The sequence below is a fragment of the Leptopilina heterotoma genome, unplaced genomic scaffold, assembly GCF_015476425.1.
Source record: "Leptopilina heterotoma isolate Lh14 unplaced genomic scaffold, ASM1547642v1 Lhet_211, whole genome shotgun sequence".
NCBI lineage: Eukaryota > Metazoa > Arthropoda > Insecta > Hymenoptera > Figitidae > Leptopilina > Leptopilina heterotoma.
In genome coordinates this window covers 401,136-900,702 of record NW_025110928.1, presented here as the reverse complement: position 1 = coordinate 900,702, position 499,567 = coordinate 401,136, and the positions used below count along the sequence as shown (strand labels likewise).

Genomic DNA, 499,567 nt, shown 5'->3' with positions numbered 1-499,567 from the left:
GTGAGATCGGACAACCTGAATGGTAAAAGGTTCTAAAACTTTGGTCCTAATTAATTTTCCGTGTATGGACGTCATACATACAGTTAACTAAACAGAGGCAATTACAAAATGTTTTAAGTTGACATTTTTTGTAATGAAACCCTCTTAAAAATGGTGCGAACTAAAAGGACATCACTGTAAAACACAAATTTTTAATTTCTTTTTGTTTTGCAAAAACATTTTTTAAAATCTGTTTGTTTTTTCAATATTCAATGCCTTAAAATTGCTCTTACTTTGTCCCTGTTATCCCACGCTGGCCATTTTTTTGGATTTACACTCCAGAAGAAGTATATAAACTTAGGCCTATAAGGGCGTCACGACAGAAAATATTTTTGAATTTTGCATTTTTTTTCATGCTAGATTTGCGACACAGTATTTTTTGCTAATTTTGATAAATTTTTTGGATTTTTTTGCCCCTCTAACTGGTTGGTCCCTAATTATCCCTTTTTGGCTCATTTTTGTTTGTGACGTACACTTTTGTTGTATTAGAAAAGACAAATTTCTCATCGGCACGACGTGAAAAAAAATTTTTCTTCTCAATTATTTTCAACTTTGAAAAAATTTTTCCAAAAATTGTTTTTTTGATACTAAAATTACATCTGGTGAGCCCCGAGAGATGCTCCAGTTCAAAGGATTTAAAAAAAAAAATTTAGGTAAAAAAAAAATTTCGAAAAAATTTCGAAAAATGACGTCACAACCAGCAAATCGACAATAAATGCCTAGAAATGGGTGCTAGATCAGGCCATTTTTGAAATGCAAAAAATACACTTAACGTTATACCCATCCTTTAAATGTGCATACTAGGGTGAAAGGAGATTAGGCTGAGCCGTAAATTTTTTCAAAAATCTTTTCCGGTAGTTCGGCTGAGCCTAAATTTTTGCTAAGACTAGTGCTTAGGGCTTTTTCAACACTAAAGATCGATCTTTTGGTGAACGTTTTTTCGATAAACCACAATTTAAATTGTATATGGAATTTTTTTTCGCAACATAAATGCAAAAAAATTGGCGTTTTTTTTTTTCAACCCTGGGGGGGTAAATTTTTGCTTCTTTCCAAAAAACCTTTTATTTTTGACCAACAGTGCCAAAAGGTTTTACAAAGTGCAGTAATAAACAATTTTTTCTACGTACATGGGACTGTTTGCTGACTCAGTGCCTAACGTGAGTTTTCTGACGATGCTGTTAGGCGTTTTCTGCAAAGTAAAAGAAGCCCTCTTTTGTGTCGTAAAAAACAGTCAGAGGAAGAAGTTAAAAATCATGTAGTAAAATTGTAGTGCCTGGAAAAATTTTTACATATTTTGTTTTGTTATTGACAAAAAGACTAATTTTAAAAAATGTCATGGAAACAATGTATAAGGTGGGTTAAGATATTGTTAGGTTTAGATTTACACGGCCAAAACCTAATTTTAGATGACAGCGAGAGTAAAACGAATTCGGGAATTGTTGGAGACAACCCAATTATGGATACCCATTGTATGACTACATAAAGCTACTAAAAAAAGGTTCGCCGCACGAACAGAAGTACCCATTCATTTAAGGAACCTACATTTTGGGCGTAATAGGGACCCTCTTTGTGCAATTACTCTAAACCAAATTTTTCATTTCTTTTAACTTTTTTTCAAGGGCAAACAATTTTAAAAATCGTTAGGGTTTAAAATTCGAATAGGGGTCCACAAGATTTATAAATTTTTTCTTACTTGGTCCTATTAGTCCCAAAATTTTAGGCCCCAGTTGTTTAAAAATTGTTGGTAAATGGAAGTAATTTACCCAGGGGGATCCAATAAGAAATGTAAGAATAAACTTAGGCCTCTTTAGGGCGTCAGCGAAAGAAAAAATACATTTTGGTAGTGCATTGTTTATTTTTTTCCTAAATTTGAAACGGCTGAGCATAGTTTTTAAAATCATTTTTCTACAAAAAAACTAATTTGGTGAAAGTTTGAAAAAATGGAAGGTTTTTTTTATGCTAAAAACTTTTTTGCCCTAATTATCCCATTTGCCTAACATTTTTTTTTTGCACGTACAACTTTAGGGATGGGCAATCGACAACGGTTGAAGGAAGGTGACAGAGAAAAAAAATTTAGTCTTTTCATTATTTTCAACCATGGAATTGCAAAAAATTTCTTAATTCACACAGAAAAGGAAACAAGGTTGGTTCTAATAAAATTTTTGGATGAAGCTACAAATACGGAACGAGGTCTAGGGTGATGAACACCAAAGGCAAAATTGGCCCAAAGATAGGTCAAAGGATTTTCAAAAAAAAAAATTTAAGGTAAAACAAAAAAAATTTGCGAAAAAAATTTGATCGAAACATGGCCGTCACAAAAAGAAGACTCAGACACAATAAAAGGACAAGAACATGCCCTATAATGTTGCTATATCGGCCATGTTATATTAAATGGCAAAATAAACCTATGTAACGAAGAAGGATTTAGTGCCCTCTTTTGTGCTATAGCCTCATATATTATTCTAACTTTAATCCGATTCTTTAGACGGAAATAGAGCCATCAACTGTTTGGGTCATTTAATATCTCGATTGAGAACTTTTCCTAACAAAAAACTCTTTTTGGCTGAAAATTCTGGTGATTAAAAGAGATGACCAATGTTTTTCAAATGGGGTGAAAGTCATTTTAAAAAAAAATGAACGAAGACGAATGCAAGGCTCGAATTTCGACAATAATGACGCCAAAGGGGATGGGGGGAGAAAAAAAGTTGGCGCATAGCAATAGGCAAAATTGCCGTTATGGGCAATACAACACAGCTAGCCAACATTGTAAGATTGAGAAGAATTTTGGCAACTATCACTTACGAAACCCATCTGGTTGAAAAGAAACACTTTTTTTCTAATTTTCCGATTCGGCTGAGCCTACATTTTTCTGACTCGTTAGGCTTTTTCTACAAAAATCTCTTTTGGTGAAAATTCTGTAAACCAATTTTTTATGGATTTTTTTTTGCAAAATATGCCAAAAATTGGCGTTTTTTCAACCCTTAAATTTTGGCTTCTTTCAAAACCTTTTTTTTGACACATCGCCATTTAAAATTGCTATAACTTTTTTTCTAATCATCTGTTTTGACTCAGTCTACGTTTTTCTGACTCGTTAGGAGTTTCTGCAAAGAACCCTCTTTGTGCGAATAAAGAAAAAATATTTTTTTGCCTTTTTTTTTTTGCAAAACGTGACAAAATAGTCTGAAAAATTTGTGGTTTTTGAAGGGTTTTCGCCAACTTTAAAATGCTCTAACTTTGTCCCTAATTATCCGTTTTGACTCAGACTACGTTCGCCAGTCTCGTTAGGACTTTTTGTAATGAACCCTCTTTGTGCGAATTCTGTAAAACAAATTTTTATTTCTTTTTTTTGCAAAAACATTTTTAAAAATCGGTGTTTTTTTCAATAGTCAAAATTTAAATTGCTCTTACTTTGTCCCTAATTATCCCACGTGGCCCATTTTTTGGATTTACACTCCAGAAGAGTATATAACTTAGGCCTATAAGGGCGTCACGAAGAAAAATTTTTTTGCATTTTTTTTCATGCTAGATTTGCACACATATTTTTTCTTTTTAATAAATTTTTTGGATTTTTTGCTCTAACTTTGTCCCTAATTATCCCATTTGGCTCATTTTTTGCACGTACACTTTTGGTTTGTTTAGAAAGACAAATTTCTCTCGGCAACGTGAAAAAAAATTTTCTTCTCAATTATTTTTCAACTTTGAAAAAAATTTTTCAAAAATTTTTTTTTTGATACTAAAATTACATCTGGTGAGCCCCAGAGATGCTCCAGTTCAAAGGATTTAAAAAAAAAATTTAGGTAAAAAAAAAAAAATTTCGAAAAAATTTCGAAAAATGACGTCACAACCAGCAAAATCGACAAGAAATGCCTAGAAATGGGTGCTAGATCAGGCCATTTTTGAAATGCAAAAATACACTTAACGTATACCCATCTTTAAATTGCTATAACTTTTTTTCTAATTTTCCGATTCGGCTGAGCCTACATTTTTCTGACTCGTTAGGCTTTTCTACAAAAAATCTCTTTTGGTGAAAATTCTGTAAACCAATTTTTTATGGATTTTTTTTGCAAAATATGCCAAAAATTGGCGTTTTTTCAACCCTTAAATTTTGGCTTCTTTCAAAACCTTTTTTTGACACATCGCCATTTTAAAATTGCTATAACTTTTTTTCTAATCATCTGTTTTGACTCAGTCTACGTTTTTCTGACTCGTTAGGAGTTTCTGCAAAGAACCCTCTTTGTGCGAATAAAGAAAAAATATTTTTTGCCTTTTTTTTTGCAAAACGTGACAAAAATAGTCTGAAAAATTTGTGGTTTTTGAAGGGTTTTCGCCAACTTTAAAATGCTCTAACTTTGTCCCTAATTATCCGTTTTGACTCAGACTACGTTCGCCAGTCTCGTTAGGACTTTTTGTAATGAACCCTCTTTGTGCGAATTCTGTAAAACAAATTTTTATTTCTTTTTTTTGCAAAAAACATTTTTAAAAATCGGTGTTTTTTCAATAGTCAAAATTTAAATTGCTCTTACTTTGTCCCTAATTATCCCACGTGGCCCATTTTTTGGATTTACACTCCAGAAGAGTATATAAACTTAGGCCTATAAGGGCGTCACGAAGAAAAATTTTTTTGCATTTTTTTTCATGCTAGATTTGCACACATATTTTTTCTTTTTAATAAATTTTTTGGATTTTTTGCTCTAACTTTGTCCCTAATTATCCCATTTGGCTCATTTTTTGCACGTACACTTTTGGTTTGTTTAGAAAGACAAATTTCTCTCGGCAACGTGAAAAAAAATTTTCTTCTCAATTATTTTCAACTTTGAAAAAAATTTTTCAAAAATTTTTTTTTGATACTAAAATTACATCTGGTGAGCCCCAGAGATGCTCCAGTTCAAAGGATTTAAAAAAAAAAATTTAGGTAAAAAAAAAAAAATTTCGAAAAAATTTCGAAAAATGACGTCACAACCAGCAAAATCGACAAGAAATGCCTAGAAATGGGTGCTAGATCAGGCCATTTTTGAAATGCAAAAATACACTTAACGTATACCCATCTTTAAATTGCTATAACTTTTTTTCTAATTTTCCGATTCGGCTGAGCCTACATTTTTCTGACTCGTTAGGCTTTTCTACAAAAAATCTCTTTTGGTGAAAATTCTGTAAACCAATTTTTTATGGATTTTTTTTTGCAAAATATGCCAAAAATTGGCGTTTTTTCAACCCTTAAATTTTGGCTTCTTTCAAAACCTTTTTTTGACACATCGCCATTTTAAAATTGCTATAACTTTTTTTCTAATCATCTGTTTTGACTCAGTCTACGTTTTTCTGACTCGTTAGGAGTTTCTGCAAAGAACCCTCTTTGTGCGAATAAAGAAAAAATATTTTTTTGCCTTTTTTTTTGCAAAACGTGACAAAAATAGTCTGAAAAATTTGTGGTTTTTGAAGGGTTTTCGCCAACTTTAAAATGCTCTAACTTTGTCCCTAATTATCCGTTTTGACTCAGACTACGTTCGCCAGTCTCGTTAGGACTTTTTGTAATGAACCCTCTTTGTGCGAATTCTGTAAAACAAATTTTTATTTCTTTTTTTTGCAAAAAACATTTTTAAAAATCGGTGTTTTTTCAATAGTCAAAATTTAAATTGCTCTTACTTTGTCCCTAATTATCCCACGTGGCCCATTTTTTGGATTTACACTCCAGAAGAGTATATAAACTTAGGCCTATAAGGGCGTCACGAAGAAAAATTTTTTTGCATTTTTTTTCATGCTAGATTTGCACACATATTTTTTCTTTTTAATAAATTTTTTGGATTTTTTGCTCTAACTTTGTCCCTAATTATCCCATTTGGCTCATTTTTTGCACGTACACTTTTGGTTTGTTTAGAAAGACAAATTTCTCTCGGCAACGTGAAAAAAAATTTTCTTCTCAATTATTTTCAACTTTGAAAAAAATTTTTCAAAAATTTTTTTTTGATACTAAAATTACATCTGGTGAGCCCCAGAGATGCTCCAGTTCAAAGGATTTAAAAAAAAAAATTTAGGTAAAAAAAAAAAAATTTCGAAAAAATTTCGAAAAATGACGTCACAACCAGCAAAATCGACAAGAAATGCCTAGAAATGGGTGCTAGATCAGGCCATTTTTGAAATGCAAAAATACACTTAACGTATACCCATCTTTAAATTGCTATAACTTTTTTTCTAATTTTCCGATTCGGCTGAGCCTACATTTTTCTGACTCGTTAGGCTTTTCTACAAAAAATCTCTTTTGGTGAAAATTCTGTAAACCAATTTTTTATGGATTTTTTTTGCAAAATATGCCAAAAATTGGCGTTTTTTCAACCCTTAAATTTTGGCTTCTTTCAAAACCTTTTTTTGACACATCGCCATTTTAAAATTGCTATAACTTTTTTTCTAATCATCTGTTTTGACTCAGTCTACGTTTTTCTGACTCGTTAGGAGTTTCTGCAAAGAACCCTCTTTGTGCGAATAAAGAAAAAATATTTTTTTGCCTTTTTTTTTTGCAAAACGTGACAAAAATAGTCTGAAAAATTTGTGGTTTTTGAAGGGTTTTCGCCAACTTTAAAATGCTCTAACTTTGTCCCTAATTATCCGTTTTGACTCAGACTACGTTCGCCAGTCTCGTTAGGACTTTTTGTAATGAACCCTCTTTGTGCGAATTCTGTAAAACAAATTTTTATTTCTTTTTTTTGCAAAAAACATTTTTAAAAATCGGTGTTTTTTCAATAGTCAAAATTTAAATTGCTCTTACTTTGTCCCTAATTATCCCACGTGGCCCATTTTTTGGATTTACACTCCAGAAGAGTATATAAACTTAGGCCTATAAGGGCGTCACGAAGAAAAATTTTTTTGCATTTTTTTTCATGCTAGATTTGCACACATATTTTTTCTTTTTAATAAATTTTTTGGATTTTTTGCTCTAACTTTGTCCCTAATTATCCCATTTGGCTCATTTTTTGCACGTACACTTTTGGTTTGTTTAGAAAGACAAATTTCTCTCGGCAACGTGAAAAAAAATTTTCTTCTCAATTATTTTCAACTTTGAAAAAAATTTTTCAAAAATTTTTTTTTGATACTAAAATTACATCTGGTGAGCCCCAGAGATGCTCCAGTTCAAAGGATTTAAAAAAAAAAATTTAGGTAAAAAAAAAAAATTTCGAAAAAATTTCGAAAAATGACGTCACAACCAGCAAAATCGACAAGAAATGCCTAGAAATGGGTGCTAGATCAGGCCATTTTTGAAATGCAAAAATACACTTAACGTATACCCATCTTTAAATTGCTATAACTTTTTTTCTAATTTTCCGATTCGGCTGAGCCTACATTTTTCTGACTCGTTAGGCTTTTCTACAAAAAATCTCTTTTGGTGAAAATTCTGTAAACCAATTTTTTATGGATTTTTTTTGCAAAATATGCCAAAAATTGGCGTTTTTTCAACCCTTAAATTTTGGCTTCTTTCAAAACCTTTTTTTGACACATCGCCATTTTAAAATTGCTATAACTTTTTTTCTAATCATCTGTTTTGACTCAGTCTACGTTTTTCTGACTCGTTAGGAGTTTCTGCAAAGAACCCTCTTTGTGCGAATAAAGAAAAAATATTTTTTTGCCTTTTTTTTTGCAAAACGTGACAAAAATAGTCTGAAAAATTTGTGGTTTTTGAAGGGTTTTCGCCAACTTTAAAATGCTCTAACTTTGTCCCTAATTATCCGTTTTGACTCAGACTACGTTCGCCAGTCTCGTTAGGACTTTTTGTAATGAACCCTCTTTGTGCGAATTCTGTAAAACAAATTTTTATTTCTTTTTTTTGCAAAAAACATTTTTAAAAATCGGTGTTTTTTCAATAGTCAAAATTTAAATTGCTCTTACTTTGTCCCTAATTATCCCACGTGGCCCATTTTTTGGATTTACACTCCAGAAGAGTATATAAACTTAGGCCTATAAGGGCGTCACGAAGAAAAATTTTTTTGCATTTTTTTTCATGCTAGATTTGCACACATATTTTTTCTTTTTAATAAATTTTTTGGATTTTTTGCTCTAACTTTGTCCCTAATTATCCCATTTGGCTCATTTTTTGCACGTACACTTTTGGTTTGTTTAGAAAGACAAATTTCTCTCGGCAACGTGAAAAAAAATTTTCTTCTCAATTATTTTCAACTTTGAAAAAAATTTTTCAAAAATTTTTTTTTGATACTAAAATTACATCTGGTGAGCCCCAGAGATGCTCCAGTTCAAAGGATTTAAAAAAAAAAAATTTAGGTAAAAAAAAAAAAATTTCGAAAAAATTTCGAAAAATGACGTCACAACCAGCAAAATCGACAAGAAATGCCTAGAAATGGGTGCTAGATCAGGCCATTTTTGAAATGCAAAAATACACTTAACGTATACCCATCTTTAAATTGCTATAACTTTTTTTCTAATTTTCCGATTCGGCTGAGCCTACATTTTTCTGACTCGTTAGGCTTTTCTACAAAAAATCTCTTTTGGTGAAAATTCTGTAAACCAATTTTTTATGGATTTTTTTTTGCAAAATATGCCAAAAATTGGCGTTTTTTCAACCCTTAAATTTTGGCTTCTTTCAAAACCTTTTTTTGACACATCGCCATTTTAAAATTGCTATAACTTTTTTTCTAATCATCTGTTTTGACTCAGTCTACGTTTTTCTGACTCGTTAGGAGTTTCTGCAAAGAACCCTCTTTGTGCGAATAAAGAAAAAATATTTTTTTGCCTTTTTTTTTGCAAAACGTGACAAAAATAGTCTGAAAAATTTGTGGTTTTTGAAGGGTTTTCGCCAACTTTAAAATGCTCTAACTTTGTCCCTAATTATCCGTTTTGACTCAGACTACGTTCGCCAGTCTCGTTAGGACTTTTTGTAATGAACCCTCTTTGTGCGAATTCTGTAAAACAAATTTTTATTTCTTTTTTTTTGCAAAAAACATTTTTAAAAATCGGTGTTTTTTCAATAGTCAAAATTTAAATTGCTCTTACTTTGTCCCTAATTATCCCACGTGGCCCATTTTTTGGATTTACACTCCAGAAGAGTATATAAACTTAGGCCTATAAGGGCGTCACGAAGAAAAATTTTTTTGCATTTTTTTTCATGCTAGATTTGCACACATATTTTTTCTTTTTAATAAATTTTTTGGATTTTTTGCTCTAACTTTGTCCCTAATTATCCCATTTGGCTCATTTTTTGCACGTACACTTTTGGTTTGTTTAGAAAGACAAATTTCTCTCGGCAACGTGAAAAAAAATTTTCTTCTCAATTATTTTCAACTTTGAAAAAAATTTTTCAAAAATTTTTTTTTGATACTAAAATTACATCTGGTGAGCCCCAGAGATGCTCCAGTTCAAAGGATTTAAAAAAAAAAATTTAGGTAAAAAAAAAAAAATTTCGAAAAAATTTCGAAAAATGACGTCACAACCAGCAAAATCGACAAGAAATGCCTAGAAATGGGTGCTAGATCAGGCCATTTTTGAAATGCAAAAATACACTTAACGTATACCCATCTTTAAATTGCTATAACTTTTTTTCTAATTTTCCGATTCGGCTGAGCCTACATTTTTCTGACTCGTTAGGCTTTTCTACAAAAAATCTCTTTTGGTGAAAATTCTGTAAACCAATTTTTTATGGATTTTTTTTTGCAAAATATGCCAAAAATTGGCGTTTTTTCAACCCTTAAATTTTGGCTTCTTTCAAAACCTTTTTTTGACACATCGCCATTTTAAAATTGCTATAACTTTTTTTCTAATCATCTGTTTTGACTCAGTCTACGTTTTTCTGACTCGTTAGGAGTTTCTGCAAAGAACCCTCTTTGTGCGAATAAAGAAAAAATATTTTTTTGCCTTTTTTTTTGCAAAACGTGACAAAAATAGTCTGAAAAATTTGTGGTTTTTGAAGGGTTTTCGCCAACTTTAAAATGCTCTAACTTTGTCCCTAATTATCCGTTTTGACTCAGACTACGTTCGCCAGTCTCGTTAGGACTTTTTGTAATGAACCCTCTTTGTGCGAATTCTGTAAAACAAATTTTTATTTCTTTTTTTTGCAAAAAACATTTTTAAAAATCGGTGTTTTTTCAATAGTCAAAATTTAAATTGCTCTTACTTTGTCCCTAATTATCCCACGTGGCCCATTTTTTGGATTTACACTCCAGAAGAGTATATAAACTTAGGCCTATAAGGGCGTCACGAAGAAAAATTTTTTTGCATTTTTTTTCATGCTAGATTTGCACACATATTTTTTCTTTTTAATAAATTTTTTGGATTTTTTGCTCTAACTTTGTCCCTAATTATCCCATTTGGCTCATTTTTTGCACGTACACTTTTGGTTTGTTTAGAAAGACAAATTTCTCTCGGCAACGTGAAAAAAAATTTTCTTCTCAATTATTTTCAACTTTGAAAAAAATTTTTCAAAAATTTTTTTTTGATACTAAAATTACATCTGGTGAGCCCCAGAGATGCTCCAGTTCAAAGGATTTAAAAAAAAAAATTTAGGTAAAAAAAAAAAAATTTCGAAAAAATTTCGAAAAATGACGTCACAACCAGCAAAATCGACAAGAAATGCCTAGAAATGGGTGCTAGATCAGGCCATTTTTGAAATGCAAAAATACACTTAACGTATACCCATCTTTAAATTGCTATAACTTTTTTTCTAATTTTCCGATTCGGCTGAGCCTACATTTTTCTGACTCGTTAGGCTTTTCTACAAAAAATCTCTTTTGGTGAAAATTCTGTAAACCAATTTTTTATGGATTTTTTTTGCAAAATATGCCAAAAATTGGCGTTTTTTCAACCCTTAAATTTTGGCTTCTTTCAAAACCTTTTTTTGACACATCGCCATTTTAAAATTGCTATAACTTTTTTTCTAATCATCTGTTTTGACTCAGTCTACGTTTTTCTGACTCGTTAGGAGTTTCTGCAAAGAACCCTCTTTGTGCGAATAAAGAAAAAATATTTTTTTGCCTTTTTTTTTGCAAAACGTGACAAAAATAGTCTGAAAAATTTGTGGTTTTTGAAGGGTTTTCGCCAACTTTAAAATGCTCTAACTTTGTCCCTAATTATCCGTTTTGACTCAGACTACGTTCGCCAGTCTCGTTAGGACTTTTTGTAATGAACCCTCTTTGTGCGAATTCTGTAAAACAAATTTTTATTTCTTTTTTTTGCAAAAAACATTTTTAAAAATCGGTGTTTTTTCAATAGTCAAAATTTAAATTGCTCTTACTTTGTCCCTAATTATCCCACGTGGCCCATTTTTTGGATTTACACTCCAGAAGAGTATATAAACTTAGGCCTATAAGGGCGTCACGAAGAAAAATTTTTTTGCATTTTTTTTCATGCTAGATTTGCACACATATTTTTTCTTTTTAATAAATTTTTTGGATTTTTTGCTCTAACTTTGTCCCTAATTATCCCATTTGGCTCATTTTTTGCACGTACACTTTTGGTTTGTTTAGAAAGACAAATTTCTCTCGGCAACGTGAAAAAAAATTTTCTTCTCAATTATTTTCAACTTTGAAAAAAATTTTTCAAAAATTTTTTTTTGATACTAAAATTACATCTGGTGAGCCCCAGAGATGCTCCAGTTCAAAGGATTTAAAAAAAAAAATTTAGGTAAAAAAAAAAAAATTTCGAAAAAATTTCGAAAAATGACGTCACAACCAGCAAAATCGACAAGAAATGCCTAGAAATGGGTGCTAGATCAGGCCATTTTTGAAATGCAAAAATACACTTAACGTATACCCATCTTTAAATTGCTATAACTTTTTTTCTAATTTTCCGATTCGGCTGAGCCTACATTTTTCTGACTCGTTAGGCTTTTCTACAAAAAATCTCTTTTGGTGAAAATTCTGTAAACCAATTTTTTATGGATTTTTTTTTGCAAAATATGCCAAAAATTGGCGTTTTTTCAACCCTTAAATTTTGGCTTCTTTCAAAACCTTTTTTTGACACATCGCCATTTTAAAATTGCTATAACTTTTTTTCTAATCATCTGTTTTGACTCAGTCTACGTTTTTCTGACTCGTTAGGAGTTTCTGCAAAGAACCCTCTTTGTGCGAATAAAGAAAAAATATTTTTTTGCCTTTTTTTTTTGCAAAACGTGACAAAAATAGTCTGAAAAATTTGTGGTTTTTGAAGGGTTTTCGCCAACTTTAAAATGCTCTAACTTTGTCCCTAATTATCCGTTTTGACTCAGACTACGTTCGCCAGTCTCGTTAGGACTTTTTGTAATGAACCCTCTTTGTGCGAATTCTGTAAAACAAATTTTTATTTCTTTTTTTTGCAAAAAACATTTTTAAAAATCGGTGTTTTTTCAATAGTCAAAATTTAAATTGCTCTTACTTTGTCCCTAATTATCCCACGTGGCCCATTTTTTGGATTTACACTCCAGAAGAGTATATAAACTTAGGCCTATAAGGGCGTCACGAAGAAAAATTTTTTTGCATTTTTTTTCATGCTAGATTTGCACACATATTTTTTCTTTTTAATAAATTTTTTGGATTTTTTGCTCTAACTTTGTCCCTAATTATCCCATTTGGCTCATTTTTTGCACGTACACTTTTGGTTTGTTTAGAAAGACAAATTTCTCTCGGCAACGTGAAAAAAAATTTTCTTCTCAATTATTTTCAACTTTGAAAAAAATTTTTCAAAAATTTTTTTTTGATACTAAAATTACATCTGGTGAGCCCCAGAGATGCTCCAGTTCAAAGGATTTAAAAAAAAAAATTTAGGTAAAAAAAAAAAAATTTCGAAAAAATTTCGAAAAATGACGTCACAACCAGCAAAATCGACAAGAAATGCCTAGAAATGGGTGCTAGATCAGGCCATTTTTGAAATGCAAAAATACACTTAACGTATACCCATCTTTAAATTGCTATAACTTTTTTTCTAATTTTCCGATTCGGCTGAGCCTACATTTTTCTGACTCGTTAGGCTTTTCTACAAAAAATCTCTTTTGGTGAAAATTCTGTAAACCAATTTTTTATGGATTTTTTTTTGCAAAATATGCCAAAAATTGGCGTTTTTTCAACCCTTAAATTTTGGCTTCTTTCAAAACCTTTTTTTGACACATCGCCATTTTAAAATTGCTATAACTTTTTTTCTAATCATCTGTTTTGACTCAGTCTACGTTTTTCTGACTCGTTAGGAGTTTCTGCAAAGAACCCTCTTTGTGCGAATAAAGAAAAAATATTTTTTTGCCTTTTTTTTTGCAAAACGTGACAAAAATAGTCTGAAAAATTTGTGGTTTTTGAAGGGTTTTCGCCAACTTTAAAATGCTCTAACTTTGTCCCTAATTATCCGTTTTGACTCAGACTACGTTCGCCAGTCTCGTTAGGACTTTTTGTAATGAACCCTCTTTGTGCGAATTCTGTAAAACAAATTTTTATTTCTTTTTTTTGCAAAAAACATTTTTAAAAATCGGTGTTTTTTCAATAGTCAAAATTTAAATTGCTCTTACTTTGTCCCTAATTATCCCACGTGGCCCATTTTTTGGATTTACACTCCAGAAGAGTATATAAACTTAGGCCTATAAGGGCGTCACGAAGAAAAATTTTTTTGCATTTTTTTTCATGCTAGATTTGCACACATATTTTTTCTTTTTAATAAATTTTTTGGATTTTTTGCTCTAACTTTGTCCCTAATTATCCCATTTGGCTCATTTTTTGCACGTACACTTTTGGTTTGTTTAGAAAGACAAATTTCTCTCGGCAACGTGAAAAAAAATTTTCTTCTCAATTATTTTCAACTTTGAAAAAAATTTTTCAAAAATTTTTTTTTGATACTAAAATTACATCTGGTGAGCCCCAGAGATGCTCCAGTTCAAAGGATTTAAAAAAAAAAATTTAGGTAAAAAAAAAAAAATTTCGAAAAAATTTCGAAAAATGACGTCACAACCAGCAAAATCGACAAGAAATGCCTAGAAATGGGTGCTAGATCAGGCCATTTTTGAAATGCAAAAATACACTTAACGTATACCCATCTTTAAATTGCTATAACTTTTTTTCTAATTTTCCGATTCGGCTGAGCCTACATTTTTCTGACTCGTTAGGCTTTTCTACAAAAAATCTCTTTTGGTGAAAATTCTGTAAACCAATTTTTTATGGATTTTTTTTGCAAAATATGCCAAAAATTGGCGTTTTTTTCAACCCTTAAATTTTGGCTTCTTTCAAAACCTTTTTTTGACACATCGCCATTTTAAAATTGCTATAACTTTTTTTCTAATCATCTGTTTTGACTCAGTCTACGTTTTTCTGACTCGTTAGGAGTTTCTGCAAAGAACCCTCTTTGTGCGAATAAAGAAAAAATATTTTTTTGCCTTTTTTTTTGCAAAACGTGACAAAAATAGTCTGAAAAATTTGTGGTTTTTGAAGGGTTTTCGCCAACTTTAAAATGCTCTAACTTTGTCCCTAATTATCCGTTTTGACTCAGACTACGTTCGCCAGTCTCGTTAGGACTTTTTGTAATGAACCCTCTTTGTGCGAATTCTGTAAAACAAATTTTTATTTCTTTTTTTTGCAAAAAACATTTTTAAAAATCGGTGTTTTTTCAATAGTCAAAATTTAAATTGCTCTTACTTTGTCCCTAATTATCCCACGTGGCCCATTTTTTGGATTTACACTCCAGAAGAGTATATAAACTTAGGCCTATAAGGGCGTCACGAAGAAAAATTTTTTTGCATTTTTTTTCATGCTAGATTTGCACACATATTTTTTCTTTTTAATAAATTTTTTGGATTTTTTGCTCTAACTTTGTCCCTAATTATCCCATTTGGCTCATTTTTTGCACGTACACTTTTGGTTTGTTTAGAAAGACAAATTTCTCTCGGCAACGTGAAAAAAAATTTTCTTCTCAATTATTTTCAACTTTGAAAAAAATTTTTCAAAAATTTTTTTTTGATACTAAAATTACATCTGGTGAGCCCCAGAGATGCTCCAGTTCAAAGGATTTAAAAAAAAAAATTTAGGTAAAAAAAAAAAAATTTCGAAAAAATTTCGAAAAATGACGTCACAACCAGCAAAATCGACAAGAAATGCCTAGAAATGGGTGCTAGATCAGGCCATTTTTGAAATGCAAAAATACACTTAACGTATACCCATCTTTAAATTGCTATAACTTTTTTTCTAATTTTCCGATTCGGCTGAGCCTACATTTTTCTGACTCGTTAGGCTTTTCTACAAAAAATCTCTTTTGGTGAAAATTCTGTAAACCAATTTTTTATGGATTTTTTTTGCAAAATATGCCAAAAATTGGCGTTTTTTCAACCCTTAAATTTTGGCTTCTTTCAAAACCTTTTTTTGACACATCGCCATTTTAAAATTGCTATAACTTTTTTTCTAATCATCTGTTTTGACTCAGTCTACGTTTTTCTGACTCGTTAGGAGTTTCTGCAAAGAACCCTCTTTGTGCGAATAAAGAAAAAATATTTTTTTGCCTTTTTTTTTGCAAAACGTGACAAAAATAGTCTGAAAAATTTGTGGTTTTTGAAGGGTTTTCGCCAACTTTAAAATGCTCTAACTTTGTCCCTAATTATCCGTTTTGACTCAGACTACGTTCGCCAGTCTCGTTAGGACTTTTTGTAATGAACCCTCTTTGTGCGAATTCTGTAAAACAAATTTTTATTTCTTTTTTTTGCAAAAAACATTTTTAAAAATCGGTGTTTTTTCAATAGTCAAAATTTAAATTGCTCTTACTTTGTCCCTAATTATCCCACGTGGCCCATTTTTTGGATTTACACTCCAGAAGAGTATATAAACTTAGGCCTATAAGGGCGTCACGAAGAAAAATTTTTTTGCATTTTTTTTCATGCTAGATTTGCACACATATTTTTTCTTTTTAATAAATTTTTTGGATTTTTTGCTCTAACTTTGTCCCTAATTATCCCATTTGGCTCATTTTTTGCACGTACACTTTTGGTTTGTTTAGAAAGACAAATTTCTCTCGGCAACGTGAAAAAAAATTTTCTTCTCAATTATTTTCAACTTTGAAAAAAATTTTTCAAAAATTTTTTTTTGATACTAAAATTACATCTGGTGAGCCCCAGAGATGCTCCAGTTCAAAGGATTTAAAAAAAAAAATTTAGGTAAAAAAAAAAAAATTTCGAAAAAATTTCGAAAAATGACGTCACAACCAGCAAAATCGACAAGAAATGCCTAGAAATGGGTGCTAGATCAGGCCATTTTTGAAATGCAAAAATACACTTAACGTATACCCATCTTTAAATTGCTATAACTTTTTTTCTAATTTTCCGATTCGGCTGAGCCTACATTTTTCTGACTCGTTAGGCTTTTCTACAAAAAATCTCTTTTGGTGAAAATTCTGTAAACCAATTTTTTATGGATTTTTTTTGCAAAATATGCCAAAAATTGGCGTTTTTTCAACCCTTAAATTTTGGCTTCTTTCAAAACCTTTTTTTGACACATCGCCATTTTAAAATTGCTATAACTTTTTTTCTAATCATCTGTTTTGACTCAGTCTACGTTTTTCTGACTCGTTAGGAGTTTCTGCAAAGAACCCTCTTTGTGCGAATAAAGAAAAAATATTTTTTTGCCTTTTTTTTTGCAAAACGTGACAAAAATAGTCTGAAAAATTTGTGGTTTTTGAAGGGTTTTCGCCAACTTTAAAATGCTCTAACTTTGTCCCTAATTATCCGTTTTGACTCAGACTACGTTCGCCAGTCTCGTTAGGACTTTTTGTAATGAACCCTCTTTGTGCGAATTCTGTAAAACAAATTTTTATTTCTTTTTTTTGCAAAAAACATTTTTAAAAATCGGTGTTTTTTCAATAGTCAAAATTTAAATTGCTCTTACTTTGTCCCTAATTATCCCACGTGGCCCATTTTTTGGATTTACACTCCAGAAGAGTATATAAACTTAGGCCTATAAGGGCGTCACGAAGAAAAATTTTTTTGCATTTTTTTTCATGCTAGATTTGCACACATATTTTTTCTTTTTAATAAATTTTTTGGATTTTTTGCTCTAACTTTGTCCCTAATTATCCCATTTGGCTCATTTTTTGCACGTACACTTTTGGTTTGTTTAGAAAGACAAATTTCTCTCGGCAACGTGAAAAAAAATTTTCTTCTCAATTATTTTCAACTTTGAAAAAAATTTTTCAAAAATTTTTTTTTGATACTAAAATTACATCTGGTGAGCCCCAGAGATGCTCCAGTTCAAAGGATTTAAAAAAAAAAAATTTAGGTAAAAAAAAAAAAATTTCGAAAAAATTTCGAAAAATGACGTCACAACCAGCAAAATCGACAAGAAATGCCTAGAAATGGGTGCTAGATCAGGCCATTTTTGAAATGCAAAAATACACTTAACGTATGTTCGTTCGGACATATTCTTGTTTTTTTTTTTTTTTTTTTTTTTTAAGTTTTTTGGAAATTTTTTTTCTACTTATCTTTAATACACAGTTTGGTATTTTTTGTGTATAATGTATCTTTTTATCTTGCTTGACATGTTTTTTGTTTGTTTTTTTATGTTTTTTTTTTTAATTCGGGTCTTTTTTAAACCTGCATGTTAAAAATTATTCTAAATTTGACATAGATTTTTTTGTATTGTAAAGTTATTTTTAAGGATTCTTTTGACATGTATGTTTAAAAATTGGTCAAATTTTCATAAATTTTGTCGTATTTGGCCCTCTTTTAACCTGTAGGCCAAAAAATTGAGAAATATGTGGATATTTTTCCATGATTCATAATAAAATAATATTAAAAATTAGAAAATTTAGAAAATGGAGATTAAAAAATGAAAAAATACCCATTTTGTTTATTGTATTCTTTTTCTATAACAAATTTCGTTTGACTGATCTAAATTATGCAAATTTTTCTCATTTTTATTAATAAGAAATAGAAAATTGTTCAAAAATTATTATTAAAAAATAAGATATAAGTACCCATTTTATGTATAATTTTTATTTCTTAATAACAATATTGCTTACAAAGTCATTCTTTTATTTTGGAGAAAAAAACATTACATATTCCCGTTTCTTAAAATTTTTTGAAAATTTTCAATTTTCATAAGGAAATAATTTACATTATTTCTATTTTTTAATTACAATTGTTTTAATAAAATTTAAAGTTTTTTAAAAATAAAGGGAAAAAATTTTTTCAAATTCTATTTGTCAATGACAAATTTTAATTAAAAATGAAATTTTTTTTTAATTTTTAGAAAATAATGGAAAAAATTTTACTCAAAAAAATGTTCTGTTACATTTTTTTACGATTTCTGCATTTTTTATAATAATTAAAGATGTTCGAGAGATTAAATAATTATTTTATATTATAAGAATATTGTTACGTCTGTAACATGTTCAAAATTATTTTTATATTCAATTGTTATCTAAAATTTTAACTAAAATTCATTTTTAAATCGATTTTTATTAGAAAATTCTACGAGAATTGAATTATTTAAATACAAAAGTAAATAATTTATTGAATAATTCAATGTTTCTTAAAATTTAATTCTTTTAAAAAATTTTATTACCAAAGTTTTGAATAATTGAATTCTTTTGACGAATTTCAATAAATTTTTTAAGAATAGTTACATTTTTCAAGAAATTCGATTAAATTGTATTAAAAATAATTGAAATTCTGCGATGAGTTTTATTATTTATGAAAATAATTCAATTATTGAGGGAGCGTTCACAAATGATGTCAAGTTTTGGTTAGTATTATTTTTAAAATTGTTAATTTTATTCAAAAGAAAAATAAGGAAGAAGTTAAATGTTTGTTGCTAATAGTTTTAAAAATAATTAAAAAACAAAATTTTACTAATAAATACACAAATATTTAACGTAATCGGTATAGTTACATAATGCATAATTTCGTAATTGATGAATAATGTAATTAAAATTTTCGGGAATATATGTTGTTGTTGACATGTGATTATTCGATGAATATTAAAGACACGAAATCCTTATGTAGAATATTGCCACAATAGTTACAATAGAGAAAGGAGGGCAGGGTAAGGGGGGTTTGGAGGAGAGGTAGAATACTGTATTATAATTAGGTTTTCATCAATATTCAGGAAGGTTTACATGAGAAGTAATCTCACCAGACATAATCTGCTTATTCCAATCATAATTCGTTAATCTTTGTAGTATTATATATTAAATCTGTCATCAGACTATTTGAGCAAGCTCAACGAAAATTGCAATTACAGGCATTTATTTATGAGCCTAATAAACCATTTTCAAAACATGTTTCTCCATATACATATATATGCACTTAAATTTTAGTTGTACTAACTTCACGTGTGTTTCTAAAGTTCCAACACACAGTCTTTCAATGCACGTTTATATCGTAACTTGTATGTACATATATATGCATATGAAAACTCATAAAAAAGTATGAATTACTATGTTGCCTGGGGTATTAGAAAAATAAATTTGTTTCGTATTATTTATAATGTGTAAAAATAATGTGTATTTATTATTCGTATCGTTTTTAATGCTTCACTTTAAAAGGATTTCAAATGTCTGACTGCAGCACACTTCTACTACTGATACTTAAAGAAAATAAAATGGTTTCAACAAATATGAATGAAAATAATTTTTAATAATGAAAATAAAGTTAGAGGAGAGTAAAATTAATTCTTTTTGTCTGACTAGACATTTATTTTACCACTGAAATGAAAAGAAGACAAAATTTCATACATTATTTATGATTGAAAATTTATTTTACTGTTCTCAATAGAACGATAATAATAAGTTTATATTTGCCTGACTACAAACTTCTAATTCATTGTCTGACCAAAATTTTTGTTTTCTACTGTAAATACAAACAAATTGTGTGTATTCTTTTTGTTTGGTTTTTTTGTTTTTGTTCATTCTTTTTTTAAAGAAAATTTTGAAGCCCTCGATGACTTTAGAAAAATGAGGAGGAACTGTAATCTTATGTCTGACCGAAAAGTTACTTTACTACTGAAAAGGAGAATAAAGTAATATTAATTCGTTTTGTCTGACTAAAAATTGTTTATACCACTGAAGAGCAAAAAAAAAGAAATTAATTTGTTTCGTATAAATATTTCTATCACTACTGTAAAGAATAATCAAGTAATTATTTATTTCGTATGACTGAAAATGTGCTTTACTACTAAAATGAACAGAAGAGCGAATTTATTACAATATATGATTGAAAATTTATTTTACTAAGTATTAATTATACTATGAAAATAAAAGAACAATAATTTCGTTTGTCTGACTAAAACCTTTTATACTACTTTTAGTAAAATATAGAAATTCTTTTAGCACTGGGGGTCGATTATGTAATTTCACTTTCACTTTCACTTTCACTTTCACCTACATTAATTTTCTCTTACACTTTTATCGAAATTAATTTTCTTTTAATTCTAAAAATTGGAAACAATGAAATATTTTTCTCATTGTTACGAAATTAACAGAAAATTTAATTCATTGTCTGACTAAAAACTTATTGTACTACCGAAAATTGAAATAAAATTGTATTCTTTTAACTCGTGTGTCAAAAAATTAAAAGAAGCAAAGTAATATAAAGTTATTTTGTTTGAACAAAAATTATTAGTACTATTGAAATAAAAAACAAAGTAAAATTAACTCAATTAGCTTTGCTCGACTAAAAATATTTTTTACTACTGAAAACATAAGACAAAAGAATTTCATACATTTTATGATTGAACAGTTATTTCACTGTTTTCAATAAAATGATAATAATAAGTCTATTTATCTGACTAAACCCATGTAATTCATTGCCTGACAAAAATTTTCATGTTCTACGAAAATTCTACTTATGTTAAAAAATATAGCACATTTGCAGCATTGGCGGACAAAAAAATATTTTTACTACTGTAGAAAGAAAAAAATCGGATAAAAATCATATTTTTACTGACATCTACTAAAAATTAAGTTTTTGAAACTAATTTTTTTACTAATAGAAGTATAATATAGTATATATACATATAGTATACATTTTACAGAGTTTTTTCGGACTAAAATTTATAATTATCTACTACAAAATTTACGACAATAGAAAAATGTGATCTTAATCGCCTGACTAAAATTTATTTGTACTACTGAAAAGTTACAATTAAAAAAGTTCTACCGTACTCGTCTTACTAAAACTTTCCCTTACTACTCACAGTTAATGTGCAGAAGTTCAAAAAGTCTGCCGGGCTAAAAGTAACTCTTACTACTTAAACTCTAATTACAGTGTATTTTTCATAATTTGTCTGACTAAAATGTTCCATTACTACTGAGAAAAGATACAACATTCGAATATTCTCCATCTTGCTTGTTTAACTAAATTTTTTCCCTACTAAAATAAAATGTAAACAATTAAAAAATATCACCTTACTCGTCTGACTAAAATTTTCCTTCCCTACTGAAAATTTCCCAATAATTAAGAAAACTTTCACCTAGCTCAAATTTTCTTTCACTATACTGTTTCTATGAAGTTCAGGTATATAAAATTATAACTGAACTTAACTTCTGCTCTTAAATTCTCAAAAAAAAAATGTTCATGTCTGACCGAAATGGATTTTTCCACTTAATTTAAAATTAATTATGAAAAATATTTACTTGATAATAGGCAAGTTAATCGGTAATTTGAATTAAATAAAAATTTTTTTCAGTTTGCAATAAATAAATAAAAATTTGACCTTTGCCTAATAAAACATTTTTCCAAATTATAATTCAAATCACAGAATTTATATCCATTAAAATAGTTATTTTTCTCTAGACAAATAATATATAATTTGTATAATGAAATGAGAAATACTAAATGAAAAAGAGAAGAAATTAAAAAGTAAATTTTGCCAGTGTAAATATCATTATATCTCTTCATCTCTAAAGGTATAATAGTTATCTCGTGGTTGGATGATATGGCATGAGCGTCACACAGACTCGCCCTATTCACCTATTGTGAAGAAGCATTCTAGTATCACTGACAATAGATACGACAGTCTGAGTCGCTTTTGGTCCCAAGGAAAATAGACTTCACGAGCTTTTGTTTAGTCTTTCCTGTCCTCTCTTAGGTCCATATATATATATATATATATATATATATATATATATATATATATTGTATATTATAATCAAAACTGTACCTGACACTATAATTTTCCTCATATTAAAAAAAATGATATTTAAAAATTAAATATATATGTAATATATCAAATATATTTTAACTTTAGACATTTTACATATAAGAATTATATATAGGAACTTATACGCAATGTTATGATAAAACTTTTTACAATTAGTATTTTTATTTTTTATTTTATTTTTTAGCCACACAAAAAAAAAAGTTCTGATCTGGGGGTCTCACTATGTAGACTTTATGTTTTTTGGGTCGCTGAATCCTAATCCGAGGTCCATTTAACCTCATCAGATCAGGATTTTGACATAACCTCAAAAAACCAATATGGCGGACACATTTTTGAAAAGTTCATTGGATTCGCTTCAAATTCGTTACTCCGGGGTTTTTGGGGTCGCTGATTACGAATTTGAAGTCAGATTTCAAAAATTCAAAATGGCGGATCCAATATGTATGTGTCAGCCATATTGGATCCGCCATTTTGAATTTTAAAAATCGGACAAGTGCGAGTTTCACTCGCATTAAGATCGAGGGTTCCGTACACCAAAATAAAACTCATTGTTTATAAAAAAATTATTTCAAAAATTCTTACAAAATTTGAAAAAAATAGTAATATATTTTTTTAAATTTCGAATAAATATTTTTATTATTTTATTTTAGGGGCCGTACACATAATACGTCACGCGGCTAGGGGGAGGGAGGGGGTCTGAGAATTGTGACTAAGTGTGACATGGGGGAGGGGGGGGTGAACTCATGTGTTACGTCACAATCTTTTAAATTCAAAGATTATAAGAAATTATATGTGACAATGTCACTTTTTCTAAATAAAACAAGTTAAAAATGCTTTAAACTATTTAATATCTATTATGTACCTATTTAACATCTATTGATTTATTATTTATAATATAATATGATAAATAATATATTCTCTTAATTTGAATCAGTTAAAAATCTTGGTTTTAACTGACAATCAGCAGTGACTGACTTTTTGCTTCTGAATCAGTTAAAAAAATAACTGAAAAATTATCCACAAAACACCGAAACTTTTCTAAATATGTATATTAAAGATTTGCTTGCATACTTCAAAAAATTTACTTGCAAAGTTTAGTTAAAATTGTGTAAAGATTTAAATTTTTTACTACAATAAATGTTTATCGCCAAATTTTCTTAAAAATATAGCTTGAAACATTCCTGAACATTTTAATTACATTTTCGACTATAATTTCGTGAATATTTTCAGGAAAGTTTCGCGTTAAACATTTATTGAAGTGGGATATTTAAATCTTTACACAATTTTCACTAAACTTTGCATTTAAATATTTCGAAGCTTGCGAGTAAATCTTTAATAAATTTTTAGGAAAGTTTCGGTGATATGTAGGTAGTTAAACGTGACTAAATGAATCAATCAAAAAAAATTGTATTGAAACATCAGTTATTTTTAACTAATTGTCAGAAAAAAATATTTTTAACTGATTCAATAATTTTGAGTGTAGGATATAATATATAATGTCAAATGTATAAAATTCACATTAAAATTTACGTGTGTGACGTGACGTTATAGGGGGAGGGGGGGGGGTTCAAGGTTTGTGACGAAGTGTGACATAGGGGGAGGGAGGGGTTAAAAATGGTCAAAAATCGCGTGACGTATTATGTGTACGGCCCCTTATTAATAAATCTTTATATTTTTTCTTTTATAGTACTTATCTTCGCCAATCACATTCTCTTTATTTTTTCTATAATTTGCACTTGAAAAAGAATATACAAGCTGAATCTTAACTCACCAGGTTTAAATTTATAAAAGTTAAAGTAGGGACAGTGTAATTTTTTCGAAAAATTCAAATTCTTGCCCTTCAATTTCGCAAATAACTCCACCAATCAGGTTCGCTATATTTTTCCTGTAATCTTTACTTAAAACTGAAGATCCCTACCGAATTTCAGCTCACTAGGTTGAGATTTGTAAAAGTTAAGGGGGGGGACAGGGTCATTTTTAGCATTTTTTTCGAAAAAATTGAATTTCTTTCCCTCCTAGTTCGCAAATATGTCCGTCAATCGGGTTCGCTATATTTTTCCTGTAATCTGCACTTAAAACTGAAGATCCCTGCTGAATTTCAACTCACCAGATTGAGATTTGCAAAAGTTAAGGGGGGGGACAGGGTCATTTTTAGCATTTTTTTCGAAAAAATTGAATTTCTTTCCCTCCTAGTTCGCAAATATGTCCGTCAATCGGGTTCGCTATATTTTTCCTGTAATCTGCACTTAAAACTGAAGATCCCTGCCGAATTTCAACTCACCAGGTTGAGATTTGTAGAAGTTAGGGGGGGGACAGCCCATTTTGCGTGGCTGGGACGGACACACGAGTGATTTCATAAGGGTTCCGTCAGTACACCTATGGTGTACGGAACCCTAAAAACCGACATCACATTCGTAATCAGCGACCCCAAAAACCCCAGAGTAACGAATTTCAAGCGAATCCGATGAATTTTTTAAAAACGTGTCCCCCATATTGGATCCGCCATTTTGAATTTTTGAAATCAGACTTCAAATTCGTAATCAGCGACCCCAAAAACCCCCGAGTAACGAATTTGAAGCGAATCCAATGAACTTTTCAAAAATGTGTCCGCCATATTGGTTTTTTGAGGTTATGTCAAAATCCTGATCTGATGGGGTTAAATGGACCTCGGATTCGGATTCAGCGACCCAAAAAACATAAAGTCTACATAGTGAGACCCACAGATCAGAACTTTTTTTTTGTGTGGCTGTGTTATCATATAATCATAATAATAAATAATATATAATATATTATACTTCTTCAAAATTATTTTCATTATTTCAATTCAATTATTATTTAAAAAAATTTTTAACTACAATTTTATTTTATCTCTATTATTTTTAATAATTTTCGAAAAAGTTCTTTGTCAATTTTCAAATCCATTTGTTTACAATATTCAATTTCACGAAATTGCAATTATTCATAAATTCTTTAATTAAATGCATATTAGAAAATAAAAACTTCAAATAATATAAAAGAAAATTCAATTAAACTTTTTCAAAAAAATTAATTTTAAAATTCAATTATTTATAAAAATTGAACGCTATATTGCTTTTAATATTCAATTATAATCCAAAATTTTTAACTAAACTTCGTTTTTATGAAATGAAAATCAATTTTTATTAGAAAATTCTACAAGAATTTAATTATTTAAATGCAAAAGTAAATAAATAAGTAAATTTATTGAATAATTAAATATTTCTTAAAATTCAATTCTCATAAAGAATTTTATTAACAAATTTTTAAATAATTGAATTCTTTGGTCGAATTTTATTAAAACTTGCATGAACATAATTACTTTTTTCAAGGAATTCAATTATAATTGTATGAAAAATAATTGAAACGCTGCGATGAGTTTTATTATTAGTAAAAATAATTGAATCCTTAAGAAGAATTTTATTACTCTTGAAAATAATTGAATTTCAGCAATAATTTGTAACATCTCTAAAATTAAATTTTTTTTTAGTATTTTTAACTAAAATTCTTCAATAAATACATTATTTTTAATAATTTTTAAAAAAGTTCTTTGAGAATTTTTAAATTCATTCGTTTACAATTCAATTTTTCAAAATTTCAATTATTCGGAAATTCTGCAATTACATATATATTGATAAATAAAAACGTGAAATAATTTCAATAAAAATCCTATTAAACTTTTAAAAGGAATTAATTCTACAGAATTTTTTGTAAAAAATATGAAAAATTAAGAATTTCAATGACTTTAGTTTGAAACTTTTTCAAAATTTAATTATTTTTAAAAATCCACGTTATAATGCTTTTAATATTTAATTATAATCAAAAATTTTGACTGAAATTCATTTTTAAAACCATTTTTATTAGTAAATTCTACGAGAATTCAATTATTTAAATAGAAAAATAAATAATTTATTAATTTCATGTTCCTTGAAATTGAATTCTCATAAAAAATGTTGTCAGCAAATTTTTTAAATCATTAAATTCTTTGGACGAATTTTAATAAAATTTTTAAGAATAATTACATTTTTCGAGGAATTCGATTAAAATTGCAATAAAAATAATTGAAATTATGCAATGAGTTTTATTATTTATGAAAATAATTGAATTCCTAAAAAAATTTTATTATTTATAAAAATAATTGAATCCCTGCAAAAATGTTATTATTTATGAAAATAATTGAATTATTGCGAAGAAATTTATGAAATAATTTTGTAAATAATTGAATTCCTGTAAAAATTTTTATTATTTAAGAAAATAATTGAATGTTTGCGTAGAATTTTATTCAAATTTTTTTCAATAATGGAATTCTTTTGGAAAATTTTATTGAAATAGCAGATATTGAAAATTATTGAATAGAAAACTTTTGAAAACTTTTGAAAATAATTGAAATTTTGACAAGAATTTGATTAAAAGTTTGTAAAATAATTGAATATCAGAGAAGAATTTTATTATTTATAAAGAGAATTGAAATTTTTACGAGACTTTTTTTAAATTTTTGAACACAATTGAATTTAATAACTATGTTACTAACACGGTAAATCGTTAGGTATTAAAATAACACCAAAAAGGATTAAAATAATCCAATTTAGTGTTATTTTAATCCATTTTGGTGTTATTTTAATACCTAACGATTTACCGTGAAGTTAGTTAGTAAGTTAGTAACTAACTTACTATTCTCCCTGGAGAAGCTAAATTCGTTGAATTTTTACAAATCGTTGACTTTGGTGTTTTATTTAAAGTACAATTTCATTCATAATTAAAAATAATACCAAAATAGAGTATTTTAATCCTTTCTGGTGTTAATTTAATCCTAGAGGGATTAAACTGTTGCAGATTATTTTAATCCATTCTGGTGTTAGTTTAACACTTCACGTTTTACTGTGTATAATATAATTGTAATAATCCAGAAAAAATTAGTTTATCGTATCAGTAGTAAAAAACGGTTTTAGTCAGACACGCTAAATTAATTTTGAATTAATTCATTCATTATTTCTCTTGAAATTTATAAAAATAACTTTTTAATTAAACAAGAAATGAAGTTCGTTGTAATTTTCTGAGAAGTAGTAAGAGAAAGTGTTAGTCAGACATCGAGTTGTTATTTTAACATATTTCATCCTAGTACAGTAATTATAATCAGGCAGAACTATAATTAAAATTTTCGAAAGCTATATAAAAGTACATGTGAATTTATATAAAAAGTACAGAAAATTAACATACAAACGTTTATTTATCAACTCTCTGCAGTAGTCAACGAAAACTTTAGTCAGATAAAGTATTTTGTAATTTTGATTATTTATGTAAATTTGCTGTAATTTTCTCTATAGAACTAGTAAACGTAAATTTTATTTTTTACATCAGTAGTACAAAAATGTTTTAGTCAGACAGAACCAGATGGTAATCTTTATTAATTATCAGTAGTAGAAGTAATTTTAAATCAGACATAATAATCGTTTGGAAAAAATTTATTTCATTAGAATAAATGATTACTTGTCTATTGTTAAATAAACATTAACTTGAATGAAATATACTTATATCTAAACCTAAAGTAAAAATAAATATATATATATATATATATATATATATGTTTATTGGAAATTATTAAACTTATGAAATATTTTCTTTTATGAGTTATCATTTTGATAAATAACTAATAATATATAATTTAAAAAGTGGAATTTATCGCTGCTGTTGACAAGTTGAAAGAGTTTGATTTAAATTTGTCCTGACACTTTTATGCGTTTTCACCATGGTTGGACTTGTCCTGCGGTTGTCGAGAGTCACGAGATTTTTCAATTTCACGCGATGTTATGACCGTGTAAACTGAACCTTTCTCACCATATAGCAGCGTGGCGTGACGAATTAGAAAAACATGAAATGTGTGTTCACTCGTAAAATTTACTCACTCCACAAGCCACAAAATAAATATATATATATAATATATTGTATAAACTATAATCAATAATCTATAATACATAATAAAGAATAAATAAAGAAAAAATAAATAAACGGAAAGCTTTACCTCGAAGAGATTAAAATTTCATTATATTGACTAAATTTTTAGTTACTTCAGTTAAAATTTTCGCTATTCTAGAGAAACTTCTCGCTATTCTAGATAAAAACTTTCTATCGCAAAAAGTAAAGATAAATATAATAAATAATGTATAATATATGTACCTAATAAATAGTAGACAAAACATAATAAATGCTAAATAAAAAAAGAAAGATTAAAAAAATAAATATAAGTTATGTACATATTTTATATAATTATATGTGACCTGGTCTATGAAAAGGGACCTTACGTGTCAAAAAATCATTTTTTACTTTTTTGTCGATTCGGATAGAGTGTGAAACGCTCTTTAAGATGGTGAAAACCAAAAAGTCATAAGTTGATTAGAAGTGTTTAAAAAAATTTTTTAAAGTCAAAAGAAACAAGAGTAAAAATACGAAAAAACTGATTTTTTTGTTATTATACAAATTAAAATAACGAAGACGATAATTTTTTATCATTTTGAAAAGTTGACAGTTTCTTTGACAACTGTCAACATTTAAAATTAAAATTTGATATCATATTCGTAATCAACGACCTCAAAAACCTTATTACTGCCTTTTTTTATAAAAAACGATCACTTTTTCGAGAAGTTGACGGCTTTCAAATGTCAAATTGTCAATTTAACATCATATTCGTAATCAGTGGCCTCGAAAACCTTTACAAACATGTGTCACTTATTTAAACTTATTGTTGCTATTTAGAAAACTAAGATTATTTTTCCTATGTTTGGGGAGTTTGTTATTAATTTATATAAACAATTATTAAAAAAAAAATTGCATTACTTTTATGTTTTTTATTTTGATACCGTGATCCACGGTGAAGAAAATAAGCCTAAATTGATTAAAAAATATTAATATTTAAAAAAGTTACAAGGGTTTTTCTAAGATAAACTTTAATGATAGATCGTCCAACGTCCTTCCGGCAGGACGAAAAAGACTCAGGTGAGTCCCTCCGAAATCACTAAAGAAAACTAACATGGATTCAGATAAATAAAAAATGATATATACCATTGGAAAGGCAACAAAACAAGCTTTCAGCGCATATAAATATCGAGCTTGTAAGTTCAAAACTAAGGGCTGGGTAGTTTGAAGAAGTTACATGTTCCAAAAATTCACATAATTTTTAGTCGCAGAATGACGAAGCCCGGTCCTGCCGGCAGGACGCTTTTCGCTTTATTTAAGAGATTGCCTAGCCCAGGTTTATAAATTTAAAGACTCGATATTTACATCATTTGAAAGCTTGTTTCATTACCTTTCCAACGATATATTTAGTTTTATATTTATCTGCTTCCATATTAATTTTATAGAGCAATTTCTAAGAGACTCGCGCCTGAGTCTATACTCAGATATACTGAACAATATTAAAAATGAATTTTTTTTTAATTGAACAATTAGGTTTCATTCTTTGAACGTTTCTGAAGGGAAAGAGACTTGTCCGGTCAAAAAATATTGATTTTTGGGGATTTTACATTAAATTTACGAAAAAATGTTTTTTTCACTGTTTAAAAACATAGCAAGTTTGAAGGCTTTGAAAAATGGTTTAAATTATTATTTTAAAAAGTCAAAAATATGTATTTTTTCGTCTTTTCGTCTACTTTAACACCAAAGAGTGCCAGAAAAGAAAAGTTGAATTCCCTTTTTTTAAAAGCCTTTTTTTCGGGACATCCTTCCGGCAGGACGGGCGTTTGGACGATTTATCATTAACTACTGTTTTCTCGAAAACTTGTTTTCGCACGTAAGGTCCCTTTTCACTGTCCAGGTCACATATCTATTTAAATGTTAACAATCATCCAAAAAATTAAAACAAACACTTTTTTTAATACCTAACGTATTAAAAATATTAAATATTAATTTAAAACTATTATAAAAATTAAAACAAAATAATTAAATTATACCTGAAAAGTTAAAGTAAAACTAATTTACATACGAATTCTTTTTATTTTTTTTTGCTTTTCTCATAATTATATATTCATGGAATCTATAAATTGTTGACTCATTATTAAATAACATATTTTTCATTTTTCCTTCTTGTTTTGCACAAAAGAAATTTTTTCATAAAATTTTCTGGTAATCAATAATTGGAGATGTAAATTTTTAATTTATATAGAAAAATATTGTTATCGTGATAAATAGTAAATTAAAATTTTATATTTTCTTTGAAGCAAGAATAATCCTAACATTATTTTTAATTTTGGGGTGAGGAGCTCAATTTGAACGTATAGAAGCAGGAATGTATATACTTATTTACACCTTATTTACTTCCTTACCTTTAATAATTATTCTAATTAAATAATACTCTATAACTAATTTTATGAACATCATTTTATTAATAAATTTAAATTTTTTAAAAAATATTTATTTTTACCTATATATTATATTACTCCCATTTTTAGTTAAACTCACAATTTTTTTTACACCTTTGATTACCTAAAGCTCATGTAGAAGCCCTGGTAACAGGATCCATAATTTTAGCTGCCATTGTATTAAAATTAGGAGGATACGGTATTTTACGAATAATATTTATTTCAGAATATTTAAACTCAATTTATAACTTCTTTATTTCTACCCTAAGACTTTTAGGAGCATTATTAACCTATTTAATTTGTATAAAACAAATTGATATAAAAAAATTAGTAGCCTACTCATCTGTAGTTCATATAAGCCTAATAGTTACTGGTTTAATTTCTATAAGATTAACAGAAATCCTAGGTAGCTTAATTATAATAATTAGTCATGGTTTATGTTCATCTGCTTTATTTTTTTTAGTAAATATCTCTTACAGACGTCTAAAATCACGAAGAATACTTCTAAATAAAGGTTTAATAAATATCACCCCTTCCTTAACTTTATTCTGATTTATCTTAAATATTTTTAATATAGGAGCCCCCCCTTCTCTTAATTTAATTAGTGAAATTTTATTAATTAATAGAATCTTAAATTTCAGACTAAATTTAATTCCTTTAATTATAATTTTAAGATTCACAAGTGTTTTATACTCAATATATTTTTTTATAACAACACAACATGGAATTTTAAATAAAAACATTAACATATTTATTTCAATCTCAATACAAGAATTATTAGCTTTATTACTCCACCTAATCCTTTTATTTATTATAACAGTAAATTTTTATTATTTAAATAATTTAAATTTAAAATATTGATTTGTGGAATCAAGAATAAATCTAAAAATATTTTAAATTATAATTAACTCCCTTTATTTTAATTCTTTATTTGTTTTAAGAAGACTAACTTTTTTTTATAGATTAACATTAATTTTTTTTAAATCTATTTTTTTTATTAAATGAAATATTATTTCTTTAATAAATATAAAATTAGGATTAATTTCTTTTTGTTTAATTATTTACTATCAATCTTCAAATTCTTTCAACTCTGGTATATTAACCTTACTAACTAATCGAATTGGTGATGTTATACTTTTAATCCTCATTTTTCTAGGTATTAATTTTAGATCCTGAAATTTTTCGATAATTCGATTCAATTTTATATTTACAAAAATAACCTTACCCCTTTTAATTATTGGATTAGTAACCTTACTACTAGCTAAAATAAATGCTATATTTGAATTTGATTTAAAAAAAATTATTGCTTTTTCAACTTTAAGTCAATTAGGCTTAATAATCCATATATTAGCCTATCAACTACCAAATTATGTATTTTTCCATCTTATTTCTCACGCTATATTTAAATCTTTATTATTTTTATGTTCAGGAATCATGATTCATTTTTTAATAAATTTACAAGATATTCGATTAATAGGCTCCTTAATTTATGAATCTCCTTTAGTAATTATATTTTTTAACTACTCTAATTTATCACTCTGTGGCTTTCCTTTCCTCTCAGGATTTTACTCTAAAGATTTAATATTTAAAATAACACTTAATTACATAATCAACCCAATTATTATAACTTTAATATATTTTTCTATCTCGTTAACTATTTTTTATTCTTTTCGACTCATATTTTATTTAACCTTCAATATACCACACTCTAGCCCTATAATTCTTAAAAAAGATAATTTTTTAATAAATTTTTCTATTTTCATATTATTTATTATATCTATTATTTTTGGTAACTTAATTAATTGACTAAGATTTAACAGAATTGATACAAGAATCTTAAATTTAGAGAGAAAAAATTTTATCCACTATTCAATAATATATAGAATATTATTCTTTTTAAACTCCTTAAACCATACAACTTATTTTAATTCCTGACTATTATATAACATCATCCCTATTTGTAAAAATTTTATATTTTTAAGGCAACTATATTTTTCAATAAATTTTATAATAAATTATTTCATTTAAACGAAACAATATGAAATAAATTTTTTACTAAATTAATATTTAGCTTCATATTTTTTAAACAAAAAAAAATTTTATCTTCGAGGCATTTCACGTCAGAAATATCACGATTTGCAAAGGGTATGCCGATTTTCGCAAAACTTCGTGGGATTATAGTTCTATATAAGAGACTTCTTTCCCCTAAATTTTTTCAAAAAAAAATTCAAAATTGTTGAAGATACGCCATTTTGAATTTTAATATTAATTTTATAAAATTTTGAATATCTCGGAATATTGTTTATGGATTTTTATAAAATTTACACATTTTTCAGGTAAAAGTATGTACTTTAAAATGCAAATAAAGTTAATAAAAAAAATTAATTTTTAAATAAAAAAATTAAAAAAAAATTTTTTAAACAATTTTTTGTTTATTTACTCCTCTCTGAGAAAAATGTTATTAACATATTTGGATTCCTTATGAATTCACCTTTAATTTCATAAAAAAAATTGATGGAGACTCAACTGGTTCCGGAGATATTGAATTTTTTGTAAAAAATAGTCATAGTTACAGCAGCAATGCACGACTGCGGTAACGTACTGCGCGACTTGTGAGGTATGATGCTATGGCGCGGCGACGCTTTTTTTACAAAAAATTTAATATCTCCGGAACCAGTTGAGTTTCCATCAATTTTTTTATGAAATTAAAGGTGAATTCATAAGGAATCCAAATATGTTAATAACATTTTTCTCAAAGAGGAGTAAATAAACAAAAAATTGTTTAAAAAATTTTTTTTAAATTTTTTTATTTAAAAATTAATTTTTTTTATTAACTTTATTTGCATTTTAAAGTACATACTTTTACCTAAAAAATGTGTAAATTTCATAAAAATCCATAAACAATATTCCGAGATATTCAAAATTTTATAAAATTAATATTAAAATTCAAAATGGCGTATCTTCAACAATTTTGAATTTTTTTTTGAAAAAATTGGGGAATAGAAGTCTTTTATATAGAACTATAATCCCACGAAGTTTTGCGAAAATCGGCATACCCTTTGCAAATCGTGATATTTCTGACGTGAAATGCCTCCTTCATATTTTTTATATAATTTAATAAATATATTCATACTACTCCTACTAATTATAACTTTAATTTTTATTTTAAGTTAATAGAAAATTTTAATCTCTTTAATGTATATTCAAAATACATATTTTAACAAACTCATTAACTTAAATCTTTAAACCTTTTACTATTAATATGTAATTAATATAATTCATTTAATAAAGTTTAAAAAAATTAAATAATTTAAAATTACAACTAAAAATCTTTTCCAAATTAATGTTATAAGTTTATCATATCGAATCCGAGGAAATCTCCCTCGAAATAAAATAATTAAAATTATCATCCCCACTCTCCCCACTATTCTAATACTATTAATATTTAATATAAAATAAAATAGTATAAATAAATAACTTATTAATATAATTATCCCATACTTAGATAAAAAAAATTAACACAAATCCCCCTGCTGTATATTCTGTATTAAAAAGGAGTGCGATTCAATTCCGCCACTACCCTAACTAAAAATATTAACATTATGCATTAACATCTTTTCTTAATATCTAGTATATTAAGAGTTTTAATATCCAGTTTTCTCAGTGTAATATTGAATATAAGGAATTTGAAGACCACCCTCTCAATATCATTATATAAACTCCTAACCTCAAAAAACAAATAAACAATAAAACTCTTACCTCCCTAATTCTTATATTAAAAAAATTAGGTATAATAATTCATAATATTAATATTAGTAACAACCTTAAACAAGGTCTTAAAAAATAAATTATGTAATTTAAGTTTTTAATAAAAAATAACTCTTTTCTTAATAACTTTAAAGCATCTCTAATTGGCTGTAAAATACCTTTAAATAAAATTTTATTAGGCCTTTTACGAATTTGAACATACCCTAAAATTTTTCGTTCTAATAAAGTTAAAAAAGCTACTCCAATTAATACTATAATAATAACAATTAAACTTCTTACTAAATACTCTAACCAATATATTTCATAAATTTTTAATAAAAATACTTATTTCATTTATGAAACTTAAATTCATTGCACTAATCTGACATATTAAAATAATTTATAAAAATTTTTATTCTTTTAACTTTGAAAATTAATAGTCTTATTAACTTAAAATTATTTAATAAAAATAAGTTAATTAAACTTTTAGATTCATAATCTAACAATAGACAAAAAAAAAATTTTTATACCCCCCCCAAAATACAAATTTTTATACTTAATTTTAATACCCCCTTTCTCCCTCAAAAAAACTTCTTGAATAAGTTACTTTAACTATATATTTAGGTCGAAATTAAATTCTAAAACTTTATATTTATCCAATTACTAAAATCAATTTAATGACCCTTTTTTAAATTCATAATAAAGACCTAAAATTAAAATTAGTATAATTACACAAAAGTTATATTTATAAAAAAATTATTTTTCTTAAATTAAAATAACTTTAGATAAAATAAAGTAATTTCCACATCAAAAATTTAAAAAATAATTCTAATTAAATAAAATTGAATAGAAAAAGGTACCATTCTATACGACATAGGATCAAACCCACATTCAAAAGAAGATATCTTATTCCGACACTTATATATTTTTTTAGATAAAATGAAATTAACCCCCATAATTACTTCCCCTAAAATTATAATAATAATATTGGAAATAATAAATATATACATATAAAAATTAAAATTACCAATGTCACCAATAAACTAAAGTATAAACAAAAATTCATACTACATCAACAAAATGTCAGTACCATGAAGCAGCCTCAAACCCAAAATGATGAAACTCATTTAAATGATTATACCTTAATCGAATTAAAATAACTAATAAAAAAATTTTACCAATAATTACATGCCCCCCATGAAATCCAGTTGTTAAAAAAAATAGAACCAAAAACAGAATCCCTTATAGAAAAAGTAGCCTCATAATATTCTACATACTGAATTATTGAAAATACCATTCCTAATATAATTGTTCCAAAAAGCCCTACTTGCCTTCTTTCATTATCTCTATTTAAAATCCTGTAATGCCTTCAAGTTACTAAGACTCCAGATGACAACAAAATTACTGTATTTAACAAAGGTAGCTGGAAAGGATCAAATTGAAGAATATTCCTTGGAGGTCAAACTCCTCCAACTTCAATATTTGGTAATAAAGATGAATGAAAAAAAGTTCAAAAAAATGATAAAAAATATATAACTTCAGATAAAATAAATAATATTATCCCTAATTTTAACCCATCCACAACTCGTCTTAAATGTCTCCCTTGAAAAGTTCCTTCACGAATTACATCTCGTCACCATTGAATGCTACATAAAATAATTGCTAAAAGACCTAAATTTATTAAATAAATAAATTTATCCCTAAATAATATAATTCCTCCAATTATAGTTCTCATAACTCTAAATGATCTCAAAATAGGTCAAGGTCTCACCGTTACTAAATGAATAATCAAATTATGTAATATTTTCATAATTAGTTTCTGAAGAATATAAAACTCTTAAAATAGAATAAACATAAGATTGAATAAAAGAAACAGCAACTTCTTACACTATCAAAATACATTGAATTAAAACTAGTAAAAATACCATAATCCCCAATATTTCATGAGATTGTCTTATTAAAGTAATTGCAATGATATTAGCAGATAATCGAACTGATAAAGTTAAAGGACGAATAATATTCCTAATAAACTCAATTATTACTATAAAAGGTATTAAAACATCTGGTGTCCCTTGAGGAGTTAAATGAACCAATATATGATTAAAAAAATTAACCCACCCAAAAATTATTATTCTTACCCAAATTATTAAAGGAATTGAAACTGTGATGCAAATATGTCTTGTACTAGAAAAAATTTAAGGAAATAACCTCACAAAATTATTAAATATAATAAAAGTAAATAAAAATATAAATAATAAAACATTTAGCTTATTAAAATTAACTAAAGAAATTTTAATTTCATTAACTACCCAGTGAGTTTTGTGGGAATTGAGTACATTTTCAAACATATTTACTCACCACAAAGTACTTAAAATTAAGAAATTAATAAAACATTTTTTAATACGAGACAGATATATGTGGACGTCCGCATGAAAAGGGACCACTTTGGCACTATTGGACTTATGTATATGGGCGAATTCCTGACAAAATTTGGAAAATTTTGAGTGGTCTTACAACCTTTTTGGTGAAAAATTCGATGAGTTACAGAATTTTAAAGTTTGGAGTATCAAATACGTAATTTCGAGAAAAACGAAATCAAAGACTGTAATATGAATATCTGTGGTTCTTCTGGGAAGTTATTCAGATAATAGTTGTTTTAAGTCTAGTGCACCCTTAAGATTGAAAATCAATAGGTTTCGAATTCCCCCCCCCCCTCATTTTTTAACAATGACAAAATAATGGATCTCCGACAAAGTGGTCCCTTTTCTAAAAATACGGTTATTAACTAATAAAGTGGAATATTTAACGAATTTAAAGGTTCGGTGTTATTTTTTAAAGTTATTTCAAGCAAAGAAAAGAAAAGTATCCTAAAAAAATTTTTTAAGCGACTTTATTATAAAAAATCTTAGAAAAAATTAAAAATTCCTTTTCCAAAAACACGAAATTAAAAATTGTAACGCGAATTTCTGCGGCTCTTCTGGGAAGTTATTCAGATAAGAGTTGTTTTAAGTCTAGTACACCCTTAAGATTGAAAATCAATAGGTTTCGAATTTTTCCCTCCCTTCGTTTTGAAACAATGAAAAAATAACAGATTTCCGACAAAGTGGTCCCTTTTCATTTTTTTTTCTAACAACGAAATAAAATACTTAGAGTGTCAATAAATTAATAAAAACTGCATGAATCGACGTGGTAGACCCTGTAGATTAAGAAAAAAAGATAAAAAAAATTTCGATATTTTTCTTCAAAATTAGTAAATTGCGAATATCTCGGAATCTAGAACCGACAAAGTGGTCCCTTTTCATGCGGACGTCCACATATAATGGTTAAATATCTGTTAAAAAAGTGTCATTAGGTACCTGTGAGAGTTGCAATAAATTAATTTTTTGACTCAAAACTAAATGTAAACAAGTCATACCAAGCATTTGCAACACGACTAAAGAAATACTGTGTTGCCAGACGTTTCAAAGTACCAAGCAAGTCAAATTACAAAATAATGGTTTTTGTTTTTATTAGTTCAGTCAAGCGATAGAAAAACTTTATATATATTAATTAAACATCAGAAGAATTATTTTATTGAAGTATTCTTCCTTCTTTGTCAAAACATTCACACCGTGATTTATTGAAAGTCATGATATAAGTCGAGGTATAAGCCGTCCATAAACCACAAGGACAATTTTTTATTAATTTTTACCCTCCCCCCATTCAATACTCGGGGGTTTTTAGGGTCGCTGATTACGAATCTGACATTAGTTTTTCAGGGTATTTATCGAAATTTGATTTCACCAACAATTATCATACTGATTTCAGATTAACCAGTTTCAAACAAATTCAATAAATTTAAAAAAAATTTCCGCCATATTGAACCAGATATTTTGAATTTTGAAAAAATGATTTCAGATTTGTAATCAGCGACCCTGAAAATCCCCAAGTATTCAGTTTCAAGCCAATCTGATCAATTTTTTATTTCGTTGTCCGCCATATTGGATCCGCCTTTTTGAATTTTGGAAAACTAATGTTAGATTCGTAATCAGCGACCCTTAAAACCCCCGAGTAACAAGTTTCGAGCAAATTGGACGAATTTTTAAAAAATTCCGCCATCTTGGATCCGCCATTTTGAATTTCTAAAAACTGATGTCAGATTCGTAATCAGCGACCCCAGAAACCTTAGGGTACCAAGTTTCATAAAAATCCATTAAAAAATTCTTCAACACACTTTTGGCCCAAACAGTGTAAATCTCGTTGACAGCCAAGGGGTTAAGCAGTACTAAAAAATTCAATTGTTAATAACTTTTACAAAAAATTATTTTTTGCCTTAATATTTTCAGGGATTCTTCTTAACGATATTAAGAGTAAAAAAAAACTATTTTGGTTCAAAAAGAATTTTTTTAGTTGTAGGTGATCCGTTTGAGAAATTCTGACCCATTGAGAAATAAAAATTATGCATAAAATGGATATATTTCTTATTTCTTAATCATAATTCTTAACAATTAACAATTTTCTAATATTTTTTATAAATAAAAAGCATACAAATTTGTATAATTTAGATCAGTCAAACGAAGTTTCTTATAAAAAGCGTATATAAAAAACAAAATTTATTTGTTAATCATAAAAAGTTTTTAATTTTCCAATTTCAAATATTATTTTATTATAAATCATGAAAAATACCTGCATATTTTCTATTTGTCAAACAATATTTTCTAAAGAAAAAAAAAACAGAACCATACGCAAAAGTCAAACTTCAGATGTGGACAAACAGAATGAATGAATTATTGATTATTATATTTAATAATAAGTAATATTATATTTAATTATTGCATATTTTTACTTAAATAATTCATATTTGGTACAAATAACTATTTATTTGATGCTATAAAAGAAAATATTTATGTTCAGTAAACATTTACTTATCTCAAATAAATAAAAACAAATAATTATAAATACAACCGAGCGAGCGTTAGCGAGTGAGGATATATCGCTAGTAACTAAAAAATACAATAATCAGTATCAGTTAAATGGAATTAGTAGGTTAAATTATAATTAATAAGAAAGTTAATTGTCGAATTATAAAAAACGATATTTACAATAAACTACATTACATGGTTCACAAAATTTTATTCACTTTTATTAACTCCAAAATTTAACACAGTTTGATTTAAAGATTTTATTTTATTCTTTATTTTTCAGGAATATCAAGAGAAACTTAATGTAAGTAATATGCAATATAACTGAATGAAAGTTCTCAATTAATTTATAAGTTAATTGAAATTCCCGAGTCGAAATTTAGACCCTACTTAGCCTCTGAAAATGTAGGGCTTATTCAGGTTTAGCAGTCGTAAAGTAGGGTCTGATTTCAATACAATTTTTAAAAACTAGACCCTACTTTGACTCCCAAAACAGGCTGAAATTTGCCAATTTTCCATTTGGAGAAGCAAAGAAGGGTCTACTTCTAAGAAACCTATACCGTACTTTTAAACCTCGTAGACTCTACTTTCATACTCCTAGACCCTACAATTAGAAAAAGAAAAATTTGAAGATTTGCTCAGATTCAATTGAAGCACTTGGGATGAGTAAAAGTGGAATTTTATGTGTTTTATAGCGTCTATATACACGAAGTGTATATAGACGCTATAAAACACATCAGTATTTATCAATTTGGAGTACTTTTTGCATTCGCAGTGTTTCAAGTAATGCATTAAAAAATAATTCAAAATTTTCTTTTAGAATGTAGGGTCTAGGAGTATGAAAGTAGGGTCTACGAGGTTTAAAAGTACGGTATAGGTTTCTTAAAATTAGACCCTCCTTTGCTTCTCCAAATGGAAGATTGGCAAATTTCCGCCTGTTTTGGGAGTCAAAGTAGGGTCTAATTGTATTAGAATTCGACCCTACTTTACTACTCCTAACACTCAATAGACCCTGAAAATTTAGGGTGAAAGTAGGGCTTAAATTTCGACTCGGGCACGTTTCTAAATTTTTTCATGTTTCATATATACATCTAAGAAATAGTTTTAAATTTATTCTAAAGTTTAATTCCAGGAAAGAAAGAAATTAGGATTGTAGCAGAAATATCATGATTATTCATAATTCGACCATCTAACGGAATTATTATAAAATGGATTTATTTTATAACAAATTTGTAAAGCCATTTTTTGTCAAAGCTCAATAAACATGTAGAATTGAAAAATGAAGTGTATTTTTTGGTCAACTTAAACCTTTTGTTCATTGTAGTTACAATCATCAATGAGGCAAGTTAAAGCACTGCTTTGTTAAAAAAATGATCTATATTACTTAAATCTACACTCAGAAAAAAATTTGTTCGAAGCAACCAAATTTTGGTTGAATCAACCAAATAAATGCATTGCTATACAGTAAACCAAACGTTTGTTTGATTCAACCAAATAATTTCTTCCAATACGTTTATTTGTATTAACCAAATGATTATTACACTCAACCAAAAATTTTTATTTAATATAACTAAAAAATTTGTTTATTTTAACCCCTTAACTTTTTGAGGAAAATACAACATGATTGTCCCAAAATGCCCAGCGGAATCTGATACTTTTTCAAATAGTATAATATATTTAAATTATAACTAATTATTCAATTATTTTCTAAAATATCATTAATGACCCTTATAATTTCTTATAATATTGATATAAAGAAAAATATCTATCAATTTATATACAAATTATATTTATTTTGAGTGATAGTGAACACGACCCACGGGTGGGTCGGAAACAGTTATGGCCATACTTTTTCACGACCCACCCGTGGGTCGGAAACAGGCAACGAGTTAAGAGAAAAAATTTGTTTGATTCAAATAAATAGTTTTAGTAAACGTATTTGGTTCATTTCAATAAATATTTTTGTTTACTTAATTTTGTTACTTATTTTCCTCTAATAATATTTGAATTTCCTAATTTAATATTTTTTAGTACATATTATTGGTTAATTTATAATTATTGATATTTTTAAATTATACATAATATAATAAATCATAAATTAACCAATAGCCCAATGGGAAATTTACAACTGGCGTAGTACTGCGCCAGCACTGGCAGCACTGGCGGCAAGGCTGAGAGCCAGCACTGGCATGGCACTGGGATGATAACGCCGTCTGGCGCTGCCGAAGTACTGTCTGTCAGTGCTGCCAGACAGCGCTGGCGCAGCACTGGACCAGTGCTGGCTGAGAATATTGCCGCAATAAATGCCGTATTGTTATTAATTAGTCGTAAATTAATAATTATAAATAATTTAACAACAAAATGGTAAATAATATTAATAAATTGTTATTATTCATAAAATATTTCTCTTTTTAAAGAAATTGTATTAAAGATGGAGACTAACAATGGATATAGTAAATGAAGTAGAAAAAAATTGTTTATAACATTTAAAAATTAAATAATAAACAATTACAGTAAGTGTGCATTAGATTTTCATATTTTAGTACCTAACGATTGGAATCTAGAAATATCGCAAACCTATGAAAATAAACAAAATTGCTGACGAGGGGAATCGAACCGACGACCTACGGACTAACAGACTAACGCTCTAACCACTATGCTAACGACACGTGTGTGCAGTAAAATTTTAATATCTCAGTATCATTCAGACATACAATTATTGAGTCAAAGATGAGAAAAAAATAGGGATACGTTAGAAATAATAAATTGAAATAAAATAAATTAAACTAAATTTTTAAAAATTAAATTACTTTACTTATTGCATTTAACATTTTACGTAATTCTTAAATTACGTGGTAATTTTTTAATAATTTTTTATTCATAGTAAGAAGTATAATAGTATTTTAATAGGAACCAAATTATTATTGAGATTAAAGTTTAAATTTTGTTTATAATTTTAATTTGTTTAAATAATTTATTATTTACAGAATTAGACAATTATGTTAAATTGTTATTATTAAATTTAATAAAAATAAAAAATGAACAACTGAAAAGTAAAATAATAATTTTTTTCAATAAATTTATATTTATAAACATTCATAAACTTTTTTTATAATTTTTTTCAAGTTTATGTCAAAAAAGCAATGTTGGCAAAGAGCGTTGTGAACAATTTTTCTATACTCAGCCAGCACTTGCCGCCGTGGCTTGTCCAAGCTTTGGCGAAACAAAAATTCTGTACTGCGCCAGCACTAATTGTCGAGGCTCGGCTAGACTACGCCGAACAATCGTCTGAGTACTAAGCCAGTGGTGAACATCGGCACTACACTGGCATTTCCCATTGGGAGTATGTATACTAGAAAATATTAAATTAAATATGCAGTGAGTCTTACAATGAACACAATGCATTTATTTAACCGACACTTATAATTTTGTTTCTTTTATTTACCGATTTAACTAATAAATTTGACGCGAACGCGGACTATAGACAAGTGAGATCGCCATTTTTAAATTCACACATGTACTTTTATCGCAAATATTTTTGTTTGATTCAAATAAAATGATTTGGTTGAATCAAACAAATTTGTGTGTTGTGCCGAACAACCCAATGGGAAATTTACAACTGGCGTAGTACTGCGTCAGCACTGGCAGCACTGGCGTCAAGGCTGAGAGCCAGCACTGGCATGGCACTGGGATGATAACGCCGTCTGGCGCTGCCGAAGTACTGTCTGTCAGTGCTGCCAGACAGCGCTGGCGCAGCACTGGACTCGCTAACGCTCGTTCGGTTGTATTTAAACTTATTTGTTTTTACTTATTTATTTTTATTTATTTGAACTAAGTAAATATTTGCTGGATATAAATATTTTAATTTACGGTATCAAATAAATAGTTATTTGAACCAAATACAAATTACTTAAGTCAATTAAATGGAATAATTTGATCTAATAAAATGGAGGGTTAAACTTAGAAGGTTGGGTTTTGAATGTTAGCCTGATTCTCTGGATAATTAGTTAGAAAAGGATGAAGATACGTCTATTTTTTTCTTACTAATAGGATTTTCTGTAATGAATTCGGAATAAAAATTTCTACAACTATTATGTAAATATTAAAAATCTCTTTACTCTCAAGAAAATTTAAGGAACATTTTTTTATCCTAATTGACTAAAACATTGTCTGACTACAGGTAATTTTTACTACTAATATAAGATAGTAAACTAACTGTCAAAAGAAAAATACTTTCCACCTCCTCACTTTAGGTGTCAAAATAAAAATTTTGTCCGGAACAACATTATATTTGTAAATTGAAATTGTCGAACAACAGTAAGTATAAAATGAGTTGTACTTGCTGGAAAATCAACATATTAAATTTCAAATATAGAGAAAGAGAGTAATAGTAGTAGTAGTAGTTTAAATCTTGTGAAATTCTATGTCAGCATCTGGCTCTCGCGTTATTTCATTTCTGTCTGTGAAAATTTGCATTCTAGCACTCGTGAAATTGAAGACGAGCTTTTGGCTCTTTTGCAAATTTAAGGGTAGAGCGCAGACCGAGCTTCAGAAAAAAGGGGAGTGTCGGTTAACCAAAACGCGTCGGTAAAAAAAATAACCTTTTCCTAGTCGAACTTCTTTAATAATCTCCCCTCACTCTCCCCACCCAAAGAGGATTAGGGTGTGGCTCTATAAATGTTATACGCCATAAATATATATTTAGAAAATGATGACTGAAAGCTTCAATAAATGAAAAAATAAATGCCCTTCTATTATTAATTCCACAAAGAGGACAATTAATAAACAAAATCAAAACCATTCATCATTTATTATTATCAGTTCAATTCAATTTAATTCAATTCATTTTGATTCAATTTAATTTCACGCAGTAAACTATATGTTTGTGGTGTTAAAAAGCGTTACAGATTAACGTTAACACCAAAAAAAAAAAAGAAAATTAAACGATCATTGAAATTGAAATAAATTAAAATTAAATAATTAAATTAATTTTTTCTCTGATAAAAATATATTTTTAATTCCAATGCAAATTATTTCTGACAATTTAAATATAATAATAATAATGCTTTGATTGATCTTTTTAATACTTACAGCTTTACAGATTATTTTAATCATTAATTTGTTATTTTAATTATTTAATTATTAATTATTATTTATTATTATCAAATTATTAGTATAATTATTATTTCCATTATTAGGTGCATGGATTTTATTTTTAGTTACGAGTAACAATTTGCGCGGCTAACTTCGTATGTACTTTTTTAAATAAAAGTACTGGAAAAAATTAAACTTTTAGAATTCATAAGAAAATTCTCAATTTTGTTGTCTTTTTTGTTTCACCACAAATTAAAATCACCACGAATTTTAATACAAAACCTTCATTTTTTTTCTATTTTTGACAATAATTTCTGACATATTTAATTATGACAATAATATTTCTTACAAATAATAAAATTTTTTTTAAATAACTTAATTATCTTGAACAATTGTCAGTATAAAATTATTTAATGAATAATTTTACTTAAAATATTTCAAAATTAATTCAATTTTAAAAGAGTTGCGTTTACAATTTTCATAAGTACATCAACTTCAAAAGGTTTTAATTCGAAATTTTATAAAATTTCAATTTTTTATTAAATTTAATTCGAAACTTTGAAAAGCTTAGATTTTTGCAAAATGTTAATAATTCAAATTTTTCTTGAAATTAGTTAAATTTTTCAATATATATTTAATTAATTTTATATATCGTAATGATATTATCACTCGGTCGATAAATTAATAAAAACAATGAAATAGTCGATCACTCCGAGTCAGGATTTCAAAAACAAAAAAGACAATTTCTTTTTTAACGTTTCAACGGCACGGCTGTCCTCTATTAAACAAATTTGATATAAATTATAAACATTTTTACAAAAAGGAATTTTCGAAAAAAAATAAATTACAAATAGTACCGTAAAGAAAATTTAAAAATTATATAAGTCACACATTATTGCTTAATTTATTAAAAATAATGGATTTATAGAAAAATTTTAGTTAAAAATATTTTAAGAAATTGAATTTTGGAGAAGTTACAAATTATTGCAGAAATTAAATTACTTTCAAAAGTTATAAAATTCTACTTACAAAGTTCAAATATGTACAAAATTTAAAGAAAATTCTCGTCAAAATCACAATTATCTTTATAAATAACAAAATTCTTTCTAAAAATATCAATAAAATTCTTGTCCTAATTTCAATTATTTTAAAAAAATTTTCTCAATTCAATGATTTTTAATATCTACTATTTTAATAAAAATTCTCAAAATGAATTTAATTCTTTAAAAAAAATGTCAAAAAAATTCTACGCAAACATTTAATTATTTTAATAAATAATAATAATTTCGCAGGAATTCAATTATTTACAAATTTTTTATACTTCGCAATATTAAATTAATTTCATAAATAATAAAACTCACCACACAATTTCAATTCTTTTTTATACAATTTTAATCCAATTCTTCGGAAAATGTAATTATTTTTAAAGAATTTTATTAAAATTCGTCAAAAGAATTCAATTATTTAAAAATTTTTTGATGAAATTCTTTATAAGAAATTAATTTTAAGAAACATTTAATTATTTAATAAACTATTTACTCTTGTATTTAAATAATTGAATTCTCATAGAATTTTCTAATAAAAATTGATTTAAAAATTAATTTCAATTAAAAGTTAATTTAAACCTTTAAATAATAAATAATTGAATATTGAAAGCATTATTGGATGGATTTTTAGAAGTAATTTGAATTTTCAAAAGGTTTTAAATTATTATCTTTGAAAATCTGAATTTATCATACATTTAACTAACAATTCTGTAGAATTAATCTTTTTGAAAAAATTTAATTGAATATTTTTTAAATTATTTGATAATTTTATTTTCTAATATATATTTAATTGGAGAAATTTTCAATAATTAAAATTTCACGTAAAATTTAATTGCAATAAAATGGATTTGAAAATTCTCAAAGAACTTTTTTAAAAATAATTAAAAATAAATGATTTAGTGAAGAATTTGAATTAAAAATTATAGAAAATAATAATTGATTTGAAATGGTGAAAATAATTTTGAAGAAAATTTAGTAACAATATTTTTATAATATAAAATAATGATTTTATCAATCGGTCATCTTTAATTATTATATGTATAAATGAAGATATCGATTGCTCCAAGTCGAAGACGCGGAGTGATCGATTTCTTCATGTTTTATAACAATAATTTTATAAGTTGTATAATTTTAGAAAGGTTTGAATTTGAAATTTTTGAAAATCTTAATACTTATTTTTTTAAATAGGGTCGACATATTGTATCCGCCATTTTGAATTTTTCCACTCCGAAACCAAATTTGTAAAAACAAAATTGGAGAAATATATTATTAAAAGTAATTTTCATTTCCTCAGGGAAATATTTTTTTTATTTATATTTTTTCCCCTGTATTAGCTTTTATATCTAATTTGAAATCAGACAGAAGAGAAAACAACACATTTCTTGTCTGATTAATGGGAAAATTCAAAATGCACATTCTGTGTTTCTATTATATATTATACACCCATCCACAGAGAGAGAGAGAGAGACAATATGTACAATACCAAAGAAGATAAACCATATTATATATGATCGATCGTATATATGTATATATAGTGAAGTCGCTTAGTGTCAATGGGACAAATCGTGAACCAATGCTCGATCGGATTTCCCTGATATTTCTGCACGAGCGACAAGTATCAAAACCTGCGCTTGCAAAGCTTGTCGGACAAGCGGTTAACGACGTTGTTTTGATGTATTGTTCTCTCAATTCAATAAATCAATGAGCAATTCATCGATTTTCCAAAATTCACCCAGTTATACACTTTTGAGCCCTTCATTAGCGCAGCAAAAGGAATAATATTTAATTTAAAAAAAAGAGAGTTGTATCTATTTCAATTCATGCAGGGCGAATAGGTTGAAAATTCTAAATCAAGTTTAATGTGATTTTTCTTGTTTTTTTAGGACAAATAAAGTGACATCACGTATTTTTTTATTTGTCGAAAAAAACAGCTGACAAATTATTTTTAAATCTTTCTCGTTTTTACAAAAATAAATATTTTTCAATTTTTTTTCTTCATTTTAGTAGTGTTTTTGGTACTTTTTCTTTGCAAACTTAAAAATTTGACAAATTTTGATAATATTAACAAAATGGCGGCCATTTTTCGAAAAATAAAAAAAAACTCAATTTTCTCAAAAACATCATTTTTTATTTTTCTGAGAACTTTTTTTTTGGTTACTAGATGGAAAAAGGAATTCCCCCCCCCCAAAAAAAAGAACCGCAATTCATTAATTAAAAAAAGTTAAATAACTCAAATATAAGTTAATTTTTAAACTTTTATTATTAATAAAATATTACATTAAAAATAGTTACTTTTTGATTTTTCGAAAAATGGCCGCCATTTAGTTAATTTTCAAAATTTTCAAAATTTTCAAGTTTGTAGTGAAATGGACTAAAAACTCTACTAACATCAAAAAACATGTAAACAAAAAATAGAAAAATTTTTCTGAGAAAATTGAGTTTTTTGATTTTTTTGAAAAATGGCCGCCATTCTGTTAATTTTCAAAATTTTTTAAATTTTCAAGTTTGCAAAGAAAACGTATCAAAAACACTAGTAAAATCAAGAAGAAAAATTGAAAATTATTTATTTTTGTAAAAACTAGAAAGATTTGAAAATAATTTGTCAGCTGTTTAGCTCTAAAATCACGATATGTCCTAAAATTTATATATATATATTCATAAATCATCAAAAAAAAATTTTTTCGACAAATAAAAAAATACATGTGTCTCTTTATTTGTCCTAAAAAACAAGAAAAATCACATTAAACTTGATTTAGAATTTTCAAACTATTCGCCCTGCATGAATTGAAATAGAAACAGCCATTGTTGAAATTTTTTAAAAAATATTTTTATCATTGAGCAAATTGACGTGAAACGATCAAGTAAAAATTTAAATTCTGGTAAAGTGTTATTCTGTAAAAAAGTAATAATTGAATTTTAAAGCATTTTTTGTTTACTTTTCAAATTTCAATACAAAAACTCTTGTTTAAAAAAAAAGTTTTTTAATCCCTCTTTTTTTAAAAAATAAATCTTATTTTTCAATTTTCACAAAAAACTAGCTCTTTTTAAAAATTTTATCATTTTCATTAGAAAGCTGATATTTTTTTACAATAAAGTATTTAATTTTAAAAAATGGGACAACAATAGGTTTCTAAAAAAAATAAAAAAAAACAATTTTCTAAACACTTTTTTGTTTATTTTATTGGAAACATTTTAAATATTAATCACATTTTTTAACATATGTAATTACATGATTTACTGGAAAAAATTGCAGCTTTTCAATATAAAAAAGATCAAAAAATAAAAAAAAATGTATTTTCTGTAAAAATTGAAAAATAAGGTTTATTTTTTAAAGACTAAGAAAGGTTTAATTAATCTTTTTTGAAAAAAGAGTTTTGGAATTGAAGAAAGTTTAAAATTAATCTTTTGATTAGAAGACTTTCGAATAAAGACAAAAATTCTTGTTTTATTTGTAAATGAATAATCGTATATTGAAAATAAAATCTAAAAGTAATTGTTGAGCGGAATTTCCTTCTCACTTTGAAATTTTATTTTTTTCGGTGTTCGAAAATAAAATAAAAAATACAAAAATACAAAAAATACAAAAAATACAAAATTTAACAATATATAAAAAATAAAAAGTATAAAAAATAGAAATTACTAAAGTAGTAAAAAATTTCTCTAGAAAATAAATTGTTTAAAAAAAATTCTCCATAAAGCAATAATAAGCCGCGTTCTTGAAAAATTCCATTGCACTTTGATGCAAGTAGCGTGAGAAGTAAGATTGAAGAAAGGGTTCACGGTCGTGTTTTATGCAAATACCAATCGTCGCACGCATAACTCTCTCTCTCTCTCTCTCTCTCTCTCTCTCTCTCTCTCTCCCTCACACCCTTTCTCTCTCCTCGAGGCTTAAACTTTTCATGCAAAATACTAGAATCATGAATGCTAAGTTTCAAAAACCTAATAACCATCCCCTTGGCGAAGGTAATCATTATCAAAAATCAAGGTCCTTATATACTTCGAAAAAGTTGTACGATTTACTCAGTGTGTATACATATAAGTAACTTTAAAAGTAAATTTAAATAGATTCCCTCGCTTGATTAAACTATACCTTACTGTACATTATACTCTGTAATTTTCAAATGTATTATGAACTTCTTTTTTCTTTTTGCTATTCTGACAATTATAATTCAAAATAATACAGCTTTGAACTTGAGAATTACTTTTATTTCTCTCAAAGGTAAATAACTTAACGAGCCCTCAGTTATAAAGTGTACATAAAAGAAAAGTAATTCACAATTTCTTCATTTCTTTCATTTTTCTTTCAATTATCACTAAACCGAATCTTTTTCCAAAGAAAAATTTTAGCGAAGGTACTAAAGACGCCAAAAAAATTTCCACTGATATTAAGCTATACCTATTTAGTAAATTTTTCTATATTTTATTTTTTTTTTTGGATAAATTAAAGAGTCAAATTTACTTTATTTGATTGTTGAAAAAGTAGATTTTAGATCAATAGACGAACCGAAAGGAATAAATTTAGTTCAAAAGTAAAAAATAAATAAGAGACGATAATTGTAAACTTTATGTCAAGAGAAAAAAAAATTCAATGATTCTCGCAATAATAGAATTATTAAAATTTCATAAATAGTTAAATGTTTTTAAGAGAAAAGACCTGGTAGTCGATTAAGGAAATTCATTTCTATTTTCACTTTCATTTTCACTTTGAAAGAGTTTTATTTTTACTTTCTATTAAAGTAAAAGTCAAATAAAAATTAAAAATCTGTCAAAATGAATGAGAAAATTTGTGAAAATAAGAGTGAAATTATTAGTGAAAGTAAAATCTTTCAAAGTGAAAGTGAATGTGAAAATAAATATTTATCAAAGTGACAGTGAAAGTAGAAATGAATTTACATAACCGACCACCTAATAAAAAATGTTAAAAGAGCCAATTTCCTTTTAAAGAAAACTATTTTTTCTAAAGTTTAAAAATTAAAACAAATTCCCTCGAATTATATTTTCATAAGAAATGTAAAAAAAAGAAAAAATATCGTTCGGTTGTTAAAGAAAGAAAAAAAAATCATTAGACTGAATAAAAATAGAAATCTTTTTTCAAAGAATGAATGTAGACATTAAATTAGAGAACGTAATATTGTTCACCGCCGATATTTGAAGCATCGCTTGCATTTTACCGCTTAACGAGATATTCAACAGATGTTTTCTTTTTAAGTTTTGTCATTTCGTGGTTTTCATAAAATGATTTTTTTTCTCTTTTTCTCGAAATTTTCAAGTGCACCCCACAACAATAACATATTATCGATCATGCTTTTAAAATGTGAAGCATTGCATGCACGCCCTTGACTTTCTACACCCCTTAATTTTCTTACTCAGCGCAGGGTCAAGGCTGACAGGTGTGTCTTAAATCGTTTATTTCACATTCTTAAGATTAATCGCTTTTAAGCATGGTTCTTATACGAGATTACACTCGCTTGATCATCATACCTTCCAATCTTCACTCGACAAATTAACCTACGCTCTCTCCCCCAAAAAACCAAAATTCACCCGACAATTTATTATCATATTCCTCTTATCACAATTGTCGATGACAAGTATAAGGTTTATTATCTTCAATCGGTTGTTGGCTATTTAATCGTGTAAAAACGTTTGGAAAACAATTTATAAAAAGGTAAAAAAAATGAAATAAAAATGAAAAAGAAATAAAAAAAAAACAAAAAATAATAAAAATAAAAAAATTAATAAAAATGAAAGAAATAAATAAAAATATATAAAAATAAACAAAAATAAATAAAAATAAAAAAATTAATAAAAATTAAAGAAATAAATAAAAATATAAAAAAATAAACAAAAATAAAAAAATAGATAGTTTAAAATTTTTATTATTTAAAGAGTAGAATGTAAATAAATAAGAAAATGTCAAAATTAAAGCACACGTGTATCAGAAAGCGTTGGACATAATCCTAGAATGAAATTTTTATCTCGATTGATGTTTTTTCAGTGGAGAAGGTCGTGTTTGGTCAGACATGCAAAAATTCAACACGAAGAGAAACGAGAATTTTATCTTAGGATTAATTTATGTAAATTTTCTGTTTTTCCATCGAGAGCCAAGTGGCGTAACATTTGTTAAACATGAAAATTAATTAATCGATTCGTTCAATTAATTTTTGTTCAGCTTATTAATTTGCTATCAGCATTGTATAATACGAAATTTCTGGAAAATTGTTGATTTTCAAGTTTAAATTAAATTTCGATGCTTTTGTTGTAATAACAAAAAAGAAATTTAGGAAAATAAGCTGAAAATTAATTTTCGAAATTTATTATATTTGCGTTTGGTGGTCGAAGAGAAATTGTTTGACAGTTGCTTCTACTACTGAAAAAAGGATTAATTGCAAGTTCTGTCTGACTTAAATTTATTTGTACTACTGACAAGGAAAAATACAAAAACTGCTCACTCTGTCTGACTAAATATTGTTTTTTCTACTGTGTAAAATATGGATTATTATGAAGTTCTGTCTGACTAAAATAAATTCTTACTACTAACAGGAAAAACTTATACTTTCTGTCTGACTGAATTAATTCTATGCTACTAATACAAAAAATGTAAAATTAATTATTTCTGTCTGACTGACAGTTGCTTCTACTACTGAAAAAAAAGAAGGATTAGTTGCAAGTTTTGTCTGACTAAAAAATTTTCATTTATTATGTCCGGCTAAAATTATTTTAACCACCGATAATAACGTTACAAAAATATAAAATCCCTCGAATTTACTGAAAATTTATTTTACTACAATTTTTTCTACTGATTTACAACTTAATTTTTTTTTTTTTTTGCTAAGAATATGAATAAAATCGAATAATTTAATAAATTAAAAAAAAAGAATTGTCTCTTTTATTTTATCAGTAGTAAAAACTAGTTTCAGTCAGACGAAAATAATTTTTGTTGGTATCAGTTGTAAAAATAAGTTCGAATATGAAGAAGAAATTAAACTCCTTTTATATCAGTAGTAAAAACTAGTTTTAGTCAGACAGAAGGAATTAAAATTTTTTTTTGTATCAGAAGTAAAAAAAAATTTATTCAGACAAAAAAATTTACTTTGACTAGGGTCTATAAAAACTACCCCGCATTATTATTAAAAAAGAAAAGTAATTAATTAAAATATGTCAAAAATGTTACACTGCCCATTTAAACAATTAAATAATGATAATAATAACAATAATAATGATAAAATAATTATCAATAAAAATAATGATAATGAATTATAGAAACAAGTATAACATTAAAAAGTACTTATCATGGAAATTCAGTGAATTTCGAAAACGAAATTTTGCAGCTACACAGAGATAATTAAATTATCCTCTAACTATACCACTAATTTCCCAGCAAATTGGCACTAATTGTAATTATAAACATTTTTTTGTTTTTGTTAAAAACTAGTAACCGTTATTTAAATTTTTCCACTTAAAAAAAATCTACAACTACACACAACAACGCTATAATAAAAAACGATTTAAAAAAAAAAAGAATAAATAACTATAATTAGAAAGTCACGTGAAAGTGTCATATTAAGAGTTGACACAAAGTTCCATATAATTCTCCATGGTAAAACACCCGGTAATTCGCGGATCGTGCTGTGAATGAGAAAAGTATAGTCATTATTCTGGAAGCACTTATTATAGGATAAAATAAATTCTCACAACGATATTTGCAAAGTATAATAACGAGAAGATGAAGAAAAAAAAATACTGCCTATTGTATGACAATTTATGTAAAAAAAAAAAATTTCTTTAATATAAATTTACTAAAAACATTATATATTATTTATACAGATAAAATCTGCTTAATATTGTTGAAATATTATTAATATATAATTATATACACAGTGATGATAAATATAAATTATCTCGCTCCTAGTTGAGCTTAAAGAATTGCATTTTATAGCTCCCAGTAAATTGAGTTTCCTGAAATTACTTCAACAAAAGCAGAGGACGTGCACTCAGCCTTTAATGGTACTTGAGTAAGAAAAAAATAATAATTTTTAGCACATAAATTATTAATGAAAATAAAAAATTATTAATAATAACGTTAATAATAGAAATATGAGAGGGTGAAAATAAGTGAATGATGTAAAATTTTTATTTTCAATATTTAGGTATAGATTGGGAGTTTTTTTTTTAAAAATAGCTGACTAAAATATTCCTGTACTACTGATGCCTAAAAACATACATTATTTCCGTCTGACTGAAACTATTTTTTATTACTTTTTACTGATATAAAAAAATGTTTTATTTTTTCTCATTAAAACTTCTTTTTGACATTTATATAAAAAAAAATTTATTTTTTCTGACTGAAACTGGTATTTACTACTACTTTGTCTGACTAAAAGATATTTTTTACTACTAATAAATTTTTTACTATTTTTTCTGTAAATAAAAATAGAGGAAAAGTATATCGCTGGCTGATTAAAAAATTTGTTACTAATTATAAAAATAATTAAGAATTAATTATTTGTCATGTTTGACTAAAATGTTCTTTTACTACTGTTAATAAATGAAAAATTGGAATTTAAGGGCTGCCTAAAAATCTTATTTACTATACTGTCAATGAAAAATGATGAAATCTTCCTTTTATTACTTGAGCTAAATTCCTTTTTTTACAAATATGAAAAAATAGAGACATCTGTCTGTCCACACTTTGAAGTTAGTTTTTGTGTATGCTATTGTTTTTTTTCCTTTAAAAAATTATTATGCAAATTATTCTCCTTTCTATTTTTAAAAAATACTAAAAAATTTGTTAAATGCTAAAAAATGTTGATTAAGAAGTAGAAAATATACCCATTTTATGGATAATTTTTATTTCTCAATAACAATATTGTTTACAAACTTATTTTTTCTTTTGGGAAGAATAACATTAGATATTCCCGTTTCTTAATATTTTTGTAGAAAATTCTCAATTTTCATAAGGAAATAATTTGCATCAATTTTATTTCTTAATTTCAATTGTTTTCATAAAATTCAAACTTTTTAAAAATAAAGGAAAAAATGTTTATAAATTATATTTGTCAATTAGAAAATTTCATTGAAAATAAAAATGAAAATTTTCAAAATTTTTAGAAAAGAAAGAAAAAATTTTATTGAAAAAAATGTTCTGTTAAATTTATTTACGAGTCTCTTTAATTGTAAAATTATTCGAAAACAATAATTTCTTTTTTAAATATTTTAAATACTTAATTATTATTATTTTTCCGTAGAAATTAAAATTTTTTAAAACATTCAAATTCAAACGTTTTTGAAATTAATTAACTTTAAAAATATTGTTATAAAACATAAAGAAAAACTCTTCGACTCGGAGTGATCGATTTTTTCATGTTTTATAATAATTAACGAGGATTGGGTATTAAAGTAATTATTTTATATTCTAAGAATATTGTTACTGTAACTTCTTCAAAATTATTTTTACATTCTATTATTATCTAAAATTTAAACTAAAATTCATTTTCAAATCAATTTTTATTAGAAAATTCTACGAGAATTCAATTATTTAAATACAAAAATAAATAAATTATTGAACAATTGAATGTTTTTTAAAATCAAGAATTTTATTATTTATGATAATAATGGAATTTCAGTAAAATTTTTATTATTTATGAAAAAAATTTAATGTTTGTGAACAATTTTATTGCAATTTTAAAATTGCTTTTAAATAATCGAATTCTTTTGGGTATTTTTATTAAAATAGTAGATATTGAAAATCATTGAAATGAGGAAAATTTTTGAAAATAATTTAAATTTTGACACGAATTTTATTAACATTTTTGAAAATAATTGAATTTTGAAGAAAAATTTTTTAATTTATAAAGATAATAATTGGTATTTTGTCGAGATATTTTTGTAAATTTTGAACATAATTGAATTTTGTGATAAGAATTTTATTACTTTTCAAAATAATTGAATTTTTGCAATCATTTGTAACTTCTTTAAAATTCAAATTTTGTAGTGTTTTTAACTAAAATTCTTCTACAAATTAATTATTTTTAATAATTAATTAAATATGTATTGAAAAATTTAACTAATTTTAGAAGATTTTGAATTATTAAATTTTTTCAAAAATCTAAGTTCATTAAAATTTCTAATTAAAACCGTGTGAAGTTCATTTATTTATGAAAATTGTAAAGGCAAATCTTTGAAAATTGAATTAATTTTGAAATATTTATGTAAAATTATTCATTAAATAATTTTTGTCTGAAATTGAGAAAATTGAAGGTTTTGTATTAGAATTCGTGGTAATTTTATAGTTTGCGAGTCAAACAAAAAAGACACAAAAATTCAGAATTTTCTTATTAAATCTAAAAATTTAATTTTTTTCAGTAATTTTAGTAAAAATTCCTGACTTTTCCCTAAATTCCCTATGTCAGAATACATGATTATTATAATTATAAAAATATTAAAACTATGTATGTGATGCTTCACGAGAAAAGGGACCTTATGACAAGAGTAAATAAGGTCCCTTTTCTCGTGGAGCGTGACATATTCTAATTTGTATTTTATTTTTAAAAAGAAATTTGTTGCAAATTTCAATTAGATAGAATAAATGATGAATGATTAAATTTCAGTAAAAATTGTTAAACAATATTAAAAGATCGTAATCCCGTTTAGATGTGAAGAAAATAAAATAATTTTTTTATTGTGTAATTTAAATATTTTTCTTATAAATTAAATATTAAAATTTATGATCATTAGATTATGAATTTCCGGGATTATCGTTATATATAGCTGAGAACAATTCACTTGAAGCGGCCTAAGGAAGCTTTGCCAATGTCGTCATTATATTAATGGAAATCACTTTAAGACTGAGAGAAAAGGACCTTCGAGAGTGACGAGCAGAATCTAGCAAAAGCCAGTTGAACATCACGGAATGAGAATGCTTTTCCGAGTTCCGTGAGAAGGAACGTCATTTCCTTTCTAAATATCGACAAGTGACAACGATGGAATCTTACCGTGGAGTGTTCGTATATATATAGTGATTGAAGATGATGGATATCAAAACTACTTTAAAATATTTGACGAATTTCAAAAGTTTGATGCGTCATTTTTTATATAATTAAAAAAAATAATGAATTTTACTAAACTGTTACTAGTAACAAAAAAATATTAAGAGAAAATTAACACGTTTAGTGAGTAATTAATATTATTATTACATTTTTATAATTAAAAATAATAAATAAACAAAATAGTGGAACAATAAAAATTATAAATTTAAATAAATAATACACAACCGTGTCCTTTTGTATTATTAGTAGTAAAGGCAAGTTTCAGTCAGACAGAAGAACTTTTTGTTTCTATTAGTAGTACAAACGAGTTCCAGTCAGACAGAAGGAATTTTCGTTCCTATCAGTAGTAAAAACAGGGTTTAGTCAGACATAATAATTTTTTTGTTGGTATTAGTAGTAGAAACAAGTTTTAGTCAGACAGAATAAATTTGCGTTCCTATCAGTAGTAAGACTGGTTTTTGTCAGACAGAAATAATTTTCGTTCTTATTAGTAGTACAAACAAGTTTCAGTCAGACAGAAGGTATTTTCGTTCCTACCAGTAGTAAAAGCAGGGTTTAGTCAGACACAATAAATTTTCTGTTGGTATTAGTAGTAGAAACAAGTTTTAGTCAGACAGAAGGAACTTTTGTTTCTGTAAGTAGTAAAAATTAGTCTCAGTCAGACAGAGTAAATTAGCGTTCCTATCAGTAGTAACGACAAGTTTTAGTCAGACAAAAAATTGATTTTGGTTCCTATCAGTAGTAAAAACAGGGTTTAGTCAGACAGAATTAATTTTTGTTCGTATTAGTAGTAAAAACAAGTTTCAGTCAGACAGAAGGAATTAAATTTATTTCTTGTATCAATAAAAAAATGGTATTAAATAAAAATGAAAATCTAAAATTTTTTACTTTTTTTTACTTTTAAAAAATTTAACTATATTTCCGTCCACTTCACCTCAACTCATTATATAAAACTCTAAAAATATATTATTGTCGAGAATGTTGTACCTATATTTCTCATCGTAAAACAGTGAATTTTTGTGGAAGTAAAATTTTCAAGAGATACTTGAAGAAAAAAATTTATACATATATCACTAAAATAGATTTATCTTAAAAAAATCTCATGAAAGTCACATCAAGGAAAGTTTCATGTAAAATTCGCGAATAAATGAAGATTTTACAAGAAATTTTTATTACTACATATAAAATATTTTTGTGTGCAACACACTTTTTCTATGTTTACATAACGTGTATAGAAAAAAAGAAAAAGAAAATTTTTTTTCTTCTTTCTCAAACATTCTCGTATATTTATGAATATTATTATTTTTGTATTTAAAAAAAATGTATATCACTTTAGAATTCAGTGGAGGAAAAAAAGAATTTCAAAACTATTTCGAAAATGTCAACTGTATTTACACTTAAGAGCAAACAATTTCTCCTGGGAATTTTTTTTCTGCATTGTTTTATTTATGAGTGTGTTTATATATGAATTGAAAAATAAAAAAAAAATTTAATAAATTTTTAATTACTTTGGATACGAAACATTTTTTAAACAAGGGCAATTATGAAAATAGTTGATATATTCTTTTTTTTAATATAATAGAAAAAAATAACAAACTATGAAAAATGTTCACCTGTAACAGAGAGAAAATTCTTTGAAATAGCGAAACTCTTAACTGAAGCAACTAAAAGTTTCGGTAGAAGATTTCTTTCTCTGTGGCAAATTTTTCTCTATAAATTAATTATTGAAAAAAATTATCAAAAAAGTTTGTTGTGAAAAATTGACATAAAAGAAATAGTAAAAAAAGATGGAAAATATAGAAACATTAGAAACTTTATAGAGAATTGAATAAAAATAATCCTATTAGAGTATATAGAGTACGAAGAAGGTTTTAAGCAATCCGCCTTGGCAACAATATTTTTTTATTTGTGTGTGTGTGAGTATTTCGCGCTTCAGATGAAAACGAGATAAGGACAGAATCATGATTCCTTTTCGTCAAAAAAACGAGAACGACAATAAGCAAACAGAAGGTGGACTCAGACACCGTGAAGTGAGAAAACTTTGAAAAAAAAGGAAGGAGAGAGGAAAACGCCAATGCGAAGTGTGAAAACAAAAAGCGAGAAATATCGAAAAAAAGGACTAGAAATGAGAAAAAATAACAGAAAGAAAATGAAGAAAAAATATGAAAAACCAAATATGAAAGAACAATAGTAAAAAGTTTAAAAGAAAATTTAAATTTTGTTCAAAATGTTTTGTTAATAATAATATTTTAATTTATTTTAAAATATTTTTAATAGTAATTTTAAAGTTTACATTTATTTTATTTAGTAATATTTTTTAATAATTTTTTAAATCTATTATAATGTTAATTTAGATCTGGTGTTTTATTACTAACGAAGAGTAAAGAGTAAAAAGTAAAAATTAAGTGAAAAAAAAATTTTCTTTTAAATTTGATACGAAATTTAAATTTTAGACACAAAATTTCAAGGATATTATTGTTAAGAATAGTTTTACATTTTTTTATGTTCATTAGAGTATTGATTTTTATTTTAATATTTACATTTAATTATTTATTTTATTACTGAAATTATTTAATATTTAAATTTAAACAATTATTCACAAAAAAGGAAATGAAACGAAAAACAAATAAAAAAGAATATGAAATTAATAAATAAAAGTAAAATTAATTAATAATTAATATCAGAATATTCACAAAAAATAAGGAAAAATAAGAAAAAATAGTAAATACAAGAAATTTAAATCCCTGGAAGATTTAAAAATTTTGGTAAAGACGAAAAGAATAATTATTTCATGTCTGACTAAAACACTTTTTACTACTTGTACAAAAAATTCTTAATCTTTGCCTGATTAAAATTAATTTTTACTACTGCCACAAAAAATATTTAATCTGACAAAAATCTTCCTTTAGTTTAGTAAAATTTAGTTAAAAGTTTATTTTTTAGTTTAGTTTCTTTTAATTTAGATTTTGTTAGAAAAACAACACCCCGTATAGTTCTTTAAGTAAAAAAGTCAAGTAAAATAAATTGATAGACATTTCTTGTTTGACTAGAAGTTTTACTACTACTGACATAAAAAATATAGAAACTTTTAATTTTGTCTGACTTAAAAATCACCTTTACTACTGATCTGAAAAAAATGAAATTTTTAATAACTCTGTTTGACTGGAATTTTTTTTATTGCATTAGGAATCATTCAAAAACATATACTACAAAAAATAAATAAATAATTAATTAAAAATCAGAAACGATAGAGGAAACGATTATTAATTAAAAATATATTAAAAAATAAAAATGATAATTAAGAAAATTAATACTAATACATGCATTCAAATTTAATTGTAAAAAAAATTAAAGACAAAATATTAACAAGTTAATTAAAATGAAATAAATATAAACAAACCAATGAAAAAAAAGTAAATAAAATAAAGTAAAAGCTTAATTGAAAAAAACAAATATATGAATAAATTAGTAATAATATTATTATCATATTAATTAATAATATCATTGTCATTAATTCATAATATTATTATCATTCATTAATAATATAATTGTTAATTAATTAAGAATAATATTAAAAACAATATTATTTTAATTACTAAAATATTTAAAACAATGAAAATAAATAAAACAGAAAATTTCCAAACTAATAAATAAATTTAACGTTTTACTACATAAATAAATTGAAAAAAAACTGTAAAGAAAAAAAAAGAAAAAATAAATTAAAAACAAATCGATAAAAACAGAATAACAAAAAATAAATAACAAAATAAAAGCAAACTGAAATAAAAATAAACAAAAACAAAGTAAAGACAAATATAAATAAATAAAAAACCCAATTACAGAAATGAATGAAAACAAAATAAAATTAAGAACACATCAAAATTAAAGGGGAAAATTATGGCAGAAAATATAAAGATAGAGGAAAGGGTCAAAAATAAGGAAAAACAAAAAGAAGAAAAAGAAAGGAACATAGGAATGAGAAAGAAATGAAGAAATGACGCGATTTGAAGGGTCAACCGGAAATGGAAAGACCGAGGGGAGGATATTTCGGATAGAAACGCCGGGAGAGAGAGAGAGAAATAGAGAGAGAGAGAGAAAAGAGAAAAATAGAGAGAGAAATAGAGAGAGAGAGAAAAGAGAGGGAGAGAGAAAGAGAGCAAGACGTGAAACGAATAGTGGGGGTTGGGAAAGTTGGTTGGGAACGAGAGAAAGAGCGAGAGAGAGAAACGAAAGGAGACAGAATGAGAGGGTTGGAGATGTAGAGATGGAAAATGGGAGGCCAAGGGGGGTAGCACCAGGAGGCCGAGGCTGCGGCGTAGCCTCAGTGCCGGCGCAGTGGCCGGGCCATCGTGTCCTGCGCTCAGATCTCGCGGAAAATCTCAAAAGATTTTCTCTCATCTCCCAACACACACACACACACACTCACATCCACATTAAAATTATTTTCCACTCTTTCCAAAAAAAAAAAATAAAAAAAAAAATTTCCCAAAATCACAAATTAAAAAATCCCTTTTTCTCTCCCCCACCTTTTTTCTCAAAATCATGGTGAAAATCCCAAAAATTCTTCGTCGTCATCATCATAGAAAATAAATTGTGAATTGCTCGTGGTGATCAACAAGAGTTTCCCTGGGCTTTTGCTCTGGTGCGGGTGAACGAACCATCTTCCTCTCTCACTCTCTCTCTCTCTTTCAGTCTCTATTTCCCACTCGCGGAATTGAGGTGCATTAGTAAAAAAAGGCTTTTTTTGTGTGAATTCAAAATTTAGTGGTTTTTTCTAGATCGCGACCACTTTACGAAATAGTAAAAGAAAAAAAAAATGAAATAATAAACTCAGTGGGTTTGTTTTCAAAAAAAGAAAAATTGCGCATAAATAGAGAATAACATCAACACGGTGCAATTGTAGGTGTAAAAAAAGAGAAACAGTGGAAGAAGACAAGAAACACGCGAGGTGGGAGCCATGCCGCCCGGGCCAATCTCTTCTCAAGCTTACAGGATGATCCTCGTGATAACTCTCCATCTTCGAACTCGGAATCTAACACTTTGCCTTTCCTAAGGTAAGAAGTTGAAGATGTTTGCGATCTTTTTTTCTTTCCTTATTTATAGCGAGAATGTTTCGCAATTTTTTTGTTTTTTTTTTTTTTTTGTTGATAAGTTTTGAAATCAATGTTTTGCAGAAAAAAATTGAAATATCCACAAATATAGAAAAAGAAGAGGGAAATTTCATTTTCTTGAAAATAATTATTTATATAACTATAACAACAATAATAATTTAATAAAAGAAAATAATAAAAATTTAAAATGGATGGAAACATGCACATAATACGAAAAATATTCTTCTTCCCAAAAAAAAAAAAAAAATGGCTCAAATAAAAATTGTTCAGGACAAAAAGGCCTATAATATAGACCATTTGTCCTGAACAACTTTTGTTTGAACCATTTTTTTTTTTTTTTTGAAAACGTATATTTTTCTTTTTATGTGCATGTTTCCATACTTTTTATTCATTCTATATATTTATATAATTATGCAAACAACAATTTATACCGTAATCTGGGGCTATTAGGAACAGATTTCAGCTTTAAAGTCTTGCAACTTTTTTTTTATTGAAATATTGCCTTAATTTTTTTTTCTTTTCTTGATCTTGGCGAGCAAAAATTGAAGAGCTAATCGAAAAAATCTCGCGAACTTTTAGAAATGAATTTGAATTTGAAAAAAAAAATAGAAAATTTTCAGTTGCTTTAAATTAAATACTTTATTATTATGGCTCTGCACAAAATGCTACAAAACTATTAAATAGTTACAACAATAATTGAACGGTTAACGCCTTTACCAACATTATTATTATTTATCTCTATTTTTTTGTCATTTTTTTGTTTTACATTGTTTTTTACTTTTTTCTGTAACTGCTTTTATTAACTTGTTCTCTCTGTCCTATTTTTTTTTGTTTTGATTTTTTTTTGTTAGGTATTATTAATATCGTTAGGTATTATTTTCGTTACTGATGTAAATTTTAGTTATTATTATTATCATCCTGTTAAAATTTATTTGTTTAACAAATAAATTTATTTATTTATTTGCATTTTTGTTTTTGTTATGTTATTCTGTTTTTGTTCTTTTAATTACTGTATTCTATTATTGTCCTGTATTTTTTAGTAAGTTCGCTTCTTCTCTAGTACTATCGTCTTTGTATTATTACTTTTTTTTTATTTTATTTGTTATTGTTATTATAATGTGTGATATTATTATTATTTTGTTTTTGTTGTTATATTAATTTGTTTTTTTTTGTAATATTAATTTGTTTTTGATTTTTGCTGTCAAAATAGATCCGTGTTTCGAAAAAAAAATCAAAAAATGTTTAGCTACTTTAAATTAAGTACTTCATGACTTAGTACAAAATGTTACAAAACTATTGAATGTTGTATTCAATTTTTCATTTTTTTTCTTGCTTTTAAATTTCTTGTTGTTGCTAAATTATTTTTTTGTTCTTTTGTTACTTTGTTTTTTCTGTTATGTTCATTTATTCATTCTGTTATATTAATTTGTTTTTGTTGTTTTGCTTCTCTGTTATGTTAATTCTTTTTTGTTTATTTTTACTTATTTGTTGTGTTTATTGATAAGTTAAATTATTTTGGTTATTCTTTTGTTAATTCGATTTTTCTGTTATGTTTATTTCATCATTCTGTTATGTTGATTTGTTTTTGTTGTTTGGCTTTTCAGAAACAGAAAAATTTGTTTTTCTTGTTGCTTAGTTAAATTGTTTTTGTTGTTTCGTTAAATTGTTTTTTCTGTTATGTTTATTTCATCATTCTGTTATGTTGATTTGTTTTTGTTGTTTGGCTTTTCAGAAACAGAAAAATTTGTTTTTCTTGTTGCTTAGTTAAATTGTTTTTTCTGTTATGTTTATTTATTCTTTATGTTATGTTAATTTTGTTCTTAGTTTTAAATTTGTTGTTGTTATTTTTATGTTAATTTTGTTTATGTTTGCGTTGCTTTTCTGTTATTTTAATCCATTTTTGTTGTTTTTATATTTGTTGTTGTTGCTAAGTTAAACTATTTTTGTTTTTCAGTTAATTATTTTGTTGATTTTTTTTCTATTTTAATTCATTTTTTTGTTTTTCTATTTGTTGTTGTTGCTAATTTAAATTATTTTTGTTGTGTTGTTAATTAGTTTTTATTGCTTTGCTTTATTGTTATGTTAATTCGTTTTCGTTGTTTTGTTATTTGTAGCTGTTGCTAAATTATTTTTTTTAGTTCTTTTGTTAATTTGATTTTTCTGTTATGTTAATTAGTTTTCATTGCAATTTCTTGTTGTTGCTATGTTAATTTGAATTTGTTGCTACAATTGTTTTTTTTACTATACAATTTCTAGTTTTTCTGTACTTTTCCAGTCGTTACTCTTTTATTTGTATTTTGTTATTTAGTAATAGTTCTTTCTTATTACTGCCGTTAATTTTTTTTACTCTTGTTTTTGCTATTCATTACACAAAAAATTGAATACAATAGTGAATAGTACAAAATAAATACCAAAAGAGAAGGAAAGTTTAAATTCGAAACTAATAAGTAAACAAAAAAAGTTACAATTGAATAAAAAATAATTATATTAAAAACTGGAATATAATTTTTCACGCACTAAAAATGAAATGTAAAAGCAAAATTTTATGACTAACATATATATTCTTTTTTTAATCAAATATTTGGTTTACATTTAAATTATTTGATGAATCATACATTTTTTTCGATCCGATGAATTAAGAGGTTTTTTTTTGTGTTAGCGATGAATTCAATTATTTTTTGCTCCAAGGAATTCAAATTTTATTTTCAGTCCAATGGACATTTTCGGTTAGGTGAATTGAAATTTTCTGTTTACGTCCTGCCAAATTGGAAATTTTTTTTTTTCGATTCTAGTCTAGTACAAAAAACAAAAAAGAAAAAACAGAGAAATAAAAATCATTACCCTTTGGAATTTTTAAAAAATTTTCGTGAACTATTTATAGATAAAATTATATATTTTTTTATTATGGTTAATAAAAAAGGCGAAAAATTCTATCATTCAATATTCAGATGAGTGTTAGGACAATAATTTCCTGATTGGAACGATGTATCAAGGGACTAAGGGAAATTTGATGATGGGTCAATAATCGTGTTTACACGTTCAGTGGTATACACACTTTACTAACTTGATACATATACATTCCCTTCGATTTTAAACTTCGGAAATGATTGTGGAATTTACATTTGGTAATATTAGCGAAATTGATAGAAGTGCACTCAATGACGTTTTCAAGTTAAAATTCACCCACCTTTTTTTCACACACATTCAAATAAATAAATATATTGAGCGACCCATTAATTTTTATGGCATTAATTTCCTCTTAAGCGGAATCAAGTATCATTGAAAAAATGGAAAAGTGAACATCGAAAAATTTTGACATTCCTTGTCAATGGTATTTTTACTCGAAATACAGTTTGAATAAAAATGACGTTAAATAACTCCCTTCGAACGGAATATTTCATTCGCATTTCTGGAATATTCATATTGGAATATTTATTGTGGAATATTCCTGTAATGTTCCTTTGAAGAATCTTACTATATTCCAATTACAATATTCCAATGGAATATTCCTGTAATATTCTTAAAATATTCCTATAAAATATTTCTACTGTATTCCAATTAAAAAATATTGAATGAGGAATATTCCAACGAAATATTTCTTCTGAATATTCCTAAAATAAGGATCAAATATTCCTTTCTAATGTCTCCAATGTTCCAATAGAAAATTCCAGGAATGTGAATGGAATATTCCGTTCTATCTTAGAAAAATATTTCCTGCTTTTGATTTCTATAAAGAAATTAAAGTATTTTTTTAGTTTAAATTTTGTAATTTAATTTTTTTCTATAATTGCTTAATTGTTTAAATATTAAAAAATTAACAAATCTTATTTTTAACCAAGAACAATGGAATAAAAACTGCTCAGAGCATTTTTTTTTTTTTTTTGTAGGAAAAAACGTCGAAATTTAAAATCGAAAAGAAAATATATACTGAAAAGATCATTTAAAAAATGAAAAGTTAAATGAGTTCATTAGTGTGTTAAACAAGCGAAATATAAAGCATACATATGGTAGTCTCATGAGACAACTGTGCACGCCTATATGTGTGTATAGGAATTTCTCTTCACTCACTCACCAGTAGTCTCACACTGTGAAAATTGTCGATATGCAAAGTGCGCAAAAAGGATTTCATGCTTGTGGATTCTACATTTACAAATACGAATGCAAGAAACTTGAACACGAGTTCTCCCATGGTATAAACAAAAGATCATTTTTTTCCTATTTAAATGAAACATGCAGAAAAATAAATATAAATACCACATCTAATTATAAATTTCGCTCACATTTGCATAAAATTATTTTTCCTCTGGATAAAAGAAATATTTGAATTTCTCTCTTCATAACTGCGCAGTTTTTAGAAGTAGAAGAAATTAAATTAAATAATAGAAAATTCAAAGAGTAAAGAAGAATTTAATAAGAAACAATAAATGTCAAATGAATAAAAAAAAGTTTCATTTTAAAGTTCTCTCTAAATCTGAATATGTGAAATTTCACTTATTGTACGTTATAAGTCGTCCTCTCGATCAATAAGTGCATTATACACTTATAAATAAGTGAATTTTTCACTTATTCTGAGTGAAATCTCACTTATTATAAGTGCATATGCACTTATTGATCGAGAAGACGACTTATAACGTACAAATATGTGAATTTTCACATATTCAGATTTAGAGAGTTTAATTTATTTCAATATTCAATTATTTATTTCGTTTCTCTATAATTTTTATTTATTACAATTTTGATTTTAAAAAATCTTACTTCAAATTCGTAAACAGTGCTTTAAGAAAAGCCTGAGTGTTAAATTTCCTAAAAGTTGATCTACTTTTTCGATTTTTCAACCGCCATATTGCATTCGCCATTTTGAATTTTAGAAATCTACAGCTAGGTTCGTGAATAGCAAACTAAATAGCCGCTGAGTGGTAATTTTCGGAAAAGTTTACCTACTTTTTCTATTTTCAACCGACATATTGAATTCGCCATTTTGAATTAAAAAAATTTATCTGTAAATTTGTAATCATCGATACAAAAAAATCGCAACCGCAGCGAAAATTAAAAATCAACAATCAGAATAAGTTGGTAAATACTAAATACTCATCAGAATGTTAGCTGTTGATAAAATGAAGAAACGTAAATAACAGATTTACAAAAAGATAAATTGAAAATAATTATAAAAATATTCCAAAATTATAAAAAATGGAAACAGATTATTTTTTTAGCATTAATTTTTAATTAGCAATCCATTTAACTTTTAAAAACGGTGATGGATAAAAGAGTAAAGTTTAATTTAAAAAATTTAAACGAGACATTTACAAAAAGTTAATTTAAAAAAAAAATTATATTCGATAGAATTTCGTGAGAAAAAAAAACAATTTGAAATTCTTATTGAATCTATAAATAAATTGAAATAAATTCAATCATTGTAGTGAAAATTTGTCTTGTATCAGAAGAGAAGACACTTCTTTCTTTTTTTTTTATTTTTTGAAAAAAAATAACACCTTCGTATAGCTATTTCTGTCTTCATAACCCAGATCTCATTTGTTAGGAGACGCCAGCTATTGCAGTTTCATTCATCATGACAACCTGGAAATGAAACACTTCTTCATTGCTATTCCCCCTTAAAAAAAAGAAATAATTCTTTAATTTTATATATTATGAATATCAGTGCAATCGAAAGTTTTATTCCATTGCAACAATCTATTCAAATTTTACTGTAATTTTATATGAAAATTATTTCTCCACACAAATCCCACTATAATTCTATGCAATTGTATTAAAAAAGTTACTTTCCCGCCCATTTTAGATTTATGTTCCTCTCTCATTCGATTTCGTTTATTTATTTTATGTTTTGCTTTTAATTTGTACTTTTGAGAAAAATAATTTTCCACCTATATTAGTAAAAAGTTTTGATGAACAAAATTTGGATTTATTTTTCATTTTCAACTTTATTTATATAGATTTATAAAGTTTTCAAAAAACTTTTCTGCACAAACAATTTTATTTAGGTGTAATTTAGGAAAAATTTAAAAATATAGAAATGGAATGAAAATTAAATGGAGAAATGAAAATATTTTCGAATTTTCTATATATATATATTATGTGAAATGAGAGGTGAATATTCCCTGAAGTCAATCGTTCAGAATTTCTAGTGGATGAAATTTGAATAGAACGAGAATCTCCATTTAGTTGAAATTTATGAAGTGAAATTTTCAATTAATTAAATTTATTTTTAACATGTCCATTGTAACTGAATATTTGGTTTAAGGGAATAGTTATTTAATAAAGCTTTCGCCTAGTGGAATTTTCTATTTCACAAGATTAATTGAAATTTAAATATTAAATAAAAATAAAGCTGAATTTTTATTATCAGAGGCAATATTTCTATTAAGAAAGATTTTTTTCTATAATAGTAATTTTTTTTTTATTCAACAATATCTCTATTTAATTGATGAACTAAACTCGTAGATAGCAGAATTTATCAAAATGAAAAAATTCTGTCTAAAAAATATTCGGAAAAATAAAAATCCCAACATACAAAAATTCGGCTTAATAGAAATTTTACTAAAAAACGAAATTCTTAGAATATTTAATTTTTTGTAAATTAGAAATCTTGTTAAATACAAATTTTAGTAAATGGAAATTTAGAGGAATTGAAGTTTTAGTATAACAAACAGAAAATCTGGCGGAATTAATTTTTTGTAAGTAAGAATTTTGTTAAATACTAATTCCGCTAAATAAAAATTCAAAAGAGTGAATCTTTTATGTTAAAAATTAAAATTCAGATGAATTTAACTTTTGCTAAATTTAATTGTAAAATAATTAAACCTTTAAGACTAAAAAATCGAAATTTTGCTAAATAATTATTTGGTAAATTAGAATTCTTGTTAAACGTAAATTTAGCTAAATAGAAATTTAAAAGAGTGAATCTTTTATGTTAAAAACTAAAATTTAGCTAAATTTAACTTTTGTAAATTAGAATTCTTGTTGAATATATAAATTTAGCTAAATAGAAATTTAGAGAAATGTAATTTTTGATAAATCTAAGTGCAAAATAATTAAACTTTTAGACTTAAAAACCGAAATTTGGCTAAATTTATATTTGGTAAATTAGAATTCTTGTTAAATAAATAAATTTTTGTCATAAATTTAGAAAAAATAGAACTTTTTTATTCATTATTTGCTACTGTCAAAGTGCAAAATATTTAAACTCTTAGACTAAAAAAATCAAAACTCGGCTAAATATAAATTTGATAAATCAGAATTTGTTTAAAATACAAATTCCGCAAAAACTTTGATAAACCAAAATTCTTGTTAAATACAAATTCTGCTAAATAGAAATGTTGAGGAATTAAACTTTTTCACTAAAAATAAATTCGATTTCAAATAAAAAAACCTATTAATACAAAATTCAGCTAAATAAAAATAGTCATTTTTTTGTTTTTTTTAATTTTTAAATTCTGCCAAATAAAAATGTTTTTAACAAGAAATTTAATGAAACAAATAGTTTATTGAAAAATCGAAATACTAAAATTTTAGCTAAATAGAAATTTGGTTAAATATAAAAAAACTTAAATGAAAATGTAAATAAAAAAACAGAAGTTTATAGACATTTTGTAGAACAAAAATCATATTAAAAATATATTTAGCTAGGTAACGATTTAACCCTAAATAGAAATTTCCTTAATTCAGTTAAAAGTAAAAATAAAAAAAAAATTAATTAATTAATTTTTAAGTAAAATCTCTCTTGAATAAAAATTCTATTAAGTGAAAATTCCCTTGAATTTTATTTGTTAGAAAATTTACAACTGTAACTGTAACTTGAAAGTAAAACTAAAGTTAAACCTAAAACTATTTTTCATTTTAATTTGAAACTAAAACTAAAACAGCACTGTAAAAATTGAATTCAATACAAAATATACTGAATAAAACCTACAAAATAAAAATTTTGCTAAAATTTTGTTTTTTCTTTTATTCGCCCTTATTACATGCATCGAAAGTAAAGTGGTACATTACTAACTGGAAATATATATATAGCAATATATGCAAGTATATAGATGTTCTCTATAATAATCTCACACGGGTTCAATTTTGGGGGTCGATCGTTCATGTGACGCTACTCTAGACTGTTATAGTGGATCTATAATTATATTCAGAATGTGTGGAAACACGAGCTGCAGTGGGAATAACCACTAAGCTTTTCAAAATCGATTTCATTTCTAATTATGTACAATATTATTCAAAGTACTTTTGACATTATATATAACTGAACGTCGAACATTGTCGAGTGTTGACTCAATTCACAATTAAAAATCAATGTATTTATTTGTGTATACATGCATATGATAAAGTGCAAGCGTAAATAAATATTCTTCAATATTTTCATTAATTCTTTGATGGAAAAAATGGAAATTTGAGAGAAAGGGGAATATTCATATTCTAGTGGAAACTTGACGAAGGGGATTCTTTTTATTTTCACTTTATAAAGTAAATTTTCAAATAGCATAACATTTGAGCTGCATATTTTATCAATATTGCATGGTAATATTGCCAATATTGCCCAGCGATGATTAAACAATATTGTCTCAATATTGATTATGTTCCGCCATGTCGGATCATTTTTGAAAATAATTGATTTTTGTATTTTTTGAAATAACTTTTTTCTTTATTGAAATTTTAATTGATTCTTGTCAAAATTATATTTCTGGGAGTCGATTATGTATTTTTATTTCTACTTTCAGTTTCATTGTCACTTTTATTTTCATTTTCACTTTGATAGATTTTTATTTTCACTTTCACTTTAATAAATTTGTTTTTCACTTCTACTTATCCTTTCACTTTAAGAGATATTTATTTAAATTTTCACTTTCACTTTAATTGAATCTCATTTGCACTTTTGTTTCCGCTTTTGATAGATTTTCACGTTTACTTTCGTTTTCACTTTGTTACTATTTTATTTTTACTTTTATTTTCTCTTTTCACTTTTATTTTCACTTTGATGAAATATTTTTCAATTTTATTTTCACTCTTAATTTCAATAAATAATTTTCACTTTCACTTTAAAGGAATTTTATTTTCACTTTCACTTTGATTGAATCTCATTTGCACTTTTGTTTCCGCTTTTGATAAATTTTCACTTTTACTTTTATTTTCACTTTCATACTATTTTATTTTCACTTTTATTTTCTGTTTTCACTTTCATTTTCACTTTGATAGAATATTTTTCAATTTCATTTTCACTCTTAATTTTAATAAATTATTTTCACTTTCACTTTGATATATTTTTATTTTTAATTTTATTTACTCTTTGATAGATTTTCACTTTCATTTTCACTATAATAACAAATTAAATCCATTTTCATTTTCAATCTTCTATTTTAACTTTAATAGGATTTTATTTTTACTTTCATTCTCACTTTGACATTTTATTTTCACTTTTACTTACCCCTTTCAATGAATTTTTTTTTTTTCCTTTCTTTAGAGCCATTTTTAGTTGGCAACATTTTATTTTTACTTTGATATTTTTTTTCTTTCACTATCACTTGAAAACAGTTTTATTTTCTCTTTTTATCAAAGTGAAAGTGAAAATAAAAATCTATCAAAGTGAAAGTGAAAAAGAGAATGAAAATGAAAGTATAAATTAAATTAGTTAATAGAACGTAAGCGCGTTACACTTGTATAATTTTTTATTATATTATTATTATTATTATATTCATTACTATATTTGTATTACATTTCCTTCTATACTTCGTATTACAATTAACTATAATAATTTTTTATTTCATTCTTTCATTCTGTCTGTCCACGCTTTGAAGTTAGTTATATGCTTTTTTTTAAATATTATTTGACAGATCGAAAAAATGGAGGTATTTTTTCATGATTTATAATAAAACAATATTTGAAATTAGAAAATATAACAAAATTATGATTAACAAATAAATTTTGTTCAGAAACTCATTCTTTTCTTCTGGAAAAGGAACATTATTTATTCTATTCTATTTATCAATTACAAATTTTAATTGAAAATAAAATTGAAACTTTTTGAAATTTGTAGAAAATAAAGGAAAAAATATTACTCAAAAAAATGCTCTGTTACATTTATTTATACGAATTTCTTTAATTGTGAAATTATTCCAAAACATCAATAACTTTTTTTTTAAGTAAATATTTAATCAATATTATCTTTCCACAGGAATTAAGAATTTCAAAAATTTCAAATTCAAATCTTTTTAAATTCAATAACTTATAAGAATATTTTTATAAAACATGAAGATATCGATTGCTCCGAGTCGAAGACTCGGAGTGATCGATTTATTCATGTTTTATAATAATTAAAGATGACCGAGTGATAAAATCATTGTTTCATATTATAAGAATATTATTACAGTAACTTTTTTAAAATTATTTTTTATTTTATTTTATTTAACAAGTTTTTGATTCAAATCAATTATTATTTTCTCCAATTTTTAATTATTTTTTATGAAAATAATTGAATTCCTTAAAAAAAATTGTATTACTTTTAAAAATAATTGAATTATTGCGAAGGAATTTATAAAAAATTTGTAAATAATTGAATTCCTAAAAAATTTTTATTATTTTATGAAAATTATGAAATTCAAAAAAAATTTGAAATTGATTTGAAAATAATTGAACTTATGGGGAAGAATTTTGTTATTTTTAAAGATAATTGTGATTTTGACGAGAATTTTTTTTTTATTTTGAAAGATAATTGAATTTTATGAGAAGAATTTTATCACTCTTGAAAATAATTGAATTTCTGAAAATATTTGTAACTTTTCCAAAATTGGATTTTTAAAAATATTTTCAAAAAAAATTTGTATTACAAATTTTTAAATTCTATTATTTTTAAAATTGTTAATTTTATTCTAAAAAGTTAGCCGCGCGCTTTAGAACTCGAATTGTTGCTTGTTTTTTAATATTATTTGACTTTTGTTATTAATTTAATTACATATAATACCCACTATGCCTATATTATGTTTTTATTATATTTTCATTATTTTCGAGTATTAAATTTTTTTATTATATTTGTGTACCATATTTCTTATTATATTATTATTAAAATTCGAGGGAAAAAAAATTTGTTGTCGCGTTACAAGAGGATGAACAGGTATTAAAAAAAGTACAAGGCCATTAAAAGTTTAAATATTGCAGAAAGTAAGACAATAAAAGTTAATCTCTCAGTATAAAGAGGCGGAGAATATTTTGTAATATGCAATTTTTTTTTTTTTTTTTTGCTTTTTCTTTTTTTTCCACTATATTAATGAAATTGTGGCAGTAATTATTTTTTGTTCAACTATAACAAGTCAATTATTGCTTGTTACATACGTTTTCGTTTTTAATTTGTTATTCAATTTGACGGATTGGAGTATGTAGTTCGAGAAAACTCGTTTGGTCTGCAATATACATATATATTTATATATATACTTGAAATTCTCGTTGTAATGCTGCGGCAGCAATTTTCGACGTGCTCGTTTTCTAGATTCTATTAACTTGACGAGTTTTCATGCGACAATCGACATTTGTCTTTTCAGTATAAGTTTTGTAAAATATAATAAAATGAAATTTTCAATTTTTTTAAAAATTTTTTTAGGTTTTTTTCTACTTTTTTACATTTTTAAAACCTTTTTTTTACTACTTTTACGTTTATTTGCTTCCTTTTCTATTTATAATGAAAATAAATCGATGATGCGCTTCTTAAAAGTTTTTGAAATTGGTTGCAAAATGAACGGACTGTTGAAGTAACTTTTAAATATATTTATGTATATATCTATATGTATATATTTATTATATTAAACTTTCCTCTCAAAGATCGTATTTGTTTTTGAGACAGGAAGTTTGCAACAATTTAATACAATACCTCACATTAACCTACTCTCAAAAAGAAAAACTTTTTCTCTGAAAACAAACTACTGAAAGTGTTTTCAAATGGGGATAATAAGATTAATACCTTAAAGTTGATCCCAAGTCGCGACTAAGAAGTTCACTTTTAAAAGTGAGTTTTCAAACTCGAATTGCTATTCATTAGGGACAATTATCGGGATAAGAATTTATTATATTGATAAAAATATTCCACTTAATTATTAATATTATATATAGAGAAAACGTAAGAGAATGAAAAATCCAATTTGTTGAATCATTAATTAATTTATTAGAAACAAATAGAAATAAATACGAAATAAAAATGGGAAAAGTTACTTACAAAAAATTATATATAAATAAAAAAATACTAATAATACTTAATAATTATTATAATTTTGTAATTATTTATATAGGGTAAATGCACTAGTAGTCGGACACTTAAGGATACAATCTTAAATTATGCTTTTTTTCTTGAAATAGCAAATATCTACTGTGTTTATAAGCACATTATTAATTAAAGAAGTTCTTCAGGATTAAAAATCATATAAATTTGTTACAAATAGTTGAGTATTTAATAAAATACCCAGTGGGCACACTTGTTCAAAAGACATCCTGAAGATGTCTTTTTCGGTACGTCTTTTGGACTTTGTCAAAAGACGTCCTTAAGCCGTCTGTAAGATGTCCATAACTTGTCCTTGCGTAGTATATCCGAAGGACGTGCATAAGACGTCTTAAAGTCGTTTTAAAATTGTCCTATGTCCGGACAATTGTCGCCTTTGGGATGTCGAAATGATAATTTTTCACGCTATGTCAATTGACGTCTTTAAGTCATTTTTTGGACAAAAAACTATTTCTATAACTGAAACTTTCAAAACTGTGTAATATTAAATAATTTAAAAAATTTTGTATATTTAAGACAAATTTTTTACAAGGATTTTTAAAAAAAACAAAATTTTTGAAAAATAAAGCATTAAAATTCTTTTATTAAATTATATTTTCGTCTTTTTGTCATTCTAATTTTTAGATATAAAATAAAAAGAAAATAAAAATTTGTTGACATATCAAATTATAAAAATTCGTTACAAATATCGATTGTAAAATTATTTCGAAGCTTAAAAAAAATATTAACTATATTAAATTGACTTCTTTGGGTCGTTTTTAAGACACCTTTATTAAAAAAATAGCTTTCCAAATTATGAGGGTGTGTAACAAGAATTGTGAAAAACTTCCCTATCTTTTTCATACTTTATCCTTGACATTTTACAAACAATTATCCTACAAAAAAATTGCTATGCATAATATCTAAATAACGTCCCCCGAACGTCTTTTGGGCATAAAACTTAGAAAATTTTGTATATAAGATTGCAATATTTATCAGAATAACAATTTAGAGATAATTTCAGATTAGAAATGTTTATAAAACAGCTTTTTGCATAATTACAGCTTTTAAGTTGAGAAATTTTTTATTTAGGATAAAAAAAATTACCCGAAAAATTGCTGTTTATAATGTCTTAATGACGTCTTTAAGATGTCTTTTGGATATAAAATGCAGAAATTTTTCCTATGAGAAATAAGATTGCATTATTGAACAAAATATCAATTTCGAGTTTATTGTAGAGACTAAGAATGTTTACGAAAAAAATTTTTTTATACAAGCTGTTCATTTAAAAAACCTCTTTAATTTAGCATGAAAAAATGTACCTGAAAAACTGCTGCATATAATGTCCCATTGACGTCTTTAAGATGTCTTTTGGACAAAAAAATTAAAAATTTTTTGCTACGAGAAATAAGTTTGCAACATTAAGCAGACCAATAACTTTAAATATGACAGTTTCATTGAGGATACAAATATTAAAAAAGATAGTTCATCTAAAATACTTCTAAAATGTACTTGTTTGCAATTCAATTATAAAATTTCCTATTAGTGTCTTTAATACCAAAAGTTTTAAAAAAGTAGTTTTCGACACAGAACTTCCTGCAAGTTAAGTGATTTTATTCCGAACCTCAAGAAATGTAAATATTTTATTTCTTTAAATATTTACTTTGATAATTAACAAAATTAAAAAAAAACATTTTAATTGTTACATAGAAAATAATCAATTGCTTTTATCAGAAAAGTACAAAAAATTCGATAAAAGCGTTTGAAAACTTTTCCTTATTTTTCCATTTTTTATTAGATTTAATTAACTACATTTTTAGTAATTAATAAAACTGAAGCATATATCATCTAAAAATTTATTGTTATACACAGTTTGTTTTGACAGGGCGTGTGGACATGAACTATAGACAAATAAGAATGGATCCCATGTGAAGCAGAAAATCATTATGGGGAATCCACACTTCGATCTAAGATGCATATAAGCGGGACCATCAGGGTACGGTCCCATGTTGAGCAGAAAACACAATGAAAAGCAGAATTTCGTGAGAGTGGAAAGGATAGTGATATCTGACTATCTCTCTTGCACTCACGAAATTCTGCTTTGCATTCTGTTTTCTGCTCAGAATGGGACCGTACCCTGAAGGGGTATTCTATACCTCCGGTGGATTGGTCAAGCAATCGGCTCGATGAATTTTCACGGTCGGAAAATGTACTTTCATTGCGGGTATTTTTGAATAAGTAAATGTTGAAAAGGTTTTTACTTGCAAATTTATTTAAAAAAATGATTTTATCATAGAAATTCTTTTGAAAGTAATGTTAAAAAACATGTTTTATTTTAAAAGTTATCAAATTTTAATTCAAAATGTTTTAATTTTCCAAAGAAGTGTAAAAAGCCTAATGTTTTTGAAATGCTAGTACATACGGTACAGACTGTTTGTTATGAATGTACATAACCTAGCGTTGTGTTGTCTGTTCATTATTATTTAATATAATAATAATTAAATCATTAAATTTAGAATATAATAATATCACAAGCACGACAACACAACGCTAGGTTATGTACATTCATAACAAACAGTCTGTACCGTCTGTACTAGCATTTCAAAAACATTAGGCTTTTTACACTTCTTTGGAAAATTAAAACATTTTGAATTAAAATTTGATAACTTTTAAAATAAAACATGTTTTTTAACATTACTTTCAAAAGAATTTCTATGATAAAATCATTTTTTTAAATAAATTTGCAAGTAAAGCAGAAATCGTGCGATAGAAAGAGATGAACAGATATCAGGTTCTCACTCACTCACATGGTTTACGCTTTACGCCGACGCTTTCACGCCATCATGGGACGGTACCTTTAGGCTTTTTTCCTACATCGAGATATTTCGAGTTCGAGTATGACGTCAGAAAGCTGGAGGGAAAACAAACAGACGACCCAATGTAATTCTTATGGGAGGGAAAAATTTTGATACATTTTTTCAATGCTTTGCAGATTTTATAAATTTTAAACACTTTATATTTACATATATGGAATTTAAATGAATTCTATAAAATAATAATTGTAGTGGAATTAACACTTTACACTTCACAGGAACTTGAAAATATGCTAAAATGTATGTTTTTGAGGTTAGAAACGTTTGTTTACAACTATTTTATACATAGAGATAAGTGGTAAGCAGACGTTCCTAACCTTAAAAACATACATTTTAGCATATTTTCAAGTTTCTGTGAAGTGTAAAGTATTAATTTCACTACAATTATTTTACAGAATTCGTTTCAATTACATATATGTAGATAGAAAGTGTTTAAAATCCATTAAATTTTCAAAATATTGAAAAGAAAATGCCAAATTTATTTCTCCCATAAGAATTGCATTGCGTCGTCTGTTTGTTTTCCCTCCAGCTATCTGACGTCACACCTGAAATCGACTCTGACGTCACAACTGAAAAAGCCTAAAGGCCAACGCAGAATAGATCTGTAACCGGAACCGCAATCGTAAGCGTAACCGTAAGAATGAGTTAAAGAAGGATAGGTATATTGTTTATCCTTCTCTAACTCATTCTTACGCTTACGGTTACGATTGCGGTTCCGGTTACAGATCTATTCTGCGTTGGCCTTTATGAGGTCTGTTCTCGTTGCCTGCTTTTTCTTATGGCACGGTCACACCTCGGCTCCCTGCCTGCGCAGGTAGACGCCACGAGAGTAAGAGAAAGAGAACAAATAATTTGAATTGTCTGTCTTTTTCACTCTTATGTGTTATCATGACGATCTGCAGGCAAGCAGGCAGCCGAACTGTGGCCGTGCCATTACATGAGATAGAAAAGGGCGCAAAAATATATATCTGTCCTTTTCTAACACATACTAAGCGTTTGTGAACGACGTTCGCAAAGCAGTTGTGCTTAGGCCTTTACATTTCCTGCACTAGATGGGACTGCACCATAAGTCAGAGGAGTTCCCCATGCAATTTGATTAGACGAATTTTTATGGTGCTATTACTAAATTTGATTGGTTGTGATAATTAATCCATTTTTACTGACTCTGAAGTGAAAATGGAAGATTTCTCGTAGCCAATCAAATTTAATGATACGACCATGAAAATTCGTCGAGATTTAATCAATTTAGAACATGACTATTTGAACTACGGGGACTAAAAGGCCAATAACCAAATCAAACAAAATTGCTTGACCAAAATACCGGAGTTCCCCGTTTCTGAGTATATTCAGAAACGTGAAGCAGTTTTCTAAGTTGAAAACGAGTTTTCTATCTTGGAAGCCATTGGAAGTCATGCTAGAAAATTATTATTATGGCGGGATTATTTGAATGTCATATTTTCTACCAATCACAATTTATTACAATCTGACATTCAAATCATCCCGCCATAATAATAATTTTCTAGCACGACTTCCAATGGCTTCCAAGATAGAAAACTCGTTTTCAACTTAGAAAACTGCTTCACGTTTCTGAATATATTCATAAACGGGGAGTTAAACAAGCGCCTTAAAGAAGAATCCAAATAAGGGTGCGATCCCATGTGAGCAGAATACGTCGACCAAAAGCAGAAAATCATGAGAGTGAAAAAAACAACAATATCTATATATCTCTTTTGCACTCATGATTTTCTGCTTTAGGTCGACATATTCTGTTCACATGGGATCTCACCCTTCCTTCCCGGGACCCAGTTTGATGTGCAGAGACTGAGCATGGCACAAGATATTATTATTATATTATATACTATTATTGTTATTGCCCTACATATACTTTTAACCTTGTTACACTCACTGATCAACGCAAAACACAGCTTTTGAAAGTAAACATGTTAATACATCCTCATATTTAGCACCATATTGTGCTTTCTTTTATTCTAACGATGCTCATCTATTAGTGGGGGTCTAACAAATTAACTATTAAAAACTTTCATGTTCTTTGTTAGGTTGGATCTACATGTCAACGAAAAAATAAAAAACACGATGCGCAAACGCGAGACAAATCTAACACATCATCGAAACTTTTCTAAAAGTTGAAATTACCTTGAATGCAATGTTCGGAATCTTTAACTTTGGCTGCTTCGCAAAATAAACATTGTAAACGAACTCATTCACCCAAGATTAACAACCTCTCGATACGTTTCGTATTCTTTTTATTGGAGTGTCTTTGAGTCGGTAGTGTTTGTTGTGTTGTAAGAAGATTCCAGAAAGAAATGAATGTGACATGTCTGCTGATTTATGCGGTAAGTTTATTTTAATTCCTTTCTTATTAAAAACAGATATACGAACACAATACGCCGCCATGGGACTCCACCCCAGTAAAAAAAGAAGTATTGAGTGGAGCGTTTAGGAATTGAGTGAAGCTCTGAGCCAATACGGATTCGAGTAAAAACCGTATTGGGACGTTTGACTCAATCTTTTTTTCATCCGCCGAATACGGTCTTATTTTAGCATTAAAATTAAAATCACATGAGCAGAGTACACATTATAAATTGAAAGCACAGTTATCCTGGAATGTAAAAATGCCGATTTCGATAAGAAACAGTGAATATTTTTTTATTCTTTGTTAAAAATTGGTAAAAGCAAAATTTGATAAGCGCAACTGAATTTACCATGTGAATAAATGAAGTGGTAAGTTTAAATGGACTAAAAGAAATCTACTGTTACCGACAGAAAGTTCCTAGAGAATTGTAAAACAATGAAATTTCATTGTTTTGTTGAATTTACCACAATTCTCTAGGAACTTTCTGTCGGTAAAAGTAGATTTCTTTTAGTCCATTTAAACTTCCCACTTCATTTATTCACATGGTAAATTCAGTCGTGCTTGTCAAACTTTGCTTTTACCAATTTTTAACAAATATTCACTGTTTCTTATCGAAATAGGCATTTTTACATTCCAGGACAATTGTGCTTTCAATTTATAATGTGTACTCTGCTCATGTGATTTTAATTTTAATGCTAAAATAAGACCGTATTCGGCGGATGAAAAAAAGATTGAGTCAAACGTCCCAATACGGTTTTTACTCGAATCCGTATTGGCTCAGAGCTTCACTCAATTCCTAAACGCTCCACTCAATACTTCTTTTTTTACTGGGACCCTCACTGCAGGTTTTTGACATAAAATACCTGGTCAAAATATGGGATATTTTACTGAATAAAACCACGTAATTTACCTGATATATTTTACGCGCCCAACCCTGCGTTATGTTTATTTTATTTATTTATATTTATTCATCCAGTCGATGGTTTGACCAAAACACCAGAGGTATAGAAGCACCTTTATTATAGGTCTACCGAGATTTGCGAGAATTTTCTTGTAGAAGTACCATACAGCCATCACCTATGAGGCCGCAGTCCCATGACAGCGTTTTGCGTTGCGTCGTAATGGGAGAGAAAAAGACGCAAATATACGTTTGCTGCATTCACTCTTATTACAACGTAACGCAAAACGCTGCCATGGGACTCCAGCCTTATGCTGATTCCACACTTACCCAATCGCTCCGCTTTTCCGTGGCGCTTCGCGTGAGACAGAAAAAGATAGAGATAGTCTATGTCTTTTTCTATCTCACGCAAAGCGCCACGGAAAAGCGGAGCGCTGGGTAAGTGTGGAATCAGCATTAGGGTGTAGTCCCATGGATGGCAGCGTTTTGTAACTAGGCCATGAGGGTGGAGTCCCATGACAGCGTTATGCGTTGCGTCTTAATGGGAGAGAAAAAGACGCAAATATACGTTTGCTGCATTCTCTCTCATTACGACGCAACGCAAAAGCTGCCATGGGACTGCGGCCTGAGTGCAAATATAGCGAACGTATATCTCCATCTCATCTCTCTCACACGCATGGCCTAGTTACAAAACGCAACGCAAAACGATGCCATGGGACTTCAGCCTTAGGCTTTTTCAGTTGTGACGTCAGAGTCGATTTCAGGTGTGACGTCAGATAGCTGGAGGGATAACAAACAGACGACGCAATGCAATTCTTATGGGAGAAAAAAAATTTTGCATTTTCTTTTCAATGTTTTGCAAATTTAATGGATTTGGAACATTTTTTATCTACATATATGTAATTGAAACGCATTCTGTAAAATAATTGTAGTGAAATTAACACTTTACACTTCACAGAAACTTAAACGCTGCCATGGGACTTCAGCCTTAGGCTGAAGTCCCATGGCAGCGTTTTGCGTTGCGATTTGTAACTAGGCAATGAGTGTGAGAGAGATGAAGATATATGTTTGCTATATTTGCACTCATGGCCTAGTTACAAAACGCAACGCAAAACGCTGCCATGGGACTCCACCCTAAGGAGACCGAACGACATGTATTGAAAGTGGACCTGATTTCGGTTCCCTCTTAACATCGTGAAAACACCGAATGCAACACTAGCGCTACTCGCGGGAAAATGAAGAAATAAACTGCATTTTTTTAATAATCACATGCCAGTTTACTATTTACACTTGGCGAATAATAAATATTTATCACTATATTTGACTACGCTATAACCATACTACGCTGCACGTTGCTGCACATACATAATTGTAGGTTATATTATGAATTTCCATGACAGTTACCACTTTTCTCACAAGTAGCGCTAGTGTTGCATTCGGTGTTTTCACGATGCTAAGCGGGTACCAAAAAGTGGTACACTTTCAATACAGATTTCGCACGGTCGTTCGGTCTCCTTATACTACTCCATGGCTAAAATGTATGTTTTTGAGGTTAGGAACGATTGTTTACCCTTATTTTATACATTTTATACATAGAGATAATAGTGGTAAATAGACATTCCTAACCTTAAAAACATACAATTTAGCATATTTTTAAGTTTCTGTGATGATGTGTAAAGTGTTAATTTCACTACAATTATTTTACAGAATCCGTTTCAATTACATTTATGTAGATATAAAGTGTTTAAAATCCATTAAATTTGCAAAACATTGAAAAGAAAATGCAAAATTTTTTTCTCTTATAAGAATTGCTTTGCGTCGTCTGTTTGTTTTTCCTACAGCTATCTGACGTCATACTCGAACTCGAAATATCTCGATGTAGTGAAACAGCCTAATTGTCGCAGTTTGGATGTTTCACTCTATGTGGATAAACCTTAATGTTGAAGGTTGAACTAGTAACGATACACCGGAACGGCGGAACCGGAAACCTGTCTTTTCTGTCGAGTCATCAATGGAAGCCACATCCAGCTCATGCCAAATTATCGGAATTTTATTTTATTCCAAACAATTACATAGTGGTATGTAATTCATATTTTATGAAAATAGTGTTATTTGAAATTATATTTCGACAAATAGTTTTTTATTCATTATTTTAACAATCATAGTGTCCGACTATATAGATATAAAAAGTTAAAGATTCTGAAAATTTGGAAAATTCGTCCTTCATTTTATTTTCTGTTATTTTTGAATATTTTCGATATTACATCATAACAATTTTTAAAAGAAAAATGTTTATATAATTACAATTTCTATCAAAATTTTAATTTTTGTTTTTAAAAAAATGAATTCAATAAGATTCTTTTTTGAATTTGATAGGAACAATTGTTTTAGAGAATAAGTCTAATTCGATGAACTTTTCTTTGCAAGAATTGAATTTTTTGTAAATAATAAAATTTTTTGAAAGAATTCAATTATTTATTATACAATTTGTATGTAGTTCAGCGAAAAATTTAATTAGTGTTTTTAAAAAAAATTGTATTATATTAAAAAATTTTGATTAAATTCTTCGCAAAGAATTCTGAAACTAAATTGAAACTAAAAAGTCTAAACTAAAAAACTAACTTACTAAACTAAATTCTGATATTAGACATATTTAATTATTCATCCACTCTCCTTCAGATGATGGTGATTTATGCGAGCAATTCAACTCAATTCAGTCTACAATTCAAAAAAATATTGCCGGCGATTTAGAAAAAAACATCGTCTGAAGTTTCGAAGAGATTGGAGGATATTCGAACGCGTTACGCCTTCTAAAGACTTTTGTTTATGATCTCTGCAGATTTGTTTACTTTTCGTTTTTAATACTAGGAAAATTCCGTTTGGATTTGAAACTGATAATAAGGTAAACAAAAAATATTTATGTATTTGTAAGTTAAAAAAATCTTTTTTTGAAGTTAAGTTGTTTTTTAAAATACGATAAGATTATAATTTGTTTTCGTTAAAGAAATAGATGAACGAAATAGATAAATGCAAGGTATTGAAATACGCAAAATTATTGTATTGAATTGTTAAGGATTTTTTTATCCTTTTTATCAATATTAAGATGAGATTTTTAATGTCAAAGATATTTTTAATTAAAGATGAATTGTGTGATTTAAAGGGATCAAAAGTTTTTCTCTTTGAGAGATAAAGTAGTTGACAACCATTTTTTAAAGTCAGTTTTAAACTTTTGTGTACTTTCATTATTTAATTATTCTATCGATTATTCGTTTTTGAACATCACAACACTATTGAGGAAGTAATTTTTAGAATTTTTGCTCCCAGATATAAAAACTGAAATATCTTAAGAAAAACGTATTCATCAAAATTTTTAGAACATTTTTTTCTTATATGGCATTAAAAGTTTTGAATAATCTTGTAATTAAGGAAAAGACAGGATTTTAGAAAAGTATAATTAAAATTTTTTAGGCCTTTGCACTTATCTTCAAAAATCTATTTACTAATTCAGAGTTGCCACGCAACCTGGAAAATTGGAAAACCTGGAAATGTCAGGTAATTTTATAAACTTTGAAAAAACCTTGTAAAGTCAGGGATTTTCAATCGGAATCCTGGAAAATTGTTGTTTTCTAAAATTATTGTGTTTATTCTTGAAATCTAATTTCACTTAAATGTTTCAAAATTAATTCAATTTTAAAAGAATTGCGTTTACAATTCAATGATTTTTAATATCTACTACTTTAATAAAAATTCCTAAAAGAATTCAATTAGTTAAACAAAATTTTAATAAAATTCAACGGAAACATTCAATTATTTTCATAAATAATAAAACTTAATTATTTTTAATACAATTTTAATGGAATTCCTCGAAAAAATTTATTATTCTTAAAAATGTTATTATTAAAGAAATTTAATTATTTTAATAACCTTTGCTACAATTTATTTATTAGAATTTGAGTATTATTTTTAATGAATTTATAATTAAATTTCTTTAAAGAATAAAATAATTTTCAAAAGTTTTAATGAAATTCTTTGCCTAACAATTGAATTTTTTTCAAAATAATTTTAATAAAATTCTTCTCAGAAATGCAAGTATGTTTAAAAATTTACAAATATTCTTGTCAAAATTTTAATTATCTTTATAAATAATAAAATTTTTCTCAGCAATTCAATTATTTTCAAAACTTTTAATAAAATTCTTAGCAGAATTTCAATTATTCAATTGTTTAATAAAATAATTATTTTTATAGTTAAATAATTGAATTTTCATAGAATTTTCTAATAAATATTGATTTAAAAATGAATTTCAAATTAAAATCTTTCAAAAATTTTTTGTGCATGATTTATTGCACCCTAATTATTATGTTTCTTTATCTAATGTTTTATTCAATGTCGTTTAATTTAAGTCCCAAATTTAATAACCAATAATTGGTTTATTTTATTATTTATTATACTCGTTTTAAAATAGATGGTCCACTTTTTCGAACAAAAATATTTATAATGTAGTTTCTTGCTTTGTTAAGTACATATTTTTGTAGTTGGTAGTTCAAACGGTTTAAAGTTTTTCGAAATTCAAAATATCATAAAAATTTCCAATACAAAGTTTGTAATAAAGCAAAAAGCTTTTTACGTAATCGCTTTTTTAGTCTCTGTAATAATATCGAGTTTATCATTTTCGTTAAAAGTTAAAACCGGAATCTCATTTCTCGGAGGAAAAATTTCTAAGTTCTATGTCCAAAAGACGTCCCTAGGACGTCCCGAGGACGTCAATTGGACATTATACATTGCAATTTTTCAGTTACGCTTCTTCATCTTAAGTAAAAGGTTTTCCAAATAAAAAAATTGGTAATAAAAAGCTTTTTTCGAAAACCGTTTTAGTCTCTGAAATTATATATGAGTTTATCATTTTCGTTAAAAGTTAAAACTGGAATCTTATTTCTCGGAGGAAAAATTTCTAAGTTCTATGTCCAAAAGACGTCCCGAGGACGTCAATTGGACATTATACATTGTAATTTTTCAGTTAATCTTTTTCATCTTAAATAAAAGGTTTTTCAAATAAAAAAATTGGTAATAAAAAGCTTTTTTCAAAAACCGTTTTAGTCTCTGAAATTATATATGAGTTTATCATTTTCGTTAAAAGTTAAAACGGGAATCTTATTTCTCGGAGGAAAAATTTCTAAGTTCTATGTCCAAAAGACGTCCCGAGGACGTCAATTGGACATTATACATTGTAATTTTTCAGTTACGCTCCTTCATCTTAAGTAAAAGGCTTTCCAAATAAAAAAATTGGTAATAAAAAACTTTTTTCGAAAACCGTTTTAGTCTCTGAAATTATATATGAGTTTATCATTTTCGTTAAAACTTAAAACTGGAATCTTATTTATCGGAGGAAAAATTTCTAAGTGCTATGTCCAAAAGACGTCCCTAGGACGTCCCGAGGACGTCAATTGGACATTATACATTGTAATTTTTCAGTTAATCTTTTTCATCTTAAATAAAAGGTTTTCCAAATAAAAAAATTGGTAATAAAAAGCTTTTTTCGAAAACCGTTTTAGTCTCTGTAATTATATAGAGTTTGATATTTATATTAAAAATTAAAACTGGAATCTTATTTCTCTAAGGAAAAATTTCTAAGTTCTATGTCCAAAAGACGTCCCTAGGACGTCCCCGGGACGTCAGTTGGACATTATACATTGCAATTTTTCAGTTAAGCTTTTTCATCCTACAGGCCTCGGATATCTTGAAAAATTGTCAAAATTTCAATTATCTTTATAAATAATAAAATTTTTCTCGGCAATTCAATTATTTTCAAAACTTTTAATAAAATTCTTGGCAGAATTTCAATTATTCAATTGTTTAATAAAATAATTATTTTTATAGTTAAATAATTGATTTCTCGTAGAATTTTCTAATAAATATTGATTTAAAAATGAATATGAAATTAAAATCTTTCAAAATTTGAACTTTTCATATTTTTAATTAAGAATTCTATAAATTTAATTTTTCTCAATAAGTTTAATGTAATTTTTTTCAATATTTAAAGTTTTTAATTTCTAATATATTTAATTGAAGAATTTCAGAATAATCGGAATTTCGTAATAATTTTAATCAAATTCTTTAAAACGATTCAATTATTTTTATAAAAAATTAGAAATTCAATTATTTTCAATATCTAGTATTATCATAAAATTTCGCAAAATAATTCATAATAAAAAAAAATTTATTCAAAATTCAATTATTTTTATAAATAATAAAACTTCCACAGGAATTCAATTAATTTTGAATAGTATTTTAAAAAAATTTCGAAAAAATCTATTCTTTAACAAAATTGTTATACAATTTATAATTTAATTACTTTCACTAATAATAACATTTTTCATTAAATTTAAAACAAAAAAAGCACATATTTTTTGGAAATTCAATTTTTTAAAAAAGTTTTGATAAAATTCTAAGGAAAAATTCAGTTGTTCTCGAAAACTTTTCGCATTTAAATGTTTTTCTATATTATCTACTATTTTTATAAAATTTCCAAATAGAATTCAATTATTTAAAAAAATTTTTGTAAAAATCTTTGTAAGATTTCAATTCTTTTTATAAATAACAAAATTTTTTTATGAATTAAATTATTTAAATTAGAATTTAAAAACATTATTCCAAAGAAATGAATTATTTAAACATTTTTATAAATTCTTCGCAAAAATTAAATTATTTTTATAAATATTTAAATTCTTTCATGAAAATTAAAATTCCAGGAATTCAATTTATTAGCAGGATAAGAAAGAAGTAAATATTTTAGATAAAATTAAGGATAAAGTTAGGAAAATAAAATTTAGAATTATTATAAGGATATGAAAAAAAAGTTAATATTTTTTACGATAATCAGGCAAAGCGAAGGGGTAAATAAATAATCAAATTTTTGTGGGCAAATTTAAATTTTCTACTTATTAATTTTAAAGTTACTTTTTACTACTTTTTTAAAATTAAATTTTTGGTAAGGAGCCTACTGGTATACGTACGGGAAAAACGAGGAATTGAAAAAAATATCCGTGAATTTTTGGAAAATTTCGCTAATTCTTTAAAAATCTATAAAAACCCAGAGAAAAATATTATTTAAACAAAATATATTTTATTTGAGTGCGATTCCATGAGAGATCACATCGAACTAGCAGTTTCGAGAAGACAAGCCATGCTTATCGAGCTATGGGGGACATCCCAAACGTTAGTGTCGTGAAGAGCAGTCCAATCGACCTAATTGGGGGAACCAATCGAAATAGCAGTGTCGTGAAGAGCAGTCCAGTCGACCTAATTGGAGGAGCCAATCCAAGTAGCAGCTTCAGGGAGACGAGCCATGCTAGTCGAGCTAGAGGGACATCCCAAACGACAGTCGTGAAGAGCAGTCCAGTCGACCAAATGGGGGGAACCTATCGAAATAGCAGTGTCGTGAAGAGCAGTCCAGTCGACCTAATTGGGGGAGACAATCCAAGTAGCAGCTTCAGGGAGACCAGCCATGCTAGTCGAGCTAGAGGGACATCCCAAACGACAGTCGTGAAGAGCAGTCCAGTCGACCTAATTGGGGGAGCCAATCCAAGTAGCAGCTTAAGGGAGACCAGCCATGCTAGTCGAGCTAGGGGGACATCCCAAACGACAGTCGTGAAGAGCAGTCCAGTCAATTTAATGGGGGAGCCAATCCAAGTAGCAGCTTAAGGAAGACCAGCCATGCTAGTCGAGCTAGGGGGACATCCCAAACGACAGTCGTGAAGAGGAGTCCAGTCAATTTAATGGGGGAGCCAATCCAAGTAGCAGCTTAAGGAAGACCAGCCATGCTAGTCGAGCTAGAGGGACATCCCAAACGACAGTCGTGAAGAGCAGTCCAGTCGACCTAATTAAGGGAAGCAATCGAAATAGCAGCTTCCGGGAGAACAGCTTCAGTGACACTTTCAGGGAGGGCAGTCCAATTGATAGTTCCAGAGAGAGCAGTCCAATTGCTGTTGGTAATCCTAACGAGGGATTAAGAGAGGCAAATTCTGAAAACACTATCGCAGGTAATTGTTCTGCTTTCATATCTCTATCATTTATACTTTTTTGTGCATGATTTATTGTACCCCAATTACTATGTTTCTTTGTTCAATGTTTTATTCAATGTCGTTTAATTTAAGTCCTAAATTTAATAAGCAATAATTGGTTTATTTTATTATTTATTATACTCGTTTTAAAATAGATGGTCCACTTTTTCGAACAAAAATATTTATAATGTAGTTTCTTGCTTTGTTAAGTACATATTTTTGTAGTTGGTAGTTCAAACGGTTTAAAGTTTTTCGAAATTCAAAATATCATAAAAATTTCCAATACAAAGTTTGTAATAAAGCAAAAAGCTTTTTACGTAATCGCTTTTATTCTCTGTAATAATATCGAGTTTATCATTTTCGTTAAAAATTAAAACTGGAATCTTATTTCTCGGAGGAAAAATTTCTAAGTTCTATGTCCAAAAGACGTCCCTAGGACGTCCCGAGGACGTCAATTGGACATTATACATTGTAATTTTTCAGTTAATCTTTTTCATCTTAAATAAAAGGTTTTTCAAATAAAAAAATTGGTAATAAAAAGCTTTTTTCGAAAACCGTTTTAGTCTCTGAAATTATATATGAGTTTATCATTTTCGTTAAAAGTTAAAACGGGAATCTTATTTCTCGGAGGAAAAATTTCTAAGTTCTATGTCCAAAAGACGTCCCTAGGACGTCCCGAGGACGTCAATTGGACATTATACATTGCAATTTTTCAGTTACGCTTCTTCATCTTAAGTAAAAGGTTTTCCAAATAAAAAAATTGGTAATAAAAAGCTTTTTTCGAAAACCGTTTTAGTCTCTGTAATTATATAGAGTTTGTCATTTTTATTAAAAGTTAAAACTGGAATCTCATTTCTCGGAGGAAAAATTTCTAAGTTCTATGTCCAAAAGACGTCCCTAGGACGTCCCGAGGACGTCAATTGGACATTATACATTGTAATTTTTCAGTTAATATTTTTCATCTTAAATAAAAGGTTTTTCAAATAAAAAAATTGGTAATAAAAAGCTTTTTTCGAAAACAATTTTAGTCTCTGCAATTATATATGAGTTTATCATTTTCGTTAAAAGTTAAAACTGGAATTTTATTTCTCGGAGGAAAAATTTCTATGTAGACACCCGTTTCAGAAAGAACTTGTTTTTTCTTCTTTTTTCTAGTCTATACTTTTAACAAACAAAATATCTTCATATTTCTGAAATATTTAAATAAATAAAAAGTAATTAAACAATTTGGTAAAAATTTGAAAATTTTTAAAGTGCATACAATGCAGGGTGTCTACTGATCCTTGAAGTCCTGGAATACCTGGAAATGTCCTGGAATTTGAATAAATGTCCTTAAATGTCCTGGATTAAAAATTTTACTCAATTTTAAAAAAATAATTTTTTTGAGCCATCAAAAAATAATTTCAATTTGTCATTTGATTAAAGAAACTGGTATCTATACAATATTCATTTTTAACTTTTTTTATAATAAAATAAATATTTTTGTTTAAGTATAGGTTAATTTAAATTATTTTAAAATCGTAATATGAAATAATATTACACATGGTTGCCACAAAATTTTAATTTTATTTTTCCCTGATTTCCAGACAAAATTTTCAGGTTTTTCCTGACCCTGAAGAACATTAATAACTTCTTTTTTAAAATAAATATTTAATCATTATTATTTTTCTTTAGGAATTTATATTCTCAAATTCAATACCTAACTTACGAGAATATTATAATAAATTTAAGATAACAAAGTAATAAAATCATTATTTTATTTCATAAGAATATTGTAACTAAAAATTCAAATTTTCAAAGATTTTAAATTAAATTATTTTTAAAATTAAATTAATTCTAAAAATTCACGCTATAATGTTTTTAATATTCAATTATAATTTAAAATTTTAAGAGAAATTCATTTTTGAATAAATTTTTATTAGAAAATTTCTTCAGAATTCAATTACTAAAATACAAAAATAAATAATTTATTCAGTAATTACATGTTTTACAAAATTGAATTTTTATGAAGAATTTCATCAAAATTTTTAATAGCAATTGAATTTTTTCAGCGAATTTTATAAAATTATAAAAAATCTTTATTAAGAATTATTTGAATTCCTGTGAAGAATTTTATTTGTAAAAATAATTGAATTTCAGATAAAAATATTATTTATGAAAATAATTAATTTCTTGTGAAGAATTTTACTCAAATTTTTTTAAATAATTGAATTTTTCAGAATTTTTAAAAACTCTTTAAAAATAGTTAAAATTTAATACAAAATTAAAAAAATTTTTTAAATTATTTAATTCCTGTGAAAATGTTTATTTTAAAAAAAATTGAATTCTTGGGAAGAATTTTATTAAAATATCTTAAATAATTGAATTGTTTCGAAGAGTTTTACAAAAATTTTTGACAATAATTGTATTTATAGAAAAATGTTGTTTTTTACGAAAATAGTGATATTCTATGGCCGATTTTATTGTAATTTTTCAAATTTATAGAGCATTTTATCAAAATTTTTAAAAATAATTGAATTCTCAAGAAAAAAAATAATTGATTTCTGGCGAAGGATTTTATTCAAATTTCTTTAAATAATTGAATTTCCTTAAAAATGTAATTTTGTGAAAATAATTTAATTCTTAAGGTGAAATGTTTTGTAAATAATTGAATTATATAAGAAAATTTTGTTAAAATTGCAATTTAATGAACTAAATCTTGTAAAGAATTTCGTCAACTTTTATTTAATTAATAGAATTATTAAGGGTGTTCGATCAAGAAAGGTATTTAAAAATGGCGGTCAGAAGTTATACTTTTTTTGATACGAATGTTTATCGTAATTGACACATTGATAGTAATTTGAAAAGAATCAGCCGGAATTTTGAAAATTTTTGCTTTAATTTGAGTCTAAGAAATTGAAGATTGTTTAACATATATGCAACAATAGGAAGTAAACTAAGAGATTTCTATGTACCTGGTGGGTGATGCCCTCTGAAGATATTTTTTAATAGCACTAATTTGTTTATATTTCGCTTGTGTGGTTCTAGTTTACTTCCTATCATTCTATTTATGTATAAATGTTTAATTTATTAGAAGAAAATGAAAGTACAACCATTCAAGATTCCGGCTAATTTTTTAAAAATTGTGATAAATGTCTCAATTGTGATAATAATCCATTTCAGATGAAGCATAAGTTCTGGCAGCCATTTTTAAAGGTTTTTCTTGTTCGAACACCCTTAAAAGATTTTTATTTAAATTTTTTGAAATATTTGAATTTCTGAGACTATTTTTTCAATTTTTCTTTATATAGGGTAAACGTACCAATTGTCGAGGATGGTTCCTGTTGTCGAGTAAACAAACTTTGAATTTTATTTAAACAGTGTAGCACATTGAAAATGAAAAAAAGTAATAAATATTAATTTTTTTATGCGTTATAAATGTAAAAAAAATATATTAATATTATATAAACAAACAAATGAGACATTTTAGACAATATTTTTTGGTTATTACCATGGTAACATCGACAAATGGAACACCCTCGGCAATTGGTACACTTACCCTATTTAAATTTTTTCAAAAATTTCATGAAGGGTGCAGTCTGGGTCTTTTGCACGTATTTTGAAGAATTTTTTTTATAGTGAAATTCATTTAAACATTTCTAAATTTTTACATATTATTACACGTATATTAAAATAAAAATAAAATTTTTCTTTATGTATTTTTTGTTGTTAATAGCGAAGAAATGGAGACTGTAAAAAAAATCTGAAAAATCTGGTTGACATGATATCTTCAGTCAGAACAAACAGAATCAAAAAATTCAAACGGATTATTAAAATATAGGTAAATGTTTACAGCTGGAACTAAAATAAAAAATTTGCATTGAAAAATAACAAAATGGCGGACTTTCTACTTTTTCAACGCTTCTTTTGCAACTAAAATTGTTTAAAAAATAGGTTAAAAATTATTTAAAAATTATGATTTTAGTTCAGGCTGTAACCATTTACATACATTTTAATAAACCGTTTGAATTTTTTGATTCCGTCTGTTCTGACTGAAGATATCATGTTAACCAGATTTTCGAGATTTTTTTTTACAGTTGGCCATTTCTTCGCTATTAACCCTCTGCCTACGCTGAGTTATCCCCACTCTAGCGCTTTTAAATGTAATTCCCATAGTCCCCACCAGGCGACCGAATTGTCGTTTTTTGTCGATAACGGTCACTTGAGTAGGCAGAGGGTTAACAACAAAAAATATAAAAATAAATTTTTTTTATTTAGTTTAATATATCTGTAATATGTAAAAATTCAAAAATGTTTAAATAAATTTCACTATGAAAAAAAAAATTCTTCAAAATACGTGCAAAAGACCCAGACTGGCCCCTTAAAAGATTTTAAATAATTAAATTGATACGAAGAAATTTATAAAAGAAATTAGTACCTAAGTAATTGAATTCCTGTTAAATTTTTATTAAAATTTTGTTTAAATAATAGAATTCTTTTGGAAAATTTTATTTAAATGGATCTCAAAAATAATTGAAATGAGGAATAATTTTGAAAATAATTGAAATTTTGCCAAGAATTTTATTAAATTTTTTGAAAATAATTGAATTTTGGAGAAGAATTTTATTATTTATAAAGATAATAGAAATTTTGAAGAGAATTTTAAAAAACTTTTAAACCTAATTGAATTCATGCGAAGTTATTTAAAAGTTATTTAAAAAGAAATTATTGTCAAATATAGAAAGAATTGAAAGGTTTGTATTAGAATTCTTGGCAAGTTTATAGTTTATAAGGCAAACAAAAGACACCAAAATTAATAATTTTTCTATAAATTATATAAATTAAATTTTTTTTAGTACTTTTAATAAAAATTCCTGACTTTTCCCTGAATTCCTTGACTTCCCTGACTTGTGGAAACCCTGTTACACATATAAATGTCCTGGAATTTTAAGTCATATTTTCAGTAGACACTCTGATATGATTTTAATTTTTTGAAAATTGTCTTGATCAAATTGGACAAAAATTTTCAAAGAAAATTCTATTATATTTAGTGGTTTAAGTAGTTACTAGTAATACTAAAGATTGTGGAAATATTAGTCCGATTTACCAACTTTTACTTTTGAGCTTAGTACACTTAAGAAAATTTGCCCTATATACAAATGCACGTTTTCAATTTTATATTTGTATATATTTATATATATATATATATATATATATATTTCAGAGAATTCAAGGCGGATCAAAATTTGTCATCAGGGATGTGTTTGCTGTAAGTGTCATTATGATGTATTGCTACAGTAATGTAATATTATATTATATTACTATCTATATTACCTCTAATATTTATAAATGTTGGTAGTGTAGAAACATCTTAAATCCCAATCAAGTAATATTTATCGAAAGATATTTTTTAAAACAATAAAACCAAAAAATTAAATTTTATTGTTTTAAAAAATAGCTTTCGATAAATAAAGAATAATTTTCCATTACACAAAGTTCAAAAATGAATTTTTTAAAAGTTATGGTTAAAAAACTAATTTGTCCCATTGACTTCAATGCATTGTTTGTCCTCCGGTAAATCAGCTGATGTCAGCTATATTGGATTTCCCCCACCCAACTTGAAGTACCTAATTTACTCTGGAAAATTGAGATTTCAAAATTTGGTAGATTTGTGTTAAAAAGTTTCTTTAAGTAAAACTAAAAAGATCAATTAAAAAATTCTTTTTTATTTTCTTAGTAGAAATCATAAGCTTTCAAATGATATAAATTAACTTGGATTTAGAGAATAATTTCCTAGATTTTTACCGATCTGAAAAAAAGTGGTCTGGTTTACCTCAGTCTCCCCTACACTCAGAAAAAAAATTTATTGCAAACAACGAAATTCTAGTTGAATCAACCAAATAAATACATTGCTACACAGTTAAGTTATATTGTTTCTTTAATTCAACCAATTTTCTTTTGTAGGAGAAATTCTGAAAAGTTTTCCAACAACCACGGAAACTGCGATTGAAGGAGTTATTGCGGATTGTTTCAAGAGGACTGGAGATCGAATTAAACGAAACATTTCAAAAGTTGGACGTGCTTATTAACTAGACTAAACAGCTTTAATTGCGTTTTATTTTGATCTTAATAAAAAAAATCAAAATTTTGTAGTAAGAGAAATACTATTTTAATAAATAAAATGTCCCTGAAATTTAAACCCATATTCTTTTTAACTTATTACAGTGGAACCTCGATTATTTGAACTCTTCATTATCCAAACTGTAAATCAATTTGTCCGAACTTTTTCGTCATATTAAGCAAAAACTTTTAAATTTTACATCTATTGGTACAAAAATCTTATAAAAACAAAGAAGTTTTAGTGATTATTCAGTGACTTTTAATGTAATTACTTAAAAGAAGACAAATCGATGGCTCTTAAATGAAAACATTATTCGCGATAGCGTTTATAAAACACATAACTCACGAAAACAAATAGAATACATGCTCATTTAAAATGACAGTTTTTTAAGGCTATGTTACAATTTTTAATATTTATTATTTTTAAAGTTCAAACAAATTGCAAAAATAGAAGTTACTAAAATTGTTTTATTAAAGCTAAATTAACTTTAAACGAAAATAATTGCAATTTATATCGTCCGAACCAAATCATGCCTATAAATTAGTTCGAATAATCCAGGTTTGACTGCATTTAAAAAATTCGGAAATTTAAAAAACATAATTCACTAAACATCCTGGTTTGGGGATACTGTATGTGGAAACTGATATTATCTTGAAAGTTGTTGATCTTGATCTTGAAAAAGTTGCCAACTTTTTTCTCGTAGGAAAAATTTCAAAGTTTTATGTCCAAAAGACGTCTTAAAGACGTCCCGAAGACGTCAATTGGACATTATATACATCAATTTCTTAGGGCCCCGCTCTTTGCCCTTACGGCTGCCCTGCTCAAAAATTTATCTAAGTTTCAAAAAAATATTTTTTTTATTAAAAAACTTTAGATCAGAATGCATTAAATTACATTTCAAAGCAACTGAAATAAACATTGAGTGACATTTTTCCGGAAATTCTATCACAAAGTTATGGAAATTTACGAGGGCACCAGCAGGGCCCCTGCTCGTAGCCACTATGAATGCCCTGCTCAACAATTTTTCTAAGTCCAAACAACGAACTTTTTTTTACACTAACAAATTATGTTTACAATGCGGGCCCACACGAGGGGCCCGCATAGATTGACCACAACATTAATTAGCAAAAATTTCTAAGTTCTAACAAAAAATATTTTTTTACATAACAAAAATTAATGATTATAATGATTTTAAACAATGAAAATCGCGTTTTTAACAAATATTTAATGTTACTTTTTTGGAAATATTGAACTCACATGAGGGCAAATCCATGAGGGCCCTCGCGAGGGGCCCGCATAGATTGCCCATATAATTGACTAAAAAAAATTTCTACGTCCAAAAAAAAAATTTTTTTTAAATAAAAAATTAAAGTTTATTATGATTCTAAACTATGAAAAACGCGTTTTTAACACAAATGTTTTGACATTTTTATTTTTAAATAATAAAAATATTAATTTATGAATATTTATGGTCTATTATTTTATTATTAACGTTGTTATTATTATTATTAAACTATTTAATTATTTGTCATGGTGTATTAGTGTCAATAAATAATTTATTGAATTATCAAAAGCAAGTCAGCAAGTCACCTACAATAAAGCAATATTTTTCAAGTAGGTCCCGTAGCATAGCCCCTACGGATTCCTTATGGCAAGAGGACCCCGCCGGGGGCCCTCACCATTTTTCTAAACGGGTAGTCTCTTTATCCTAAATAAAAGGTTTTTAAAATTTTTTTAGACCTGGAATTGTCAGGAAATTTTATAAAGTCTTATTCAGAAAATTCAATTTTTTCAATTTGAATATTAAAAATCTCAAGTTTTCAAGTTCATATTGTACAACATTTTAACTTTAAATTTAGAGCTTACATTATTTAAATCAATGTAGAATTAGAATTAGAAAAACCAAAAATGTTTTTAAAATGTTAAAATACTCGTTTCATTGTGAAAAATTCTAAGCAAAACTAAATTTTTAAATTCCTATTATTTTTCTGTATATATTATTTTTTTATCTACTGTAAAATAGGTAAAATGGTACCTTAGAAGCAAAATATTGTACGTTATTGTTTATAATTTTTAGAATAAAATCTTTATTACAGCTAAAATTATTAATTATTTATTTATTTTTAGTCTATGTAATTATCTCCGATTTTTATTCAGCTCAACAACATAAAACAAAAAGGCTTTTTTATAAATATTTCTAGTATCTGTAATTGTGTAGAATTTTTCATTTTTGTTAAAATGCACGGAAAAAATAAGTTCAGCAGATTTTACGAAACTAATTTCGCACTAGCGGATATTTAAGATTCCTAGACGAAGTTTTTCAAAAACCCAGAAACTTTCACTACTTTAAGCAGAACAATTGTCGAGAAACTGCAACCAGTGTTGTAATTTATAAAACAAGCTTGAATGTAGAAATGTTTCGTATTTTCTGGTGAACATTTGATCAGAAAATGGTAAAAATGTTTCGTGCAATCTAAAAACGCGTGGTTTGAGTTTCCACTTCGCTGTCTATCGTGAATTCTCGAACACAAAGTTTCGTAAAATTCTATACGGGGTGTACCAAAAGTCGCGTTATAAATAGATATGTTGAAGCTTGTCTCGTCGCGTCGGTATTAACTTGTCTGCTCTATATAGATATAATATGTGGAAGGAAAAAGAGAACTGCTTTACCTGCCGGTAACATTTGGATAATTGTTTTCTTTTACGTATTTCACATTTCATTGTTCCAAATTCGTAACATTTTTTATGTGCTTTTGTAATCCAAACTTTTAATTATTATTAATTTCTTTTAATTTACAGTCCAATAAATTTTATAGTTTATCATAATATTTACCGATGACAATATATATATTAATTTCTCAAGTTTTAACTGTTATTACTTCAAATTTTAGACAATTTAATATAAACATTTTTTGAGTTTGAATTTAATTTTGAAAATTTTTTGTCAATTTATTTATAATTTAAAATTAAGAATAAAATTATTTTCTAAAAATTGAAAAATTTTATAGAGATTTTATAACTAATTATAATCAAAAAATGTTATTTTAAAAACCATAAAATATTTTGTATAACTTTTAAAAAAATGATTTTTTTAAAAATTAATATTCAGTATATTGACATTTCTCGCAAGCGCAGTTTTAATCTCCTCAGTTAGTATATAAAGAAACTCAATTCTTTAATCTACAAGTGCGAGTTATATTGTATGTGCGTTGCGTCAGAATTCGTTTATATGTATGCGTATTTCCGTTAAGTTAGTGTCAGAATAAAATAAGCCAATCCAAGCGAACCATTGCGTTGTAGAGTGCAGTCACATGTGTCGAACCAATCATCTATCTCCTATAGAAGACGAGAAAAAATGGTCTTGAGAGCTCATTGGTACATTAAGAAATTCTTTTTTCTGCTTTATTCGCTTTTTCTCCGTGAATATTTTTTTCCGTGGCGCATGCGCTTCAGGCTAAACATTTTACAAAACTCTTGAATTAGAACGTCCAACCGATCATTTGTGAATTCCATAGAATTTTTTTTGAGTTTTCGAGAAACGCAGTCATCATATATTACTATTGATTCTGTTTTATCTTATACTAAACTCCTCTCCGTATCCGCTATTCCAAAATTAGTTTCGTAAAATGTACTAAATTAATTTTTTCCGTGTGGAATCTCATTTCTCGGAGGAAAAATTTCTAAGTTCTATGTCCAAAAGACGTCCCTAGGACGTCCCGAGGACGTCAATTGGACATTATACATTGCAATTTTTCAGTTACGCTTCTTCATCTTAAGTAAAAGGTTTTCCAAATAAAAAAATTGGTAATAAAAAGCTTTTTTCGAAAACCGTTTTAGTCTCTGTAATTATATAGAGTTTGTCATTTTTATTAAAAGTTAAAACCGGAATCTCATTTCTCGGAGGAAAAATTTCTAAGTTCTATGTCCAAAAGACGTCCCTAGGACGTCCCGAGGACGTCAATTGGACATTATACATTGCAATTTTTCAGTTAAGCTTCTTCATCCTAAATAAAAGGTTTTCCAAATAAATTGTCGGTAATAAAGCAAAAAGCATTTTTCTTAAACCCTTTTAGTCTCTGTAATTATACGAAAATTGTTATTCTGATCAATATTGCAATCCATTTTGCACGTAATATTACAGTCATATTAAAATGTCCGCCTAATGATATTACCGAGAATATCACGATAGCATTACATTAATATTATAATTTTCCAATAAAATATTATTGGAATAATAAATAATATATATTTGAAATAATAAAATGAGCAATAGTCACTTATAAAAAAAATTTCTCGTGGTGTAAATATACGACGAAAATGGAAAACTCCTCTACTGTAAATTCTCAATTTTAATAACAATTAAAAATTAACTGGTGTAATAAAAGATTTTGATTTACCATGCTCTAATATATATTCTTTGTCAGACATGGGTTAATAATGTTTGCATTGCCTTATATTTTGCCTTTATTTTTCCGTTATATAAATAGCGTTTTATTTCAATTATCTAGAAATGAAAATTTATCATGTTTGATATTTCATACAATTTTTTTTAATTTTTAAAAATATATAAATTTATCTAACAGTGGATTGACATAAAACTTTTGTAATTCCATTCTAAATATTTATTGCCTGAAATTATTAAAGATATTAAACTACTTGTAATAGAAAATTTGCGAAGTTCCTGATGGAAAATGTGGTCCTTTTGAGGACTTTTTTTTTCCTTTTTTATGTCCCCAAGACATAAAAATGGCAGACATAGAACATCTTAAAGAAGTCTTTTTGTTGTCTTTATGATGACTCTCGGACAAGAACAACGTTGTCCCAAAATGTCCACGGACAAAATAGGACGTCCTAAAGACGTCTTTTAGATGTCCCGGTGCCCACTGGGTATAAACATTTTAATAAAAAATTACGAATGCTTTAGTAGTCGGACACTTTTTCCCCTTGTTTCTATAGTCGGACATCTGTCAGATATTTTGAATTTACAAAGTAAAAAAGATAATTTTTTAATTGCTATCTACTGGAAAATGGAATTAAAGCATATTAGAAGTTATTAATATAATATTTAAACCCTATAAGTTTTAATATTTATGATTAATTATCAACAAAACTTTGTGCCACTCATCGCGTTACTCAAAAATGGTTGTATCTATAGTCGGACACCATGATTTTTAAAACATTAAATAAAATATTTCTTGTTTAATTATTTTCGAAAATAACACTATTTTAATAAAATATAAACTTCACACATTCGTCTAGTATACTTTTTAAAGTAATTATCACAATGCATTATTATTTATTTGCCAAAAAACACGAAAGTGTCCGACTACTAGTACTGTCCGACTATACCCGCACTTACCCTATATGATATAAATAATAATAATAGAAAAAATAATAATTATTATTATTATGAATACAATAAGAATAATTATTATTAATTTTATTATTAGTATATTTTGTAATCGGTTATAATTAAAATAAAAAATAAAAATTTATTATAAAATTAGCAGTTATGTTAAATTTTTAATAAAATTAAATAAAAATTTGTCAGGAATCGGAAACGAGAAGCGAAATAAACTGCGATATTTGCGATATTTAAACAGAATGTAATCAACGTCGAATATTCAATTAAATAAGTTTCTTCAATCCTCATGGACAGAGTTTATCAAACTAATCAGATTTGAGATCACTGTTTTGAATGAGAGAGCCAACAGCAAATTGCCAGTTTACAAAAAAAAGAGAAAAAAAATATCAAGCATATCAAGTGGATTTGATTTTTATTTTTTTTTTTCGAAAAAAAGTCAATAGAGCAATTTAAACTTCTCGTATAAGGACGAATCAACGTTTTTCTTCTCTTTTTTTCACCTTCTCTCTTTCTTATTCCTTATGAACTGCGAACTTTTTAAACATTCTACATACAGTGGTAATATTTCAAATTAATTCGGAAACTCTGATTATCTCACACAATTCAGATTAAGGCCGACAATTCCTATAAGAGCATTATATTAATTAACGGACTTTGAATAATTAACAAATCCTCTTAAGAGTCCTTGTAAACCGTACTCTCTTTTTTCTCTAACTATAATACAATGAAAATTAAGTTTGATTAGTTAGAATAATTGGGCGTTTCATTAAGTGCACTATTCAGTGTATAGTTGTAAAAAAGAAAGTATAAATATTTATTTTATAGTAATTAGGTAAACAGTTAAAAAAATGATTAGATGAGTAATTAAATAGATAATCTGGAAAATAATTGAATAGATAATATTAGATAAACAATTGAATACATGAGTAAATAATTACTAAAATAATTAGATAAATAAAAGAATAGATGTTTAGATGGATACTTGAATAGAAACGTAAATAATTGAATTGATAATCATGTAAACAATTGAATAGATAACCTGGTAAATAATTGAATAGATAACCTGGTAAATAATTGAATAGATAATCAGCAAAATACTTAAGTAAATAATTAGATAAACAATTGAGAAGTTAAGTAAATAATTACTTAGATAATTAGATAAATAATTGGATAAATAGTTAGAGGAATATTTGAATAGATAAATTAATAACTGAATAGATACGCTTGATTTTAATCTGGAGGTCGATTATTTCATTTCATTTCTACTGTGACTTTCATTTTCACTTTCACTTTGAAAGATTTTTATTCTATTATTGCTTGGATACATTTTTATTACATTTTCATTTTCACTTTTATGAATTTTAATTTTTACTTTCATAGATTTTTATTTTCACTTTCTATTAAACTGAAAGTGAAAGTGTAAGTGAAAATAGAAATTTATCAAGCTGAAAGTAAAAATAAAAGTGAAAGTAAAAATAGACTAACGAAAAAATGTTATTTTGTATTTAAAACATTTTATAAAATTGGGAAGATTAAAATGAAGATTAAAATAAAAATCTATCAAAAAGGAAGTGAAAATGAAAGTAAAAGTAAAAAATTAAATGACCTAATCAACCACCTGGGGGTCGATTATATAATTTCATTCATTTTCACTTTTACTTTGATAAATTTTCAATATAAATCTTTTATTTTCACTTTCATTTTTTTACTTTAACAAATTTTTTTCTCCTATCAAAATGAAAGTGAAAATAAAAATCTGTCAAAGTAACAGTGAAAATAAAAGGAAAAAACCTATCAAAGTAAAAATAAAAATCTATCAAAGTGGAAATTAATATTAAAGTAAAATAACAAAATGTATCAAAGTAAATGTAAAAATAAAAGTAAAAATAAGAATCTATCAAAGTGAAAATGAAAATGAATGTAAAAATAAAAAAATCTATTAAAGTAAAAGTGAAAGTGTAAATAAAAGTGAAAATGAAAATAAATGTAAAAATAAAAAAATATATATTAAAGTAAAAGTGAAAATGAAGGTAAAAATAAAAATATGTCAAAGTGAAAATGAAAATGAATGTAAAAATAAAAAAATCTGTCAAAGTGAAAATGAAAATGAATGTAAAAATAAAAAATCCATCAAAGTAAAAGTGAAAGTGAAAATAGAAATCTATCAAAGTGAAAATGAAAATAAATATAAAAATAAAAAAATCTATCAAAGTAAAAGTGAAAATGTAAGTGAAAATAAAAATGTATCAAAATGAAAATGAAAGTAAAATCACAAAATCTATCAAAGTAAAAGTATAAATGAAGGTAAAAATAAAAATCTGTCAAAGTGAAAATGAATGTAAAAATAAAAAAATCCATCAAAGTAAAAGTGAAAGTAAATATGAAAGTGAAAGTAAAAATCTATTAAAGTTAAAATAATATTGCAAATGAAAGTGAAAGTAGAAATTAAATTTAATTATATTTATTAATTATTAGAAATTAAAAATTTAGCCTCATTTGCACAAGGTCTGATTTTAAGACTTATAATGACTTGCCCCCGAACAGAGCACGAATTTCCAAGTGTTTTTCATTGTGATTACAACGTGATAACATCATTTTCTTATTTTTTGCGTCTAAAGAAACAAGGCAGAAAAGAAATAGAAAAAATGAGAAGCATTGTCAAGAAGAAAGTCTAAAGGCGGAATAAAACAGGAAGTAACCAGGAAGGAAAAGCAGGAGTGGGACTATGCTTTCTCGTTTCCCTGATGAGTGTCTCTGCTTTTCGCAAACGATAACGAACTTGAAACTTGTTTCCTAACAGTGGAGACGAGAGATTTGTTGGACGGGTCTCTCTTACATTCTCCATCTTTCTCTCTTTATATCGTCTTGTTCTCCGTATCGGAGTTATTATTTCAAGAATGCTTCACTCTAAGTCAACAGAAAACGATGATGCAACAATGTTACAGAAACTATAAACGACTGTATACATCGCTTTTTCGTTCATATAATATATTGTTCAACTTTCAAGTGGCTGTTAACTGGCCAAATATCCAACTACTATCGTATTTCCTCTCTCACAAGAAATTGTCTATCTGCAAAGAGAATATTACAAATAGTTGGGTGAAATTTACCTTTCACCCACTAGCTCTCAATATTCCATTCACATTCCCGGAATACTGCATTAACATGCTTGGAATATTATTTTGGAATATTAGGGAATATCCTAAGGGAATATTCTAACCAGGTTGAAGGAATATTCCATTAACGTGCCTAGAATATTTCTTCAGAACATTGAGGAATATACAAAAAGAATATTCCAAATATATTGAAGAAATATTTCAAAGAGGTACTTGTAATGTTTCTTTGGAAAAATCGAGAATATTCTAAACATGGAGTAGGGGAACATAGTCTAGGTCGGCCACCTTTTTGACTTTTGTTTATAACTTTTTTTTAAAAATGAATTTGGACAATTGAAGTATATGGTTGGAAAGTCCTGTTTAATAGGAACATTTTTTCTGTACAAAGTAAATTGACAGGTTTAAAAATGAAAAAGTTATAAAGATTTAAAAAAAAAAATTTGTAGTCCAGGTTGGCCATTACAGTCAAGGTCGGCCATGTTTAAAATTCAAAGGGCATTAATCTTTAAAAAATAAAATAACATGTTTGGAGTTACGGAAAATTGATTCTTTATTGTTTACAGTTTGTAACTTAATGAAATAACAAAATAATAACAATAAACAATATAAAAAAATAAATATAAATAAAAAAAAGTTTTGCACTAAAATATTAATAAAATTAAATAAAAATATTAATAAGATGATCAATTATATTATGAGTTATACAGAATTGCAGTTTTTGCAAATGAAGTAGCTCGTCCTCATCTTTGCGCATTTTAAACACATAGTGGCCGACCTTGACAGTAAGTAACATTACCGAATTGTTGTAACCATAAAGAAATACGTTTCGGGATTCGATTTTTTACTTTGTTTTCCTTTCAACCATGAGTCCCACAAATTTTCTGCATACTTGCTTTCACGATTCAATTTGTTTTTTATCTTTTATTAATGGTTTTTCACATTATGCACAAAACTTTTTTTGAGCTTTTTTTGTACCGACGTCACAGAAAACACAATTTTCGATTTTCCGAAAATGTAATTGAACAAAAAGTTAGGTTTCACTAAGACAAGCTTCGACAAAAATGCGCGTAGGTGGCGCTAGTGAACTTGACAAAAAAACGCGAGTGGCCTACCTAGACAGTAGGCCAACCTTGACTACATTCCCCTACCATTAACATGCCTGGAATATTTCTTCTAATCACATTAAAAGAATATTTAAATGTCCTACAAAACATTCCTTTGGTGTACAAATAGGAATGTGCAGTAAGAATATTGCAGGAATATTTTATTTATTAATTAATATTCATCAATATTTTAAATTTAATTTAACAAAAATAATAAATATTAAATACTAAATGTATTTACTCCAATATTATGGAATATTCCATTCACATTCCTAGAATACTCTATTCAAACCTTGGGAATATTCCTTTGGAATGTTCTATCCACAGTCCAATCTAACAATGTTGTATCTTTGGAATATTTGACTTTGGAATAATTTAGGAATATTCCATTACAATATAATAATTTGAACATTAATGGGAATATTTTCTTGAAATATTACAGAAATATCCCATAAAAATATTACTTTTTGAATTTGCAAATTTTTCAGTTCAAAATAAATTGATGAATTTATTTGAATATCACAAAAATTTTATATATCATCAAAAATACTAATAAAAAATATTTTTACATAATTTCAATGGAATATTCCTGCATTATTCTAAAGGAATATATACCAAAGGTTAAATATTTTAATATTCCTAAATTGAGGATGTTCCAATGTTCCAATAAAATATTCCAGCAATGTAAATGGAATATTTCGTTACTGCAAAGCAACATTCCAAAGGATTAAGAGGACATTTTAGTATTCCTTGAATAAGTATGGAATGTACCTTTGGAATATTCTTAACCTTTAAAGTGCTAAGTGTTGAAAAATCACGCTCAGTGCTAACCCCGGTCTGTCAGACCGCTATTCCCTTTTGACAGTTTTTAGTCATTTATAATTTTTAAAAGAAAACTATTATAAATATTTTTTACTTTTTAACAAAAAAAGTCATTTCTGTATTATGCATTTATTTATTTTGCTTCCTCATAAAGGAAGCCTTATAGTGATGTCGATTTCCGAATTTTTTAAAATCAATTATTTTTACAAATTTTCAAGTGTAGTATATATAATTCGTCGAGAGGAACAAATGTCCGGATGTATGTGTGTATGTATGTGTGTGTGTGTATGTCACCGATTCTTGTGGACAAATTTTCTCTTACACGTCTTGACGGATTTTGATAAAATTTTGTAGGTGTATTACGGTCACGAATACCAAAAATCGGACAGAAGGATTTTCAAAAATATCTAAAAAAAAAATTTTTTTCAACAATTTTTTAATTTTTTAAAAAATTAATTTTTGGATTTTTTGAAATAACTTTTTTCTATATTAAAATTTTTATTATTTCTTGTCAAAATTGCATTCCTGACATTAAAACGAATCGATTCATGTATATAAAGTATATATTTTATCAAAATTTATAGAATTAATAAATATTTTAATTTTTCACAAAAAATTGAAATTTTGTATTTTTTGAAATTTTATCTTAACACTTTAAAATAATTATTCTAAAATAAAAAATTAAACAATTGGTATATATTATATTTTAGTAGTAGCACCCTCACCCGAACGCCATCAGACAATCATAATTTGATAAAAAGGAAAATAAAAATTTATTTTATCCAAATTTATTTAATCTAATCATCTGAAAACTACCAGATTTCTAGTAGGGACTGAACCCTACACAATCCTGAAGAATAGAGAATTTTATTTCCATTTTTTAGTAGTAGCACCCTCACCCGAACGCCATCAGACAATCAAAATTGGTAAAAACGAAAATAAAAATTTATTTCATCCAAATTTATTTAATCTAATCATCTGAAAATTACCAGATTTCTAGTAGGGACTGAACCCTACACAATCCTGAAGAATAGAGAATTTTATTTGAATTTTTTAGTAGTAGCAGGTCCACCCGAACGCTATCAGACAATCAAAATTGGTAAAAACGAAAATAAAAATTTATTTCATCCAAATTTATTTAATCTAATCATCTGAAAATTACCAGATTTCTAGTAGGGACTGAACCCTACACAATCCTAAAGAATAGAGAATTTTATTTGAATTTTTTAGTAGTAGCAGGTCCACCCATACGCCATCAGACAATCATAATTGGTAAAAACGAAAATAAAAATTTATTTCTTCCAAATTTAACAAATCTAATGATCTGAAAATTACCAGAGTTCTTGTAGGGACTGAACCCTACACAATCCTGAAGAATAGAGAATTTTATTTCCATTTTTTAGTAGTAGCACCCTCACCCGAACGCCATCAGACAATCAAAATTGGTAAAAAACGAAAATAAAAATTTATTTCTTCCAAATTTAACAAATCTAATGATCTGAAAATTACGAGAGTTCTAGTAGGGACTGAACCCTACACAATCCTGAAGAATAGAGAATTTTATTTGAATTTTTTAGTAGTAGCAGGTCCACCCATACGCCATCAGACAATCATAATTTGATAAAAAGGAAAATAAAAATTTATTTTATCTAAATTTATTTAATCTAATCATCTGAAAATTACCAGATTTCTAGTAGGGACTGAACCCTACACAATCCTGAAGAATAGAGAATTTTATTTCCATTTTTTAGTAGTAGCACCCTCACCCGAACGCCATCAGACAATCAAAATTGGTAAAAACGAAAATAAAAATTTATTTTTTCCAAATTTAACAATTCTAATCATCTGAAAATTACCAGAGTTCTAGTAGGGACTGAACCCTACACAATCCTGAAGAATAGAGAATTTTATTTTCATTTTTTAGTAGTAGCACCCTCACCCGAACGCCATCAGACAATCAAAATTGGTAAAAACGAAAATAAAAATTTATTTCTTCCAAATTTAACAAATCTAATGATCTGAAAATTACCAGAGTTCTAGTAGGGACTGAACCCTACACAATCCTGAAGAATAGAGAATTTTATTTGAATTTTTTAGTAGTAGCAGGTCCACCCATACGCCATCAGACAATCATAATTTGATAAAAAGGAAAATAAAAATTTATTTTATCCAAATTTATTTAATCTAATCATCTGAAAATTACCAGATTTCTAGTAGGGACTGAACCCTACACAATCCTGAAGAATAGAGAATTTTATTTCCATTTTTTAGTAGTAGCACCCTCACCCGAACGCCATCAGACAATCAAAATTGGTAAAAACGAAAATAAAAATTTATTTTTTCCAAATTTAACAATTCTAATCATCTGAAAATTACCAGCGTTCTAGTAGGGACTGAACCCGACTGAACACTAGCATGTGTATCTTAACACTTTTAAATAATTATTCTAAAATAAAAAATTATACAATAGGTATATATTGTATTGAGGAAGCTAAATGATCATGAAATGATCAACTTGTTATTTATTTTATAAATGCAGTCTATGAGAACTGTCAGTAGAACTAGCTGCGCGTCAAGTTGCGCAGACGTAACTCATGGGAATATACTGGAATATACTTTCACTTAAAGCTAACCTCGCCTCGGTCTCACAGACCACTATACTTCAAATATTTATTTATATTACAAAATTTAAAGAATAAAAATTTTTGAAAAAGTTGTCTCCTAACAGATTTTCATAAAATATGAAGCTACTAAAAAGTTCAAGTTCTTATTATACTTTGAAAAAAAGTTACAAGCAAAGAAAATTTTAATAGCGGTCTGTCAGACCGGCATAGCACTCCCAATGGGAAATTTACAACTGGCGTAGTACTGCGCCAGCACTGGCAGCACTGGCGGCAAGGCTGAGAGCCAGCACTGGCATGGCACTGGGATGATAACGCCGTCTGGCGCTGCCGAAGTACTGTCTGTCAGTGCTGCCAGACAGCGCTGGCGCAGCACTGGACCAGTGCTGGCTGAGAATATTGCCGCAATAAATGCCGTATTGCTATTAATTAGTCGTAAATTCATAATTATAAATAATTTAACAACAAAATGGTAAATAATATTAATAAATAGTTATTATTCATAAAATATTTCTCTTCTTAAAGAAATTGTATTAAAGATGGAGACTAACAATGGATATAGTAAATGAAGTAGAAAAAAATTGTTTATAACATTTAAAAATTAAATAATAAACAATTACAGTAAGTGTGCATTAGATTTTCATATTTTAGTACCTAAAGATTGGAATCTAGAAATATCGCAAACCTATGAAAATAAACAAAATTGCTGACGAGGGGAATCGAACCTACGACCTACGGACTAACAGACTAACGCTCTAACCACTATGCTAACGACACGTGTGTGCAGTAAAATTTTAATATCTCAGTATCATTCAGACATACAATTATTGAGTCAAAGATGAGAAAAAAATAGGGATACGTTAGAAATAATAAATTGAAATAAAATAAATTAAACTAAATTTTTAAAAATTAAATTACTTTACTTATTGCATTTAACATTTTACGTAATTCTTAAATTACGTGGTAATTTTTTAATAATTTTTTATTCATAGTAAGAAGTATAATAGTATTTTAATAGGAACCAAATTATTATTGAGATTAAAGTTTAAATTTTGTTTATAATTTTAATTTGTTTAAATAATTTATTATTTACAAAATTAGACAATTGTGTTAAATTGTTATTATTAAATTTAATAAGAATAAAAAATGAACAACCAAAAAGTAAAATATTAATTTTTTGAATAAATTTATATTTATAAACATTCATAAACTTTCTTTATAATTTTTTTCAAGTTTATGTCAAAAAAGCAATGTTGGCAAAGAGCGTCGTGAACAATTTTTCTATACTCAGCCAGCACTTGCCGCCGTGGCTTGTCCAAGCTTTGGCGAAACAAAAATTCTGTACTGCGCCAGCACTAATTGTCGAGGCTCGGCTATAATACGCCGAACAATCGTCTGAGTACTAAACCAGTGGTGAACATCGGCACTACACTGGCATTTCCCATTGGGACTTTAAAGGTTAATGCTCCAAAAGAACATTTCTCAAGTTCCAATGAAATATTCTTAATGTTCCAACAGAATGTTCCTTTGAAATATTCCTAATGTTCTAATAGAAAGTTCCTTAGAAATATTCCCAATGTTCCAATGGAATTTTTTTTTAATATTCCATGCTATTACAGCAGATATTTTCGAATCCAAAGTATTTAGTTAAATCTAGGCTGTGGTCCAGATTCTTGAGGGCCAATTCAAATTGCAACAAGTTTCAAGCAAATCCGAGTGATTTTCATCTTTTTCAGTCGCCATGTTGGTTCCGCCATTTTGAATTTTAAAAAAACATCGAATTTGTAATCAACAATACAGAAAATATTAAACGTAGATTTTGACTTTTTTCTGAATTTTTTTTGTTTTGAATTTTAATAAAAAATTGTTTAAAATAATAAAAAAATAAAATTGCAATTATCTCAAAAATCTGACGTGTATTTAGGAAAAAAGTTGACTGTAAATTTGAACTATTCAGCGTTAAAATTTACCTCAGGAACATGTTTCTATTGCTCTTGTCAGAAACCTTGTATTCCTCAGTAATTATATTTCTTAATAAATAAATATAAAAAATAAAAATAAATAAAAATAAATTCTTAATACATACGGAACCTAAATAATATACTTTTCTTGTAAGTTTTCTTTAATTTTCTAAAATGAAACTTAAAAACTTAAAATAGAATTTTTATCAGACATTTTTTTCCCTATCTTTCTTTGTAAAAATACTCTGAGAGGGAAATGCAGTTTTTTTAGAGTGATAGAAAAGGAATAGATTTTTCTTTTTTTTACAATATTACGGAATGTTGAAGTGTTATTTTTTTTGTAGAGCGGTTCAAAAAAAGGAGAAAGGGAACAAAGTCTATTGGTAAGATAAAGCAGATAATTCGAGTAAGCGTAGATTCCATTCTGTTTTCTCATTCCCTTTTATGGTTTCCCCAAAATAATGGATTCTCGTCGAAAACTTCTCTTATCCCTCCCTTTCATTATTTATACGTACTATCATCAAGCAATCTTTCTTTTTCGCTTTATCTCATTCATTTCTTAGTTCAGCGAGCCTCCCATAATTAAAGCTTCACAAAACTTTTGCTACTTAACTAATCTTATTTTCATTTAATTGTCTCAACACTTCAAAATACAATTTTTTCTTTCTTTAAATTGTCTCTTTTTTCAATTTTTTTTCAGTCATTTTATTTTCATTACAATTTTATCACTTTTTTTCGATTCTGGTTTTTCTTTCAAATAAACTTATATTAGCTAGAAAGAAGGAATTTAGTTTATTTTCCTAGCAAGGAATACATTTTTTTAAACAATTTTTTTTTCTTTTTGACTCTATAGTTATTTTTATAGATCAAAATTTTAAATAGACAAAAAATAAAATCTTGTATATTTGAAAATTGCATAGAATTATTCGTGCGTTTATACAATGTTAGGAGGGAGGGGTTAATTTCAAAAATTGTCTGTAAATGTTAAATTTTTTTCAAATCACGGTAAAGTGATTCACTAAAGACAAGAAAAAAGGAAAAAAAAATATTCCAGGAATTAATGAAGCAGTCTAACGAACCAAACAATGAGAAAAATTAAATTCCTAATAGTCAGTTTGCTCTGGTCTAACAAGACCTTGTTAATTTTTGAGAAGTGCACACATTGCACCTGTTGCTTTTGAATGAAATTCGCAATGCGGATTTTGAAACATGCTAGAAGAGAATAGAAAAGAAATTTTTTCCACTTCTTCAAAAATTAGTGGAAAAATTTTTTTCACTTCATATATTTTTTACTACACAGTTCTATTCAAATCGTTTCCTACTTTTATTATTGTTTCTTATTACTTTAATTGTTATTAATTTATTTAATATTTCTATTTGTACTTTAAATTATTTTCGCATAGGTACCTAATACATTCTACATTATTACATAATGATTATTGTCATAAATTATTATAAATAAATATACATTAATACATTAATAAATATTATTAATTAATGATTGTTTTAATAATCTAATAAATATACTTTAAGAAAAGTTATTTTATATTTCTCTAATTAAGATTTTAAGATAATTTAAAGAACAAATTGTAATCACTGTTGTTTATCAGTTTTTATTAATAAATTAATAAATAAATAATAAATAATAATCAGTCAATCAATGTATAAATAAGAAATAATTAATTAATACAAATTTTGTTTTATTTTTTAATTGAGATTTTTAAGATAAGTGAAAGAACTGAAATAGAAAAAATTTTATTGCCTTAATATTATTTCCTGTTAATATAATTGAAATTCTTTTTTCATTTAATATTTTCACAGATAAGATACAAATTTTTCATTACAATTTTTTCTTTTCTCAAGAGATATGAATATTAATGAGAAAAGAAAACTTTTGTAAAAAGTCGAAATATCTTTTGAGAAATGTGATTTCAATCGCAAATCTTTTTTTTTATTATTTAAGAGAAATGTTGAAAAGTTAATTGAACGTAAGTTTTTTGTTCCTTCTCATAACGATGGCGAGTGGAAAAATTACAAATTCTTGCTTTATTCCTGAACTTTTACTACTTATTCTTAATATTACTTTTTAGTACTTTTATTTTTTCAGCAAATTTAATTTATTCACATTTTTATCAATTATTCGTATTTGTTTAAAATTAAATAAATTTAAAATAAAAATTTTTTTTGTAATTTAAAAAAAAATTTTATTAGCAATCGATTTTGAAAATTAGTTTAATTTTAATAATAAATTTCTACTAATTAAACTGCGGTTTTGAAATTCAACTGTAATGTAGATTTAGGACTGAAATAAAAGTCAATGAACTGATTATAATTTCGAAGGGAAAATTTTTCTCTAATTAATGGGAAAATTAAATTAATGTGGATAGGCAGTAAATTGATTATATTGTTTTGAGGTAAATTTTTTTTACAATTTTGTTGTTGTTGCAAATTTACTTCATTTTTTTGCCATAAATTTACATTTTTTGGCAATATTATACAAAACTTTTTGTAATAAATTTAAGATACTTTTTTGGCGTAATTTAATGTATTTTTTATAACTTTACTACATTTTTTTGTAATAAATTTACTATATTTTCTCTTAGTTTATAGAATTTAAAATAATTAATAAATTTCACTAGGTATATTTTTTAATAACAAGTTTCTCCATTTTTTTAAAAATAAATTTAATACATTTTTTTGTTGTTAGAAATTTACTTAATTTTTTTGCAATAAATTTACATTGTTTTGTAATAAATTTACTATATTTTTGTAGTAATTTTACTATATTTTTTAATTGAAAATAAATTTACTACATTTTTGAGGTAAATTGTATACATTTTTTGTTGCTGCAAATTTACCTTATTTTCTTCTAATAAATTTCTTTATTTTTATTTTATTTATTCAATATATAAACGAGACATGCACTTTCGTAATAAATTTGCCAAATTTTTTGGTAGTAAATTTAATAAATTTTTCAATATTATATTTACCACAATTTTTAAAAGTAAATTTATCATATTTTTATAGTAAATTTACTATAGTTTTATAGTAAATTTTTTACATTTCTTTGCAATTGAAGAGAAACTGTAAACGTAAGACAATAAATTAAATCAGATATGCGCAACAGTAAAAAACCATATCATAATATTATTCAATATCATAAATTATACCAACATTCGCAGAAAAGTCTGCAGATGAAAGTTCGGTATTAAATAAGTAAAAAGAAGAAAATATAAAATGAAAAGTTGGAGTAAAGAAACAAGTCAGAAATCAATAGTTCTGCTAAAAGGTGGAATATGAGCAACAAAACCACATGTGTCATTCATATCCAGATGTAGTTTACAAAAGAATTCAATTTTTCCAAGTATTTCCCTTTCCCCCTCCGCTCTTTTTCCTGACAAAATTTCTCTCAATTCTTAATGTCTATAATACTCACAATCAATAAGACGTTTTCCGTTTGCCAGCGATAATCGCTGTTTTCCCAAAAGCTTTCTTTATATACCTATATATATATATATCATCTTCTATAAGAAAGCACGATATTGGATTTTATTTCATAAAGTCGGTTAAATTTTTGTATCGAATACTATTTTTCGTGAGTTTCAAGACTTCCGAACATGGTAAAATTTTATTTCATCGCGATAGAACAGTGAAAAATATGAATTGAAATATTTGTCCTCTCTTTCGAATAATCGAATACATGTAAAAAAAATATATTTTTCCTGTATGTAATAAAATAAAATAAGAAGAGAAAGAGGAATTTGCAAATTTTTTAATTTCAAAGAAATTTTAGGAAATTTGTAATACTCTTGAAAAATTAAGTTTATTATGCATTGCAATAAGAAAGAAAAGAAAATAAGAAAATTTTTGAAAACTTTTGTTTTTGAAAAATTATATTTATTACACTTTTAAATAAAATAGAACAAAAAAAAGAAAGAAATATTTCGAAAAGTTTTATTTATGCCACATTTGTTATAAAATAAAATAAAAAGGATTTTTAGAAAATTTCTGTAAATTGCAAAGGAAGGGGCAGGAAAATTTTATTAGCCAAGTAAATTGACTTTTTTGTAAATCTTCGTAAAAAGGACAGTTGGGTAATTTTGTTAAAGCGCTGGACCGTTTGTTCTTGCGCGACAATCACATTCAAAGACTTTTCTATTCGTTAAATTAAGTGATGAAAAAGGTATAATTTTATTGCGTCAATTTCTAAAATTTTCCAACAAAACTAAATAATTGGCAATTATGTAAAACACGATTTTTTTCTATTTGAAATAATTACCGCGCATTAAATAGTTAATAACGTTTTTAAATAATTTGTTATTTCAATTAATTGTTTAATAAATAAATAAATGAATAAAATAAATAAATGAATAATTAAATAAGTAAATGAATTAATTATTCATTAAAAAAATGAATATATTAATAAATAAAAATATAAATGAATAGGTTAATTAATTGTTAATATGTTCACCAATTAATTCTAAAATAAAATAAAATGAAATTGAATTAAAATTATTATAATATTAAATGTTATTTCTATTTAATAATTATCTAAACTTTTGATGAATAAAATCTTTTAACCGAAATTTAATTGAAACAAACATAATTTTCATATATATATATATATATGCATATATTTTATATATATATAAATATATATCTCTTAGTTTTAGTTTCTTAGTAATTTATATATATATATATATATATATATATATATATATATATATATAAATAAAAAAATAAAAATAAATAAATAAAATTTACTTCATTGCATAAATGCATATTCATTAATAGGGAATTTATTTTCTCCTTTGTTATTCTACAAAGACATATATATTTACACTGAAAAAAATTCGGTCGAAATCTTTAACTACTATTACCTAGTTGAGTTGAAAGTTGTCAAATTAATTACTTTTTTAGTTTTACTAACAATTTTTGTGTAGTTGATTTTACTACTTTGAATATAGTTGAAGAATAATAGTTTATATAACTAAAAAAAGTAGTTAAATTGCAAAAACAACTACAAAATCTAATTACATCAACTAAATTCTTAGTTCTTTTTACTACTTTCGGTAGTAAATATAAATTTTTAAATTCAGTTGAGGACCTATTGAATCACTCAGGGTAGTTAAAAAGTAGTCAAATCTACTAGTTTTTTTTTTGAGTGTAATTAACCGGAAAGTTTTTTTTATTATTTTTTTTTTTTGGCTAAATGAATCTTCGCTGCAGGGGAAAGGGGAGATAGCCAAAACGATGGAAGTTGGCACGACGGATTAAAAGGTTGAATCGTTTGTCAAATCGACATACGACGCCGGGCGCAATTTAATCTTTCGATAAATGACCATGCCAGAGAATCATGCTGTGTGGAAAAAAATTTACTGAACTGGTTGCTCGATTTTACTTGATTTCAAATACAAACAAATACAAATTTTTGTTTTTCACAATAAACATCGCAGTTAACGTTGAAAAGCAAAAATTGTTCAATGATCTCGTCCATCAACAGAAATATTTAAATTGAAAATTTTTAAATGAACTCTTTTATTTTACTTTGTTATTTTATGTTTAAAACATTTGTCAATAATTATATTTCAAGATCACTTTCAGAAAATTGAAAATAATTTCCATTACAAAGGAAATAAATATAATTCATAGGACCTAATATATATTTTTACAAATTGAAATAAATAAAATTAAGATGTTTGTAATAATATTTTTATATCATTTTTATTGTTTACTTTTAGTTTTATTCATTAGTAATGGGACTTTTCGAAAAACTTTCTCAAAAATTAGTAAAAACAATTGCTTTAAAGAATTTGCAATTAATAATTTTATAATTTTAATTAAAAATTCTAAAAAAAACCGAATTTTGAAAGAATTACTTTTGTAATTTTTAAAAATTTAAATTAAATTTCAGAAGATTGCAAATTTAGTCCTTGTGGAAAAATAAATAACAATAGGTATTTGAAATAATTCAACAAAATTACTGAAGCATTTAATAATTTCATTTAGAAATTTTGCAAAAATTAGGTACCTTAAAAAATTTAATATTATTTTTAAATGAATAATTAATAAACGTCAAACATTTTAAAATTTGATAGTACCTAACTACAGTGACCAAAAGATTGAAGTTGAGAAAAAAACAAGTCATTTTTCAATTAGGAAATAAATAATTTTTGAGCATTTGAAGTGTAGCATATGGCTTCCTGAAAAAGAAAGAATAATTTAAAATATTGAAATCAAATACTGTATTTTAGATTTATAATTAAATGTTAATTAACATTTGCCAATTATATGATAAAATCTCCTGTAATCAATAGTTCATTTATGAACAATAATTAATTTATCAAATTATAACATAATATTAAACATTTTATCATAATATTAATTTAATAGATTTTGAAAAAAATTTCAAAATCTATCGACTTAACTGAAAATTGTGAAAAATAATTATCATTTGTTTGCAACTATAGTTTTTTGTTTATAAAATTAATGTAAATAATAAATAATATTTTAAATTACTAAGCATGAATATAAAGTTAATTAAAGAATTATTTCCAATAACAAATTAATTGCTTTCTAGCTTCAATAAAGTGAGAAAAAAGTATTAAATTTTATTTAAAAAATAATTTGTAAACATTTATTTTCTTATTGTTATACTTACTGAAAGTTTGATTTCATATTCCTGAAAAAGATGGAATAAAATGAAAATGCATACTAAATTTTAATTAAGTAAGAATATATGATAAATATTGTTTGAAATTACAGAGAATGTTCATTGTTAACAATTTGAAATAAATTATAAATTAATTAGAAATATTTATTTTATCACTGTATATATTACTTACATTCAGTTTATTTAGAGTTTCCTGAAAAAAAATAATTATATAAAATATTAAAATCATAATTATGTGCTAGACATTTGATTTATAATTGAACATTAATTAAATTTTCGGCAATTATATGGTAAAATTTACTGTAATTATATCGTTTGTTTATGATTCGACAAAGTTTGTGAATTATTCCAATTGTATAAATATTATCCAAGAAAAACTTATTTTTAATTAAAATAATGACAAAAGTTTGTTGACACGTTTGTTTATTGATATCTTTCTAGATTATACCTGACTTGAAAATGTTTTTTTTTAATATTAAACTTTATCTTGCTTTAAACTTAAAGTTCTTCTGTGTTTAAAATATGGAAAATTATACACCTGCAATTTATTACTATTCTATTTGAAAAATATTTTCGCAAAAAATTTTATTGTTTTCTTTGTTATTTTATATTCATATATTTATACATAAGATAAATATATATGAAAATTAGAAATAATAATAAAATATAATAAATAAAACCTAAAAAATATTTTTCAGATTATAAGAGATGATAATCTAGTGAGCATACATTATTCCCAATCGAAAGTCGATAACACATTTTTTTTATAAACTAAATTCGACAAACTTTTCTAAACTTCCTACTTCCCTTGTGAAGCAAAAGAGCGGAACCATTTAGAACTTTCTCCTTTTTTCCCTGCTCTTATCTCTATTATGAGAAATTTCGAATTTCCGTTATAAACTTTATTTATTATACCACAAAGTAAAATATGTAAAATACACGAATAATGCCAATATTGATAAAAGTAGACAATAAAAAAAACCTCTATAAAATTACTCGCAAGTCATTCTTCAATTTTTTTCTTTTTTTTTAAAGAATAATATAATTGAAGATATTCAAGAAAAATTTTTTTAAATTGACTAAAAAAATTACAATGTACTTTCTTCTCTCTCAAAAAAAAAAAAAAAAAAAAAAATTTGAGACAAAAAATATATAGGATAAAATATAAAATTTAGAACCGATTATCCAAAAGGGTCCTGAAATCATCATGTTACATGTTACTGCGACGATGGATATCATAAGCGAGACTCTAATCTCAGTTTAGAAATATATAGAGAGAAAAGGTCGCAAAGAATCTGATTTAATGGGAGAGGAAGGGGAAATTCACAGTATATATTTTTGAACCCAATGTGACTATACATATATACAGGATAAAAAAGAACAACACGCAAAAAAAGTGCCGCATCAGTTTTCGACAAATTTCTCTTGGGGGAAAAGAAACATAAACTTTTACTGCAAAAAACTTGAGTCTATCGAATTTCATCTCACTGGAATTTTCTTTATCAACAAAAATGAAGATAACGAAGAAGCTCCCATGGATTCGTGATTCAAAAATTAAAAAAAGATATTTGAAATTCATGAAGGAAATCCACACCCAGAAAAAGAAATTTTTTTTTTTTCAGAATCAACTTCGTAAATATTTAAATTAAATTTTTTTTTTAAATTAAATTAAATTAAATTTTAAATTTAATTAAATTGTTTAATTATTGCTTATAAATTATTTCATGAAAAAGTTTACTTAAATATAATAAAAAAACTAATTGAATTTAAAAAAAGGTGCGTTAACCATTTTCATAAATAAATGAACTTCATAAGGTTTCAATTCGAAATTTTATAGAATTTCAATTTTCTATGAATTTAATTAGAAATTTAAAAGATCTTAGATTTTTGAAAAATTTAATAATAATTCAAATTCTTCTCAAATCATAGTTAAATTTTTTAATACATATTTAATTAATTATTAAAACTAATAATGTATTTGAATTTGACAGAAAAATTTTAGTTAAAAACACTAAATAAAATTGAATTTTAGAAAAGTTAGAAATGATTACAAAAATTTAATTATTTTCAAAAGTAATAAAATTCTTCGCAGAAATTCATTTATTTTCTAAAATTTTTATGAAATTCTTGTCAAAATTTCAATTGTTTTCAAAAATTTCCCCTTAATTAAATGATTTTTAATATTTACTATTTTAAATAAATTTTCCAAAAGAATTTAATTATTTAAAAAAAAAAATGAATACAATTTTACGAAAATATTTAATTATTTTCATAAATAATAAAAATTTCACAGTAATTCAATACTTTACAAATTATTTATTAATTTCTTCGAAATAACTCAATTGTTTTCATAACCTAGTAACTAATAAAATTCTTTTTGGGAATTCAATTATTTTGATAAATAATAAAACTCATTTCAGAATTTCAATTAATTTCAATACAATTTTAATGGAATTGCTCGAAAAATGTAATTTTTCTTAATTATTCAATAAATTATTTATTTTTGTTTTTGTATAATTGAATTCTAATAGAATTTTGTAATAAAAATTGATTTAAAAATGAATTTTATTTAAAATTTTAGATAATAAGGTTATAATAAGGTTTCCAATTAAAATCTTTGAAAATTTGAACTCTGATACTCATACTTTTAACTCATTTATTAAAATTTTTTTAAGTATAGTGTCTAAAAAAATTTTTTTCATTTTTGTTTATTTTAAATATTTTTTTAGTCGTTTTTTGAGTTTATCTCAAAATTTTGATAAAATATGTCAATTCCTACTTTACTTCCAAACAAAATTAGAAAATTGTTAAATAACTGTGATTAAGAAATAGAAAATTTTTTATTTTGCATTATTTTTGTTTGTGAATCAAAATTTTTTTAACAAAATTATTATTTTGTTTTAGAAAAAGAAGAAAAATATTTGCACAATTCCTATTTTTAATCTTATTTTTGGAAATGGATTTCCTATAGGAATTAAGACATTCAAAAATTTAAAATTCAAACCTTTTTTAAAAATTAAACAACTTATAAAAGTATAAATTGTTATAAAACATGAAGATATCGATTGCTCCGAGTCTTCGACTCGGAGTGATCGATTTCTTCATGTTTTCTAATAATTAAAGATGATCGAGAGATAAAATCATTATTTTATATCATAAGAATATTGTTACTGTAACTTCATGAAAATTATTTTCATCATTTTAATTAAATTATTATTTTCTAGAATTTTAAATTATTTCTTATGAAAATAATAATTGAGTTCCTTAAAAAAGTTTTATTATTTATGAAAATAATTAAATGTTTGCATACAATTTTATTAAAATTTTTTTTAAATAATTGAATTCTTTTTGGGAAATTTTATTAAAATAGTAGATATTGAAATTTGAAAATCATTGAAATTAGAAAAATTTTTGAAAATAATTGTAATTAGGACAAGAATTCTTTTGACATTTATGAAAATAATTGAACTTTGGAGAAAAATGTTGTTATTTATAAAGAAAATTGGGATATTTACGAAAATTTTTTTCAAATTTTCAACATAGTTGAATTTTATGAGAAGAATTTTATTTTTTTTTGAAAATAATTAAATTTCTGCAATTATTATTTGTAATTTCTCCAAAATTAAATTTTTTAGTGTATTCAACAAAAGTTTAAATTAGAAAAATTTTAAATTCTATTATTTTTAAAATTTTATTTTTAAAATGATTAATTTTTAATTTTAATTTTTAAATTTTAAGTTTTTTAATTGAAGGAAGTGAAGTTAAAAGAAAATTTAAGTTTTTTAATTTAAATTTTTTAATTTTTAAATTTTATTTAAAAAAAGGTAGTAAGAAGTTAACCGCGAATTGTTGCTATGTAACTATTATTAGTAGAAGTGTAAATATAGATTTTTTTTGAATTTGATAAAATATTTTTTGAGTTATGGAGTTTCAAAATTTTGACTTTTTTGAAAATATCTTTTTTCGATTTAACATATTGCTGAGTAAAATTAATCAAATTAAAAGTATGAATAGTGATTTTCAAACGGTTTTTTACGAGCTGCAAGCTGGTGATGAGAAAAAATGATTTTTTTTTTCAATTTGACTTTGAAATTTAAGGTCAAATTCTTAATTTCAATATATCTCAAAATCGTTTTTTTTTTATTTTTTCTAACCTAGATATCAATGGAAATTTATATTTACACTTCTACTGATAATAGTAACATTTTATCAAAGTTTCGAGAAAATTCATTTTTTGGCCTGGGCAATTGAGGAATTTTGCCCCATATTTATAAAAGAGGATAATATATGGTTGATGGTTACATTTATTTGCAATTTTCTAAATATTTTACCTCTGTAAAATCCCATTTTTTTTGCTCCACATTAAGCATAATAAATGGTCATGATTGTAAGATGAAAATTTCTCCCAACGAATCCGGATATAAAAGGAAGGTGCACGGAGTAGCGTGGCGAATTTGTGATAAGGTTTTCACTTCGCGGTTTCCTACGCTTGCAATGAAGAAGGAAAAAAAATGTGGGACACCACTAACGAGACCAAAGACCTAATCTCAACTGGCAGCCACAGTGTCTCATTGAAAGAGTTTTATTTTCCTCTTAATTAGTATTTGTCTCGTTCTTCGAAAAGGCGAAGAAAAAAAACGAGAAAAGATAAAAAAAAAGATAGAAACGCCCAAAATTAACGACAGTGACACACAAGGTTTTTCTGTGGACGGATTTTCAAAGAACCGTAATTTACGAACAAGACCAAGCTCTCTTGTTTTCTATCCCATTGCACTCTCATGAAACTTATCCAGAAAAGTTTTCCTGTTTTTTTTTTTTTGTTTTCTATTCCAGTTTAAAAAAAGGGAATTGTTGAATTTGTTTGCTTTTTTTTATCTTTGCGGTTTACAAAAAAAAAAAAGAAAGAAACGAGAAAGCCAGTTGCGCGTATTTTCTTTTTGTCCTACTGACTTGAGAAAATATCATGAGTAATTTTTTATTCGTTTAATTGGTCTCTTGGCTTGTAAATGTTAAAAGGATGTGGATAAAAGCCAGAAAATTCAAAGGACTTTCCTGCAAAGGAATCCTTTGAGTGTCAACGAATTGCATTTAGTAATGAAACAAGGAAGGGAGAAAAGGGTAGAAAATCTTAAAGAGAAGAAGGAAAATGGTATTATAAAGAGTAAGGAAAAAAAAATCATCAAAAGAATTTAATTTCTTAGTGTGTTGAATAATGAGACTCTTTATCACCGCGTTGACATTGCAGGAGACATATTATCTAAAAAATAAAAAAAAAAAATTTACAATCACATTAGAATCTATAAAAAAATTTTCATTTGGTCTTTAATTGACCCTCAGTCCAACACATCTATAGTGATACTGATACTTCATTGAACCATAGATTCGACTGGGATAATATTTTCTTATTACCTTTTTTTTTAAAATTTAATTTCTCAAAGTAGCACAACTACTATGTTTTACAATATTACGTTAATAATTTTTAGAAATAGAATTGACTTCCGTCACATAAATTTGAAGATAGCTTTTCATGAGCGAGCATTTTTTTATTATTCTTTCTCTTGAAAAGAGTCAGGGATATGGAGAAAAAAAATATGTTCTAATATATGACCTTTTTTAACGATTAGAACATCTTTCGTTCCATTGTAGTTTTCTCAGGCGAAATTAAAATACATTCTTTAAAAAAATTTTAAATAAAAAATTTCTAAAGAACGCATAAAAGTTTTTATAAGTTTCGAGCTTTGTAAAAAAATGTTTTTCTCTAAAAGGAGACACTAAATTGAATTTCATTTCTCTTACTCTAATAAATACTAAATTATAATAAATATAAATTTAAATAAAATATTTTATTTTGATAACAATTTTTCTGAAAATAATTTTGATTTTATTTCTTTTTATCTATTATTTAATATTGATTAATAAATTATAATTTTTCTACAGATATTTTCAAACCTGACTCCAAATTCTATATTCCTTGAGAGTTTTAATATTTCTTAATTTCCGTTTTATTATTTTCCTATGCAATTTGAATTTTACATTTTTAAAAAATTTCAAAATCAATCCATAATTTTCGTTACATAAAAATCGACAATTTTTTTTCTTTCTTAATACGAGTTCTAGTCGTTGAAAATAAAAAAAACTTATACCACTTCCCGAGTAAATTTTATTTAAAAAAAAATATGAAATTTTTAAAAATATCGGTTCATTATTTTTTGTGATAATATCCATCGACTTTGAAAATGCCGTTTGAAGATAAACGAATTTCAACTTTTCAAAAAGAATAAGACCTTGATAAAAATCTTTTTTTAAACTTACTGTGAATTATCGATTCTAGAGCCATAATGTAAGTCCTCCAATGATTCGCCAAAGTCTAATGTGTCACATTGTTACTGTCTGCGAAGGATTCTTGCCTTCCGCGTAGCAAGTTTGACTTAAGCTATATTCGACTTTCAATTCGTCTTTTAAGTTTCGTCGAATCGATTTAAAACTTCTGAAGAACAATTTTGAGACGTTAATAATAAAAAATCTGTTAAAAAATTGGAATAAAGTAAATAAAACAAAATATTTAATAAATAAAACAATTTTTTTTATTTATTTCTTAATTGAATTTCCTTATGAATTTTAAAAATTTAATTTTTTCCAGCACTTTGAATAAAAATGTCTGACTTTTCCTTAAATCCTCTGTCTCAGAATATATGATTATTGTGAATATAATAGTAATAATTTATATTCTAATTTATATTTTATTTTGATAAAAAAAAATTTGAATTAAAAATTTTTAAATTCTATTTTTTTTAATTGGTAATTTTACTTAAAAAAGTACGTAAGAAGTTACTATAGTAAAATAATAAATTTTATAATAAGAAAAAATAACTTGCAATATTCGGGAAGAAAATTATTTGAAATTGTTAGAAGTAGAGATCCTTGTAATCTCAAATCTACAGTAAACTGTTGGAAAAGAAAAGGTAAAAAAAAGTGGAAGGGAATAGGCGAGCTAAATTAATTTAAAACCCTCTAGAGGTGTTCTCATGTCGACCCTCGACCATCTCACTTCTCGAACATCCCCTTCGACGTGACCAAGCAACAACCAGCTTAATCCTAAAGGTTTCTCCCCCTTCTTTTGCCATCGTGTCCCTTAGATTGATACTAGACACACAAACTCAAGTCAAACGTGTTCTACTCTCGAATAATTGAATTATACTACACACATTTTTTTTGTTTCGACTAAAAGGTTATTTCCATTTTCGAAATGGAATATTAATTCCCTCTCTTCTCACAACATTTGTCAATTAATTCAATTACTCCAGTTTTTTACATCAAGAAAATTGAAAATTTCTTACTAAAAATCACTTTTTCTTTCAAAAAAAAAAAAAAATAAATCCGAACATTTCGAAATTTTTCATTCGCTTATAAACCAAGAGTCGTAAAGTTAAAAAATAAATTCAATAGACATATTTTTGTTATATAAAATTCTGCTGTGAAATCCATCACAGCATGAAAGTACAAGTGTAAGAATGGTGAGAGAAAAATTGAGCCAAGTTGAGCGTATATAAACTGCGATATATAAAGAATGTAAGAAAATAAAAATGTTCAACAACAACAACAACAATAACGTCAAAAAAAAAGAAGAATGGGAAAAAAATATAAAAAAAAAGGTTTAAAAAGATTTTTGTTGAGAAAAATTTATGTTCCCACAGTAAATAATAATTTATCAACAAAAATTTCCCGATTCCTCCACACACAAGCTGTGAGAGAAAAGTTGAAGAATTATTTTTTCAGATAATAAAACGTGAATTGTTTTTTTCACTTCTATTTCTTTAATGAAAAGAAAAAACTTTGAATTCTCATTTGCCTTCCAAGGAAAAAGTAATTCATTTTTTTCTTCTCAATGGAAATGTTTTAAATTGAAAATTCGTGATGAATAATCGAGTAAGATTGAAATTATACAAACGATTATATTGTGAAGAAAGTATGGAAAATGAGTGAAGAAAGAAAAGAAAAAGAAAAGAGAAAAATAAAGAAAAAGAAAAGACAGAGGATAGAAGGTAAAAGGAAAAAAAGAAAAAAAGGAGGAAGGAAAGACAAAGAAAGAGAAGAAAAAAGAAAATTAACAAAATTATACACAGTAAAACGTGAGGTGTTAAAATAACGCCCAAAATGGATTAAAATAATCTGCAACAGTTTAATCCCTCTAGGATTAAATTAACACCAGAAAGGATTAAAATAATCTATTTTGGTGTTATTTTTAGTATGAATGAAATTTTACTTTAAATAAAACAACAAAGTCAACTATTTGTAAAAATTCAACGAATTCAGCTTCTCCAGGGAGAATTGTAAGTTAGTAAGTTAGTTACTAACTTACCAACTAACTTAGTAACATAGTTACTATAAATTCAATTGTGTTCAAAAATTTTAAAAAATTCTCGTCAAAATTTCAATTCTCTTTATAAATAATAAAATTCTTCTCTGATATTCAATTATTTTACAAAAATTTAATCAAATTCTTTGTCGAAATTTCAATTATTTTCAAAAGTTTTCTAAAATCTACTATTTCAATAAAATTTTCCAAAAGAATTCCATTATTAAAACAAATTTGAATAAAATTCTACGCAAACATTCAATTATTTTCATAAATAATAAAAATTTTTACAGGAATTCAATTATTTACAAATTTTTTTTAGAAATTTCTTTGCAATAATTCAATTATTTTCATAAATAATAATATTTTTACAGGGATTCAATTATTTTTATAAATAATAAAGTTCTTTTAGAAATTCAATTATTTTCATAAATAATAAAACTTATTGCAGAATTTCAATTATTTTTAATGCAATTTTAATCGAATTCCTCGAAAAATGTAATTATTCTTAAAAATTTTATTAAAATTCGTCCAAAGAATTGAATGATTAAAAAAATTTGTTGATTACATTTTTCATGAGAATCTAATTTCAAGAAAAATGAAATTAATAAATTATTTATTTTTGTATTTAAATAATTGAATCCTCGTAGAATTTACTAATAAAAATGGTTTTAAAAATGAATTTTAGTTAAAGTTTTAGATTATAATAAAATATTAAAAGCATTATAATGTGGATTTTTAGAAATAATTAAATTTTGAAAATGTTTCAAATTAAAATCCTTGAAATTTTTAATTTTTCATATTTTTGACAAACCATTCTGTAGAATTAATTCTTTTTAAAAGTTTAATAGGATTTTTATTGAAATTATTTAAAGTTTTTATTTTTCAATATATATTTAATTGAAGAATTTCCGAAGAATTGAAATTTTGTAAAATTGAGTTGTAAACGAATGAATTTGAAAATTCTCAAAGAACTTTTTTAAAAATTATTAAAAATAATGGATTTATTGAAGAATTTTAGTTGAAAACACAAGAAAAAATTTAATTTTAGAGAAGTTACAAATTATTGCAGAAATTCAATAATTTTCAAGAGTAATAAAATTCTCCTTAAGGATTCAATTATTTTTACTAATAATAAAACTCATCGTAGCGTTTCAATTATTTTTCATACAATTATAATTGAATTCCTTGAAAAAAGTAATTATGTTCGTACAAGTTTTAATAAAATTCGACAAAAGTATTCAATTATTTAAAAATTTGTTAGTAAAATTCTTTAAGAGAATTGAATTTTGAGAAACATAATTGAATGTTTCAATAAATTATTTACATTTGCATTTAAATAATTAAATTCTTGTAGAATTTTCTAATAAAAATTGATTTTCATTTCATAAAAATGAATTTCAGTTAAAATTTTAGATTATAATTAAATATTAAAAGCAATATAGCGTGAATTTTTAGAAATAATTGAATTTTGAAATTAATTTTTTTGAAATGTTTAATTTAATTTTTTTATATTATTTGAAGTTTTTGTTTTCTAATAATAATAAAGAATTTAGGAATAATTGAAATTTCGTGAAATTGAATATTGTAAACAAATGGATTTGAATTTTGAAAATTGCAAAAGAACTTTTTCAAAAATTATTAAAAATAATTGATATAAAGTAAAATTGTAGTTAAAATTTTTTTTGAAAATAATAATTGAATTGAAATAATGAAAATAATTTTGAAGAAGTATTCTTATAATATAAAATAATGATTTTATTAGTGGAGAGTGGGGCAAAATGGGGTACCTTTTTGAAATTGGCTGTTTACAGAGAACCAAAAGAAAAAATCGATTCAGCTAAACTTCAGAATTCTTCTTTGTACACTTAGCTTTGAGGAAATTATGATAATAGCGAAGAAAAAAATTTTTGAAAGAACTTATATCGTATTTTCTAAGAAAGTGCTAAAATCCCATTTTGCCCCACCCGTGGGGCCAAATGGGGTGGCATCAAATAACTATACAAAACATTGAGTATTTTTTCAAAATTCATTAAATTCTTGTTGTAAGAGATTATAAATACAAACAAAAAGTAGGATTCTTTATTATTATGAAAAAACAAGTAATATTTATTAGAATTTAACAAAAAAACATGGATATTGCAAAATATCGATATATCGATAATGAAACATCGATAGTATAAATGCCTCGAAGCAAAAATATCGATTCTTCTGCAGGAAACCTTTAAATATGCATAATATAATGTTTTTAAATAGTTTTAATGAATCGGCGTAGCTTCCGGCATGCCCCACACTTAGGTACCCCATTCTGCCCCACACTGCATACTAAAACAAAATGCAATGTTTACAAGTTATTGTAAACAATTAAACAATCTATTCTATTGGAAATCACTCTAAAATAAGTACTGAAAAAGATCCCACACTTGCCAAATTAAATGCATTATCCCAAAAAGTTTGGAGAGCAATTTAATTTTGAAAAAAATTCATATTTTTTTTGCTTAAAACTTAAAAGTTGTATAACTTTCAAAAAAAAATTTCCTTTGGAGTGTCTTCATAATTAATAACAGTTTCTTATCAACATGAATGATATATGTCGAGGATAAAAAAATTAAAAGTACCTATCATGGAAAAACAGAGGTACCCCATTTGACCCGCCTACCCCATTTTGCCCCACTCTCCCCTACTTGGTCATCTTTAATCATTACAAAATATGAAGAAATCAATGACCTCGAGTCGAAGACTCGGAGTTATCGATATCTTCATGTTTTATAGTTATAAAAAAATTTAATGAACTAAAATTTCATTCATTGTAAAAATTAACACCAAAATTGATTATTTTAATCGTTTCTGGTGTTAATTTAATCTGCAACACTTTTTAATACCTCAGGATTCACTGTGATTAATTTATCATCTAAATCATTATACTATCAAAATCTGTACCAATTTTAATTGTCTATAAAATGAAATCAAGTAGTGAAAAAAGTCTTGAAAGGAAACAAAAAGAAATAAATTTTTAAATTGTCAAATTTTTTTCAAATAGAAATAATACTGTTGAAAAGAAAATTTATACTATCACTCCAAACACACGTAAAATTGTGACCAGAAGATGATATAGTCTTCGATTCCTTCGAAATGGAAGAGAATAAAGTTTATTCGTATAAAACTTTGATTTGGAAACGTTGAGACAACAATTGAAAAGATTTTTATAGATCGAATGTTTTGACTTGGTCAGAACAAAAGTTTCTTTGGCACTTGAATCAATTTTAGATCTTTTGAGCACGTCATATCATTCTCTCTTGCTCTCGCTCGCTAGCTTTCTCATCTCTTTCTCAAGTTTCTGACAGTTTTGAACTTTAGCCAGTTTCATGGAGACGTAACCTTTTGCTTAGACAAATCCTTCTAGAGTATATATACAGCAAACTAACGTCATTGCAAGATCCTAAGTTAAGGAGCCAGAATCTTATTTTATCCAGGGCACACATTATCTCAAATATTATGTAAACGCGCTTCTACTTACCAAACAACTTGTTCAACTTGCATTATAATTACAATAGAATAAATTCACCAAATTTTATGCTCGATTTTATTTAAAAAAAAATTAAAAATTTAAATTAATAAATTTTATAAAATTAATAAAACAACCGAGTGATAAAATCAAATATTTTTTTTGAAATTAATAAAATTAATTAAAGAATACAATTTTTTTCGTTTTCTTATAATTTCAGTATAGTTCTTCCAAAACTAATTTTGTTTTTAAATGTTCCTTTATAAAATCAATGAACCTATCTTCCATGGGTTTAAGTTTAAGGTGGAGATTTAACTTAATTAATATTATAATAAGCTGGAATATTAAACCGGGAAAATAATATCCGGTATAGCGTTGTCTAAGTAGACAATTTAGATGAGTATGTAAATTACAAATTCATAAGGATGTACCTTATAAAATCTACCGTGCTTTGTTGTTAGATGCCGACACTTTCATAATACTCAATTGTATTTAGTTGACTTTTGCATAAAACGAAAGTTAAGGAAGGAAACACTGAGAGCGCACTGAAACTAATTTTATTCCCGCATTTCAATTATATTGAAATTAAGAAAATTTTCTGTTTACATAATAAGTATTTTTTATTAAGAAGTGTATATTCTTAAATTCAAAAAAAATTTAAGTTGCTATACTTGAAGAAATAAAGAAATTTTTTAAGTCAATATTGTAGTAAAATACATAATAAAATACTTTTTCGTTCATCAATGTTGTGGATTTTTAACTTTGGTGATAAAGAAATGTTATAAAAAAGGGGGAAATTTCTTTAGAGAATTTTTATTTAATTAGTTCCGTTGGATTATTACAGTAGCTTAGAAAGGAGAAGAAGTGAGGGAGAAAGAGAGGGAGTGAGTGAGAGAGAGAGAGCTAATAAAGTTATTTTCAGCGGAGCAATAAAATTCGCCAGCATCCGAGAAAATGGCTATTATCAACAACAAATTGCAGGATATAGATCGTATATCTTGGAGATTTAAGTGGATAGCAATTAATTTCGATCGTTGAAATTAATTGCACTATGTGTGTAGTATCCGTCGGATTAGGTTTGTGGTTATATGGTTGGCACTTTGGAAGTATCTTCATTTCCCATTCGCAATCGTTTGATAGAAGTGGAGCAATTTGAATTTCGGTTTCCCAACGTATATATATACATATGAATTTAATATATATTAAAAATAAATACTTAGGTGTAAAGTTTATTCCAAACCCTGAGCAACTATTATTATTATTACTAAAACAAGACAATCCTTCTTTTTTGTTAGTTCATTAAAACAGCATGTGACTGTTAGACATTCAATGGTAATTTTTTCGACCACATTTCTCTTTAAATATTTAATAAATTGAGCTGAAATTTTGTAAGAAAGTCTAAAATATAATAAAGAAGGGCAGTAATGTGCAAAAGTTTTAATAATTCAAAAATAAATTATAATAAAACACTTTGAAATCGGTAAAGACGAGAAATTGATTAGAAGTGACCGTGACAACTGATAATTTTAAAGTAATTTGTAATAATTAATTTTAAAAATATAAAAACTTTTGCACATCACTGCCCTTCTTTATTGTATTTTAGACTTTCGTACAAAATTTCAGCTCAATTTATTAAATATTTTAAGAGAAAAGTGATCGAAAAAATTACCATTGAAAGCCTAACAATCACATGCTGTTTTAAAGCTTAGAAAAGGTAATAAGTGAACTCTTTGTAAAGTTAATTGACTATATGATTAGCACTACATCAATCATCAATCCGATCCAGATCTGACTGAACAGCCCCGCTGAATCACAATCCAATGAAGCATGTTCATCATCCGATGAGCCGCAATCACCTTGTTAATTTTCAAATCGTCCGCATAGAGAAAAATTTTTAAAAAATACACATTTAATATCGTTTATGTAAATAATAAATAAAAGTAGAGCAAGATTTCATTTTTCTGGAACACAAGATGTTGCTAAAAAAGGATTTGAGAACTGATAACAAACTTTAATTATCCGTTATTTAACATAAAGATAACTTAATAATTTGCCACAAATTATCACATAATCCCATAATTTCTATTTTTCCAAAAGTACAAAGTGATCGACTATATCAAACGTTTTAGAGAAATCAGCATATAGAGCATCGATTTGCAAACCATTTCAAAAATAGGAAAATACAGGATGTCTACTGGTCCTTGAATTCTTGGAAATGTCCTGGATTTTAAACTTTTGTCCTTGAATTTTCCATATTTTGCTTTTCAATATTCAATAATTTAAAAATTTTACTCAAATTTAAAAAAATAATTTTTTTGATCCATCAAAAAATAATTTCAATTTATCATTTGATTAAAGAAACTGGTATCTACAATATTGATTTTTAACTCTTTTTATAATAAAATAAATAATTTTTGTTCAAGTAGGTTAATTTAAATTATGTTAATCGTAATATGAAATAACATTACACAGGGTTGCCACAAAATTTTAATTTTGTTTTTCCCTGACTTTTCCCTGATTTCCAGACAAAATCTTCACTTTTTCCCTGATGCTGAAGAACATTAATAACTTCTTTTTTAAATAAACATTTAATCATTATTATTTTTCTATAGGAATTGAGATTCTCAAATTCAATAACTTACGAGAATATATTATAATAAAACATGAAGAAATCGATCACTCCGAGTGTTCGCCTCGGAGTAATCGATTTCCTCATGTTTTATAATAAGTTTTAAGATGACAAAGTAGTAAAATCATTATTTTATTTCATAAAAATATTGTAACTAAAAATTCAAATTTTCAAAGATTTTAATTTGAACCCTATTTAAAATTCAATTATTTCTAAAAATTCACGCTATAAGGTTTTTAATATTCAATTATAATTTAAAATTTTAAGTGAAATTAATTTTCTAATCAATTTTTATTAGAAAATTTTTCAAGAATTCAATTATTTAAATACAAAAATAAATAATTTATTCAGTAATTGCATGTTTTTTAAAATTGAATTTTCATGAAGAGTTTTATCAAAATTTTTAATAACAATTGAATTCTTTCGTCGAATTTAAAAAAAAAATTGTAAGAATAAATGAAATTTTCTTTCATTTTATTTAAAATTTTATAAAAATAATTGAAATTCTGCGATAAGTTTTGTTATATATGAAAATAATTGAATTCTTGCAACGAATTTTATTAAAAATCTTTTTAAAGAATTAAATTCTTGTGAAGAATTTTATTTGTTAAAATAAATTAATAATTAATAAATCAATTTCAAATAATTGAATTCCAGAGAAAAATATTATTATTTATGAAAATAATTAATTTCTTGTGAAGAATTTTATTCAAATTTTTTTAAATAATTGAATTTTTCAGAATTTTTAAAAACTTTTTTAAAATAATTAAATTTTATTTAAAAATAATTGAAATCTGACAGAGAATTTAAAAAAAAAAATTTTTCAAATAATTGAATTCCTGTGAAAATGTTTATTTTTGAAAAAATTGAATTCTTGGGAAGAATTGTATTAAATTTCTTAAATAATTGAATTGCTGAGAAGAATTTTATTTTTTACGAAAATAATTGAATTCTTTCGAAGAGTTTTACAAACATTTATGACAATAATTGTATTTGTGAAAAAATGTTGTATTTTACGAAAATAATTGTATTCTATGACCGATTTTATTATAACTTTTTCAAATTTATTAAGTATTTTATCAAATTTTTTTAAAATAATTGAATTCTCAAGAAAGAAAATAATTTATTTCTAGCGAAGAATTTTGTTTTAAATTCCTTTAAATAATTGAATTCCCATAAAAAATGTATTATTTGTGAAAATAATTGAATTGTTAAGAAGAAATGTATTGAAAACATTTGAATTGTATAGGAAAATTTTATTAAAATTCGAGTGCAATTTAATGAACTAAATCTTGTAAAGAATTTTGTCAACATTTTTTTAAATAATAGAATTATTAAAAGAATTTTATTTAAATTTTTCGAAATAATTGAATTTCTCAGACTATTTTTTCAATTTTTCTTATAAATATTTGAATTCTTTCGAGAAACTTCATTAAAAAATTTAAAATAATTGAATTGATGCGAAGAAATTTATAAAAGAAATTAGTAAGTAATTGAATTCCTGTTAAATTTTTTTTAAAATTTTGTTTAAATAATAGAATTCTTTTGGAAAATTTTATTAAAATAATAGTTATGAAAATAATTGAAATGAGGAAAGTTTTTGAAAACAATTGAAATTTTGCCAAGAATTTTATTAAATTTTTTGAAAATAATTGAATTTTGGAGAAGAAATTTATTATTTATGAAGATAATTGAAATTTGGACGAGAATTTTTAAAAATTTATGAACATAATTGAATTTATGCGAAGTTATTTAAAAGTTATTTAAAAAGAAATTATTGTCAAAAATAGAAAAAATTGAAGGGTTTGTATTAGAATTCTTGGCAATTTCATAGTTTATATTGCTAATAATTTACAATCAGATTTTAAATTAGAAAAAACAATACAATCGTGAATACTACTCTAAGGAAAGTTAAATAAGAACCTCTTTGTCAAACATTTTACGCTATTTTTCATCTCGTCTACAAATGAAAAAGACAAGAATAGCTTTGTTCAAATCTAACGCATCTGTTTCTTACTCTTTCCTACATATATATGACATAAGAATATATTTCTCTCTACCGAATTTGCATATTTACTCGTTTCATAATAGGATCCATAATAATCGTCCTTTTTCTTCATTCTCTCAGTCTGTCCGCGAAATAGATGTGGAGTAAGAAACTAATACAAAGGAAAAACATTTGTCTTTTGGTTAACTGGTGATCAACTATCTGTTATAGCAGTATCTCCATCTTTTTCTTATTTAAATTAAAATTAAAACTTTTCTATTCAAATAATAATTTTTGAATTTATAATTCAGATTGTTAAAACTTTATTTTTAACAAACTTAGATCCGGCAAGCTTCCGTATTTGCAATTTAACTATTAACAATCATTACAAAAACAAAATGCATTTGTAGACTTCACTGTACGTAAATAAAAGAAATAATTCCCAAAAAATTAGATTAAAATACATTTTTTAGAAACATTTGTTTTTAATTCCCAAAAATCCCGCATGTATTATTAATTTTTTTTTTCAATTTTCAGCGGCATCTTGAAAGTATTCGTGAAAATTCATATAACCTGGTTTTGCAAGCAAGCATATACACTTATTGCTTATTCATATAAATGTTCAACGATGACAAAAAAAGAGAAAGAGAAGAAAACAAGATTTTTAGAGAGGAAAATGTAAGTTTTGAATATTATACTTGTAAATTGATTTTATGTACAGTCGTACATTTTTTCAAGTCTGGAAAACTAGAGATACAATTATAAGGAATGTAAGAAAAAGTCACAATTTCACCAGAATGTATGAAAAAATAAAAAAATGTGTTAATTATGTTGTTAAAAAAATTATTAAGTAAATATATAATTGTTATAATATTTATTAGCCTTAGATACAAATTTCAAAAAGGAGGAATAATCATAGTCTGTACAACATCCTAATTTACAGATTGAAACATTATTATTTACTTAACATTCTTCTAAATATATTTTTCTAATTCTGTTCTATTTTGTTTTCTATCTTGAAGAGTAAATTTTTCTTCAAATTTAATATTTTCAATGCACCAGACAAAAGGGTTTTACAACAAATAATATTTTATTATTTAAAACATTAAATATTTAGTAAATTCTTCCACAAATCGAAAAAATTAATTTATTATTTAAAACAATTAACATGAGGATGCTTTCTTGTCCATCTTTCACTAAAAAAAAAAATTTTTTCAATCCAAAAATATGCAGCCAACCAAAAAAATATTTTTGAATTAAACATATTTTATAAATATTTAAATTAAACGTAATTTTATTAAATCAAATTTATTATGTATTTAATGTATTTAATGATACAAATATTTAACAAAATAATTAGACATAAGGAAGAAAAAATAGTGATAAAAAAATAATAAACGGAAATTCTAAAATTAACTATTGTTTATACTTTTGTTTTTTTGTTAACTTTAGAAAGATTGTATATTATATTATTATGTTATAATTATTTTTGTATTTCCATATTTGTTAAACTTCTATTTGAATTATCTGAATTAGAGAAAAATTACTGCTTTTAATAAAATTAAAAACAGAAAATTGTAAAAATTGCCCTCATTTTATGTTAATATTTTTTTTTATTAATTTTAAAATTTAATTTCTAGTAAAATATATATATGTTTAACTTTATTTTTCTTGTTTCTTAAATGAAAGTTTAACGATAATGGTACGTGTGAGAAGTTTGTTGTTCGTTATGTACCTATTATGCAAAAGGCAACGATAATTTACAATGCGCTTTAGTTAGAGCAATTCTCATTTCCCAAGGATATTTTTCTTCCCTATTTCAAGATACATCTGTCCATGTTGCTTGGAATAGAGAAGAGTTAACCGCCACTGGGCTAATTACAGTAAGGGTTCCCTTTAATGTTTTCCATTTAAATAAGAGGCTTCAGGCAGGCTTAAACTCTAAGTCCACATAGTAACACTCCCGCATGGGTTTTGTGCGTTTTGGTTACACATATATATTTGTTCTTAGTTGAGACTTCAGGAAATACTAATTCTAGATTACCTGACTACTCCGAGAAATTAAAGTTTTACCGTACTCAATTCTTTAATAATTATCATTACGAAATTGAGAAATTGGAATTATGAATGACTTGGATAATTTGAATAAATAACATTAAATTCAAAGTCTGAATCTACATTTATTTATCGAATTTCCCTGATTCATTATATAATTAAGATTAATTGAAATTAAAATGAGATTTACCTGGAACTTGTTGCTTGAAATTTTTCGGAGTTGTTGATTACGAATCTGATCTCATTTTTTCAAAATTCAAAATGGCGAACAGTTCTTTAAAAAATTGATCGAATTCATTTGAAACTTGTCACTCGGGGGTATTCGGGAGCGCTGAATACGAATCCAGTGTCAGTTTTTAAAAATCCAAAATGGCGGATCCAAAATGGTGGACAAATTTTTGAAAATCGATCAGATTCATCTGAAAGTTAATATTTTACTCGAGGGGTTTTGGTGTTCTTAAATAACTTTAGAGTTAAAGTTTTTTTTATGCACAATTTTTGCAAAATTATTAAAATTTATATAGACAAAGATGAATTTTAAATGTGAAAAATAAAGGTAAATTACTTTACTGAATATTTAAAATTTTCTGAAGTATATTCAATATTATCGCAGTGTGTTTAATTACTAAAGTCAGAGCCGTGGGCACTTCGATTAAGACTTAGCGGTCTAGTGCAATTATGTGGAATGAATCTCATTCCTAGAAATTCCTGTCTGCTTTCGACAACCCATTAAAGTTACATGGATTTATTGAACCAAAGTTTGACACAGTATCTTGCAGTTACAAATTAATTATCGAACTCACCTAACGTGAAAATGTTCTCATCGATGGTGCTCGCGCTTTTAAGTGGAAAATTAAATCAATTATTTTCCGGTAGCATGCGTCTAAATTCAAATATTATAAGATGATTTATATAAACTGTTTTACTTAATTCGCAATTATAACAAAAAAAAATATTATTTTCAATTATCAGGGTTGACACAAAAATTTAAAATTATTATTATTCGAAAACATCAATAACTTCATTTTTAATAAATATTTAATTATTATTTTTCCGTAGGAATTAAAATTTTTCAAAACATTCAAATCTTTTGAAATTCAATAAAAATATTATTATAAACATGAAGAAGACTATCACTAGAACGATTTCTTCATGTTTTTATATAATAATTAAAGATAACCCAGTGATAAAATTATTATTTTATAATATTGCTATTAATATTCAATTATTATCTAATATCTTAAAACCGAAATTCATTTTTAAATCAATTTTTATTAGAAAATTCTACCAGAATTCAATTATTTAAATACAAAAATAAATAATTCATTAAATAATTGAATGTTTCTTAAAATTTAATTTTTACGAAGAATTTTATTAAAATTTTAAAAAAATTGATATCCTGGCAATAATTTTGCCAAGAATTTTATTAAAATTTTTGAAAATAATTAAATTTCAGCAAAGTATTTTATTACTTATCCAAAGAATTGAATACTTGTGATGAATGCTTATATTTATTTCAAAATAATTGAGTTTTGGAAAAGAATGTTATTAAAATTCCTTAGAATAATTAATTTCATGGGAAGAATTTTCTTTTATTAAAATAAATGAATTATTTTGCAGAATTAATCAAAAGATTTTTAAAATAATTGATTTTCCGTGACAAATTAAAAGTTATTTATGAAAATAATTGAATTATTTTAACGAATTTTATTAATTTATTCAATAATTGAATGTTTTATTAAAAAAAATTCTTTCGTAAAGTTTTAATAAAATTTTTAAGACATTTTTCGTAGAATTTATTTAAAATTGTATTAAAAACATTTGAAATTCTGCGATGAAAATAATCGAATTCTCAAATTAAATTTTATTTATTTATGAAAATATTTGAATGTTTTCGTAAAATTTGTATCAAATTCTTTTTTTTCAATAATTGAATTTTTGTTGAAAAATGTTGATATTTAATTAAAAAATAATTGAATTTCTTTGAAGAATTTTATTAATTTTTGAAAATAATAGAATTATTTCGAAGAATTTTAATAAATTTTGTTTAAATAATTGAAATTTTGCCAAGAATTTTATTAAAATTTTTGACAATAATTGAAATTTTGAGAAGAATTTCACTACCTATTTATAAAAATAATTTAATTCATGACAAGAATTTTAAAAAAAATTTAAAAATAATTTAATTTCTGCAAAGTATTTCATTACTTTTCAAAAGAATTGAATACTTGTGATGAAAGTTGATATTTATTCTTAAAATAATTGAATTTTTGGGAAGAATTTTATTAAAATTCCTTAGAATAATTAATTTAATGGGGAAAATGTTTTTACTAGATTATTTAATTTGTTTTGCAGAATTACTCAAAATTTTTTTTAAATAATTGATTTCCTGCAACGAATTAAAAGTTATTTATGAAAATAATTGAATTTTTCTGATACGAATTTTATTATTTCATTAAATAATGGAATGTTTTCTTAAAATTCAATTTTTTCGTCAAATTTTAATAAAATTTTTAATAATAATTGCATTTTTCGTGGAATTTATTTAAAATTGTATTAAAAATATTTGAAATTCTGCGATGAAATTAATTGAATTCTCAAATGAAATTTTATTTATTAATGAAAATAATTGAATGTTATCGTAGAATTGTAACAAATTTTTTTTCAATAATTGAATTTTTGGTGAAAAATGTTGCTATTTATAAAAATTAAAAATAATTGAATTTCTCTGAAGAATTTTATTAATTTTCGAAAATAATAGAATTCTTGTGATAAATATTGTTATTTATGAAAATAATTGAATTTAGCAAAGAATTTCTTTAAAATTCCTAAGAATAATTGGATTTTTGTGAAGAATTTAATTATTTATTAAGATAATTGCGTTAAAACATTTGAAATAATTAGAAATTAAATAATATTAAAAAATTCATTTTGGTAAAAAATAGAACATTTTTTTGAAGGTTTTGTATTAGCATTTATTGTAGTTTCATAGTTTATGAGACAAACAGAAAAAGAAACTAAAAATTTAGAATTTTCTTATGAATTTTAAAAATTAATTTTTTCTAGTACTTTTAATAAAAGTCCCTGAGTTTTCCCTGAACTGTGGCAACCCTAATTATTTATTTATAAAAAAAAGGTGAGGGGGAATGAAGAGTAGAATTAAAAAAAAGTATTTTTTGAAAAATATTCTACGTTTTGTGTTTTAAAAATATGAAAATGTTTTGATGTCAGAAGGAAGCTACTTAAAATTTGCATTTTAAGATTACAAATATTCTTTTTCTTTTTAAATAAAAAGCATTGGATAATTTAAAATTTTTTTCTTCCCTATAGGTAATTTGAAAATTGAGGAGGAAATTTTGCATATTGAACTACAATTTAGAAAATGTGAAGACGATACTAACAGTTACCGTAAGGATAAAGGATTCCCTCCTTTCTATATACACGGTCTGAACACACTCATACTCGTACTACTTAAAACTTTTCTCATACAATCACCAACTATAGAATATCCCAATTATTCTTATTACCGCAATTTAAATAATTAAAATCCTTTTCTTCTCTCTATGAAAAATCAGAAAAATTATTTCTCCTTAAAAAAGGTGTACAAATTAGTATTTATTAATTTATTAATTTATTTACAAATAAATTATATATTTTCTGTCCCATGAATCATTTAAAAATTATTTTCTTTATCAACAAATTAATTTTTCGAAACTATAATAAAAAAATATATATATTACTACAATAAAAATATAAAAAAAGAATAATAATAATAATAATAATAATAATAGACGTAAAACACTTGTTTACAAAATTTGTTTTCCTTTTAATAAATTTTCGAAAATTTAGAAAAAAAAATTCAGGATAAGTTTCACTTTAATCAAAAGAAACGATTCAGGTTGTATATCATATACAAAGCATTTAACACGTTTATCACTTAAAATTTCACATTTAGTGTAAAAATGATGAAAGTAAAAAGAGAAAAAGGCATATTTCAAATGTAGTAAGTATATGTCATCATGATGAAAGAAAAAAAAATAGACGAGAGAAAAGTAGAGAGATGATGTTGAGACAGATAATTAAATGGAGGGCGATCTCTCTGATGAATAGGCTTTATACGAGCAAATGTACACGTACGTGTTCCCTAATTACGAGTCAAACGAAGATGAGTAGGATGCTTGCGTCTAATAAGCTCTGCCATGGATGAGAAAAGACGTAATAATACCACTCTCCGAAACGTGACTAGGATATTTTTTTTTAAACATTTTTTTTGTCTTTAATCTCTGTGTGCCGAGAAAAAAGTAATTATCAAATTTTTAATATTTCCAGAATAATTAAAAAAAAGGAAAGAAAATAAAATATAAAAGCAAGGAGAACTGAAATTAGTCCTTTACTGAGGATGTATATATATATATATATATATATATATATATATATATATATATATATATATATATATATGATATTAAATTTTTTCTTTCATCTACTAAATTTATGTAATCTATTTGCACTGAAATGGCTAATTAATTTTTCTGGAATTATTTTTTATATGCATAAAAAATGTAAACTAAAGATTTGTTTTTTATAAAAATAGTAAATTATTAGAATTACTAATAGCCACAATTCGCGCGATTACGCGCGCGGCTAACTTTTTACTCACCTGTTTTTAAATAAAATTAGCAATTTTAAAAAAATAGAATGTAAACAGTTTTAATTCAAATTTTTTTTCATAAAAATAAAATATGAATTGGAATATATTTATTCTGACACAGGGAATTCCAGAGAAAAGTCAGGATTTTTTATTAAAAGTACTGGAAAAAATTAAATTGTTTAGAATTCATAAGAAAATTCTGAATTTTGGTGTCTTTTTTGTTTACCTCATAAACTCTGAAATTACCACGAATTCTAATACGAAATCTTCGAATTTTTCTGTTTCTAACAATAATTTCTCTTTAAATAACTTAATTCTTAAAAAAAAAGAAAAAACTCTTAAAATTATTACTTAGAAATTATTTAATGAATAATTTTACTCAAATATTTTAAAATTAATTCAATTTCAAAATAGTTGCGTTTACAATTTTTGTAAATAAATGAACTTTGAACGGTTTTAATTTAAAATTTTAAAAAATTTCAATATGTTGAATGAATTTAATTACAAATTATAATGCACTTAGATTTTTAAAAAATTTTAATAATTCAAAATTTTTTGAAATTAGTTAAATTTGTCAATACATATTTAATTAATTATTAAAAATAATGGATTTATAGAAGAATTGTAATTTTCCAATATAGAAAAATTGAATTTTGAAGAAGTTAAAAATGATTGCAGAAATTCAATTTTTTTTCAAAAGTCATAAAATTCTTATCACAAAATTCAATTATGTTCTAAAGAAACTCTCTTCAAAATCTTAATTATCTTTATAAATAACAAAATTCTTCCCCAAAATTCAATTATTTTAAAAAATCTCAATAATGTTGTTGTCAATAGTTAAATTATTTTCAAAAATTGTCCTCATTTCAATGATTTTCAATATTTTAATAAAACCAAAAATAATACAATTATTTAAAAAAAAATTATAACAAAATTATACGGAAACATTTAATTATTTCTTTTTTATTTTTAAATTACCTCATTATTATGTGATACAAAATTATATTAAATAGAAAGATTTAAGTCAAACAAATTTTTTGTTAATTTTAGATTTAGGATTACTTTTGTATGAAAGGACATGTCCCTTTATATTATTAAATAAATAAATAAATAAATTTTCATAAATAATAAAAATTTCACAGAAATTCAATTACTTACAAATTTTTTATAAATTTCTCCGCAATAACTCAATTATTTTCATAATTAGTAAAAAAATTCTTTCTGGAAATTCAATTATTTTGATAAATAGTAAAATTCATCTCAGAATTCCAATTATTTTTAATACAATTGTAATCGAATTTCCTAAAAAATGCAACTATTCTGAAAGATTTTATTATAATTCGTCAAATGAATTCAATTATTTAAAAATTTGCTAATAAAATTCTTTATAAAAATTAAATTTTAAGAAACATTCAATTATTCAATAAAAAATTTAATTTTGTATTTAAATAATTAAATTCTCGTAGAATTTTCTAATAAAAATTTATTTAAAAATAAATTTTAGTTTAAAATTTTAGATAATAATACACAAAAAATAAATTCAAACAGTTTTAAAAAACATTGTTATTAGTTTTAATAAATATTTTATAGTGTATTTTCTTCATTTTTTGTTTCAGGTGAGTTAAACAACATATTCGTTTCCTATCGAGTTTATTTCGCAAGTAAATATACAATATCAAATTATTCATAATTATATAGGTAACCTATACATATTATAAGTAAAATATAAGTATCAAGGGAATAATATAAAAATTCTGTTTCGTTTATTATTTAACGAAAAAGATCCGCTCCGCAGCATTATTTTTTATGGAATTGATAACTAATTAAATTGAAAGAAAATATCTAAAAATATATATTCGTTTTGAAAAATTGCTTTTCAAATATTTATAAGCGATGTTGTCTAATTTATATTGTCTTTAAATTTTGTTTGTAATTCGTGACTATAAATAGGTAATAAGTAAAATTATTTTTTACTTAATTCAAAGAATTTCCCCTTTTTAAACTGATTCATCTTTTTAAAAATTAAAATTCCCTTTATTATAAATGAAAAAAATCACTGTGATCCTTGCAATTTATAGTCTTACTAAATATTTTTAATAGTTTCAGCAACTGCTTTTTATAGTTGTTAAGTTGTAAAAAATCTTTTTTATAATAATAAAAACAAAAACAATTTATTATTATTTACAATAGTGTTGTTAAAAGTTATTAATTATAGTATAAATTGTTATTTAGTCGTATTCATAAACAATTATTATTAATAATAATTATTCTGTTATTAATAATGATAATTATTATTATTGTTATTAATAATAATAATGATGATGGAAAATAAATTTTCTTATATTGAAAAATTTCGACAAAAATAAATTAAAATTCACAGCAATGTCACACATTTGATCGCAATGAAACTTGACGTTTATAATTACCTCAAAGCAAATAGTTTTTCTTTTTCTTTTCTATTTTTGCTTTTTAATCAAAAATTTCAGAGAGAAACGTCTTGATTATGCTTCTGACAATGAACGGTCGATGAAAGAGCAAAGGCTTAAGTATACGAAGCTGTGCAACAAAGACCGCTTGTAATTACGAAGCGACGAACAGGAAAATACGCTCGTGATTCTATAGTAATTGATCTTTTCCTTTATCAAATGCAGTGAATTCTTTACACTATATATATATATATATATATATATATATATATATATATATATATATATATATATATATATATATATATATATATATATAGTGTATGTATATATATATATATATATATACATTCTGATTTTAAATTATATAATAAACTGTACAATTCAAGAAACTTATTTCTTCTATCATTCGAAAGACGATTGCAAGTTTTCCAATTATCGTTCGCCAAACTTTTCTTTCTTTAATTAATTTTTTAACTGATTTTTATTGGATTCTTTTTCCCGCCGCGCCATTTCTTTTTATCAAGATTATTGTTTTACTATTTCTTAAAGGGAACTATTCATTTACCGTTATTTAAGGGAGCATAGTCAGGGTTGGACCCCCGTTATTTTTTAAGTGAAGACACTAGAGAACTCAGTATAAGACTATATAAAATATTAAATGTAATTATAATAAATTTATTATTAATATAATAATATTAAATAACAATTAGCTGATAAATAGTAATTTATCATAATCGGACATAAGAATTATAAATTATAATATAAATATATTATAATATATTTAATAATAGTATAATGATATAATAGTAGTAGAGGGAAAAATAAGATGAATGAATAAAATTAAATAAAAAGAAAATTAGAAGACAATAAAAAAGGGGAAAAAGAAGAAAAGCATTTTAAAAAAAAGTATACAGAATCTGTAAAACTGAATACTTGTAAAGTACACCTTGAAAATAAAAATCAATGTAATAAAAAAAGAGAGTTGTTTTATAAAAAAAAAGATTCCATTTCTTTGCGTTTCCAACAAATGTAAAAAAGAAATTAATTTAATTCAACTACAGGAATAATTAAAATATACTCTCGGCACGCCATTCGAGTGCAATTGAAATTGCATTATTTGCATGAAAAACATTGTCTTTTAAATATTAATAAGCATTTTTATTTTTCAATGCGAAAGAATATTTTTTTTTTATTTTTCAAATTGAATGTCAGAAACGCTTTTGAAATTTGAGTAATTTAATGGATTTTACACACACATATACACATAGAGAGAAATAGTTGAGTTATTTCTCATAAACTCACTGACACATTTCACTTTTTTATTATTCGAAATTTATGTTCTTGTTAATTAATTGCACCCATTTTTTTGTCATAAAACTCAACGATCTTCATAGAGACACTAAAAAAATGAAAATAAAAAAAATGTTAACCTACTTCTATTTTGGAATTTTTTTAAACTTATGAATAATTTATTATTTTACTAATTTATTAATCTAATTATTTTTTTGTTCACCTATTCATTCATTTTTTTTTATTCAATCATTTATTGGTAAATAAAAAAAAAGTTAAAAGCAATAAGAAGAAAAAAATTGTAAGGAAAGTAAAATAGGGAAAATATAGAAAAAAATTTGTTTTGAAAAAGTTTAAAAAAATTTATTTTTAAAAAATATTGATTCTTAAATAGTATTTAAAATAAAAAAAGGTTTCCAAAAAGAAATATTGAAAAATTGATTAATGCATACAAAGAGAATGAAAAGGTGTAAGAGTCTAGACTTCAAATTTCAAGGATAAATAAGAGAGTATTCCCAGTGGGATAAGACTGGAAACTGGAGAAAGATTCGTTTGAAAAGTAACCACAGGAGAATATAATCTAAGGAGCGAATAGGGAGGTAAATAACAAACTATATATATACACGCACAGAATTGAAATGTTTTCTCCTCATTAACGAGATTCTGTCATAAAAGTCGAAAAATTACATTAAGAAATAGAAATAAAAAATAACAATTGTTTCTTTTAGCAATTGTAATTACTCTGCTTTAATAAAACATTCCACCTAATTTTTTTTTCAGAATCCCGTCAGATTTTTCAAAGATTTTTGAATTAAAAAAAAAAAAAATTCTTGAAAATTTTAATCAAAAACTTCCAAAAAAATAAAGATAAAAAATTAAATCAGATTCTTGTTGAACTTCTTACTGAAATGTAAATTTCATCTCTAATTGAGAATTCTCTTCGAATTTCTTTAGAATTAAGTCAAATATCCCAATATCTTTTAATTATGTGAAATATTCTTAAAAATTATAAAATAAATAGAAAATTACAAGAAATAAAAATGAAAAAATTACAATTGAGATACTTTTCGTAATTCAGCTCGAAATTCTAATTTCAACAGTAATTAAAAATTTCACATAAATAACAATTTTTGAAATATTTTTGAATTCAAAAAAAATTGTTAAAAATTTCTGTTAAAAACTTCACAGAAATAAAAATAAAAAAATTTGGAGAATCTAGTCGGAAATCTGATTTCTAGTCGAAAATTCAATCTAATTTTCTTTAAAATTCCAACGGAATTCCGTAGATTTACGTCTCTTCTAAAATAAAAACATTTCCTTTTTTTGAAACTCTGATCGAAATTGTAATTTTCACTCTAATCGAAAATTCCACTCGAATTTCTTAAGAATTCTGTCAGATTTCCTACAATTCTTGAATTCTCGAACTATTTTTGAAATACTACAATGAAATTTCTAATTAATTGAGTTTACCTCCCCTCCCCAATTTGTCCCTCTAAGAGACACTTTCTGTCAAAGTTTTTCCAATAAATCTCGAAAAAAGGAAATAAGTCAAAAAATAGAAAAATTAATCATATAATAAGTGCACTAAAGATGGAAACTAAATATTCTGCACAGAAAAAAGTGAGTGTTATTTTAACACTGAATTCGGTGTTAAAAGTGTCTGCATCAAACTTTAGCTCGGAAGTGTTATTTTAACACTGAAAATAAGGTAAATTTTCTATTATAGAAAATTTATCCTCACTAAAATTACCCTACCAAAATTTACCCGCATCAAAAACAACACTCGCTTTTCTCTGTGTGAAATAATCTGTTTTTCCATTTTTTTTCTTTTAAAAAAAAGAGATCTCGAAGGTCCTCCGATTTCGTTTGAAGAGAATAAAGATGATGAAAGCGAAGGAAAATAAAAAAATAAAAAACGAATCCACCGTCCAGAAGACTTAACACAATGCTCACTATAAAATGCATAGTACGTACTTTATATTCATTTCCTTCCTCATTTTCGGAAGCTTATTCAATTCTTTGATATTCTGCTTAAATCCTGTCTGAAATTTCTTTAAAAAAAAAAAAACAAAATGAAAGAAAAAAAAACCAACTTGAAGAGTTTCGTAACTAGCTCCTGCTATACTTTTACTTTGACGTTGTTGGATTATGTGCAGTGTTATAAAAAAGGAGATTTCAACTCAACTTTTCAAGAGAAAAACTTTTCAAGTATATTTGTAATTTGTTTTTTTGTGCGCACACAACAAAAAACCTCAACGAAGAAATGTTTCGATATATTTTTTTTAATAATAAAACAATTTTTTCCCTTTTTTGGGGGATAAAAAAAAGATTTGTGGTTTTTATTAATGAGAATGGAGTAGACAATACAGAAGTGAGGTATTATTGTAGAGAATAACCCCCACCTTGTAGGAAAAAAAATCCTACAAGTTGTGAAAACAAAGAGTAATCTTGAAAAATAGATCTTTAGAGCGAAAGTACATCTTTGTTGTAAAGCTTTTGGTGATATTCATCTGGGACTGTCGAGCTTTTATGTCAGAAAAGAAAGACTCGCGAAATTACCAGATATGAAAAATTTTCCTTCAACGTCTTTCTACACTATATATAACTGACTCAAAAACTTTTTTATTTTCGAGGAAGAAAAACCTCTGGTAGTAAAATTTTCTGAAATGAAAATCGAAAAATATTGAAAATTACGTGAACGATACAATTAAAAAATTTTTTTTTTCAAAATTATTACATTTAAAATATAAATTTAACTATAAAAAAAGTAGCAGAGCTCGAACTAGGTCCGTAAATCTCGTAAAAGTCCGTAAAAGTCCGTTTTTTAAAAAAAATGTCCGTAAAGTCCGTAAAATGTACGATATAATTTGGATAATTTTAGAGAAATTACTAATGATTGTAGGAATTCAATTATTTTCAAAAGTAATAAAATTCTTCTCAAAAATTCAATTATGTTCAAAAATTTTTAAAAATTCTCGTCAAAATTTCAATTATCTTTGGAAATAATTAAATTCTTCTCCGAAATTCAATTATTTAAAAATTTTTTTTTTAAATTCTTGGAAAAATTTCAATTATTTTCAAAAATTTTCTCCTCAATTCAGTGATTTTTAATAGGTATCTATTATTCTAATAAAATTTTCCAATAGAATTCAATTATTTAAAAAAAAGTTGAATAAAATTCTACACAAATCTTTAATTATTTACAAAAAATAATAAAAATTTCACAGGAATTTCATTCTTTACACAATTCTTTGATAAAATTTCTTCGCAATCATTCAATTATTTTTATAAATAATAAAATTTTTACAGGGATTCAATTATTTTCGTTAATAATTAAATTCTTTTTAGGAATTCAATTATTTTCATAAATAATAAAACTCATTGCAGAATTTCAATTATTTTTAATACAATTTTAATCGAATTCCTTGAAAAAATGTAATTATTCTTAAAAATTTTATTAAAATTCGTCAAACGAATTCAATTATTTAAAAATTTGTTGATAAAATTCTTTATGAGAATTAAATTTTAAGAAACATTAAATTATTCAATAAGTTGTTTTTTTTGTATCTATTTAAATAATTGAATTCTAGTAGAATTTTCTCATAAAAATTGATTTAAAAATAGATTTTAGTTAAAATTTTAGATTATAATTGAATATTAAAAGTAATAAAGCGTAAATTTTAAGAAATAATTGAATTTTGAAAAGGTTTCAGATTAAAATATTTTAAAAATCGAATTATTCATATTTTTCATTAACAATTCTGTGGAATTAATTTTTTTTAAGAAAGTTTAATTGCAGATTTTTTTTATATTATTTGAAGTTTTTATTTTCTAATATATATTTAATAAGAAGAATTTACGAATATTTGAAATTTCGTAAAATTGAATATTGTAAACAAATGGATTTGAAAATTGTCAAAGAACTTTTTTGAAAATTATTAAAAATAATCGATTTTAAGAAGAATTTTAGTCAAAAATTCTAGAAAATAATAATTGAATTGAAATTTTATGAAATTTATGATAAGTCAATTTTTTTAAATAAAAGAATAATATGTAATAAATAAAACTACGGAGTGAAAAAATCAGAAAATTGAAAACACTAGTAATTTTTTTGATGTTTTGCAAAAAGAAATATTTTTTCAAGAAGTAAATAAATAATTTAGTTTAAAATGATAAAAATTCAAAAAAGAAAGTGTCTTCAAGTTAAATATTCAATTTAATTAAAATTATGTTTTAATAATTTTTGAAATTTAACAAATATTAAAACTGAAATAAATTTTTATGATAAATTGTTTATTTACAATTCGCAATTGAATAAATAAATGAACAGATTATTCAATTTTTCGTTTTATATGAAAAATAGTACTACAATTTTTTTGTTTTATAAAAAGTTTTTGTAATTTAAAAATTATGAAAATCAAAAATAGAAAAGTGTGTTTATAAAGTAAATATATAATGTAATTAAAATTTTATTTGCATGACGTGTATTTCAATAAATAAATAAATAAATAAATAGAAAATTTAATTTTTTGTTATAAATGAAAAATAGTATTACAATCTATTTTGATGTTTTGCAAGGAAAAAAATTAACTATTTTTTTTAGGAAGGTAATAAATGATAAACTTGAATGTAACAAGACAATAAAAGTTTTAGGAGTTGTAATCTGAATTTCGGACTTTATCAGCAAAATTCCATTCTAAAAATGTGTGTCACGTCTACTAGGGAGTGTAAAGTTTTTTTTACCCAGACGGAAAAGTATTTATGACTAATTCTTCACAGATCCCACCAATCACAAAGGCGGATATACGTCCATCGTAAATTCCAACAAACTGTCAGTCAGCTTGATAACATCAGTACGTGTATTAAAGTAACTTCTGAATATAAGTTTTGTTAGAGCGAATTTCTAAAGCGGACACCTCAATTTTAGAACTTTTTAACGTCACAAGTAACTCAAAAATCTCGCTTTTAAAATGGAGAAATAAAATTCGTCGAGCAGTAATGTAAAAAAAATATATTTCCTCAAAAAAAAAAAAATAATAAATAAGACAGTATTATAGTTTTATAATTTTAATTTTCGTAAAATAATTTTTTTTTTTATTTTAATCCACAACTACAGGGTATGTATTTCAAATTCAACTTTTGTTATCGATAGATTACAGTACAACCATTTAGTGTAAATACAATTATTTTTCCTTCTTTTTTCGAAAATATAAAAATTTTTCTTCTTTCGATACGATTTGTTTGATAATTAAACATATATATCTGAAGTGTATGCTGATAGTGAAATTGGTCTTTGTCAAACAATACAAGTAAATATTACCAATTTTGGGCGGAGATTATATAGATTCTCGAGTAAAGCATATATGAGAACAAATGTAGTTTACTTAAGAGCGTATCGTATAAATTCCCTGGGAATCGTCCGGATGACCATAACTGCCGTACCTACTAGAAATACTGGCAGCACCATTTATACATATATGTACATACATTGTTTCTCGACCATATAAGGTTTATAACTGTGGACACGGTCAGTCAAACTCGTTACAACTGACGATTGCCTTCTTCACACCATACACATATATTTTAATAATTTCGTTTACACCCTTACGCATTTGTTCCTCTCGTTTTTTATTTTATTGTTTCGTTTTTGTTTAAATAATTTTTTCATACATAATAATACATACTTCTTAGAATTTATTATGTCTGACTATAACTTACTTTTACTACTATAAACATCAACATTTTTAGGAATTTGCATAATATTGATGCACTAAGAATCAACATTGACATTTAGCAAATAAACAATATTTGCCTTACTAAAACTTATTTTTTCTACTATTATTTTAATTACAAATTTTTAATAATCTTGCGCCTGACATAAACAGTTTTTTTTTACTACTGTTTAACAAAAATTCTAAAAATTTGAATCATTTTCAATGACTATATTTAATTTTTACCACTGATCAATTATTTTTATTATTATTCGTCTGACTAAAACTAATTTTCACTACTAACCGTCAAGCCTTTTGTAAACTTTCTTCATTTTGTTCTAGTAAATAATATTTTTACTACTAATTACCTAATTGCATAATTTTTAGAAAAATACTTCATTCCGTCTGACTTTAAGCATTTTTTACTACTACCAATTACCAAATTGCATACTTTGTAAAAAAATATTCATTCCGTCTGACTAAAATTAATTTTGCTTCCTCATAAAGGAAGCCTTATAGTGATGTCGATTTCCGAATTTTTTAGAACCAATTATTTTTACAAATTTTCAAGTGTAGTATACATAATTCGTCGAGAGGAACAAATGTCCGGATGTATGTGTGTATGTATGTGTGTGTGTGTGTATGTCACCGATTCTTGTGGACAAATTTTCTCTTACACGTCTTGACGGATTTTGATAAAATTTTGTAGGTATATTACGGTCACGAATACCAAAAATCAGACAAAAGGATTTTCAAAAATATCTAAAAAAAAATTTTTTTTCAACAATTTTTTAATTTTTGAAAAAATTAATTTTTGGATTTTTTGAAATAACTTTTTTCTATATTAAAATTTTTATTAATTCTTGTCAAAATTGCATTCCTGACATAAAAACGAATCGATTCATGTATATAAAGTATATATTTTATCAAAATTTATAGAATTAATAAATATTTTAAATTTTCACAAAAAATTGAAATTTTGTATTTTTTGACATTTTATCTTAGTACTTTAAAATAATTATTCTAAAATAAAAAATTAAACAATTGGTATATATTATATTGAGGAAGCTTAATGATCATGAAATGAACAACTTGTTTACTACTATAATGACACAAATTTATAAGAACAGAAAATACATTTTGTCCGATTCTAACGAGTTTTTATCCTACTTTTACCACTTTTGTCATTAAAATTTTTAGTAATTTAAACCAGTCTGCGTCTGACCAAAATTATTTTTACTGCTTATTGGGCAAAATTTTTATACAAACTTTATTTATACTGTCGGATTGTAATCTACATTTACTACTAAGCTAAAACTAATTTTTTCTACCAGTGAGCATAATTTGTAGGAATTAAAATTGGTTTGTCTGACAAAAACGTATTCAAACTACTGCTATATTATATAATATACCAGTAAAACACAGTAAATTGTGAAGTATTAAAAAGTGTTGCAGATTAAATTAACACTAAAAAAAATTAAAATAATCAATATTGGTGTCATTTTTACAATGAATGAAATTTTAATTCATTAAATTTTTTTATGACTCGGAGTCATCGATTTCTTCATGTTTTATAATAATTAAAGATGACCAAGTAATAAAATCATTATTTTATATTATAAGAATATTATACTTCTTCAAAGTAATTTTTATTATTACAATTCAATTATTATTTTCAAAAATTTTTAACTACAATTTCACTTTATATCTATTATTTTTAATAATTTTCGAAAAAGTTCTTTGGCAATTTTCAAGTCCATTTGTTTACAATATTCAATTTCAGAAAATTTCAATTATTCCTGAATTCTTTAATTAAATGCATATTAGAAGAAAAAAACTTCAAATAATATAAAAGAAATATCAATTAAACTTTTTCAAAAAAATTAATTTCAAAATTCAATTATTTCTAAAAATTCACGCTATATTGCTTTAAATATTCAATTGTAATATGAAATTTTAACTGAAATTCATTTTTATGAAATAAATATAAATTTTTATTAGAAAATTCTACAAGAATTTAATTATTTCAATGCAAAAGTATAGTATATTGTGCAACGAGTGGAGAAAAAGGGCGATTTCTCGCGAGCTGAAGTTTGCTGCTCGAGCGTAGCGAGTGCAGCAATCAAGCGAGCGAAAATCGTTTTTCTCCACGAATTGTACACGATACTTTGTCCAACAACTGCAAAACTTATTTTATTTAACTCAATTTTTATTTATAAGGTTTTTGTGGTTATAACAAAGTTTATAATTAATATTTCAAAATGTGTAACTCACTAATGTATTACATTTTTAATAATTCAAAGCGAAAAAACTCTTTATGATTTGGTTATTGTTACGTAAGAACATAATTTACGTAAATTACGTAAGAATACAACTTACGTATTTTACGTAAGAACATAACTTACGTATTTGTGTATGTTACGTTACTTACGTAAATTGCGTACCTTGCGTAAACTATGTAAGTCATACCCTTAGGTTAGTTACGTAAGTTACATTAATATTAACAATTTAAAAGGAAAACACAAATAATTCTATTTTTCTTCCAGTCATTAAACTCATTTCTCCACTGGCCAAACCACCAGTGGAGGAAAGTAGTACTTTCCTCCACTGGCCAACCACCAGTGGAGGAAAGTAGCACTCTCCTCCACTGGTGCCTAGCGTACAAAAGTTCAATTCCACTGCAGGCGTTGGACAAAATAATTTATTGAATAATTGAATGTTTCTCAAAATTCAATTCTCATAAAGAATTTTAGTTAACAAATTTTTAAATAATTGAATTCTCTTGTCGAATTTTATTAAAACTTGCATGAACATAATTACTTTTTTCAAGGAATTCAATTATAATTATGCATGAAAAATAATTGAAACGTTGCGATGAGTTTTATGAGAATTTTCAAATTCATTCGTTTACAATTCAATTTTACAAAATTTCAATTATTCGGAAATTCTGCAATTAAATATATATTGAAAAAATAAAAACTTGAAATAATTTCAATAAAAATCATATTAAACTTTTAAAAAGAATTAATTCTACAGATTTTTTTTTCAAAAATAAGAAAAATTACGAATTTTAATTATTTTAGTTTGAAACTTTTTCAAAATTTAATTAAATCTAAAAATCCACGTTATAATGCTTTTAATATTCAATTATAATCTAAAATTTTAACTGAAATTCATTTTTAAAACCGCATTTTTATTAGTATAATTCTACGAGAATTCAATTATTTAAATTTGTATTTGAATTTGTACCATTTACGATACTAAAACTCATTTTTTCTACTATATTATTTTAATAAAAAAATTTTAATAAACCTTTGACTGACATAAAAAATTTTTCACTACTATTTAACAAAAATTCTAAGAAATTGAATCATACTCTCTGACAATATCTAATTTTTACAACATGTCAGTTATTTTTAAGGATTTTATATTATTCGTCTGACAAAAATTAATTTCTACAGCTTGTGTTTTAATTACAGAATTCTAATGAATTTGTGTGCGACACAAAACTTTTTTACTACTAGTCAGCAAAATTTCTAGTAATTTATACCTTAATGTTTGATTGAAGCTTAATTTTACTATTAACCGTCAAACTGTTTGTAAACTTTATTCATTTCATCCGAGTAAATCATATTTTTAATTAATTTTAATTTTGATTATTTAATTATAATGAATTTTAATCATTTAATTAATTTAATTAATTTTAATTAATCACTAAATTGCATACTTTTTAGATACTTAATTTATTATGTCTGACTATATCATTTATTTTTACTACTAAAATAGTTTCTTACAGATTCTAACCATTCTGTCTGACTCAAACTTATTGTTACTACTTGCTTTGTAATTACAACATTCTAATAAAGTTCTGTCTGGTCAAAAACAATTTTTTACTACTAGCATCCTAATTATAATAGTCTTGTGAAGTTTAATATAGTCTAAAGCTTATTTACACTAATCCGCAAAATTTTTTAGGAATTTATATCATTATGTCTGACTAAAACTAACTCTTACTACTAATTAGCAATATTTTTTTTGGAATTTTCTCTCTTTTCTGTGTAACTAAAACTAATTTTTACTATCAATCAGCAATATTTTAGAAATTTGCATCATTCTGTGAGACTAAAAATTATTTTTACTACTACTTTTTAAAAAAATTACTTTTTCTAGAAGAGTGTGGTAAAAATGATATTAATCAAAACTATATACACTTATTTTTACGGAAGAAAAATTTCCAGGGAGTAGTCAAATATATAGAGTAAAATTTTTCAAAGTTATTTTCAAAAAATGCAATTTTTCCAAGTGAAAGAGAAAAATAAAAAATAAATCATTTCGCGATATGTTGAATATGAGAAATTGGAAAAAGGAGATTTTTAGATCAGTCATTTTGCGCTAGCTAACTTACCAGCTAAAAATTCGAATAACTTTATACTTCTGCCGATCTAACATTGCGAGAACTACTTGCTTCTGACTTATGGAATTTCTTCGAAAAGTTGTAAGTGATAAAGAGAGAGAAGAGAGAGCAAAGGAGGACAAATGTAGTAAAAGAGAGAAAGAGAGAGAGAGAGAGAGAAAATATTTTCGAAACGAAAAATACGTGGTTGCGCAAACAAAAATGTTAAGCCCCAGTTTCTTTTCATTTATTCCGTTACATTTACAGAATTTTGGCTCGATTCCATTGCAGTATAGAGGGCATTACCAGAAAATCCATGCAACACTCCTAATTGAAATTCGAGGGTAAAGATTGAAACTAGCCATCTATCTATATAGATGTATGAAGAAAGTGAGGGCTTTTAACCATGGGAATCAGTCTTCCTGAATCGATTCGAATTTCGAAGGGGTTGCAATTGAATATTTCACGAGGTGCTCCCTCTTTTCTGTCTCTTCACTTCTCATCTCTCCTCCCCCCCCCCACGCCCTCTCACTCTCCCTTTTCTGTACACACAGATTGGCTGAGATTTCGCTTTATATTCACTCTTCGTCATCTGCATTTCGAGATTTCCGCGGACGATATCGTCATTCCTTGTCAACTGAACTCTTCGCTTTCGACTTCTTTATCATTTTCATCGGCAAACTATTTTATTTCTTGACACTTTCTCTGTCTCTGTCTCTCTCTTTCTCTTTTTCCGCCACTTGAAAAATTTAATACTTCTAAAAACTATTCAGTAGCATTAGTAGTCATAACTAATTAGATACTTTTAATTCACCTCTTATACTTTTAATTAACAAAAGCTTCTTTGATAATTTAAATCGTCGTGTCTGACTATAAAACAGACTTCTACTACTTGTTAACAAAATTTTTTAAAACTTGAAAATATTTTTACTAAAAAATATTTTAACTAAAAAGTAAAAACTTATTTCTACTACTAGTATTTTAATAAGAAAAATTTAGTAATGTTCTGTCTGACCAAAAATATTTAATACTACTTGTATTTTAAATTTTTATGGCAAAAGATTAATGAAGTTCTGCCTCAACTAAAACTGTTTTTCACTACTCGTATTCTAATTACAATAGAAAATGAAGATTTTGTCAAATTCAAAAAGTATTTTATGATTAGTATTTTTAATAAAAAAGCTGAATCTGACCCAAAACATTAATTTATTGTATATTTGAATGTTTCTTATAATTTGAATTCTCATAAAGAATTTTATCAACAAATTTTTAAATAATTGAATTCGTTTGACGAATTTTAATAAAATTTTTAATAATAATTACATTTATCGAGGAATTCGATTAAAATTTTATTAAAAATAATTGAAATTCTGCGATGAGTTTTACATATTTATGAAAATAAATAAATTCCTAAAAAGAATTTTATTATTTTCTAACACAATTAAGTTTCTGCGAAGGATTTTATTACTCTTGATAACAATTGAATTTTGGCAATAATTTGTAACTTCTCCGAAATTAATTTTTTTTAGTGTTAACTAAAATTTTTCTATAAATTCATTATTTTTAATAATTTTTGAAATAGTTTTTTGCGAATTTTCAAATTGATTTGTTCGTAACTGAAATTCATTTTTAAATCAATTTTTATTATAAAATTCTACTAGAATTCAATTATTTAAATACAAGAAATAATTTATTGTATATTTGAATGTTTCTTATAATTTGAATTCTCATAAAGAATTTAACAACAAATTTTTAAATAATTTAATTCGTTTAACGAATATTAATAAAATTTCTAATAGTAATTACATTCATCGAGGAATTCGATTAAAATTTTATTAAAAATAATTGAAATTCTGCGATGAGTTTTACATATTTATGAAAATAATTAAATTCCTATAAAGAATTTTATTATTTAGAAAAATAATTGAATCCCTGTAAAAATGTTATTATTTAGAAAAATATTTGAATTATATTGCGAAGAAATTTTAAAAAAATTTGTAAATAATTGAATTTCTGTGAAATTCTTATTATTTTATAGAAATAATAGATTTTGATAAGCTTTAAATTGAGGAAAATTTTTGAAAATAATTGAATTTCGGAGAAGAATTTTATTATTTATAAAGATATTTGAAATTTTGACAAGAATTTAAAAAAAATTTTGAACGTTATTGAATTTCTGCTAAGAATTTTATTCCATTTGAAAATAATTGAATTTTTTGATTATTTGTAATTATTATTATTAATATTTTTATTTGTAATATTTGTAATATTATTATTTGTAATATATTTTATTTCTTGCATTCTAATTAGAAAAGGTGAAAAAAAATTCTCTCTGACTACTAATACTACTATTAAACTCAAAATTATTGAGAAGTTTTTTCTGACTCAGCAAGTTTTTTAACACTAACAAGGAAAATTTTTAAAAATCTTTCTTATTTCGTCTGTCAAAAACTTATTTTTCCTATAGCATTTTTAATACCAATGAACTATAATAAAATTCTATTTGACCCAAAACTTAGTTTATTAAATATAATTAATTTTATTAAAATCTGCTTTCTTATTGAAGCATTGTTGTTTTGCATTAAACTTTAAAATTCTCAAAACTACTTTCATTTAGTAGTAATAATTTTATTAACTTAGACAAGACTTTATTAATTCTTTGTAATTAGAATACTAGAAAGTTATAAAAAAGTTATAGTCAAACATTTTCTTTAAAATTCTATTGACAAAATTTTAACAATAAACGTAGATTTTAGTCTGACAGAACAATTTCAGTTCGTTTTCAAATTTCGACAACAGTAATAAGAGTAAATTTTAACCAGCCAAAGTTTTGTTATGCCTTCACTTTATTATCTATATATATCATTTTTTTTTATTAAAATGAAAATACATTCCGAACAAATATTATTAATTAAATTTTCGTGCAAAAAATACTTTAAAAATATTTCACCTCTTGAATATTCGTGAAATTATTGGGAAAAAAATAATTAAATTAATGGTAGAAAAAAATATTAGATCATAAAACTTTTTATATATAAAGCTCTTGGTTAATAAATTTAAATGCAATGTATTGAAATAATCTTTAATTTGAAAAACATTCGTTATTAACATTATCAAATTATTCCACTAGATTTGGAGAAAAAAAATCATTAATAGCGCAACACGTGTAGTGCCTTTCAACGTGCCTGATTAACTGTGTTTAATTAACACAACGAAATTTTCTCAGTAATTAATTTCTATCGATGAATTCCGTATTATTTTATGATATTTAAGAGAAAAATATGGAAATTGAAATATTGAAACTGACTAAATGGAAGTTATATAATAAAGTTAACGATTATTTTCACAATATTCTAGTGTGTATTAATTTCTTTTTAATTTCTGAATTCTTTCGTTATTTTCCTTTTTTCTTGTCTTCTTTTTCTTTTTGCATTTTTTCTCTCTTCATTTATTAATATTCAATTTATTGTCTCTACTTTTTTGGCTCTATTTTTTGTCATCTTCATTTTTTTGTCTTTGTTCTGTCATCTTTTTTTCGTCTTTATTTTCTCTTGTTTTTAGTTTTTTCTATTATTTTTATTTCTTTCGCTTTGTTTATAATTTTTGCTTTATTTTCCTTGTAGACGTTTTCTTTTAGAGACAATTTTAATGAAATTGAATTTTTTCATCTTTCATTCATTAATTTTGTCCTTTTGATAAATTAGATTATTCCCTGAGTGGCAAAAGAGTTCTTAATTGATTCAAATCAATTAAGAATTCATTAAGAAACTCTTTCATTGTATTTCAAAACAAAAGAATAATATCTTATGAAAAATTATCTCAGATGTCTTCTTTTTTAATTCCTCTTTCTTCTTTAATGTTTTTCAAATATATAATTTTATTTTCCCTATGAGAAACCACTATGAAAAATCATTTAGAAATTGACATAGGTTTTTACTAGAATTCCAAAAATAAATTTTCATCAAAGTTTCAAAGTTTGCGATCTCATTTGTAATTTTAGTTCAAATCGGAATTTTATCTGAAAATAGTTAAAAAAAACTGATAAATTTCAATTCGAAAGAAATTTTTAGTGAATTTTCAGAGGGAATTTACACATTTTTGATAAATTTTCCTTGTAAATGAAATATAATTATTCTAAATATAAATATTTTTCTATTTTAATTAAATTGAATAAATAAATAAAATGTTATCTTTATTGTTAAGTCTATAAATTTAATAATTCCAGGAGAATTGAAAAAATAAATTCTCCATTCGATTCGTATCAGTAAAATGCGTGCGAATTTTCTTTTGAGATCAATAGCGTACGCATTCTGTATTCTCTATTTTTTTTCTCTCTCTCATTCTATATATATATATATATGTCTTATCCTCAATTTCCAGACGAATTCACTTGTTCTCTTTTCCTTGAGATAATATTTCGTCCGAACTTCCTCTTTCTCAGAATCTTATCCCCACAAGCTGAAGATTATCCTCTTCACGGAAGTGTAATTTTCGAACTCAATGACTGCCACTCATAAATCGAAACGTCGCCTTGTAATCGACACCCTTGGCTTTTATATACATATATACATATATGTCTATAGGGTCCATACGAAATCAAAAAGAGTCAACTTCTTCTGATTAATATCTCTCAAAGTCTCCTCTGTGGTAATAAAATATATGAGGCATTCATAAAAATTGCAAGACTCCAACTTTAATTTATCACTCTCTGTTCGTTTTGATTCTGTCATTAAATAATCTATTATTCTTGTGGATAAAAATAGAATTCGTATAATTTTCTTCTATTATTCGGGGAAAACAAATTCTTATTTTTTTCCAACTCAAAATATTTTTAATAAAATTTTTACTAATTTATTTATTCTTATTTGTTTTTATTTATTTATTTATATTTATTTAGTCATTTTAATTTAATTAATTAATTTATTATTTATTCTTATTGCGTATTTTTATTAGTGTTTATTTTAATTTATTATTTTAATCTATTTGACTAATTTTAATCAATTTATTAAATCTTTTTTTTTAATGAAATTTTATTTTATATTTTTAATTTTTTTAATTTTTTGTTTCTATTTCATATTCCAGTTCTTGACTTCAATCTCTATATTGTCCTCCAATGTTAAACATCTTATATTTATTGACAAATGGATTAAATTAAGATAAATTTAAAAAATTTTTAAACACTTTACTAAATAGAAGTGAAAATAATTTTGGGCTAAAAGATCCTTATTTAACTGTGGTAAGTTAAATGTTTTGCTATTTACTAATATATAAATAAAATATAGTCAGTGAAAATAAATTAAATTTCTAAAAAGTATGTAATTTTATATTTAGGAGAAAAAAAATGTTTTTGTCGGACAAAATGTATTGAATTTACAAAATGTTTGCCAATTAGTAGTAGTAATCGTATTTGTATCAAACAAAGCTTTATTAATCACTTTTAATTAAAAAACTAGTAGTAAAAATAAGTTTTAGTTAAGCAAGTGGTTTTAATTTCTAAAAATTATACTGACTAGTAGTAAAAATAAATTTTATTCAGACAAAAGTGATATAAATTCTTAAAAATATTACACTACTTAGTAGTAAAAATTACATTTTGCAAAACAAAATGTTTTAAAGTGATAAAGTAATAATCAATGTAATAAATTTTTTTCTTTCAGTCAAAATTAAAAAAAAATTCATTCAAAATTTCTTTTTCGAATTGTACTTAAATTTCTAATTTTAATTTTGTAAATTCTAAGGTTTGGGCTAATTTTAGTCTAATATTGAATAATTAGTTGTAATCAGACAAAATGGTTTAAATTCTCAGAAATTTTGTTAACGTTTTAATGTAAAAACGTTTAAAAAAACGTTTTATATCAGAGACAAGATTATTAAACATTTGTACTGAAAATAATAATAAGAAAAATAAGTTTTAGTCTGGCGAGTGGTTTAAATTTCTGAAGAATTCTCCTATTAAGTAGTTTAAAGCAAATTTTTGTCAGACAACAATTTTTTTCAAATTTTTGAATTCAAATAAATGTATGCAAAAATATATTTGTGTTATAAAAAATTATAATTAAATAAGTTTTAGTCTGACAGAATTGAATTTCTAAAAATGACATCCACTGGTAGTAAAAATAAATTTTAGTCAGACAGAATGATATAAATTTCTAGAAATACTGGTATAACTAGTAGTAAAAATTATATATAGTCAGACTGAATAATTATTATTAAAATAAATTTTATCTTACATTCAAAATTATTTTTTCTATAATTGGACTTATATTTCTAATTTTAATTATAATTTTGTTATTTTAATTTTTGGACTACTTTTAGTTTAATATTGAAAAATTAGTTGTAATAACAAAATAATAACAAATCACAACAAATAAAAACCGAATTGTAATAACAAAATAATAATAAATTGTAACAAATAATAACTGAATTGTAATAACAAATAATAATAACAAAATTGTAATAACTATAAATAATAACATAACAAATTATAATTATATAAATAACAAAAATGGTAATAATTCTTAGGAATTTTGTTAACTAGTAGTAAAAACGTTTTATGTCAGACACAAGATTATTAATTATTTAAAATTAAATAGACATTTTTAAACTTTTTTAATTCAAATAAAAGTAGTAAAAATTTGTTTATGACAGATAGAATGATCTAAATTTTAAATTGTAATAGATTTTGTGTGTCTTGGTTCACACAATTTTATTAGTCACTTTTAATTTAAAAACTAGTATAGGAAAAATAAATTTTAGTCAAACTATAAATGTTGATTAGTAGTAAATACATTATGTGTCAGACATAACTTTATTAAACGTTTATAATCAAAACACTAGTAGTAAAAATTTATTTCAGTCAGACGAATGATATAAAATAGTGCTGATTATTAATAAATAAATTTCTCCGAGATCATTACGGTTTGTATATAATTTTAATTCTAAAAATTGCGCTATTCAAAAATAATGGCAATTAGGAGAAAATTACGAAAATATGCTCACGTAATACATACGAAAATGAGAATTATCGAAAATTCCTTCTTCCTATTATATTATTGAATATGTATATCATTATAAATTTAGCAGGCGAGTGTATTAGAGAGTAAAGCAACACCTGTTATCGAAGACGTGCAACACATCGGACAGTGGCCCTGACCTAGGAGCCAGGATAAGCTCTCAGTTTCCATGGCAACGAAAACCCACACCTGCTAGGTAATCGCTGGTATCGCCAGAGGCCACAGAATAGAGAAACATCGATCTTTGACCTGGGATTGCGTTCACCGTCTCTCAATGGTATACATTCTACCATTCACAGTTCTATGGGTCCATATGGTGCCCCTAACAAAATTATCCTATGGTTTCTCTCTCTCTCTCTCTCTCTCTCTCTCTCTCCCTAGTCGAAAAGCCAGACAATATATCTTGGATCTCACAGGAACATTTTCAGTAACAAGTATATATAGATATTCGTGAAATGATCAGACAAGCCTAGAACCAGCACATTCAACAAGAGAATTCCCTTTTGTTCCTTGAATAACCATTGATGCCTGGAGCGATTGTTCGGTCATGTGATTAATCATGAATTCGACGATTAGACGTAGCTGCACTACAACTTGATAACTGAGATAACACCCTCCCTGGCGACTTGTTGATAATCTTCATTGTCGATCTATATTAAAAATTCCTTCACACGTGACTGTGTCAAATGAAAATTTTGTCTATTTCAATATTCGACTAAAATTAGGTACACAAAAAATTAAAATAACAAAATTATAGCTAAAATTAAAAAATTTAAGTACGCAATTAGAAAAATTATTAATTATTACTTTCTGACTTTAAGACATTTTGTCTGACTGTATCCAATTTTTACTACAAGTTATAGCATTATTTCTGCGAATTTGTATCATTCTGTCTGACTAAAATTTATTTTTACTACTAGTTTTTTAAATTAAAAATTTAAAAGTGATTATAAGTTGTGTCTCTAAATTTGAATTTGTAAAAATGTTTACTAATTTCAATTATTGACTCACTTTTTGCTTTTGAATTGGTAAATTTTACTAATAAATAGTTATTTCTACTAATTTATTAGTAAACTTTACTAATTCAAATTTCAAAAGCAAAAAGTCAGTCACTACTTCAAATTAGTGAACATTTTTATTTTACTAATTCAGATTTAGAAAGTAGTCAAATAAATTTGGTTGAATTCAAATCATTTTGTCTGACACAAATATATTTTTACATACATTTATTTTAATTAAAAAAAGTTTATAAAGTTCTGTCTGACTAAAATTTTGCTTTTACTACTTAATAGCAAAATTTTTCATAAATTTAAATTAGTATTTTAATTACATGTGTTTAATAATCTAGTGTCTGACATAAAACGTGTTTACTACTAGTTTACAAAATTTCGAAGAATTTAAACCATTTTTTCTAACTGCAACTAATTTTTCAATATTGGACTAAAATTAGTCAAAAACTAATTTTACAAAATTAAAATTAGAAATTTAAGTGCAATTTAAAAAAGAAATTTTGAATAAAGGATAAAAATTTATTACATTAATAATTATTAATTTTCACTCTAAAACATTCAGTCTGTCAATATCTAATTTTTACAACTAATTAGCAACATTTCTAGGAATTTATATCATTCTGTCTGACTAAAATTTATTTTTACTACTGATAAGTATAATTATAAGAAATTTAAGTAATTCTGTCAGACTGAAAATTATTTTTACTATTAGAGTTTTAATTAAAAATAATTAATACAGTTGTGTTAGACAAAACGTTTATTACTAACAAAATTTTTAGAATTGAAATCATTTTATCTACGCAAATATATATTTACATATATTAATTTTAATCAAAAAAATTTATAAAATGTTCTGTGTTACCAAAACTTTGCTTTTACTACTTACTATAAAAATTCTTCAGAAATCAATCAATTTAATTCACTTTAGTATCATCAATTTGATACTTTTAAGAAAACTGTGAACTTATATTTACTACTAATTGTCAAAATTTTTGTAAATTCAATACATTTTGTCCGCGAAAAAAAAACATTTTTTTTTTAATACTAATCACAAAATTGCATACTATTTAGAAGAATTTTTACTCATTTTGTCTGACTTAAACTTATTTTCACTACTGGTATTTCAATTACAAAAGTTTCATAAAATTGTGTCTGGCCCAAAACGTTTTTTACTACTTTTTTCATTTTTGACTAAAAGAATAGTAGTAAAAATAAGTTTTAGTCTGGCAAGTTGTTTAAATTTCTAAAAATTATAGTGACTAGTAGTAAAAATAAAGTTTGCTAAAACAAAATAATAATAATTATTCTGTCTGACTCAAACTTATTTTTACTACTGGCATTTTAATTACAAAAGTCTAATAAAGTTCTGACTGGACTTAAAACATTTTACTACTTGTATTCTTATCATCTAAGTCTTGTGCATTTTATTCTAACCTCAAATATTTTTCAACATTAGTCAGTAACATTTTTAAAAATTTTTTTTATTTTCATTCTTGATACTTTCATTTTTAATACTGAAGTTTATTAAAATCCTGTCTGGCGCAAAACTTTTTCATATCACTGATACGTGGTATTTATAATTAATTTCAACGGAATTCATTTACAATTTCTATTCAAAGGATTTATAATACTATTAGTTTTATTAGATTTCATTTATAATTGTAATATATAAATATAACATAACAAAATGAAAAAAAACATATTTTTCTCAAATTGTAAACATCATTTACTTTTGATCGAATTTATTTACAATTACGTTTAAAACAATTTATTTTTAATTACTATTAATATTTAAAAAAAAATCTTATAATGAAAACAAGTGTCTTCCTTTTGCAAAAATTATCCTCATAATGAAAGAAAAAGCATTTCTTTTTGAAAAAAAATATTAAATAAAAAATATTAGTACAAATGAAAGAAGAAAAATTCTCTTCATTGCCGAGTATTTTCCTCGCAGATTGAAAATATTCATCTAGCATTGAAAAAGACTCTTCTCATATATAATACATTGAAAGAGTATTTTCAATCTACGAGAAAAATATTTCTTTTAATAAAGAATATTTTCTTTAGTCACTATATATAAATTTTATATTGTAAAAAAAAATTTTCTAATTTTTTAATTAATTTTTCCTTTTTATCAACGTAGCATAGAAATAAAGTGTATCTTAATTAAAAAAATAAAAATATTTCTACTTTCTACACAATATAATTTGTATTCCTTTGATAAAGAGAAAAAATGATACAAAATCAGTAAAGTCATTGAAATTTTACCAAAAGCATAATCGAAAAAATATTTTATATTAATAGAGTTGTTAATAAACCGTTAATAAAGTTGTTAACGATGAAACTCACTTTACTGTAAAATTATAAACCTATTTGTTTTGGTTGTGAAAATTAAGCGTTGTGTCAGTGCAAAATTAACCATCAAATGCTATCATTTGACTCTCATGAATTTTAATTAATTTCAATGGCTCTGCTAATTTTGAATTTTATAATTTAAAGGATATAAATCTATTTGACAGTCATAATTGATACACTAGTAATTTCAGTACTATTTATATTTTCTTAAAAATAGCGAGTCATTCAAAAAGTAAAAAAAAACTACTGAAAATAATTAATTTTTATTTTTTTGTTAATAAAAAATTGCACAGAAAACAAAACAATTCACATAAGTAGAATATTTTGTCACGTATACCTACGTACAGAAAAAAATATAAGTTAATTATTTAATTAGATCGACTGATGAATGCTAAAATGGTGAATAATTGTTATTTGATTTACAAAATTTAATTTATTATTACAATTTTATATTCTATTTTTTTATTTATTTATTTCTACATTCTGTGTTCTACTATTTTTCTATTCCAATATTAAGAATTTTTTTTTTAGAAATACAATTACACTTTTATAAAAACTAAAATAAAGATTAGTTAATAAATAAAATAAAAATTTACTTTCAAAACTTTTAGAAATATTATAGAAAATGCAATAAAAGTTTTCTAGAAACGAGTCACATCGATTTTGCTATTGAAATATAATGGAATATCCCTCTGGTGGGCATTTGGAAAAATTTATTGATTTCCGTAAAAATAAAATACTATTATCACTATATATGAAGATTTATATACCTTTGAAAATGGAGAGAAACTAAAGTGAAACGCAGAATTTGTGTAGAAAACTGGTATTCTATTTTCGTATTCCATGTCACGTGTCGTGGACATCCACAACGTTGTCTAAAAAGATAAAAAAAAAAGACGAAAAATGAAAAAAAAAAAACCATTGGCCCGCGTGGACCAGAAATACTATCGCGTATTTCTATACTCTCCTTACTTCCGGGATGTCTCTCCCTACTCATCGTTTATGTACTCTCACCTTTTTCTATTCCACTGGCGTAAAACTTTCGCAAACATTCTGTAATGTCAAAAAAAAAGAACGAAGAAAAAAGAATTCCCTCAGCAAACAATCACAAAATTCTATAGAATCACTTCTTTCTTAGATAGGAAAAAAATCAATTTCTTTTTGTAGATTTGAAAAAATAATTATAACAAAGCAAACGACTATTTATTTTTATTCTATTCTTAAATTTTTATATTATTTCTATTTTATTTTAATTTTATTATGAATTTATTTAAACTATTATAATTTCTTTTTTTTCTTTTTCTTTCTCTTTCTTCTTTTTCTCCTTTTTTACTTTCTATTTCATTTAAAAAATTTTTTTTTTAGTATTATTTAAATTATTGGTTGAGAAAATAGAGCGGAAATAATGTCTCAAGATTTAGACTATTTATTTATATGAGAAAAACAAAAAGAAAAAAATATTTTTTGCACCTAAGTCAAATTGATCAAAATTGAAAATTTAGTTGTAAACCTATCTAAATTTTTGTTAAACAAATCTTTAACGTTCGAGTTGATTGTATTTAAATTGTCCAAATACATTCGGTCATGTAGATTTCAAAAAAAATTTTGCTCCTATTTTTTATTTTCCCTTCAAAAATTTTTTATTTTTCCCTTTTTTTCAGAAACTTCCACAATACAAAATTTTCTATTGTCCAAAATTTGTTTTTTTTCACTAGTTACCTTTTTCTTTTTTCAAATTATTATTATTAATTTTATCATTTACTTTCTTTTATATTTTTTATTTATTATATTCTTTGATTCTAGTATTATTTTAATATTTATATTTCATTTATTATTTTTATCCAAAATATTTTCCCATATAAATTGACTTTTTTAAAAAAAAAATTATCAATTTTAAAAATTATAAAATTTAAAAAATTTCTAATTTAAATTTTTGCTGAAAACACTAAAAAAAATTCAATTTTAGAAAAATTACAAATAATTGCAGAAATTCAATTATCTTCGAAAAAAAAGGTAAATTTCTCCTTATAAAACTCAATTATGTTCAAAATTTGAAAAAAAATTCTCGTAAAAATGCCAATTATTTTTATAAATAACCAAATTCTTCTCCAAAGTTCAATTATTTTCATAAAAGTCAAAAAAATTCTTGTCCTAAATTCAATTATTTTCAAAAAAATTTATAATTTTAATTATTTTCAATATCTAAGATTGTAATAAAATTTCTAAAAACTAATTCAATTATTTAAAAAAAATTTTAATAAAATTGTATGTAAACATTTAATTATTTTCAAAAATAATAAAAATTTCCCCGCAGGAATTCACTTATTTTCATAAATAATAAAATTTTTTTAAGGAATTCAATTATTATTTCCATAAAAAATAATTTTAAATTCTAGAAAATAATATGTTTAATAACAATATTTTTAAAGTTGTTTAATTTCAAAAAAGTTTTAATTTGAAATTTTTGAATATCTTAATTCCTATGGAAAATCCTGTTCCAAAAATAAGATTAAAAATAGAAATTGTGCAAATATTTTTCTTCTTTTTCTAAAACAAAATAATAATTTTGTTAAAAAAATTGTGATTCATAAACAAAAATAATAGAAAATAAATAAATTTTCTATTTCTCAATTACAGTTGTTTAACAATTTTCTAATTTTGTTTAGAAGTAAAGAACAAAAATCAGCATAATTCCAATTTGACAAAACATAATATTTAACAAAATTTCAGTCTTTTAATGAAAAGAATTGAAAAAAAATTCTGATGATTTCTATTTGTCATTACAATTTTGAATTAATTATAAAATAAAAATAATTATAAATTCATAAAATTTTATGAAATTGCAAATAATATTTTTAACAAAATGTTAATGAACAAAAAAATTAATGGACAAAACAATGAAATTCTCGTAGAGTGAGAGGCGAAAATGAATTCTTAATTTTAGATTATTGTTTTTTTTCTCTTTCTTTAAATTTCAATAGAACATTCAAATACCATACATAGGTACTGTAATGGAATTGCAAATGACGTAAATTCCTATTTTACATAAATATATATATAGTTTATGTGTCTGTTTCTTTGTAATTCTCAACAATTCTGCTTTGAGAATGATATCTAAACCACAAGAGGACTCTGTGAATAGAAGGTAGACAGTAAAAGAAAACTCAGTGTTTATTCAGTTGTATATCCGAAACCAACGTGTTTCATTCCACTCATCGACTAGTCTCTGTGCGACTATTTCGGATTTCAATAAAAAAAGTTACAAAATATAATTACAATGCTAATTTAAAATTAGAAATTTTCGGTTATTAATTATTTTGACAGAAAACATCATTTGTTATCAAGATTTAAAGAGTATGTATTATTATTAAACAATTTATCAAATTCTATTTGTAGTTGTTATTCTACTTATTTTATTAATTTATTTCTATTGTTTATTATTTAATTTTTAGTATTTATTATTTAATTTTTTTGTACTTATTATTTATTATTTTATTTTCAGTACTTATTATTTATTATTTACTATTTACCATTTATTACTTATTAAATATTAATTATTATATTATATTATATTATAATATTAATTATTTATTTTCTATTTTTTGTTTTTTATTTATTTAATTTTCATTCATTATTTATTTGTAATTACTTTAGTCAATTATTTTTCTGTTCTAATATTCAGTATTTTCTTTTAAGGGCATTTGAACCATGACGAAGTCACAGTTTAAAACATTTTTATTGAATTTTTAACTAGGATTAAAAAATAAAATAATAAATTTAATAATGACTAATAAATAAAATAAAAAGATATCGAATTTTTGTTGTAAATAATAAATAACGTAAATATAATATAAATACAATATAATTGTTACTGTTAGATAACAATATATTTATTATTTATAAATTAACAATAATTTATAGATAACAATAATATAAAACATAAAATAAGTAGTAGAATAAATAATCAAAAATATAAAGAATAAAATAAATAACATAATAACTAATAAAATAAGTAATTAAATAAATAGTGAAAACTAATACAAATTTTGAATACTATTTTTATTGATTTGAAGAAAATTGTTAAATTTTCACAAATTGTTTAAATTAATGAAATGTCAAAATACCCCATGAAAGTGAAAAATCGAACAAGAAATGCAAGTTTAAGTGCAAGTATTTTAGAATTTAAATGTAGTTTGAGTAACATTTGCTATAAGGTGTAGGGAGTTAATGAAAGTTTTCCTAAGTTGTTTAAGTTGAGATACAAAGAGATAAAGTTAAAGGATGGAAAAGATGGGAGGAGTGAAAATGTGTTTCGTTTGCGCCTGTTTAAACTCGATTACTACACAGCACGAAAAGAGCAAAGTCTGAATAATATCTGTCACTGTCACTGCACTCTAAAATTATTCTTTCCAATTAGCGGGTAATGAAAAGAAAAAAAAATTGAAGAGAAAAAAAAGAAATTTAATAAACAAATTATTTTAAATACATTAAGTTAAATAACATACATTTTATGTATAATATAAAAAAAAATTGGATAAATTGAAAAATTAAAATCATCTGGTAAATAAAAATTTTAATATATAAACAAAATAATAGCAACAGCAAGGAAACTGAAAGAATATAAATAAATGAAATATAAATAAATAAATAAATACTGACACATAAATAAAGAAATAAAAAAGAAAATAAATAATTATCTATCTAATTGAAGAATTTATATGAATGAATTTAATTGAAGATCAAAACAAAAATTAAATAAATTGAAATCGTCTCCTTTTATTTTTTTCAAATGAAAAAAGAAAAAAAAATTGCAATCGAAAAAATGTATTCGACATTAAATAGACGCGGGGAACATTTGAATTATATAAATTGAAAATGCATGGAGAATTTTTCAGTAACAGAAAGATTATGAATTTTTTTTTTCGTGTGCGCGCGAGCGCAATCGAAAACAAAGGGAGAAATGAAGTGGAAAAAAAAGTGGAATGAGGCAGGAGAAAAAAAAACAAAATGAATAGACTTATGAATGATATCAAAATCGAACAATCTCCGATACTCGTTTTGCCGTTTACCATCATCGTGTGGTGCGCGTCAACCAGCTTTATTGGCGAGACTCCCGACGTTTTTATTTCTCAGAACAGGTGTCTATATGTGTTCACTGCAACAACACGCTATTTTTACTATACAGTGAATTTTCCACGCTACATAATATTAACGATAGCCCTCTTGGCAGACACGATGAGATTTTCTCAATATTTTTGCCCACTCGTAAGTATCTTTATAGATGTAGCACTTTACACTTGGAGTGTATATTTAAAAAAAAAAATAAATAAACTCCCCAAGAGGCTATTTCTATCACTCTCGAGAGTGAATACTCTAAAAACTGTATTAATTCATTCATTAACGTTTTAAATTGGTTTTTTGTTTCTAAATTTTCTAAATTTAAAAATTTATGAATTTTGAAACTCTAAATTACTATATTAGTAAAATTTTTAATTTCTTTTGAAAAGCAATTTTTATTTTCATAATTTCCAAATTTTAATTAATATAGTTAATAATAAATTAATAATTATTGAAAATTGAATTTAAAACTATGAAAAAAATTCAAATTAATAATTCTTTTAATTATAGATTATTTTATACAAATAAAAAAATTACGAATTAAAAAAAATTAAACAACTTAATAAAACAAAATAAAAATCTAACAAAATTTTAAAATTCTAAATTAAGAAATAATTTCGTGGGTGTCTACTAACCGGGAAAAACCGGGAATAAGCCAGGAACTTAATGCCAAACCGAAAATTTTTTCACCAATTTAAAGAAAACTTTATTATTTTAATTTGTGTTTAAAAAAATCGCTTTTTATTTCAATTTTTAAAGATATTTATACTGTTCTCTAAACTTGAATTAATTAAAAATAATTAATTTTACAGTAACAAATCAGTCACTGATTCAAATATAGTATGTAAATAATTTTTAAAAAAAATTATATAATTAATAGAAATTTTGTAAAATTCAACTGAAAATAATTAAATTTGTTCAAGAATTTCATTAAAATCTTTTTAACAAATCGAATTTTCTCAAAGTATTTTAAATTTTTCATGCAATAATCGATGAATAATTGAATTTTATAAAGAGTCACATTCTAATGTATTCATGTTTATTAGTGCGAAGATTAATAATTAAAAATTGTATCAGTTAATTTAAAAAAATATACACACTGAAAATTTTGTAATAAAATTGAATTTTCGCAAACTTTTTTTTAAACTCTGAAAAATAAGATTTTTGAAATTTTTCAACTCTGTTGTTTCAAGACAATTGAATTTTTATAAAAAAATAATGGAAAATTATTGAAATAATTGAAATTTCTTTACTAAAAATAATTAAATTCTTTTAAAGAATTTTATTTTCAATTCAACTATTTCCAAAAATAGCAAAATTCTTTTGAATATTATTTTAAAAAAATATTCTGCACAAGAATTCAATTATTTTTATACATTTACATAAAATTCTAAAAAACAATATTCAATTATTTTCAAAAGTAATAAAATTCTTCGCAGAAATTTAATTATGTTTAAAATTTTTTTTTAAATTCTCAAAATTTCAATTATCTTTATAAATAATTAAATTGTTCTCCATAACTCAATTATTTTCAAAAATTTTAATAAAATTCTACGCAAACATTTAATTATTTTCATAAATAATAACATTCTTTGGAAAGATTCAATTACTTTTATAAATAGTAGAATTATTCTTTGCAAAAATTCAAATAGTATCAATACATTTTTATAAAATTGAATTAATCAAATTTTCAATTATAATTATGAACTTACATTTTACCAAAAATAAAATTTTATTTTCATTTACACTGTTACTCCCACTTTCACTTTTACCAAACCAAAACTTTTTTTTTTTACTTACACTTTCGCTTTCATTTAAATTAAAATAAATTTTTTTTCACTAACACTCTCACTCTCATTTTTATAAAAATTGAATTAAATTTTTTTACTTACATTTTTATTCCCACTTTTACTTTCAACAAAACGAAAATTAACTACTTTCACTAAAAGTTTCACTTTTACTGCAACTTAACAGCAAACAGTGGCAATAAAATAAAATTGTTCTGAAAATATTTTGACTCCTTTTGAATTGTTAGTTTCCCTAAAAATTGATATAGATTTCGAAATCTATAATTTTGCAGAAAAAATATTTTTGTATCCCCAAAAAGTTTACCAAATGAATAATTTTGCTAAATAATTTGCAATCATAATTTTTGTATACTATTTTCAAGTAAAATAATTAAATAGCAATAGTATTCTCAACCTAAACATAATTTTCGAAAATAATAAAATATAAATTTTGTATTCACCAATTCTTTTGCAGATACAAAAACAAATTTTCTACAAAATCACTCATAGATTTCAAAATCTACCAATTTTTAGGAAAAATAAAAATTGAAAAGTATTAAAAAATATTTTTTCGAGACACTTTATTGTATGACTATTGAGTTCCTCACAAAAAATTACTATAAAAATAATTTTAAGGAATATTTAAAATATTTTCTTGATAAGTTTTCATGAAAATGATAGTGAGAGTGTATGTGAAAAAAAATTATTTTCTGTTTTGGTAAAAGAGGGGTGAGAGTGAAAATGAAAAAAATTAATATTTATTTTGATGCAAGTGAAAGTGAGAGTGTAAATGAAAAAAAAATTATATTTATATTTTGGTGAGAGTAAAAGTGTAAGTGAATAAAAACAATAAACAATTTAATGCAATTTAATGCTTTTTTCAATTATTAAATTTTTAAGAAAGATATTAAATTAAAAAATCTAATAAACAAAATAAAAAGCAAATAATAATATTAAAAGCTAATAAATTAATTATTAAATATTATTAACATATTAATAAAAATAATCGTTTCTAGTATTATGGACAAATAAGTAAATTACAAATACAATACAAGTAAATTACCAAAAAAAAAATAGTAAATTAATTAAAAAGAAGAGAAAATTTAAATTGAAGAAAATAAAAAAAGAAATAACTAAGGAAAATTAAATAATTTTTCTCCTATATTTAATTAATATTATTACATATTTATATTTAATTATTATTATACAGCAACAATAAATAGATAATTTATTAATTAAAAGTTTTCCTATCGATATTTTTTAAAATCGCAAAGAATTTTGCCGAAAATTTAAAAAATGTTTTGAACATAAAGAGGAAAAAAATGCCAGTAATATTTTGTGTTGTACATGCTACTTACATGTGTGTATGTGGCTGAAATTCGCATTATGGAAATTGTGGTAAATTTTTCACTGTATTTACCTATAAAATATTCTATTTTATTTTTTATCAGTATTTAAAATTTTTTTTTATATTCAAAAGCATAATAAAAAATAAAATTTATTTATTTAAGTATTTAAAGGTTATTTAAAATATTTATATATTTTAAACAATTTTCATAATTAAATTCATTAATTTCTTAATGCATAAATTTTTTCTCCACTTTCGTACGTTTACTAAAATGTAATAAAATGAAAATAAAGAATTTTAATTTTATGTTTCATTTCAACTTATAATGTCAAATTAACTCTATCTAGCATCTTTTATAATTCTCAAGAACATGTAATTGCAATTACGGTCAAATTAATCAGCCTGTGACATTAATAAATTATTTGAAAAAATTGAGGTCAATTGTGTGATTTTCGAGTTAAACTTTTATTTTTCAAGACGAAGAAGAATTACAGAGGGTAAAAAAAATTGTCGAACAAGGTGAAAATGTTTTTTTTTTGTTAAAATAAAAATTTTAAAAACGCTTTTCCGAGACAGCTATTTCGCAAAGGGGATTTCTCTTAAACTTCTCGTAAAACTTTATACCACAGTGGAGAGTCAAGGAATGAACGTAGTGTAGAACGACTTTTTCATGCAGTCATTCTCTCTAAATTTATATCTTTTGTTCTCACTTGACCAGCGGTGTATGTATTTCTTATCATTTCACTTTTATGTCCGTCTAACCCATATACCCCATAATCTTTTACTGCATTGTTCTATTTCAATATTACACCCTTCAAGAGTTAAAATAAAAATTATAATAAATAGGAAATATTTTATTTATGTAATAATTGTTTACAATAATTAACAATTATTCAATAATGTTTTATTTGTCAATAAAATATTTTAATCTTATATCTATTTTATATATATTTATTAATAAAATTGTTATTTTAATATTGTAGCTTTTTAGAGTTAAAATAAAAATTAAAACAATTAGGAAATATTTTATTTCTGCAAATCGTTTATCATATTTAATAAAAAATATATTTTTTATGTTAAATAATATTTATCAACTTTTAGTTTATTAATATAAATAGTAATTTAATATACTAGCATAAAAATAGTAATTTTCGTCAAATTCAAAATATTTAATTAACAAAAATTTTATAATAACGAGTAGATAATAAATTAATTAAATACAATTAAAAAAATAAAATAAATATCATTAATTGATTTTTATTGGTATTAATTAATCAAAAGTTCATTAAACTTGGTAAAAAAAATTAGTGTTGACACTGTAAAATTGCCGACGTTTTTTCCTTCTGTGTTTTTTTTATGATCAAACACGAGTACAAGGAAAAAAAAGAGGAAGCAGAAAAAAGAAGCTAACAAATCCGCTAATTTCTCAGCACTCGACTATAATTGAGTATTTTCAGGGGGAAGTTTTCTAACGAACTGAAAACTCTTAAAACTTGAGGAGTGAGAGACCCCATGTTGATAATGTCACAGAGTCACTACAGTTGAAATGAAAGCTTTTTTACTTTCAGTGCTGCATATGAACACTTAAAAATTCTTAAGTACATAGTCACAAAAGTGCTATTAAATAATTTCTCATCTAATTTTTCCACGAGTTGTCATAAAACGCTTTATAGTTTCAGTTTCAGGATTAAAAAAAAAACAAAAACAAAAAAAATACTTTGTCAAATTTTTATTTTTTAAATACCTCTATATAATTTTTATTTCGTTAATAAATATATTTATTTTTATACATTTTTTGTCTCTTTTTACATATTCAGAGACAAGTAAAATTTTTATTTTTAATAGTACATCACTTTTTTAATTTTGAATCAATCAGTTTACAATGTTTAGCAAAAGTCCACCATCTTGGATCCGCCATATTGGATTTTGAAAATCTGACTACAGATTCGTAAAAAGCGAACCCAAAAACCAATATATGAGTGATTCATAAAATATAATAAATAAAATTATTTCTTATAAATTATTTAATGAATAATTTTTAATGAATTTAATTAGAAATTTTAAAGAACTTAGAGTTTTGAAAAACTTTAACAATTCAAATTCTTCTAAAATTAGATAAATTTTTTTAATTTATATTTAATTTATTATTAAATAATGGATTTATAGAAGAATTTTAGTTAAAAACATTTTAAAAAATTGAATTTTTGAGAAGTTACAAATGATTGCAAAAATTCAATAATTTTTAAAAGTAATAAAATTCTTCGCAAAAATTCAATTATATTCAAAAATTTTTTTAAATTCTAGTCAAAATTTCAATTTTGTTTATAAATAATAAAATTCTTCTCCGAAATTTAATTACTTTCAAAAATTTAATCATTTTCATGGAAATTCTGCAAGTTTTTTATTTTAATAATATTTGAACATTTCTATTATGATTAGACTCTAATAAAAATCCGAAACCCAGAGGTGCTCAGAACTTTTTTAGAATTTATTTCCGATTCAAAAAAAATTTGTTTCTTGAAAAACGACGCTGGTTTTGACAATTTTTTTAAACAATTTTTCGTGGCGATTATTAAATTTGGTTTTTTTTCATCAAATTGCAGTTTTTTTTATTAAAGAAAAACTTGCAAAATTTCCATGGAATCTCGTGGGAAATTTCAATTTTGTTTATAAATAATATAATTCTTCTCAAAAATTCAATTACCTACTTTCAAAGATTTTAATAAAATTCCTGGAAAAATTTCAATGATTTTCAAAAATTTTCCTCAAGTCAATGATTTTCAATATATCTACTATGTTCATAAAATTTTTCAAAAAAATTAAATTATTTTTAAAAAATTTTAATAGAATTCTATCCTAATATTTAATTATTTTCGTAAATATTAAAAATTTCACATGAATTCAATTATTTTCATAAATGGCAATTTTTTTTACAGAGATTCAATTATTTTTATAAATAATAAAAATCATTGCAGAATTTCAATTATTTTTAATACAATTTTAATCGAATTCCTCGAAAAATGAAATTAGTCTTAAATTTTTTTATTAAGATTCGTCGAAAGAATTCAATTATTTAAAAATTTGTTGGTAAAATTATTTATTTATTTATAAACGGGCAAAGTTTTAGTAGAGTCCAATCGTTTTATAAGAATTCAATTTTAAGAAACATTCAATTATTCAAAAAATTATTTATTTTTGTATTTAAATAATTGTATTCTCGTAGAATTTTCTACTAAAAATTTGAATTTTTCATACTTTTAATTAACAATTCTGCAAAAATTAATTTTTTTGAAAAAGTTTAATTGAATTTTTTTAAAATTATTTGCTCTCTAAATCTGAATTAGTAGAAAGTTACTAATGAAATGACGAAAAGTCGTCCACCAAATGATTTAGTAATAATTTTACTAAGAAATAGTGAAATTTTACTACTTAATAGTATAGAGCTTTACTAATTGCCTAGTAGAATTTTACTATGACCGAGTGATAAAATCATTATTTTATATTAGGTATAAAAATATAGCTCCTGTAATTTTTTCAAAATTATTTTCATCATTTCAATTCAATTATTATTGTATAGAATTTTTAACAAAAATTCATCTTTAAATCAATAATTTTTAATCATTTTTGAAAAAGCTCTTTGAGAATTTTCAAATTCATTTGTTTACAATTCAATTAATTTACAAAATTTCGATTATTCGAAAATTGTGATTGTAAACAAATGTATTTGAAAATTCTCAAAGAATTTTTTTAAAAATGATTAAAAATTATTGATTTAAAGATGAATTTTAGTTAAAAATTCTATACAATAATAATTGAATTGAAATGATGAAAATAATTCTGAAGAAGTTACAGTAACTATATTTTTGTAATACCTAATATAAAATAATGATTTTATCACTCGGTCATCTTTTATTATTATAAAACATGAAGAAATTGACCATTCCGAGTCGAAGACTCGAAGTGATCAATTTCTTCATGTTTTATGATAATATTCTTTTAAGTTGTTGAATTTTAAAAAGGTTTCAATTTTAAATTTTTGAAAATTTTAATTTCTATGAAAGAATAATAACGATTAAATATTTATTTAAATTTAAAAATGAATAAGTTATTGATGTTTTCGAATAATTTTACAATTAAAGAAATTCGTAAATAAATGTAATAGAAAACTTTTTGAGTATCTAATAATTTTCAGTAATCAGAATATTCTTTAGGGTCAGGAAAAATTCAAATTTTTTCTCTCGAAATCCAGGAAAAATCATGGAAAAACAAAATTAAATTTTTGTAGGTACGTTTTTTTGTACTTACAGATTCAAAAAGACACTATTACTGACTTTTTCACCTTTCACACACGGAGAAAATTTATTCATGAAATTTTACTGAATTTAGTTCGGTAAAACTGGGATGAAGTGTCAAAACAGTAATTTTTCAAGAACTAGACTGTAAAAGAAATTGCATTGAAAAATAATGTAAAAATCATAAAGCTCACGATACATGTATTAGCGCTTCAGTTACAGTTCGGTAAAACGTAAGCCAAGTGCTCGCTACATTCATATTTATTGAATAGTTCGGTAAAACGTAAGATAAAGTCTTCGGTAAAACTGACGAGTTGCAATTTACTGAAAGTTCGGTAAAATTTGAAGAACAAAAATAAAAAATAATGTTACTTCAGTAGATCTATATTAATACTGCCGTAACTCTCAATTTACCTACTTTAATCACTACCTAAACCCCCTACAATTGTTGACGAACAAATACTAATTGATACACCTGCCTACAGTACATTCTAAACGCATACACTAATACACACATCGCACGCTTTACATTAATGCTTCAGAAAGTTTCAACTGTCCTTATATATTAATCTCAATTTTGTTTCACCGCTTGTGAGAAAGATTCAAATTAATAAACTATCGTTGTACAAAATTAAAAATTATTTATATTCATGAATCAATTCTAACTATATTCAAGGTTAATTTATGAAATATTTTTAAATTATGTTTTTATTATTATAAAGAAAAATGTTTAAAATTTTTACATTATTAAATACATTAAATTAAAATTAAAATTACATTAAAATTACATTATTATTATTATTACATTAAAAAATGTTTAAATTTGTATTTAATGGAATAAAACAATAATTTATGAAAATCCTTATTATTTTCAAATTTTTGTGTTTAAAATTAAAAATATACATATTAAAAGTGCAAGTTGGAAATTATTAAATTAATTAATAGAAAATTAATCTTTCTGAAATATTAAATAATAATTGTGAGGTATTAAAAAGCGAAAAGGAAATAATCAAGTAAGCAAATAAGTAGGTAAGCAAGTAAGTATGCAAATAAGAAAGTAAACTAGTAAGCAAGCAAGTTTTTTTTTGCTTACTTGCTTACCTACTTATTTACATATATACTTACATACTTACTTATATGTTTAATTGCTTACTTATTTATTTCCTTTTTGCTTACTTACTTATGTTTATTTGCTTACTTACTTACTATTATTCATATTTAATTAAAATGAATAAATTATATGTTAAAAAAATAAGTATGTTATTGCCATTTTATATTTTCTTTTTACTTGATTTAAAAGCATTTATTACATATTTGGCAATTAATAAGTGTTTAAAATAATTAAATAATTGTATTTTAATTTAAATAATAATAAAATGATTATTAATTAAGTCTAAATAAGTTGGAAAAATCAACTATTAGTGTGAAAGTCTTTCATTTGACTGCGGGACACTTGAAATAAAGTATTTCAATCCAGAAAACTAAAACTTTAGGCAAGTCAAGGAAGTTTTACCGAACTATTCCTGAAAACGAACACTTTAGGCAAGTCAAGAAAGTTTTACCGAACTATTCCTGAAACGTTAGTGCCCATCAAGGAGGTATTTATTTAATTTACATTAAACGTTCAGTTTCAATTTTTTTTTCAACTTTTACAGTACTAGTTCTTAAGGAATAAAGATATCACATTAGATTTTAAATATTGTTACCGAAAAAATAATATAGAAATTATTAAAAATTACGATTATGCTACTATATCCCAACTTTATTGAAAAATTCGGTAAAATATAAGGAACAAATTTTCTTCGTGTGCACATATTCGAAAAATCGAAAAAATATTTTATTAAATTCTCACTCTTGAGTATGAAATAAATTACTTTCAATAGAAAAAACCATATAATTGAAAAAAAAATTAAAAAATCAAACTTCAAAAGTAGCACTTTCAGAAAAATCATTCTTGTAAGAAAAAGGAAATTTAATAAACACAACAAAAAAAAACGTACCTACAATTTTTTCATATTCGAACCTAATTTGTTTAATGTTTCGAGAGAATAATGTCAAAACTTGTTAAAACAAGAGGAAAATTTATCTAATGAAGTGTCACATTGTTGACGGGCAAACGAGCATAATACGTGCGGGGATATATAGTGTCATGATGCTTTTGGTGATTAATTACTCGATTTTGGAGAATTGCTGACTAAAGGCCTATATTATCAGCCGATATGCATATATATATGTAGTTTGGCACGGCATCGAAAACAAGATTAATAACCATCAATCTAACATCGATTCTCATAGTTTTGAAGAAATGAAGCAAGAAAATGAAAAAATTCCTCATCTATTCAATGGAAATATAATTTTCTCCACAAATTATCATTATATTCATATTGAATATCCCTCTAACAATTTTATTGAGTTATATTTCCGTCTTTCATGTTAAGAGGTAGTAGATTTTACTCTGGAAAATTCATCCTTCTCCATTTTCTGAATATTATACATACACATATATACATATATATTGAAGAAGCATTTTCTTTTATTGTCTTTTATATCCATATATCCTTTTGCAATTTTATGAAAATTTTACAATCGTTACATTTCCTCGATATGAAATTCAACTCTTTTTTTTCATAAAGAAATTTTTTTTTCACGATTTCAGAAATAATATATATTCTTTAAAATTTTCGATTCTAATTTTTTTTAACTTTGATTTTTTAATTCTGTAATTAATAAATGCGAGAGGGGGATTCAAAAACGTGTATCAGCTATGTGGCAAAAAATAAGTGCTGACAACGGAAGGTTAAAACTTAATAGTTAAAACAATTGAAAATTGAAAATTATAATTAATAAAAGTCTAAAATTCAAACTCAATATTTAGGAGAAAAATTTTAAAAAATTAGAATTAAAAAATTAAGAATTAAGAATTATAATTTTAATGAGAATAATTGGAAGGAAGAGAAATATAGAGAAGAATAGAAAAATAGTGGAGTAACGTGGTTAATTTTATTTTTATTTTTAAATTGCCTCAATTTGAAGAGAAATATTCCTCTGCTAGACGAGTCTCTGTATATATACGTATATATATGACGAAACGCACTTTCCTTCGAGTTAGGTGGAGATTGAAATTCGAAAAGCCATGCTCTTCTCCCGAAAGCTTCATGAAGTATTCAAGTGTAGGCTTTCATCACAGTACATTCTCTCCTAAAAGCTCAGTCAGCGAAAAGGACGACAAGTGATTCCTAAATGGATTTCGTTCAAAGAACTATGTACACCAAGGCAAAAGTCTATATCCTGCGAAATGTTGAATTTCAAAGCAAACTATCATAAATGAAAATTTTCTAGCGAGTTCAAATTTTTATTTTCATTAATTCAAAATATTATTAATGAGCGAAAGGATTTATTTAGTCGAAATTATATTATTAAAGTGAATTTTAAACAAGTGAATTTCTATTTTGCTAAATTTTCGTTAAACTAAAAAAAAATGACCGCCATCTTCGATCCGCCATATTGAATTTTGAAAATCTGACTTCAGATTCGGAATCAGCGGCAATTTTTGTATCACTAATGTACAATTTAAATTTCTACTTTCTAAAGATATAAAATAGATTAACCGCCGAAAATTATTTTTAAATTAAAACTATCAACAATCCGCGCGGCTAACTTCTTATACTACCTTTTTTTAAATAAAATTAGCAATTTTAAAAATAATAGAATTTAAAAATTTTCTAATTTAAATTTTTGTTGAAAACACTAAAAAATTTCAATTTTAGAGAAATTACAAATAATTGCAGAAATTCAATTATTTCAAAAAAAAAAAATAAAATAAAATAAAATTCTTCTTATAAAATTCAACTAATACCTAATAAATTATTTTTAATGAATTCAAATTCTGTCATTAAAATTGAATACTGATTTACACAGAATCAGTTATTTTTAACTAATTTAGAAGTTTACAGTTTTTCTAATTTTTCTAAAATTGAGACCAATAACGGTATCAAAACGTCGCATTGTAACAATTTTATACATTTTATCGTCTCAATTTCAGAAACTTTAGAAGAACTGTGAAGCAAAACCGGTTTATTGATGGAAATATCATAGAATTCCGATTAAAAATAATTGAATCTAAATATTTTTGTATCATCAGCAATTAAAAGTCTTGAATTGCAATATAAACCTCGACATATTTAAAAAGAGGGAGGAAAAAAAAATTAATTTGAAAATCCAAACTCATGCAACCGCCTTTCACGCATATTTAAAGTTTCAAAACAGAATTTCAAGGGAATCGTTTTCGAAATGTTGATGGTTGGGGTAAATTGATAGCGGAAGAGGGAGGAACCCAACGTTTCCATGAGCGAGAGTGAGCGAGAGGATGGTTTTAATTAAACCGCGAGAGAGGAGTCACGTTTTACTCTCCTCGCATCCTTCTGGGGCGTACGTTTCACTTTTTTGTAATTTTTTTTTTTATTTTCTTTTTCCCTCGCGTCTTCTTCAGTGTTTTTTAGGCGATAATAGAGATTTGCTAGGCACACTCTGAAGACTTTTCTTCTCAATAAATTTTTTTTCTCTCTTATTGCAGTCGGCTTTTAGGTTTTTTTTTCTTTTTTTTTGTACTTTTTTGCTATGGGTGCTTATTTGCCGTTTCTGGACGATGTCAAGAGGGAAAATTCTTTTGCCAACTCATCCCCCTTTTCTCTCTCATTCCCCTTATTTCTATACTCTTTTTATTTTACCCACGAGACTTTGCCTTTATCGCACGAGATCTCTGCAGGAGTTTGGCTATTCTCCGGTTTGGCAACGATCACTGTAACGATTTAATCAGAGAGGAAAAAATAAAATTACTTTATCTGCCTCGAAAGTGTCAACGTATTTTTATTGTCTCTCCGGTGCTAAATATAAATAAATAAATACATGTTGTTTTGTGAGAAAAATTTTTTCGAAGATTTATTGAATAGAAATTATTTATTACTTTCTGTAAATCACTCACAGTAAATCGTGAGGTATTAAAAAGTGTTGCAGATTAAATTAACACCAAAAAAGATTAAAATAATCAATTTTGGTGTTATTTTTTACAATGAATGAAATTTTAGTTTATTACATTTTTTTATAACTATAAAACATGAAGATATCGATAACTCCGAGTCTTCGACTCGGAGTCATCGATTTCTTCATATTTTATAATAATTAAAGATGACCAAGTATTAAAATCATTAATTTATATTATAAGAATATTATACTTCTTCAAATTAATTTTCATTATTTCAATTCAATTATTATTTTAAAAAATTTTTAACTACAATTTTACTTTATATTTATTATTTGTAATAATTTTCGAAACAGTTCTTTGGCAATTTTCAAATCCATTTGTTTACAATATTCAATTTCACGAAAATTCAATTATTCCTAAATTCTTTAATTAAATGCATATTAGAAAATAAAAACTTCAAGTAATATAAAAGAAAATTCAATTAAACTTTTTCAAAAAAATTAATTTCAAAATTCAATTATTTCTAAAAATTCACGCTATATTGCTTTTAATATTCAATTATAATCTAAATTTTAACTGAAATTCATTTTTATGAAATGAAAATCAATTTTTATTAGAAAATTCTACAAGAATTTAATTATTTAAATGCAAATGTAAATAATTTATTGAAACATTCAATTATGTTTCTCAATATTCAATTCTCATAAAGAATTTTAGTAACAAATTTTTAAATAATTGAATTCTTTTGTCGAATTTTATTAAAACTTGCATGAACATAATTCATTTTTTTCAAGGAATTCAATTATATTTGTATGAAAAATAATTGAAACGCTACGATGAGTTTTATTATTAGTAAAAATAATTGAATCCTTAAGAAGAATTTTATTATTCTTGAAAATTATTGAATTTCTGCAATAATTTGTAACTTCTCTAAAATTAAATTTTTTTCTAGTGTTTTTAACTAAAATTCTTCAATAAATCAATTATTTTTAATAATTTTTAAAAAAGTTCTTTGAGAATTTTTAAATTCATTCGTTTACAATTCAATTTTACAAAATTTGAATTATTCGGAAATTCTGCAATTAAATATATATTGAAAAATAAAAACTTCAAATAATTTCAATAAAAATCCTATTAATCTTTTAAAAAGAATTAATTCTACAGAATTTTTTGTAAAAAATATGAAAAATTAAGAATTGCAATGATTTTAGTTTAAAACTTTTTCAAAATTTAATTATTTCTAAAAATCCACGTTATAATGCTTTTAATATTTAATTATAATCTAAAATTTTAACTGAAATTCATTTTTAAAACCATTTTTATTAGTAAATTCTACGAGAATTCAATTATTTTAATAGAAAAATAAATAATTTATTAATTTCATGTTTCTAGAAATTAAATTCTCATAAAAAATGTTATCAACAAATTTTTTAAATCATTAAATTCTTTGGACGAATTTTAATAAAATTTGTAAGAATAATTTCATTTTTCGAGGAATTCGATTAAAATTGCATTAAGAATAAATTAAATTCTGCAATGATTTTTATTATTTATGAAAATAATTGAATTATTGCGAAGAAATTTATAAAAAAATTTATAAATAATTGAATTCCTGTAAAAATTTTTATTATTTATGAAAATAATTGAATGTATGTGTAGAATTTTATTTAAATTTTTTTTAATAATGGAATTCTTTTGGAAAATTTTATTGAAATAGTAGATATTGAAAATCATTGAATTTTAGAAAACTTTTGACAAGAATTTGATTAAAATTTTGTAAAATAATTGAATATCATGACAAAACAATAAACACTAGAAGTTAAAGAATGCTATCAGTATACAATTTATTAAGCAAGATTTTTATTTTTCCATTTTTCAATTAGGCGAAAAATCATTTGGAAACATTTTTAAACTGCATAATATTTAGTTAAATTGGTTTAAAAACTGCCTATATATATCAAGTTTCCCCTTTTCGAGGAATTTTTTCAATTTTCAAGGTTATTTATCAGAAGAAAGATTTGATTTTTACTACTGATGTCAAATTTACAACAATTTGAAAAGTCGTTCTGATTTATTCTTCTGTAACTAATGTTAAATTCACAAGAATTTAAAGAGGTTTGACTATAAATTTACTTTTACTACTTGACAAGAAAAATTACAATAGATAATATTTGTGTTAAATATACAAAAATTAGATTTATTATTGAGACTATAATGTACTAAATTTACAAAGGTTTTAAATTTTTGTCTCGCTGTTACTAACATTTTCCATTAGAATTAAATTTTAAGAGAACTCTTTCGCCTTACTGACGATGAAACTGAAATTTGATTATCTACTTGTGTAAAAGAAAAAGAAACATGAGAAGTCTGACTAAAAATTACTTTCTCTACTTACAGCGTAATTATGCAAGAGGAGAGAAAAGTTATGTCTTACTAAAATTGGCTTTTACTACTAATATAAAGACTAAAAGATTTTTAAGAACTTGTTTTGAAATAAAAGTCGCGACATAAAAAAATCTGAATAATTTTGTTCATTTTTTTTAACATAATGATACGCAAGGGGAAAATAAACAGTTGCCTGACTAAAGAGCGAGTTTATCACTTATGTGAAAATGAGGAAAAATTCATGAGAGTCGATTATGTCATCTTCTTTCAACTTATTTGTCCTTCATTTTTACTTTCACTTTCACTTTGATAGATTTTTATTCTCACATTTTGTTTCTCGTTAAATATAGAACTAGAAAAAAACACGAAAGTTTCGTCTAGTTTTTAGTTTTTCTCTTAAAAATAAAAAATTACTGTCAGTGTAAAACCAAAATAATATTGTCTGACTAAAATTGATTTTTACTACTTAAAAATATCATTATTCATAAATATAAGCAGAAAGCAACTCTAAATAAAAATAATGTTTAAAGTTTTACATCATAAATTCCAAATTACTATAATAATTTCTATATAACAATAATAGTAAGAATAATAATAATAAAAAAATACACTGAGGATGAAATTTTCACAAATGTCTCTCGTTTGTATCTCTAAAAATATAGTATTTAGTGACATGAATTCGAGCAAGTATCATATATGAGTGTAATTGAATGTGACTTCTCTACCTCTTCGCTCGAGTTTTGCACTTCCCCTTAGTTCCTTGAGATGATGCCTCCTCGTAGAAAATGCTTTTTCTCGGTAAAGTTTCTCTCAACGATATACTCGTAAGAGGCTTTTGAGAATACCACTTTTGGAGACCATCCGGAAATAATGTCTCTTGCCTTCTGTTTCGTATCTATTGTTCTTTGGTTGAAGATTCTAGTTACAGATTTAAGAACCTCTTCGAGTATCAGCAAAAAACTTCTTTTTTTCATCCTCTTTCAAAAAAAAAAGTTGAAATTCTCCATGATCTCACAATTAAAAACAAAAAAATTATTTCACAATTTATTGTCAAAGATGACAATAAATTGTGAAATAATTTTTTTGTTTTTAATTGTGGGATCATGGAGAATTCAAACTTTTTTTTTATTAAAAGAAAATATTTACCAAAAATTTTGTTTATTTTACTTTTTTTCTTTACTTATTTTATTTATTCCGTTTCATTTTTTTTGTTACTCTAAATAAAATATAAAATAAATAATTATTTTGCACCAATTATTATTATCATTGTTATAATGATAATAATAATAAAAATAGGTAAAAAATTCCAAAACTTGGAGAATTCACAATTTAAAATCGTTGCCTGTCAGTTTCTAAAATATCTGATACACACGACCACAAATATTCGACATTGGAATGCGAACGATGGATTAAGTACTCGCAATGGAATTCGATTTTTCTTCTTCCATACAAATTTTATTTACAGTCTGCAATGCAGTGATATTTAGTATCACCAAATGGAGCAATAAACTTAAATGGTTTTTCCTTTAGGAAAACGAAATAATCTTGCGAAATATAAATTGCAAAATAGTTAAAATGATATTAAACTTGAACCGTTATTATTTTAAGAAGCAAATTTTCGAATTGAAATTCAATACACTATACATTTTAATTACTCACCACATTTTATAACTAGATTTTATGAACAGTATTTAAATAGCTCGCATAATTTTCTGAATTATTTGAAATTAAACCAATATTGAGAGTTAAACGAAAAACAGATTAATTAAATATTAAATAATTTAATTAAAGTATCGTATTTATATATAATTATTGTAAACAATAATGACTAATTGAAAAATTTAATAATTAATCGAATATATTTTAAAATTCGAAATTAACAAAAAAAAAAAAAAGAGTAACAAGTTTCAAGCAAAACCGAGTGATTTTTATCTTTTTTAACCGCCATATTAAATCGGCCATTTTGATTTTTTTAAAACAAACACCTCACTCGTAAAAAACAATACAGAAAATATTAAAAGTAAATTTTGCCTTTTTTTCTAATATATTTTGCTTTGCAGTAACAATTATTAATATCAATAAAAAAAAATAATTTGCAATTATCTTAAAAATCTGACGTGTAGTAAATAAACTGTTTCTGTTGCTCGGGTTCAAAACCTTCTATTCCTGTGTAATAAGAGGTTTATCAAAAAAATGTTTCTTTTTGAAAATAAAATTTCTTTTATTATTAAAGAAAATCGAAATGAGAGTCCCTTATGACACAGGAAGTTATTGTTTCTTATTTTCTGAGAAATAGAAACATCTCAGAATGGAAAACAACATTTTAAATGACGAATTTCACGCGGAGAAATGAAATGAAGAATTTATTTATGCATTCAACCGCGACAGGATGTGACAATAATTTACGACCACCATTCTCCTGTATATATATATAGGAAAATGAATAAAGTTGAATTTAACTGCTTAGCTGATCGCATTTGGTAAATGGGTCAATTTTAAGACGAGGAGGAAACTTTACGGGTATAATAGAAATTTCTCTCTAAGAAATATTAATCAATCATTCGAATTTCTAATTAAATTAATTGCAATGTAAATCGAAATTTAGTTTAAAATTATTTTCCTTGAAATTTATTAGTTCAACATTAATTCAGTTGATAACTTGTTATATTTAATTATTTATTTAATTCCTATTTCTTAATACTTATATCTTATTTATTTTTATTTTATTCTATATTTATTTTTTATTTCTTTATTTATAATCCTTTTTCATTTATATTTTTCTTTTTAATTTTTTTATTCACTTATTTACAGATTTTTTATTGATTTATTTTTTTTATTTTTATTTATTTTTTCTTTATTCATTTATTAATTCATTCATGGAGCAAATCTTTTTTCATTTAACTGTAATTTATTTTTCACTTATCGTTTCAATAATCCAGCAGTTGTATTATTTACTGATAGAGTTTCTTTTTTTTTTTTTTTTTTTGACGAATGTACGTTTCTGACTAAATCATAGATTTTTCTATTCTTTTTTTAAATCTTTATCGAAAAATAATTCCAATGGCAATTATTCTTCGTGTTACGTAATCGTATTTATATGAAATGGAGTTATTTTCTTTTTCTTGTTTTCCAGATAAGTAAAATTGTCTGACTAAAATCAATTACTCTACTTAAATCGAAAATTGATTAAACCAAACTAAATCGGATTTATCGCCACTCAGATAAAAATCCCAAATAATTAGAGTTCGTTTTCTTTAAATTTGAATCAGAAAAAAATAATTTTCATACCAGAATGTATAAAATAATAATTATTTCAAAAATTTTTTATAATAATAAAAATATTAAAAAATATTAAAAACATAATTTAATTATTAATAAATAAGAATAGTAATAATAATAAAATAATAATTTCCCTTCTGTTGAACGCAACCAAGAAATATACATTACCGAATATAATTTATGTTTACAATAAACTTTTCCTACTTTCACTTTAGTGGAAATGATGAGAGCATGAAATGTACATTATGAATACTCACTACTAAAAATGTTTATGAGCTCGTCACATATAGATGATGGGTTAAGAAATGGCCTTAAGAAGAAAAAAACTGAATGAAGGATCATGTTTGTTGAACACACAAGAAGAAAAATAAAAATGAGATTACATACAATAAAATATATATTTGATTTTTCGTTTCAAGTTTTTTTTTCTCCTCCCCACTGACATGACGCCCTCAGATCTATCTAGATAAAAGACAAAAAAGTGTTTGCCTCTCACTTCATGATGAAGAAAAAAAGGTCATAAAAAGTATTTACAGATCTCAAAATAAATGGAAGAAAAATAATTCAGAGATGGAAAATAACAAAATTGTAAAATTACACCTCCGTATGAGAAAAAACAAAAAACAAAAACGAAAACATATTTACTCACGAAAGTAAACAACTTTTTTATTCGTACTCGACAAAAAAGTAATAAAAAATAAAAATAATAATAAATAACAAATTAACAAATAAAGTTTTTAATAAGAACAAAATAAATATTTATATTTTCTTAAAAGGTAGACTCAAACTACACCAGAAATTCAAAGAATTCAATTTTTATTTGCAAAATATTGCAAATAAATTTTATGTTTTTGGATTTTAATAATATTTAAGTATAATTTCAAAATTTCAATTCGTCAAAAATTGGTAGTAAACAATTTTCTAAATTTTCTTCAAAAAGAGTAGATATAATTTGTTTTTCAAAATTATTATTTACAGAATAAATTTTATTACTTCCAAAGTAAATTTTTTTATAAAGAAATTTTCTTTAGAACTGATAAAAGTTATTCTGGAAATAAGAATTTTTAAAACAATTTCAAGAGGATATTTTACCAAGTCCGAGCTAAATTTTACTATTTTTTACTGAAATTAAATTTAGTTCTAGTAAAATTAATGGATTTAAAAAAAGTAATTTAATAAAGAAATATTTAAAAGAAAAAAATATTTTTTGTTTTTATGATTGATAATAATTTCAATATAAAGTCTTTTCTTTATGTTTCAGGTGAGTTAAATAGCATTATTCCTGTCGAATTTATTTCGTAAGTAAACATATTTTGAAATATATACAAACAATTATATACCTATTATTTTATAAGTAATCAAGTATATCAAGGGAATAATTTAAAAATTCTAATTCATCCCGAGTCGAAATTTAAGCCCTACTTTCACCCTGAATTTTCAGGGTCTATTGAGTGTTAGGAGTAGTAAAGTAGGGTCTAATTCTAATACAATTAGACCCTACTTTGACTCCCAAAATAGGCGGAAATTTGCCAATCTTCCATTTGGAGAAGCAAAGGAGGGTCTACTTCTAAGAAACCTATATCGAACTTTTAAACCTCGTAGACCCTACTTTCATACTCCTAGACCCTACATTCTAAAAGAAAATTTTGAATTATTTTTTAATGCATTACTTGAAACACTGCAAATGCAAAAAGTACTCCAAATTCATAAATACTGATGTGTTTTATAGCGTCTATATACACTTCGTGTAAACACATAAAATTCCACTTTTACTCATCCCAAGTGCTTCAATTGAATCTGAGCAAATCTTCAAATTTTTCTTTTTCTAATTGTAGGGTCTAGGAGTATGAAAGTAGGGTCTACGAGGTTTAAAAGTACGGTATAGGTTTCTTAGAAGTAGACCCTCCTTTGCTTCTCCAAATGGAAGATTGGCAAATTTCAGCCTGTTTTGGGAGTCAAAGTAGGGTCTAGTTTTTAAAAATTGTATTGAAATCAGACCCTACTTTACGACTGCTAAACCTGAATAAGCCCTACATTTTCAGAGGCTAAGTAGGGTCTAAATTTCGACTCGGGATTAATTTAAAGAAGAATATTCTCTTCACAGTATTTTTATAGAATTTATAATTATTAGTAGAAATTAACTAATTATTAATAAAAAGTAAATAATTATTGCTGCCTTTTTTAAAAATGTCAATTTTTAAAATTTTACTGACAATTTTAAAAATAATAGAATTTAAATTTTTGTTGAAAACACTAAAAAAAAAATTCAATTTTGGAAAAATTATAAATAATTGCAGAAATTCAATTATTTTCAAAAAAAAAACAACATTCTTCTTATAAAATCCAATTATCTTTCAAATTAAAAAAAAAAATTCTCGTAAAAATCCCAATTATCTTTATAAATAACAAAATTCTTCTCCAAAGTTCAATTATTTTCATAAATGTAAAAAAAATTCTTGTCCTAATTTCAATTATGTATTTTTAAAAAATTTTCTAATTTCAATGATTTTCAATATCTAAGAGTTTAATAAAATTTCCCAAAACGAATTCAATTATTTAAAAAAAATTTTAATAAAATTGGACGTAAACATTTAATTATTTTTATAAGTACCTAATAAAAATTTCACAGGAATTCAATTATTTTCATAAAAAATAATTTAAAATTCTAGAAAATAGTAATTGAATTAACATGATGAAAATAGTTTTGATGAAATTACAGTAACAATATTCTTATAATATAAAAATAATTATTTTATCTCTCGGTTATTTTTAATTATTAAAAAACATGAAGAAATCGATCACTCCGAGTCTTCGATTCGGAGCAATCGATATCTTTATGTTTTATAACAATACTTTTATAAGTTGTTTAATTTAAAAAAGGTTTGAATTTGAAATTTTTGAATGTCTTAATTTCTGTGGAAAATCCTGTTCCAAAAATAAGATTAAAAATAGAAATTGTGCAAATATTTTTCTTCTTTTTCTAAAACAAAATAATAATTTTGTTAAAAAAATTGTGATTCATAAACAAAAATAATGCAAAATAAATAAATTTTCTATTTCTTAATCACAGTTGTTTGACATTTTTCTAATTTTGTTTAGAAGTAAAGAACAAAAATCTGCATAATTTCAATTTGCCAAAACATAATATTTAACAAAATTTTAGTCTTTTAAAAAAAGTGAAAAAAATTCTGATGATTTCTATTTGTCATTACAATTTTGAATTAATTATAAAATAAAAATAATTATAACATAATAATATAATATACAATCTATCTAAAGATAACAAAAAACAGAAGTGTAAACAAAAGGCAACTTTAGAGTGTGAGGAATAGAAAAAGTGAATGAATGACAGAACATTTAAATTATTATAGTTAATTATAGTTAATTTAACTAATTGAATTGTAGTTATTTTGACGTAATCTCAAAATGAATTTAATTAATAATTAGTTAATATTAGTAGAATTAGCAGATTAATTAGTAAATTAGTAAAAATATTATTATTTGAATCAACAACTGACTTTTTACTATCAAATTTGTTATTTCAAACGAATTCATATTTAGAGAGTAGGTATATTTCTTTTTACCATTTTTTACTTAAAATCCTTAAAATATAAACTATAATTCTTTTTTAAAAATAAGTAATATAAACAAAAAGTATATAGCCATATAATGTTTATGATCAATCTCCCAAAATACATAATGAATTATGATAACAGCCAAGCTTCTCCATTAACTAAAAGTGAAAATAATTTCGATGTGAAATTACGTAATTATTCAAAATCCTCTGATATAAATTATTCTGATATATATACGGAAAATATTGATTGGGTAACAAAATTTATATGAGAATGTCGATAATATAGATTGTATAGTATTACATTGAAATTTGAAAATTAGATGCCTTGATTATCGGAAAGATAAGTTTTCTATTATCAAGTGAATTGAACGATCTGCAATACTATTTTGGTGATACACAATTAATGGATATTTTTATTTTAATACTATTACAAATCATATAAATGGATATATTATAAATCCTATTGTCATGTATGTATTAGGCGTGTATAAATTGTGCTGAAAACTAGTATTATTTATTTATATACCTAACTGTTCCAGAAATTATTTTACTATTTATACAATATCTATATTTCCTTTCTATATATACATATAGAAAGATTATTATTTATTCAATGAATATAATATGAAAACCGCACTAAATTAATTTAATTTTTAAATTCTCTATATTCAACAGCAACTCAAACCATTTCATTTTCACTTTATTAAAATTTCACGTCACTTGTCAACAACACGCAATATCAAAAGTTATAAATTCTTCTATTAGAAAATATTTGAAACATTTTCGTTATTAAAACAAGGCAAAATTGTTCAATTCCTGCTATTTTTTTATTCTTTTTTTTTCTCCAATATTGAATGTCCGAAAATTGGCACCAATTTCAGTGTAGGTTGTTTTAATAACTAATTTTAAAGTATTATTACTTTTGAATTAGTTTCACTTTCTGAATTTGATTTATTTTTTTGATTTATTTAAAATTCACTGATGAAGGTGGAAATTTTTTTCACTTTTTATTAGTGAAGTTTAAACTAATTGAGTAATTCATTTTGGTACTAAATTTTTTTACTAATTTCAATCAGGGGTCGATTATGTTTGGATTATATAAATTTATTTCACTTTGACATTCATTTTCAATTTCAAGTTGACCGATTTTTATTAAAACTCTTAATTTTTCTTTTATAAATTTATTTTCCCTTTCATTTTAAATTTCTTAGATATTTATTTTCATTTTTATGTTAATACATTTTTATTTTCACTTTGACTTTGACAGATTATTATTTTTATTTTCTGTCAAAGTGAATCTTGAAATAGAAGACAAAAAACAATAATTCAATAATAAATTTAAAAAAGAAAGAAAATATCATTCTTTTTACAAAATTCAATTTTAATATTTCCTCCCGTTATTGTCAATTTCTCCCAATAAATTGAAGAACAGAAAATAAAAAGTACATAATTTAGTTTAGTCAACGAAAAAAAAAAAGAAAAATTACCAAAAGATTAAATTATCGCAATAAAATTTCATCACGTTTCCGATTTTTCTTCTCTATTTTTTTATTACGCGAGTCTTTTTTAAATATCAGAATTTTTTTCCAATCTACAATCTGATGATTCGAATATTTGAAATTGTTAATCAAACCATGAGGGATGCGGAGGAAAAGGTTAAAAAAAAGAAGAAAAATTTGACAGTCAATTGTTCTATGGTTACATATTGTCTAGGGAAAAATACATTCACACGCAGAATTTATATTCCTTTTATTGATTCATGTATTTTTAAATATTTCACTATATATAATGTAGGATTTTGAATTTTTTCATTTAATAGTTAAACTCCGATTTCATTGAATTAAGGGGAAAATCTCTTCTTTGTTGTAATAATAATTATTACCCGAGTCGAAATTTAGACCCTACTTAGCCTCTGAAAATGTAGGGCTTATTCAGGTTTAGCAGTCGTAAAGTAGGGTCTGATTTCAATACAATTTTTAAAAACTAGACCCTCCTTTGACTCCCAAAACTGGCTGAAATTTGCCAATCTTCCATTTGGAGAAGCAAAGGAGGGTCTACTTCTAAGAAACCTATACCGTACTTTTAAACCTCGTAGACCCTACTTTCATACTCCTAGACCCTACAATTAGAAAAAGAAAAATTTGAAGATTTGCTCAGATTCAATTGAAGCACTAGGGATGAGTAAAAGTGGAATTTTATGTGTTTTATAGCGTCTATATACACGAAGTGTATATAGACGCTATAAAACACATCAGTATTTATGAATTTGGAGTACTTTTTGCATTTGCAGTGTTTCAAGTAATGCATTAAAAAATAATTCAAAATTTTCTTTTAGAATGTAGGGTCTAGGAGTATGAAAGTAGGGTCTACGAGGTTTAAAAGTACGGTATAGGTTTCTTAGAAGTAGACCCTCCTTTGCTTCTCCAAATGGAAGATTGGCAAATTTCCGCCTATTTTGGGAGTCAAAGTAGGGTCTAATTGTATTAGAATTAGACCCTACTTTACTACTCCTAACAATCAATAGACCCTGAAAATTCAGGGTGAAAGTAGGGCTTAAATTTCGACTCGGGTAATTACCAGAGGTGGAAAATGTAGCAAAACGTTCTCATTATGGAGAATTTATGAATACTTATAAGCTCTTGAGTTAAAGTCGTGCAACTATCTATGTATAATGTATATATATATATACGTATTTATACTAGAAGAGCTTCGCTTTCTTCAGCGTTGAATTTCCAAATTTTTACAGAAACCAAATTTTAATAATATTTCTCTTTATTAATTAATATACTTTCTTTAGTATTCATTGAAATTAAAATAAGCTTTTAAATACTTTTAAGAGCTTTTCAAAGTTTAGAAAATTTTTTTATTCTTGACTCTTGACCTGCGTTTTAATTATTAAAGTTAATATATTGATACTCATACTTATATTTATTAGCTATTAAAAATTAAATAAATTTACTAATTAATACTAAGATTATTTAATTATATTTATTATTTAAATAAAATGTAAAATAAGTTTTCTACCTAAAAAAAATAAAACAACTTTTTCATCAAATTATCACCATCATAAAATTTAATTATTATATTATAATATATTATATTTAAAGAATTCTTATAATTACTATATAAAATGAATAAACAATAAAAGTACCTAATTATTCTAAATTTAATTATTATTTATTAAATTTCTAATTAAATTAATTTAATTTCTAATTTTTGTGTAAGAGATTGAAATAAAAAAATATTTTAATTATATTAGAAATAAATACATATATAATATTTATAGTGATAAATTACTTTCCCTAAAACGTTGTTACACTTTGATATCTATTGAAACCATTCAGTGTGTATTGAGTAGGTTAGGCATTCGAGAAATCAATTTGGTGAGCCTATGGACTGTAGCCACTCAACATATATTCACATTTTCGAAGTATTATCGAGTGATAATGCTAATACTAAACACTTAGTAGTAATCTCTCTCACTCTAAGCTTGCGATTAAATTAGGTATAGCCTTCAATATAAAGAAAAGTAGTTCTGGTAATAATGATATTACAAACAATTATTATTAAAATTTAACCATTTTATTAAAGAAATTTGTTTCATTTAAAAGTATAGAAAGAATAGTCGAAAATAATTTATTTCTACTACCTCGTAGAGTAAAAAAAAGGACACTGAAAATTCTAGAACAAAAAAATTTTTTGTTAACAATTTAGTTTTTTGTAGTCTTAAATTAAAAAAATTTTTTTCTCAAATTCAAAATTGACCGATTTAAAAATAAAAAAAGGGTTTACTTTGGCCATGAAACAAAGTATTTAAAAATAATTTTAAAAATTTGTAATTCAAATTTTTGTTGAAAACACTAAAGAAAATCCAATTTTGAAAAAATTGGAAATAATTGCAGAAATTCAATTATTCTCAAGAGTGATAAAATTCTTCTCATAAAATTCAATTATCTTTCAAATTTTAAAAAAATTCTCGTCAAAATCCTAATTATCTTTATTAATAACAAAATTCTTCCCCAAAGTTCAATTATTTTCAAATCAATTTCAATCTTCATGTTTTATAAAAATATTCTTAAAAGTTATTGAATTTAAAAAGATTTTAATTTGAAATTTTTGAAATTCTTAGATAATTCCTATGAAAAAATAATATTGATTAAATAATTATTTAAAAAAAAAATTATTAATGTTTTCAAATAATTTTACAATTAAAGAAATTCGTAAATAAATGTAACAGAACATTTTTTTGAGTAAAATTTTTTCCTTTATTTTCTAAAAATTTAAAAAGTTTGGATTTCATTTTCAATTAAAATTTGTAATTGACAAATAGAATAGAATGTGTAATGTTTCTTTTCCAAAATAAAAGAATGAGTTTTTGAACAATATTGTTGAGAAATATAAATTATGCATAAAATGGGTATATTTCCTATTTTTTAATTATAATTTTTTAACAATTAACAATTTTCTCATATTTTTTATACATAAAATGGTGAAAAATTTGCATAATTTAGATCAGTCAAACGAAATTTGATACAGAAAAAAACTTATAATAAACAAAATTTATTTGTTAATCATAATTTTTTTATATTTTCTAATTTCAAATATTGTTGTATTAAAAATCATGAAAAATACCTGCATTTTTTCGATTTGTCAAACAATATTTTTTAAAGAAGAAAAGAAAACGGAAGCATACACAAAAACTAACTTCAAAGTGTTGGCAGACAATGAAAGAATGAAATACGAAGATTATTATAGTTAATAATAATAGCAAGTTAGAAACACATTCAAACGTAAAATTTTATTAAAAATTACATAAATTACTTTGTACTCTCTAAATTTAAATGTTAAATTTAAAAATTAAATTCTAAAATGTTTATTAATTTGAATTAGTGACTGACTTTTAAATTAGTAAATTTTACTAATTCAGAAGCAAAATGTCAGTCACTAATTCAACTTAGTAAACATTTGTACTAATTCAAATTGAAAGAGTATACTATCTGAATTTTTTCCAATGCAGATTTAGAAGGAACTTTCAAAAAAAAAAAAAAAATTGACAAACAGAATACAATTGTTTTTCAGCAGAGAAGGAAAGAAAAAAGAATCAGATTTTTTTTTGTTCATCGGAAAAAGATTTTCTGATGTTTCACTTTATTGCTGTGGCCTGTTTTATAGTACAAAAATAGCGGCCTTGGATAAAATAAAACTACTGTCGTCTTTCCCTTTTTGACGTCATGTGGCCGAAGAAATAAGGGTATACAGAAAACGACCAAGTATATATGAGTAATATGGATTTCGACGCGACTTGGCATCGGTCCATTCCACCCATAGCTCTAACACTCTTGGAATTCCGTTGCAATTTCAATTTTTCAGAAAACCAAACGACCAACAGCCGCCACCTCATTCCTTTCCCCACACACACACAAACTCATACTCTCACTTCATCCCTCACTCCAACATCTAAGTCCTTTATCCCTTCAAGTTAGGCTCTGTAAACACCGAGCGTATTTATATACAACACACGGAACTACCTATATTTATAAGCGTGTTTATATACTTACACTTGAAAATTTCACGATCTCAAATGTTTTCGCAAATTATCCCGAAAGAGATTTTCCATTCCTGATATATTCCTTTTATCAAATATTTACTTTAAATTTTGATTCAGTTTTAATGCAGGAAAAATATGTTTATTTATTGAACATGTTTTTCAATGTAACATTAACCTCGATAAAAAACTTTTTTTTTTTTTTTTTTTGATAAAAAACTTAACACTATCTACAGTAAAAACCTAAAAAAAAAAAAAATTCAAATTGTAATGACAAATAAAAATCATCAGAATTGTTTTCACTTCTTTTCATTAAAAGACTAAAATTTTGTTAAATATTATGTTTTGTCAAATTGAGATTATGCAGATTTTTGTTCTTTATTTCGAAGCAAAATTAGAAAATTGTTTAAAACAACTGTAGGGTCATTTGGGGTAAATGTAAACAGTAGATGTTTCAGCTAAATTTACAAATTAAAAAATAAGTACGACGTCAATATTTTTTTTACCTCAGCTCACCTACAAGATGTTCTGAGTATTGCCAATATTTTATTTTGACAATTGGCAATGCCATAGTGTAAGTTATCTTCTAATGCAAAAAAGATTGAAAATCAAAGTTTTACTGTTTCAGTATTTTGTCTCGCATTTGCATAAAAATGAATTTAAAAATCAAACAAAAATATGTAATTCTTTCTTATTAATGCGCGAAAAAAAATTGACTTTGATTTTTGATTTTCGTCAATTTAGTTAGTAAATAATTAAGTGTTTACATTTACCCCGAGAATTTGAAAACTCGGGGTAAATGTAAACAGAACTTGAACTACATTTTAAAACAAAATAATTGAATAAATTTGCCTCTATTTCACAATTTCATTAATTTGACAATGTAAAATTACATAGAAAAGGAAATTAGGTCCTCTTTGAAAAAAAAAATTGATAAAAAAAAAAATTTTTTTTTTGAAAATTTGATCAATTTTTAAAAATATTTTTAGGTTCATCCGCCATTTTAAAAATTTAAAATTTGACTTCAAATTCGTATTCAGCAACCTCAAAAACCCCCTAGTAGCCAGATTCAAGTAAATTTGATCAATTTTTAAAAATATTATTTTTAGGTTCATCCGCCATATTGGATCCACCATTTTGAAATTTAAAAATTCGATTTTAGATTCTTATTCAGCAACCTTAAAAACTTCTTTTTACAAAGTTGAATGAAAATCTATTAAAATTTGTTCAAGTTATTCAAGTTTTTACATTACTAGTTTTGTAATGGTTAATTGTTTATTTTATATGATACATTATCAGTCAACTAGTTGATTTACTATAAATCTACAAAGAATTTTTATCAGTTTTTCCATCCCTTAAAACAGTAGTATACTTGAAATAACTTGTTTCTTAAACCTCGCTTAACTACAGTGGTGTTTACATTTACCCCGAATTTTAGGAAAATTTTAAAATCTCGGGGTAAATTTAAACAGTCAGTTTCAGGCGATTCAGTTGCATCAATATTTTTTTTACCTCATCAAATTTTTCTAGGGAACTCTAGTAACAAGTTCATGCAAAAGAAATCCGTCCGTTTTACCTTTTAACAAAAAAAAACTAATGTTTTTGGTGAAAGATACATATTCCGTTTACATTTATCCCAATTGACCCTAATTAAGAAATAGAAAATTTTTTTTATTTTGCATTACTTTTGTTTATGAATAACAATTTTTTTAACAAAATTATTATTTTGTTTTAGAAAAAGAAGAAAAATATTTGAAAAATTTCTATTTTTAATCTTATTTTTGGAACAGGAAAAAAAATTCAAATTGTAATGACAAATATAAATCATCAGAATTTTTTTCACTTCTTTTCATTAAAAGACTAAAATTTTGTAAAATATTATTTTTTGTCAAATTAAAATTATGCAGAATGTCGTTCTTTATTTATAAAAAAAATTAAAAAATTGTTAAACAACTGTAATTAAGAAATAGAACATTTATTTATTTTTAATTATTTTTGTTTATTAATCACAATTTTTTTTAACAAAATTATTATTTTGTTTTAGAAAAAGAAGAAAAATATTTGCAAATTTCTATTTTTAATCTTATTTTTGGAACAGGATTTTCCATAAGAATTAAGATTTTCAAAAAATTCAAATTCAATCTTTTTTAAAATTAAACAACTTAAAAAATATTGTTATAAAACAAGAAGATATCGATTGCTCCGAGTCGAAGACTCGGAGTGATCGATTTCTTCATGTTTTCAAATAATTTAAGATGACTGAGAGTTAAAATCATTATTTTTATATTATAAGAATATTGTTACTCTAACTTTATCAAAAATATTTTTATCATTTTAATTCAATTATTATTTTCTAGAATTTTAAATTATTTTTTATGAAAATAATAATTGAATTCCTTAAAAAAATTTTATTATTTATGAAAATAATTCAATGTTTACATACAGTTTTATTTACATTTTTTTTTAAATAATTGAATTTGTTTTGGAAAATTTTATTAAAATCTTAGATATTGAAAATCATTGAAATTAGAAAATTTTTTGAAAATAATTGAAATTAGGACAAGAATTTTTTTGACGTTTATGATGATAATTGAACTTTGGAGAAGAATGACAATCAGATTTTTTTCACTTCTTTTCATTAAAAGACTAAAATTTTGTTAAATATTATGTTTTGTCAAATTGAAGTTATGCAGATTTTTGTTCTTTATTTCGAAACAAAATTAGAAAATTGTTAAACAACTGTGATTAAGAAATAGAACATTTATTTATTTTTGTTTATAAATCACAATTTTTTTAACAAAATTATTATTTTGTTTTAGAAAAAGAAGAAAAATGTTTGCACAATTTCTATTTTTAATCTTATATTTGAAACAGGATTTTCCACAGGAATTGAGAATTTCAAAAATTTTAAATTCAAATTCAAACCTTTTTTAAATTCAATAACTTATAAGAATATTTTTATAAAACAAGAAGATATCGATTGCTCCGAGTCGAAGACTCGGAGTGATTGATTTCTTCATGTTTTATAATAATTAAAGATAACCAGGTAATAAAATCATTATTTTCTATTATAAGAAATTAAGAAAATGGTTACTGTAACTTCATAAAAATTATTTTCATCATTTTAATTCAATTATTATTTTCTAGAATTTAAATTATTTTTTATGAAAATAATAATTGAATTCTTTAAAAAAAATTTAGGCTACTTAAAGAAAGTAGTAATATTTAACTAAAAATTATTAAATTTTTTTAAATTTAGATCGAAAAATATTCTGATTATAATAAAATTTCAATAAAATTATGATAAATTAGTTTTATTAATTATTAAAATCACATTTCACACATTTCACTTAAATTGTTTTTTTTATTATTTTTTTTTTCATTTATTGAATGACGTGACTGTCATTTTTAACGAATTCGCAAGACAAGTAAAGGTAAAATACACTCATTTGTTTGCTGAATTTGTTGGTATTTCTGGTTTTATCGTTTTATAATCGAGACAGTCAAACACTGTTTTGCAAGTGGAATATTGATATTTCGCTGCATGAAAGTGTATTCAAATGGAGAAATAAAAATATCTACATTCAGAACAAAATAAACAAAACCAACAAAAAAAAAGAGAGAGAAGGAAATATTCTAGTGGAATTTTTTTATTTAAAATATATCATCTACCAAAAATTTTACCAATTTGCTTCAATTTGAAAATTTAGATCTATTTAATTATAAATGAGAACGTATAACTAGATGTATTATTATATTACTTAACATTATGAAACTTTTTATTTTATATTCATCAGAGAATAACTAATTATTAATTAGAAAAAGGATTTTTTTCTACAAACATTACAATTTGAAACAATTTCAAATTAAGTTTATTCCTCTTTTTTGTCTTTGTGTCTTTGCAAAAATAAACTAAAAATTTTTTAGAGCCTCAAAGACAAAAAAGAAGAATAAAAGAAATGTACAATTTTTTCAAATTGTGAATATATTTGCGAAAAAAAATCTTTTTTTTAATTCTACAATTAAGCTGTGAAAAAATATATTAAAATAGTGAAGCTATTATACAATAAAATGCATAAAAAATTAAAAATAGTGATGTAATTATAAAATAATTTTGAAAATTAGTAAAATTATTACAATACTAGAAAATTTCTATTAAATTCTAAATAAAAGGTCGAATAGTAAAAAAGATAAATTCCTTTTTATTGTTATAAAAATTACAAAGCAAAAAATTGTGATTAAAATTTTTTTTCAAAATAAACATTCATTAATTTTTCCTTTATTTTTCCCCACCCATTTGAAATTTATCGCATCGTATTTTTTAAATAACTATATTTAAAGTTCACATCATTGATGAAATTTCAACTCATGATAAATGTCAGGTGTTCCTGACAGCTCTCAACAGAATGCATGTACAACGTTGTGGTTACCTGTCTGTCAAAAGTAACCTTTCCCACTTTTATAAAACTATAATATGAAATTGTGAAAGCTTTCTTTTATTATTTTCTTTTGTTTTATTCTTCTATTATTGCGAAACAATATAATATTTTTAATAATTTAATTTTCAAACAAAATCTTTTAATTTCACAATGATAAATTCATTGCCAATTGTCTATAAATTATTAAATAATATTATATATTATAAAGAATATTTATCGTTTAATATAATGAGTTTTCGTGTATTTATATTAAAATATTTCATTTAAAAAGTTAATTAAATAATATGTATAGAATTTAACGTTGAAATACAATTAATGTACTTTGACTTTAAAAATAATTATGAAATTTAATTAAACCATTTATTTACACAGAAATCATTTGACCCGGAATTTCCATTTTATTTCCGCATTTTAGGCAGACAATTTTATGCTTTCTATCACATTTATTTTAAATTGGGATTATTTGTATGCTAAAAATAATTTCTTTTTAATAATAATAATAATAATAATAATAATAATAATAATAATAATAATAATAATAATATAATATTATTTTTAACAATATTAATATATTAACAATACAAATATTTATTTAGGAGAAATAGTCAGAGAATTATTAAATAAGTTACAAAAAAGAAAGAAAGGAATAAAAAAGAAGAAACAAATACAAATTATTAATTACGTCTTCTCCCAAAAAGTTTTTTTCTTATCCCAATTTCTATGCATTTCTAAACCTCGGAAGAAAGTAAAAAATTATTGTTAATAACAATTTTTTTTTTAATTATTATTATTTTTTTAATCTTTATTTGCTTATTGATTTTGCGCCAATGAAATTTGGTAACTTTTCCAAAGATAAGAAAATTCGTTCCTAGTCTTAGCCAGTTTAGGGACAGTTTGGCAAATGTACAAGAAAATCAATAATTTTTTTTTGCTTTTAAATGAAGAAATTTAAATTATTCTTAAAAAAGTTACAAATGTAAATATTTTTCTAGATTGAAAATTTCCTTTTGTAATCTCGGGTGAATATTGGTTGAGACTTGGCACTAAACGTGGGCTAATATTTTTTTGAAAGTTACGTTTAATATAAAAAATATAGAAAAAAAATTGAAGTTTCAAAAAAATGCATTAAGATAAGGAAGTGAAGGAAAAAAACTTTTAAAGAAAGATATCTTAAAGGCTTTAAAAGAAAAGAAAAAGAAGAACAAGAAGAAGAATGTATTTTCCATTTTAGACAAAATATTCCCCCCCCCTCCACTTCTTCTTTTCCACACTTTTTTTTACCCCTCTAAATCCAAACTATATATCACGTTACAGTAATTCCGATTTTCATCCTCTTGGGAGCGAGTCACCGGCTCTTTTACACGGTTCGCATTTCCGGATTAAATTCGCTAGTTTCATGCACAGTAATTGCATACCAAGTTCATTTCCACTCAGTCCAGGCAATTGCATGACGAGATACGAAGAACGTGACGAATGTACGATAACACAATGACGAAACATTGTGTTTACTTTTTTATATATATATATATATATATATATTCGAGAAGATAGGCAATTATTTTATTTTTCATTTTTTTCTGTCACATCAATTGCATTAATTTTTTTTGCGAAAAGAAGAAAAAAAATGATATTATTTCAACTTTTTTTTCAAAGTGTGAAAGAGGGTGAAATAATTTACTAGAGAGAAAGAGAAAGAGAGAGAGAGAGAGAGAGAGAGAGAGAGAAATCATTACAGTAAATTTTAACTTTCCACAAAGTTTCCTTCACTTTCATGTCAAAAGTCAGTCCAATTTAGTGATACGAAATATCTTGACTTTCCAGAGTTAATTTTCTTTTTTATACAGCGTTAGTTAAATACGACAATGAATTCTGCAACTTCTTGTAGAATAGACGAATATTCTTAGTCGTTAAAATCTTTTTTCTAATAAATTGTAAGAAAAAGTTTCAGAAGGTAATTAATTTTTTTTAAATAAATTATTCAATAGCTATTTAATTTTTTAAATATTAAAGTTGAAAGAAGTTAACAATTTTTCTGAATTTAAAGAGATTTATTTAAAAGATTTTATTTATTTGTGAGATTGATTCGAAAAAATTGTTAACTTCTTTCAACTTTAATATTTAATTACCGAATGATAAATTCATTTCCTTCAATTATTTAATTTTTTGTTTTTTCATCGAATAAATCATTTATATTTTATTGTTAAATTTAATTTATTACTAAAGTTAATTCCTAATGTTAATTTCTAAAATTAATAACTAAAATTAATTACTAAAACCGCCTAAATTAAAATTATCAATTACTGAACTTATTATTAACTGTCGAAAATATGCAGGTATTTTTTCATGATTTATAATTTAAAATAATATTACAAATTAGAAACTTTTTTTTTTAAATTATGATTAACAAATAAAAACTATTCTCATTTTATTTGTTATATATATATATGCTTTTTTTATAACAAATTTTGTTTGACTTATCTAAATTATTATGCAAATTAGTCTCCTTTTTATTTATAAAAAATACTAGAAAATTGAGATAATTGTTAAAAAATTTCGATTAAGAAGTAGGAAATATACCTATTTTATGCATAATTTTTATTTCTTAATAACAATATTGTTTGCGTACAAATTTATTAAAATTGTTTTTAAATAATTTAATTCTGTTGGAAAATTTTATTAAAATAGTAGATATTAAAAATCATTGAAATGAGGAAAATTTTTAAAAATAATAATTGTGATTTTGACGAGAATTTTTCTTTAAATTTTGAACATAATTGAATTTTTGTAAGAAGAATTTTATTACTTTTGAAAATAATTAAATTTCTACAATCACTTGTAGTTTCTTCAAAATTTAAATTTTCTATATTGAAAAATTATATTTTTATGAAAATAAATTTGAATTAAAAATTTGTAACTTGTATTATTTTTAAAATTTTATTTGAAATTTTATTTTAAAAAGTGAGCAAAAAAGAATAAGCCGCGCGCGAATTGTTGTTAGTTAAATAATAATTAAAAATAAAAATAAATAATAATTTTAGTTCAAGTGGTTTTAGGAATTAATTTTAGAAATTAATTATAAATTTTAATAGTTACCTATATTATTAAGTACTAACTATATTTATTAATTACTAAAATTAGAGACAACTAAAATCAATAATTATCAAAATCATTAATTTTTCAAACCGAACAATAAAAATATCATTGAATTTGATCGTAATTTGATCGTAAATTTCTCTAACAAATTAAAAAATGATAGAATTGAGAAAGAAAATATTTTTTTAATTTAAATGGAATAAAAAAGTCAGAAAAAAGATTCGCCGAAAATTTCCGGAAAATCTTTTCAAGTGGAAGTGGATTAAAAGAGTTAAAAGGAAAAAAAATTGAAATGGGAAAAGAAAATGAATGCTGCTTTAAAAATAATAAATAAAATTCACGAGCATAATAATTCGTTCGTTAAATTTCAATTTAGAGTAATTAGGCGTGGTGTGTGCTTTAAACGATTGAAGATAATAAAAACTCGAGAGTTGAATCATAAATGGATAATTGTTTTGGCATTATCAGCGAAAGTAAAAAGAGTTTTTGAAGCGTTTTGTTAGATATATAAGTAAGTGGCATAAAAACGAGGTTACGGATCTTCGGTTTGAAAAGGCTTAAGTTTTATTGGCACTAGCTTTAAAGCTGGATATAAACACATTTCAGTCTTTGAAGAATCGAATTTAATGCAACAAAAGAAATTTTATTCTCTTCACTTATTTATTTTTCTTATCATCAGTTTTTTTTTGAAATATTAATTTTTTCCAAATCTTTTTTCATTTTCTTTTATCTTTTTTTTCAACTTTTTCTTTTAACTTCTCTCAATTGTCGAGAGCTTTTTTGTTTAATTATCCAATATATCCTAATTGAATTGTCCATTAAATTAAATTGTTCTCTTTTAGAAAATTTAATTACTGTTCAAAAAAAAGAAGTGTGGGAAAAAAATTCCCATCGATAATACTCAGTTTGGTTTTGACGATGAATAATTGGAATTTTTCTTCCAGTGAAGAATTCTGATTCATTCAGACATCATAATTAATTTTCAATAGAGTGGAAAAATTCCCTTCATACCAATCTTGAATATTTTAAATTTTTTAAGAGTAAAAAATTTCGAATTGGTGGGAGTTTGGTCCATTTTTTTATTTTTACTTTTTATTCTGAATATAATGATTAGATACTCAAAACTATAACATTTAATTACGAATTTTTTTAATTGTAAAATTATTCCAAAACACGAATAAAGTATTTTTTTAATAAATATTTAATCATTATTATTATATATATCGACTCCGAGTCGAAGACTCGATATGATCGATATCTTCCTGTTTTATAATAATTTAAATTTCCATAAAATTTTTCAAAAAAATTAAATTATTTACAAAAATTGTAATAAAATCCTTCCAAAGAATTCAATTATTTTTACAAGTATTACAATTTTTTACATAAATTCAATTATTTAAAAAAATTGGAATAATATTCGTTCTAAGAATTCAATTATTTTCATAAATAATAAAATTTTTCACAGGATTTAAATTATTTTTAAATTTTAATACAGTTTCAAATATATTCCTCGAAAAATGTTATTATTTACAAAAAATTTTTGCAAAAATTCAATTACATTTCACAAATAATGAAAATTCTTCACTGAAATTCAAATATTCTCAAAATCTATTATTTTTATAAATTTTCTTAAAATATTCAATTATTTAAAAAAATTGTAATAATATTCGTTATATAAGGATTCAATTATTTTCATAAATAATACAATGTTTTACCGGATTTCAATTATTTAAAAAAATTTTTTACAAGAATTCAATTATTCTCCTAAATAATAAAATTCTTTACAGGTTTTGAATTATTTTTAATTTTAAGTAAATTCTTCAAAAAATATAATTATTTTAGAAAATATTCAACATTCAATTATTTAAGAAAATTCATTCCATAATGCTTTTAATATTCAATTATGTAAAATTATGTAAAAAATTATGTAAAATTATGTAAAATTTTAACTGTAATTCGTTTTTAAATCAATTTTTATTAGAAAATTCTTCGAGAATTCAATTATTCAAATACAAAAATAAATAATTTATTGAATTAATGAATGTTTTTCACAATTGATTTCTCTTTAAGAATTTTATCAACAATTTTTTAAATAATTGAATTATTTCGACGAATTTTAATAAAATTTTCAAGAATAATTACATATTTCGAGGAATTCGATTAAAATTATATTAAAAATAATTGAAGTTCTATTATGAGTTTTATTATTCATGAAAATAATTGATTCACGGTAAAAATGTTTATTATTCATGAAAATAATTTACTGTTTGCTTTGAATTTCATCAACACTTTTTTTCAATAATTGAAATCTTTTGAAAAATTATATTATAAAATAATATAGATATTGAGGAAAGTTTTTGAAAATAATTGAATTTTGGAGATAAATTTTATTATTTTTAAAGATAATTGAAATTTTGACGTTGCATTTTAAACAATTTTTGAACATATAATTGAATTTTTGCGACCAATTTTATTACTTTTGAAAATAAATTGAATTTCTACAATTATTTGTAACTTCTTCTAAATTCCATTATTTTCAGTACTTTAATAAAAATCCCTTATTTTCCTGACCTATGACAACCCTGGAAATGTTAAAATATTTTTAAAATAAAAAACTTGCAGAACTTCCGTGGAAACTCCATTGAAGTTCCATGGAATTTTTCGACGTGTGATTTTGCCTCAAACAAATAAGTATTAACTACTTGTACTTTAATTACCACAATTAAAGTAAGTTGTGTCTGACTAAAATTTACTTCCACTACTTATAGATTAATTGCCACAATTAAAGTGAGTTATGTCTGACTAAAATATACTTTAACTACTTTTACTATAATCACAATAACTGAGAGGTACTATGACGAAAAGGGCTGACTAAAACTGACTCCTACTACTGAATTCATAACTTAAAAGTATTAATCGTTTTGTACGACTAAAACTGCTTCTACTACTGAATTGTAAATAAAAATGTTTGATAAAAATAGTTATTGAAATTAAAATAATTAAAATTTAAAATTAAATTAAAATTTCTATAATTGAAATTTAAAAAATTATATAACGCAGATGAGAGAAAAATTAAAATAAGATTTATACTTGACTGAAGTCTGATTCTACTACTAAATTTTAAATTAAAATAATTAATAAATTAGTAATATCTCATTAAAACTTATTTTTACTATCCTTGTACTCTTATTTCCAAGCTCGAATTTAGTTCTGTCTGACTTGAATCTACTTCTACTACTGATTGTAAAATTAAAAAATTAAATTAAATTAAAATAATCAAATTAAAAACTTAAAATTTACTTTAATTACAGAAACGAGAATCCCAATATTTAAAATTATTTATTAATAAAATATCTACTTGACTTCTGTCTACTAGTATAGTTTTGTCTGACTTAAATCTGTTTGTACTACTGAAACATAAATACAGTAACAAATATTTCATAAATATAGTTAAAGTAAATTTTGTCTGACTAAACTCTGATTTTACTACTAATTTACGTTAAATTGAAATTATTAATAAAGTTTTGTCTTACCAAAACTTCCCTATACTACTCATTATATTTTTCAAAAAATATCCTCATGAATTTCCAGTTCCTCATGTATTTATTAAAATTATTTCCGAATTAAAAATACTACTCAAAGTTATCTTGAAATTTCCCAAAATATTTTATCAAAAAAAGAAAGTGTACCGCTTTAGTTTTCCTTTTAGAAAAGTAAACAAATTTTTTTATATTTTTCTAACGACTGCTATACTATTTTTCAACGTAACTTTAGGATTATTTGTCCGGTTATAACAATTCTTATACAAAAAAAGTATAAAGAAACTTTCCATCTAACACATCTCACATCCATTTTTCGTTTGTTCTCCTTCTTTGCAATATATTCGTTATTTGTTCCTTACAGTTGTTTGCCTTCTACACGAGGTCTATACAGACATTTTCCTCAGTCAGATAAATAGCTTTGTTTTCACTGTCGCGTTCCCCTGACACGTGGTGCTAACATCGATTACAGTGATAAAGTGTCTGCTTTTCTTGTAAAAAGGATTTTCAAAATTTTCAAAAAACTTTGCAAAAATAAAAAAAAAAAATTCACACTAAATAAACATTTATACATTGTTATTTCTATTGATTCTAAACAAAATATAAAATTTCAATTTAGTATCTCACATTTCTTTTTTTTTTCTAAACACGTTTCTTCTTTTGTTCTCAAAAAAGAAAAATATTTACAAAAATATTTTCCCCTTTGAAAAAATAAAAACTATTATTGTATCGCAGTTTTTTCGTATATTGTTACTGTCGCATATTGAAACTTTGAAACAATAATACACAATTTGTGATATTCGAAACTGAAAATTTGCTTCTTTTGAAATTTGAAATCGAGCAAGGAGAAAATTGACCTCACGCGCGCACGCACGTGTTGGCAAGTGATGGTTGTAATTTAAACATATAATTCTACCTACGAACGGAATATATATCAAGGCGTATCTATTGCTAATATATGTATATATCGTGAAATGTAGTTCTCTTAGTAATCGTGAATTCTACAGGATGTGATATGTACCTACTGTATAAAAAATTCCAAACTTGCTATATATATATTTAAATATATATATAGCAACTTTGGAATTTTATATATATATATGTATATATACGAACGTGTTCAGATCGATGAACAGATCCGTGCGGAAATAATATCTGCTGCTGCGTATATCGTTTTTCCGGCTGTACCCGGGACAATCTGCATTAAAAAAAAATAACCGAGAACCACGAAAAATAAAGAAGATTGAAATTTTTTTCTACATCCCTGAACCGAAAAAAAGATATACATATAGATTTTTTTTTCACCAAAAAATGTGGAGTACAAGAATTTTGAACTGAACAGATAGAAAATAATTTCTTTGTATATTGCCAAGGAACACTAAAAAGAAAAAAAATACAAGTAAAATCAATATGTCTGACTAAAATTTACTCTTACTACTTAATTTAAATACTTCTACTTTAATTGGAATAATAAACATAAAATATGTATGTCTGACTAAAATTTACTCTTACCACATACTTTTATGCAACTTCTAGTTCAATTTGAATAATTAAGGAAATAAATGTAACTGTAAATAAATTGCAAGTAAATTTTGACTAACAGAAATTTACTCTTTTTTCTTAAACTGAAATCACATTAAAGTAAAAAACTTGTGTCTGACTAAATCTTACTTTTACTACTGATTTTGTATTTATAATAACTAGTAGATTCTGTCTGGCTGCAATAGATTTTACTCTATAATTTACTACGATTAAAACAATTAAAAATTTACTGAAAATTCGCAAAATGGAAAAAAAATTGACTAAACAAAAATCCCTTTCTTCCTAATGCAATCTAAAACTAAATATATTTTTATTTCTGAAAGTGAAATTTAAGCATTAGTATTAATAATTTCATTGATACAATGTATTTATGTCTGACAAAAGTCGGTAGTTACTATGTGTGTTTCAATTAAAATAAGTTGAATTCAATTTTTTTTTAAATAACCTCTTACCATATTAAAACTGAAATGAAAATAAAGAAGAAAGTTTTGTTTGACTAAAAATATTCTTTATTGAGAAAAAATTTAATAAGACTGAAAGAAAATTTTGTTTAAAATAAATTCTAGTATAAATTCTCTAATATGATAAATATAAATTACACTGTCTGACCATAATCATTTTTACTACTGAAAACTAAAACTAAAGTTGCTTTCAAAGACAATATTGAAAATGAAAAATAGAAACAGTTATATCTCACTTAATATTTTAATATTTACTTGTAATTTTCAATTAGAATAAATTTGTGTCTGACTAATACCTACATTTGCTACTTGTCTTTCAATTAAAACTCTTACTCCTAAAACTAAAATATAAATAAACCAGAAGGGACTTTCTAAATTTGAATTAGTAAAAATGTTTACTAATTTGAATTACTAACTGACTTTTTGATTTTAAATTAGTACATGTTACTAATAAATAGTAATTTCTACTAATTTATTAATAAAATTTAATAATTCAAAAGCAAAAATTTAGTTATAACCACAGTAAAACGTGAGGTGTTAAAATAACACCAGAATGGATTAAAATAATCTGCAACAGTTGAATCCCTCTAGGATGAAATTAACATCAGAAAGGATTAAAATAATCTATTTTGGTGTTATTTTTAACTATGAATAAAATTTTACTTTAAATAAAACACCAAATTCAACGATTTGTAAACATTCAACAAATTTAGCTTCTCCAGAAAGAATAGTAAGTTAGTAAGTTAGTTATTAACTTAGTTACTAACTAACTAACTAACTTAGTAACATAGTTACTAAATTCAATTGTGTTCAAAAATTTTTTAAAATTTTTGTAAAAATTTCAATTTTCTTTATAAATAATAAAATTCTTTTCTGATATTCAATTATTTTACAAAATTTTAATCAAATTCTTCGCAAAATTTCAATTATTTTCAAAAGTTTTCTAAAATTCTATGATTTTCAATATATACTATTTCAATAAAATTTTCCAAAAGAATTCAATTATTTTCATAAATAACAAAAATTTTTTAAGGAATTCAATTATTTACAAATTTTTCTATGAATTTCTTCGCAGTAATTCAATTATTTTTATAAATAATAAAATTTTTGCAGGGATTCAATTATTTTTATAAATAAATAATAAAATTCTTTTAGGAATTCAATTATTTTCATAAATAATAAAACTCATTGCAGAATTTCAATTATTTTTAATTCAATTTTAATCGAATTCCTCGAAAAATGTAATTATTCTTAAAAATTTTATTAAAATTCGTCCAAAGAATTTAATGATTTAAAAAATTTGTTGATAACATTTTTCATTAGAATTTAATTTCAAGAATCATGAAATTAATAAATTATTTATTTTTCTATTTAAGTAATTCAATTCTCGTAAAAATTACTAATAAAAATGATTTTAAAAATGAATTTCAGTTAAAATTTTAGATTATAATTAAATATTAAAAGCATTATGACGTGGATTTTTAGAAATAATTAAATTTTGAAAAATTTTAAACTAAAATCAATTGAAATTCTTTATTTTTCATATTTTTTACAAAAAAATCTGTAGAATTAATTCTTTTTAAAAGTTTAATAGGATTTTTATTTAAATTATTATATATTTAATTGCAGAATTTCCGAATAATTGAAATTTTGTAAAATTGAATTGTAAACGAATGAATTTGAAAATTCTCAAAGAATTTTTTTTAAAATTATTAAAAATAATGGATTTATTGAAGAATTTTAGTTAGAAACACTAGAAAAGAATTTAATTTTAGAGAAGTTACAAATTATTACAAAAATTGAATTATTTTCAAGAGTAATAAAATTCTTCTTAAGGATTCAATTATTTTTACTAATAATAAAACTCATCGCAGCGTTTTAATTATTTTTCATACATAATTATAATTGAATTTCTTGAAAAAAGTAATTATGTTCATGCAAGTTTCTAATAAAATTCGACAAAAGAATTCTATTATTTAAAAATTTGTTAATAAAATTCATTATGAGAATTGAATTTTGAGAAACATTGAATTATACAATAAATTATTTATTTTTGCATTAAAATAATTAAATTCTTGTTGAATTTTCAAATAAAAATTGATTTTCATTTCATAAAAATGAATTTCAGTTAAAATTTTAGATTATAATTGAATATTAAAAGCAATATAGCGTGAATTTTTAGAAATAATTGAATTTTGGAATTAATTTTTTTGAAAAAGTTTAATTGCAACGAATTAATCTCAAAAAGTGGATCAAATCAGAATTTGATCTCAATTTTTTGATCATTTTGATCCAATTTGGGATCATTTTGACCTTTTTAGGAAAACAGTGTGAGTAAAACTATTCCTTATTACTGATTCTAAAAATACTATAACTAAGATAAGTTCAGTTTGAATCAGACTTGTCAGACTAAAATAAGTTTTTCTACTTATTTACACTAATTTATGTAATTAAAATAAATTCGGATTGTCATAAACTCTCTTTTAATTTTACAAAATAAAATTAAAAGCAAAGAATATTTTTTAAAATTATAATTCTACTACACGGAAAAAAAAATCAGCCTAATAATGCATGGAGTCTATTGGTTCGATTTTTACATGAGCCCATTTTGCAAATATCACACAGGAGTTTACTAAAAATGCATGGCTTTTGTGACTTTTGCCACAGCACCATGCGAAAATAGGATGGATTCCAAGCTAATCACGCATGGTAGTGTGCGTGCAATATACACAACAGACGCTCATGTGTTTTTAGCCTAGTATTTTTTTCCGTGTAGAAGCTCTCAAATACGATAAATCTAAATTACATTGTCTGACTAAAACCTATTGTACTACTGAAAGCGAAGCCTAAAGTCACTTTTATTCCTAAAAGTTAAAATAAATATAAGTTTAAAATGTTACAGCAGCAATTAATAACATTTACTAGTATTTTTTAATAACAATGAAGTTTTGTCTGAGCAAAAACTATGTTTACTATTTATATTTTAATCATCATTATTAATAATAAAATCGTTAATTTAAAAAACATGATTAAGAAGAAAAAAATTCGGATATATTGAACTTTTATTACAGTTTTTTAAATTTTAGACAAAATAAATTAAGTTTCGACTAACTAAAATCTACTTTTACTACTGATTTTTAAATAAAAATATGTAATAAATTTGTGTCTAACTAAAATTTAGTTTTACTAGTTAAACTTGAATTAGGTAAAAAAAATAAAGTCCGACTTAAATTTACTTTAACTTTTGAAACTGAAATCACAATATTAAAATTTATTGTTATTATAATTTTCGACTAATTTCTATCTACTGGCAGTTAATTTTGCCCGACTAAAATCTCCTTCTACTACTGAATTGAAAATATAAATATTTAATAAATATAGATATAGTAAGTTGTATCTTATTTAAAAAAAATAATTTAAATAATAAAATGAAAAGAATAAAAAATAATTTAAATAATTCAAAAATTATAGAAAAACAAAAATATTGACATTCATGAAATTTAAAAATTTATTGCACCCAATTTATTATCTCCTATACGATATTGCCTATTTTCCAACAAACATGTTCGATAACGAAAACAAAATTTTTGTTTGTTTGTTTTGTTATTCCAGGATCAATTAGTGGATAGAACTTGAATTCATGGCCATTATTTTTTGTACCATTTTTCAATAAACATGACTGACTTTCATTTGACTAATGGACAGGGCAGAATACTCATGAACTAATGACTAGTGCGTTTCATTCAAAGCTGAAGAGAGTAGTAAAAAATAAACACAAAAAGAAAAAGAAAACAGAAAAAAAACATATCAAAAGTGCACTTGTAAAATTTTGCCTTAAATTTCCTTAAAATCTATCAATGTAGAATCTATAAATATACCAATATAAAAACAAGCAAATCTAAAAAAAATTGTACAGGAAAATACATATTTTTCCTACTTTTTCAATATTTAAAAAAAAGAATGTCTCATAAATGTTTTTTTTTCTATTCGTAAAAGAATATTTGAATTTAATCGCAGATAAGTAAACAAAACCTGGTAACATTGTTTCTCCAATATTTTTTTATCAAAAAACTTTTTTGCATTTATACATACAATTTTTAACTGCGGGAAAAAAAATTTATCGCGTAGGGAATTTTTTTTTTTTTGATAAATCGCTGTTGCATGGAAACTGGATTGTTGACCTACGTCTTTTTATATATTTCCAGTGTGTTTTCAAATACTATAAATAGGGGTGAATGTATTGAATATGATTTTTTAAAAATCATTTATTTGAAATTTATTTATTTTTCGGAAGAAAATAACTTTTATTAAATTATTAAGATTTAGGCGCAAAAAATATAAATAACAAACATGGTATTAAAATGAAAGAATTTTTTGTTAATAATTTGTTTTGAGAATAAATTTTAATTAAGTAATTTACACAATAAATTTGCAGGATGAAATGTTTAATTTTAATTAAAAACACAATTAAATTTAAAACTTGAATTCAATTTTTATTGGAAAAAATAAAATCTAAAATTTATATGTAATTTTAACAAAAAATTTATATTTTATTTTGATTAAAAAAATTAAATCTAACATTTGAAATTTAATTTTAATTGAAAAAATGATTTACGTAGTATGTAATGAGATTTATAAAATAATGTAATAATGAAAATAAGTTGAAAAATTCCTTTCATGAGCTACAATTTTCAACCTGAGAGCGAGCTTTTTTTTAGAAAATATATGAACAATTTTTCCGTAATTTATGGACGTAAATTTCTTCTCTTTTCAAAAATAATGAATATGGAAACAATTTTTACCTCTTAATTTATTAGAAAATTTGCAATTCAAGAACTTATTTTCATTTTGAAAATTTCAATTTTTCTTGGAAATTTTCTAAAATAAAAAATTTAATTTGATGTAAATTTAACAAATTTTATTGGTAAAAGAAAATTTATTTAATGAAAATTTAAAAATTTTATTACACGTTAGTTAAAAATGCATTGTAATATAAAAGAAATTCAAATTTTTGGTAAATACAATTCTAAACAAATAAAATTCTACTTTTATATTTAAAAAACTCGTTATTTGTCGAAGAATATAATTTGTACTGGAAGAAAATTTATTACAGAGATAAAAAATGTTCTATATGATTAGTTAAATAATAATGTAACAAAGAATTAAAATAAAAGATGAAATTATAATAGATAAAAAAAATTTATTTCTGGTAAAAAAATATTTTTAGTCGAATAAGAAAAAAATAAAAAAGCTACTCTGAACATTATACTTAAGGGCATTTGAACCATCATGACGTCACAATGTGTGCAAAGCATGAGTTTTAAAATTGTGACGTCATAATGGTTCAAATGCCCTTAATTACACAATTTAAAAGAATCTCATCTCAATTTCCTGTTTTTCCAATTGAAACAAATGAAGAAAGAGAGATAAGGAATTAAATGGAGGAAAAACGATTCTAAAACACAAGTGAAAATAGATTAAAGTTATTTTCAGTCTTAGAAGTAAAGGAAACAAAAGGGAAAGTCGTCTTCACTGTCTCTTCATACTATATATGTATATACCACCAGTAAACTAGTGTTCCTATCGATTTCAAGATTACATCAACAAAAATTCTCATCGCAGACACGCTGTCTGTCGATTGTCTCAATCAGATCATCAATTTATGACTACTCTTCTTTCCTATATTATTTCACAGCAAAAAAAAAAACAAAAAAAAAAAACATTTGGGGAGAAAACATTCTAAGACAATGAATCATATTATTTTAATTCTATTTATTTCTTTTTTTGTAAAAAAAAAGTTTCCCATTGATTGATGAGTATGAACATAAAAAGTGGGACAACAGTTTATCGAACCATTTTTGGCGCCATATTTTTTTATTTATTATTCATTATTTTTATTATTATTTATTTAATTATTATTTTTTTAATTATTATTGTATTTTTATTTATCAAAATAATTGAATTAGAAGAAAAAAAATTATCTTTTAAAATTAATTAACTTCTATAAATCATCGAATGCGATAAAATATATAAATTACAGTGTCTGACCAAAATCATTTTTACCACTGAAAAGTAAAACTAAAATCAATTTTAATGACAAAATTGTAAATAAAAGGTAGAAACAGTTACATCAACCATAAAATAACATTTACTAGTAATTTTTAATTACGATAAATTTTTGTCTGACTAAAACCTATATTTGCTACTTGTGTTTCAATTAAAATAATCTTATAATGTTTGACTGACAGAAATTAACTCTTAATATACTGAAACTGAAATATAAATAAACCAAAAAGAAGTGTCTGACTAAAAATATTCCTTATTTCTGTTTCTGAAAATATAATAAATAAAAAGTTCTGTTTGTATCAGATAATTGTCTGACTAAAATAGATTTTTCTACTTATTTACACTAATTTATGTAATTAAAATAAATTGGGCCTGAAATAAACTTTCTTTTAATCGTAAAAAATGATACTAAAAGCAAAGAATGTTTTTTAAAATTAATTCTACTAGCAGTTCACAAATACAGTTAATATAAATTTCTTTGTCTGACTAAAACCATTTGTACTACTGATAGCTAAATCTAAAGTTAGAACTTAGAAGTTACTTTTATTGCTAAAAATGCAAATAAAAAATTTTTAAATGTTACGCCTGCGATAAATAACATTTACTAATATTTTTAATAAAAAAGAAATTTACAAAATGAGAATGAATGCTAAAAAATTAAAAATAGAGGTAGTGTTTGTTTTTTAATTGAATTCTTGCTTTGAAAACTACACAAAAATGATTTATAATTCATTATAAAATATAGAAATCTGTCAAGTTTTGTCGAAATTACACTATTTTGCAATTAATAATTTCGCTGAAAACAACATAAATGCAATCCCTGTAATTTACACAATTAATATTTATACACTGTAAAAAAGTGAATTACATCGAAAAAAAATGTTTCCAATTTAGACGATTCCTTTTTATTTGTAGCATTTTTTCCTCTTACATATGGGCATTAAATTTTTTTTTTACAATTGAGAGGATTTTCCTCTTTTATATTTTTTATTAAATGTCACTTTTTAAACAGTTTGAAGATGCGTTCAGAAAAACAAAAAACAACTTAAAAATCTTCTTTCTAGTATAAAGTTTCAATTTGAAAGGAATAATTTCAATCAAAGAAGAAAGATTAAGGGGGCAGTCTGAGTCTTCTGCACGTATTTTGAAGAATTTTTTCTTCATAGTGAAATTTATTTAAACATTTAACAATTTTTACATATTATTACACATATATTAAACTAAATAAAAAAAATTTCTTTCATTATTTTTTGTTGTTAATAACGAAGAAATGACGACTTAAAAAAAAAAATCTCGAAAATCTGGTTGACATGATATCTCCAGTCAGAACAGACGAAATCAAAAAATTCAAACGGATTATTAAAATATAGTTAAGTGGTTACAGCCTAAAATAAAATTATAATTTTAAAATAATTTTTAACCTGTTTTTTAAACAATTTTAATTTCAAAAGAAGGTTTAAAAAAGTAAAAAGTCCGCCATCTTGTTATTTTTCAATGAAAATTTTTTATTTTAGTTCCGGCTGTAACCACTTACCTATATTTTAATAATCCGTTTGAATTTTTTGATTCCGTCTATTCTGACTGGAGATATCATGTCAACCAGATTTTCGAGATTTTTTTTTAAAGTCGCCATTTCTTCGCTATTAAGAACAAAAAATATAGAAAAATTTTTTTTTATTTAGCTTAATATAATATGTGTAATAATATGTAAAAATTTTAAAATGTTTAAATAAATTTCACTATGAAAAAAAAAATTCTTCAAAATACGTGCAAAAGACCCAGACTGACCCCTTAAAATTCATCTTTTAGTTAAAAAACTTTCAAATATAAACAAAAATTTCTCTTTTTGTAGATGAATATTCATATATTGAAAATAAAATGTAAAAATAATTATCAAGCGGAATTTTCTTCTCACTTTGAGATTTTATTTTTTTCGGTGTAAATATTAACTCTCCAGGGGATTCTATAATAGTCGCACCCATTTAGAAGTTAAAGCGAAGGAAGTTGGATGAGGGGAGTTAAAATTTACACAGTAAAAATAAGAATCAACTCCAAAAGGAAGTTAATTTAATAATTTTATTACTTTTATACATAGAACAAGAATTTACTGAAGGTTTTAAGTCATTCCCAAAAAATTAAAATTTTTCACTTGATCGTTTCACGCAAAATTGTTCAACAGTAAAGAAAAAAATAAAAAAAAAATTAGTAATAAAATAAAAGAAATAGACTAAAAAGATTTACGATTCCTGGATATTTAACTGTGCGAATCTCCCTATGAATGATTGTTAAAAACAATTAAGAATAATGTTTTTCAATGCAAGCATTTCGTCCCCGGGTTTTACGGGCTTTTTCCGTGGATAAAAAGGGGATTGTGTTTGATGGAGAAGGTTGACAGACAGTTTGAGTAAAAGAAGGAGGAAGATTGATGAACGAGTGAGAGAATACGATGGGGTGGGAGAGAGAGAGAAGGGAATTTTAAGTTAAAGAGTAGATGAAATAGAATGGCGAGAGAGGGGGAGGGAAGGGGCATAGATATCCATTTCCCGAGTGTGACCGATGAATGAAATCGCGACGATGCACGAGGCGAGGGTAGTCGACCTTATTTTGAATCAAGCTTGCATCTCACTCACTCTCGAGAAGAATCCTTTCTCTCCTCTCGTTTTCCTTCTTCTTCTTCTTCTTCTTCCTCTTCCTCTTCTTCATGTAGTTGTTACCTAGCGCACTGTTGACGTCACAGCCATCCTTCTGACGTCATGTATTGAGCTAATGCACTTTTCTATTTTCCCTCCCCCTGCCATGCCGCAAGGCTTTTTCCACATACTGACAATTTTCTTTTACACCTCATCATTTTACCTCTCACGATAATTCTGCATCTTCTTCAGGGTTGGCACAAAAATTTTATTTTATTTTTCCCTCACTTTACCCTCACTTTTTCCTGATTTCAAAACAAACTTTTAACTTTTTCCCTGACCCTAAAGAATATTCTGATTCACTCTAAAAATTATTTGATACTCAAAAAAATGTTCTGTTACATTTATTTACAAATTTCTTTAATTATTTATTATTTTTAATAATTTTTGTAAAAGTTCTTTGAGAATTTGCAAATTTACTTCTTTATAAATCAATTTTACGAAATTTCAATTATTCGTAAAAATTCTTTAATTAAATATATATTAGAAACAAAAACATCAAATATATTTCAAAAAAAAAAAAAAATTCAATTAAACTTTTTCAAAAAAGTTAATTCTACAGAATTATTAGTTAAAAGTATGAAATATTCAGATTTTCAAAGATTTTAATTTAAAACCTTGTTAAAATTCAATGATTTCTAAAAATGTTGTATTATAATGCTTTTAATATTCAATATTATCGCAAATTTTAACTATAATTCATTTTTAAATTAATTTTTATTGCAAAATTCTACGAGAATTTAATTATTTAAAAACAAAAATAAATAATTTATTAAATTCTGTGATTTGTTTTATTATTTATGAAAATAATTGAATTATTGCAAAGAAATTTACTATTTATGAAAATAATTGAATTATTGCGGAGAAATTTATAAAAAATTTGTAAATAATTGAATTTCTATAAAATTTTTAATATTTATGAAAATAATTATATTTTTGCTTCCTCATAAAGGAAGCCTTATAGTGATGTCGATTTCCGAATTTTTTAGAACCAATTATTTTTACAAATTTTCAAGTGTAGTATATATAATTCGTCGAGAGGAACAAATGTCCGGATGTATGTGTGTATGTATGTGTGTGTGTGTGTGTATGTCACCGATTCTTGTGGACAAATTTTCTCTTACACGTCTTGACGGATTTTGATAAAATTTTGTAGGTGTATTACGGTCACGAATACCAAAAATCAGACAAAAGGATTTTCAAAAATATCTAAAAAAAAATTTTTTTTCAACAATTTTTTAATTTTTGAAAAAATAAATTTTGGATTTTTTGAAGTAACTTTTTTCTATATTAAAATTTTTATTAATTTTTGTCAAAATTGCATTCCTGACATAAAAACGAATCGATTCATGTATATAAAGTATATATTTTATCAAAATTTATAGAATTAATAAATATTTTAAATTTTCACAAAAAATTGAAATTTTGTATTTTTTGACATTTTATCTTAACACTTTAAAATAATTATTCTAAAATAAAAAATTAAACAATTGGTATATATTATATTGAGGAAGCTTAATGATCATGAAATGAACAACTTGTTTAAAATTTCTATTAAACAATTGAATTCTTTTGGGAATTTTTAATAACATTTTTAAAAATAATTACATTTTTTTAATAGAATATTAGGAATTCTATTAAAATTGTATTAAAAGTAATTGTAATTCTGCGATGAGTTTTATTACTTATGAAAATAATTGAATTCCTAAAAAGAATTTTATTATTTATATGAAATAATTAAATGTTTGCGTAGAATTTTATTAATTTTTTTTTAAATAATTGAATTCTTTTGGAAAAAATATTTTTGTTTTCAAAAATGTTAACTCTGTAATTTTTTGTTTATTTAAAATTTTTAAAAAACCGAAAAAAACTTTTTTGTCCACATCTTTTAAAAAATATCAGGACACTAATAAATATTGTTAATTATTTTTTCTCTGCTTTCCATATTTTTCTCTTTCTTTATTTGATTTCTTATTTTTTTATTTCTTCTCTTGTTTCCCTTTTTCATTTCTTCCTCTTTCTTTTTTTTCATCTTTCTATATTTTTTAATTCTTACTTTCGTTTTCTTATTTTTCTGTTCATTCTTTCTTCCTCTATTTCTCGTCTTTCTTTTTCGATCATTTTTTCCATTGCCTTTCCTGTACCATTATTTTATACCTTCAATTTACATAGTTTTTCTTTCACTTCTTTATTTATCCTTTTCTTTACTATATATTTCTTCTATTTTTTTATTTTCCTTCTTCTTCACCCTCAATATTTTTGTAACTTTTATGTCTATTTTAGTTTTCTTTTCTAGTTATCTCTTCTTTTTTTTCACTCTCCACTGCAACAATTCTTTTTTTTCTCCCTCTGTGTCGCCACATTATTATTTTTCTTTCCTTCGACTTTTATATTGAATATAATAATGCGTATGTGAGACTTTCTCCATTTTTCTTTTGTATATTTTATTGTCCCATGCATCTGTATATATATATATGTATAAAAGGTGTTTATAATTTTAGCCTTTAGAAGAGACAAAATAAAATAATGAATCCATTTTTGTGTATATGTGTGCTGACAACATGTAGTGAAACTTTTCTCAACAAATGAAAGAACGACACAACTGACAACAGGCACGCAATGAGAAGTTATAGTATCAAGAGAGAAAGAAAGAGAGAAAGAAAGAGAGATAGAGAAAGAGAGAGAAACTATATTCATTATATGAGATGAGCAGCTTGTCCAGAATTCAAGAGAGAAACAGCTTTCATCGTCAGGTTTCTCACTTTAAAACATGTAACGAAGCTAAACCATCAAGTTGAAAGCTTTCTCGCATCTTCTTTCTCTTCTTCGCCACCTTTTGTTTCTTCTTATGCCTTCTTTATCTGATTCTTCTTCTTTATCCCACTTTAAGACAGCTTAAAATTTAATTCATTTCGAACTTTAAACCAAAAGGATGGCGTTGAACTTCACAAAATTTAAATGGACCGTTTATTCACTTTCAACTCTAAACTTACTTACAGATTTCAAAATTTTCTCTTTTCCAAAATAGCAACAAACCACTTAGATGTTAAATTTTTAATAAAATCAAATTAAAAAAAAATTAAATTCACCTGTTAAAGGGTGAACGGAAACTTTCCATTTATGTCAATTGAGTGATTAATCAAATTTAAGACCGTAAACCGTCAACCGACGACTTTAAAATTTCACCTGAAGGTCGATTACGCAATTTCATTTCCACTTTCACTTTCATTCTCACTTTCATTTTTACTTTCATTTTCACTGTCACTTTGATAGTTTATTACTTTAATCTTCATCTTGATAGAATTTTATTTTCACTTGCATTTTTACTTTCACTTTGCTAATTTTTCTTCCTTTTATTTTCACTTTCACTTTTATAGAATTTTATTTTTACTTTCATTTCTACTTCCACTTTGATAATTTTTTTTCTTTTATTTTCATTTTCACTATGATAGAATTTTATTTTCCCTTTCATTTTTACTTTCGCTTTGATTGATTTTATTTTCGTTTACAAGTTAGAAAATTTTTAAAAGATTATTTTTTAATAATATTATTAAATAAATTTTTTATAAACAATTTTTTTTTTTTTAATGTTTTGCGTCTTTTAAAAATTTGAAAAAATCTCAACATACAATTAAAACTATAATTTTTTCAAATTTTTAAAAGGCGCAGAACATTAAAAAAAAAATTGTTTATAAAAAATGTATTAAATAATTTTTGAAAAATAAACTTTATAAAAATTTTCTAATCCTAAACGAAAGTATATTTTATCCCCTTTGTTACGAATAGGATTTAATTTAATAAAAGTAAAATAGATAAATTATTTTATTATCAATTTAAATCTGTCGTGATAACGAAAAATGCTCTTCAGCAAATTAAATAAATTTGAATAGGTAGGGGACTTTTCCACTCTCACAATTATTGATATCAATTGTGTAGTTACAATTAATAAGAATAGAAATTATTGGTTAAATTAATATTTATTTAATTATCAGATTTACATATATTTTATAAACCTTTAATTTTCCAATATATAAATGTTCTGGGATTAAAATATAAATTATAATAAAAAAAATGTGAATATTCTTTTTAGTAAACTCTTAGGAAATCAACTTATGAAAATTTACGTATTTCTTTGAAAATTGATTTGTGTATATGAGTGTAATGTGTAATTATTTACTCACTTTTAATCGTTATGTTTGCTTCTTTTATTTGTATTTATATCGCAGCAATCTTCCTTTTCTCTTACTCGTATTTAGCTTCAAACTTGATATTCTTTAAAGTGGACTTAATCTCAATTCAATATTTCTGTTTTACAATAAATGGGGACTACGCCCTTCAATTCACAAAAGGATAAAAATTCTTTAGTCTTAATGACTCACAATATATATATCACGTTCAGGTACTTTGCCTGAATTAAAACTGCCCAACTTAGTTTCGCCAAGTTTACGCGGGCAACTGCCCAGATTTCTCCTTGTCAATTCTTTTTATTGATTGACAATTAGGTGGGGAAATCCTCAATGCAGTTTATTCTGACAGCTTGCAGAATTTGGTACTTGCGAAATTTAGATTCTGACCACTTCGTTGTTGTGCAATAATTTACAAATAATTGAAAGAAACCCTGCCTTGCGATATTAACACAAAAATAAAAATGTACTTTGCTTAATTTATTTGTGCTAATTACCCGATTAAAAGTGGGTTGTTAAGAATTTTGCTTAATGTTGGAATTTATTGGTGTTGCTAATAAATATGTATTTTTGTGTAAGAACGATAATTGTGTTTTTAGGTTACAAGTCAAAATTATTAAATGGATTCTATATAATTCAATTAAAATTCGTTGTTTCTATGTAAATATAAATGTTACGAAGTCATACGTAACAACTGCCCCCCTTTTATTAGGCTGACGTCCCTTGTCAGCTGCTAAGAAAATCTGCGTGTGGTTGTGTCGTGGTCCTGATGTATCTTTCTTTGTTGTAGAGGTATTTAACTCTTTCGAGTTTTACAAATAATATATCCTTGATATAATTTTTACATAGATTTCTGTAAGATAAGTATTTTATTAAAAAAAAATCTTTCTCTGATATCAGTGATTTTTAATAATTGATGAATTCTGTTAGTGCTTTTTGTAGTTTGCTAATTTTATTAAATGCAAAAAATAAACATGTGGATGCTTATTTAATTGATTGTTTTTTAATATTAAAATCAGAGAAAAATTTTTATGCATAGGACATGAGAACAAAATTGTTGTTACTGCCCCCCTTTTATTAGACTGACGTACCTTGGCAGCCTTTTTTTACAATATAAATATTTTCGTTGATTTATGTTAATATTTGAAATGATTCTTTTAAATAAAGGCAAACTTTTTGTTTAAAAAAAACTCGTTTCCTCTTTTTTTGTTTTAGGAAGATTTTTAAGTATCTTAGATTGCTTTTATTTGAGTTAGTTTACAGCGGTAGAAAATTTTGGCGTTGATTTGTACATTGTTTGTTTGTATTTAATACATTTTTTTAGATTTAAAAATTTTTAACTTTTTAGACATGTAGCGTAGAAAAAAGTGTTTCCTTTTTTAAATTTAATTTCATTGTATTTCATCAAATGAAACATTTGTTTTATTTCTAGATAAATAACCTTTTTTTTATTTTATTGGCAATGTTTATGGTTTTTATAATTTTAGTTAACGTTTTATTTCAACTGTTTAAATTTTTTTTTAAATTGTATATAAGTACGCAATTTCTATTAATTTTAAACGAAGAATACATTTGAAAATTATTCTTTGAACAAACTTAATAACCTAACTTTACAATATTTAAATTTAATTTTAATATAACTTTTTCAACTCAAAAAAAAAATATTTTGCTTACAATGTTTGTTGTTATTTCACAAGATTTGCTTATTCGTTAGGAAAAATTATAATTCGTAGTGATTTTATAAGGTTGTTTTACAAAAAGAAAATTATTTTTTTTTCTAACATTAGGATATTTTTTGTATTTTCATAATAAAATGAAATCTAAATTCCGTTACCATTTCCTTCTAAATTTTGTAAGTAATAATTCTGATATTAAAAATGTAATCAAAATAATCGCAAATTTTTGTGTACATTGAATTATTATATCATAATTTTTCCTAGCTATGTAGCTAGAAAAATTTGGATTTATTATAATTTTGAGAAAAAATATATATGGCCTTAGTTTAACATTATTTTGTTCATAAAGTTTAGTACGATGTATCGAAAAAGATGCAAACCAAATTGAAGGATATAAAATTGTTCTTTAATTCCACAAAATGCAATAATTTAAAGAAATAATGTTGAATTATTGGCTAACACTGTTTCTTTATTACATTTTTTCGCAGTATCATTTAGAAATTGCTAAACAATAAGAATTTATAGAAATAAACTAAAAAAAAATTTTAACTTATTTCTCTTCGTTCCATGTGTTGTCGTTTATTAATAGTTTTTCAAAAAGAATATATTTTAAATTATGACAAGATATATTTTTATATGAATTTTTAAGTTTTTATGGAACTTTGAATGTGCTTGGATTTGTGGAAATACTATAAAAAATAGTTAAGTAACTTTAAGAAAAGTAAAATTGTTATTACAAAAATTTTCTCGTTTTCATTAGATGCAAGTACAAAACGACATTATTTTTTTTTTAGTTTTCAACGAGAAATATAAATAGATTTTTTTTAAAGAAAAATAATTTTATTTAATATTAAAGTTTATAAATTAATACTGTTAAGCTTGTTAATTTATGTTATTGATAATATACAATAGTTTCATTTATGCTCAAAATTTAAAGCATTCCTTTTAATATTATTTAGTCCATAATAGTTTTAAGCTGTTATGAGAAAAATAGAATTATTTAAAAACTACGATTTAGCATAATTTAATCAGAGCATCAATGAAACATAATATTTTAAAAATATTTTAACCAATAATATACTTATTTTTTATAGAATAGCATAGTATTGGTATTTTGAAATTCATCTCGAATAAACTTTTGGTTAATTTTGTTAATATTAATAAAAAAACCATATATACAAATGTTTAAAACAATATTATAACTTTTTGTTGATTTTTATACATAATTGTAGAAAAATAAACATTTTAATCAGGTAATTATTTATTTTTAAATTAAATTTTTTTGAGTACCAATTTTTAGTAAAGGTGTTTTTTTAAGTTTCCTGTATTCAGAGAAAAACATTATTTTAAAACTTGTTATATAAAAAAATTTGTTTCTTTAATATTCTAGTACTTTGGACAAACTTTATTTGTTAGCAAGTGATTATGCAATATTATTCCAAATTAGTATAGCAATTTGTACTGTGTTAGTATTTGACTCATTACTTATTCTTTTTTTTTTGGATTACCTTTTTCTTTCAAGAAAAGTATTAACAAATTTTTAGTCTTTTGTTTCATTTGTTATACTATTAATTTTATATCCTATTTTATCCTTTGTTATATATTGAATTAGTTGTCATTTAATGTTCTCAATTTTAACCTTACTTTGTCTACTTTAGACGAGAATAAAATAGAGTATAGAATAATGTTTTAACAGAATAAGAAAAGAATTATAATCCTTAAGAATTCATGATTATATTACAATTAGTTTATGAGATTTTTTTTTTAAATAGTAAATTTAATATTTTACCCAAACAGACTGTGAAAGATATTTCTTGCTTAGGCTTACATTATGACTCCCTCTGCTTGAGTTTACCTATGTCTAACCTATTCCTAACCTCTCTGATTTAACTCTTGCTTCTAGTTCCCTCCATGTTTTGTCTCGTAATTTATTTTCCTCAAAATAAAACGCATTTAATTGTTGCTTTAAATGCCCTTTCGCATTTAATCTTTCTTTTTGGATTTTATGAACCCATTTTCTTTTATTAACTACTTTTAATTTCGGTTGTACTAAATTGAATGACATTGACCCTGGTATACGCAAATTTTGCTGAGTGGCACTGTTTATTAGCGTCATCTTTCCATTACTTTCCGTGTCCAGTTTATCAGTTTTCAGTTCAATTGTAAATTCATCTGGTACATTCTCTGTCTCATTGTCTTTATATATTATTAGTAGCTGTTTTTCCTCAGAATAATCTTGAATTATTGATACAAAGTTGTTGGATTTTTTGTTTAAAGTTTGGACCTCTTCTAATATCTCTTGATTTACACTCGTGACAGAAGAAATTGTCATATTCCTTGCAGGATTTTCGTCTTTATGTGACATTTCTATTGGATGCTTGGCATTTTTACTTATTGTTGCATCCCTAAATTCTTCTAATTTTCTTCCTTTTTCATTTTTGCTGCTTAATTGCTTTTGAGTTCTTTCTTCTTTCAGAATTTTTGTATTATTGAAGTTACTAATAGTAATATGTTCTTCTTTTTCTCTTGATTTTTCGCTTTCTGTTTCAAATTGTTGTTCATTTACAGAGGGTGAGACATTATAATCAGATTGTTTTTCATCCTCTAAAGAGTGTTGGTTTGTGAACGAATCTTTAAAACGAATTGGTGGTGTTACGAAATCATAATCATGTATTCTTTTAAATTCAGGTCTATTGTCTACAAATTCCTTTACTTCGAAATAATCATTTTTAAAAAATGGTTCCTCATAGTTCATATACGATTCTTTGTAATTAGTATATCCATAATCCTTCTGCCGCTCTATTCTGAAATCATCTTGTATATCGTTGTATCTTCTGTATTCATTTTTGAAATTGAATTCTTGTTCTTGTTCAGCAAATCTATATTGTAAATTTCTTGAATCGATGTTATACTCTTCAAAATTCCTATCGCTGTTATAGAAATTTCCTTTTTCGTACCCCTGTGATGTCATGTTCATACTTTGATAATTTTTTTTGAAATTCATGTTTCTATTTTGGTTGTTGATACCGTTATTACTATAGGTTCTGCTATTAAATCTTTGATCCTGTCGTTGATTCCTTTTTTGCCGATGGTGGTTCCATTGTTGTTTGTAACTATTGAGTGTAACTTGTTCATACTCATTAAATTTTTTGTTTTTATTTTGGCGATAATATTGATTTTCATAATCAGCCTCCTCTTTAATATCATCAAAATATTGATCATAACAATTATCTTTCTTTCTATGTTCCTCTTGTCCCTGGTTATGGTTGTCATGATGTTGCTTTTCATACTCTTCATTTTTGTAAACATTTTTACGATCGCCTATTTTAAAATTGCATCCTTCGGATTTCCATCTTTCTATGTCACCACTAAGTAACAATTTTGAGTACAATGACATTGTTCATTCTATATAATTTAAACATAATAGATGAATAGTAAATAATTCATTTTTTTAACGCATCTGTACTTCGTTTTTAATTATTTTAGTTTCAAAATATGCAATATCTATTATTAAGACAAATCTTTTTCATTCCTTTTTTTCCTCTTTTGCTTTTACAAATTTGTTTTGTATTTAAAATAAATGTTTCTTGTTTAGGCATAGGTATAACGAATGTCAAACTCTACTAACAACGGAACGGGGAGACTGTGGTCCGTTGTGAGGTGTATGACTTAATTCAATATTAATTAAAATTTATATTTGAATAATATTGAATTGATTCATTTAAGAACAAAATTACCGAATATTCAATGCTCTAAAAACTTTTATTTTCGCTTGAAGAAATAAATTCTAAGCGTACTTAAAAGTTTGAGCGTATGAATGTTACAATAAACTTTTAATAAATTAAAAATATATTGAATTACACTTCCGTAATTTTGGGGAGGAAATTCAAATGAAATAAAATAAATATTTAAGATTAAACCTTTTTCTGTTTTTATTTTAAACAGAAAATAAAAGGAAAATATTTTTAAAAAAAATTTTTTTTTAAAATAATATGTCATGAGGAACAAAAAGGATTTTGAAAGAAAATTTTACTTTAAATATTGTTTCTCAGTGTGATAGTCTATTCTAACAAGAAATTACTATTGTTTTTTTTTAAACTTGCTCTTCTTATTCTCTTATTTTGTTGACTCAGAAAATACTTAAATTCGTTTTCAGACATATAATTATTACAAAACAGTAACTCTTGAAAAAAAATAAACAGATTGATATTTCTCTTTAAATGAAAGAAAAGAAATACTACCTACAATATTCAGACTTGCGAAATTTCATTGAGACCTACTACTCGCGTACGCACGGCCTTGTGCGGTAACCTGATCCCGTTTCGTATTTCTGTGACTTACTTCAATTTTGCATTACTAATCTAAATCTTTTAACTCAATTAATATTATTTTAACGAACAAAATTTTATAATTATAAAATTCACTTCACTAAAATTTCTTTTCTTCTTTCTTATATAAAAATGCAATTACAAATTTAAACGAACAATATACTTTTTATTTTTCTCAAACAGCAACTAGTTTATTTATTTTTCGCATAAATCTCAGTTTTGCTTAATTGCAAATATTCATTTATTTCTGTACTTCAATCTAAACGTTTATTCTTGCAGTTTCAAACTATCTAGATTCTCTAAAATTTTTTCGAGAGAATTATTTTTATTGTCGTTACTATATTTCGATTTGTTTTCCACGAATAGTACGCGTTTAACTAAATTTACTTGTTCTAAAATGTATTTACTTCGGACTGCTCTTGCGAATTTTATTCCTTCTTGCCTATTGTTTTTTTTACTATCTGAACTATTCATTGAGAAAAGAAAACTATAAACTACAACATGAATGTTATAACAATTATACGTTGATTTAAAATGATTATTTAACCGTAGGAAAAATGTTTAAAAATTTTATTTAAACCGTGAATATTTTCGATAATTTTAGTCCCTTCACTTGCCCAAGTGGCTACACACTTCCGGCAAGGTTAATTCAGGGAATTGGGCACGTTTATTATAGAAACCAGAGCTTGCCGATGCAAGGATGGTTACTCTTTCCCTACAGTTCGATTTTAACGAACTAAAAAAAAATCTACTACCCGCACAATATCTAATTTATATTCACTGTAAATAAAAAACAATTAAAATTTCATGTACAAACATATATATATAGTCAATGATAGTATCAGTGTGTAAATATGTGTAATGTGTAAAAAAAAAAATTTTTTTTTTTTTTTTTTAAATATAAATTCCCAAAATTCTACCCTTATAATTTAGAGGGAAAAATCCCACCGCTGCCACCAGTTGTTACGAATAGGATTTAATTTAATAAAAGTAAAATAGATAAATTATTTTATTATCAATTTAAATCTGTCGTGATAACGAAAAATGCTCTTCAGCAAATTAAATAAATTTGAATAGGTAGGGGACTTTTCCACTCTCACAATTATTGATATCAATTGTGTAGTTACAATTAATAAGAATAGAAATTATTGGTTAAATTAATATTTATTTAATTATCAGATTTACATATATTTTATAAACCTTTAATTTTCCAATATATAAATGTTCTGGGATTAAAATATAAATTATAATAAAAAAAAATGTGAATATTCTTTTTAGTAAACTCTTAGGAAATCAACTTATGAAAATTTACGTATTTCTTTGAAAATTGATTTGTGTATATGAGTGTAATGTGTAATTATTTACTCACTTTTAATCGTTATGTTTGCTTCTTTTATTTGTATTTATATCGCAGCAATCTTCCTTTTCTCTTACTCGTATTTAGCTTCAAACTTGATATTCTTTAAAGTGGACTTAATCTCAATTCAATATTTCTGTTTTACAATAAATGGGGACTACGCCCTTCAATTCACAAAAGGATAAAAATTCTTTAGTCTTAATGACTCACAATATATATATCACGTTCAGGTACTTTGCCTGAATTAAAACTGCCCAACTTAGTTTCGCCAAGTTTACGCGGGCAACTGCCCAGATTTCTCCTTGTCAATTCTTTTTATTGATTGACAATTAGGTGGGGAAATCCTCAATGCAGTTTATTCTGACAGCTTGCAGAATTTGGTACTTGCGAAATTTAGATTCTGACCACTTCGTTGTTGTGCAATAATTTACAAATAATTGAAAGAAACCCTGCCTTGCGATATTAACACAAAAATAAAAATGTACTTTGTTTAATTTATTTGTGCTAATTACCCGATTAAAAGTGGGTTGTTAAGAATTTTGCTTAATGTTGGAATTTATTGGTGTTGCTAATAAATATGTATTTTTATGTAAGAACGATAATTGTGTTTTTAGGTTACAAGTCAAAATTATTAAATGGATTCTATATAATTCAATTAAAATTCGTTGTTTCTATGTAAATATAAATGTTACGAAGTCATACGTAACACCCTTTTTTATTTTGTTTAAAAAGTTGCAAAAAAAATTCATTTTGCAATAATTTAGGTATATAAAAAAAAATTTTTTCTGTTCTTTGGTAGACACATTCCTAAGACAAAAAAAAATATAAATATGTTTTTTCAAAATTTCGATTTAAAAAAAATACTTTTTATTTCTCGTGAAAATTTCACGAATTCTGGCCCAAATTACGAAAATAAAAATACACGTCAAAAGGGAGAGTAAAATAAAAATTCTATCAAGTGAAAATGAAAATGAAATTCTGTCAAAGTGAAAGTGAAAATAAAAATAAAAATCTATCAAAGTGAAAGTAGAAGTGAAAATAAAAAACAAAAAACTCGAAGTGAATGTAGAAATAAAAGTAAAAATGAATGTTAAAATAAAATTACAGAATCGACCCCGAAAATGAAATGAAAATCTGTCAAACTGAGATGAAAGTTAAAAAATCTGTCAAAGTGAAAGCGACTAAAAAATTTAACTAAATGAAATTGAAAAGAAATATCTGTTAAACTCAAAGCGAAAGTGAAAATAAAAGTAAGAAAAAAATCTATTAACCTGAATGTAAAAGGAAAAATAAAAATCTGTCAATGTGAAAACGAAAGTGAAATAGAAAATAACAGTAAAAATAAATATTTGTTAAAGAGAATGAGAAAACAAAATTGAAAATTAAAATCTGTCAAAGTGAAACTGAAAGTGAAAATGAAAGTAAAAGTGAAAATAAAAGTGAAAATAAAAGTAAAAGTAAAAGATGATAAACATCTGTGAAAGTGAAAATGAAAGTAAACATACAATTTCTACTACCAATTTAATTTTTTGTTTTTTAGACTTAAGTATTGTTAAATAATTAATTTTTTTTTTTTCGTAACCCATGTATGGTCCATCTTGGACTGCGGGAAAGATTATGTAAATAAATAAATAAATAAAATAAATAAATACAAGTGAGAAAAAAAATTTGTCATAGTGAGAGAGAAAGTAAAAATAAAATGAAAATAAAAAGCTGTCAAAGTGAAAGTGAAAATCTGTCTATTTAATGTCAAAGTGAAAATAGGAGAGGTAATAAAATTCTGTGATGGTGGTAATAAATATTAATAATAAATAAAAATGGAAACCTATCAAAGTGAACGTGAAAATAAAAATAATCATCATGTAGAGACCAATGGAAAGTTAATACTTGGAGGTAGAGAACAAAAATTCAAAACTTAGGTCAAAATACAAAGATGATATATAGGCAATGATTCAAGTAAAATTGTTTGTCAAAAGTCACTGGAGAAAAAAATTTTATTTTAAATTTTAGTTCCATAGACCCAAGTCAAGATGTGGACATAAAATAAAAAATATATACAAGTTATTATTTTTCAACTTTTTATGAGTTTCTTAAAAGCTTTCAAAAGTTTATTTTATTTTCAATAAAAATTTTATATAAACCAATATATTGTCTTTATTAAAAAAATATAATTATGAAAATAATATCCCTGTAATAATTTATGTTTAATATGATAATAATTATAATCGGAAATTCATTTTTAATAGCTTTCAATATAATTTAATTATTATTTACATTGTAGGAGAACAATAAAACGAATACGTTAAAGATTGATTTATGTAACATAAATCATTATTAATATTGTTAAATTCTTTACAATGTTATACATTATTATTCGGTATTTATTATTATTATTATTATTATTATTATTATTATTATTATTATTATTATTATTATTATTATTATTATTATTATTATTATTATTATTTTTATTTTTATGATTTTAATTATTATTATTAATTTCATTATTTATTAATATTCGTGTTATTATTGTATTAATTTGGGAGCAGTGGAAGATATTAGTTTATAATTCAGTAATTAATGTAATACAAATTATTCTACAATAATAGGAATAAATAATCATATATTTAAATAAATTAAACCAATGTTATCGCGATTTAAAAAATATTCTTGTAAAAGCACTGCATTGTTAATTCTGCATTTCCGTTTATTTGACAAACCATCATCAACTTGTTGTTGGATTTAGTTAAACTTGTAACTACATTAATTAATCAAGTTAAGCGAGTTAATGTTGATTTATTTTTGTCAACGTTCATTCCGTAACTAAACATTTTTCTCGAAAATAATTAGATAAAATTTAGCAAACTAAATTCTTATCAATTAAAAATTTATCCCACTTTCAAAAGTTTCATTTCATTTTTTCTTCATTTCCTTTATTTATTTATTATTATTTCTTTTATTTATTTTTTAATTACTTTTATTATTTTTTCTGATTATTTACTCAAAAATCATAATATTAAATGATTTCGTAAATTAGAATATAAAATCGATGCTAATACTACCATTTTTTATAATCTCTTTTTATTATGTTTTTTAAATATGTACATAAAATATAAAAATAAAAAATTGATAGGTATATATAGTTATTTTATTATTACATATTGTAGTGAATGACTAATAATTATTTATAATTAAAAAAAAACAGATTGGAATCTAGAAAATCTATAAAAAGATTTGAATTAATTGAAAGTAAAATTGAATTATAAATATTATTGCATTGTATTGAGAAAAAATGTAATCAATTATTATGCTTTTTCATATCAAAATGTGAAAAATATAATAATAATCAATTGAGAGACAATTAGAAATTTTTATTTAATTAAAATATAAAAATGAATACACATTCTTTATTACTTTTTTTAACTTGTAAAAAAATTCATAAAAGGCAATTTCGATTAATAGATTTCGATAATTCATTGAGAAACCTTTATTAACTTGTTCTGAATTATTAATAATGAAAAAAAAACAATAAAATTATTACAAAAATGAAATATTTAATTAGAGGAACTTTTTACAACCGAAACATTCTTGAAGAGATCAATATGAAAAGCTCTCAAAAAATAACTGATTATAAATTCAGGCATAGATGTATTTATATTCATATATATATACATATTTATATTTATTACAATAAATAAGTATATAATTTAATATATTAAAAAATAATAAATAAAAAAATAAAACATTAGTATTAATTTATCCTAATTATTATTAATTTTTTAAATTATAGTTCAATATTTATTTTGATATTTACAATAATTAATAATTTATACTAAATAATTATTATAATATTTAAAATGATAATATTCATTGGCTATAGAAGCCAATAAAAAAATTATTTAATAAAGAAAAATATCGAGATTCGGATTTAGAAAACAGTTTATTCTGATTTATCTTGAGAGAGAATAATAAAAAAAAGGAAGATGAAAAATAAAATTGCAAAAATGTCAATTTTTCTTTATCGTCGTCGACAGGAAGGGACTTGATCGAGTACTCAGCAAAATTTACGGAATTGACTGTACGCGATATGTGTGCGCAGATGAAAAAAAAAACCAAGAATAATCTCGAATACGAATTTGTTCGCTCCAACTATCTATATAGCTATATCTTCTTTTTTTTAAGAGTTATTGTCAGCAATATTCTGGGTTTGCGCAAAAAAAAAAAAAGAAAAAAAATTACAATGACATGGGATGTTATAGAAACCTATAAAAATCTCTCGAGAGCACAAATGGAGCTTTAAAAGTGTATATTCAATCGAACAATGATCATAAACCATTACTCGAACAGTTTATTTTAATATACCATATAAAAATCGCAATGAAGTGAAATTATCTTTGAAATTTAATAAAAATATGAATTTTTAAGAATTACATTCTTTTTCGATTTATATCGTTTAAGAGAATTTAAGTGGGGTAATAAGAATTTATAATTAGACTTCTAATTAATTTTATGTTTCGATTAAAATTTTGTAAACTTAGTTTAAAATTCTTTTAAATTACAATTTTTTTTCTAATTTTTATACATTTGAAATTTTTTTATATAAATTGAAATAAATAGTTAAATAATCAAATTAACGAATAACAAATAAAAATAGGTAATTAAAATAAATCAAAATATAAAACAAAAGAAAAAAAGGAATATAAAATTAAATAGAAATTTCTAATTTTTATATATTATTATTGTTATTATTATTTATTGTTTATTGTTTATTGTTTATTATATATTCTCGTAAAAATTTATATGAAAATTTTTTATGTAGTTTTTTTTTTTTAAAGTATATAAAAACTAAGTATGAAAAACAGACTTTAAAAATTTTGTAATAAACCATTCAATACTTTTTAACTTATGAGTAATTAAAAAGCATTAATCAAGCTTGCTTCGTTCAAAACTCGTCACGATTAAACAGTAATTTACTGAGTAAACTTTATACTTTTTATGAAACTCCCTTTTTCTAACTTTTTTATCCTTTAGATTATTTTACACAACTTTAATGAACAATCTTTCTTAATTATTTGCTTAATTAAACTGAAATAAATTAAAAATCAATAGCCAGTATAAATTAATTCTACACTTTTAGTTAAAAAAAAGGAATAAATAATATAATTTAATATAACAAATTTTGAAAGAAAAATTAAATGAGTCTATAGATATTAAAATTTAGCTTCAAATCAATGGTCAGTGAATATAATTGCAAAATTTTTGTCGAAATATAAGCAATATAAGGTCAATATAAGCAATCGTAATTATAATAAATATAGATTAAATTATTTTTCTACGATCGAAGGGTGAATTTGGAATAATTATAAAATTCAGGTCAACGTCGAAAACATAATATTTAAAAATTTTAGAAATTTTACAGTTATTTTGCTTACGTATGACTTTTAAATTTAGGTCTAAAGTTCAATTTTAAGTTTTAAGTTATTTTTGTACTTTTAAATTTAAAAAGTACTTTTATCTTTGAAAATTTTATTTTGGTTCCAATGAGGTTAAAAATAATTTATAGTAAGTATAGTAATTATATCAAAATTTAATTTTTGGTTTTAAAATTGTTTAAAAAGAATCACTAAAAATTTATACTACTACTAATAAATTTTGTTTAAGAGAAAACGTTATTTTACTAAAATTAGTAAACTGATTTAATATTTCTCAATTGCTTTGCGAACGTAATATAAAAATTTAGATCCAAAAGTTAACAACAAGTTATTTTTGTCCATTTTGCTTCGCAAATTTTTGATTTTATTTTTAGTGGAGTCAAAAATGAAAGTAATTTTAGTTACTATAATAAATGTCGAGGTGTTCAATATAATCTTAAAAATTAAGTCTCAATTTTCATAAGGAAATAATTTGCATCAATTCTATTTAATTTCAATTGTTTAAATAAAATTAAGTTTTTTGAAAATAAAGGAGAAAAATGTTTATAAATTATATTTGTCAATTAGAAAATTTAATTGAAAATGAAACTAAAATTTTTTGAATTTTTAGAAAATAAAGGAAAAAATTTTATTGAAAAAAATGTTCTGTTAAATTTATTTACGAATATCTTTAATTGAGCCTCCGGAAAGTATAACCACACATAAAATTCTGACTGTCATGCTAATTCAATGGGCGTCAGAATTTTATGTGTGATTATACTTTCCGGAGGCTCAATTGTAAAATTATTCGAAAAGAATAATTTCTTTTTTAAATATTTTAAATATTTAATTATTATTATTTTTCCGTAGTAATTAAAATTTTCAAAAATTTCAAATACAAACCTTTTTGAAATTAATCAACTTTAAAAATATTGTTATAAAACATAAAGATAACGATTAATAATAATAAAAGAGGATCGAGTGTTAAAATCATTACTTTATATTATTAGAATATTGTTACTCTAACTTCTTAAAAATTATTTTCATATTCTATTATTATTTAAAATTTAAACTAAAATTCATTTTCAAATCAATTTTTATTAGAAAATTCTACGAGAATTCAATTATTTAAATACAAAATGAAATTATTTATTGAATAATTGAATGTTCCTTAAAACTTAATTCTTATAAAGAATTTTATTAACAAATTTTTGAAAATAATTGAATTTTGGAGAAGAATTTTATTATTTATGAAGATAATATTGTGATTTTGACGAGAATGTATCTTTAAATTATAACATAATTGAATTTTTGTAAGAAGAATTTTATTATCTTTGAAAATAATTGAATTTCTGCAATCATTTGTAACTTCTTCAAAATTCAATTTTTATAGTGTTTTTAACTAAAATTCTTCTATGAATCCATTATTTTTAATAATAATAAAATATATATTAAAAAATGTAGGTAACTAATTTCAAAAGAATTTAAATTATTTAAATTTTTCAAAAATCTAAGTTCATTAAAATTTCTAATTAAATTCATTCAACATTGAAATATTATTAAATTTCAAATTGAAACCGTTTGAAGTTTATAATAATTATAATATAATTAATATAATTATTATAATTATAATTAAACATAATAATTTTGATGTAATACACAATAAGTTTGATTTAATAAAAATAACGTTCAATTCAATTATAATTATGAAATATGTTTAAGCCAAACATATGTTTTTAATTGGCTACTTATTTTTGGATTAAAAAAAATTTTTTTTCAGTGCAGTTGAAAAATAAAAAAAAACTCTATAATTGTGAATGAATTTATTTTAACATATTTTTAGAGATTTATGGACTTCACCTTTTTTTAGAAAAGAAGAAAAAAAATTACGCAAAAATTTCGGACAAGAACAGTATAATTAAAAATTGTATACATTTTACTAATATACAACATATCTCTCGCAAAATATATAAAACAGTTTTTTTCCTTTTATACCCGAATATTAAGTACATTACTCTGAATCTTAAATTTTATGAAGCATTTTCAATTATCTTTTGATTCTACCCCAAAAATCCTTGTGTGCCGTATGCTTTTGGCATTATATTGCTGCAGTTGAAATTTCAACTTTACATTTCCCATTGAAGCATATACGGAAGCCGGAAGCTCGTTTCGCTTGGTTCCCCCTTCACTAAATTCGTATCTCAAATTAACCAATGAAGTTCCCTAGTATACGATGAATGTATGTCTGCGTAAATGAATGTGAATTCAAATCTCGAAAATTTCACCTCTTAATAATATAATATACAAAAAAATAAAATAAATTAAATAAACAAATAATTGACCCATTTCACTCTGGATTTATTTAATTGTGTGTGTGTTTTTTTTTCGAAATTTGTTTTAGGTGAGAAACTGTGGATTGGAGGGCTGGAATTCGGCCCCAGGAGTGGCCTGGGGGTTACCCTGGGGACCCGGAAATTGAGGAAGTGGCTAGGAGAGGTGTCGAGAGGCGGAGGAGAACGCTATGAACGCCAGCGTTAATGTCGAGAGGAATTCCTGGCGGCTACCTCCTGACGAGACCGTCCAGGTCGCCGATCCACGATCAAAATCTGCTCAGGTAAAAGAGGTAATCAATGCAGAGAGCAATTTTTTTTATTTCAGTGTTGTCTCTGTGTTTAGGTACACAGGAAAAAAAAGTCTGACTCCGTTTACACCTTAAATTCAGCCCATGTATTTATAAGTCTGTCCTTGTTTAATGGGGCTGACTCCATTTACACCTTAAATTCAGCCTCGAAAACAGGCTGAAAGTAAAACTTTTTTTTTAGTGTGTAAACAATAAGTTTTCACATTTTTCATTTTATGAGAAATTAGTTTAAGAATTATTTTTTTTTTTTGAAATTATTACAATCACTGTTAATTTAAAAGTATCAAATTACAACACGGAGAAAAATATAAAGTAACTTTTACTACTTTCATAGTAAAAAATTTCCGGTAAAGCATTTCTGGTAATTTTTACTACTTTTGGAGTAAATTTTGCTACGTTCGAAGCACATATTTGTAAAAATTAGTAAAATTTACTTTGAACGTAGCAAAATTTACTCCGAAAGTAGTAAAAATTACCAGAAATGTTTTACCGGAAATTTTTTACTATAAAAGTAGTAAAAGTTACTTTATATTTTTCTCCGTGTAGCAATACGAATTGATATAAAAAATTGATACACATTTTTGGCACCAATTTGATCCACTTTTGTCTATAAATTTAATACTTTTAAAAAAACATTGGCTCTTATTAACAGTAAATAGTTAATAATAAATGATAAATAATAATTTAAATTTTAAAAAAACTTATTATTATAATTAATGAATCAATTTGTTATAATTGTTACAATCATGTTTTATAATCTTAATTCTTAATAATTATTTAAAACTAAATGTGTAAATAAATATATAATACAAAATTTCTGATAATAATTATAATAATCGTAAAGATTATTATAATTACTGATTTATCAGTAGAAATTTTTTTTTTTTGATTCTTGAATCAGTAAATTTTAACTAATTGAAAAATAAAAAGACACTCACTGATTACAAATTTTAATTAAAAAATAATGTATTTACAGAAGAATTTTAGTTGAAAACACGAAAAAAATTGAATTTTAAGTCACAAATAATTGCGGAAATTCAATTATGTTCAAAAATTTTTTTAATTCTGTTAAAATTTCAATTATCATTATAAATAATAAAACTCTTCTTATAATTAAATTCTTCTTAAAATTTTTTTTTCAATTATTTAAAAAAAAATGCTGATAAAATTCTACGCAATAAATTATATGTATTATAAGTAGTAAAATTATGTTAGAGTCAGACACAAGTTTATGAATTCTAATTATAAAAAAATCAGTAGTCAAGATTAAATTTGGTCAGACATAACGACAATTTTTGAAATTAAGTACAAGTAGTAATAGTAGGTTTTGGTCAGACATAAATTTTACAAAGTTATAATTAAAAAATTAGTAGTAACTGTAAATTTAGGTAAGAGAAGGCCAATTTTTTATTAAATTGAGAGTAATAAAATTAGGTTATAGTCAGACACAAGGTTTTTAATTCTAATTTTAAGAAAATCAATAGCGAAAATTAAATTTGGTCAGACATAACGACAATTTTTGAAATTAAGTACAAGTAGAAATAATTTGTTTTGGTCAGACATAACTTTTGCGCAAAATTGTAAATTTAGGTCAGACAGAGATAATTTTTTCGAAAAATTATAAGTAATAAAATTAAGTTATAGTCAGACACAAGTTTATGAATTCTAATTATAAAAAAAATCAGTAGTCAAAATTGAATTTGGTCAAACATAACGACAATTTTTTAAATTAAGTACAAGTAGTAATTGTAGGTTTTGGTCAGACATAACTTTAAAAATGTTTTAATTAAATAATTATAATTTATTTTTGAATTATTAAAACTTTTGCACAACACTGCACTTCTTTATTATATTTTAGACTTTCTTACAAGATTTCAGCTCAATTTATTAAATATTTAAAGAGAAAAGTGGTCGAAAAAATTAACATTTAATTTCTAACAGTCACATGCTGTTAATTAAGTATTAAAAATAATGTATTTACAGAAGAATTTTAGTTAGAAATACGAAAAAAATTGAATTTCGAAAAAGTCACAAATAATTGCAGAAATTCAATTATGTTCAAAAATTTTTGATAAAATTTCAATTATCATTAGAAATAATAAAATTCTCCTCCAAAATTCAATTATTAAAAAAAAATGTTGATAAAATTCTACGCAAACATTTGATTATTTTCACAAATAATAAAAATTTAACAAGAATTCAATTATTTACAAATTTTTTATAAATTTCTTTGCAATAATTCAATTATTTTCAAAAATAATAAAATTCTTTTTAGGAATTTAATTATTTTTTTAAATAAAAAAACTCATAACAGAATACCTATCAATGATTTTTAATACAGTTTCAATATAATTCCTCAAAAAATGTAATATTCTTAATAAATTTTATTAAAATGCGTTGAAGGAATTGAATTATTTAAAAATTTGTTGATAACATTCTTTATGAGAATTCAATTTTGAGAAACATTTAATTTCTCAATAAACAATTTATTTTTGTATTTAAATATTGAATTCTCATGGAATTTTCTAATTAAAATTGATTTAAAAATGAATTTGAGTTAAAGTTTTAAATAATAATTGAATATTTAGAACATTATTAAATGAATTTTTAAAAATAATTAAATTTTAAAAAGGTTTCAAATTAAGATATTTGAAAATCTGAATTTTTTGTAGTTTTAACTAACAATTCTATAAAATTAATTTTTTTGAAAAAGTTTATAATAATATTCTCATAAATTATTGAATTAATTTAAAAAAAAAATGACTGCAAGGAAAAATATTTCCATTTTTTAACGATGTGATTCGAACTTTCAAGTCGTTGATTCTCATTCCATGGTGAATTTTATCTTCATTATCAAGTAAAAAAACTTTAAAATGTAACATTATTTATATTTTTGTTTAAAGTTTAGAAACTTTATACACATTTCAAGGTAAAAGGTTCTGAAACAAAAAGTTCTGTACTTAATGCTTCTATATCTACAATACCTACATTTCTATAAAAGAATAATTTTAAATCTTGAAAAATTCTTTTCGAAAACGTTTCAAAACTAATATAATTTTTAAATTCTTTTTTATAATTTATATTCTTTTGCCATAAAATATTTAACTGCAAAATTTTTTTCCCTAAATTCCGCATTTATTTAAAACGTGATCTGGAATATAAATTGAGAAAAAAAAATACAAAAATCCAATAAAAGATCGCATATTTTACTTTCTTTTTTTCAGAAAAAATACGTATTATTAGAGCAATAAGAAAAAAATTATTTTCTAAATTAAAAATATACATGAATTACTTATTGCTAAAAATATAAAAATAACAAATAAAAAGAATAACTTTTTATTTTATTATATAACTTGTTTTTTCCCGTTTATATTGAAATGAATAAATTAATTAATTAAAAAATAATAGATACAAATTAAATTTCAAAAATATAAATTTATAAAATTAATAATAAAATTAATAAAAATAATAGGTGCAAATAAATAAAAATGGTATAAAATTATAAAATAAATAAAATAAAATATAAATAAACGTGAAAAACATAAATAATAGTAAATTAGTTTTTAGTCGAATCAATTAGATAATTTTTGTATTAGCTTCAAATCAGAGATCAAAATGCGGACAAGACGTTAAAATTCAAGTTAATATCAAAATGCCAGAGAAAAATATACAAATTAAATTATATTTAGGCCAAAAATCACAATGAAAATTAAATTTTACTGTATGAGAACAAAAAAAGGAGTACCAACTTTCACAAAAAAATCTCGTCCAAGATTTTTTTTACTCAGCAATTCATTATGCATTTTCACAAGTCAAAGGACTCTGTAATTTTCATTTTTCTTTTTTTGCTCAAAACTTTCGATCTTAAAGTTTCCTTCTTTAGAGTGAGGGTTCACTCTTTTATATAAAGGAACCAAATGCCTCAGCACGCGCAGACCTCGTCAAACTGAAAACTTCACTTTTTTAATTACACCCTATAACGATATCCAGAATTTCATTCTTAATTTACCTAGTAATTATCTATATCCATAGTATATATATAATTCTTTTTTCACTACATCAGAATAGAAAATCCAATTTTTTCAAAATTGAATTTCAAATTTGGTAATTTATTTTTTTTCTTTGATCAAAAAAAAAGAAAACAAAGAAAAATATACGTAACTGTGTTTTTTATATACTTTTTTTCGGAGATTTATATTTCAGATCACGTAGTGAATTTAAAGGGCGAATCCACAGAGATAATTGTGTCTCCATTGCACGCGATGTCAGGCACAAATGCGATGATTTCTTTAGAGGAAGCATCTTTTTAAATTTTAGCACGATTCCTTGAAACTTGAGAGCATTTTGAACTCGTAAACGACTTTTGATGGTTTCTTTGTATACTTTATATGTGGATATATTTATTTTTTTTAAATACAAGTCATGCAAGTCGACGATTACGAACAGAATTCTTGTTTTATGACAAAGGGGAGAAGGAAATATGACTTTAGTGATGTTTTTTTCGAAATCCAAAAGAAAATACGTGTTTGTCTTTATAAAATTGAGAACCTTTATGTAGAAAAATAATAAATTGTCACTTAGTAGGAAATTTATTATTTTTCGAATGCTAATATATTAAATATTATAGATCAATTTTTAATTTTTATTGACAATATTCGCTGAAGATTGTTACTGCAAAAAATAATATTGAATTAAAATTTTCTACCAGCAATGAACCAAGATTACAAAAAATAAACAAACTCTTGTAATTTTCAATTATTTTTTAATTTACTTTTGGGTCAGAATTCGTGAAATTTTCACAGAAAAGAAAAAGTATTTTTTTTAAATCGAAATGTTGAAAAAACATTTCTATTTGGCCTTAAAAATGTGTCCACCAAAAAACAGAAAAAAAATTATTTTTTATAAAAGATATTGCAAAATTAATTTTTTTGCAACTTTTTAAACAACATTTTATTTCTCCTAAATGAATGAACCGATTTAAATGAACCAAGCGGGAATATAAAGGGGATAAAATATATACTTTCGTTTAGAATTAGAAAATTTTTAAAAAGTTTATTTTTTAATAATTATTTAATAAATTTTTTATAAACAATTAATTTTTTTTAATGTTCTACGCCTTTTAAAAATTTGAAAAAAATATTGACATACACTTAAAACTATAAGAAATCAAAATCCGTTGAGAAAATTTTAGAGCGACAATTATTTTAAAAGTTATAAACAAATTATATTGGCGCGGTGTTGTGCATCAACGCTGAACTTAGTTTTTGATCATTTTCATCAATTTTTATGGTTATATAATTGAATAAAAATGTTAATTTGACAGTGTTTTGTTCATTTCGTAGTTAAAAATAATGTTTTAATTCTGAAAATCATCAAAATCGCATCTCCGTTCAATATAATTTGTTTATAACTTTTAAAATAATTGTCGCTCCAAAATTTTCTCAACGGATTTTGATTTCTTATAGTTTTAAGTGTATGTTAATATTTTTTTCAAATTTTTAAAAGGCGTAGAACATTAAAAAAAATTAAGTGTTTATAAAAAATTTATTAAATAATTATTAAAAAATAAACTTTTTAAAAATTTTCTAATTCTAAACGAAAGTATATTTTATCCCCTTGATATTCCCGCTTGGTTCATTTAAATCGGTTCATTCATTTAGGAAAAATAAAATTTTGTTTAAAAAGTTGCTAAAAAATTAATTTTGCAATAACTTTTATAAAAAATATTTTTTTTCTGATTTTTGGTGGACACATTCTTAAGGCCAAATAGAAATGTTTTTTCTACATTTCGATTTTAAAAAAATACTTTTTGTTTTCTGTGAAAATTTCACGAATTCTGACCCTTTTTTAGAATAAATTTATTTTTAATAATTAAAAAAACTATTATTTACTTCAATATTATCTGTTAAGGGCATTTGAACCATTATAACCATTTATATAAAGTCTGTCGCAAAATATTTTAACCTTTTTTGTATTTTTATTTTACTTAAAAATTTGTAGATTTTGAAATTCATGTGTAATTTTTGTAGTATATATGTTTTTGAATCTACAAAAAAATTGACAAATGTAAAAATTTATTTTCATAAATTTTTAAAGCATTTTTTTTTTAATCTTTGTTAAATGCTAAAAAAATACCATTATTATTCAATTTATTTATTTGACAATTCATTTGTTTATTTTGCTAACTAATTTCAGACCATAATTTTTATAAATAAAAAATAAAAAATTATGTTCTGAAATTAGTTAGAAAAATAAACAAATGAATTTTCATACAAAAAAATTGAATAATAATGATATTTTTTAGCATTTACAAAACCAAAAAGCAAAGATCTTTTTTCAAAATAATGCTTCAAAAATTATGAAAATCAATTTTTTTATTTGATAATTTTTTTGTGGATTCAGAAACTTATATTGTAGAAAATTACACAAGAATTTTAAAATCTAACAATTTTTAAGTAAAATAAGAATTAAAAATGTGTCCAAATATTTTTTGAACGATTCTATTTTTTGGCCATTGAATTCCTCACAAAAAATTACCTTAAAAATAATTTTGTGGAATAAATTATTTTCTTGATACAGTTAAAAATATCTATGTACCCACCCCTTAACAAAAATATAATATTTAATAATTAAATAAAAAAAAATAATAATAATATGTAAAATTAAATTATATTAACGAATCGCTCGTACTTAAGTCCCAGACACTTTTTATCGTTTACGAGCGAGTTTTCATGCCCTCTAGGCGGGAATTCATAGAATTATAATGGCGCGAAATTCAAATGATTTAAAAAAAATATATTTATTATTGTTATTCATTATATTTATTAATAAATTTATTTTTATTTAAATTAGTAAAAAAATAATAAAAATAAAAATAGCATTAACAATAACGATAATATTTTTAATTAATAATAATTAATAAGTATATTTTTTATTCATATTATTATTTATTTTATGAAAATATTGTATTTGATAATGTTATTTTATTTTATAATAATGTTTGTCTTAATAAAAAAAGACTATTAAACGAATTAATGCCATTTTCTTATTCTTAGATAAGAATTTTTTTTATTTTTTTTTTTATTTTTAAATTTTAGAAAATTTCAATACACCGAGAAAACAATATATTTGAATCAAACCTAATTATTTTTATTATACAGTTAACCAAAAATTATCTTTGAATATTAAACATAATATAATTTTGATTCATCACCCAATAAATTTTGATTCAATAAAAATTACGTTTAATTAAAACACATTTTTTTGGTTGGCTATTTATTGTTGGATTAAAATAAAAATTTTGTCAGAGTATCATTAATTTTTATAAAATTTGAATGCAACTTATTGCATAAAATTTTAATTCTATAATTAATTTTGTAAATTTTATAAAATAAATATTTCACAAAAATGTGAAAATTTTGAATTTAAATCAAGAAGTTTCAAATCACATTAATTGTATTATTGGAAGTTTGCGGGAGAAATTTAATCCTAAATGTAGGATAATTATAATAATTATGTTAGAAAAAAGAAAAGTATTGCGGACAGAAAAATAAATGTTAAAAGGAAGTGTCGATTTCTCGAGTAGCTTGTTAATTGGCTCGAGCTTGGGTCTCGTAAGGGAGAAGCCATCTCAGCGTTTCTAATGTGTGCTTTCTGCTTTCTCAAATAACGTAGTTTCGCGCCACGCAACGACCGTAAAGATAGAGTATAGAAACTGAGTATAACGACCGTACACATACACTTACTCCCTTAACTCTGACCATTTACATTAGTGGTGAATACGTGAAAATCAAGAATTATGCTCTCTGATTTCTTTCTTTGTTTCTATTATTTAAAAAAAAAAACATTTTTTTAACGAATACAAATGAAAATTGTTTTTTCTCTCTAAATGAATAAAATAAACTTTGTTAACTTTCGTTTCTATTCAATATAGCACAGTCTATAAATATGCAATAATAAATAAATAAAAATATCTAACTCGAAAAATCAAATTTAAATTCAAAGCGAAAAAAATGTTTCTCTTGTTTTTCTGTTTGCTGGTAAACACTTTTTATAAAAATGTTCAGAATAATAAATTTTCAGAATGATAAAAAATAAATTTTTCTAAACTTTCGTATTTTAAATAACTATTTCGAATTTTTTCTCTCAATAGAAATATTTTTTAATTTCCATACCTACATTTTCAGAAAAACATTTTTTTTTGTATGTTTTCAAAAAAATGTATTCAAAACTTCCGTTTTTTTGATACAAAAAATTTATCTAATTTTCTAAACTTTTTCGATAGATAAATTTTCTAATTTTCTGAATTTTTCCTATGAAATATTTCCCTAATTTTCTGAAACTTTTTCAATATAGAAATTATTTTATTAATTTCTGTACATTTTGAATTTTTAAAGAATACATTTTTTATATTTCAGTAATTTTTTAATAAAAATATTTTTTTGTTTATGTATTTCTTGAAGAGATATATATTCTGTAAATTATTTTCGTATTTCGAAAATTTATAGCTTAAAGAGAAATAGAAATATTTCTGTACTTTTTATTTTCAAGTAAAAGAAAGAGGTGAAAAAAAATGTCTGAATTTCCATTTCAATAGGAAATGGAGACAATTCGAAATTTCACACCCAATCTTTAGATTTTATGGTATACCTCCATTAGGAATAGGAAAAAAGAATCCAAGAAAACGTCGAAAGTTCTTTTTCTAGAACGACATTTCGCATTACGAAAAGGGGAAATACTATCTCGATTATTGAAGTCGTAGGCATAAAACCAATCAGATCAATTCAAGCAATTGAGATAGCATCTCGTTTCAAGAACCCCCAATACTTACACTTCGATTTTCGTGCGCGATTAAACAGAGGTTCTTTTTTCCTCGCTCGAGACATGAAAATAAAAAACTATTTTTTCTCCATCGAGAAATATTTCAATATTATATCTCATTTTTAGTTTTTACTGATTTTAATACATCAAAGATTGATTTTAATAAATCAAAGATTAAGTTTTTCAGAAAATCAAAGATTCTGTTCGGAAATTAATTATATTAAAAGAAGTAAAACTAAAAAGCCATATATTGAATTTATAATATTTAACAAGTTAATAAAAAATTAAAATCAAAATTAAAAATTAACAACTAAAATTATATCAAAATATAATTTACAATAAAATCACAATTATATCAATTTTATTTACAATTTCAATAATTTAATGTTAAAATTACAATTAAAATTTCAATTTAAATTGAAATTGAAAATAAAATATTGAATTAAAATCAATATTAAAATTAAATACAAAAACGAAAAACAAAATTAATTCAAAATTTAATTTACAATATTACAATTAATTTACAATTAGTTTTAAATAAATTTAGTTTCCAATTTAAAATTACTGTTGAAGTTGAAATTGAATTAATATTTTTAGAACTAAAGTGAAATACTAAAATTAAATAAAAAAATTAATACTGTTAACTTGAAAGTGTCAAAATTCAACGAATTGATACCAAACATGTGGATTAAATAAAAAATTCATCCTAATGTCTGGTTTCGATTTGATCCACTTTGGTATTAATTTCAGACTTTCAAGAAGACTGTGAAATACGTAATTTAATTCGTATTATCAAATATTTTGAAATATATTGAAAAATTTATTTCTTCTTTTCACTCTTAAAATGAAGTAAAGAAACTAATAGTTTTTGATCTGAACATATAAGAAAAAAGGTTTTAATTTACATGGAAATAATGGTAAAATATGAAATTTTTAAAAAGAATTTAAATAAATGCTAAAAAGCTCTTCAAAATGTTAAACACTATTTTGCGGAAAAAATTTTTCAAAAATAAATTCGATAAATGTTAAATTTAACAGATCGTTCAAAAATGCACGATATTTCTCACGTCATATACGGATTTCTCCGTGAAAAAAGTTTGAGTCAAGAATGTTTCACGACACATGTCACGTACACTCCGTATTTTTCAACAAAAATACGAAAGAAATAATACAAAAATTTATTTAAAAAAAAACCATATTTTGTAATACATATTAAGAATATAGTAAAAATATAATTATAAAAAGTTAATATATCAATACTTCCAAAGATATTTTTTTTTCAACGAAATATTAGGAATTAGAAGTATGTACTTAATGTACGAAAGGGCCTGTTCCGTTAATTTTCAAATAAATAAATGTAATATTTTTCTGTTTTCTTTTTATTCAAAAATTAATATGTTATAATTAATATTGATTATTTTGATTTTTTTATATAATATTAGGTAATAAAGTGGATTTTATTTTTCAAAAACGGAATTCAGTTTTAAAAAAAGGGAAATTTTCCAAATAAGTAAAAATTATTGTATTATATAGCACATAAAATTTTTTTTAAAGATTTTTTTTACTGTTTCTTATCACTTTAATTTTCTTTAAAACAATTTATTTCTTTTGTTAAAAAATTAGTAAAATTAACTTGGGACTTGGAAAAATGTCCTTTAATAATAGTAAAATTTAATATTAAAAATTGTTATTTCTGGAATAACTTTTACTATTTTCAAAGACAATTTTTTGATAAAAATCAGAAAAATTTATTTCAAAAACAGTAAAATTTACAGATTACAGGACAAGAAATCGAACCAAAAAAAATACAAATTGAAAAATCGAAGTAAAAAAGTCCAAAGTACAAAAAATCCAAAATAAATAAATACGTCCAAAATAAATAATGAAACATGTAAAAAAAGCCACGTTTTTACTTTTTACGCTATAAAATCGGAATTTAAAATATTAATGTTAAAATCGAAGGATTTTAATTATTTACATAAATAATAAAATTCTACACAATAAATTGAATTATTTTCAAAAATAAAAAAATTCTTTACAAAAATTCAATTATTTTCATAAATAAAAAAATTTATAGAAAAATTCCAATTATTCTATAAAATTTTTAAAACAATTATTCCAAGAAATACAATTAGTTTCAACAAATTTTCATAAAATTCTTCACAAAAATTCAATTATTTTTTCAATGTAATTCCAATTACAGTAGGTACTCAATTAGTTTAATTATTTTCAGAAATTTAAAATGTTAAGTTTACCTACTTTCGATTGAGTCATCGAAATGAACAACTCAAAAAAAGGTCAATTTCATTCAAGGCAAACATTTAAATTTTTATATCTCAATTTTTTTCATTGGATTTTTAATTTCTTTGAACTTTTTGACCAAGATAAAAAATTCAAAAAATAAGTCCAAAGTGAAGCTATTTTTTTTTACTTTTTTGAATTTCATTTACTTTGGATTTTTTGGTTTGGACTTTTTGTATTGGACTTCTTCTCCGGATACCAAATTTACTCTAAAAATAAGAATATTTAATAGCTAATTGTAATGTTCGAGCGGAAAATTTGAATATAATTTTCATAAAAAAATTGACATTGAAATAGTAAACTAAATAGTAAACTAAAATTTTTCCAAAGTTTGTGAAAAGTAAACAATTTTTCTTCAAACATGACTAAAAATTTTTCTAACTTACAAAAATTGTCAATTTTTACAAGTTTTCCTTCAAAATAAAATTAAGGGGAAAAGGGGAGAAAATGTATGATTTTAGGTGTTTTGAAGAATTTTATTAATTAAAGAGAATAAAATTAGGGAAAGAGGGGAAAAAAGTGATAATGTAAAAAAGAATCTTACCATAAACTGACTAGTTTTCTACCAAAAAATAAAGTAAAATATTTACTAATAAAATGGTAAACGAATCCACACTCACTAATTACTTGAAAATTACTGATTCTTATTTAGTAAATAATATTAAAATAGCATAAAAAATATAATTTATAGTACTTACACCCAGAGAGTATATTTGTCCCAGAACCAACTAGACTTTTTATTTGTTTCAAATAAATTTTATTTGGTATAAATAAAATTTTATTTGGCTCAAATATATGTCTTATTTATGTCGAATAAAATTTTTATTCTAAAGAAATAAAAAGTCTAGTTGGTTCTGAGCCAAATATACGTTTATTTAACTCAAATAAAATATATTTGGTTTAAATAATATTTTTCTCTGGTTGTATTAAACAGAAGATATGAAAAATAAAAAACGGAACTAAATTTAAAGACTCGATGAATACATATATCGAAGAGAAAAATTGAAAAAATGTACCCAACGAATAATCCCACCCACAAATACTCTCTTATTACTCAACAATATGTTATAAAAAAAAAACTTTAATCCCATAAAGTTTTTCAATATGTCATTCTTTGAATACACATATATGTATATATATATATATATAGACGATATTTTCAACAGAAAGTGACCTCACTTTCTCGAAGAACACAGTTTTCCTCTCTTTTGAATTTATATTGGCTTTTGTCGTATACATTTTTCTTGATGCATTCCCAGTATATAGTGAACGTCGAACATTCTTTCTCACTAGGAGAGAAGAAAAGAATAGAATGTGCAGAGGACAAAAGGAAAGAGTAAAAGAGGAAAAAAAGGAAAAATATAAGTAAATAAGAAGAATGTGATGGTCCACAATGAGGGTTGAAAACGTAAACTACATTTATATATTAGGGGAAAAGAGTTGAAAAAAACGAAAAGTAAGCAGAGACAAATTGAGGTAAATATAACACTGAGGTTTCAAATAGAGAGCATAGTTGGTGTTTAGTATTAGAATTGTATTGTGTAAATAAACCTCTACAATAACTTGATTATCCATCGAACGCGTCACTGGAAGTGTTAGGATTCCTAAAGATCCAGGGATTACAGTAACGTAATTAAAGTATAGAACTCGTCTCTATTATTGCGAGGTAAAATTCCACTTTACGTGTACGTAATATCAAAATGAAATGCCACATGAAATTTCCTCTCATCATTCGAAATTGGAAAATAGTTTTGGTTTATTGAATTTACCCCTTGAAAGTTTCATGTATATACCCTCGCTGTTCTAGTTATTGACCAGTTTTATTTTTAGAATTATGCAGTAATTATAAAGAAAATTTTTATTTGCTTAAACTTTAATTAAATCAATCAAATTAATTGCTTCTTATACAGAAATAAATTGTCGATTTATAAAAAATTTGTTTAAATTAAATAAAATTTATTTGAGTTAAAGTAAATTTATTTGAAGTAAATAAAATTTATTTGAGTTAAAGAAAAAAATTTTTTATAATTAATAATAAATAATAATAAATAATAAATAAATTTATTTATTTTATTTATTTATTTTTTAATACCTATTTAAGATTCGATGTAAATAAAATTTATTCGAATGTAACAAAATTTGTTTGAATCAAGTAAAAAATTGTATTATATTAATTATTACAATTATATTATCAAATAAAAATTATTTTCTCAGGACAAAATAAAAATTTACTTGTCTCAAATAAACTTTCTTATTCTATTCAATTCTCTTCGTGAGTAAAATAAAAAAAGAATTTTTTTTATCATTTATAACAATAGCAGGGTTGTCGCGCTTTTGCTAATTTCAAATTCTCTTACTCTTCTAGGTTTTCCAGATTAAAAACCGGAATTTTAATTTTAATCTTTAAATTATTTTTAAATAATTTTTTAAAATAATTAATCTTTAATTAATCAATTTTTAATTTTTATTAGAAAATTTTACAAGAATTCAATTATTTAAATATAAAAATAAATAATTTATTGAAGAATTGAATGTTTTTTAAAATTGAACTCTCATAATGATTATTATCAACAAATTTTTAAATAGGTAATTAAAATTCTTTTGACGAATTTTAATAACATTTTTAAGAATAATTTTATTTTTCGAGAAATAAGATTAAAATTGTATTAAAAATAATTGAATCGCTGTAAAAAATTTGATTGAATTGAGAGAAGCTTTTAAAAAGAATTAAAATTTTGCCAAGAATTTTTTTTAAATATTTGAAAATAATTGAATTTTGGAGAAAAATGTTATTATTCATAAAGATAATTGGAATTTTTAAGAGGATTATAAGATTATTTTAAACTTTTGACCATAATTGAATTTCTACGTAGAATTGTATTAAAATTATTTTGAAAAAAAATTAAATTGTTAAAAAGAATTTCATTAAAATTTTTGAAAATAATTTAATTATTTTAAGAAATTGAATTTGTTTGATGAATAAATTTTAATTTTTAAATTTTAATAAAATTTTAATAAAATTTTTAAGAATAATTAAATTTTTCGAGAAATTTCTTGAAAATTGTATTAAAAATAATTGAAATTCTGCTATCATGAGTTTCATTATTTATAAAGTTTTTTATTTTAAAAAAAAAATTGATTATTTATGAAAATCATTGAATTATTGCGAATAAATTTATTAAGATTTTGTAAATAATAAAATTCCTGTGAAATTTTTAATATTTAATTAAAGAAATTGAGAAAAGTTTTTGAAAATAATTGAATTTTTGTTAAAAATTTTATTATTTATAAAGATAATTGAAATTTTAAAGAAGGTTATTTTAAACTTCTGACCATAATTGAATTTCTGCGAAGAATTTTATTACTTTTGAAAATAATTGAATTCTTATTGAAACGAATTTTAATACCTATTTCATTTAAGTAATTGAATTATTTTGTGAAATTTTATTGAAATAGTAGATATTAAAAATAATTGAATTTTGATAAATTATTGCAATTAATTAAATTTCTACGTAGAATTTTATTAAAATTATTTTGAAAAAAATAGAATTGTTAAAAAGAATTTCATTAAAATTTTTGAAAATAATTGAATTATTTCATGAAATTGAATTGAAAATAATTGAAAACCTATAAAGTTTTTTATTATTTATGAAAATAATTGAATCTCTTTGAAAAATTTGATTATTTAAAATAATTGAATTATTGAGAATAAATTTATAAAGATTTTGTAAATAATAGAATTCCTGTGAAATTTTTATTATTTAATTAATTCATTTAGAATTGAAATTTTACACAATTTCTAATTACAACCTTTTGAAGTTTATCTTATTTATGAAAATTGTAAACGCAACTCTTTTAAAATTGAATTAATTTTGAAATATTTAGGAAAAACTAGATTTCAAGAATAAGCACAATAACTTTAGAAAACAATAATTTTTCAGGATTCCGATCAAAATTCCCTAACTTTTCCAGGTTTTTTCAAGGTTTATAAAATTCCCTGACATTTCCAGGTTTTTCCAGATTACGTGGCAACCTTGAATAGAGAATAAAAATAAAATAAAATAAAATATACTGTCAAGAGTGTAAAAAAGACAAGATTTTTATTTCGAAAAAAATTGATAAATAATGTGAGAATGTAAATGGGCGAGGAAATTTTCTGGCTATATATTTTTGTCGTTTATATCGATGATGATATAGTACACACTATATCGCACTTGGGACTTTTCCTTATGAATAACAGACGGAGAATCGACATTGAGGGAAGCCCCTCACGAATCACAAGTTGTAAAACGAGTCAGTCTTGTATTGTCTAAGTTTCAAGATACATATTTTTATTACCATTTTGAACAAAATAAAAGGAGTTTTTCTTTATCCGGAGAAACGAGTGCTATGATAACGACAGTTCTTAAAGTTGTGCTACTGTATTCAGATTTCGATTTAACGTGATGGTACCCTAAATATATTAATATAATATATTATAAAATCTAATACAATCGATTAAAATAGAATAAAGGTCAATAGTAAAAAATAGAACAAAATCGAATTGATCAGAATAAAATAGAATAGAATAGAGAACTATACAATAAAAATAAAACAAAATCGAATAGAATAAAGTAAAATAAATTAGAGTAGAATAGAGAACAATAGAATAAAATAAAAATAAAGTAAAATAAAATCGAATAGAACAGAGAGTGAAATTTAACAAAATAAAATAGAATGTAATTATATAAATATAATTATAAACAAAAATTTGTCCCAGGTGATATAAAAATGAATTTAGTGTTAAATTGACACTTTCAATTTTTCTGTTATTTAAAAAAAATCGACAAGAAACAAGAAAACAAGTTTTTGATAAAACAAAAAAATACAGAATAAAAAATATGGTACGATGCTACTGTTCGTGCATAGTGAGCGATTTTAAAAACATTATTTACAAATATATACCTATATGTATATTAGAGACCTTATTAGTTAGAAAGAGGGATGAAAAATAACATTGAAAAGTAAGTCACATTCTTTTAATTGTTACTCTTAATTCGTTTAACATTCTTTCTAAAATCAAATAAGCAAACTAGACTAACCTCGAAATATCCCTCTTAAATCTTTAAACTTACTACACAAACGAGACCTAATTATTATATTTCATTACATACTTTTTCTCTCATTTTTCATACAGAGAATTCTAAAAATTCTTCTTATCACTAATTTTCATGGTGAATTTATTTTGAAATTAGTTATAGAGCTGATTAATGAAACTAAGAGAAGTTTAATAGAATAGAAATAAAATAATAATAATTTTTTATCATTATTTATAGTACAAATTCAGACATTTGGAATCAACTCTGTCGGACTAAAAGTTGTGCTTACTACTTATTAATTTAAAACTTTAAACAGTATGTTACTGTTAGAAATTTAATTGTAATTTTTTCGACCACTTTTTTCTTTAAATATTTAATAATAATTATGCTAAAATTTTGTAAGATAATAATAATAATAATTACAGATTATTATTATAATTGAATAAATAATAATAATTAAAGATGACCAAATGATAGAATCATTCCTATTATTAGAATATTGTTACTCAAACTTATTCAAAATTATTTTCATCATTTCAATTCAATTATTATTTTCTAGAAATTTCCACTAAAATTTTCACGAGAATTCAATATTTAAATACAAAAATAAATAATTTATTGAAAAATTGAACATTTCTCAAAATTGAATTCTCGTAAAGAATGCTATCAACAAATTTTTAAATAATTTAATTCCTTCGACGCATTTTAATAAAATTTTTAAGAATATTACATTTTTTGAGGAATTCTATTAAAACTTTATTAAAAATCATTGATATTCGGTTATGAGTTTTTTTATTTATGAAAATAATTAAATTCCTAAAAAGAATTTTATTATTTACGAAAATAATGGAATTATTTGCAAAGAAATTTATAAAAAATTTGTAAATAATTATTTATTATTAGGATTATTATTATTATTATTATTTATGAAAATAATCAAATGTTTGCGTAGAATTTTATCAACATATTTTTTTTAATAATTGAATTTTGGAGGAGAATTTTATTATTTATAATAATAATTGAAATAACAGAATTAAAAAAATTTTTAAACATAATTAAATTTCTGCATTTATTTGTGACTTTTTTAAAATTCAATTTTTTTTTGTGGTTTTAATTAAAATTCTGCTATAAATACATTATTTTTAATACTTAATTAACTGCATGTGACTGTTAGAAATTCAATGGTAATTTTTTCTACCACTTTTCTCTTTAAATATTTAATAAATTGAGCTGAAATCTTGTAAGAAAGTCTAAAATATAATAAAGAAGAGCAGTGTTGTGCAAAAGTTTTAATAATTCAAAAATAAATTATAATTATTTATTTAAAACTTTTTTAAAGTTATGTCTGATCAAAACAAATTATTTCTACTTGTACTTAATTTTAAAAATTGTCGTTATGTCTGACCAAATTTAATTTTTACTACTGATTTCTTTAGAATTAGATTGCAAAAATTTGTGTCTGACTATAACCTAATTTTATTACTTACAATTTAATAAAAAATTGGCCTTCTCTTACCTAAATTTACAATTACTACTAATTTTATAATTATAACTTTGTAAAATTTATGTCTGACCAAAACCTACTATTACTACTTGTACTTAATTTCAAAAATTGTCATTATGTCTGACCAAATTTAATTTTCGCTACTGATTTTCTTAAAATTAGAATTAAAAACCTTGTGTCTGACTAAAACCTAATTTTTTAACATTTAATTTAATAAATTAATTAGCCTTCTCTTTCCGTAATTTAATATGACTACTAATTTTTTAATTAAAACTTTTTTAAAGTTATGTCTGACCAAAACCTACAATTACTACTTGTACTTAATTTTAAAAATTGTCGTTATGTCTGACCAAATCTAATTTTGACTACTGATTTTTTTTATAATTAGAATTTCATAAACTTGTCTGGCTATAACATAATTTTATTACTTATAATCTAGTAACAAAATTATCTCTGTCTGGCCCAAATTTTACAATTTTGCGCAAAAGTTATGTCTGACTAAAATCTACTTCTACTACTTATAGTTTCTTTCACAGCACTTGCTTCTTTTAATTATAGGTATACAAAAATTAAAATACAATTGTCTGACTAAATCTCGCTTTTATCACTGAAAATTGCCCAAAAATTCTCAATAAATTTAAAACCAACCTAATATTGCGCTAAATTTAATAATTATTGATAATTACAAAAAAATATTTATATTTTTTATTTTCGCACATTTTTCCCCCTAAGTAACGTGATAATAAAATTGAACATCTCATCTCATCTTTTATAACTAAAAAGTGTAATTTCATTTAAGTTTTCTTACTTTTCAATTTATATCGACATTTTTGCTAATAAACAAGTATACATCCAAACTTACAAACACAATTTATTCTTAAAAAAATTACTGTACAACTTTATTAAGAAACGAAAATAATAATTGCCACAAATATAATTCTGAATCGGCAACAATTAATTTAACAATACAACAGAAAGGAAAAAATTAAAAACTCTCGAACACGATAATATAATAATAAAACTAGTTATAAAAATCGATAAACGTCAATTTTCTCCGCCTGTCAAATTAATAAAAATGAATATAGAAAACGATTTCAAAGTACCTAGAAGGAGTAGTTTTTTTTTTACATCGTAAAGAATTTTTGCGATTTATCGATTGCTGTGCGTCAATTTGTCGTCCAGTTGCTTCAATTCCTCGAAGGGAAGATTTCCAAGTCAATTGTAATGCCTTTTAGTTTTTTTCTTCTTTTAAATTCTCGTTACCCGTGGGAACGTCTATATGCTAGGCGGAAATCCGTTGAAATAAATTCGATTGTTAGACAATGCGAATACTAATACACTTCAAGTATCTACTCCATTCTTTTGATGTTTTCTCTCTCTTTTTCGGTAGCGTTATCTCTCTCGCTTTCTGCTTCTTTTCTTTCTTTCTTTCTCTTTTTTTTATTTTGCTTTCTCTCTTTCTCTCTCTTTTACTCTTTTTTATTCTTTCTCTCTTTATCTTTCCTATTTCTCTTTCTCTCTTTATCACTCTCTTTTATTCTTTCTCTCTTTAACTTTCTCAGTTTTTCTTTCTCTTTCTGTTTCTTTCTTCCTTTATCTTTTTGTCTTTCTCATTCCCTCTGTCCCTCTCGCTTCTTTTCTTCTTCGCTGTTGCTATTACGATGCACCCGAACTGAATACCTAAAAAGGTGACTTCGCACCACTTCCGGGAACAAGCATTCTTTACCCCCTTCCCCTCCCCACTCACCCCCCCAAACGTCATTTCTTTTTTCCTTTCTCTTTTTTTTTTGTTTTTTATATTTTTTTTTTATTGTCCTTCTTTTTTGTTCAAAGTTGCGACAAAACAGTCGCTTGACATTCACATATAGGCAAAATATATTTGAATGTCGACGACGAGTTTTGACAAACCTCGATTATTATTCATCATCACACACCCGATAAACAAGTCGTTGGAAAACGATTATGAATCACAAAAGTTGGCCAATTGTCGAAGAATCGTTTATCAATTATTTTTTGATGAGGTTTGTTTTTTTATTCTTTTTGTTCTTTCGTTGAAAAATCGTCGCTCAATCATTCGATTATTAATGGCAATAAAAAGTTATATGTATGAGTTGAATCGCGGGGAAAATTAATTTCAATTAATAATTAATTCCATTTTTATTGATATCTTTTTTTCTTTTTTTCCTTGAATAAATAAAAACTTAGTTTAAAACAAAATTAAATAAATTCTGTACCTATAAATAATTAAAAAGAAAAAATTCTTTTACAAACTATTTCAATGACGTTAAATTATAAAAATAGAAAATTCAATAGAGTGAATAATATTAAAATCAATGTACTATTTGTCATTATCATTTTGTGCCAAAAGTTTTTGTAAATAAATTACGTATTCCGCGCATGTTTTCAACTTTTGATGAAAACTTTGTATTTCCCAAAGGAATATGCTTTAACTTGTAGCCAATTTTCTTTTGCTACATTTCATATTTGTTCGCCTTTGAGAACTTTGAATTATTCTTCCCCTATACATTGCAAAAAAAAAAAAAAAAAAAACGAGGAGAGAGAGAGAGAAACACAAAAAAAATCGAGGAACGAAAAATAAAGAAATTTTTTTGAAAAAAAAGAGGAAATTAAACCTATTTTCCAATCGTCCTGAATTTATGGACATTCGACAATGTTCCATAATTCAAATTTTAATTAGAGAACGAACTTTATTCGAGGTGTGCTACTGGGCACATTTTACACGTGTGCTACTATGTATAGTAACATTTTTACTACCTTGGAAAATTAAGGGCGGGTATTTAACTGTTTTTTCACATTGTTTTATTTACGATTCAAAAGAGTCGGAGTCTGACTAAAATTTTTTTCTTCTACTTACAATTTTATTAATATGTCTTCATGTGACATTTATTTACTTTTTTTTAAAGAGACTTAAGTATAGCAGTGAAACATTTTAGTGAGATGAAATGACTTTTTTGTTGAATGTACGAAAAGATTGAACATTTTACGAAAAAGTGTTTTATTTTTTGCTTGTGGGTTGAACTTTTTGCTGACAATGAGCGAAAATAAATAAAAATTTTTTTTGTTAAATAACGAACCTGGCGAAATATTTTTGAATGGTTTATTGAAAAATTATTTACATGACTTGAATACTGAATAAATTGAATTTTCAAAAATCTATTTTAAAAATTTTTTTTCTAAAATTCAGTTTATAAAATATTTCTATGACAAATTGAATGAAATTTAATTGTAAAATTTTGTTTTGTAAATTTAAATAGAATTTTATTGTCAAATCTATTTTGCAAAGTTAAATGGATTTTATTGCAAAGTCCATTTTGTAAAATATTCTTCAAAGTGTATTTTCAAAAACTAAACAAATTTCTTCTTTCAGAAACCTAGAATTTTTTGATGACTATTCGAAAATAATCTTCGTTACACATTTCTTGGTAAATTTTAAACCTATATAAAATTTGAAATAGAATCGAAAATAATAAAAAAAAAATGAAAAAATTGTATAATTGCGTTATTGAAGCGACTGAATAAAAAAATAAATAATCGATATTTGTTAATAAATTTTAGTACAGAAATACTAATAAAGATGAGATTATTCTTGTTATTTGTAACAATAATAAATTTTGAGAATACAAAAAAAAATTCTGAAGTTTCTCTGAAATTTATTTTTGAGTACCTATCATTTTTTTATTTTAATATATTTAAATAGTAAATTATTTCGAATTGTTGTAAAACTTTTAGTAATTTTTCATACATTTAGAGACAATTTTATTTTATTTTATTTTATTTATTAATATTAATAATAATACTCTAAACGGAAAAATACGAATATTTCTTTTTTAATTTTAACAGTAAAATTATTTATAAAAAGATTGTTATTTACGTATGAGCAATATTTACTCTGACTACTCATTCTAGAATTGTAGTAAAAAATAGTTTATTTGTTAAAATCTAAAAGAATAATTAAATTATTTCAAAAAAGTTTAATTAAAATTGTATTTAAAATAATTGAATTCTTGAAAAAAAATCTAATATCTTTGTAAATAATTGAATTTCTCCAAAGAATTTTAAAAAATCATATTTTTAAAAATTTGATTTTTTTGAGAAACTAAAATTAAATTTTTAAGAATAATTACATTTTTTGAGTAATTCCTGTAAAATTGTATTAAAAATAATTGAAATCCTGCGATGAATTTTATTATTTATGAAAATAATTGAACTTTTGAAAAGAATTTTATTAAAATTTTCAAAAATAATTGAAATTTCGGGGATAATTTTATTATTTATGAAAATAATTGAATTATTGCAAAAAATTATTTATGCAAATAATTGAATTCTTGGAAAGAATTTAATTAAAATCTAAAACAATAATTGAGTTATTTCAAAAAAATTTAATTTAAATTGTATTTAAAATAATTGATTTTTTTTGATAAATTTTATAAAAATATTTGAAAATAATTGAATTCTTGTGAAAGATCCTAATATGTTTGTAAATATTATAAATATAAATATTATATTAATATAAATAATTATTAATATAAATATATATTATATTAATAAATAATAATTAATATAAATATTATACTATTATAAAAAAAAATTTTGTAAAGAATTTTATTAAAATTTTCAAAAATAATTTTATTTCTGAGAAGAATTTTATTATTTTTAAAAATAATTGAATTATTGTGAACAAATTTATTAAAATGTTTAAAAAAAATTGAATTTCTGTAAAAAATTTTGTTATTTTTGAAAATAATTGAATTCTTTATAAGAATTTTTATAATCATTGCGTTAAGTAATTATTTTTTTTCGAAATGTAATAAATATAATAAAACTTTTATTTTAAATAATTGAATTCTTGTGAAAAACTTTATTTGTGAAAATAATTGAAATTTTCGATTAATTAATTAAAAATATTTTTAAAAATAATTGAAATTCTTCGATGATTATTCTTATTTAGAAAAATAATTGAATTCTTGCAAAGAATTCTATTAAAAATTTTTTTTAAAAATTGAAGTTCCATTAAAGATGGTATTATTAGGTAGTGAAAGTAATTGAATTATTGTAAAAATTTTTCAAAAAGGGCTTTGTGCCCTTAAACATATATAAATAGATAAATAAAATGATAATCCAAATTAATTGAATTCTTGTGAAAATTTTATTATTTATGAAAATAATTGAATTTTGGATAAATTTTATAAATGTTTTTTTAAATAACTGAATTCTTTTGCGAAATTTTATGAAAATAGTTGAATATTGAATACTGAATATTTTTTGAAAATAATTGAATTGTTTTGAAGAATTTTATTATAATTTTTGAGAATAGTTTTTTTATTTCTAGTATTAGCGAATTTAAAGTAGTAGAAAAAGTAGTAGTTTTTTTCTCAAAAAAGAACAGAAATAGTAGCAGCCCTAAAGGGCCGTTACGTTACTTTGAAATTTAGATCTTTCTTGACTTATTTAAATGAAAATATTATTTATAAAAAATATTATTTTTATTATATTTAAATTTCAAAAAAATATATTTGTTACTAAATAATAAATATATTTTTTCTCTTTTCATTGCCTATAAATTTACAGCTTTATAAATCATTTACATATTAAAATTTTGTGAACGTTGAAAAGTGAAATTTCTGACTATGACAAAGATAGAAGGGGGCAAACACTTGAGGCAAAGACATAAACGTTTATCTATGCTGTGCATAATTTCCCAGACCTGGCGTTGATGACACGGCAACCTAAGTACATTACGCTTTCAGTGTTGGTTCGCGCGTATTTCAAAATCTTGCCGCAGTATGTATTACATGGTCCGAGCGTGTTCCGGTGAGTTTCAGCATAGACATAACCCGAATGCAATATGCATGCGAATTTGAACTCGCCAACTGAAATGGGGGAAGGGCAATGATATTCACGAACGACGCCGAATGCAATCTGTGGCGCCGTTATTATATGTGACACAAAAGATGAAAAGCCCGATTATTTTACAAAAAAAACGAAAAAAAAAATGAAAAATAGAAAAAAAAACCTTGACAATGTTTTATGGGATTTTTTTCTCACAATTTTCAAACAAAACGTTAATCATACAGTGCGAAAAACAATTGGACATTTTAAATATGCATTTTATATTTACAAGTTGTAAAGTAAAATTTTGTGTAAAAAATTTTTTTTTTGAAAAAGTGACAATTCTTTTCTTATTTATTTCTTTTATTCTTTTTGGTAAAAAAGAATAAAAGAAATAAATAAGAAAAAAATTCATTAATAAATATTTATTTGTTGTATAAATTATTCATCTACTTTTTATAAATAATTTATTTTCTAGATAATTTATTCATTAAGTTATTTATCAATATTCCTAAAGTTTGGAACGCTCAAGTGAACGAAACATTTTTCCCGCTCGAATATTTCTAAAAATACTCTAAAAATATTAATTAGAAATGAAAAATATTTTGTAATAAAATTTGAATTTGAAAGGGATAATACAAATATTGTCATTCATTTGAATGTTCGAAACTTTAGGCACATTATTATTTATGCAAATTATTGACTAGTTATGTAAATAATTAATTCATATGAATGTAAATTTTATAATTATATAATTGTTATGGTAATTTCAAATTATTTATCTCTTTAATTTGAATTATTAGTGAAAATTGAACCTCTAATTTACACTATTAAGAATATTCACTAATTTTTAGTGAAATATTCTGTTTAGTTAATTATCTGTAATATTAATGTTTTATTTTTTTTTTTTGCTAAAGGTTTAGTGAAAAATGACTAAAAATTGGTTAAAATTCTTATTATTGTGAATTCATGGACAAATTTTCACTAATTTAAATTTAGAGAGAGGAAAACTTTTTGCAGACGAAATTTGAAATTTCAAATTGAAAACCCAGAGGACACGTTTTTATTTTTCAGGATCTCACGTATGGCGAGAGTGGTCACAACTGGCGAAGTATCATATTCTCCCTTTTGGTTATTGGCATGATTATCGCTGGCATTGTTACAGCAATCTACCTCCTTGGGTAAGTCTATTTTGCATTCGTTGAACCAAGAAAAAAATAATAAAAAGAAAAGCAAATAATTTAACAAAGAAAGGGGACTAAAAGAAACAAGAATAATTTTTCGAGAAACAAAAAAATAAAAAGTGAATAATTTCCAAAAATTAAAAAAAAAATAATTTTTGCAAAAGAAAGGCGAATAAAAGCTAACAATTTTATAGAAAAAAATAAATAAAAAAGCGAATAATTCTACAAAAAATAAATAAATATAAAGACTAGGGAATAATTTTTACAAAAAAAGATGAAAAGAAGAATAATTTTACAAAAAAAAAAAAAAGAAAAATGAATAATACAAAAAATAAAACGGAATAATTTTACAAAAATAGAAAATAAATAGAAAAATATTATAAACATTAGAAAGAAGAAATAAAAATTATTATTGAAGTAAAACAACAGTGAAAAAATTATCCAACATAAATAAATAATAACCATTATGATAATAATTCGAAAAAATAAATCTAAGATAAAATTAACGACACTCATTTATTTCACAAATCCACTTCATTAATAAAAAAAAGAAACTAACAAAATCTAATATTCTTATTTTTCAAGAAGTAAATAGAGAGAAATTTGATAAATTTCTTTGACATAAAGGAAGAAGAAAAAACCATATATAGAGAAATAAAGTCGACATTCTATTTAATTAAAAAAGAGAGGAAACGAACTTGGAGACGATTCTTTTTTTTCTATTTTCTTCTTCTTCTTCTGTTTCTTTCTTTTTTTCTTTTTTTTTTTTTTTTTGTTTGCGTTAAATGTTGAGAAGAGTTTTGTGCAAAAAAAGTTGTTGCTAATTACAGATACGTCGATGAACTTTTGTATTGGAGCGGAAAGCGTTTGTCATTGGAGGACTGTTTACGGGGAGATCTGACACCACATAGACTACCACCGACATGGATTTCTCACGACAAGTTCGTTTATCAAGCAGACGATGGTTCCCTCGCTTTACTGGACACTTCCAATAACACAGTGTCACTTTTAGTCTCCAACCACACGCTGGTACGTCATTTACTTTCATTATTTATCCAACAAAATATCAACAACAAAATTAATTATTTATTTCAACTCTCATAATGGATTAAAACAATAAATTTGTTATTTTCTCAAATTTAATAATGACAAATACATTTTATCAATTTCTCCAATTTGAATGAATCAAGTAAAATTTTTTTCAAAAAATTGAAATTAGAAATGAAAAAAAGGTCAATTTTTTGATAAAATTTAAAAGTACTGCTAAACTAGTAATGAAAAAAATGTCAACATAATCTTAAAATTTAGGTCAAGAGAGAATTATAACTACGAAATTTACGGAAGAAAACTAAAAACAAGGTTGAAGATTTAAAAAATAGATAAACATTTACAGGTCAAGAAACGAACACAAGATTAAAATTAAAGGCATTATTGACAGGTCAAAAAACATTTGTTTTATATTCAGGTCAAGATTCTATGTTCAAGGGATAATAGGAAACAAGAAGTTTAGGTGAAAATTTACAACTTAAAAAAAAATATCATCGAAATATTGAGCACGAAATTTACAGGAAAAATAATTAAAGAAAACCCAAAAATTTAGGTCACAATTCACAGGTTATAAGGTGAATATTACCACTAAATTTAGGTCAAATTACACTAAAAAGTTAATTGTACCTTTAAGTTTAAATCGAAACTACAAGAAATGAAGGTCGAGAGATTAATATCGATATAAAAATAAAGGGTTAATAATTATGAGATTTAGGTCAAAAGTGCAGGTTCAAAAGTTTTAGGTCTAAATCCACGTGTGTTATACCAGTATTGTCATTAAATTCAGGTCAAATTTGTAATGTTAAGAGTCGAAAACTATGATTAATATTAAGATTGAAAAAGTAGTTGTCGGGTACGAAACGTAAAAAGTTCCAACTTTTCGGTGAAAATTAACAAGTCATAAAGCAAATGTATCTCTAAATTTAGGTCAAAACATGCTGAAAAGCTAATTTTACCTCTAACTTTAAATCGAAATTTTCTGGTCAAGAAGCAAAAGTCAAGAGTAATATCAAAATTAAAGAGAGTGTTATCAATTAAAAAGGGATAAAAACTCTAATATTCAGGTCAAAATTTTTACTTATCAGAAAATATGATCTCTAAATTTAGGTCAAATTTGTAAGGCTAAGAGACGAAAATGCAGAGTATCATCAAGATTTAAAAAACGTTTTTGGTTAACAAGCCGAACAAAGCTCTATTTTCTAGTCAAAATTCACAGGTTATAAAGCGAATATTTTCACTAAATTTAGGTCAAAACACGCTAAAAAGCTAATTTTATTTCTAAATTTAAATCTAAATTTTCTGATCAAGAAACGAAGGTCAAGAGTAATATTAAGATTAAGAAAGGAGTTATCAATTAAGAGGCGATTGAATCTCTAACTTTTAGGTCAATATTAATTATTAAGACGCTAGAAATCGAATATCATCTCTAAAATTGGGTCAAAATCAAAATTGTCAAATTAAAAGTGAAAATTAATATCAACACTAAAGAAAAATTTGTCGTATAAAAGGTGAAGGAATTACTAACATTTAGGTCAAAATTCTCATGTCCTAAAGTGAACACATCTCTAAATTTAGGTCAAAACATGCTATAAAGCTAATATTACTTCAAAATTCAAATAGAAATTCTGTAGCCAATGAACGAAAGGGAAGAAATTAATATCAAGATTAAGGAAAGGGTTATCAATGAAAAGGGGATTAAAACTAACTTTTAGGTCAAAATTATACGAATAAATCAAATATTAGGTACCTCTAAATTTAGATCAGGATGGTAAGTTTAAGAGATGAAACTCAACTCCAACTTTTTGATAGAAAATTCACACGTTATAAAGCAAATATTTCTCTAAATTTAGGTCAAACCTCGCTAAAAAGCTAATTTTGAATCTACATTTAAAGTCAAATTTTCTGGTCAAGAAAGAAGGTCAAGACTAATGTCAAGACTAAGGAAAGAGTTATTAATTAATAAGCGTTGGGAATTTTAACATTTAGGTCAATATTAACACATACAAAGCGAATGTAATGTTTAAATTTAGGTCAAAATTATCTATAGAATGACGAAAATAAACAGTAATATTAAGATAAAAAAAATTGTTGTAACAAAGGGGCTAAAGGAGAACTAAACTTTACTGTTCAGGTCAAAATTCACAGTTATAAATCGAATATATCTCTAAATTTAGGTCAAAACACGCTAAAAAGTTAATTTTAAATCTGAATTTAAAGTCAAATTTTCTGGTCAAGAAAGAAGGTCAAGACTAATGTCAAGATTAAGAAAAGAGTTATTAATTTATAGGCGTTGGAAATTTTAAAATTTAGGTCAATATTAACACATAATAATGGGAATGTTATCTTTAAAAGGTCAAAATTGTCTACAGAAAGACGAAAATAAACAGTAATATTAACATCAAAGAAAAAATTGTTATGCAAAAAGGGAACTAAACTATACTGTTTAGGTCAAAATTCACAGTTATAAAGCGAATACACCTCTAAATTTAGGTCAAAGCACGCTAAAAAGATAACTCTATCTCTAACTTTAATTTTAAGTTTTGTGTCTAACAATCGAAGGTCAAGAAGGTTAATATCTGAGTTAAGGAAATTATTATCGTTCAAAAGGTGATTAAAACTCTAACATTTAGGTCAAAATTCACATAAGTGTAATGCGCAAAATGTACCTCTTAATTTAGGTCAAAATTAACACTTTATAAAGCGAATGTTACTTCTAAATGTAGGTGAGAGTTGTCACGATGAGAGCAAAGATCAAGAGAGATATCAAAATTAAGGCAAAAGTCATTGGTTTAGAGGCAAACGAAACTGTGACATTTAGGTCAAAATTTTCCGGAGAAGAGACAAAGATCAAGAGTTAGGATCAAATGTTAGGATTAAGGCAAAAGTTTTTGGTAAAGGGGCGTAAATAAACTTTAAATTCACGTCAACTACGAGTTAAAAATAATAATCAAACTTTCCAAAAAATTTAAAAATACTTTTCCTTATAATTTTCATTTAAAAAATATTTTTCATTAAGTTTCATAATAATCCACTTATAGGTAAGAATTAAGTTCGAACCAAGTGACCTCTATTTTGTTCTGTAAATATAATTTTAAGGTTATTCTAAATACAGTTTATTTAATATAAATTTATGTGTTTAAATAAATTTATTTATGTTTCAAATAAACATTTTGTTTGTTATAATTAATTTTGCATTAAAAGAAATAATTTGAAGCAAAATTTTAATCAAAGCAAAATAAATGTTTACTTAACTGAACAGCAATGCGTTTATTAATTAATTCAATCAAAATTTGATTGTTTTAAAATTTAAACAAATTGTTTTTCCGAGTGTGATAAATATTTCCATAATAAACAGATTTTTCCTTTATTCGTATAATAATATTCTTTTGAGAAATTTTGAATTTTGGTAAAATAGAAATTTTCTTTTTCCTTCTCTCTCTCTCTCTTTCTCTCCCTTTTGAAATTTCACGCTTGAAATCGTAATTATCTAAATTTGAATGGTTTCGCCACTCGACAAACGTCATCACGTCTCTCAACAAACATGAATTCTTGATAATAAATTATTGAGACGTAAGTTAATTCAATGATCGAGATTAGCAGCCGCTGTTGGTTGTCCATTTTGAACAAAGGAATTCCTGCTCCAAATTGCCAATCAATTATTATCTGTCTGTAGAAACTCGTGAACACACACAAATACATGAATGTACATGAATTCTCTCATGGTAATTCTCGTGTTGTGTGTCTGCATTCATGTAGGTAGACGTTTTGCAGTTTACTACTGTCTGGTATCAAGTTTAACACAGAATTTCTCAGATTCATTTTAATTAAGACAAAATGCCAAACAATTTTCACCGACCACGTAAATTTTGACACTTGAAACCGTGATATATAAATAACACAGTTCTTGTGACTTTTATTCTGAATTTTCACAAAAATATTTTTAATACCACTGAAAAAGAAAATTTCTTTTATTGAAATAATCAAACAACTTGTTTATTATCAATAAATATTTACTTGAATCAAATAATTTTTATTTAAATCAAATAAATTGTTATTAAATCAATAATTTCAGTATTTGAACTAAATTACCCCCAAAATGGATTAAAATAATCTGCAACGCTTTAATCTATTAGGGATTAAAATAATCAATCAAAGATTAAAATAAATCAAAGAAGGATTATTTTTTCAGAAAAAAAAAATTATTTATCGAAACGAATACTAGAATTTTTTTTTTACTTTTCAAAATTTAGAAAGAAAAATGGAAAATTTGTTTACTTTACGCTTTGTACTCTTAATATTTTCATGACGTTGAGAAGAAAGTTTATAAACAAAAGGAATGTGAAAACTTTTTGTGTAAAATATTGTATAAAGTTGGGAGAAAAAAATTTCACAAACTTTCTTTTTTTCTACGAATACTTTTATATCGTTAACTTTTTTATCGAATCGAGTGTAGAAGCAACACTATTCTGTCTCATTTTTTTTTTTTTTTTTTTTAGTTTTTTCTAGAAGAAAAAAGGGAAAATAACTGACAAATAATGAACGTGTTCACAAATCGATGAAGAATGTAGTACCGGAATGGTTTACACTCGACACACAATGAATTTATTTGGGTTTATGCCAAAAGTGGACTTTACACATATTTTCAAATGAATTTCGCTTAAAACGGCGTTTATATAATTTCACTGTGACAGGCGTTGATGCGTGTGGCTAGTTCTCTATTCATTTAAATATATATGTATATATATTACTCTTCATTTTATATTGAATCATTTTTCTTTAATCGCACATTATTTTTCTCTATTAGAATTAAAAATTTCTTTTTATTTTTCGAACATATTTTCTATTAAATAGTATTTATTAGTATTTTGTTTATTAAAAGAACATTTTTTGTTAAATTGTGGATTAATTTGAAGTCCACGTTGAATTCCTGAAGTGTCAACTTTGATCGAAACTTTTAACTTCTGTTCTGTGTAGAAACTAAAAGATTCGATCAAAATTGACATTTTTTTATTTTTCATAAATAAAAATTGGGGAGTAAATATTTTCATTTATAGGGGAAGTTTGAGAATTAATTTTGTAAATGACTTTTAACAATAAATTTACATTTAATAATTTGATGTAACAATAAATTGACAGAATAATAATGTGCTATAATAATAACTTGCTATAAAAATAAATTATTATAATAATAAATTGTTATAACAATAATTAACTATAATAATCTTCGTATTTCATTCCTTTCATTTTGTCTGTTTACACTTTGAAGTTAGTTTTTCTGTATGCTTTTGTTTTTTTCTTTTAAAAATTAATATTGTTTGACAAATTAAATGCAGGTATTTTTTCATTATTTATAATAATAAAATAATATTTGAAAAAAGAAAATTAGAAAATTTTTTAAAAATTATAATTAAGAAATAAATGTTGTTTATCATATATGCTTTTTTTTATAATAAATTTTATTTGACTGATCTAAATTATGCAAATTTTTCTCCTTTTTATTTAAAAAAAATAGAAAATTGTTAATTGTTAAAAAATTATGATTAAGAAAAAGGAAATTTATTCCTTTTATGACTAATTTTCATTTCTCAAGCATAATTTCTATTTCTTAATTACAATTGTTTTAATAAGATTCAAAGTTTTTTAACAATAAAAGAAAAAAATGTTTATAAATTCTATTTGTTAATTACAAATTCTCATTGAAAATGTAATTGAAAATTTTTTATTTTTAGAAAATAAAGGAAAAAATTTTACTCAAAAAAAAATGTTCCGTTACATTTTTACGAATTTCTTTAATTGTAAAATTATTCAAAAACATCAATAATTTCTTTTTTAAATAAATATTTAATTATTATTATTTTTCCACATGAATTAAAATATTAAAAAATTTCAAATTAAAATCTTTTCTAAAATAAACAACTTATCAAAGTATTGTTATAAAACACGAAGAAATCGATTACTCCGAGTCGAAGACTCGGAGTGAACGATTTCTTCATGTTTTATTGAGATGAATTTTATTAAAGATGACCGAGTGATAAAATCATTATTTTATATTATAAGAATATTGTTAACTGTAACTTTTTTAAAATTGCTTTTTATCATTTCAATTTAATTACTATTTTCTAGAATTTTTAATTATTTTTTATGAAAACAATTTAATTCCTTAAAAAAAATTTTATTATTTATGAAAATAATTGAATTTTTGCAATGAAATTTATAAAAAATGTGTAAATAATTTTTTGTTTTAAATAATTGAATTCTTTTTGGGAAATTTTATTCAAATAGTAGATATTGAAAATCATTGAAATGAGAAAATTTTTTGAAAATAATTGAATTTAGGACAAGAACTTTATTGACATTTTTTAAAATAATAATTGAACTTTGGGGAAGAATTTTGTTATTTATAAAGATAATTGGGATTTTGACAAGAATTTTTCAAAAATTTTGAACACAATTGAATTTTATTACTTTTAAAAATAATTGAATTTCTGCAATTATTTATAATTTCTGAAAAATTCAATTTTTTTTAGTGTTTTCAACAGAAATTTGAATTAAAAAATTTTTAAAATCTATTATTTTTAAAGTTACTAATTTTATTTAAAAAAGCAAGTAAGAAGTTAGCCGCGCGCTTTAGCGAGTGAATTGTTGCTAATTAAATAAAATATAGGTAATATAAAAATATATAATGTAAAAAAATAAAAATATAAAAAAATTATTATATAATTATAAATACAATAAATTGCCATGATTATTATAACGATGAATTGTAATAGTAATAAATAAATTATGTAATTCAATTAGAAATAATTTGGTAATAATTAATTTTTTATGCGAAGAAATACTTGAAGTTCTCGTAAAGTGATCGCAGGTATAAATCCTTTAAACCAGATGCGAAGTAACACAACTTGACTGTACAACAAGGTTTATATTTCATTAAAGTAAGTTACCTTATTCGTTGCTGGTGTTGGCTCTGGAATTATGTAGCATCCGGTAGCACTTTCCGCGCATCCCAAACTAAAAATGAAAACAAAATATTTATTTTTCGATATACGCTTCATTCACATGTTTTATTAACAAACAAAAAAGAAACGACAGGAAGTCGATTCAATCTTTTTTCGATAAAGCATTAATCAACTGTGCAAAAAATATGTAAAAAAAGTCCTCAGTTTTTTATAATTACTTGTTATTATATATATGCAAAAAAAATTCTCATTTTTTTATAATTACTTGTAATTATTTATTATTAATGATTAAAAGGTATTTTGCAGTGTTTCGTTATTTTATTATTCCATTTATTATTAGTCATTTATATAGTTTTAATATTTTATTATTATTATTCTGCGGCTTTTTCCGGTTTTCAAAAAAGATCCAAGTTTTGCAATTTAAATTAATTTTTTTATTAAACTTTGTAATTTTTAATCCTGACTATGTCCTCTTATAGTTTTCAAATTAAATTTAACTATTTTGCTATCAAAATTTGCTTGTATGCAGTATTCTCGCGTGAAAATTTTCTCGTATGAAGTTTAAATTCGTAAATTAATTTTTATTTTATTTTTATTTTTAAAAAAATAGGATTAAAATGGGCCTATGAATGTTGAAGAACGTTAATTTCTTCGGAAGATATAAATAAATTAAAAAAATTATTGAAAATGGGATTTTTATGAAATATTTAAGTAAAAAATGAACATTTTTTTGTCATTTTTCCAGAATTTGAGCAGTTTATTATGAATAAAAAGGAAAATATTTTAGTTATTATATTTTTCAAGTTTAAAGTTTTTGAATAATCATGAAAAAAGTAGGGACTGCACAATTACCGCAGGTAGTGTAGAGTGTTTAATTTAATTTTATTTAAAACTAATAAATAATAATAGTAATAATTAATGAATTATTTATTAATAATAAGTAGTAATAAATAAAATATTAATAACCTATTTGTTTATTCTTCTCTAAAAAATCTGTTCTTTAAATAACAAAATAAATTCTTTTAATAATTAAAGGATATACTTTAAAAGACTTTCCTTTTGTCCTAAAAAGAAAACCTTTTAAATAAATATTTAAAGGAAAATCAGCTTAAGATGAAAGGATTCTTCTAAAGTTAAATAGGGTAAGTCCGGAGGAGATGGACAATTCAAATATTTTACAGAATCTGTAAGAAAATATCACTTTTTATGTGTTATTCTTTAACCTTTTGTGACTAATATAAAATGTAAACAAATTGTTGAAAAATAATTAAAATATAAGTGTAATCCTTTTTCATTTTTTGTGCATGGGTCTAAAATAATTTGAGAAATTCAGATTTCTTATTGCTATATTCTTATTATTATCTTATTATTTTTATAAATAATAAAAGTCATTGCATAATTTCAATTATTTTTAATGCAATTTTAATCGATTTCCTCGAAAAATGTAATTATTTTTAAAAATTTTATTAAAATTCGTCCAAAGAATTTAATGATTTAAAAAATTTGTTGATAACATTTTTTATGAGAATTTAATTTCAAGAAACATAAAATTAATAAATGATTTATTTTTGTATTTAAATAATTGAATTCTCGTAGAATTTAACTAATAAAAATGGGTTTAAAAATAAATTTCAGTTAAAATGTTAGATTATAATTAAATATTAAAAGCATTATAACGTGGATTTTTAGAAATAATTAAATTTTGAAAAAGTTTCAAATTAAAATCAATGAAATTCTTAATTTTTCATATTTTTCACAAACAATTCTGTAGAATAAATTTTTTTTTAAAGTTTAATAGGATTTTTATTGAAATTATTTCAAGTTTTTATTTTTCAATAAATATTTAATTGCAGAATTTCCGAATAATTGAAAATTTTGCAAAATTGAATTGCAAACGAATGAATTTGAAAATTCTCAAAGAACTTTTTTAAAAATTATTGAAAATAATGGATTTATTGAAGAATTTTAGTTAAAAACACTAGAAAAAAAATTTAATTTTAGAGAAGTTACAAATTATTGCAGAAATTCAATTATTTTCAAGAGTAATAAAAATTTTTACTAATAATAAAACTCATCATAGCGTTTCAATTATTTTTCATACAATTATAATTGAATTCCTTGAAAAAAGTAATTATGTTCATGCAAGTTTTAATAAAATTCGATAAGAGAATTCAATTATTTAAAAATTTGTTAATAAAATTCTTTATGAGAATTGAATTTTGAGAAACATCCAATTATTCAATAAATTATTTACTTTTACATTTAGATAATTAAATTCTTGTTTGAAGTTTTTATTTTCTAATATGCATTTCATTAAAGAATTTAGGAATAATTGAAATTTCGTGAAATTGAATATTGTAAACAAATGGATTTGAAAATTGACAAAGAACTTTTTCGAAAATTATTAAAAATAATTTATATAAAGTAAAATTGTAGTTAAAAATTTTTGAAAATAATAATTGAAATTGAAATAATAAAAATAATTTTCAAGAAGTATATAATAGTCTTAAAATATAAAATAATGATTTTATTATTTGGTCATCTTTATAATTATTATAAAATATGAAGAAATCGATGACTCCGAGTCGAAGACTCGGAGTTATCGATATCTTCATGTTTTATAGTTATAAAAAAATTTAATGAACTAAAATTTCATTCATTGGAAAAAATAACACCACAATTGATTATTTTAATCTTCTTTGGTGTTAATTTAATCTGCAACACTTTTTAATACCTCACGATTTACTGTGCGCTAGATTCTTTTCTCAGTGCAAAAATTTCACATTAATATTATTATTTTACTTTTTTGTAAAAAAAAATGAATTTGCTTTTTATTAGCCGTAAATTTAATACGAAATTGATTATAATATCGACTTGGGGCGAAATTTTGTTGTTGTTGGAAATGCGAACGCTAATGGAAAAGCAAATTAGTTGCAAAAACCTTTTGCCTCGTCACATATGTGTACTCAAAAAAACCTCAGTCCTAACAACAAACAGTGGAATTCAAACCTTCTGCAATTTTATACACTTGAGCTTCTCTCACACATTTTTGTTACTTTTTTGTACCGCTTACTATGGAACTCAAAATAAAACAAAGTCCCCCCTCCCTCTCTTTCTCTTTTATATATATATATATATATATTTAACAAAGAAAACGTGGAATGCAACGTATTCTACAGTTTGATACATACATATATATATGTATAGAAAAAAAAAATATATATATATATTTATTTATATATATACATGTATAGTATGAATGCGGAAAAGGAAGCTCGAGGGTATTGCATTTTCTACTTCGATAGCTCGATTTTTCTCTCTCTCCCTTCCAAGACTGCAAAACCAGTGGAAAGAAGGTATAAGAGGAGAGAAGAGCAAAGGAGCTGTAACAGAAACCCAGGGTAATTGATCTCACCAAGATCGTAGTAAGAGGATACGGAAAATAAAGATGAGAAAGAAGAAGAAAGAAGAAGGAAACGAATAAGACAGAAAGAGTGAAAGAGAGAGGGTGGGAGAGAAAGAAGAAGGGGTACTCGTTTCGTGGACGAGTTCCAAATCCTCATCCCCTTCTTTTTCCCTCATGTACTACACTGAAGAGAGAGAGAGAGAGAAGGGGTTTTCGAACCGGGGGACCGGAACACGAGGGAATACCGCATTGATCCGAACAGATCTGGCGTCCACTAGGATGCCGCACCCGATGTCGCCACTAAAGTTCCGAATTGTCACGAGAAAGAGAGAGGGAAAAAAAATAAGTGTGCGAAAAAAGCACTAAAAGTGAGATGCGCCTTACTCAGTTTTCTCTTGGCCCGAAGTTTTACTTTTGGGAATATTTCAAGGTGCTTGAGAGTATATAACGTTTCTAATGGGACAGTTGGAGATGGATGATTATATACCGCGAGAAGAGAGGTCTTTTAACCCCCTCTAAAAAGAATAAAGAAAAAAAATCACTTCTTCATTACTTATAGGTACTAAATTTTTGCCAAAAATTACTTTTTCTAAAGAGGTGCATGATTAAGCGACAAGGATCAATTTTTTTTGGCATTTTTCAGTGCTTTCACTCGAAAAACCACTGCTATCTAATCAATTTTTTTTTCAAACTCATCGGTCTAGAATTAAATCAAAATTACAAAATAACATAAAGATTAAAAACAATTCTAGAATTTAAAAATTCTGTTTCGGTTTATTAATTATATTTCATATAATATATGAAATATGCTAAACAAAATTTTCTTTAAATATAAATTATTCTTAAAAAAACGAGGGTTGAGTAGAAATTCTGTAGATTGAAAGTTCAGTTAAATAAAAATTCTCGATTAAAAAATTAATCAATTAACCAATTTTAGTAAGTAGAGATTATTTTTCTAAAGTTTTGAACATTCAAATGAATGAATTTTATTTGTTCGAATTTTTAAACAAAATTTTTATTTTTATTAATAAAAACAAATACAAATTAGAAGAAGCAAGAAAAATATTGTCGATTTTTTGAACCGTTCGAAACTTTCGGAACATTTGAAATTAAATTAAAGGTAATTTAAATATTCATAACTATTAAATAAAAATTCTGTGAAATAATTGGAATTTTATAATTAATTTTAAGAATGCTCTCCGTAATATCTAAGCTTAAAATTAAAAAACCGAACTTTCATAAATTCCAAGATGGCGGATTCAATATGTCGGACGATATTTTGAAAATCGATCGGATTGGCATGGAATTTGTTACTCGGGGGTTTTTTGTGGTTATTGATCACAATTAAAAATTCAAAATGACGGATTCAATATGCAGGATGATATTTAAAATTAAAGGGTTAAATAATGAATAAAAAATAGAATTAAAAATAAATTTTCCATCTATAAATAGATTTTATTTCTAAAAAAATAAAGAAAAATAAAAAAATCTTAATCTTTCTTAAAAAAAAAAATGCTCTAAGTATAGCTTATAATTCTTTACTAATTTTTGATAGAACATAACTTTTTTACCCAATCTTTTAATTAACCTTTTATCGTATTAACGATATCTGGTCGACAACAAAGGATACAAAAAAAAGAGGGTGATAAATGTTAGCAAATCCATCACTGTTTCACCTTTTGCCACAATAAAAATCAACTTTACTGTCCAATAAAAGTTGTTTTTATTATGAAATATAATCGTAAACTGAATATACAACAAAATACCGACAATCAAATGCTTAAAAAAAAGTTAAATTGTAAAAAATCACACTACTTTGCTTTTGAGGAAAAATGCGTATTTGTTTAATAACGTATTGAAAAAAATTAGTAAGGATTAAATAAAATTTTATGTGAAAAATATTTCACTATTTTTGCTTCATATAATTTAATTCAAAAAATATGTATGAAATGAAAGAAAACTTCTAGACAAAAAACTTCTTTTGTTTTCTAATATTCTACACGCACAATTATTATATTTACCTAAAAAAATTTGTTCATTTAATCTTTAGTTAATTTCCACAATTTAGTCAATTTCCACCAATTAAAAGTTGAAATTTTATAAACTATAACTAAAAAAATGAAATTAATAAATCCAGAATTTGTACTTCATTTTTTCTAAAAAAGAAAAATTATTACTGAATTGAGAATAAAGTAAGCTCTTTTTTGAAAGAATACAAAGTGAATAGAAAATTATGAATTATTTATAAAAATTCGTAAAGTATTAATTCAGCAAACATTTTTCTTTATTTTGAAAGAAAACTGGAGTTATTGTTAAAGAAATTGTCATTAAGAAAGAGAAATTATGCAAAAATTTTCCCTTTTCTCTAAAAAAAATAATCTTGTTATAATGAAAAAATAATAATTCACAAATCAAGATCATGTAAATATTGTTCATCTTTTTCTATAAAAAACTGAAAGCTTCCCTCTAAATTTGAATGAGTTAAAAAAAACTGATTTAGAAGCAAAAAGTCGGTCACTAATTCAAATTGTAATATTTTTACTAACAATTAGTTAATAATAACTGATTGTCAATTAAAAATATAAATAACTGATGTTTCAGTAAATTTTTTTTTTTGACTGATTTAATTAGTCAAGTTTAACTAAATTTTCAGTTATTTTTTTTTACTGAAAATCAGTTATTTTTAACTGATTCAGAAGCAAAAAGTCAGCCACTGATTGTCAGTTAAAATCATGATATTTAACTGATTCAAATTAAGAGAGTTTGTTGAAAAATTTTCTTTAGAAGTTTTTTATTTGTTTCTAAAAAAAAATTTGATATAAATTAAACAAAATTCAAAGTATTTTTTTAATTAAAAAAACCCCATAAATTCTTAATTATTTTTCAATCAAGCTTTTTAAAGAAATTCTTATTTTTTAGAAATAAATGAAAAAAAATGTCATGACTTTTATATAACTATCACTTTTTAAATTTGAATCACTTAAAATGTTTACTAATTTGAATTAATGACTGACTTTTTACTATTGAATTATAGTAAATTTCACTAATAATATAAATTATTATTCAAAAGCAAGAAGTCAGTCACTAATTCTAATTATTAGTAAACATTTTTAACAATTTGAATTTAGAGAATCATTATTATACAGAAGTTATGCCAGTTTTTTTTTCATTTTATTTCTAAAAAATAAGAATAATAATTGTTTTGTACAGTTAATTAATTTTTTCATTAAATATTATATTATTTTTTTAAATTTCATAATGAAACAAAAAACGACGAAAAAAAATATTTAAAAATATATAAAATAGAAGAATTAAAAAATTATAGAGAATAGAAAAAAATAAAAAAAACTTGGTACTAAAAAAAGTTTCGGACAAAAAATGGTCACTAATTATATTTGACTTTTTTTCCAGAGGCAGCTTAATGTTCAAGGATACCAGTGCAGTTCTGACTTGCGTTACGTGCTTTTTAAACACAATGTTAAACCAGTAAGTAGCTTACTTTAATATTATATTCTGCATATAATCCACTAACAAAATGCATTCAACTCTTCAAAAGCATTTCACGAGATAAACTCCACGGTTGAATGTATTTGAAAATTGTTCGTTATATATAATGTCTGAAGCACATTTAATGAAAATTTCCCAAATAAAAAAAAAGCCAACCCCTTTCGCCATCTGACAACTCTTCCATTACAATAGAATTAAACTTGTCATAAAACAAAAGAACGTTTATCATTATTTTTACTCTGCAACAGACTCTAAACGCGAAGAAGGAAAATTAAAACAAAGGATAAATAAATAATAACAGATGCTAAATGCGAAGAGGAAAAAATAATAACAAAGGAAAGGATAAATATATTTTAACGCAGAAATGTTTTCCTTTTCTGTGTAAAATTTTTTATTTGACTATGTCTAAAACGTTTGTAGTTTGTACACTTAAGAAAACAATTAGAGATGTTTAAATGTCGCGTCTGAATGTCGTCATTTGTTTAATGACACAGTTTGTACTAGATAAAACGATTTGTTACAAGTTGAAGTATTTTAAGTGTTCCTTCTAAATTTTCTATAACCCACCGTATAATGTTGTACTTATGACGCATTGTTACTTGTAGTGGAACGAAACAACACGATCAAGAGTACTTTAAAGTCGTTTAAGCCATGCGACGGTGATTTAAGTCTCTTTTAAGTACTTTATTTCTGTATACCTCTTTAGCGAAAGTTACATTTTAGAGAGGAAAAAAAGGGAGAATAAGAGAAAGAAGCCTAAGAAAAAAAAAATAACAAACTATGTCGCTTGTGAATTAGAATTTAAAACAATATGTAAACGATATCTTTTAAATCAGAGGGAAGAATGAAAATTGCTTTTTAATGTCAAATTCAAATAGATACTGTTGCATGATTCACTATTACCTTGTTTTTCTTGATTTTAAAGTCAATTTATTCAAGCTCTTGGAAAAAGCAAATAAGGAGAACAATACAAAGACGACGAAATTGGATTCGAAGATTTATAACACTTTTTGTCTTTTAATATTAGATGGGAAAGATTTTTTTTATAGTTTATATTTGTGACATGGTTGTATTTATTTTTATCGATTGTGGAATAAAAGAGTACTAAAATTTCCAATATACTGCAAAAATAATAATTACAAAATTGACTCGTACTACTGAAAATTAAATCACAATAAATTTACAATTCTCACTTTCACAACAGATACAATAAAAATTACATTTATTAATTAACTATAATAATCTTAATATTTTTGTAGAAAATTCTCAATTTTTATAAGGAAATAATTTGCTTCAATTCTATTTCTTAATTTCAATTGTTTTAATAAAATTCAACGTTTTTTAAAAATAAAAGAAAAAATATTTATAAATTATATTTGTCAATTAGAAAATTTAATTGAAAATGAAACTAAAATTTTTTTTAATTTTTAGAAAAGAAAGAAAAAATTTTATTAAAAAAAATTTTCTGTTAAATTTATTTACGAATTTCTTTAATTGTAAAATTATTCGAAAATAATAATTTCATTTTTAAATATTTAATTAATATTATTTTTCCATAGGAATTAAGATTTTTAAAAATTTCAAATTCAAACTTTTTTGAAATTAATCAACTTTAAAAATATTGTTATAAAACATAAAGAGGATCTAGTGTTAAAATCATTATTTTATATTATAAGAATATTGTTACAGTAACTTTTTAAAAATTATTTCCATATCAATATTATTATCTTAAAATTTAATTCTTATAAAGAATTTTATTAACAAATTTTTAAACAATTGAATTCTTTTGACGAATTTTAATCCATTTTTTTAAAATAGTTACATTTTTCAAGGAATTTGATTAAAATTGTATGAAAAATAATTGAAATTCTGCAACGCTCTAATAGTTTTAATATTCAGTAATTATTTAAAATTTTAAATAAAAATCTATTTTAAAATCAAGTTTTACTAGAAAATTCTATGAGAACTCAATTATTTAAATACAAAAATAAATAATTTATTGAACAATTGAATGTTTCTTAAAATTAAGAATTTTTATTATTTATGAAAGTAATGGAATTTCAGTAAAATGTTTACTATTTATGAAAAAAATTAAATGTACATTTAATTTTGTATAAGATATTTTTATAAATTTTGAACATATTTGAATTTTGTGATAAGAATTTTATTACTTTTGAAAATAATTGAATTTCTGCAATTATTTGTAACTTCTTTAAAATTCAAATTTTGTAGTGTTTTTAACTAAAATTCTTCTATGAATTAATTATTTTTAATAATTAATTTTGACGTGTATTTATGTATTGATAAATTTAACTAATTTTTTGAAGATTTTGAATTATTAAATTTTTTCAAAAATCTAAGTTTATTAAAATTTCTAATAAAATTCATTCAACATTTAAATTTTGTAAAATTTAAAATTGAAATCGTTTAAAGCTAATTTTTTATGAAAATTGTAAACGCAACTCTTTTAAAATTGAATTAATTTTGAAATATTTAAGTAAAATTATTCATTAAATAATTTATTTATTTTATAATAGTTGTTCAGGATTTAAGTTATTTCAAAAGAAATTTTTGTCGGACATCGAAAAAAATGAAAGTTTTATATTAGACTTTGTGGTAATCTTATTGTTTATGAGTCAAACAAAAAAGACACAATAATTCAAAATATTGTAATACTAAAACTATATATTCCAATTCGTATTTTATTTTTATAAAACAAAAATTTTAATGAAAGGTTTTTACGTTCTATTATCTTTAAAATTGTTAATTTTATTTAAAAAAGTGATTGAGAAATCCGCCGCGCGCGAATTGTTACTGTTACTAAATACAATCCCTTTTTATATGTGAGAACTTAAAAAAATTATTCCCCTTCTTTGTGCAAATAAAAAGCAACCTATTTTAAAATTCAAAACAGCAAACATTGAAATTTACACAAGAATCTATTTTTTCTTCTTCACTTGAATTCACTGTCAGTATTAAATTTTATGACTGACGAGTCTAACTTTAACATCGTTTTTAAGAAAATGTCGTAAAGTTAACTCCTCAAAGAATCGCAAGGATTTAATGCATTCAAAGTAAATCCGGGTTAAAAGGGTAGATTTAAGATAAAGCTCTCGATTGAAAAGAATTATTCGATTTTCCTACTGAAAAGTTCAAAAGATAGAGAACTATCATTTAAAGGCAAATCGACTTGGAAAAAAATAACTTCGTTTAGTTTTAGAAAAAACTAATTTTCCAAGTAATCTATTTCTTATTTTAGAACCTCGCTAAAATTAGCCTTAACTTGAAGCATCAAAACATTTTTTCTCTAACATTCTCCTCTAAAATGTTAATAAAAATTTCATTTTTCAACAAACCGTCCCTATAAAATGTCAAAATTAACGTCAAGACAAAAGGTGCAACAAAAATTTTTTTTTCACAATTTTTGTTCAAAATGAGGGTTATGGCACAAAAATTTGATTTTGTTCTTCCCTGATTTTTAATTAATTTAATTAATTTAATTAATTAATTGAATTAAAAGAATTTAAATCATACAAAAACTGTTTAGTTACATGTGAATATTCAAAAATACAACTAATTTCAGAAGAGTTTGGTATAAAATTTTTAAAAAATAGAATCTTCAGATTATTTAATTAAAACTATTCGAAATTCAAAACTTCAAAAATTTTAATTCGGAATTTTTTATGAATATTTCTAGAAATCTCTGCTTTTTTTTAGAATTTCCAAATTAAATTTTTCAAATTTCAATCATTTTTAAAAATAAATATTTAAATACTTATTGTTCTTTATTTGCTTAAAATTTCGAAATACTTTTAATATAAAACCATTTGAAACTCTTTTAATGAAAATTTGAACTGCATGTCTTCCAAAATTCAGTTATTTTTTTAGAATTTTTGAATAATATTATTCAAAACTTTTGATTTTTAAGGAAGCTAACAAATTAGAAATTTTTATATTTAAATATTATTATACCTACTTTTACAGCAATTAGAATTTCAAAGATTTCAATTTATAAACTTTATGAAATTTAATTATTTCTAAAGAATCCTACTTTAGCTTTTCTAATTATTTTTTAAAGATTTAACTAAATTTCTTTTTTAAATCAATTCTTATCAGAATTCAATTTCTAAATACAAAAATAAATAATTCATTCATTTTTTCTTCTAAATTCAAATATTTACAAAAACTTTAACAAAATTCTTGGCAAAATTTCAATTATTTTCAAAAAATTTCCTCAATTCAATGATTTTTAATATTTATTATTTTAATAAAATTTTCCAAAAGAATTCAATTATTTAAAAAGAAATTAAATAAAATTCTATCCTAAAGATTTAATTATTTTCATAAATAATAAAAATTTCAAACGAATTTAATTAATTTTCATTGATAATTAAACTTATGGTAGAAATTCAGTTATATTAAAAAATTTAAATAAATTCTCCTCAAAATTTCAATTATTTTAAAAATAAAAAATTCTTCTCTAAAATTCATTTATTTTCAAAAATTAGAAAAAAATTTGTAGACAAAATTTAATTATTTTCAAAAATTTTCCTGAATTCAATTATTTTTAATATCTACGATTTTAATAAAATTTTCCAAAAGAATTTAATTATTTTCATAAATAATAAAACTCATCGCAGAATTTTAATTAATGTAATAAAATTTTAATCGAATTTCTCAAAAAATTTAATTATTTTCAACAATTTTATTAAAATTCGTCAAAAGAATATTTGAAAATTTGTTGATAAAATTCCTTATGAGAATTAAATTTTTCGAAACATTATTCAATAAATTGAACATTTCAATAAATGAACATAATTCAATAAATTATTTATTTTTGTATTTAAATAATTGAATTCTCTAATATTTTATTTTTAATTTTTTAATTTTCTAATAAAAATTGATTTAAAAAAGAATTTCAGTTAAAATTTTAGATAATTGAATTTTATTTTTGATTTAACTTTACTTATTGTAAATTGTAAGCATTATAGTATGAAATTTCTAGAAATAATTAAATTTTAAAAAGGTTTCAAATTAAAATCTTCGCAAATTTTAAGTCTTCATACATTTAACTAACAATTCTGTAGAATTAATATTTTTGAAAAAGTTTAATTAAATTAAATTTTTTTTGTACAATTAAATTGTAAATAAATTACTTTGAACATTCTGAAAGAACTTTTTCAAAATTTATTTAAAATAATTGATTTAAAGAAGAATTTAAGTTTAAAATTCTAGAAACTAATAATTCAATTGAAATATTCTTATAATATAATCGACTCGGAGTGATCGATTCCTTCATGTTCTATAATAATATTCTTTTATGTTATTGAATTTTAAATTTTTGGAAATCTCAATTCCTCATGGAGAATAATAATTAAATGTTTATTTAATAACACTGTAAAAAGAAAGGTACTAATTTAGTACCAATTTTGGTACTAAATTGTAATTTGGTTCTATTTTAATACCAAGATCAGCTCTAATTTAGAACTTTTTTTTTATAGTGAAAGTAGTTACTGATGTTTTTAAATAAGTTTAAAATTAAGGAAATTCGTAAAATAAATGTAAGAACATTTTTTTTCTAGTATCTAATCATTTTGATAGTACAACAGAATTTTCTTTAGAATCAGGAAAAAAATAAAAATTTTGTCTGAAAATCAGGAAAAAGTTAGGGAAAAACAAAATTAAATTTTTGTGTCAACCATGAAAAGAGAAAAAATAAAAATTAATGGTCCAAAAAAAGTGTTCAAATTAAGACAGACTTGATTTTTCCAGGTATTCCGGCACACCTTTACTGCTCATTACACAGTGTACGATGTCGCAAACGAGTAAGTATAAAACGAGCATAAAAAAAGAAATCAAAAAGAAAGAATTAGAAAAAAGGTAGAAAAAATAAAAAAAAGTCAAAAAAGAAAAAAAAAAACACGAGGAAAAGTAATAAAAGACAAAACTCTCAATTGTCCACAGCCATCACATGCCACTTCGCCTTCACACTTTATCGAAGCTCCATCAGACACGTCTACAGCATGCGACCTGGCTTGGGAACACGACAACCCTCCTAATGATATCAGAGAATGACATTTATCTGAGAATATCGCCATCGGCAACGGAGGACGCTCGCTTGACAGACACTGGTGTACCAGGAGTTGTATATAATGGCGTTCCCGATTGGCTCTATCAGGAGGAAGTTTTACCAAGACCCGAGGCAATATGGTCCAGTCCTGATGGCTCACATATTCTCTTCGCCAGCTTCAATGATACCAAAGTCACTGAACTTGAATTCCCATGGTTTGGAACGCAATTCGGACAAAATGGATTCGGTGGTATACCAACGACGGCAACGAAACGTGGCACATTCCCACCATCGAGAACAATAAGATATCCAACGCCAGGTTCACCAAATCCCGAGGTCGATCTTTGGATTATTGACATTAATAATAACACCAATTTTTCAAATGTTACCAATATTGTGCAACCTATTAAAATGAGACTGAAACCACCTCCTGCATTCGATGGACAGTGAGTATTTGAATAATTCAACAATATTTTCAATTTTCAATTTTTTATTTGGTTTTTGAAATTTTAAACTGAAGAATTTTTCAACTAAATTCGATTCACTTTAAACACGTAATTCTGTCTGAGCAAAATTTACTTCTACTACTGAAAGAACAATTCTAATAAACTAATAATAAATCTCTGCTACGGTCCGATCAAAATTTACTTCTATAACTGAAACAATAATTGCAAAAGATAAATTCGACCGCTGTCCAATTGAAATTTATTGTTAATATTGAAATTACAATTCGAAAAATTAATGTAAGTTTCTGTCTGACTAAATTCTATTTTCACTACTGAAACAATAACACAGTAAAACGTGAGGTGTTAAAATAACGCCCAAAATGGATTAATATAATCCGCAACAGATTAATCCCACTATGATTAAATTAACACCAGAAAGGATTAAAATAATCTACTTTGGTGTTATTTTTCACTATGAATGAAATTTTACTTTAAATAAAACACCAAAGTCAACGATTCGTAAAAATTCAACGAATTTAGCTTCTGCAGGGATAATAGTAAGTTAATAAGTTAGTTAATAACTTAGTTACTAACTTACTAACTAACTTAGTAACATAGTTACTAAATTCAATTGTGTTCAAAAATTTTAAAAAATTCTCGTCAATATTTAAATTCTCTTTATAAATAATAAAATTCTTCTCTGATATTCAATTATTTACAAAATTTTTGTCAAAATTTCAATTATTTTCAAAAGTTTTCTAAAATTCAATGATTTTTAATATCTACTATTTAAATAAAATTTTCCAAAAGAATTCCATTATGAAAAAAAAATTTGAATAAAATTCTTCGCAAACATTCAATTATTTTCATAAATAATAACATTTATACAGGGATTCAATTATTTTTATAAATAATAAAATTCTTTTAGGAATTCAATTATTTTCATAAATAATAAAACTCATTGCAGAATTTCAATTATTTTTAATTCAATTTTAATCGAATTCCTCGAAAAATGAAATTATTCTTAAAAATTTTATTAAAATTCGTCCAAAGAATTTAATGATTTAAAAAATTTGTTGATAACATTTTTTATGAGAATTTAATTTCAAGAAACATGGAATTAATAAATTATTTATTTTTTTATTTAAACAATTCAATTCTCGTAGAATTTACTAATAAAACTGGTTTTAAAAATGAATTTCAGTTAAAATTTTAGATTATAATTAAATATTAAAAGCATTATGACGTGGATTTTTAGAAATAATTAAATTTTGAAAAAGTTTTAAACTAAAATCATTGAAATTCTTAATTTTTCATATTTTTTACAAAAAATTCTGTAGAATTAATTCTTTTTAAAAGATTAATAGAATTTTTATTGAAATTATTTGAAGTTTTTATTTTTCAATACCTATATATTTAATTGCAGAATTTCCAAATAATTGAAATTTTGTAAAATTGAATTGTAAACGAATGAATTTGAAAATTCTCAAAGAAATTTTTTAAAAATTATTAAAAATAATGAATTTATTGAAGAATTTTAGTTAAAAACACTAGAAAAAAAATTTATTCTAGAGAAGATACAAATTATTGCAGAAATTCAATAATTTTCATGAGTAATAAAATTCTTCTTAAGGATTCAATTATTTTTACTAATAATAAAACTCATCGTAGCGTTTCAATTATTTTTCATACAGTTATAATTGAATTCCTTGAAAAAAGTAATTATGTTCATGCAAGTTTTAATAAAATTCGACAAAAGAATTCAATTATTTAAAAATTTGTTAATAAAATTCTTTATGAGAATTGAATTTTGAGAAACATTCAATTATTCAATAAATTATTTACTTTTACATTTAAATAATTAAATTCTTGTAGAATTTTCTAATAAAAATTGATTTTCATTTTATAAAAATAAATTTCAGTAAAAATTTTAGATTATAATTGAATATTAAAAACAATGTAGCGTGAATTTTTAGAAATAATTGAATTTTGAAATTAATTTTTTTGAAAAAGTTTAATTGAATTTTCTTTTATATTATTTGAAGTTTTTATTTTCTATAATATGCATTTAATTAAAGAATTTAGGAATAATTGAAATTTCGTGAAATTGAATGTTATAAACAAATGGATTTGAAAACTGCCAAAGAACTTCTTCAAATATACAAAAATTTAAAAAAAAATATAAAATTTTCGAAAATAATGAAAATAATTTTGAAGAAATATAATATTCTTATAATATAAAATAATAATTTTATTACTTGGCCATCTTTAATTATTATAAAATATGAAGAAATCAATGACTCCGAGTCGAAGACTCGGAGTTATCGATATCTTCATGTTTTATAGTTATAAAAAAAATTTAATGAACTAAAATTTCATTCCTTGTAAAAAATAACACCAAAATTGATTATTTTAATCTTTTTTGGTGTTAATTTAATCTGCAACACTTTTTAATACCTCATGATTTACTCTGAATTGCAATAATCAATCTTAGCCTTTGTTTGATATAAATTTATTTTCACTACTAAAAAAGTTACAATAATCTATTACAATGGTAGACAATTTTTGTTCAGTGGAACGAATATAATTAAAAAATTTCATTACTCAGGAAACTATAATAATAACAATATCGAATCGGTTTTTGAAAAAACAAAATGTCAGCTAAAATTTTAAAAAATTAAAGTACATTCTTGAAAACTATAGTTCTTAGACGTTTTTTTTTGTATGTTAAATAAAGAATTTAATCCTAAATTTTCGAAATAGTAATTTAGTTCAATAAATAAATTAAATACTTGTCATTTACTTTCCCACAGAAATTAAAATTTATAAAATTTAAATTTCAAAATGTTAGTTATAAAATCTAATTATTTTTCAAATTTCAATTATTTAAAATTTTTAATTTTTTCGAATTTTATCTTTTAAAATTTAATTAGTTTTAAGAAATTTTAACTAAACTTGTTCTATAAATCAATTAGTTTTTTAATAATATTCCGAATGCTCTTTTGGAATTCAACTATTGAAATAAGGCAACATAGTAAGGGTTGGACCACTTGTTGAACTTTGTTTATAACTTTTTTTTAGAAAATAAATTTAGACAATTGAGTTATATTGTGGAAAAGATCTAAAACAGGGGAATCAATATTTTATTTTTAATTTTAACCCTCCATCCGTCGCATGGTGAGAATTTCCCTCACCCAGTTTCTTTTTTTATTTATAACTTTTAAAATACAAAAAATTATAATTTCATATTCTCATTACCTTTCACAACACTCTTCTTCTTTACATTAAAACAATTTTGGTGTTTTTTTATATTTTAATTTCTTTGTTATTGAATTTGAAAGCAGCAAATGTCGAGGATTTTTGACGCGAAGTGAGGGAACTTCTCACCATGCGACTGACCGCGTATACTCGATTTCATTTGTCATTAATTTTTTATTTAAATAATTAACAGGAAATAAAAGTTAATTTTACTGCCAATAGGTTGTTTAGAAATTCTAATGAACATTCAAAAAAAAATTTGTCATTTTAGAACAAGTTTGGACTAATTTATGAGGGTAAGAATTTCTCTCACCTGCGACGGATCGCGTTACAAAAAAAGGTGCGACGGATGGAGGGTTAAATAAATAGTTATAATAATTAATAAAAATTTTTGTATGACCAAACTTTATGTTCACCACTGAAAAAAGAATTACACTTCTGAATCTTAATTTCTGTCTGACCGAACCTTATTTTTACTACTGAATCAGTAATCACTCTCAGTTTCTGTCTGACTAAAATTTATTTTTACCACTAGAATAATTATTTCATCAATTACGGCATTAAGCTAACTTTTGTTTCAATTATTCGTTGGATTCTTTCTTAAATTTACGGAAAAAAATTACAAAATCTGTCTATTTGAATTTTTAAAGACTTGCATCGTATTTATAATGCAATTTTGAAGAAAACTTACGCTTCCATATTGAAACTGATATTTTTCTGTTCTTTCATCTTTGGAAAATTTAGTTTCTCTGTGGTATTTTTTTAAAATTTAAAAAACTAGCAAAGAACTAAAGTATTAGATTCTTTGACTAGGATTAAGTATAATATAATATAATTCAATGTCTGACTGAAAGGGATTTTTCTACTCAAAATGTTCAAACTTTAAAAGAGGTGGATTTTTCTCTTCTGTTCAAAACTTTCCTTATATCCGCAAAATGTTTGATTGAATCAAGTTTTCAAAACTCTAATAAAAAATCCATTTTTCTAACAAATTCAGATTTTGTTTGACTTTTTCCAAAAAAAAAAAATTTCCATTGTCTAAAAAAAATCGGATTTCTCTACTAAAAATAAAAACTTGAATACTAATAAATCAAAGTCACTTTGAAATTCAATAAAATTTGAAACCCTTTTCACAAATTTTTCCGACCAGAAAATAAGACAAGTTTCTTTTCTATTTTTAAACAATGGCTTACTTTTCATAGCAAAAATTATTAATCTAGCAGAAAATATTTTGTTCACATTTTTTGTAATATTATATTGGAATATTGCGAATAATTCAAAGGAATATTCCATAAACATTTGAATTGTTAGTAGTTGTACTAAAAGTTTGTGTCATCAAAAATTATTTTTACTATTGGATCAATAATTAAAAAAAATTATTCTAAGTTTTTATTTGACAATTCCGTAGTTTCACTATTGAAAGAATGATTGTAATAATTAACTACCTCACATCTTGGCTGACCAAACAAAATTTATACTACTGAAAGAATAATGCTATAATAATTAATCTCAACTTTTGTCTGACCAAACTTTATTTTTACTACTGAAACAATAATTGCAGTAATTGATTTCATGTTCTGTCTGAAAAAAATTTATTTTTACTACTAAAAATAAGAATTGTAAAAAAAACAAAGTTTATTGATATTGTCAAAACAACAATTACAATACTGAATCTCTGATTCTGTCTGACCAAACTCTATTTTCACTACTGAAACAACAATTTTGCAATAATTCATCTTCACCTTTGTCTGTCATAAATTTTTTTCTTTTACTGAAAAAGTCACAATAATTAATTTCAATTTTGTCAGTCTTAATTTAACACTTTTCAGTGTTACTTTAACACCAAATGTAGTGTTAAAATCTCATAGTGTCGGTTAAAAATGTTGCGTGCAGTTTTAACACTACATTTGGTGTTCAAATAATATTTTTCTCTGTGTAGTCAAAATTTTTTTTCATGGAAAAAAAATTGATACAATATAATGAATTATTTTAGTCTTTTTTTTGTGTGTTCCTTTGAGCTGCAAAGCTTTTTATAATACTGCTTATAGTTTACTGTGGTGTTAAAATTAGGGAAATTGAAAAATATTGAAATGAAAATGAAAAATTGTTTGCAGGGAATATTATATCATCTCGGCTGGATGGGTAGGAGAGGATTCTTCCCAAGTTGCAGTGGTTTGGATGACAAGGTCGCAGAACTTGTCTGTAGTATCAGCCTGCCGAGCACCAAATTGGGAGTGTGAGGAAACTCACACGGAAAGGGCTCCGGAAGGCCAGTGGCTGGACGCTCAACCGCATCCCGTTTTCGCACCCGATGGAGACAGTTTCCTGCTCCTGGCAGCTGTACAAGAGGGAAGCCAAGAACACTTCACTCACATTAAACATGTCACTCTAACCGAGAAGAGGATAGCTGTTCTATCTCATGGCCGATACGAGGTATATCTATCTCTCTCTCTCTATATATATTTCCTTCTCTCTCTTTCTCTCCTTTTCTCTTTTCTCTCTATTTATCTTTCTCAATTTTATAAATATATTTACACTAAAAAGAAAAATATTTTAATTCTAAGAAATTTTCCGCACTTTCTATTAATTTATCTATAAACGAAATTTTCTTTAGGTCACTGAAATTCTCTCATGGGACACCTCATCACATTTAGTTTATTACTTAGGAACCAGGGAAAATAAACCAGGTCAAAAACATCTTTATGTAGTGCGAGATCCAAAAGCCGATGATTCGCGTCATTCGGAGCCATTGTGCATCACTTGTGACCTTGGGGAGGCTCTCTGGAGTAGTCGGTGAGTTGAAGTGATGAAAACAAAAATTTAACGAAACTTATTTTTACTTAAATATAAAAAATTTGAATTTTTAAAATAAACATTAAAGTAAATTTATTTGCATATATTATATATTTTATTATTTGCTTAAATAATTTCAAATTTTCTAATTGATTTGATTGCATTTTACGTCCTTCACTAACTCTTTAAATCTGATAATAAATTTTATTTCTGTATAGATAATTAGGTACCTTTAAAATAAACCCAAAAAACGTTTAAAACGTAAACTCTAGAAGTTTTGAATTTAGAAGTTATTTGAATATTTAAGAAATACTGAACTTCGCCTTTTTAAAACTATCTCAATTTATTTACTAACTTTTAAGAAAATAAAACCAGAAATAGTTACCACAACTACTTAGTTTTTAAAATGTATTTCGTTTATCAAAATAAATAAATCATTTTAATTCAAAAGCATATATTGTGTATAGAAAGCAAAAAATCTTTGCGGTTAGGTTGTAAACAATAAATCAGCTTCACAATTCGTGTTCAAACATTAAAATAAAAGAACTGAGTACAAAAAAGGAAAAATATTTGTAAAAAAGGGAAAATATTCTTAAAAAAACGGAAAACGGTAAATAGTGGATTTATAAACGAATTTTAGTTAAAAACACTAAAAAAAATTGAATTTTGGAGACGTTACAAATTATTGCAGAAATTCAATTATATTCAAAAAAAATTAAAAGTAATAGAATTCTTCACAAAAATTCAATTATGATCAAAAAATTTTTTTAAATTCTCGTCAAAATTTCAATTATTTTTATTAATAATAAAAATTTTCCACGAAATTCAATTAGTTTCAAAAAATTTAAATAAAATTCTTATAGCAAAATTTCAATTATTTACAAAAATTCCCCTCAATTTAATGATTTTCAACATCTACTATTTTCAAAAAATTTTCCAAAAGAATTCAATTATTTAAAAAAAATTGATAAGATTCTTTACAAGCAATTAATTTTTTTTTATTAAATAAAAATTACACAGGAATTCGATTATTTACCAAATATTAATTAATTTCTTCGCAATAATTCCATTATTGTCATAAATAATACAAATTCTTAAAAATTTTATTAAAATTTATAAAAAAAAATTCAATTACTTAAAAATTTGTTGATAAAATTTTTATGAGAATAAATAAATGATTTATTTTTGTATCTAAATAATTGTATTCTCTGAGAATTTTCTAATAAAAATTGATTTACAAATGAATTTTAGTTAAAATTTTAGATAATAATTGAATATTAAATGCATTATAGCGTGAATTTCTAGAAATAATTGAATTTTGGAAAAGTTTGAAATTAAAAGCTTTGAAAATCTGAATTTTTCATACTTTTAACTGACAATTCTGTGTAATTAATTTTTTTGAAAAATTTTAAATCAATTTTTTTTTAAAATTATTTTAAGATTTTACTTTCTAATATATTTTTAATTGAAGAATTTATAAATAATTGAAAATTCGTAAAAATTAATTGTAAACAACTGGATTTGAAAATTCTCAAAAAAAACTTTTTAAAAAATGATTAAAAATAATTTATTTAAAGAAGAATTTTAGTTAAAAATTCTAGAAAATAGTAATTCAATTGAAATGATGAAAATAATTATAAAAGATGAAGAAATCGATCGATATCTTCATGTTTTATTCCTAATAATAATAAGTTATTTAATTTTGAGATGAGTGAATCAGAATATTCTTTAGGGTCAGGAAAAAAGTCAAAATTTTGTCTGGAATTCAGGGTGCATTTTTAGAAATAATTGAATTTTGAAAATGTTTTAAATTAAAATCTTTGAAAATCAGAATTTTTTATATTTTTAACTGACAATTCTGTATAATTTTTTTTTTTTTAAAAAAGTTTAATTGGATTTTTTAAAAATTATTTTAAGTTTTTACTTTCTAATATATTTTTAATTGAAGAATTTCTGAATAATTGAAATTTCGTAAATTTAATTGTAAACAAATGAATTTGAAAATTTTCAAAAAACTTTTTCAATAATTATAAAAAGTAATTGATTTAAAAAAGAATATTAGTTAAAAATTCTAGAAAATAATAATTCAATTGAAATGATGAAAATAATAATTATAAAAGACGAAGATATCGATTACTCCGAGTCGAAGACTCGGAGTGATCAATATCTTCATGTTTTATACCTAATAATAATATTCTTATAAGTTATTGAATTTTGATAGTGAATCAGAATATTCTTCAGGCTCAGAGAAAAAGTTAAAATTTTGTCTGGAAATCAGAGAAAAGTTCGGGAAAAAAATTAAATTTTTGTGGCAACCCTGATAAAAAAAGGAATAAAGAGAGAATATTTATGAAAAAGGAGAAAAAGGAAAAATATTCACAAAAAAAAACGATAAAGAAAACTCGTAAAGTCTGTACTAAAATAAAAATAAAATTACAAAAAAGATTTTAAAAAAAACTCCAATATGCTAAGAACATTAACTCATGAACTTAATTAAATTTTTTCTAAACTTCACATTCAATTTCGAAGGATATAAAAAAAAAGTTTTTTTTTCCTACAATGTAATTTTGCAAGTTGAATTTTACAAGACAAAATTGAAAGATTAAATTTTCATAAGGTTGAAAGATCTTGGTCAAGTTGAAGCTCGACTAGACGTTTTTTGTTTGATTTTGCATTAATTAAAAGTTCATGCTTGTCTCTTTCTTTATAATGACCATACCTGAAGACTTTTAAAACTCGTATTTCGCAAAACTTGGAAAGATGAATATTTCAAAAAAAAAAAAAAAAAAAAAAAAAAAATGTGAGAGATAGAGAAAAAGAAGACGCCGAGCTCAGATCCATGCATCACATGAGCTGCCGCGGAATGCTCACAAACATTATATTAAGGGAAACTTCTAAAACCACAAAACTTCATTCGTGTGCAAGAATAACAAGATAGTTTGCAAACTTAAAGTTTACTTCTGCTGAATATGAATAAATTATATTCTCAACACTGTTCAAAAAGTAATAAAATTTTATTTAAATTAACTTGTGTCGTGTAGAATTATTAAAAGTTTTGTAATACCTAGTAATGATGATAATAATAATAATTGAAAAATTAATTAAAACTATGAAAAAATAATTTTGCTGAAAACTAACTCTGCTGGGGAACGATAATAATAATATTGTAAACAAAAAGTCAAAAACGCCCTTAAGTTATAAAATAATTAAAAAATGGTGTTTTTAAATGTCAAAAATACTAAAAACTAAAAAAATATATTTAAATTTATAGTTAAGAAATTAAACTGAATATTAAAATAGTAGATTAATTAAATTACGATTTAAATGTTTAAAAAATATTAGTTAAATTAAAAACCGGAAATTTAATACTTCTTACTTTAAGAATTTGAAAAAAATAATACACACGTCGATAGTATAAATTTTTCGATCATACATTATATTTTCAAAAACATGTGACATTTATCGTCAGAATAGCAAAAAAATTTAATTTTGTTAATTATTTTTTAAAAAATCCTATGAGAATTAAATTATTTAAAAGAAAAAAAAGTCCACTTAAAATAACACTGAAATTCATTTGTTTATAATTCCATTTGACGAAATTTCAACCAATTTCAAAACAATTTGACTAAAAATTTTGGAAATATTAACTTCTTGAGAATTTTTTATTACACTTATTTAAAATTTTAATATTCTAAAATTTATATTTGAAACCTGTTAAAATTCAATTATATTTATTAAAGTTGTAAATGCATCTCTTACAAAATTCAATTCTCTTTAAAATATTAAAATTAAATATTAAAATATTTAATTTATTTCTTCTCTAAATCAAATTTATTTATTTATTTATTTAAGTAGTAAACGGGACTGTGCCCTTTCGTACAAAGTACTCTTAATACTAATTTTATTGCACTAAGAAAAATTACTAAATATTATCAAAAATGAAACATAAGTACCTAATTGTTTAATAATTTTTGAAAATGTTTTTTAAGAATTCAGTTATTTAAACAAAAAGAACGTTAACATGAAATAATTTCGAAATTTCAAATTGAATTAAATTATTTGAAATAAATTCAATTTTATATTTTGTATATTTCAATTATTATTGCTGGACCCTAAAATTAATTTGAAAACAATTTCAGATACTTTTTAACGTGTTTTAAAGAAATATCCTTTTTTCAATAATACAATTTTTAAAAAAAAATTTACATTTAATTCACTTTCATTTATTTATTGCTTTAAAAAAGAATTTTAGTTTAAAATTCTAAAAAATAATTGAATTTTTAAAGAATTACTATTGTAATAAATTACTATAAATAATTAAATTTTAGAAAATTTGAAATTTTGATTGTTTAAAATTTGAGTTCTTGTTGAAAAATAAATAACAATAAATACCTATGTAAAATAATTTAAAGTTATTTAAGGACTGTATAATTTAATTTACAAATTCTGAAAAAATTAAGTTTCTGAAAAGTTTTAGTTAAAATTTATTTAAAATTTAATTAAAATTTTTTTAAGATAATTAAAAATTCCTGTAAACAATTAATTGACAAATTTTTAAACAATTAAATATTTCGTTAAACTTTATTTAAATAAATTATATATTTTAAAGAAATTATTATCATTTCTAAAAATAGTCTTGCCTGTCAAGGAAAAATATTTTCAAATGGAAAAAAATTATTTAAAAATCATTAAACTTCAATTTTAATAACATAATAATAGCATAATTATAAATAATAAAAAAATAATAATAACAATTATAATTTTAAATCTTATTACTTCTATTGTTATCATTGCTTGTTGCCTGTTAAGTTTTCTAATTACGTCAATATTGCTACCCTAATTAAGAAAATTAATGAGGGAATTTTGCTTTTAGGGAAAGTAATTTATTTGAAAACTTTAATATCAACTTGGAAAGATACTCCGGAAAATGATCTCTCGAGAATACAGTATTCTTTTATTTACTTATTTAGGTAATACACCCTATTACGAAAGCATAAATTCTCTTTCGTGTAAAAAAAAGTACTTGAATGAAAATAAACTTTTCTTTGAGTCAAATAAACTTCTACTTGATTCAAACAATATTTAGTTTGATAAATATGCATTTCACTAATTTATCTAAGAATAAAAACTAAATATTTAAATAAATAATTAAAAATTTATTTCTAAGAAATAAATAAGTCTCAAATAAGAATTTTCGTTTAAAATTAAGTTTTTTTTCTCTGTGCACTAAGGAGCAAATGGAAAAAAATAAGATAGCACTTCTATAATTAACTATTAATTAATTAATTACTTATTAACTATAATAATTTGAATGTTCTTTCATTCATTCCCTTTTTATGTCCATCACACTCTAAAGTTGTCTTTTGTTTATACTTTTGTTTTTTGTTATCTTTAGATAGATTGTATATTTTACTATTGTTATAATAATTTTTATATAATTAATTCAAAATTGTAATGACAAATAGAAATCATCAGAATTTTTTCACTTCTTTTCATTAAAAGACTAAAATATTGTTAAATATTATGTTTTGTCAAATTGAAATTATGCAGATTTTTGTTCTTTACTTCTAAACAAAATTAGAAAATTGTTAAACAACTGTGATTAAGAAATAGAACATTTATTTATTTTGCATTATTTTTCTTTATGAATCACAATTTTTTAAACAAAATTATTATTTTCTTTTTGAAAAAGAAGAAAAATATTTGCACAATTTCTATTTTTAATATTATTTTTGGAACAGTATTTTCCACCGGAATTAAGACATTACAAAATTTCAAATTAAAAACTTTTTGAAATTAAAAAACTTATAAAAGTATTGTTATAAGACATGAACATATTGATTGCTCCGAGTCGAAGACTCGGAGTGATCGATTTCTTCACGTTTTTTAATAATTAAAGATGACCGAGAGATAAAATCATTATTTTATATCATAAGAATATTGTTTCTGTAATTTCATCAAAATTATTTTCATCATTTTAATTCAATTATTATTTTCTAGAATTTTAAATTATTTCTTATGAAAATAATTAAATTCATTAAAAAAAATTTATTATTTATGAAAATAATTGAATTCCTGTGAAATTTTTATTATTTATAAAAATAATTAAATGTTTGCATACAATTTTTATTAACATTCTTTTTAAATAATTGAATTCTTTTTGGGAAATTTTATTAAAATAGTAGATATTGAAAATTATTGAAATTGGAAAATTTTTTGAAAATAACTGAAAATTAGGACAAGAATTTTTTTTTACATTTATGAAAATAATTGAAGTTTGGAGAAGAATTTTGTTTATTTATAAAGATAATTGGGATTTTTACGAGAATTTTTTTCAAATTTCGAACACAGTTGAATTTTATAAGAAGAATTTTATTTTTTTTATGAAAATAATTGAATTTCTGCAATTATTTGTAATTTCTCCAAAATTGAATTTTTTTTAGTGTTTTCAACAAAAATTGAAATTAGAAAATTTTTAAATTCTATTATTTTTAAAATTGCTAATTTTATTTAAAAAAAGGTAGTAAGAAGTTAGCCGCGCGCTTTAGCGCGCGAATTGTTGCTAGTCATTCATAATCAATAATTATTATTTTTAATAATATAATAATAGAATAATAATTATTTTTTCTTATATTTTAAAAAACTATAATGAGTTTAAAGAATTTTGTAATATAATATTAAATGTTGTTAATGATAATTATTTCCTCCCTTCTAGATTATACTACACAAATTGCACACACTTTGGTGCATCAGTAAATCCCCCAGTGGAAGATAGTGGTCAAGGATTTTATGTCCTGCACTGTGAAGGTCCCGGTCTACCTCTTGCTGGTGTTCATTCTGTAACAACTCACAAAATGGTACGAGTCCTTTATGATACTAGAATACAACGAGGGGACCGACTATCACAACTTGCACTTCCAACGAGAAGAAGCTTTGAGGTATTCATGCTTTGTAACACAAACTATTTCATTATCACATTTCATATCTCTCACTCCATCTAACTGGAATATTTAAACAATAATGATGATGACGATAATAATAGTCCCGACATAATGGAGAGGAATTTTCATTACGCGAAAAGAAAACAAGAGAAAAAAGAGAATATTATTAAAAATGCAGTTAGAATTTTTTTTTCTCTTTCTTCCCTTTTTCGAAAAATATAGCAAAAGAGTCTTTGAAGATAGTTAATGAAAACGTTTCCAACCCTTTTAATATTTACTTTTTCACTCACGAACCTAAAGGCAACTTTAGAGAGAGAAATGTGAGGATATTTATTCTGAAAACACACGAAAGCCAATAAAATCTGTCAATATTACTTGAAAGTGTAACCCCTCTTCGGTTCTGAATAAATAATAGAAATACAATCTCAAAATTCAGATTCTCCGTTCTTTTGAAGCATGTATTAAATTTTTCGATAGGAGCAGAAGGAAAGATTCAATAGAAATGCATTAAAATTTAATAGAATAACAGATGGTATCAAATTAAACCATATTGCATTAAATAAAATAGCATTAAATTTGTCAGTCTGACTAAGGAAATATTATACTACTGATAATCATATTTTCAATATTTTAACCACTTTGGCTGACTGAATATTCCTTTATTTACTCAGACTGCATTCAAAGATATTTATTTTGTTTTATTTTTAATCAAATGAGGAGAATTTTAACCAGTACGTCTTACCGAAACAGTTTTGAAGTTAATTAATTAACCTAATTAATATATTTATCAAATATTCTGTCTAAAATTTTCATAATAAATATTTACTACTTTGTCTGACTAAATATTACTTTTTCTATTTATATAACAGTATATAACAATTATTTTACTATTTACAATAAATTACAAAATATTTGCAATAAACTTAGCCATTTTTTTACTATAGGTATATACTAATATAGTATGTCTGACTAAAACAGTATATTACTACTGATATAATAATTTCAAATAATTTTACAACTCTGTCTGACTAGAATAAGTTTACACTACTGATGTACATATTTCCAGAATTTTTTTCGCTTTGCCTGACTAAAACAATATTATACTAATGACAATCATATTTTCAATATTTTAATCACTTGGGCTGACTAAATGTTTCTTTTTATACTAAAAAAACAATTTTTTAATATTGATTTTAATAACTAAGAGCAGAATTAGGAGAATTTAAAAAAGTTTGTCTCACTAAAACAGTTTTATACTATTAATTAATACACTTACAGAATTTCAACCACTTGTCTGACTATAATACAATAATACTACTGAAGCTAAAATTTTCATAATATATTAACTACTTTGTCTGACTAAATATAACTTTCTACACTTGTCTGACTAAACTAGTATTATACTACTGGCGCGCACTAAAATTTCCCTAATAAACTATTACTGCACTACTTTATCCGGCTAAATATTACTTTTTCTATTTATATCACAGTCTACAACAATTATTTTACTATTTACAACAAACTCTGTCTGAATAGAATAAGTTTACACTACTGATTTACATATATTCAGAATTTTTTTCAACAGATTAATCCCTCTGGGACTAAATTAACACCAGAAAGGATTAAAATAATCTATTTTTGTGTTATTTTTAACTATGAATGAAATTTTACTTCAAATAAAACACCAAAGTCAACGATTTGTAAAAATTCAACGAATTTAGCTTCTCCACTCTCTAAATTTGAATTAGTAAAAATTTTTACTGGAATTCAATTATTTATAAATTTTTTTAAAAATTTTTTCGCAATAATTCAATTATTTTCATAAATAATAACATTTTTACAGGGGTTCAAGTATTTTTATAAATAATAAAATTCTTTTAGAAATTCAATTATTTTCTTAAATAATAAAACTCATTGCAGAATTTCAATTATTATTAATTCAATTTTAATCGAATTCCTCGAAAAATGTAATTATTCTTAAAAGTTTTATTAAAATTCGTCCAAAGAATTTAATGATTTAAAAAATTTGTTGATAACATTTTTCATGAGAATTTAATTTCAAGAATCATGAAATTAATAAATTATTTATTTTTCAATTTAAGTAATTCAATTCTCGTAAAAATTACTAATAAAACTGGTTTTAAAAATGAATTTCAGTTAAAATTTTAGATTATAATTAAATATTAAAAGCATTATGACGTGGATTTTTAGAAATAATTAAATTTTGAAAAAGTTTTAAACTAAAATCATTGAAATTCTTAATTTTTCATATTTTTTACAAAAAATTCTGTAGAATTAATTCTTTTTAAAAGATTAATAGGATTTTTATTGAAATTATTTCAAGTTTTTATTTTTCAATAAATATTTAATTGCAGAATTTCCGAATAATTGAAATTTTGTAAAATTCAATTGTAAACGAATGAATTTGAAAATTCTCAAAGAACTATTTTAAAAATTATTACAAATAATGAATTTATTGAAGAATTTTATTTAAAAACACTAGAAAAAAAATTTAATTTTAGAAAAGTTACAAATTATTGCAGAAATTCAATTATTTTCAAGAGTAATAAAATGCTTCTTAAGGATTCAATTATTTTTACTAATAATAAAACTCATCGCAACGTTTCCATTATTTTTTATACAATTATAATTGAATTTCTTGAAAAAAGTAATTATGTTCATGCAAGTTTTAATAAAATTCGACAAACGAATTTAATTATTTAAAAATTTGTTAATAAAATTCTTTATGAGAATTGAATTTTGAGAAACATTCAATTATTCAATAAATTATTTACTTTTACATTTAAATAATTAAATTCTTGTAGAATTTTCTAATACAAATTGATTTTCATTTCATAAAAATGAATTTCAGTTAAAATTTTAGATTATAATTGAATATTAAAAGCAATGTAGCGTGAATTTTTAGAAATAATTGAATTTTGAAATTAATTTTTTTGGAAAAGTTTAATTGAATTTCCTTTTATATTACTTGAAATTTTTATTTTCTAATATGCATTTAATTAAAGAATTTAGGAATAATTGGAATTTTGTGAAATTGAATATTTTAAACAAATGGATTTGAAAATTGCCAAAGAACTTTTTCAAAAATTATTAAAAATAATAGAGATAAAGTAAAATTGTAGTTAAAAATTTTTGAAAATAATAATTTAATTGAAATAATGAAAATAATTTTGAAGAAATATAATATTCTTATAATATAAAAAAATGATTTTATTACTTGGTCATCTTTAATTATTATAAAATATAAAGAAATCGATGACTCCGAGTCGAAGACTCGGAGTCATCGATTTCTTCATGTTTTATGTTATAAACAAATTTAATGATCTAAAATTTCATTTATTGTAAAAAATAACACCAAAATTGATTATTTTAATCATTTTTTGGTGTTAATTTAATCTGCAACACTTTTTAATACCTTACGATTTACTGTGTAATAGAATAATGGAAAATATATTTTTTTGTTTACACAGAAAATTACCGAATGAAAAAATTAATTTTTACTATTGTTTTTCTACAAAATTACGCATGAATTTTAAAATTTACCAATTTTTAGGAAAAATGAAAGATTGGGCTACAAAAGTGCCAAAAAAATGCCAATATGAAAATTCAAAAAGAGTAAAAATATTTCCTGTCCGATTTTATTTTATGACCATTATGAATTCCTCTAAAAAACTAGTATATAAACAATTTTCTACAATATTCTAATTATTTTCTTGATATAGTTAAAAATATAGGTGTACCCTCCCTTATATTCTATATAATTGAATCATGAATTGCGAAAAGGGTACAACTCATTTTTTTGAAATTTTACAGGAGACACAAAAAATTTTTCTTTCAAACAGCTTTAATTAAAAAAGTCCAGCTTTTTTTCGAAGAAACTAGATGTTATGTTATATAAGAAAATGCTATAATAACTGTCCTTAATGACAGTGGTTTGGAGAAAAATGATATTATAGTTGTAATAAATTTTTTTAACTCAAAAATAATTCAACACTTGATAAGAAAACCAACATTCCTATAGCTTATAAGTCAAATTAAAAAACACTTTAATACCTTTTTTCAATACTTTTTTTATTTGCTATTCTTTAATAGTTAATTAACAACATTTCCTCTTGTTCATTTTATTTTTTGTAAATATACACTTCATGAAGTGAAAATAATTTAGGGTATTAATTTTGTTTTAGAATAATTTTCCATTAAATACTAATAATGGAATACAATTGTTTGTTGAACAGATAACATTGCCCCAAGGATGGAGCGCGCAAGTGCAACTATTGTTGCCACCGTCTTGGAGAGAAGAGCTTCGAGACGCCGCATTTCCTGTTCTGGTTGAGGTGAATGGCCGACCCGGTAGTAAAGCGGTCACGGACAAGTTCAGCATAGACTGGGGTACATATATGTCGAGTCATAATGACGTGGTGTACGTCAGACTCGATGTCCGTGGCGCGCGAGGACATGAAAAACGAGCCCTCTTCCGAAAGCTCGGCGGTGTCGAAGTTCAAGATCAAATTACTGTACTTAGACATCTTCTTGAGACTCTCAAGTATTTAGATGAATCGAGAGTTGGAGTATGGGGATGGGGTTACGGTGGTTATGTAACTGCAATGATGCTTGGCAGTCAGCAGGAGGTTTTTAAATGTGGAGTCTCTGTCAATCCAATTGCCGATTGGCTCTACTTCAGTGAGTTCATTATTTAAAAATTTAATTAAAAAAAATCGTATTTTTTTTCTTTTTTCAATTCCAATTTTGTTCTCTCTAAATCTAAATTAGTAGAATTCTACTCAAAATAGCAAAATTTTACTAATATTTACTAGTTTTCATGGACGACTATTCCCCTTTTCAATTAGTAGAATATTACTAATTTTTAGTCAAATTTTACTAATGTTTTAGTAGACAGAATTACACTAATTGAAAGTCATTTACTTCACTAAATGAATTAGTGAAACTGTTTTATCGACTATTAATAAAACAGTTCCACTAATTGTTAGTAGAATTCTACTAAGCAATTTGTAAAGTATACTAATAATAAGTAAAATTTCACTATTTTGTTACTAAAATTATTACTAAATCATTTGGTGGAAGACTGATTGAAAATTCTGTTTGTCTAATATATAAATGTTATTACCTACTGATTTTAAATTTCCAAAAATTTTAATAGCATTGTCTGACTAAAACTTTCCTTTACTACTGAAACCGTCACAAAAAAAATCCGTCTGACTAAACAGAAAGTTTTCTACTTTTCTTGCAATTATAGTGAAAAGTAAGTCTGCCTAAAACTTACTTTTACCACTTGTTAAAAAATCTCGTTAATATTTAGTAATGTCTGACAAAAAACTTAGATTACAACAAGAACAAAATTTTTACTGACAGAAAAAATAGTCACTAAGAAAAAACGATTTTATTAATGACTTAAGTGAAATTTTATGTTAATTCAAAAATATTTTTACTACTGATTTTAAATTTCAAATTTCATAAATATTTCAATTTTAATAACCCTTTCCTTTAAAAAACTTTTATTGATAAAATCCTTATTACAATTATTAGAAAATTCTGCCTGAGGAAATTTCAGTCTTACTACTTTCTTACTACTTTCACTTTAATTATATTGAAAGTTGTCTAACCAAAAAGTATCTTTACTACTTAAAATAAAATTTACTGTTTTCTCATATTAAAGAGCGATTAATACAGATTACGTCTGTTATAAGTTATATGCAGGTTGATTGAAATATTAGGTTTAATTTAAAGAATTTTAAAGATTTTTGAACAAATTGTAACCACTCAGTGACAAGTTCTTCACAGTGTTTTCACTGCGTTAAATTAATAAAATTTAATTTATCAAAAAACGAAAAAATTATATTAACACATTAGTTCAAGAAAAAAAACTTTTCATTTTCAATTTTTATTACTTTAAAGAACAAACTAACTGATAATAAGATACATCATTTCGTAATTTATTCCATTTAATTAAAATGAAAATAAAGTAACTCCTCGTGGTATGAGGAAAGTTAAACGGAAACTTGTCTTTTAAAGTAGACTCAAGTGTCTATAATATATTAGGTATGAAATTCTGCAAATATATATATTCACTCTGAAAGATTTCTTGGAAAGTGCTCCCTGGAGATATTTTCGAAATTTCTATTATAATTTTCGTCAGAATTTTCATTCACCACATGGAAAGCTTTCTTGGAAAGTGCTTCCAAAGAAGTTTTCGTTAAAATTCCATTTTGCAAATTCCTTCGAAATTTTGGTTGGGATTCTATAATTTCTATAATTTTGCATTGAATTCCACTCTAATTGGAATTTCGTTCCAAACGAAATTATCACAATCGTAATTCCGACGGATTTTCAAAAGAGAAATTCCAAAAGAAAATGCTATGATCACTTCCAAAAAATCTTTTTCGGTGTAAATTGGAGTTTGTCGAATTTTAATTAATTAATTATTATATTATAATAATCGACATAATATGTCCTCACCTAAAGTTAATGTTGTTTTATAATTCGAATTGTTATGTCAAAAATTTGACAGTTAATTTGTATAAATAATAAAATAAGTGGAAGTAAGAAAATTTAACCCCAATTTCAAAAACTCAATGAAAGGGTACAGTTGCAATTTTTCAAAATAATTAATTATTCTACAAAGTGTTCATTTTTGTATTTGAATAACTGAATTCTGGTAAGAATTGATTTATAAAAGAATTTTAGTTAAAACTATAATAATATTATTTGAAAATTCTAAAAAATAATTAAATTTAGAAAGACTTGCAGTTCAAATTTTCAAAAAAAATGTTTCCAATGATTTTACATTGAAAGTATTTCGAAACTTTAAGCAAATAAAGAACAATAATATAAGTATTTAAATATGTATTTATGTTACAAACATAATTGAAATTTGAAAGATTTAATTTGGAAATTCTGCAAAAATTAGGTTTTTAAAAAATAGTAATTAAAATTTTTTGAAAATATACTTGAATTCTCGAAAATAATTTTAGAAAATTGAAACAACTGGAAATTTTGTAAAATTTTATATTTTTCAACTTTAAAAATTATCTATAAATATAATTGGATTTTTGAAAATACATTATTTTATGAATTTACAAAAATTATTCTATTTAAATAATTTAATTATCGTCGTTGATTTCTGATAGCAATTGATTTAAAAAAATTTCAGTTAAAATTTTAGAAAATAATTGAATATTTACAGATTTATTTATAACAGAAATTTTAGGAAATAATTAAATTTTAAAAGGGTTTTAAATTAAATTTTTTGAAAATTTAAGGGAAGCAAAATTATAAAAATGTTAAAAGTTTTAACTAAAAAAAATTATCAACTATAGGTATTATTTTTCTTTAAAAATTCTTAAAGTTTTGAATAATTTAATTCAAAAGTTCTAAAAAAATAATTGTATTTTGGAAGAATTACAATTGAAATTTTTAGAAATAATTCAATTTCAAAAGGTTTTTCATTGAAATTATATGAAATTTTAATTCCTGTTAAAAGATAAATAAGATTAAGTTTTTAATTTTGAAATTTTGAATAACTTAAATTAAAAAATCCCGAAAAATTGTTTCTTGACTTTTTTGAGGAGGTACTGAAAAATTTTTAAAAATAATTGTATTTCCGAAAATAATTTTAAAAAATTGATACAATTGAAAATTTTGTCAAATTTAATTGAAATAAATTTTATATTTTAATGAATTTTATTTGTTTACTTTTAAAAATTATTTTGAAATATAATCGTATTTTTGAAGAATTCTAATTGAAAATTTGGAAAATAATTGAATTTAAAAAAAATTTAGCATAAACTTATTACCAGGAATGTTACAGTGGTACTCAAAAGTTCAATTATTTAATCAAAAACATCTTACATTCAAGTTGCTGTTAAAAATATCTTTGCCATTTCTATACAAGTTGTTCAAATAATTAAATTTAAAGAAAAACTTGTAGAAAAATTATGTTTTTTAAAAAATGAAGAATTTTCATTAAATTTCAAAAAGCAAATTTTTTCAAGTAACAATGGCAACGAAAATTTATTGTTTTGCTACTTAGAATTAATAAAACAATTATAATTACAATCAAGATTCCCTGTGAAATTCAATGCAAATTTCAATTATAATTTCTAATCAAATTTTATTTGAACATAAAATTTATTTTATTTGACAGAAAATTTTAGTCAGAATTATTTGGAAGTTCTATCAAAATTTCAATTTTAATTTTGATTAAAGTTTCTTTGAAACCCTATAAATTTAAATTAAAATTTCAAATAGAATTCTTCTGAAATTTAATATCAATTTCAATTTTCAATTATAGTTTCCTTTCAAATTTTATTCTCCTCGTGGAAAGCCTTAAAATTTATCTTAGAAACAGAATTCTGTTGCTCGGGTTTAAAACCTTGTATTCATGTATTACAAAATTACAATACAATTGATATATTACTATTAAAAGTTTAAAACTATAAACGAGGAACTTTATACTCAATTAATTTCGAAAATAGAACTAAATTTACATTTCATACATTGAATTATTGAGAATTAAATGTAAATTTCAATTTAATTATAAACGGAAATTGTAATTAAATTGTAAATGTACACATTGTAATTAAATTATTGTTATGAAAATTTAAAATCGTAAAAAATATATAGAATTAAAAAGAGCTAGATGTACACGTATATATGTATAGACGTAAGAAAAATGAGAAATAAGGTTTGCTCCTTTTTTAAAATGAACACTTTTAGATGATGAAAATTTTAAGCTGGTTTTATCTTAATGAAAAATGGGTTTTTATGAGAATGTTAAAAAGATGAGAGAGGAAAGCGTGTGCATTTCTTTAAGTAGAAGTTGAATTTATTTACTAAAAATTCTTTTTTTCCTGTTTTATCATTTTTAGACTCCGCTTTTACGGAACGCGTTTTAGGAGCACCAGCAGAGAATTTTAAAGGCTATGTGGAGGCTGATTTGACGCAACGTGCCAGATTGGTACCAAGTAATAGCCTTTATCTTCTTCACGGCTTAGCCGATCTTACAGCGCCTTACACGCACGGCGTTGCCTTTGCCAAGGCCATGTCTGAGGCAGGAGTGATCTTCAGATATCAGGTGATTTTTCTTTTTCAATTTTCCGAAAAAAAAGACCGACAATATTTAGTCTACTTTTTTATTTCAATTTTTTTTTATTATAGAATTATTTTCCACTTTTTAAATTTTTGTCTTTTAATTTTTATTGACACAGATTTTCTAAGAATATGAAATTAAGACAAAAAACAAATTATTTTTTTTATTTTTAATTTGTTTTTTGTCTCAATTTGATATTCTTAGAAAAACTGTGGTGTAACTTTTTCATAAAACTGATATTTAGATATAAAAAGGAAAGTAGGATATTTATATTTACTGAAATGAGTAAAAATTCTGTAAAACTAAAATACATTTTTACTACTGATTTTGAATTTTTAAAATTTTAGTAATCTTGTCTGACTAAAACTGCTTTTAACCACTGAAACTATTATTACAATTATTAAAAAATTCTGTCTTACTAAAAATCAGTTTGATTATTTTTCCTTCCTTTATGAATTGCAAAATTAAAAATTTATAAATTAAAATTAAGTGGAATTGATAAGAATTTATTTTTCCTACTGAAATAGAAATAAATGTTCAGTCTGATTAAACCATGTCCGTACTACTGGTCGTAAAATTTCACAAAAAGTTTAAATATCTTCGTGACAAAAAATAAACTTCTTCAAATTTCTACTTCCTTAGATTTTCCAAATAAAACTAATTTACACCCCTGATAATACTTAAATTTGCTAAAAAATGCCAATTTCTAGTTACTAAAAATTATCTTACATGACTTTTATCAAAAGTACATAAAATCGGTTAAAAGTTCAATCTGATTAAAAATCTCTTTTATTTTAAAATAAACACAATTTTTTTTTTAAATTAAAGAATTCGTCACTTCCGTCTGACAAATATCATTTTAAATAAAATTTTAAAACTAATGATTAACTATAAAATATGGACGATAAGAATTTAAAGATTTAAGAGCCACACACGATACGATATTCGACATTAAAAAAAAGCAGGATCATAAAATTTTATATCATTTCTGCTCCGCTTTTATAATCCATTATATTTTTCACGTTCAACGCAAAAAAAAGAAAAATTCTGTCAAAAAATAAAAAGAATTTACTTTTTATTCCGTGTATTTTTTAAAATTGTATTTTGTTATACGTTTGGCTCTCTCAATAGTCTCAATTTGTTAATTCATGATTATTTTTTCGAAAACAATTTTATTATAATATAAATTCGTTACCATTTTAACTAATTGTTTATTTTATTTATTTATGTTGGTAAAATTGGTGTTACGGACCTGCAACTGTTACTGAGCGCCACCAGGTGTTCATTCTCATTACTATTTTTACATGTCTTAGCAAATGTATCGCTCTTAACTTAAAAGTATCGCTCGGTTTATATTATCAAATAAATGTGATCGAATAATACATTGTGCTCGTTTAATTGTGTCAAAGATCCCAGACCTTTAACAATTTATAAAAGAGTTTTATTTATTTATATTTATATTTCACCCTGAGAAAAGTACGATAGATTTTATAAGATTAAAATTTTTGAAATGACGTTTTCTTTTGGCTTTCCGCATTTAATTTAAAAATATTCTTACTTTTTATTCAACTAGAGAACAATTACATACTTTTTTAAAATATAGGAGCAGTTTAAAAGAAGTATTTAAATTTGTTTTATTTGCCAAAAAGTCAGAAACAAAAAAAAATGACAAGAGAATTTAATCTCAATTAAAATCAATTTTCGAAAACCCTGATCAATGTTTTTGGAGTAAATAAAGTGATACTTTTAACTTTTTTATTACGTCAATAAATTTTCACCCACATAGAAAAACCTCTTTCAAAAAAAAAAAAAAAAATTTCTAGTTTCTAATATTTTTAATTCTTTTTTGATAAACGAGTGGCTAAAAATGACAATAATAAGTATAAATATCAAAATATTCTGAATATTTTGTTCCTGGAAACATAAAAAAAAAATAAAAATAAGTTTCTCATTTTATATTATCAATGGATGACTTACCCCATTGAGAGTGTTGTGAAGTTGACATCTGAAACAAAAATTTTAATATAGTTTTTCATTTAATTATAAAATTGCATTTTATACATATTTTGTTGTTCATATTATCACTTTTACATACATTGATTAAGTTATTGAATATATTTAATTATAAAGTATGCGTTTAACTTCAAACTATGGAACATATTCAATTTTATTTAATACTATTTTTAATTATTATATTTAATTTTACTTTAATTATTAAATATATAGGTATTTAATTTCAAAATAATATATCTATTTAATTATGAAACTAATTTTGCTAATTGCAAATTAATCTTATTAAGATCGTCAGTATTTTATCAAAGAAAGTGACACTTGTTGAATTAGTCAAACGTAACTAATATTCCAATTTAGAGAGTATCATTTATTTATGTTATTAATCCTAATAAAAATAATTAATTCAAAAACCCGGAAGCAATAATTTTGGATTAAAATATTTTTAATGATATAAATAAAAAAAATAATTTTATACCGAAACATTTAAAAAAATCATTTTATATTATATAAAAGAAATAAATAAAGAAATATGTAGTTAATTGAGGTAACTAAAAACCCTAAAAATCCCAAGTAGCAAAATTTATGTAAATTTGATCACTTAAAAAAAATTTTAACGTCTACCATATTGGATCCGACATTTTGAATTTTGAGAATTTGACTCCAGATTCGTATTCAGCGATTTTATGAAAAACAAACAAATTTTATCAGATTTCCAATACATTTGATAAAAAAAAGGTTTTTGGGTAGCTAAATATTCGTATTTAAGGAATCAAGTAGAATCTTAAAAATTCAAAATGGTGGATTCAATATGGTGGACGTTCAATTTTTTTCTATAATAAAATTTATTTGAAACCTGCTTTCCGGGGATTTTTGGGATTAATTTTACATTTGTTCGAAAATTTTTCATTTTTCGAAAAAAAATATTTTCTAATAATGAAAACAAATTTTTAATCATTTATAACAAAGAGAAATTTTTTTCAGAGTTACGCTGACGAAGATCATGCCCTGTCAGGTGTGCTCGAGCACGCCTATCGTTCCATGGAGGATTTCCTAGCAACTTGCCTCGTTCTGGATCCCTCCTAGTGCCTCAAAACCCATTACTTCCTCGTTATCGACGCCGCACATTTTGCTTCTAATAAAATATGATCAAATAAAAGAAAAAAAAAGAACTCCAACAAAAGCGTCGCCAATAGGAACCGCCACGCGGAAGAAACGATGGGATGAAGAATCGTGATTTTAATGAATTGTCGACATGAGAAACGTATAATAATAATAATATTAATAATAAAAAATAATATTAAAAATCGAACTTGCACCTTCCAAGTTTCTTCTAGATTTATTTGATAAGTAAAATTAAGGTCGTTTGTTGTTAATGCAAATCAAATTGATAAAGAAAAAGAGTGTGAATGAATTTAGAGAAAGAGATGAAAAAAGATTAAAAGAGAAATAAAAACGAGAATAACGTGTGTGTGCCTGCGAAAGAAATTTGAAAAAAATATATCTGAGGATCACTTTAGTTGCGAAAAAAAATTAATTCTTACGAAAACAGAGTAAAACCAACAAATAATCGAAAAAAAAGGGGATTCCATCATATTTGTACGATATCGTTAAAGCGTTATAATACTCATCATGCATCGTTATACGAAACTCTCTTTGCTATGGCGAAAATTATTCGCTTTTTTCGCTGGATCATCACAACACAAAATTGAAAAATCGACTTTAGATTTTTATTCAATTTTTTTATTTTTAATATTCATTAGATTGAAATATATTTAAATGAATTACATTTGGAGTGAAATATCCTTAAGCTTAATAATTAATTAAAATATATTGAACTAAAATATATTCAACTGGAATATATTGAACTAAATTTCAAACATATATTTTACTGAAATTTATTGAACTGAAATATATATTGAATTAAATGTATATTTAACTAAAGTACATTGAGCTAAAATATATTAAATCAAATTATATTTAATTATTGGATTGAAACGTATTATATTGAATAAAAATTTCGATTAAAATTTAAAATACATTTGACTGAAATCTATCTAAATAAATTATATTTAAGTAAAAGATATTGAACTGAATTTTAAAAAACTAAAATATACAAAAAAATAAAACAAATCTAATTTTAAATACAAAATATTAAAATAAAAAAGTAAATATTATTATAATCAATCATAATTATAAAAATAATTATACAATAATTTTTGGCAAAATATACCAAAGAAAATGAAAGTTTAAAAAAAAGTCAAAAGGAAAAAATAATTAAAATCTAAAGTCGATTTTTCTTTCTCTAAAATCACACAGCCATTAAAGGTGATGATCCAGAGCCTAAAAAAATCGTTGTGCCATCAGCCTACGTTTTCTTAAAAAAAAAAAAATAAAATAAATAATGCTGACCTAAGTTTTTACTGTACAGCTTTTATGCCTAATACATATACTAACTATAAAGTTTCGCGTCTAGGAAAAGTCGTTCCCCTTTGTCGACATTAAAACTATTTGTAAATAATTACCCCCCCCCCTCTTTACTATTCGACACAAATACATTCAAAAAATACACCTGTCGATCGACAACACATCAAAAATCGCACTCTCAGCAAAAGAAAAAGAAAACGATAAAAAAAAATAAATTAAATAAAATAATCAGCAAATTCAATTTTTAATAGTTAATAGAAATTTTTCAAATCTTTCCACAAATCAAATTTTGTTATAATTATTAAAGAATAAAGAAAAAAAAAGTTAATGAATTGTTGCGATTGCTATATTTGTTATTATACAAATTATATAGAGAAGAAAAAAATTTGAAAAACTGTTATACAGTTTGTAAGTTGTTAATAATGATTAAAACTTTTTTTTATTTGGTATGATTTCATCTATTTGTATAATATGCAACTAATGCGAAACATTTATAAGTTTATTTTTTGGTGTGAGAACGGTGCAATTTTTTAGGTCGACAAGGCGCGCTCGAAGAATCGCACGCCAAAAAATAATAATAAATAAAAAAAAAAAATATTGCTGTACGACAGCAGCCCTTATATGCCGACAATCAAGGCTAGTGCAACTAATCAAACAATAAAAAAAAAGAGGTACTAATACCGATATTATTAATTATTGTGAGGAAAACTATGTCGTTCGATCGTAATGTAATTTATATGTTCACGCGAAGTTTCGGTGTCTTCGGCAAAAAAAAAAAAAAGAAAAAAAAAAATTGGAGAAAAAGTGACACAAAATAAAAAGGAATAAAATTTATTATTTAATGTAAATTTTAATTTTTAAATTAGATATTAATTTGTAAATTAATTTCAACAATGTGATATCGTTATTAATATAGTACAAAACTAATATCAATTAATTTTCCTTTGCTTCTTTTTCCCAAATATGGAAAAAATTACTCATTGAATAAATTTCTCATCATTTTAGAAATTTGAAAAAGAAATCAAATTATTCTTTTTTCTTAATAAAAATAATTTAAATAGTATTTCTCCCACAATTATTTATTTCTTCATATAAATAGTTTCTCAGTGGAAAAAATTGTACGATTGTTATTTTATATAATATTTATTTTTTATTATTGAAAAAATATATTGACATAAAAAAGTCTTTTTAGGAATGAGCAATTTTTCCCTTTGGGAAAAAAAATTTAAATGAAAAAAAAGTTTCATATTTGTACTGAAATGTAAAAAAAAATAATTATTATCAATAAATAATTATTTGATATTAAAAAAATGACTAGAAACAAAGGAGAAGAATAATTAGTTAATAAATAAAATTGGTCACTAAATAATCAGGGTGTAAAAAAAGCCTTCGTGTCATTAAACGTCCAATTACCGAGCTTCGAGTGATTGTGTGGAGAAATATTTACTTCAACAATAGTAAAATTTGCAGATAAAATAATAAATCAAATTTTATTTTAATTTCTATTTTATCTTCAATGTAATATATAATAATTATTTTAATAATAATTAATTTACCAATTATTTTAATGATGATTAATTTACTAATTATTTGAAAAATAAGTAATTTAATAATAACTTTAAAAATAATACATTAAATATTTATTTTAATAAGTATTTTAATAATTATTTTAATAATTATAAAAAGTGAATTTATCATTCGGCAGTTAAATATTAAAGGAGAAAGAAGCTATTAATTTAATAATTTAATAATTGTTTTAAAGATAATTAAATAAATAATTATTAACAATATAATAGTCACAGTTTACTAATTAATTTGATAAAAATTATTTTACAAATTATTTTAATGACAATTAAGAATTAATTCAATAATTATTATTAATAATAATAGTTTACATATTATTTTAATTTAATAATAATTAGGGTAAAAATTATCAATTTATTTTTCTATTTCACAAATATTAAAATTAAATGCAAATAAATATGTAGTACTAATAAAGAATAAAAATAATAATTAATTAAAAATATTTAAATTATTTTACACTTTTTAAAAATCAGTTATTTTAATAGAAATATATATATATATACAGAATCAAAATTAATTATAAATTAATTCAAGAAAAATATTTTAGCGTATAATTAGAAAAATCAAAATTTTACTAAAATTGAGGTAAGAAATATTTCTCAAAAATGCATTAAAGACAGAATAGGTATAATATTAATTAATGAAAATAGGTGTAATAAGATAGGTGAGCGATTCTACAAAAGGAATAATAATGTCGACCGTCGAAAAAATAAAAAAAATAAAAAAAAACATTCACTTCGGATCAACGGATAACTTTCCTTTTACTGAAGGAAGCTCGTTGTTCCTTACCGAAGGCTGATTAATTTAGAACCCGGTTCGGTCCGAAGGAGCAAGAAAAGTGTCACGTAAGATATGTATAGTGTAAAAATGTTTAAATTTACGTTAAAATTGTATTTTAATTATATTTTAATCAAATTTTAATTAATTAAAGTTCCAATTACTATTTTGGATAATTTGGAATTTTTATTTTGAAATTTATTTTAAAATTGTACTTTAATTAAATTTTTTTTAACAAATAATTTAATTAACTAATTTTCTAATTTCTGTTTCGGATAATTATTTGAATTTTGTTTTATTTTTACATTTTTTTATACACATTTAAAATTTAATTAAAATCATTGGACTTATACTTTTTAAAAAGAATTTATTTATTATTATATTCTTAATTTTATATATTTTAACAGATTTTTTCTTTATTTTAAAGAAGAAAAGAATTAATAGAATTTCAGAAAATATTTATAAATTTCTATAATGGTAATAGTTTACACAATTTGCTGATGAAATTTTCAATTATGTTTGATATTTAAAACAAAATTTTTAAGCTATGAAAATAATTAAATTTGTGCCTACAAAAAACATCCTCCTTCAATTTGTCAATAAACCGTGGAAAACAATAGATTTTAATCGCAAACATTGTTAAAAGAAATATTAAAAATTATTTTTCTATAGTTTCTTGCAAAACCAATGCAAAAAGTTTGTTAAAAATATGTTTAAAATCTCGTGCTTAGAAAAATAATTCTTTCTGATTTTTCTAATGAAACGTTGCAAATTATTTTTTGCAAATAAAACTTTGTTCTAAGAGAATTAATTTTTTTTAATTTCTACAAAAAAATGTTTTTTTTCTGAAAAAAGATTTCGTTTTCAAATAAAAAGAAAAATTTGTTGAAACGAAAATTTAAATTACGTTTTTAAAATTTTTTAAATTGTTTTTTAAATTGATGAAATTTAAAATTTATTTATTTAAAAATCATAATTGTTTTTCTCCCACAATTCTTACGTGATTCTTATCCAAGCCACGATCAATTATTAAATCTAATTAATGACAAAAATCGATTATAGTTGTACTGTATTTAATAATAATGATCAATGCGATGGCAAACAAAAAAAAAGCACGCGTATTATGAATTTCTTGCAAGAAATCTTGGTAGCAGCGCATAGAGATATCTATAGCTTTGGTATAACTTAATATCGCCGCTAGCATTATAATGACGACGCCGATTCACGCGTAATTCGACGTGTGAAAAAATAAAAAAAAAATAAAATAAAAAATTCAGATTTATTATCAAAACTGTCAGTTTCGTTAATTTAACGACTTTTATTTTACTCAGGGATCACTTTTGTCAAATCATAATCATACAAATCAACCTCGTTAAAAAAATAAACTTCATAAATGTTTTTTATTTTTTAATTTTTTTATTCTATGTTATATATAAATATATATATTCACATTCCAGTAAGAATTGGAATGACGATGATTTATATTTTAGGCCTGAGACATGAATATATGAAAAAAAATTGTATATTGAATATTTAATGTTATAGAATAAAATAATGACTATTGATATATAGTTAATATATAAATATGAATTTGTAGATTTTGATTTGCACAAAAGAGAATAAACCTGAAAAGCCTCAAAAAGTCTACGTCAATTAAAAAAAAAAATAAACTGGAGTTGCTAATGCATTAGTAAAAAAAATGTTTCTCTTCCTTTTTTTCTCGTGTAAATTAAAACTTGACAGTTTTGTTAAATAAAATCAGCTATCTTCCATATGCAAACACCTAAACAGATAATCATGTTATTAAGACTCTGCGTTTTTTAATATCAGCGAGGCTCAGCCTGAGCATCGGGCGGACAAAGTGTTTTCAATAAACTGTTATATTACCTGAAAATATTTTTCTTTTATTTTTATTGAATAAATCCAATAGTCGTTTATAGAATTAGTGATGTACTTCGAGATAGTGTTGCCTTGAAAAATTGAGAATCTCGCTAAAGAAGGAATGAAAACAATAATTGAATTTTATATTATCATATCATTTCTCTTTTGAAGTCTCGTTGTGCATCACTATCATAGATCAATAAATTCTAGTCCTTATTATACTTTTACAAGAAAAATACACTTTTTCTGAAATTATAAAAATTTTATTTTAGGAACAATAAAAATACAATGAGATTACAATTTTTTTTTAAATAGTCACTATCTATTTTCATTGGCGTATCTTAACTTTTTTAGTTCTGGAAAAATCCACATGTGCTTATCAAATTATCAAGACTGCTTTAATTAAGTAATTTACGAAGATCAGTTGCTACAATTTTATAATTGAATATGTCAACGGTTTTAAAAAATTAACTATAACAACCTTCGTATTTCATTCGTAGTACATTCATTAAAATTAGAAAATTTAAAAAAAATTATGATTAACAAATAAATTTGGTTTTTTATACGTTTTTTTTTACAACAAATTTCGATTGACTGAACTAAATTATGCATTTTTTTGCTTTTTATTTATAAAAAATAGAAAATTATTAATTGTTAAAAAATTATGATGAAGAAATAGAAAATATATTTATTTTAGGCATAAATTTTTATTTCTCAATAACAATATTGTTCACAAACTCATTCTTTTCTTTTGGGGGAAAAAAATTACGTATTCCCGTTTCTTAATATTTTTGTAAAAAATTCTCAATTTTCATAAGGAAATAATTTGCATTATTTCTATTTCCTAATTACAATATTGCTTTAATAAAATTCAAAGTTTCTTAAAAATAACGGAAAAAATTTTACTAAAAAAATATTCTGTCACATTTATTTATGAATTTTTATAACTGTAAAATTATTCGAAAACATCAATAACTTCTTTTTTTAAATAAATATTCAATTATTATTATTTTCTCACTGTAATTAAGATTTTTTATAAATGTCAAATTCAAACCTTTTTGAAATTAAACAACTTATAAAAGTATTATCATTATTTTAAATTAAGAATATTGTTACTGTAACTTCTTAAAAATTATTTTTATCATTTCAATTCAATTATTTCTATAATTTTTAACTAAAATTTTTCTTTAAATCAAAATCTTTGAGAATTTTTAAAACCATTTGCTCACGATTCAATTCTACGAAATTTCGATTATTCAAAAATTCTTCAATTAAATACACTGTAAAAATAATTATGGAAACTTTTCAAAAAAAATTTATGAAGCAAATTCCACTAATTAATTATTATTAAAAAATTTTACTAACATAGATAAGGGAATTTTTCTAAAGAATTATCGAAAATTGGGACGCATGATTATTCCCCAAATGTCATTTTTCCGAAATGTCATTTTACCGAACTGCACTTTTGCGAATAGTCATTTTTGCGAAAAGCCATTTTTGCGAAATGTCATTTTTACGAAAAGTCATTTTTGTGAAAAGCCATTTTTGCGAATAGTAATTTTTGCGAAAAATCATTTTTACGAATTTTCATTTTTGCGAATTGTCATTTTTACGAATCGCCATTTTTACGAATTGACATTTTTGCGAATCGCCATTTTTACGAATTGTCACTTTTGCGAATTGACATTTTTGCGAATCGCCATTTTTACGAATTGTCACTTTTGCGAATCGCCATTTTTACGAATTGTCACTTTTCCGAAAATTCATTTTTGCGAATTATCATTTTTGCGAAAAATACAATAGTAAACTTGTAGGTATATATAGATTCACTATTGTATTTTTCGCAAAAATGACAATTCGCAAAAATGACTTTTCGGAAAAGTGACAATTCGTAAAAATGGCGATTCGCAAAAGTGACAATTCGCATAAATGACATTTCTCAAAAATGAAATTTCGCAAAAATGACAATTCGCAAAAATAGCTTTTCGCAAAAATGACAATTCGCAAAAATAACATTTGGGGAATAATCATGCGTCCCTCGAAAATTTCCTATGAATTTAGAAACATTGTCATTCTCATTTGGAAAAATTCACATGTTTGGAAACATTTCCATGTAACTTCAAATTATTTTTAAAAAATTAAATTAAACTTTTACAAAAAAATTAATTCTTTAAAATTGCCAGTTAAAAGTATAGAAAATTCTTATTTTTAAATATTTTAATATGAAAAATTTTCAAAATTATTCACTTATTTAAATACAAAAGTAAATAATTTATTGAATACTTGAATGTTTCTTAAAATTGAATTCTCATAAGGAATTTTATCAACAAATTTTTAAATAATTGAATTCTTTTGACGAATTTTTATATAATTTTTAAGAATAATTACATTTTTCGAGGAATTCAATTAAAATTGTATTAAAAATAATTAAAATTCTGCGATGATGTTTTATAATAATTAAAGATGACCGAGTGATAAAATCATTATATTTTATAATACCTATAAGATTTATAATTAATTAATTTATTTATAATAAGTTACTGTAACTTCTCCAAAAATATTTTCATCATTTCAATTAATTTATTATTTTCTAGAATTTTTAATTATTTTTTAAGAAAATTTTTTTAATTATTTTTATGAAAATAATTAAATTACTGCGAAGAAATTTATAAAAAAACTTGTAAATAATTGAATTCCTGTGAAATTTTAATTATTTATGAAAATAATTAAATGTTTGCGTGCAATTTTATTAAAAAAATTTTTAAATAATTGAATTCTTTTTAGGAAATTTTATTAAAATAATAGATATTGAAAATCATTTAAATGAGAAAATTGTTTGAAATTAATTGAATTTAGGACAAGATTTTTATTGACATTTTTGTAAATAATTGAACTTTGGGGAAAACTTTTGTTATTTAAAAAGATAATTGGGAATTTAACGAGAATTTTTTTTTAAATAAAATAATTGAATTTAATAAGAAAAATTGTATTACTTTTAAAAATAATTGAATTTATGTAATTATTTGTAATTTTCTCCAAAATTGAATTTATTTAGTGTTTTCAACAAAAATTTGAATAAAAAATTTTTAAATACTATTATTTTTAAAATTGTCAATTTTATTTAAAAAAATAAGTTGCTAGTTTACAATAATAAAAGGAAATAAAATAATAAATAATTTAAAATAAATAATAATAAATAATTTGGAAATTTTTTTAAAAGAGAAAAATTGAATCAAATTTCTTCTGCGATTAATTAATTAAACAACATTGACCCTTTAAATGTCGTTTATTACTTAATTTATTAATTAACATTTAGAACAATTTTTTAAATATTCAAAGTTCCCTAAAGACAATATATTGTAATTGGTGTACTTGCCCTATTAAATGTAGTAAAATTATAAGAAATGAATTTACAAGAAAATAAAAATAACACCTGCTATTACACAAATGTCATAAAATTGATTATAAGTACCTCAATTTCATATTCATATCATCATTATAGACCCCATTTTATTTAAAATTGATTACATTATTACGAAGCTATTTTATTTATATTGCTTTTTGATAATAAAATTATTAACATAAATACAAAACAATTGTATAGTAAATAATTTTATGGAAAAGCACAATTATGTAAGAAATTCTATTAGAAAGTTCATATCCGTCGAAGAAGGTGGTTGTCAAGAATGAAGTTTATTGAAATATATTTTGTTATTTGTATTGTGTGGAAGGAAATTCTTGCAAAACGTTCAACAATCAGTCTTGAAAAACCTGCAAAAACAGATTACTTCGATGGACTAATAAATTATTTGAAAAGCGAATCTAAATTGTATCAGGTTCTGTTTATTCTTGAAGATGAATCCGACAACACTGATCCAATTCTGAATTCTTTAATAAAAGAAGTCAATCAACACTTTCCATCCTTCAGCAGCAACTACCATGACATGACCAAACGGCTTGAGAGGTATTGTAACTAAAAAATAATTTTATTAATTTTGACATAAAAAGTTTTCCACTAAAATAACTTTATATGATAAAATAATATACATTTCAATTTTAAAAAAAATAGAAAAGAATGCATAGTATCTATGTAAAATTATTTTAAAGAATTCAAAAAATTCTTTCTTGTTTCATAAAATAACAAAGTATTATTAACTGCCTAAAATGGCTTTCTTTTTATGTCAAAAATACAAAGATAAAATTAAGATTTTCAATTTTTCAAAGTAGATAATAACTTTAACTTTATTTCTTTATAGAAACTATATAGATAACCATGAAGGAAGAATTCGTTATATAAGATCGACTTTATTTATTTTTCAAGCAAATAAAAAGAACTCAATGGGTGTAATTCGAAAAAAACTTTATAAGATCAATTCTAATGAAAAAGCAGCACTACCAAGGTGTTTGATTATGAATACTTTTAATTCAACTCATAAACATCTTAACAGTTCCTTGCATTCTCTTTGGGATGGCAAATTTTTCGACATTACAATCATGACCTACAATCAAAATCACCAAGTGAAACCTTTTTTGTCTTATATAAATCCATTTACAAAAGCCTTCACTGCTCTGGAGATAACTTCTAAAATTCAATGGTTTCCGGATGAAGTAGGTGATCTAAAAGGACAAACTTCTTCTGATAATAATCGTAGACAAATAGAGGGAATGAAGAAAAGAACTACAGAAATTTCATCTCAAGCGAATTCTAAACTTACACGAAAAACTTCCAAGCATTTCAGTGAGATGTCGACACCTGAATTGCAAGGTCTCCTCAAAGAATTAGATGTTACAAAAAATTTACGAATTCAAAAAATTGATGACAAAAATTTTAATTTCTTACCAGAAACTTTAAACATGATAATGCTAACAATTACTATATTCATCATCATTATACTAAGAGTGTTTTTCATGAAATTTAGTAGAACTTTATGTCAAATTATGTTTGGAATACCTGCATCTCGTGAATCAAATTATTGGTTAGAAAGAATATTTTTTGGTTCCTTATTAATTACATGTATTGTTTACACAGGATATAAATATTAGAGCAAATCTCGAGCATACTTTACAACTGTTAATAAATAAATAACAGCACCTGGTTTTTTCTTAATATTAATTTATTAACATTACAACTACCTTTAATATAGATATAAATAAGTGAAAAATGTAAACATTTCTTCATTAAATAATTCTAATAAAATAAAAAAAATTATATATATTTATTTATTCATTTATACACCTCTCTTAAAGGTATTTGGCTTGAAAATCAATGTTATTAATACAGCTTTTACATTTTGAAAACAAGTGTGCTGAAAATCAACGATCTCAGGCCAAATACATATATTTCATAAATATTTATAAAAAAAAAAAAATAAAAGAGTTCACATAAATTTAGAAATTTGTTGATAATTATGTAAAGAAAAATATTCGTATATCGAAGTAAACAAAAAAATAAGTGAGGATGACAACGGAACTTATTGATATTTCGACTCTATGCTCACTGAAAACTTATTTTGCTTTTTTTTTATTAATTTTTTTAATCTGTTTTTACTATCAGGACATAATCTGTTCCGTCTGTCTATTAAGTCTAATATTTATTTTCACAATTGCTCTATTTTTTTGTTCTTTCTAACCCTCTTTCATAATCAGTCCCTCATATCGATATTATAAAAACAGCTATTATTGAAAAATAATTGTTGTAGTCGTTAAAATAACAATTTTATCAACTCTTATAGTAAACAAGACAATAAAAATATTTTTTGTTTAATAATAGCAGTTATTTTTTGTCACTTCAGAATAGTGGTAGTCAAGAATGAAGTATACAAGAATATATTTGTTTTGTTATATTTTTTTGAAGGGAATTCTTGCAATACATTCAACCATCAGTCTAGAGAAACCTGCAAGAACAAATTACTTTGATGGGCTTGTAAATTATTTAAAAAACGAATTTAAACCATACCAGGTTCTGTTTGTTCTTGAAGATGAATTGGACAACACGGACCCAATGATGAATTCGCTAATACAACAAGTCAATCTACATTTTCCATCTGTCATCATTAACTATAATCAACTTGAAAGTTGGAGGAAAAGGTATCGTATATATAATTTTAAAAAACACCTTGTTAAGTTTTGACATAAAAGTTGTTTGATTACTTTGAAAGAAATACTACCAGGTTAACATCATTTGGAAAAAATCCTTGCTTGGTTATAATTTTTCAGTAAAAAATTTAAGTTTTACCTAAAATAAACAATTTGTGTCAAAAATAACAAAGAAAAAAATTACGGTTCACAATTTATTTATGTTCATACATATAACAGTTATTATTTTTTTTTTTGTAGAATCTATGGAGAAGATTTAAGTAAACAAACGGAACATAGAAGAACAACTTTATTTATTTTCCAAGCAAAAAATAATAATGCAACATTTACAATCGAAGAAAAACTTGGAATGATAAATGTCAATTCATTTTTAGCACTGCCAAGATGTTTAATTATGAATTCCTTCAATTCAACTCATGAGTATCTTAACAGTACCTTGCACTTTTTTTGGGAAAATAATTATTTGGACATCACATTTATGACGTACAATCAAAATCACCAAGTGACACCATTTTTGAGTCATATAAATCCATTTGCTAAAACCTTTACTGTTCAGGAGATAACTCATGAAATTCAATGGTTTCCAAATAAAGTAAGTGATTTAAAAGGCCGAAAACTAGACTTCCCTTTCCTCACTTCTTCTCACGACAATAATCCTGAACAAAATCGAAAGATGGGAGAAAGAACTACACAAATTTTTGCTCAAGCAATGAATTCAAAACTTACACAAAGAAATCCAAGTTATACTGACCAGCAGTTGATATGTGAATTGCAAGTTTCTCTCATGATTAAGGCTTTTTATCAAAAGATTATACGAATTCAAAAAATTGGTGCCCTAAAAGCTGTAATTCCAAAAATGGAAAAAAACACAAATGATTTAGTATTTTCACGAGAGCTCTTACTTATGATCTTGGGAACAACTTGTCTGATTGTTATCATTTTTGTCACAGCATTCTTCATGAATTTTAACAGGACTATATGGCAAACTTTTAATATTAGTCAAATAATAATGGGATTGCCAGCAAATAATGAACCAAATAGATGGAAAGAAAGAATAGTTTTTGGTTCTTTATTAATCACATGTATTGTGTACACAGGATATTTTTATTCAATCATATTAGACATTAATTTACAACCACAACCTGAAATTTCGACATTGGAAGAATTGGCTGATTCGGATTTACAACCACGAATGGAGTACTTTATGTATCTACAATTACAAGAATTTACTTCTGCTCCTTACATTAAAAAGCTACTAAACAAAACTGATTTTTTCGATGAGGATATTCCGTTGAAGGGAAAGACTTGTTTAGAATATTTAGCAAGGTATAAAAATATAAGCTGTTTTCTTGCTGATGCTGAAAATCAAATTAATGCATATTCTTCGTCCAAAGGAGAAAAATTGAATGTTGAAATATTACCTGAAATTATTGCTCATCATTTAATCGTCTGGTCATCATTTGGCAATCCACCTTTTACAGATTTTTATAGTAAAATTATACAAAGAGCTACAGAGTGTGGATTGTTTCATGAAGTTTATTCTATAAGTAACGTAGTGCCTGGAATATATTTTCTGCCAGAGGAGATGAAAAAGAACAAACTGTTTTTTATAATATCTTATGTATTAGGCATAGGCTACTCCATTTCAATAATCTGCTTTCTAATTGAATTATTTATAAAAACTTTGGTAGTAGAGTATATGTATACCTTGTACACGAGATTCAGATATTTTTAAATAGCTAGTAATACATTTCACTCAAAATCATTTAGAAACTAGTGCACTTGCCCTAGTAGAATTAATTCTACTAATATCTAATAGGGCTAATCTAATCTAATATTATTAGAAATGAATTTTCAATTCAACTAAAATAATCAAACTGATACACGATATTACTCAAGTTTCATAAAATTGATTACATTTCAAATTTATATTAAGACAATCAATATAGGTAATCTACGACATATAATTTTATATAAAATATAAGCAATCAATTGTGGAGAAATTATATCAGTAAATTTTTGTTCGTCGAAGAAAGTGGTTGTGCCTTTTGAATAATGCAGTTTATTAAAACCTATTTGTTTTATTATATTTTGTGGAAAGAAGTTCTAGCACAAAATTCAACAATCACTCTCGAGAATCCAATAGCAACGAATTATTTTGATGACCTAGTAAATTATTTAAACAATGAATCTAAACTGCATCAAGTTGTATTTATTCATGAAGATAAATTCGCCAATATGAACCCTATGATGAATTCTCTACTGAAAGCGGTCAACACAAATTTTCCATCTTTCAACATCAACTACAATGAAGTAGAAAATTTGTTCAAAAGGTATCGTAAAATAAATAAAATATTCTGATTTCTACTAATAAAATATAAACTGAAAAATATGAATCTTACTTTTAGCCTATCTTTAAAATAACACATTCTATTCTGCACATAATAAAGTATCAATTAAGCCACAAAATTCGATTTTTTCGGGTCAGGGGTATCGTCCCCTGAACTACAAATTTCTCATTAGAAATCAATTAATAATGTTTATGAAATGAGTTTATATACTTTTTAATTTTAAGTAATGATTAACTTTTTTATTTTCAGATTCACTAGTGTTCGCTTCAAGAAGGAAGTTGAATTTAGAAGAACGACTTTATTTGTATTTCAATCAAATAACAAAAAAAGTATGCGTCAAATAAAACGATATTTGATTAAAATAAACGAAAGAACAAAATTATCATTACCCAGATGTTTAATAATGAACTCCTTTAATTCAACTCTAAAATATTTGATAACTAATTTGCGTTTATTTTGGCGATATCATTATTTAGACACTACAATTATGACGTACGGTGAAAAATTACAAATAGCACCTTTTCTGAGTCAACTAAATCCATTTACTAAAAATTTCACCAATCAGAAAATATTCTCTGGCATTCAATGGTTTCCAAATAAAATGCGTAACTTAAATGGACACAAAATGATATTTTCTGTTCGCTATACAAATCATCATAACAATGTAGAACTAAAAGCAAGAATGGAAAACCTACTTACATCGACTTTTGAGCAAGCGATGAATTTCAAACATAGAAGCAGATACTCGATCAGATACAGAAATTTACTAGAGCTAAGTTTTTTTTCAAAATACAACTTTTATAACGGTAAAGATGATTTGAAAATATATTTCCCTTTTCGATTACAAAATATTGGTGCCACTAAAGCAGTAATTCCAAGAACGGAAAAATTTACAAATGTCTTTCATTTTTCACCAGAACTTTTGCATATGATCTTAGGGACAATTGGAATGATTCTTGTCATTCGAATCGTAGCATTCTTCATGAGATTCACGAGGATTACGTGGCAAACTTTTAACATTAGTCAAATAATAATGGGATTGCCAGCAAATAATGAACCCAAGAACTGGTTAGAAAGAATAGTTTTCGGTTTCTTATTGATTACATGTATTTTTTACACAGGATATGTTTATTCGGTAATTTTGGACATTAATTTACAATCGCAACCTGAAATTTCAACTTTGGAGGAACTAGCTAATTCTTCATTGACGCGAATGATGAGTTTAAATCTTTATATGAATATACATCAATTTCCTATTTATCATATTAGAAAACTTACTAAAAAAAAATTCCTATAATGTACCCTGAAGAAATTTTCGCAAAATATTGCTTACAATACTTGACTAAATATAATAATGTAAGCTGCATAATTCAAAATGCTGAATATTATATTAATAAATATTCATTTTTTAAAGGAAAAGAGTTAAATGTAAAAATATTACAACAAGATGTTAACTACTATGGTGACATGTGGGATGCAAGTGACAACTCACCTTACACCGATCGTTACAATGAAGTTATTCAAGAAATCACGGAATTTGGATTGTTTAAAGAAGAATATCAAACGTCTTATGTATCACCTCGAAAGATTTTGCCACCAGATGAAATTAAAAAGGACAAACTTTTTTTTATAGCTTCTTATATATTAGGAATTGGATATTCTCTTTCTATCATCACTTTTCTAGTTGAAATATTTACAGCGACGTTAAGTGTTAGAATGTATACTTTTTATACGTCGTTTAGATTAGGAAATTAGAAACTTATGTATTTTGTTACATCTCAGTAGAGTGACACATTTTTCTGATTTCGGTGTAAGTTAGTTTATTTTCTCTTAGAATAAAGTAGCTTTCTCCAATGCCTGCTCTGAAAGGAGTACTTTTCTTGTTAGAAAAACGTGGCGAAAGTAGAACTTTTCTCAACTCCTCTGAAGAGCGTGACGAAAGTAAAAATTGTCGTGGCGAAAGTAATTTCAAAGTGGAGAAAGTCACCCTCGCAAAATCGCTCATTTTCACCACTAGTTGTACAATGTACTATTCCGTGAAAAGTGCAATAAAAGTAAATTAACATAAATTCAATAATTTAATTGATTTAACTGTCGCATTTTGTAAAAACAATTTGTAAAACTTCATATAATTTCTTTTCTTATAGCCAATAGGTGCAAGTAGCTTTTCTTATAATTAGAACAAAGTTTTTTTCCATAACAAGTGCAAGTAACGATAAGTAACACTTAGAAAAGTTAATTACGATTGTATTAATCGCAAAAGAAATATTAAGTTGTAAAAGTTACATAAGTGTAACAATAACAAACTTTTAATTTCATACAATTGAAACAATATACTATTGAAAAGAAAACTAAAAAAAAAAGTATTCAGAATAGAGAAAAAGTATTGGTGGAGACGTTCGGTGAATGCGTTTTCGCGACAAAACCGTATTGGTGGGTTACGGTGAATACATTTTGCTTACCGTGAATACTTTTTTTTAAACTCTCGATTTAAAGATTCCTAAGCAAATACTTTTTTTTTTACTGGGTACTATGACTAAGCTGTAACTTTAATTTACGACTACTCTAAAATAAAAGTAAGAAACATTTATGTAACAATTTGTAACATTACTATTATATTAATCAATAAACAATAAAAAAGTAATAATTCATTGTTTTTAACTCAAAACCCGTAGTTTTGACAAGTGCGAACGGTTAAATATCAGGGTTTAATATTTTAATTTAATAAATAATAAAACCTCAGCCTCTTCCATAATAATTAATAATAATAATATCAACTATTGTTCAACATATTCTTTTAAATGTATATAAAATTTCAAAATAGGTGCTTTTAATGAACATTACATTAATAAGCAACTGACAAAATTTTACAATGATGTGAAAATATTTAGCTATTGAATGAATTAATTTGAACAATCACTTATTAGAATGTTCTTCACATCACTTACATACAAATACAAAATAATAAACGTTACCAAAAATAAACCCCAATAACGTCATTATTTGTTTTATGCTGTCAGTCATTTTCCGTCAAAGTAGGTGGTTGTCCAGAATTAAGTTTATTGGAATTTATTGGTCATTCCACGCCAAGTCAAAAATCATGTTGCTTTTGCATCTCAAATTTTTTTTAAAATTTCATATAAAATTTTCATTGTTCTAACCTTTTTCGCTACGGTTTTTTTTTACTGAGTGCAGGATTTTGAATGTTTAAAAAAGAGATTGATAACTTTTTGTTGCAATAATTGTAAAGAAGTCAGTGCCATCTCTTTAGTGTTGAACGTACCTTCTTCGCAAACACAATCATCGTCAGCTCTCTCTACAACGAATAATGATCTGTCCGACAAATATGCTTGGATGCTATCCGGGTGGTCGTGGAACAGGGGCAAGGTGCCACATTCGAAAAGTTCAAAAACCAAATGGCTAAAATATTGGAAACTTTCAAAACGGAGCAAGCCGATTTCAATTTTTTACATGTTTTTAAATAAATTTAAACCAAAGGTACTGGTATCTTGATATTTTTGTCGAACTTCGGTAATACAATATGACTATATGATTGTACAACAAAAATAAAAATATTTGACCAAAAATTTTATTTTGATTTAAAAGAAATTTTTCCTAATAACAATAAATGTGACACGCGACCCAAAGAAAGAGACCTTAGAAGCAAATAATTATAGATCTTCTTTCACCTTTAATATATTAAAGGTGAAAGAAGTTAACCATTTTTACGAATCAATCTCACAAATAAATCTCTTGAATAAGCTCTTGAGTTTTATATATGTATCGACAGCACAGCTGTCCTAATACAAAAACCTGCTTAATTTAAAAATTTTTTTTCCTGGGCTCGTATCCCACTATGCTACCGATTTTTCTGAGTTCTTTGATAATTTTGAAATTAATAATTAATTTCGAAAAAAATATTTTTCAAATTAAGCAGGTTTCTGTATTAGGACAGCTGTGCTGTCGATACATATATGAAACTCAACAGCTTATACAAGAGATTCATTTGTGAGATTGATTCGGAAAAATTGTTAACTTCTTTCACCTTTAATTATAGATTATGTTTGCAATTTTTAAATGAAAATACAAAAAAAGTATTAACTGTCAATATAAATCATTGCCCGGGACGCAATTTATTCTTTGAAATTTAATAACTCAAAAACAAAAAAAGGGCATTCTGAAAATTTACATGCCGATAGGAAAAAACCTCAGTTTTCGTTTGCAATAATTTATTCTCAAAAAAAAAAAACAGACCGATTTTTGGGAAATTGAAAATGAAATATTAATTATCAAAAATTAGGTTAAATTTTTAAAATATTAAAAAATAAAATACACCATTGGAAAGAGGACGAAAAAACCTTTCAGAAACATATTTTAAAAATTTTTTCCCATTACAAGTATGTTCAGAAAAAATTCACAAAGTAGCCGGTGTTGGCAAAATTGGTCAAATTGACCGCCTTCTACCCCCTCCAAATTTTCGAAAAATCAAAAATATTTTTTGGGGCACATTTCTACTTGATAGAACAACAAATTCCCTGAGTTTCAATATTTTTCAAGAAGTTGAAATTTCAACTTAGGACATTTCACGTAAAATGCTTCATATGTAGTCTGCAAAATTGCGCACATTTTTTTTCTTTTTCGACAAAATTTTTTGTGGCGCATTAATTTGCATTATAAAGGAAATTGTCCTGAATTGTAAAATAACCGCGAAGTATAAAGCGATAGTTATTCAATAAAAATTTTGTCAAATTTCTTTGAAATAAATTTAATATTTTAATGAATTTTATTTGTTTATTTTTAAAAATTATTTTGAGATATAATCGTATTTTTGGAGAATTCTAATTAAAAATTTGGAAAATAATTGAATTTAAAAAAAATTTTAAATAAACTTATTACCAGGATAGTTTCAGTGGTACTCAAGTACCACCTGGAAAGTTCAATTATTTAATCAAGAATATTCAAGTTGATGTTAGAATTATCTTTAATAATTATATTTAAAGAAAAACTGTTAGAAAAATTATATTTTTAAAAAAATGAAGAATTTTCATTAAATTTCAAAAAGCAAATTTTTTAAAGTATTAGTTTTGCTAGTTAAAATATAACTTTTTAAAGAAATTTTGTACCTAATTATAGTTCAATATAAATAACTTTTTACAAAATTCTTTTACTAAACATAATTTAATAAATTATCTAATTATTGTACTGTAAAGCTTCTTTATTCTTTTTATATCTTATTTTACAATGTTAAAAAGTCACAAATATTTTATTTCATTCCTCTGATATTTTATATTTATTTACTGATTATAAAGTGCATATCCTCGAGAAAGCATTATCATTCCTTTGTACATCCTCTCAGTATCAAATTCATTTTCCATTGGATCCAATAAAAAAATATTTCTCTTCGGTCTCGATAATTTATTCAAATTCTTTAAATCCTGAAAAACTTAGAATCAGTTTTAAAATAATAATAAAAATGGGACTTAATAAAAAGGTGAAAGTGTTTCTCCAATATTATCATAAATAATAATAAATTAATTTATTTATTCAGTCAATATAGTATATGGTCAATAATAATCTTAATAAATTTTCGTTTACGAAGTCAGTTCCCTCACTAATTTTATTAGTACTATTTTTTGATTCATTTATTTATAAATAAATAAATAATAGTTTAGAAGATTTAGATTAATTCGTGCATTAAAAATAATAGTAATTTAACAAAATATTATTATTGTCACTTTAATTATTGTACGAAAAAAAAAGTTTAGTTTTTTTATTCTCCAGAATAGAGAAACTCTTAAATGTCAATAATTAATATAAAGAAATAAATTAAAAATTAAATAATTGAATAAACAAATAATTAAATATAAATTATTCCTATATAAAAACTATGAAATTAAAATTTGAAAATTAAATTAAAATTAATTAATTAATTAAATTAATTTTTAATTAAAATTTGGATTTCTAATTTGGAATTTCATTACCGAGAGAAGTATAACGCTTGCAGCGGTTGGCGTAGTTGTTCGTCTAATTGCCATAATAATTAATGTGAGTAAATAGCCACCAAACGCCAAAAATGACAATGTCGTTATGGTGAGTTGAAAAATTTTTGAAATTTTCGTATCCTTCTCGCCTTTTTCATGCCACTCTTCATATCGTCTTATTGGTTGTTTATCACTGCGTCTAAGTGGAAGTGCAGCCGGAAGTGAAAGAGATGACATTCTACTGCTCGCCGTTATATTTTCATTCTCTTCATTATCTACAAATTAAGCAGAAAAAAAATAAGTAGAAATAAACAATTTCTATTAATTAAGAAAAATAAATAAACTACAAAACATTTTTTTAGAATATTTTATTAATTTTTTCCTTATTTAATAGGATAAACTTTTATTCAGTAAACAAGTTCTATAAATTGACAAAAAATCAAATCAGTAAAAAAATTTTTCATTAATTTCATCACGAATATTTAATTCCATTTTTTTAATTTATTTTTTGTAATAATTAATTTAATGTTATTAATAATAATAAAAATGGCGTCATTAAAAAAACATGTAACTTTTTTGTAAAATTTATTAACTACGATTTTGTTAATTATGTTTCATTGATTATTTTATGAATATATATTTCGTTAATTAATTAAATTTTATAATTAATTATTTTCCAATTAAATATTTTCTAAGTTTCTATAATTTATTATTTATTATATTTACATAAAAAAAATTGTATTTCAAATATGTTTTATTATTTAATTACATTTTATTCATTAAGGGGAGGGTTCTCCAATATTTTTAAGTATTTATCAAGAAAATAAATAAATTATTCCACAAAATTGTTTTTGTAGTAATTTTTCGAAAGGAATTCAATGGTTATAAAATAAAATTGATAAATAAATATTTTTACTCTTTTTGAATTTTTACTTTCCTGACAATTGATAAATTTTGAAATTCAAGCATAATTTTGTAAAAAAAAACGTTTTTGTATCCACAAAAAAATTGCCAAATGAAAAAATTGAATTTTAGTATCATTGAAAATGTTAAAAAATAGCATTTTTATTCCATTTTTTTTGGAAATTAATTTTTTCATATTTCTAACTAATTTTAAATCATAATCTTATAATTTTTTTATATTTTTTATTTTCTATATAAAAAAATTCAAATAAATTATTTGCTATTAAAAATTTTCTAATTGAATATTTTCTAATTATTGGAATTATTTTGTTTACCACAAAAAAAAAATGTATTTCAAATAATAATCAATAAAAATTTCCACTCACCATTTTTGTCAAAAAATATCGATTTCAATTGAATCAATCGATTCAATGGCAATTCACTGAGACTCTCAACTTCTTGTAAATAAAAATCCAAATCATCTTTATTCATTGCACACAAAAAATGAAAAACATTACTTAAAAATATAATGACAATAAATAATCGACAATTCAAAGACATATTATTTTTTTTTTCAATAAAATAAACGCAAGGAACTTTTGTTGAATTATTTGTTGAACAAAGTCAAATAAGCTTTACTTACATACAAAATTATGATACTAACTGTGTGTAGTTGAATAATCTTCTTTTTTTCTTTTTTTCTGCAAATTACGATGTCTTCCTTTTTGCATGGCTAAGAATGCGTGAAGAAGATTATTTTTTTTTCGAGAAAAATGGGTTGTCGTCAATTTCACACAGACGAGAAATAGTTTAGATGTGTTAAGGATAATCCAAATAAAATAATTGCTTTTTTCCTGTGGTCATTTTTCAGGAGGAAAATAGAAAAAAAAAGTGGTAAAATAATTTAGTTTGCCTTAGTACGTCTAACGACATTGTTCTCTAAAAAACTATGACTACAGTTAGTCTTTGTTTTCTGCTGGTGATTTCTGCATTGCCCGCATTTTGTGATAATGGTGGTAAATGTTACCATTGATAATAATAATAATTTATGATAACCGATTCACTTAAAAAAATGCTTTAAGAAAAAAAATTAATTTCCATTCTCGTATATTTTGTCATTATTTATAAACATTTATTTTTAGTGAATGTATTTATTTCTTATTTATTAATATTTGTTTATTATTTATATTTATTAATTGTTGAATTGAATTGAATTTTTACTACCATAATGCTACATAATTATATATTTACTTATTGTCTGTAAATTATTTATTTATTATTTGTATATATTTAGTTACTATTTATTTATTTATATTATTTATTGAATATTTATTTATTATTTATAAGTATTTTATTTGTTATTTGTTGATAAGTTTTATTTTTATGGATATTTATTTATTGTTTAATATTGTTTAATAAATAATTTTTTGATTGATAATAAATATTTATAATCCTTATTTATTTATTTATATATTTATTTTTTTATTTACTTTTAAGCGGTCTTACAGGAAAAAATAACCAAATATTAATAATAAAAATTATTATTAAACAATAATATTTCTTCTTTATATAGGAGTATTTCATAAAATAAAAGAGGGATTGCGTAGTGCAAAAAATTATTTAAAAACTGTAAAGGACATTGCGAATTTGGTGTCGGAAAGTTTGAATCGAAAAGAAAGTCAAAGGCGAGGTGACAATGGTGAATTTAATGAAGACAAAGAAAAGCCAAAAGAATCTTTAGGTCCTGCTCCTTTTGTCTCCGCATTTTTTCGCCTCTTAGGATTGGATTCGCAAAAAATAACAGCCATCACAGTTAACAGTGTTATTTTTCTCGCCCAAATGGTAAAAAATCGTAAAAAAAATAACAATAAAAATTTATTTTAATTAAAAGAAATCTAAATAATAAAGAACAAAATAATTATTCATAAAGTAAGGAAAAATATTCTATTAAGCCGCACTGATAATTAAACAATTAATTATTTTATTATTAATTATATAAAAGTAATTAAGAAGAAAAAATTTTTGTTTATTTGAAAGCGCAATTCGTAAAAATATTAAGTAATTAATATTAATTATTAATAACTCATTACAGATAGGATCATTATTTGATCTCACACCACGAATTGATGCTTCAAATTCTAATGAGAATAATGATTTACCTGATCCCTACAAATTAATTATGGAAAATGAGAGTCAAAAGGTAAAATAAATTTAAAAACTATGTTAATTTAATTCAAAATGTTTTGCAAACATTTTCATATTCAATTAAACATTTTTTTTTAAATATTCCAATTTTATTAAAAAAATACTTTCAAAACATATTACAATTAAAAATTTATAGAAATAGATTTTCAATTTAAAAAATATGTTAAAAATATTCACTTGATACAGAAAACAACTAAAAAAAATATTCTTATGTTATTAAAAATAAGTACTTTCAATATATTTTGCAATTAAAAAGTTATTGAAATGGTAAATAAAAAAAATCAACTAAAAAAATTTTTTAAACTACTTTCTTTGAAAAAAAAAATGGAAAATATTTCATTAAAATATTTATTTCATTAAAAAAAATGTTTTGAATTGCATGTACGTGATTTTATTGTTTCAGATTCAAAATTTAGTGCAAAGAGCAAAAGATTCAACTCTTCCAGAACAATTAATAGACGACATTGAAGGTTTAGACACATCTTGCGTCAGGCTATTAATTTGCAAAACAAGTCCAGTGATTCGCGCTGCACAACTTTCATTACAAAAAAAATATTCAAATCCATTTCATCAAATTACTTCTTGGCTACCGAGTTTGAAAGAATTTGAGGACAATTCCGAAATTTGTGAGCAAAATCACACTGACTGTTTACTATTTTCACAATAATGATTCTAATAATTAGGTATTGTAAAATATATTAATTATTATAAAATTATTATTAACTACATAAACATAGTTTTTAAAAATTCTTAATGAAAATATCTTCTTTATTCTTGAGGACTGAATAATTAATAATTATATTAATAATTTTAAATATAGGATAATAAATTATTAAAAACAAAAAGATAGTTTAGTAAAATAATTCAAATATTTGAAAACTTTTTTTCTAAATTATTAGAATTCATTAACCTTCGCGCTACCGGATGGCCACCCAGGGTGGCCAAGCAATAAATAATGTTGTAAATCTGCTCGATTTTTGCATCAATCGAATCGCGATTTTAAGTCACTGAACAAAATTTTATCTACTTTCGAAAAATAAAAAAAATAAATTTTTTTTACATTTCTTCTTGTTTATTAATAACAATTAAAAAACTATGTTCAACACTACTGAAAAACGTTCGGATGTTATTTTGTATATTGCAAAAAAATAAAAATGAAATCATGAAAGTTTCACAATAAAATTGTTTTATGTCAATAAATACAACATATTTTGATGTTACAATGAATTTTCTATTTGTTTAAACAAATTATTGTTGTTATTTACCAACTTTTTACAGAATGCACTTAGAAAGTTGCAGTTTTTTTCTAATTTTGCAATTTATTAATCTTATATGATCACAAATAAAGAGTAAAAATTGAATTATTATTTAAACAATTTTTAAACAAATTATTGTTGCTATTTACCAACTTTTTACAGAATACACCTAGAAAGTTGCAGTTTTTTCCTAATTTTGCAATTTACTAAACCTTATATGATTATAAATAAAAAAATCAAAATTGAATTGTTATTTAAACCATTTTTAAACAAATTAATAATTCGTTTATAAATTGCAATATGTAATAATATAAGGTTTAGTAAATTGCAAAATTAGGAAAAAACTGCAACTTTCTAGGTGTATTCTGTAAAAAGTTGGTAAATAGCAACAATAATTTGTTTTAAAATTGTTTAAATATTAATTCAATTTTTACTCTTTATTTGTGATCATATAAGATTTAGTAAATTGCAAAATTAGGAAAAAACTGCAACTTTCTAGGTGTATTCTGTAAAAAGTTGGTAAATAACAACAATAATTTGTTTAAATAATTTTTTACTAATATTTATGATTTGTTTCAATAAATATTTTCTTTAATTTATTGATTTAATTCTAAGTAACGTTAAAAAAAGAAAAGTTTTCAAAAATTTTCTAATCTCTTTGTTTATTTGAAAATTATATGTTTTTGCAATAACAAATTTTTTAAACAATTACAATATGCATAAAACCTTTATTAAAATACAGCAATTGTATTAACACATAGTTATTTACAAAAAGTTTGATGAATTTTAATCGTTTTTGGAATATAAAAGTAAAAAAGCGTTTGGCCACCCCGGGTGGCCATCCGGTAGCCCGCGTATACAAAAATCTTTGGTAGCGCGAAGGTTAATAAATATTAATGATGCAATTAATAATTTCAGTAGAACTTCGATTTAATGGGGTTTCTCGGAAATTTATCCATTAAATTGAGGTTTGACTGCACAGTAATATATATTTATTTTTCAACCATGATTTATTTATCAATATTCATTTATTATTTATTTATCAACATTCATTTATTATTTATGTACTATTTATTAATAAAATGTACTTTAAAAATATTTATTAATAAATAATTCAGTAAAATAATACCAACATAACTAAAATTCATTGATAAATATTAATGATATAGTCAATAATTTTCGTTTAATTGAAGGAAATTAATTAATTAATTTAATTTTCGTTTAACTTTGGTTTAGTAGTCTTTTGGAAATTAATCGACTATATCGGGGTTCCACTGTAAATTTCTATTTATTTATAATAAAACGTTATTCAAGAATATTGGTTGATAAATAATTCAATAAAATAATACAAAAATAATTAAAATTCATTGATTAATAATGTTCGGTTTTGTGATTTATTGAAAATTTTTCACTTAAATCGAGGTCACACTGTATTTTATTATTTAATTATTTATTATTAATTTCCTATTTATTTATTTATTGCAAAAACGTAGTTTAATAATATTAATTTATAAATAATTTGAGTAAATACTCCAAAAAAAATTAGAATTGATTAATAATTATTATAATGACTCAATTAATAATTACAGAGGAATTTTATAGTTCACTGATCTTTGGAAAAAATTCACCCATTAAATCAACTTTTCACTGGACATTATTATTTATTTACTGATTATTATTAATAAAATGAAATTTAAAATTACTTATTGATTATTAATTTGCCAAAATAATAATATTGAATAATAATAGGAAGAAACAATTTTTAAAATATTATTTGTTTAATTTAAAGTATATTTTATATAATTTTTTACTCATTTATCTTTTTAAACTCAATATATTATGTAAAAATTTTTTAAAGAAATAATTATGGTCATTCTATTTCAAACCGTTCCAACAAGGAGAGTATTTTTTAATTGAATTTTATTCTGTAAATAAATTATTAAATTTTCTTTTCACATAAGTTTCCATAATAAAATATTGAAGGAATTGTGACTTTTTCATTTCAAACAGGAATTTCTCTACGCAATTGAGATCAATTTTAAAGAAAAAAAAATATAAATAAAAAGTTTATTTAACTTTCCTTCGAATTAGTAGGTACATTTATGATAAATAATTAAATTTTTATATAATAAAATTCATTCAAAAATTGCTCTCCATGCGATCGTCAATTTTGTTGATGGAACGATTTAAAATCGAATGCCCCAATAAACTCTTTAAATTTGAATATAAAAATGTTTACCAATTTGAATTAGTGATTGACTTTTTGCTTTCGAATTAGTCAATTTTATTAATATTTTATAAATAAAGTAATAATTAATACTAAATTTTACTGATAAATAGTAATTTCTACTTTATTAATAAATTTTATTAATTATTAATATTTTACTAATAAAATAATTAATACTAAATTTTACTAAAAAGCAAAAAATCAATCACTAATCAAAATTAGTACTCTCTAAATTTAAATTAGTAAAAATGTTTATTAATTTTAATTAGTTACTGCGACTCTTTGCTTTTAAATTAGTAAAATATACTAATTCAAAAGCAGAAATTTAATCACTATAGGTAATTCCAATTAGTAAGCATTTCTACTAATTCAAATTTAATCTAATTTAATCTAATACAAATTTAAAGTGAATTAAATAAAATATAATATACAATCAAGAAAATTATTAAGAGAGATTATTAATAAAAATTTTTAAGACACATAATTTCATTCACTCACACTCTAAAACATTCTCAAAAATATGAATGCAACTAATTATGTTATACATATTTCATATTTATTAGAGATCAACAAATAAAAATTATCTATACATTTGTAAACATTCATTTACTTCAATAAATACATCTTGCCACAAATAAATAATTTATCTACAACTACTTATAATTTATATATATACTATATATACTATATATATACATACTATATGTATATATATAAACCTTTACTCTTAGGCAAATTTTCCAATATTTTCATATCTTTCTCGTGGAAGACAACTTACGATCTACACATCTTTGTTGATTTTTTTTTTCCTTTTGACAATGGATAAAAATTACTATTCTTCTATATCAGGATATTTATAAAAGGACTGGAGAGGGGAAAGGGGAAAGGTGCAAAAGTTTTGATGAGTGCAAAAATCACTGTTTCACACATATTATAATTTATTATCTTTCTGCAGTCAAAAACTTCTGTAAAATTTTGTTTCTTTTTTTTCCCTTTTCATAATGTCATCATCATTATAATAATAATGATCAATAATTAATTAATTAATTAATTAATTGTATATATTCTTTAAAAACTTATTGATAGTGTTTAGTGTATGAAATCAGTTTGTTTGTAAATTAATAATTGTATATTATATAAATTCAGTAGGAAATTCACTATTATAATTATAATTAAATTGATATATATATTTATATAAATTGTTTAAGTCTCATGTTTATATAGAAAAGGTTTTTTTTTTGGTTTTCTTAAGGCGTATACAGAAATTTTCGACTAGAAAATAAAGAAATAATAGTATTTCTTTTTTAAATCTTCGACTAATTGAGCTAAAAATATGAATTTAGCAAATAGTTTTTGGTACTAAAGGAAATTAATAATTTTCGTTTCTATTATTCACTCAGAGTGGGAATACAGAGGAGATATTCTACATCAAGATGTACTATTGAACGTATCATATAGTTAGGAAATCTAGTTTATATAAAATGATTAGTAATTAAATTTAAATATTTATAACAAGTGAGCTGAGTCTATAGATAATAGAAAAAAATACTGTTGAGTGTAACGATCATTATTACATAATCAGGACGGTACTACTGTGAATTCTATATTTTGAAATTTTAGAGAAAAAAATTAACTTTTTTTTAGTTGTGAAAAAAGTTATTTTTTAATAATTACTTTTATAAAATTTATTTTTCCCAATAACAAGTATTCATTAATGAATTACGAATATTTTCAAAAACATTTCAAAATAAAAAATTAACTTTCTATTAATTATTCTTTTTCTAATTAAAATTGATTTTTTCATTAACGAGTATTTTCAAAATGGAAAAATTTTATTTTGCAAATTAAATTGTCTGAGAGATTTTATTCTGAAACTTGAATTTGCAAAGTATTCAAAAAATTCTAAATTAATTAGTCTAAGAGATTTTAATCTAAAAACTGAATTTGCAAAATATTATATATATATTATATATATATATATATATATATATATATATATATATTATATTATATATATATATTATATTTATATTCGAACAGATTTCATTTTGAAAACTAAATTTACAAAAAATTTTTTTTACAAATTGATCCTTCTTGTTTTTTGTAACGAATCAAATTACATATTGAATATTTAATTTTCAATAATTAAATCTAATTTAATGAAAATTAAATATTTAAATAATTAATGAACAAATATAAATTTAAGTTCATAGCCGAAAAGCATTAATTAAAATTAAATAATTAATTAACTGAATACTTGAATTATTTAAAGAAAATTCGAGAGTCAATTTTGGATTCCCTATAGAAAGGCAAATTTTCAAAACTTTCATATTATATTTTTGTGCAAATTTTCTTACACATAAATTCCCTGAGTATCTCAAAGATAATTCTCTCGAATGTTAAATTATTATTTAAATTTTATTATTAAAATCGATCGAGTGATGGAATGGAAATTTCTTACATTAAATTATTCTTATTTATAAAATTAAAACTAGGAAATTATTATTAATTATTAATTATTATTATTTAATCAAGCTAATTAGTTTTTTTGAAAATTCTTTTAACAATTCTAATTGGTACGCTTCTGTTATAAATTAATTAAAAAATAATTTTTTTCTTTTCAAATATTTTACATTTTTAAAATAATATTTTTATATTATTTCTCTTTTTCTTATAATAATAATAATTATATACGTTTTTTTTATAAATTTTGTCATTTTCTTCTAAATATTTATCTTTTACTTAAGGTATAATATTCAGGTATTATTAATTAGTCATACATTATATATTTTTTCATTTTTAATCTTAAATTTATATTCCAAAAATTGGGATAACATTTTTATTATAAAAACGCACCAATTAGTAAAGTAAAAATCAAATAGAAATTTTTAAATAATTTCAATTCATTTGAATTTGTTTAGTTTAAATTTATTAAAAATTTTAAATATTTTTAATTAATTTATTTCAAATATGAAGACATCTAATAATTTCAATTAATTTAATTAAATTATTAAAAATTCTTAATTATTAATTGATTTATTAAAATTTTTTAATATTTTCAATTCATTTAATTGAATTAATGAAAATTCCATATAATTTCAATTTAATTAATTGCATTATATGAAATTTGAAGTAAATTCAATTTAATGAATTGAATTATTAAAAATTTGAAATATTTCCAATTAATTGAATTATTGAAATTCCAAATAATTTTAATTTAATTAATTCAATCATTAACAATTTGAAATATTTTTAATTTATTTATTAAAATTACTGAAAATTTCAAATAATTTTAATTCATTTAATTCAATTATCAAGGTTTCCAATAATTTCAGTTGAATTAACTGAATTATTAAAAATTTGAAATATTTTCGATGTATTTAATGAAATTATTAAAAATTTTATCCAATTTCAATTTGATGAATTAAATTATTAAACATTCTAAATAATTTCAATTTATGAATTCAATTATCAAAAAAATACAATTATATTACAATGATAATTAAATATATAATATTTAATTTACTATATTTACAGGTATTTAAATTATCATACAAATAATTGTAATGTGATCATTTTAAAAATTTTGAAAGTAAATAGAAACACTTTTTTTCTCTCTAAAATTTCAAAATATAGTTTCAAAAGGTCAATGACCAAAATGTTATTTAAATACAACTAGTATTATTGTAGATTTATACATTATTATAATTATTCGATCGATCCACTAAAAATTTTCTATTCAGGATCGAATTCTTAAAAGTACAATAATAATATAATATTCTAAGATGAATCAGGTATCTATTGGTTCTTATATAATTTGATAATAGTTTGGCATGTAACAAGGGGATGTCTTTATCCAAAGCGTACAGTTTAGTTTTGCTGTAATTTCTTAAGGGCATGAGTTATTTTTATCACGTCACCAATCAACTCACAAAATCAATTAATACAAAAATATTTATTTCTTAAATTTAATCACAATTATTATCATAACTTTAGTGATAATTAAATTTTTATCAAAAATTAGAAAGTATTTTTAATAATAATTTTTAATAATTCGCGATAATAACTTTTAATAATAATTACACTTTTCTCAAATATGAAAAAGTATTTTTAATAATAATTCGTTCTAATGATTTTTAGTATTTTAAATTCTTAAGATATTAATAATATAATTTCTAATTATTTTTTAAAATGATTTGAATTAAAATTCATTTCAATTAACATTATATTTTGTACTGTAAATAGAGAATCAATTTTCAAACTTAATTATTCCTTACACGGAATATTTTTAGCATTATAATAAATTCTATAGAAAATATTCTTATTAATTAATTTTTTTTAATTAATATTTCTGACAATAATCGCATCGAAATTTTCCAAACTCTTCTTTCTTTTTTTCTGTCAGTACGTTTTCTTAAAATTTCAAATTTTTTCCTCTGTAAAAATAAAAATCTTCAGAGTGCAAATCGGTGACGTCACAAAGTGTCACATGCCCTTAAATAAAATTTAACAATAGTCTAAACTCTCTAGGTACTTTTGAATTATTGACAACGCTACGAAGTTCGAAAACGAAAAAAAAATTCATTAAAATTATAATTTATTTACAAAAACTTAAATAAGAAATTGGTAACAAATGTATTGGCGCAGCAAAAATATTTATCACATTGGGAATGAGAGAAAGGGGGGGATAGGGGGAAACAAAAATAAAATAATATCGTACAATATCACTCTCGTTGCTAAAAATTAAATGATGAAATATATAGAAATATTTTTCGTCATTGCGCACATTTTTTTTCTTCTTCTTCTTCTTCTTTATATTTAAACAAAAAAATTAAATTTTCAAAAATATAGAAAAGACCGATTAACTTTAACGAACCACGACTCTATTTTACAATCATATTACAATATATTTACAAGAAAACATTTACAAAGGTGAATTATAAATATTAAATGATTCGAGATTCGCATCACTTTGTTTCATAATTTACCGTTAATTGTTTCATAAATCCAGAATTTTTCTTTCCTTTTAAAAAGAAGGAGAAAGACAATATAATATTAAAAATATATATTAATATTAAAAATATATAGTAGAAAATAACAAAAAGGAAAAATTTCTATCGTTTAAAATTCGTTTTTGTAATTTACTACAATTGTCTTTGTTACTTTCATTTTATTTAAATTACATTTTGATAGAATTTTTTTTCACTATTAGTTTTTAAATATAAATTTTTTACATTTAAAAATGTTTTTATATTTTCATTATATATTATTTTTTAAATATTTTTCTTATATATATTATTTCTTTATATTTTTTATATTTAAAATTTATTAAATTTTCCTTTATATAGGAAAAAATGAAAGAAAACAAAAATCTGGATTTATAATACAATTTTTGACTAGATTAACATTTTTTGTATACCTTTTCTCTTTTCGTTGTAAAAATAAATGCACTTCACAATAAAATATCGTAATAGAAGATTCGCTCGAACCCAATTCGAAAAAGCGGATTTAAGAAAATATAAGATCGTTATTTTTGAAAATTGAGAAGTTTCTCAATTTTTCTATACATTCCCTTTTTCTTCTTTTTTAAGGAAATTAGATCTATAATTTAGATCTCATTTAAAATTTCTTTTAATTACGATTATCATTAATTTAAAAAAAAAAAATATTATGAATTGTGTGCCTCGTTCTATTTGAGAAATTAAAAATCAAAACAGTTCATAAAGAACTGAAAAAAAATTTAAAACACTTATTTTATATTGGCTTGAAAAACTTTATATAGTTTCATCTCAAGAGAATTATTTTACCCGCATTAAAAAATTCGTCTTTGATTTTAAGCAGTTCTTGTCATTTCTTTCTTTTTACATTCTCATTTCGAAAATGAATGTGTTCTATAATAGAAAATAAAAATAAATATTTGTAAAAATAATAAATGAAAAAAAATAATAATTGGAAATAATAAATTCAGAAATGTTTCATTAACAATAATTAACATTAATATATTTGTTAAATTAAAATTGTTGGTAAAAGTTAACAAAATAAAGGAAACAAAAATATTTTTGCTAATTATAAATTTATAGCAAAACTTTAAGTAAATTAAAGAAGAAAAACTAAATTAGAAGTTAAATTCGAACTCAAATACTTCACAGAAAATAAATAAATTAAAATTAAAATACTACAAAAGTGAATAAATTCGAATTAATATACTTCAGTGGAAAAATTGAATTTAATATTTTTTAGTGTAAATAAATTGATTGAAATTAAAAAATTTAAAAACTTTAAAAAGAATAAATTCGAATTGTAATATACTTCACAGTGACTAAATTTAAATTACTAAATTTCAAAGTGAATAAATTCAAATTAATATACTTCACATTGACTAAATTTAAATTGCTAAATTTCAAAGTGAATAAATTGAAATTAATATACTTCACAATGACTAAAAACAAATTAATATACTTCACAGGTAATTAAATTTAAATTAATATACTTCCTCTGTTCGTAGTAAATAAATTCAAATTAATATTCTTGAATGTAGATTAAATTAAATTTTTATGCAAATAAATAAAAATTTTTATAATTCAACGAAAACAAATTAAATGAATATACAACTCATATAATATAAATTCAAAAAACTTCAACGTATAAATAAAATTAAAAAACAAATAAAAATCACTCATGAAAAAATCCAAAAACATAAATTGAAATTTATCTCAAAGAATTAAAATCCAAATTCAAATTTAAATCAAAATTCGAATTTAAATCAACATTCAGAGATATAAAAATACCTAAAATTCAAAAATACATTAAAAAAATATCTAAAACTGTAAAACAATTTCCAATAAAAAATAAAAATTGCGCAAAAGTATTTGATAAAATGGAAAAAAATAAATTTTGTTACCTTGGTAAAATTTTTGTTTTTCTTATATAAAACTCTTAGAGATTTTTTTTGTTTTTGAGAAATGATATTAATCACAGAAGGGGGGGAGTGATTCAAGATTTTTTTTTTGGTTTCTCTTTGTTTAGAGTGTGGCTTGTCCTGGACTGACCAGGTCAGAGGTTTCGACTCTCGCTTGTCGTAGCCAATCTCTAAGATTCCTTGTTCTCTCCATAAGATTAGATGTGGCTCGTTCCACTGTTCCAACGCTCGTTGTGAATCCACTATTCGGTCCATATTGGGCGATGATATTTTGTGTATTTGCCGTCGGTGGATGTCCACTTGACAGTTGCGACAGGATATTAGATTGGATGTTCGGTGTACCAAAAGCTGCTGATGTCAATGAATAAAAAAAAATATTTATGAATATTTTGGCGAAAAAAAAACCATTCTTTTAGTTTATTTCAATTAAAAATTTTAAATACAAGAAAATACCAGAAACTTAATTTTAATTTAGTTTTACTATAACTATGTTGTGTAATTAAATAGATTTATTATAATTACAGATACTGTATAATCAATAATCATAATATAATTAATAATTACAGGACAATTAATAATAATAATAATTTTAATAGTATAATTAATTTATGTAAAAAACATTTCAATTAAAGTCAGAAAAATTGCTTCTTGTAAAATTGACAGAAAAAATTAATTATATTTTTTTTGTTTACGAAAAAAAGATTAGAAAGTAAGAAAAATTTTAAGTATTCAAATCGAAATTAAAATTTTTCTACTGTATATATAAATTATCAGAACTTAAATAAATTATTAATTTAATGGTATGATAATTATTTATTTAATTAATATAAGTCAATTTAGAAAAGTTAATTTTAATATTTAATTTATATTATAAGATGAATATTTTTATTTATATTGTTTCAAAAAAATATTCAATAGAAAGTAGAAATATTTTAAAACAAAGTTTCAATTTCTCTACTACATAAATTACATAAATTTAAGTTAATTATTAATTTAATTACAGTATAATTAAATAGTATAAAAAGTATAATTAAATCAATTTAGTATATAATTATAGTATAAATTAATTGATTCAGTATAATTGTAGTATAAATAAATCGATTTAGTATAAATAAAGTATAACTAATTTAACTAAGAGTAAATTGTAAACAATTATTTATGTGAATTTAGAAAAGTATTTTCTGGTAAAAATTAAAGACAAATTAATTTTAATAACATTTAGATGTAAGAAAAAATTTAAAAAGTTCAGAAAAATTATTGAAAAGGAAAAAGTGTATTAAAGAGTAAAAAAAATTTGTAAACAGTAAAAAATGTACTAAAGAGTAAAGAAATTAATTAAAGAGTAAAAATAAATTAATGGCTTTAAAAAAGGATACACTAGAACCTCGATAAAATAGAAGCATTCGATAAATAAAACAGAACCGCTTTCTCCCTTTAATTTTATTTTAATAAATCGATAAATTATTTGAATAAAACATTAATAATTAACAAAAATAATAGAAATTTTTAAGAAACTTAAAAATATAGAAATTAATCAAAAACCCCTTAAATTCGAATTTTGGACACACTTTCAAATTTCCACATTGTCGAGGTTCGATTGTATACAATAAAAAAATAAATTACTTGATTCAAATAAATTTATAACTATTACAGGATTGATACAAAAAATTAATTTTGTTTTTCCCTGCTTTTTCCCTGGTAGACATAATTTTAACTTTTCCCTGACCCTAAAGAATATTCTTATCACTCTAAAAATTGTTTAAAAAAATTTAATATAATTCATTGCAAGAATTCAATTATTTCATAAATAATAAAATTTTTCATAGGATTTCAATTATTTTTAATACAATTTTATATAAATTCCTTGAAAAATGTAATTATTATCAAAAATTTTTTGCAAGAATTCAATTATTCTTCTAAATATTAAAATTAACTGAAATCTTAAGTAAATTCTTCGAAAAATGTAATTAATTTCAAAAATTTTATTATAATTCTTGGAAAGAATTCAATTTATCAATTATCTTTAATAATTTTTGCAAAAGTTTCTTGAGAATTTTCAAATCCACTTGTTTACAATTCAATTTCACGAAATTTCGATTATTCGGAAATTTATCAATTAAATATTTAGAAAATAAAAACTTGAAATAATTTTAAAAAAGTTGAATTAAATGTTTTCAAAAAAATTATTTTTACAGAATTGTTAGTTAAAAGTATAAAATAATAATAATTTATTGAATAAATGAATATTTCTCAAAATTTAATTCTCATAAAGAATTTTATCAACATAATTGAATTTTTTTGACGAATTTTAATAATATTTTCAAAAATAATTAAGAAATTTTTCGAAGAATTCAATTCAAATTGTATTTAAAATAATTGAAATTCTATGATGAGGTTTATTATTTATGAAAATAAATAAATTATTGCGATAAAATTTATAAAAAATTTGTAAATAGTTGAATTTCTGTGAAATTTTTATTATTTATGAAAATAATTTAATGTTTGCTTAGAATTTTATCAACATTTTTTTTTTAAATAATTGAATTCTTTTTGGAAAATTTTATTAAAATTGTGAATATTGAAAATCATTGTATTGAGGAATTTTAATAAAATTTTTGAAAATAATTGAATTTTGGAGAAGAATTGAATTTTAGAGAAGAATTTTAGTATTTTTAAAGAAAATTGAATTTTTAAAAATTTTTGAACATAATTGAATTTCTGCGAAGAATTTTATTACTTTTGAAAATAATTGAATTTCTTCAATTATTTGTAAATTCTCCAAATTTATTTTTTTCTAGTAGTACTTTAATAAAAAATCCCTGACTTTTCCCTGATTTTCCTGACCAATTCTTCTTTTCCTGACTTTTCCCTGAATTCCCTGATTTCCCTGACCTGTGGCAACCCTGTATTATCAAGTCAATATTTATTTGTATAAAATAATTTTTATTTAAGTTAAAATGTTAAGCTGATTTGATTTAAATAAAAATTATTTGATTCAAGGCAAATATTTATATTTATTAATAGACAAAAAATTATTTGAATCAAATAATTTTTTTTTGTTTCGTATGAAGAAATAAGTGAAAAAAGAAAAATTCTAAATGCAGGAAAACTGAGAGGACGGTATCGTGCAGTGCTTAATAAAAGCTTACGAAAAAAACAGTGCCATCTTTATTATACGCTAAATAATAATAATAGAAATCAACATAGTAAATGAAAATTATTGCTATACATATTATAATATTTAACAGAAAACGAAAGAAAATAATAACACAATTTTCAATTAGAAATGAAAGAGAAAAAATTTGCAAGAAAAATTTGTTTATAAAAGAATTTTTGATTGACCTTGCACATTACTCGGTTGAGACGTTAAATGTTGATATGGCAGCCATCCAAGATCCGAGTACATCAATGTTGGCGGTGGTGGAACATTGTTATCTTGTCGTTTATTCAGAACACCCCAAATTTCACGAATTTCTGAATTCAAATTTTCCAAGCTCGCTATTATTTCCGTTGATTCCTGATAGTGGTCTTGTTTATCTAAAAGGAGAGATAGAAAAAAATTAGAAGAACGAAAAGATTAATTAAAAAGAAATTATTTTTTTAAAACTTAAATTACTTTTTAATTAAATGACAAATTAATAATAACACAGGCACACAAAAAAAAGTGTCGTGGCCGAGACACTACAGTAGTATATTCCCATGTATTTTTTCACGCTGAATCCGAATTCGAAGTCAAAATTGACAGATTTGCTCAAAATTTTGAGATAAGCTCAAAGAATTGATAAAAAAAGCGATTTAAAGTAAAGAAATGGAAATTTTTTGCTATGACACTACATTACAGTATTTCCATATATTTTTACACTCGGATCTTGCATTTAAAGTCAGAATTGACAGATTTCTGACTGATTTGCTCAAAATTTTGAGATGAACTCAAAAAACTGATAAAAATGCCATTTAATATGAAAAAAGGAAATTTTTTGCTATGACACTACACTAGTGTATTCCTATGTATTTTTTCACTGTGATTCCGAAGTCAGAATTTTCAAAGTGGCTCAAAATTTTGGGTTTCATTAAAAGTGCTCAAAAACATGCATGTAAAAGGGAATTTTTGTCGAAACCTTATGTTATAATAATGAAGGGTTTTGGTATTCAGTACGAATCTAGAATTACCTCACTCAAACAACTCTGTCTTAGCTTGTGATATATTGGACGAAAATTTATTTCGCTTGTACCTGTAACCAGGGTTTGAGTTCTAAAAAATTTTTGTCAATCTGATAATTATAACTTCGAATTTGTATTCAGCGTATATAAAATTCATGAGAATACACTACCGAATACCAAAAAAATGAACTCTTTTGCATTAAATTAAATTTTGAGCATTTTTGGATTTAACTTAAAATTTTGAGCCAATTTAATAATTTTAACTTTGAATTTAGAAGCAGATGTAAAAACATGAGAATATACTAATGTAGTGTACTAGCAAGAAAAGTAGAGTTTCTTGACTTTAATTTTTGTAACTTAACAGATTTTCTTGTGTGTCTCAAAATTTTGAGACATTTGAATAATTCTGACTTCAAATGCGAGATTCGACTGTAACAAATATATGGAAATACTGTAATGTAGTGTCATAGCAAAAAATTTCCATTTCTTTATTTTAAATCGCTTTTTTTATCAATTCTTTGAGCTTATCTCAAAATTTTGAGCAAATCTGTCAATTCTGACTGCGAATTCGGATTCAGCGGGAATAAGTACATGGGAATATAGTAGTGTAGTGTCATAAAAAATTTTTTCATCTTAATTCGGTTTTTTGAGTCTTTTTTGAGTGGTTTTTTGAGTTTATCTCAAAATTTTGAGCAAATCTGTCAATTTTGACTTCGAATTCGGATTCAGCGTGAAAAAATACATAGGAATATACTTTTGCAGTGTCACAGAAGAAATTTTTTATTTTCGTCATTTTAATTCGGTTTTTTGAGTCGTTTTTTGAGTTTAGCTCAAAATTTTGAGCACATCTGTCAATTCTGACTACGAATCCGGATTCAGCGGGAAAAAATACATGAAAATACGCTATTGTTATGTCACAAAAAAATTTTTTAATTTTTTTGGTTCAAATTCGTGTTTTGAGTCGTTTTTTGAGTATAACTCAAAAAAAAGAACCAATTTGAGCATTCGGACTTCAGATTCGGATTCAGCGGCCAAAAATACATGGGAATATACTACTGTAGTGTCTCGGCCACGACACTTTTTTTTTTGTGTGCCTGTGTTATAATTGAAGTAAATTTAAACTATTAAATTATTATTATTATTTAAATAAAAGATTTTTAATTCTTTCTGTTTGGCCTAATGGCTTAATTATTATTTTTTATTAATAAATAAATAGTAATAAATTTATTAATATTAATTATTAATAATTATCAATATTATTAGTACCTATTAAATAAAAATTTAATTATTATTTTTATTATTTGATTATTTCTTCCATAACTCTTTGTCCATGTTTGTTAGCGATTTATCTACACGAATGAAACACTCAATGACCGAAAATAAATAAATAATTTAATTATTAAATTTTAATTAAATTAAAATTAAAAGAAAATTTAGATGTTTAAATACATAAGTCTGTTTATATATTCAGAAAAATATATTTGACCCAGAGCCAAATAGACTTTTTATTTAATTAAAATAAAAATTTTATTTATTTCGAATAAAATTTTTATTTGAAACAAATAAATAACCTAGTTGACTCTAATATAATTTATTTGAGTTAATGTAAATGTTTAGACTTTTATTTAACTCAAATAAATTATATTTGTTTAAAATTAAATTTTTTTTTGGGTACAGGTAAATAAATAAATTAATTTTATTAAATGTTTGTTTGAAATGAAGAAATAAAGAAATACGTTTTAAATAAATGGAAAAAAAGTTTCAAAAACCAATTCGAGTGTTTTGTTTTTCGCGAAGCCGAACGATAAATAGAAAAGCAAACTGACCCATGAATGTGTCTGTGCCAAGATCTGTTGAACTAAAACCACTACTGGCACTCGACATATCGCTCAACGTTTGCTCATCGCTTTTCACAACTGTGGCATCATTTTCGTTCTTCTTTGCATTGGCCACTCGATCCAAAGACTGCTCCAAGTGCCTAAGGTGAATAACTTTTTCCCCAAGAAGACTGCGAGTTCGATGTAAGCTCACTTCCATATCGGAAAGCTCTCTTTCTTCCTGTGAGCAAACAATAATCTCCAATCACCAACAATTTTGCGACTCATTGTATTTTCAAACACGATAATTCATTTTTGTATTTAAATAAACAATTTTTATTTATTCTAGCTTAATATTTTTATTATTTAATATTAATATTTAATAAAAGATGTTCATTAATATTTAATATTATTTAAATATTCTACAATAAATTAATAACCAATTTTATTATTTTGAGAAACAATTTTCTTACTTTACACTGGCCAACAAATTTTTATTCAATTAATTCAAATTATTTGAAAAATATTTACTTGGTTCAACTAATTTTTATTTGGATTCAGAAAATATATATTTGATTCAAATAACTTTAATTATTTGACTTGCATTGATTTAAACCAAATGAATATTAATTGGATCAAGTAAATAGTTAATTGAATCTAATAAATGAATTTATTTAACATTAATAATTTATTTGAAATTTATCATTTATTTATTTAACTCAAATATTTCAGTTCTTATTGATACAAATAAAAATTACTTGGCAAAATTAATTTATTTTATGAACTCAAGTAAGCTAAATTATTTCATACAAATAATGTACTATTTAATTCTAATATACTATTTTAGAAAAACAAATAAATATTTCAATTGAGTAAATAATTTATTGAAACGAAAATAATATGACATTTGAAACAACTCATTAATTTATTCCATTCAAATATTTGATTCTTTGACGTAAATAAGGATTATTCGACACAATAAAATTGTTATTGATTTAACTAAACTAAATTGTTTGATACAAATAATGTATTATTTAATGCTAATTTTATAAAAACGAAAAAAAATATTTTGATTAAGTAAATAATTTATTGAAACGAAAATAGAGAGTTATTTGAAAATATATTTTTTTATTTATTTATTTCGCTCAAACTTTTAGTTTCTGATATATAATTACAAATTATTTCATGGACTAACTTAATTTTTTTGACTTAATTTTTCGACCTGAGGAACAAATTATTTCTTTCGAGAAATTTAAATCTGAATTACTAAAGTAATTTTAAATAAAATAGCAATTTTAAAAATAATAGAATTTAAAAATTTTCTAATTTAAATTTTTGTTGAAATCACTAAAAAAATTCAATTTCAGAGAAATTACAAATAATTGCAGAAATTCAATTGTTTTCAAAAAAATAAAATAAAATTCAACTATGTTCAAAATTTGAAAAAAATTCTTGTAAAAATCCCAATTATCTTTATAAATAATAAAATTCTTCTCCAAAGTTCGATTATTTTCATAAATGACAAAAAAATTATTGTCCTAATTTCAATTATTTTCAAAAAATTTTCTAATTTCAATAATTTTCAATATCTACTATTTTAATAAAATTTCCCAAAAAGAATTCAATTATTATTTTTAAAAAATGTTAATATAATTGTATGCAAACATTTAATTATTTTCATAAATAATAAAAAATTCACAGGAATTCAATTATTTTCATAAAAAATAATTTAAAATTCTATAAAATAATAATTGAATTAAAGTGATGAAAATAATTTTGATGAAATTACAGTCCTGTTTCAAAAATAAGATTAAAAATAGGAATTGTGAAAATAAAAAAATTAATTCAAATATATGTTTATTTTTCTTTCATAATTTAAATCTTTCATAAAATTTTTTTATAGTAATTTTTTGAGAGGAAATCAATGGTCAGAAAATATTCTAACCCTTTTTGGATTTTTATTTTTCTTAAAAATTGGTAGATTTTAAAATCCATCCGTAATTTTTAAAAAAATATGTTTTTGTATCTATTTACAAAAAAAAAATTGCCGAATAAAAAAATTGGTTTTTACTATTTTTAATCATTTAAAAAAAACATGTGTTTAGGTAGAATATGCTAAAAAATACCATTGTTAGTCAATTTTTTATATGAAAAATCATTTGTTATTTTTCTAACTAATTTCAAATCAATTAAATAAAAAATATAAAAAATTATGAGTTGAAATTAGTTAGAAAAATACTACTGTGAATTTTTTATCATTTTTAACCTAAAAACAATGCTTCTTTCGAAAAAATACTCCAAAAATTGTAAAAATCAATTTTTTATTCAGTAATTGTTTTGTTTTTTTACTCAAAATTTTTTTAAAAATTACCATATAAAAATAATTTTATCGAAGATTTAAATAATTTTCTTGATATAATTAAAAATATAGTCGGAATCTTCCCTTAATTATTCAAGTCATTATTGAATTAAATAATTTGTCTAATTGATTTAAACCATTATTTATTAGTTCCAAATATTCCATTAATTTGAATTAATTAATTTATATTTAATGCAAATAATTGTTTATTTAATACAAGGAAATAAAATCCTTATTTCCAGTAAATATTTACTTAGTTCAAATATGTTAATGGATAGTGGACCAGGAAACCATTTAATTGAATCAAATAATTGTTATTTGAAGTAATTAAATTTTTTTCCAGTGAAGAAGAAGAGGAAGAATATTTGAAACGTTCTAAAATAGATTTCGATTGAAAGACAAAAGGACTGTTAAATTTTTGGAATGCACGTATTTACATGTAGGAGTTTAGAAAAATTTTTGGGTCAAGGGTCAAACTAATTAGATTCGTACCTTTACCAGCTGCTCCAAAGTGGCCCTCGCGCTTCGTTGCTTCCAAGCTTTCTGTCTGCCTTGAAAAGCACTCCTTTGTTGCCTCAGTGCCTCTCGAGCTCTTCTCACCGAATCCCGTTCCACGTGAATTCGATGTCTAAAGAATTCCAACTCCGATGACGCGGATACTGGAGCTAATTTTTATTTATTTTTCATTATCAATATGTCAAAATCACAGTCGATTTTAGTTCTAAGACTAACTAAATTACTTGAGTGAAAGAAAATAGTTGTCAAATGTTATAAAAGTATTTTATAATTTTGGAACACTTTATGGAGAACATTTAAATTAACAAAATCAAATTTTTTAAGTTAACGACTTTAAATTTTCCGGATTAAAATTTTTTTCAAATTTATTTCTAAAATAAATTAAATTTTCTAAATTAACAATTGACACCCAGAGGACAATTTTATTGACACTGAATATAATTTATTTGGCTTAAATAAAAGTAGGTATATTTGTCTCAGAATGAGAGAATTTATTATTTTTAACTAAATTCTTTATTTGGTTAAAGTAAAAAATTATATTCGACAGGAATAAAAATTTTATTTGGCCCAAATGACAAATTTGAACCAAATAAAATCATTTTTATAAAATAAATTTCGCTTTTATTTGAAACAAATTAAACGTTTGGTGGTTTCTGAATCAAATATACTTTTTTTCTTCTGAGTTTTTTTTTATTACAAAGGGAACGTTCATAAACTACGTAGCACGTCTAGGGGGAGGGGGGGGTCAAGCAATTGTCTACCATAAGAGGAAAAAATGGCGCTAATACATGTAATTGCGTCCACGCGGGGGGAGGGGGGGGGTTAAATTAAAATTTCCAAAAAATTTGTCTACGTAGTTTATGGACGTTCCCAAAGTAACTTAATTAAATTTTCGTTCCATACGGCAGAAATGTGTGTCAAAGTATTAATAAATATTATATGAAACTAAAAACAAGTTTTAAACAAGTTTAGAATAATTTTCTAATTTAAAAAAGATATTATTTTCAGGTTTTAATAAAATTTAAGCAACTAAATTCGTTAAAATTTCGTATTTGAAAACATTGTTCCTAAACTGAAAAATACTGTTTATAAAATGACAAATATTTTCATTCAATGTTTAATATTTGCAAAAATGTGGACATAGTACTTATTTCACAAGGATTTTCTAAACTGCAAAGTATCGGAAAGAATCAAAAAATCTACGATTTATTTTTTTAGGATCTGGATCATAGACAAAGGATCTACTTTCAGAAAAAAGTTTTATTTAAAGCAAATAAAATTTATCTGAGTCAAAAAATAGTATATATTTGTCATAGAAGACTACTAAATTTTTGTTTAAAATAAAAAAATTTCATTTATCACAAATAACATTTTTATTTGGACCAAATAAACTTTTTTGAACCAAATACAATTTTTATCTGAACCAAAAAATCTTTATTGAACCAAAAAATCTTTATTGAACCAAATAAAATTTATTAAAGCCAAATACAATTTATTTAAAATTTTAAACCAAATACAATTTATTTGAATGAAATAAAATTTTTATCTGAACTAAATAAACTTTTTTTAACCAAATACAATTTTTATTTCAACCAAAAAATCTTTATTGAACCAAATAAAGTTTATTTGAGCCAAATACAATTTATTTGAACCAAATACAATTTATTTGAACCAAATGCAATTTATTTGAACCAAATACAATTTATTTGAATGAAATAAAATTTTTATCTGAACTAAAAAACTTTTTTAAACAAATACAATTTTTACTTGAACCAAAAAATCTCTTTTGAACCAAATAAAATTTATTTGAGATAAATACAATTTATTTGAACCAAATACAATTTATTTGAATGAATTAAAATTTTTATCTGAACTAAATAAACTTTTTCTAACCAAATACAATTTTTATTTGAACCAATAAATCTTTATTGAACCAAATAAAATTTATTTGAGACAAATACAATTTATTTGAACCAAATACAATTTATTTGAACCAAATACAATTTATTTGAATGAATTATAATTTTTATCTGAACTAAATAAACTTTTTCTAACCAAATACAATTTTTATTTGAACCAAATAAAGTTTATTTGAGCCAAATACAATTTATTTGAACCAAATACAATTTATTTGAACCAAATGCAATTTATTTGAACCAAATACAATTTATTTGAATGAAATAAAATTTTTATCTAAACTAAAAACTTTTTTATACAAATACAATTTTTACTTGAACCAAAAAATCTCTTTTGAACCAATTAAAATTTATTTGAGATAAATACAATTTATTTGAATGAATTCAAATTTTTATCAGTACTAAATAAACTTTTTTCTAACCAAATACAATTTTTATTTGAACCAATAAATCTCTTTTGAACCAAATAACATTTATTTGAGCCAAATACAATTTATTTGAACCAAGTACAATTTAATTGAACCAAATACAATTTATTTGAACCAAATACAATTTATTTGAATCAAATAAAATTTATTTGAAGCAAATAACTAATTTAGTAGACTTTGAGTCAAATACCTCGATCTTTTTTCAGAATGAATTTTGCGAGAAAAATTTTCATTGAATTTTAGGCAACTAACTACAATGGTGTAATACCAAAACATTAAAAAATAGAAAAAAATGTCTGCACAATATACTTTTTATAATATTTTTGGGCTTTGGAAATACACTGGAACGCCGGTTTAGCGGAATTTTTAGGTTATGATGATATAGGATTTTCCTTGTTCTGCCTCGTTAAAGGTATTGTTAAGGTATTGTTCGATTTAACGGATATTTAACTTATTAAATATTTATTAAAAAAAGGGATTTTTCAAATTTAGTAAAAAAATTACTGAACTCTATGAGAAAGCAAAATATTTTACGAAATAGACTTGTTTTCTTTTTTTTATTAATAAATTTCTATTCAAAAATAGAAAGTAGTAGAAAAATTCCAACTTCAGATTCATTTCTAAAGCCCAAAAATACTATAAAAATTATAATGTGCCAACAATATTTTTTTCCAATTTCCCTCTGCCTATGTAATTAACCAATTCTTTCTAGAGCAAAAATTCCAAAACTACTTTGTACTAAAATTACCAATTTAAGCAACGTACAATAATTTTCAAATTGAATTTAAAATTAAAAATTACCAAGATCCTATATAAATATGTATATTGGAAAAAAATCCATGCAATATAATATTCTCTCGGATACTTTAGTTATTATATTTCTCAACTAACTTAATTTTGCAGTATCGCCTCTGGAAGACTCACATTTATCCTGGAAAGGATAACGCAAGGTATACGCCGTTTCATTGCTGGGCAATTGATCTCCAAGATCCTCCAATTTCTCCAATTGTTTACGAATATTCTCCACGGGATTTTCACTGTTCACATTATTATTTAATCGACTTGTACTTGTTGTTCGTTTGGTAAAATTCTTCTTCTTCTTCGAGAGGAAATTTGAATTTGTCTCACTTGCCGTTGTTGTGTCGTCCGATTCAAATTTCAATAATTGCTTTCCACCCAGAGTTGTTCCAATTGATCCTGGAAATCCTGTCATCAATTTCTGATCATCCGAGTCTTCGGTTGCACTGTGACCTTGACTTTGATTCTCTTGAGATTTCGTGAGAGTTAAGGAGTTCGAGCGTGTCTTCTTTAAAGGTGATCTATATAGGGTCAAGTTAAGGCCTATAGCCAGATATAAGGGTGAATTGTATGGCGGTGAAAATACATCTTCACGGTTCATTTTTTATTCTTTTATTTATTTTTTATTGCGGGAGAAGGGGGAGAAGTTGCATGAATATTTTTTTTTTAAATAGGATAAATTACAAGCGAAATTTAAAGGGTTAATTAAATTTTAAATTCAAGAAATTTTGTAAATGGAATTTTTACTTTGTACAAAATTATTTCTGTTTGGATTAAAATAGAATTAAAATTATCTAATTAAAATGAATGAATAGTTAAATTTTCTGGAGAATTTTTAATTTTATCTGAAATTTTCAATTAATCAATTTTTTCTAGAGAGTAAAAAATGAATAAAAATTTTGAACCAATCAAATTTTTAACCCTTCCGAAGGAGAAGATTCGCCTACAGTTTTAACTATTTCAAAAAAATAATTTAAATCTTCCATAAAATACCTATATTTATTTATGCATTTACAAAAAACATTTTCGAATGAAAAAAATTATTTTTACTATTTTTAAAGGAATTTTGAAGCAATTATTTGAAAAAAAAAACTTTGTTTTTAGGTTGAAAATGCTAAAAACTACCATTGTTATTTAATTTTTTATTTGGAAATTCATTTGTTTCTATTTCAAAATAATTTCAACTCATAATTTTTTTAAATAAAAAATATAAAATATAAAAAAATGGTGATAAAATTATGACCTGAAATTAGTTAGAAAAATAAATAAATGAATTTCCATACATAAAAATTGAATAACAATGGTATTTTTTTTAGCATTTTCAACCTAAAAACAATGTTTTTTTCCAAAAATTGCTTCTAAAATAGTAAAAATACTTTTTTTCATTTTGCAATTTTTTTGTAGATATAAATACATATTTTCTACAGAATTAAGAATGGATTTTAAAATCTCTCAATTTTTAAGAAAAATAAAAAATTCAATAAAAGCTTAAAATATTTTCTGACCAATTTAATTTCTGAGAATTGAATTCCTCACAAAAAATTACTATAAAAATAATTTTATGGAAAATTCAAATCATTTTCTTGGTATAGTTAAAAATGTAGGCGAACCCTCTCCTTAAAAACTTTAAATTTTCTTCTAAAATTTTAAATTATCAAAATTTTTATTTTATAGAATTCAAATTAATGAAAATTGAAATATTCTTTCGAAATTTTAAACTAACCGAATATTTTTTTTTGAGAGTTAAAATGAATAAAAAATTCCCTATAATAATTTTAATTAACATTTCTTTTCCGAAGAATTAAAATAAATGAAAAATTTTTTTTTCTTCTGGAATTTTTAACTCATCAAACAATTTTTTATTGAGTTCAAAAGAAAAAAATTTTTTTTTCAATTTTCAATTATCCAAATTTCTATTCTGAAGAATTAAAATTTAAATATAAATTTTTATTTTGTTTGCGAAATTTTCATAATCAATCAATTTAAAGAAATTTATGAATGGAATTTTTACTTTGTTTAAAAATTTTTTCTGTTGGATTAAAATTACATAATTAAAATGAACAAATATTTAAATTTTCTAGAGATTTAAAAATTAATCAAATGTCTTTATTGTAAAATTAAATTGAAGGTAAATTTTAAGTTTTTCTATAATTTTCAATTAACCAATTTTTCCTATAGAATTAAAAATAAATAGAAATTTTACATTCATAAAATTTTTAATCAAATTTAAAAAAATTTAAAGTTGCTTCTAAAATTTTTGATTATTGAAATGAATAAAAATTTCAGCTTTCTTCTAATCAAAATTTTACTAAATTCAAATCACTCAATTGACAAATTTAAAAAAAAAATTTTTTTTTCCTGTAGAATTAAAATAAATGCAAGTTTTTTTTCAATTAGAATTCTGCTACATTTGAAATTTTCAATTCAAAAAATTTTCTGATCTGTTAAAATGAACAAAACGAATAAAAATAAATGAAAATAAGAATCTTTTTCTCTTCTGTTTTATAAAATTCAACCTAGTAGGAATGGAATTGGAATTTGGAATTCGGCATACCAAATTTAAAAACATTAAAAATTCGAAAAAATTCAGATAATCTAAAAGAATGTTTCCTTAATTCAGAGAAGAAAATTTCATTTCTCTATTTTCTTTTCCATGTTTTCCATTTTCCTCAACAAAAAAAAAATCTCACATTTCGAGAGAGAGAAAATTTTCATCGAACAAAAATTCTTCTCCAAATTCAGCGAAACATATTTTTATTTGAATTTAAATTTCAAGTTAGATATTGACCGTGAAAACGTTGGAAATTTTACGAAAAATGGTGGTGCGAGAGAAAAAGTGCCGACAAACAATATTAAAAAATCTAACTTAAACCTTGTGAAATATTCTCTTAAAATAAATAAATTATTCTAAAAATAATTTATTCTTCAATTAAACAAAATGTGATTGAGAATAGAAAAAGAAAACATGCTTTAAACGAATAATACAATATTCTTTCTGGAAAGACGAAAAAATCCAAAAAGAAAAAAAGAGATCGTGTAAAAAATGGAAGAAAAAATATTGTAAAAAATTATGAAAAACTAGCAAAAAATGAGAGAAAAGAAAGAAAACAGAGAAAAACTCACTTTTGATCAGAGGACTCGGGTTTGTCAGTTCTTGCCCTCGCTGAAGTTGACTTATCAGTCTCGGAAGCTGTCGCATTTCCTTCCTTGCGTTTAGTTCTCCTTTCAACGGCAAGACGAACTTCTTTTTTCAATTTAAGATACTTTTCTTTAAGAGTATTATATTTATCTTCAATTAGCCTCTTCTCACAGCGCAATTTTTCATAATCAACTATTTCCTGCGGCGAAGATTTTCGATCACTTTGTCTCTTCACTTCATTTTCTATGTCTCTCGAAAAATCCGCACGAATTTCCTCCAACCTCTGCTTATACAATTTCCGCGCGAGTTCTTCCTAAACAAAAATTTACGCGTCTTATTTCTTATATTGAGGAGTAAAATTCAAATAAATTTCTATCTAATAAAAATATATATGTATATTAATAAATAATAACTATTATAGAAAAAATAATTAGAAATTAATTCAAATTTTAAAAATGTTAAAAGCAAAAAAATAATTATTGATAATAAACAAAAATTTATAAATTAGAATAAAAAGAAATTTCTTTCTCTTTTTATTATAATTTATTAATTTAGAGTTGACATGAAAGTTTAATTTTGTTTTTCGAGACGCATGCTTATTCCCGAAATATTTTTTGACCAAATAGGTATTTGATATAAAACTACTTAACTTAAAATTCACATAATATGCACATTATTTGACTTAAATTTCATTGTACACAAAAACCATTTAACATAAATATCATTTGTCATAGAATTCATTAAACAGAAATATTATGTTACATAAAACTCAGATAACTTAATTCCCATTTGACATAAAAATTATGTAACATAAATTTCTATTGACATAAAAATCATTTAACATAAATTTCTTTTGACATAAAATTCATTTAACGTAAATTTTTTTTATAAAATTCATTTGACATCAATTTCATTTGGCATAAATGTCATTTAACGTAATTCTCATTTGACATAAATATCATTAGACATAAAATTAGCTTGACATAAATTTCATTTGACGTGAATATCATTTAACATAATTATTATTTAACGTAAAATTAAATTTATATAAATTTCATTTATCATAAATTCCATTTAACATAGTTCTCATTTGGCATAAAATTTACTTGACATAAATTTTATTTGGTATAAATCCCATTTAACATAATTTTTATTTGACATAAAGTTCACTTGATATAAATTTCAATTGACGGATAACTCATTACACATAATTCTCATTTGACATAAAATTCAGTTGTCATAGATTTTATTTTACATACAGATCATTTGACATGGAAATATAGGCGCGAATTTCAAAATTGTCGAATCACAATGTTGTTGATAATATCTAATTAGTTACTTTTAAAATTCGCGCCGATATTGTTATGTAAAATGTAATTTGTGTAAAATGATTTTTATGTCAAATGAGAATTTTGTTGAATGACTTTTATGACAAATGAGAATTGTGTTAAATGTCTTTTATGTCAAATGAACTTTATGTCAAATGAAAATTATGTTAAATGGGATTTATACCAAATGAAATTTATGTCTAGTAAATTTTATGCTAAATGAGAATTATGTCAAATGGAATTTATGCTAAATGAAATTTATATAAATTTAATTTTACGTTAAATAATAATTATGTTAAATGATATTCACGTCAAATGAAGTTTATGTCAAGCTAATTTTATGTCTAATGATATTTATGTCAAATGAGAATTACGTTAAATGACATTTATGCCAAATGAAATTGATGTCAAATGAATTTTATAACAAATAAAATTTACGTTAAATGAATTTTATGTCAAAAGAAATTTATGTTAAATGATTTTTATGTCAATAGAAATTTATGTTACATAATTTTTATGTCAAATGGGAATTAAGTTATCTGAGTTTTTTGTTACATAATATTTCTGTTTAATGAATTCTATGACAAATGATATTTATGTTAAATGGTTTTTGTGTACAATGAAATTTAAGTCAAATAATGTGCATATTATGTGAATTTTAAGTTAAGTAGTTTTATATCAAATAACTATTTGGTAAAAAAAGATTTCGGGAATAAGCATGCGTCTCTGTTTTTCCCTCACTTCTCCCTCATTTAAAAGAAAGAATTTTTACTCATTTCCTGATCCCACAATGAAAAATCTTCAAAGAATTCAATATTATTAAAAAATAAGCTAATTTATTGAATTAAAAATTTAATTTAGAATTTTCAAAATGTCTAGAGTTAGATAAAAAAACTTAATACAAAATTTATAACTTCAATTGCAAAAATAAAATTGAAAAATTCAATTATTTTCGAAATGTTCAATGAAAATTCTTTAAAAAGTTAAAATTTTTTAATAAAATTCAACTATTTTTAATAAAACTTTAAGAAAATTTCAATTATTTAAAAATTTCTCAATTCTTTATTCCAAAAATTTGATTAACTTAAAAGAATCGAAATTCAATTTGAAAAAATTAAATTTTTAAAGGTTTCAGATGAAATTCTTAGAAATTTCAAATTTTTTTAATTTTCTCAATTCATTATTCCAAAAATTTGATTATCTTCAAAGCATCAAAGTTTAATTAGAAAAAATTACATTTTTAAAAATTCCAAATGATATTTCAATTATTTCAAAATTTCTCATTTAGTAGTTTTCAAAAATTTAATTATTTTAAAGTAATAGATTTAAAAATTTTAAAGAACTTAAAAAAACTAAATTTGTTCGGTCTATTAATTTATTAATTGCAGTTCTGCAAAATTTAAAATATCTGAAAATTTCTCAATTAATAATTTTGAAAAACTTAATTATCTTAAACAAAATTTTAAGTTCTGTAGAGTAAAATAATTTTTTCGGAGTTTTAAATAAAATTCTTCAAAATTCTAATTAGCTTGAAATGTATCTGTTAATTATTTTTAAATATTTATGTTTAAATAATTAATAGAAGTTAAAATTTTAAAAACATATTTTTTTTTAACTTCAAAGTAAATTCTTTAAAATTTTAAAAATTTTCAATAATTTAATTATTTAAAATAAATGAATCTCAAATTAAAAAAACTAATTTTTAGATAATTTTAAATCTGAAATTTTCATTATCTTAAAAGATTAGAATAAGTTAAATTTTTATAGAATATAATGAACTTATTCCAAATTATATTTATTTGCGAATTTCTTAATTAATTATTCTCAAAAATTTAATTACCTTAAAAGAATAGAAGTTGAATTTTAAAAATATCTAATTTTTTTAATATGTCAAAAACATTTTTTCAAAATTTTAATTTGATACATATATTTTTGAATTTATTATTCTCAAAAATTTAATTATCTTAAAAGAATAGATTTAATATTTTAAAGCAATTAATTTTTTCTGCATTTTAATTCAAGTTCTTCAAAATTTTAATTATTTGAAAATATTTCTCAATTAATAATTTTGAAAAATTTAATTTTTAGAAATAAGTTAAATCTAGAAGAAAGAAAAGAAAATTGCTAGAAATAGATTAACATTTTTAAAACCTAACTTTGTACAAAATTTTTAATGAAGTTATTCGAAATTTCAGTTATTTAAAAATCTTTTAATTAATTTTTTTAAACAACTAATTATCTTAAACAATAGATCAAAAATTAAATAAAATTTAATTTTTGTATAGTATTTATAATGAAGTTATTTGAAATTTCAATTATTTAAAAATCTTTTAATCATTTTTTTTACAAAATCACAATAATTTGAAAATTATTACGAATAATAAAAATTTCCAGACGAATTTATGTTTTTTAAGATTTTTAAACGTTGTTGAACTTTGATATCTATTTTTACTTTTCTTGTAATTGAATTTTGGTAGAATGTATATAAATTTTAGATTTTTCCAGTACTTTTGATAAAATTTCCTAACTTTTCCCTCATTTCACTGCCAAATTTCACTTTTCCCTAATTTTACCTAATTTCCCTGACCAGAGACAACTCTATAATTATTTTACTAAAAATGAATAACATAAATAAACAAAATTAAATTAAGGTAATTTAAACCATTATGACGTCACAGTTTGCGAAAAGCATATTTTCTAAAGCTGTGACGTCATAATGGTTCAAATTCCCTTAAGAAAATAAATAAAAAAAAAATAAATAGAATTAATACAAAAATAGAAAATAAAGTAAATAAAAATGAAAAGAAGAAAATAAATAAAATAAAGAAAAGAAGTTAAGAAGAATGAGTAGAAACTTACATCTGTCCTAAAATCTCTCAACATCTCAGCAAGGCACTTCTCATGTTCCTCATTGATCTTGGTAACTTTTTCCCTCTGCTGTAAACGAAGTTCAGTCTTTCTATCATCAAATTCTTTGTCGAAATCCTTCCTCAAATTATCCAATTTCTCCGTATGTTGTTTAGTAATTTTTTGTTCCTTTATTTTTGCATTTTTCTCATCATCCAAATATTTTTCATGATCATTCTCAAGTTTCTCCATTTCTTTATTTCTCAATTCAAGAAGTTCGTGTTTACGTTGATCGAGTTCAATTTTTAAATTTGTCAATATCTCCTGTCTCTCCTTCTCATAGCAAACTTCCAATTCATTTTTCACTTTCTTAAGATTTTCATTTCTCGCCTCATCCATTTTCGAAACTAATTTCTCAATTTCCTGCTCCTCCTTCATTTCCAATTCACTACGTAATTTCGATAATTTCTCCTCCTGATTTTTTTCCAGTAAAAATTTTTCCCTATGAAAATTCACCTCCAAGTCTTTTTTGAAAATTTCCAATTTCTCCTGATATTCAATTTTTAATTGATGAATTGTCTCCTCATGTTCTTGTGATAAAATTTTTGTTCTTGTTTCATCATTGTGATGATGAGAAGTTGTTGGTGCTTCTTGTTTTTGTTTTAAAAAATAGTCTTCATTTTTTTCTCTTTCGTTCTTTAATGTTTGATCTGACAATCTCATACTTTCAAGCATGAGTTCTTTACTTTTGCGTATTTCATCGAGGAGACTCGATTTCGACGCGGCACTCGAGTCGGTTTCACTTTTTGAGATGAGATCAATATTTCGGACATTGCTGAAACGCCGCGGTGAATAGTCATCGTCAATTTCTGTATTTAATCGTTCGCGTGATATTTGATTGAGATGCTCATTCTCCGAGACATTCTCAACGACAAAACGTTTACCGACAATTGTGGATTTTTTCAAAAATTTATCCAAGGGATTTAATTTCGCTGGTGTTGGATTAAAGAATAAATCCCGGGAATTTTGATTTGTTGTTGTTGTTGATGATTCATCGAGGGGTTCTAAATTTTGACTTTGAAGGGAAAATATTGAGGCGCCTTTTTTGATATTTGCAATTGCTGACGATATCTTGACATTTTGCTCATCAGATTCTGATTCCCAATCTTCGTCCGAGTCCGAGTAGGTGAATTTAATGTCCGGCTCCTTCTCCAAATCGAAGCGAACACTCTTCCGTTCCTCTTCCATCGGTCGATCATCTGAAGATAAAAAAGAAAAAAGGTCAAAAAAAAAAATAAATAATACGGAATAAGTTACTAATAATTACTGTTAATAACATTAATATTAATAAATTAACAACTAGCAAATGTTACAAGCTTTTTTTATTTTCAAATATCAACTTTAGTTTCTGATCGATTTCAAATTCAACAATGAAAAGAATTCACTTATTAACTAATGATTTTTATTACTTATTATTTTTTTTAAATATGAATAAATTTCTTTCAAACAAAATTACTTTTCAAAATTTTATTAAAATTTTTCCCAACAATTCAGTTATTTCCATAAAATTCTTTTACAGGAATTAAAGTACCTATTTTTAATAAAATTTTAATAAAGTTTTTCGAAAGGATTCAATTATTTTTATAAATTTTAATACGTTTTTTCTAAAGAATTCAATTATTTATAATAATGTTAATAAAATATTAAAAACTAATTGAATTCTTTTGACAAATTTTTTTTAATGTTGTGTTGAAAATAATTGAATTCTTGTGAAGAATTTTATTATTTGTATTGAAAATAATTCAATTCTTGCGGAGAATTTTAGAATACACAAAAAAATTCTTGAGAAAAAAAAAAATTCTTGAGAAAAAATTTAATAGAATTATATTGAAAATAATTGAATTCTCACGAAGAATTCACGAATTGAATTATTTTCATAAATAATGAAATTCTTTGCAAGAATTCAATTATTTTCACAAATCAAAAAAATCCTATCCAAGAATTCAATTATTTTGATAAATCCTAATAAAATTATTCGTAAAAAATTCATTACTACCTATCATAAATAATAAAATTCAATTATTTTCACAAATCAAAAAAAAAATCCTTTCCAAGAATTCAATTATTTTCATAAGTAAAACAAATCATAAAAATAAAGTAAATGAAAATCCTTTCCATGATTTCAATTATTTTCATAAGAAAAGAAAACCTTTTCAAAAATTCAATTGTTTTCACAAATAAAAAAAATCCTTTTCAAAAATTAAATTATTTTCATATAAATAAAAAAATTATTCGCAAGAATTCAATTATATCAATACAATTGTAACTAAATTTCTAGAAAGAATTCCATTATTTTTTCAATTTTTTATAAAACTTGTCGAAAAATTTCAATTATTTTCAAAAATTTTGATACAGTTGTTCATAAGAATTCAATTGTTTGCAATACAATTTTAATTAAGTTTCTCGAAAGAATTTTAATTTCCTTCGAAACAATTAAATTATTAATATATATGTATATAAGAAGTTATAATATTAAATTTCAATTATATTAGTTATAATATTAAATTAAATTATTTTCAAGAAATATAGTAAAATTTTTGAAAGAATTTAATTTTATTCATAATTAAAAAAAAATATCTTTGGAGGAATTCAATTATTTTCAATTCAATTTCAATAACATTCTTTGGTGGAATTCAATTATCTTTAAAAATATTAATAAAATTCCTTGGAAGAATTCAATAATTATTTTTAATGCAATTTTAATTAAATTCCTCGAAAGACTTTAGATTTTCTTCGAAACAATTAAATTTGTATGTTTAGAAATTTTATTATGTTTTTTTCATTATTTTTTAAAATAATGAAATGACTCGACAGAATTCATTTATTTTCAATACAAGTTTAATCAAATTTTTTAATAGAATTCAATTATTTTCAAAAATTTTCGACAAAATTAATTGCAATTTTTTTATATCTAATAAAATTCTAGAAAGAAATTCAATTCTTTTCAAAAATTTTAATAAAATTTTTCATAAAAATTAAATTATTTTCAATATAATTTTAACCGAATTCCTCGAAAGAATTTTTTTTTCTTCGAAACAGTTAAATTAGTTTCAAAACTTTTTAAAAAAATTCTTAGAAGAATTTAATTATTATCACAAATAATAAAATTATTCGGGAAAATATAATTATTTTAAAAAATTTTAATAAAATTCCTTAATAGAATTTTTTCTTTATAAATGTTAATACAATTTTAACTAAATTTCTAGAAAGAATTTTAATTTTCTTCGAAACAATTGACTGTATTTTTACAAATTTTATTATTTTCATAAATAATAAAGTATGGATTTTAAAAATTTTCCAAATTTTTTAATTTTATAAAATAAAATTCCCAAAAAATTAAAAAAAAAGTTGTCGAGAGATGGTATAATTTTATTTTAAATTCGTTATTTTTAGATGCACTGTATTATTAAATTGAATTTTATTGATATCCAATCGAGGAAACTAAATAAAAGTTTCTTTTGTGGCAAGAAAATTTTTTTTTTATCAATTTTCGACTTTTGACAATTTTTTGATATCAAATCATCAGAAAATTGGATATTTTTATCTGCTTATGAGAAGGGATTAATGAAATTTGAACCCATTAAATATTCCTATATTGTTTAGGGGTGATTCTAACGCATTATATTCAGGATATAAAATTATGCGACATCAGGAAAATTGAGATTGAAAAATTTATTACTAAATAAATATTTAAGAAATGGTAAATTTTTGAAAAAAAATAAAGTTGAACATTGACGCACAATAATTTTTTTCTGGCTTCTTTTCGTGCCTTTGAGCAACCAATCCATGTGGATTTTGAAAAGTTTATATTTTTCTCGTTTTCAAAAAGATAATAAAATTTCAAGTCTAATTTTATGAAAATTATTATTCGAATTTAGACAAAGCTTTTGATTTCAAATGATCAAAAAGTATTCAGTTAAGTATTAAAACTTTGAAAATAAATCGAAAAATGTCGGATTTTTAAAAAACAAAATTTCAGGAATGTTGTTTAATTCGAGGCCCGTTACGCGGAAAAATATTCTCGATTCCAAAGGATGTAAAAAAATTATGTCCCTTCAAAACGTAAATTTTTATTAGTTGAACTTTTACTGTCGTTTCATTTAAAATTCAACTTCTTTCACAATTTTTATTATTATTTCCATCTACAATTTTTTTTACTGTGTCTTTTTTATGTTTTCGAATAATCAATAGCACAGATTTTTCAAAATCCGCATAATTTAAAAATTATAAAATCAGCAAAAATAATCTTTTTGAATAATTTTTTGCTTAAATTGAATAAATTAAATTAAAAGCTGTCAGAGAAAAATTGTCGATTAGCAATTTGATGGTTTAAATTTCCAATTCCTTCCTTTAAATAACAAAAAAAAATTTTAATGAAAATTAAGGGATCACAGTATTTTTTAAAGCAATATTAGATAAAAAAAGGGGATTTTTGTTTCAAAACATTTTTAAATCAATTTTAAAAAAGAAAATTTTGGAAGAAATCCATTCATCTATTTTATTCAATTAAGAAAAAACTACTGTATTATATAGCATTATACATCAGATTAGAGTGAAGATGTAAAATTTGTTTTTTGGATTTTTTAATTTAAGTAAAGATGTAAAAGGTTGTTTTTGTTGAGAATCCACATTTATTTTCAATTTAAAATTGACATACTTTAGAATACATCAGATTATTTCTAAAAAAAACTTTTACATTTTCTTTTAATTACATTCAACTTTTTAAAAAAATTTTCTGTTTATTATTAATAGTTTTTGTTTTATCCTTTTCGTTATTCTGCAGACTTTATGACGTTTGTATTAAATTTTTTATTACAACACTACTTTTGTTTTAAAATTTAATGAATTTTTCCAAACAAAGCTCGAATTGTTTTTCCAATTTTTATTTTTTAATTATTACTTTGTCGAAAAAATGTATAAAAATTAAAATCTCAAAATTGAGAACAATGTAAATCAAGTGTATTTCCATGCCGTCAGCGTATAATAAATAGTTTAACAGTTTCAAAATTAAAACATAACTTTTGCAAAATTAAATCAATGTTTTCTTTTATAAAATTGAAAATTATGATCAAAGTGAAACAATTCTATTAAAATCGTTTCATTTATAATGTAGTTCAACAAAGTTTATAATCAGTAATAATTAATAGAAGGAAAATAAATACTTTTTTAGACCAATTTTTAAAAATATTTTCGTTTAGAAAATTTATAACAATTTTTTTCAGATCAACTATTTTAAATAGAAAATTTTGTACACATATTTGTTTGTAATTTCTATTGTTTCTATTGTTTTCTGTTTGAAAAATACATTTTCTTCTTCAATCAAAAAACTAATTATAAAAAGTTTTTATAATATTCAACGAACTGAAACTGCATCTGAATTTCAAAAAAGGAAAATGTTTTCTTTAATATTTCCAAATACATGTTATTTGATTAAAATAAATATTTTATTTATGTCGAAAAAAATAATTATTTAAAACAAAATAATAATGTAGTTGGCTTCGAGACAAATATACTTTTATTTAACTTAAATAAATTGTATTTTATTTCAATAAACTTGGCTTTTCTTTGAGTGTTTTTGATATAAATAAAAATTATTTGATTCAAGTAAATATTTATTTGATAATAAATAGCTAACGTTTTATTTGAATCAAATAAATTTTTTCTGGTGTAGAAATAAACATTTTTCAAATTTACATAAAAGTGACAATTTTTGTAGGATTTTTTTCTTTTGAAACAGGAGAAAAGAGGAGGAAATACATCACTTTGGGTGTTAAGGGGATAAAAAAGTTTTTTAAAATAACTGTGACCCCTGAAAGTAGTTTTAAAACTTTTTCAAGTATTTCCTTTAGTAAAATTTAAAAACCTCTTGCGCCATTATACACTAAAAAAATTTATTTAATTTAAATGACTGATTTCTTGTCCATTATCAAATAAATATTTACTTGAATCAAATAATTTTTATTTTAATGAAATTTACTTGAACCAATTATTTCTTGTAATTGAATCAAATACCATTTAATTTACTTAAGTAGAAATTATTTCACGCAAATAAGTAATTTTTTGATACAAATACAGTTTTTTTCAGTGTATAAACAAAGGGGAAAAATATCTTTAAATATTCTAAGTATTTAGGTTTTTCTAAATTGATAATTATAAAGCAAATACTATTTATTTGACCTAATATTAAATTTATTTGATGCAGATAAACATTTTTTTGATACTAATAACTACTGTTAATAATTACTATTTATTTTTTTTAATAATAATAAAATTCTTTGAAAAAATTCAATTATTTTCAAAAATTTTAATATAATTTTTCACAAGATTTCAATTATTTCCATAAATAATAAAATACTTTGCAAAAATTTAATAATTTTCATTAATATTAATAACACTTTTTAAAGAAATTCAATTATTTTCAAAATTTACATTTTTAATTATTTATTTATTTATTTATGTGTTTTATTTTAATAAAATTTTTTGATAGAATTCAATTAAATAAAAAATTTTTAATGAAATTTCTAGAAAGAATTCTGTTTGTTTAAAAAATTTTGATAAAATCCTTTGAAATTCTTTAAAATTTCTTTAAAAAATATATTTTTCAAAAGAATTAAATTATTTCTATTACTATATCATAAATAATGAAATTCTTTGCAGGAATTCGATTATTTTCACAAATAAAAAATATCCTTTCCAAGAATTTAATTTTTTTGTAAATAATAAAATACTTGGAAAAATTCAATTATTTTTATAAACCATAAAATTCCTCGAAATAATTCCATTACTATCATAAATAATAAAATTCTTTGCAAGAATTCAACTATTTTCACAAATAAAAAAACCTTTCCATTAATTCAATTATTTTCATATGTAAAAAAATCCTTCCTAAGAATTTAATTATTTTAATAAATAATAAAATTGTTGTCAAAAATTCCATAAATAATAAAATCCTTTTCATAAATTCAATTATTTTCACAAATAAAAAAAAACTTTCCGAGAATTCAATTATTTTGACAAATCAAAAAAATTCTTTTCTAAGAATTAAATTATTTTCAAAAAATTTAATAAAATTCTTGGAAGAATTCAATTTTATTCATAAGTAAAAAAAAATATCTTTGGAGAAATTCAATTATTTTTAATAGGTACAATTTCAAAGACATTTCTTGGTGGAATTTAATTATTTTTAAAAATATCAATAAAATTTCTTGAAAGAATTCAAAAATTTTGATAAAACTCCTGATTTAGATTTTCTTTGAATTTTTATTTTTTATTTGTAAAAATTTTATTATTTTTTTTATTATCTTTTAAAATAATGAAATGATTCGACAGAATTCATTTATTTTCAATGCAAGTTTAATCAAATTTTTTTAAAAAATCATAATAAAATTCTTCATAAATATTCAATTATTTTCATTATCACTTTTACTGAATTAACCGCAAGAATTATTTATTTTTTATTATAAATTTATTTTTATAAGTAAAATTGCATGAATCCAATTATTTTCCTAAATAATAAAGTTCTTTGCAGGAATTCTATTATTTTTATAAATAATAAAGTTCTTTAAAAAAATTCAATTATTTTAATAAACAATAAAATTTTATAAAATTCTTCGAAAGAATTGAAATTTTTTTTTATATAATTTTTTTGAAACGAATAAATATCTTTTTGATATAAATATTTGTCCGACGCAAATAAATACTTGTCTGACACAAATAAAGATTTATTTGACAACAGACAAGTAATTGTTTATTTGAATCAAATAAATTATTTTCTAGCTTATAACATTGCCTTAAATCCAAATTTTTAATACTGGAATAAATTGTTTTGCAAATGGATCAGAATTCGGGAAATTTTCTCAAAAAATAAAAAGTATTTTTTTTAAATCGAAATATTGAAAAAACATTTCTATTTGGCCTTAGGAATGTGTCGACCAAAAAACAGAAAAAAAAAATTTTTTTTTTAATAAAATTTATTGCAAAATGAATTTTTTTTTGCAACTTTTTAAACAAAAATTTATTTCTCCCAAATGAATGAACCGATTTAAATGAACCAAGTGGGAATATAAAGGGGATAAAATATACTTTCGTTTAGAATTAGAAAATTTTTAAAAAGTTTATTTTTTAATAATTATTTAATAAATTTTCTATAAACATTTTATTTTTTTTAATGTTCTGCGACTTTTAAAAATTTGAAAAAAATCTCAACATACAATTAAAACTATAAGGAATCAAAATCCGTTAAGAAAATTTAAGAGCGACAATTATTTTTGCAACATTTCGATTTAAAAAAAAATACTTTTTATTTTTTGTGAAAATTTTACGAATTCTGACCCAAATTCTTAAAATTTGCTATCACAAAATAGAAACTGAATAGAAAATGAAAAAGAAAATTCAACTAAAAATATAATATTCAATGTACTCACCATCCTCGTAAGCCTTTTCCCTTAGAATCGATTTAAGTCGATCACCCGAAGAGCTACTCATTCCAAGATCAGCCGACAGTTGAAAATCTTCAAACTTCCCACCGTCTTGACTTGGAGTTGTGTCACGACTTCGGTTACTTTTCAGAAATATGGATCCACCACCAGTCAATGTCAATTCCTTTTGTCTCGGATGTTTCTCTTTATCGCACGATTCACTTGATTTCTCAACTTTAGCTAAAGAACTGGCACTCAAACGATCAATATCAATGATATTCTCATCGGAATTAAATTTACTATTAAGATGTTCCCACTCCTTTTCATAACGTGGACTTAACGATTCCGAACGTTTTAATACTTCCTTTAAATCCAAATTACTTTTATTATTATTATTATTACTACTACTACTGTTCATTGTTGTTGTTGTTGTTGCTCCAGCATCCAATAATTTTGGAGTCTCATAAAACATTGGATCTTGAAATTTTAAATTTCTATAATCTCTCGACGCACGATCCGAGACAATTATCGATGATTCACTATGAATATCTTTCTCATAATTTTTTGTCGTTATTTTTTCCAATGAAGACTCACGTCTTCTTGATGTTAATTTATCGCTGCTCTTTATTCTTTTTAATGGCGCCAACTTCATGGGAATTTTTGTCTGTGACATTATTACTGTTTTACTCGTGGTGCTATCCTTTGGTAATGTTGCGTCTTCCTGTGATTCGAGATCCTTGGCGGTCGTCTTAGAGTCTTCGTCTGCGAAAAAGCCTTTCTTACGAACAATCTACCATTTGTTTGTTTGTTTATTTTATTTGTTTTTTACTTTTTTATTTTGTTTATTTTGTTTATTTTTTGCTTATTTTTTTTTTGTTGATTCCTTAAGGGGAATGGATGTTCAAAAAAGAGGGGAGAGTTTCTCGCAGGTGGTTTTTTTTGGTTAAAAGACATCACTCCGATATTTTCGAAAAAACACACTTTTATAGTATAAATTAGTTGTTATAGGAAATAAAAACAAAGGGACAAGATTATATTAATTGACACTATCATCGATACCATGCAATTTGACTTTAAGAGTCATTTATACAGAGTTTAATTGAAATTTAACATTGCAATATATTTTCTCTTGTAATATATATATGAAAACTGGAAATATATATTTGAATAATCAACGTTTGGCTATAATTTGTTATAATACGATATAACAATAAATATTGTAAAGCAAAGATTCGAATCTTTGCATGAGACACTTTTTTTTAACGCTGTTAATGATACAACGTGTACAATTGCATTGAGCAAGAAAATCTCGACGGATAATTAGACGGTTCCATATAGTTGATTATATAGACGTCGTCGATAAATAAGTGCTTCGTAGAGGACATTTAAATTGATGCGCATCAAAGAACTTTGAATTATATCAATTCGACTATATTATATATGATTTTTCTTCTTTTTTTCTTCTCCAAACGTAATTTTAATTTAAGGAAAATTCTGCCAACATATCAGAATTTTGATAACAAAAAAAAAAGAGTTTTCAGAAAATTCATTTTTTTAATAAATTCAAAATGAATGAAATCGAAAAACTTTTACTGAAAAAATTCATCATTTTTTCAGAAAAATGAATTTGCGTTAATTCGAAAATCTGAGGAGGAGAAATGAAGATCGTAAATGAGGGAAAAATAGAGGGGGGGGGGGAATAAAAAATAGGGGAAAATTGATATCGATAGAAAGGAGGAAAAGAGAAAAATAGAGAGAAAAAGAGAAAAAGAAAAAAAAAAGTTGAAGGGAAATTAAACAATCGTACCGACGCTCATTTGTCGGTTACCGGCCCTCGCTTGAGCAACGAGTTCCTTGTAAACCGCGTCCAGGGGATGTTCCCAGGTGGTGTTCCCCGTCGACGCTTGATAGTAATACCAGGCACCGGAGGCTTCATGAAAACAGGGTGACCAGCCCTTTGGTAGCGCCGCCATCAGACCTTCACGAGCTAAGTCCAAGAGGTGTGGTTCCGCATCCGGGTCGATTCCCAGACGCTTTGCGTACTCTATTACTTCTACAACACGCAATTGCAGAAAATACCATTATAATTCATTATACTTTAAAAGAATTATAAAAAAAAAAAAAAAAAAATTAACGCCATTCTCTCTCGTGACCATCAAAATTTAAATTCAAATACAAAAGATTTCCACATTCTTTACATTCCACTGAATTAAATGAAAATAATAAATTAAAAATGAAGACAATAGTAGAAATTAAAAAAAATTTACGAGTACCATTTTTATGAAAAGGGCTTGACCCATTTACTTTTGTAAATAGATATAATAATAAAATAAAAATTATAACATAAAATAACAACAAAAAGTAGCTATTTTACCAGCAAAAATTGAATAAACAAAAGAAGAATAAAAAATAAGTAAATAAATAAAAATAAATAAAAAATTAGAAAAAATAAAAATTAAGTAAAAAATTAAATAAAAAATTAAAAATAGAAGAAAAATAGTAAATAGAATAAATTATTAAATTTCTAATTTAAAAAAACAATCAAAATTTCTATATATTCAGCAATATTTTAATAATAAAAATAATAATAAAATAATAATGGTGAAATTAATAGAAATATTATTATAGAAATAATGCTAACAGGGCTCGAACCACTGAAAGCATTTAAAAATACGGACTTTACCGAACAAAAATGAAAAATTACGGACCAATTACTGACAAAAATATAACCAGTCCGAGTCAAATAAAAGAACATTTTACTTGAAACTATAAATTAAATTTTTCATAACTATAAAACATGAAGAAATCGATCGAGTTATCGATTTCTTCATGTTTTATAATAATTAAAGATGGCCGAGTTATAAAATTATTATCAATTCAATTATTATTATTAACTAAAATTCTTCTTTAAAACGACAAGTTTTTATAATTTTCAAAAAGTTTTTTGACAATTTTCAAATCCATTTGTTTACAATATTCAATTTTACAAAATTGCAATTATTCGAAAATTCTTCAATTAAATATATATATTAGAAAACAAAAACTTCAAATAATTTCCAAAAAAAATCCACAATTAAACTTTCTCAAAAAAATGAATTCCACAGAATTGTTAGTTAAAAATACGAAAAATTCAGATTTTTAAGGATTTTAATTACTTTTAACAATCAATAATTGTCTGAAATTTTAACTGAAATTCATTTTTAAATTATTATTATTATTATTTATAAATTATATCAACACATTTTTAAATCATTGAATTTTTTCGACGAATTTAAATAAAATTTTTAAAAATAATTACATTTTACGAGAAATTCGATTAAAATTACATTATAAAAATAATTAAAATTCTGTAATGAGTTTTATTATTTGTAAAAATAATTGAATCCCTATAAGAAGAATTTTATTATTTTTCAACAATATTTAATTTTTGCGATGAAAATTATTACCCTTGAAAATAATTTGATTTCTGCAATAATTTGTAACTTCTCCAAAATTGGATTTTTTTTCGTGTTTTTTCCACTAAAATTCTTCTATAAATGCATTATTTTAAATAATTTTTGAAAAAGTTCTTTGAAAATTCAGATTTTCAAAGATTTTAATTAAAAACCTTTTATTAAAAATTCAATTATTTCTAAAAATTCACTCTGTAATGCTTTTAATATTCAATTATTATCTAAAATTTTAACTGAAATTCATTTTTAAATCAATTTTTATTAGAAAATTCAACTGGAATTCAATTATTTAAATACAAAAATACATAATTTATTGAATAATTGCGTGTGTCTTAAAACTAAATTCTCATAAAGAATGTTATCAATAAATTTTTAAATCATTGAATTCTTTTGACGAATTTTAATAAAATTTTTAAGAATAATTAAATTTTTCGAGAAATTTCATTAGAATTATATTAAAAATAATTGAAATTCTGTAATGAGTTTTATTATATACGAAAATAATTGAATGAATGTGAAAAAATGTATAAAAAATTTGTAAATAATTGAATTCCTGTGAAATTTTTATTATTTTATTAAAATAATTAAAGGTTTGCATAGAATTTTATTCAACTTTTTTTTAATAATTGAATTATATTGGAAAATTTTATTAAAATAATAGATATTAAAAATCATTGAATTGAGGAAAATTTTAGAAAATAATTGAAATTTTACAAGAATTTTATTAAATTTTTTGATCATAATATTGAATTTCTGCAATCATTTCTAATTTCTCTAAAATTCTCCAAATTATGTCGTACAATTTACAAACTTTTCATCTTTTCTAAATCAAATTACGGACTTTATGGACCTTTTTTCGAAAAAACTGACTTTTACCGACTAGAAGCAAATTTACGGACCTTTACGGGATTTACGGATCTAGTTCGAGCCCTGTACTAGTAAAAATTATTCAAATACAAATTAATAATACTAGTAAGAATAATACTAATACTATTAAAATCTGAATTAGTAGTTTTCTACTAATGAAATAGTGCAGATTCGTTTACTAATTGAATTAGTAACAATTTTTACTAATTTTTAGTGGCTTTTACTAGATGCTAGTAGAAAACTACTAATTCATTAGTAAGCCGGCTTACTAATTTGAAATAGTAAATAATAAGACTTACCAATTGAATTAGTAGTTTTCGACTAGCAAATAGTCAAAAACTACTAAAAATTAGTCAATACTGTTACTAATTCAAATATGTAAACGAATCCGCTCTATTTCATCAGTAGAAAATTACTAATTCAGATTTAGAGAGTACTAATAATAAAATAACAATAGTAAAAATAATACTAAAACTATTCTAAATAATAGCAGTAAAAAAAAGCAAAAAAAAAGTCAGGAAAATTCTACAGAATTTTACAAGAATAATTGTATAGATTCATTTTACAAAAACTTTTGTGAATAATCTGTAGAATATCACTAGAATAGTTCTATAGAATTTCTAGATGAATTTTAATATATATTTTGCAATAAAAGAAAGATGTAATTAATTTCAGATACAAATCAGAAAATAGAACATAAAATATAAACAAATAAAAAAATAAATAAAAGTTGAGATAAATATAAGTAAAAGTACATTATTTATAATTAATAGTATAATAGTATTGATATTATTGAAAGTACATTGTAAAGAGGTATGTTAAAATTTAATTCCAAATAATTAAAGTCAGTCTTTACAGGAATCAACTAAAAATTTTGCTAATATAATAAAATTTTTATAGCTGTTCCAGATAAAGCTTTTATTCCATGCATAAAAAAATAATAACCAAATAAATATTAATAACTAAAAATAATAATTATTATACAAATAATAAATATATTACAATAATTAATTTTCCTCTCACTTTTCTGACCGAAGAACTCATAAATATATAATTGAAACTAGAGTAAAAGTCTTAAAAAAAAGCAATGGAAATGCATCAGACAACTATATAAAAGATACAAGTGTATATAATTAAATTGTTTACGATCAATTAAATCAGACTGAATGAAAACATTTTTTCCCTTTAGAGAAACGTAATAGAAAAAGAAAAAAAAAATCTGAGAAAAATATGAAAACGTTCAGGTTTGATTTAAGGAAAAGAAATTCAAGGTAAAAGAAGATTATATAATTTGCACAGAATCCTCTTATATACATCATAAATATAAGAGGAATTATCATTTCCAAGAAAATAAATATAGTTTGTTGCAGAGTATATATACTTTTTGTTACACAGTATAATAACGTTTAATTAATTTTTCGTATATATATATTTAAAGATTTTCCTTTCTAGCGATTGAAAAACAAGGAGATGAAAAATATTGTGCTACGTGATTGTAAATTTTTCGAAGTAAATACATTTTTAAGGAGATTTTTTCAAAATTAATTTTCCATTAACATCTCCAATTAATATTTTTAATTAATATTTTCAACTATGATTTTTAATGAATATTTTCAACTACGACTTTTAATTAATATTTTCAACTAGGACTTGTAATTAATATTCTCAACTGACATTCACAGTTAACATTTTCAATGAATATTTTCGATTGACATTTACAAATTAATTAATAAATTAAAGATAAATAATTAATTATGACAATAATTACATAATTAATTAGCTAATGACAGTCATGTAATCATTAAATAATAATCGTGGTATTAATCAAACGTTTTAATTTTAAATAATAAATAAATTTAAACATTAACAAGTTACTATTTTCAATTAACACTCTCGATTGACATTTTTAAATGAACTATTAAATTAAGAATAATTAATTGCAACAATAATTATAAAATTAATTAATTAGTTAACAATCATTTTTTTAATTATTAAATAACAATCTTTATATTATTCAACTAATTTCATAATAAATGATAATTAAATTTCAATATTTACAAGTTAACACTTTTTATTAACATTTGCAATTAATAGTCTTAATTAACATTTCCAATTAACATTTTCGACTGATATTTTAAAATTATTTAATAAATTTGTAATAATTAATTGTAACAATAATTAAATAATTAATTAGTTACCAATAATTCTTTAATTATTAAATAATAATTGTGCCATTATTCAATAATTTTTATAATAAATAATAAATAAATTTCAGCATTAACAATTTAACATTTTCGATTGACATTTTTAAATTAATTAGTTGACAATAATTTTGTAATTATTAAATAATAATAAAATAATAATAAAATAATAATAAAATAATAATAAATAAATAATAAATTAATTTTATTATTTAAAATTAAAATTAAATTTTCCAATTATTAAATTATAATATTGGTATTCAATAATTGTTTAATAAATACTAAATAAATAAAATATTTTTTTAATCACAATAATAGTTGTAAAATTATTATCAAAAATATCAAACAATTATAAATTCGTCTACAATAAATAAAAAATAAACAAAAATAATAACAAATCAATTTAAAAAATGAAAAATACTTAGAAAATATTAATTATCAGCTTCTACTTTACATATTCTTTACAATTGCTGCTCTTGACCTTCTTTCAAAATGAAGTAATTCTACAAAAAATGGTTTCCAGGTAGAACATGACTTTTATTGTTAAATCGATGGAGTTTATTGAAAATATTATCCGCACTTTAAAAGCTTGCGATGTAGTCTACCATTTTTTTTGTTTCTATATATATGTACAGTATAAAAATCAATAAAAAAACAATTGAATTATTATTTTTCATCGTCTTGTTAAATTATTTTTCTACTGCCAACTTATCGTTGAGTTTTATCATTAATTTTTTATACGACTTTTCGTGTGTAAAGACATTTAACAGTAATTGTAGTTTTCAAGTGTGGAATAAAAATTTAGTCAACTTTCTTTCTTCAAACTATATTTTATACAATATAATAATTATGTATTCGTGAATATTATAATTAAAAAATTCTTTTCCTTCAATTTCACTCTGTTATATAATTAAAAACTTTGTTCTATTTTATTCTTTAAATATTTATCCTATAAAGAAAGGTTTTTAAAAAAAAATTTGTAATTCACAAAAAATAGAAGGGAAAAAAAATGAATAAAAATTGGAAAGTATAAAATTTTTATGTGATATTTTCGCAGCTTATATAAAAGACGATAAAAAGCTTTTATCCATCACGAATATATTAAAATATAGATTTTGAAAAGTCACATTGTGACAATATATTCAAGATGAATCGTGACTGAAATTCGAAAATTTTTTATTGAATTTCTTGAAAATTAGGTCTCATTTTATTTCATTGATTCACTGACATAATTTTCATTTGTAGAATTTCGCAAAAGAAATTTGCATTAAAATTTTAAATTCCCCCTTTACTATATATATGTATTATTTCATTCATTCAATATTTTTCTTTTCTAATTTCAATTCACAAGGAAAAGAATTTCATATGAAAAACTTCCTTTTCATTCACTTTAAAAATTTTTAATAATATTTGAGAGAGAAAAAGACTATTCATGACAGAAAAGCACTTTCTTTCAGGATGATACCACAAAAGAATATCAAGAAATCGATATATCTATAAATTTGGACATTTCATTTGGTTTCCTTTCAAAGCCAAAAAGCCAAAGTTTTCCATTATTTCGAATCTGACATTTTTTTATCTTAGAGCAAAATTTTTAATTCACAAAATTTATGTTTTCTTACTACAATACGAAAAGAAAAACGATAAACTCTATTCCCACGATTTTAATCAGTGAACTATGACTGAAAATCAGTCAAAACTTACTGATTCAGTTTTAGAGAGTATAATTTTATGTTAATTATTTTCTACTTCAAATTAGTTTCTTTCTACTAATAGTTCGTTATTTTATATTAATAAATAGTTATTTCTTACTAAAAAATAAAGTTATTTTTTTACTAATAAATAATTATGTTCTATTAATTAATAACTAATTAGTAACATATAGGAACTAATTTTTAGTAAAAAATAAGTAATTGAAAATATAAATTAACCAACTATTAGTAGAAAGGAACTAATTTTTAGTAGAAAATAAGTTACTATTTATTACTAAAAAATAACTAATTGTTAGCTAAATCTAAGCTGACTATTTGCTTCCGCAATTGGTAAAAAAATTACTTATTATTAGTAAAAAATCAATAGTTAATTGTATTAGTAGAAAATAGCTAATTAATAATATAAAATAATTAACTTTTCACTAGAAGAAATTAATTTGTTATTTTCTACTAAAAAATTAGTTCTTTTCTACTAATAGTTGGTTATTTTATATTTATGATTATAGTTATTCTTTACTATTAAATAAATATTTATTTTCTACTAATAAATAACTTATTATTAGCAAAAAGAAAATAACTAATTATTTATTAGTAAAAAATAAGTAATTATGACTATAAAATAATTAACTATTCACTAGAAGGAAATAAATAATTATTTTTTACCAAAAATTAGTACCTTTCTACTAATAGTTGTTTATTTTATATTAATGATAAGTTACTTTACAATTAAATAATTAGTTATTATCTACTAAAAAATTAGTTCCTTTCTACTAAAAGTTGGTTATTTTTTGATAATGATTAGTTATTTTGTACTAATAAATAAGAATAGTTACTTTCTATTAGTAAAAAACTAATTATTATTAGCAAATAATTAATTATTATAATAGCAAACAAATAACTAATAGTGGAAAGAAACTAATTTTTAGTAGAATTTAACTAATTACATATTAGTAGCAAATGACTAACTGTTTGTAGAATGGAACTGATTTTTAGTAGAAAATTACTAATTACTAGTGGACAATAACTAAATATTTATTAATAGAAAATTGATAACTATTAGGAAGAAATGACAAATAACTAGTAGAAAATAACCTAAAAGTGAATTTTACTAATAATTAGTTATTATTAACTATTTGATTAGTAAAATTTTACTAATTGAATCAGTGACTGAGTTTCTACTATCAAATTAGTTATTTTAAATTTATTCAAATTTAGAGAGTAATTAAATATTTAGTTAGTATTATTAAGCCTTATCAATTACTATTATTATGAATAATTTACAATTTTAATTATTATAATTATAATTCTCAATACCAAATTTTAAAAATTTCACCTTAACAATAATTGAGCAATTTGGAAAAAGATTTTAAAATTCGACGAAAATATGTTTAAGATTATCTGTTTAATGTACCGTACTGGGTTCGCACTAGCAAAGAACCAGTGTTCGATTCTTCATGCCTAGAAATTTTTTCAATTTCTAAATTTTACTGTTTACGCTGTACAAAGTTTATAATAACTGCATTAAACTATATTGTGTGAAATCGTAATAATAATTCAGAGCAATTAATAAAATTTAGCAAAAATTTATAATATAATAGCAATAATAAAAATAGTGAAAAACTGCCAAAAAAATGCATAATATTATTGAATTAAAATTTGAATAGCTTTTCCTATTATTTTTTCTTGTTTCAATTTTTTTTTATTTCATAAATTTATTTTTAAAAAATTGTTGTTTTAATTTTTTTCTTTAAATTAAAATGTTATGTAAATAGAATAAATTTCTGAATAATTACATATAAATAATAAATAAAATAATAAATTTGAATTAATTAATGAAAATTTAGTGTTATCAATGTCATTAATATGTCTTTTTATAAACCAGTGGACAAACTGATATTAAGGAAAATTAAAGTCTACAAAATGACAGGAAAGTCATTAACTTCGTTTTATTTAAATAGTTTGTTAATATTTATTTTAATTAAACATTAATAATTGTACTAAATTTCTACTCAGAAAAAAACATGTTAAATTTGTTGCAGTGTCGATTAAAAAATATTGCAATTTTAATTACACTTCTTTTTTTTGTGTGTAAAATTGTAAAACAGAAAAAAATTCATGGACATGAAGAATCGAACTCCGGCTCTTCGCTGTTACAAGTCTGGTACGTTATCCACTCGGCTATCTCACACATTAAGTAGATTTTTATTTTAATTTTCATATTACAATCAATTCTTTAGAAACTAATTTATCGAAATAAAAATCTACAATTCAGAATTACAAAAATTTGTCTGATTCAAGTAAAGTGGTTCTAAAAAATAAAAACTTCCACTTAAATCAAAAGCTTTTCTTCGAAAATGGATACTTCCTGAAAAAGACGCTAATAATAAAAGTTGACGTTACAAGTAGAATTTGTGAAAATTTTTGGAAATATTTGTCAGCACATTAAAGAGAGTGGAAATAATGTACGTGACAGAGATCGAGGAAGTAAACAACATCGATTTCTTAAAGCACTCCTACTGCTCATATGTTCACTGTTGTTTGAATCAGTTAGAAACAGTTCAAAAAAAAAGAAGAAGAAAAAACGTACATTTAGCAATTCCTTTCACTTCAGCAAACAAAGTCTCGTCTGTGCTACTTCTTATTAGGAAACTGAGAGCATTTTTTTTCCTTTTTCGTTCCTAAATGAAAAAGAAGAGGAAAAAAAAATCTGGCCTCTGGGTTTAGGTCGCGATTTATAAAAAGCATCTCACAAAAAAAACCTATCCCTCTCTCTCTCTCTCTCTCTCTCTATTCAAAAAGAGAAAAAAAAATCCACAAAATAATTCAAAAACCGTCCTCTATATGTACAGATATCTATATAAGATGTCGATTAAGGTTTGACAAAAAAGGCACGATTAAAAATTCCATCAAGGCACAGCTTGACAGGTGGACTTGTACCTGGGGGTTGGTTGGTAGTATAACCGGGAACACCAGCTGTCTCTGACGGAACAAGTTTGTACCAATTGCCATGGCAATTGTAGACAAGACAAAAAATATTTTCCTCGCCCTCACATGTGCTCGAAAAAATTTACCGAATCATTTAAGCAGCTGTTAATATAATTGAAATATATTCTATATTTAAAATTGTCGAAAATTTCCACATTTATTTGATAATTTTGATAAGGAAAAAAATTATCAAGAAGATTGGCAAAGACGACAAAATTTTAGCCGCACTGCGGACTCTATTGATTTTCCCAAGCTCTCTCCCACTTGCTCCCTCTCTCGTACTCTCTTTCTCTATCTATCCTGTACATATACATATATATATATAGATAATATGTAATGCTGACGGTTCACCGAGGGAAGAGCGCAAAACTCTTAATAAAGCACCCAGATACTATGTAAATAAACAAGGCAATTCGATGTACGCATAATTTCACTGCGAGTAATTAATTTACACACGTTTGCTTTCGAATTATCTTCCCGACAACTACATCATTCCTTTTGATCATTAAATTTCGCCCGATAGTCATTGGGAAATATTATTTCGTCAATTTTTCAATTTTTACACTATTTTTATTATTATTACTGTTATTATTACTATTATTATTATTAACATTCCTTTTGCTAATATTTTTATTATGACAAAAATTTTTATTAATAGTATTACTAGTATCACTAATATTTAATTATAAAAAATATTTTTATTATTAGTATTACTAGTATCATTACTAGTATTAATATTATTATTAGTATTATTATAAGAATAATAATTCTAGTATTAATAATAATTCCTAGTATTTGTATTATTATTAGTAACATTACTAGTATTTTACTACAATTTTCATTACCATTTCTCTCTAAACTTGAATTAATTAAAGATAACTAATTATTAGTAAAATGTTGACTGATTTTCTGCTTCAACAATTCGTAAAAAAATAATAAATAATTAGTAGAAAATTAGTGATTATTAACAGAAAATAACTATTAGTAGAAAGAAACTAATTTTTAGCAGAAAATAATTCATTACATTAATAAAAAATAACTAATTATAGTAGAAAATAGTAGAAATTAGTAGAAAGACATAGTAGAAAAAAGTAGAACAGTAGAAAATAACCTAGTAGAGAATAAATAATTAATTATTGGTAGAAAATAAATATTTTATTAGTAGGAAATAATAAATAACTAGTCGAAAATAACTAATTTATTATAAGCAGAAATTAACTAATTACTATTAGTATATAATTATTACTAGAATATAACTAAAAAAACAGTCAAATTTGTCTAACCAAATCAGTTACCAAATATTTTAGTTACTACTTACTAGCAACAATTTGCGCTCTAAAGCGCGAGGCTAACTTTCAAACTTACTATTTTAAGTAAAATTAGCAATTTTAAGTAAAATTAGCAATTTTAAAAATAATTCAATTTAAAAATTTTTAATTAAAATTTATTGTTAAAAACATTAAAAAATTGAATTTTTGAGAAATTACAAACAATTTCAGAAATTCAATTATTTTAAAAACTAATAAAATTTTTCTTATAAAATTCAATTATGTTACAAAAATTGAAAAAAAAAATTCTCGTCAAAACCCCAATAATTATCTTAATAAATAACAAAATTCTTCGCCAAAGTACAATTACTTTCAAAAATATCAATAATATTCTTGTCCTAATTTCAATTATTTTCAAAAATTTTTCTAATTTCAATGATTTTCAATATCTACTATTTTAATAAAATTTCCCAAGAAGAATATAATTATTTTTAAAAAAATTTTAATAGTATTGTACGTAACTATTTAATTATTTTCATAAATAATAAAAATTTCACAGGAATTCAATTATTTACAAATTTTTTTTTATAAATTTCTTCGTAATAATTCAATTATATTTTCATAAAAAAAAATTAAAAATTCTAGAAAATAATAATTGAATTGAAATGAAAAAAATAATTTTGAAGAAGTTACAGTAACAATATTCTTATAATAATATAAAATAATAATTTTCTCACTCGGTCATCTTTAATTATTGTTATAAAACATGAGGAAATCGATCACTCCGAGTCGAAGACTCGGAGTTATCGATATCTTCATGTTTTATAATAATATTCTTATAAGTTATTGAATTTAAAAAGGTTTTAATTTGAAATTTTTGAAAATCCTAATTCCTATGGAAAAAGATTATTAAATATTTATTTAAAAATTAAAACAGAAGTTACTGATGTTTTCAAATAATTTTACAATTATGGAAATTCGTAAATAAATGTAACGGAACATTTTTTTGCGTAAAATTTTTCACTTTATTTTCAAAAAATATTAAAAGTTTCAATTTCATTTTCAATTAAAATTTGTAATTGACAAATAGAATTTATAAACATTTTTTTCCTTTATTTTTAAAAAACTTTGAATTTTATTAAAGCAATTGAAATTTGTTTTAAAAAAAGCATATAATAAACAAAATTTTTTTGTTAATAATTTTTTTTAAATTTTGCAATTTAATAGTAAATTTATTAGTAAAATTTAGTAATTAAAGAGCAAAAAGTCAGTCACTAATTCAAATTAGTAAACATTTTTACTATTTCAAATTTAGAGAGTAATCCATTTTAATTAATTATTAATAACTGTTTGATTAGTAGAAATATTACGAATTGAATGAATGATTGACTTTTTACATCAAATTAGTTATTTCTACCTAATTTAAATTTAGAGAGTTGGTACTATTATTGGTATCTCTTTAAATTTGAATTAGTTTAAAATAATTAATTTGTTAGTAAAAAGTTAGTCACTGAATAAATTATCAGTATTATTTTTACATTAATTAAATAGTTAATTATGACTAATTATTAGTCAAATTAACTTTTGTGAATTGGTATGTCAAATTAGCAAAAAATTTTGGTAAGTAATTCAATCAGTCTAACTATTTTTCTTATTTATTTATTGATTAATATTATATTAATATTATTTATTAATAAAATTAGTTGTTTTTTTACTAATTGCTAAAGCAAAAATTCGGCCAAAATTTTACTAACAATTAGTTTTTTTTAACTAATTAAAATTTCGAAAGATTATAGTATTATCATTACTCTTTGCTTATTATTCAATCTGATTCAATTGTATATTATTAATTTACTGTTTATTAAAATCATAAATTTTTTAATATTTCACACTGGAATCTAGATAAGTAGATATTTCAATAATATTTAAATTAATTAATTTTTAATATTATTAAACCTCGACAGAATAATAAATATTTTAATATTAATAAAATTATAATTATTATATTTCATTTAATTCTATTAAAATTTTTGTGTAACAAAATAATTATCCAAAATAATTGCTGATCAGGAAAATAATTACAATAGTATTGCAAGCAAATTATAAATTCCAATAAAATTTAATTAATAACATATTCCAGAAATAGAAGCAGAAATTTTGTCAATATTATTTTTTAGTATAATTATTATTATTTTTCTTCTTATTATTATTATATTCCATATTATTATTGTTATTATTATTATAATGCTGTTATTATTTTATTGTGACCATTTATTTTCCTAATTACCAATCAGAATAATTTATAAAGATAATAACAATAATAATAACATTTCACATATACATATAGTGGCCGCAATTAACTAAGCGAAATGAAATTAGCAAAATAAATAAATAAATTATACAGTTATCATTCTGAATAAATTGTCTTTTGAGTTTAATTGAATTGTTTAAAAGCAAGATAATCCGTTGTGAGTAAAGCCAGAAGTTGCATTGCGAAAGCTCGTCTAAAAAAACTTTCAAGAACTAAATCGCAGTTGACAACAAAGTGTTAACACATTGTCGAAGATTAATAATGAAACATTATTCAACTTGTTATAAATATACAATAATTTCACAAGTAAAATTCACATTATATCTAATTAAATTTTTTTTATATCTAATTAATTTTTATTTATATTTTATATATAAATTTTTTTATATTTTGTATATATAAATTTTTTTTTATATTTTATACAAATTTTTTTTTTTCATATTTACTATCGAATCGGGAACTATTTTTTTCTAAACTTCAATTGACAATAATCTATAATTATAAATAGTGACATTATTGATAATATCAACGGTAACAACTTCTGTTTTTTTAAACATTTCAAATAAATTTAAAAACAATTATACGGAATCATAAAATATTTTTATTTTAAATTTTATAAATAAATAGCGATGCTAATAAAATTAATAGCAACAACTACTACAAATTGAAATTTTTTGAAATAAAGTAAATGAAAATAAATATCTGAGCCAGAAATGCTAAGAATAATAATAAAATAGTAAACAGTGGAGAACTGATTATTTTTTAATTATTTGTTTTAATTAAAAAGGGCTCTAATAAGGGCCTTCTTAGGAACGAAGTTGGCCCCTGCTAAAGCCCTATTGTAAGTAGGGCGAAGTAGAAAATTTTTAAATGAGAATATAAAAAAATTATAATAATAATTGTATAATAAAAATTGTAATTATAATTATGATAATTATTATAATTATAATTTTAATAATTGCAGACATATTAATTATAATAGCAGTAATAATAATAATGATTAAAATAATACCAACAATAATAATAATAATCATAATAGTAGCAATAAAGCAATAATAATAGCAATAATAATAATAATTTAGTATCATTAAATAATAAATATAAAAAATAGTTATTACAATTATTGATAATAATAGATTGGACAACAGTGTTTATAAAAAACAAAAAAATTAATTTTTTCCCAAAAACACATCTAATACTGATAAGTGAAATAAAAACGTTTATAATCTAGATCAGCTGAAAACCAGTAAAATTGAGTTAATATCTTATTTTGAAAAACAGGTTTCCAGTGTCAACAGCCGATAAATCGGACTTCCGCGTATCCAGGGGTTTATCCGCGCAAAAAACTAGGTCATCTTGTGCAGGGGCTTCAGGAAATGATTTTTCTCGACTCTCGAAAAGAATATATTTTTATTTCATTCCTTTTCCTTTCTTTTTTTCTTCTTAAAGAAAAGAATAAATATATTTGTATACACTACATATAAAAGAAAAAAAGATAAGAATTTGCATATATTCATAAATAAACAAGAATAAACTGGTATTACTTTTATCAGTGGTTTGCCGACCTGAATAAAAAGAAAAAAAAAGAAGAAAAAAAATTACTATAAATAGCGATTCGTTCATTAATATGTTTGAAGAAAAAAAAGAAGAAGAAGAAAGAAATGATTTTCATTGATTAAGATTGTATCAAATAAATAAATGTAAGTAGAGTGAAGGAGAGAGAGAGAGAGATTGTATATGTATATGAACTGCGAGAAGACGAAAATAATGATGATGCAAAAAAAATTTTTAGAAACGGGCGGTGTTATTCAGCTAGCAGCAGCAGCAGTAGCAGTAGCAGCTGATTGAAAAACAAAAGTTTTTTTCATAATGTTCTCTCAAACGCAACTCGCGATAATTCGCTAATATGATCTCGGGCTTCGAACTTGTCATTGTACGTCAGAACCAACGTTTGCTCAAGGACGTGACCTTTACGCCATTTTTTTCACTTTATTTTTTTTTTATTTTTAATGTAAAATCTATAAAAAGTGATTAATTATAAGGTGTTAAATTGTTAAAAATTCTGTGGAAAAAACGAAATGGAGAAAGAAAATGAAAAACAAAATATAAAAAATAATTAAAATAATCTTTGTGTAAATGCTAAGTTATTTAATAAATTTATCCTTTCCGAGAATTCCTTTCCAATTAAGGAATCATTATTAAGTGGCAGTAATTAGTGCTTTTGGTTTTTCAAAACAATTTTTTTCCATTCTATTCTCTCATTTATTTTTTTTCTTTAAAATAATTTTTCCAAATAATTCTCCTAAACATAATTTTTCTAAATAATTCTCCTACATAATTTTTCTAAATAATTCTGCTGCATAATTTTCCTAAATAATTTTGCTACATAATTTTCCTAAATAATTTAGTGTTTTTTATTTTTCTAAACAATTCTTTATTTTCATTTTACTCTTCGCTCATTTATTTATTTTTTTATTAATAATTTTCTGAAATAATTGTCTTACATAATTCTGCTAAAAAATTCAGTGCTTTTAATTTTCAAAATAATTGTTTATTTTTATTTTATTCTCTGTAAAATTATTTCCTTTTTTTAAATAATTCTTCAGAAACAATTTAATGCTTTTAATTTTTCAAAATAATTTTTTATTTTCATTTTATTATCTGCTAATTTCTATTCTTTAAATCATTTCCGCACAAATAATTATTCTAAATAATGTTCCCAAATAATTATTCTAAATAATTTTCCAAATAATTATTATAAATAATTCTTCTTAATAATTTTTAAAAATATTTCTCATAAATAATTTCCCCATATAATTCTTTCATAAATAATTTTCCTAAATTATTTATTTATTAATTTTCGAAAATAATTCTTCTAAATAATTTTTTTAAATATTTTTCCTGAATAATTTTCCTACATAATTCTCCTATAAACAATTTTCCTAAATAAATCTCCTCAATAATTTTCCTAAATATTTCTCCTGAATAGTTTTCTTAAATATTTCTGCGAAACAATTTTCCCAAATAATTTTCCTAAATAACTCTCCATAATACTTTTCCTAAAAATTCCTCATAAAAAATTTTCTTAAATATTTCCTGAATAATTTTCCAAAACAATTTTCATTGCCTAAAATCCAAAAGGCATAAAATTTCTCCTTTCGTTTAAATTATAAATTTCGATCACCAAAAGGCTCACCTGAATAAATTAATTCATTAATTTCCAATTGGCCGGAATTTTAGTCGTTTCCTTTTTTTTATAACCCTAAAAAAATTTCCCACAAACTGAAAATTTATTTTCATCAATTAAAACCATCAATTATAATTAACTTCCACGAACTCAATTAACCTAAGTATTCTAATTAACCTAATTATAATTAAAATTCACTATCTCGTTTGTTTTGACAGAACGCTATAAGTAAACAAAATTTTTGGAAAACTTACATAAAACGAACAATATTTCCAAGCAAGAAAGCAAGCAAAAAAAAAAAGGAAGGAAAAAAGTGGAAAAACAAGCTTACATAAGTTACGACGATGAAGAAAAAGGAAAAAAAATTGTTGCAACGATTATAGAAAAATGTTAATTCACGCACCTTCGTTTGATGGATGCGAAGTCTCATCGAAGACCTCCCTGCACACAATAGTGGCAGCGCTGTCTTGGGAAATACTCATTTTCCACAAATTTCCCGAGAGTGTGTGTATATTATTTTATTTCCTATTGTTTTCTCTCCTTTTTCCCGAAAAAAAAGTGGAAAATGAAAGTTGTTTTTTTGAAAAAATATTTGTTTTGTTGTGATTTTTTACATTATGTCCTTTAATTGACCGGCGGATTCGCGGCAATTTCGCGTTAAATATAAATGAAATAATTGTGGGGATCCTGTCATGTTGACGTTTGCGCGAAATCCGAACTGAACGACGGTCAATGTTGAATACAAGTTGAATGTATATATAGGGGTAGGGGGAAAGTCGAACGATTGCAGCGAACCCTTCCTACCAAAGGAAAAATGGGGTGAAATTATTAAGAACTCATTTACAATGTTTGATGGGATAAATTACTCTCCCTTTTATTAACACAGCACAACCGCTTAACATCGGTTGTTAAGTTTCTGTTTTATCGACAACTTTCCTCTCTCTCTCGAAAAAAAAAAAAAATATTTTTCATTTGTTTTTTTTTCGAGAATTTTAATTTGAAAATATTTTTTATCATTTATTTCTTTTTTTTTAAATAAAAAATCAAAACTATGTCAATAGATTTCTGAATTATTAATAGATGGTAAATTGTCTGTTGAAATAGTTCCCGAAGAGACCGTGTGGTGGTTTTTTTTACTTATTTTTCAATTGTTTCAAATAATTATTTAATAAAAATGAAAATCTTTTTCTTTTTTTTATTCAAAAATTTTTCAAAAATTTTTATTGCTTTGTGAATATTTATTTTTATACTTTTTATATTTAAAAATATTAACTTTTACACTGTTCCACAACAAAGTGTTTAGTAAATAAAATAATAGTTATAAATAATAGTGGTTAAAAATTACAAAAAATAATTTAAAAAATTTTAAATACAAATATTAATCGAAAAAGTCTCTTCTAATTTCAATAGTCTGATATTATTCGCACAGGAATAATTAAAAACTTATGTTGAACAGTTTTGCAATTTATTAATAACTGAATAAATTAAAATTATTCCTAAATTGTTGAAAACTATTTTCGTTAGTTAGAAAAAGCAATTATTTTTTTTATCATTTTTCCTCGACTGTTTGCAAAATTTATAAATTATTTTACGGTGAAAAAGGAATTTTTTATTATTTTAAAATTAAAAGTGAATTATTAATTATAAAAAACTTGGGAATAAATTATGTTTAATTTATTAATTAATTTTTACAATTGACTTACAGGCGAGTTATAGGTCCTGTTAGTGCTGCCACTTGCCGGCGGATATAAAAAAAAATATGTCTTTCTACGTGAAAAAAAATACAGAATTTAAAAACACTAAAGTTTCAAAATTAACAAAAGTATATTAGATATTAATAAAATGGTATTTATAGTTATTAACAATTAACAATAGTAAAAATTAATTTTAATACACGTAAGCAAACTAACAAACAAATAATTTGAAAACATTTTGAAAAAGTACATTAACATAATTATTATTCAGTAAAAAATATTGTTAATATAAATAATATTAATAATATTATTAATAAATAATATTAATAATAATAAAAAATAATATTAATAACATTATTAATATAAATAAAAGATGTTTAAAATTCCTTTGTTTGGCATTGGTCAACTTTTATTTATATAATTTATAGCTTCAAAAAATATTTAATTATTATTAATAAATTCTATTCTTAATAATTAATATTAATTAACAATTTTAAGCTTTAAAAATAAATAGAAATATTTTGCATATTTTTCTATATTTTAAAAAGTATTTAAACATTATGTATTTATTGTCATGAATGAAAATTAAAAACTTTCTGTTGAAAATGCTTTATTTTACAATAATTATTTTGAAATTATTATCTTATGATATTGTAAAATTATTAAAACGTTATTATCATATAAATGTAATAACTATTATAACTAAAAAAAATTTATTTAATTTAAATAAACGATTTATTGTCAAATAAATATTTACTTGAATTAAATAAATTAATAAAAAAATTAAATATAAACAAGTAAACGGTCCTTTCAATCAAATTAATTTTTTTTTTAATGTAACTATTATGATTCTTTGTTCCAAATAAAAAAAAATAATTAAAAAAATACGTTAAAAATTCGAAACAATTCATTTACTCTTTACATTGTTATTTTTTTCTAAAACAAAAATTAATTTTACATTCAGAAAATATTTTCCCCCAAGAATTGTTTTTAATAAAAAAATTGCTATTACCCTTGTGAAAAAGTTCCCGGGAATGAGACCGAAAAATTCTCAGTAGTGACTCCAAGAATTTTTGTTTTTCATTTTTTTTTTCTCCAGGGAATTTCTCGGTCTCATATTCCTGGAAAACTTTTTTACGCGGGTAATTTTTATTTTTGTGTAGTTTTATTTCTTAATAATAATAAATTCTAATTATAGACATTAATTTTACTGAAATTTGTTAAAACTACTTTCTAAATTTAAATTAGTAAAAAATTTACTAATTTGAATTAGTGACTAACTTTTTTATACTTTTAAATCAGTACAAATAGTAAAAATTATTCTTTATTAGTAAAATTTACTGATTCAAAAGCAAAAAGATTGTCAGTAATTCAAATTAGTCAACATTTTTACTAATATTCAAATTTAGAGAGTACAAAGAACTTAAATTTAAAAATTATTCATTTCTTACAAAAATTTTCTTTTATTTTTGTCGTAGTTTAGTTGATTTTTACTCATTCAATTTATATTTGTACAGTCACACAATCACCATTTTTATGTGACCCATCATTTTAATTAGAAATCTAACGAACTTTATTAAATATATCGATTGGAGCATTAAAATTCTGACTCTTAATGGGAAAAAAATAAAGCGGACAGCATCGTTATTCATAATATGAGTGTTCAAGCTTAACGACACCATACATTCAGTATAATAATGCAAGAAAATAATTAAGTGATAATGATATCTCACTCATTTCACTTCCACATATATATCTATATAAAAAAATAATTTTATTGTGCAATGAAGCAATCGTATAAAAATTTTTCTTGTCATTCAACTATGACCTAATGATGTTTACATTAACGATCATTATGTAATTGGATTTTTAATATAATTTTTAATTCTTTATATGAATATGCAATCGCAGAAATTCTTATCCTGTAAAAAATTAATTGAAAAAAATAAATGCGAAAAATAATGTAGATAAAGGGAAAATGCTTTCCATTCATTTCTAGAGATATTTTTTAATTTTATTTTTCTTAATTGTGTTTTGAGAATAAAAATTCTCTTATCAAGCTATTTATTTTTTAGAAAGCAAAACGGTGATAGGATCTTTGTAAACTAGAATTAGTAATAAATTCATTTATTACTTTATTCTTTTATTCTTTTATTAGTAGGAAAATGGTGATATATTACCTTAATATTAATTATATTAATAATACAATTGTTATTAGTACTAATAATTAATTATTCATTTTTATTATCTTATATTATTATAAAATTAATCTTAAAAGTTAAAACCTTAATTAAATTAAATAATAATTATTGTTATTTGCAGAACCAGAATGGCGCAAAATTCAAATTTAATTACAGAAGATTATTTTAATTTGGTACTTTTGAACAATAATTTCTTATTTTTAATTAATGTATAGTCGAATTAATAAATTACAGTCGAATCTGTCGAAATACAACTATACCTATATTTAAAAAATTTCTTTGTATTGAAAAAATGTCCAATAAGAATTATTGACACTTTAGTTCCAGAATATTGTAAAAATATTACAAAATTAAATCATAAAACAATTTTTTAAGGATTGTTTCGGATTGTTTACTGTAATGAAAGTTGCATTCCGCCAGGTTTCACTGCACTTTAATTAATAATCAGCTTTAACTAACAATCAGCTTTAAATAATAATTGATTTTAATTCCAATCAACAACCAGTTTTAATTTTAATCGGTTTAATAATTATAGTTTAATTATATTTTACGTACACTAATAAGCTAAAACAAACAATTAGTTCTATAAGTAATAATCAGCTTTAACTAAAAATTAGTTTTAAGAACGTTTATCCAAAGAAAGACAGACTCACATAAAAATTAATCAAAAAGAACCCAAATCTTACTATAAATAGTATTTTCTGGAAGAACAAACATCAACTGTCAAGAAAAAAATTTATTTGTTTGTACAATTTACATATGATAACAAATTTTTTTTATTTTTATAGAATTTTTTAAAAATAATTCGTTTTTAATCTAATATGGCTTATTTTCTTGAGAAAATGATTGTCGACAACTTCAATGTATAAATTTTTAAACAAGCACACGACGTTTCAGAAATATGTTCATTTGTTTAAGAAAGCTCAAAATTTTCTTTTAATTTAATTTAATTTAATTTAATTTTCATTTAATTTAACACAGATTTTTCTTACAATGCAGTATTTTTTATTCGATTTTTCTGTGTATAACTAATTTTAGTAATATTCCCGCACGGCAAAAAATATGTAACTTTTACAATTTACCAAGTAAAAACTAATTTGCTTGGAGTTTTTGCTAATGTCAGTCAACTTTTACTATATTTTTAGAGTAAATTTTCCTACGTTTGAAGTAAATCTTTACTGATTTTAACAAAAATTTACTTCGAACGTTAAGCAACTTTTTCTCTGCAAATAGAAAAAGTTGTCAGTTTGAAATTGTTTTAATACAGTAAAGGTTTTACTACAAAAGTATAGTAAAAGTTACTTTATCCGTTTTTTCCGTGCCTCTAAATTTTAACACAGAAAATTGTGGAGTATTATTTTAACACCAAAATGTATTAAAATAATCTGCAACATTTTAATCCATCAAGGATTAAAATAATCCATCGTAGGATTATTTTTTCAAAATGTTTTAAAAATGATTTGTTTTTTATTTAAATACATTTTTTTCGTGCGGAAAAAATTAATCCAAAAAGTGATTAATTTAATCTTTTTTTTGGTGTTAATTTAAGCTCTCCAACAATTTTTAATACAATTTTTTTTTAGTTAACTGTGTTAATAAAATTCTTAAAATAAATCGTTTACATGCGGAAAAAAGCATCACTACAAAATCTTTCGAGCTTTTTTATCCAAAGCGAACGAGTTTTGGAAAAAAAGCTCGAAACTTATATAAGAAAACAAATGAAATTATTGCCATTTCAGTAAAAAACTTTTCCTAATTTTACAGTTTTTCTAAGGATATAAAATTTTGCGACAAAAAGTGAATCAAAACGTTGCATCGCAATAATTTTTATACATTTTTGTTCTCAATTTAATATCCTTAGAAAAACTGTAAAATTAGGAAAAGAATTCACTGAAATGCCAAGAATTTCATTCTATAGATTTTTGATACGTTTTTTCAAATTTCAAGTTGATATGAAATGGAACCAAAAAACGTATCAAAAATTGTTGCGAAATAACGCTTTGATTAATTTTTTGTTTCAAAATTTAATATCCTTAGAAAAAATGTAAAATTAGGAAAAGTTTTTACTGAAATTTTGAGATAAAAAATCAATCAAAACATATATGTTTTGATTCATTTTTTGTCTCAAAATTTGATATCCTTAGAAAAAATGTATAATTAGGAAAAGCTTTTACTGAAATTTTGACACAAAAAATGAATCAAAACGTATATTTTTTGATTCATTTTTTGTCTCCAAATTTGATATCCTTAGAAAAACTCTGAACTAGTAAACATTGTGGCTCCTCCAAAGAAAAGCTTTCTTCTTCACAATCCAAAAATTATTTCTAAAAAATATTTTCCTCTGCATGACTACAGCTTTTCTCTATTATCGAACATAAAATACCTTCCCATTCTCACACATTAAATTACCATATATTTACACTCGAAATTAAATAATTATTTCGTTTCAACAGTTACGAATAAGTTCAATGATTAAGAGATAAAAAAAATTTTCCTCTATAGAAAAAATACTAAATTATATATAACTGTATATAGGAACATATTACCCTAATATTTTTGAAAGCGCACACACTATCGAAAAAGACCTTTGAAAATGACCTTTGTAAATGTGTATACACTGACACAGGAGTGAATAAAATCCGTTATGTGACAGTGACAATGACATAGATGAAAAACATTTACTTAGTGTGGGACAATTCTATTGGTATTTAAGCCCTTTGCATTCACGCCGGGAGATCCCCTAATCTAGTATAACAACGTAACGACGTAACCTTGTTAAATAAATGTCAGAGGACACAAGCCCCGAGGGGTGGCAACGGTCAGACCCTGGATAGAGAAGGACCAACCCCTAAAAACTGGGCTAATGTTCAACAGAGAATCAAAATGGTGGATAAAACGATCAGAACAAAATGAAAAAGGGACCCTTTTATTGTATACATTGTGGAATAGTGGAATATTGTTACACTCTCTGCCATTCTTATTTTTTTTTTATTTTTTATTGTACAGAGCATGAAAATTAGAATTCAAATTCAATTATTGTACTTATTATTGTCAAACAATTGTTAAATCGACAATTAGTTTTTTAAATCTGAATTAGTCACTTTTGACTAATGAAATAGGAAAAAAAGGTTGGTTCATTAATAACTGAATTGACTAATTTTTAGTTAAAAGATACTAATTAGTAGTCGAAAACTATACTAATTTTGTTGCCAAGGCTAATAATTCATTCAGTAAACGTTACTAATTGAATTAGTGGTCTTAACAAATGAATTAGTAGTTCCAGAAAAAATTCAAACATTATGTATATAGTTTTTCATTAAGAATTAGTCAAAATGTTAACTAATTCATTTAATGAACGGTTCGGTCCTATTTAATTAATCAAAAATTAATTTCATTAATTAAGATTTAAAGAGTAGAAGCCGTTACACTAATTTAATTAGTAATACAGGGTTGCTACGAAACCTGGAAAAGTCAGGAAATTTTGATCGAAATCATGGAAAATTGTTGTTTTCTAAAGTTATTGTGCTTATTCTTGAAATCTAATTTCACTTAAATATTTTAAAATTAATTCAATTTTAAAAGAATTGCGTTTACAATTTCCATAAGTAGATAAACATCAAAATATTTTGATTTAAAATTTTGTAAAATTTCAATTTTAAATGAATTTAATTAGAAATATAAAAAAATTTAGATTTAAAAAAAAATTTTCTGAAATTAGTTAAATTTTTTAATACATATTTAATTGATTATTAAAAATAATATGGATTTATAGAAGAATTTTATTTAAAAACACTAAAACAAATTGAATTTTGAAGCAATTACAAATGATTGCATAAATTCAATTATTTTCAAAAGTTGTAAAATTCTTCTCAGAAATTCAATTATTTTCAAAAATTATAAAAAAATTCTTGGCAAAATTTTAATTATTTTCAAAAACTTTCCTCTATTGAATGATTTTTAATATCTACTACTTTAATAAAAATTCCTAAAAGAATTCAATTAGTTAAAAAAAAATTGAATAAAATTCTACGCAAACATTTAATTATTTTCATAAATAATAAAAATTTCCCAGGAATTCAATTATTTACAAATTATTTTCATATATTATTCAATTATTTTCATAAATAATAAAAATTTCACAGGAATTCAATTATTTATAAATTAATTTCATATATTATTCAATTATTTTCATAAATATTAAGATTTTTTACAGGGATTCAATTATTTTCATAAATGATAAAACTCAATGCTGAATTTCAATTATTTTTAATACAATTTTAATGGAATTCCTCGGAAAGAATTTGGAAATTTACAAAGAATTTTTTCAAAAATTATTTTTAAAAAATTGACTTGAAGAAGAATTTTAGTTGAAAATTCTAGAAATGAATAATCGTAATGATGAAAGTAATTTTTGAAGAAGTTACAGTAACAAAGTAGCAAGTTTTATAATAATATTCTTAAAAGTTATCGAATCTCAAATATTTGAATATCTTAATTTCTATAAAAAAAAAATAATTATTAAATATTTATTTAAAAATGAAGTTTTTGATGTTTTCAAATAATTTTTATTTTAAAAACCTGGACAAATTCCATTTTTTAACCTGGAAAACCTGGAATTCGAAAAGAGCAAAAGCGTGTCAACCCGGTAATATTTCTACTAATCAAATAGTTAATAACATCTACTCTTTAAATTTAAATTAATAATAAAAATTAATAAAAGATGTTCGAATACTTTTACTAATAAATTTATGGCTTCCAAAACTACTTTCTCTCTAAATTTAAATCAGTTGAAAATAACTGATTTAGAAGTAAAAATTCAATCACTAATTCAAATAGTAATATTTTTACTGATCATTTAGTTAAAAATAACTGATTGTTAATTAAAAATAACTGATGTTTCAGTAGATTTTTTTAAACCTATTCACATAGTCAAGATGTTTATTTAATTTTCCAGTTATTTTTTGCTGAAAATCAGTCATTTTTCACTGCCAATCAGTTATTTTTAACTGATTCAGAAGCAAAAAGTCAATCACTGATTCTCAGTTAAATTAAGACTACAATTTTAAGCTGATTTAAATTTAGAGGGTAAGTAATAAAAATTACTAATTACATGACGAAAAGTTGTGCACTAAATGATTTATCAACAATTTTACTCAGTGTTTTTAATTCACTAATTTTTACTCAATTTCACATAATTATATTTTAATCTGTGAAATTAATTGTTAGTAGAATTTAAATTTCAACTAAAAATTAGTAAAGCAGGTCGTGTTGATCGCACAAATTAAAAATTTTCGAATTATTTTACGGTAAACTTATATTTGTTAATTTATGTTTTATAATTTTATAATTTATTTTATGTAATTCCATTTCTCATTTTAATAAACATTTTTCAGTTTCTGATGAGGACAGAGCAGAGCTGTTTTTGTGTTTTTATTATTTTAATATTTGACTTGGAGAATTGATAATTTTCTTGATATTTTATATTATATCTTTTACCGAGTGATAAATTCTACAACTATTTAAAAATTAGTAAAGTTTTCCTAACAATTCGTAGATTAGTTTTATTTAAAGTTGATAAAATAATTTCAGTAATTTATTTGCTGCATTGTTGAAATTTTATTAAAATAAATATTCACTAAAAATAATCGCAAATTTCAATAATAAAAATCGAAAAAAGTCGTCTATTGAAATGATTAACAATTAGTTAAATTTCACTTTTTGTTAGTAGCATTTCACTAATTTATATTTAGAGAGTAATTATTAGTTAAATTAATTTTTATTTTTTTGCGAAAGTAATTGAAAGAGGGACCGCAAAAAGTGCCCGTTTTTTGTACATCGACAATTATCACAAAACGTAAGTAAAAAAATTCGGCCAAAAATCTTCTTAATCTGCGTGAAAATTGTAGTTGATCATAATTCTTGGTTTTTATTTAAGGGTAGCCAAACTCCTAATTCAACCCTCTAAATATTTACAAATTATGAAATTCATACCACCATAAATTCAACAAAAATAATTAATTATCAACGGTAAAACTGATAAATAACTAAAATAAAAAATCCATTTTATAAAAAAACAATCTCAATTACCTTAAGATCCTCAAAATGCTTTTCAACCCCCAAAAAACTACCCCTATTTGAAAAATTGACCAAAATAAACACAAAAAAAATTATTACTCTCCAAAATCTTCATCAAAATTATAAATAAAATTAATTAACTAGTGAGACTTAATTTCCTTGCTAATGTAGATTAATCCACCCCTCAAAAACTACCCCTAATTAAAAAAATTTACCACATTACACATTTAAAAAATTATTACTCCGCAAAATCTTCACGAAAATTATAAATAAAATCAACTAACTAGTCAGACTTTAATTCCAGGCTAGAGTTAATCAATCAACCCCAAAAAACTACCCCTTATTGAAAATTTTATTATATTCCACATTTAAAAAATTAATACTCCGCAAAATCTTGACGAAAATTATAAATAAAATCAACTGATCAGCCAGACTTTTATTCCATGGTAGAATTAATCAATCAACCCCCAAAAACTACCCCTAATTGAAATTTTACCATAATACACATTTAAAAAATTATTAATGCGCAAAATCTTGACGAAAATTAAGAATAAAATCAACTAACTAGCCAGAATTTAATTCCATGCTATAGAAGATTAATCAACCCCCCAAAAACTACCCCTAATTGAAATTTTATCATATAACACATTTAAAAAATTATTAATGCGCAAAATCTTCACTAAAATTATAAATAAAATCAACTGACAAGCCAGACTTTAATTCCATTGTAGAATTAAGCAATAAACCCCCAAAAACTACCCCTAATTGAAAATTTTACCATATTACACATTTAAAAAATTATTAATGCGCAAAATCTTCACGAAAATTAAGAATAGAATCAACTAACTAGCCAGACTTAATTTACTTGCTAAAGTATATTAATTAACCCCTTAAAAACTACCCTTAATTAAAAAATTTACCATATTACACATTTAAAAAAATTTTACTTCTCAAAATCTTCACAAAAATTATAAATAAAATCAACTGGAAAGCCAGACTTTAATTCTATGGTAGAATTAATCAATCATCCTCTAAAAACTACCCCTAATTGAAATTTAACCATTTTACACATTAAGAAAAATTTTACTCTTCAAAATCTTCACGAAAATTATAAATAAAATTAACTAACTAGCCAGACTTTAATTCCATGTTAGAGTTAATCAATCAACCCCAAAAAACTACCCCTTATTAAAAATTTTACCATATCACACATTTAAAAACTTTTTCCTCCGCAAAATGTTCACAAAAATTATGAATAAAATCAACTAACTAGCCTGACTTGATTTACTTGCTAAAGTAGATTAATCAGCCCCTCAAAAACTACCCCTAATTAAATAATTCACCATATTACACATTTAAAAAATTTCTTTTACACAAAATCTTCACGAAAATTATAAATAGAATCAAGTAACTAGCCAGACTTTAATTCCCTGCTAGAGTTAATCAATCAACCCCAAAAAACTACCCCTTATTAAAAATTCTACCATATTACACATTTAGAAACTTTTTACTCCGCAAAATCTTCACGAAAATTATGAATAAAATCAACTAACTAGCCTGACTTGATTTACTTGCTAAAGTGAATTAATCAACCCCCCAAAAACTACCCCTAATTGAAATTTTACCATATTACACATTTAAAAAATTTTACTCCGCAAAATCTTCACATTTAAAAAATAATTACTCTGAAAAATATTCACTAGTTAGTCGATAAAATTTATAATTTTTGTGAAAAGATTGATGAGTAATGATTTTTTAAATGTGTAATATGGTAAAATTTCAATTAGTGGTAGTTTTTGGAGGGTTGATTAATCTACTTTAGCAAGTAATTTAAGTCTGGCGAATTAGTTGATTTTCTTTATAATTCTCGTGAAGATTTTGCGGAGTAAAATTTTTTTAAATGTGTAATATGGTAAATTTTTTAATTAGGGGTAGTTTTTAAAGAGTTGCTTAATCTACTTTTCCAAGTTAATTAAGTATGGCTAGTTATAGATTTTATTTATGATATTCGTGAAGATTTAGCGGAATAAAGATTTTTATATGTGTAATATGGTAAAATTTTCAATTAGGGGTAGTTTCTGGGGGTTGATTGATTAACTGTAGCATGGAATTAAAGTCTGGCTAGTTAGTTGATTTTATTTATAATTTTGGTAAAGATTTTGCGGAGTAATAATTTTTTTAATATGTATTGTGGTATTTTTTTCAATTAGGGGTAGTTTTTAAGGGGTGGATTTATCTACTTTAGCAAGAAAATTAAGTCTCACTAGTTAATTGATTTTATTTATATTTTTGATGAAGATTTTGGAAAGTAATAATTTTTTTTTGTTTATTTTGGTCAATTTATCAATTAGGGGTAGTTTTTGGGGGTTGATTGATCTTCTATAGCATGGAATTAAATTCTGGCTAGTTAGTTGATTTTATTTATTATTTTTGTGAAGATTTTACGGAGTAAAATTTTTTTAAATGTGTAATATGGTAAAATTTTCAATTAGGGGTAGTTTTTGGATGTTGATTAATTAACTGTAGCATGGAATTAAAGTTTGGCTAGTTAGTTGATTTTATTCCTAATTTTCGTGAAGATCTTGCGCAGTAATAATTTTTAAAATGTGTAATATGGTAAAATTTCAATTAAGGGTAGTTTTTGGGGGTTGATTGATTAATTGTACCATGGAATTAAAGTCTGGCTGATCAGTTGATTTTATTTATAATTTTCGTCAAGATTTTGCGCAGTAATAATTTTTTTAATGTGTTATATGGTAAAATTTCAATTAGGGGTAGTTTTTGGGGGTTGATTGATTAATTCTACCATGGAATAAAAGTCTGGCTAGTTAGTTGATTTTATTTATAATTTTTGTTAAGATTTTGCGAAGTAAAAATTTTTTAAATGTATAATATAGTAAAATTTTCAATTAGGGGTAGTTTTTGGGGGTTGATTGATTAATTCTACCATGGAATTAAAGTCTTGCTGGTTAGTTGATTTTATTTATAATTTTCGTCAAGATTTTGCGGAGTAATAATTTTTTAAATGTGGAATATAATAAAATTTTTAATAAGGGGTAGTTTTTTGGGGTTGATTGATTAACTCTAGCATGGAATTAAAGTCTGACTAGTTAGTTGATTTTATTTATAATTTTCGTGAAGATTTTGCGGAGTAATAATTTTTTTGTGTTTATTTTGGTCAATTTTTCAAATAGGGGTAGTTTTTTGGGGGTTGAAAAGCATTTTGAGGATGTTTAGGTAATTTAGAATGTTTTTTTATGAAATGGATTTTTTATTTTCGTTATTTATCAGTTTTACCGTTAATAATTAATTATTTTTGTTGAATTTATGGTGGTATGAATTTCATAATTTGTCAATTTTTAGAGGGTTGAATTACGAGTTTGGCTACCCTTAAATAAAAACCAAAAATTATGATCAACTACAATTTTCACGCAGATTAAGAAGATTTTTGGTCGAATTTTTTTACTTACGTTTTGTGATAATTGTCGATGTACAAAAAACGGGCAAAAAACAGGCATTTTTTGCGGTTCCTCTTTCTGTTCCATTAGTCAAGTCTGACTGTTTTCTTAGTTATTTATTTACTAATAATTAGTTATTTTCTAAGAGTAATTAGTTACTATTTACTAATTGCTGAAGCAAAGTGTTAGCTAATATTTTACTATAATAATAACATTGTTATTCTTAGATAATTCAGATTTTGACAGCAAAAATTTTACTTTTTGACTTCGCAAATGCGACGGACTTGAAAACAAACATAATTTTAGTTTTTATTTTTTAAATATCTGTTTATTAAATAAAGTTTTTTTTGTAGAAAATTTTCTTCCAATAAAATCCAATTTCCAAAAATTTCTCGGCTAACAAAATTCAATTTCTAACCTTTCTCTCCAAATAAAGTTCAATTTCTTAAAAATAAATAAAATTTGTAATTATAGAGATTGTCATATTTCCAAGTGACGAATTTATTTTGCAAATTTTTATTTTCAATTGCATTTAAATTTCTATTACGAAAAATTTAAAATTTATTGAAATAGATCTTTTTAATTATTCACAAGCAATGCCTGAAAAGTCTCGTATTTTCTTTTTTTTTGCAATCAATCAAAATTATTTTGTCAAAAACAAAAATTTTTCAAGCATTTTTAAATATATAAATCAGATATTTACATTATTTTAAGCGACGTCATGCGAGAGGAAAATAAATTTTAGACAAATTTTGAACACAACATAAATTTTCAGTAATTTTTCTCTTAAAATGTTGTAAATTCAAAGTTTTTACACACAGATAAATATTTTATTTCAACCAAATAATTTTTATTTAAATCAAATAAATTATTAGTTACTACTTCAATAATTAATTTGTAAGATTAAACTATTAGCTACTGATTCTTTGTCATACATGTAATACCTAATTGGCAGTAGAAAATTATTAATTCGCTCTTTAAATTTCAATTAGTAAATTTTACTAATAAATTAGTAGAAATTACAATTTATTAGTCAAAATTTACTAATTCAAGAACAAAAAGTCAGTCAATAATTTAAATTATTTCTAAACACTTTTACTAATTTAAATTTAGATAGTAAAACACCGTTTTTTCCTGTTTCTTATTTTTATTGTTTTTATTTATTATAAAATATACCGAAAAATTCACTTTAGGGAGAATTTCATAAAATTTAACGTAATTTTTAATGGATATTTGTTTGAACAAAAATTGAAGTTTTTGAGAAATGAAAAAATTATTTCTTATAATAATTCAATGTGTAATAAATAATTCATGAAAAATTCTATTATAGGTAATAAAAAATTTAATAAATTCTGAATTTAAGAATTTATTTTCATAGTTTACAATCTATTATTATAATAGAGTAAATTATATTTAAATAATAAAACGAATGGATCATATTTTTAAATAAGGATTAAAATTATCTTCCTGCTCTCTAAATTTAAATTAGTTAAAAATTAATTTTTATTTGTAAAATAATATGAATTGTTCGTAAATTGCTAAATAGTTTTGATTCAATAATTACTGAAAAAAGTAATAAGATAATAACTAGAAAATAGTTAAAAGTCTATTTGAATTAGTTCCCAAAAAGTTATTTACTTTGCAACTTTAATGGAAATTTAATATGTTTTTAAAGAAAACAGTTTTAGTCGAAAGTGAACTAAAAGTAAAATTTATTTTTTACAGTGTATTTACTATAAAATTAATATTAGTTTTAATTACTTCAAATTACGAGAGTAAATAAATAAATAACTTTAGAATGCAGTTAAATTCATTAGGTTTCAAATGCCCAATTTCTGCTCCCTTCACTTTATAAAAATTTATTTTTTATTTATAAATAAATGGAATGTTTATTTATTCACATGTATAAAAAGGCGCCAAAGCTGCCCTTCCGTAAATATTTCCTCAAATTTCTTCAAAATTTTTTCTCAAATTGAAAACATCAAAAGAGTATTTCACACCTTTTTAATGATTCATTTCCGGAACCGTTTAGCTATTTTTTGCTTATATTTATCTTCTGAATTTATCAAAAAAAGAAGAAAAAAAGAAGTGAATGAATCCTCAAGATGACATGGGCCTTCTTTCATATTATTCGGAATATGAAAAACATAATTCTAACACCTTTGACATTGAAGATGTTTATCTTGAAATCGGTTAGGTGCGAAAAAAAACTTTTCCCCGACAGATGTAAAATTCCCACCCTAATGATTATACAACAAAATCTTGATCTACTAGTATGAACAACCCTTGTTTGGATTATACGCAGATAGATCACATCTATAATGTGGCGGTAGAAGTTTGAAAAACTTGTTTTCAAATTGGTCACGAGACTTTTCACGGCTTTCTAATTGAGGGTTCAACATTATATTTCATCGAAGTCATTGTTTCTTCATATGCATCTGTTGATGTTTGATGATTAATTATAAAACAAATTAGAGATCTCATTATAAAGGGATTTTTTTTTAAAGAAAGTTTATTAAATTTAGTGACAACAATTTTTATCAAGTAATATATGCAACTTCTTTTTGCGATGTAACTTCTTTTATGAATGTAATATTTTTCCTCCTTATTTATCAATTTCTTGATTATTATAAAGTATAATACAAATTCAGTAATCGAAGTACACAAGAAAATCTTGATTTATTTGTAATATTTTTACTTTTTATTTCGAATTGACTAATCTCATATTGCTAGAATTTCTTACAATTTTCACTCATTTTTGTTATATGTTAGATTTTGAAAATTACCTTCTTCATACTAAACAATATTGAAAAATATTTCAAATTTGAAAATTTGGGAATTTTCTAGTCATTGACAAAAGTAAAAACAAAGTCTCAATTTTTGTTTGATATACGAATTTAAAAGTTTTAGAAATTTTTGACATCATTAAACAACTTCTACCAGATAGGATCGAAAATTTTACTATAAATTAATCGCTCTTAAATGTAAATTAGCGAAAATTGAGTCACTAATTCATGTTAGTAAGAATAATTACTAATTTTTAGTAATTTTTTACCAAAACTTTTATAAAAAAAAAACAATAACTACTAAACGAATTAATAATATTTTATTAACAATTATTTCTTATCAAACATTCCACTGAGAAAAAAAGAGTGTAGTTTCAATAGCAAAACAAAACTAAAATGAAATAATTAGCAAAAAATAACTGTAGACAAAAATAATACTCGAAACCTAATATTTTGCTGTCAGAACTAAATTCTTATCTCAGTGTGTTATTTTTTGCCAAAAATTATTTTCTTACTGAACAATCAAATTTGTCAAACAATATTTTCTATTATGTTAAAAATTACTCTCTGCTAAAAATTATTTCTTACCAAAAATTAGTGAATATTTTTACACTAATGTTAATTAAAGGATCAATTGTCATTTGTCACTAAATTCAATTTAAAGAGTTGATTTCTTAATTCATCAAATTTTCTAAAACATCTAATTTTTGAAGTATTGTCAAAAAAATTTGGGAAGATAAAATCTAGTTTTTATCAAAACGAGTATGAAATTATTGAAAAGTTAAGGCCCATTGCTAAAAATATTGGCAATAGAGAACATTTCTGAAATTTATATTTGACCAAATTTTAAAATTCAAATTATTCTAACTGTCTCTAAGTCTAAATCTTAATTATAAAAACAAGAAAAACAAAAATTGGCTTTTGCATGTTTCAAAGTTTTTTTTTTAATTTACAGACACGTCGCGAATAATAGATAATTATGTGTCTCTGTCAAAATGGTTTACAAGCTTTTTGGTAATTTTGCAATAAAAATATTCTAATTTTAAAAATTTGGTAGTATTATTAATTTAGTGAAAAATTAATTTACTAAAAAATTTCTAAATATCCAAACGTTAAAAGTGGTAAAAATTTGCTTAAAGCTTTTTGAAATGCAAAATCTATTATTATTTAATTTTAATAATATTATATCACACGTGAAAAAGTTGCCGGGAATTTTCCACTTGGATTCCAATCTTATTAAAATTAAAAATGTTTTCTGTTATTAAATAATGTGAATTTTGCAGTATTTAAATTTTAAACAACTGTTATCTTAAAATCCGATATTATTTTATTTAAAATATGAACAAATAAAATATACCTAAAATATAAAAAAAACCTTTAAGTTTAAATTTATTTTCTATTTCCCGAAAATTATAGCTGAAAATTGTTTTGAAAAAAGAGTATGAGATTTTATTTTAGAAACACCAGTGAGTGCACAAGAATTTTTTATAATATTATGAATTCAGAAAAATTTTAATAGACGTAAAATGTTTTAGGTGAAATTTAACATAAAACAAAAGTTTTTGCACTCTTACTACAGGTATTGAAAATTCAATATATAAGCATTAAATTAAGTCAAATTTCTACTGAAATCTAGTCAATTTTGAAAAAGTTTTAGTGTGCTGTATTTTTAGGTTTATCAAGTCAAAGTAAATATATTTTTATTTTTGATATTCACTGCATGAAGACTAAATTTTCCGAAGTTTAGATAAATTTATCTTAATTAAAGTGCAATTTTCTAAAATTAATCATAGAGAGATTCAATTTAAGACAATATCAGAATATTTGCTAATAATAGGAGAGACTTAACACCTATCAGAAAGTAGTTTTAGTAGACTAAAAATAGAATTTAACATTTAGCCCCAGCATGGAGCTAAATGTCAAAAAAACAAAATTTTGAAAAAAGGACAAAACATGTATTTTACGCAAAAATATCAGAGACTTTTTTATTGAATGTTGTTGAGGACAAGTTGCCCTACAATATTGATCTATACATATTTGCATCTAAGCTGATTTATTGTCTAAAAAAATTATTTATGCAAAATTTAATATTTAGCCCCAGACTCCCCTACTAATAATACTAATATCTACTAAGAATTTAGATAGACAAATTTTATTACACACCTAAATTAAAAATTTTTTTTTTAAATTACAGAAAATTGTAGGATATTAAAATAAGATGCAACACTCTTAATTTTATCAGCTAATTTGATCTTATATTTTAAGTTGCAACATTTTTAAGACAGTCTTTATAGACTTTCATAACAGATTTTTAATGATAACTTTGAGCTCATTTAACGTGTCAAATTTAAGACTATTGTCTACTGAAATTATTAGCTTTATGCAGAATTTAAAACAGTGACACTTGAATTAAGATCTAATTTGATGCAAGTTTATCATCCTTTGTAAAATAATTATACAAACATTTCATTACTACACAACTTTATCTTTAAACTTTAAAATAAGACTTTATAGTCTTATTTTCAAGACTGAATTAATTTCAACCTTATGATAAAACAAAATTTAATTTTTACTAATTCTCTCAAATTTATCCTATTTTTCGACATAAATGAAAACATTGCTTCTTATTTTAAGGCCGCACAATTTTTTCTGTTTCTAAAAAGATATTTTTTTACTTTTACGCTTAATTTCGGTTAAAAGATTTTATTCTCTAAATATGAATTAGCAGATAATTAATAATAATGAAAGGACAAAAAGTTGTTCACTAAATAATATAGTAATAATTTTATTAACAACTAGTAAAATTTGTCTGATTGTAAGTAGAATTTTACTAATTTTTAGTAAAATTTAACTAAAAATTAGTAGTTTAAATAAAAAGTTTAATTGTTTCTAAGACAAATATATACGCTTAACTAACTCAAATAAAATATATTTGGTTTAAATAACATTATTAACTATATTTTAGCCGTTTTTTACAAGTACTCTCTAAATTAGTAACAGCTTTGACTAATTTCTAGTAGTTTTCTACTAATTGCTAGTAGAAAACTACTAATTCATTTAGTATTTTTTTTACGGTATGGAGACAAAAGTTCCAATTTCGAAGGGCCCAAATTATTATTTTCCCAAACGACATTTTTTCCAAAGTATTATTTTCCCAAAGACCATTTTTACCAAAGTGTTATTTTTCCAATAGTTGTTTTTTCCAAACTTGTTTTTTTTTATTTTTCAAATTTCAATGTACAACTTCAATTCAGGAAACTTTTATTTGTTGTTATCGTTGTTATTTCCATAAATTGACATTCGACATGTGCTCATTACAAAATTATCTAGTGAAATTAGAAATTTTATTTAAATTAAAAAATAGTTAACAGTGAAATTATTATTTTAATTTTTTTCAGAAATTTTACGTCCGAGAATGATTTAATTTTCAATAAAAATGACACATTCGGAAAACAATATTACTTTAATTTTTGAAAAGTCCAACGTTTCAATTTCGAAACGTTGGACTTTTGAAAAAATAAAAGTAACATTGTTGTCCGAATGTGTCGTTTTTATTAAAAACGCAGTGAAATTATATTAAATTGTAAATTTTAATTATATGGTAGAATTAATACAACACAGAAAACAATTTTTTACTCTCAATACTTAAAAAATACTTTTCACTTACATTACAATTCAACACTTTTTATTTTGGAAATTTCATATTTTCGATATTTTGGGCTTTGGAACTTTTGTACTGTGGAAAAATAAATTTTTGATCATTTAATTTTGAACTTGTTTCTTGAAACTTTTCGATTGGAACTTCCGTTTTAAAACTTTTGTACCCCAAACTTTTTTACTAAGACTTCAAATTAGTCAGCCGATTTACTACATGAATTAGTAGTTTTCTACTAGCAAATAGTATTTTTTTTTTACTAAAAAATTATTCAAAACTATTGCTAATTCAATTCTCTCTAAATTTGAATTAGTAAATTTTACTAATAAATTAGTAGAAATTATTATTTATTAGTAAAATTTACTAATTCAAGTTTAGAGAGTTGGTAAACGAATTCGCACTATTTCATTAGTAGAAAACTACTATTTCAGATTTAGAGAGTATAGAAAATAAATTTCCAAATTTACCAACTCGAAGACTTACTACTAGAACATCATCAATTTTTTCCTTTTCTATAATCAAATTTATCTAACAGAAAAAAATGGTAATATTTCCTAGAAATATTAAAAAATAAAAATTCTTTTCGTAATTGCATATATATGCGTAATGTCTATGTATGTTTGATAAGAAATAATAAAAGTGCGAAAAAGGAGGAAAGAAGAAAAGAGGAATAGGTCCCCCATATCTCTTGCTTTTAAAACAGTAAATACATTTTAGTGATGTGGTGGGTAATGCGTAATATTTTTAATTGGATCTCACCCTCTTTCTCTCTCTCGCCCAGTTTCGTATATATGTACGTACGTCCAGCGTATTTGAATTATTCTTCCTCTCTCTCTCTTATTCGTTTGAGCACGTGCCTCCATATTTCCCTCTCTCTCTGTAGAAAAAGGAGAAAAAAGAGAAAAAGGAAAAAAAGCCCACCTCTCACCTTATTCATCCTTGCGCTCTCGCTCACATGTGCAGGAGAGAAAACCGCTCGAAGCTCTCTTCGTTGACGGAACTTGCAATTATTTCCCCAGTCCTTTTGGATTGTTGCTTTCTGAAATTTCTCACATTCTATCTCTCTTCATCACTTGCACTTTTGTTGCCCATCCATCTATCTTTCTCTCTTTTTCTATCACCTAACTTTGTGTGTGTGTGTGTGTCGGTGTGTGTGTCTCTTTTCCATGACAATGCCACACTTCTTTGCTCATTTTGACGTCGTTGCATTCAATCCTTTTCTCATTCCTAGTTACTCTTCTAATGATCTAATGCAAAAATCTCCCGCAGGCATTAGACTTGGCAACGACCAAGAAAAATATTTTTAATTATAAATTTTCTTAAGTACTTTCTCCCTCTTCAAAAGATTTCTATCTATATATGAGCATATATATATGTATATTGAAACAATGTGAATCTTATAAAGGATAAATATTAACAATAGGAAAAAAGTAATTTCAAGAATAGAGCGAATTCCAAGGATTGAATTATTAGTGGAGTTTGTTTTGAATTTCATTCATTTTTATGAATATAAATATTCTCTATTATTATTGCAATTCTTTGAATCTAATGACTTTTTGAGGGTGGATTTTTCATTCTTGACTCTGCTGCTGCAATTTTATTTTCATATTCTCTGAATATAAATTAGTAAAAATGTTTACTAACTTGAATTAGTGACTGACTTTTTGCTTTAGAATTAGTAAATTTTACTAATATGTGGTACTTTCTACTAATTTATTAGTAAAATTTACTAATTCAAATTTAGAGGGTAGTTATTTCAGTTAATTCATTTTTTTAATTTGTTATTTTGGTATAAATAGTAAAATTTTATTCATGCGTTATTATTTTCAACATTGTAAAAAATTTAGAAAAAAAAATTCGAAAAAAATTAAATTTTTTAAACAATATTCTCTAAATCTGAATTAGTACGCTTTATATTTTAATTATAGTAAAAATTGATTCACTAATTCACTTTAGTAAAAAATTTTACTAAAATTTAATTATTTTTCACTAAAACTTTAATAAAAAAAATTAAAAATACTTCCTCTATGAGAAAGCAGTAATAAATATAATAGTAATATTTTACTAAAAATTAGTATATTTTTTAATATACTGTACATTAGTTACTCAATTTTCAATAATCTTGATTCAGAGAGTAGTTTTCTATTATACTAATAAAAGAGTGCGGATTTGTTTCCTAATTAAATAGTAATATTTTTACTAGTCTCTAAATTTAAATTAGTAAAAGTTTTTACTAATTTGAATTAGTTAGTGACTTTCTTTTTGAGTTAGTAAATTTTTTTTACTATCTGTCGGAATGCAACTCAATTTTAAAAATTTATTTGTATTCAATAATTAAAAAAAATTAAAAACAAGAATTATTTTTACTTAGTTTTAGAATTTTGTAAACATATTACAAAATGAAATTATAAAAGAATTTTTTAAAGATTTTTTACTGTAATAAAATTTAAAAAATCGAGTTACATTCTAACATGTTTCACTGTAATAAATAATAATGTTGCTAATTAATTAAATTATAACATAATAATTAATTATAATTCAAAAGAAAAATGTCAGTCTCTAATTCAAATTAGTAAACATTTTTATTAATTCAAACTTTGAAAATAGATTTTAGTAGAGAACTAAGAAAAATAATAGTAGAAAAGTACTAACTTAATTGTAACATATTACTATCAACTAAAATACTAAACTTATATTAATTACAATAAAAGTAGTAATTAAATTAATACTACTATTAAATTAGCAGTTTTCCACTAAAAATTAGTAAAATTATTACTATTTAATTAGAAAACAAATTCAAACTCTTTAATTAGTAGAAAAATACTATCTAAATAAAAATTTTTGTAAATTGAGTCACTAATTTTAGTAAAAAAAAAGACTAATTTTCAGTAAAATATTACTATTATATTTATTATTTCTACCTAAATTTCTTTTTGAATTGTAATAGAAAGAATTTTTATACTCTCGATATATTTTATTTATTTATATTTTAAATCAAGAAATAGACCGATTTTGAGGGAAAAATTGTTTAAAATTTAACTGCTATAAATTTTTATTTTTCAATTAACAAAAAAAGTTTTTAATAAAAATAGAAATAATATTATTAAATTTAAATAAAAGCAGGTAGGTACGATTATAACAAAACATAAATATAGTAGAACCAAAATAGAAAAACAAAAAATATGGGTGAAACTTTTTTTTAAATAATATTCCTTGTAATTTTAAATTCAATCAATTTTTAGAAAAGATTTTACTTTCTTCCGAATAGATTTGAAGAAGCTCTTTGCAAATTTTTGCCATTTTTAACTATTGGATATTTGGAAATTTTGTTATAAATTAATTTTTTACTAAATTCAAAATGTAAAATTTTTGAAAGTAGAAAAATATTCATTGAAAAATTGCTAATAATTAAGTTTGCAAACCATTTTGACAGAGATAGAAATCTATTTTTTATGACGAGCCTGTAAATTTAAAAAAATCTTTAAAATATGCAAAAGCATTAAAAAACGATTTTTGTATTTCTTGTTGATTTTCAATGTTTCAAAGTCATTTGTAAATTTACAGATTCGTAAATTCGCAGTAAAAAAAATTAGATTTAAAAATTAGATCTAAATCAGTAATTGACTGTTTGCTTTCAATTTTGTTCAAATTTAACATTCTATTATTATTGGAAATAATTTTTTACTGATGAATCAGTATAAATTCAAAAGCAAAAAATCAGTCACTGATTTAATTAAATTAACATTTTAATTTATTCAGATTTAGAATTCAATTTTCTCTATTAAGCTATAAATCTTGGGAATTAATTTTTAAAATAGAGAAAAAATTCGTCTCCCTCTAAAAATTTGAAAAAAAACTATTTCTGCTCTATAAATTGAAAACAATTTCTGAAATCATCTACAGTTTAATTTAAATGATATTTTTTTCTTAAATTTAGACCACTTTTTGATCATAAAATAAAATTAGACAACTTTTAGCTCTTAAAAATTAGTCTTTTGTTATTAAGTAAGTAAATAGTAAATAAATAAATATGAAATAAGTAAATAGAATTGTAAATTATTTTAGCAAAACTTGGAATTAATTTTTGTCTGTGAACGAATAAAAAAACAGTTAAAAAGAAATTGAATAAAACCAAAAATTCACAATCGACAATCACTTCCTGTATAAATTCAAAAAAAAAAAATCTTCTCAAGATTCAATTTTTTTTCCAAATGCAATTCAATTGATTTCCGCTTCTCGTGCATAAAAATCCAAACAAGATTTTCATCTGTGCGACTTATACCTGATTTTTATACGTCGAACATAATTATCCGAATATCGCAAAAGTCGTGATTTGTTTTCACGACACTTGTCAATCTTTATAAGGAAATAACAATGCACGACATCTTAAGAACCTATAATATATCCGTAAATAAAAAAGAAAAAACAAAAACCACATCAACAAAAAAGAACACACACAAAACTAAATTTGAAACGACACGCGTCTCATTCGATATAATAAAAATCTCATCTCAAAATTTCGAAAATAAAATACGACAGATATTTTATACATATAATCAGAGGAATAAGATGGAGAATATCCGGCATTAGATCGATGCACGCCACTGATATTGAATGTGACATGTTTTGAAACACACACCCCTTTTCATTTCTCATTTTTTTGATTTCTATATAAACGTATTTATATATATATATATATATATAAACGTTCCTCTCGTTTTCTTCTCACGTGCTGCCACAAGAAGGGATGAGTGTCAAGTTTCAAGCCTTCTTTTTCATCATCAAAAAAGCCTAGCTCTAAAAATGATCAAGAAGAAATTTTGACCAAACAGAAACCCGAGATTCTCGTCTCAGGAAATTTTTTAAATTCCAACACACAACATCGATTTCGATTGAAAAATTCTGTTTCGAGAAACATTTTTGCTTTTGGACTTGCAATCAATTTGCGCAAAACACATACTATACTATGCTAATACTATACTGCAGTAATGCTATACTATACTATACTTTAGTAATACTATGCTATACTATACTGTACTATACTTTAGTAATACTATGCTATACTGTACTAATACTATACTACACTTTACTAATTCTGTACTATACTTCAGTAATACTATACTATACTATACTATGCTATACTATATGCTATACTATACTATACTTCAGTAATACTATACTATATTGTACTAATACTATACTATACTTTACTAATACTATACTATACTTTACTAATACTATACTGTACTATGCTATACTTTACTAATACTATACTATATTGTACTAATACTATACTTTACAAATTCTGTACTATACTATGCTATACTAATACTATACTGTACTATGCTATACTATGCTATTCGAATAGTATACTATGCTATACTATGCTATTCGAATAGTATACTATATTGTACTATGCTATACTTTACTAATACTATTCTGTACTATGCTACACTTTATTAATACTATACTGTACTATGCTGTACTAAATTAATACTCAAAGGTTTATTGATGTTTTGTCTCATATAATAAATTTAATATATTGTTTAATATTGGCCATTTTTTAGGACAGGAAATGCTAATATTAAACTTCATATTAAATTAATACTATACTGCTTGCAGCAAAAGCTTTCTCTGTAATCTTTATGCAAGCTTACATGTACTATTGTTATAATAATGTGTTCAAATGTTCTATACTGTCAACTACGATATTATTTATTTAGATTTTTAATTTATATAATGGGACAATATTGCAGCAATGTAACCAATACAAGCATTGTATTTAATATTAAATTCTAAGGAATTTTGGAAGAAATATTTTTGTTGCAATATTGCAAATAAAAACCTTTTCCTAAAGAAAAACTTGTACTACACTTTTACTAAACTTATATTAAATTTTTACTAAACTCATACTAAATTTTTACTAAATTTTTTTCTACATTTTAACTAAACTTTTACGAAACAGAAAAAAACTCTAGTTAAACCAAAAAAAAACCCCCTTTCTTCAATCGCAAAAATCAAAATTCCCTTACAGAAGCAAAAATAATCGACAACTGTAAATGCAGAGATCGCATTATATACTTGCGGAAAACTAATATAACTTGAAGTTAAGAAGGGATTATCCTTGTTCGGTAGATGAGTATGGATTACGGATTTCGGGGTATCATGATAGAAGAAGAATCCCCCCATTGACGTCGTATTTCCGGGACCGAGAAACGATCGTAGAACGAAAGAAGATCCCCTTTTGCTTTTACTTGTGTGTAGTGGACCATTTAAATGTCCGTTTCGAAACGCTGACATTACATATCCTGCCAAGTTTCGAGTGAATAAGTTAATTAAGACAGGTAGGGTTTTCAGCTTTGCCCAAAACAATGAGGCTCACTGACAAATTCAACCAAAATAAAAACCCCTGACAATAATATATTCCGCAAATACCCATACCACCCACACTTTATTTCTCTTCTTTTTTTTTTCTTTTTTTTTTTGAAAAAAAGAGATTATGACCGTTTCCGATCTAAGAATCTCGATCTGATTATTCTATTCCTCGAAATCATTAAAAAATTTTCTCTCATTGTTTTCGCTATATAGAACTTTGGGAGAATTATTACTGTGCAAATGAATGTCAATCTTCATTTTGCGATGAAAAAAAAATAATAAATCAAATAAAAAATAAGCAAAACAAGATAAAGGTAAAAATCTTATAAAACAAAATAGAGTAAAAAATAAAACGTAAAATGAAAATGAAACAAAATAGGGGCTGTCCATAAATTACGTTAGACATTTTTTTGAAAAATTTGACCCCCCATCCCCCCTTCGCAAGATATTTTACATGCATTAGCGGCATTTTTTCTATTGTTCGTAAAATCTTGCTACCCCCCCCCCCTCTTCCCCCTAAACGTCTTACATAATTTATGTATGGCCTCATAGAGTACCTATATCCAAGAATAATTTTTCCCTAATGGAAGAGTAACTTCACTCTCTTTATATTTGAATTAGTCAACATTTTTACTAATTTGAATTAGTGATTGACTTTTTGATTTTGAATTAGTAAATATTACTAAAAAAATTAGTAGAAACTACTATTTATTAGCAAAATTTACTAATTCAAAAGCAAAAAATTAGTAAAAATTACTATTTATTAGTAAAATTTACTAATTCAAAAGCAAAAAATTAGTAGACATTACTATTTATTAGTAAAATTCACTAATTCAAAAGCAAAAAAAAAATAGAAATTACTATTTATTAGTCAAATTTACTAATTCGAAAGCAAAAAATTAGTAGTAATTACTATTTATTAGTAAAATTTACTAATTCAAAAGCAAAAAATTAGTAGACATTACTATTTATTAGTAAAATTCACTAATTCAAAAGCAAAAAAAAAAATAGAAATTACTATTTATTAGTAAAATTTACTAATTCGAAAGCAAAAAATTAGTAGTAATTACTATTTATTAGTAAAATTTACTAATTCAAAAGCAAAAAATTAGTAGACATTACTATTTATTAGTAAAATTCACTAATTCAAAAGCAAAAAAAAAATAGAAATTACTATTTATTAGTAAAATTTACTAATTCGAAAGCGAAAAATTAGTAGTAATTACTATTTATTAGTAAAATTTACTAATTCAAAAGCAAAAAGTCAATCACTAATTCAAAATAGTAAATATTTTTACTAATTCAAATTTAGAGAGTAATTAAAAATAATTAATAATTGTAATTTATTTTATAATCTTATATTTTATTTATTAATAATTTTGAAATTGAAAAAAACGGTTTTTAAAGATTTTAATGCTCAAGCAAACAATATTAATGAATTTTTTTTCTTTTTTGAAATTAAAAATTTATAATGTTGAGTCATGCATCAAAAAATAATTTTTTAATAAATTATAAATAAATTTAAAAGTTTCAAAGTGTTTAATTTATAATTTTTATTTTTATTGTAGTCAGTAATTTTCGACAATAATTATATTTTAAAAAATATTTCGTCCATTTGAACATTTCAATATTTCAAAATTATAAAAAAATAAATATTACCGATTTGCTTTTTTTGAATTATTTTTTCTATATATATTCAACGTTTTCTCAACAAATTTAAAAAATTAAGCAATTTTCTTGAAACGGCATAAAATATGAAAAGTTAAATAAAAGTGAAAAAAAATTTGGCTGATAGGAGAATTATTTTTTTCGAGTACACTCTGTAAGTTACAATGAAAATATAATTTCAACATTTAAATTTGAGTTTTTTTCGAGGTTCAGATTTGAATGCTCTAATTTTCAACAATATTTCTGAATGGAAAGTTTTTTTTTTAAATTCTCGCTTTGCAAATTTGTCATTATTTAATTACGTTTTTTTATATATTACTTTTCCAGAAATTTGAATTTTAGAAATTTTAATACAAAGTATAAAGTAGTTTTTAATTTTAAATAATGAAAATAAATAAATTATAACACACAACAATTAATAAAATTATTATGTAATAAGAATTAAAAAACAAGTTTTCAACAATTATTTAATAATTGGCTCTTATAGAATTTTAACGATATTCTAAAACTCAGAGATAATAATTTTCGTTAGACAACATCCAATGAAAAAAAATTTTATAACTCGAGTTGCGTTCAGATAAAAAAATAAATATTCTTAATTTTGTCTATTAATCAAAATTTCTAATTTTTAAATTTGTTTTATTTTTATTTAAAAAAAAATAATTAAAATTTTAGGGAGTTAATAAAACCAGAAGAGTGAAATTTTCGGAGTTAAAAATAGACTCCAAAGGAGAGTTAATAATACTTGGTATTTTCACAGCTTTTCTAAGAATATCTAAGTGAGACAAAAAACGTATCAAAATTGTTGCGAAGCAACGTTTTGATACGTTTTTTTGTCTCAATTTGATATCCTTAGAAAAAGTGTTTTCATCGAGAGTGAAAAAAGAGAAGTTGAAAATTTCTTGCGAGTAATTTCGTAATTGGAAATTATGTAAATAATTAAAATTAAAAATAAAGCTTAATTTTTGATTCTGTAATTCTTCAAAAGAGTACTACTTGGTAATATTGTAACAAATAAATAAATAAACAAATAGAAAAGAATAATTTTCCCCTGAAGATTTTACCGTTTTCTGTGTGGACTAAAAAATTATTAATTATTTTAATTGTATAGACGCATATGTATAAAAATGAAGAGCCGCCTTTTTTGTTACACACTAAGAGGTTAAATTAAAAACTTTTCTTTTCAAAGCTAGTAGGTAGTTAAAGAAATAAGTAAGTGAGAATGACCGCTTTAGGTATAAGTTTAACTCGTTAGTTCCTCGCTTCATTACTTCAAGCGGCCATTGTTGTCTACGTTTTATATACTTCAGCTTGGGGTTTTTAATATTTCAATTTTAATTTCTCAGCTTTCGTCTACTATGTTACCTTAGACATCAGAGGAGTAATTTTTCATAATAATTCTCTATTCATGAGAAAACTTAATACGTGCGAATAGTGGAGAAGAAGAAAATTCAAAACAATAGACCAAATTGCACGCAATCATAAAATTCATGAAAGAGATAAATAATATTTTTTGGAAAAAAAATTAAGTGCAACTTAACGAATAGTCGAAATTAAATTTTTAACATTTAATTTAAAAGATATTGAACATAATTTTTATTGAATCAAATATGTGTTGAATCAAAATTTATTATGTTTAATTCAAAAATAATGTTTGGTTGACTGCATAACAAAGATAATTATTTTGGATTCAAATTTATTGTTTTCTCTGTGTAGTATTTCTTGTATAGAAATTAAGAAGGAAGCGTTTTTAATAATTACACAAATATTTGGAATAAATAGAAAAGAGTCAAATTAATTAAAATTTAATTAAAATTTAACACCTATTTCTAGAGAATGAAATTCATCAACGACAAATTCGGAAAATTAAAATTAAAAGAAAAAATCTCCATTTCGAGTTAAATCGGAGTTTTTGTTTTTCTCTTGCCGGAGTTAAAACTAATATTGAAATTCGAAAAGAGGAATTTTCCAAAATAATAGAGAGTTAAAATTTAACACTATAATTTGTCGAGAATTCAATTTAAAACAGCAACTCCACTTCGAGATGAATACAAATTTTATTCAACATAAATAAAGCTTTTATTTGAACCAAATAAAATTTTATTTAAAGTAAACAAAATTTATGTAAAATAAATAAAAAGTTTAGTTGATTCTGAGTCAAATATGTTTTTTTTCTAGGTGTATATAAAGTGCTTAGATAATTCTAAAATTTTTACATAACATTTTTGAAACATTTTACTTTCGAAATCTCTAGAAAAATCGACTAATTTTAGGGTAAAAATAAGAAATTAAATTTTAACTCTCAGAAGAGAAAATATATAAAATTTTGTAAATGTATTTGGGGAAAAAGTTCAACAAAGTAAAATTTTAATTTATAAGAAATACTAAATTTAAAAAAAAAACTTTTGGGAAATTTGGTAAAGTTATATTAAAATTTTATTAATATTCTTGATATTTGATATATAATTATACTAAATTTCATATAAGTTTTTTTAAAGTTTAGTATATTTTTTATCAAAATTTCGCTTTGTCGCATTTTTTCCCCAAATTGTAAAATACTTTTACAAAATTTATTATATATTTTCTCTCCGTGCATTAAATGAAATTGTGAAATCGCTGGGAAAGAAGTAAAAAATGATAAACTCGTTTGTTTCACTCTAAATTAACTCTCTTTTAGAGTAGAATTCTAACTCAAAACATTTTATTCTTTAGTCCTGATACCTTTTTGCTGCCAAAATTTTTTTACAGTACACAATTCATTGATTCTTAATTTTTGCTTTTACACTCTGAATGAAAATGCCAAATATATCTCTCCTTGGTAGTCGATTTTTAACTAGAAAACTTTTGTTATGAGTAAAAAACTAAATCTTGAAATTAAATCCAATTGGAATAGAATTTTAAGATTTTTAATTCGGGTTTGTCTTGTAAAATCTTAGTAAAGTTAAATAGGAATTATTTAATCTTCTTAAGCAAAGTATTATCTGTATGAAGTAAAATTTAAAGTGAACTGAAATAAAAATCTTAACGTATAAAAATTCTTACAGCAACAATTTTCCAGTTAGATAAAAATATTTTCTCTTTCTTTTCAAGTTTGAATCTTCATTATTCAAGAGATATAAATTTTCCTTTTTTTACATTGTAAAAAATTTGAGGAGTAAATGTCATCGGGAGTTTAATTTACCGATTCTGTTATATATTTATATTATTATTATATTATTATTATTATTTATATTATTATTATTATTATAATTCTACTCTAAAAAGGAGTTAATCTAGAGGAAAACAAATGAGTTTGCCAATTACTTTCTTCGGAGTTATTTTATAATTACATTCAGTGAAGGTGTTAAAAAAGAGGAGTAAAATTTTAACTCTCTAAAGCTTATTTTAAAAGTCAATTTCTACCGAATAAGAATTACTTATACGTCAAAGTTAGACAAAAAAATTTGAAATAATCGTATTAAAAAAAAATAATTTTTAAAATTCAAACATATTTTTTTTATTAAATTTTCTTGAAAAATCTACACCATATCATATTTTATATATTTTCTAGAATAGTTTTTAGTATAAAAAAATTATTTCAAACTTTTTGAATTTTTTTGGTCCAAGTTCGATGACCTGCATTTTCTAAGAAAAAAATTACACGTTAATGCCTATAAGTAATTCTTATTCTTCAAAAAATGACCTTTAAAATAAGCTTAAGATCATTAAAAAGCGTTCATTATTTTAGAAGTTATTCAAATTTTTGTAAAACATTGAAAATGACGATTTTTTAAAAATATCTAAATAAAATACTAGCCAAATGACTTCTGTAAAGTCTTATTCTTTTCAACATTTTATCATTTTTCAAAACATATACCGAAAAAAATTTTAGTTTTCATAAATTTTATGTTAAAAATTTTTTTATCCCCTTGTAAATGAGTGGACTCAGAATTTTGGCCTATACCTACTGTATTAAAAATCATTGAATTAAAAAAAATTTGTGAAAATAATTGAATCATTTTAAAGAATTTTATTAAATTTTTTCCAATAACTTTACTTAAAATGTTTTAAAACAATTTTTTTATTTCAACTGTTAACAAATTTAAAGTAGTGTAAATTCTCAAACATGGCAAAAAGTAGCTTTTAGTGTAACAAATAAAAAAAAGTACCCAAATAGTAGCAAATTGTTAAAAAAAAAATAGTAAATACAGTTTTAGTAAATAAGTGCGAGACCTGAACAAACGAGTTTATTATTTACTCCCTTCGGAGTTATTTCACAATTAAACTAAGTTAATGCGGTTTAGTGTAAAGGAGTAAAATTTAACTCCTTTTGCTTTAACTCCAAAATGGTGCAATTTGTATAAAATTCTACTGAGAGTTGAAATTTAACTCCTAAAAAAGAATTTGAAAAATACATCTTTTTGCAAATTCCAAAAAAACTAGAAAATTAGCCCTCAAAACACAAGGAACTTGAACTTGAAAACAAGTGTCAGCGTGCATAAAAGCAAAATAAGACGAAAAGAAGATCCCTGACCATATGTATTCAATTAGAGAGTGAATAGAGGAGAAAAAAAGTGGATCGTGACGATGAGTTTTTTCTTGCAACTCGCGATTACATATAGCTTGGTTGGGATTCGAACGACGATGCAATGGGGTGTTAGAGGGTGAATCAAGAAGGGACATTTCACTCGTTTCATATATACATAAACATATATATAAAAATCTTTTGGTGTGTTTCGACGTGTCGCTGCATACATTATCTGCTCCGCGGGCGACGAGTGCGATAGAAATTATAAGAGAGATGGTTGAAAAAAAATGAAAAAGAGATGGTAATAGTTGGGGGGTGTCTAGGTGAGACAGAGAAAAATGTTCGCGAGTTATAAAAGGAAAATTTTTCCTTGCCCTCTGATTGGCGGTTGCCGTGGCAACACCCGGGTCTCGGCCTCTAATTATTTCCAGACACTGAGAATCGAACGAGCTCCAACCTAGGAACGCTGGAATATCCCGGCACATGCACCTTTTTTTCTCTCAATGTCAATGTGTGTTGTGTGTGTGTGTGTGTGTATGTGTGACGCGTAAAACGTCAGAGCGAGCGCATCAATTTTTTTTCCCCCCTTCTCTCCCTTTCTCTCTCTTTCTCTCTCACTCTCGGCGCTCTCCTTTCGAAAAGGGTTTGTTCTTCATTGTGATAGTCAGACGTTCGATCGGTGCAAAAGCATCCCGAACGCGCTGGAACTCCTACTCCTACTCCAAATACAGAACAGGCAAGGCACGAGCCGAAGCGAGAGAGTGAGAGAGAAAGAGTGAGTGCTATTATGCAGAGTAGTTATCTAAATGACGAAGTCATCCGTCCACTAATCAAATATCTTGAGTAAGAGTAAACCGGCGAAGAAGATCCCTCGAGGGCCAGAAAAGATTCGAGGAAGGATTCTACAAAATGATCTCACGAATTTCTATTGTATTCAAGACTCATAACCGACGATTTAAAAGAAAGAGAGAGAGAGAGAGAGAGAAAAGGAAAATGTCTTTCTTTTTATTGAAAGAAATCTTCTAAAACAAATAGCTATTGATTTCGACAATAAATTATTATCAAACGATGCTTATTTTGCTTCTCAATTATTTTCTTTATTTCTTTCAGTATTCTTCAATTTTCATTTTAGACAATGATATTACAATAGATCGTTTAAAATTTGTTATTTATGGAAATTATAATTATTTACTTCAGATAGAAACAAAATCTTATAAGTTATGTTTATTAGTTTTTTACATTGAAAATAAAAGATTCCTCTTTTTTTTCCTCTTTTTATAAAAATTATTTTCCATGGAAAATAATTTTTATTGAATAATTTTAAGGTATAAAAGACTTGATTATAATTAGATTGAATAGATACCTAAACAATTTTATGTATTTTCATTAAAAACATAACAAACATAACCTATAAAATTTTGCTTCTTAAGTCCCTTTCTTCACGACGCGTCAAAAATTAATAAATATTAATTAAAATTAATAAATATAATATAATTAATGATTTCTGGGAACAGGGGATCGAACCACTGACCCTAAGTTCCACTTAAAATTTCACGTGCCTTAACGACTACGGCCATCGCCTATTTTAAATTGACTACCATTTTGGAGTAGATTTTTTACTCCAAATTTTTTACTTTCTCAAACGGTTACTGTTTACTCCATAAATTTTTACAGTGTAATTAATTAAGATAACTGTCTTATTTGTAATTTTTATTATTATTATTATTTACTGAATATTCGTAGACATTATTCTGAAGTTAAAGCAAAAGAAGTAAAATTTATAGAGTTAAAATTTTACTTTACTTTTTTAACTCGTTCACTAAATGTAATTATGAAATAACTCCGAAGAAAGTCATTGATGAAAGAATAAATGTGACAGGGACAGTTAAAAGGGACCGGTTCAAAAAAATCAATTTTTTATTGATTAGTGATTCTGATAGAGACAATTTTTTCTATCAGAATCACTAAATAATAAAAAATTGATTTTTTCTGACCGTAGGTTCCTTTTAACTATCCCTGTCACATATATTAAATTTTGTAAAAGTATTTTACAATTTGGAAAAAAAGTGCAACAAAGCAAAATTTTTATATTAAATAAAAAAATACTAAACTAATTAAATTAAGAGTAGAATTATATTAAATATCAAGAATATTAATTAAATTTTAATATAATTTTATTAAATTTCACATAAGTTTTTTTAAAGTTTAGTATGTTTTATATCAGAATTTCGCATTTTTACCCCAAATTGTAAAATACTTTTACATTTTATATATATTTTCTCTCTTCCTGTATATTTGTTTGTTTCACTCTAGATTAACTCCCTTTTGAGGTAGAATTTAAATCGAAAAATTTAACTTAATAGTAAAAATCCCCTAAATTTTGTACAGTGTCAAAAAGAGGAAAATTCATGCCTAGAATAATAAATACTTTGACAACTTCAAAAAATAGATTCTTTTTCTTTGACGAATTTCAAAAGTAAAATCTTTCAAAAATATTTTGTAAAAATTTTAGAAATATCCAAGCACTTTAAATACACCCAGAAAAAAGATTTATTTCACTCAGGTGAAACTAGACTTTTTATTTGTTTCACATAATTTTGATATGCTTTGAATAAAATTTTATTTGGTTTAAATAAAGTTTGTATTTATGTTGAATAAAATTTTTATTTAAAAGAAATAACGAACCTGGTTGGCTCTGAGACAAATATACTTTTATTTAACTCAAATAATTTATATTTATTTTAAATAAAATTTTTTCTCTGGGCGTATATTAATTTTTACAATTTTTATAAATCGAAAAACTATACAAGAAGACATGTTTCTCGAATAATTTTACTTAAACTGCTCCCATTTTTTTAGTTTTGCATAAAAAATAATAATTCTAGTTCGTACGATAATTATAGTCCTTCTAAATAGGAATCTTTTTGGTATTTGAGATATTCATTTTTTTAATTTGAAAATTAGACAAATAGTTGTCATCTGTATTTTTATCATAGGGATAAAAGTATAGTTAAATGTTGAATAATGAAATAATTTTTTTGAATAAAAAAAAATTTTTTTAAGTAGTTTTATTAAACTAGAAAGATTTAGTTTAATAAAATCTAAAGGAATCGTTAAAAAAATTCTAGAAAATAGTTTTTTAATTATTTCAGTTAAGACTTTCTGTGTTCTAGAGAAATTTATCGTTATTCGAAGTAAAGTCTTTCTTCCGTGTAATATAATAAAACATATAAATATTAAAATTTTATATTTTATTGAATTTTAAATTCAAATTCAAATTCAAAAAAATGAGTCAATTTAATTTTTTTACGCCACGTTAAGAAATTTATGTTTTAAATACACAAAATAAGCACCCAATTTTGCAAAAATGCTGGCATATTTTTGTCTTCCAAAGAATGCGTTTTTCTTCTCCTTCTTCACACTTGACGCACCTTCTTTATTGGCAAACTAGCTTGATATTTTCCAGAACTTAAGCTTTTTGTGTATTATTGTGAACAAATTGTAAGGATCCATATCATTGCAAAGTAAACTTTTCTGCATACACGAGGATCCATCGTGAAGTTTCGCGAACGTGTGAAATTCAAATGTTGACAATGGCCATGTAAAGAATAATAGCCATTTTCCTAGTCAAACGACGCAAGTGAATCTTTTGTACATAAGAGTAAAATGAACGCAAGTTTCTCCTTCTTTTTTATTTTTATTTTTTTTTTTCAAAAAAGCTTTCTATACGTGTGTAAAAAAATACACCAAGAAAAGTTTTTTGTTTGTACGACAATAGAAAATGCAAAATCTTCACACTTCGTTGCACAAGTGGCATTCAAACCACTAGACGCAAGTCCAAGTGAGCTTAAAATTATCTCTTTTTCAATTTTTCAGGAAAACTGTTTTTTGTGTTTACAAAAATATTTTTCTTTTATTTTTATCAAAAAAAATTTTTCCTTTCGGAAACGTAAAATTAATTAAAGTTAATTTAAAAGTTTTAGCTTTTAATTGAATAGTTAGTAATAATAAATAATAATAATACCTAATAATAATATTAAATTAGGAAAAAATTATCTCTGATAATTAATAAAATTAATTTTTTTCTCTTTCAGTAACAAATTTAAAATAAAACGAAATAAATTTTTATATAAATTAAAATCTCAATTAAAAAAATTGATATATTATTTTCTTATTTAACATTAATATAATTTTCAACAAAATACGTTGTTTAAAAAAAAGATGTCTTTCAAATCTCAAATTTGATTCAAAGTAAAAAATTTCAAACCGATAATTATTTGTCAACGAGAATAATTTTTTATTCAATTACATCATCCAATTCAACATGAATTTGAAAGGAAAAAGAAATATTATCGTTATTACAGTGATGAAAGGATTTAATTGAAAAGAAATAATTAAAATTCCTTCAAAGTGTTTCCTGGTCTCTACTTACACAAGCAAAAAACGAAGAAGTGTATATAATCAATACGTTTAATTATTCAAACAAGACAAGTAGAGACTCTACTTATTATGGATACTGCGATAATTTATATACATCTATATACAGATAAACGAGTTGTTATAACGAAATTAATAAAACCCATTCACTATATTTTCATCATCTCGATTCATCTGTTTTCCTAATTTTCAATTGCCCAAGAAACAAGAAACTGATAATTATCGTCGAGGCCCATGAATTTCTAATTTTTCAACCTTTAACAAAAAATAACTTTCACAATTACTGTGGTACTTGAGAAAAAAAAATTATTAATTCCACCCACAAGTGTGAAAAAATGCAAGTGTCATATAAATATAAATTATTAACTATTATTAATAAATAATTTATTCTTTATAGAAAATTGGTCAGAAAAAAACGTGTAAATATTTTTAAAGCAAATAACATTTTTCAAAAATATTTATTTATTTCTTTATTTATTTTTATTTACAAGACAAACTTGTATATGAATAAAATAAATAAAACAAATAAAAAACTAAAATGCTCTTCCCCTTTAAAATAAATAATATTCTTTATTTTTTAAAATGTTTATTTTTAAAACTATTTTAATATTTTTCAAAAATTAATAACTTTTCTTAAAATATTAAAATATTTTTTTTAATAAATGACACATTTTTCTAAACATGAAAAATAGTTTTTTATTTGTCCTAAAAAAAATATTTTAAATATCTCTAACCGAGTAAATATATTCTTGAATTGGGAAAATTCGTTTTAATTCAAGTGCTTATACTTGACTTAATTTTTTTTTAAACTGTTTTTCAATTTTAATTTAGATGAGAAATCTCTATTTCTTTACAAATAAATTTTCATTACATCAATTAAACTAGATAATTAGTTTAGTTAAAAATTTATTGCATTTAATTAAATAAATTAAAAATCAAATGAATGCGATTCGTTAAATTTAATTAAATATGTTTAAATTTAATTATATATATAAAAAATAAATTTAATTGAATGTTAAAATTTTTAATTACAGCAAGTAAATTTAATTAAATATATTTAAATATTTAATTTTAATAATGAATTTAATAGTAAATTTATTAGTTATGGTGCATTTATTTAATTTATTATAAATAAATTTTTAAGTAAATTTTTTATGAATTTAATAAGGTAAATATAAGTAAATTAAAATAACGATATAAAAATTATTATTAGACACTAAATGGAGGTCTCAATAAATTAAGTGATAATTTATTACAAGATAATTAATAAAAAGTAATTTTACTAATTATAATTCTTATTTTGTTATTTTAATTTACTTATATACCAAGAAAAAAAAATATATTTGACTCGTAGTCAACTAGATTTTTTATTTATTTTAAATAAATTTTATTTATTCTTTATTTATTTTTATTTATTTTTGCCGAATACAATTTTTATTCAAAACAAATGAATAATCTAGTTGGTTCTGAGACAAATATACTTTTATTTAGCTCAAATAACTATATTATATTTGATTTAAATAAATTTTTTTTTCTGGGTGTATTTACTTTATTAAATTTACAATAAATTTACTTATTGTATGTTAAGGAAGAATCTGATGTACAGTCAAAACAAAAGTTAGTCCAATGTCATAATTTCGTAATTTAAAAGAAAAAGACAAATTAAAATTTAAATTCGTCTTGGTGGAAAGGTGAAGAATTTAATTTTGAATATTTAAAACGATTAAAAGTTGCATTTGAATAAAAATTACAATTTTCTGTCAATAAGAAACATTTGTTAAATCTTAGGTTATGTTACTTAAATCATTTATTAATGACAAAAAATTATAATTTTTATTCAAATATAACTTTAAAATATTTAAAACGTAGAAAATTAAATTCCTCACGCTTCTACCAAAAGTAATTTAAAATTTAATTTGACTTTTTTTAAAAATACGAAATTATGACTTTGGACTAACTTTTGTTCCGATTGTTTGTCGAATTCTTTCTTAAATTAAATAAATTCAATTTTTATTGTTGTCGGGTATTGTGAACAAATCTTAAATTTTTAATACTGGAAATAAAAAATAAAAAATGAACAAACATATTGTAAATATAACTTAACAATTTATTAATTTTAATATAATTTAATATTTTTAAATAAAGAAATAAAATAGTAACATTTGGGTTTTATTCACAATTTCACATTTTTATTTTTTTATTTACTTATTTCGTAATTTAGCTTTTGTAATTTCAAATAAATAAATAAATTTTCTAAAAATATTACTAAAATAATAAAAATTTTTTACTATAAAAATTGCTAAATCAATTATTATTGTTCCATTTAATTTTTTTTTTTTATTTATTGTTATTAAGTCTAACAGTTACAACCAATAACAGGACTACAAAATAAAACAGTAATTACTGTATCAAAGGTAATACAATTTCGTAGATTATGTGTCATTACAAAATCAGAAATAAGGAAGAAAATAATTATGTGCAGTCTTAATTAAATTTAATTAAAGAATTAAATCTTCACTCAATTAACTAATTTAATTATTAGATATTTATTGCTTTTTCGGTATTAATACATTTTTTCAAAATATCACAAAAAAAAAACAGAAAACTTTGTCACAAACATTATTATTCAAAAGTAACCCTTATTTATTTTATCGAACCAAACTTATCATGAGAAAAATCTAAAACGTTTTCAGTCAATCGATTAACCATTAAAAAGAAATACTTTCTCATAAACAGAGATTTCTCGATAAGCAGCAATAATTTGACAGAAATTATAGTCACACCTATATCAATATAATGCACTAAAGGAATTTTCGTGTTTTCTTTTCAAAGCATAAAATGGGAAATATCTTTTTTATTTGTGTAAAAAAAAGGTATAAACAACAATACCCTCAAAACGATTATACTACACGAGAGAGCTAAACGGAGTTTATTCATCGAAAATTGAGTACCACGTGAAAAAACATGTTACCTTTGACTATATAAATACGATGAAGACAGGTCAAACGAAATCTAAGCTTCGTTCAAATTTCAGATTATCACCACAAACTCTCGATGCTTTTGGTTAACCAAAAAAGGAATTGAATGGCGCGAGAAATTGGACGTGAAAAGGCAGCATCTCTCGGTCCCAAGCACTTTTTTTGTACTGTATACCAAACCAACAACGTCTACTACTCAAATTTCAAAACTCGATTCTACTTTGAAAATTAGCTTCGAACATTTAAGAAAGCCTCGCACTTGAGGTTATAAGAGTTGGTGACAGCAAAGAATCGAGGGTGTGTGTATGTTGAATGAAGGGAAGGAGATTTTTATTTGATTATTTTACATCGAGTTTTCACGCGCACTCAACAAACATATTTTTATTATATATATATAAACGTCCTGTCTCTCTGATATTGCTTCGAAAAACTTGCACAAATAAATGAATTGAAATGAAATTTGAGTTCCTTAGAAATCGTGTTTTTACGCGGACTTGTTAATCGTTTTTATTTGAAAAAGAAAAGAGGAGAAAAGGAAAGAAATTGGTATTATATTGCTGTCACTTTACGGTGAAGAATAATTTCTCCGATTGCTTTAAGTATACAAATTATTTTCTTTACGAATCTCTGTAAAAATGTCCGTAATTTTCTTTAGGAATCTCTTTAAAATATTCGTCATTTTCTTTACGAGAATCTTAAAAAATATTCATTATTTTCTTTATAGGAATTTGAAAAATGTAATATTTACTCCAAATAGGAGTGAAATTTCACTCCAAATTTAATTAGCTTAGCTTATTTATTTAATTTATTATTTCTTTATTTATTCAACAAAAATTTTCTTCAATTTCAAGTTATTTATTTTCAAATGATAATTCAATAATAAAATTTTCAAACTATAACTCTAAATTTTATTGGACAACGGGAGTGAAATATACATTCGAGTGGAAATAAAATCTAACTTAAAATTGGAGTGGCATTTCACTTCAAATCTAATTGATTAATTTATTTTTTAATTTGTTATTTATTTATTAAAAAAAAGAAAATTCTCCAATTTCAAAGAGTTATTTATTCCAATAATAATTTACCTAATATTGAAAATTTCAAACTAATTAGCTAACTAACTAAATTCACTAATTGGAGTGAAATATACATTTCTGGTGGAATTAAAAATAAATGGGATTAAAAATAAATCTACTGCAATGAAATTTCTTTGTATCACAGCTTTTTTAAGGTTTTTTTTCTCAATTTGATATCCTTAGACAAATTGTGATCCTAAACTTCAAATTCGAAACATTTTTGATTTTCATTACAATTTTATAGTGAATCATTATTTCAATTGCGAAAAAAATTCCCTTGCAATGAGAAAAAAATAAGTTAATAAATAAACGAAAAAGTAAAAATTCTCTCAATGGGATTAAGAAATAATTGTAATGTATTAAAAAAGACTCCTATTTTAGGAGTAAATTTCCTGAGCATTTTGGGTAGTTTTTACTTCAATTTGAAATTTTTTTGCCTTCGAATTAAAAAAACAAAAACTATTATCAAAAATAAAATAGTTTCACTTATTACGAATACGATGTAAGTAAAAAACTTCAGAACATTAGAAAAAATGTTTTGTTTTTAATGAAAATATAACAATTTAACTCTTGGTGGAATTAACAAAAATTTTCACAAAAAATTTAACTACTTGCGGAGTTGATAACAATTAGTCAAACAATTACTAATTTAATTCAGAAGAAAATTAACTCCAATAGGAGTTACAGTAATTTTTTGCTAAAAATTAACGTCCATTATTTTTCTAATTACACTCGGAAAAAAATTAACTCTCCGTGAAAATTTGCCAAACATTTATAACAGCCCAGGGATAATTTTTTTCAACAGCAAATTAACTCCGTTAAGAGTTGACAATCGACTAATTTTTTCACAACAAAATTAACTTTTTGAGGAGTTGACAAGACGTAACGTCAACTATTTACTAATTATAGAAGGAAAAAATTTAACTCTGTAAAGAGTTAATTTTTTCAGAAGAAAATTTACTCCTTGAGAAGTTGACAAGAATTAATTACTACCGTTTTACTAATTACATTTGGAAAATAATTAATTTTTTGAGAAGTTGACAGGAATTTATGTCAACGAGTTATGCTAAGATAACTGTAACTAAAATTAACTCCTTGAGAAGTTGACAAAAATTAATCTCAGACAGTAAATAATTTAACTGATTGTTAGAAAAAAGTTATTAGCTTACAGAAAAGTTGACAAAAATTTATTAACCTCAACTAGTGACTAATTCATCTCAAAAGAAAATTAACTCCTCACTCCGCTTGTTCACCTTCTGGAGTAAATCACAAACTACTAAATTTACACAAACATTTCCATGTAATTTTTAACTCCAAAATTCAACCCCAACTCCGAATATTTTCTATAATATTACACAGGAGAAATAAAATCTAATATTCAACGTAAGAAATAAAAAAAGGAAAAAATACTCAATGTAAATAAAATATTTTTTAAAATGTAAATAGAATATTTTTAAATGTAAATTGAACTCTCTGATGTGAATAAAATTTGTAAAATGTAAATAGAACACTTTTTAATGCAAATTGAAATTTTTAGGGTAAATTAAATTTATTCAAAGTAAATAAAATACTTTCTAATGTAAATAAAATACTGTTTGATGTAAATGAAATACTTTTTGATGTAAATAGAATATTTTTAATGTAAATTGAACTTTCTAGTGTACATCAAATTTTTTCAACGTAAATAGAATACTTTTTAATGCAAATAGAATATTTTTTAATGAAAATTGAACTTTATAGTGTAAATTAAATTTCTTCAACGTAAATAGAATACATTTTAATGCAAATCCAACTTTCTAGTGTAAATAAAAATTTAAATTTATTCAATGTAAGTAAAATACTTCTTAATGTAAATAGAATATCTTTAATATAAATAAAAATATTTGTTAATGCAGAAAAAACGTTTATTAACTCGAAAGGAGAAAAAACGGATTTCCCAACAATATTCATAAAAATTAATGAGCATAGAGAATTTCGCTTTTAGACGAAATTGATAAAATTTAGTGGAATATAAACAGCGAGAAGGAAGAAGAGAAAATTGAATTTCGCGCATGTCGTGCAAAGATGCAACAAGCTGCGAAACCGTAAGTTTCAAATTTCATTTTGAGTAGGTATACCTAACTATTTCCATATTGAATTTCAGAGGTGTCTGGGAGAAGGTGCTAGGAAAATTCGAGTTAAAGCGACAAGTTGGCGTGCCGTTACTACATTTTGAAAGGAAAATTGAAAAATTGCTTTTCATCTGCGATACTGTTAGATGCATCGTAGCTAGTTTCAAAATGTCTACGATATCAATATTTTCTTCCTTCATTCTTCATTCATACTGGAAAAAAAACTAACAACTAATTTTCCCCATTTAATTTTGCAAACTTAATTTTTCAAGTAACTAGTTTATTAGAAATTTGTTATTTATGATAAAAAAAGGGCTTTTTGGACCGTTTATGTAATAAATAAATAAATAAGGAAGTAAGTAAATTAATAACGAAATAAATAAACAAATAAATACTTTTAAATATAATGTTAAATAAATTTTATTTCCATTTTATTTTATTTTTCTATATTTTACTGCACTGAGAGAAAAATTTTATTAAAACCAAATATAATTTATTCGCCCACTAAGTTTAAATTGGTTTAAAATAACTAATTTGATAGTAAAAAATCATTTACTGATTGAAATAGTAATATTTTACTAATCAAATAGTTAATAATGACTAATTGAATTAAATTAAATTAAAATGAATTAATAATTCTCTTTTATAAATTTTTATGTCTAATTTTTATGTTTTTTTTAATATAAAAATTTCTAGTTATTTTGATAACTAATTTAATAATTCAAATTTGACTATTTTCGTAGTTCTTTATTTCCTAATAATTAGTTATTTTTTATTAATTGCTAAATCAAAAAGTCAGCCAAGATTTCACTAACAATTAGTTATTTTTAAGTACACGCAGAGAAAAATTTTCCTTCAACCAAATATAATTTATTTGAGTTAAATAAAATTGTATATTTATCTCAGAGCTTGCTAAATTATTTATTTCTTTTCGATAACAATAATTTTCTTTGTCACAAATAAAATTTATTTAAAACAAATACAAAATTTATCTGACTCTGATTCAAATCTATTTTTTTCTGGGCGAAAATTCAGATTTCGAGAATGAGTTAAATAATTTTTTAATCATAAATTAAATTAATTAGGTATAAATTAAATGAAAATAATGATTAAAAATTATATTCATTTCAAAGTCTATTATATTAATCATTTGTTTTAATAAAAAAATTATTCGACACAAATAAAATTCTTATTTGAAGCAAATAAAATTTATTCGATTTAAATACAATTTATTTGTTTGAAGTTAAGTTTATTTGTTTATTTATTTATTTATTTATTTATTTAAAAACAAACAAAAAGTTTAATCGACTCTGAGTCATATATTTTTTTCTGGGAATATTTTAAAATATTATTATTATTATTATTATTATTATTATTATTATTATTATTATTATTATTAACTATTAAAGGAATTGCTAATTTAATCTGCCTGATACTTTTTTTCCTCGCTTTAGTTGAATTCTACTAATGAATAAACTAAACTAATTAGCAATTCTAATATTACGATTAATAAAATTACCAAGTACCTAAAAGATCCTAAAATTATTAAAATAAACAATAAATAATTTTTTTTACTAATTTTTTCAGTAGCAAAGGGCAAAAAAATCTTAAAATCATATTCGACGAATTTTATTCGGAAAATTTCGCTAATTTCAATATTAAAAATAACTGTCATTTATTTAATATACCGCTTGGTATAATTTTTTGCGCTTCCTCTTTTTTATTAAAGCATCTATTTGTTTGTTTGCTGTATAATTGCTCATCCGGAATTTATTCATTCAGAAACTGGTTTTAATCGTTGAGTATTGTTTGCCGACGGGAGAGGTGTGAAAGTCGTTCCGTCGCACAGCGAGTTTTGCATTCGTAACACAACAAAAAATTCAGCGAGAAATTTTATCCATCAAAACGATCAAATGGCTTATGTGTTTTTATATTTTTAATTAAGAAATTATTTTTACCAATGTTCTCGTAAATAAATTACATTTATTTGTTCTATTTTACCTTTGTATTTATTTTTTTTCGATATCAAATTTTTTTATTAAAATTTTATTTTAAATTAACTTATTTGTTATATTTTACTCTTTTTAATAAATAAATTAATTAATGAAATAAAAAATAACATATTACACCCAAAAAAATGATTTATCTAAACCAAATATAATTTACTTGATGTAAGTAAAAGTATATTTGTCTCAAAGTCTACAAAATTATTTAATTGTTTTAAATAAAAATTTTGTTTAGGACAAATTACATTTTTATTTGCAGCAATTAAAATTTATTTGAAACAAATGAATAATTTTGTAGACTATGAATGAAATATATGTTTTTCTGGGTGTGAATTAAAAAAAAGAACAGTAAAAAAAATTTCTGTATAATCTATCATACAAAGTTGGAAATAAATTACAAAAAAGAATTAAATAAATAAAAAGTGGTGTAAAGTGTAATTAAAAGAACAAAAAATAGTTGAATTTAATTATGAATTCAATTACTCTCGCAAAGAAACATTTTATTCAATCGAAATATAATTTTTTCGAGATAAATAAAAGTGTTCAGTGCCTACTCAATTATTTATTTGTTTTGAACAAAAATTTCATTCGACACAAATAAAACTTTTATTTAAACTAAAGAAAATATACAAAATAAATACAAAATAAAATTTATTCGAAAGAAATAAAAAATGTAGTCTGTTTCGAGTCAAATATATTTTTTATGTAGCCTAATTGGCCATATTGTTCTTATTTATCTCAACAAATAGGATTTTGTAAAAGTGAACATAAAAATATTCAAAAATTGAAAAAATAAAAGAATAAAAAATTTCGAATATCAATAAAGAATATTAAAAACAAAAATATTTAAAAAATTGAAAAAATATTACAAATTAAAATATTCATAACCGAAAATTATTAAAAATTGCCAGAAACAAAAGAAAATATTAAAATGTACATTTCGAAAATCGTCGGTTAAAATTATTACTTTATTCCCTCCAGAATCTTTGATACGAGCAAAGTTTCAATCGATTTCAAAGTATAATTCCAATGCCATTAACAAGATTAACTCTCTCTCTTTATTTAATTAATTTTCAAAGCCGTTTAATAATCTTCCTATCTTTCATTAATTAAAGAGAAAAGGGTCTTCTAGATTTTCTAAAAAACTGTGCAAAGTTATATGGATATCACTACGTCTGAGTATTATAAAAAGTACTTAAATAAATTGCAGACTCATCTTTTGAATCGTCCTTCATTAATTAAAATTCTTATCCTATCATTGATTATTCTTTTTTTGAGAAATCCATACATATATGAGTAAAAAAAAAGAAAAATTCTCAATCAAGAGAAAATCCTACTTACTATATACCTGTATAAAGCAAAAGAAAGAAAAAAAAATTATTTTTTTTCCTCCGTCTTTTGCGCGCACTTTTCTTTTCAAAGGCCTCTTTCGCTTTGAACATTTTATACATATACATGTTCTTTCGTATTTACAATATTTTCTATTATATTTTCGAGAATCCGATTGACATCCGCATTCAAATCCCAGTGGACAAAAGTTGTCATCGACGTGTCCAAACATTGTCGAGAGCAGATGCCCCTCTTTTATATTTCATCCAACCTGGCGAAGAACCAGGTTATACATTTTACGTACATACATTTCTTAGATATTGGTGAAAAAGTTTTCAAAATTCAATTTCTTGTGTGAATATATAGGTAGACATTTTCTTAAATTGTTAGTATTGTACTTGAATTTTACAAAGTGGTAAATTTTGACTAATAAACATTTTATCTTTCAACTTGAATTCTGATTAGAAATTTGTTTAGTTTATTTACTTTTATCACTTATTTAGTTTAGGTGTTTTATTATTTTATCTCTTCATATTTTATTTATTTATATTTTATTTAATCATATTTTATTTTTTATTTTTACTATTATATTTGTTACTCTCGAAAAAATTTTAATTTGATTCAAATAACAGATTAGTTGTCTATTATTCTCGTTATTATTAAATAAATATTTATTTAAATCAAATAATTTTTATTTAAGTAAATTAAACTCTATTTGAAACAAATAAATTATATGTAAACCAACAATTTCAATATTTGTAGAAAATGCCATTTTGATTCAAATAAAATTTATTTAATAATAATAGACATGTAATTATTTATTTGAATCAAAGAAATTTTTTTTAGTGTATATTTTTTATTATTCATTATTGTTACTGTTATTGTTATTATTTGATATTATTCTTGTTTGTTAAATGAATTAACAAAATAAATAAATTTTTACTAAAGAAGGGAATTTAATTCTAAAAATTAGAAGAAATTAAATTTTTTATTAAATTGTTTCTCCCATGTGCTTTTATACCCAGAGAAAAACTTTATTTAAACAAAATATAATTTATTTGAGTTAAATATAGGTATATTTTTCTCAGGGCCTTTTAAATTATTTATTTGTTTTAAATATACAAATTCTTTTCGACACAAATAACATTTTTGATTGAAACAAATAAAATTTTATTTGAACCAAATAAAAATGTATTTGAACTAAACAAAAATTTATTTTAACCAAATGAAAATTTATTTGAAAGAGGTAAAATGTCTAGTTGGCTCTGAATCAAATATACATTTTTTTTGGGTGTGGACTTAAAATTCAATTAATTTTAAATTTTTAATTGAGTTATTACTCAAAAGTATTAAAAAATCATTAATGTTATCTAATTATTAAAAATCTAATTATTAATAAAAATACTTTACACTTTATGCTTTAAAATTTATTTCTTTATTATATTTTACTAATCTCAATGCTGCATTTACCATTTATTTATTTATTTATTTTTTTTGAGAAATTAGAATTAATGAAATTGATTATCATATATTACCAACACTGTAACATAAATAATTTTTTAATAATTAGTAAACATAAAAATTTTATTCTATTTCGTAAAGAATTTTTTCGTAAATTAATAATCCTACTAAAAGAAGAAATTTTTAGTCAAATATAATGAAAAAATATTTTTTAAATTTTCTCATTTAAAAAAAAAAGAATTAATTCTAATTATTTTTTGTTTAAAATTAAGTAATGGAAACAAGTCTTAAATAACATTTATTTACACCTAAACAAAAAATTTATTTGAACCAAATATAATATTGTTGAGTCAAATAAAAGTATATTTGTCTCAGAATTTACTAAATTATTTTGTTTGTTTAAATTTTAAAACAAAAAATTTTATTTAGCACAAGCAAAATTGTATTTGTGCTAAATAACAGTTCTTTGATCAAATATTCCTTGAAATTTAATGGTGAGCTTTAAAAAACATAGAACTTCTTTTATTATAAAAATCTTTTATCCTTCTTAAGATATTATAATTTGTTATTAAATCTGCCGAAATTACGTAAACAAAATAGAAAATTTACCACCTCACAATAATTTAGCTGTTGCCCAAAACTTTAAAAAATTATTTGTAAAGTCAAATTTAAAAATACGATAGCAATGAGAAATTTTTTTTGTTATAACTATAAGGTAAGTACAAAAATAAATAAATAATATATGTTTAGAATTAAAATGATTGACATTCCAAATTAATTTAATCCGTAATTTTTTAGTAAACAATATTATCAATTTTAATGAAATTACCATTTTTTTCTCCTTCTTGCATATTAATAATTAGTATTCTCTAAATTTGAATTAGTAAAAATAATTAATAATTTGAATTAGTTACTGACTTTTTGCTTTTGAATTAGTGAATTTTACTAATAAATTAGTAGAAATTACTATTTATTTAAATTTATTAATTAAATTTATTAATTCAAAAGGAAAAATTCAGCCACTAATTCAAATCAGCAAACATTTTTATCTTTTACTAATTAGAATTTAGAGAGTAATTAATTAACAATAATAAGTAGTAATTAATTAGTAACAATAATTAGGAATTAATTAGTAGTAGCACCAACAATTAGTAGTTAATAAGTAGCAATAATTAATTAGTAGTAGCATCAGTAATATTATCAATAATAATAAATTAGTTAGTCCAAGCAGTAATAGTAGTAATAGCATCAATTATTAATTAACTATTAATAACAATTAGTTAATTAGCAATAGCATCAATAATTACTTATTAATTAATAATAATTATTAACTAATTAGTACTTGTATCAATAATTAGTCAGAAATATTTGAAAATTTTGTATTAAATACTCATTTGCTATGAAATTTCCAAAGAAAAACCAAGATTAATTTTTGTCCCTTTTTCGTAAGAATAAAAAATTATGAAAATTATTAATTATGACAAAAATACGAAAAAATTAAAATAAAATGTAGCAAAAAGTGTACATATTATTGACCCAATAAATTTTTCATTCTTTCCGCAAAAAAAAAGAAGAGAAAAAAATCACAGTTTTTACCCAAACTCTCTATAGTCGTTAAAATCTAATTCTCAATTTGATGTACCGCACCCGCGCCTATCGTTTCCTCTGTTTTCATTAATTCCCGCAATTTTACTCAACGGTTAACTTGAATGCGCGCGATTCAAGCAAGAGAGGGTGGTAAAGACCCCGAAATGTGGATAAGCGCTAACGATGTTTTAATTAAAGACTCATCGAGCTTAAAATGCATTTACACTGCTTACACCTCGAAAATTGCGGACTTGTTTTGCATTTTCAAAAGACCGTCATTCTCCAAGAACAAAATCCCACCATTTCATTCAATCCAGAATACTTTTATCTCCAACTTACACAATTTCTCTCTCACTCTCTCTCTCTCTCACTTCCATTTAGATTTTCAATAAAAAAAGAAAATGGAAAAAATTAAAAAACTACATAGAAACGAAAAATAAAAGAATTACAAACTGTAGTAATATCCATACATTAAAAGTGTGAATAGAAAATCGTCTCGTAATTTTATTGAAATGAGAATTTCAATATTTCGAAAAAATCAAATTGCTGGAAGAAGAGATGAAAAAAAGGGAAACAGAAACCAAAAAAAGAAAAGAAGCAAAAAAGGAGAGAAAAAAAGGAAAAAAACGTACCAAAAATTTATTCGACTTGTCGAAGCCACTATTACTGTTTGTCCACTGGGCAAAATTAATACCCCAGTCATGTATATATGAATATGGAAATAAAAAAGTAAGAAAAAAAAAGGTGGAGTGTATATAAGAATGAGATAAAATTGTGGTGTGGCTGTTATTAGAGGATATTTTTTGAAAAGTGATACCAGCAAACGCGCATTGGTGTTTGCCTTTTTTGTGCCAAGCCTCTTTGCCATTATTACCGCCTATGCTGTGTTAAAAGCACACATCAACATCAACTCTCGTTCCTTTCCTTTCCTAATGCACTTTCAGTGCGTCCCGGCGGAGGTTGGTGCACGACTGGAAATATATATATATATATATATATATCATTTTCTCCCTCACACTTTTGGCACCTTCTCTCTCTCACATTTCTTTCTGCCTCACGCGATCTCTCCTAGGCCGTTGCAGTAGTAGTTCCCTTGTGCTCTCTTTGCAAAGGAGAAATCATTAAAAAAAAATTCGAAAACAAAGGACGAGGGGCGTGCCGACAGCCAAGATGGCCGTACCATCGTGGCCTGGAGGCTGGAGCTTTTAATTAATGCAGAAAATGTACCTACAAAAAGAGACGACGACGTGCCGCCTACTATTTTTCAGTTTTCCAGAACAATGCTGAATTTTTTTCTACTGCTGCTACTACTACTACTTTCTGGGTTTTTTTTCCTCTATTTTTGAAAATGAGCTTGCGAATTTCTAGCTTTTATATGTATGGAGAGAAGGGAGATTATGATTTTGGCGGGAAATATGCCTGCGAGGAGGATATACCAGGTGGCATTGCACCGACTTTTTACAATGACTGTACACTATCGTTTAATGGGGTAGTTGTGTGTGTGTGTTCTATATGTGTAACAACCCTTCGGGGGTGTTTTTTTTAAGCGGGAGGGTGGGGATATCAAAACTGTAGGTGGGGACAATTGTAATAACTCATGGAGACGAGATCTCTATATATCAGGAAAGAGAAAATTGGAAATGGAGCCTAGATTTGATGAATTTGGAGACAAATTTTTTTTAATTGAAAAATTGGCTTTTGCTTACATTTCGCAGTGATTTAGCAATTTTCACTACTTTTCTATTAGATTATTCTTCAATTTTTTTTTATTTATAAAAAAAAATATTTGTTTGTAAATAAAAAAAAAAATTTTTTTAGAAAAATACTTTGTAAAAAACGGGTGTCGAGTGGGAAATTTACAAGGCGAACGATTGGCTAAATATTGGATTAACACTTGCCATCGACTGTATTGGCTCACGACTGGGAGTGTGGAAATTAATGGCAGCCAATATAGCACCATGAATTCAGGAATATAATAAGGGACACCAATTTTTAACCATGAATAAAATTTATTTTATGAAAAATAATTATTATTTACGGAATTACAAAATAATTATTAATTAACAGCTAACGATTATTTTTGATTATTAATAAAAAAATTATGTATAGAAAACGGATAGAATTAAAATAAAATAAAATAGAATAAAAAAGAAATACAATAAAAAAGAAAACAATAAAAAGAGGAAAAATTAGAATAGAAAAGAATACTGTAGAATTGGAATAAGATAGAATAGAATTAAAAAAAATATAATAAAAAATAAAAAGGGGAAAAATTAGAGTATAATAGAATCATAATTGAATAACATTAAAATAAGATGATGTAAAATAAAAAATTAGGTATAGAATAAAAAAAATAATAATAAAATAAAATTAAAAAAGAATAGAATAAAAAAGACAAAAAATAAAAGAAGAAAAATTAGAATCGAATAGAATCATAATTGAATAACATTAAAATAAAATGAATTAAAATAAAAAAATACAGAATAAAAAATAATGGATTCAGAATAAACTAGCAAAAAGTAAAATACAATCGAAATAAATTAGAATACAACAGAATACAATAGAATAGAATAAAATTAAAAAAGAATACAAGAGAATAGAATTGGAACAAAATGGAACAGAATACATTAGACTAGAATAAAACCGAATAAAATAAAAAAAAAATCAGAATAAAATTGAATAATACAAAAAATAATAAAATCAAAATAAAATTAAATTCGAATAAAATAGAGTAGGTAGAATCAAAATAAAATAATATAACAGAATGAAAAATAATTTAATCTTAATGAAATTATATAAAATAAAATTGAAATAGACTAGAATTAAAATTAATAGTAACAGAAAAATATAAATTAAAATTAGAATAGATTCTAGTGAAATAAAATTGAATCTGTTTGAAAAAGAATAGAATCAGAATAAAAGAGAATAGAATGAAATACAATAGAATAAGAATAAAATATAAATATAACAAGAATAAAATAAAACAGATTAAAATTTAAATAAAGCTGAGTAAAATCAGAATCAAATTAAATAAAAGAAAAAAGAATAATACAAATCGAAATAGAGTAAAATTTAAATAAAATAAAATATAATAAAGTTAGAAGTGAATAGAGAAGAATAAGAATAAAACAGAATAGAATAAGAAATCATAGAATCAGAATAAAATAAAATAGAAAAGAATCAAGTACGAATAGAATAGAATTAAAATTAGAATTTATTATCTACATAATCACACCGAATACAACATCTCCATATAAAATACGACAGAAACATATAAGAATACAATAGAGTAGACTGGAAATTAATAAAAAGAGAATAAAATAAAATTCAAATAAAAAGAAATAAAAATTAATGAATTATTGAATTGTATTAAAATTGAATCTAATCAGTTTAAAAAAGAATAGAATCAAAATAAAATGAAATAGAATGAGAATAGAATATAATAAACTTAGAAGAAGAAAAGAAAATTAGAAGAAAAAAGAATAAAATAAAATAACATTAGGATTAAAATTTAAATAGAATATAGAGTAAAATTAGAATAAAATAGAAAGTAAAATATAATAGAATTCGAATAGAATAGAATTGGAAGGAAATAAAAAAGAAAAAAAGAGAACAGAATAAAATTGAATAAAATTAAAAAAGAATGGAATTAGAGTCGAAAAAAATGAAATCAGAATTAATATATTATAGAATAAATGGAAATTATAATTGATTATAGTAAAATAAAATTAAATCGGTTTGAAAAAAATAGAAAAGGATAAAAAGTAATAGAATTAAAATAAAATAGAATAAAAAAATAAAACAGTATAAAAATATAGAATAGAGTCAAAAAATAATAGAATCAAAATAAAATTGAATAAAATTAGAATAGAATAGAATTAGAGTAGAATAGAATGAAATTAGAATAAAATATTATAGAATAAATGGAAATTAGAATTGATTATAATAGAATAAAATTGAATCGGTTTGAAAAAAATAGAAAGGTATAAAAAAACAATAGAATTAGAATCAAACAGAATAAAAAAATGAAACAATACAAAAAAGAATAGAATAAAAAAAATAATAGAATCAGAATAAATTTGAATAAAATCAAATAGAACAGAATAAAAGAGAATAGTTTAAAAAATAATAGAATTAGAAGAAAATGGAATAAAATAAAATTGGAACAAAATAAAATAGAATTGACTAAAACATTCTCTTTTCAGAAAAAGAGAACGAAATATTCGTGTTATCGAAGGAAGAATATTGATATAATCTATAAAAAAAACAATTTTTCTTCAATAATAATAAGGTATAAAATAAATTTTCTCCAAATTTTTCTTTTCCACTGAAAAAAAATGAATTTTACTTTTCTTTTTGAAATGAAGAAAGTAATAAATTGTGTATATAGATATAAAAAGTTGCGGTCGGGAGCGTGCAAAAATCAACATGGCGCAGCGTCGTAGAGATGGCGGACGCGGGATGCTGTATCTGAGCAAATGCGATTATCAGATTTAAATATCAAATCGCACTCAATTCCTGTGGACGAGTTCTTCTACTCAGCATACAACTGAGTGAGAATCGCGAATCTCACTTAAATAACGAACTAACGAGCGGAATTACGCGATTTCCTACCGACTTTCTGAGAGTCATTTGCATAGGATATCCGCCCACAGTATTATATATGGTTGTTAGAATTCCTCCGAGATTTGCTTCATGACAAATGGAAAACGAATTCTATTAGGCTAAATTCGTCTTATATACTTCATTTTACAGGGAAATTGCATTTTCAAAAAGGGAAAATTTACTTCACTCATCGTAACGTGCGTATTTAATGTAATGTATATAAAGATGAATAATTATTTCTTCGAATTGAGAGAAATTTTTCTTTAAATTAATTAACGATTCAGGCAAATTTTTCTCCAAATAAAATATAACGATTCAAGCAAATGTTGCTAAAAATTAATTAATTTTATTTAATTTATTAATTATTCGTTCAACTGTTTCTATTTCGTTGTTTATTATTCATTCTTTCCATAACTTATTCCATAGATTTTTTATTCGATCAATTATTTATTCCTTCGAGTATTTATGCGTTCAATTATTTATTCTTTTGATTATTTATTCGTTCAATTATTTATTAGTTAGATTTTTTTATTCGATTAATTATTTATTCGTTCGATAATTTATTTTTTGTATTATTTGTTCGTCTAACTAATTATTGTTTCGATTATATTCGTTAGATTTTTTATTCGATCAATTATTTATTCCTTCGAGTATTTATGCGTTCAATTATTTATTCTTTTGATTATTTATTCGTTCCATTGTTAATTTTTTTAATTGTTTGCTCGTTCAATTATTTATTCTTTCGATTATTTATTCGTTAGATTTTTTATTCGGTCAATTATTTTTTTCTTTGGATTATTTATATTTTTTGTATTATTTGTTCGTTCAAATTATTTATTCGTTTCATGACTCATTCGTTCGATTAATTATTCACTTGATTAATTATTCTTTCGACTAGATTATTATTCATTTGTTCGATTAATAATTTCTTGCGTCAGGCATATTTTTCTGAATCAAAAAAATTATTTTTCAAAGATTAACTCCAAAAGTTGCAAAAGAAAAGAAAATGTAACAGTGTAAAAAATTTCCGAAGTGAATTAATTAACATTCGTAGTTATGAGGAAATTTTTTAAGATAAAAATCAACTGCGAAAGTGAGTTAACTCTGAATTCTAATTTTATTTTTCACTAGAAAAAAGTTGGTGTGATTTTTGTTGCGTGTTAAATTAACCAATGTTAAACGACATAGAATGTAGCGCCACCTATGACGGTTAAATTTGTTGCGTGTTATTTTAACACCAAATTCGGTGTTAAAATAACACTTTTTTATTTTCTGTGTTCTAAACGAGAAGACAACTTTATTCAATAACCACCGCACCCGAAATCGATTTCCCAAATACTGAATAAAGAAAGTAATTTAAATATCAACATCATTATATTTTTACAGTGTCACATCGACTTGAAATTTTCGATAATATTTTGTATTTTTCCAAGCCAATGAGAATCGAGGGGGACAAAAAATAGCCGCTTCATTTTAAGCATACGATGCGACAATCACATATATAGAGAGAAAATTATCGAAGGAAAATATGTAAATGTGAATGGAGGAAAAAAAAATTATAATTTTAAAATAAAAGCTCGATTTCCTTTGATTTGAATTTCAAAATTTGCACTGCGACAATAATTTGATGGCACCCACTACCATCGAGGAAGGGCGTGGGCGGAAACATAGTGTCGTAATACAAGTCATTATTATCAGAGAGAAAAAAAAAAAGAGAGAGAGAGAGAGAGAGAGAGAGAGAAAGTGAGAGAGATTTTTAATGGCATATGGATGATGACGAGGGTTTTTAATGCGGTAGTCTCAGATTCCGCAGACTCCATATGTACGCAAGCATCAGAGGGTCCGAGATAAAAATGTCGGCTGCTTTTCGGCTCTCATCTCATGTATGTATATACACAAAGGCCGCTAAATTTTCATAATGGATTTATGCGCATATGTTAAGAACGTACCATTATTATTTCCTGATGGATGAAAATATCTGGCCTGTGTTGTGTAAGTTCCTGTATTTCCTTTTTATTCGAGGCGAAAATAAATTATACGGATATATACTTTTTTGTAAATACAAATATTGTTTGTGCCTTTAATATATATATATATGTCGTAGGCAACTAGAAGAATCCGGCATTAAGCTTAATTCCTAGGCAATAAGCTTACTGCCGGCAATTAGACGAATACACGACGAAATCGTTCAGATTTGTCTATTTGCCTAGGCAGTAAGCTTATTGCCCGATGAAGATTCGGCAATTAGACGAATCACATTAGAATCCATTTGCAGTGCACAAACGTCCTATAAAAAATTAATTAAAAACAATAATAATAAATCATTCTGGACAGAATTAAATATTTCTTGGGTAAAAAAAATATTTCTTGAGTCTAATAAACATTTCTTGGATCAATTAAATAATTCTGGACAGATTTAAATATTTCTTGAGTAAAAAAAATATCTCCTGAGTCAAATAAATAATTTTTTTTACTTTTGCATAAAGAAAAATATTTCTCGACTAAAATAAATTTTGTTTAAGTCTATCAAACAATTTTTGACTAAAATATTCCTTTAGTAAAATAAATATTTATTGAGTCAAATAGAGATTGTTTGATTTAAATAAATATTTCTTGACTTAAATAAATGCTTCTTGACTCTTATAAATATTTGTTATCATTGAGAAATATTTCTTGAGTCTAATAAATATTGTTTGACTCAAAAAGAAATAATTCTTGGATGAAAAAAAATATTTCTTAGGAAAATATAAATTATTTATTTGACTCAGGAAATATTTTTTTTACTCAAAAAATATTTAATTCTGTCCAGAATTATTTAATTGATCCAAGAAATGTTTATTAGACTCAAGAAATATTTTTTTTACCCAAGAAATATTTAATTCTGTCCAGAATGATTTATTTCAGTTCAGAAATGTTTATTTGACTCAAGCAATATTTATTTTAGTCGAGAATTATTTATATGAGTCAAGGAATATTATTATCATCATTATTATTATTATCATTATAATTGTTTTTAATTAATTTTTTATAGGACGTTTGTGCACTGCAAAAGGATTCTAATGTGATTCGTCTAATTGCCGAATCTTCATCGGGCAATAAGCTTACTGCCGGGCATTAAGCTTACTGCCTAGGCAAATAGACAAATCTGAACGATTTTGTCGTGTATTCGTCTAATTGCCGGCAGTAAGCTTATTGCCTAGGAATTAAGCTTAATGCCGGATTCTTCTAGTTGCCTACGACATATATATATTTATTTATATGGACGATATAAAATCCTCCCCCTCAACTGAAAAACAGGAATGAAAATTCAGCTCCATTTTGGGTTCTTTTTCTCCTTTTTTTTAAACTTTTTCCAAAATTCTTTCGAAATTAAAGTGAAGAGAGTAAAATATTAAGAGTTAGAAATTAACACCATTAAAAAAAGGGTGTTTAATAAATTGAGAATTAATTAAAAAACCCCAATAATTTTTTACAGTGTAATAAAAAAATTATTATTTTTTTGTAACAATTTTTTTAATTTAACAATTTTTTGTAACAACCACTTGAAAATATTTACTTCTAACTTTGCTTGGTATGAATTTAAAAGATTTTTTAAGTGCATTTTTTCTGAGTTGAAACAATCAAAGTACGCTTTAAAAAAGTAGGGAGTAAATGGTTTCGGAAGTAAGAAGTAAAATTTTTCCAGTTAAAAATTTACTTTAGAATGAAAGAAACAAGTGTATTATTTACTCTCTTCAAAGTTATTTTACAAATATATTTAGTGAAGGAGTTAATGTACTGGAGTAAAATTTAAAGAGTTAAAATTTTAGTCCACTACATTAACTCCTTCACTAAAATTAAAATAAAGTAAGATTTTAACTCTCTAAATTTTACTCCTTTTGCTGCAACTTCAAAAGGGTACGACTTTTATAAAATCCCGTTTGAAGTTAAAATTAAACTCTTTTCCTACAATGTACAGACATCGTACTCCATAATTAATTTTAAAGAAGTAGCAAACAGTAGTTTCAAGTCTGAAAAAAGTAAAAAAGTAATAAAAAAGTAGCTACCCAAAAATAATTTTTTTTAAATAAATATTTAAATACCTATTTTGTTTCCACAAGAATAAAAATATTTTAAATGATTTCAAAGTAAAGCATTTTTGAAATTTAACTATTTCTAAAAATTACAACTAATTCTTCCAAAAACAATTATTTTCTTGATGAAATTTTTAAATAAAATTATTCAAAACTTTAATACTTTTATTCTTTTAAATTTAATTATTTCTAAAAATTTACACTATAACGCTTCTAATACTCAATTATTTTATAAATTTTAACTGAAATTCAATTTTAAATCAATTCTTATTAGAAATTTATTGAATAATTAAATATTTCTTAAAACTGAATTCTTATAAAAAAAAATTCGCTGACTTTTTCATGACTTTTTCCCTTACTTTTTACTAATTTTATTTTTACTTTTTTGGGACAAAAGTTTGGAAATTGACATATTTTACAATAAATTAATACCTATCTAATGATAGAAACAAACGGTAATAAAAATCTTTAAAATTTTGTTAGATTAAAAAAATTTTTAATTCATAAAAAATTTTTATTTTTGTATATAGAAATTTCCCTGACTTTGAATGAAATTCTCTGACATTTCCAGACTTTTCCCTGACCATAAATTATCAATTTTTTTTAAATAATTGAATTCCAACGAAGAATTTCACTAAAATTTTTGAAAATAATTGAATTTCTACGTATTAAAATTATTGAAAATAATTAAATTCTTTCAAGAAATTTATTTAAAAAATGTAATCAAAGTAATTAAAATTCTGTAATCAATTTTATTATTTAGGAATATAATTGAATTCTTACAACGAATTTTATTAAAAATTTTTAAAATAATTAAATTCCTCGGAAGAATTTTATTAAAATTTTTTTTAAATAATTGAATTTTTGCACAAAACTTTATTAAATTTTTTTAAATAATTGAATTCTTCAGAAGAATTTTATAAAAATCATGTTAAATAATTGATTGTCTTCGGTACTATTTTAACACAAATTAATTAAAATAAACTGCAATTTTATAATTCATGAACGATTAAAATAATCCATCGAAGCATTTGTTTTTCAAAATGGTTTAGAAATGATTTCGTTTTCATTTAGACACATTATTGCCATAGAAAAAAATTAATTTCCATTGGATTATTTTAATCCTTCTTGATATGAATTTAAACTGCAATGCTTTTTAATACACTGTAAAAAAAAAAGAGTTAAAATTTAACTCCGAACAGAATTCTATAAAAGTCGAACGCTTTTGGAGTAAAAAAAAGTAAAATATATGGGAGTTAAAATTTAACTCCACTGAGAGTTAATTTGAACAGTGATATAATATTATTATTATAAATAATAATACTTAAGGGAGTAAATTAAATCTCTTTTTGGAGTAGATTTTTAACTCTAAACTTTTTACTCTCTACTCCAGTTACTGTTTACTCCTAAAATTTTTTACAGTATTTGAAACGCATAGAGGATAAAATTTAGAAAGTTGAGTTGATTTCTAACTCAAAAAAATTTACTCCCAACTCCAAATGCCATTAATTCTGAAATTTTTCTTACAGAGTACATATAATAAATTATATATGTATGCGTAATACATGTGTATATAAATGTGTGTAGATATGAGGAAGAAGAAGGTTGGACGCGTGTGCGCACGAGGGAGATTTTCGCACTCGATAATGGCAGGTATCTATCACTCGTTAAAGAAACGACGTCGACGTCGTTTCTAACATACACCACCGCCATCGAAACGGGACGGTAGAAAGGCATTGCGCCATTTTGAAACATTCATGAGATAAATTTACATTCACGCTCCTTATTATTATTATTATCCGATAAAAACTGGGTGGTTTTTATTTTCTCCCGCAAAATTTACCTGCTTTTTATCATATCGTTTGCAGAAAATTAGAATCGATACTCTTTTACTTTTTGCTCGTTAAATCTTTAAAATAATATTAATATTATTTATTTTTACTAAAAATATTCAGTAATTAAATAAATTAAATTAAATTTTTCGATTTTATCACTCGATCGTTTTAGTTAATTTATAATCATCGAGATGAACGATCACTCAGAGACTCGGAGTGTGACTTCATTGAATAAATTAATTAAATTGAATTAAAAATATTCATTAAATAAATTAAAATTATTTACACTCAGGGAATAAAATCCAATGGGTTACATTTACTAATATAATTATTTTAAAACAAAAAAAATCAACTCTTTAGAGTTGAATTAACTCATCAGAATTTTTTTTATTCTAAATTTTAGTCCAAACTTCATTAGCTTAAAAATCGGAAATCCAAAAATTGAAAAAAAAACCCAGGAAATATATTCAAAAAAATAATATTATGAAACACCTTATGCAGAAACAAAATGAAGTGGATCTGGAATTAAATGGAGTTAAATATATTTAGAGAAATATATTATATATAATAGAGGGAATTTTAATTTATACGTTGAATAAAGTTTGGCAAACAAAACATTTTTGTTTAAAAATCATAAAGTCAGCGGAAGTTTGAAGAAAGTCATGTTTAAACAAAGAAAAATGGTGCGGGTGGTTTAAAAGGGTTAAACAACGGAAGGCGTGGATATACGCGCTCTTGTTTTTGCGCTGAATTAAAAGCCCTTTTGTCAACAAGCGCCATTCAAGAGTCAAATAAATTGTACCGCCTTCCGAAAAAGTGCGACCATAATGCATTTTTTTTCAAGAGCACTTGCCAAAGAATAAAAGAATATAAATTAAATCGTTACTTGAATCAAACCCATTTAAATATAATTTTTTTAATAAAATTTCTCTATACTCTATAAAGCGTTTTGTTTGATTTAAAGAATGTTTACGTTATTTTATTAATAAAGGTGGACACTTTTGAAAATGTAATAATATAAGTAATATAATTTATTATTAATATTATTATATTAGCAATATAATTTATTATCAACATAATTATGTTACCAATATAATTTATTATCAATATAATTATATTAAGAATATAATTTATTATCAACATAATTATGTTAAGAATATTTAATTATTTTCATAAATAATAAAATTCTTTGCAAGAATTCAATTATTTACAAAAAACTAATTATATTGAAAAAATTAAAGAAATTTTTTGAAAGCATTCAATTATTTTCAAAATCTTTAACAGTATCTATTCCTTGAAAGAATTCAATAATTATTCTATATACATATTTTAATAAAATTTCTTGAATGAATTAAATTATTTTAAAAAACTGTAATAAAATTCTCACACGAATTTAATTATTTTCTAAAAATTTTTAATAAAATTCAATAATTAAATGTTTAATTTCAATTATTAATAAACATAATTATTTTACAAACTTGAAAGAAATTCTTCATAAAATTCAATTACTTACAAAATTTCCAATTACAATTATTTAAATAAACTCCATATATTATTTTAAAGAAATTGAAAGAAATTCTCCAAAAGAATTTAATTAGAATTTTTAAAAATTTTAATAAAATTCTACCCAAAAATTTAATGATTTTCAAATGTTGTGATAAAATTTTTCGAAGGAATTCAATTGTTTTAAAATTTTTTTATAAATTTCTTTGCAAGAATTCAATGATGATCAATACCTACATTAATAAATGACGCATTACTTTAGATTACTTATATTTCTAAAGCTAATATTTGTATTTTATCTAAAATGTTTGACAATAATAGAGGAAAATCATTTTTTAATACATGTAACTTCATCTATATTTTAAAACGTAAACGATAGCACAGGAAATATAATAGTATCTTCAAAGAAAACTAAACTTCAAAGAGAGCGATTGTTATCAATTATTGCGTATAAATATATATCAATTTATAACTTAGAATAACTACAAAAAATATGTTTTCTCTCAAGGACAATTTTTATTAAAACAACATACATTCTAAATATTGACTAACAGTTCAAAAAAGTGATTTTGAAACCTAAAATTGACTTACTTATATTTTAAATTTAAACAAAGGCTAAGTCTGAAAATAAAATTCTTAAATTTAAAAATCTATTTGTATTATTCCATTTCTATTGAAAAAATTTTTGTGAATTACGATGTTTTTATTTTAATTGAATATAAAATAGTATATTTAGAAGAAAACCAAATATTTCTTTAAAAATTAACAATTTGAAATGAATTGAAAATCTTCTAAACTCTAAAGCTAAGAAGATTAGAAAGAAAAACCTAAATCAAGTGCACTTTCAGCCGAACTTACACTTACTCTACAACTTTTATATTTTTGTAAATCAAAATAAATAATTTCTTTAAAAAAAGAAGTATAAAAAAGAAATAATTGCGATTAGCTCAATATTGAAGGATTTTGTTTAGATAATAATAAGTATCCGAAAAATTAACCATAAATAAAAATAAAATTTAATTTTGTCTCAATTTTGATTAATTTTAATTTTGTAAATAATATAATTTTTTTACAATACATAAAAATACTAAATATCGTAATTCGTAACTACATAACATACAAACCATAAACTTTTGTGATTATCAATAAAATATTTAATATATATTCACTAATCTTATCAGGCACATCTTATCAATTTTAGTTAAATACTTTTTCAATTTCCTAAAGTAGGATTGAAGTTAATGTTAATGTCAAGTCAATCAGTTGTGATACTGTGTTCGAAACGTACGTTTAATTTTTCCTTTCACTCAAAAGTCAGTCAACTCTAGTCTTTTAGTTTTGAACTAAAAGAAAAAATGTCCAAAACACCACTTTGTAGATCAACTGCTTATTTGTCCGGTGTCAAGGATGAAGTAAATGAACTTAATAGACAGCTTTCTTACCTTAAAGACGACATTTCTAGTTTACAAGACATAAAAACAAAATTATTGTTAATTCAAAGGAATCAAAGGGAAGACAATAAACTTATTGAGCACAATTTCAAGTCCAATGAAATTAATCAAACACTAATGAAAACTGAATTATCATCAGAAATTAACGACTTAAAAGAATCTTTAAATGATGGGAAAAAGATGTGGGAAACGACATATACTGCATTACTATCAAGACTCGAAGCTCAGTTTGAATCTATTAAACATGAATGTAGTGAATTCGAGGAAAAAATTATCTCTAAACAAAATAGTTTGAAAAGTAACGTTGAAATCCATTGGACAGAATTTCTTAAGCAGTTGGATGATAGCAAGGAATTTTCTCAGAACATTTTTCACAGTCTACTCAAATTTATTATTAATACTAAGAATGAAATCGATGAACGTCAAAAAAAGCAAGAGGACCTAATTTTTAAAAAAATCACTAATCTTGAAGCGGAAATTCTCAAAATAAATGAAAGTACAAGAAAAAAGTTTCATCAGCAAGAAGAAGAAATCAAAAACAATAATACAAAATTCACTCAACAGATTATGAATTTAAAAACACAAACTAATACTGATTTGGAAAAAAATGACAAAGATTTACGTCAATTAATTGAGGAGAAATGCATCGATATTAAGGCAGAGCAGAAAATGCAAAAAGAATCAGTTAAAAACTATTATGATTCCTTTCATGAAACATTTTCTAAAAAACAAGATAATCTACAAAAGGATGTTAATAATAAACTATTAATAGTTGAAAATATTCACGAAAATCAAGAAACATTATCCCAAAAAAATATCCATTTAGAAGATAAATTAGAAAATACTTTCCAAAAATATGATGATAAATTGAATACTAAAGTTTCCATGTTAGTCAAATTATTCAATGAAAAATATGGAACTCTCAAGGATTATCAGAAAGCTTATGAAAGAACATTTACAAGTCTCTGTAATTCTCTTATAGAGGTACAAATTCTTCGTGTAGAAGAAAATCAGGGCAATAATTTTAAAGAAGTAATAACGAATGCGGAAAATCAAAAATCCATCTTCGATGAACAAATTTCAAGTGTAAATGCTGATTTAAAAAAAATTCAGAACGAAAATGAATTTTGTTTAAAACTACTAGATACGAACAATTTTAAAGAAGAATTTAAAATGTTGTCCAAGGAGAATAAGATGATAAAGGATGAAAAACAATTTATCATTAAACTATTGGAGGATCAAATTTCAACAATTAACAGTTCTTTAGTAAAAATTGAGGAAAAAATATACAATTGTCAACAGCAATACGAAAGTCTTAGAGAATAGAAAATAATTGACATATGACAAACGTTAAATTGATGATCATCTGTAAAGATAAATCTTTTCCAAACTAAATTGGACTTAATTACCGGAAGTGTCTTTCACCTCAAATATATAGGAAATCTTCAAGTAAATGAAAATCTCCAGAAGAAAATTGATAGACAATGGTCAGCGAACGAGAAGAAGAGGAAAAAATTTTCTAAACGTATTAACTATTTTAATTATAATCACATGTTTCAAAATTAGACAAAAAATTCTAGTGCAAATTAAAAAATATTCTTAATTTTTTAAATGATTTTGAATTAGTATTGTACTTTCTCTAAAAAAAATTTGTATATGGGTCAGAATTCGTGAAATTTTCACAGAAAATAAAAAGTATTTTTTTTAAATCGAAATGTTGAAAAAACATTTCTATTTGGCCTTAAGAATGTGTCCACCAAAAAACAGAAAAAAAAATTATTTTTTATAAAAGTTATTGCAAAATTAATTTTTTTGCAACTTTTTAAACAAAATTTTATTTCTCCTAAATGAATGAACCGATTTAAATGAACCAAGCGGGAATATAAAGAGGATAAAATATACTTTCGTTTAGAATTAGAAAATTTTTAAAAAGTTTATTTTTTAATAATTATTTAATAAATTTTTTATAAACAATTAATTTTTTTTAATGTTCTACGCCTTTTAAAAATTTGAAAAAAATATTAACATACACTTTAAACTATAAGAAATAAAAATCCGTTGAGAAAATTTTGGAGCGACAATTCACACAGAATATTTTTAAAAGTATTTTCAAAATTTCAATTTAATTATTTTCTCGAATTTTTAACAAAAATTCTTCTCAATATAAATTATTTTTAATAATATATGAAAAATTTCTTTAAGAATTCAATTATTCAAAGAATTCTATAATTTTGAATTAGGCAAAATGGTTAATGCCTTGATTTACTAAGTGACTTTTTGCTTTTGAATTAGTAAATTTTACTAATAAATAGTAATTTCTATTAATTTATTAGTAAAATTTACTAATTCAAAATCAAAAAAAGTCAGCCACTAATTCAAATTATTCAAATTTAGAGAATAGTAAAAGTTATTCTTTAGAAAAAATGTTTAATAGTAAATTTTACTACTTTGGAGGAACACTGAAAAACATTTTTTTTAATACAAAAATAAAATTATATCAAATTAAACTTAATTTTAATTGAATCAAATTTATTATCTGTTGAATCAGAATTATTATAATTAATTCAAAAGTACTTTTTGGTTAACTAAAGGCTGAACATTTGATTAAAATATTTCATTTTCTCATTAAATTTTACCAAATCTAAAGTAAATTTTACTAATTTTTACTAAAACTTATTTCGAATAGGGTAAATGCACTAGTAGTCGGACACTTAAGGATACGATCTTATATTATGCTTTTTTTCTTGAAATAGCAAATATCTACTGTGTTTATAAGCACATTATCAATTAAATGAGTTCTTCAGGATTAAAAATCATGTAAATTTGTTACAAATACTTGAGTATTTAATAAAATATAAACATTTTAATGAAAAATTACGAATGCTTTAGTAGTCGGACACTTTTTCCCCTTGTTTCTATAGTCGGACATCTGTCAGATATTTTGAATTTATAAAGTAAAAAAGATAATTTTTTAATTGCTATCGGCTGGAAAATGGAATTAAACCATACTAGAAGTTATTAATATAATATTTAAATCGTATAAGTTTTAAAATTTATGATTAATTATCAGCGAAACTTTGTGCTACTCATTGCGCTACTCGAAAATGGTTGTATCTATAGTCGGACACCACGATTTTTAAAATATTAAATAAAATATTTATTGTTTAATTATTTTGTAAAATAACACTAATTTCATAAAATATAAACTTTACACATTCGTCCAGTATATTTTTTTAAGTAAATATCACAATGCATTATTATTTATTTGCCAAAAAACATGAAAGTGTCCGACTACTAGTACTGTCCGACTATACCCGCACTTACCCTATAAGTAAAAATCATGAAATTTTAAAATAAAAACAGCGTTTTGACGAAAATTTTTGTTCAAAATTTAGAAAAATTGCAGACAATGAAAAAAGGTAAAATGTACACTAAAAATAAAATTTATTTGAAACAAATAACCGACTACTTGACTATTATCAATTAAATATTTACTTGAATCAAATAATTGTTATTTGAATCAATAAAATGATGCTTTTTGCTTTTCAATTTGTAATTTTTTTTAATAAATTCGTGGAAATTACTATTTATTAGTAAAATTTACTAATTCAAATGCAAAAAGCCAGTCAATTAATAAAATTATTAGACATTTCTACTAATTTAAATTTAAAGTAAAACAAAGAAAGTTTTTTATTTTATTTATTTTATTCAAAGAAAAATACTGAAATCAACTTATTTACAATTCCATTTTACGAAATTTCAAACAAGTTCACGTAACTTTCACTTTTACTCAAAAAATTTTCACTTTCATTTACAAATTTTCACTTTCACTCAGAAAATTTTTAGTTCAACGCAAAAAATTTTTGCTTTAACCCACAAAATTTACACCACCATTCAAAAAATTCTCACTTTCAATGAAAAAATTTTCACTTTCTATGAAAAAATTCCAGATTACACAAAATTTTTTGATTGAAAGTGAAATGTTTTTGAGCGAAATTGCAAGTGAAAAGTTTTTGAGTGGATGTGAAAATTTTTTGGGTAAAATTGAAAGTGACAATTTTTTGTGTGAAAGTTACAATGAAGGCACCTCAGTTTCAGAATTTAAATAAAAAATTTTGAAAAAATTGTAACTTCTTTAGAATTTTTTAATTATAATTATTAAAAATTAAAATTTTCCAAAACATGAAATTTAAATATTTATAATTCATTTCCATTATTAGAATATAAATTTACTATGAAGGTAAAGTAAATTTTCAGAAAAACTATATGAAGAAAAATGTCGAAGAGAACTGTTATCAAAATGGTGCAAATTTAATATTTAATTTTTCTAATTTAATTAAAATTTTCTAAAACATGAAATTGAAACCTTTCGAAAGTCAATTATTTATAATTAATTGCCACCATTAAAATATAAATTTACTATGAAGGTAAAGTAAATTTTCGAAAAAATTATTCGCGAAAAAAATATCGAAGAGAAGTGATATAAAAATGGCGCGAATCTAAATACAGAGAGGAAAACAATTATAATCTCGATAATTGTAGAGAGAAAAAAAGAAAGGAAAAAAGAAAAGAAGCTCCCGGTTGTTTGGTATCGGGATAGTACTTGTGTTTGGAAGAAAGCCTCCAAAGTAGTGAAATTTATGAAAAGGAATAATGGTTCTCCATGCGATTCCGGTACCGCATGGACCTCTGGCAACCCGAGGCAAATTCGAGGAGGCTCCTTTCCGGCGTCGCCATTTTATCATTAGGGTTTCAATCGAGATTCGAGAACTGTAAGTCATTTATATCCCCGTTACACTTGGCTGTCCTAAAAGGATTTATGCTGGTAGCACTTGAAAGAACCCTTTGAAAAACATTTTTCTACTAATGGCTCCCGGGCTTTTGGTTTGTACCCTCCAATGCGGAAGCTGTGCCGTTTTCTAATCCACACATATATATATATATATATATATACCTTCCTTTTTTTTCACTCTCTCGTCTCCCTTGATATATCTTCGAATCCACTCAGAAATAATTTCCTATGTGCAGTCACGTGGTACCCTCTAAGAGCAAGAGCAATTGCGAAAATGTACCTTCAAAAAATACTTCACATCTCTGATAGAAAAAAAAGCAAATCAGTCCGATGACTGTATGCAGTTGTTTCCACCCCCACCGAGACAGTAATTCACAGATGTTCCGTTTTTTAATTTCTCTCTTTAATTTTTTTTTAAACAATTCTCTCCGACGAGATTCTTTTTTTACTGGAAAGAAGTGTATTTTTCTATCTCGTCAGGAATATTTTTAATATTTACTTTTTGCGCTTTAAAAATAATTTAATAAGGAATTTTCCATTGTTCCATTTTTTAAAAGGAAAATTTATAAATTCAATTTTTGTAAAGAAACAGGTTATTTTTGTTCAAAATATTTTTTGGGGTTTAGTGAAGAAAGAAAACAATGTAGGAAAGGAGTTGAATTTCAACTCTCAATGGAATTCTATAATAGTCGCAATTTTTTGGTTCTTTGAAAGAGAGAAATATTTTCGTAAATAATAAATAAAAAACGAAAGACTTTTGTTACTTATATAATTAAATTCAATATTTTCGTAAATTATAATTGACGAAATAATTTCTAAAATAATAATCTATTAGTAATTTTGCAAATAAAATTCAATGAAATATTTTCTTAAATAGCAAAACGAAAAAATTTCGAAAATAATAATTAACAAAAAACATTTGTAACTCATGCTTAATTTCACTATGTTTTTAAATTATAATTAACTTTCGTAAACAATAAATCGAAGTAATTTCGTAAACAATAAAACAAAATATTTTCATAGATAATAAAACAAAATAGTTTCTTAAATAACAAAAAAAAAAATTATTTTGAAAATAATAATTAACGAAAGATTTTTAGAACAAAATAATTAAGTTCAATATTTTTTTAAATAATAATTAACAAAATAATTTCTGAAATAAGAATCAAAGAAAAAATTTTTTAAATACCATTCAACGAAATATTTTAGTAAATAAAAAACCAAATAATTTCTAAAATAATAACGAAATATTTTCGTAAATACGAAAACGAAGTAATTTCGTAAATAATCAAACTAAATATTTTCACAGATCATTATACGAAATATTTTCGTAAATAATAGTTAACGAAATAATATCTTAAATAATAATCAAGAATTTTGTAAATATCATTCAACGAAATATTTTCTTAAATAACAAAACGAAATAATTTCGAAAACAATTAACGAACGACTTTTGTAACTAATAATTAACTTCCATATTTTTCTAAATAACAATTAGCAAAATAATTCCGAAAATAATAGTCAAGGAAAAAAAATAATAATAATAAATAAAATAATAATGAAACGAAATAATTTCCGAGTAATAATTCTAAAACAATAAACAATAATAATTTTCCAAAATACTAACGAAATAATTTTGATAAATAATAAAACGAAATATTTTCAAAGATAACAAAAGAAAACATTTTCGTGTAAATAATAATCAAAAGAAATAATTTCATTAAAAATAATTTCCAAAATAATAATGAACTTAATTAATAACTTCATAATAATTAAACTCCCTACAAAAAAAAAGGAAAAAGAAAACTAAAAATAAAAACGAAACAAGTGTTGAGAGTGTTTTTTCTTCACGAGATATCGAGCAATACAAAATACAATTTTCCTCGAATCACTAACTTGCTACAAAGGATGCCTTCTGCTTCTGACAAGCATTCAGCAAAAGCCATCCTTGATAAGTTCCTTGCGAAAAAAGATCTCGGAATAGAAAACTCGAAGGTTGAATGAAATGCCCTTACGCGGTTCTCGAGAGGATTTTATACAATGGCCAGCTTTGGACAATAACGATTTTTCCGCATTCGACGACGACTTTTTCCATAAGAACGAAGAAAAGAATACTTGTCCGCGTTTTCCTTCGTCACAGTGTGTATCCTGCTTCTTCGCTCACCGAAAATTGCTGATAACAATTTGAGCAATTTTCTAAATGGATCTTTTCTTTGGAAGAAATCGAGAACCGATATTATCGTTAGTTAATTTTCAAAATCATTCTTTCTTTTCTTGAAAGAAAAATATATATATAGAAGCCAACGAAACAGCATTTTAGAAATTAAATTTTTCTATTTTAACTCTATTCAATTTAATATTATTTTATTGGAATTTAATATTATTAATTTGAAATTTAATATTGTTTATTTAAATTATATGTTCTTCTTTTTTATAGAACTTTTTAAATAAACAATAATTTTGCTAAGATGTGGCCTTTGGTCTAGACCAAAGACCACAATCTTACCAAAATTATTGTTTATTTAAAAACTGAATACTATGTTTTAAAAATTATTTATTTAAAGTTGTAATACATATTTCATTTCATAAATATTTATTTTTACTAATAAAGTAACAGAGATTTTTTATATAAAGAAATTAATTCTTAAGGAAGTAAATAGTTAAATTACAATATTTTTTATTTCAATATATATATTAATTTTTGAAAATGTATGAAAACAAGAAAAAATCGTTTAATTAGACGTTAAAAAATTTAGGGAAATAATTTTTCCCTTAATTTCAGATTTTTTAATTATTTGATATTTTTGGTATTAGATATTTTTTATTTTAAAAATTCCATGAATTTTACTTGTATCCGAAATAAAATTCAGCAGAAACTAGAAATGAGTCAAATTTACTTTGAACTTGATAAAATTTCATTGCGAAAATATAATTGTTTTGAATCAAACATAATTATTTTTGTTATACAATTAACGAAAAAGTATTTTTGAATTAATCATAATAATTTTCATTCAAGATATAATAAAATTGATTCAATAAAAAATAGGTTTAATTGAATTTTAAAATATGTTTAATTTAAATATATTTTTTACTGACTACTTCTTTTTGGATTAAAAAAATTTTTTCTCAGTCTTACGCCAAAAATAGTGAAATTTACTATTAAAAATTTTTAGTTGGTGAATAACTTTTACTATTTTCAAAGAAAATTAATGTACAAAAAGTAGAAAAATTAACTTTATAAAAGTTGTAAAATTTGCTTTGTAAAATAATAATTTTTAATAACAAATTGTGCTTCGTTGGAAGGAAATTAAAAAAATCTTTATGCTAAAATTAACTGTGGAAAAAGTAAATTTTGTTACTAAAAATCGTTATTTCCAAAGTAAACTTAATAATATCCGAAGTAAATTTCGATAAGTCAAAATTTGTCGATTTTGTAATTTTATTCCTACTTTGACTTTCATTTTCACATTCACTTTTATAAATTTTTATCTTTCATTTTCACTTTCACTTTAATAGTTTTTTATCTTCATTTTCGCTTTGACAAATTTTTATTTTCCCCTTCATTTTCCTTTGTTAGATTTTTATTTTCACTTTCATTTTCGCAATGTCAAATTTTTATTTTCCCTTTCTGTCAAAGTAAAAATAAAAATCTATCAAAGTGAAAATGAAGTTGAAAATAGAAATCTATCAAAGCTAAAGTAAAAATAAAAGTGAAAATGAAAATCTATCAATGTGAAAGTGAAATTGAAAATGAAAGTCAAAGTTTAGTGCAAATAAAATTTTTTTCTTAAATTAAAAAAAATTTGTGATTTTGTATGTTTTTCTATTAAAAAAAAAAAAGAAAAGGGAAGAGTATGCATGATTTTAGGTGTTTCAGGAAATTTTATTAATTTGAGAAGATAAAAAAGGGGGAAAGAGGAAAAAAAGAGAATTAAGTAAATCAGGGAATTAATTCTGATCCCTGAAGTTACTTCAAAAAATTACCTAAAAGAACTACTAAAAAATATGACACATTTAAATATTTTACATCAAGAAAAAAAATTATTTCATTTCAGGAAAAATCTGACAAAATAAATGCAAAAATCTGAGAAATAATTTCAAAATTTGAAAAAAACAAATAAAATTTTCAAAATTTTCAATTCGATTTGTTTTTTTTTAAATTCCAACTAAAGAAATTGGATTAACTTTTGTTTAGATTGTTTGTCGGTTCCTCCCTTAAAGAATTCCCAACAAACTAATAACTTTTCATTATTAAAAATTTGACACCATTATAAGAGATGAACAGAAATTTAAAAACTGATTTTCCTTATTTATTTCTTTTCTTATTTTCACTCCAAAAAAGAGAAAAAAAAGCGAAAGGCAGAATAAGTGTAATAGCTTAACTGTTTGCAGCCATCGAGGCATACAGCCATTTTCTATCGAGAGTTAGCTCGTTAGTCGTTGATGTAATTGCATCACTCTTAACTACTATGTCCCCTTCGGATGAAACTTGGGTTGCTTCACGATGTCGTGTGAGTCATTTTGATTGGATCCTGAAATTAAAGCCGACGAAATGGCGTTGACAGAAAAAAAAATTCCAACCCCAAGAAGGTTTAGCGCAATTTCATCTCAAAAAGTTGGGGTAAAAGGTATGATTAACGAGCACTTGAAAATTTAATCTCCTCATCAATGTAAAATCATTTTACGCATAAAGTGATTTTATTAAAAGCCGATGGAGAGCACTGTTTCAAAAATCTACAGCGAATTCCCTTCATAAATAGCATCATAAACAAAAGGGAAAAAATTATTCCAAATCCAACCAAAAATAAAAAAAAATTCAGTTTCTTTTATTACTATTTTTGATACTTGAAATATTTGAAAATTGGTTTTCATTTAAAAATTGATTTTAACATAAAAATTGATTTCAATTAAAAAACTGGTTCCATCTTAAAAATTGATTCAAGTCCAGAAATTAATTCCAATTTAGAAATTAATTCTTACGTAAAATAAAAAAATTCTCCGCTCTATATTTTTTTTATTGCAATTAAAGTAAATAATTGCCAAAAATTTTATTAAATCAAAAGGAAAAAAATAATAATCTTTAGCCAAACAATAATTTTGTGGGAAGAAAGAGGACATCATATACCAATATCAATAAAATTGTGGTATTTTATTTTATGCGATTATCGGTCCTCGGCTATATATACATATAGTGCTCTGGCCATTATCGAATTTATTATCAATTTTAGGCGAACGGCAATTTCTCCAGGTTTCCCTGCGCTTTTCTTCCCTCCCATATAACGCAAAAGAGACTCCATTTCTACCTCCAGTCAGTCGGAAGTCTCGAACGAATGGCTGCTCAGCCATTTCCGTTCGAAGAAGAAATCGAATAATGAACGAATGATGGTTCCAGAGGGGGTGCTGCTGCTGCCTGATGGATCCAGTAACAGAGAAGAAAAAAAAAGATACTCGAGAATGGCATAAGGGATGCTTTCCCTTCCAGCTATTTAATACTAGACGCACTTTTTTCAGATCTCTTTTTTCAATTTCCTCTTCTTATTTTCTTTAGGAGAAATATTTTTTTAAGTATTTTAAAAAGTTTTTATATTTCTTATAGTTTTTTTTTTAATTCTTAGCAGTTTTCTGACGTAGAAATTTAAAAAGTCTATAACTTTCATTTGCTTTTAGGATGATTTTAGCTTGTGAAATTATGGGAAAAACAACCTTAAGAACAACCTAAAAGAAAATGTCAATAATTAATAATAATTAATAATAAATAATAATTAATTAATAATTAATTTTCCCTTTGTTAGATTTTTATTTTCACTTTCACTTTCGCATTGCCAAATTTTTATTTTTTCCTTTCTATTAAAGTGAAAATGAAAGTTAAATTTAAAAATAAAAATCTCTCAAAAAGAAAATGAAATTAAAAATACAAATCTTTTTTTTTTTTGTTAAATAAGTAACTGCGATTGTCAGTTAAATAGTGGCTATTATATTGTTTTTGTCATCAGTCAAAAATAATTGATTGTCAGTGGAAAACAATGACTGCGATTGGAAGTAAAATTAGTTTAAATTCTAACTAATACATATATATTTTAAACATATTTTGAAAATTCAAGAACAAAATTAATTTTCTTTACGAATTAAGAAAATATTTTAAAAATTTTAATTTTAATTATATTATATTATTTTTGAAGTGTTTTGAATTTAAATTATAATTATACTAATATTATTATTATTATTATTAACATCATTAAAAACTTGGTGGAATTTTTATTAATTTTTAATTAACACTGAGAAAAAATTTTTTTAAACCAAAAATTAGGAGCCAACCAAAAAAATATGTTTGAATTAAACATATTTTATAATTGAATTAAACGTAAATTTTTAATGAATCAAACGTATTTTATACTGAATCAAAATTATTATGTTTAATTCAAAAATAATTTTTGGTTCACTGTATAACAAAGATTATGTTTGATTCAAATATGTATATTATTTTTTCAGTGAAGAGTAGTCGAAGTATGTAGTTACTTTATCTAAAAGGCAAATCAGAAGTTTTCAATTAGTAAAATAAAAACTAATTCAATTTCAAAGAGTAATTTTAAAAATAAATTTCTTGAATTCAACAATCCGATAAAAAATACATATTTTAAATTCAAGAATAAATTTGTCATTATAATTAATAAAGTTACACTGATTGTTAAAAGGATACATTTTTAGTTTCAAATTAATTTTTCTCTTAAAACTCGTACTAAAAAATAAGAGAATTTTCTTATCTAAATATCATAATCTGAAATCTGAATATTAATTGTAGACGATATTAAAATTAATTTATAATTTTTTTTCTGTCTTAATTAGCTAAGGAGGGGGGAAGTCAAACAGAGAATCAGTTTCCTAAACTAATTACAATATTTTACAGTAAAATTTTTACTAAAAAAGTGGAATTTCTATGGAAGACCATAGAAATTTTTTATCAATTTTTAATTCAGTTGATGTGACAATAAAAGTTGTCGATGTTTATTTACAAAAAAAAATTTTGAATTCAAGGGTTAAAGAAAGTTTTAGGGTGTTAAGAAAATAGAGTTAAATATTTACTCCGTTTTGGAGTCGATTTTTTATTCAAAGAAAATTTTTACTCCTACCTCTGGTTGTCTTTAAATTCTTCAATTTTTTACATTGAGCTTGTATTAATTTCCTTTCATAAACAAAAAATTATTCCAAATTTTTTGAACAATGTCAAGAAAATTAGGGAGTAAAATTTTGAATTAAACCCTTTAACTATTCAAAAGCTTGCGAGTTTAATAGATGATAGTTAGAAGTTAAAATTCTACTCTCTTTATTTGCAATGTATTATTATTTATTAATTACAAAAATCCTTAGGAAGTTAAAATTTAAAATCTTCACTTATTACTCCTTTTCTTTCTACTCCAAATTGTAAAAAAATTATATAGGTGATAAATGGCATTAGGAGTAAAGTTTTTCGATCAAAGTCTACTCTAAAAGTAAATTCAACTGGAGAAACAGGAGTAAATCAAAAAGGGTTAATCATTAACTCCTTTGGGAGTTATTTTTCAGTTAAATTTAGTGAAGGAGTTAAAAAAAAGTATAGTAAAATTTTAACTCTCTAAATTTAAATGCTATCGAGAGTAAAGATTTTCGAGTTAAAAATTCACTCTAATTCCCTTGGTACCAAAATTTCAACTCTCTAAATTTTACACCGTTTGCTTCAACTCCAAAAAGAAGCAACTTTTATAAAATCTAATTATAAGTTAAAATTTTACTCCTTTTTTACAGCATAGATACAAAACCTCGCGATTTTTATGGAATTCATATCCAAAGAATAATTTAAAATCCAATAAATTATCCCTTATTTGAAATTCAATAAATTATTATTTATTGGATTTTAAATAATTTACATAACGTATAATAATTTCCACCCTTAAAAAATATTCTTCCAGGCATAACATTCCCAATTTTTTTTTGCAAAATCCAGACTGAAATAATTGCAGAAGAGTAAAATATGATGTCTGCGCACAAAATGAAGTAATAGAAACGCCATGTATGTTTTCAGTGTTCTCGCCTCGTGGATTATATGTATATAATGATAAGAAGAGTCATAAGAGAAGAGAGGGGTGAGTGGTGGCCAATGACTTGTGGGGCCACATACATAAAAATATGTTCTCGAATGTTAGCGGAGAGTGTCATAAGATTTTTATAGGAAAAGACCGCGTGGCCAACGGATACTCCGCCTGTTATATAGTATATATGAAAAAAAGCGGCAAAAAAAAAGAATCGAGTCGGTACAATGCACCGACGGGGTTGCGATTCAAATGCACTTGGCTCCGATTGGCGCACAGCAAGGGGTGGTAGGCGTGGTTTTATACTTTATGATTTTATATGTACTCTCTTCATAGAAGAGAGGGTAACATCTCTCCCATTTCAACCCCTCGAAACAACCCCCCTTTGTACCTCTCTCTACCTTTACCCCACTTCTCACTTTACTCTCTTTCTTCATTTCTCATTTCATTCTCTCTCTCTCTCTCTCTTTCTTCATTTCTCACTTTACTCTCTGTTTCTCTTTTTCTCTTTCTCTATCTCGTTCTTTTTTTCTTTCTTCTTCTCTTTCTTCGTGTCTCTTTTTCTAAATCTCTTGTCTCGCAGGTAGTTAGAATCGTCGAATACAAACGCAAGTGTGAATTTTTGTATATTTTTTTTTAGGTTCTTCCATGCATTGTGAGCATAGAATCACAAGTAGAGAAAATAAGGACGAAGAAAGATATGGGATTGGGTGGAAAGTATGGGGGAGGGGGTTTGATGAGACGAGTAAATCTGCAATAGAGAGAAAGAAAGAGAGATAGCGAGAAGGATGAGAGATGAAAAAATGGAAAATATTTTCACATCCCTCTTATTTTGATATTCCTACTCGCAAACGACTGCGTTCTATGTATAATACTTGAGATTTTTGTCAAGAATCTTATGTATTTGTCTGCATTATGGAAAATGGGGGATTTCAACGCGACAGTCTCTATACTCTTTAAGGATCCTAATTATGGGAATCTAATGATCGAAGAGACCTCAAGAAGAAGAAATACAAATAGATTTTTTTTATCTCTACCTCCAATTTTCGAAAATTGTAGTCGAAATAATATTCTTATTACTATTGTTACTATTGTAATATGATAATAACACAAAATATAAATAAAATGATTAATATACAATTAATAATAGAATGAATTATTATTTTTTTATACTTTATAAATTTGAATTTGTAAATTGGTAATTGTCAATAGATAAAAAAATAAAATCACAACGAGGTCGAGAGTTCGAATAATATTTATAATACGTATAATAAAATTAGATATACAGTAGAACCTGTTGTAATGAAACTTGATTTGAAAAATTATCTTGCATTCAGTATTGTCTAACAAAAATTATTTATTACTTTATTATCATCCTTTGCTTTATTATTAATTACATTTTTTACAATGAATTTATTTGTTCCTTTATTTTTATTTGACGATTATTTTTCTGTTATTAAAAAAAAAATTATTTGATTCAAGTATAAATATTTGTTTGATAATAGACAAGTAATCGGTTATTTCAATAAAATAAATGTTTAAAATTAAAAATTTTTTAATGGCGCAATTTATTTTTCTTTTTTTTGTTAAAATACTAAATGAAGAAAAATTTTTTTTACTTAATTTGTATTATTAATAAAATATTGTTTTATTATTATTATTATTATTATTATTATTTGTGTCATGATTATTATTTTTTAGAGAGAGTCATTATGTATTTGAATTAATGACAGTCGTTGAGTCTGGAAAGATTTGATGTTTTAAAAGAAATTACAATTTGTGATGTACTGTTTAATGTTACACACCCCTTTTTCCCGCATCAGTTACACACCCCTGTTTCAAGATTTATAAATCCGACACAATCATCCACCCTTCTCGACTTTTTACACCCCTTGAAAAATGCTTCACCCTCTTTCATTATGCAATATTGTCACAGAAAATTCTTGCAAAATACATTCTCTTGAGAGAAAATGTGCTATCTCTGTATTTTGCTATTATTTTATGTATAATATAATATAGAAAAATTCCAAGTAGGTACAACTAGAACCTGTCAGAATGAAATTTAATTTTTTTTTAAATTATATTAAAATAAAATAGTTTTTTAATTTAAATTAATTTTTTTTCTATTATTATTTTATATTCTTTTTTCATTACTTTCAAACAATATGTTTGAAAAATTATTAGTAAAAATTGTATAAATTTTATAATATTATTAGAATAATTTCCTAATTTTTATAATAATTATAATAATTTTCTAATTTCCATTATAATTATAATAATTTTCTAATTTCCATTATAATTATAATAATTTCTACAGTACTCTGAAATTAACGATCCTACAGTTCTGAATGTCCAAATTAACAAAATTTATTTATTTATTAAATTAAATTTCTATTTAAATAATTTTTTATCGTTATTACAAAAATGAAAAGGTAAAGTTATTAAAAGTAGAATATAATTCTTAAAACTTTATTAAAATCAGGGTGTCTAACAAGGATTGAGAAAAACAATCCCTGACTTTTCTTGACTTTTTCCCTGACTTTTTACTAATTTTATTTTTGCATTTTTGGGACAAAAATATGGTAACTGACATATTTAACAATAATTTCTCTGACTTTCAATAAAATTCTCTGACTTTCTCTTACTTTTCCATGACTTTTCACTGACCAAAAAAATTCCCTGACCGTTAGACACCCTGTGAAATGTAATTTTTGAAAATATTATTAATAAAAAATATTTCGTTGATTTGAACGTTCAAAAGTTGTGAACCATTAAAATAAAGTGATATTAATACGTTTCTAAAATTTTGAACCTTCAATATTTTTTTACTTTTTCTAATTTAAATTTTTTTGAAAATAAAATTATTTTATTTGATAAAAAAATTAATTCCTAAGCAAGATAATACTTAATGTCCATTATTTTAATTTTTTTTCTAGTTATTTTGAAAAAATGTTTAAAAAGAAAAAAAATTTCGTTCATTAGCTGTAGGAAGATATATTAATAATTAATTAGAATTAAATCGTCATTAAAAAATCTACAATGAAAAAAAGTTTATTTTATTCAAACAACCAAACATATAAAATAAATAAATAATAAAATTATCAAATAAATCTTTTTATACTGTACAGACAATTTTACTATAACGCCGGTTAAAAATCCACTCATTTACTATTCTAGGAATAGTAGGTAATTACGTGAAGAATTAATAAATTAAATTAATTTAATTGTGAAAAAATAAATAATAGGTAAAATAATAATAAAGAAATATTCTAAAAATACAGAATAAGATAAAATAACAAAAAAATTATTAAAATAGTATAAAATAAAATACAACAACAAAATAATGTAGAAATATTCTTAAAATAGAAAAGAAAAAAAAATAATGAAACGAAATAATACAGAAAATATTGTATAAAATATGGTAATAAAAACTAATAAAGACAAGTCAAAGAAAAACAGCAAATCCTAAACAAAAAATGCTTATCGAAATTCGATGATAAAAAAAAAGACCCTCATTATTGCTGTGGCATGATTCGTCAAGTTGAAAATCGTCTTTTACGAGCATTCAATCTCAAGATAACAAGAAAATAGTGAACGGCGCTTGAGCCAAGTCAACGAACCAAGTTGTTTCGTGAAGATTGCAAGTTGAGGATTAATAGATAGCGGGACAGAAGAGCACTTGCGTTTTGCGTTTAGCAGTGTCAGCGCATTAATATTCATATTTGTCTAGAGAGAGAAAGAGAGCGAGAGAGAGAGAAAGTACGGACTATATCCACACACCGTGTCCCACGAAAACTGTGCATCGTCGACCATTTCTTCTCAGGGTTATAGACAAGTTTTCAAAATTCTCTCTCACCTCACTCTTAAAAATTCTCAAGTGCTCACATAATCCACGCAAACATGTGCGTTTTCCCTCCCATATTATAATGAGAAAAAAAAAATTCGCCAAGCATTTGTCTCCTCTCTTCTACTTCAACACAAAATATTTTTCTTTTTTCATTATATATTTTCCCTCAAAATAATAATATTCAAATATTTTGCGTTCAAATACCTATGCAACCAAAATTTATCTATTTTGGAGATAACTGTATTTTATTCAGAACCAGCTAGAAATTATCAAACTATTTTATTCCATTTTTTCTAATAATAAAAGACTGAAAAGTTTATAAAAGGATCTATTTTGTAAATTTTACTTTTCTATTATTTCTTTTGTTCCTTATGAAAATTCCGTCGATTTTATTTTTTATAATTTTACTCCAAGAGAACAATAAAAATTAATATTAAATCAATCTCTAACTTCTCGTTAATTCTAATTTTAAATTGTAGGGAATTAATAAAACGAATTTTTGGTAAAAATATTTTGTGACTTGGTCAAATATTATCCACCGAGAAACAATTAATTGAATAGATTAATTATTAGAATTAATTATTTATTTATTATTAGAATTAATTATTGATTAATTATAATGAGAAGAGAGAAAAAATCATGTGATTAAAATGACTATGAAGAATTGTTTCGCTAACGAATTCCTTTCTAATTAGTAATGTTCTGTAATTCAAAATCAATTTCGAATCATGCGGGCTGATTGAAATTAATCAGAGCAGGAGATAATGACTAAAGGGCAAAGAAGAAGTATTTCAAGCAGGTTAATCGACCTTAAAATACATCTTCATCGTATTTCATCATCTTATTTTCCAAACTCCCTTTACCCTCATTTCTTGTAGTCGATCGAGTTACGTTAATACTTTATTGAGTTGATTTTCCCATCTCTTTAAAATCATTCCTCAAATCGATATCAATAAAACAGTTTGTATAAATAAATCGCAAAATTTCCCTTCAATACTTTTAAAAATTATAGTTTGACAATTATCCCCTTATCTATTGCCTTTGTCTATCGATAAATTTTTACTAAAATAAAATTTTACCCTAAATTTTGTAATAAAATAAAATTTTTATAATTAAAATAAAAATAAAATACAATAGCTTTCAAGGAGCATTAAAATTTAACAAATTATAAAAGTCACACCCGTTTGGAGTTGAAACAAAAGGAGTAAAATTTACAGAGTTCAAATTCAATTAGCTTTGCTTCAATACTGATTCACTAAATATAAGTATGTGAAATAACTTCCAAGGAATTTAATGATAAATTTTTTTTCACTCCTGTTTAACTCACTTTTGGAGTAGATTTTTAACTCGAGGAACTTTACACCTTATATATTATTTTCACCCTAAATTTTTTACAACGATAATTAAATTGTAACTCCTAATAAGATTCTATAAAAGTCACACATTTTTTGAGTTGAAACAAAAGGAGTAAAATTTTATGAGTTGAAATTTTACTCCTCTTTATTAACTCCTTCATTAAATTTAACTTCCAACAGGATTCTATAAAAATTGCACGCTTTTGGATTCAAAAGGAAAAAAGTAAAATATTGGTAGTTAAAATTTAATCCCACAGTGTAAGAACACAGAACAAAACTGATTAAAAACTATTCTGAAACTTTTGAGTTAAAAATCTACTCAAAAAAAAAAGAAAGAAAAAATTCTGAAACTTTTGAGTAAAAAATCTATTCCAAAAATAAGTTAAACTAGATAAACAGGAGTAAAACAAAAAGAGTTAAAATTTCTTTTTCGTGCGGTAATTTAGTTTAGCTAATATTTTCTAAAATACGAAGAAAAATGAGAGAGAAAGAAAAAGTAAATTTCGATGTAAATTTCAAAAAAATTAATTCAGAAGAAATAAAAATAAAGATACCGCACTTTTGAAAATTGGGAAGATTTTTTTCACAAGTATGTGAAAAAAAAGTGGAAAGAACAAGTAACCTTGTAGTCTAACTAGCATTCTTTCATGTATGACACTACACGTGGTTGAGGCCACTAGACGAGAAGTACCAGATTCTCTGGGTTTGTTAGTAGAGGCCTGTTGCATCTTTGCTAGCCTCCGGCTACACTGAAAAATCAGTAGAAAAGCATCGTGTTCTCTCAAGAAGAATGTGGAAAATAGTAAATAACGCGACAAGTATCCTCTTCTTCCAAAATGGACCGAGGGAAACTTTTTTGCTTAAATTTTCACCCTTCAAAGAAAATTCAAACGTTTGCTCTTTATCTTTGAAGACATTTTATAATTGTAAAATATTTCTATTTTTTACTTCAATTTACAATTATAAAACATTCTAATTCTTTACTATATTTTATAATTGTAGAATATTTTTAATTTTTTGCTATATTTTACAATTGTAGAACATTTAATTCTTTTCTATAATTTACAATTGTAGAATATTTAATTTTTTTCTATATATCACAGCTTTTCTAAGAACATCAAATTGAGACAAAAAACGAATCAAAACGTTGCTTCGCTTTTTGTCTCAATTTGATATACTTATAAAAAAACTGATTTTACAGTTGTAGAATATTTTTATTCTTTACAATATTTTACAATTGTAAAATACTTATTACAATTCATTTTGTAATGAATTGTAATTTAAATTACAATTTAATTTAACGTTGTATTTAAATAAATCTATATTAAAAAATTCACATCATGACAAACAATAATTTTTAATGTCTACAAAATTGTAGAAATTACAATTTATTTTGTAAAAAAAGAATTGTCAACTTAGAACAAGAGGGTACCGAATCAAAGTCCTTTTTATAGGTATTAAAAAAACAAATGAAGGTTTAATACCCAAAATTGGTTCTAAATTAGTAACTATTCGTAGTATTATACCTATTTGTTTCAATTTGAAATTTTTTTTAACTGTAAACTTTTTAAATTAGAACTTGTTGCATGGGTTTAAAAGTGGGCACTTAAAACATTTAAACAATTAAAAAAGAGTATATGCGGACGGGGCAGAAGGGGATAAAAAATTTATAAAAAATTTTTAAAATCAAAAAGAGGAAACAGTGGCAATTTTCATATTAGTTTATCGCAGCGATTAAAAAATGTATAATTGCAGTAGAAATTAATTTTTCAAAAACATAAAATCATAAACAAGACAAATTATTGTAAAATAAATTATTATCAATGATACAATTTAAAAATAATAAATACATTACAAAACAAAAAGAACAGGAGATTAAAACAACAGACGGTATATAAAGTACAATTTTAGTTCACATAAAATATAATAAAACTCACAATACCAACACAATCCTTAGGAAAACTGTGAAAAAAGAAAACAACAAATTGAAAAAGCACAAAATACAAAATACAATTCACATTAACAAATCATATAAATAAAAAATGAAAACAACATAGTGACAAAGAAAAGAAAGAAAATCAAGTGAAATATGTTGCCACACAGTGCCGGCTTTTAACCCCACGTTAGGGGGCGCCGCAGATGCCTGTGCGAAAATATTTTCCTACTTTTGGGGGAGAGACGCAATTTAAATTTTCGCACAAGAGGCACGGGAATGGCTTAGGCCGGCACTGGTTCCACTGGAACTCCAGTTGTTATTGATACAGTCGTACAGAAATAAAAAAAATTACCGATTTTCCTACCTAGAGTCACACTCTAAACGAGAGCAAAATTTACTTCAATCATACGAGAAAAAAGCTAATTCTACCTAATTCGTATCTATATAATGCAAACCTATAAATTACAATCACTCCACGATCCTCTCTCATACCGCCAAGGTGCAAAAAGCCTACACTAGGGATAAAGGGCACGTTAGGCTCACCATACGTCCCGGGACGCATCCGTCACCTTAGCTCAAAAATCACTCAAAAAAAGAGAAACAAAATTCCTGAAAGAAAAATACGTAATTATATCTTTAAGTGCCATTTGGAAAAAAATGAAACTTTTAACCAAAAAATTAAAAATTTTAATTTACAACAAATTTAAATTGAAAAACACATCTATACTGAACTATGTAGAAAAAGTTATATTGCAAAGAACAGGAAACTTAATACAGTAGAACCTCCATTATCCGAACCTCTGTTTTTACAAAAATTGAACGAACCTCTGAATTACACAAACTCTTTGTTATCCAAACTGTAAATTATTTTAATCGAACTTTCATTATCCAAACATTTTTGTTGTGTTAAACCCAAAAATAAATTTTTTAAATAAACGTTCTGATTTTTAATGTAAATATAAGAATAAAGGCGCATAAATTCCATTTAATAGTGTAAAATAACTTTTAAAAAATCATTTATCTATATAATTACAAATAAAAATGTTTGCAATTTCTATTATTCAAACTTTCGGTTATCCAAACCAGGTCCTGTCCGAATTACTTCGGATAATCAAGGTTTTACTGTCTTACTTGAGATAGCAATTAAAATATATTACAAATTTGCTTCCATTTACTCTTCATAAAAAAAAAGAAGTTACTATGAATTGTTAAAGTCGCAACGTTTTTAAAAACAGAACAGAAAAAAATAATAAAAAGATGTACATTATTACTGTTTCAAATTTTAGTTATTTGTCTGTTATTTTTTTTTTGTCAGTATTAGTTATTTTTGTCGTCTACTAAAAAACAGTTAATTTCTCAAAAAGTTGACCGGCATAAAAATTGGATATAAATTAACAAGAAAAATAAAAACTATTCCATTTTTCGTTTTTAAAAACTTTGTGTACTTCGCAACATGATTTGAATAGTACGAAAAATGGCAAAATATTGAATATTTTAAACGAAATAAACAATTTAAAAGAAAAGAATTTACATGGCATACTTTATATAAATAATGTAAATGACATGCATATATAAACAATAACAGAAACATTAACAATAATATTATTTACGTAGTAGTAACAAAAAATACTACGAAACAATAAAATTTGTCAATGCTGTCACTATGTTGTTTTTCTTCCTTCCCTGTTTTTAAAGATTCAATGTTTCGCATGGACAGTAATATCACTAAATTTATAAACAAGTAAAATTACTGCAAAATAAATAAGTTTAAATTTAAATAATAAAATTTTAAATAAATTGAAATTTATTTATTGTTTAATAAATAAATTTCAAATTAAGTTACATCTCAAAAAAGAAGTCGTCTTTATACCTCGTGGACAGTTTTGGTTGTGTGTGTGTGTGTGGGGGGGGGGTTGATAAAAAATCCACGATTGTCTACGATGGGAGAGAGGATCAAAAGTTGATAAAAAAAATTGTCCACGTGGTATATAGACGATCCCAAAATTAATTTATAATTGTAAATATATTTATTATTATTTACATTTGTAATCAAATTTATTATAATTGACTAGATTGAGATAAAGAAAATTGATTCGCGAACTGTTTTAAACAGGGAAGGATAAATAAAATAATAAAAGCAGTAAACAATTGACTCACCGTACGGTGCAATTATTGAGCAGTTGATTTCCACGTTGTGTCGATGGGATCTGACGACGTCACTCTTTCTGGTTCACCCCTGAAAATCCCTGGCCCTTAATTGAATTTCCTTGATTCACCTTCACCTCCAGATCAATTGCATCCGATTTCCTTTAGGAGTATTTCCGTAACAGACGCTTTTCCTCGAAGAAAGCACACCTGAAAATTAAAAACAAAAAACATTTTTAACTACAGGAATTCATAACTTTTAATTAGTCAGCTGTCTCAAAGTATCTAGTCCAGAAATTTTAATCAGTGAAACTCCCATCAGTCAGAGATAGAAACTAATTATAATACTAATTTTAGTAAAATTTCCCATAAAATTTAGTTGTATTTCATAGGTACTGAAAATCAGGGAAATTACTATAACGATTGAATAAGGCTTCAACAATTTCTGACAAATCAGATTCGACTGAGTAAATCAGTAACAATCTCATTGATTTTCAGTATAAAATACAACTGAATTTCAGTTAAAATCTTACAAAAGTCCTTCGGTGGCTAAATTGACAATCACGGAAGAAAACCTTTCACCTGGAACAGCTGTAAAATTCACTAAATATTACCATCAAATTTAGTTGTTTCGATTAAAATTTTTCCTAATACAGAAAAATTTACCGCTGTTCCAGGTAAAGCTTTTTATCCGTGTTTTGACACAGTGAGAAAAAAATTTGTTTTTGACTTTGTCTTTAATATTGACATTTACTTTGACGATTACTTTCATTTTCACTCTGACTCTTTGACGTTGACGTTAATGTTAACTTTCATTTCACTTTGAATTTCAAAGTCAAAGTCAAAGTGAAAATAAAAATCAACTTCAAAATTAGAGTGTAAATGAGGATCAACGTCGAAGTCAATGTCAAAGTCAAAATCAAAATAAAAATCAAAGTTTAATTACAAAATCGCACCCCAGCAAAAACGCTGTAAATAAAAGATTCTAAATTAGAGCTGATTTTCGGTATTAAAATAGAACCAAATGACGATTTAGTACCCAAAATTGGTACTAAATTAGTACCTTTCTTTTTACAGTGAACCATACTGCACATGAAAAACGAATAAAGTAACTTTTACTATACGAAAACATAGTAAAATTTACTTTATTCGTTAACCTAAACTGTCAGTTATAACTTCTACGCATTTTCGTCAACTTTTACTATTTTTAGGGTAAAAGTTTACCTTCGAAGTACATTTTTGTTGACAGAAATTTGAAACAGCGGAAAATATTCAGCAGATTCAAAACAATGCTCATAAGATTTATATTGTCCTGAAACAATAACCTCACAGTTTTTCTAAGGCTATCAAATTGAGACAAAAAACAAATCAAAAGTGTTGCAAAGCAACATTTTGATCCGCTTTTTTGTCTCAATTTGATATCCTTAGAAAAACTATGCCACAAACTGAAGGGTCTTGACTAAAAATTTATTTCCGCTTCCTCATGTGACTAAAAGAAAAAAGAAAAATACATCCCCTCCATACCTACATATCTGTCTGTTAAAACAAGTTTCAAAAATTATACAATCATACACACAAATCTTAAAGTAGGGGAACATAGTCTAGGTCGGCCACCTTTTTGACTTTTGTTTATAACTTTTTTTTAAAAATGAATTTGGACAATTGAAGTATATGGTTGGAAAGTCCTGTTTAATAGGAACATCTTTTCTGAACAAAGTAAATTGATTGGTTTTAAAATGAAAAAGTTATAAAGATTTAAAAAAAAAAAAATTTGTAGTCGAGGTTGGCCATTACAGTCAAGGTCGGCCATGTTTAAAATTCAAAGGGCATTAATCGTTAAAAAATAAAATAACATGTTTGGAGTTACGGAATATTGATTCTTTATTGTTTACAGTTTGTAACTTAATGAAATAACAAAATAATAACAATAAACAATATAAAAAAATAAATATAAATAAAAAAAAATTTTGCACTAAAATATTAATAAAATTAAATAAAAATATTAATAAGATGATCAATTATATTATGAGTTATACAGAATTGCAGTTTTTGCAAATGAAGTAGCTCGTCCTCATCTTTGCGCATTTTAAACACATAGTGGCCGACCTTGACAGTGAGTAAGATTACCGAATTGTTGTAACCATAAAGAAATACGTTTCGGGATTCGATTTTTTACTTTGTTTTTCTTTCAACCATGAGTCCCACAAATTTTCTGCATACTTGCCTTGACGATTCAATTTGTTTTTTATCGTTTATTAATGGTTTTTCACATTATGCACAAAACTTTTTTTGAGCTTTTTTTGTACCGACGGCACAGAAAACACAATTTTCGATCCTCCGAAAATGTAATTGAACAAAAAGTTAGGTTTTACTAAGACAAGCTTCGACAAGCATGCGCGTAGGTGGCGCTAGTGAACTCGACAAAAAAACACGAGTGGCCTACCTAGACAGTAGACCAACCTTGACTACATTCCCCTACCAATAGAGAAAATTCTTTTCACCAACTGCATTTTCGTGTTTTATCAAAAAATCTAAATTGTAAAGCCGCGAGTATGACACTGAAAACTGCAGGAATGGTTTTTGAAAGAAATTTAAATTCTTATTATATTATTAAAATTATATGTTCGAGCGATGTGTTGAGAAATGTTTCACAAAAGCCCTCAGACGTGATATTCGACAAAGTTTCAAATTAAAATGATATATATATATATTTTTTCTTTCACCAATTCATGAAACTGAGTTCCTATTCGCACCGGAATCCAGACTTTGATCTTAGGCTAACATGATGGCCGCCAGTAAATTCATCGTTATGGTTTAGGGCGGAGCGTATATTCGTGATATCATCACCCCTAGTGTGAAAACACAAGTACACTCGCATTCGAAATATGAATCGCGAGAAAAAGAAATGAATCTGATTACTGCGACTGAAAAAAAGCATTTTTCCTTCTTTTTCAACTTTCTTTCAAATTTAGTGTGAGAAATTTATAAAAATTAGTAAAATTTCTAGTGACGTTTCTCCTTCAATCAAAATTTTACTAATTTTGATTGAAAGAGAAACGTTACTAGAAATTTTGTAATTCAAAAAAATTACTTTTTTAAGTTTATATTATACATTAGATTAAGAATAAAATACTATGTGCGCATTCTTTCTTTTCTGTCAATTATTATGACAAGAGATTTTGAAGCAAGATTCAAATAATAATTGTCAAAATCTCGAAAAAAAAGTAGAATGAAAAACTGAAAACAAATGTTGTTTTGGCTCTTCTTTTGTAAAAACAACTAAGTAAATTTTAAAAAAGTATTTTTGAATTTAAATAAATTAAAAATAACTTATTGTCAGTTAAATCTTGATTAACAGCAGTAAATCTGAATCTCTGCAACAATAAAGAAAAACTAATGATTAGTAATATGATTAGTCTGTAATTAATGATTGTCAGTAAAAAATTAAACTTGCATTTAAAGAAATAACAGAAAAGTTCAAAATAACTGATTACCTGTTTAAAAATGAGTGATTTGTAGTATAAAGTTACTGATTAGCAGTAAAAAATGACTAATTTACAGTAAAAATTTAAAAAAATATAACTAACAGAATGTCAGTTAATTGAAATTTACTGCAACATTGTTTATTTTTTACTGACAATTATAAATAAATTATTTTTAACTTAATTAGTTGAAGTACATACAGAGGTTAAATTTCGTAATTTAATTTCTATTTTTACTTTCATTTCCAGTTTTTCTTTGATTAATTTTTTAATTTCATTTTCATATTCGCTTTCGTTTTTGTTTTGATGGAATTTTATCTTAATTTCATTTTTACTCTCATTTTAATTGACAATTCTCACTTTTACTGAAACATAATTTTATTTTCATTTTCACTTTTAAATTTCATTTATTCTTCGATAGATTTACAATTTTTTTCACTATTATATCACATTATTTTCACTTTCATTTTTACCCTATTATTTTAACTTTGATAGAATATTACTTATAAGTATAAGCATTTATTTATGTCATTTTCAAAATGTCATTTATCAAAATTTTATTTTCGAAATTTAATTTTCACTTTAACTCCCATGACTTTTCATTTTTGTCCTTTTTTTACAATAAATTTCACTTTGCAGTATTTTACTTTTACATTTATTTTCACATTCACTTTAATAGACCTTTATTTTTACTCTCATTTTCTCTTTAAAGTATTTTTATTGTTACTGACATTTTTAGTTTGACAAATTTTTATTTTTTCTTTCTATTAAAGTGAAAGTGAAAATAAAAGGATAAAAATCTATCAAAGTGAAAATGAAAACGGAAAGTGTTTTCTTTAAACTAAATACAATATATTTGTTTCAAATGATTTTCACAATAACTTTTTTAATATTATTAAAAAGATTTGTGAGGAATAAAATGGTGGTTTAATTTTTCCACTTCTTCACTAAATAAATTGATATTTAAAATCTCGGTGTAAGAAATAGTACCATTCGCGGCTTTTTTAACGAAATAAGTGTCTTTAGTAACTTATTTAGAAAAATATAGTAGCTAAATAGTTGCATGTGATAAAAAAAGTGTGAAAAAGTATCAGCAGTCCCAAGAGTCCGAGGCCTGTATACAATCTACTAATATTTTTATTTGCCACGAATAAAAATTTCATTTATCACAAATAAATTTTTTTGAAAGAAGAACAAATTTTATTTGAACCAAATAAAATTTAATTGTAGCAAATGAATTTTTTTTGGCTTAAAAAATTTCTTTTTGGCTTCGTATTCTCTAAATGTTAATCGGTTTTCACGCTGATTCAAACTTAAATAAAAGATTCGACTCAGTTTTTGAGTTAATAAAAAATAAAATTTTATTTTGTGATAAATTAACTAACGAATTTAGAAAAAATATTGAAATAAAAATTTTTATAACAAATCTCCGTCACTATAATTATATTCCTAATTTTTCACCTATTTTACAAATTATATACTATTTTCTAATTTATAAATTACATGTATTTTATAAATTCTCCTCCTCCTTATTAATTCAGATTGAAAAGATTCTTATATAATTTTCAAACTCCATAGAACCTAAAAGCATATATACTGTAATACGTAACTTGTATTTCTAATTTTATAATGAGTTTGTAAAACTTTTGAGAAAAAAAAGACCAATAAACCAATATCTTTTGCAATGGCATCGAGGAGGAGAGGAAGAGGGAGAAAGATAATTTGTGCGACAATATTAGAAGGATTTTAATGAATGAGGAGTCGTGACTGTTGAGAAACCGAGATTCAAATAATTTTATCCGTGAGCCTGGAGGCGCCGATGAGTACGCGTTGTCTACGAATAGGGCCAATTATATCCGAATAGGAGAGAGTTGTGACTGTTGCCGTATCGTATTTTACCCTAATGGGAACGTATATGATGAGCGAATGACGACGTGATTCTAGCCAATGTCGGACGTGCTTAGACCGAGATGTGACGTGACCAATAAATCAAGCCAATCAGAAGTCGTGAATCAATTCATTTTTCTCAACAAAAGAAAAGGAAAAAAAGAAAAAAGCAAATATTGCAAAAAATTACTTTTTCAACTTTTTTCTTTTTAACATTTTAAGTAACAATCGAACCATTTCGATCATGCGGTTAGAAAAGCATTTCTTTTGTTTATTTTACAAAAATATCCTGGAAAAATATTTTTTGAATAAAATTGTACTTTAAAATAAAATAAATTATTTTAAAATAAAATTGTAAATTTATTCAAAAATTGATTTCTTACAACCAAATTTTAATTAAATTAAGCAAATAAATTCTCTGCTGTAGATATACAGCTAATAAGTTTGTTTAGTTTAACCAAATTTTTCAATTGGATTTTTTTATTTCAATTTAAGTTTATTAAATTAAGAATTTTCACTCAAAACTTCATTTCAAACAATCTTTGGTTAAACTAAGACGAAATGAATTTTTGCCTAATTCAACAAAAATTTTTTAATTGAATATTTTTATTTCATTCAAATAGAAATATTCACTCAAAAATTCATTTTAAACTACCAAATTTCTTTGAGTGAACAAAAAATAAATACAAATCTATACCCAGTGAGAAATTTCTCACCGGTCCAATATCGGTCCAATATTGGGAGCCAAGAGACCGATCATCGGTCCAATAAAGGCTCCCAATATTGGACCAATATGGGCTGATGCTTGGGATGTAACGGCATCGCCAATCATCGGTTGTCAATATTGGTCCAATATTGGCCGAATATTGGCAACCAAGAGAAAAAAATTTTTTTAAATAAATTTTTTTCAATTAAATAATAATAATAAAAAATTAATGTTTATAATTTTTGTTTAATATATTTATTTGTTTAATTATTTATTTTTAATAATTCATGTAAATAATAAATAATTTATTATTTATAAATTATAATTATTTAAAAATGCAGCAGCTATTAGAAAATAGCATTCTGCAAAAAAATTCTATCATTGAAAAATCAATGATAGGCGAGAGAAATCCGCGTCTTTAAATAGATTCGCAGATGATAGACAAGAGATATCCGCGTCATTAAACGGATTCGCAGATATACTCTGGTCTCGCGACGAATCTCTCGATACTTATATACACTGGAGTCGCCGTGTCAGTTGCGAGAACGGTTACAGCGTCCCTCTTGCGGCAGAGATAAGAATTGTCACGTAAACTGCGGGTATAATAAGGCGGTCGGTAAAGCGATTTAGCAGTTTACGTGACAATTCTTATCTCTGCCGCAAGAGGGACTCTGTAACCGTTCTCGCAACTGACACGGCGACTCCAGTGTATATAAGTATCGAGAGATTCGTCGCGAGACCAGAGTATATCTGCGAATCCGTTTAATGACGCGGATATCTCTTGTCTATCATCTGCGAATCTATTTAAAGACGCGGATTTCTCTCGCCTATCATTGATTTTTCAATGATAGAATATTTTTGCAGAATGCTATTTTCTAATAGCTGCTGCATTTTTAAATTATTATAATTTATAAATAATAAATTATTTATTATTTACATGAATTATTAAAAATAAATAATTAAACAAATAAATATATTAAACAAAAATTATAAACATTAATTTTTTATTATTATTATTTAATTAAAAAAAATTTATTTAAAAAAATTTTTTTCTCTTGGTTGCCAATATTCGGCCAATATTGGACCAATATTGACAACCGATGATTGGCGATGCCGTTACATCCCAAGCATCAGCCCATATTGGTCCAATATTGGGAGTCAATCGGCGCCCAGCACGGCAACCAATATTGGACCGATATTGGACCGATTAAAGTCTATTGGCAATTTCTCACTGGGTAGAATTAACTAAACGTTTGTTTAATATACAAGCAAATTTTTCCATTCATTATTTTTACTTGAATGAACCAAACACTTTCTTGCGTTCAACAAAAATTTTTCATTTCCTTATAAAAATATTTTGTTCTACACAAGAAAAAAATTTATTTAAATGAAATAAAATATTTTATCAAACAATAAAAAACTTGAAATAAAAATTTTAATTTTTCCAATTGACACAAATTCAATAATTTTATTATAACACACAACACATTATTTTTTGAATTCAACTAAATATTTCGGTTGTATGAAACAAATTTGTGTATTGCATATGGGCCAAATTGTTCTATCTATATATCTGAATTAGTAGAAACTAATGAAATAACAAAAAATTGTCCACCAAATCAATTAGCAATAATTTATTAGCAATCAGAGAAATTTTCCTATTTGTTAGCAAAAATTTATTAATTAACTATTAATAATACGGGTACTCTCTCAATAGTTAAAATTAGTAGAAATGTTTACCAATTTGAATTACAGTCGAACCTGTCGGAATGCACTTTATTTCAAAATTTTTTTTCCATTTAAAAATGTCAAACAAACATTATTTTCGCTTAGTTCCAGAATATTGTAAAAATATTACAAAATTAAATAATAAAACAATTTTTTAAGGATTTTTTACTGTAATAAAATTTAAAAAATCGAGTTGCAGTTCGACAGGTTTTACTGTAGGAATCGAATTTTTACTTTTGAATTAGTAAATTTTACTAATAAACAGTAATTTCAACTAATTTATTGGTAAAATTAAAAATTTCAATTATAGTAAACATTGTAACTAATTTAAATTTAGAGAGTAATATTTTATTTTTAAAGAGTAAGTAACTCATTCAATAAGTAATATTTCTACTAATAAAATATAGTTAATAATGACTAATTGTTAGTTAAATTCTCTATTAGTTTATGTCAAAATAACTAAAATTTTTGGTAATTTAATTTAATTGGTCAAATTTGACTATTTTCGTAATTATTTATTTACTAATAATTAGTAAATTTTAAACTAATAATTACTGGTATTCCACTAACAATTATTATAATTTCTAACTAATCAGTTAATTTTTACTAATTGCTGAAGTAAAAATTTAGTCAAGATTTTACTAACAATTAGTTATTTCTAACTAATTCACACTTAGTAAGTAAATAATTGACTTTTGACTCTTTTTTAACATTTAAATTATTACTAATTAAAATTAGTGGATGACTTCTTACTAATTCAAATTGATAGAGTGTATTTTTTAAAAATCGGACTTTACACTGAAAGAATAAAAATATATACTCTTTAAATCAGAATTACTGAAAAGTCGTCCACTAATTTTAATCAGTAAAAAATTTCTACTAATTTTTAGTAATTTTTCACTAAAATTTGAGTAAAATACTCGAAATTATTAAATCAAGTAGTAAAATTGTACTACGAATAGCTAGAAATTTTTTGATAAATTCAATTACTGGACTACTTTTCACTAATTCAAATTTAGAAAGTATAGTTTCAATTTCAAAAAGAGTGAATAATTTTATTTTATTAGATTGATTAAAAACTTTAATTAAATGAAATGCGAGTAATCACGCACTTTACGAATTTGAAACAATATCGTTTCAATCTTTTTTTTTGTAAAGTTAGAGTCTGATTTTTAACATTTCCTATAAAAAATCGAAAATCCTCAACTTTTAAAGGAATAACAAAAAACGAAATAAATTCCCTTTTGCTCCTCCAGCATGCAAAAATGGAAACATCTGCTAAATAAAAAGGAATAGTATAAGAAAAAGAATTAGAATTTCGACTCGAGATAATTGCTTTTAGTTCAGCAAAAAAAAAAAAAAAAAAATACAACAAAAATAATATCAAACGAAAAAAAAATGTATTTATAAATGAAGCAGAAACTATGGTGTCAAATGTCTACACTGCGTAATATTCTTTTAAAAAGTTGATATTATATTCTCAAGTTTTCCACGAAATTGGCATAATCTTTCAAATGTCTCGCTTTCCGCGATAAGTCCGCGATGTCGTTATACGTCGGAGAGAGTATTATAAAAAAGAAAAGAAAAGAAGAAAGACACGATCATCTTCTAAGTTCTCTCTCTCTCTCTCTCTCTCTCTCTCTCTCTCTCTCTCTCTCTCTCTCTCTCTCTCTCTCTCTCTCTCTCTCTCTCTCTCTCTCTCTCTATCTGTATAGAGCGTTGGGTGAAAATTTAAAGTTTAATATTTAACGAGACTCCCGCATCAAGCGTTATCGACTTACCTTCTCGTGAAAGTCGTATTACGTAATCCCCTTTTGAAGCCGTATTCCGTTCGCCATTAAGGCGTTCTCTCTCTCTCCTCGAACTTTGACAAATCTCAGATTATTCTTTCCTTGGATCGCGTTACGACGGACACAACCCCCGTTGGTGGTGCTTCATATACATGTATATCGCGTGAGCACAACCCTAATGCGCGGCTCACCAAGAAACGTCTCGTTAGTGCGAATTTCCGTGAGGGAGATTTCGTTTAAGAGAATGACAAAGCGAATCTAGATTTGCATTCTTTTCAATTTTTCAACAACCCAAAATGACTAAGTAGATTCGCCTTTTTTTCAGTTTTAAATATATGTATCAACGTTGTAATTCCAAAATTTTACAGCTATCTTCTAGGGGTGTTCAAAAAAAATTTTTTTTTAAATTCAGCCTTGCAGAATATGTGAAACGATCCCATTTCAAGTAAAATTTAATTTCGTATATTGAAAATTCAAATTTATTAATATTAAAGCGGTGCGCAAAGCGAATTTCTATTTTTTGTAGAAACTCTCATTCACTTTTTTCAGGAAATGAAAAATGATTTGATTTTTTATTCTATATTTATTTTTTAATAAAAATTTTATAAATGAAATAATATGTTCCAACTTTTAAAGCTATTTATTCTTTTATCGAAACAGAGAAATTAAAAAAATCTCAAACTGCAATTTCTATTTGATTAGTATAGGAACTTATGAAAATATGGAAGAGAGCTTGCATTTCAACCAAATTTGAAAGTGATGTAGTAAAAAAATATCAATGTATAATAATTATAATTATAATTATAATTCTGAAAAATTAATTAAAATTGAAGAAATTTGAGAATTTTTCAAAATACTGTTTTTTTCAACAAAAGACACCATTTAAGCCATTCTGCAACTATTAATATAAAAAATTTGTTTTCCATTGAGTTTTGAACAACCCTAGATATAGTATCTTCATTATGAAATAGGTGTAGGTAAAAGAAGTTTTCTTTTCGAATTTAATTTTTTTATTTTCTGTCAGGAAATAATTTTAAGAAACGTTTGGCAAGTTATATTGGAGAAGTAAAATTTCTATTAAATTTTTAGCCTCTTTTTTTAAATACAAAACCAACATTTTTTAAATGGTACCATTTTTGACTAAAATTTCACGGTTACCGCACAAAATGGTAAAATTCCAGGCTTTTTCAGGTCAATACTTATGAGATTTCAGTCAAAAATTAAAAAAATTTCTGGCCTGATAACATAGCATTGGCTCTTAAATTTTTTTTAAATTTCCAAATACGAAAAACTTAATGAGAATTACGAGCCAACAATTTTTTCTTCTGCAGAGATTTCTAAATGGCGATGAGATAAAAACATTTTTCAATTTTAAATTAAAACTTTGTTAAAATCTTTAAAAACAGACAAAATTTAAGAAATTTTTTTAAATTTTACACTATTTCTAGGTTTTCTATAATCTTTTCTAAATTCCATAACTTTTCCAGGTTTTCCATAGGATTTCCAGATGACAACCTAAAACCAAATGGTTTTTTGTTGCCACATATTAAAACTATTTACAACTGAGTTTAGTCTTGAAAGTAAGATTTGAAGTCTTAAAATTGACTGAATCAAGTTTTAAGCTTAAAAATGGATTTTAAAATGAATCCAAAAATGGATTATTTTAATCAATTATTGTGTAAGTTTAAGGCAACGCTTTTTCATATTGTTTACTATTTTTAGGCTTAAAATAAATTAAAATTAAAAATATTAAGATAATTTTCGGTCTTAAAATTTATTTATTATTTTAAAATTACGACAGTATTTGAATTAATGTAATTCTAGCAGAGGTCCTGCTTCAAACAAAACTTATTTTCCACTGACTTTTTTTCAATAGGAAGATTGAATTAAAGTTTACAACGTCAAATCTGACGATTTTAAATATTTTTACTTGAAAAATCGTAACATTTGACGCTGTAAACTTAAGATCAATACTGAAAGTGGTTCACTATAGGTAAAATATAAATTTTACTTTCGGTCCATTTTTGACTAAAACCGTTTTGATCGGAAATATTTTTCATACAAAATTTTAACATCGAAAGTATAATTTTGAGTCCTAAAATTAACTTAATTAAGCAGCTTTCAGCATAAAAATAGTTTACTTTTCAATGATTTTGATTTAAAAAAAATATACGGTTTCTGAATCTGTTTTTTTCGTGTAAAATTATATTTTTACAGTGTTGCAAGAACAATTGAGATTGAAATTCTTAACATTCATCTAAATATCGACTGAAATTGTAGAAATAATAAAATTTTAAAAGAAAAATTCTAGACTAAAAAATTTAATTCAGTTTTAAAAAATATTTACATTAGGTACAATAAAGATTCATAAAGAAAATTGAAATGCAAAATATTTCTAATTGACTATCAATTATAAGCAAAAACTGTCCAGAAAAATGTCTAAATAACAAATATCAAATAAAAATCAAGCTGAAAATTAATAAAAAAAATATTTGAGTAGTTCATCTCATTATTAAATAAACTAAAAATTTGCTGTAGAAAAATTGAATATATATTGTTAAAAATATTATAAATTTCAAAAAGGATAATTTATTTCCTAGAATTGAAAAATTATTAATTTATTTATTCCTAATTAGTTTCAATAAGAAAAATTAATTTTTTTTCTAGAAAATAATATGAAACTATAGAAAATAATTATGTTTGTTTACTATTAACTAAAAAATAGAATGAAAGTATTTATTGTTTTGTAACATATTAAATAGAAAATAAAAATAAAAAAATTGAAGTAATTTTATAAATTGTTCTATATAAAGAACTAATTACTTATTGAATTTCAGTTCAATTCTTAATGCGCAGACGGCAGCACGTCCAGAATTACCGGCAGGGTTGATGCTGCCATCTCTTCCACAACCTTTGAACCCTCTAATTTAAATTGGACTCTCAATAGTTTAAAATCATTAATTCATTCAAAATTAAATTATAAATGAAGTTACTACAAATAATTGAATATTAAACAACTATTTGGAAGTTTAATAGCAATTGATCATAGATTAGAAAATAATACCAACACAAATATTCTTTTAAATAATCACCAGTAAAACTTTACGAATAAAAAAATTTTTCTTACATATTTTTTTATCTATTCTCTTTATCTATTTATTTATTATATTTATCTATTCTATATATCTACTTATCTACTTATTTTAATTTATTTCTTTATTTGTATTTACTTTTCGACAACAATTCTGTTAAAAAAAAATTTTAGATGAAAAATTTCAAATACAATGCAGTATTATTTTTAGTAAGAAATAATACTTGCAAATCGTTTTTAATTTGGAAAAACTTCCAAATGAATTATTCTAACAAATTAAATTAAAATTATGTATTTTTGTAAAAAATAAAAATATTTAATTTGCAATTTTATTGCGTTCCTCTATTGACAGTAGTTTTTCAATAAAAAATATTTTTGTTTGCTATAATAATACAGAAACCAATTAAAAATATTCACATAATATACTTGGTTTTAAAATTATAAATATTAATTAAATATTAATATTAATAAATCATATTCAATATTAATTAAATATTGAATCGAGTATTGTATTTAATTAAATAGTTCTATTCACGATCGATATTAAATAAGACATTTTTTAAAAAAACGAAACTTTCATAATTTGTTTTTTTGTGTTTTAACTGAAAAGTAATTAAGAACTAATAAATATTTTTTTCTGTATGTAAAATTAGTCAAAATTAATTTTGAAACTTAAAAAAATTATTTTTCTTAAAGTGTTATATTTATTGATTCGAAATTATCTAATTAATTTAATTATCTAAATTACTTTTCCATAACAAATTTATTTCAATAAAAGAGAAAGAATAAAAATTGGAAAAACGCTTGTTTGACAGCTAAAAAAAACTATTCTTGTTTTGAGAGAAAAATTTTCCTTCTGAAATCTTCTTCAATTTTATATTTAAATTGATTTTCCATTTAAAGAATTCGTTCAAATGAACGAAATAATTTTTCGATATAAATATTTTTAAAAAATGCCGACTAAATTAAAAAATTTTAAACCTTACAATTTAATTTGTATTTCATGACACAATATTATTGTAATAGACAGAGCATTTTAATTTAGAAAATAAATAAATTTTGTTCACTTGAACGTTCAAAACTTTAGTGACTTTAGTGACAAATTCTGAACTTTCAAATGAACGAAATGTTCCGCTAATTTTAATATTTTCAAAAATTGCTAAACGTTATAAAAAAGCAAAAACAAGATTAAACAATTAGAATCTTTATATAATTTTATTCTCATCACACTCGACGCAATTTTTTTCTAATACAATTTTAAGGAGAGACACCACCTTTATTTTGACCCCTTTATAATTAAATTATTAGACGAGGTAATATTTTTTTCTTGCATCATTTTTAACCTAAAAACATATAAGATGGTCAAAAATATTTAATTTCAATTTTTGAAGAGGTTAGAATTTTTTTCTTTTCACCTATTGCATACTATTGCAAATTCATGGGACTTCTTATATATTTTTTGGTTAAAAATGATGCAAGAAAAAAAAATATTACCTCGTTTAATAATTTAATTTTAAAGGGGTCAAAATAAAGGAGGTGTCTCCACTTAATTTGAAGAGGAGAGAAACAAATTTCGTTCACTGGAACGTTTAGAATGTTTGGAATTAATTACTTTTTGTTGTAAACAAATTAATTTAATCAAACAATAATAAAAAAATCCATAAGTACAAAAAAATGCATCAGAAACAAAAAAATAGAAAGAAATAACAAGCGATATGAAACACAAGTATATTCACCATAGATCCCTGCCAATAGAAACCGAGGAATCATTTTTGATCATCGAAAAAGAGAATTCAATTTTTTTTTCATTCACAAAGAGATTGTGGTCTGTGTGATTGAAACTCTCTGTTTTACACCGCAATGATTATACATTTTCAGCGTGCACTTTCAGAAGAGGAGGAGAAGAAGAAGAAGAAGAATATAAAGATTAGGTTCGTTATATTTTGATTGCAAGTCTCAAACTTGCATTCATATCATGAATTTTTCGTGAATTCTTGGCTAGTGCATGATGGAGGTGGAGTCATCAAAATCGAATCTTTCTCTCTCTCCATATATACATATATATATATATTGGATCCCATGGCGCCGCGAGAAGAGAATTATGAAAATCTGAAGAGGAACGAGATACTTAAGGGCACTAGAAGTTGAAGATTAAAAGAAAGACTACCAGTTAGGAGCGATGACTTTGTGACTTTTTCGAGAGGCAGAAATTATCCTGTCCCTATACTTTGACGAGCCTTGGGTGGTCCTTTGCTTATTCAGACTTATGCCAGACAAAAAAGTCAGTACCAAAAAAAATTAAAATCCCAAGACATATTTAGAGAGAGAAAGGGCAAAAGGACTGGCATTATAGGAGTGACATATATAAATTTTATTTTTTTAATTGATAAATTATAAATAGCCTACGAGACGTGAGTGAGAAATAAAAATTAGTCAATTTGACTTTTGGAAAACTATGAAAATAAGATGATATTTCATAGTATCATGCGTTATAATAACAATAAACTGGTTCTTTTTTCAACGGGAAACATAGTGTTTAAAATTCTTTTGTAACGAGCATGATTGGTAACCTTATTCAAATAAGAATTCAATAACACTCCGGAATTCTAATTCTCGACTCAAACTAGCAATTTTCGATCGATCAATCAATTTGTTTCTTTATTTATAATTTTATCTCTCTGCTAATTAGCATCGTTTTCTTTAGAACTATTTTTATTCTTGACTTATATACGATTTCGTTATTTTAATTGGAAAATTATTTAAAATTTCCGTTTCTATATATTATTATTTTATTTTTCGTTTTTAAATGATGAATTCTTACACTGAACAAAATGTAGGTATTTGATTCAAATAATCGATTAGTTGTCTATTATCAAATAAATATTTACTTGAATCAAAAAAATTTTATTTTACTCAAATGAATTTTATTTGAACCAATAATTTCAGAATTTAAAGCAAATACCATTTAATTGATTCAAATAAAAATTAATTGACTCAAGAAAAAATTTATTTCATATTCTTTAAATTTGAATTAGTAAGAATGTTCACTCATGTGAATTAGGAACAAACTATGACTTTTTGCTTTTGAATTAGTAAATTTTACTAATAAATAGTAATTTCTACTAATTTATTTAAAAAAAAGTATATTTTACTAATTCTACTAATTTATTAGTAACCATTTTTACTAATTTAAATTTAGAGAGCAATAGACAAGTAATCGGTTATTTGAATCAAATTAATTTTTTTCAATGTAATTTTCAAGTTTCAAGTTGAAATGTAAACATTTTTTTTGTCCAAATTCTTTTTCTTAATTAACAATTTAAAATGATCATGAAAAAGTAAAAGTAAACAATCTCCATTCGTGAAAATTTTTCATCAATTTTGATTCTATATTATTATGTAACTAATTTTTTTAATTTTCAAATTTCCAATATATATTCAATATTCAAATTGTAAATACTTTTTAGTACAAGTATTTTTTGAATTAAAAATTTTAAATAATCACGAAAAAAAAACAATTTCCTGGCACTATAGTACAGGAAATTGTTTTCTTTTTCGTTTATGTTTGTGTTTTTTCTTTTTATGATATTTATATCTGTGATTTTCAAATTGTCAATTTTTAATATAAAGTTATTAATTATTATTCAGTAAATAATTATAAAAATACTTTTTAATCACGAAAAGGATAAAGTAAACAATTTCCTGTATTACGCTCAGTCCGTGTATTCCATGAAATTTTCCTTTCTTAGTGGAAAAACCTTCGTTTAGTCAGACAATGCATTCTCAACAAAAATTAGGTTTCTTTTAACTTCAGAAGTCCAAACTGTTTACTCTCTAAATTTGAATCAACAAAAATGTTTCCTAATTTGAATTCATAACTGGCTATTCACTTTTAAATTAGTTTCAAAAAATAACAAATAAATTAACAAAATTATGTAAATATTGAAAAATTCTATTAACTTATTAGTAAATTTTAACTAATTTACAAAAAATAACAAACTGCAAAAATTCAGTTACTAATTCCAATAAATAATAACATTAATTGAAATTAATTAATAGTAATTTAATATATAAAAATTAAATTAATATTCTCTCTAATGTAATTAATGAAAAATTTAAGAAAAAAATTAATTCTCTCCAACTTTAGCAGTTAAAAATAGCTACTTTACCAATAAAAAGTCAGCCACTGATTTAAATAATAATATAGAAATATTATTATTTAAATCAATGGCTAAATAAAATAGTTAATAATGATTATAGTCATAATAATAATTATTATAATAATTAGTTAAATTTCCTTTTAGGTTATGCCAAAGTAACTAAAAATTTTTGTAATAAATTTAGTTAGTCAAATTTGACTATTATGTCAGTGAATATATTTAGTCATATTAACTAACTTTCTACTAATAATAAATTAGTAATTTTGTATTTACTAATTACTAATTGCTGAAGCAAAAAGTCTGCCAAGATTTTACTAATAATAATTAGTTATTTTTAACTGAATCAGATTTAGAAAGTTAAAGAAAATATTCTATTTTACTAATTTATAAATTTTAACTATAATTTAAAAGAAACTAAAAGCAAAAATCCGCAGTTGCTACACTTTAAATTTAATTTAGAAGACTGTTTACTAATTTGAATTAGTGACGTATTTTTGCTTTTGAATTAGTAAATTTTAGTAAAAAATAAGTAAAAATTTTACTTTAATATTATTACTAATTAAACTTACTTTCAAAATTTAAATTAGTAAAAATGTTTACTAATTTCAATATTAGTGACTAACTTTTTGCTTTTGAATGAGTAAATTCTACTAATAAATAGTAATTTCTACTTATTTATTAGCAAATATTTTTAATAATTTAAATTTAGGGGGTAATTTTAATTAGTAACAATATATTAAAAAAAATTGTCATTACAAAAGAAAATTAATAAAAATACTCTACTATTAATATTAATATTATTAAATTATTTTTAATATCAGAAAAAATTCTATTATCTTATTAGTAAAGTTTAACTAATTTAAAAAAATTAATAAAAGGTAAAGTCCAGTTACTAATTCCAATTATTTAATGTTTAACTAATAATTTTAACTATTTAAAAAGAAGAAATAAAAATTTTATTCTATTCTGTTAGTAAAAAAAAGACAAATTTTTAGTAAAAAAAATTAATAACTGAAATAATAGTAAAATTTTGACTAATTACAATTATTGGTAATTTAAACTATACCAATAATTGGTAAATTGTAATCTAACCAGTTTTGAAGTTATTTAAGAGTGAATTTTGCCAATTCAGTTGGTAAATAAAATAAATAAATTGTCTTTTACAAATAAATTAATTAATATTAAATAATTAGTTATAATTAAGTGATCAGTAAATCATTTCCTTGATTTGAATCATTTCCTGACATGATAATTTTTTTAACACTATTTTTGGATTTATTTTTAACCGTCGACTTGAAAATATCAAATTGCAACGAATTGACACCAAAAATTTTGATGAAATCATAATTTAATTCAGATTTTCAGTATCAATTGGATCAAATTTGGTATCAATTTGTCGCCTTCAAGAAAACTGTGTGTTTGAAATTTAGAGAGTAATATTTTTCAAACTTTTTACCAACAAGTGAGTGAAACAAGCATTCAATTAAAATAATTACAAGTAATATAAATTTTTAATTAATAACAGTAATAAAAAATTCAAAGAGTAATTGAAATCGAAAATTAATTAAAAAGTTCATAACAAGCATATAGAATCAGAATTAAAAAGTTAACAAGAAGCAATTGTGAATCTGAATGAAAAAATTAATAACAAACTTAAAAGTTAGAAAATAGTTAAAAAAATACTCTATTAAAACAATAATTTATAATAAACCCACCTTTTTGATATCCATTACTATACAGAGAGAAAAAACAAGTTTCGTAAACAAATTCTTTTCCGATAATTCAAAATCAGGCTATAAATTGACCCCGGTAGAAATGCTCCTTTGCAGTTAATTTTTTTTTTCTTCTTCTTTTTTTTTGCTAAAGAGATAATTTTTCAAACTTGAACAAGATTGATAGAAAAGTGGGAGCCATGAAGAGCGAAGCTCCATGTCTTTTCTTTGGAAGAGGATACTTAGGATTAATCAAGAACGTTGTAATTGAATTTAACGTTCGAATTGAGTATTTTCGCTTACAAAGAGCAGAGAGTAGCGTAGATCGAATTGAAGGAAAGTAGAGAAAAAAAAGGAAGAGGGAGGGAAAAAAAGCGAGAGAGACGATCGCTAGAGACAGTGGCGGAATCAGTTAGGATTAAAGATAAAGATAGCGTATAAGCGTACACGAACATCAATTGAGAGGAATTGCGAGGATTAACAATTTTGCAAGAATCGGCAAATTTGTCTTTAGAAAGTGGATTTCAGAATCGACAGAAGTAAAGTAATCTTTCTTAATAAGATCTCTAAACATGTATAAATACGTGTACAAAGTGCGCGCACGCGATGACAGTATTTTCTGTATATACGAATATACCCTTCTTTATATATCGGATTTGGGTAAATTGATTTTGAGAAATTAATTTATCGCGATTATACAGTTATTTTAGAATATACTATAATAATTTAAATATCATAAATAATACATAAAAAAATATTTATGTTAATTAATATTAAAATAATAAATTAATATACGTACACCAAGAAAAAAGTTTTTGTTGATAGAAATCATTTTTGCTTAGAATCGTTTTTTAGATTGAAAATTAATTTTTATTTTCAATTTTTTTTTTTTTATTCAAAACTTTCTTTGATTCAAAGAAGTTTTTAGTGATTTAAAGAAATCATTTGCTTTGACTTATTTCTTTGATTGAAAATTAACCTTATTGATTAAAAAAAATTCTCTTCATTCAAAACAATTTATTTGTTTTAAAGAAATTTTCTTCTATAAATTAAAGAATTATTTCCTTGACACTTTATTAATAATAAAATTTCTTTGTTTTAAAGAATACATTTCTTAGAATCAAAGAAAATTTGTTTAAATCAATAAATTTTCTTTAAATCAAAAACCCTCCTGTTGCTTTAAAGAAAAATTTATTTTGAATAAAAATCAAAACAAAACACGAGTCTAAAAAAAATAATTTCTTTGAATTAACAAAAACTTATTTCTGGGTGTAAAATAATTATAATATAGGTATAATATTATTTTAAATTTTCCGACTCAAAATAAGTTTTTATTTTTTTAGAGAAATAAATTTCAGTAAATTATAATTTTAAATATTATTTATTCAATACAAATTTTAATTTAATGTTAACTTATTTTCAATTCATTTTTTATTTAGAAAATACGTAAAAAATTGTTTCATATCAAAAAATGATAAACAAATGTTTTGAAATTTTAAAATTAACTTCAGAATTAATAAAAATTTTATAATTTATCTAATTTCAGTAATTATATATTTTATGAAACAAAATTAACAAAACAGATAAAAATAAATTACATTTGTCTTCATTCTTCTTAAAAATATTAGCAATTGTCTATTGTTAAATAAATTTTCTACTCCTCTAAATTTCCAGATACTTAGACCATTTTTACGAAAAAAAAAACAATTTTTAAAGAATAAAATTTGAGGGTTAAATATTGTTAGAAATTGTAAACAAATTATTAAAATATCATTACGATAAGAATATATTATGTAATAAAAATTACTCACCAATTTAGAAGCTTCTTTTGCAGGACTCATAGGACAGCATTTCATATTTCCTTGTTATCTGTAAAAAATAAATTTATTTATTTTTAATTATTTTACTAATCATTATTAATTATTAATTATTTATTAAAATAAAAATCTGTTAATATAAAAACAACATACGACGCAAAATTAAGGAGGTTAATTATAATAAAGCGGCTTACGAATGTTTTTAATTATTTATAAATAATTAGTTAATAATTATAAATATTCATAGAATTACAAACATTTATAAATAAATATATTTAAATACATTTATATAGTTATAAATATATTTTTATAATAACAAATATGTTTTGATAATTATAGAAAAATTATTCTATACAATTACAAACGTTTTTATAATTATAAAGTTCTTTATAATTATAAATATGTTTCAAATATATTTATAAATATTTCTTTATAATTACAATCATATATTCATAATTAAAAACATATTTTCACAACTACAAAAAAACATATTTTACAAAAAAAAATGAAAAAGAAAAATCTTTAGTTACATTTTTTCCCCCATTTTCCCCCTTTTCCCTTAAATATTTCACCGTGCTTTCAATTGTAAAATTTCGTAAACAAAATGAAAAACTTCAACTCGTACGTTTTGCAAATTTAAACAATTAAAATTCTGTCCAACACTTGAATGTTCAAGACAATAAACGCGGTTGTCGGAGTGTATTTGCAAATATTTTACAAGTCACAATGTGTAATAAACTCTCGTGACAAGAATAGCAAACAAGGGCAAAAAAAAGGGTTGAGCGTAGAGAGTACTTTTCAAGAATGTGCACTTTCAAAACGGAAAATTTTTCCCTCATCAAATCATATTACATTATTTTTACATATATGTACACACATGTATATATAGTCAACAGCTTTCGTTCTGCGATTTTATTAAACAAAAAGAAATTTCCTTCAGAGAATAATATTCGCACAACATGATGAACATCCGATGAAAAATCCCAAATGAATTTACACTAAAAAAATTAACAAAAATATTTTCCTACATAAATTAAGAATAAATAATAAATAATAGTAATAAAAATAATAATAACAATAACAATAATAACAAAATAACAATATAATAATAACTTAATAACAATAAAAATAGATTTATACAGTCAAGGGGGAATTAATTTAATTTGCAATTTTTTTTAAACATTGTTCCATTACATAAAAATAAAGGGTACTAATTGTTATTATTTAAATCTTTGTCAATTAATAGAAAGAAATTCGCAAAAACGGAAATTAGTGTCTTACTTTTGTGTCAAAAAATTATAAACAAGTTAATTTAAATCATTAAAATGATTATAATCCTCGTTTCACTTAAAATAACTTAAAAAGTGCTTTCAAAATTAAGTTATTTACTTAACAATAAAAATCTTAATTTCAAGTTCAAAAAAACTCAAGAAAATATCCAAAATCAAATGATCAACAATTTATTTTTCCACAGTACAAAAATTCCAAAGCCCAAATGTCCAGAATATAAATTTGCCAAAATATAAAATTTATAAAATAAAAATTTCGAAAATAAAAAGTGTTGAATTGTAAAACAAATGAAAAGTATTGGAGTAATTTTGTAATACTGAAATCCTTCGATATGTAAAAAATTGTTTTCTGTGTTGTACAGTCGGGCCGCAGAACTGTACGGTACCCCAGAAATAACCCCTCCACTTGATTTCAAACTGTACGCTGACGAACTCATCCCCACTATTTAATTTTCAGGACTGTACACTTATATATTTAAGGAGCAAGTTTTCAGAAGTTAATAAATATATATTTTTTTAAAATCGAGATAAACATAAATTTAAGAATTTAAATATCTCACAAATCGTCATGTCCCTGTTAAAAAAAAAATTTACTAACAGCGAATTTTCAATTTAAAAACTTTTTGACATAACCAAGTTGACTTTTAATTTTTATGTTTGTTATTAGAACAAATTACTAAAACCTTAAAGTTACTTTATTATGTGAAAGTTCAATTAAAAACAGAACGTATTAAATATAAAAACATTGTTACAAATATTAAATATTACAAATTTTTTATTTTGAAATTAACTGAGTGGTTATGTCAGGAAAGTCATTTATTTCGATTTCTCGAAATAATAAGAAAATAGGAATTTATCAAGTTTTGAAAACTTGCTCCTCATTTATCGTCTGGGACTATAATATACATAATTTTAGATTTAAAATTAATTAAAATCATAAAAATATATACTATTCTTAAAATTATAAATGTTAGAAAAATCAACATTTTTTAACCAAATAATGACAAATAAAAACAATAATGAATGATTTAAATAACATAACCTAAAATTTAACAAATGTTTCTAATGAAACTTTAATCGTTTTAAATATTCAAAATTAAATTCTTCACCTTTCCAACAAGACGAATTTAAAATTTAATTTGTTTTTTTAAATTACGAAATTATGACATTGGAATAACTTTTGATTTGACTGTCCGTCAGATTCTTCCTTAAAAGGCAACATTTTCAAATATACGGCACTGAATTTAGTAGCGCCACCGTACACTGTGGAGCACTTAAAAACTAAAGCTAGCGTACACTTCGGCGACAGCGAACAGTTTGAAAGCGTACAGTTCGGAGGCCCGACTGTATTAATTCTACCATATAATTAAAATTTACAATTTACACTGGAGCTTCACTTATTTTCACTAAGTCCAAACAAACTGAAAGGCAAAGTCGCACTTATTTTCACTCTGAAACGTAACATTCGAGTTGATTTGATTGGTGGATTCTTTAACATCAACCAATGAGAACGCACGGAGAACCATTTAACTGAAAATAAGTGAGACTGGAAATGGTGAAAATAAGTGAGACTGAAAATAAGTGAAGCTCCAGTGTAATATAATTTCACTGTTTTCAATAAAAACAACACATTCGGACAACAATGTTACTTTTATTTTTTAAAATTCCAACGTTTCGAGTTTGAAACGTTGGAATTTTAAAAAATAAAAGTAACATAGTTGTCCGAATCTGTTATTGTTTTTATTGAAAATTAAATTATTCTTGGACGTAAAATTTCTCGAAAAAATTAAAATAATAATTTTACTGGTAACTATTTTTTAATTTAAATAAAATTACATTGGAAAAATAATACTTTGATAAAAGTAAGTAGCCTTTTGGAAAATAATACTTTGGAAAAAATTTCTTTTGGGAAAATAATAATTTGGACCCTTCGGAATTGGAACTTTTGTCTTCATATACGAAAAAATCTTCTATTGACATAAATTTTAAAGTAATTTAAAAGTATTTAAAAATAATAAGTTTATGATTATTATGTAATCATAATTTATTTTTATATATTTAAAAAAAAAGTTATTTATAATATCTGCGTAATTATACAATTTTTAAAAAAAGTCGTCAATTTTTAGTAAATCAAGAATTTAGGAAAATCTTAGTATTTTATTTTACAATTTATTGTATAACTTTTACTAAAAAAAATTTTACCAGCTCCTATTTTTAATATACTCTTTAATTTCTAAAAAAAAAGATTTAATAAAGCAGAAACAATAAAAAAATGTTACTCAACATTATAAGAAGAGAATCTTCGATGCACAAAATAGCCCCATCCAATGGGGTATTTTGTGTACGATTTTTAATGATAACTCAGACAAAAAAATTGTTTCATCGTCCAACTCATAGAAGACCTCTTCAAAAGGATGTTCACAACATATATATCAATAGTTGATTTTCTTTTTTTTTTCAATTCTGAATTTTAATAAATCGTTAAGTCCAAAAATAGCTATTTGGTGTAAAAAAATAGCCCCAGTTAACGGTAATTATAAATAATTTGCAAAATATTGAAAAAATAGTGCGAATATTAAATAATCATTCATCGTTTTTTTCGAAGAAAAAAATATTCAACTCGAAAATAACTTTTTCGAAAATTTTCCAACTATTAAATCTCTGAACAATTGAAGAGAGATTCCTCAACCAATATGTCTCCTTAGCTTAATTTTCCCCTGTTAAATCTGGCCCATTAGTTGTTTACGCTATATATGTATAGTTAGACAAAGTGGGAGTGCATAACACGAAAGAGGGAGAGAGATAGAGAAAGAGAACTAAAAATTACGAGAAAATGTAGTGAAAAAATCCCTTCGTTATTTTCTTCTTTTTTCGGCGGAAAAATAGCTCAATTTGGAAATTCATTGCTTTTGGAAAAAAATCTCGTCCCTTGTATACACGCACATAAACACTCTTTTCCTAGGTTTCGGAATTCAGTGTGAGAAGTCATAACTCATAAGTTTCATCCTCCTCTCGTTGGATGCACTTGCCACCACCAGAAGGAAAACCCCGTCACGAATTGGCAGTGTAAAGTCCTGTTTTGTACCATCAAGAATAGACCTTAAGGTCTTTCGCGTCAAAGGCGACTTTTGCGCCCCTTCAACTTAAGGGGCGAGTTATAAATCGATTTACGCTTCAGCCTATGAGGGTTGAAAGTGGCGCTTTCTGATTGGCTCATGCTCAGGCCACTCCCACATCATTAATAAAGCCTCTAAACGAAAACCAGTTTTACACTGCTCCAAAATGCGATTATTTCGATTCACACTTTGCGAACACATGGGGTTCTTCTTCTTTTAAAGTTTCTTTTTTTGATAATAACTAAATTCGATTATGATTATTAATTGTATTTTTTTAAACCTTTAGTGCTTGAAAAACACGGTTTATTGTGAGTTTGAGGGTTGATTACGGGATTGAAATTAGAAATTTAGAGGTTATGTTGACAGCGGGAAAAAACTGTTCGCACAGCCGCTTTGCGCCAAGATCGCCACTAGGTAGCGAGAAATCTGATTTACTCAACCGAACTGCCATCTAACGGTGGCCTTGGCGTTCGCAGGTGGAGAGAAGCATCTCCATATTGTATCTTAAGATGTTCTTAATTCTGTATAATTATTTACAATCAAACATTGAATCTAGGGAGTTTAACAATTAATATAAATAAATTTCAAGTTTTAATTTACTATTATTTGCGATATTTTTATGATCTTTAATTTTTTTTATAGTTTTAGGATTAATTTCTTATACATACATTAATATTTGTAATTTCGATTTAAGATGGCGTTTCTAACAAAATAAGTGTCATTAGCAACTTATTTATAAAAATATTAACTAAATAGTTGTATAAAGTGGAAAAAGTGTCAAAAAATATCTATAGTCGCACGCAAATCGAAGGCTTATGGAGTGGGACAGATAACCTCTTATCTATGAATCTCAAGAAATGGGGAGAAAATCAAAAATTTCTTTTAGTAATTTTCCCTTTACCATTTCTCTCGTATAGGTTAAAATTCAAGGAGTGGGAAAGAAAATTTACTATAGAGCTGGTAGATATTTGCCTTTGGCTCTTCAAGTTTTAATTTAACAAATTTGGAAGAGAAGTGAGTTGGAAATAATATTATAATATGTAATGTTAATAAAATAATAATATAACGTTGGAGAGCTCTAATTTTACTCTATAGAACTTCACAGGAATATTTCTATACAATTTTTATGTATACGTATTCTAGTAAACATTGTTGAAAATGAGATAGGTTACTGATTTAAAAACAAAAAGAAATGGATAAAATAAATATAAGAAAAAAATAAATATATAAAAATGCTAAATATTAATATCAAAGGTGAAAGAGATTGAAAAAAAGAAATAAATATTATTTCTACTAAATCAACTGAAAAAGTTTTATAGACTTTCACTATAACCATTTCTATATATATAGAATACACAAAAAAATTGTAAGGTATTATTTTAATACCAAAATGGATTAAAATAATTTATGCAAAGCTTTAGTGCATCAAGAATTAAAATAATCCATTAAAGGACTCTTTAATATGAAAATTTTTTTAAAAATGACTTGATTTTTTATTAAAACATATTTTTTTCATGGAAAAAATTGATCCAAAAATTGAACCTTTTTTTAACACCTCTTAGTTTACTGAGATTTCTACATAAATTATACTAAATTTTAGTAAACCTTAATACAAAAAATAAAAGTTCCACCAAATAGTCCTTTTAAACATTATAATATTTTTCTTAATAAATTCAAGAAACCCGATAAATTCAAGTGTTAATCTTTGTTTCGTAAAATTTATCATTGAAATCAGGTATAAAATTCATTTATACATAATAATTTAAGTTTAAAAAAAATTTTTCACGAGTTTTATATTTTTCAAAATTAAAATTTATTGAAATTTAGTAGATTTTTCTTGTAGACTAAATTCTATAAAATCTTCTTTCTATATTAGAGTCAAAAATGTCGAAAAAGTTTGATAGAATTTCATGAAATTGTATCAAAAGCTTTCTCGACTCGCCACTTTTTTTATCTGATTTTATCCATTAATAAGAATTATTTACAATTTTTTATTATTGTAATTTATAATGTTATGCATTTTAAAACTGAAACCCCCAGTCAAAAATATTGTATATAGAATAGAAATTTTACAAAAATCTATTATAGTTAACCTTTTATAGAATTTTACTAAAATAATTATATTTAATTCCTACAAGAAATCTATAATGAACTTTTTGTAGAAAAAGATATTTTTGACGCGCTCCCAATAAAGGTATACCTAAGAAGCAAACGAATTATAAGTTGGGTTCAAGTTAGATTTATCTTGATTAAAAGTTCATTTTTAATTATTTGAATTTGAAACCATAATATTCATTGAATATTTTGAATATAATGAAGACTTGAAGACCAAC

The 499,567-nt window shown here is 23.9% G+C and overlaps 7 protein-coding genes across 16 annotated transcripts; 5 read left to right on the top strand and 2 right to left on the bottom strand.

Annotated features, from left to right (window-relative positions):
• Window positions 1-31,720: 31,720 nt before the first annotated feature.
• On the top strand, window positions 31,721-32,293 carry LOC122501557 (NADH-ubiquinone oxidoreductase chain 5-like; the record flags this gene model as incomplete). Its single annotated transcript, XM_043611110.1, has 1 exon — window positions 31,721-32,293. A coding segment is annotated over one exon (573 nt), but the record flags the coding sequence as incomplete, so codon positions are not given.
• Window positions 32,294-60,451: 28,158 nt separating this feature from the next.
• On the top strand, window positions 60,452-308,652 carry LOC122501551 (inactive dipeptidyl peptidase 10). Of its 5 annotated transcripts, none has more exons than XM_043611097.1 (13): window positions 60,452-61,374; window positions 236,531-236,743; window positions 261,398-261,504; window positions 262,338-262,536; window positions 276,331-276,405; window positions 282,199-282,251; window positions 282,391-282,942; window positions 288,315-288,633; window positions 288,815-288,993; window positions 295,709-295,931; window positions 300,191-300,635; window positions 304,841-305,046; window positions 308,056-308,652. In XM_043611097.1, exons 2-13 carry the CDS (start codon window positions 236,651-236,653, stop codon window positions 308,155-308,157), a joined length of 2,553 nt encoding a protein of 850 aa, XP_043467032.1. In that variant the 5' UTR covers window positions 60,452-61,374; window positions 236,531-236,650; the 3' UTR covers window positions 308,158-308,652. The 5 variants fall into 5 exon arrangements, with proteins under 5 accessions (XP_043467032.1, XP_043467029.1, XP_043467031.1 ...); XM_043611094.1 differs by having other exon boundaries at window positions 236,531-236,752; XM_043611096.1 differs by lacking the exon at window positions 60,452-61,374 and adding an exon at window positions 166,225-166,385 and having other exon boundaries at window positions 236,531-236,752.
• On the top strand, window positions 81,726-87,559 carry LOC122501552. Its single transcript, XM_043611100.1, has 3 exons — window positions 81,726-81,904; window positions 82,506-82,728; window positions 86,959-87,559. Exon 3 carries the CDS (start codon window positions 87,024-87,026, stop codon window positions 87,525-87,527), a length of 504 nt encoding a protein of 167 aa, XP_043467035.1. The 5' UTR covers window positions 81,726-81,904; window positions 82,506-82,728; window positions 86,959-87,023; the 3' UTR covers window positions 87,528-87,559.
• An 18,792-nt stretch (window positions 308,653-327,444) lies between the features above and the next one.
• On the bottom strand, window positions 327,445-330,016 carry LOC122501550. Of its 4 annotated transcripts, none has more exons than XM_043611093.1 (4): window positions 329,736-330,016; window positions 329,458-329,526; window positions 328,169-328,443; window positions 327,445-327,622 (listed from the first exon to the last, which is right to left on the bottom strand). In XM_043611093.1, exons 1-4 carry the CDS (start codon window positions 329,800-329,802, stop codon window positions 327,482-327,484), a joined length of 552 nt encoding a protein of 183 aa, XP_043467028.1. In that variant the 5' UTR covers window positions 329,803-330,016; the 3' UTR covers window positions 327,445-327,481. The 4 variants fall into 4 exon arrangements, with proteins under 4 accessions (XP_043467028.1, XP_043467027.1, XP_043467025.1 ...); XM_043611092.1 differs by having other exon boundaries at window positions 329,458-329,529; window positions 329,736-330,015; XM_043611090.1 differs by having other exon boundaries at window positions 329,458-329,553; window positions 329,736-330,013.
• On the top strand, window positions 329,992-331,943 carry LOC122501566. The gene is made up of 4 exons (XM_043611124.1): window positions 329,992-330,087; window positions 330,645-330,913; window positions 331,164-331,271; window positions 331,680-331,943. The coding sequence occupies exons 1-4, from the start codon at window positions 330,021-330,023 to the stop codon at window positions 331,941-331,943; spliced, it is 708 nt and encodes a 235-aa protein (XP_043467059.1). The 5' UTR covers window positions 329,992-330,020.
• A 9,768-nt stretch (window positions 331,944-341,711) lies between these two features.
• On the bottom strand, window positions 341,712-388,175 carry LOC122501555 (centrosomal protein of 164 kDa). 3 transcript variants are annotated; one of them, XM_043611106.1, is made up of 10 exons: window positions 387,851-388,175; window positions 371,272-371,517; window positions 369,471-370,226; window positions 361,000-362,246; window positions 356,797-357,125; window positions 353,767-354,194; window positions 350,508-350,680; window positions 347,666-347,897; window positions 345,021-345,215; window positions 341,712-342,029 (listed from the first exon to the last, which is right to left on the bottom strand). In XM_043611106.1, exons 1-10 carry the CDS (start codon window positions 387,927-387,929, stop codon window positions 341,782-341,784), a joined length of 3,933 nt encoding a protein of 1,310 aa, XP_043467041.1. In that variant the 5' UTR covers window positions 387,930-388,175; the 3' UTR covers window positions 341,712-341,781. The 3 variants fall into 3 exon arrangements, with proteins under 3 accessions (XP_043467041.1, XP_043467042.1, XP_043467043.1); XM_043611107.1 differs by having other exon boundaries at window positions 341,712-342,026; XM_043611108.1 differs by having other exon boundaries at window positions 353,800-354,194.
• Window positions 388,176-450,222: 62,047 nt separating this feature from the next.
• Window positions 450,223-451,644, top strand: LOC122501565 (synaptonemal complex protein 1-like). Its single transcript, XM_043611122.1, has one exon. The coding sequence runs from the start codon at window positions 450,223-450,225 to the stop codon at window positions 451,642-451,644; it is 1,422 nt and encodes a 473-aa protein (XP_043467057.1).
• Window positions 451,645-499,567: the final 47,923 nt, after the last annotated feature.

Coding starts and splice junctions, on each gene's coding strand:
- LOC122501555 (XM_043611106.1), bottom strand. CDS start 387,929: ATGAGTATTTCCCAAGACAGCGCTGCCACTATTGTGTGCAGGGAGGTC. Junction 357,126..360,999: donor TGAGAGATTTTAGGACAGAT/GTAAGTTTCTAC, acceptor ATTTTTGTTTAG/GAAGAACTCGCGCGGAAATT. Junction 345,216..347,665: donor TGGCACAGACACATTCATGG/GTCAGTTTGCTT, acceptor CTCTCCTTTTAG/ATAAACAAGACCACTATCAG.
- LOC122501552 (XM_043611100.1), top strand. CDS start 87,024: ATGGGGGACATCCCAAACGTTAGTGTCGTGAAGAGCAGTCCAATCGAC.
- LOC122501565 (XM_043611122.1), top strand. CDS start 450,223: ATGTCCAAAACACCACTTTGTAGATCAACTGCTTATTTGTCCGGTGTC.
- LOC122501566 (XM_043611124.1), top strand. CDS start 330,021: ATGACTACAGTTAGTCTTTGTTTTCTGCTGGTGATTTCTGCATTGCCC. Junction 330,088..330,644: donor CGCATTTTGTGATAATGGTG/GTAAATGTTACC, acceptor TTCTTTATATAG/GAGTATTTCATAAAATAAAA. Junction 330,914..331,163: donor TTATTTTTCTCGCCCAAATG/GTAAAAAATCGT, acceptor AACTCATTACAG/ATAGGATCATTATTTGATCT.
- LOC122501551 (XM_043611094.1), top strand. CDS start 236,651: ATGAACGCCAGCGTTAATGTCGAGAGGAATTCCTGGCGGCTACCTCCT. Junction 236,753..261,397: donor AATCTGCTCAGGTAAAAGAG/GTAATCAATGCA, acceptor TTTATTTTTCAG/GATCTCACGTATGGCGAGAG. Junction 282,943..288,314: donor CCTCCTGCATTCGATGGACA/GTGAGTATTTGA, acceptor AATTGTTTGCAG/GGAATATTATATCATCTCGG.
- LOC122501550 (XM_043611090.1), bottom strand. CDS start 329,802: ATGCAAAAAGGAAGACATCGTAATTTGCAGAAAAAAAGAAAAAAAGAA. Junction 329,554..329,735: donor AGATTATTCAACTACACACA/GTTAGTATCATA, acceptor CAATGAATAAAG/ATGATTTGGATTTTTATTTA. Junction 327,623..328,168: donor CAAGCGTTATACTTCTCTCG/GTAATGAAATTC, acceptor TAAGTTTTTCAG/GATTTAAAGAATTTGAATAA.